Here is a 576,716-nt window from a genome sequence, read left to right as displayed (position 1 = left end):
ATGGGTGGTTCTGGGTAAATGTTGTCACTCATTCCTTCCTCCGGGAAAACAACGGCAGACAATAATTTCGCTCCCCTTTTCCCTGGATTGCCCTGGCAGACGCCATAGCACGGCAACCATGGAGCCCGTTCAGCTTTTTTTTTTCATTGTCACCGTATGTGTACTGGATGCCGCTAACAGAGGCATTACTGCAGCGCTACACAGCAGCATTCGTTTGCTTTTGCATGATAGCAGAGACGGTTGTCAGTCGTTCTGTACCATCTGCTGCCATTGTAAATTGGCAATAAGATGATGGTTATCTGTCGTTCTGTACTGTTTGCTGCTATCATGGATGCCCCTGGCTGAGGTCGGCCGGGGGCGCAAAGGCAAAAATGGGAATGACTCCCTGAGTCAGTCCCTCCTTTATGGTTTCTAAAAATAGTCAGTTCTGCCTAGAATATGGGACAAGTGCACTAGAGAACCAGTGTATCAGAGAGCACAGCTATTCTGTGTCAGATCCTGCAGAAATGATGAGCTGCATGCCATTCACGGGAGGTGCCCCTGCAACAAACCCACCCGTTGCTTCCCTCCTCCCCCAACCTTCCTGGGCTACCGTGGTAGTGTCCCCCCATTTGTGTCATGAAGTTATAAAGAATGCAGGAATAAGAAACAGTGACTTGTTATAGTGAGATAAAATGAGGGGGAGGCAGCTTCCCGCTGCTATGACAGTCCAGGCAGGACATTAAGTGGTGCAGGGGATAGGAGCCCAGCATCCCGCAGCTATGATAGTCCAGGCAGTACAGAATCTTTTCTTTACACAGGAGAGGGAGGGGGCTGATGGAGCTCAGCCCCCAGTTGCTATGATGAGGAGGGTTACCAGCCGTTCTGTACCATCTACTGGGAATGACCGGGAATCATTCCTATTTTTACCCAGGCACCCCCGGCCAGCCTCACCTGAGGCCAGCCAGGAGCACTCACGGGCTGACGACAAGGACGGCTAGCAGTCCTACTGCACCATCTGCCACCGGGGAGGGGAGAGGAGCGGATACTGCTCTTCATTGCCGCAGCATCGCATCTACCAGCAGCATTCAGTACACATAGGGTGACATTAAAGAAAGTCAAGAAACGATTTCATTCCCTTTTCTTTCACGTAGGGGGGAGGGAGTAAATTGTCGAGCTATACCCTGAACCACGCCGGACAATGTGTTTGAACCTATAGGCATTGGGAGCTCAGCCAAGAATGTAAATATTTTTCGGAGACTGCTGTGGACTGTGGGATAGCTGGAGTCCTCAGTACCCTCTCCCTCCCTCCATGAGCGTCCATTTGATTCTTTGGCTTTCCATTACGCTTGTCACACAGCACTGTGTAGCCTGGAGATTTTTTTCAAACACTTTGGCATTTCATCTTCTGTAACGGAGCTCCAATAGAACAGATTTGTCTCCCCATACAGCGATCAGATCCAGCATCTCCCGTACGGTCTATGCTGGAGCTCTTTTTGGATTTGGGACTGCATCACCACCCGTGCTGATCAGAGCTCCATGCTGGGCAAACAGGAAATGTAATTCAAAATTTCGCGGGGCTTTTCCTGTCTACCTGGCCACTGCATCCGAGTTGAGATCGCTTTCCAGAGCGGTCACAGTGGTGCACTGTGGGATACCGCCCAGAGGCCAATACCCTCGATTTGCAGCCACACTAACCTTAATCCGATATGGTAATACCGATTTTTGCGCTACTCCTCTCGTTGGGGAGGAGTACAGAAACCGATTTAAAGAGCCCTTTATATTGATATAAAGGGCCTCGTAGTGTGGACGGATGCGCGTTAAATCGGTTTAACGCTGCTAAAATCGGTTTAAACACATAGTGTAGACCAGGCCTCTGTCAGGGTTCTGTCGGAAACCTGCTTGTGGTTCATTGGAAGTTCATTGAATCCACTCTCTATCTGTGACCGTTCCTAGTTTGAGAAATCAATGTTTCCAATGAAACCCTGGTTCATCAGAAAATTCCCAACCAGTGCTAGTGATAAATCCAGTGTGTTCTGATTATTTTAAATTAACGTGGAAAAGGGATTATTGGAAACAGTTTGACACTTTTTGTGAAGTCACTCCATATGCACAGAACATTCTAAATGTGAAGTTTGAAGACGTGATGCTTTTTTTGTGGTTTGCACCAGAAATATGTATGTGATAAATCTCTAGTCTTGGAGCACCATTTCACTCTTGGATGAAACTCACTTTGGGTATGTCTACACTACGGGATTATTTCGATTTTACATAAACCGGTTTTGTAAAACAGATTGTATAAAGTCGAGTGCACGCGGCCACACTAAGCACATTAATTCGGCAGTGTGCATCCATGTACCGAGGCTAGCGTTGTTTTCCGGAGCGTTGCACTGTGGGTAGCTATCCCGTAGCTATCCCATAGTTCCCGCAGTCTCCCCGCCCCTTGAAATTCTGGGTTGAGATCCCAGTGCCTGATGGGGAAAAAACATTGTCGCAGGTGGTTCTGGATACAGCCTCCGTGAAAGCAGCAGACAACCGTTTTGCGCCTTTTTTCCTGGGTGAACTGTGCAAACGCCATAGCACAGCAAGCATGGACCCTGCTCAGATCAAGACCGCAATCCTGGACGTTGTAAACACCTCGTGCGTTCTTGTGCAGTCTGTGCTATGCCAGGACCTGCAAAGCCAGGCGCAGGAGGAGGCGGCTGCGGCAGAGCGGTGACGAGAGTGATGAGGACATAGACACAGAATTCTCTCAAACCGCTGGCCCCTGCGCTTTGGAGATCCTGCTGGTAATGGGGCAGGTTCTAGCCATTGAATGCTGATTTTGGGCCCGGGAAACAAGCACAGACTGGTGGGACCACATAATTGTGCAGGTTTGGGACGATTTGCAGTGGCTGCAAAACTTTCGATTGCGTGAGGGCACTTTCATGGAACTTTGTGACTGGCTTTCCCCTGCCCTGAAATGCCATAATACCAAGATGAGAGCAGCCCTCACAGTTGAGAAGCGAGTGGCAATAGCCCTCTGGAAGCTTGCAATGGTCAGTTGGGAATCAATTTGGAGTGGGAAAATCTACTGTTGGGGCTGCTGTGATGCAAGTAGCCAAAGCAATCATTAAGCTGCTGCTACGAAAGGTTGTGACTCTGGGAAACGAGCAGGTCATAGTGGATGGCTTTGCAGCAATGGAATTCCCTAACTGTGGGGGGGCAATAGATGGAACCCATATCCCTATCTTGGCACCGGAGCACCAGGGCATCCAGTACATAAACCACAAGGGGTACTTCTCAATGGTGCTGCAAGCACTGGTGGATCACAAGGGATGTTTCACCAACATCCACGTGGAATGGCCAGGAAGGGTTCATGATGCTCGCATCTTCAGGAACACTACTCTGTTTAAACGGCTGCAGCAGGGGAATTACTTCCCAGACCGGAAAATAACACTTGGGAATGTTGAAATGCCTGTAGTTATCCTGGGTGACCGAGCCTACCCCTTGATGCCATGGCTCATGAAGCCATACACAGGCAGCCTGCACAGTAGTCAGGAGCTGTTCAACTACAGGCTGAGCAAGTGCAGAATGGTGGTAGAATGTGCATTTGGCCGTTTAAAGGCGTGCTGGCGCACATTACTGACTTGCTCAGACCTCAGCCAAACCAATGTCCCCTTGGTTATTGCTGCTTGCTGTGTGCTTCACAATGTGTGAGAGAGTAAGGGGGAGACCTTTATGGCAGGGTGGGAGGCTGAGGCAAATCACCTGGCCACTGATTACGTGCAGCCAGACACCAGGGCGATTAGAAGAGCATACCACGAAGCGGTGCGCATCAGAGAAGCTTTGAAAACGAGTTTCATCACGGGCCAGGGTACGGTGTGACTGTTGTTTGTTTCCCCCTGATGAGCCCCCCCCTTGATTGACTCATTCCCTGTAAGCAACCCACCCTCCCCCTTCGATTACAGCTTGCTTAAGGAAATAAAGTCACTATCGTTTAAAAATCATGTATTCTTTATTAAAAAGTCATTATAAAAAGAGGGAGAGAAATGTCAAGGTATCCCAGGTGTGGTTTGGGAGGAGGATAGGAGGGAAGGAAAGGCCACTAAAAAAATTTCAAAGTAATGACAGCCTTTTGGTTGGGCTGTCCATGGAGGTGGAGTGGGCAGGTGCACGAAGCCTTTCCCCACGCGTTCTTTCACGTCTGGATGAGGAAGATATGGAACATGGTGAGGGGTGAGGGTGGTTATACAGGGGCTGCAGCGGCACTCTGTGACCCTGCTACTGTTCCTGAAGCTCCACCAGACGTCGGAGCATGTCAGTTTGATCAAGCAGCAGCCCCAGCGTTGCATCCCACCACTGCTGATCTTCCTGCTGCCTCTCCTCCTCACGTTCGTCCCTCCTCTCCTCCTCACGTTCGTCCCTCCTCTCCTCCTCACGTTCGTCCCTCCTCTCCTCCTCACGTTCGTCCCTCCTCTCCTCCTCACGTTCACTGGCATCTTTCCTGTAATTTGCTACCACGTTCTTCCACTCATTCAGATGAGCTCTTTCATTGCGGGTCACTTCCATGATTTCCAAGAACATTTCATCTCGCGTCTTTTTTTTCTGCCATCTTATCTGAGATAACCTTCGGGATGGAGTAGGGAGGCTTGAAAAATTTGCAGCTGCATGAGGGAGGGAAAAAAGGGAGAGAAGTATTTAAAAAGATACATTTTACAGGACAATGCTTATACTCTTTTACAGTGAACAACACTGTTCACCTTACATAGCAAATGTGATTTCACTGCAAGGTCACATTTTGCATCTTCATAGTGAGTGCCTGCAGCTCTGGTGTTAGACAGACGCAGGTCCGGGCAGCAGAATTCAGCTTGCATGCGGCCATGGTAAGCCACTGTCTTTCGGCTTCTGCAGCCTTCATATACACAGTGCCCTCCTTTCCCAAATACCAAGCAAATCCCGTTCAGTGCTGCTTCTTTCCCGTTAACATGCAGCAGCAGAAACCACCCCCCCATCCAATTTTCTGGGATGATCGCTTTATCCCTCCCCCCACCGCATGGCTGTTATCATGGAAGATCACTGCTAATCACCCCCCTTCCCACCTGCCACCGCGTGGCTGGTAGCAGGGAACATCCCTGCTAGCCAAACGCGAAAAAGCTCAGCGCCATTTACCCTCCCCCCCTTCCCTCCCCCCGCTTGGCTACTTGCAAGGAAGGATTTCTTTTAAGCAACAGGCAAACAGCCCAGTGGGAATGGCCATCTCTGTCCCCTTAATTAAATTCCTGAATTTCAGCCAGGTTACCATGAACGATATCACTTTCCTGAGGATAACACAGCGAGATAAAGAAGGGATGTTGCTTGAATGCCAGCAATCACCGGGACCGTACGCAGCTAGACTTTGTCATGCAATGATACCAGACTACTTGCTACATGCATGGCGTGGTCAAGTGTCCTACCCTGGTGGACGGAATAAGGCTGCCCTGCCCAGAAACCTTCTGCAAAGGCTTTTGGAGTACCTCCAGGAGAGCTTCATGGAAATGTCCCTGGAGGATTTCGGCTCCATCCCCAGACATGTTAACAGACTTTTCCAGTAACTGTACTGGCCGTGAATGCATCCCAAGTCCTCAGGGCAAATTAATCATTAAAAAACGCTTGCTTTTAAACCATGTTTTATATTTACAAAGGTACACTCACCAGAGATCCCTTCCATGGCTTCATTATGTGGGATAGTGGCTTGGGAGGGTGGGAGAGTAATTCCGTCTGGGTGAGAAAAAGCTCCTGGCTGTTGGGAAGAACGAGTACTGTGTGCTCTCTGCAAGTTCGTCCTCCTCTTCCTCCTCTTCATCTTCCCTGTCCGCAGAATCCTCAGCCATGGCTGAGATTATCACCCCCACTTCGGAATCCATGGACAGGGGTGGGGTAGTGGTGGTGGACCCCCCCGAGAATTGCATGCAGCTCAGTGTAGAACTGATAAATGAAATTGTTTTCAATTGTTCACTTTATTAATGTAACTTCTGTTCACCATTCACTACACTTGCCTATACTGTAACTTCTGTTCCATATTGTAATTCAAATCCCATTTTAAAACACTCACTCCATTTTGTAAAAGCTTCCTCCAACCTTCATTTTTGCAAACCCTGCTGTAATCTTACTAGTTTAGTTTAGATGTGTGAATGAGGTATGTATGAATGATGGAATCAACCTCCAGCCCCAGCCTGTCCTGATGAGATAAAGTTCAAATACCAGTGGCTGAAGACCTAGACAACAGCCCTAAACAAAGTAAGAAGCATCCACCCTAAAAAGAAAAGGACAACAGAACAACAGAAGGAAGATCAAAGCCAGGTCCAAGGCTGAAAGTCACGCCTGCAATTGATGGGTGATCAATCTAAACCCAGAGGCAGTGTGACACAGCAAGACCTATAGACTTTGAATCCACACTAAAAGCCTATAAAAAAGAAGGGTGAGATGAGAGACTCTGGGTAACATTCTGCTGCCAACATGGAAGAACATCAGTGCCTGTCCAACAGAGATCCAGCTTGGCCTTGTGCCCAGCTTTCCTGGCCAGTTAGCTGCCACAAGCTACGAACCCAAGCTGCAAAATCAAGCCATGAACTTAAGGTATCTTCAGGACTGGTAACTATGCAGCAGCTGCAGAACACCTGATGAATGTGTGTGTGTGTGTGTGTGTGTGTGTGTGTGTGTGTGTGTGTATAGGTATTAGGTATAATGTGTGTGTATAAGAATTAAGCATAAATCAAATTATCATAATAAATGTGGCATCTTTGCCTTGTCCCCTTTAAAAAGATCCTGCTGGTTTTTACTGATCTAATATAATTGGTATAACATTTGCGTAGAAGCGGCATGTTTTCGGCCCTGCCCCGGACCCTCCGTTTGCTTCTTTGGTTTTCTGGTAGGCTTGTCTGAGCTCCTTAACTTTCACACGGCACTGCACTGAGTCCCTGGTGTGACCTTTCTCCATCATGGCCTTGGAAATTTTTTCAAATGTTTTTTCACTTCGTCTTTTGGAACGGAGTTCTGTTAGCACAGAATCCTCTCCCCATATAGCGATCAGATCCAGTACCTGCTGTGCAGTCCATGCTGGAGCTCTTTTTCGATTCTCAGAAGACTGCATTGTTACCTGGCTGATGAGCTCTGTGTGGTCACCTGTGCTGGTGAGCTCTCCACACTGGGCAAACAGGAAATGAAATTTAAAAGTTCACGGGGCTTTTCCTGTCTACCTGGCCAGTGCATCCGAGTTCAGATTGCTGTCCAGAGCGGTCACAGTGGTGCACTGTGGGATACTGCCCGGAGGCCAATACCGTCGCTGTGCAGCCACACTAACCCTAATCCGATATGGTAATACTGATTTCAGCGCTACTCCTCTCGTTGGGAAGGAGTACAGAAACCGGTTTAAAGAGCCCTTTATATCGATATAAAGGGCCTCGTTGTGTGTACGGATGCAGTGTTAAATTGGTTTAACACTGCTAAAATTGGTATAAACGCGTAGTGTAGACCAGGCCTTTGAAGTCATTGTGGGAGTTTTTTCTTAGTAAGGACTGGGTTCCTAGGCTCTTCTAAAATTTTGGCCAGCAATTAACATAAAATAAATATTAAAAAGTAGAGGGGGTGAGGGGAGAAACCACAACAGTTCAAACTGTTGATAATTTCTCATCAGCTTTTATTACTATAAAGTAACAAATGAAATTCTCAATGTCTGCTTCCTGTTCTATAAAGTCCTTGCAAACATGAAAGAATTAGCTTTAAAAGTTGCATGCAAGGAGCAGTGAAAAGGAATTGGGGAAGGGCTGTACTGTAATTGTAGTTTGCAAAAATAAAACATGGAGACTGAGCAGAGTTATATAATGCCTTTTTGCTCTAAAGCATAAATCATAACCACAAATGACAAAAATGGACTAATTTCATAACATTGGCATACATTAAGTGTATAGTTTGGGAATATTGAGCTTAGGTTGTCCTTTCTTCTCTTCTCGTCTCTTCTCTTGTCCTTGTGGAGTGTAAACTACTGCCTGTGCTGCTATCACTGGACAGAATCTCTTATGTAATTTTGGCTACTAGTATAAGTGTTGATACCCATTAATGAGTAGCTAGAGCTCTTAAAGTGTTTTAGGTTTGGTCAGAGGAACTTGTCATATTTTGATTGTTAGAAGGAAGAAAATGAAAATTATGCACAAAGCCATGACTGTAACTATCTTGTGAACCACACTTCAAGGCACAGATTCTGTGGTGTTCCTCCAGGAGGCACAGCACAACAGAAAGGGGGACACAGGTGGCTTTTAAAGTAAGCCACGTTTTTGTGCCAACTTGTTTCTGGGCAGTTGCAGGAACTCAGAATCTTCATAGTAGCTTGCACCATGGAAATGCTCCAACACACTCCTCCTGCTAGACTTCGCAAGGGGAGGCAGTGTTATGGTGGCCCTGAGCTGTGCCTACATTGGGGAAATTCTTCTCTTACCCCCTTGTAGTGCCTTTTCAGCTCTGTCTGCTGCTGGAGTGGCACATAGGGATTGAAACAGGGGAAAGAGGCTTCTTGGGGGAGACTTTGTTTTATTAATTGGGTGCTCTTCTCTGGTTCTTCTCAGCAGTTTCATTTTCCATAACAGCTTCTGGCAGGTAGGTATATGATAAATCTAAAGATTGCATCCTTCTATCTGGCAGAAATGACAAGGAGCTCTTTCTTCATCTTGTTGGTGGAAGTGGGAAGAGGGGATGCCTTCTCATACTTTGCCCACTATGGCAGCTTTTGTGCGGGCGAGGAGGGAGGGATCCATCCTGCCCCTGCTTCATTTAATAGCTTTACCTAGGAGCAGATTTAAATTGATGTGATTTGTGCCAGTTTCTCTGTTACCCAGGGGGTTCTGAATAGTAAGGAAACTAACCAGTTAATTTCACTCTGATGCTGCATCTCTTCCTTTTATAAATTACTGAATGCTCAATTTACATTTGGTCACTAAAATGAGGCAGCACATTTGACACATCCTATAGGAATCTGGAAAGATTTTCTTTTCCCCCCAATGCACAGTTGACTAGATGTGTTCTGGGTTATTTTGCCTACCTCTGAGGCATCAGGAATGGCCAGGGCTGGAGACAGGACATTGCATGGTGAAGACCCCTGCTGTGAGGCAGTAAAAAAAATATTTCTCAGGTGTTTGGCGTGTCTTGATCCTATGCTCAGGATCAAACTGATCACAAATTTGGTGTCAAGATGGAATTTTTCTCCCAGGACAAACTGGCAGAGATGTTGGTGTTTTTTCACCTTCCTCTTCAGCATGAAGAGTGCATTACTAGATAGGATCAAGTGGAGATATCTTGACTCAATTCCTTGCCATTGCAGGAGCCTCAGGCATTCATGGCACCTTGGTCTCTTCTCTTCTCTGCCTGTGGCACACAGCTCAGGGTATGTCTATGCTAGAGCTGGAACGTGTAAATGTATCTGAAGGAGACACATCCACACAACCTCTAAATGAGCTAGTGTGCTAAAAACAGAAGTATAGCTACTGTGGTGTGAACAGTGGGAGGGGCTCTCACGCAAGTACAGTCCCATCTGAGTCCATAGGTAAGTACTTGAGGGTGACTAGTTCCTCCTGCTGCTTGTGCCAACGTCACCACGTTTCTATTTTTAGCACACTAGCTGAATCAGAGCAGAGTCTTGAGCTGGACATTCAGGTCTAATGTAGACATACCCTCAGATGCCTGAGGGCTGAAGTGCTTTAGGCCATGTCTATACTATGCTGTTTATGTTGGCATAGCTATGCCAGCATAACCCCCTAGTGTAGATGATGTGAATGCTGACAGAAGGCATTCTTCTGCTGACTTAGTTAAACAACCTCCCTAAATGTCATTAGCTAAGCTGACAAGCACTCTTCAGATGGTTCTGCCTCCACAACTATGTCGCCTAAGGGGTATGAATTTTTTACACTCCTTCTTGACATGGTTATGCCAGCGTAACTTTGTAGTGTAGACCAGTCCTTAGTCTAATCCAAAATATTCTACTCAATGTACTCAAATTTAATGGCCTGTGATATACAGGAGGTCATACTGTCATCAGGTGTGCCCAGCCTATGCTCACGGGCTGTATACAGCCCACCAGAGTATTTCACAGGGCCCTCAGCCTGCCTAGTTACACTATACTAAAGACCAGTTCATTCGCATTTTGACACCATGTTTACATTATTTTAGTTTACGCAAGTGTGTAAATAGATTGTTTCTATGTACAGTACCATCTGTCTAAATACATACAAAACAAACTGAACTTAAAATATAAATCAATACAGGTGACTTTAAATCTTTTTAAAATATGTGGAATCAGTTTGGCTCACAGAAGATTGTGCTTAGGTTATATGTCCTTTCTGTGTAATAAAGTTGGGCACCACTGATTTTTATCCAGTGATCCCTTCTGGCTTAAACTCTATAAAATCTGGCTTGCAGACATTGTTTTCAAAGGGTTAATAGTCCATCATCCACTGAAAGTTGCTGGAAAAATCTAAAACTTAGATAAAAAGTGGGCTTGCCGGATATTCCATTTTCTGGTATGTGCATGTCAGTTTTTCTCCTCAAGCCGTTTCTGGACATTGGACTTATATTTATGTCACCAATTTCAAATATGTTTATTAATGTCCTGCAGGAGAGGAAAAATAATTGAAACACATGTATAGCTTTACTTATGTGAGTGATTTCACTGACTTCACTTGCTCACTTATGGGAATAGTGTTCCATACTTAAAAGTTGTAGCTCAGAGGTTGGATTTTAAAATCTTTGGGGCTTATACTGTGTCTTTCTAAGTGTTTGTACAGTGCTTGGTGTAGTATAATATGGCCTCTGAATGCTATCTCATTATAAATTATTTAATAATTACAATGAAGAGAGCTGGAAGTCAAATGGACTAGGAAGAACAGTATAGTAGAACTTTCCTTCTTAAATTACTTTATTGAGGTGGATATTTAAGTCTCTCTCAAAATATAAAATCAGACTATTTTGCCCCTTCCCACCTCTTCGCTATTGTAAAAGATACTTAATAACATATAATTAGAACAATAAATCAGTAACAAATATGTATGCACTGTATCTGAAATATTATTGCTCACAAAAAACTTTGTTAAAGTAGAATTAAGGCCGTTGGTTGCGCAACAGTACCCATTGCTTCCCTTCTAGAATGTGTAACTATAAATTCAAATATTAAAACCCCAAGAAATGCCAAGTTAAGGTCTCTGTGCATCTCCTCAAAGGATGATAATGATTTAAAAAAAAATCACACTTTTAGGAAGTGAATAACAGATACTTTGGCAAACACTTTACAGGCTTTTGAGTTCAGTGGAACTGTGCTTATTTGCTTATGTACGCTGGTGGAGGATGTAGCCCAGTGTGTTTGAGCACTTCATTGCCTCTTACTCCCTGGTTTTATGGCCAGTTAAGAATTGCAGTTTTCCCTTTTTAGCATCTGTTGCGAATAGATTTATTTAGGCAGTTGCGTTCTGTGAAGGTAATAGTTCTATCCATATTTCATTTGTAATGTAAATTCTGAAATCTGGTTGTATTCTTCTATGGTCATCATAAGAACCTGAATGAGTGTAAGTAGTTTTGCCTTGATGACTTTTGTAGTTGCTATCTTATATTCTCAATTATTGGAGGCAAGGTGGGGGTGCGAATCTTATCCTAATCAGGTGTCTAAGAATATTTGAATCAGTATGTTTGAATTATGAGAGCCAGGTTATATTTTTGAAAGTCAAATTTAAAATCAACGTAAGTATTTAACAAAAAATTTATATGATGTTTTGTTTCTAGGAATTAGAAGAAGGAAGAGCTTATGCAACAGACTTTTTGTGGCGCTTGTCAAGCGCCAGTGTAATTCCATATTGGCACTTTTAGTTAGCATGCTTCTACTCTGGGTTCCAGCAAGTGCAACAGCAGACTTGCTGCTTAAAGGATATAAAGGGCTATCCTATGACTGCTTGGAAAATGGGCCAACTCCAAGATCAGGTTATGGAGTAGATTGGTGCCAGCTGAAGAATCTCTACCCATAAAACTCATTGAGCAAAGATGACTAGAATGGAAGATAGACTAGAGGCAGATAATTGTGAACAGTCATAGGAAGAAATTGAAGATAATCGTGGGAACAGGGAGCCTAGATGAAGAACAGAAACTCAAATCTAGGAAAGATTGAAATGGTGCTAAATGAAATATGTAAATGCTTTGAGGCGTTTTAGCCTCAGTCAAGGTTATATGCTTGACAATAATTGAGATGCTGTGTAGCCTTACCAGATCCATCATTGATCCTGAAAAATCAAACAGCAGTGATCACAAAAAAGCCACCTACCATCTCCAGATTCCTTTCACATGAGCCTCTGGCCACGGTATTTCCAGAACTTTATCACCACTCTGGTGGGTTTCTGCAACTCTCAGGCTAGACTGCAGCAGCCTGTCTAAGGAGGTGAAGCTGAAGGTACTCTGACATGCTAGTGTTCCATAACCTGCATTTCCTTCCTCTGCAGATTCAGTTTAGAGTTGTGGTACCATTTTAAAATCCCTCAATAGGGTAGTTCTACATTAGTTCAAAGATTTTTTTTTCTCCTTTGGGGACCCACCATGGTAACTGTGGTCATCTGGCTTGCTGTTTGTTTAGTTCCAGACTCACCTATGGAGTTCCAGGACTCCCATGTCTGAAGACTCTTCCCCAAGCCTAAGGGGAGGAGTGACTGAACCCAGGACCCATATGATTTTGGGGGACAATTAATAACAAAACAGGGGCAGGAGTGAGGTCATAGAGCCATAAGCAGGGAACCAGAGGGGGACACCAAGCAGAGAACCCTGGACAATGTCCACTGGTCCTCAAAGGTATCTAAGGAGCCAGCGGACGTGGCCCGGAGGAACTCTGACTGGATGTGTGATTGAAGGAAGGAACAGAAATAGGTCCCACAGTTGCAGAGCACCATCCCTGTCCAGCATCCTGTTTTTATAGATGGCCAGTGCCAGGAGGAGGTTGATGAGGAGGTCTTGCGATCTTGTGGGGCCACAGGATGTGCGTAGATCAGGAGGTGCTGGGGAAAGTGCAGCCAGAACTTTAGCAGAAGGTTCGGGAGGAGCTGGAATAGAGGCTGCCACCTGGCGCACTGTATGTAAATGTGTGCCAGGGTCTCCCTGAGGCCACAGAAGGGGCAGGTATCGGGGAGAGAGATGAACTGTGCCAAATACATTGCTGTGCTCATGGCTCCATGAAGGAGCCGCAAGCTGATATCCCCGGTGGGCTGTGACACCAAAATGGAATACAGAGTGGCCCACTGGGGTCCCTCATCCTCAACAGGGCGGGACATGAGACTCAAGCGAGCAGATAGTAGAGTCTTCTCAACTGCATACTTCTGCAACAGACTACTGTTGTTGTCTTCAGGACATACTGTAAGACTCATCATCTTGTCATAGCATTCCTCAAAGAGTCAAAGGACAAGAAAATCTGTCATAGTGCTAAGAAGTAACAGTTCATGAATAAAAATGGAAGCAGGACAGAAATCAGGTTAATTCCCTATGGTTACTCGTAGAGCAGGACACAACTGACTGCCCTCTGGGCACAACTTGTTGTGCTTTTATAGTTCTGCATAGGGGTTTGAAACTGCAGTGCTAACCACTTTAGAAATAAAGAAATGCAAGGAAGAAAAAAATACACACTTTAGAAATTGAAAATTCTATTGTATTTCCCTCTCAGAAAGGGGTGAACTGAAAAAAGAGTTATTGAGTGTCCAATTCAGTCTCCGCCTTCTGTGTTGACTGAGGAGTGCTGAGAGTTAATGACTTGAGACAGATTATGCATGGTGCATACCAGCAGTCTACTAAATACAGCACAGTTTTTATTTCTGGAAAATGATTTCTTCACATGTACACTTCCCCCTTCCCCACTTTTTTTATGCAAAAAATCAGTTTAGGTTTATTTTAAAGTCCTGTTTAGGAAGCATGAAAATCAGAATGAAGGGAACCTCCATTTTTAGAGGACTAGACATTATTCTAGTAAATTGATAGAGCTACACGGAAAGGATGTGTTTGGTACGTTTGAAGTTAGCTAATGTGCTTTTCTTAGTGTTTTAGTGTTGCACTTTATACAAGTAAAAGCATTTCTCTTGTGTTTCTCTTATGGTTTTCCCTTTACTTGCAGTTCTTCTTGCTTATTGTTTTCTGTCATCTAAGTTAAATTGGTCAGGATCAAAGAAAAATCTACTCCAATTTTTCCTTTAATCTTCTATATCTGCTAATCGGGAATCCTCTTCTATCCAATGATTTGTCTTGACTTAGTATCACAAGGTTTTTCAGGGTATGAAGGAAGATTTTTAGAAGAACAGCCTCTACATGTATTGCGCGGCATCTTGGAATACAGCTACGTTTCCTGTACTAGATTGGCAGAAGGACTATCAAGCTGTCAAACTGACTACAGTAGATGCACAAGACAGTGATTTCTATTAGGGCTCTCAAGTGATTAAACAATTTAATCGCACTGTTAATAACAGAATACCATTTATAGAAATATGTTTGATGTTTGTCATATTTTCAAATATATTGATTTCAGTTATAACACAGAATACCTAGTATACAGTGCTCACTTTATATTTGTTTTTATTCTAAATAGTTGCACTGTAAAAATAAAAGAAATAGTATTTTTCAATTCACGTAATACAAGTACTGTAGTACAGTCTCTTTATCATGAAAGTTGAACTTACAAATACAGAATTATGTACAAAAAAAAACCTATTCAAAAATAAAACAATGTAAAACGCTAGAGCCTACAAGTCCACTCAGTCCTATTTCTTGTTCAGCCAATCACTCAAACAAGTTTGTTTAGATTTGTAGGAGATAATGTGGTCTGCTTCTTGTTTAAAATGTCACCTGAAAGTGAGAGCAGTTGTTCACATGGCTCTGTTGTAGCCAGCGTCACAAGATATTTACATGCTAGATGCACTAAAGATTTGTATGTCCTTTCATCTTTCATTCACCATTCCAGAGGAGAAGCATCCATGCTGATCATGGATTCTGCTTGATAACGATCCGAAGCAGTTCAGACCGATGCATGTTCATTTTCATCATTTCAGTCAAATGCCGCCAGCAGAAGGTTGATTTTCTTTTTTGGTGGTTTGGGTTCTGTAGTTTCTGCATCGGAGTGTTGCTCTTTAAAGAGTTCTGAAAGCATGCTACACACCCCGTCCCTCTCAGATTTTGGAAGGCGTTTCAGATTCTTAAACCTTGGGTTGAGTGCTGTAGCTATCTTTAGAAATCTCACATTAGTACCTTGCGTTTTGTCAAATCTGCAGTGAAAGTGTTCTTAAAACAAACGTGCTGGGTCATCATCCGAGACTGCTATAATTTGAAATATATGGCAGAATGTGGGTGAAACACCAAGCAGGAGACATACAATTCTCCCTACAAATTTAATTAACGTATTATTTTTTTAGTGAATGTCATCAGCATGGAAGCATGTTCCTCTGGAATGGTGGCTGAAACATGAAGGGGATATGAATGTTAGCATATCTGGCACGTAATGCTGGCTACAAAAATGCCGTGTTAACGTTTGTTCTCACTTTCAGGTGACATTGTAAATAAAAAGTGGGCAGCATTATCTCCTGTAAATGTAATTAAGCTTGTTTCTCTCAGTAATTGGTTGAACAAGAAATAGGGCTGAGTGGACTTGTAGGCTCTCAAGTTTTACATTATTTTGTTTTTGAGTGCAGTTATGTAACAAAATAAACCTGTATTTGTAAGTTGCACTTTCATGATAGAGATTGCACTGCGGTATTGATATGAGGTGAATTGAAAAATACTGTTTCTTTTATCATTTTTACAGTGCAAATATGTAATGTAGAGTGTAATAAAATAATATAAAGTGAGCACTGTACACTTTGTATTCTGTGTTGTAATTGAAATCAATATATTTGAAAATGTAGAAAAACATCCAAATATTTAATAAATGTGAATAGGTATTCTATTGTTTAACAGTGTGAATAAAACTGCGACTAATTGTGATTACTTTTTTTTGAGTTAATTGCGTGAGTTAACAGTGATTTATTGACAGCCCTAATTTATATATATGAAAACATCCCGTTTTAATGATACTGCGAACAGTCATGCACACTGTTTATCTTGTCTGGAGATGAGGTAATATCATTTTGAGATGCAGCAAAGATGTGGTGCGTTTTTTTAAAATTTTTAAATCTAGAGTCTCATAATTTCTCTTTTGCTCTGTTTATTTTTGCTTTGCTGGACTGTTATATGTATCCTCCTACATCTGTAGATGGAAAATGGATTTAACATTTCTTTAGAAGTCTCTGTGGGCCTCTGTGGTTTATCATGTACAGATGGGTTCTGTTGCACTAAACCTCTTCGGAAAGTGTTAAAAATAGGGTGGGGGAGAAAGAGTTGAAAGCAAGACTGTCTAGAATACTCATCTGGCAGAGTTACCAAGGTGCTGTAGCAGAGTTCTGAGGATGCTGTCTCACAGATTCCAATGGCAGAAGGGGCTATTGTTATAATCTAGTTGGACCTCTTGTATAACAGAGACTATAGAACTCCCCCAAAATATTTCCTAGAGCATATCTTTTAGAAAAAACATCCAATCTTGATTTAAAAGCTGCTCGTGATGTACAGTCCATTATGACACTTAATAAATTGTTTCAATGGTTACTTACAGTCAATATAAAAAATGTATGCCTTATTTCCAGTTTTAATTTGTGTAGCTTCAATTTCCAGCCATTGGGTTGTGTTATACCTTTCTCTGAAGATATTTAATCAAATATTTAATTGTTCCCTATGTAGATACTTATAAACTGTAATCAAGTCTTGCTGTAACCTCTGTACGTTAAATAGATGGAGCTCTTTGAATCTGCCATCATAAGGCATGTTTTATAATCCTTTAATCATTCTCTCCAGTTTATCAATATCCTTCTTGAATTGTGGGCACCTGAGCTCGACACAGTATTCCAGCAGCAGTTGTACCAGAGTTAAATGCAGAGATAAAATAACCTCTCTACTCCTATTTAAGATTCCTCTGTTTATACATCCAAGGATTGCTTATGGTGTTTTGGCCACAGCATTAAACTAGGCACTCATGTTAAGGTGATTATTCACCATGACCCCCAAATCTTTTTCAGTCATGGCTTTCCATGCTAGAGTCCTATTTATTTTGGTCAAATTGGCATCTCAGAATGTGCAGAAGCCTGCCTTTTATGTAATTATGGTATGAGTTTGGCCAGTGTGAGCTTCCATTAAGAGGAATAAAAGACTTTGCAGTTTAAAAGAGAAATTAACAGCCTAATTTTCAAATGTGTACCTTAATCAGGTGATCAGACTCCATATTTTGACACCTAGCTGTGTAAATTATATTTTACATCATATAAATCCTGAAAGCATTTAAAAAAAGAAATTAAGTAACTTTAGCCAGATAGATAAGGCTGCAGGCAAATAACAAGTGTTTTGTGATGTTAACTCTTCATTTAGGGTAAATAACTTTATCTGGGCTGTTTAACACAGGGGTTCTCAACCTTTTTATTTATGAGGTCCTCCCAACATGCTATTAAAAACTCCAGGTCCCAGCAAGGGGGAGTGGCGTGGGACTCAGGGCTTCTGCCCTGCGGGTTGCCAGGGCTCAGAACTTCTGCTCTGTGTACGGTTACTGTGTTTCAGGTTCCCCAAAAGAGGACACTGCCAGAGGTGTACCTGAGAAATTGTGGACATTGATGACAAGGAGATATATATCATGCTCATGGCAGCAATCCTTGTGGACACACGCCAAAGTGGGTAGTCCACAATAGGGTAAAATAGCAGCAGAGTAGAAAACTGGGTTACTGGTAGATAAAAGAAATTTGTAAAATCTGGGAAACCAAATCTAAAACCAGGCTGGTGGAAAAAGTGCTGTTGCAATGCTTTCTTCTAGCTAACATGAGAGTGAGAGACAAATTTTTCTCAGGATTCCTCATCTTTTCTCCTCTTCCATTGTATTTTAATACTGTATCAGGATCTAAATCTCCTTCTCAGTAGCTGTAGAGCAGGGGTAGGCAACCTATAGCACGAGTGCCGAAGGCGGCACGCGAGCTGATTTGCAGTGGCACTCACACTGTCCAGGTCCTGGCCACCGCCCCGGGGGGCTCTGCATTTTAATTTAATTGAAGTGAAACTTCTTAAAAATTTTAAAAACCTTATTTACTTTACAAACAACAATAGTTTATGTGGCACCTTATAGACTAACAGACGTTTTGGAGCATGAGCTTTCGTGGGTGAATACCCACTTCTTCAGATGCATGTGGTGGAAATTTCCAGGGGCAGGTATATATATGCTAGCAAGCAAGCTAGAGATAACGAGGTCAGTTCAATCAGGGAGGATGAGGCCCTGTTCTAGCAGTTGAGGTGTGAAAACCAAGAGAGGAGAAACTGGTTCTGTAGTTGGCAAGCCATTCACAGTCTTTTTGTTCAATCCTGAGCTGATGGTGTCAAATTTGCAGATGAACTGAAGCCCAGCAGTTTCTCTTTGAAGTCTGGTCCTGAAGTTTTTTTTGCTGCAGGATGGCCACCTTAAGGTCTGCAATAGTGTGGCCAGGGAGGTTGAAGTGCTCTCCTACAGGTTTTTGTATATTGCCATTCCTAGCATATATATACCTGCCCCTGGAAATTTCCACCACATGCATCTGAAGAAGTGGGTATTCACCCACAAAAGCTCATGCTCCAAAACATCTGTTAGTCTATAAGGTGTCACAGGATTCTTTGCTGCTTTTACAGATCCAGACTAACACGGCTACCCCTCTGATACTTAACAATAGTTTAGTTATATATTATAGACTTAGAGAAAGAAACTGTCTAAAAAGGTTAAAATGTATTATTGGCACGCGAAACCTTAAATCAGAGTGATTAAAGACTTGAGAGGACTTGGCACAGCACTTCTGAAAGGTTGCCGACCCTGCTGTAGAGGGATATTGGAAGCCTCTGTCTTTCTAAGTCTGAAGTCAGAAATCTGCTATTAAATTGAGGCATAGCTTTTATGTGTCAGTGAAGTGCTGGGAAGATGGGATAGCTTATAGGCAAGGTTAATGCAGTTAGGTTGTTGAGTGAACAAAAACACAGAATGCCAGCATGGGATGTAATTTTAGTGTCTGTGTAAGTATCAGTCTTAGGATCTGTTTTTGAGAAACATCTGCAAAATGTAAATATTTGACTGTACGAATGTGTTTGTTTGTAGTTTCATAAGAGGTCAGTTTTTCTTAGTTACTATTACCCATTTTACAGCAGTGGGTTTATTTTGGTTTTGGTAGAATGTAGCCTGTCATTCAGTTATAGAAGTGTATTAAGTGTTTCTGATTTTTAGTGCGTGAAGCTTTTTTTCTGCATGTCTGTAGCAGTTTTTGTTCATTAAATGAGGAATAAAGGATACAGCTCATCAGATCATATGGTGCATTTCTTTTTTTAAATGAAAAACTTTTTGTAAGTAACGCATTTGTTCCTGAAAGATGTGGGATTGACAGCTCTAGAAACAGATCCTCTGTTTATCTATCATATAGCAAAAGATTATGGCAATTTGACATCTAATCAATTTCAAAAAGTGAATTTCAGGTACTACAACTACCCCTGACTGCATTGGCCAGTTATGGATTATTTTTTAAATGTTTTTCTCTTCCCTCTTGCTGCATGAAACACATATGGAAGTAGAGGAAACTCACTTGAAGCTATGAAACTGACTACACATAAGGAATGAAATACTGGTCTAGCTGGAGTTGTCACTGGCTTCAGTGAGGCTAGAATTTTGCCCAAATGCTTTGTAGTTCTATCTCTGTGCCTTAACCAGACTATCAGTAGCTCTGCTTCATTATCTTATGTAACATTTTAAAATTTTACTGAAATGTGTTACAAAGCTTTGATATTTCTCATGACTGTGTAGAACTTAAAGTAGTCCTGTTACTTGCTGGCTTCTGCTGGTATTTTTAGACTTGGGAAATCTCTCAGACTGTTGAAATGAAGGGAATGAGAGCGGGAGAGTCTTCTGATGTCAAACTTTCCATTGCTTCTGTATGAGTTCTGGCTATAGTTTTTCTATTTAAGCAAAAGCAGTATAAAAATGTAGTGGGCCAGCCACACTAGTCTAGGAGACTTATAAAAGTTGTATGATCGTTTGACCATTGCTTGAAAACCATATTTTTATCTAATCCAATGCTGCTTATTTGGATACTGGGCATGGGGGAAAAATAGGGACATCCCTTTTAAAATATAGGACAGATGGGGTGCCCCCGTACCTTCAGTTCTAAAGAGATTTGATTGTGTTAAGTGTTCTGTTGCCACCAGTAGCAAGACTAAGAGGGATATTCAGCATACGCCTTCTTTCCAAAGTAAAATCAGTTATTTACAAATTGCTTTTAATGATTTAGGAATGGAGAAGAGTTTAAAGTAGTAGAGCTTGAAGCTAGCTAAATCCAGGAGGGAGCATAGTACTTTCGTGAAGGGGCGGTTTGCTAGTCAGTGAAATAGAATATTTGTGAGAAATTGGGCATGTTGTAAAGCCATTAATTATGGAGCCATGATAGTGACTCCATAGGTGAGATTGTAGCTAGCTTTCTGTTATAAATCAATGTGATTTTATTTATTTATTTTGGATTCCCATCAACAACCTCAAAAAGAAAAAGGGAAAAGCTGCTGCTTTTCTCTTGAAATTTCTCATACATGTTCTTTAGGGTACATAAGAGCGGCCGTACCAGGTCAGACCAAAGGTTCATCTAGCCCAGTATCTGTCTACCAACAGTGGCCAATGCCAGGTGCCCCAGAGGGAATGAACAGGCAATGATCACAAATTTAAGAAGTGTTAACATGTTAAATGTAGTAGAGTATATGGTGCAGTAATAAATCCCAAATAAGTCTATTAATATAAAAAGAAAGGAGACAGTGGGTTGCTAAAGGAGATGAGTGGGCTGTAGTGACTGAATAATATTCTTAAGAGCTTGAATGATTGCTTCGCCTCAGTATTTACCAGGGAAGCAGCATATTGTTTCCTCAAAAATGGAGAGGAGGGGCAGCAAATACAATTATACAAAGGAAACTAAAACTCCAAATTTGGTTATTGCAATTCAGACTAGCTAATTTAAACTTAGCTTGGAGAGAATATGATTTTAAAGCTACAGTTGTAAGTGTAGCAAAGTACAGACCAATTCAAGGAGAGGAGAGAAATTTTTTATGCAATGTTTATAATTTTTTCTGTTCCATGTTAGTTTTTAGTGCATTTATATAGTGTGTTAAAGTAACTTATATTAAACTGGCTTGAGGTAAGGGGCGAATACACAGATTTGGCTCATACCTTTTTTGGTAAAGGATGATATGACTAAAGTATAGCATGGAAGGCATATTAAAGTAGGACAAAGTTCTGGGTGTTTAAATGTTATAGCAGTAGCCAATTCTGAAAGACTTGGATTGAAAGTGACAGGGAAGGGGAAAAGGCACATAGTGTATAAGTATTGTAGACTGAATTTGTTTAACGCAGGGTTACTGAAATAATCCGTTTGCTAAAGGCATCAATGGAAGCAAGTAGCTTGATGAAGAAATGTCCACTATAGTCTTTGTAATGAAGAATAGTTATTTTTTTGGATTAAAGTGGTAACAGCTGCTGATCTCCTGGGCTAAATGTAGTCTCTGATAAATTGCATTATCTTGGGCTGTCTCTTAAATGTTCTCGTATTTGTATTTTAATACTATTGTAAACACTATGGAAATAAAGAAATTTTAGGGTGTGGAGTAGGAAGCATTGCCTCAGGCCTGGTCTACACTGGAAACTCTTGGTAGCAGTGTCAGTTGGGGGTGTGGCCATTTTGTTTTTTGCTACATTCTGTACTGATAAAAATTGTAAGTAGATGCAATTATAATGGCATAAAAGTGCTTTTTCAGTTATAGCTTATTTCTCTAGGGGAACTAGTATAAGTTATACCAGCAAATCCTTTTTAGTGTAAGAGCTACCTTAAAATGAGAGCAGAGGATGGAGTCAGGAGACTGAGATTATGTCTACACTGCATTTAAATACCTGTGTCTGATCCATATCTACTGACTTGGGCTCAAGTTACTGGTCTGTAAAATTGTGATGTAGATGTTCGGTCTTGGGCTCGTGGGGTCCTAGAGCTTGGACTTCAGCTGGACCCTCGTGAGATTCCAGGGCTTGGATTCCAGCTGGAGCCCAAACAACTACACTTTTGTAGTTTTACAGCCCTGGAGCTTGAGCACCATGAGTTTGAGTCAGCTGACATGGGCCAGCCATGTATGTTTAATTGCAGTGTAGACAGTGGTGTTGGAACAATTTTTATACTGGGGGTACTGAAAGTTATTGAACAAAACTGTACATTGTGTATATGATGGAAACCACTTCAAGCCAAGAGGTGCTGCCACACCCCTAGTTCCAGCACCTTTTGAGTATATACATATCTCAAGGATCTTCCCACCTCTGTTGCTGGCTTTGTGTGAACTGGTTGGGGCTGTTACTAAATATCTGTTTCTATTTCCTTTCTGCAAAGTGGAAATAACACCTTCCCTACTCAGAGCTTAGATGTAAATCACAAACAAGTTAATGCTATGTTTCATATATCTAGTGCTCTTCATCCTCTTTGAAATGTTGTTGCCTACCTTTGTGCTAATATTTTTGTGAGAAGAACCTGCCATGATCGAATGGGTAAGAGAACTAATCAGGAGTGGATATTAGTCTGGCATTTCAGCCTTCAGCCACATCATATAATACAATTTTAACTATTTAACAAAGCTCGGGAGGCTACGATCAGCCACAGGGTTTTCAGAGGGAAACCCGTGGCTGCTGGGTTCGCAGAAAGCAACTGGGAAAGAGAGAATAGTATCTGTGTGAGGTAAGTTTTGAAGCAAGCTCAGGAAGTGTGCTGCCCTCTGATTGGCTGGCATTTTATAGGTCTGTTAAAAACTTGGGGGCAGACCAAGCCAGCTGAGGAAAAGACTGTCCGAGAGAGAGTGATACGAGTTCCTGGACTGCAGGCCTGATTTATGTTGCCAGACTACCATTAAAGAGAAGTGGAACCTCATTGCTAAAGGTGACATTTACCAGGAAGCTGGCCAAAAGAAGCCTTGGCTCTTAAGACCCACATTTATATCTGGAAATAGTTGTTTTCTGTTCATGTGACCTTTGTGCAACAATATACTACTTCTGCAAATAAAATGGCTTACCTGAAGGACTCTGTCAAACCAAGGCTCTCAAACTTCTTTGAGTGGGGGAGGGGGAGAGAGACATTCTGAAGATTATTTTATGTGGACGCTGCAAAACTTGTGGCGCAAGGAGGGATTCATAGAGAGATGCTGAGTATCTCAACTGGGAAAACAATAGGTGTCATTCTTAGTGATTGTTTCTATAAGTGGATGCAAAATTTTAGAATTGTTGTTTTACATGAAAGGAGGTGGTGGTGTGTGTGTGAGGAGACTAGAAGATATGCAAAATATAAATCTATACATTCAGCTGATTGTCTGTCTGTAAACTAACTCTAGTGTTCTGTGACAGCAGCGAAAGAAATTCCACCAGGTAGATTAAAGATGCTGTTTCAAACTTTGTTAGAACTAGAGCATAATTTCTAGTCCTTAAAACTTTTTTAAGCTCTTTATGTAAAAGAATGATATGCAGGTTAAAACTTTATCATTCACCAAATACAACAAAACCATTTTCAGTTAATGTTTGTTACGATTCATGTTTTTTGTTAGTTTTTAATGAAAGGGGGAAATTTTGAACATGTGTGACTGGTTAGGGGTGGGTAACTGTATCTTTTGGGTAACCCGTTGTTAGCTCCTGAATGTAAATCTTTGGATTAAGTGTTGTTTCATCTTAAAATCTGTGTCCTTGTTGATTTTTCAACACTCGTGAAAATGGTTATTATTCAGTTTATATAATACTGTAACTTTGCATGGTGCTCTATAGCAGTAATTCTCAAATTTTTGTACTGGTGACCCCTTTCACACAGCATATCTCTGAGTGTGACCTCCCTTATAAATTAAAAACACTTTTAATATATTTAACACCATTATAAATGCTGGAGGCAAAGCAGGGTTTGGGGTGGAGGTTGACAGCTTGCGACCCCCCACATAATAACCTCACAACCCTGTGAGGGATCCCAACCCCCAGTTTGAGAACCTCTGCTTTATAGGATGAAAATAGTCATTGTCCTTGCCTTGAAGATCTCACATTCTAAATTAACAGACAAAAGAAAGAAGATGGGGCAGGGAAGGTGAGGATAAATCCAGGATGGCTTTGATTTTAAATCAAACTGAATGCTCACTGAAGCATGAAGGGACTTATAAATCTTTAGCGCATCTGGTATGTAAATATCTTGCAACGCCGGCTACAACAGTGCCATGCAAATGCCTGTTCTTACTTTCAGGTGACATTGTAAACAAGAACCGGGCAGTATTATCTCCTGCACGTGTAAACAAACTTGTTTGAGCGATTGACTGAACAAGAAGTAGGACTGAGTGAACTTGTAGGCTCTAATGTTTTTTACGTTGTTTTGTTTTTGAGTTCAGCTATGAAACAAAAAAAAATCTACATTTGTAAGTTGCACTTTCATGATAAAGAGATCACACTACAGTACTTGTATGAGGTGAATTGAAAAATACTATTTCTTTTGTTGTTTTTACAGTGCAAATATTTGTAATAAAAATAATATAAAGTGAGCACTACATTTTGTATTGTTTCATAATTGAAATCAATATATTTAAAATGTAAAAAAACATCCAAAAATATTTAATTTGTTTATATTCTACTGTTTAACAATGTGATTAAAACTGCGATTAAATCACGAGTAATTTTTTTGAATTAATTATATGAATTAATTTCGATTAATCGACAATCCTAGTTAAAATAGATCTCTTAAAATAGATCTCCACACTGTTGTCCTGGGCAGCACGGTATGGGGAGGATGTGAGCAGCCTTCAGTGGTGAAAGAATAGGTTAAGGACTATTTTAGAAAAGCTGGACATTCACAAGTCCATAGGTCCAGATCTAATGCATCTGAAGGTGCTGAGGGAATTGGCTGATGTGATTGCAGAGCCGTTGGCCATTAATTTTGAAAACTCGTGGCAACTGGGGGAGGTCCTGGATGATTGGAAAAAGACAAATATAGTGCCTATCTTTAAAAAAGGGAAGAAGGAGAACCCGGGGAACTACTGACCAGTCAGTCTCACCTATGTCCCTGGAAAAATCATGGATCAGGTCCTCAAGGAAACCATTTTGAAGCACTTGGAGGAGAGGAAGGTGATCAGGAACAGTTAACTTGGATTCACCAAGGGCAAGTCATGCCTGACCAACCTGATTGCCTTCTATGAAGAGATAACTGGCTCTGTGGATATGAGGAAAGTGGTGGATGTGATGTATCTTGACTTTAGCAAAGCTTTTTTATAGGGTCTCCCACAGTATTCTTGCCAGCAAGTTTTAAAAAGTGTGAATTGGATGAATGGACTATAAAGTGGATAGAAAGCTGGCTAAATTGTCGGTCTCAACGGGTAGTGATCAATGGCTTGATGTCTAGTTGGCAGCCGGTATCAAGCAGGGTGCCCCAGGGTTCCATCCTGGGGCTGGTTTTGTTCAACATCTTTATTAATGATCGGGATGATGGGATAGATTGCAGCCTCATCAAGATCGTGGATGACACTAAGCTGGGGGGAGAGGTAGATAAACTGGAGGATAGAGGTGGGATCCAAAGTGACCTAGACAAAGGAAATCTGATGAGGTTCAACAAGGACAAGTGCAGAGCCTGCATTTAGGATGGAAGAATCCCATGCATTGATACAGGCTGGGGACCGACTGACTAAGCAGCAGTTCTGCAGAAGAGGACCTGGGGATTACAGTGGATGAGAAGCTGAATTTGAGTCAGCTATGTGCCCTTGTTGCCAAGAAGACTAATGGCATATTGGGCTGCATTAGTAGGAGCATTGCCAGCAGATCAAGGGAAGTGACTATTCCCCTCTATTTGGCACCGGTGTGGCCACATCTGGAGTATTGAGTCCAGTTTTGGGCCCTCCACTACAGAAAGGATGTGGACAAATTGGAGAGAGTCCAGCGAAGGGCAACAAAAATGATCAGGGGGCTGGAGCACATGACTTACGAGGAGAGGCTGAGGGAACTGGGCTTGTTCAATCTGCAGAAGAGAAGAGTGAGAGGGGATTTAATAGCAGTCTTCAATTACCTGAAGGGCAATTCCAAAGAGGAGCAATGGTCTCAAGTTGCAGTGGGGGAAGTCTAGGTTGGATATTAGGAAACACTATTTCACTAGGAGAAGCACTGGAATGGGTTACTTAGGGAGGGGGTGGAATCTCCATCCTTGAAGGTTTTTAAGGCCCAGCTTGACAAAGCCCTGGCTGGGATGATTTAGTTGGTGTTGGTCCTGCTTTGAGCAGGCGGTTGGGCTAGATGACCTCCTGAGGTCTTTTCCAACCCTGATCTTCTATGATACTATGATTATCACTTATCATTTTAGTGGGAGAGGAAGGGAAATGGACAGTACTGCCAAGTCTCTGTATAGTCTGAAGTTATGGATTACTAGGTACTCTATGGGTATTATCTGAGTAGCATTGACCTCGTCTTCCAACCAGGAACAGGAAGCTAGCATTTATCCTTGTGGATCTTTTTATCATACGGGTAGAATGGACCTTGATTTTTTTAAATAAAGATTGGGTAAACACAAAGGTGGGAAACTCAAAACAGAATTATGCAAAGTTTTGCTGAATTAATGCCACATTGCCCCTCACTTCCATCTTCTCGAGGAAGTGGAGCATATTCTTATCTCTGTCATAGACATGTCGGATGTAAAGGTTTAGAATTTGTTTTGTGTTGATAGCTCAGGATTGTATAATAACTTAAGATTCTAGCTACGTATTGAGCTTCTGCATTCGTGGCAATAGAAATTGTACACCTGGCACACTCCTGAAGTAAAAAGTGAATTAAACAGAGTATGCAACTCTTTCTGTTCTTTCACAGTGTCACCAGCTTGGTTTTGTCATTCACAATATTGCTGTCAGATTTAATGAGACTTTATTTTGTGATTAGGTAATGCAGGTTTTCTACAATAGTTTTTTTTCTTCCAGCCAAGTTTTATTTAAAACATTCCTGTGAAAACCAAAAAGCTTCACTTTTTTGTTTTTATTTTAACAGATTGTGAAATAGGCATTTTATTCTTGTTGCTGTAGCTTATGAGGCTACCCTATAGTTTGTATGCAAAAATGCTCTAGTTCTTTATTTCTACCTTTTTTTCCATTGGAATATGATACTGACACTTAAATACTTAGCATAGTATTTGGAGTCTTAAAAATTAAAAATCGGGAATGGGTGGCATGTACATTTCACTTGAGTACAAATAGTTCCTGTAGTTTTTCTATTCTAGTCTGTCCCTTAAGGTTTTTTCCCCTGCTTCTGCCAATGGGACACAGACATTTTCTTCTCTCCCCAAGCCCTTAATTATTTTCTATCTCCATTAAGAATCAGACCCAAAGAGAGACTGCTTGGACACAAGAAACAATTTACTTCACATTTGAACCAAAATAAGAGCCAGGCGCAGCATCAGCTATGAGGATTGGTCAGTTTTTCCATGTAAAATACATTCAAAGGGCCTTTCTCTTCTTTTCAGTATGTGTGCAACACATTGTCCCTTCTACCAGTAATGAATATGAATAGATTGGGGGAAAGATGCCTTTTTGAATCAGAAAAATCTCTTAGATTCAAAGGATCTTCTTCACTTGTCTAGTCTTCCAAGGAGTCAACTGATAAAAGAAGGAAGACAATGACTTCTGACATTTGCAGGGTTAGAAAAGAAGTAGGAAATGCTACCTCACTCCAGTTTTTGAGGGGTGAGAAAAGCATTCAAGGCTGCTACCTATGCATTAAGCAGCAAAAAGAAGACACATACTTCCTCTTTCATCCATGTCAGTGTTGAATTAAACATTGAGTGCAGGATATCTTTGAAATGATAGTAAAGATCTTCTTACTATTTATCACCTCTTACTGTAGTGGCTATAGGCCCTGTGATTGGGGACCTCAGTATAACTATCTGTCGGTAAGAGGCATTCCCAGCCCCCAGAAACTTACTGTCTACATAGTCAAGACCTACGAAAGGCAGTTTTGTTAACTCCATTCTATTGAGGCACAGAAAGAGGAAGTGATTTGCCTAAGATCACACAAGCAGTCTGTGGCAGAGCTGGGAATTTAACCTGGATATCCTGAGTCCCAGTCGAGTGCCAATGCACAATCCTTTCTGTCTTTTCTTTTGTTTTAAAAGTTAGCACCAGAGGACTTCTTTAAAATTGAAATTGTTCCTTTCTTTGCTGCTTTATGGTGTGTGAAGCAAGCCTGGCAGTTTCTGTCTATGTGGTGGTTTATTCATTTGATTGTTTTTTCTCGGCTCGCCGTTTATCATGGAAATGTCAGGTCTGGTTTTACTTGAAAACTTCTTGTTTGTTGTGAGTTCTAACATTTAAATTGAGGGATTGGGAGTGCTGAATCTTGAACAAAGATATCCTGTATCCAAACTGTTGTTCAGTGTGAAGGGAGTACAGTTGCTAACAAAAGCAAACGAGTTTGAAACTAAAAATCCCTTCCCTTTCCAATTGTTCAACTTTCATTCTTGACTTATGGTATGATGAAATCTCTGGTTCTCTAGTCTTTATTAGGGGATGTCTCTTGTAGGGAACACTTTTTGTTATTACTTATTCAGAATCACCATGATTAGTCATGTTGTGAACTTTATGTAGCTAGGATGCTCGCTGTTACAAGCATTCTCTGACTTAGGAGTTAAAATATCTGCAGCAGTTGGTGACCTGTCCATACAAGGGCTCCCAAAATTGCTGATGCAGCTGGAGCAGAAAGCATTGGCAATGGTGGGGAAACTTGAAAAATTTGTTGGTGGAAACATTCCTGAAGCGTCTTCTAAAACCTGAATTTCTAATGTTTAGAAATAAGTAGAAAAATAATTTTTTGAAAGTAGTCATTCAGGTCTACTATGTAAAGAAGCAAAAAAGGACAAAAATCTGGATTTTTGTCCTATTTGTTGATCATCTTGAAAAGACTTCTATCATGTCCCTACTGAGTCAGGATTCAGAATAGGCTCCTTCAGTCTGAACAAAGCCAGGAAAAGTCTAAAAGTCCACCCTGCAATTCAGAAGCTAATAATTTTAAGTAGTGGGCATGACCAGATTAATGCTTTCTTTCCCCAACCTTAATCCTTTATCAGAACTACTAGCTATCAAATAGAAACTTTGTTGTTGAGTCTCTGTCCCCAGTGTAAATGCTGTCATTTCTGAACTGCTTTGGGGCTATTGGTTTGGAGAAGGGTTTGGGCTGGAATTTGTATGCTTAAATAAATGTTACTTCTGTGCTGTCCATAAAAGCTGAGTTAAGCAAAGGATGTCAGCAAAATTTTCAGTGTTCTTATGGGTTCTGTTTTTATTGCTTTCTTCAGTGCCCAATTTTCTCCTCATTTGTAAGCCTATTCTTAGTGGCCAGCTGTTCGGTCAAGTGTGTCTCACTGAGCTGCTGGCTCTCTGCTTTATTGCAGGTCTTGCCAGACCATGTATCAGGGTGGAATCAAGCTTTGAGCTTTAAATTCCTGCTATTTTTCCACAATTGGGAAATTATATTTCACTTCATTATATCCTAGATATCACACCTTCTGTCTTGAACCAAGATGCATTTCTTGGATGTTAATAGAACAATAAAGACTTGGCTACTTATATAAAATGCTGGGGCCACATTTTCATAAGTGACTAATGATTTTGGATGCCCAAATCGAGATGCTTTAAAGGATCTTGATTTTTAAGAAACTGGTGAACCCCTACCTTCTGAAAATCAGGCCTCTTGAACATGCCTCTACTTAGGCACGCAAAATCACTAGTCACTTTTGAAAACTTGGACTTAGGACTTCAGGAACTTGGGGCATGGCTACACTTGCAGATATAGAGTGCTTTGAGTTAAACCTGCCTTCATAGAGCGCAGTAGGGAAACCGCTGCAATCTGTCCACACTGACAGTTGTAAGTGCACTGGGGTGGCCACATTAGCAGCTCTTGCAACAGTCACAGAGAGCAGTGCATTGTGCAAGTGGCTGCAGTGTGCTGTTCAAATGAGGGGGGTGGGATGGACTGTGACAGGGAGTGTGGTGTGTGTATGTGGGGGGAGAGAGTGGGTTTTTGGGGGGCTGGGAGCAAGTCAGCATGCTGTCTTGTAAATTCAGACAGCAACAGATCCCTTACCTCCCCCCCACATCTTTCTCTCTCTCTCTCTCTCTCACACAGCATTCCACAGTAATGGTTGCTTTGTCTCGGAGCAAATAAGCATGCCAAATGTCAGAAACGAAGCTTTCAAAGGGCATATCGTCATGCCTGCAGTGATTCCAAAACAATGACAAGAGTGACCACTTGACTTAAGGGGATTATGGGACTTTTATGGAGGCTGATCAGAGCGCAGTAATGCAACACCTTGTTCACACTGACGCCCGGACGTTTCGTCCAATGCGCACCAAGTGTTAATCTTCTTGCCGAGGTGGAGTTCCAGGAGTGCTCTAGCCCTGGAGTCAGAGCTCTCTATGTGCCTTGCCAGTGTGGATGGGTAGTGAGCTAGGGCACCCGGGGCTGCTTTAATGCGCTCTAACTCTCAAGTGTAGCCAAACCCTTGGAGAGATACTCAGGGCGTATGAGATGGTTTGCTGCCTCCACCCCTCTTCCTGAATAAGGGTACAATTTTCAAAAACACTTAGGATTGGTTTAGCTCTGCATTGACTTCAGAAGGAGCCAACTTAGGCGCAGCAATATCCTGGGTGCTCCCGCGTAGATTTATAAATCAAATGAGCAAGTGACATTCAGCAGACACAGAATTTATCGGAGTCCCACATTTAATTACTGGTGCATTTTTCTCTTACTAAAATGTTAGTCTAGGTTTTTAAGACGACCCCCCCCCCAGAATGTGGAAGGTACAATCTATCTAGTTTTTATATTAGTTGATACTCCATTTCAGACCAGCTCTTCATCAAAAACAAACAAATATCTTTTGTGTATATTGGTATACCTTTGTTTTAGAAGGGAGTTCCTCATGTTTAGAAAAATAGATTATCTATAGTAACTTTTTATATGGGTTTTATTTCTAATATTCTTCTGTGGAATGGATATTAACTGGTAATCTGGAATGGAGGTGCAATGGGACCATCTTCTTCCACGTGCTTGAGAGTAGTTTCTACATGCTGAATATTCAAAATAGTGTATAAGGTAGCATATTTGAAAATGTTCCTATAAACATTGTCCTTGTCAAGAAGCTCTAGTCCTTTATTAGCATTTTACATAACTTTAAGAATTAATGGTGACCTGCAAAGGATTTTTTTTAAATGTAGTTGGGGTATACTTTTTTGAAAAATTTGCAGCTTTACAATGAATAAAGAAGACATGGAAGGGTAAGGGGTTGGGTTACGTTTTTTTTTTAAGATTAAAACCCATTAATTGACCATAACCAGAATCATCACATAAGTGTTTAAACAAACACTCTCATTAAACAATTCCTTACCGTCACAGTATATGAATCTTCACTGTCTCAGCTTTTGTGGTGGTATCATTTCACTAGTTCTTTTCTTCCCTTTTCTTTCAGTCATCATACAGTCTTCCAGGCTAGATAGGATGTGAATTTGTAATATTAGCGCTTTCTCTCCTCTCCCGCCCCCCCCCCAAGGCAGTTTGTAATAGGCTCAGAAAATGCAGAACTTTTTTTACAATTGACTTTTCATCTAAGGAACTCATTGTTATCAGACTCCCTAACATTAGGCTGTCGTTCTGTCCACCTCAATACCTCCATTATGCCATAGTGGACTTGAAGCAATTTTGTGCTATGTCTTGCAATAATTAATCTAATATGTGGTCAGAGTTGAAACTTCAACTCAGAATATCCTGGTTTAAACTAGAAGCTGTCCAGAACCAAAGCCCTGGATCCAAGCAGTCCTGACCTTTATGATTCAGGCCAGTTTACACTGACTGAGCTAATCTGGGGAAGGAGAGCATTTTGCAAAATATCACTTAAGTGTGCACTCTTATGAGGTGCTGGAAGAGAAAATAGATGCTCCACTCAGGATGCTATTGTCTAAGAACGCCAGAAAGTCCCATTAAAAATGTGTTTGTGAAATGGCAGACTCTCATTAAGCAGCTCTCCAGTACTTCTCGATGTAAAGGGAATGGTTTCTTTCCTGAAAAATGATATTGATTCATATTCTCGTTCACAAGATGGCGTGATCCTGTTGGGAATCCCCAAATGCTAAGCTGACTTTGGCTAAATGTTGGAAAGACTTAAAAGGTAACCACATAGGATAATTCCTTGTGATTGAAACTCCCAAGGCTTGACTTCACAGTTGCAGCTGTGCTAAATTCTCCTCTCATCCCCTGGACTCCAGTGTCTTGCCTAAAGATTTATTAGACCACAAAAATAAGTAAAATCTGAGGCACAAAATTAAGTTAGTGACCACTTAGCTTGCCATGAATGCTAACTACTTTTACATTTTTCTAGAGTGGCTTAAGCCTGGAAGGGGAAAATTCAGGCAGATGAAATAGCTTGTGCTCCATTACCCAGATAAGTCATAATTTCCCCCCACCTCTTATTAGCGTTTGTCATAATGGTAGCAGCAATCAGATCGAAGATCTCTAGTCTCCTACTTAAAATAACTAGCTTGTCCAGTCTCTATGAGCTGTGATCACCAAAGAAGAACTTCAGAGGTTCTGTGCCTTAAACAGACTCAGTCCACAGAAATTCTTTTGGAAAGTGGACTCTTGTGTACTGAGGGGAGAGGGTAACCAACTCTGATGGGTGAAGTACTTGATTCCATGGAACAGATAACAGAATATTAACTGTTCACATGGAATTCAAACAAGGTCTAAATCATCCATCTAAACTAGGGATGCACTTAAACATCCTCTAGAGTACTACACTACCCCTCCCCCCCAAAAAAAAACCCCCAACAACCCCCCCATATCTGCTCCCCTACCCCTTAAAAACACCCCACCATGTGATAGTCAGTTTGAACCCAGTTTGAACCCTGGAGACAACGGTGGATCTGAGAGCCTGAGCTCCAGCCTGAGCAGGAACATCTGCGTCGCTGTCTTTCGCCCTGTGACCTGTCAGTTGACTCAGGCTCTGAGGCTCGCTCTTGTGGGGTGTGTGTGGTGTTTTTGTTTTGCAGTCTAGGCATGCCCCAGTATCTAAGACCTAGTTCATTAGACTTTGGCATGACCCCTATCTCACAATCCTTGGAAATAAACCTGTCTGTTCTGTGAACTGACTGGAAGTCTTAATCTTGGAGCAGCCAAGCAGGTGAAATCCCTTGAATGTGCTATGGGATCTGGAAAGAATGCATCAAACACCAAATGCTAGCTGGAGAGTTCACAGGGTCACCTGCATAGTGCAGATGATATGGTATTGCAGGAAGAACTGACAAACAAACATGTTGTGTTAGAGGGTGATGATGGTAGCTGTCTTTAGCAGGGCATGTGACTGCCAGAAACCAACACCTTTGGGTTGTACAGTTGCGGCTTCTGTAAATAGTGGCACACAAAGAACAGAATGGTCCTGTCCTTTTAGGTGGGCAGAAAGAAGTCTAAACTCTACATCAGTGATAGTCAATTAGATCTACCTGTGGGTTGATTTGAGAATTTTATGACATGAGGTGGGCTATTTGCATAGAAGGCTGACAAGACAAGGCAAAAAAAAAAAAAAATCAGCTGCCAATAAAGACCTTTATTGCAATGTAAGTATTAGTGTTTGTCTTTTAACCAAGTTTATAAATCAACATTATTACCTGTATTTGTGACAATATCGAATGGGGGAGGTGACATTGATTTTTGACAAGTTTTTTGAGGAGGGATTTGTAAGAGGTCAGGGCAAGGCACATACACAGGTTTGAAGAGGCTCATCTGTCAGGTGATAGCAGTATTGTTTTTGTTTTGTTTTGTAATGTTCATGGTAGAAAACCCAGATTCTCAGAGACATCCAAATATCGTTAAAAGATAGATGGCTAGATTCTGGTTATTCTGAAACTGGTCAGCATATTGAGTCCAGAAAACACGAAGTCCCACTTCTCTGAATTTTGCCTTCAAGGCATCTGAGCTCTGGAGCCTTATAATTTTCTAAGTGAAAGGACCTTCATCAATTGAATAAAAAATGTCCTTTGCTTCAGAAGGGCAAAGTCCATCGGCAGAGACTACAAACGGATCACGAACAAACAAAGGTGAATCCTTTGGAATTTTAAAATTCTCAATTGCATTTTAGAATTTTTGATCAGATTGTTTAGGAATTCTTGCTTCGTTTTCATGGAAGATTAATGTGTAACGACAACATGCGGTGTGGGAAAGTGCAACATCTTTTCTGTTGTCTATCTGAAAGATTTGAAGATTCCTTTGAAAGGCATGCACTTTTTCAAACAGATCCGCAGTGTTGCTTGCATGGCCTTGGAGCTGTAAGTTGAGGGAATTCAAGTGACCAGTAATATTGCACAGAAAAGCTACCTGTGACATAGAGAGGATATCATTAATAAATTCCAGGAACTCGCAGGCCTTATTGGTCTTTTGGTTTGAAAGAAATTCTATTATTTCTTTTTGAAGCATGCATAACCTTTATAACACATGCCCCCTACTTAACCAGCGAATGTTACTGTGCTGCAAGAGGTCACTGTTTTTGGTTAAATGTCTTGTAAAAGAGCTTTAAAAAGACGAAGTTGCGATCTAGAAGTTAAGTGTTCACTAATCTCATCACAGTACCCATTGTTAGTCCCCAGACAATTTACCACACAAGACAGTCTGGTGAATGATGCAGTGATATATATTGAATGAAGGGTATATTGCTGCCAAACAGAAAGCAAAGCTCTCAGTCATGGAGGGACCTCTGTCTGTAACAAGCAAGTTTACTTTCTGCAGATCTAAACCTTTTTTTTTTTTCTTTTTCTTTTTCAAAAAAGTCCTTTTAACTTTTCAAAAATGATCTCTTCTGTGGTGTAGGTTTTTAATGGTATTAAGCCCAAAAATTCTTCCTTGAAAAATTTCATTATCATAAAATCTAACAAACAGTGATAGCTGGGTAGTGTCGCTTAAATCACTTTATTTGTCCACTGCAAGAGATGTATATTTAGCATTTTTTCAAATAAAAAAGCAGTGCTGATAAACAATCCTCATAAATTACCTCCAAACATTGCACTGCTATCGAATTAGATGGGAACTTGCATCGCACAGTTCACAGTGTCATCTTTGTTTTTATCTCTGGCAAAAAGCTCCTCCAGCATTTCCAGCTTGCACTCCTTCACAAGCTTGGCATCCAGGAAAGGTTGTTTCTTTTTAGCTAGTACCAACAGTATCCGAAGAGAAGCAGCTGATGCTTTTTCCTATACAGTCGCTGATGTGAGAATGACATTTTGAGTTTTGATACGAAAACTTCAGATTTTCAGTTTTGTCATGTCTTGCAACACTGCCAGGATGATAGGCCGTGTTAAAGTTACTCTGCTTTGATTCAAAGTGTTGCCTCACATTGACGACCTTACAGACGGACACAGTTTGTATATTAAACACAAAGGTGTTGCATTTAAATGAGGTGGCATAATAAGAAATTCTGCTGTCCAGTTTAGGTTTATAGCTTCGTTTTTGCTGTCGACTTTGCAATGTTTAGTCCCATTCACATTAATTTTTGGCTCAATTTCCATCACAAATGAACAAATGAGTTATGTCCTAGCTCAATCATAGCCAATGCTATTGTGAGAACTTAAGATCCAGTAAGCCGTGCTTAATTCATGCCAGAGCTTGCTGGGGCTGAGCTCTTGCACCTCTAGGCTTGAAAGTTCATAGCCCTGGCACCTCTGGGCTCCCAGCCAGCAGCTGCTGATCTGTAAGGGTGGCAGTACACCATACCATGCCACACTTACATCTTCACTGCTGCTGGTGGCACCTCTGTCTTCAGAGCTGGGCACCCAGCCAGGAGCCGCTGCTCTCCGGCTGCCCAGCCAGTGCTTAATTTGATCCAGGGCTTGCTGGGGCTGAGCACTGGCACCTCTTTCATTACAAATTAAGCACTGCCATTAAGTTACTTACTAAGGAAGTCATTAAAAATGATCCGTAGCGCTTCACTGTTCATGAATTTAATTATAAACTTTTTTTTAAGGTGAGCTGGTGGGCCACACAGGAAGACTTGAGAGAGAGGATGCTTTTCATCTGCTACAGGGCAGGATGCCTACTGCCAATCCCAGATGTGATATAGTTAAAAGGATGCAAGTGTCAAGCAAGTCCTTTTGAATTAGATCTCACTCTTCTTGCGGCATCAGTACACCTGCCTGCACTAGGATTTTGTTGCTCTCTGAAATAATGGCAACAAAATTTTTGTCCTGCCTATGTGAGCGGTTACACCATTTTAAATACTGGTTCAAAGGAGCTAGTTATTAACAGTGCAAGCAGGTCCCTGTGTTAGTCTAGCTTTCATATTAATTGTTCAAATGTGGAAGTCATCATCTGAAGAGGGGCTGCTGGGAAATGCTTGAAGGACACACAGGTGTGAAATTACTGATCCTTCAGTGACTGAGTGGCTTGATGTCCTATGGCCTGCATTGGCACAACTGGAACACAGAAAACAATTAACAGGCGAGAGTTTCACTGTGGTTGCCAGCAGAGGCTCTATGGGTGACGGTATATATGGGAGAAACTGTCTAAATACTTTTTTATTATGTGTGTGTATGAATAATAATGACAGAAGAAAGGAGCTGCCAACCTATGAAAATTGACTAGATGAATTTTTAGTAATTTTTTAGTGTTTTAAAAGTTAAAACCAGGATAACACCTGAGTTGCCTTTGAGGAATCTGCAATATAACGAAACTTGAAATGACGGAGAGAATCCTAATAACCTATATTTATACAGTATTGCTTCTGAGAAGTTCTATAAATATCCTCTTTAAAGAAACAAAAGGAAACATCTCTCAGCATATTTGTATTCTAATCTAAAATACCACACAGTGAGTTATTCTTCATTAGTGTAGATTCCAACATTGTCTCTGATGAAAGAGAGGAGAGAAATGTAACTCTATTCTGATATAACATGACCCGATATAACACGAATTCGGATATAACGTGGTAAAGCAGTGTTCCCGGGGGTCGGGGCTGTGTGCTCTGGTGGATCAAAACAAGTTCGATATAATGCGGTTTCTCCTACAACACGGTAAGATTTTTTTGGCTCCTGAGGACAGCGTTATATCGGGGTAGAAGTGTAGTTCCAAAACTCTGTATAACATTTAGTCCAAAAGATGGAATATGGTGCATTTTGATGAAATTTTCTAAACTGTAATTATTCATGAGTATGAATTCAACAATTTTCAATTTATCCAACATACAAGGGGTTATTATTCAACTAGCACTAGGTAACTAGATTGCCTATAGTAATAAAACTCTGTATTCTGTATGGAGGAGCTACATGATATCTTGTCTTTTAGAAAACACTTGCCTTGTAGCAGATGTTCCTTAGTTAGGAATTTGTGGAAGTATGTGTAACCAGTTTAACCAGTTTGTGCTGCCAGGTGAAACACTTTCCAAATGCCATAATCTATATTGTTACACCATTATATACATTTTTTAAATGTATAATTATCCAAAATATTTTTCTTATTTTTTTTAGCGTGCATCCTTTTATAGAAATCTTAAGATGACTTTACAAGGCAACACATGAAAACTTTTATGAGAGTTTTGGCTTTGGAGTCTTGGATTTGTGTGAAATCTAGGTAGGGATATATGCCAGGAGTACAAGGAAAGAATTAGAGCTGTGTTTATGTAGTACTAAAACATACACTTAATTTGTAGAATTTGCATGTTAATGGCAGCACATGAACAAAGTGTTTTTGTAACTCAAAAATGTGAATTTTATTCTGTTTCAGGAAGAGGAAAAGGGTTTAGAAACAGAAACCCAAGTTTTGAAGCTGCATCTGCCTACGGTGAGCTGTCAGTATAGAAGCCTGATATTTGTTGTTTTGTTGTTTACCTCCCTTTTCTGCCCCTATCCTCCCATTATCCTAAATCTGAACCTACATCAGGTCTCCAGTAGATTTGTCTAACTTCTTAACAAAAAAGTTCCCTTCTCCTAAATTTATCTACTTTTAGGAATTGCTGCCTCCTGATGTTTCCTATCTTTAGAAACATTGTCCAGAAAACAAAATGACTTCTATAGCAAGTAATCAGTTTAATATATTGCATTTGTGCAGTGTTCTGTGGGCATTTGATGTACAATTTCTTTTCCTAAACATATATAGTCATACAAAGTTTGAAATGGTAGACATCATGCATGTATCTATATAGCAGAACTCTGCAAATTATTCAACCTTTTAAAATGAACTTCCATTTCCAAATATTGTTGAATGATTTTTCCCCACCCCCAGCAAAGGAGATTTCTATTAGGTATTCACATCTCCTATAAGTGCTAGTGGTATTTGTGCTGTAACATTTCAAAATTACTGCCGTAGGCATACATCACTGGGAATTTAACTTACATCTTTGGTTTTACAAATAAATTGAGCTATCTCAAGTTTAAAGTGTACAAATAAAACTAGCCTCTAATGCAAGCTGAAAAAATGTGCCAGACATTTACTAATCAAAGGTGTCATAAACAGATAGCTAAGGGTTAATGTCTCTTTCACCTGTAAAGGGTTAACAAACAGTGACCTGCAACACCTGACCAGAGGACCAGTCAGGAGACAAGATACTTTCAAATCTGGGTGGAGGGAAGTTTGGGTGTGGGTCCTTTGTTCTTGGTCTGTTCTCTTTCTGGGCTCTGAGAGTGACCACACGAATCTCCAGGCTCTTTAATCTTCTGTTTCCAATTGTAAGTACAGAGGTAGAAAGACAATATAGGCTTTTACATTGTTTTTCTGTATTTGCAAATGTATAGTCTGCTGGAAATAGTTTAAATTGTATTTTTTCTGGATAAGGCTGTTTATCCATTTTCTATAAGCTGAAAGACCCTGTAACTGTTTACCATCTAAATTGCAGAGATAAACCTTTTACTTTTTCTTTCTTTTTTATTAAAAGCTTTTGCTTTAAGACCTGTTTGATTTTTTTCACCTAGTTAAGGCTCAAGGGAGCTGAACCTGTGTACACCAGGAAATTGGTGGGGAGAAGGGAAAGAGAGCAGAGGGGAGGGAAGGATAAGTTTCCTCTTTGTGTCACATTCAAGGAGCTTGAATCTGTATTGCCCTGAGGGAGGGAAAGGTAAATTTCCTCTTTGTGTTAGATTCACGGAGTTGAATCACGGTGATCTCCTAATATACCCAGGGCGGGAAAGATCTGGGAGGAGGTAAAGAGGGGGGAGGGAAAGGTTTATTTCCCTTTGGTGTGAGACTCAAGGAATCTGGGTCTTGGCGGTCCCCAGGGAAGGGTTTGGGGAGACCAGAGTCTATCAGGCACTCTACCTAAGTCCTGATTGGTGGCAGCCTATCAGATCTAAGCTGGTAATTAAGCTTAGGAAAATTCATGCTCGTACCCATATTTTGGACGCTAAGGTTCAGATTTGGGAATTATACTATGACAAAAGGTCCACAGGCAATTTGTTGGAGGGGCATGAAGGGTCGAGTGCCTTCCAGCAACCGGCCCAGTTGGGGAGTGGAGGATGCGGAGCCACAGCCTGAAGAGAAGGGGCGGGGCCAAGTCCTCTTCTAGCCATGCTATCTGGGACGCTGCCTGATGCAGCGCAGCGGCTGACTAGGAGAGGTTTCAGGCTTCACCCACCTTTTCCTCTGAAGCTCAAGACATCTCTCTCTACTTTGTGCCTGCACAGCCTTCTGGTTATTTGTTTGTCACATTCAGAATTAGGATACTGCATAGAAGGCAGATTAATTGTTCACCTCTTGTCAAACTTTTACAGTTTTTTGTTTTTTACAGTGCAAATATTTATAATAAAAATAAATATAAAGTGAGCACTGTACATTTTGTATTCTGTGTTGTAATTGAAATCAATGTACAAGTATTTGAAATTGTGGCAAACATCCAAAAATATTTATATAAATGGTATTCTATTATTATTTAACAGCGTGATTAATTTGTTTCACAGCGTGATTAATCACGATTAATTTGTTTAATCGCTTGACAGCCCTAATTAAAACACATTGGCTGACACGTGTCCTTTTGAAAGTATCTTTTTTCCTTCACGAGGCCTAAGATGCGTCCCCAATTTCCTGATTTGTTGGCACTGGTCTCACAATCTGTTGAGTAACTAACTTGTGTTTAATGTCTTCATTTTAAATGAACACCTTACTATGTTCATCTTGTGGTGGTGGTAATGTATTCTTTTCTGAGGGAAGAAAATACAAATGGTCAAATATATTGAATCTAATGTAGGTGGGTTTTTTATATATACCGTGAAGTAAGCTTTTTATGGCAGTAGTTTTATAGTCCCAAATCTAAGTAGTTCTTTGACATATTTAATGCAAAGTCATGGTTCTTCCTTTCTCCTTTACAGCTACATACTTGATTGGGGAGTGCTATCTTTTCCTGAAGTTGCACCCATTCCACATTTCCTGGGGGTGGGGGTGGGGGCAGGGGGAGGATGGTTGTATCACCTCTACACTATTTCCCTTCCCTCTTCCCCAGTTTCATGTTGTCTTCTCCGTGCTTCCACTCTCATCCTTCCTCCTTTTGGCAATAATTGCCCAGAAGTTTGTGGCTGTGAGGAGCTGCTGCTACTATCACTCATTTCTAAGGCTTCTGCAGAGAAGGTCATCTTCTCTTCTGCTCTGTTGTACAGGTAGAAGCAACTGACAGAGGAGGAGGTTATGGATGGAGAATTGAATTGTTACTGCTGCAGCACTATGTGGTGGCTGGAGTCAGGCACTGTAATTACTCTGTTTAGGTGTTCCCTAGCACTGTCTTCTGTAGCATCTATTTAAGTCTAAAGCCTATAAGGACCACACAGGAGGATGGCAGTTGAGCCCCAGTTTCAGTCTTGTAATTTTTTTCCTAGTGCACTACCTCCATTTCCCAGAAAAAGCTTCTGTGCTGTAGGAGTGCCTTCAGTTTTGCTAGATATAGAACTGTTGCAGGCACAGAATTTTGATCTGAAGACTAGTTTTTTGACCATTTTAATATTTATTGCTTATAATTGTAGGGGTCAAGTCTGGGGAGAATATAACACTTCTGGTTTGTTTGTTTACAAAATTGTGTGTGTCATATGAGAGGGAGTTACAAACGTATTTCTCCCAATCTGGCCTTCTCTACACAGACAGATGTGTTGAGTGTTCAGGATAAAGAGGGGTCTGTCTCTGTCTGTTTAAAACCAATGATATAAAACTTTATATATAATTTTATAACAGCTTGCCCCTTTTTCCTGTATCGAAATCCAAAATCCTGATATAGCTGCAACGTTGTTAGTTTTCAAGAAGTTCTAGACTTCTTTCAACAATATTTAAAATCCATTCTAGTTCTTATTAGTGGTCTTCTCTTTGCCATTTGAATTTCAGCTGAGTCCAGTTTTTCCCTCAATTTTATTTATGTTGGACTTGTAAAAGACCACTGAAGTTCTTCTTTGAGTAGATGCAGCTGTATATTCCACTTAACTGTTTGCATATCCAGTGCACCAGAGCCAGAGTTTTGTCTAGCAGTATCCATAGAGGTGTAGTGCTTGTGCCTTGTGGCTGTAGCCCCTCGCCTGGCTATATGAGGTGGTGCTGCCCGACCCACTTCAGTTCTTTCTTATCACCTGTGATTGGAGCTGGAGCTCTGTGATTCTTAACCTAACAGTTCCTCAGAATCTTTGGACTTTGTTGTTCTAGTTGTATATAGTTAGTAATACCCTAGTATTCGTGTTAGTTAGTTTTCCCTTGGTGATGCCCTCACCAGGGTTCAAATGTGCCTCTCAGGTGAGAGGCGATCCTCAATGATGACTCTCTCACAAGGTGTTTGATCTGCTTAGATGAGGCTCACATCAAAGAGTGGTGTTTGATCTGTGAATCATTCACAAAATTGACTCAGTTGGCTAGAGACCTTTGTCATGAGGCCTGCTTCGTTGCCAAGGCCTACTTCGGTCATAGGTTGCCCTTGATCTCAGTGAATGGTGCTGGCTGAAAAAAATTGCTCTCCTTTGAGTGTGCCGAAGAAAAGATCTCATAAAACCACTCCAGTCCTCATGGTGTCTTTTATTCCTCCTCCAGGAAGAGTACAGCTGCTGCTGGCATGTGGGATGAAGCATGTCCTTCCAACTGCTCCCTGATACCATGTAGGGATGTGAGAGGCTCTGTACCGTCAACTCAGGCTGTGGCCTTGGAGTGTCTGTTGGATCTAGTGCTGACAAAGGTGATGCCAGTGCCAACTGTGTCCATGTTGACAGCATATCATGTGGCGGCAGACTTCCTCTGCCTTTCCGTCTAGAGGTCTCCTTTGATCCAGGACTTAGCCAGGGCTATGGGATCCACAACTTTGCTGCCTGGACAGGCCACTGAACCTTTGGGTCTGGTCGCACAGCAGCCTGCTGTTTCTTTACTGCAGACCATGCAAGTGAGTCCGGTGTTGGGTTTGGCACAAGGGACTTCCTTGGCACTGGGAAACTCCTCAGCATCAGTGCATTCCACTCTGCTGGTGTTACCATGGCAGCATTACCTGCTCCCTACCTCGGTACTGTCGGCTGTTTCGGTACTGCCACTAGCTTTAGTACCAACACCAGTTCTAGCACTGGAGACGGTTGAGGACTATCCTGGGCCAGATGAGGTGTTTCAGCAGTTGGCAACGATCCGTCCCTCGCTATGGGTGAGTCTGACTGGTTGCTTGCACCGTCGAGGCTGGCTCCACCTTTATCCCCAGAATCTCAAGACTTCTTGGTATCCAGGGCAGCATCTTTCTCCCACTCTCCATTTCCTGGCCTACACCTGGGACTGTTCATGGAGCAGCATGGGTACCGAGATCTGGTCAGGATGGGGGCCTGTGGCCTGGTGCCTGCTGACCACCAAGACCTTACCCTTATGTCCAGCTGCCCCCATGGAACTTATGAGTTGCTCCTTATCCAACTCTTAAGACAAGATAACCAGTCATGTTAGTGGCTGGGGCTGTTCACCTGCCACAATTTCAGGTGCCAGCTGTTCCCCCTTCTTACCTCAGGGAGCCTTTAGAATTGCCCCATCCATGTCTGCCTGTTCAGGAAGGGGACCCATCATTGGCACAGTTAACTGCCTCTTCCTCATCCCCGAGTGACTCGGGTGTGTCTGACTCTTCCTCCCCTTTTGAGCCTGAGGACTTCAAGGCCTACCAGGACCTTTTGCAGTACATGGCTGCTTCCCTGGACATCCAGATGGAGCTCCTGCAGGAGAATACCCATAAGTTGTTGGACATCCTTCAGCCATCTTCCCTCAGGAGAGTGGCCTCTCGTACTCAATGAGGCATTCCTGGAGTCTGCAAAGGTTAATTGGAGCACACCAGCTTCAGTGCCACCCATGACAAAGTGTTTGGAGAAACACTACTTTTGTCTTGATGAAGCGATCTGAGGGGTTCCACCTAGCTCCTAATTCACTCATCGTAACTGCCATGAATGACAGAGCTTGACAGGGCAGATTGAAGTCCACTCCTAAGGAAAAAGACCTCTTTAAGGATGGACTTAATGGGTAGAAAGATTTGTACCACCTCTTACCTGCAAATGGGGATTGCAAACCAGCAGGCGCTGTTGTCCAAATACGATTTTGTAAATTAGACGTCTGTCTGAATTTACAGACCAGCTGCCTGAAACCTCCAGGGAGAATTTCAGTCATTTGTTGCCAAAGGCTCCTGGGTGGCCATGCTAGACATAACATATGCTTCAACCAGAATGATGGCCTTGGTGGTGACCATGAGCAGGGCATCCTGGCTGCAAAATTCAGGCATTGCTCCCTATAGAGGACATGCCCTTTGATAATCAGATCCTCTTTTTGGACAAAACCAACAAAAATGTGTACCCTTTCTAGGGCTTTGGGGGTGTACGCTGGCAGTGCAAAGATGCCAGAGGTCAGCTGCAGCAGTACTGCCTGTAATGCCCCTTTGGACAATTGTTCCCTCCTCAGAGACAGCGGGTATTGGAAGGGGTATTGGTCCCAGAGGTGGAAGCATTCAGGTTGTGGGTTTGGCCAGTCGACACACCCTCCTCCAATGCCATCAAGTGTCTGTTTTTGACTTGTTTGTCAGGGCAGCAGTCCAGTTGTGACTTCCATTATCCTGTTTCTCTTCTCTCTTTTCCCCACCCTCCCCCCAATTTGGAGACAGGCTACCTTGCTTTCTAGATGTTTGGAGCTCAGTTACTATCAACAGCACTGTCAAATTGGGTTATGCTATCCAGTTCTTCCTCAACCTGCCTGCATCTCACGATGTGGCTGCTCTGTGGTTGAATGAGGAGGAAGAGTAATGTTTTTGGCGGCTGTTCGACAGGTTCTGCTTACTAATAGGAAACCCTCTATCCGGATGGTCTATTTTGCAAAATAGGCCCAGTTTTCAATCTAGTCATTGGCCTACGGAGTTCAGCCAATGCTGGCTTGTAATCAGGAGTATTTGCCGCATCTTCAGTTGTTGCGCCTTATGCTTAGCTTGTTGAGGGCATATCTAGTGATGATCTCAGCCTTTCATCCCCCTATTCGTGGAAGATTGGTCTTTTCCAGTGTAGTGGTAAGGAGCTTCTTGGAAGGAATTATTTGTCTCCATTTGCCATTGTGGGAACTGGTTATCATGGGGAACCATAACATGATCTACATAATTTTTCACTTGGATGTTTTGTAAAGGCTTAACTGGAGAGACATTGCAGAGCATGGGCGATGCACTGTAACATGCACTGCTAAGGAGTCTTATTTATCAGCAGAGTGGATTTGATTTAAATAACTAGTCAGGAAGACTTGATTTAATCATGGATTTCTACATAAAAGTGCCTTCTTGTTGGTTGTTAGAAGCTCAATACATATTTTTCGCAACTCAGAGGTAGATGTAGGTTTCATTTTCAGAAGGTACACACTATACATTTTTAAAGTTGTTTTATTTTGAGAACTTTTCAGATTAGTTTTACAGCTATATCAGAAAATGAATGATTGGTTATTTCATTTACCAAAGGTAATTGAAGCAGATATTTATGAAGTCACTGGGAGATGAGCTATCTCCAATTCAAGAGGTTATTCATTAATATTTGGAGGATTTCCTTGGCAAGCTGTATTAGAAGAACATCACCAGACAGACATTTAAATTGTTTTATTTAACAAAAAAACAACGTTATGTATTCTGCATTTTTTTCTTCAGTGGCAAATATATAACATTTTAACAAAACAAGCATATGAATTTTTGAATTTACTTAAACATTCAAGTTTTTTAAAATCAGGTTTGTTTTTGTTAAAATTGTTTTTAACTAAAATAGTTAAATGAAATAAATATTTAAAAAAAAAAAACCCCAAAATTAAATTCACTATCTCAAGTCAATGTGAGAAACTTAAAGTATTGGCTTCTGCATCTAACTCAGTTGTCTTCATCTTCATTTTCCTGTTTGTTCATAATCTGGAAAAGAACAACATGTTTTCCTGCTTTTTCAGGTCCCAAACTACTTCTCAATTTAAAATGAATTAGTGCAAAGGAAGAAAATATTCTTTCTATGCCAACAGAAGAAGCTACTGCTGTTAAAAATGAGATCATCACTTCAACAGTCTCTGAATCCAAGTGCTTAAGTGACTTCTTCCAGTTCCCTGGCGTGACTTTCTTTAAAACATCATCAGCAAACATATATTTCTTGAATGGTTCTTATTCCCAAGCTGGCTCTCTTTTACAGCCTGCTGCCATTATAGGTTTTCCTTTCTAGTGAGAGAATGGTGTGGCAGATCTCAAATCAGTGAAGGCTACACTCAGAAAGACCTCAAGACTTCTGGAATATGCTGCTCAAACAGTTTCACTGTTGTTTCTACTGCCTGTCCTTCCCTTCTCACATTTATCTCCAGACTTCTTCTCCTTGTCCAGATCTATTCTGCCCCCAACAATCTTCTATTCATTGAACTTTTTGAAACTTTGCACTTTTAGAGGGAGGTAAGGGTTTGACTCTGTGTACACAAATTTGCAGAGAAACAGTTGAGTTGAGGTCTGTTATTTCTCACCTCTATATATTATTTATTTAAAAACATTTTTGCTGTTAACAAGCATATTATCTCTGGAGAAACAAATCCACAGTTTGAGAACTGCAAAACTAAGCATCTCTGATGGTATCTTCTAAGTTGAGCACTGAGTCCCATTGGGTAGATAGAAAGATTAACCTAAATAATCCATACAGAAGCCTGTGGAGCCCCATAAGATTGAGTCCCTAATCCATGAATTATTGGAACTCATTTACAAAACTTTTCTTAAACATTACATGAATATATTGTCTCATACTATAGAATTAGAATTTATAATCTCTATTACATTATAGCTCAAAGATATCTCATCATGGATCTTAATTAAAATGATCTTTAGATAGGATTTTTTCCCCTCAAAAAGCATTTTATAAAAAAAATTCAATTTAAATAAAATCCGATTTTTTTTTAAATCATTGATTTTTATCCACCCTGTTTGTCAGTGCAACTTTTGTTTAGATTATCTTTTCAGTATCTAACAAAGGACTTTTTTTCCCCCTCTAAGGTCTTGTCTTACTATATTAGAACTTACCATGATGCAGAAATTGACCTACTTGTGTGTATGTCTTCACCTCCCCTGTGCAAAATTTAGATGGTGCAGTGGAATGATTCCAGGTTTCTAATTTATATGAAACTTATGCTGTACAGGTTATTCATGGAATCCTAAGGACTGTTTGCTATGGTGACTGTTTTTCTGTTTTATAAAATGGTGTATAAATTGTTCAGAAAGTTAAACTTTTCAGATAGAAGACTGATTATTGTTGCTTTTTCTGTTTATTCCATATGGATTTTGTATAATTCAGTTACAGTATTCTTCTTCAAGTAATGTCCTGATGGGTGCTCCACTGTAGGTGTGTCTGCGTCCCTGCACTGCTGATCGGAGAACTTTGGTAGCAGTGTCCGTTGGGCCTGCACATGCATTCTCTCTTCGTACTGGGCCAGGAGGCTAGCTAGTGCCCAGGCTAACTGTTCTTAGTTCCTTCACAAGTGCCTCTGGCTAGAGACAGACCCTTTAGCTGTCCATTAGTGGGTTGTTAATCTTTAGCTTTTAGAAACCCTTTAGCCTTCTTTTGGCTTTTATTTGACGGAGCCTTAAAAACCCACAACAACATAGAGAAAAGACATTGTTCTTGTGTCGGCTTCCAGCAAGGAGAGGGGAACCCACCTTGACAAGGGTATGCCTGGCTCTCCGAGCTTCAAGAAATGTGGCACTTACAGTGAAGCGATCCTGGTTGTGGACAAGCACTCCAAGTTCATTTGCTGCCTTGACGAGGGTCACATCCAACAAAGGTGTTTCCTCTGCCAGCAGCTCCAACTGAGATTGTGCAAGGACCGAGAGCTCTGCCAAAAAATCATCTTTATGGAAGCGCCTCTCCGATCCCAGCCCTCCAGAGGACATAAATCTTCTTTTCAGATTTTGACTTTGAAGGATAGTGGGTCAAAGAAACAGTCCGAGGACTCCTCTCACAATTTGAAAAAGAGAGTGGGAAGTCCTCTCAGTGAGCCCAGGGATAGCCAAAAGTGATCACCATCTCGCTTGGTATCCTGGGACTGAGATTATCTGGCACTCATGTCTTGCAGTGACCATCGGTGTCTGGTACTGTTGATAGGCCCATAAACCCTTTTGGCATGGGAATTGAATCTTTGGTAGAGCGAGATGAGGGCAAACACCTTAAGATGCTCCTGGTGTGTGAGCTGTTGGTGGTACCATCCAGCACCGGAGAGATCAGTATGGCAAAGTTCCCATCTCCCCCAGCTTTGCCACTAATGCTGGGACACTCGGTACCAGCAGAATTCTATCAGTCTGGTGCAGTGGTGTAGCTGGGAGTGGAAATTTGAGTGGGCCTCAACTTTTGAATGGATGGGCAATAAGACTCTGGTAGCTCAGCTTCTTCCTTGACACCTAACCCTTTTTCGTAGCCCTGGTGCTCCCAAACAAAGGGCTTCACCTGCCAAGCTGGGCACACGCATGGGGTAGCTCAGAAAATGGTAAGGCAGAGCTGTTGGAGTGTAGCTTTCTGAAGGGCAGGTTCATAACTCCGTCCTGGATTTCAGGTGCCTGAGTGACACTCCAGAGCTGCTCTGGCAGCACTATACCCCGGCTCAGATTTGGGTGGGCCTAGATGTGGCCCACCCAGGCCCACCTGTGGCTACACCCCTGGTTCAATGAGCTGGCTATGTTGGAAGCTCCTGACTATCTACCTCTCAGTACCAAGATCACGGAATCAACCCATGGTCAACCAAGAGCCATTTTCCCACAATCATGCCATGCCCCTCTGATGACAAATGATGGTTCGAACAGGGTTTCTCTATACTCTTCCAAGCGCCATATGGGACCCAGTATCAACAGGGTTTGGGAATGTGCCACCAGATGGCACTGTCACCATCTGGGTAAAGTCACTCGTGGGCACCTGCATCAGGCCCTATGCTACAGCATTGACCATACTGGAACCCCAGGCGACAACACCAACAGCCTGCCTTGAGGGCACTGACCGTCGCCTGAGAGCCTCCCAGGTATACCACCTTAGCTACAGCATCACAGTCCTCAGAACCCCAACAAATGGAGGAGCAAGTGGTGAACACAGAGGAGGGGGTCACACCCAAGGCCATATCCTCTTCTTCCCTGGACAAAGCGGTCATGACGTCGCCACCTTCCATGGCAGATGACTTCTGTTTGGTCCAAGAGCTGGCGAAGAGAGTCGACGACACCCTCTGCATACCATTGTAGGAGGTTAAAGATATGCACCACCAGCTTACCCACATCCTCTGTGCTTCCTTTAACTCCAAAATCACCCTGCAAATCAATGAGGCCATCCTAGACCCAGTTAAGATGTTGTAGCAAACCCGGCCTCAGTGGCCCCCGACATGCAAGTGGGTGGACAAAAAATACTATGTTCCCACAAAGGAATCAGAGTTTCTATTCACCTACCCACCGTCCAATACCATCATGGTGTATGCTGTGAACTCTCGTAGCCAACAGAACCCCTCTAGGACAATGGCCTAAGATAGAGCCTGGAAGTGCCTTGATGTCTTTGGTAGGAAGGCATATTCCTTTGCCACCTTACAGTTTCGAATTGCAAACTATTAGGTGCTCACGGCAAAGTACAGCTATACAAATTATAATAAATTATACTACTTTATTGATAATCTGCCAGAGATCTCTCAAGATTCCTTCAAGGCCATCATCCAGGAGGAGCAACTGGTGGCAAAAACATCTATGCAGTTGGCCCTTGATGTCACTGACACAGCTGCCAGGACCATCTCCATGGTTGTGGTGATGAGATGGGCATCGTGGCTGCACCTCTCCTTTCCCGAAGGAGGTGCAGACCATGGTGGAGGACCTTCCCTTTGAGGGTGTGAAGCTCTTTTCTGAGAAGACTGACACCTCTCTCCATTCCTTGAAGGATTCCAGGGCCACTCTCAAGTCACTGGGAATCTATACACTGGCGCAAAAGAGATGTTGTTTAGCCCTCAACACCAACAGAGTCCTTATTTGTCCCAGTTTCTGTCACAATGGAACAATTGGCCCCAGCGGAAAAAGGGAAAGCCTTTCAGCTCCCAGTCCTTGATCCAATAACCTGGCCCTAAACACTGCTTTTGATGGGCAGGTTAAGGTACCGTGAGACTACTCCCCACTACTTTTTGTGACCATGCACCCATTTGGCCACCATACAGCAGCGTTCCGCAGTACCTGGGAGTGCTAACCTTGGACAGATGGGTCCTAGAGATCATCGGATCCGGGTATTCCATCCACTTCACCTTCCTACCCCCTCCACAACACCTTTCCCTTTCCCCTTTTGGGGACTCTTCTCACAAGAGTCTACTATGGTGGGAGATAGATTGCCTCCTGTAGTGAAGAGCCAAAGAACAAGTACCTCAACATTTACGAGTCAAGGGGTTCTACTTTCGTTATTTCCTAATACCCAAAAGGAAGGGAGGTTGAAGACCCATCCCGGACCTCGGAGCTCTCAACAAGTTCATCCAGTCTCAGAAATTCAAGATGGTCACCTTATCGACGATCATTCTATCACTGGAACAGGGAGACTGGTTTTTGGCCCTCGACTTACAAGATGTCTGCTTTCCCATTTCAATACTACAGGCTTACAGATGTTTCCTCAGGTTCCTTCCCAAGAGGGTACTGCTCAGGAGCACCAATAGGGACGCTACTCGAAGGAGAAGTTACTCACCATGTGCAGTAATGATGGTTCTTTGAGATGTATATCCTTACGGGTGCTTCCTCTCCTTTACTTCGGAGTTCTCGCTATGATTCTGCAGTAGAGAAGGAATTGAGGAGAGTTAGTCTGTGTGCACTGGCTAGCCTTGTGGCACAGCATGAGGAGAAACAGCGCATTTGTGGACCGAATGGACACTGCTACCAAAGTTCTTTGATCAGCAGAGCATGGATACAGACACATCTACAGCGGAGCACCCATAGGGATGCATGTCTTGGGGAACATTGTTACTGCACAAGGTGAGTAAATTCTTACAGTACATATTAGTAATAATTACTTTATTTGCTTGTTGCATGCTATATGCTTGTTTGACACTTAAAAGAAAAGAGAGAAAAAACAAAAGCTGTAGAGTTGTGTTCTTCCATTAGAAGATCCTTAAGCTAAAATGAGGTTGAGGACTCCGATACTTCAGGAAGTTTAGTGAAAAAGTTATGTTTAGGGACCATTTCTTCTTAGAGTAATACCCGTGTGCTCTCTTTCATTCATTGTTTCATATTCATTTCCATGAGAACTAGAACATTTTGTTTAGAAATTTCTCTTCCAAATGTTTCTTCTCTTCTCTTAGTCTGTAACTTTCTGAAACTAATTAGCTGCTGCAGAAGTTGATACAGAAAATTAGGTTTTTTAGACTGTAGAATGGGAGATGAGGAACAGAAACTGGAATTTTATTTTTAATGCAAAATTTCGTGGTAGTGATGACTCATGATTGTGGGGCAAAACAGTGCAAAGATGGTTTTAAATAAATTGGCTTCTTAGTGGCATGAGTTGTGGGGGATTAAGTTAGTAAAAATATTTGTTCCATATAGAAGTTCTATTGTACTTACTCTTTATATCAGCATTTGAAGGTGCTGATAAGTTGTACTGTCAAGTGTTGTTTTTTTGCCACCTTCACTCGACCTCAAGTAGGTATTGTTTTGTCTAAATTTATTTTCCTCCTCCTTGATGAACTCCGGTCAGGAGCAGGCATTCTTTTGCTAGAGTGTCTTACAGTAACTTATCCAGGTTTAGCCTCATAACCTTAATTATATGTGGAATGTGGAGAATGCTGTATGTTGTTTTTGCTTTATAACAAGATAGTGAACCCTTAATCACTTGGTTCAAGTATTAAAACATTCCTTGCAGCTTCAGTATTTGGTTTGACCAGTGTAACTTGGTTAAAGAAAATTAATGTAAACCATCAACATGTTTCAAATGAATACCCTCGTATTTAGTTTTATCTTCCTTCTGTCTGTTGCAATTTTCTTTTTGGGTGAACTTTATTATTAATGATGTATTTAATTTTTTTTTTCTTCCTTCAGGAGCTGTATTAAAATGTTAAAAGCGGTATTAAAAAAGAGCCGAGAAGGTGCAAAGGGAAGCAAGAGGGAATCAGGTATGAATATTGAAATATTGCTATACTGTAGATCTAATAATAACTCATGAATTCAGCATTTAACATTTTCATAAGTGGATATTTTAATTTTAATATTTTCTTAAGGAAATTGCAATTCTTCAAGTATATTTAAACAGAGTTTAATTATTTTAAGAGCCAAGACAAATTAATGGTAAAAAATTACTTAGATTCTTTTAGATAAAAGTTATTGATAAATATCTGTGGTTTATGGACATTCACTCTAAGTAACTCAATATTATTTGAGACGATATGTCCCAAATGTGTACTTTGATATAGTACTGTCTGAAATCCATAAAAAGTGCTTTATTTTATTTTTTGTGAATTATAGCTGATGCCATAAACCCACTCATTCTCTAGTTGTCCATAGTTACGGCTAGGATTTAGTCATGGTTATTTTTAGTGAAAGTCATGAATAGTAAACAAAAATTAACAGCCTGTGACTTGTCCATGACGTGTACTATAAATACTCCTGACTAAATCTTAGCAGCAGGGCTGGTGTGTGTGTGTGTGTGTGTGTGTGTGTGCGCGCGCGCTGCTCTGGGGAGTGACGGGGTGTGTGTGCAGTGCTTGGGGGGACCCAGGAGCCAGGGACATCAGCTGCTGGGAGCCACTGAGGCTAGCAGCACCAGCTGACGGGGGCCACTGAGCAACAGCTGCTCCCGCTGCCCCTGGAACCACTGCTCAGGCAGTCTCCGGGGCCAGCCACACTGGCTGCTGCTCAGGTGGTCCCTGGGGCCAGCTGCCCGGGGCTGCCTGAACAGCAACCAGTGCAGCTAGCCCCAGGGACGCTTCAGGGCACTGGTGTGGCTGGCCCCGGGGCTGCCCAGGTGGCTGGCTGTGAAGCTGCTCCAACAATGGCCGATGTGGCTGGCCCTGGGGCCAGCTGCTTGGGCGGCCCTGTGGACAGCCATACTGGCTGCTGCAGAAGTCACGGAGCTTGTGGAGAGTCATGGAATCCATAGGGTTACCAAATTTCTGTTTGCAGAAAACCCAACACCCCTTCCCAAGGCCCCTCCCCTTCTCTGAAGCCCCACCCTCTGCCCACTCTATCCTACCTTCCTCTGTTGCTCGCTATCCCTCACCCTCCTCACTTGCTCATTTTCACCGGGCTGGGGCAGGGGATTGGGGTGCGGGAGGGGGTGAGGGCTCTGGCTGGGAGTGCAGGCTCTGGGGTTGGGCCAGGGATCAGGGGTTTGGGGTGCACGAGTGGGTGTGGGCTCTGGGTAGGGGCTGGAGATAAGGGGTTTGAGGTGCAGGAGGGGGCTCCGGACTGGGGCTGAGGGGTTTGGCGCATGGGAGGAGGCTCCAGGCTGGGAAAGGGGCCTGGAGTGTGAGAGGGGGTGAGGGTTCTGGTTGGCGGGGGGAGCTCCGGGGGGGGGCCCAGGGGTTTGGAGTGTGGGAGGGGGAGTGGGCCGAGGGGTTTGGAGTGTGAGAGGGGGAGTGGGGTGTGGACTCTGGGAGGGAGTTTGGGTGCAGGAGGGGGCTCAGGGTGTGGGGTGGGCTATGGGTGGCGCTTACCTGAGGCAGCTCCTGGAAGCGGCAACATGTCCTCTGGCTCCTGGGTGCAGGGGCAGCCAGGGAGGCTCCGCATGCTGCTCTTGCCTGGAGGCACTTCCCCTGCAGCTCCCATTGGCCGTGGTTCCCAGCCAGTGGGAGCTGCGGAGCCAGTGCTTGGAGCGGGGACAGCACGCGGAGCCTCTCTGGCCACCTCTGCACCTAGGGGCTGCAAGGATGTGTCGCCACTTCTCGTGAGTCACTCAGAGCCAGAGCAGGGAGCCTGCCTGAGGCCCGCTCTGTTGACGACTGGACTTTTAATGGCCCGGTCAGTGGTGCTGACTGGAGCCGCCAGGGTCCCCTTTCGACCGAGTGTTCTGGTTGAAAACTGGATGCCTGGTAACCCTAGGAATCTCTGACTTCTGCAACCTCTGACAGACACAGAGCCCTATCCGTAATGTCTTTCAGGAAAAATAGGATAAGTGACCTACATTTCTAAGCCATGTCTATATGGGGACATTCAGGAAAGTAGTTAATTCCCTGTAAAAGGTGTGAAATCAATGTGTGTAAATTGAAACATGTTAAAGCCCTTTCGGATGCTCTTGTTCAGGAATAAAGTGGCTTTAACTCACTGTAACATCCTCTGGAGAACATAATTTATGCTCATTTTTAGTTGATTTGCCTTAACTTTCCCAAGTGTCGTGTAGACAAACCCTAAGTTTCATTAAAAAAATAGAAAACAGAGAAAACACCCAAAATGATTAATTCTGGCTGCCATTAGGTCTCAGGAAGAAGAAAAGGGCATCATCTTTGTGCCTTAGCTGATAGTGGGGATAAGCAGGCTTCACTTCAGACTGCAAGCTGCCTGAAAAAGGGTATTACATGCTTCCAAATACCGTACGCCCCTTACTACATGTCTGTCAACCAAAAGAAAAACCTACTATGTTACTAGAACATTATTAAGGTTGCAAAGTCAAGCACTCAAAAGTTAGGAGGTGCCAGAATTAAGGTTGTCTGTGCAACCTTAATTTGTTCCCCTTGTGCATATGCATTATAATACAGTCTTTAATTATATGATCATGTACTACATTTTCCCACATGGACTACTTCGTCATGCAGGGCAGGATGGACCTGCTCTGGGGATGAACCAGGGTTGTGTACTGAAGATGACTTGCTGGATCCTCTGCAGCTTGAGGTCTTCAAACCACGATTTGAGGACTTCTGTAACTCAGACATAGGTTAGGGGTTTGTTACAGGAGTGGGTGGGTGAGATTCTGTGGCCTGCATTGTGCAGGAGGTCAGACTAGATAATCATAATGGTCCCTTCTGACCTTAAAGTCTATGAGTCTATGACAGTTGTCTGCAGCACCTCTGCTTCATTTGTTATAAAGTTGGAAGGTGTGTAATGAATGAGGCAGAGGACTTCAGGAAGAGAATTGATGGTTACATGGTTTAACATAGTTGAATGGGGAATGGATCTACCCCTGATTGTGCCACAAAATTCCTATGTGATGCTAAGCAAGACATTTTAAATCAAATTTTTCAGGTGGTCACTGATTGTGTGATCCTCATTTTCTAGGTGCTTGACTTCTGATTTGCAGAAATGCTGAGCACTCACGACTGCAACTAAAGTTTATAGGAACTGTGCTTTATATGTTCAGATTGCTATATAATGCTAAGTATTCTGGAAAAATGATATCCTAGGTGTGTCAAATTGGGCACTCAAAATTATTGTATACTTGGGACCTTAATTTCTCTATGCCTCACTTCACTATCAGTAAAATAAGAATATTATCCCTTCATTTCACAGGGGTGTTTTTTAAATAAATTAGTGTTTGTGAAGCATTCAGATACTTTAGTGATGAGTGCCATAGAAAGCCCATAAGGAAATTAACAATTTTGTCAACAGAGCAGAGTTTGAAGAAGCTGGGTGTCCAGTAAATAAGACATGGGGCCACACATCGAACAAGAACAAAACAAAATATTGAATACTTACACCACAAGCGAGCACCGTCCATCCTGCACTGTCAACAAGGCAAGAGTCCTGTGAAAAAAAAAGATAGTATGTAATCATGTAATTGGACTGTGTCACAATGCATACGTACAGGGGAACAAAATTAAAGTGGCCTGGATAACCTTAATTCTGGGATTCTTCTTTGAGTGCGTGCCATGTGTATTCTGCAGTAGGTGTCTGTGCTTGCCATGTGCACTGGTGCCGGAAGTTTTTCCCTTAGTAGTGCCTGTAGGGGGAGTGCTGCTGCGACCCCTGGAGTGGCGCCGCTGTAGTGGCGCCATAAGGGGAGCCACACACTCCCCTCACCCTCAGTTCCTTCTTGCTGCCAGTGATGGTGCATTGGAACTACTCGCTCCAGCTTTGCTGCAGCTCATCTCAAATCTTGTTGGTTGTTCAGTAGTACCTCTGTCAGTTAGTTAGTAAAAGTTCTAGTTTAGTTAGTTATTCTTCGGGCCGGGTCATGCCCCAGGGTTTAAATCGTGTGAGTCTTGCAGACGTTCAATGCCCAGGAGTGACCCGCACACCGACTGTCTCTGCTGCCTGAGTGAATCCCACATCAGTGACCGCTGTAAAATCTGCAGGTCCTTCAAACTTACGTCAAAAAAAGAGAGAGACATTAGACTTAGGGCCCTTCTCATAGAGTTGGCACTGGCTCCTACCCCGGTGCACTGAGTGGAATTGGCACTGGATACTTTGTCTTCGGCGCATGGCGATCCCCTGGCACCTTCCGTTGGCCGGCACCGCTCTCTGTCGAAAAAGCAGAGGAAGGCTTTGTCATCTCAGAAGCGTAAAGAGAGGCATGGGGGGAGGCTAGACCCATGTCAGGCAACCCCTATCATGGTTCCTCGGTACTGTACAAGGAGTCAGATCAAGGGGTGGACCCTGTGGCATCGGTCGATATGCAGAGCCCAGTACTGGCTTCCTTCCCTGCACCAGATGACAAGATTGCAGCTCCGCCTCCCTCCGTACCGCAGGAGGACTTCAGGGCCCATCAGGAGCTGCTGAAGTGAGTAGCATCCAGTCTCCATCTCCAAGCTGAGGAGATGGAGGGACCTTCGCACTTGCTGTTTAACTTTCTCTCATCCTCGGCACTGGGCAGAGTGGCCCTCCCGCTCCATGAAGGGGTGGCCAACATCTCCATTGCCCTCTGGCAAACACCGGCCTTCTGGCCCTGATATCAAAAAAAGGCGGAGCACAAATACTTTGTGCCCACGAAGGGGCATGAATACCTCTATACTCACCCGGCCCCCAACTCCCTACTGGTGGAATATGTGAACCACAGGGAAAGACAAGGCCAACCAGGACCCGCACCCAAGAATAAAGACTCCAAAAGACTGGACTCGTTTGGCAGAAAGCTTTATTCGTCCTCCAGCTCCGGATAGCCAACCACCAAGCCCATCTCAGTTGATATGAGTTTACCTTGTGGGGTCACTGCCAAAATTCGAGCCCTCCCTTCCAGAGCATGAAAGGAAGGAATTCAGTCACTGGTAAAGGAGGGCGCCGCTGCCGCAAAGGCTGCTTTGCAGGTGGCGGCAGATGCGGCTGATATGGCTGCTCGATCCGTGGCTTTGGTATGCAGCCCTGGACCTTCAGGACGCATACTTCCATATCCACATATTCGAGGGGCACAGACACTTCCTCTGCTTTTTAGTAGGACAGGACCACTACCAATTTATGGTCCTCCTCTTTGGCCTGTCCACCGCACCCAGGGTGTTCACGAAGTGTATGGCGGTAGTGGTGGCCTAGCTCAGACACTGAGGGATACAGATATTCCCCTACCTAGACGACTGGCTGCTCAAGGGCAGCTCGCTGTCCCAGGTACGCAACCACGTGGACTTGCTCTTGGCCACATGTGCCAAACTAAGCCTCCTAGTAAACGCGGCCAAGTCGACACTGGTCCCAGTGCAGCGCATAGAATTCATAGGTGCTGTCCTGGATGCCTCCAAGGGGATAGGCTCCGGACCTTGAAGAGGCTTATAACTTTGGTCTCAGAGTTCCCTGTTACCATGGCCAGGGCACGCCTACAGCTCCTGAGCCACGTGGCAGCGTGCACGTACATGGTCCGCCATGTCAGGCTTCGTATGAGGCCCCTCCAGCTCTGGTTGGCCTCAGAATTCTCCCAGGCCAGGGACAAACTCGATAAAGTTCTCTCGGTACTGGTGCGGGTGATTGCCACTCTACAATGCTGGTCCTGCTCCAGGGAATTCCTTTCCGGGACCCGACCCTGTTGCTCGACCTAGTGTCCGACGTGTTGGACTTGGGCTGGGGGGCACATATAGGGACCTCACAGACCCAAGGTTTGTGGTCCACTGGAGAGCTATCCCTTCACATAAATGTCGGGGAACTCAGGGCGATACATTTAGCTTGCATGACTTTCAGCTTGCAGCTACACTGCAAGGTGGTCAGAGTACTCATAGACAACTCTGCTGCGATATTTTATATCAACAGGCAAGGCGGGGTGGGGTCCTCGGCCCTCTGCCAGGAAGCTCTCAGCCTCTGGCAGTATTGTATAGCCCACGACATGTCCCTGAAGGCTTTCCACCTGCCAGGCACCAACAACATGCAGGCTGATCGCTTGAGCAGGGTTTTCTCCTCCCAACATGAGTGGTCGCTTCACCTGGAGGTCTCTCATCAACTCTTCTGAGAGTGGGGCACTCCCCAAGTAGACCTGTTTGCGACTCGACAGAACCACCGTTGCCATGGGTTCTGCTCCGGGGGTGGGGTGGGGAGGTGGAGGAGAGCCCAGGGCTGGGGCAGCAGGGGGTGCCGGTGGAGGGGGCAGAGCCCAGGGCTGGGGTAGCAGGGGGGTGTATGGGTGGGGGGGCACTGGTGGGGGGGAGCCCAGAGATGAAGCAGCATGGAATGTGGGGATGGGAGAGCCCAGGGCTGGGGTGGATCGGTGGGGAGGGGGAGAGCCCAGGGCTGGGACGGCAGGGGGCATGCGGATCGGGCGGGGGGAAAAATCCAGGGCTGGGGCGGCAGGAGGGTGCGGGTGGGAGAGTCTAGGTCTGGGGTGGGGCAGCCGAAATTTTTTTGCTTGGAGCGCCAAAAAACTTAGAGCCAGCCCCGTACCTAAGGCCTCTGGTTTTCTTCCTTTGTGGGTTTTTTAAAAAAAGCAAAACAAAATAGGCCCCAGTCCTGCTTCAGGAATCGGCTGACCTCTGGTATTCTTTGCTTTCCTTGGGCTTAGCAGCTCTTTAGTCCTTGGTGGCAGGAGTCTGCATTCACTTTCTCCAGATGGTGCAGCTAAGGTATAGGGCAGAGGTCCCCAATCTGTGGAGCGTGTCTCCCTAGGGGGAGCGCAGAGGACTATTTTTGGGGGCTTCTGGCTAGCCTCCCTGGAGGTCAGAGAGGGAGCACCACCCAGCTCCGCTCCTAGCCCTGGCCGTTGGTTCTAGCTGCTGGCCCCGGCCACCGGCCCCATCCCTGGGGCTCTGCTCCTGGCGTGGCCCCGCATCCCCAGCGCTCCGGCCCCAGCCCCAACCTTGGCTCTCTTACCCTGTTCATGCTCCTTCTGGAGCTGTGGCTGGAGGGGCACGACAAGGGAGGTGCGGGGTAAAAAGTTTGGGGACCACTGGTGTAGGGGAACCTGGTGCCTGTCCCTAACCTAGGCTTCAGTCCCAGACTACACACTGGAGTGCCATCCACTCTGACTGAAAGGTTCCAATCCGCCCATCTTGAGGCCTACTTCCTTCTTTGTCTCCATGGCCCTTTCCATCATCCCTCCTGGGCTGAATGCTTCCCCACTTCTCTCCTCAGGCGTCTTTAGGCTAAATTCCACTTCTCTGCCTCCATTTCCATGCTTCCTCCTTAACCACTGTAGAGAGCCTCTAACACAATTGGCATGAATCAAGAGCTTTTTTTATATAGCTCCAGTAGGCGGTCACATGACCCTTCTGCCACATGCTCTAGCTGGTGACTGTAACTGTCTAAACTCAGTCCTTAAATGGGGCTGCCTCCCTAGAAGAGAGATGCTGGCTATGCCCGTGCTTACACGACCAGCACACTGTTACATACTTAATGTTCAGAGGTTTAAGCAAAAATAAACATTTAATTATGGAAATGGATATTTTTATAGAGTTTTAGATATTAAGTTTATTTAAAAGTTATTTAAAAATATTACAGATATCCATTGGTTTTTCCTTTTGGTCTCCTATACTGCCTTCTCTTCACTAGTATATGTTTTTGTTTTCTTTTGTTTTCACTTAAACATGCTACACTATTGTTCCATGTAAGGAATAGACTATATTTAGGAAAACTCAGTTTTTGAATATAATTATCCAAATAAATAATAGCACTGGATGCAGAATATAGTTATATTAGACTGAAGCTTGACCAGTCAGTGAGAAGAAGGGTGACTTCTTTTAAAAACTTCACATACAGACCAGTCAGTTATTTCAGTTAGTTTTTTAGTAACATGAGCAGTGATGTTCCGTTGACCCCCATATCAGGCCTGAAGGAACAAGAATAATGGAAGTATTGTGCTTAGTGTGCACTGTTCTTCCTGCAGAAAATCTCATCAAAGTTTCACATCAAGTGTAGCACAAAGCATACATGAAAACTGCATTGATTTTAGTGAAAATTGGTGTCATTTGTGGGTTGTTTTTTGCATTTAATTTTTCTTTGTCATTTTATATTGTGTCCAAAGCAACCAAGATATGCCACAGAAAGAAAACACACTGTAATAACCTAATAAGTTTCACAAAGGTATAGAATCTGAGGAAAACAAGAATCAGATTGAAGTTTTTGGCTGTTTGTGAATGGACATCATAATGTTTATTGGACACCAGTAAATCTAGTGATTTGAATCTTTTATTTTTTTTACAAGTGTTCTGTATCTGTTAAATCTATCAAAGGTTCTTCTTAGTTTAAGATTTTACCTTCTTAGTTTTCAGTTTCACTTACCCTGTTATTTATCATCCTAGTCTCTTTATATAAACATCTTTGACCTAAATGTATAATATAATATAGAATAAGTATTTGAGTGTGCAGAATGTAATGATTAACGTTTTTACTTTTAGTAGTAAGTTCTGTTGTGCTTGAAATAGTCAAACACCTTTTTGATATATTCTGAAGGATAAATCAGGTAAAAAGTGTGTTTTGTCAAAAAACAATCATACTTGTGTTGAGCAAATGTTATGTGAGGTTGGAAAGTAGATTTTAATTGAAAAACTTGGACATTGCTCTCATTTTAATACCTTTTTTTGAAAAAAAAAATGCAGTGACTGTTGTGCTTTTTGGGCATTTGCTTTGGAGTCTTTAGTTTTGATTGCTAAAATAATGTCCAGTCATATTGTTTTGCTTCTCCTCCTCCATTTAGGATTATTTTAGTCTAGGCCACAATTAAAAGCGTGGCCTACAGTACAGGCACAGCACTTGAATACCAAATACAAATGCACCTAAATTTGCTGATGTGATAATTTTGTTTAATCGTAGCTAAATTGCCACTTTCATTTATAATAAAGCGCAACGGAGTTGTTTGGCAAGCAAAAAATTATTTATTAGGCCACCTACTTAGTCCTTTAAAAAGAAAAGTTGCACCTTTTTGAGAAGACTTCTCTGTAACAGTAAGGATTTGTGTCTCAGCTGAAGCTGTTTATGTGGAATGTGTATTTGACCCTCACCTTCCCTACCTTCCCTATGTGATCTCTCATTAAACATCAGTGTTTGATTAACACTTGTAACTAAGCCAACAGTAAGTAGGGCTTCAGATACCCTTTCATCAAATTCAGGGTTTGCAGAATCATTAAATAAAATATGTTTGCATTTTAAAAGTAAATCCGCAAATTCAGTTTGCTTTTGGTATGTAAGCCCTGTATGCTAGGCTTTGAATTTTAAGTGAAAAGGGTCTGTCTTGTGCATGCAGTTTTGATACCATTAGTGGAATGTTGAACTTGTGCTGGAATCCTTTTAAGTTTTAGTGTGACTTTTTTAGTCAGTCTTCTAAAAATGTCTCACAACAGAAGATGCTTTGTTTCATGCTAAAATATGGAGCTGTTTTTGATTATTCTGCAACACTTTGCCCATTTTCTGTGGCTGTTGGCTATTATTTAAGAGTTTAGTACAGTGACTTTTTTTGCTGAGCAAGTAGGTATTTTGTGTGGTGAAGCAATTCTTTTTTCCAGAAACTAACTCCAAAGAGATCTTCTAAGTCCCAAAACTAGCTTTGATATTTGGGTATTCACAAGCAATAATTATTTCAAATGCCCTAATTTCTATTTCTCACTTCAATTTCTTTTAAAAATAGTTGTCTTTTTTTTTTTTAAAGGAAACAATTTTTGCTAATTCAAAAACCTCCGTTACTGTTTGTGGTTCAGATTTGGGGCTGTTGGAGAATTAATCAGTGGGCGGGAAGTAGATATTGAGGATGAACAAATGGGTTCAGATAAAAACAGACTGGTACAGATTTTCGTCTAGCCATTGAACTTCTCGTTTTAAGGTTTGCCCTGGGCTGGTTCTGATTTAATTCACTTTTACTGCAGTCCAGGTGCCTAACTCCTGATGAGTCTTCTCCTCACAGGCTAGGTCCTTCCTTTGTCTTGTCCCTCCATACTTTGGTGTGACAGGAAAACATGTAGTTGGATGATTTCCCCACCTCACCCCTCAGAGGTGTCTCTTAGGTGACAGAAGTTAGTTTTCTTTTCCCAGGGCCAGGGCCTCATGCCTTGGGCAATGAGTTAGGGGTAACTTCTCCAATTCCATAGTGTTGATAATGTTGTTGGTGGGAGTGGGTCTCTGGTTCCTAAGGGTGGGGACCTGATGCTCTAGTGCCTCAAAATCTTTAGGTAGTGCTCTGGAAGCAAATTCTCCTCCCCATTCCCTAACCGTGGTCTGGAGTGAGTCTCTTGGTCCTGGGGACAAAGGCCTGATAGTCTGTCCTCTCCTGTCCCAGGCAACAGTCTTACCTGCTGTGAGTTGCCTGGGTTTAATTTAAAAAAGATGAAATCTCTGTAAGAGACAACTGAAGCTTTGTTATCAGCATACAATGATTAAAAAAATAGGTGTGTAGAAAACAGATGGACCATGCCGCCCTACCCCATATACCAGGGGTTCCCAAACTGGGGGTTGGGACCCCTCAGGGGGTCACAAGGTTGTTATACTGGGGGTTGCGAGCTGTCAGCCTCCATCCCAAACCCCGCTTTGCCTCGAGCATTTATAATGGTGTTAAATATGTAAAAAAAAAAAATTTAATTTATATGGGGGATCGCTCTCAGAAGCTTGCTATGTGAAAGGTGTCACCAATACAAAAGTTTGAGAACCATTGCTATATATTGTCACCTGTTCATTCCCATGAAGAAAAAAATCAGGATGGGGGTGAAATGTGAAGCAAATTGGGTTTAAAAAAATCATATTTGAACCTTCAGTAATATTTCTGGCACCTGGAATTTAGAGATTCTGATGGCACACTCTTTGGGGTTTGAAATAGCATCTGACAGTGGCATGTTATGAGGGAAACCAAATCTCTTTTCTTCAGCACTCAGAGTTCCCCACAAATCTGTGGAATCTCTTTTCTCCTCTGTGTGCACCCATTAGTGGGCGTTTTATTTATTTTTATATATATATATATATATATATATATAAATATATATATATATATATATATATAAATATAAATCATGAAGAATCTCATTCAGCTGCATGAGACTGTTTTTAGCAAAGTAGAAAGTACTTCAGAATGTTGGATAATCCTGTCTGCTTAGGTAGTATTGATCAATGGTATCGTATGGGCACACAGTCTGTTAATTTGTAGCTTTCTGGGAAGTCTCTTCACTGTTCACTTAGAACTTTTACAGAGATGTCATTGAACTATTGGTGGCAGGAGAATAGAAACCATATGCAAAGAAGGCTAAATGAACTGTTACTGGTTTTTATGATGTTCACAATCATGCTCTCTCCTGCTCTCCGAAATATAACTTTTGTCCTGTCTTAACCAAAACCATGTATTAGTGCTTCAATAAAAATTAAAAATAAATAGGTACATCTCCTTTATTTATTTATCTCCTAGAACTGGAAGGGACCCTGAAGGGTCATCGAGTCCAGCCCCCTGCCTTCACTAGCAGGACCAAGTACTGATTTTGCCCCAGATCCTTAAGTGGCCCCCTCAAGGATTGAACGCACAATCCTGGGTTTAGCAGGCCAATGCTCAAACCACTGAGCTATCCCTCGCCCCATCCACTGAGCTATCCCTCCCCACTTCCAGCCAGCGAAGGAATTACTGTAATAATAATCAGAGAGAGAGAGAGAGAGAGAGAGAGGTGGGGTTTCAGACTATAGTATCTCCCCCAGTATTTTATACTGTAAAGTAACTTGAGAAAATATATCTTAAAAAATAGACTACAGTGATTATCTGTGGATACCAAAACTCCAGCAAAAATTGCAGCCAGAGTTCCCTTGCTTCCTAAAGGCTGGGGAAAAGGTATAGGTCTTGCATGTGCTGTGAAGGCTAATAAAACTTATGCTGAGTCAGTAAAGCCACAACTGTGAGGTCTAAAGGTCTGGAATTATGACAGAGTTCCAGGTTATTTAGGATATTATAAGTCAACATCTTAAAATCAACCAGGAAGCCAATAAACAACCATTGTGGATGGTAGAACACAAGTTTAATGTGCTTGTGAAAAGACATGCCACTTACCATGAAAAAGATAAAGTATCAGAGAAAAAGCAGACCTTGCCACCTTGCTTGTTCCAATGCTCTTCAATACTCCTGAGGGCATTCTGCTGCAAAATATTAAAAATTCTGCTTACAATATTTTAAAATTCAGCAAATTTTATTTGTCAAATAAACGTGGAGGCTCCAGCATGGCATTGGGGAGCACAGGCCACTGACTGCACAGAGCTGGGAGATCACTGTCCAGCTCCCGCCTCCCTCGCCCCCCGCCAGGATACATACTCAGCAGTGAGGCTGCACTCAACCCTGACACAGCGCAAGGACTGGGCCGGCCCCAGAAACACCCCAGATCCCTGCCACTCTGTGTGGGTGCATCAGGTGTGGGCAGGCAGGCTCAGCAAGGCAGGATCCAAGTGTGGGGGGATCCAGGTGTTGGTTGAGAGGATTCTGTGTGGGTGCAGTCTGGGTGTAGGTGGCTCAGTGGGGGATCCGTGTGTGTGTGGGAATCTGGATGCACAGGGGTTTGTTGGGGGGTTCTGGGTGCAATGGTAATGGGACTCTGCAGGGGTATCTGGGTGTGGAGGGTCTAGATGCTGGGGGAGTGGGACTCAGAGGGGTGAGGATTCAGGTGCAGCTGGTTGGGGCTTGGTGAGATGGGGATCCGGGTGCGGGTGGCTCGTTAGGGTGGTGCAGGGGGAGTGGGGCTTGGTGGGAGGGCCTGCGTATGAAGGGGTCTGGATGCTCGAGGATAGGGCAGATGGAGGAGTAGCTCACTCTACAGGGATTCCTCCCCATACGACTGAGGAGCAATGGGTGCAGGAAGTGGTGGTAGTGGGGAGTTTTGCAGAGCTTTCTGCAGCCAGGGGAGAAATCTGCGAGTGGGTCTGATCTGGCCCTGGATACCGTGCAGGGGAAGAGGAAGTCCCGTCCTCTCCAGCCCAGCCAGGACTAGCAGCTGAACATAGCACAGAGTAGGAGCCACCAGCTAGGTCTTCCCCAGTCCCATCCCCTGCCCCACAGTGATTTACATCTGTGCTGGATGCCCTAGACACCCAAAACATACTGCTCGGGAAGGTCGCATGACTAGTCTGTGGCTTCCCTTTGCTTCCTCACAGAGAAGTCATTTTTCTGTGGGGAAGCAAACAAATCTGTGGGGGACATAAATTCTGCACATGCGCAGTAGTTCAGGTTTCCCCCAGGAGTAAATAATGGACTTGACATCATCTATACTTTGTATGCATGAACTCACAAATAAAGAAAATGATAGGTTCCTGCTGCAAAGATCTTATAACATAAGGCAAACACTATGGGATAAACCATTTTCTACCATGAGTTGTCCCATTGCCCTGTGCCTTGTATTAGTGTTTGCAGGATTAGCTCCTAAACTATCTTTAACATAAGGGATTGGAAATAAAGGAAGGGGGATATGGGAAGTTGAGGGTTTCAACTGTGAATAACAGAAGAGATCTAAGTGTAATTTTTTTTTTCCCCCTAGCTTACTTGGAGCATTTAGCATGTTAATGCAGGTATGTTCAAAATCTGGTTTTTTAAATGTACTGGTCATATTTAAGATAAAAAGATTGTCCTTTATTGAACATCATCTTAGATCAAAAGAGTTTTACAGGAAAGATCTGTAATTGGTTTGGTAGAATGCACGCTACAAGGAGGACTGGTAACTGCAATTTTGAAGGTTTGCATAGTTTCTGCCCCCAGTCCCTTGGGATATATTTTTTTGTGTGTGCGCGCACTGTGGTTTTTTTATTTTATTTTATTTTTTTCAAACATTTGCTTTGTCTCCTAACAAGAGACTATGGCACTATACATTAGAAAGGTGATATATATAAATAAAGCGAGGGGCACAGAATTTCTACTGTTATGGCCTATTTTTACATCCTTTCCATATGGCAAGAAGATTGTTTTTGTTTTTTTCTTATGTGGCCTGTGAGCCTGTCTCAGTTCAGCAGATGTGGCAGATTTTCATTAACTTAATCTTTGGTGTTTGAAACTAGGATCCTCTTCTTGAAAGTGATAATAATTAGAATACCAAAGTCTCTTCCACACTATACAGCTTGTATATAGAATGGGGAAAATAAAATGGTTTTATTATGCTTAATCTTGAAATATATACCAAAAAAGCCTGTAAAGGTTTTCATTCCTGTTATTCTCTGTTTTCAATAGGATTAGATAAAGCACTTAGTTTTAAGTCTGTTAAAATTCAAGTTCTTCATTAAGTATAATAAGTCTTACAGAATCATTACATTGTGGTCAGTTATCTTCATCTTTTTAATTTTTTAATTGTTTTAGTCTCTTAAAATTGTTAATCTTATTAAACATTTTAGCTGCATCTCAATATGTCAGTAGGATTTGAGTTTAATTTTCAAGCCATCCCCCCCTCATTTTTTTTTTAAATTTTGGCAGTTTCCATGGTTACTTTGACCACTGAATAGGACCTCCTAGTTCCTTGTGATTCATGCCCATGGAACTATGTTGGCTAGAGACACCTTGGTAATGGAAATGTGTACAAATAAAAGGTTTATAAAATAGAGAATGTGATTTCACAGAAGTACTTGTCCTTGTTTAAAGTTTGACATTATTAGAAAACTTGTAGGCTGTCACCTTTCGGTTATTCCAGGACTGGTGTGCAGACACTGGGCTGGAGAAGTAAAAGATAAAAATATCTAACACTGTGAAAACATGAAGCTAAAATTATTTTCATTAGTTTTAAAATGATGGGTAAGTGATTGTATCTTTTAATATGTATCAGTTTTTGGCAACTGGTTACATCCTGGGATACATGTGCAAACTGGTGTTTTGGCAGTGATTATTTATGCATTTCTGAAGTGCTCATCTCTCTAACATGTAGGTGCTTTCTAGAAAGCAGGAAAGTATTATCTCTCTCTCCCCTTTGTGGTCATTAATTTTGAATCTGTACTATCACCAGTCTGTACATCCATCTCTGAAGACTGCTAGTGGAGTTGCAAGAAACTAAACCAGGGGTCTCAAACTCCCGGCCCATGGGCCATCTGCAGCCCAAGAACCTCCCCAATGTGGCCAGAAGGGACCCAGCAATTTTGGGGCCAGTCTCTCCCTTGGCCTTGCTGCCGGCCCCAGGTGCTCCCCCGACCCTTTGTGTCGCCCGGGGCTCCACCCACCACCGGCAGCGCAGTGGAGCTGAGTGGCTTCCTGCGCACTCACTTCAGTGGCTGCCAGCCCCTCCCTGTGGCACCAGGGCAGGGCTGTGCCTCCACATGCTGTTCCCGCCCCAAGGTCCCCTGCGGCCAATGGGAAGCTGCGGGGGCAGTGCCTGAGTACAGCAGTGCATGGAGAACTCCTGGCCCTCCTGGCCTTGGAACCCCAGGTAAGCGCCGCACCCCCGACCCCCTCCCAGAGCCTGCACCCCTCCTCACACACACCCCCAGGCCCAAAATTCCCTCAGAGACCCTGCACCCCCTCCTCACATACCCCGTCCTGGCTCCAAATTCCCTCTCAGAGCCTGCACCCCCTTCCCACCCCCCCCTCCCACCCAGACCCTGCACCCCCTCCCCTTCCCCACATATCCCCTTCTGCCCCCAAACTCCCTCCCAGAGCCTGCACCCCAATACCCTACGCCAGACCTCCTCCCCAACCCAAACTCCCTCCCAGAGCCTTAGGCAGGTGAGGGGCGGAGTTTGGGGGGACAGAGTTTGGGGCGGCATGAGTAACATGATTGGCACACTGGGAGAATTTGGGGACTGGCAATTGCCCTAAGGTAAATTGAGTTTGAGATCCATGAACTAAACAATTTACTGCTTCAGAATAGTGTATTTATTTTTCTTTGGCATTAACACTCTGCATCACTTCAGATCTGACAGTAGTGCCAGTTTATAACAAATATATAAATATCATCAGTGAAACATGCGACATTCACTGAGAACATTTCGTTTATTTGAAACACTGAAAATGCTAATTTATTTTCTGCCGGCAAATTTGCATTCTGAATTACTTGGTATTTGTTGTACTGCAATTTCGAATACCTGATTTGGTTTGCTTGTCTGTATTTCAAATACTACTTGTGTTGATGTTTAAAGACCACTAAATTAAATAGTGCTGTCTCTTTCCTACATTTCCCCGGGCAGGGCGTATTCCTGAACAATCTGCCCAGCACATTTTTGTTGTCCTTTCTTTTGCAAGTGTCTAGCCATTATAGTTATTGCATACAAACTGGCAAATTGAAGTGGCATTGGTGCCAGGGCACCGTGACTCTTGTTCCACAAGGAAACTGCTTTAAGATGATATGTAGATTGGCATGGGGCAATTGTTTAAGAACAATCAAACAGCTAGAATGCATTGTATATGATGGGTTGGCAGCCTTTCAGAAGTGGTGTGCCAAGTCTTAATTTATTCACTCTGATTTAAGGTTTCGCGTGCCAGTCATGCATTTTAACGTTTTTAGAAGGTCTCTTTCTGTAAGTCTATAATATATAACTAAACTATTATATGTAAAGTAAATAAGGTTTTTTAAATGTTTAAGGAGCTTCATTTAAAATTAAATTAAAATGCAGAGCCCCCCGGACGGGTGGCCAGGACCCAGGCAGTGTGAGTGCCACTGAAAATCAGCTCGCATGCCGCCTTCGGCACACGTGCCATAGGTTGCCTACCCCTGGTATATGACATTTGGTAGAAATGAATAAAATGCCTCAGAACTGATTCTTATACCTGTTTTAACTTTTCACTGTCGTCAAAATTGGTTAATGGGGTGCTAGCAGATAGCAACCAATCTGGAAGCAGGATTTTCATACCCAGTTATTTGTCTTTCTCCCCTTTGGCGTCAACTATGCCAATTATTTGAAAATACGATATGAAAGTTCTACCTTTCCTGAAACTAACCATTCCACGGGTCCAGTCCCTGCTTGTACTGTTTGAAGGGCCTTACAGGGGGTACAAGGCTTTCAGAAATGTCATTTCCCTAGGGGATTAGAGGCCCTTACAAGCCTCTCTCACCTCAGAGGAACTTTGGGTATGCTGTAGCCAAGCCATGTCTATGCTCTGGGGCAGAGTTCAGGAGGCCTTAATTGATGAGATCTGTTGGGCTGCCTTCTTTGCTAGGTTCATACCTTTTTGAGAAATTACTAGCTGAATTGCTTGCATCAGGTAATGCAGCCTTTCATCAGTGGGTTTTTGGAGCAGCTGGAGGGCTGATTTTTTCCTGGGGTATTTTGCTCCCCTCTGACTGTGCTCCTTCCCCATTGTTCCTAATGGTCTCCCCTTTTAGCTTAGCCTGTCTTAGTTTCTCAAGGGCTGTTTTCCCTCCTGGATACTAAAACTTGCTAGTCAAACCCATTTATCCGTAGTGGTGGCAGTTACATAGAGTGAGGTAAGAGAAATTAGTTTTGTTTTCCTATTCCCCCCCGCCCCCAAAATGTAACTCTTGTTTCATTATGGCAACAATGCACTCAGTGTCTTAGGGAGCAAGGATCTGTGAATGAACATAAGTGAGAGCTTGCTGTCAAGTTGAGAGAGCTTGAGTGCGGATAGAAGGGTTTCTGTGTTTTAATTTTGTGTTGCACTTGAAATCCAAGTAATGAAAATCTGTTCTGTGCTGCTATCCCAACAGACACGATCATAGGAGTAATCAAAGTAAATTATCAGCAGCATACTGCTATAATAAAAATTGCTGAGACAGAATGATCTTATGTAAAAATGTTAAAACTTTTTGTAAAGTTACTGTTGTAGCCAAATTTATTTATCACATAATTTGATTGAAGATAGTTCTAGTGATCAGATGTTTTCCTGTTTTTTTGTTTTGTTGTTTCCTGCAAGAGGAAAAACTTTGTTCCTTTTTCTGTATGTGTTGTCTTTTTTTGCACTCTTGTCACCCCAATCACAGCTGGAATGCTTGCACAATTTCCAGATTGCAGCCTCTGTAACATGTCTAGTGAAAACCTTAGCAACAATGTCAATATTTTCAAATTGCAGTTATCTATATTTGCATTTTGCTTGCTTGCTCACTCACTTTTTTCCTTTATCCAAAGACATAAAAGGAATGTGAGCTCCTCCTTCTCTGTGTATCCTACATACAAAAAACCACTAATTTTATATTCACTGGTTTTGTCTTTAAGGTTATAAATGAGCCTGTCACATCTAATCTAAATCTGTATTTAGAGTACCAGTTGCCAAGGTTGATGTGCAATAGATGCAGAGTTGATACTAAAAGTGTGGGTTGGATTTTCAAAAGTGCTTAAGGGAGTTAGCTGCCATTGAAAGTCAGTGGAAATTAATTGCATAGTTCCTTTAGGTGCTTTTGAAAGTCTCACCCTGTGAAGTTATAAATCTGTAAATTAAAATCACTAGTGTTTTGTTTCATTATTTCTTTGGAAATATCTTTTTTACACACAGTGTGTTTCAACTTGCTACACACTGAAGTGTCTCTTCTAGTTCACAGAGGGTTTTGAGCCAGTAGCAAAGCTTCAACAATAGTCATGAAAGGCACTTTAGATAAATGTAATTGTATATTTTCCTTGGTTTTTACAATTTCTATTCTTTGTTGTGACTGAACTGAAACTCAATCCCTAAAAAGTGTACTAGCAGTTCTAGCTTTGTTGGGATAGAAGATTGAGAGGTGCTGAAGATAAACTCAGCATTAGGAAGGTGGTATGTTAGCCTGCTATTGTGTTTTAGGACTTACAACTCAGTGAGAGAACTTTGAAATCCAGAGTGAAGTTCTTGCAGTTCACTCATCCTACAAAGATAAAGCACATATCTCACTGTGTAATTCCTAGAGGTAAAGTTTGAGAACAGGGTAAGATCTGTATGAACCAGACTTCTTGAGATGCACTCATTTTTGGAAATAGGAAACTACTGTGGATTTAGAACTTTTTGCCTGTTACATGATTGTGCTGAAGAGCAGTTATCGCTAATGTCCATGTGTGCTGTTTCAAAGCTTGCTAGTTGAATTGACAAAATTATCCCATTTTTTTCTCCTCCAAATCTAGGAAGATTACATACTCTCTACAGTTTTGTAATTAAAAATCGTAAGAGGTTTTCTTATGATACAGTATGGGAATACAAGAAGATGCTTTAAAGATAATATTAATAGACTGTATCTGATGGAAAGTGCCGAGGAGCAGCTGTTTAAAGGGTTGTAGGTCTTGATGGCTACAAAATGAACAGGAAACTTGACCAAACAAGGTCTGAATCTAATTGAAATATTACCTTATTGTAAGGAAATAAACTTGATATGAGGAATTGGTAATTCAAAAGAAGCATCTGTTTTCTCCATAACTCTAATTTATCAGGTTCTTTTATGGCAACCATCCTTGTGGTAGCAATGTGCCTTGACTATGGTAGCTGAGCATATAGGCCAAACTTTACTCTGGACTTTTCTTTCTCCCTCGTTTGTCAGGATATATATAATATTTTTGCTTTACTTTTTATTTTTGCGAGACTGGTTCACTTTTAACTGTAATTTTTAGTTTAAAATTATCAATTTTTTATTATTCACAATTTCATTAATTCATAATGTCTTCGTTAGGAAATAAAATATCAGATGCATTTTGGTATAAAGCGTTGTTTTTGACTTTTATTGATTTCTGTTTGAAACACTGAGGCCTGCATTACTAATATGGCCATACACATCTGGCTTGTCTGCCTTGCCTTCTGTTTTCCTTGCTTCATTGTTGTGAGCAGTCAGGCTTTTGAAATGTATAGCAATCCGGTCTGCTGTTGGACTAAAATCTTTTTTCTTGATAGGTTTCCCCTCTATTAGATATGCACACTGATTTGTCATTGTGTTGTGAACCAACAATTTTTTATTTTTTCTTAAATAAAAAAAACATTTATCAAAGCCCACGTTTTGGATTTCACAGATATAAGCAGAAAAAAAGGCAGATCAAATTTGGATTTGCCAACTTTGAGTGTCCCTTCCTGTAGACCTTCTTTCATAAGATTGTTCATGGCATACATTGAAAACTCTTTCAGATTTCCACTGTAGTTGTGATTTTACAGACAAGCATGTCTTTCAGGGCATCACAGCAGTTGTAAAATACTTTTTCGGCTGTAGAAATGTTTGTGTTTTATTGTTGTAATGTGGTTTTGCCTCAAAGGGTAAAATCTAAATGATAGTAATCTTATCTAAAAGCTTGTTTTCTGAATGATGATAGAAACAAAATTCTGTTTACTTGCTCTCCCTTCTGTGTATTTGCGAGGCTTTTTGTTGATGCCTAGATACTATAGTGATAGGAATGTTATAGAGAGGTGCTCTTTTTCCCACCATGGTAAGAGTGGTCTAGTAGACTTTTGTTCGTGGATGTGCATGTTTGTACCAATGTTGTAGGCTATATTTCAGTGTAATAGTCTCACGTTTATTTCAGTGCATTTGGTAAATCACAAACAACATTTTATTTTCAGCAGGTGACTCCTGCCCAGAGAATGCACTGCACGTTGTTGCGACATCTGGCTACAGTGCAGATTCTCCCATTGGTAATCAGCCTGTACCTGAGGATATGTATAGACTAAACTTGACTAAAGGAGTCTCAATGTCTTTGCCATCATCACCTTTGCTGCCTCGCCAGTCTTACTTGATGCAAACAAGATCAAACAAAAAATCCCCAGGTAAAACTTAATTGATAAACTAAAATATATTTGTAATATTTCATATCCAGAGCATTATAAAGTTTTTTTTTTCCTATTTAAAATGGTGTTAATAAAGCTACTGTAATGAAACCAGGAGAAATTGATGTGTGTTTGTATGAGCCTACGGAAGGACATAAACAACTTGTGTTCAAATGGAATATTTTCTTCCTTTCAAAAAGCACAGAATTGTTCTAGCTGGTTAAAGTTTAATACAAAATCTATTTGCCTTGAAATGTCATCTGAATATATTTGAAAATTTAATTGTTAGAGTATGAGTTAGCTATAAATCTGTATTCTATTTTTGCTTGATTTTTAAGTGTGGTAGTGACTATATAGTGTCATTGTAACATTCATTTAGTGATGGCGGTAGATGCATGTTTAATTTGAGAATGATCTTTACTGTTTGTAGCTACTGTTTATTTTCCCAAATAAATAAATGGATGTAAAATTTTAAGCTGTTGAAATCACGTCAACTAATTTACTACTAAGAATACAAATTTTGAGAAGTAATGCGCATGTATATGTCTCTTACTAAATTAGGTATATTCTCTAGTTTCCTTTTTATCTGCATTCTGTGGATTTCAATCATTCCAACACACTAGCATCACTTGAATTCGGATGGCTTGACATCAGATGAAGCTTTCCAAACTGCTGGTATCTAGGGAGATAGGGAATGGTTTTGAAGTTCTGTTGTCTTAGTATTTGTATCTGTGAACTTGAGCATCATGACAAAAAATTGTTAGGTTGTCAGTACAATAAATGCTTCTTGGCAACAAGCCATGATATGTAAAAATGAAAGAGTAATATTTGTTTAAAAGGTTATCAGACAAGTATTCCAAAATACTATTAGGGTTTTTAACAAATATTCTTAGAGGATTTACTTACATTATCTAAAATTCTTCACCATCCCAGTCCTTCTTGTAACTCTTTTCTCTTGATGTTTAAAGTACCGTGTTAGCTTTAAAATTCAGGTAAAATTACTGAACCAGGAAATAGCATATTTCAGTTCTGTATGATTTTACAAATGACTGTATATTGACTTAAAGATCTTGGCCCCACTGAAGTCCGTGGGAATTTTGCCCCCTAGTTTTGAACTGTTGGGAAAAGTTAACTGTATTTCGGAAAGATCCAGTGTTTTTAAGGTATCTCAAAATTATGTGATCTAATGCAAAGTTGTGATGGAGTAGGGGCTATCTGCATGGGGGATGGGAGAGCAGGGGAGGACTTTAGGGGATGGACAATACCTGAGCCTGTAATGTGAGCTAGGCAGGGGGGATGGGAGGTCAACACTTTTGCCCGGGAAGCTAGACAAAGGAAGGGGCCGGCTGGAGGGAGTTAGTTTCAGTTTCGGTTTTGGGCTGGGTGGTGGGAAGTCAGGATTTCCTAAGCTGGGATCCAAGCACCCTGAACCCCCAGAAGGACTCGATTGAGGGGTCCTGACTGTACCAACAAGCTCTGCTGTAACCTGCATTCCTGTTGTCCAGTAAACCTTCTGTTTTACTGGCTGGCTGAGAGTCACTGAGAGTCCCAGGAAGAGGGGTGCAGGGTCGGACTCCCCCTCACTCCGTGACAAAAGTGACTGCAATTATTATGCTTAGTGTAATAGACTACTTATCAAGGTGGATAAAAATCAGTGATTTAAAAAAAAAATTAAATCTGATTTTTTTTATTTGAATCGGATTTTTTTATAAAATACTTTTTGAGGAAAAAACTTATCTAAAGATAGTTTTAATTATGATCCATGATGAGATATCTTTGAACTATAATGTAATAGAGATTTTAAATTCTAATTCAATAGTATGAGACAATATATTCATGTAATGTTTAAGAAAAGTTTTGTAAATTAGTTCCAATAGTTCATGGATTAGGGACCCAATTTTATGGGTTTCCAGGGGCTTCTGTATAGATTATTTAGATTAATCTTCCTATCTACTTAATGGGACTCAGTGCTCAGTCTAGAAGATGCCATCAGAGATGCTTAGACCCATCTACACTGGCAAATTTCTGCGCAGTAAAGTGGCTTTCTGCGCTGTAACTCCCGAGGTGTGCACGCTGCCAAGCCACTTAGTGTATAGAAACTGCGCATTTGTCGCGCTCTAAAAAAACCCACCCAGACAAGAGGCATAGAGTTTTCTGCACTGGGGCTACAGCGCTGCGGTGCCAGTGTAAACACTGTGGTGACTACAGTGCTGCTATTGGCCTCCAGGAGGTGTCTCACAATGCCTGTTCTCAGCTCTCTGGTCATTGATTTGAACTCTACTGCCCTGCCCTCAGGTGACCAGCCGTCATCCTCATCCTGTACTTCCTTTGCAAATTTGAATGTCTCCTTCCTGTTTGCTCAGTCATGTGGGCAGTGGTCTCAGAACATCTTTCCAGGTGGCCATGCCTGCTCCACGCACCAGGCGATCCCCCACTTGGAGCAATATCGAGCTGCTGGACCTCATCAGCATTTGGGGAGAGGAGCTGTGCAGTCCCAGCTGCGCTCCAGCCGTAGGAATTATGATAACTATGGACAGATTTCACGATGCAGGATAGAAAGGGCCATGGTTGGGACATGTTGCAGTGTAGGGTAAAAGTGAAGGAGCTGCGGAACACCTACCACAGGGCGAAGGAGGCAAATCGCTGCTCCGGTCCTGTGCCCATGAGCTGCTGGTTCTACAAAGAGATCGATGCAATGCCTGGTGGTGACCCTACTTCCACTGTGAAGACCCCTATGAATACTTTGTTGGCTCATGTGCTAGTTGAGAGTGGACCGAGCCAGGAGAAGGAAATCTTGGACAAAGATGGGGAGGGGAACCCAGAGGCAGAGGATGGCTCAGATGTCCCTCGACCCCCTCCACCTTCCCACAAGTCTTAGTAGCAAAAGAGAGAAAGGTGCTCTGTGGGAGAGCTGCCCAGGGTGCACCGCTCCAAATAGCGTTGCAAGTGCGATCACGCTATTGCGCAGATAGTTCTCAGTGTAAACATACAATAACAGTTTGCGTTCTGCACTCTCTGAGCTGTACTGTAACTGCCAGCGCTGTAACTTTGACAGTGTAGAGTGCCCTTAGTTTTTCAGTTCTCAAACTGTGGATTTGTGTCTCCAGAACTAACATGCTTGTTAACAGCAAAAATGTTTTTAAATAAATAATGTATAGAGGTGAGAAATAACAGACCTCAACCCGATTGTTTCTCTGCAAATTTTTGTACACAGAGTCAATCTCTTATCTCTCTCTCTAAAAGTGCAAAGTTTCAGAATGTTCAATGAATAGAAGATTGTTGGGGACAGAATAGATCTGGACAAGGAGAAGAAGTCTGGAGATAAATGTGAGAAGGGAAGGACAGGCAGTAGAAACAACAGTGAAACTGTTTGAGCAGCATATTCCAGAAGTCTTGAGGTCTTTCTGAGTGTAGCCTTCACTGATTTGAGATCTGCCACACCATTCTCTCACTAGAAAGGAAAACCTATAATGGCAGCAGGCTGTAAAAGAGAGCCAGCTTGGGAATAAGAACCATTCAAGGAAATATATGTTTGCTGATGATGTTTTAAAGAAAGTCACGCCAGGGAACTGGAGGAAGTCACTTAAGCACTTGAATTCAGAGACTGTTGAAGTGATGATCTCATTTTTAACAGCAGTAGCTTCTGCTGCTGGCGTAAAAAGAATATTTTCTTCCTTTGCACCAATTCTTTTTAAATTGAGAAGTAGTTTGGGACCTGAAAAAGCAGGAAAACTTGTTGTTCTTTTCCAGATTATGAACAAACAGGAAAATGAAGGTGAAGACTACTGAGTTAGATGCAGAAGCCAATACTTTAATTTCTCATGTTGACCTGACGTAGTTAAAAAACAAAAATTAAATTGACTATTTCATTTAACTATTTTAGTTAAAAACAATTTTAACAAAAACAAACCTGATTTTAAAAAACTTGAATGTTTGAGTAAATTCAATAATTCATATGCTTGTTTTGTTAAAATGTTGTATGTTTGCTGTTGAAGAAAAAAATGCAGACTACGTAACATTGTTATTTTAGTTAAATAAAACAATTTAAATGTCTGTCTGGTGGTGATGTTCTCCTAAAACAGAATGGCAAGAAAATCCTCCAAATATTCATGAATAGCCTCTTGAACTGGAGATTAGTTCACCTCCCAGTGACTTCATAAATACCTGCTTCAGTTACCTTTGGTGAATCAATCATTCATTTTCTGGTATAGCTGTAAAGCTAATCTGAAAAATTTTCAAAATAAGCAACTTAAAAAATATATAGTGTGTACCTTCTAAAAATGAAACCTGTATCTATCTGAGTTGTGAAGAATATGTACTGAGCTTATAACAACCAATAAGAATGTACTTTTTATGTAGAAATCCATAATTAAATCGAGTCTTCCTGACTAGTGATTTTAATCAATTTGATTTAAATCAAATCCACTCTGCTGCATATTGTTTTGTTTACCCTGTGACTTTCTCACACACAAGTGTTAACTCATTCAAAACATGTAGAAATCTCAAGAAATCCTTTTGTCTTATTCTTTTGTTTGAGTGTATCACAGTGGAGTGATTTTGAAGTTGTTAGAAATACTGCCTGTCATTTGAAAGCTAGCAGCTGTTAAAATATTTTTCATTAGTGGATACCGCGCCATTGTTCCATAGGAATATTCTGGACATATACATTATCCTGTGGGTATTGGAGACCTGGTATACTATTCCTTTTGAATGCTGGAGAATTTAAACTGGCAAAGGAGGAAGATTTTGTATAAATGATCTGTCATCTGGGATGGGGCAATAAGAGATGAAGAGGATTCTAGCAGTATGGCTTTCACAGCCTTTTCAGTGTTGTTGTATCAGCAGTGTATATAGCATGGTGATATTCCCATCTCAGAATGTGGTTGACTGAAAACGGAGATAGAAGTGAGGAGTGTACAGAAGAAGATGTTTTTGTTTTGTGTTTTTGTTTTTCTGTTTTGTTTTTAAAAAAGAACAACAAACCATAGTTGAATATAATCAAATGTTGGGGGAGATGGCGGAAGCAAATTTTAATCAAATAAAGTGATACCTGTCTCCCAGTAAAGTGGGATAGGTACGTCAGAACTGCCAAATGGTTTGTTTATTTTGTCTGTGATTTTGTTATCAAATGTAAGATGTGGCCCTGTACTGCTATAATTGGTCACATGTCTTAGGAGTGCTTTTCTAAACTAGCTGGGGCTTATATGTGGATTTCTTAAATTGAAACTCCATTCAATGTCTGGCTAAATAACATATCTGAGTCTTGAAACTCTTAATTTACATTGGTCTGTTTTAGGAATAGAACAGCTGTATTGTAGCCAGCATTTTATGGACTGACTTTCTTACCTTGTACCATGTCTGTATACATTAATAATATGAAACCCATAGGGTAAAAATGTAAATTTGAGTTGTCCAGGATGTAAAACAGACTTGTCTTATTTTTTATGTGCTCCTGCCATCACACGGTTATAAATCACAATTTAAAACTTTCAGCAATATTGGTAACTTTCTCTTCGTGTGTAGGAACATTTGGTCGGCACTTATGTTCAAGAAAATGACAGTGTTTTTGTCTCTCTTTATTTAAAGTAAATTTGCATACTTTATTTTAGCATATGTTTATGTGTACTTTAGTACAGTCTTTTTCCAGTCCCACTGCTGTATTTACTGATAAAATAACATTTAGTTTGCTGGTTAAGGACACTAAAGACATTTTTATACATAAAAGTACTTGCATAGATAAATAGTTTTAAAATAATTTGTGGAGACCCAATCTGACCTACAGTGTTTTCTATAAAGTAATGATACATCTTTGTGTCATTTGAATTGTTTTTCAATTAAAACTCAGTCACAGAACGAGACTTCAGTTTGAGACGTCTGAAACAAAGAAAAGTTCAATGTAAAACAGTTTGGCAGCAGCTGTCTCCTTCCTTCCCAGTCTCTCATCTCTTTCCCTTTCCTTCCCATCTCCTTTCTGTCTTGGCTTTTTTGGATGTTTCCTAACACCTGTTAATATAATGGTGACTCCAGGCCTTCTTGATGGTGCATGCAATGCTGGAGTCAGACATCTTTCTGAACAGACACTGCATCAAGCATCCTGTGTTCAAAACCTCAGCACTTTGACTGGAGATGGAGAGCCCATTTCTTTCCTACTCTCTTCTTTCTCTCCCATGATAGTCTTAAATTGTGTGGGAAAACTGGGGTCTCAGTTGTTATAGTTTGGCTTAGTGTTATCTAATTAAACAGGAATAAATTAAGTTTAAATGTGGGGTGTGGGGGAGAGAGAAAGAAAGGCAGGACAGTAATGTGGGTCTCATAGACTCATGGTCCAGATGGGACCACTGTGGTCATCTAGTCTGACCTGCACATTGCAGGCCACAGAACCTCACCCAGCCACTCCTGAAATAGATGCCTAACCACTTGGCTGAGTTACTGAAGTTATCAAATCATGGTTTAGTCACTTCAAGTTATAGAGAATTCACCATTTACGCTAGTTAAACCCGCAAGTGACCCATGCTCCATTCTGCAGAAGAAGGTGAAAAACTCCCAGGGTCTCTGCCAGTCTGACCCAGGGGAGAATTCCTTTCTCACCGCAAATATGGCGATCAGTTAGACCCTGAGCATGTCGCAAGACCCATTAGGTAGATACCTGGAAAAGAATTCTCTGTAGTAACTCAGAGCCCTCCACATCTAGTGTCCTGCCTCCAACTGTTGGAGATTTTTGCTACTGACAATCACTGGCCACATGCCATCCCCTCTATAAACTTATCAAGCTCAGTCTTCAAGCCAGTTAGGTTTTTTGACCCCACTGCTCCCCTTGGAAGGCTGTTCCGAACTTTGCTTCTCTTCTGGTTAGAAACCCTCACCTAATTTCAAGCCTAAACTTGTTGATGGTCAGGTTATATCCATTTGTTCTTGTGTCCACATTGGCGCTTAACTTAAATAACTTCTTTCCCTCCCTTGTATTTTTCTCTCTGATATATTCATAGAGAGCAATCATATTTCTCCTCAGCTGTACCTGACCACCTAGCATAGCTGCCTCAGAATGAACCTGATGTGGTTCAATGCTCCTGCTTCTTCAAGAAACTGGAAGGCTGGGAGCCTGTGATGACCCCATTGATGAGCACAGAAAACACTCCTCTTGTTGGGCTTTTCTTTCCCTCCGTAAGAACCCAGTTGACCTGACACTGCAGGAGTTCCTGAAACTGGACAAGGAATGAATGAGAAACATGATTAAAAAGCAAATCTCTCAAAGTGATGGAATTTAAAGAAGAATCAAAGTGTTCATGTTTTGATATTGAGGTCTCCTAGGCCCCTGATATTGCCTGTGTGTGGCGTCTGCCTTGTGTATACACTTTCTGGAGCTGCTAGTAGTTCAGGTCCCTTTTCATGCAAGGCTCAAAGGGATGTATACTTATAAACAAAGGGGGAGATTTTCGGAATCACGTTAAGGGATTTTAGGACCACAATTACCATTAACTTGGAATGCTTCACCTTGGCTTTCAAAGAGATTTGTGTTCCTAAATCTCTTACATGACTCTGAAAACCTCCTTTTGAAATGATTTTCTGTCTCACGTTGACACACATCTCCTCCCAGCCTTCTTTTGGTTAGTCTAAATTAGCCAAGCTATTTGAGTCTCCTCTCAAAGTAGGTTTTCCATTCCTCAGATCATCCTCATGGCCCTTCTGTAAGGACCTAATTTATATAGGGTGACCAGATGTCCCGATTTTTATAGGGACAGTCCTGATATTTGGGACTTTTTCTAATATAGGTGCCAATTACACCATCCTGATTTTTCACACTTGTTATCTGGTCACCCTAAACTTAAACCTAAAGAAAGAAGGCACTGTAGAGAAAGCTAGCACTTGACTATTCTGTTGTGTTAAAGATACTGCAAAAGTGTCAAAGCTGAGTGAATTCAGGTAATCTGCTGTCATATAGAGTTATAGCACAACACTTGAAAGCGACAGTCATGACCAAAATTTAGGTTTTATTTACAAAATTATATATAGGGAACTATATAAATCCAAACAAAATATTTTAGTTGAAATTAACACCTTCATGGAAAGAAGTGTTACCTGTGTTTTCCACGTGGCATGTATTATCCCTTCTATCCTGAACACTTTCCTAATTCATATGGGATATTTAGCTTCAAGGTTGTTCTGTTTTCTTCTAATTTATTTAGACTTTATTGAATTGACTTGCTCCCCTTTACTAACCTAAATGACATTTTGGTTGTGGCAATCTCTTTCAGTCCATATATTCCTCTTTGCAGTACTGTACTACATATGGCATTATGAAGAGACAAGCTTAATCTCTCCAGGGTGGAAAGATTAATGAAAGATGTAGTTATAGTGTGTGAAGTATGTGTTACTTCAAAGAATTAAAGGATTCCTTTCCATCATATGTATGGTTTTGATGCCTATAATGTTGTAATTAACAATTCTGTTTTTTGACCAATCTATGCTGGGGAGGGGATGAGAGAAATGTGACAGATGTTAGCATGTTGTTTAATGTATTACTGGAAGGTGCTTGAATACCATTGTGATGAAGGCAGAATAAAAACCTATACAGAAAGCACTGGCATTTAAAGCTGTATTTGCCAGCAAGTATTTAGACTGCAGCTCCAACTAAATGAGGTGTAGGTCTACTAATCGGGCTAAACCGTGTTGAAAGAGTGTTCAGGTATATGCAGGGGCTGTTTAAAAATACACACACTGAAAAATACCCTGGTTCCTTAGCACTGTTGGAGCCCCAGTATACACAGGCTTTGTGGGGTGAGTCAAAGGAAATATTTTTTTTTAACAAGTTCACTTCTGAGGTTTGTATATACAGAAACAAGCCCCCCCCCTCTGTTTGTTTAATATCAGACACTGTTATAAAACATATAGTGTATCAAGCAGCTACGTACATGATGGTTTTTTTTGTTTGCTTCACTATGGAAGACTATATTATCCTTTTTGATGGGCATGTGGAAATCCTATTAGTGTTAAGCATACATCAAGAGGAGGCTATACACTGACATCTGTTAATGAAACAGTATGCCTGTCTTTGGTGTGCTTTTCTAATCTTGGTATTAGATTTGATTTGTGTGTACTTTGGGGTTACACTAAGGTCACTAGTACAGTAGCTACAACAGGGTTTTTAGTTGTTTTTATTTTAATATTGGTGGATATGAACTTAGAGCTTGTGAAAGATTCTGCATTGAGAACTATGGAGGTAAAGACCTCTTCTCTTCCCCACTACCAAAAAGACAGAGCACAAGACATGGCAGGGAAAGTTTCTTACTACTGTGCCTCATCCCTAATTTGCAGGCTTGAAATTGCGTTAGTAAAATTATGTCCTTTTGTGATGAGATGACATGCTGGGAACTGTACTGAGATCAAAGTCATTTCATCTAAGGCATGAAATAGTCAGCAGGTAATAATGTTCATTCACTAGACTTGGGCAGGAACTTGGATATGAAAAACTAATTTCCATAGTTTAGAAAGTGCATTGTTATTGGACCAGCATGTTTCCTCCACAATGGAGACGTCTTCCACTGTATGGAGAACACGAAGTCAGTATTTTTTAAACTGTAGTCCACAAACCACCAGTGGTCCACTGAGCACTTGTGGATCATGTGGGGCTGGCTGCTGTACTCCTCTCTTACATCTGCTGCTTTAAATATGTTGGTCTATAAGGTGCCACAGAACTCTTTGCTGCTTTTACAGATCCAGACTAACACGGCTACCTCTCTGATACTTTAAATATCCGGTCTCACTGACCTATGTGGTATTCTCCTGTCTGTGAAGTGAGTATGGTCTCAGTAAAAAGCTTGGACTCCTACCTTTCAGCTGCTTCTATAGGAGGGCCAAGTGTAGCAACATCCTCTGGGGAACACTGTAGCCAGGGCTAAGATTGAGCCAGTACATGGGCTTTATGGCATACCAGTATCTCTCTGCAATGACTGTATTTTTCTTCAGAATCTCAGTTTTTATTTTTGAAAAAGTGGCTGTTGTGCTTGCAGAGAAAGCTGAAAAATATGAACAGTGTGTACTTGATGCAGAGATGTTTATTGGTCAAAGCGCACAGCTCTGAAATGTATGTCGTCATTCATTTTAATGAGATGTTAACTCAGATTCCCAGACATGATAACTTAAATACTAACACTGTTAACTATTTTATTCCTCATGTAAGAAAGGAAAGGCTTGATTACAGAGCTCCACTATTTGCTGTGTCTGAGGTCTTGTTTTGGTGTCACAAGTGGATGGTGTATGGAGATAGCACCACTATTTTTTTTTTTTTTTTTTTGTTCCTCAGTCAAGAAAGCCAAGCCTTCAGAGCTTCATAGAGTCCCTGAGCATATCCAAGAACTGTCAAAGAGAAGCCAGTGTGGCTCAGGAAGCTTGCAGAATCATATTTTGAGTATCTGTAAAAAAAAAATTGCTATCGGCATCTCATTTTGGTTAATCACATGGCTCAACCTTAGCTAGTGAGCAGAGCCTGGTGAACATCACTACCTTTTTTCCTTCCTCTCTTGCAATTCAAGCCCAGATGGTAGTCATAAGAAGAGGGGACAGAGAAACCACAGCTTAAGTGGGAAAAGAGCCAAGAATTGCTGGTGAAACTGAAGTTCCTGGTTCATTTTGAACTAGGAACTTCCTTAATACAGTACTTTGGAGAGGAGGTTGGGAGGAGCCTGGGAGAGGAAGTAAAATGATAAAAGATGGTGAGGTGAATTTGTTTTGTAAAGGAAGTTTAACATTAACGAAAAAACATTAAATTATGTGCAGGTACACAAAGTAATCTTCAAAGGGATGATATGGAATTATGTATTTAATAATAATTGGGAAGTGAAATAGGAACTCAAGTGCATTTTGAATGGATGAGTAGATTACTGAGAGGTTATCAGACTTCACTATAGAGCGGATCAGAATGGTAAATGGGCCATCATTGATATCTTGGACTTTTCTTTGGCCAGTTCCTCATACTGCAGTGATAATAGTGCTCCAGACTTGAACTAGGGAAAAGCCAAATAATGTCTTCAAAGACATTAAACAAATGCAATTCACCTTTCAGGAGGAGCAAATCTCCTCCTGTCACCCCATTACAAATATAAAAAGAAAATTTTGTTTGAGCAGAACGTGCTGAAAGTTGTAACGAAGAAGACTAAGAGGACCGTTCCACACACTTCAGAGGTGAGCTATCTGTTTTAGGCCCCAGTCCTGTATGTATTTCCTCATGTGTTTAACTTTACACATGGGAGCAGTCCCTTCTGGTTACAAGGGGCTGTGGTGTATTTGCAGGGCATTAGGACTTTTCATAGATTATATTAATTTTTCTTAAAGGCTGGAAAGAACTGGAGATGGTCTTCTAGTCTGATGTCATTCATGACACTGTCCATAGAACTTCCCCCAGTAATTCCTCCATTAAGCTCATAACTTTTCTTTTAGATATTGCATCTTTTAAAAAAATATCCAGACCTTCCCTGGGATTTGAGCTCAAGATCTTTGGCACTGTGAGAGAGCACAAGATCTGTACAGATCACCAGACTACCTCTGTTATTAAATCCAAAGAAGTCTTGCTGATTTTTGGGTTGATGAGTTGCCCACCGAGTATCTTTTCATGTCAACATAACCTGGGAAAATCTAGTAGGTTGGAAAATGGAGCTCACAACAAGGGTGGAGGGGTCAGTATTTTATGTATCTCCCGCTTTTAAAGTAAGAAGCTCCGAAAACTCTTATAATTGGCATGTATGCAGCATTAAATGATGCATTCTGGAGCATCACAGCTAAGTGGAACTGGCCAGTCGGGAATTTGCAGAATATTTGTTAGATCTTAGTGTGCCCAATACTTTTCTTACCATGATTGGTTGCAATATTCAACACGATACTTGAGTTAACAGAATTTTCATTTTACATTTACGATTCACTTTTGAATGGTTTATCTTTGAGCCACAGTTAAACTCTACTAATGTGTCCCTTTGTAGAGTAGTATACTAAAGTTTATTACCATTTGCCGCTCTTCCCTGTATTAATTCAGTGTATCTGTGTGGGGCTGTAAGCATTGCTAGACAGTTTAAACTCGCTAAAGAAAAACCGTTATTTCAACGAGTCCCAACTGCTCTGCAGCTGAAAAGTGAAATCAAGATGTTAAAATATACTCTGAGGATATTTCAATTCTGAATTGTCACTTGACAGGCTCTTGCTTATTAATCTGGTTCTGATTAGAATGTTTTCTCTTTGTTTTTCTGCTTTGCTCTATCTAATTATAGTGCTATTTGCAGTTGAGAGTTGAATTACTGTCTTCCGAAAGGAAGTGGTTGTTTCTGAGGAATGCATTTTGAGTTGCTTCCATATCACAATTTTTAAAGTGATGAAATAGCACCCTCTGGTGGTAATTTATAACTGAACATTTTATTTATTTTTTTTATTTATAAAATTTACTCACGTACTCCTTGGGCACAAACAGATTTATTTTTAATTACTAAATTAATTTTCCAATCCATAAACTCCTGAAGCACAGATTAGGATGTAAATATATTCAACAATCTCCACCCCGAGTGGAAGTCTGAAGGAAGAGGCCATGTCATGAAAGTCTGCAGTATGTGAAGTTGTGGAATGAAATGCTCCTTCCAGAGCATCCAGTTTTCAGGCCCTAATCACTGAAATCTAGACTTCCCATCTGATCTCAATTGTTGCATCATAGACAGAAAGGTGGTCTCTCACTGGGCCAGTACTCTTTCTTTAAGACAGGTTTCAGAGTAGGAGCCATGTTAGTCTGTATCAGCAAAAAGAACAGGAGTACTTGTGGCACCTTAGAGACTAACATTTATTTGAGCATAAGCTTTCGTGGGCTACAAGTACTCCTGTTCTTTTTGTTTCTTTAAGAGCACTTTCAAAACCTTGAATTACACCTGGAAATAAAAAAAAAAGTCAACAGAGTCTTCAGGGAATTGGTGTAATATGGTCTGATGCTGATGCTACCATGCAGATGAGCAGGATCATTCTGCATAAAATGCAGATTGAGTGGCCTTCAATGGCAGCCCCATTGATTACATTACAATAACCAAAGCAGAAGGTCACAAAGGCATAAATAACTGGCTAAGTCCATATCCAAGAGCAATGATTAAATTTGGCTTTTCAGATATGCATTAAAAATATAGGTGCCCCCTGACAACCGAGGAGTAGTTGGGGACCTACAAGCATTCCTAAATTGTGTGCCTCTTTGCCTAAGGGTGGTCAGAGAAGTAGACAGCGCAAACTGCAAACTCTTGTTCTGATTAGGCTCCTTTGTCATCAGAGTAGCATCTCCTGCCACAGTAAAAGGAGTCAAGAGACTGAAAAACTTGAAATACAATCTAAGATAAACGAAAACAGAATTTACTCTGAAAGAAATTACCAAAATTATCAGTATTGTGTGGCGTTTAATCACCCTTCAATACAAATACTCATCAACTTTCATCCAAGCATTTCACAGCACATTACGAGCATGAATTAAGCCCTGTGAGGGTACGTGAATAATTATCCCTATTTCACAAATAGGGAAACTGGCGCAGAGAGAGGACAAGATGTGTCAGCAAGGCAGTGGCAGAATCTTAAACATGCTGCCTGGGTTGTGGTGTGGTTTTTTTGTTCATTTGTGTTTTATTCAGGTCACAAGACATGGCCTAGTTTAAATTCAAAGGGACACTTTCAAGGACTGAGGGTCTATAGGATTTTTTTTATATAACTCAATAGCAGAAATATTTTCCTTTCTTTAAAAACAAAAGTTTTTTAAAAATTTAAACATTTCTTTGCAGTGCCCCTAAGTTATACATTGCAGCATTTTAATCATAGTTGAAAACTAAAAAGTGAAGCTGAGCAGTGTGCTTATTTCACTTTAAATAGTCTTCTCAGTGGGGCGAGGGGGAGAGGAACAGTAAAAATTGTGACTGAAAACTCATCATTAAAACTAAAAAAGAGTAAATTAATCTAAAATAGTGGTAACACTATAGGTAGAGTTAAAAATCAATTTTCCCTTTTCTTCTGGGAAATATCTTGAGAATTTTTAAAGGAGCAGGTCCTCCTGTCTGCTTACTCTCTTCTTCTCTCCCCACCCAGAAACTCTAGATATTGTAAAGTTTATGTCCATGGGAGAAAAGGAAAACCAGTCTGATACGAAAGACAGACAACCTGTCTGTCTTATCAATAGTGGTCATTTAGAAAACAGGGGAAGAAAAATAACATGTATGTCCATAATACTTTCTTACAGGGCAGGATGTGAAAACAGATCAGAAAATGCTTATATTGGTAAGAGACAGAGCAAAAAAGTGGTAATGACATGATTTCATTTAGCTTGTTGACTGGGTTAACTGATTTTAAATCATTGAAGAAGGGTCTAGTGTTAAGGAAAGTCATCGTTCCAGTAGATACTCTAGTGAGAAACCAACAGATAAAACACCATTCATAGTCATGTCTTAAAAGGTAGAAGTAATACAGTTCCTGACAATGCAGGGTAACCGTTTTAGATCTAGGCTGGATGAAACCCTAGAAAAATTCAAAGTAATGAGGTTTCCATCATGTCCCATGGGAGTTATTCCACATCTTACATTTCTTCTTCGAGTTCTTGCTCATATCAATTCCAATTAAGTGTGGGCGCGCCGTGTGCACGCTTGTCGGAAGATTTTTACCCTAGCAACACTTGGTGGGTCGGCTGGGTCGCCCCCTGGAGTGGCGCCGCTATAGCGCCAGATATATACCCCTGCCGACCCAACGGCCCTTCAATTCCTTCTTACTGCCCGTGATGGTTGTTGGAACTGTGGAGCGCGGCTTTGCTGATCTCCACATCACTAGCTTCTCGTAGTTCTTTGCTCTTTACTGTGTTTATAGTTCGAGTTCTTGTAGTTATAGTTAGTTTTAGTACTTCTATTCATAGTTAGTGTATATAGTTGAAGGGGGGATCGGGGATTAGCCCCTTTCCTCCACCCCAGTACAGGCCCATGCCCATGGCATTGGGATTCAAACCGTGCTCGGCATGCCAGAAGCCGATGCCAGTAGGGGATCACCATGACTCCTGCCTCAAGTGCCTAGGGGAATCCCACCTTGTTGACAGGTGCTGCATTTGCAAGTCATTTAAACCAAGGACGAAGAAAGAGCAGGACTTTCAATTGAAGCAGCTCCTCATGGAGTCGGCACTTAGTCCTGCAACATTGGTACCGAGTGCCCAACAGACTACCTCGGTAAGGAGCGCCCCTTCGGCACTGGATCACTCCGGTACCAAGAAGGAGTCCCGGTAACGACTTTTCGGCACCGCTCCCTTTCCCCGACTGAGAAATGACATAATGCTCCGACTCCAGCCTCGCAGAAAGAGCACTTGTCTAAGACGGTTCGTCAGGCACCGTCAACCGCTGCGGCACCCTCAACGTCGGCACCGCAGATTGCAGCTCCACCTGGCGCGGCACAGTCGATTCCGGTCCCACAAGGACCATTGAGTCCGGTGCCAGACAGCTCTCCGGCTCCTGCTGTGGTTGAGCTTGTTCTCCCTTCTATGCTGGAGACCTTCTCTACGGCAAGGGAGCTCATTGCTATGACGGAGCCGATACGTCCTCAACCCCCGGCACCGCCGGTGTGGGTTGTTCAATCCATCGGCAAGCCGGCCCTGGTAAGGCCTCCTTCCTTCGGTCCACCAGAGCGACATCATTCCAAATCACGGTCTCGCAGACGCTCTCGATCAACTCGCGGCAACGTTCAACATCTCGTTCACCGGACAGATACTCCCGGTACTGATCTGGCTCTCGGCACCGATCTCGGTACCGTGTATCCCGCATTTTGTCCTGTTGCAGGTGTAGGTCAAATTTGTTAAATTTTTGCTTCAAAATGAATATATTTTAATAGTTCTAATCTGCCTGTCATTCTTAATGAATAGAAAATAGAAGTTAAATCATTGCTGTAAAATTAGTGTGCTAAGCATTATAATTACAATAAATGTAAAATACATTAATCTGGAACAATTTTCTTCACAGAAGATGATCAAATTTATTTTAACTAATGAAAACTCAGAATTTATATTTTTATAATTATGTTTTCTGTAGAAGTGCACACAAACTTAAAATGTTATGGGCTAAATAGATAGTTAATTTATGTTGGTTTAATATTACTATTATTCTACTTTTAGTCAACCCTTAGATGGCAGCATTGTTCTCATTGTGTTGATATTTTTCTGACCAGAAAGTCTGTTGTTCATCTAACGTTTCCTGTAATTGTTAAACCTCATTTAGCGAAGTATACTCTCATTAATAATTTAAGAAAGAAAACATAAAGCATTCTCACTTAGTTTGAGTTTTAGGTATCAATTTAATTCAAAAATTTTGTTCTGTGTGTGTGTGTGTTTTGTTTTTTTAATAGTAAAAGGTAGCTTAAAAATACCTGGTACAGATTGATTTAATTTTTAAGCATGAGCTGGGAAAGCTGATGTCTTTATAAATGAGAAACAGTTGGTTGACAAAAAGATATTTTTCTCCCTCAGTCTCACCTTCCCCTTGCAATCAGACTGTGCAGCTTTGATTGGATAAAATACCCAGTAATGTAAAGTTGCTAGACTAAAGAATTCCGAGTGTCAGTGTTGCAAGTTGTCTGCTTGTAATCCTTGTCTCCTAGCTTCAGAGATATTAGAGTTATCGTTACACTGAGTTGGAAAATTTAGGTTCTGAATAGAGGAATTCAACTAACAGCTTTCTGGATTCAAATATGTCTAAGTCACCCTCTTTTTACATACACTGGACACTGCTTCAGGAGCGTCACAGCAAGCAAATTGCTTTTGTTTTCCACCAGAGTTTACATTCCAAAAAGTGAGTGTAACTCAGGTTTTTCTTTCTTACAACGGACTGTAAGAGAGGAAGTGCAGAAGTTCACTGGTTTTTATTGTAGTAGCTCGTGTGTGTGTGTGTGTGTGTGTGTGTGTGTGTGTGTGTATATGTAGTAGGTTGTCCTTAAGGTTTATTTAGATCTCTAAGGGTACACACTGTTCATTCTGAAAACGTGCTTTCCATCTGGAAAAAATTAGACGCACTAAACTTTTTCCCGCTGCAGGTCCGATCAGGAAGCCCAAGTACGTGGAAAGTCCCAGACTGCCAGGAGATGCGATTGTTGTACCATCGAGAAAAGTATCAGAGCCAACAGAACCCAATCAAAATGGTAAGAAAGTACTTTCAGTGCTATTTTATTTTATTTAATGGCCAGCTTTTCATTTCAAAGGGAGCTGGGCTATGCAATTGTGGGACTTGAGTCTCTCTTGTAAGAATATTTTGCACAATTAAATGCATTTGTAGTAGGGAGGAAGAGGTTTCCTGAGAAGATTATCTTTCTAAAGTCTAAACTCTTGGAGCTATGTACCCTGTGAAGACAAAATTTGATTGAGGGTTGTTGGTCACTTCTTATGCTAAAGGACTGCTTGAATTTTTCTGAATTTTTTTTTCAAAAAATTGATTCAAAGTGTGTAGTTTTATATTGAATACAATACTGCTGTTAAAAAGTTCAATGAAAGCTTGCTAAACAGTAGGGTTATATCAACAGATTTCTGTGTTGGCAAAGCTGGTAACAGCTACCCCCCTCAAGTTAATTGGTATTCCTGAAAAGTTTCAAGTTCATTAAATTTGACCAGCACATAACAAAGTGTAGTTTCGATGAATGTCATAGAGCAAAATGACACTCAAGTCAGTATTAAAGTATATGTACTGTAATGAGCATTTCATATCCATTGTTACATTTTAGATCAATTTACAGCTTAACTGAACTCATTAAGGTCATTGCATATAATCAGTCTAGTACAGTTGATCAAATCTGTTTTTCTAGTGCTGTAATTTAAAAGGCATTTTTAGGTTTGAAAATGAATAATTTATTTTTTAAAATAATGTTACTAATCTTATATTTTTATTCAGTGAAAATAGACTGGTTGGTTATAGTTAGTTTTGCTTTGTGATTCCGTTTCTTGGGGAGGAGGGATAGCTCAATGGTTTGAGCATTGGCCTGCTAAACCCAGGGTTGTGAGTTCAATCCTTGAGGGGGCACTTAGGGATATGGGGCAAAAATTGGTCCTGCTAGTGAAGGCAGGGGACTGGACTCAATGACCTTTCAAGGTCCTTTTCAATTCTAGGAGATTGGTATATCTCCAATTATTACTCCAATTCTGCAATGGTTGAGGTTGCTAAAACTTCAAAGTACTTAAAACCAAGCCCAAAAAAAAAAAAATTAGTGAAACTTCAGTAAAATGTTCTGATCATTTGTGGGTTTTTTGTTGTAAACCTACTATTAAAAAAAAAAAAATCTTAGTATTAGTCCCCTGTCCAAGACCAATACAGGTTCGAGTAAGTTTTTGATCGAGTGAGGAAAATCAAAACATGACAGATTGAAAGTTCAGAACCACGTGGCCATTTATTGATGGAGGATAAGTTGCAACTTGGGCTGGGGAGTAACACTTTTACCAACTAACAATACTATTAGAACAAGAATATTTACACAACTTGAAACAATCTGTTTACAACCAACAACAGGGAACCAAATGATCTGTGATTAACTGCTCACCAGAAATTAGAGCAGATACACCAAAACGAGTAAGCTATATACATTAACCAAATATTGTAAAGTACAACAATTAACCACAATAGCAATCAATACAACAATTTAACTTTCAAATACTATATACATAACTTGGTACCAAGTAAGGGAGGGAAAAAAAAGGAAGAGGCTAAGCAAACAGAATGTTACAGAAATTAGAATACAAATACCGCACTCCAGGCGCAGCTGACCAGCAGTACAGATACCGAGAGCATGATGAATTGATGGGAATTAATCCCACCTGTCCCGAGCCGGCTAAATCCGCAGGAGACCCTTCTAGCTGGAAGGAGGATCCAAGTCTTTCAGCTAACATGCAGATACTCCTGCAGATTTTGGCGTGAGACTTAGTTTTATTTGAAAGCTCTCTTACTTGTGTCAGCATCTGATTGGTCCCTAACTCCTTCGCCTTCCAGTTTCTGAGCAGGAGCCCTCCACGTAAACAGGATCTGCACACGGCACACTACCCTTATGCACACGGCACGCTGGTATTTTTGCATCAGGCGCTAGCCGACCCTTAGATGACCAGGCAAAAAGAGCGGGAGAATGCACACGGCATTATAACGTAGCACACCGCACTACAGTGTTGCACACAGTACCAATGTGACCTTTTGACCGACAATTGGCCATAGAGACTCCATGTTTGAGCATAGGCTTAGGGGCATCCCCAAATATAACATTTTCTCTCTCAACATTAAAAACAAAAACTCTCTGAATAATTCACCTTTTCGCCTATTTGTATTTCCAATTTAAATGCACCAGCAAAATCTATACTGTAATATTTTATTTGTAGTTAAGAATGAAAAAATTGGACACTTTTTTAATGGGCAGGACATCTCAGTAAATTGGCTTTTGGTTTCAGGTTTTCTTTTTTCTTTTCAATCAACTAATGTGATCAGTCATCAAGCCATCTGACTAATTGACCAGCATATATCTTATTTGGTATAACACAGATTGTCTGGGAACACCTTGCCCTTTCCTTAGCAGCCCCGTTAATAGATCCATAGAATAGATTATTCTCCCTCATTTCAAGTGCTGCATCTAACAGTGACCCTCCACCTAGCAGAGTAGACCCATGTTCTCTGAGCGTTAGAGAGAAACCTTACTAAAGATTAATGCTGAGCTCCCCACCGTCTATGACTGAGCAGTATTTGCTGGCCTGAGGAGTTTAGACTCACTCTTATCTGAGGTAAAGCAGCAAATATCACTACCCCTTGACCGCAAGCCTGGAACAAAACACAATTTTTAAAAAATAATCATGAATCACAGAAGGCAAAGGAACCAAAAGCTCATTATTAGACTCTCTGTGACTGTTCTAATTGTTCTGGGGAAAAATTAAGGCTCTGAGGGCACTTGCTGTAAGGCCAATGGAAATTTTACAAAAAGGAATCAGTGTAAATGTGGATTAGTTGTGGTCCAACACAATTAAACATTATATGACAATTGGTAATAGCCAATGCATTTTAAAATCCATATGGTATCTTTGAAGTTTCTGTGGGGTTAATTAATTCTGCTTTGTATAAACCAAGTATTTACCGTAAATCTGACAAAGGTAGAAATAATTGAAACAGATATAATAATAAATTTGTGTTTAACACAAGTGGAAAAGCAGAATGAAGAAGTTGATTAACAAGAGAACCATTTCTTCTTTTTGTTTAAGTGTGGTTCTACTCTGTAAAATGACTTGAAAAGTATTTGGAGGTTACATGATTCTCTCAGAGAAATGGCTATTCCAACTACCAGAGCTGAAAATTTAATCTGAAGGCTGGCTTCTTTCCTGTCAGTCATCAACACCCATGGCAAAAGTTCTGGAGGCAAAACCTGTTCTTCTACACCATGGCTTTCAATTCTATTTGAAGAACAAAAAAGAATAGCTTTCGACTCACCCTGCCAGGGCTAACTTCTGTTTGTCACTAAAGCAGCACCAAATATGATTGAATACACACAGAGAATAGTTCTTTTTAACAGAGTCATTTTTCCTAGTAGAACTTTGCTTAAAATAACTGTAAAAATCACTTTAAACATCAAACTTAAAACATAACCATTTATATACATTATATTGAGATTTACTTGTAAATACATTGACATAGTGGCCAATTAGTTATGTTCCAAGTGACAAGCTGTCACGTACTGTATTCAATAGAGTTGCTATCTTGACATATAAAGAAGTAATTTGGAAGATTAATTCGCCACATACTATTTATACGGGAATTGTCCCTGACCACCATTAGCTCCACCCCTGGAGGGCAACAACAGGGCCCATTCTGCTCTTCTAAGGGTTTTCACCTAGCGGTGACATTTTCCAAAGTGGTTAGTGACCAAACCCAGGGAACATCCCCAGAGCACCTCTCCTTTGTTGGCAGACATCCATTTAAAATTATGTGTGCGCATCCATGCACGTCCACATCCACCAAATTTTGTACATCAATTCGCTACTCAGGTACACTTTTATGCCAGCTTTTTCTTAGCTCTTTTGCAGATCTTCCAGCAAAGTTCTTGACCATAAATACGAAATAGCACTGCCATGTTCTGTTGTTGTAATTTGGAGAACAGAAACTGCAGGAATTTTAAGGGACCTGGAACCCAAAAACCTGCACTCTCCCAAATCTCAGTTGTAACTGCCAAACAGGACCAAGAAGGCTACACCACTGCTGAAGTCTTGTGCTCAGTTATGTAAAACCAGTGCCTATCAGCCCCTTATCTGTAATTACAACATGCAAATTAGCAGAATATAACTCTCGAGTTCCTTTTGGTGAATGCAAGATTGGCTACAAAAAAAAACCAACCAGCACCATCCATGGACTGATTTTGGACAAGGCACTTGACCTCTTTTGCAAGGACATGGTTTAATGCTAGCACCGGCTCTGTTTACACAGGTTAATAAATGCAACACAAACCAAAACTTTCAGAAGAAGCCAAAAGGGAAGGAGAATGGGGTAGCGTAGTAGTTCTGTCCCTTTATAATCTCCTATGCAGCAAACCCCAGCCCAGAAACAAAGTCTATTTGTATGTATTCACGTGGATGTGAAGTGAAAGAGAAGAAGAATTTAGGGCACTTAGTGGTTTACAGGCCTCTAGGTGAAGACTTCTGCCAGTTTCCTAGAGGAACTATTAGCCTGCAATATACCATTGGAAACTCCAGATTCAGCTTCTTGGCAACATAAATGTATTTAGAATATTCTTGCTGTTAATCTTCTTGTCCCACATAGAAACGATGTATTTCATACAAGAGACACCCCACCCTCCCCGTCCTGAAATCCAATGTGAGGCAAAGCCTCAGGGTCCAGCTGGACTGTTTGTTGATTTTGTATGACAGATAGCAACAGCATCAATTCTTTGAGTCCTTTATTCTGAGATGAGGATCTAGTAACAGAGATTTGTGCAGTTGTCACCCCAGACTGAATTATAGCAATTCACGTGTTTAGGGCTCAGCTCACTTTTCTTGTCAATTGAAGGCCCTGATCCTGATTTCCTTTCATAGCTATCTGTCGGCCAGGGCACAACTGCCTGAGCAAGCTCATCTCCTTCTGTTGTCCCAAGAAAACAGGAATGGTGCAGCTACAAAACCAAGCGCAAAGGTGTGAGAGCTGAAGTTAGAGGGGTGGGGGTGGGGGGTTATTTAGAATAAGCTTCCAGATGAGAGTATTTTGGCTATTTTTAGGGCAAACTTTCATTTAAGATAAAACTTTTATAACAATAAATACAGGGCTTTATATTAAAAGAAACCAAAATCAAACACTTCGAAAAATACCCCCAAAAGATTTTCCTAAAACCTGGAAAGGCGAAGAACAGAAGTCTTATCATGGACCCAACAATGCAGATGTAATTTACCTGTGCAGCTTTTAGATATGCTGAAGGTCATGGGTTCTGTAGAAACTAGAGATGGTCAAAAAAGGGCCCCTCACCCCCTGGAAAACTTACAACAAAATTAATTCCCTGTTTTTATTGAAACTTTCCATGAAAAATGTCAACTTTTTGGTGAAATATCAAAAACCAAAATGTTTCAAACTAATTTTTTTTGCATTTCAAGCCTTTGGATTTTTTAAACAAAGTATCAAAAATTTCTACAGAAAGCAGACACTTTTCATGAATACATTTGTTTAGCCAGATTTCTGTTTAAAACCGAACATTTTTTTAATGGAAAATTTTCAACCAGCCCTAACAGAAACTCAAAGATTTCAATTCCTAGCTGCTCTCAGCAGATAAGAAAGCTGCCAGTTGTTGTGGTCATTTGTGGTGTATTATGGGCACATGTTTGTTGGGAAAGGGAGAGAAACTGCAACCCCTTTTAAAAAAACAAACAAACTACTACTATTTCTGTTACTTTGTGGTGCCTCCCTAGATATAATAGTGTATATGAAAAGAAAAATACTCATTTTTAGAATGGATTTGTTGAGGTTTATGCATTAGAGGGTTGTAATACTGAAAATAGCTTGACAGTGTTCACCTAATGCCTTCTGTTAGTTGGCATGGTTAAAGTTCATTTACCTTTTTAATTGTAACTTGGCTTTCCTGTCAGAAATATCATTACTGTATAATATTCAACAGCTATAAATTTGAGAGGAAATCACTGCTTATGCTCCAGCTGCATACAGAATAGAAATGAAATTGAAAAAACTCTACATTTTGCCATTCAAATCATACTAAACACATATATGTGAAAATCCGAAGAATAATGTGTGATGACCACTCTTGCTGTTATCTTAGTTACAGAAAAATGGTATCCTAATGGTGTTCACCTTACAGATATCCTCTTCCCAATATCATTAGAGGAGTGTTAAATACTTTTAAAATACTTAGATAATTTGTCATGAAGCTTTAAATGAACTGAAACAACTACAAGAAATATATACATTAGAAATAAACAGGTGTGTAATCAGTTGATGGTTGTTAGTCTGGTAAAGTGCTGCTGTTGTGGGACTGGATGGTTCATTGCAGCTCAAGACAAAGTGAAATGTTATTGCCTTCTGGACAAACTGCTGAGCTGCACTTAATGTTGTTGGGTGTTTTGACTGTTGCATCTAATTTGAAGGTGGAAATCAGACCTAACTTGGTGCGATTTCTCTGTAAATGCCACTGAATGTCAGATATGTCTTATACTGCAATTTGAGAAGTGTATGCACTCTTCTCAAAGAGCACATTGAGGTGCAATTGGTGGTGTGAAACTAGATGAAGAAGTAGATCTGGTACCCAAATAATCCATTTCTTCCTTTTGGTAATGTACAAGGCTCAGAGATGAGGCTTATCTTTATTTCTGCCTCATTTGGGGTACATCAGTCAATCAGAGCACCAGAACTTTGAAGTACAGCTCAGCAACTTTGTCCTGTCACGAGAGATGGCAATATAACACAGTTTAAATTTAAAATAATAAATTTTGGCTTCAAAAACTATCAAATAAACAGGTCTTGTGATTTGTATTTGCATAAGTTGATGTATTTGTGCATTCGTGTTGAAGGTCTTTGAGCATCTGATTGTCCTCCGTAAGTTTAAGTGCAGAGGGCAGCCTGCCTTCTTATAAGAATCCTTTAACTGTCTCCAGATCCTCCCTAGTGTGCTTCACCAGCTAGAAGGGATCCTTACTTTATTAATCTGTGCAGTTCACTTTTATTCTTTCTGTTTTTCCATCTGTAAACTTGGGTATAATGATGCTTACGTAGAGCCAGCCAGTAACCTGAGAAATTCAGCTAAAGAAGTGCGGGTTTTTACACAGTCCTCCTCTGACACTATTGTTGGAAGATTGAGGCTGGAAGCCCCGTCCTCTGATTTGATCAATTCTTCTCTCCAAAAAAAGATGAAAAAGATATTATTGCAGCATGGAACTGCTGGCACTCTCTCACTGCATGTAATCCAGAACAAGCAGGCTGCATAATCCAAACAGTTTAGTTGGATAATTCTTTGTCTTCATGATGAAGAAACCAGAGAAAATCTTAGCCTCCACTGCACCACTGCATGTGTGCCCCCCACTAATGCATTTGAGCAATAGCCTGGATCATTAACTCACATCCTTGATAAATTGAGTTTTTGCACCTAAGCGGTTGGATGCCATAGATTTTTGAATTGACAATAGAGAACTGTATGGTGTATGATGTTGGTTTGAGGAGGGGAGTTTTTGTAGTTGGGTAGGTGACAGGGATGTTAGCAGCTGAGAAGACCTGGGGAAATCGTTTGAGTGTGATTAGCACATTAGCTATATATTTTTCCTTATCAGCAGTGAAATAATTAACAATTTGGACATTTTAAAAATTCCATTTTTAGATTTTGGCATTTACACCCTGTTTAGATGAAAGCTACCTGTATTAGAGCTTATTGTTCTTTGGAAGACAAGACTGCACTGATTACATTCAATTATTTTAAAAGTTTTCTTTGCAGTTATAAAGTCTAGAAACTTTAAAATTTAAGGTTAGATTCTGGAGCACAATTACACAATAAGAGAGAGATTCTGCAACAAATTGTTCAGGCACTGAATGCAATACGGCACCACAAAAATGTATGTTGTTTTTGCTATATCTACAGTTGAGATTGCAAAACGGTTTCATTATTAACCTCTGTTTTTATACACATAACTTTCCAGAATACTGCTATTAAAAATTATGGGAATGGAGTCATAATCTTACATGAACGTTCACAAACAGAAGGTTTAACTATACTTGGAAATGATGTTGAATTTTATCTTGTGTTTACTAACACAATATCAAACACATTAGACCAGGGGTGGGCAACTTTTTGGCCGGAGGGCCACATCTAGGTGGGGAAATTGTATGCAGGGCTGGGACTGGGGGTTGGGGGGCAGGAGAGAGTGCGGGATGTGGCAGGGGGGTGCTGTGTGCAGGAAGGGGCTCAGAGCAAGAGATTGGGGCAGAGGAGGGGTGCAGGGTGTATGAGGGGGGTTTGGGGTGCAGGGAGGGGTGTGGAGAGTGGGAGTGGGCTCAGGGCAGGGGGTTGCATTGCGGGAGGGGTGCAGGGTGCAGCAGGGGGCTCAGGGCAGGGGATGCAGGGTGTGGCAGGGGGTTTACGGCAGGGAGTTGGGGTGCAGGAGGGGTGTGGCGGGGGCTCAGGGCAGGGGGTTTTGGTGCAGGAAGGGTGTGAGGTGCAGCAGGAGGCTCAGGGCAGGGGATTGGGGTGCAGGAGAGGTTTGGGGTACGGGCTCCAGCCCGGCGCCACTTACCTAGAGCAGCTCCAGGGTGGCAGCAGCGTGCACCAGGCCCAGGGCAGGCTCCTTGCCTGCCTGCCCTGGCCCCATGCCATGCCGTGCTGGAAGCGGCCGGCACCATGTCCTTGCAGCCCCTGGTGGGGGCAGGAGGGAGGGCTCTGTGCGCTGCCTTTACCGCTCCTCCAGGTACCTCCCCTGAAGCTCCCATTGGCCACAATTCCCTGTTCCTAGCCAGTGGGAGCTGTGGGGGGCGGTGCCTGGCAATACATGGAGCCCTCTGCGCCACCTCCTCCCCCCCCACACACACCAGAGGCTGCAGGGATGTGGTGCTGGCCACTTCAGAGAGCAATGCAGGCCTCGCGGTGCCTTGGGCGGGGCGGAGTTTGCCCACCCCTGCATTAGACAGTAGACATAAACTGTTGTGTTTAAAATGCTCTCAGCTAGTTGAGGATAACACTAGGTTATTGATTACTGAACATATCTTACAAGTCAGACAAAAATGCAAATGAACCTAAGACAAATCTACCTTTTAAAGCTTATTAGGTAAAAAAGTAAGATGTTTGTCTACTGCACCTATTACATTCAATTAACTAAAACCTTGCAGATAGAAAAATCAGTGTTGAGATTTGATTGCAGTCTCAATTATTTATTTATTTTTTTACCTCTAGCAACAGTTTTCAAGTATAATACCGTAATTCTTCATCAAAGTTCCATCTTTTATTTTGGTACAGAAGGAAAGTCTGATAAAGAATCAAACTGTTCACCTGCAGCACAAGAACTGATGACAAGATTGGGATTTTTACTGGGAGAAGGGATCCCAACCTCTGGACACATAACTGTAGAAGAAAAAAATGAAACCATGGTATGATAAAAGAACATACCTTAATACTCATTCTAACTCTGAGATAAGAACCATTTTCCTAAGAGTTAATTGCAGTCATTTGATATTTAACAAAACACTTTTGACTGTATTCATAAAAGCGCATGTCATGGAACTTGTAAATGAATCAGAACTGTAGAGGTTTTTTAATTGTGAAATGATCTCAATTCCTTCCCCTAAGAATAAAGGGCAGTGAGATTTTTAACAATAATTGGCTTATACAATCAATTTTAGAACAATTTGTTAGGGGAAAATGTTAGTAATGGTTAAAATAGCTGATCTTGTGAGGGGCACACTTTCCCCCCTGTTGAGCCCTGTTTCACTTCTGCTCTGTGATTTCTGTGTTTGGAAGCAGTGAGGGGAGAAGAATGAGAGTCTGATGTCCTATCTCTATACAAAAATGTCATGTGTTGACTGAGATCCCTCAATAGCCATCAGTCTTTATGCTTATCCCAGGCCTCCTAAATCTTATAACATCAATTTAGGTTTCAGTGGTGGTTAAGTGTGAGAAAGACGACAATCCCAGAGTTTAAATGGAGAGAATGAATAAAGCATTTGTTTTCAACAAAATGTCTAAAAGAAAGGAAATCTGTCTAGCAGCAGATTTTTCCTCTAACAATGTGTTTCTCCTTTATTTCTTCAAAATCATCACTTTTGAAAGAGTATTTCAGGAACATGCCTCTGAATCTCCCAAATCACTGAGAATAAATGTAGGAATTAAATATCCCCACAGAAGTGGGTTCTTCAGGTTTTGGCATTCTTCTATTTCATCTCAGTAATTCTAATGTTCACGAAATGATGTGCTGTCTTCTGTGCAGTAATTGTTTCATTCATGTTGTAGTGCACAGTAACCAGTCAAGGAGTCAGCCCCTGCTCTACACTAACAAGCAGCACTACGTCACCCAGCACTGATAGTCCCTGCTCAACTCTGAATAGCTGTATTGGCAAAACAGCAGCTGATAAAAGTAGTCCCTGTGGGACCATTAGCAGCCCTAGCTCCACACTGGAAAGCAAGGACAGTGGAATTATAGGTAAGTAACCAAATTCTTAGTAATGTTAATACTTAACAGGTATCTTCTCTTGTTGTTTAGAGAAGGACCAGACCACAAGATATTCTCCTGTCTAATTCTACTTAATAATTTGGCTCTAGTTCCTATGCTTGAGAGGATTTAGAAGTGCTGCTCTTTCTCTAACAGCATTGTGGTTTTAGGTGTGCATTTTCAACTTTTCCTGTTCATGTTTCTAATATCTCTTGTTTCTTTTTCTTTATCCCTCTTGTTAGTTTTCTCTTCAGTTCTTTCTCTGTTTTCTGATAACTACCGCCACTTCTACCCTTCCCTTGTCTCTTTCTTCTTCTTGGCATGTGCTTCTTCGCAGTAGTGTTTTGCCATGGTGATGCCCACAGATGTATGAAACCAGTCTGTTAGCTTCCAGCCAAAAAGTATTTAGTATTGCTGCTACAGGGACGTGGTACTGTACTGTTCATGAGCACAGTCAGATCATGCTAATTAAAAACAATGCAGGTTTTTCCAACCTTAATAGGTATAGAAGGAGGATTTGAACAGAGTGACAAGCGACAAATGAAATTCTGGTGATCCCCCACAAAATCAATAACTTTGGGCAGGATGGAATGTAGAGGCCCCACAGTTATTCACAGCATGGAAGGAGTATCTCTGTAGTGAAAGCAGCCTTCATATTAAAAGTCGAAGATTAATTTCTTTACCATTGCTAGATACCTTAATATTTAAGTAATAATATGCGTCTTAAGGGAAAATTCAAAGCTCTGGGCTGTTGTGTATTCCATCTTCTCTTTCTGTCCTCTGTCCTGAAGAGCTTAGTCTTATTTTTCTGTCTTATATGTAGGGTCCTACCAAATTCATGGTCCATTTTGTTCAATGTCACGGTCGTAGTATTTAAAAAATAATAAATTTCATGATTTCAGCTATTTAAATCTGAAATTTTATGGTGTTGTAATTGTAGGTGTCCTGACCCAAAAAGGAGTTGTGGAGGGGTTGCAAGGTTATTTTAGGGGGGGTTGCGGTACTGCTACCCTTATTGCTGCACGCATTGGCGCTGCCTTCAGAGCTGGAAAACTGAGACTGGAGGCTGCTCACCAGGAGCCCAGCTCTGGAAGTAGAGCCACCGCCAGCAGCAGCACAGAAGGAAGGATGGCATGGTAAGGTATTGCCACCCTTACTTGTGCACTGCTGCCTCCAGAGCTGGGCCCTCAATCAGAAGCCACCACTCTCTGGCTGCCCATCTCTGAAGGCAGCCCAGAAGTAAGGGTGGCAATATGATGATTCCCCCCCCCCATCCCCCCAAAATAACCATTCAACACCCCCTCTGCCCCCCCCCCCCACAACTCCCTTTTGGTTCAGAACCCCCAATTTGAGAAATGCAGGTCTCCACCATGAAATCGGTATAGTATAGGGTAAAAGCACACAAAAGATACCATTTCATGGTCTGTGGTGTGTTTTTCATGGCCATGAATTTGGTAGGGCCCTACTTATATAGCACTGAGCATGCTGATGCTTGACAGAAACACATAATACAAAGAGTCTTGAGAAATATTTGTAATGATTTCAGTACCTCCATTTAGAGAACTGGCTGGTGAATCCCTGAGTGCAGGCTGCTGTCTTAGTGTTACTTACCAGCAGGGGTTTGTTTCTTATGCTAGTTAGTAGTTAAACCATCTGTTAATTCATTAACTAATTAAGCCTTTTTAAAATTATTAATTTCTGTCATGACTGTTAACTTTACCTACAATAAGAAAACAAACATAAAATATCCCCTTAACTTGAAGCTACAAGGCTTTCCCTGTTCCAGTGCCTTCTACCTGGAAAAGTGACCTTTCAGTTCTACTTAAAATCAGTCAGTTGTCAAAATGGCAGCTTCTTCTTTGACTTGTAAAAGGCACTAAACATTTTTAGTAATCTCTGTATATAGAGATTGGAATATAAAGATTAGAAAATTTTGTTACAATGAAGGTGTGATGCTGGCAGACCAGGTGCCAGGCTAATTCACTTGTGTATACGTTCCTCAGAGTAATTGTTAAATGTATAGGAGTGTATTTGGTGTTTAAACTTCTTGAAAACTATTGGGATGTTACATTGTTTTCATTTATCTGTATCCTGTTATGAAGTAGTAGCAAACATTTACATTGTGTGTATCCTTGTAACTTAATAATTCATCAAAGCATCAAACAAGAAAAGTGTTGAGGAATGCAGATGAAGAACTTTAACAGAAAATTGCTAATTTCAAGTTAAGTGGTCAGGTGGTCAAAGACTCAAAATGCATCCTCACTCTCATCATCAAAGGAAAAGCCCATATGGGTAGTGGCCCTGTCAGCTTGTTTTCTGTGAGAAGAAGCTGTAAATATGGATTCAGGGAAAGATCCTGCATCTCTGGACTGTTTGGACCCTTAGAGGGAAGGGTACCAGATGCAAAGCAGGAATTCCCCAGAAACAGTCTGGGAACCCTGAAAAGACTTTTGAGAAACTGGCAGTTTATTACATCACTGCCACTATTTGGAATTACAAACTGTGACTCACCTGTGCATATGTTTTACCTGCTTTAACCACTCAATAATGCTAATTACTTTTATTAGCTAATAAACTTTTAGTTTACTATAGATTTGGCTACCGGTGTTGTCTTTGGAGTAAGATCTAGAGTACCAATTGATCTGGGGTAAGTGACTGGATTCTTGGGACTGGGAGCAACCTGATGTGATATTTTTGGCTTACGTGACCTTTTATCGCAAAGTCTAGTTTTCTGGGTGGCAAGATAGACTGGAGGGTCTAAGCAGACTGTGACTCTATGATAAAACTGGTATAATGATCAAGAAGTTAACATTTGTTACTAGCTTCATGAAATCTAATTCTAGAACACACCCCCACTTTGGGATATCTGCCCTGTTTTCTGACAGTCTGCCCTGAGGTAGACACTCACAGTCATGAGCCACTCCAGACAGCATGACAGATTGGTCTAGTCGTAACAAGATTCACATGCCACAGGTCAGTTAATCTTAAAGATCATAACCCAACACTGTTAAAAGTTAAAACTCTCAATATCAAATTTAAAGGGTTAAAGTTTAGTTACAATGAATGGATCACAGTGATATTAGGGTCTTGACACACAAGACTTTTTGAAAAAAATATATAAAAATAGGGGACTATCCCATAAAAAGAGACTCAGACCAGGAATTGAAAGCTTTGCTCATAGACTTTGACCAGAGAGCAGAGTCTGAGCATCCCCATACTCTAGATGCCACAGAGACCGCTGCAGCAAAACTGGTTTGGCTGAAGCACCTGGAAACCAAGAAAGAACATAAGCATGAAATAAGGATGAGGGAACTCTGGATCAAAGAGACAATAGAAACGGAGGAAGCTGAGGAGAGAGCCTACTAAAGATGCAAAGCTGATGCTGACATTGAGATGGAAGCCCACCAAAGACACATGGAGCAGCTAGCAGCTGAGAACGAAGCGCATGCCCTACATTTCAAAGTTCTGGAGCAACAAAAGGAGCAGCCTCAGACTCTGAGTACATTCCCTCACAACAGCAGGGAGTGGGAGAAAGCCTGCCTGATTTATTAAGAGACTGACTGCCTTGGGCAGTTCCTATCCACCTTCAAGAGACTGTGGGATCCATAAGATTCCAGAGGATGAATGGATGCCTGTCCTCTTAACCCAGTCAACTGGGTTAAGAGGACAAGACAGATAAGATTTTAATTATATGGAGAAGACTGATACTAAGGTGTATAAGAAATTTTGAAGAAATGTATTGAAGAGGTCCTCACCTCTAAGTCCTATTAGTTCAAGCAAATAATTTAAATATTCCAAGATCTACAGTTAGTCAGAAAGTCAGTTACCTGCAATGTAGTAAAGAAGGCTACAATCAGCATCTTTTGCTGATGGAAAGAATTTCAGGCGAATGTATTCTCTCTTTCTACCGTTATGAATTTTTTGCTGATTTCCACTCTGGGATCTAGCACTGGTGGTGATAATATAGTCTTCTATAGTACATTTCACTTTGCAGTTTGACCATTCAGCTATTTTAGCATTTCATAGCAAAATGGAGGAATAATTTATTCCTCATACCTTAGTAATCTTATTTAGTGTGGTTTATCTCAGAGTCTCCCTGAGAACATGTTGTCTTAAGATAGTTAGCAAAATTGTCGTCCAGTCCCCTATCGTGTCTAGTGACATGCGTATCTTGGAAGAGAAGTTTTCTATTTGCTGTCACACAAGTTAGAAGAAGGAAAAGAATACATTAATAATGGTATTCTCCCTTTCTCTGACTTTTTCAGCATTGTGCCTTCTTCTACCTTGGAGATAGGTCAACTTTGAAATAAATCTGGGGCTCACAATTTCTCAAAACAAAGCACCTGCAACTGATAAGAGGGAAACTCTATTGTGACTCTTAAATATTACTTACTGTAAATATTAAGTGGATGTTTTTTACTTCTTGCTTTAGAAAATTATATGAACTTGTTTCGCGACTGAAAACTCTCAATATGTTAGTAGAGGTCACTGTTAGCTGGAAGTTTAATTGATTAAGTTTTAAGATATGCCTGTGAGGTAAAGTAGGTAAGTACTTTACCCTGTTACCTATATGTCTAGAAAAAGGCTAATGTAGTGCCCATCTTTAAAAAAGGGAAGAAGGAGGCTGTGGGGAACTACAGACCAGTCAACTTCACCTCAGTTCCTGGAAAAATAATGAAGCAGGTACTCAAGGAATCAATTCTGATGCAGTTAGAGGAGAGGAAAATGATCAGGAACAGTCAGCATGGATTCACCAAGGGCAGGTCATGCCTGACTAACCTAATTGCCTTCTATGATGAGATAACTGGCTCTGTGGATGAGGGGAAAGAAGTGGACATGTTATTCCTTGACTTTAGCAAAGCTTTTGTTATGGTCTCCCACAGTATTCTTGCCGGCAAGTTAAAGTAGTATGGGCTGGATGAATGGACTATAAGGTAGATAGAAAGCTGGCTAGATGGTCGGGCTCTACGGGTACTGATCAATGGCTCCATGTCTAGTTGGAAGCTGGTATCAAGCGAAGTGCCCCAAGGGTCGGTCTTGGGGCTGGTTTTGTTTAATATCTTCATTAATGATCTGGAGGATGGCGTGGACTGCACTCAGCAAGTTTTCAGATGACACTAAACTGGGAGGAGTGGTAGATACACTGGAGGGTAGGGATAGGATACAGAAGGACATAAACAAATTAGAGATTGAGCCAAAAGAAACCTGATGAGGTTCAACAAGGACAAGTGCAGAGTTCTGCACTTAGGACGGAAGAGTCTCATGCACTGCTACAGACTAGCGACCGAATGGCTAGGCAGCAGTGCTGCAGAAAAGGACCTCAGGGTTACAGTGGACGAGAAGCTGGATATGAGTCGACATTGTGCCCTTGTTGCCAAGAAGGCTAACGGCATTTTGGGCTGTATAAATAGCGGCATTGCCAGCAGATCAAGGGACGTGATTATTCCCCTCCATTCGACATCGATGAGGCCTCATCTGGAGTACTGTGTCCAGTTTTGGGCCCCAGACTACAAGAAGGATGTGGAAAAATTGGAAAGAGTCCAGCGGAGGGCAACAAAAATGATTAGGGGACTGGAGCACGTGACTTATGATGAGAGGCTGAAGGAACTGGGATTATTTAGTCTGCAGAAGAGAAGAATGAGTGGGGATTTGATAGCTGCTTTCAACTACCTGAACGGGGTTCCCAAGAGGATGGATCTAGACTGTTCTCAGTGGTACCAGATGACAGAACAAGGAATAATGGTCTCAAGTTGCAATGGGGGAGGTTTAGGTTGGATATTAGGAAAAGCTTTTTCACTGGGAGGGTGGTGAATACTGGAATGGGTTACCTAGGGAGGTGGTGGAATCTCCTTCTTTAGAGGTTTTTAAGGTCAGGCTTGACAAATCCCTGGCTGGGATGATTTAATTGGGAATTTGGTCCTGCTTTGAGCAGGGGGTTGGATTAGATGACCTCCTGAGGTCCCTTCCAACCCTGATATTCTATGATTCTATCTGTTAAACTGAATCAGAGAGGTTGTCACTAGCCTAAGGTCATACATCAAGTCATTAACAGAGCTGAGGGTATGACCCAAAGTCTTAGGGTTTGTCCATAATTAAAAGTTTTGCCATCTTAACTATACTGGTGTAGCTAGAGCAGCAAAACAAAAAACAGAACAAAAAAACCCAAACCCCCCATACTGTGCAGGCAGGTTTGTCAATATAAAAATGCTTATAGCAATATACCTAGTTCAGGATATGATGTAAGCTACACCAGTATAAGGCATCTTTATACTGGTGTATCTATTTTGGTTTAAAACCAAAAAACCCACACTTTCCGACTTGATAAAGCTTGACTGGTAAAACAGTTAAGTGTTGACCAAGTCTTGGGTTCTTCTGGTAGACACTCCTTGCCAAACTCTGAAAATTTTTATGGCTTCTGTAAGATAGTGATAAATAACCAGTTGTTAAAAAGTTAGTCATTTTGACTTTAAATTTTCAAATAAATGATTGCACTGCTCACTGAATGCTCAGCATTTTAGATGTATTTTGTTGAAAAAAAATTGATTTTGCCAATTGTTTAAGGCTATGCGCTATATTAATTCACTAATAATTTAAGTGCTATTTAAGTTAATGAGAGTGACATTCTTTTGAGGGCAAAATTTTGCCCTAACAATGGACTTAAAGTACACTAATTTTGTGCCAGCATGAGCTCTTAATGCCACCGCCCCCCCCCCCATATAACAAAAAGTCTAGATCTTAGAAAACCAGACAACTGCTCACTCTGGCAACTGAGATGGGGGTTTCTCCTCTCAACTCACATTTCATGTCTTGGCATAATTTCCTTTTTTTTAAGAGGAGCCTCTTCCAGTTATAACTCATTTCTTTAAAGCAATTGTTTCTTCTTTGAGTTAGGGAACACACCTCAAATGGAAGTTTTGAGACCACTTCCTATAACATTTTAAAGAGATATTATAGAGTTCTATTTAAGTCTCTTATGGATTCCACTATAATTAAAATTTATGCTGTCAAAATTATCTTAAATATACCCTCACCTACATCATTTTTTTTCTGTTTATTGTTGCAGCTTTACAGTTATTTGCTGGAAAAATGGGGTTCTCCTTTCTTGCTTGTAACATACTTTTTGCATTGCAGTGTTCCTACATGCATCTCTGCAATCTAGTAGTAGTCTGTGTGCATACTGTATGTGTGCAGCTTTATTTTTAAATAGTTGAGCACTTACAATACAATATGTGCTCAGTGTTGCGTATAATATAAACGTTAACTCAAACTAGGTTCTTTTTAGTTTGCACCAGTGATGAGAGGTCTTGTTGAATAATTAAATATGGGTTTGGGAGTGGAGTGGAGGGGGAAGAGCAGCGTTAGAATTTAGTAGCAGCATGAAATGATCCAGTTGAAGTGTTGAAAGGGGTATAGGAGGAAATTGGAGCAAACATAGGCAGGGCAGTATTGTATAGTGTCTTGAATTTTGTGTGTGTGGTTCCTGACCCTGAGACCCTCGTAGAAATGATTGTGCTACAGTTCATGATGGATATATTCTACTGAGCTTAATGATTGATTTAAAATATAGCCTTCCATCTCTCACATCTTCTCCCAAATCCATGGAAAACAAATTCCTTAGGAATCCATTTGGAGACTGTTTAAGATCTGTATGGCCCAGACCTGCTCCATAGATGAAGTAGGCAGAAAAATGGGGAGTGTAAATTACTCCTCCAAAAAATTCTTAATCTCCATTACCAGCCTATGCATCTGGAAAGGTATTATTAAGACACCTTTGATACATAAACTTTATTTTGGTTTTGTATAAAAAATGTGTATAGTTGTGCATTCAGATTGGTTGATGGCATTAAATGTACATTTTGAATAGAGTTTAGCAAGTATAGCTTTTGTAACATTTTCAGCACACTTCACCCAACCATGAAAATAGCTTGTTCTTCCATGCTACTTAAGAAGGCTTCCATTGTATTTCCATTCCCACTTGGTTATTCTGGGCCAGCAGGCCCTTTGATGGGAAAGCTTCCCTCTCCTCCCCCTACTGCTGTCTCAAGCTTCTTTTAGTCTTCTAATGCTTTACTGACATCGTCTCTGCTTCCATTGAGTTTGACATAATGGAAGTGGAGGCAGGTTTTCATTTTTAGCAGTGAGCTAAATAGGAGAAAAGCCTGGGCGACTCACCAAAACATAAGCTTTCCTGGAAACAGCCTACCCTTTCAGTATGGAAGGCTTGAGTGGAGCTCTTCCCTGGCTTTATTTTTTAAATCCAAGGGGAATCTTCATTTATAATACAGTATTTCAGAAAGGGCCACGTTGTTCAGACACAAGAAAAAAAATGCAATAACTCTGTCATACAGAAGTATGAAGAGGGATGAGGATTACTGAATGTTTTATAAAAGCCTTAGCTTTGACAGTCCATAATTGTTGTGCCAAATTGGTGGTATTTCTTTAAATAAGGTCCTATTTTAAAATGTCACTTACAAATCCATTTAAATGTAATACTCAAGCCTGGTTTACACCTAAAATGTAGGACAACCTAGCTCAATTTCTCAGGGCTGGGAAGAGTGTCACCCCCTGTGCAATGTAGTTGGGTCAACTTAGTTGTGTTGTCTTAATTACCATCTCTAGAGAAACTGATTTCCCTTATACACAGCATGAGTTATGAACATCATCTAATATTTTTATCTAAAGCAGAACTAATTATTTTTAAATGTGCTGATTTTATAAACATCACTGAAAATAACAATCTTTATAAGCCCTCAAGTGCATGGGTGACTAAGCTAGCAGTTTAGTTTGGTAATCAGCACACCTATACATAATCTTAAGGCTTGTCTGCACAGTGCATTAATGCTCACCAGCGTGTTGTGTGCAGTACTTCCTGACTACATCAGCGTGCACTAGGAAACTTTTACTGTTTGCCAGCAGGGTCCACACGGACAGTGCATGACACATTGGTGTACACTCGAATTTACACCCTAGCTGGTGTGCGCTAACAGACCGTGTAGACAAGCCTTTGAGATCGACCTAAGTGCACTTGCTTTGGTAGTTGCGCAGTCCATGGAGGCTCTGTGAGGCTCCTGGGTTACATAGTCTGAGGAATCACTTCTTTCTTACCTACCATTACCCCCACTCTCTTGGATGTGGAGAAACAGTGCCAGTTTTAGTCTTGCATTGATGCTTACATGATTCCTAATCTCACTTATCCCCTATGGAGGATGGAGAGACTAGGATCTGAAATTGGGAGCAAGGGTGCTCATGCATAGAAAGGGAACAGTGTATTTGCACGGTTTTATGGTGACCTTTGCATTACCATACAAACCTATTTTCTGACTTGGGTGCCCCACTCTACAGACACTATAAATCTCCTTTTTGGGCATACAACCCCAGAAGATCCCAAAAATCGTGAGGTTGCGTGAGAACAAATTCAGACACACACATTTTTGGGCTAACCCTGTTCCTCTTCTCCTTACCCCTTCTTTGTTCTTTTCTAATGATCCTGTCACTCCCTCCCCCTTTTTTTTATCCTCCATCTTTTATTACTTGAGTTAGACTGTTAGTTTTAGAGGAAATCTTTCTCTGAGAAAAATCTTAAGGATTAAAAATGCCTGGGACTACATAACCCTAGTGTGTCTTTAGCTGGTGCCTGAGTTTATAACAGTGTTTCATTTTCTTTCCTGTTTAAGTTTAAAAAAAAATTACCAAACTTTTTTAAATGAAGCAATTATGACTGTTTGCTTTTTCTTCGTTATTTGTTCTAGATGTTTCAATATAGTTTTGAATTCTTAGATTATGTATTAGATGGAAATGCTGTTGAAGTTAGTTGTAAATTTAGAAACGTCATGTGTCTAAAACGTATTGCATGTCCCTGGTTTTCGTCAACTGTTAAATAACACTTGAATAGATATTATGAAACGTAGATGGAATTTCAAATAAAATTTTATTTCACTTTGATTATAAAATATATCCTACTTTGCAGTTATATCAGGCTTTTCATCAAAAGACATATTAGTGTTTTCCCAAATACTAATTTAACAAAATAAGCTTTGTGACACATTTTGAGGCAAGAAAGAAAACAGTGCACAGCACAGCAATACTAGAGAACAAGTTAGGATATGAAGTGAAGAATATCATATCTAGCTAAAAATTTAGGGAGAATCCAGGAAAATGAACTATAATTACTAGAGGTGGAATTTGGCAAAGATGCTGAAGTTTAATACCTCTGTTTTTTCAAGTATTATTATGAGATCCGTAATAACGACTAGTGATCAGGAGTTGACTTTGCTAGCATTGTCCAAATGACAGCCCCTGCAGCAGTACAGTGCACACTAGCACCATACTGGGCACTGATTCATTATTGATTTGACCATTCAGTACAATAGGAGTTACCCTTTTCTCTGTCACCACATCTAGAAACACTAGTATGTTCTTTGGTGCATGGAAGAAGCCTAGTCTGGTTCTACCATGATTTTTTTATGACACCTGATAGGGTCACAACACACGGTGCAGTGGCATAGGAACCAGCAAATAGCTGAAAACAAGAGTTTGAGTGGAAATCTGTTGGAAGAGAAGAAGGGCAGTGAGAATTTAGGAGGGAAGGCTATGACAGCTACAGAGACAGTAGTGATGGTGACCCGAGGAATGGAAGAGACCATGAAGATGACCAGATGTAGAAGCTGTGTGATGTACATTCTGGAGAGGGTACTTGAAAAGTGTGTCATTTATATGAATTGCCCCCTGATTGATCTGGTAGAAGAGAAGATCTGAGGTTTGGAGATACAGCTGAAAATTATGGTTGAGTTTGAAAGGGGATATGAGCAGATGATGGAGGGAAGGAGAGAGGTGACTAAAGGGAAACCTCAAGACTTGAAAATGCATGATGGACCGGAGAATTATAAGGGTACACTGCTGGATGAAGAAAGTGGCCAGTGGAAGGGTGTAACTTCCAGACTAAGAGAGAGGAAAAAACGAAGGAGAAATAGAACTGAGTAACAGGTTCACTGAGTTGGAAAATGAAGGGGAGAGGCAGGCAGAAACCAAAGATAGTTAGGCAAATAAGATGAGAAGAGTAGCGAGTCCTACAAGAAGAGGGAAAGAGGCAATAGAAATAGCCAGAGTTTGGAGCCACAGGAGGATAGAGGATGACTTGCAGAAGATTGCAAGTGAGAACAAAAGACCAGAAGACTTACAACCAGAAAAAACAGAAGGGGGAAGACTGGAGAATCTCACCAACACCAGGAAGAGACAGATCTATGTGATTGGGGATTCCCTACTAAGAAGAACAGACAGAACTGTCACCAGAGCTAATTTGGAGAAGAGAAGTGGTGCTCTCTGTTGGGAGAGATGTGGGATGTGGACCTGAGGCTGAAGAGAATCCTAATGGGAATAGGAAAGAATCCATGGATTGTCCTTCGTGTCGAACAAATGATACTGCTAGGTTCTCATTGAAATGCATCAAGGAAGACTACAGCAGGCTGGGGAAGATGCTTGAAGAAATGAAGGCTTAGTGATCTTCAGTGGGAACCTGTCCCTAAAGGAGGAGACAAATGTAAGACAAATTTATGATGATCAAGAGATGGGTCAGGCAGTGGTGTTATAAGGAGGGTTTTGGGATGTTCAACCACTGGGAGGCATTTATGGATAGAGAATTGTTATCATGGGATGGACTCCAGCTGAGTAGAGAGGAAAATAGACTTCTGGGATGGAGGTTGGTGCAGCTAATTAAAAGAGCTTTTAATGAGGAATTCAGGGAAGGCCATTGGGAGATGCTTATGTAATTTGCATGCCTGACTCTAATATTTAGTGGAAGGAAAATCAAGAAGGAGAGGATACAGCAATGGAGAAAAGAGCAGCAGAAGATCAGAAAATGGACAGTGAGAGGAAAGATACTGTCAGTGGTACTGGCACTAACGGTCAGGGGATACTGGCAGTAAAATGACTGTACATAATTGAGCGAAGAATCTTGGTGAAGCCAAGTAGAAACAACTAAGATGTCATCTGTACACCAATGCAAGGAGCCTGAGTAACAAAATAGAGGAAGTAGAACTACTGGTGCAGGAAGTGAAATTATATATATTATAGGGATAACAAAACATGATGGAGTAGTAGTCATGCCTGGAATGCAGGTATTGAAGGGTATGCACTGTTCAGGAAAGACAGAAATAAAAGGTAAATGTGGTAGAGTAACACTGTATATAAATGATGAGATAGACTGTAAAGAAATTAGAAGTGATGAAATAGATTAAATGGAATCACTTTGGGAAAGAACGGTAACAGATGCTCCACTGGGATAGTGTTTGCGATCTGCGATAGAAGCCTGGGATCTGATTTGGATATGTATGAGACCTCTTTAATATTTTTAATTAAATAAATACTTCTGGAAATAGTGTGATTATGGGATGTAGGTTGGAGGATAAGTGGTACTAATAATAGTAGGGCCCAGATATTCCTGGATGTGAGAGCTGGCACATTTTTTTAATTAGTCACCGAACCAACAAGAGGTGATTGATGCCCCATTAGACTTAGTATTGGTAAATAGCAAAAATCAAATAGAAAAACTGGTTGTAGAGGACAATATTGGCTTGAGTGACCATGAAGTTAATTCAGTTTAAACTAAATGGAAGGATAAAATAAAAATAGGTCTGCAGCTAGGATCCTTGATTTCAAAAGGACAAACTTTGTAAAAATTAATGGAATTAATTATGAAAGTGGACTGAATTGAGGAACTCAAGGATCTGAATGTGTAGGAGGCTTGGAATTACTTTGTCAAAGTTGCAGAAACTATCTGAAGCCTGCATCCCAAGCAACTGGAAAAAATTCATAGGGCAGGGTTGCAGACCAAACTGGATGAACAAATATCTCAAAGAGGTTAAGAGAAAGCAGAAAGTCTGCAAGGACTGGAAGATGGCATGTATCAGCAAGGAAAGCCACTTCTTGGAGGTCAGAAATCATAGGTAAAAAGTGAGAACTGTCAAGCACCAAGCAGAGTTGGACCTTGCAAAGGAAATTACAGTCAACAGTGAAAGGTTCTTTAGCCATATAAATAGAAAACAAGGAAAGAAGAAGTGGGGCAACTAAGCACTGTGGGTGGGGTTGAGATTAAAGTTAATCTAGGTATGGTCCAGCCTGGACCCAGGCCCATCCTGTCCCGTCCCAACCCCAGGCGTGGCCTGGGCCCGGATCTGGCACAGCTAGGGCAACTTTTTCCCACCCCTAACCCAGCCCCGGACAGGACCTGCTGAGGCCAGGGAAGGGGCTCATATCCTGCAGTCCCAGCCTCAGAGCTGTCACAGTGGGCAGAGGCACCTCTTCCCCACCCCCCCCCAGCCCAGGTGCTGCTGCAGGGACAGAGAGCTGTGGGGAGTCCTCTCTCCCCACGTTAGCCCTGGATCATCCTCCTGCACCCCAAACCCCTCATTCCCAGCCCCACCCCAGAGCCCTCACCTCCACCCAGAGCCCCCTCACCCCTGTACCCAGCCCTGAGCCCCGGCCCCACCCCAGAGCCCAGACCCCCACCCGGAGCCCTCACACCTCTGCACCCTAACACTCTGCCCCAGCCCTGAGCCCCTCATCCCTGATACAAGCTGGGGAATGTGTCAGTTGGAAGAGACAGACGAGAAAAACCTTGGTTAGTCACATAGAATCATAGAACTATAGGGTGAAAAGGGACCGCAAGGATCATCTCCTCTAACCCCCTGTCAAGTTGCAGAATTTGTCAGAGGATGATCATGAGTCTCTAATGTGATATGACTGTGCAAAAGGCTAATGTAATCCTAGGACACATCAGGTGAGATATTTCCAATAGAGATAGGGGAAATATTACCATTATGCAAGACACTGGTGAGATCTTATTATTATGTGCAGTTCCGATCTCCCATGTTTAAGAGGAGTCAATTCAAACTGGAGCAAGTGCAGAGAAGAGCGACTAGAATGATCAGAGAAATGGCAAATCTACCTTACGAGAGGGGTGTGGGCTGTGGGAGGGAGTTGGGGTGCAGGAGTGGTCTCCAGACTGGGGTGCAGAGTGTTTGGGTGTGCGAGGGGACATGGGGTCCTGGTTCTGGGAGGGGGCTCAGAGCTGGGGCAGAGGGTTGGGGTGCAGGAGGGAGTATGAGGTGCTGTCTCTGGGAGGGGGCTCAAGGCTGGGGGTTGGGGTATGTTCCCCAGCCGGACAGCACTTACCTCGGGCAGCTCCCGGTTGGCGGTGCAGCGGGCCTGAGGCAGGCTCCCTGCCTGCTCCGGAGCCCCAAGCCTCTCCCAGAAGTGGCCAGCACGCTCTGGTGGTTCGGGGAGACAGGGGGATGTGACTCTTGCATGCTGCTCCTGCCCGCAAGCACTGCCTCTGCATCTCCCATTGTCCGCAGTTCCCTGTTCCTGGCCAATGGGAGCTGCGGAGGTGGTGCTTGAATGCAGGAGCAGTGCACAGTGACAGACTTTTAAGAGCTGGAGATCTCAATCAACTGCTTGGTGACCACTGGTCTATGGTATACTTTCGTGCCATAAAAGTCTATTTTGTATATGAAATTATTTGTTGTTGCTTTCCTGTTTTGCATTAAAAAACAGCACAAGATTATATTTGGTCCTTGGTGTTAACTGCATTCTGTACAGATTGAAATGTTTCTGAAATTGGAGAGCCAGTAATATCGGGGTGTTTTTAATCTAAATTTCATTTACAGATACATCAACATTTTTTGCACCAGGATTTTTAAAAGATGATAGGGAAATATTCCTTCAGATATCTTGAGTTGAGATCCTTCATTGTTACTTCATAATAAGCATATTGAAACAGCAGCTGTTTTTTTCATACTTGTAGTGGATTGTCAGGCTGCTTGTTTACTGAACAAAAACTGATTAGAAAAGGAAGTGGGTGGTGCAGTTTGCTATTGTATGTTTGTAGGCAGCGAAGTTATAATCTGTGGAATTGTTACAAAGCTAGCCATGGGAAAGATATTCCAAACTTTAAAGTTTGGAATATATCAAAACCACTGTATTAAACACTTCCTCTTCTGTGAATGGGGGCAGATTATATTATTACTGTATGGACTTTTTGTTTTTGTTATTGTCACTCATTCTGTAATTTCTGATGAGCAGAGGGGCCTTAGGATAGGATAGATCGGGGTGGGAAAACTATGGACCGGGGGTCGCATCTGCCCCTTCAGATGTTTTAATCTGGCCCTCAAGCGCCTGCCAGGGAGTGGGGTCCAGGGCTTGCCCCACTCCACATGTGCTGTGACTCCATGTGGCTCCCGGAAACAGTAGCATGTCTCCCCTCCAGGAGCTAGAGCATTATTATTTTGAATTTCCTCTAACTCTAACAATAAGGATTGTCCTTTTTCACTTTATGATTTCACACGTATTTCAGTATGACATATTCTGTGTTGTTAGCCTGTGAAAGAGCTATGCTAAATCCCCAGCATGCTGTTTATATGTGCTTTGCTATAGATTGCAGCGTGCCTAGGAAAGTTGTGTATATACATAAATTCACACAGTATTCACAAAAACTTATTATTTTGCAAACAAACTTATTGAAACAGCTTGTACGGAGGAGGAACTGTCTGAATATTCTGGCACACTTAGCTAGGTCAGCATTTTAGCTTCCAAGCTTGGATCGACAGAAAGCAGGTCAAGAATGTGTCCTGTCCTAAAGTTTCACTGTTATTCAGAAAGTACAGAATGGTGACTTTGGTAGAACTGTCCCAGCCTGCTCTGGAGTTGAATTTACCCTTTTGTAAAAAGTATATTTTTGGAAAAGTGACTTATCAAGAATATATTTAAATTCTTGATTCTTATTTTAAAAATGCTTTCTTGATTTATGTTCTTCCATTAGATTTTATTAGTTGGTCAAAAATTTCTTGTTTATAAAAATACTTATAGTAGTTTGTTATATTATTAAATTTAATATTCAAAGGAACTGGATAAATTATCTCCCACAAATTACGTGGATTTACAGTAGCTTCCAAACTGCCTTTTCATTATCTGTTTTATCAGACTTTGTTTTCCTGTAGTCATAGAGTTTAAGGCCAGAAGAGACCACCAGATCATCTAGTCTGACTTCCTGTGTCTCACAGGCCGTCAACACCATTCAGCACTGCACTCTAAACCCAGCAACCAAAATTAGACCAAAGTATTACAGCCCCCCATAAGAGGGATTGAGCAATTTGTTTTCATTGACAAGGAGCATTCTTCTAATTTAACAGAATACATTGTGTGGAATTTACTTGGATGTTACCTGTGTAAACTAAAATGCCATTTGAATAGTAAATGTATCATGCCACTGAAGTGCCACTGTAGTACTTCGTCCTCCCTAAGTTTTTAGGATTTTTGTTTCTTCAGCAACCATAACAAGTTCATCTGAAAATGATGATCGCAGCGGATCCAGTTTGGAATGGAGTAAGGATGGGAGTCTCAGGGCTGGTGTACATCAAGGAATTATTCACGATCGAAGGGCAGATAATTGTTCACCGGTTGCAGAAGAGGAGACAGTTGGGTCTGCAGAGAGTTTGTCTAAAGAGGAAGTGTGTACTGGAGATGGGCCTGTTCCCTATACACCAAATTCTAGCTCTTTAATAATGCCTCGTCCCAACTCTGTGGCAGGTAAGGAAGCACTGAACTAGAGGAGGAAGAATTTTTTTGTGATCTAATTATACAAAATGAGGTTTTGTATTCAAATTACAACATTGATAGTAAGATATTTCTTTGTAGGAAAAAGGCATTAACTGCAGTGAATTGAATACATGCTTATTACTTTAAATTGTTTTCAAGTCTGTACATCGATGTTATTGTTGAGACACTTACATTATATAGTGTCATCCATAGGAATATGTTTTTCTTATACTCTGTGGGGTTTTTAATTTGAATATGTGCTCATTTACTGGGTTTTCTAAACGTAGCATTACTATTTTAAATTGTTTCTGATGATGGAGGCTTACTTCAGTGTTGTTTTTTTACTACTTCCGTCTGTTAGCAATGCACAGTCAATACAGCTCTGGAAGAGGTGAGGTAGATTAAGTTATGGTTCGAGCATTGTTGATAGAATTAACTAAATTCCAGTTGCAGTGCCATATTTTCCCCTCACTTATACCTGTGCAAGCCCATTGACAACTTAGTGTGATACAAACTTTCCAGAAGTGGCAAGTGAAACAAATATTATGACAGTAAACTCAATTAAAACAAATGAAAACTAAAGTTTATAAAATCCAGAAAATGTGGACTCAAGGAGCCCCCCCTACATAACCAGGCTTTGACAGGAATTAATGATTTCTGGAGGGGAAAAATATTGTGCTTGACTTGGGGCTGAATATAGTCAGCATTCCACAGTAAAATAGAAAAGGGAGCTGTAATTTGAGATGTGAAATAAAAATTGCTGACTGGTATTAGGGTGTCATAGTTTAAAGTTTTAATTCTGATGTTTTCTGAGCCTTTTTCTGTAGGGAAACATTTTTTGTGGTGAGGGGGAAGTTACTTCTGTTACCACTGGGATTTCCAGTTGCAGTGCTCTGATGCAGAATATATTAGTGGTGCTGGTGTGAGCTTAAAGGTACAACATACAACAGGCCCACCACTCTATTGCTCAGTAATTTACAGTGATAAGAGTATCATGTTTTGCTGTGTTTTTAAATTTGAAGCAGCAAATAAGTGGGGCCCTACTGGAAAAACACTGGGATACATTCTTCAATTGATTTTTAAAGGAAGTGTAATGTGGCCCTATTCCAGAAAGGATGTTCAACAAACTGCAGTAAGTTGGAACTGACATTGAAAAATACACTAGTATACGGTATAGTGAACCTTATCAAGAACTCGGGATTTGTCAGCAAGGTACTGGATGGGAGTTTTTTTTTTGTCTTTTAGGATTATATTTTGCTTATTTATTATAACTAGATTGAATGATTCAGTTGTATTGAGAAATTCAGTAACTCATTTGAAGCCCACAGAAAGCGCAGTCTTGATGTGTATAATCTGACTGAGCATTTAAAATGTCTTGAAAATCATTAGTACATTAATTTTAAACAGTGAAAGCACCACTGTTAAGTGAAGGATTACATTACTTCTGAATGTTATATTGTGCAGGGTCTTTCTGTTAAAGTCTATGGAGAGAGAGAGTTAAGATTTTCCAGTAGACTGCTGTGATTACAGAGCATAACTTTCCAGTTTTCTGCTATACTTGCTCATTAGCTTCATCCTATTCACTCAGTTAGACTTCCTGTGGAATGAAAATTTTAGTCTTAGACTGTGCAGTGGCAAAGAATCCTAATAAATTTGCATGAATTTTCCATTATCCAAAGATGAGTGAAAAAAGGCAGACTGATGCAGCAGACTCTTTTGATACTGGACCCAATACCGAAAACTGCACCGAGTGAGGAAGTGTCGAACTGCCATCAGCACCAAGGTGTCCATTGGTACCAAGAAAAGCCCCAGCACCATGGGAACCATACCCATCAGCATCATCTGTAGAGGAGATATACTCCTCGTCACCATCCTTGGGGCATAGCAGCACATCACCAGCATCCCAAGCCTCGAGGAAACATTCCCCTCTTTTAGAAAAAGAAGATATCCCTCTCCCATAGCATTATTGGCAAGACCACAGAATACCAGAAGGAGTGGGATCCACAAGCACAAACCTATCAGTGTCCAGTGTTTTCCCCCTAAAAACACCCTCTCCTTATCATTGGACAAGGCAATTGCCTCAGCACCAATCCTGACTCTGGATGATTTCAGGGTGTTCCAAGAGTTCCTGCAGTGGATTGCCGACACACTGGAAATTGAGACTGTTCAGATAACGCAAAACTCACGAATGATTGGAAGTTCTTTGGTCTGTGAATCTTGCCAGAGCTCCTCTCCCTATCAGTGAGGGATTACGAGTTCCAGCCAGAGTTTTGTGGCCACATACCACCACGGGTGAAATGTATTGAGGAGAGGTCAGATGCCACCTTCCAGGTTCAAATACATTTACTTGCACTCCAGCTCCAGATCTCTAGTAATCTCGGCCATCCAAGAGAAGTCACACTCTGACAAGAATGCACCAAAGGAGGAAGATCCAAAATGACAGTTTGGGAGAGTCTTACTGCTCTGCCTGTCTCCTGCTGTGAGTCGCTAACTGCCAAGCTCTGCTAGCCAAATATGATTTTCTACATGGGACAGAGTGATGCCATTTGTCGTCAAGCTGCCTTATGAGACTGGAGAAGACCCTGAGGACATTGTAAAAGGAGGACACTAGTGGCAAAGATGTGCCTACAATGGATACAGCTGATACTGTGGCTAGGTCCATGGCCACCACTGGCTCTTGGCTTGGGCATTTCTCGCCAAGTGCAAGCCACAATCAAAGGTTTGCCATTTGAGGGATCAAAGCTATTTACTAAGAAAACAGAAAGTGCCTTCCACTGTCAAGAACTTTAAGATCTCTATTGTAATGCAAAATGTATTGCCCTCAACAACATCAGCAGAGACAGCAGACACCTTCATACCACAGGCAGCTGGACTGTCAATCAAAAAAGGAGATGCGGTATGATAGAGGATGTCAATCCTCTTCAACTCCAGCCATGTGTACAGTTCTATCCACACAGCAGCAAATTTGATAGCTAAGTCAATAGCTGTATCAAAATCAGTCATATGAGCACCTGTAGTAGAAGCTGTCTTGCCTCATTCCTCCAGACATGGTCGGCCATCTCCACTGACAAATTCTCACTAAATCTCTCTTCCCTTCCACATCCCTCTTGAGGGACTCTTATGACAGAAGAAGAGTTTACCAATATTGGGTTCTGCCGTTTGGACTCTCCACAGCACTGAGAATATTCACTGCTAACCTTTAAACTCCTACCCACCTCCATCAGAGTCACCTACTGTGGAATACCCATGAGAAGAAGAAGAAAGGAGGGTTACCTGTTCCGTAACTGGCATTCTTTGAGATGTGTTGCTCAGGTGTTTTCCACATCCTGCCCTCCTTCCCCTCTGTCGGAGTTGTCTGGCAAGAAGGATCCGAGGGTGGGGGGAGTGCGCAGCTCCCCTTATAGCGTGACATCTCGAAGAATGCCAGTTACGGAACAGGTAACTGTCCTTTCTGAAACAGTCAGGACTGGCACCTGGTGCAATACCAGCATACCATCCACCAGTTCAGTCATGTTCTGTTTTCTCTTCTCTCACAATGTTGAGATGCACAAGGAACCTCATCGGCCTGATTCTGAAATGTGCCAGTTTCAGAAATTTGTAAGGCAGCCATGTGGAGTAGAGCAGCCACCCTTCATTAACGCTACGGACTTGACCTGGCAGACAGGACAGATACAAAGTTTGGAGGAGCAGTACATACCCATCATCCAGACTGATTGCCAGTCACAAACAGTGGAATCCACATTGAAACCTACTCAGAGAAGAAAATAAGGTTATTTACCCTGCCGTGTTTGTAGTTCTTTGAGATGTGATAGTTGTTGCATATCCCACAACCTGCTCTCCATTCCTATTTTTGCAGTCCTTAGCTGCCCAAGCTTTGAATTGCAAGAGAACTGAAGAAGGGTCTGCCCTTCGTGCCAGAGCATGAGGAGCCTCAGGGTGCATGGGCAGGCCTGATGGATGTTGCTAGCAGAAAGAAGCTAGTCTTGTGCCCATGAGGTACATGTGTACTTACAGTGGAATCCTCACAGATTACATCATCTCAAAGAACCGCAGTTACTGTAGGGAAGTAAATGTATTATTTCACTGTACATATGAAGCACAGCATTGTAAAAGTTGCTTTACCTGGGAATAGCCTGATGACTTGGATCTTTGTAATGCTAAAAACCCTACTTCTTTTTGTTAACTTGGGTTTATTAATGCAACACTGGACTAAATTGGTTGATGTTGTTACTGACAATGCACTAGGCACTGTCCGCATGTACAGCAAGGCACAGTCTCTGCTCCAGAAATACTCTAATGAAGGCCACCATGTTATGAGTGTGTAATTAAGATGGCGTACCTATGACACCTCTGAAAAAATTTTCCATATAAAACCACAGCTTCAGCACGGTGTCTGTCGATACACATGTGGAAGAAAAATGCTTTGATTTTTAAACAGCACTATTATAAAAATGTTACCTTATTACAATTTTTAGATGTGCTAATCCATAATGTAGTACATTAGTAAGCTGCATTTACGACACCGGAATAAGAGTCTAAATTTTTTGTACTAATATTAAATGATAAAATGACAGGAATAATATTTCACAGGTCAGTTGGTAAGCAAACCAAACATAATTCTAAATATATGGGCACCAAGGAACCAGAAAATATATGCTATTCATTTATATTGTCAGTTGTTGCTTTAGTAATATGGTAAATATGCTATACTGGTATAAGTTTGGTTGGCTGGATATGGAGGATCTGGCCCTATGTTTTTCAGTCTTTAGTGAGATGTGGAATAAGACTGCTGTCCACGTGTGAAAATTATCATCTGTGCAGATATATGGTTCCTATTTATTTATAATAATTTGCAGTTTTATCTAGATTGAGAAACACTTGTCCTTGTAAACAACTGATTTTCGGGGCATGGAAGGAATGAGTGTGAAGAACCAGGCTTTGTACAGGGTCAGCTTACAAGGGTCTGTGAAATCCTTCCCTGCCCCAACTGCAGAGCAGCTATTACTGCAGCAGCTCCCACTTTCTCCTTCATAGAGGGAATGGCTGGCAAGTTTGCATAGCTGTTGATTCACTGTTCCCGGCCTACTTTGCTTCTGTTACTCAGGGCTACACAAACCTTAGCTGAGCTCCTTTATATCCTTATGCTCCTGGTAGCAGAACTACACCAGTCTGGCTGTGTACAGGGCCCAGCACTACTCTCTTGTGAGGAAGTGCAAGAGGGGAAAAGAGTGCAGGATCTACAAATGTGAGATGTTGCTTTTAAAGACTCTGCTAAGAGATTTAGGCTCAGAATGTGCCCCCCTCTAATATAACTGTGTGGTAAGTCCTCTGGGTCTTTAACAATTTTTTTTCTTATTTCTGTCCCTCTTCATAAAATGTTTAAGGGAAAAACTAAGCATCATTTTGCTGGACCGAGGATCAATTGCATATATGAGCTCTCTACAGATATTGCAAGCAGCAGTTTACCAATGTACCTGTTCCTAAAGCTCTACTGACATTATTGATAGTGGTCTCAAACAGCAAAGTAAAGAAAAAGCCATATTAATATTGGTTTTCTTTGAAACACAAGGGGGAGAAAGGAGAAATGAATGCCTGCCAAATGGAAAAAGACCTAAATGGTGGTAGGGAAAGAAATGTAATCTTCCACTTTAGTACCTTTGATCCCAGAGCATAATACAGTATGTTTATATTACTTTTCTCAGTCCTAGAAAGAATTGGTAGAGTGCCAATACGTTGTGAAACTATCGATACATTTTAATCCCATTAATACAGAGTGTGATCAATTGCTGTTGCAGAAGATTTCTTTTCCAATCAAAACTTGTATAGTTAAGAAAGCTCTGCAAAGGAATATGAAGAGTCAGACAGTTAATGGGGTGATTGTTAATGTTCTGGATGCTGTGAAATAGTTCTCACAATGTCTGCTTGTCTAATTGCAAGATTTGGATTGCCAGCAGCTATGAATGAAATCACTGGGGCAGAAGATTTATCTAGCTACCTTGCTGTGTTTCTGCTTGGAAGTATTGAAGCTTTACTAAATAATTTTTGATTGTCCAGGCTTGTCATAAAAATTCAGTGTAAAGCTTCTCTCTCTCCTCCCCCTCCCCCCCCCCCCCCGTTAGCGTCTCACTAGGAATTTTAACAATTGTTTTAAATTCTGGTAATGTTTCATATTAAAAATATAAAATAAAAGCATATCTAATGAAAATGACTTTTTTTTGTAACTGGACAGTTCATGGTATTGGTATGTTATCTAAAATCTTTTTGCTATCAAAGACTTATATTTACAGAGGAAAATGGCTGTGCTCATCAAAAATGTTACCTAGAATTTGAGGGTATAACTGCAGGAAAATTAATCTATGAATTCCATGTTGAAAGCATAAATATAATCATTATTAATAATTCATGTTGATATATAGTTTAGTTTTGTGTAATTATTTATTCAAATGAAAAAATAAACTTCAGTTCTTAATATCCTAGCAACAAGTTCAACCAAGTTAGAAGACTTGAGCTATTTGGACGGACAAAGGAATACTCCATTACGCACCTCAATTCGCTTGCCTTGGCATAACACTGCAGGAGGAAGAGTACAACAAGAAATTAAAGGTATTTATACATTTGTGATTATCTTAGAATAGATACACAGTAGTAGTTTTTGTAATATGGTAAAGCTGCAAAAGCCTTCGCAAAAGGATTTTTAAGTGTAATCCTATGTAAGCCCAGATGCTGGGGCTCCTCATTTGTTCAGCTGAAGCCAGAGGGTCTCCATGCAAGCATTCAGTTCCGCACTTGTAGATTCTATTACAGGTTTTGGGACAACATTATTGATCATAAAAAAATGCTTGCTCACACTTCTTTCAGTGTGGCTTATATCAGAAATGGAATGATTTATTTTAAAAAAAACCCTATATTTATATAATTCAGTAAAACCTGGATTATCTGAACCTCACATATCCATAACTGAATCATGTGCCTCCAATGTTTATATTGAAGATTCCTTTGATCAGCTAAGTGAGACTTCAGATAAACTTGTTCAGAATCCTCCATGGCATTCAAATAATCATGATGGTACTGTATTTTAAAAAACAGATTTATATGTAATCTCAAGGATATCCCTCCACCTGAATCTTGTTTATGGAAGAAAAGTAATTAATTCATTAAGGATTGGTGTAGTGGTACATAAATAATCCAGTATGGGATGCCCTTTGCAAATATAGTGGCATTTTTTTCCTTGCGGATTGTGTGCAATTTTATTTTCTCATCTTAACTTTACCTTGACCACTTGCTGCTTTTGTTCAGATTACCATTACAAATAGAAAAATGTAAGCAATCAAACCTCCATATTGTTGCTCTTCATTCATATTCAGTTTATCTTTGTGAGCTAATTGTTGAAAAAACAGTTATGAAACAAAACTTTTCTTGAGAAATCATTTAATAATTGTATGATTTTAACAAAAAATGTATGCATGATTAAAGTAATCCTTCCAATCAAAACCAGATTCATTAGCTCTATAGCTCTTGCATTATCTGTTTGAGAATACAAATGAGAACAAGAAGATATATGCTAGATTTTTCACAGGTGCTGAGCACCTGCTACTCCTGTTGACTTTAAAAGGACTGTATGAACTCATCATCTGCTGACAATCAGTTCAGTAATGTCTCATTTACATGGTTGACTGATTTTGGAAGTCAAATCAAACTTTTTCATGCTTCTCAGTGTTTCTTTACATTTCTCTGTACATGTAGTTGCTGCTTCTAAGGACCTAACATGTGAAGTGCTTAGCACCCACAACTCCCTCTGACTCAAAATATTTCACAGGGCCAGGCCCTCAATTAGAAACAGTCATTGTGCATTTTCAAATATACAGAATTTTTTTTTCTTCATTAAATGTAAAGTTGTCACAGTTCTACAACATTTTAAATACAAAAGCTGAGCCCCTGTCAAAAAAGAACACCCCAACAATCATTTGCATTTTATCATGAAGTGGTTTTAATCCACACTGAAGCTGCCAACTTAGTTCAATAAGTCATTTGTCATTTTTGTTTTTATGGTAAAAGTGCTGAAAAGAGCACCAAAAGTTATTAAAATTGTCTTCTTAAATACCGCTGCCAGTAAATAGATTTTCATTGCATAACAATATTTTCTTCTAATAAACTTTTTTCCTTTCCACTTCTCAGCACGTTTTGCCCCCTATAAGCCTCAAGACATTTTGCTAAAGCCACTATTGTTTGAAGTGCCAAGCATAACAACAGACTCTGTGTTTGTCGGAAGAGACTGGCTGTTTCAAATGATTGAAGAAACCTTGAAGAATCCGGAGCTGGAAGAAAACAGGGGAGCAGTTATTATTGGAAATGTGGGATTTGGAAAGACTGCTATTATTTCAAAGCTGGTGGCACTTAGCTGCCATGGAAGTCGCATGAGGCAAATTGCGTCAAATTGCCCTAATTCATCCCCCAAAAGTATGTTTCTCTTCTAAATAATTGTTTGGGTTATTATACTATACAAAGACATAAGTAATTACTGGCCTTATTGTCCCGTACATGAAAAGCTCTCCTCGGGGTAAAGGAAGTTCCATCAACATGGCATGCTTTGACAATAATCTCCAACAGAATAGACCAGGGGTTCAACTTCTTAAACACACATGCACCCACCCACACCAAAAAAACCCCCACTCCCCAAGTATCTATGGAAACATTGAATCTCCACATGGCATCCCAGCACTCCAAACTCACTTGGCAACATGGCTCTAATGAACTGTGCTGCCTGGACTCCCCCATGTGCCTGCCTCAGCTGTTGTTGGTTTGTGGAGGGAGGATGGTGCTTTTAGTATACTCATACGCTGTATTGTGCAGCCTTGATTTTTCAAAGGCTTCATAGAATCTGAGATGAAGGGGAAGATGATGCTAGGAAGGTGACACTTATATCCCTTCCATGCCCCTCTACTGCCGTTGCACTCCCTAAGTTTATCAGAGGTGAGAGGATGATATAGTTCTGTGTATTTACTCAGTGTATTTCCAATGCTGGCGCTTTTCAAATTTGCCATATTGATGATGGGAAGAAAAGGCTATTATGATACCATAATTAATACTTTCCACATCAGTTGAGCTCTGGTACATTATATGATTTAATGAGCTCTTGCATTTAGAATTGTACTTATTTTTACACCCCTGTATTTATTTTCAGTATTTGCTATTTCTTCAGCTCAGAGGTCAATTATATCACATAGAGAGTATAAAGATGAAAACATACATGCATGTCATATTGTAACTCTACTTTGAAGATGATGTATTGTATGTTTAAAAATCCTGTATCTTAATAGTAAATTTTACCCAAGGTTTTAAGAAGTTCCATTATCATGTATGTATTTTACCTCAGAATAGTAGTCTGTAATCATAACTTTGGTCTGTGCACTTTTTTATAGGCAGTGACCCCTGTCAAGAGATTCCCCTCACTAAGTTACCACCACCTGCTCCTCCCACAAATGGTAACAATACAATGAAGATTCTGAGTTGTCCTGGCACTCCTGAACATCAAAATCAAATGGACAAATCTGTGAGATGTCTTGCTTCAAAGGTAAGCTTTCACCATTCAGTAGGCTTCTAACACACTAAAAAACTTTAAACTCCCAGACACAGTGCTTTGCAGAGCTCCCTGGTTGTGGTAGGGGTGAGACGGGAGAGTGATTTGGGACACACTCATGCATACCACATACATACATCCTGCACAGTTAGCCAGGTCTTTCTCCCTTCACGTGAGTTGCAACCTGGTAGCAGCCCCATTGCTAACTTAAGCAAAGGGGCTGTGATTACAGGGAGTCCTTGTATAGCCTCTGCAATGGAGTCTGTTAAATACTGGACTCCTGCCTCTGCTGTTGCTGTTTCTTGTCCTCTGTTTAATCTAGGCTAAGAGAAGGTAGAAATGTGAGAAAAAATTCTTTCTGTTCAATGTCAGTCATTGGCATCCCTAATTCCGTAGATGTCTATTGCTCCCACCAGAAAATTACTCCCATGTAGTTTCTTATAGTGCAATTTTGCATGAGATAAGGAAAGATAGAAGTTTTGCTCAAGGTTATTTGCAATGCACTTGTTGTTGTTGTGTTTGGGCAAGGGTTACAGAAATTAAGATTAACAGGAAATTGTATCTTGGATGGGACTGTATTCTTTGGATTCTCTTTCCCTGATCAATGTTGCCAGGTCTTTCTGGTTCAGTTATTGTGGAAAACCTTGCAAAGTGAGCAGAGGCCTGCAACATGCCTTAACCTGGCAGAATTTGGTCTCATTTCTATCTCCTGTGAATGAGAGTTCTCCATCAGAAATGCTCTATCGTTGGCTCCCAAGAGCCCTTAAGGCTGTCAATTGTTGAGTCCTGGTTCACTATAGCTTCTAAATTGTGTCATGTGGGGGGGTGAGGTGGGAGAAAGGTAGTATGTAAAATAGCTTGAAGAGAGTCCTTATAGGTTTTAAAGATTAGGATCAATACCTTGAAAGCAATTTGGAGTTGGAGAGCCTGTGCAGGTTGTGGAACACAGTCTTTGATCTCTTCCATTTACAAGACAAGCCATTGCATGATTGACTGGTGACAGTTTGTACGTGGTCTGTGGTATATCAAGGTAAGCACATTTTTCAGTAATCCAGCCTGAATTTCAAAAAGTATGGATCATTTCGGCTAGAGCTTTCAAAGATAAAAAGGAAAAGTTTTTAATTGCCGAAGATGAAAAATGATGTTTCCACTAATGGTCATGTTCTCAACAAAGAGACCTTTCATATCCTAAATCCTCTTTCTGAAAAAGAATATTCAGTACTCTCTGAGCCTCAGTGAGGTGGCCTTATCTAGCTCATGCTTTTTATAATATATATAAAATAATAATGGATTTGTGAAATATATTTTCCAGTATTGCCTAGAGATCCATCCAACATCAGTGCTTCATTGTGTTAGATACTATGCAGCACACAGTAAGAGATGTTCACTGCCTTGAAGAGTCTACAGTCTAAAAACAGACAAAACTGACAGTGTGAATTAATAACTATTTCTCCAAACATTTCCCAATTATTCGTTAGAAATTTTACATACAAAGGGAAGAAAAGTGTGTGATCATTAATAAAATTCGGTTCAAACCAAACCCTTTGCTTGTGAAAATCCTATAATTTTGGGGATGACCAGTTCTTAGGCCCATCTAGTGCCAGATACCCCTATGCTTTGACATTTTATGGATAGATCTATTGTTGATCTCTAGTTGTAAACGTTTCCCCAACACCAACTATTGCAGATCAGTTTTGCTAAAGTATGGAAAATCATTACTAGTAATAAAAACTTCAGCTCTTCTAAACATCAGAGATATGATATTGAACAAAGGAGCTGGGATGTGATCCTATAGCATAGTTACAATAAGGAGATTTTTGGCTGGTGATGTAGGCATGGTATCATGTAGATATCATCCAAAGTTGTCCAAGGCTTCCTTGAAGAAAACCAGAGCAAAGACTCAATCTCAGGGTTTGACTACAATTGTGAGTTACAGCGTATTAAAGTAGCCCATGGCGCACGAGCTCACTACCGGTCCACACTGGCAGGCAAGTAGAGAGCTCTGGCTCCACGGCTAAAGCGATCCTGGTACTCCACGTTGGTGAGTAGAATAACGTTTGATGTGTCCCTGCTGAAACGTCCCAGCGTCAGTGTGAAAGAGGTGTTGCGTTACTGTGCTCTCTGAAAACTGATCAGCCTCCGAAAACTTCCCATAATCCCCTTAAGTCAAGGGGCCACTCTTGTCATTGTTTTGGATATGCCCTTTGAAAGCTCCGTTTGGCAGCCAGCGTGCTTATCTGCTCCAAGACAAAGCAACTGTTACTGTGGAATGCTGTGTGAGAGAGAGAGAGAGGTGGGGGAGGGAGGGTCTATTGGTGTCTGAACTTACAAGACAGCATGCTGACATGCTCTCAGCCCCCCAAAAACCCACTCTCTCTCCTCGCCCTGTCACACTCCACCCCACCCTCATTTGAAAAGCACGTTGCAGCCACTTGCATGCTGGGATAGCTACCAGAATGCACTGCTCTCTGTTACTGTTGCAAGAGCTGCTAACCTGGCCATGCCAGTGTGCTCCCAGCTGTCAGTGTGGACAGACTACAGCACTTTCCCTACTGCGCTCTGAGAAGGCTGGTTTAACTCCAAGCACTCTACATCTGCTAGTGTAGCCATGCCCTCAGTCTTGAGAGCAAAGAACGTGCTGACTAATGTCCCCATGATTCTCCTCAGTTCAAATCAGTTTAAAGCTCTGCCGCAGGGGCAGAAGAGTGTACTTGAACATGATGTAAATATATAGGGAATCTTGTGCTCATATTATTGTATGTTCTGTCTAGAAAAGTGTATCTTGTCCTTGAGAACTGAAACAAACCACTGTCCCCTGAGACCGAAACTACTTCACATCTTAGATTAACTCTTTTCTCAATCTGAAAAAAGTTTTAAAAGCTATATTACTGTAGTTTAGACTATATGCACCACATGCTGATGATAATCTGTGACTATCTAGAGTATTTGATTACAACTGACTTCCGCATTAGATTATATGATGCTGAGAAACTGATTTTACCTAAAGGATAAAAATATTCTACATCAGAGTTACGATTATTTAATAAAGTACAGTTTCCTCTATCATTTGCCCAATTTTATATTAAAGAGGTGTTTTAAAATATCTACTTGCATCCAGCGGGAAAGGTGCTAAAGAGTTTCAAGCCATGAAAACCACTGAATGACACATTTGTGTGAACTGTAAACATTGCTTTTCATTGTGATGGGTTGATTTTCACAGAAATAATCAGAAGCCTGAACCATGACTCCTCACTTTACAGAGCATTGTACTCTTTTTCTGCAGCAGTCAGCTACCTACAGTGATACTGTAACATTCAACTGATCAGCTTGCTCAGATAGAGCTTTCACAGATTTTCAGGTTCTGTTCTGGAAGTTTTCTTGTGCTGTAGCAGGGGCCTCAGGTTCTGCCTTGCCTGCTGAACTCCAGTCATACACAAATGCCAAGGAGGCTCTTGCCAAGTGGCAGAGATTCAGATTTGTGGTTTATTTATTATGTCCAAAATGGATGTTTGGATTTCTGTGTATCCTCTTTCCACCCTCTACTGTAGTAACACTGTTTCCGTGTTGTTTTTTTCTTGTGCCATGATTCCATTGGGCTTATCTTTCACACAATATGAATCAGGATAACTTTTCTAAAATTGAACATACCTTGGGGGCTGCCATTCAGCAAAATAAATTAGCTTAATTTTTTTGTCTTAAGTAAAAGAAACTGTGTTTCTACAGTGTCATCCATAAAAATGTGGTAATCTGACTTTCTTTTTTTAGGTTGTTGCCTATCACTATTGCCAGGCTGACAACACATATACGTGTCTTGTCCCAGAATTTGTGCACAGTATTGCAGCTTTACTTTGCCGGTCACATCAGTTAACAGCATATAGAGATCTTCTGATAAAAGAGCCTCATCTACAAAGTATGCTTAGCCTTAGGTCCTGTGTCCAGGATCCAGTAGCAGCTTTTAAAAGAGGAGTTTTGGAACCACTTGCAAACCTCAGGAAAGGTATGCCAAGTAGCAGGTTACTGAGAAACTGTCTCTAAACTTTTTGTAAATGACCAAAAAATCCTAAAATAATCTGATATATGTATTTAATGATCTGAGGGAGATGATTAAATGTATAGGAATGACTTCACTAGCTCGAATGTTTTTCTTTTAATCTCTTTCAGTTATAATCATTTTTGATGTTACTTGTAAGAATAGCAGACAATTTTCAGACAGGAGTATTTTAGTTTTAAAATTTCCTCCAATATTAAAAGTAATGTTTTCATGACTCTTTTTAAAATGTCAGTGAGCACACTTATTGTTAAGGATACATTTATAAATTATAGGCAGGACTTCTATCACCCATTAAGGTTGCCCACCACTTCCCATTATAAGACCCAGTTTTCAGCTGTGTATAACTTCGCCCTGCTTTAATTGTCTGGGCTGAAATTCTCCATACTGGGTGTCTGCCTCAGGTTGAATTTGGAAAACATCAGCTAAAGCAATTTGGTGTTTCTGAATACAAGGCTGAAAGAAAACAATATGTTCGCCCATGTTACAAAATTCTGGTATCCTTTCTTTGAAAAGCTGTAGCACTCCCATGCTGTAGAGCAGGAACTTGAAATTTGCAGGGGATTGGCATATGTGTGAGGGATCTGTCTTTTGTTGTTCTCATGAAAATCCACTGCAATTTGGCAAATTGTAAGTCTTCAAAAAATCACAGTTCATGCATGCTCAGTAGAAACGTCTTAGATTTTAGCTAAATTCCGCAGGATTCCATCTGTACTGGTCTACTCCGGGGCTGAGCAGGACTCTCCCTGTAATTGCAGCATAAGGCTGCTAAGTGCCAAGCCAGGGCTGGGTCTGAGCACTTGAGCTGAGAGCAGGAAGTCTGTCTCCTCCATGCTCCTGATGATCCTCCAGCTGGGCTGAGGCAGCATGCAGAAGGAAGCTGCCCAAATCAAATACAGAGGAGACAAAAGCCAGACCTCAAGGGGGATGTGGGGAGAGTAGATTTGGACAAGGAACCTGGGTGTGTTGGGGACTGGAGGCTGCTAGGGGAAGAGGAAGAGGAAAAGGGAAAGTGGGACTAGGAGTTGGGATGTGGGGGGAGTGAGTGATGGTGACTGGGATTGGCTGAGGAGTTAGAGGAGAGATTGTAATTGAGAAACAGTGACGTAAGGGGAGGGAAAAGTTAAGATGGGAGAAAAGACATATGAGCCAGGTTGTGGGGGAAGAACTGAGACTGGGACAAGGAGCTGGGGGTTGGGAAGATGGGAAGTGTGGGATAGACTGTTGTGCTGTATTGAAAGGGGTGAGGCTAGGACTTGTTGGGACTTGGATGAGAAGCCTGAATGTAGAGGAGCCTGGGACTAAGTAGGTGATGACAATGGGGCTGAGATGAGGATTTGTGGTGGGGAAGCGACAGGTTGGAGCAGGTAAGGAAGAAGGGATCCCCTCTCCAAAGAGTCTTGGCCCACTAGGACATGCTATCCTCCAGAGCTTGGAATGGAGCCCAGGATTCCCGAATCTCACCATTCTTTTATTGTCAGCAAATAATGGTGAACCCCACCGGCAAAGTATGTCTCATCCCTCTTTAGTGCTGGTCTGCGTAGAGGGTGACAACACACTACTGCTTTCAGTTACACCATAGCTGAAGTGGCAGAGTGTGCTTTCTTAAAAAAACTTAGGAAATTACATACTATGTTAAAGGAACGTTATTAAAATTGAAAAGTCAAGTGGCCAAAATTAGGAAATGTTATAATTAAGATGGCCTGTGGAACCTTAATTCAGCCCCTTTGTGCATATGTATTATGATACTTTCCTTAATTCTGTGGTCACATACTGTTTTTTCCCACGGAATCCTTACCTCATATGGTGCACAGAATGGACAATGCTAACTTAGTGAGCAGATATATTTTGTTTTCTCTTTTTTCAATATGTTGCCCCATGTCTTATTTACATAGGTGTTTTGTCTTATAATGGTTTGTAAAAGTTTAATACATGATTAATAAAAGTTCTAATAAATGGTTATTCGTTAGAATCAAAGGGTCAGTAAGTGCTTGTAATTACATATGGGACCTTCTATTGATGTACTTATAACGATCTATAACACCTACTACTCATGTTTTTAACATGCTTGTAAAATCTATTAAATCAATTAACCTTTTCAGTATATCATTTACAAAATGGAGCTTAAATATAAAGTGTGACTGAAAACACAGTTGGAAATGTGTGGATGTTCCCCTGCAGTTTTTGTAACCCAGACCTTGCAGGATAGTGCTAGTCATGAGATTTGGAAAATGAAACTATGAATTATTTTAATTGACTAAAGAGAGTAAAGTGCCAAAAAGCAAGCAAACAGCATAAATAGTAAATTAGATTTTAAAAATTCAGTTTTAATCTAAGTGAGATTAGTGATGGTGGTGATTTTTGGTTGGATATTCTGACTTGCAAAATTTCTCCAGGTGTGTATAAAGTTACCTGTACTAAGATTTTCAAAATTGTGCATAAAAATGAGTCTCTGTTTGTGGGAAAATGTGCAATCTCCTGGGGTTTTTTTACTTTTATTATGCAGAGCAGAGAATTCCAGAGGAAGAATACATCATTTTGATAGATGGTTTAAATGAGGCTGAATTCCATAAACCTGATTATGGTGACACACTTTCTTCATTTATCACAAACATTATCTCTAAATTTCCTTCCTGGTTGAAGCTGATTGTGACTGTAAGAACTAACTTTCAGGTAAAAATCATATTTTTTGTTTAGCTTCTTTTTCTCTTAAGTGACTTTTTACACTGCTACAAGGATGTTACCTTGAAAGAAGGCTCTTTTAGGGGAATTCAGAGACAAAAATAAAAATTGTGCCATATGTTTTTGCTTTGTGGTGGATAAATAGGATTTTTTCCCCCTTGTTTTCTGAAGTATGCCAGTGAGATAAGTGACAAAACATGAGCTACATTTTTCATAGCCCTCAGGTGAGATGAGAATTGGATATTGAATCAATAGAAGTTAGGAGTTCTCAACATCTTACAGAGTGTGAGGTGGTTAGTTCCCAACTAAAGGTTGATTTATTTGGGACTTCTCCTGAAAGGATCACTTATTTAGAATAAGTCTTTCTCTAATACATAGTCCATGAAACAACTATCTGGATTCTGGGAGGCATGGGGCTACAATAGTTTCATAATGTCAGTGCCCCCAGACTGAAAGTTCAGATTATTTATCCATTTATCTGTTTTTAATTACACAAGAAATGCATTGTATTATAATGGAGCTCATTTATACTAAAGGTGTTTGAAAAGTTTTCTAGACTACGCAATGCATCTGTTATCTGAATTACTGTTTTTTATACACCATAAATGTGTGTTCAGGTAAAACCACCATACCTAGATCACCCGTTCTGTAATTGTCAGTTCTCCCTAACTAAATAGTCATGCTCAGTCAGTACTTGGATGGGAGACCTCCGAGGAACACCTGCTGCTGGAAATGGTGGTGATGGTCCTCTTCTCTCTGAGTCATTACTAAACTATTTGTAGGCAAAGGGATGTAAAACAGTTTCCTGGCCAAATTCCATTTCTGGTAACTTTGCATTCTGCTGCCCTAAATTTGAAATGACCACTATACATCCTTCATCTACCCTTCAAGAGTTTGTTAATAAAGTGTTCTGAGATTCTCAGAAGAAAGATGATGTAGTGTAAAAATGTAACATGTTACCTGTTTTCAAGTTACTATATTTACAAGAGCATAATAGAGCTAATAGATCTTTCTTATCTATATCTAATGCCTCTCACAAAAGAAAAATATAGTGAAGCTAGACTGAATTTTCAATTCTGAAATGCTATAATGTGTGCACGTGTGTGTGTTTTGTTACAGGAAAATACGAGTTCACTGCCCTTTTTCAAAATATCCCTAGATGACTTCCCAGATAACAAAGAAATTCATGGTGACTTGAATTCATATATTCAGTACAGGATCAACAGCAGTCAGGAAATTATAAACAATATATCTTTAAATGGGAAAGCTGATGCAGCCATAATCGGGAAAGTGAGTAACCACCTGATCATGAAGAGCTTGGGATCTTATCTCTATTTGAAACTGACACTGGATCTTTTTCAGAAAGGTCACTTGGTGATAAAAAGTGCAAGTTACAAGGTAGTTCCTGTGTCTCTATCAGAACTTTATTTGCTACAGTGCAACATGAAGTTCATGACCAACTCTGCTTTTGAGAGAGCACTGCCAGTGTTAAATGTGGCACTAGCATCTCTTCATCCCATGACAGATGACCAGATTTTCCAAGCTATTAATGCTGGTCAAGTAAATGGTGAACAGGACTGGGAAGACTTCCAACAGAGGATGGAGGCCCTTTCGTGCTTTCTGATAAAAAGGCGTGACAAAACACGTATGTTCTGCCATCCTTCCTTCAGGGAATGGCTTGTTTGGAGAGCGGATGGTGAAAATACAAACTTCTTATGTGAGCCAAGGTAAATTAAGGCTGCAATAAACTGTAATATGTACAGAGAGCTGCTGTTACAGATTTTAATTATCACTTTTGATCACTGATGGGAGGAGAGAGTAATGTTAAACAGACGCATCTTTTTCAAAGGAAGTGCTGTGCATGTTTAAAGCCAAGTTTTGTCTTCTAATGCCTAAATGCAACTCCTCATGGAGTCAATGAGAGCTGGGCCTATCCATCTGAGAGCAGAATGTACCTTTAGTAGATTAATTAAGCTATGTGATTTCACTATCTTGGTGAAGAAGTGTAATTTATGAGAAGTCTCCTATTTTTATCTCCTTGGCAAAATCTGCAATAGGAAAATACTGTAAGGTTTCTTACAAACTCAGACTTTGAAAGCTACCTTTTCTGTCGGGAAATAAGGCAATAGATCATTGTCTCACCTTATTTTGTTTTTTTTTAAATTACTCAGACACTCCCATTTCAATTTGACCCTACTCCCCTTTCTTGGGTTGTATAGTATGCATTATGTAAGTCAGAGCCACTGAAAAACACGGTGTGTGCATATTTTGGTAGCCTGCATAGTCCATTTTGCCAGCCTGCATTTTTCGTTTTGCCACACTAGTCAGGGGTTGGAGTTTAGTCCTTTAAAAAACATTTTAAAATGAGTTAGGACCATCACACATACATAAAGTAGATTTTGGTGATAATTCTAAACATGGATTTACCAGTATTGCACCCAGCTGCCTCAAAATTTTAAGAATTCAGTTCTAAGTTTTACAAAACCATGGGTTTTACATGATAAAACTGATCTAATAACAATTGAATTTAATTACGTAAAATTCACCACTCTGTGTTTGCTTCATATAACAATGCCCAGAATTATATCAGAAGCTGTAAATTTTCTGAAAAAGTGACTGCTATAGTATGTTAGGCATATGTTTCAAGCTGATGGTGGTTTTTATGTCTGTTTGTGTGTTCATTTTATTATGAAAAGAAAAGGATGCTCTGTCATTTTTTTAAGGGCTTGCAGGTTTTAACAGAATTTCATATATTATTAGAGGTATGGAAAAATGCAACAGTCAGATTTAGCAGAACATTGCAATATCTATTTAGGGTGTCTTGTTGACTTGACCCCTTCCATCTCCAGTCAGTGGGGATTCTGATCTGGTGCTTGAGACCTGAACACTTTTCATGATGCGACTCTTCAGATTTCCTATGACCCTGTTCAATTCAGATTTATTCTTTTAGAAGTGAATTAACTTTACTTAGAGACAGAACTCTGTTGTCCCCTCTCCTAATGTAAAAACTTATGAACTCAGGGACAAGTATTAAAAAGTTTTCTCTCTTGGGACATTTAAAAATTTTCGTATTTAAATTGACACATGGAGATATTTGAAAAGTTTAACTAGGTGAAACAAAAAACATTGAAGTATGCATGACATAAATGTAACTAAATCTTTACTAAATAAATGTGTGCTACTATCTCATTTCCTTCCTTTTGCTAGGAACGGGCATGCTCTACTGGCATTCATGTTTTCTCGGCAAGAGGGAAAATTAAACCGTCAGCAAACGATGGAACTTGGTCATCACATTCTTAAAGCACACATTTTCAAGGTAAAATCCACATATTTTAAAAACACAGTTGTATGATATCAGTATAAATGCACAAATGTTTGAGATGATTCCAGACTGGGTGTTTTAATAGTTACAAATCACCTCTATAAACAGCTAATATTCTTATAAATAATTCTTACAAATTATGCCTCATCCATATAAAAAATGTAAATTATCTCTGCAATCCTATTTCTAAAAGTATCTCTTTATTTTATCATTTCTCCTAGGGTCTCAGCAAAAAAACTGGAATTTCTTCCAGTCACCTTCAAGCCCTGTGGGTTGGATATAGCACAGATGGATTGTCAGCTGCCCTTGCTTCTCTGAGAAACCTCTATACACCTAATGTGAAGGTAAGAAAATAAGAATTATGCACTGAGGATGCCATCTGAATCACAAATGGTTCTGATCTTGCACCAATGAAATCGATGGGAGTTTTTCCACTGACTTCAGTGAGGACAGGATTACCTAGTGTGAAAATATCATACATAATTAAAATACCAGTGATAACTAGATGTCATCCAGAGATGGTCTGTGAATAATATTTAAGTGCTATAAAGTCAGCAAAGAGGGAAGTAAAGGTTTGCTTTTCTAGGGCCAACTTATAAATTGCAATGAATATCTTAAGATTTTTTTTGCCCAGAGAGTCAATGTATTTTTAAAATAGACACTGAGAATCTGGAGGACATTACTCATCAAATCATAAACATTTTTATGAGATTAAATTTCAGACCATATTTATGAGAAGGTACATTTGTTGCCCTGCAACTGAATGAATGCTATCTGTGTTGTGCCCTCCTTTAGCTTTTGTGTTTTATTGGGGAATTTGACTTCTGTGACTATCAGTAACAGTCTGTTCTTCACTCTGTTGCATTTTATCTCATTTTGGATTATTCCTAAATCTTAATCCAAATGGGTATTTAGTACATGAATCAATTTAAACAAAACCAAAACACATCTGTACCCCAAGCAGAGATTTTACTCCAGAATAGAAATGCCAGAGACTCCATGAAGTCTACTAGGAATTTTGCTGTTGCGATCAATTGTACAAAGAAGGCATTTGGATTAGTATGGTGAAGGGCGGCAGTTTAAAACCCTGACATAGAGAGAGAGAGACAGTAGAAAACATGCTGAGCTTAAACATTAAACTGAGAAGATCTGAATTTCAACAGATTGCATGGACGCATAGTCAAGTATGAGGACTCCTGAGTCCCACACCTGTTTCTATTTTTTACTTTGGGACAGGTCACTTAATGCCTCAGTTTGCCTGTTTGTAAAATGGGTGTGGTGCTTAGTTGTTTGTAAAGTAATTTGAGATGCTCTGTTAAAAGTTAAGTGTTATTTTATCACAAATGATTCCTTGTGGGAGGAATTAAAAATAAAACCCACCCATCTAACAAGTGTTGTGGGGTGGTCCAATATATATTGGGTTCTTAGTTGTTATTTATATAACTTAAATTTAATCTCATTTAGTCCTGGCTCTTCTGAAACCTTTGCTGAAACAGCTAACGTGGGATCATTTTAAAGACTGCGCGTTTTTAATAGGTATTGTAAAATATCTGTTTTTGCAGAAATCTGTGTACCTTATTTGTAGCATCATGCTGTCTTAATGGTATTGGTTTGCTTTATACATCCACTGTCTTTTAAAATAGAACTTGCAAAAATTATGCATGTAATTAAAAGAATATTCAGAATAATAATGGTGAATGAATACTATCCAGAAGAATTGTAGGTAGAGTTTCTTGAGGGGTATTTCTGTAAAAAGCCACTTTAATTCATATTTGTATGAATCCTTCACTGATGGATTTTCATTTCAGCAGAGAGCTGCCAATGTTATAGATTCATAGATGCCAACATTTAATTACAGCCTAAAAAAAGTGTCCTTTAAAGGAAAATATTTTTAATATAGAATTTAAAGCAAGTCATAAATTGACTGGAGAAAATTCATATATTGGAAAATGAGTTCAAAATATGCCCTTGCCAGTAAGGTTAAGTATAGCTCTTTTGACTATAATTTCACAACCCTGCAATGTGGAGATATTATGTGGTAAATGCACAAGACCTTGTTTTCTAAAAAACTGACACGTGCAGGAAGTTCAGTTACGGATTCTTCTTCTGTTTAAAATCTTACTATTGATTGTGTCTTGGAGACTGATCCAGTTCTCATTAAAGTCAGTGGAGTTTTTCCCTCGATTTTGACTGCTCACATTTATGTCTGAGCGAGCATTATATTGACAAGTTATCAGGAGCCCAAGGACCACACCCAGTTTACTAATTTAGAGCAGAATTTAGTCTCCTCATTTTAAATATGATGAAATGTAGTACCGAAGATTAGTTTCTGGCATGTGGTGACCTAGTTTAAACTATACAATCCAACATGCAGAAGGAGTTGTCCTCTCCTGAGGTTCAGTATACTCCTCCCTCTTCCTCCGATGAAAGCTAATACAGGGGAGTGTGACATGGCTGTGTCCATCTTTACCTCAGTTGCAGTACACTGCCCCAGGGGGTGCAGAGAGAGACCAGGCAAACATAAGGGAGAAGGAAACGCCTTACTTATATCACTGTTCTCACTGTGCACATACTAAGAGCTGTCTACAATCAGGCTGTTGATTAAAACAAAAAAATTGCTAGCCATTTAGCTGTCATTTACCCACATAGTCAGAGCTTGGTTGTGGTTTAATTGTAAAATTAAAAAGAAGCAACTTGAGGTCATATATGCCTGTTTCATATATGCCTGTAAAACCCTAAAATACAAATGAATAGGAGGAACAATGAGGCATTGAGCCACAGTGATGTCAACTAGGGTAATAATAGGTTTCATAGTGGACCATTTTAGGGACCTATCCTACAAAAACATATGCATGGAGTAACTGTGTTTGCAGGACTAAGCCTTTAGACTGCCCTTCTTTTGTGTGTTATCTGGCTTTTCATAATTTTAGCACATTTCTTTGATGACTGTGTTTTAGGGTTAGAGAAGAATTTAACAGTAACTTTAAGCCCAAATTCAGCCTGCCCTAAATTTATTGTATTCTGCTGGAAGATGTCATTAATAGCAATTTAAAAATGGGAGGTGGGAGATCCTTCCATTTCCAAGACAGTAAATTAATCTAGTCAATGTTTTTGTGGACCTGAAACACGTTTTCTGTTCTTGTACTTTCCTGCTGATTCTTCAGCAGATTTAGTTGGGGTTGGTCCTGCTTTGAGCAGGGAGTTGGACTAGATGACCTCCTGGGGTCTCTTCCAACCCTGATATTCTGTGATTCTATGAAACTAACGCTAGGCCCAGCCTTGTGCTCATATTGGTGATGTGGTAAGGCAAGTAAGGGAACAAGGCTATGCACACAGAAACATGCTAATTTCAAGTACCATTGGAGATCAAGGAACACAATCTGTGTTTTGCTAAATGGAAAAAGTAATGATCTGCAGGGAAATAGTTGTTGTTTTTTGATAGGGAACAACAAACATACCATGGGGAAATTTAAAGGTGAAAGAGGGAAAATTGGGGGAAAATGGGAAGTGTAGGCTCCATTATTGGAATTGCCCATTAGGGGAGGGGGAGAAGGTTGCAATTTTGGCCAACTGCTAAGTGTTTTCAAAGGGTTGCAAGCAAATTATAGAGCTCCAGCGTAACAATATATGTTGTGCGATGGGAACAGATAGTGGTGAAGAGGTTATAAAGATTTTAAACTTAATAATTTTGTGGATTTATAGCTTGAATTTAGAGCTAGTAAACCAAAGATATAACTGCTAGCCAAAGGCTTTAAAACTTTTTTTTACGTCACATTAATATCAATATGTAATATAAATGGAAACTGAATTTAATTTTAATTCCAAAATCAGAATAAAAAATGAGATACTTCTGCAGCCTCTCTAACTAAGGTGATGATATGCTATGATAAATGTGGAGAAAAACATAGCTTGTTTAAATTCTCCTTCAGGTGAGTCGTCTGCTGATCTTGGGGGGAGCAAATGTGAATTACAGGACTGAAGTTCTAAATAATGCTCCAATACTGTGTGTTGAATCGCACCTGGGACATGAAGAAATGGTCACTCTTCTGGTGGAATTTGGAGCTGCTCTGGATGGGACATCTGAAAATGGAATGACCCCACTTAGCTATGCAGCCGCTGCAGGTCACATGAACTTGGTTTCACTGCTCTGCAAAAAGGGTGCAAGGGTAAGCTATGACATCAAAGGATGATTTTAACTACAGCATTCATGGCTAGGAAAATATTGTATAGGCATGTTTTAGAGCAATATTATTTATTAGCAACTTATATAGAGCACTGTGTACATACTATTTTTGAAAAACAAAAAACACATATACCAAAGGGGTATAAATTCTTACATAGATCCTTGCCCTGAAGAGCTTACAATAGAAAGCCATAATTCTACGAAGATTTATGTATGTGCTTATCTTTACATTTGTGAGTAGTTCCATTGAATTTAATGGAGCTATTTACATTATAAACCTCGCCAAGATTGTGGCCGAAGAGTTGAAGCTGATTGGTGATGTCCTGGGGCAGGCCCCAAGTTTGTGATGAGCAATCAGTGTCATGGCAATGGGGGAGGGAAATAAGAGTGGAATTGCAATAATGGGAGAGGAAACATGTTTATGGGAGAGCATATTTGTTTATTTCCTACTTGGAATCATTTGAATCATCTCATTTCATAGTTGTTTTTCCATTTCATTGTATTCCTTTCTCATTTGGGGTAGATAGATCCCAACCCTTCCTAATTTTCCGTAATCCTCCCAATTTTTGCATGTAATTACAAAACTACAAATTCAGACTTAAAACTACTACTCTTGCAAGCACACACATTTTATACATATATAAATTACGCGTATGTGAGAGACTTACTACCACTCAGGTCCATTGAACAGAGCAAATATTGCTGTGGCTTTAGGGGGCGTTCTTTTCCACTTATGGCACATGCACAGATTGCACAGTGAGGGTCTGATCGGAGGCAAGCTGCAATGATTTTGAATGGGTTGAGGCATTGCTCGATTTACTGCCCAAGCCACAGGCTGTGTATTGCTCTCTGATTGCCCTGTGTGGACCCTGATGGTGAGCTTTAGGACCTGGAGCACTCCAGCAGGGTCTACACAGAGCAGATAAAGTTCGACTCCTGCACCCCAAACCCCACTGACAGTCGCCGTGGCTTGCCTTCTGTGAGACCCTCACTGTGCAGTCTGTGGCAGAGGATAAGCTATAGGGGCAGGAGGAGGAGGAGGAAAGGAATTATGGCAAAGGAGGGAGAAGAGTATCATACTGGGAAGGATGTTCAGCCATGGGACTGGCTGAGGTAATTAAGGGCCTCCCTAGATGGCATAGGAGGGTAGCTTTCCTAGGGCTGATTCTCCCCTTCTTCCTGTCCAGGAGTAGGAGCCGAGGCCCTCTCCCTTGTCCATAGACAGGGAGGGTGTGGGAATCATGTCCCATTTTTTGTGAGGGGACAGGGTTGGGTGAGGGAGAGCCAGAGGTCCCAATCTGGGGGAAGAGAGATCTAAGCAGCCTCCCTGATTCCTCACCACAGTTGTTTTCATAAACATCTGTAAAAGTCTCAGAGCAAGATTACCATCTCTGGCCAAGTGCAAATACAAAACACTCAACTGGAAATTAGTGCAAGGGAGATCTCCAACCTCTCTTATTTTGGCTGAGGGATTTGAAGGAGAGGAGTTACAATTACTTGGTGTGCAGGAGGACAGAAATTGTTTCAGGCATATGTAGGGACATGTATGTTGGGAAGAGAAGACATGGAGTGGAAGAAGGAAGTAAATAGTGAATGCAAATGTAAGTGGAACTAGTTGAGTACAGTACAGGATATGAGAATGAGGGAACAAAGGCTGAGATGTAGGTATGGTACAGAGCTCTGGAGAACACCGAAGGGGAGGAATGTTGATTGATTAATCAACATTTTCCTGAGATGTGTTTATAGGGTGATTTATTAGGGTTTCATTTGTTTCTCCTGTGTCAGATTATGAGTAACAAAAGTGCAGAATGAACAAAATCCTGTTGTTGTTCTTTCCCCCCACAGATTAAACACTAAATATTTGGCAGAGAAATTGGCTAGTTAGTATTTGCCACATGTATAAAATGCTCATTAACGGATACTTATTCCTGTTACTTGGATTGTAAACTCTTTGGGACAGGGACCAGCTCTTTGTTATGACTTTATATACTGCCTAACACAATGGGGCTCTGATCCATGACTGGGACTCCTAAGCACATAATACAAGGAATAATAATATGCACCCAGAACGCAGAGACTTAAAGGCCAGAAGGACAGACTCTTGTGATCATCTAGTCTGACTCTCTGCTTAACACAAGCTATTGGACTTTCCTGAATTAATTCCTGTTTCAAATCCAATAGCAGTGGTTGCACTGTAATAATGGAGAGGCCTCTAAATGGGGCCATGCATTATTTAGTTCCTAAGTTGCTTGCTGATTGCAGAGATGTTGCTCCACGTCTCCTATTCATTTGTCTCATGTTTTGTGGCTATATATAATCACTTTCCATACCTAATGGAGCTATATGAGAGACCAAAAGTAGAAAAAATAAATCCAATGCTTTCTATCCAAATTCTTGTTGCTGTTATAAAAAATATAACCCAAAAGCAGATTTTAAAAAAAATCCCCGAAAAACCCACAATGCAATTACTATGCCAGCTCTAGTGGATAGTTTTACTTCTCACATTGAAAAATAGAAAAGCTCACAATCTAAGACGAAAACAGACAAAATAACTAGATACTGGAGAAGTCAAAATGTGTGGAAAGTTCCTGTTCTTTGTTTGTACTGACCATCACTTTCAACATGCAGATGAGTAATTAGACAGGCTTGATCTTTTAGTGTTTTGAGGGATGTGTTTTTAATTTAGCAGTCCTAGACTGACCCTCTTGGCTACTTTTTTACAAACTGATAATCTGTCTACCTGCCCAGATAGCGCTCCTACGGCATTAGCAAGAGGATGGACAAGCTGGAGAATCACTGACTGCTTTGAGGGGTGCGGCATAGGGCCTCCTTCCAAACCCACCTTCTTTCTCCTCCCCAGGGGGTCAGATGCAATGTTCCTCACTTAAACTGTACCAGTTCCTTTGTGGGGGGATGGGAGTGCTGTCCTCCTCTGTTCTTGTTTGGCCGATGTAGCCTCTTCAGGCGGTCGCTGCTGCCCCAGCTGACACTACCCTCACTGTTGATGCAAGAGTCTGAGAATAATGATGGGTTTTCAGCATGCAAAAGAAAGAAATGGTCAGTCAGAAGCCTCTCTAAATGTAAAATATACCTTAAAAAAAAAATTCCAAGGTTGGCCATTTACTCACCCTGACTTTAATGAAATCCATATCTATCATATAGGGCTACAGAGTGTAGAGCTGGAGGTGCAGCAGAGATAGATTAGAGTACTCATATTTCTGTGAAGGTAAAGACTAAGATTGTGTGTGGCCACTATACACAGGTAAAGGCAGTGACGATGCTTCTTGCACACTCCAGAGGGTCTAGGCATAATCAAGAGGGGTGTGTGCATGTGTTTAAGTCCCATAGCAAGAAATGGAGGGAACCCACAAACACATGGTCTCTTCTGGTAATCATCTTTTTATTTGAAGTTATTCAGTAGGAAAGCTGTTTTTATTTTTTGTGTTTAAGCCTCTCCTTGTGTTTCTTTAATTTTACATGAACAAGGGAATTGTCGCATAGTATCATAGAAAAGTAGGACTGCAAGAGACCTCGATTGGTCATTTAGTGCAGTCCCCGGCACTGAGGCAAGTCTAAGTATTATCTAGACCATCCATGACAGATGTTTTTCTAACTTGTTCTTAAAAACCTCCAGTGATGGAGATTCTACAACCTCCCTAGGTAATTTGTTCCACTGCTTAACTATCCTGACAGGAAGTTTTTCCTAAGGTCTCACCTAAATCTCCCTTATAGTAATTTAAGCCCATTACTACATGTCCTGTCCTCAGTGGATAAAAAGAACAATTTATCACCCTTCTCCTTAGAACAACCCGTTATATACTAGAAGACTATCATACCTCCCTTCAGTCGTCTTGTCTCCAGACTAAACAAACCCAATTTTTTCAACCTTTCTTTGTAGATTGTGTTTCCTAGACCTTTACTCATTTTTGTTGCTTTCTTCAGTTTGTCTGCATCATTCCTGAGGCGTGGTGCCCAGAACTGGACACAGTACTCCAGATGAGGCCTTGTCAGTGCTAAGTAGAGTGGAAGAACTACTTCTCATATCTTGCATATAACATTCCTGCTAATGTTCCTTCCCTCTACATTCCAGCTCTGCTTTGAACCATAATTCCAAAAATATCACTTATAAATTAAAAGAAAAAATATTTGCATAAAAATGATTTATGTAGTACATAGTGTTCTGAAAGTATAATGTGAATCATCAGACTTCCCATGAGATTATCAATTGCTTTGAGCTGAGCTTTGTTGTTGCTAGATCTGTTATGAGAGCTCTGAGATTACTTATAACATTCAAGTTTTTGTTCTTTCATACAGGCTGACTACCTGGACAAAAAAGGCCAATGTGCTTTGGTCCATAGTGCATTAAGGGGACACTGTGATATCCTTGATTATTTGCTTAACAGTGACTGGACAGCTCCTTCCCATGAACAAATTTCACTAAAAAAATGTCATGCACTTCAGCAGGCATTGACAGCAGCTTCCAGTATGGGACACAGTCAGGTAGGTTAGTGGTTGGAATGTTTCAAAACTAATTCGAACGATCAAAATGGTTTAAATCATGCAATAATAAATGCAAAAAGGAAAACTATTGCAGCTTCAAATGACTTTAATTGGATGTCATCTTAGGTCTTAACTGTATAGAATCTGTAGGGTTATTTAACCAAATAGACCTTTGTGTCTTGTTTTTGTTGATACGTAATTGTCAAATTACTTTTTCTTCACTATTCTTAAAACTGCTGTATAGAATTCCTAATTGTGGTTACTGTTAATGCCTACAAATGAATCACTTCCTCCCCGTAATCAAAGGCTTATTCTACCTAGGATGGATTTTTTAAAATTTTCTTTCAAAAACCAAGAAAATGCTGTACAGAAAACTACAGTAAAAGAGCATTAGATTGCTTCACCTTGCAACCATCATAGAAAGTACTGAAGTTAAGGTTGTGTATGTAACCGTAGCTCTGCACCCTTGTTGCATAAGCACTAAGATACAGGGCTAGATCAGGGAGCCACATCCAGCTCACCAGATCATATTATTTGGCCTGCCACAGCCCAGTTCTGGGCAGGTGATCTACCTGTGCCAAGGCCAGGAAGGGAGCAGGGTGTCACAGGAAGAGGGCCCCGCCTGTGCCTGGATGCATGCATCACATAATGCTGTGGCAAGAGCCAGTGAGCTGGAGTGGGGAGACATGCCCAGCCCTGAGGGACAGGAGCTGCTGCTATGGGGTGAATATGGACTGGGCTTGCATGCCAACTCTCCCTCCCTCCACAGCCTCTTGCCCCTTGGGGGCAGGATCTGACCCTTTTCGCCTCCCCCTCACTCCCAATAACCCATGACACACACCTTAGCCCACCAAAGGGTTTTAGTGGATTCTGTGGCTCTTTGCTATGTTAAAGTTGTCCATTCCTGCACTACGTCCTCAAAACTCAGTTGGACCAGCTTTGTCTGATACCCCAGTATGGCTGAAAACGTGGTATTAGTCCACCTTTTACAGCTTCCTAATCCTGTGGCCAACTGGAGGCTGTTTCAGTTTTGACATGACTTAGAGCAGTCTTGAGACTGCTCTACGTTGCACCCAGGCACAAAACGCTGATGATAAAAAGAACTCTGCAGTACTCTATTCATACCTCCTTCTCTACACACACCTCTAAAATGCCTCCATCTCCAGAGGCTGCAAAGGAAAATGTAAGACTGGTTATGGTGGCTGCACACTGCTGGAGGATTCCACTTCCATTAGGAAAATCTTCAGCTGGCTGTTTAGGCTAACTTTAAGGCCTCATTCACATGGCTGCACCGATGTAACTCAAATTGTTTTATAAACTGTTTGTTAGTTAAGCTGATACAAAACCCCTGTGTGGACACAGTTAAACTGACTTAAACTTGGTTTATATTGATTTAGCTTAGGTAGTTTCTTTACTGAACTAAGCCAAATCAATATAAAGAAGACTGAAATTAAGATTGTCGACCCAGCAGTTTGCACTGGCTTAAATGATATATTAAAAAATACTTTTAGTTAAAATAATATACATTGCACTGCCTTCCAAACCTGCCTTAAATAGGGATATACACCTCTACCCCGATATAACGCGACCTGATATAACATGAATTCGGATATAACACGGTAAAGCAGCGCTCTGGCGAGGCAGGGCTGCGTGCTCCAGCGGATCAAAGCAAGTTCGATATAGCACGGTTTCATCTATAATTTTTTGGCTCCCGAGGACAGCGTTATATCAGAGTAGAGGAATATATTCTTTCACTATAGGCTTTTCTAAAGTGGTGAGCATCATAGAATCTGAGTGCCACACAAGCACTAATTAATTTATCCTTACAACCCTGTTGTGAGGTAGATAAGTATTATGCTCCCCTTTTTGTAGATGGGGCCTGAGGCATAGAGTGAATTGTTGGAGGTCATACTACAGGTCATTGGAAAAGCCAGGTGGAACATAGATCTCCAAAGCCTCAGTCTCTAGTGCCTTAACTAGAGGACAGTTCTGTCTGTGATCCCCTGCTTTGTTTACTGAATGCTGTCCAACTTCTACAATAAAGGAGCCTGGGATACTTGGGGTGAATTGAGGTTCCTGTTGAAAAGGTAGGATGTAATCATATTAAATTTTTATAGTAATGCATATGCACAAGGGAGCAAAATTTAAGGCTGCATAGACAACATTGGTTCCCAAATGATGCACTCAAAATTTAGAAAATAATAAAATTAATGTTCTTTAAGTTAGAGTTTTAAGTGTGTTTTTGTTTATAGAAATAAAAATAAACATATGATCCATCAATACTACTGTGACAGGCACACTAAAAATGAATATAAATAGAAGGCCCAAATAGCTTATTCCTATTAAACTGTGGATACATGTGGTGTTCGTTGAGAAAACAGATTCATATATTTCTCTTGAGAACAGAATCTAGACAGTAACTTGAGCTACATTTAGAAAGCTCAGATGGGGAAGATTCAGCTTCTGTGTATGTGTCTGATATCTGATGCAACAAAATGACACAGGAAACTTAATATTATAGAAATTATGTTGTAGGAAAAGTTTTTCCTATTGTTTTAGGACTCTGCTCTTTTAAAGTGGTTTACACTAATAATACTGACAGCTAAACACTCTTACTGTGAGACGTAGAATGGACTTTTCAGTTTACTCTAACAGTCTTTCTTTGAGAATCAATATGCATTAAGTATTTGAAAATCCACTTCACCTTCCAACAAGTATTTGGCCCATTCCTGAATTTGTTTCTGAAGATAACATTACTATTGTGAGAGGAGTGTTAACTTCAACAGATATGAGGCCACTCATGGAAGAAGGTGCCATGGCATACGCTACCTAGTAAAGATTATCTCCACTGCTGTATCTTAAAGATGAAGTGAAATGCTTTTTAAATTAAACAAATCCAAAAGTCTCTTAAGATCATACATCACTAAACAGATTTTAATATAAATGTATTTTAAAACTAAATAGTTGAAAGTCATTTCCTCTCTTACCTGACAAGACCTGAGTTCAGAATTCTGTTTCTCTTGCCTGTGTGATTAGATCAGTAACACCTAAAATTGCATAAGGAGCCTAGTTAGTAGCCATTGGTGTTATCCAGTCTGGCAGGTATAATATCCATGAATTCGCATTTTGGCAGGTGAAAACACCATCTTGATTAACTTCTCAAAATTTTACATATTTGTAATTTTCAGGTTCTATGAATATTCAGATAAGAGTTTTATTTTTTTAAGTATTTAGTTCCCAATCTAAGATTTGCCACATCATACAATCAGCAGTGACATGAGAAAACTAGATTTAGAGAAAAAACATTGTGCTTAAAGCATTTAGTAAATTTTCAACAATTAGAGATATTCTGTGTGTACTAGGGCTGGGATTTTCCAAGAGTCCTTAGGAAGTTAAGCACCGAAAATCCATTGTTAGGTATCCTAAATCCCTTAGGCCTCTTTGAAAATCCCACCCTAAATTGACGTTTATATATCAGTAGGGCCCTACCAAATTCACACCCATGAAAAACGTGTAACGAACTGTGAAATCTAGTCTTCCCTGTGAAATCTGTTTTTTTGTTTGCTTTTATCCTATACTATTCAGATTTCATGGGGGAGACCAGCGTTCACAAATGGGGGGTCCTGACCCAAAAGGGAGTTGCAGGAGGGGTCCCAATGTTATTATTCTATTATTAATTGCCACCCTTACTTCTGCGCTGCCTTCATAGCTGGGTGGCCAGAGAATGGCAGCAGTTGGCCAGGCACCGAGCTCTGAAGACAGCACTGCCAGCAGCAGCACAGAAGTAAGCATGGCCACTCTTACTTTCGCACTACTGCCTTCAGAGCTGGGCAGCTGGAGAGCGGTGGCTGCTAACTGAGGGCCCAGCTCTGCAGGCAGCAGCACAGAAGTAAAGGTGGCAATGCCATACCCTGCCATCCTTCCTTCTGAGCTGCTGCTGATGGCAGCGGTGCTTCCTTCAGAGCTGGGCTCCCAGCCAGCAGCTGCTGATCTCCAGCTGCCTAGCTCTAAAGGCAGTGCCACTGCCAGTAGCAATGCAGAATTAAGGATAGCAACACACAACCACCCTGCAATAACCTTATCGCCTCCCCACGCCCTTCCACAACTCCTTTTTGGGTCGGACCCCTACAGTTACAACACCATGAAATTTCAGATTTAAATAGCTGAAACCATGAAATTTATGATCCATGAAATTGACCAAAATGGACCGTTAATTTGATAAGGCCCCCTATATATCAGGAAACACAGTTCACAAAAAAGTGTATTCAAGCCAACTTTATTTTCTATAGTATCTTTCATATAATCTATATCAGTGGGTAGAGTAAGATAGTACATGTGAGCTGTCTCCATTTATCTTAATGGTGTATTAACTCTTAATACTTGCCTTTAAATTGTCACTTAGGTTAAGTGTCTCACTGATGATCATTTCTGCAGAAAAATCCATAATTTTTGGAGATCTTTGTTGGAGTATGACTAGAATATCATTATTTTTCACTAATCCGACATCTCTGTTCCATAGTCTGACTGTATTCCAGAATGCTTTAAAGAATTAAGGTTACCAAATAATAGAATTAATATGTATCATTAAGGGAGAAGAGGTCTTACATCTTTGTGAAATATGACGGAGAATCCGTGCGAATGGGAAATAGAAGAAGGATATTCCAGATGGCAGAAACTGAACAGAACACTCTCCCAGCAATGTTGCGAAAGTTGAAGGGAGGGTGTGGAGGCAACTGCTAAAAACATGAAGGGAGAGGAATAGAGATATTTAATATCTGTTGTAGATGTTTATGAAAGCAAGAGTGTGATTTCTAAAGTGTGTCTTGGAATGCTGAGTCAGTAGAATTGTTCTAGTAGAGGGCTGATAGGGTTGTTTTTGTTCATGTGTATGTTTAAAAAAAAAAAAAGAGAGCAGCAGCTTGTGCATGCTGGCATCTTGCAAGCTGGATTTAGAGACACCATAGAGAAGGTGATAGGACAGAGTGATTATGCTGTTCAGTATATTTTCTTTACATATTGGGGGCTGAGAATGAAATCCCAGATGTGTATTACAATCATAGTTTTATTTTAGTCATGGCTGCTTATCTCAGTTTCTTTCTACGCTTAACATATGGTTTTCAAACTTATTTTGCAACATTTTCTATCTCATTAATTTCCTTAGGTAGGTATGGATCCAGTATTTTAGCCAGAATATCTTCCAAATGCCCTGCTGAAGATCTGGTTGAAATGTTGAAGGTGTAATTATTTGATATAATGACAAATTTGCAATAACAAATACTGCAGAGTAGTATGAAATGTGAACAGTGTTGGTTTAAATCCTGAGTAGGACCCAGGACTTGAGAAACTGGGCTAAAAGAGAGGTAAAGATAAACACTTGTCTTTTGCCACCCTTGGAATTTATTTCCACTGTCTGCTATTCAAGGTAGGGTAGAGAATTGTTTTGTAAGGAGAAGAGCCTTGACAGTCCTGGCAACCTTTTGATTTAAAAGCTAGAAGTGCTCTGAAAATGAGTAGAGGGTCCAGGACTGTGGTAAATTTGAGATGAGGCAGAAATTCCTTCACACTAATAAAAGTTGATTTCCAATCCATTGATGAAGGTGAAACCTGCCAGTTCCTTCATAGTACAAAACAGGCCACGCTAATCATTCAGTACCAAAACATTTTCTTGCCATCTAAAAGCTCTGCCTTTTCGCCCTCTCACAACCTTCATAGGGCAATAGGGTAGCTAAATTCCTCATTGCTGGAAAAATTCTACCAAGGGAGTATGAAAAAGTACAATAGAATTTTCTGACTTTAAGATGAATGTAAAGAATAGAATTAATCCACCATACATTCCACACAATAGTTCCTGAAATTCGTTCGGTGCTCATGCAGCCTGGGGCTCCTCTCCACACCATTCCCCCTCTGACATCCTGTATATGTCTACGCTACCTGCCAGATTGGTGGGTAGCAATTGATCTGTCGGGGATCGATTTATCGCATCTCGTCTAGATGTGATACGTCGATCCCCGAACGCGCTCCCTGTCGACTCCAGAACTCCACCAGGGCAAGAGATGGAAGCCGAGTCAATGGGGGAGTGGCGGCCATCGATTCTGCCCCGCGAGAACACAAAGTAAGTCAATCTAAGTTGATCTAAGATATGTTGACTTCAGCTATGCTATTCTCGTAGCTGAAGTTGCGTATCTTAGATCAGTCGCGCCCCCCCCCCCCACATCCCACCAATGTTGTCCAGGCCTTTGGTGACATCCCAAACTTCTGCTAATGTGGATTCTATCTCCCTCGCCCCACATCCTTTACTGCAGTCTCAATGGTCCTATACACACTTCAGTTTACACTGTTAGGAAACTGATTTAAGGAAGCCGCTGAATGCTATTGGTACTTGCTAGTGCTAAGGTGGCATAACTTTATTAAAATGCTTTTTAAACAAACCATTGCAAGAGAGGTCTTGAGTGTTCTTTAAAAAACCAAGCCCTACTTGGAACAAAGTTATGCTGTGTCCGCACTGAGCAGCATAACTCTCTAAAGTGGAAAAAGATTTTAAAGGCTGCAACTAAAAATTGTGGTGTAAAGTGAGCATAGAAGGGGCATGGGAGTCTACATTATTCAAGATGGGTCTAAAAACATGCTTTTTTAAAATTATAACTGGAGTGGAAAGCATTGTATTCCTTGTGGGAAAACATGGTATTAACCAAGCCTTACAGGATTTAGGCCAAACTGGCTCTCCTTTTTTTGTATTGTCTGTCCTTGATTATGCTGGCATACTGAGGAGCTCATTAAAATCATTAACCCTAAGATGATTAATAGAAATACACTAGGTTTCTTTTTTAATGATTTTTAGTGATTTTATAGAGTAGAAAATTAATCATAAAATGAAGTTGTACCCAAATAATACTGAACTTACTCTAATGGTTTATGCACATATTAACTTTTGCTTGGTCCCTATGTGCTAGGAGAAAAGCAATTTCATTGCTGAAACCTTTACTAATTGGTGTACACAGCAAAATGACAAGATAATGTTTTTTTCTAACTCTTTAATTTCTTTAACTGTTTTTGACAGGTGGTTCGTTACCTCTTTGGGGTTGAAAAGGAACATGAAATAGACATTAATAACACTGATGCATTGTGGGGAGAAACAGGTATTTTATTTATTTTTCCTAATGACAGTTGCTTACATAAGATTATTGGAAGAGATTTTAATTTGATTTTAACTGCTTTGTATATATATATATGTAATTGTATATTATATATATATATATATTTTAACTACTTTGTATATTTGTATATTTTTAAGAAAGGGAATAAGAGTGATCCGGGTAATTATAGGCCTGTTAGCTTGACGTCTGTAGTATGTAAGGTCTTGGAAAAAATTTTAAGGGAGAAAGTAGTTAAGGACATAGAGGTCAATGGTAATTGTGACGAATTGCAACACGGATTTACTAAAGGTAGATCGTGCCAAACCAATCTGATCTCCTTCTTTGAGAAGGTGACGGATTACTTAGATAAAGGAAATGCGGTAGATATAATTTACCTAGATTTCAGTAAGGCGTTCGACACGGTTCCACACACGGAGCTGTTAGTTAAATTGGAAAAGCTGGGAGTGAATATGAAAGTTGTAAGGTGGATAAGGAACTGGTTAAAGGGGAGACTCCAGAGGGTCGTATTGAAAGGTGAACTGTCGGACTGGAAGGAGGTCACCAGTGGAGTCCCTCAAGGATCGGTTTTGGGACCGATCTTATTTAACCTTTTTATTACTGACCTTGGCACAAAGAGCGGGAATGTGCTAATAAAGTTTGCGGATGACACGAAGCTGGGGGGTATTGCTAACACGGAGAAGGACAGGGATACTATTCAGGAAGATCTGAACCACCTTGTAAACTGGAGTAATAGAAATAGGATGAAATACAATAGTGAAAAGTGCAAGGTCATGCATTTAGGAATTAATAATAAGAATTTTGGATATACGTTGGGGGCGCATCAGTTGGAAGCGACGGAGGAAGAGAAGGACCTTGGGGTACTGGTTGATAGCAGGATGACTATGAGTCGCCAATGTGATACGGCTGTTAAAAAAGCAAATGCGATTTTGGGATGCATCAGGCGGGGTATTTCCTGCAAGGATAAGGATGTGTTAGTACCGTTGTATACGGCGTTGGTGAGACCCCATCTGGAATACTGTGTGCAGTTCTGGTGTCCCATGTTCAAGAAGGATGAATTCAAACTGGAACAGGTCCAGAGACGGGCTACGAGGATGATCCGAGGAATGGAAAAACTGCCTTATGAAAGGAGACTCAAAGAGCTTGGCTTGTTTAGCCTGGCCAAAAGAAGGCTGAGGGGGGATATGCTCGCCCTATATAAATATATCAAGGGGGTTAACGTTAGGGAGGGAGAGGAATTATTTAAGTTTAGTACTAATGTAGCCACGAGGACGAATGGGTATAAACTGGATATTAGGAAGTTTAGACTTGAAATTAGACGAAGGTTTCTGACCATTAGGGGAGTGAAGTTCTGGAATAGCCTTCCGAGGGAAGTAGTAGGGGCAAAAGACTTTCCTGGCTTTAAGACAAAGCTTGATAAGTATATGGAGGGGATGTTACGATAGGATCGTTAATTTGGGCAATTGATCTTGAATTACCACCAGACAGGTCTGCTCAATGGTCTGCGGGGAGATGTTGCATGCGATGGGTACTGAGTTGCTGCGGAGAATTCCTTCTTGGGTGCTAGCTGGTGACTCTTGCCCACATGCTCAGGGTTTAGCTGATCGCCATATTTGGGGTCGGGAAGGAATTTTCCTCCAGGGCGGATTGGCAGGTACCCTGGAGGTTTTTCGCCTTCCCCTGCAGCGTGGGGCACGGGTCGCTTGCTGGTGGTGTCTCTGCAGCTTGAGGTCTTCAAACCATTTTTGAGGATTTCAATAACTCGGTCCTGGGATAGGGGTTGTTATAAAATTGGATGGGTGGGGTTCTGTGGCCTGCCTTGTGCAGGAGGTCAGACTAGATGATCAGATTGGTCCTTTCTGACCTATGAGTCTATGAGTCATCACAGGAAATTCACAATAAATCAGAATACAAAAGATTTTGTAATGACAATGCCAAACTTAATAAGAAGCCCAACCATTTTTTAATAAATGGAGTAGGAGATAAAATTTATACACAGTATATAAATGGATAACTTCTTAATGAAACTACAGATTTTTCTCTGAGGTCAGCAGTTCCCAAAGAGATGCTTTCATTACAGCGTTCAATTTGATTGTTAAAATAATGGCTTGACTCTATAAACTAGTCTTTGTATTAAAAAAATAAATAAAAACTTGGGAAGTTGCCTAGTCAATTCAAGCTAGGTTACAGGTGCAGAATGTGCACATTTTCATGGTCAGCAAATAGATTTTTAAACTATTCAGTGAACAAGGCATATGTAAGAATATGGCTGTAAGAATAGCCATATTAATTTAACTTAAGTAGTTGAAATGTGCATAGTGTGGCTTGCAAACAGTCTAATTTTATGATTCCAAGCAGTCTCTTTGCAGATGAGAGTGACAGGTGTTTTTCATCTCTGTGTACTACACAAAAACTTCATATTTATTCTTCCTTGCTAATATAAAATCAGATAACACTTCCCAATAAAACACAATTTTTTAAATAGATCACAAACTGCATCCTTGGGTAATGTTGGATTTTGGGGTTTTCGGCTGTGATTTTGTTAAATGAAGGCTTTTGTTTGGTGCCTCTGAACTTTTTGCTGACTTGATATAGTCATAAAATGGATGCATTAACACTTATGAAAGTAAACTACAGTGCTTTAGCAATCAGCTGACTGAAAACACCATTCTCTGTTAACTATACTTGCTTAGGAAAACTAGTCTGCATTTTTTTTAATTTAGCAAATGCCAGAGTCTCTGCAGTGATGGAGAGCTGCCTTTAACAGTGTGATCTGAATGCGTAAACAATACAGATGAGATTTTTTACTTTTCAGTATTTTTTTTTTAATGGACTTCCACAAAATCCAGTTTGCTTTTCCATTATTAACCATCAGGCACTTTGAAATCACTCAACACATTTTCCTCTTTTCTCCAACCAATCCATAACCTTATGAGCTTGACTTTAGTTGATTAAAACTCATGTACCTGTGTTGCAGTGTTTCTGCTCCATTACAGGGCGCTGAAGCTAATTCTTGCACAAACCTTGGAAACTGGAACAAGGCTGCTTTATGTGCATTCTGTCTCTCTCAACGTCCCTTGTCTTGCAAGGGGAGAGCGGTTCAGGAGGGGTTTAATCACTGAGTGAGCAAAGGGAAATTTTAAGCTTTGTAAGCCCCTCAACACTTGATTTATCTCTTATCAGTATATCCAAGTGGAATATGGGGAGGAGAAATGAATATAGATTATTAGCAGAAAATCCTCAGTCAACTCTTTCCCTTTTTTTTCCCTCAGTCAAAGATCAGATTAATCCTGAGTTTGACCACTTTCAGAACATACTGCAAGATCCTCTTCTTTGACAAGGCATTTCAAGCATAAGAATGCTGATATGCAAATAGGTGCTCATGCACAAACTACACACACACACACACACACAAATCCTCCATCTTCCTGTAAAAAATTTAATAGAATGCTTCACCATTCAAATGTCCTTCCTTTCCCAGTGGCCTTCATGTTGTTGCTCTGACTGCCTTCATCATCGTGTCTAATGCAAATGTGACTAGCTATAGGAGGCAGCGTGTGAAGTCCACACAGGTCTTGCCAGGGCCGGCCTTAGGATTTATGGTGCCCTAGGTGAGATTATTAAACTGGTGCCCCTGTGCCTGATCTGCTCTTAGCAACGCAAACATAAGCTTACAGTATTGGAAAACTTGCCACATTCACGTTATTAAAACCAGTTTAACTTAATTAAGCACACTGTAATGCTGATGGACTAGCACTATAGAAAAAATTTGATATGACAGAATGATGCAAATAATATATATTTTTTTAATTTATCAAAATTTTATTGGAAATTTATATGAAGAGGTATTGAAACAAAGATTTGTTTTTAATTAAAAGCAATCTTTCTGGCTTTTTTGGCTGCAAAATCAGTAATAATGTCATCGTATGATAAAGACAAAGTCGTGTCTTGTTCGATTGCAAGAATAGCAAGACCAGTTAAGCGTTCCTGACTCATTGTAGAGCGGAGATAGTTTTTAATGAGCTTTAGTTTAGAGAAACTCCGTTCTCCTGATGCTACTGTTACAGGAATTGTCAGTAGAATACGAGTGGCAATGTACACATTAGGATATATGTCAACAAGTTTGCGGGTATGAATAAACTGTACAATGTCCATCACCGATTTTGCATGTGGCAACATTGATGACACTGTACTCAATTCTTCGTACAGTTCAAGTCCATTTAAATCAAAACTATCACCGTGCTTCAGGAGGCTCTCTAGGTTCTTGCACTTTGTCATTAGTTGCTCTTGTTTTCCTATTTCGTTGAATTTAGTTATGTCATACAAAAATCCAAGCTGTTCATGGTGTACTTGCAAGGTATTAAACCTTTCATCAACAGCAGATACTGCTTTATCCATCACAACATTAAAAAATTCAACCTCAAATTTCTTTTCTGGATTGTCTATGGGCATGATCTGCTGTACAGATTCTTCACAAAGAAGTGTCCCTGGCCTTTTTAATTCATATTAACTATGTATTTACTTTATGAAAGTTGGAGAAAACATTGTGAAAACGTAAAACATTGGCTGCCCAACTTCTGGGCTGGCAAAAGTTATACTGACTCACAGGGAAAAAAAAAAGCAGGAGAATCTTAGTACAACGTATGGTCACTCTATACCAGAGGTCGGCAACCTTTCAGAAGTGGTGTGCCAAGTTCACTGTAATTTAAGGTTTCTCTTGCTAGTAATACATTTTAATGTTTGTAGAAGGTTTCTCTCTATGTCTATATTATATAAATAAACTATTGTTATTATCTGAGGTCTTGGCCACCGGTCCTGCTCAGGCCACTGTCAGCTGAGTAAATGAAACCTCAAACCGGCAGCGGGCTGGTGGCTGGAACCCTAGACAAGGATCCCAGGCCCTGCTCAGCCCGCTGCTGGTTTGGGGTTCTGACCACCAACTCCTGCCAGCCAGGATCCCGGCTGCCAACCCCCCCTCAGCCCGCTACCAGCCTGGGATTCTGCTCACCCAGGCTGGCAGGAGGCAGAGTGGGGCTGGCGGCTGAGCTCCTGATTGGCAAGGGGCCGGCAGCCGGAACCCCGGAGTAGCAGTAGGCTGAGTGCCTTTGGCACCCCAGACTGGCAGCAGACTGAGCCACTCAACCCCCCACCAGCCCTTCTCAGCCCACCACCAGCCCACTCAGCCCGCAGCAGCAAACCCTCAGGTCCAATCACACGCCAAGTGGCACCACCACCAGCCTTACAGACCATGGTGAAGTTAGCACAGCATCTGATCTCAGGGACGGGGCACCCATGGAGCCACAGCAGCTCATCCTGCCCTGTGCAGCTCCCCCCGGATGAGATGGATCACTGGCAGCTGCCAGCCCGGGGGAGAGGCGCTCCCCAGTTAGGGTGGCCAGATCCAGATGTCCTGATTTTATAGGGCCAGTCCCAATATTTGGGGCTTTGTCTTATATAGGCACCAATTACCCCCCACCTAGAGTGACCAGACAGAAAGTGTGAAAAATCAGGACAGGGATGGGGGGGGGGTAAAAGGAGCCTATATAAGAAAAAGACCCCAAAATTGGGACTGGCCCTATAAAATAGGGATATCTGATCACTGTACCCCAATCCCCTATCCTGATTTTTCACACATCTGGCTAACCCCAGCCACGCCCTGTGTGACATTCCAATCCTGGCTGCCTGCCGAGGATGTGAGTTACTTTCACTTTCATTCCTCAGCAGGCAGGCAGCCAGCCTCCCCTCCCCCCCAGCACCTCACCCAACCCAGCCCTGACCGAGGGGAGGGAGGAGAGAGAGAGGGGTGCTCCTGGGGAGGAGGGGGAGAAAGGAGGGGGTGCTCCGTGGGGCAGGGGGGAGAAGAATGGATGTTATGGGAGACAACAAGGGATACTGGTTCCAGAGCCACAGAGCCTGGCTCACCTCACCTCAGCTGGGGGGAAAGAGTCACATTCACAGGTGAGCTCCTTCCCAGAGACCCCAGCAGCCAATCCCATTCCTCAGACTGTGCTGCATTCGGCTGTCTCTAGGACCCAGCAGCCCTGCTTCTACACTGTCTGGGCTGCCTGCAGAGTGTTGCCCCCAGGCAGAGTGAGGCCCTACGCGGCTGCCTATTCTGCCTATGCCTAAGGACGGCCCTGGGTCTTGCAGTAAGAGTCTCTGAAGGACCTAATTATCGACAGATAGGGATGAAGATAAAAGTGTAGTACTTGGGAGTTCCTGCCTTTCAGCGTTATTACTCAGTCCATTGGAGCATGTTTGCTATTAGAGAATTGCCGGGGGAGGAGGAGGTATGATAGGACTCCCCCCACCCCAAAAAACATTCACTATTTGTGGGGGTGAAGAGTGCATGCAAGTTCAGAAAGGGCTTTATTAAAGCAGAGGACAGAGAGGAAACAGAGCATAAAGGAATTGTAATTAAACAGGACAAGGAAAATACACTAATGAAGAAAACTGTTGAAAAGACAATGGGGAGGAGGAATTGAGAAAAAAATTGACAGGATGGAGCTAGAGTTGGGGTTCCCAAACTGTACTCTTTGGAAAACTGACTGGTTGCAAGGTGCTGGCTGCTTCTCCTTCTTTCTAGCTGCTAAATTGATTTAAAAGAAATTTATAAACACACCAGTATTTTCCTGTTGATTTTGTCCATGTAAGCAAGAGCAGTTATTGGTACAAAGATATGATGACGATTGTGAAAGGAAGGTGAGAATGGGCTGGGAATGGGGCTTATGAGGGGAACTGTCAATAAGAAACTTGTGAGCTGTAGCCCATGCTTTGGGAATTTGAGAACCCCTGCGCTAGAGGACTGGATTTCCTGGTTCCATAAGGCCACTGTGTAAGCAGCATACAAGATCTGGAGAAGGCCAGTGTTGAATTAATTCTGTTCAGGGGAATTCTCTGCTTGTGTAAATCCATTTTGTACCAGTTGCTTGGTGTAAGGGAAACAGCAGGGGGAGTGGGACAGGCAGAGGGTGTTCTGGGGATGAAATACAAGTGGGAGAGAGGAGAGGAGGCAAGATGGAGCCTAATCCTCCATTGGCGTATGGTACCTGAGGGACCTTATGCCAGTGGAGTGAGTTAGGGCCATCCCTGTGCAATCCTAATTTATGCCAGGGCTGAATGGCCTTGAATCAGGGAACCACCCTGAGGCACCCCACTTCCACTTTTTCTGAGAACAAGCCCAGAAAGAATTAAGCAGCAATTTTAAAATGGGATATTTTAGAAATATTATATTTAAGAAATATAAGAAATAATATATAGAAGAAAATAAGGGACTGTAATAGACAAGACACTTTAAAAAAATTATTGGATCTCATCAGATTAATATGGCTTGTGAAAAGATATGCTAATTTATGCACTCTGGAAACTTCACACATTTTCAGTGTGCCTATGTGAACTGATATTTGTACTGCACACCCTTTAACTAGAGCTGGACAAAAAAATCGCGGTGGATAAGGCACTCACATAGGTATGAGAGAGACTCAAGGTCACGTCCTTGCTCCAGTGACTACTGCCAGCGAACTAAAAAAAACTCCATAATTTGTCTAACTCTGCTCTTAACACTTCAGTTTAAAAATGTATCATGCTAATATATCTTGCCCAGGAATTTTTGAAAGGTGACAGGCCTTTGTAGCACAGTTGAGAGAGAGGCTGGTAAAGTAGGTGGTTGGAAGGTGTCAAAGATAGGAAGGGCTGGAAGAGGGAGTAAAGAGTGGCCAAGGGAAACTGTGTTTTGTGTGTGCTTGTTTTAAAAAGAAAAATTGCATAAATGTTAAAAACATGGAAAAATAACAGGAATAAACAGTGGAAGGATGATGACATGCCTATGAGGTACCGGATAGTGTATTTGTAACACTGCCTTCTACTGGATGGAATGTGAGACCTGCTCTGTCACCCTTTATTGGCTGATCTGCAGAGGTTAAAAACTTCGCTGTTTAGTGGTTGCTGAAGTTTTCCTGTAGTTCAAGTGGTAGAAACCTGTGATGATTTTTTCTTTTTGTTTGGGGGGCGGGGGGAGGTAGCATGAGAAGGGGAAGAGACAGGCTGTCAGAGGTCACTTTTTCTATCAGTAGTATCACATGTCTACGGTGTAGCTGATGACCATGCTGTTGATGTGTATTTGGAACATAGATTGAGCACAAGAAGATGTGCAAAAGAAAGAGCAAGCTTGGTGATAATTTAGGGCTGTAGGAGGATGTGATGAAGCATAGTAGTAAATGGGTTAAAGGCTGAAGTGGGAGATATGAGAGAGGAGTTCTTTGAGTGATTTCATATGTCCATTCCACTGTATGTGTATGCGTGTCCCGAGCATAGCTGCTGGAAATTATCCCATCAGTAATACCCGGTGGGTCGGCTCTGGTGCTGCACGTTTATAGCGCCGGTATAAAGGGCCCAGCTGACTCCGCTCCCCCTCAGTTTGTTCTTACCCTCCAGATGGTCACTGGAACTGCTGTCCTTGCTACAGGAAGATTTTCTCAGTGGTCTTTGTTTTCTTAATAGTTGTATATCATTAGTGTTTAAATAGTTTTTAGTCTTAGTAATAATTAGTTTTTTTCTCTGTTATCAGAATTTTATCCATTCCCAGTGCTGAGGCATGCCTCAGTCACTGGGCTTCAAGCCCTGTTTCTCCTGCAGCAAGGCTATGCCTTTGAGCAACCTGCACTCTGATTGCCTAAAGTGCTTGGGTGAAGCTCACGTCAGGGATAGCTGTCAGATCTGCTGCAGTTTTGAATACGGTATGAGAAAGGACTGGGAAGCTAGGCTAAAGTTCCTGCTGTTGGAGGTGGCGCTGATACCTTCCTCCAAGCTGTGCCAGTCAGACTTGACATCAAGCACCTCAGCATCGGTGAGGAGCACTCCTCCCACCATGCAGGAATCCCAGCACCATTTGCCTTCGCCAGTGCCTAGGCAAAAGCACAGGAAGCTGTCAGCCGAGAGGGGACATTCCCCAACTCTGAAGAAGGCCAGGCATGGGAAGCAGAGCGGATTGTGACCTAAGTCAGGCCACTCCTCTGCCTTGGCATTGCAGTCAACACCTTTGGCTTTGGCCCTTACACTGGCACTGTTGAGTCTGGTACCAGAGAAACCATCAGTGCCAGAGGGACGGTGTGGCACCAGTACCATTGCAGCCATCCAAGCCAGAGACGTGCTGTCACTAGAAACCTGCTAGCACTCTTGGTACTGCCATTGCCGATAGTAAAGGAGTCGGTGGCATCGGTACTAGGGGCAGGAGGGACCACAAAGTCCCCACTGGCCGCTTGGTTCCAGGCCATGTAGTACCATCGAGAGGGAAACTGACCATACTGGCCCCAATGAAAGCTGCTCTGCCTCAGCACCAATCTCTAGCACTGGTGGCAACCACAACTCCATGGCTACCAGAGAAGACTTGTCATCGGAATTGGAGGTTGGGTCATACTCCTTTCGGCTGAGGAGTATGCCCTCCCCCGCATGTAGTCCTGTGCTGTAGTCCCTACCCTACCATGGACTACAGCACAGGAGTGTCATCAAGTGCTTGGCGTAGTGGTCACTGGACTGATAAGAACAACATTGGGAGGCCTACTACAGAAGTATTTGAACAGCCTCACAGGTTTCAGAAAGCATCTCTGTATGAAGATAGACAGATATATAGGGGGTTTGGAAGATGTAGGCTGAAACATTACCCACTTTGTAGTAAGACTGATCAAAAGCCTGTAATTTGTGGCAGCTGTGGCAAACATTTCAGTTACATATGCTGCAGTTCAATCTGAATCGTCTGAGTACATTGTCTTCAGCATACAATAACTTGTAGACGAGCACTTCAAGAGGTAGTTAATTCTCTTGATTAGAGGAAAATAATTTCTTGTAACTCAGTGAAGGGGAGATAAATATTTTACTTCTTACTTTATTTTTTGTTATGCTTATGTGCCAAATCTAAGAATGCATCCATACACTTGCTCCATGGTCATTGATAGCAAGAGAACTTGGGACTTTCAGTACCAAAAACACAAGCCTGTATACCGATCACTAAAGGGGAGACATGTTCATATACACTTAGCCAGTGTTATTACAATATGCTTATTCAACTTGTGTACTTTTCTTTTTCATTAACTGTAGTTTGTATATTTTGAATCCATTTAAAATGGTTTAATTTGATTTAGAATAGTTAACATATGTAAGATCCACTTATTTGAAGGCCTGCTGCACTAGCACTAGGGCTAATCACCTCCTAATTTTTTTGTTTATTTAAGAAATATTAATTAGAATGGTATCTTGCTCAAAATGGGAATCCAGTCAGGTGATGGATGTGTGGAGATCTGATAGAATGGGAGGTGAGATGGAATGGCAGTGAGGGGAAGCTAAGTGGGAGCATCTCCTAGGTTTCTCCTCTCAATTCCTCTTTTCCTCGCCTTGAAAAAGCTAAAGGGTCCTTTCATGCTGTTGCTCTGTCTTCCCAAGTCTCTCTTCTGTCCACACTCTTTCCCTTTGGGCCTCACATCTGTCTCTTTATCTTGTATTTATACGTCTGCAATCTCTTCCCCTTTACTTTTCTCTTTCAGCTTTCTGGAAACTCTTTACAAGCATGTATGTACTCTGTACCGTCTGACTTCTCCAGCTGGTATCTCTGCCTCTTTTTCTTTGCATTGCAGCTTAGTATCTTAAACACCTGATATGTCTAAAAGTGTATTGGCAACCTGAGAATCTTATTACAGTATTGTCCAGTTTGTATTGATGATGGAAGCTGATGGATTGAACAAAGACTGTGAATGGCTTGCCAACTACAGAACCAGTTTCTCCTCTCTTGGTTTTCACACCTCAACTGCTAGAACAGGGCCTCATCCTCCTTGATTGAACTGACCTCGTTATCTCTAGCTTGCTTGCTAGCATATATATACCTGCCCCTGGAAATTTCCACCACATGCATCTGAAGAAGTGGGTATTCACCCACGAAAGCTCATGCTCCAAAACGTCTGTTAGTCTATAAGGTGCCACAGGATTCTTTGCTGTTTTTAGCAGGGAGTTGGAATTAGATGGGTCTTCTCCATATCCAAAGTCTATGTTCTGTTGGTGCCCCACTGCAAAATCTTCTACCTCCTGTATGAATATCAGTATTCCCTTTATTTTCAGCAGAAGGCTGGCAAATTGGAGGTAAAACTTTATGATCCTTCAGTATTTCAAAAAGCCCCCCCCCCACACCCTTTTTAAAGGGATCTGAGCATAGTGGCTGATACACTTGCATATAATATCTCTCTCTATCTCTGTCTCTATGCATCTGCATGCAGTATGATTTAGTTAGAGATCTATATTTAACACTGTTTAGATTTAAAAACTCAGTAAAAACAGAAGATTTAGATTTGAAGCTGAAAATGTTTTTACTCTGATAAAATTCACACCTTTTTGGAAAATGTCAACTCAGATTTTGAACCATAGTGCAAAATGTCATTGCTTTTTGGTGTTTGTCCTTTAACATAAAATTATTCAGCCAAAGTTTTTAGTATTGTTTAAATATTTGTGTTTTTCATATAAATCATTGTGCCATTAAGGTAATTTTATCCTATCTTCATTTTTTTTATTGTATCTTAAAACCAAAAAGGACACCCATAATGCCAATCTCAGTTTCTAAGTAAAATTCATGCTGTGGGGATTTTTCTGCAGTATGTTTATTCACCAGCTCTGTTTCATTCCGCCCTTTGCACGTGTAGTAGTAGATAGAGCTTTTTTCTGTCAGAACTAAATAGGATTTTGTTAGGATAGAAATTTTCCACATCACATAAATCCACTATAACTGCCATCCTCATCTCAGAAAAGTGCTAAGGATTGAATATGTATTGGCACTAAATTATTCATTTCTCCTTAGAGGTTAGGCGAGGGGTGTCTCTGGACTGTAGTTGAGTCATATCAGGGAGTGCATATGTTTTGTGGCTAAATGACAACCTTAGAAAGTGAAGGCCTCCAACCTAGCATTTTCACATCAGCTCTATAAGAAGATTTTGAAATGCATTATTAATACGTATTAGTAATATACTTGCATCATCAGCTGGATCATAATTTTAATTGCTTACTTGAAATTTAAATAGCAAAATTATTTTTTTTCAACTTTTGGGAGGGAGAAGAGGATAATTCATTGTGTGATGAAGCAATTTAGTAAATATTTATATTACTATAGCATACAGGGGCCTGGTTATTGTTGGGGTTTCACTGTGTTTGTACAAACACAAAGACAGACATGCACCAAAGAAGCCTTGTTAAAGAAGACAAGCAACATATAAAGGATGGTGGGAGAGGGAGGCCTTCAACTATATAATTTTTAATAACAAAATAATATATTTGTATAGTTTTTTAATTAATTATTGACTTTCCTGGAGGTCCCTCAGTTTAGGCAATATACAGTGGCTGATTTTTTAAAAATTTTTTATATATCAGGGGTCAGCAACCTTTCAGAAGTGGTGTGCCAAGTCTTCATTTATTCACTCTAATGTATGGTTTTGCGTGCCAGTAATACATTTTAACGTTCTTAGAAGGTCTCTTTCTATAAATCTATAATATATAACTAAACTATTGTTGTATGTAAAGTAAATAAGGTTTTGAAATGTTCAAGGAGCTTCATTTAAAATTTTTAAATTAAAATGCAGAGCCCCCCCCCCCCCCCAGAGCAGTGGCCAGGACCTGGACAGTGTGAGTGCCACTGAAAATCAGCTCGAGTGCCGCCTTCGGCACACGTGCCATAGGTTGCCTGCCCCCTGTTATATATAGTCATGATGGCAGAAGTGGGTCTTAAGGAAGGAATCTGAAGAGCGAAAAGAATACTAGCAATCAAATCAGTTTGGGATGGTCCAGGGAGATTTCCCGTACACAAAGCTAGCATCACTGGCAAAGCAGAAGGATGGGGAGGGTCAGGGGCAACACAAAAGATAAAAATGGATTCTTAAGAGTGGTGTAGTTTGAATGAATGGCTTAAAGTTAGGAGATGAGGTTTTAATTGGATACTGTGAAAGAGGGGGAGATAGGGGAGGGGTTCAGAGAGACTGTTTATGTGGTGAAAGTAATGTGAAAGGACATGTCAGCCTAAAGCAGATCCTTGGTCAAGATATAAACCTTTGAAAATGAATGTACAAAGGAAATACAAGAAAGCCACTTACAAGTGTCATTAAAGCTGAGGTAATGAAACATATTGAAAAACAGTCTTAGTGTTGAAAACTAGATATTTTTATGCATATACTTCCATAGAATATTCATTTAGGAAGCAGTTTTATGTAGGCTCTGGAAGTGTGCATTTACCCATTATGATGTTTAAAACAAATCATGCTCTCAAGACAAATGGTGATCTTTATAGGATAAGATTCCAGAGTCAAAGTCCAACACGCAACTGTGTGCTCCAGTAGATATTATTGGCATCTTATAGAAATTTGAATAACCATGAAATACAATATTAAATGGTTTTTGTATCATACATGTTGGATACTGCACATGGTAGCAGCCATTTATAATTATGTTTTCATATAGATTTCCAAACTTTGTGTCTGTCTTGTTTCAGACAAAATAAAATAAAAAAAAAATCCTTTTTTCTGTCCCAATTACTATTTCCCTCTAACATTGTTGGCTGTACACCAAAGATCTGCCAGATTATTAGTTTTCCTTCAGCCTAATGGGCTCACATATTTTCCATTCTGCATCAGTTGCTTGTTTAGCTGCTCATTTAAATTCTTTCCTTTTTTATTAAGGCAGATTGGGTTGAGCTTTTGCAAAGTACATTAGGCAGATCAGAGGTGGTCTTTTCAGTAGAATAGTCGGAATTCCTGAACATAGTTTTACTATTATATTGTTTGTTTTAGCTTGCTGTAGTGCTATTCTTTGGTCTTGCTTGTGGCCGAATATGGTATGCTTTAGTCATGTTGTTGCTATAACTTCAGAGTTACGCCCTGAACTCAAGAGCTGGAAGTGACAGTGAGATAAATGTGAAGTCTGTCTTTAAAAAGGTGGTTTTGTTTGCTTTTTTAGTAATTCAACAGTTCTATCTGTACATTGAGGATATTCAAGAAGTACATTGAGGATATCCAATTGTTTAGACCAGAACATTTGGTCTAATTTTTAAATAGGTGCCTGTAAACTGGAAGGGTGGGCATGTAGGTCAGATGTTATTTTAAAAATTAAAAACAGGGTTACTACATCCTGCAGTGATTGTACTTTTATTACTTTTCAGCACATCTGTGCAAGTTTTTAAACACTGTATTTAAATATTTTCTAACTGAAAACTATTTTTTAATAAAGGAAAAGAAATGCACGATTCTTTCCCTGAGCAACTGAAGAAAGTGTGCATTAACTCTTTCTGCTGGATTTAGATAGAAGCACTATGTGTAGTGGTGAACCATTTACTGGTTTTAGATGAAGTTAGCTAAGAAGCATTATTTCCAGAACAGTGCTGACATCACTGGTGATTCTGGTACAAAGAATTCAACAACAACAAAACCTGTTAATTTCAAGCTCCATTTAAAACACACAAAAAAGCTGCTGTGTGCCAAATGGAAGAGAACAAAATCATGACGGGAAAATATTTTATTTTCAAGCTTCAAAGAGTGTCACAGTGGAAATGAAAAAGCATAATAAACCATGGGAAAAGATGATTGAGTTGTTCAAATGATAGCCTAACTGCAAAACTATTATTTTTAAAGTCATGATGCTGAAAGGGATTTCAGACTCTATAGCTCCCTATAGTAGGAATTGTCTGCCTCAGTATAAGCCATGAACAATGCATCCAAATGTACAGTGGTGCTCACCTTATCTACATCTGTGATAAAGGTCCTAGCAACAGTTTTATAATTATGCTGTTTGTACTCACATGCTACCATGTTGTGTTAGGATGATCAGTCACAATGGCACATGCATGAGCCCACAGAATGTTCTAATTCAGTACCAAATTGCTGTTCAGTGCATCCATTTATGTGGGTTCTGTGCATGGACCAGCCAATGCTCTAATGATCTACCACACCAATATCAGTCCAAAGTTGCAAGGAGGTTGCAATCTAGTAGAAATCAAGAGTCAAGAATATTGTAATATTTTGTACTATTCTAAAATATTTTTAACAAGAGACTAGCTACAATGTTAACATCACTCATGCATTGGCAAAAGCCATTTGAAGCCTAAAACAAATATGGTCAAATTAAGAATCAAAACCCTTTATTAGAGAGCTAGTGTAATTTTTCCCATGCAGTCTGCTGCAAAAATAGGCAAAACAGCTTTAACTCCTCCATCAGGAAGAAACCCAGTTACATGAAACACACAAACTTCCTGGGAAATGTTGAATATCTGCTGCTTAGTGGTTGTAATAAGCTGCTGTCAGTCAATAAATAAGCAGCATTCTGAGAAGCTATGATAGTCCTGGGATTCACTAACAGGACCATCAGATCTATAAACCTCTGAGAGAAGCATAGTCCAATAGGTTTCAGCTCACCTATCTTGATAAAATGATTAAACTAAAATGAAATATAATGGACTTATCAAATTGGTTGATCTGTTTTTTCTGCCCATAAACACTCTTCTTATATGCAAGCTATGTACATGATTTAATCAGTTGTTTGAGACTTAGCTTTTCCTCAGTCACCGTATACTTTGATGCTTTAACTTCCCATCTTAGTTCTGCTCTTCCTGATGCTCTGTAGAGAACACCAAGTTGCCTTTGTAAATGGGGGGTGGGGGCTAAAAAAAAACAAAAAAAAAGTCTCGGAAAAAGTCTACATAATTGAATCTAGAGACAATTTGATCAGAATGCTGTGACTACTGCACAGAGGTATTTTTAGTTGAAAAAATTGTTCTTTTTTCCTCCATAAGAGGCTGTGTTTACCAAAACTAAAACAAGTTTAAGAAATAATTTCTTTTGACTTTCTTTAGCCCTGACAGCTGCTGCAGGAAGAGGGAAATTGGAAGTATGCGAGTTACTGCTTGAACATGGAGCTGTTGTGACAAGAGCCAACAGGAGGGGAATCCCTCCACTTTTCTGTGCAGTGCGGCAGGGACATTGGCAGGTGTGACAAATGCTCGTGAACAAAATGAATGATTATGGGAGATGTTTCCTGAATTTTAAAATTGTTCCTGCATCTTTATGCATTTAATAAATGGTGCAAGTGTTCAGACACACTTCATTCCAAGGAAAACCTCACCACTTGAGTAATTTAAGATGGGACAAAGCACTTGAAATTACCATGTCTTTCTGAACTAGAGAATTGTGCTTCCTAAACTGGGAGCAGAGGCAGCATAGGAGCTATTATGCTCGCACTGTACTAATGGAAGATCAACCTGTTATTGAAAGATTCTTCCCGACCTGCTACCCTTGGTGGTGGGTTGCAACATGGTACAAAGCAGCCCTCGCAGAGTGGAAAATCCTAGACTTAGAACTGCAAACTGTTGAAGTTTTAAATTCATCATGAATTATCAGACTGAATATAAGTAACACATTATACATCCCATTTCTAAAAGGCCATTAGTGCATTTCTAAAAATTAAACTACTTATCTACGTTTAAATTTTATTTTCAGATTGCTAAACTTCTGTTAGAGCATGGATCTGATGTGAATTTAAGTGACAAGCAAGGCAGGACACCACTTATGGTGGCTTCTTGTGAAGGACACTTGAGCACTGTGGAATTTCTACTTTCCAAAGGTAAAATCATTATACAATTGCACAGGGGATTTTTCTGTACATTTAATTACAGATACACAAGTTGGATAATTTTTCAGCATCAGGTACTTTTGATAGTTTTCAGTCATATCTTATTTGCAAACGGTATGCCGGACTATACAATAAGGTTTATTTTATTGTAGCTTTTGATGGAGATTAGAGGAAGTGAAAGGCTTTTTTTATTACTCATATTTTGAAGTTCACATCAAATTTTGGTTTTAATTTTAAAAGTTAAACATGGAACTTTAATTTTTAAAAAACCCATTTGGGTTTTATTTCAGGTGCAGCCATTTCATCCCTGGATAAAGAGGGGCTGACAGCACTGAGCTGGGCCTGCCTAAAAGGCCATAGGGAAGTGGTTCAATATTTGGTTGAAAAAGGTGCAACAATAGATCAGATGGACAAGAATGGACGAACACCCTTGGATCTGGCAGCTTTTTATGGAGATTCTGATATTGTAAGTAAGGTTAATTTGTAGAAAATCTTCTAAGCCCACTTTAAACTTTCATAGTCTGAAATGGAATCTGTTGATCAAAATGTTAATGAAGTAAGTGTAGGCAGATAGTTAAGTGGCTTAACTTCCTTCTTTACTTCCATCACTTAGACCTGGACACCAGTGCAGGTGTTTATGCAGAAAAAGCATTTTCCAACAGATTTTTAGTACCTAGATAATTGTACTAGAAGTCCAGTGTTCAAGTAGTGTCCCTACAGATGCTCCACTTCAGGTGCACATGCACATCATGAGCCCTTGATCAGAGATTTTCTGTTACATCTGTCCTCGTGCCACAATTCAAGGCAACATAAGGCTGCATGGGTGAAACGTTCTCAGTTCCTTCTCAACTATCTCAGCCTGAGATGGAGTCTTAGCATGTCCACCTTGAGCATATGTCAGCTCTCTTGTATACAGTTTATACTGAAGTTTGTTTAGTATTAGTTATAGTCAGAGATAAGTAACAGGAGGATTATTTTGTTATTCTCTCTCTCTCTCTCTCTCTCTGAGGGAGTCTTATTCTGCTTGATGGGTCCCTCTCCTGACGAGAGACTGTATCTGTTAGCGACGGCCACTCTGTGTCCGTTGCTTGAGGAACAGAACTGCAGGTCTCCCAGAAGTGCAAGTTTTGTCTGGCCCTCAAATCCAGGGCAAGGAAGAACAGGGAGATTAAGCTGAGACTGCTAATGGTGGAATGCTCCCTTTGACCAACTTCTGAGGGTACATTTACACTTAAAATGCTACAGTATAATCACTCACTACAGTGATGGAGGGTCTGACCTGTTGTTGTATTTAATCCACCTCATCGAGAAGCAGTAGGTAGGTTGATGGAAGAGTTCTTCTGCTGACCTGGTACTGTCTATACTGGGAGTTAGATCAGCAGAGATAGGTCTGTCAGGGTATGGATTTTTTTTACACCCCTGAGAGATGTAGCTGTGTCAATGTACGTTTTCAGTGTAGATGATCCCTGAATCAGATCAGGAAACCCACCCCCACCTGCACCCCTGTCTCTGGATATATCCAGTGCTCTTTAGACCTTAGTTGCAGGCTTCCTCTAAGAAAGGGAGGCTTTTTGGAGACTTCTGGGAAAGTTCCAGAAAGAGGACTCTCATCTTAAGGAGCCAGCTCCTAAAAGACCCAGGTCCCCTGTGAGATGTATGGTCTTGGAAACCTCCACCTCTTGGCTCAGTACAGCACAGGCAAAGGACGACTCCTCTGGGACTGGCAAGGCTGGAAAGTCCCACAGCTCGAAGGAGAGATATGGTTCTGACGGGGCCTCTGTACCATCTTCAAGGGACAAGGCGAGCAATCATGCTGCGTGTCTGTCACAGATTCCGTAACCTCTGTGACTTTTTCAACGGCCAATGCAGCTGACTCCACGGCTTACCTTCGGGGTGTCCCTGCAGTTCCTAGGCAGAGAGGTCACGGGGCTTTGCCTGCAGACATAGCCCCTGCAGCTCCCATTGGCTGCAGTTCCAGGCCAATGGGAGCTGCGGAGCTGGCACTCATGGCAGGAGCAGCGCGCAGAGCCCCCCTGGCCTTCCCTCCCCCTAGGAGCTGCAGGGACATGCTGCTGATCGGGGGAGTTGCACAGAGCTGGGCAGGGAGCTTGCCAGTCCTGCCAACCCTCCCCGCCCCCCAGCACCAGGGAGGGTCTCAGGCCACGCATCACCACCTGCCTCCCCCCAGCACCAGCGGGGGTCCCGGGCAACCCCCACCCCAGCCCCGTTGTGCCCTTGGACTCCCCCCCCCCCAGAGCACTTCTGGACCAAGTTTTAGTTAGGGGTATATAGTACAAGTCATGGACAGGTCACAAACTGTGAATTTTTGTTTACTGCCTGTGTCCTGTCCATGACTTTTACTAAAATACCCATGACTAAAATGTAGCCTTAATCATAAGCACTCCAGTTTGGCACCCTCTGGCATAGCCCTGCTGTCAGTACCTATCCATTCAGCATCCTTAATACTGAGCAAGCAAGGGTCACACACACCAGCACCTGCGCTGGTACAGCCCCAATCAGCAATACAGTCTGCTTTGGCTACTGCGTATCTCTTGGTACTGACACCCTGATCTCCAGATCACTGTTGTCCTCTGGTACTCAAGGAATCTTGACCTTTTCTGTGTGTTCCCCCATTGGAGGATATTGAAGGATGAAGAGTTCCAGTCAGTCTCTTCTATTTCTGTATAAGGTTCTCTGACATAGCCTTATAGGAACCCATTCCTTGACCATCATAAGGAAGATCATCATGCTTGGCAACAAGGATGGTGGAACCAACCCGGCATGCCACCTTCACTTCCGTATGCCCCTACTCCCCATGGCTACATTGAGACCCTGGGTTGCTTATTGGCAGCAATTCACAAGAAGTGCTGTCTCATAGGGAAGCGAGATCTGTACAGTCCTCTCCTCCCCAACAAACCCCTCTCCCCAACAAGAAGAGACATCTGAGGAGCAGGAGGTCACTTCTCAAACACCTATTTCATCCTAGACGAGATGGTTATTGCCCCCACCACGTTCAATGGCTGACAATTTCCATCAGTTTCATGACCTTATAAAGAGAGTAGCTGACACTCTTCAGATTCCATTCATAGTACAAGCTGTTGGATATCCTGCAGTTACCCATTAAAAAGGTGCTCTGGATCCAGCTAAGACTGTGTGCCAGACACCTGCTATCGTTCTGCCAAGGTGTAAACAGGCAGGTAAGAAATATTATTATGTTCCCTTAATGACTGATTGATTTTTTTTGTTCTCCCCCATCCCCTCCCGTCTCCCCAAACTCCCTAGTGGTGGATGCGATAAATGAGCATCGTAAGTAACACTTCTGGAAAGTCTACTTCATATGACAAGGACCAAAAGAGACTGGGCCTTTTTGGATATAAGTTCTATTCATCCGCAACCCTGCAATTTAAGATCATGAACTATCAGGTAATCATGGCCAAATACAAACTGTAATAGATTTACAGCCTTTATTGAACATCTGCTGCAGAAACATAGGGAACAATTCCAGTCCGTCATTTCACAGGGCCAGAACCTCTCTTCAAACAGCCTTGAATGCTGTGGACACTACTGCCTGGAACATCTTCATGGCAGTTGTTATGCTCGGCATTTTGGCTCCAACTCTTGGGGATTCTGAGCGAAGTTCAGAAAACTGTTGAGGACCTCCTCTTCAACGGTCATAAGCTTTTTTCGGAGACCGTGGATGAATCCTTGTACACACAAAAGGACTCTAGGGCTACTTTACGATCACTGGTCATGTACAAATAAGACAAGATTTACTAGGTTACAGACTGCCCAGAGATGGTGTCCTGCTCAGTTCTCTGGATTCCATAGATCCACTGATAATCCCAGAAAAAGACTTAATTCCACAGAGAGAGTGCCATTCACTTGCACTCCATGAGCACTAAGTCATCTTCAAAGGAATAGTTCCGATGGGTCAGTCAAGGGATTGAATCCTCGCATGCCTCTGGTTTTACAGCTGCATCCATTTGCTTTTAGAGACCGCCTTTCTCATTTCCAACATGCTTGAAGGTGGATCACTACAGAGAAGTAAGTCATAGAGGTCATAACACTGGGCTATGCCATCCATTTTACATCCCTCCCTCACTTCTTCCTTTCCCATTTCCCCATCCCTTTTTAGGGACCCTGTTCACTGGTTTTATTGAGACAAGAAATGAACTTTGTCCTCCAATGAGGAGCAATGGAGACAGTTCCACCTCCTCACAAGGACAAAGGGTTTTACTCAAAGTATTTCCTTTTGCCAAAGAAGGATGGAGGATTGAGACCGATCTTGGATCTAAGACTTTTAAACAAATTTGTAAAGTCTCAGAAGTTCAGAATGGTGACTGGCAGCTATAATTCCTTCACTAGAGGAAAGGGATTGGTTTTTGGCCCTCGACCTACAAGATGCCTATTTCCATATAATGATACCTCCATCACACAGGAAATACCTATTTGTCACTTTAGTCCAGGACCATTTCCAGTACAGAGTTCTTCCCTTCAGCTTTTCTTCAGCTCCAATGGTGTTCTCAAAAGTCCTGGCAGCAGTGGCTGCTTACCTCAGATGAGAAGCAATCCTTGTCTTCCTGTACCTCAACAAATGATTATTCAAAGCTTGTTCCTACGAAGCAGTGCTATCTTCCATCCAGACATCCCATGTTCTTTTCCAGGAATTGTCTCTCCAGTTGAATGTAAAAACAAAAACATGTTAATCCCTGTACAGAAGATACACTTATAGGTGCATCCTTGGACTGATTGACAGTCAGGACCTACCTTCCCATAGAAAGATTCATATGTTTGTTGGGTCTGATAGGCAAAGTTCAGGAGAGCCCTTGACACATGATAAGGAGCTGTCTATAGTTCTTGTGACACATGGTAGTTTGCACCTCCATGACTGATTGCTTAAGGCTATGTATCTGCTGCTTGCAGGGTTGGCTCAGAGTGACTTGTTTTCCAGCCAGAGACACCTTACAGGCATGTGACAGTTCCTCTTCAAGTGAGCAGCTCCTTGGACTGGTAGAAAGATCAACTCAATGTCTGTGCAGTCATTCCCTTCTGTCACCCAGATCCATCAGTAACTATGACAATAGATGCACTGTTGGGATGCGAAGCTCACCTCAGTGCTCTGATGACCCAGGGCAGATGGACATCTAAGGAAACCAGTCTCCATATAATTCTGTTGGAACTCAGGGCAGTTAGGAATGCTTGCTTTCATTTCTTATCCCACATTGGGGCAAATCAATCACAGGCATGATGGGCAACGTATCCTGCATGTATATCAACACACAGGAAGGAGCAAGATCGCCCTCCCTGCTTGCCGAAACCATGAAACTATGGCACTGGTGTATAGCCTGTCAGATCCAAATTTCAGCTGTCTACCTCCCACATAGACAGAACCCCACAGCCAATATTCTCAGCAGATGCTTCTCGCAAGACTAAGAATGGGAGCTACGCTCTCAAATTCTTCACAGCTATTCTGAAGATGGGATCTTCCAGACATGGATCTCTTTGCCACCTCCAGGAACAAGAAGTGGGGGTGTAGGGCACCACTCTGTGGGAGACTCCTTTCTTCTATCTAACTGGGGAACTAGAGGTGTGGGGGGGAGTGCTACAGCACCTCCACGTTTTATGCAGGGCCTTGCTGCCGGCCCCCAACCTAGGGACCCCTGCCGTCATTGTCCCAGGCTCCGGCTAGCAGTGGAGTTTAATTGTAAACCGATAAGTCTGATGCTTATTGGTTAACTGGTTTAACTTTTACATCCGTACTTGTTATGATGCAACTGTTGTTCATCCCCTGCAAAGGGTGAGAGTACATTCTGCCAAATCAGCAGCAACATCCACAGCAATACTCAAGAATATGCCAGTATCTGAGTTATGTAGGGCTATAACAAAAGCTTCAGTACGTACATTTTCTAAACTTGGTACTACAGTACTGTCTTCAATTCTAGACTCAGTTCTGAAGCTCCCTCTGCTCATAAGCAACCTGAAGCGGAGCACCCAAAGGGACACTACTTAAAGAAGAAGAGATTACTCACTGTATGTAGTAACTGTGGTTCCTCCAGATGTGTGTCCCTGTGGATGCTCCACTACTCACCCTCCTTCCCCTCTGCTTCAGACTGTTCTCTGTGGGATGTTCAAGTGGAGAAGGAACTGAGGACAGTTTCCCATACATTGCTATATAGCCTTGGTGTGGGCACATGCTTGGGCCAAATGGACACGACTTGCAGAAAATCTCTGAACAAGATTCAAGAGATGCATGCATACTTGAAGCGAAGCACCTGTAGGGACATATATCTTGAAGAACTGCGGTTACTCACTTTGTGCAGTAACCTCTTCTGATGTCCTTGTGCTTTACAGTATGTTGTAATATGTCATAACGGGTATCTTAAATCTCCATAAGAGAAACACCTAGTTTGTACGTCTGATCTACTGGAATTAAAAGAAAAAGAAAGAAAACAAAATAAAGTCTGCTAGACCGTGGAAAATATCCTTTCTCTTTGTAACTCTTCTTAAAATAGCCTTCCAATGCCCAGATTGGATAACAATGTTGAGCAAAGACCCTAAATGAAAGGGACATATAAAGAAAATAATGGTGCACCAAGGCTGAAATTGAGTGGTTCATTTCTGTATCATAAAGAGCACTTTTTCTAATCCTAGTGTAGATAGCCTGCATTCTTGATGTGGTAGTGTTTATGATTATGATAATGATACCACATAGTGTTTAAGCTTTTTTTCTGTAAATCTCACAACATTCTGTAAAGGTGACTAAACATTATTATCCAGTCTTTATAAGTGCAGAAAACTAAGGTGTTGAGGTAAATTTGCAGCATGAACTAAGGCAAATCAGACACTTCAGTGCTGAGACTACACCTTAGGTCTCCACTTCCAGTCTTGTACCCTATCCACTGCACTCCACTGCTTCCTTAGTTTATATTATAAGTATTACAGGTTGGGCAGTGATTAATTTGAAAGTGAAATAAGATATGTCTATAACTGTTACAGCCAATACATGGTAACTTCAGAGTCCATGATTTAAACTTTTCAAATTTGCATGCATGAGGTGAGGCTCTCAGCAATAAAACATAATTAAGCCAAACTGGCAGAAATTAAGCTTCTAGGAGATAACTGGTAGGATAGATAATGTACTTCTTACCTGCAAGGAGATATTCACTTCAGGTTTGAAGATCATGTCAGCACACTAGTGGGAAGGACATGCACTACACCAAATCCAGCAATTAAATGGGGAACCTAGAGCCTGAGGTTTCAATCTCTTACTCATATGGAGGTAGCCTTTACTCAGGCTAGAGCATGTCTACCCATGCAGTTGCTTCAGAATAGCTATTTAGGAAGAGTCAAACCTCTAAAGATCCACATGTGCAGTTACTCTGAAATAGCTATTGTACTTTAAATTCACACTCCACCTTAATCTGAATTAATTTACACAAGTCTGTAGTTGATTTTGAGCGAGTGGTTGTTAATGGATTTTGGAAGGCACTATGCTCAGCCTCCTCGTGAGTGTATTTCTAACAGGCAGAAGGAATCCTCAGGCCTCCTAGGAGGATTTGGGGTGTATCCGCTCTGTTCAGTCAGGAGCCTTTTTGGGAGTACTGTAGTTAACATACTATATTAGACACTCTGTAATCAAAACAGTGGTGTTTCAGTATTTGCACATATACTTCTGAGTGAATAGTGGCTTATGAAATGACATTAACAAAAATGAAATATGAAGTAAATATTTCCAACCAGCACATGTTGTGTGGGAACATAGCTGTTAGATTGTTTAAAAATAAATCTGTTTTTTTCCTCTAACTGGTGTCTCTTTTGCATGTTAAAGTTCCAATATTGCTACTTTTTACTGACTGTATATTTTTGGAGAGTGGGGGTGTTGGATGTACTGTCTATATTCATGAAAAACACTTAGTCCATATGTGCTGAAAACAGTGTGATGAAGCTCGGAAACAAATAATTTACTTGGAACAGTTTTCCTGCTTAAAAGACTTCGGAATCCTAGGAATTTCCAGTAGTAGCAAAGCAGTAGCAGCAGCACTCTGCCAGGAGGAGGATATTGACCAGAGTTTCCATTGCTGGCCCCTACACGCACCTCACCTCAGATCCAGAATCCCCATCCATCAGCAACAAGAGGAAGAGAGAACCAGTCTTTAGACTCCTCAGCCTGGATGGTGACATTACATCTTGTATGTGACTTAACATCTCCTGTGCTACCAAAGGTCCTTACTGTTATCTCTGGGATGAGATTGGTCACCAGCCGGAGCAGCTCAAACTGCCAGTCAATCTAGCAGACAGCTGCACTAGGACTTACCATCTTCTTTCACCTTGTATGTCTCGGTAGCTTGATCTCTGGGCCAGGGTGGCAGCCAACAGCGATGACTGTTGGAGGTAGTGGAACAGCTCATCCAGCAAACCAGCACCTGGTCAGGACCTGGAGGCTGTGAATGACAAGGATACTTAATGTCTAACTTCAGGTTAAATCATTATCAGCCATAGAAAGCAATTGTTAGGCTCCTTATTCAAGGAACTATTGCTGGCCATTAACCACCTTCCTATTACTGTCATTTCTTGTACTTCCCACTTTCAAGAATGGTTATTGAGAAGTTAATGATGGGCCAATTCCAGCTACTCTTGGGTACCACAAGTTTCTGATGCATTTATTTTATTCAGCATTGGACATCTTTTTTACTTTTTACATTTCTGTTTTTACCACTTTGTGTTTAAGTTGGTGTCTACTGCATTTTAAAACTTGCGATCCCAAGTCTCAGAGCTCAGATCGAGCACTATGGAACCAAAAATAACAGTGAAGATGTTTGGGTTCAGGCTGGAGCTTGAGTTCTGAAACTCTCTCCTCCTCGGACTTCAGAGCCCAAGCTCCAGCTCCAGCTGCTGAGTATATATAGCTGCTTATTTTAAGCCTGAGTTTGAAGACTCTGAGACTTGCTAATATGGGCTTTAGAATGCAGTGTAGACATACCCTTAATTTCTTAACTGCAACATCAAACTGCTCCACTGATAAGTGGTGTAGAAATTAATAAATATTACTGCTTTAGTTTTCTTCAGTTAGTTCAAAAAGCCAATGTCTGTTATCACAAAAAATTGAAGCATATAATTAAACTTGGGCATTTTAAATAATCCATGTTTAAGTGACTGTTACTTAAAAATAGCCTGTACATTCTTCTTTATTGTATTTGTATGCCATTCATCCCCAAACACATCAGAACAAATTTGGTACTATAGTTTCACACTTGTCATTTTAATGTCACAACATACTGTGACATGCTATTAAAACCTCTGTTAATTATCCTGAAGCCCATATGGTCTGTGCAGGACTCCTCTGTATTTTCATCCCAGTTTTATAATCTTGGACACTAGCAGCCATACCAGTATGTTGAAGCTCATGATGTGAACAAATGGGAAAGTGAACATGTAGTGTTGGCCTTATGGTGTCTTGTATATATTTTCTACTGACATGAAGACAGAAAAAGATTATTATTTATCACTGAAGTTAATGCAGTAAAATTAGGAATGTGGCTATTACCTTCTCCTTTCCTTCCCTTCTGGGGTCAAAAGAAGATTTAACTTATTTTAGAGACTAACTTTATTTAATGGGGACTCCAAGTAGGATTAAGAAGTGGCTTCACTATTCTGCCTCTCATGCTGAAAGTTTTTAAAGGTTTTATCCAGTCTCCTTCCTTTTTCCCAGGTGCAGTATTTAGTAGAGAAGGGTGCAGTGATTGAACACGTAGACTACAGTGGAATGCGTCCATTAGACAGAGCAATTGGATGTCGAAATACGTCAGTAGTGGTCACACTACTTAGAAAAGGCGCCAAATTAGGTTAGTAAGCCCATCCTATATCATCAAAGCACAATTTTTGTTTGTGTTGTTTTTGTTTAGAAGGGAAAGAATTAAATGTCTGCTATAGTGCAATAATTGTCATTTTTCTAAAACAGAGTTTTAGAAAGTCTATCACGTTCCTTTTGAATGGAAGTCTATAAAACATGTTACATACAGAAACCGACTTTCAAAGAACTCTAAGTCAAGCACTCCAAAGTTAGAAAATGCCAGTTTTATGGTTACCCATGCAACCGTAATTGTCTCCTTGTGCACTGAATGCTGAACATAGTGAGCATTTAATTTAAAAGACTGAATCAAAATGCTTATGCTTAATTTAAAAGGCTGAATTACTGTTATGTGAGCAACCCTAATTCTGGTATTTCCAAATTTTTGAGTGCATGACTTTGCAACCTTAAGAATGTTCATTTAATGTAGACTTTTGTATGGTGCTTTCTAGAGTTTTTTAAAAGGAAAAAGGTAAACAAAACTTCTGTGGCATCCAGCTGTAACAACTGACCCATTATCATCAAGTGTCAAACTCTGAACCCTCAACACTGCAAGCCAGATTGCTGCCTCTTGAACTTCAGGATCTAAATATTTTAGCACGCACATGCTTTCCGCCTTGCCTCCTTTGCCTCTTTCTCTGGAACTGGAGGGAGCTCTGTCCCCATGTGGTGCCCCTTGAGACAAGCTTTGAGGGAGAATGAGCCACTGGGGCTAGGTGTGGGGTCTGGGGGCAGTTCATGGTGGGGAGAAGGCTGGGACTGGTTTGCTCTTTCCTTCTGCCACGTGATGTTGTCACAGGGGCATGGGCTATGAACTAGGTCCCACTAACTACATGTGCTCTGACAGCTCCTGGGAATTCCCAGTGCAGTGTGTGCTACTGGTGATGCTGATTTGACAGCAGTATTGCCAGTCCAGACTTATAATTTTTATATTCAGTTGTTATTTTGGTGTGCTGCATTTTCCTCGGGAATGCAAACAAGAGAAGGAAATGGTGAATTTTTTAAGAGTTTATATCTCAGCAAAAGGTGAATGGAATTTTATGGGAAAAAGAAAAAGGCATTTATGTAGTCTGAGGGCATTCCTGCTACCAAAATAATGCTGCAAACAAGAGAGGTGAGAGCTTCTCAAAGAAAATGTCTCAAGAATAGTTTGTAATGGAAGCTATTAGGCAACCTAAATATAGGGGTTGTTACTAGAGCCTGCCTGAAAAGGGAATTTTCTGCCCCAGGGAAAATTTCAGAGTTTTTTGGGGAGTGGGGAGGGGTGGAAGGTAAATATCTAAATTTTTCACAGGACAGAAATTTTCAACAGTTCTGTTTTGGGTGAACCAAAACAGATATTTTTTTGGCTTGCTAACTGCCCTCCTGGAGTTTGTCAATTTTACTCTCTCCCTGCAGGCAGAAAGTGAAATTGAGCCTTCCAGGCGGGCAGCTGGGGGGGCTGTCATTTTGATTTTTTTCCTAGCAGAAAACAGAAATTTTTGCATGGGAAAATTTCTAATTGTGCAAAAGCGGATTTTTCACTTGGAAATCATCTTCAGCCAGCCCTAGTTGCTTCTAGCTTTTCTTCATAATGTTTTGGTTCTAATAAAAAAATTCCTCTTCCATAACTTTTGGGGCTTCCATTAATTTAAATACATATCTACCCCGATATAACGCGGCCCGATATAACATGAATTCGGATATAACGCAGTAAAGCAATGCTTGGGGGGGGGGGGACTGCACACTCTGGCGGATCAAAGCAAGTTTGATATAACGCAGTTTCACCTATAACACGGTAAGATTATTTGGCTCCGAAGGACAGCGTTATATCGGGGTAGAGGTGTAGTTGTATAATAGGTATTTAGCATATGAAAATCTTTTCCAGACATTAATTCAGTGCATAGCTCAAGAGCTAGGTGATCAGAGCACTTTGGACACTTTTTTTTCAGGTGATAGCCACATGTTTTAAAGCTGATGAATCTGTACCAGCCTTGCTGGTCCAGTTGTATGAAATATATGTAGTGCATTAAGCAAACAGTCATTTTTTTTGTTCCCACTTCTGTATTTCCCATCTTAACACTTCGAACCTTAACTATAGCAGGAGGCTGTGGAGCCTCAAGAAAGCAAACGGGTACTAATGCTCAAGAAGGGGCTTTTCCCTTTAATACATACAGAATACATGCTGGTATGGTAAAGATTTTATCCACATTTATTTGGAATAGGGCCATTACATGCTAGTGGCTAGACATGAATTATGAAGTCATCCCAAAAGGGTACCGATAAAGCTGTTTATACTATGCCATAGGATGTAGTTCTGAAAAACCATTTTAGAACTCTCAGAGGTTATTTAAAATTGTATTGATATTATTTTTAATCTTCCATCTGTGAAACCAGGTGTCTTAGTTAGCAGGACTCTGCAGTTAGGATTCAGAGGATAGAAATAATTTTTAGAGGTTTCTGAAATGAAATCTAAAATAGCTTTTCTGTACACACTACTGTTCTGATTTTAAGGTCTCATATCTCACTATCTACTAGGATGGGCTAGAATCAAAAATCTTATATCACTGTTATAGGGAGAGGTGAGAATACTGGGCTTCTAATGACATAAAGGCCCTGTTTTTAGCCCTCATGGACTTAATCCATGGATTCAGGCATGAAATCCAGGACTGATGATGTTCAATCCTTGACCCATGTTTATCCTTTCTGAGGAGAAATTCCATGTTTGGGTTTTGTGTTACATTGCAGCTGTTTGAAAATGCTCAAAGATTTGGAATATTAACAGTCCTGGGGGCAACGGATTAGAGGGCAGAGGGCAGGTGATGTTGTCAGTTGCCTGAGGGATGCAATTAATTAATGGCTCTAGTGTATCCTGTGTTGCAGCAGTTAATTATGTGACTATTACTTTTGTGTCTTTGTGTATATGATTGCAACTGAGTCTGGGCGCCTTTAAACCACAGTTCAGGAAAGCATCCTTACTTAGGACTGCATTTAAACACATGCTTTGGTGCTCTCCTGAAATGGGACCTAAAGCAGGGCAGACACACTTGAACCATTAATACCAGGCTGCTGTATGTATAAGCATTTCTACAATCATTCCTCACTTGTGGAATATCCACTGAAGTTTTGAGTGCGAAACTATGTTGGAAACAAGCCTAGTTTTTTTTTCTAGTAATATCAGAAATGTCTTTTGAAAAGTATTTAATATTTTAACTTGCAGGAAACGCGGCGTGGGCAATGGCAACCTCTAAACCTGATATTCTGATTATTCTACTACAGAAGTTGATGGAAGAAGGAAACATAATGTACAAAGTAGGTAGATTCTTATTTTCATTGCTAACTGAAGGTAGGTAATGATTGTTAAAACACCTGTTGCTTTGTCTTTAAGAAAGTATTGATAATAAGGTATATGCAACCTCCTTCCCTCATGTTGTGGGGTATGGGAACCAAGGAGCTTTGACAGAAAATATCCTTCCCCTGTAAGGGAGAAATTGATTGGGAACATTCAGATCTTGGAAAAATGGATAAAAGGATTTGACCTGGATTTCCTTTACTGTGCTTCAAGTTGTTCATTGAAATATTGGTAATATTTAGTTATTCCTTAAAATGGCAGAAAGCTAATTTGCACATATCCTATTGAATTAGGTATGAACAAAATACATAAAGCATATCCTTTTGTTGAGATACTTCTCTGCATGTCATTTGTTTAAATATGAATTGAGCAAACTTTAGCATGCATGATAAATGCTTTTCTCTGGTGAGATATTGCTTCACAAGAAGTGGATTGGAAATGTCTTAAGTTGTGTGACATTCTTTCTGTATTTCGTTAGTGTAACATAGCTTCCATGGGTATTACATGGGCATCATTCAAAGGCCGTTTTAGCCACGGGATTTGAAATCCAGGGGGTCACCCCTTGTAAGGACTGCAAAGTTCTGCCTCTACATCTTTATTGCTACTTCTGACCTGCATCTGCAAAAAACAGAAAAATATGCGAAAAAGAGGCTCCTTATGACCTAAATAAGTGTATTTCAAACCCATTTTATTTTTATATCTTTTCAGGGGTTATTATTTTAAAGGTGTAACTGATTCTAGAGGAAGGGCTGATCTTGTGGTCTTTAATTTTTGTATTTTTAAATTTTGTATTCGTTTTACTGAATTGTGTTGTGTTTTATGCACTGTGGCCTAAGCCACTATATTAATGAACTCAAACTCAAAGTTTCATTGGTATACAGTGTTCAGGGCTAAGAGTTCTATCCCTGATGCCTTCATGAGGCTATAGTAGCATATATTTAGTGCAGTTACCTTAGTCTTCCCTGCTCCTTTAACTGCTTTTCCTTTAATTACCAAAAGTGATGGTTTTGGGGCACCCAACTTGAGGCATCTTATAAGAGCTTGGTTTTCAGAAAGAATTGAGCGCACAGCCTCTGAAAATCAGGTCCCTATCAAGTATCTCAAGTTGGGTGCCTAAAAATTGATGTAGCCAGAATAACTAATCACTTTTGAAAATGTAGGCCTACTTTTATAAAGAGAGACACCATGAGAGAACTTCTAACACAAGTTTATTATTTAGGCTAACACAAATTACAAAGCAAAGAAATTATGAAAAACAAGAAATTAACTATAAAATAATTAAAAAAAAAAAAGAAAAATATTTCAGTTTTATTAATTAAAACCTTTGCTAGTCCTTATCTAAATTCTGCTTTTGTAAGAAGCATTAGCAACATCTTCTCACGGACATTTATCTAACCACAGAGATGTTCTCTGAATGTCTTTTGGATTTTTTTTGAAATTTTAAAATTTGTTGGTAGTCGCTAGAGAAGGTTAGTTTCAGTTTTCAATCTCTCTTAGGCAAGTCAAGATGTCCCTGCTTCCTGCCCCCCTGCAATTCCTTCCCTCCACCCCCCAGCAAATCACACAGCAGCAAGACACCTTTATTGTTTCAATTCCAGCTCCTAAATGAATTTGGGAGGTGTTGGAATCTACATTTGTATGTTGCTCAGGATATAGACTGTCCTTCCTCTGAGTTTATCCTGAGATTTTATAGGTAGGCACCACCTCCAATAAAAGGTGTGGCTTAAAGGCATCATCTGGCCTGCAGAGTTTTGCTGTTTAGACTTTTAAGCCAGTTGTTCAATTATCCTCTGTAAAACTGTTCCACATCAAATACCAGACCAAGAAGTTGTGTTATCAACAAGACCTTACATGTCTGAAGAACTCTGCTTTGGCACCATTTGTTACAGATTTAAATGTAAATATTTGAATAACTATCCCTGTTTTTGAAGAAAAAAAATACTTATTTGTAAATACAAAATCTATAAAAACAGATTCTATTTGAAGAGCGTCTGTTTAGCAAATGTTAAATCGGAATGATTAATATTGAGGAATTTACAAATCCAACTTCTAAAGCTCTTGTGTTCTAAACCTATAGAAAGGGAAGATGAAGGAAGCAGCTCAGCGATATCAGTATGCCTTAAGGAAGTTTCCTCGGGAAGGGTTTGGAGAAGAAATGAAAGCTTTCAATGAACTAAGAGTTTCCCTGTATTTAAACCTGTCACGGTGTCGCAGAAAAACAAATGTAAGTTCTTATTGTTGCTCAGGTACTTGGAGTACTAGAAACCTCAATGAAGCTCAAACCTCATAAATGTATAAAGGGCTAGTATGCTGTCCTTGCACCATGATGTTCTTGTGATTCTTGCTCTTCCTGCTGAGCTAAAGGAGAGGCAGGCAAAGCTACCACTGGGAGGATGTACAGAATATGTGGTACTAGCATGAAATGAGGGGCAAGGGGAGAGGGGCAAACCATACAGGTGGGCAGATTACCTGTTACTCCAGAAGTGATTGCTACTGTCATGGGTCACTGCACATGTAAGTGCTGGGACCCCTTCCTTCCCAACCTCTAGTATTAGTAAACTCCTTATCCACTGTTGTTTCAGCCATCATCTACTGATTTTGAGCCCTATGTTACCACAACCAATGGGACTCCTCATAAAGTAAAGTAGTACTCAGGGCTTGTCTACATGGGTGAAATTGACCAGCATAGCTATTCCAGAATAACTGCCCTGCTTTTATTCTGGAATAGTGTTGACATAGGGGGCTATAACAGAATAGTTATTCTGAAATAGGTATGCTGGACAACTTCCCTGTGTAGATAAGCCTTAGAGGTGGCAGCATAAGGTCCATCCCAATCCCCACTTTTTTTTTTTAACCCTCCAACTTTACTTTTGCCAATTTAAATAGTACTGTCTGAAGTGGGTAGGCTATGGGAGCTCTCAAGATTGTTTCTGTTAGTGTCTGCAACTTACGTGCATGTAATATTTTAAAAATATTTAAATGTCACTGTATACATTGAAAATATAATTGCTATTAAATTAGGACTTTGGCATGGCAGAAGAGTTTGCTACCAAGGCACTTGATCTGAAACCCACATCCTATGAAGCCTATTATGCTAGAGCAAGAGCCAAGAGAAACAGCAGGTACTGTCTGTGACTGTGTCTATAACATTTTTAAACAGCTAATTCGCAGGTAAATTTAAGGTGCTTTAAGTTAGAGATACTTGCTAATTCTTTGTCCCCTTTTCTTCTTTTCCGTTTGTGTTTATTAATTTTGTTGGGAGTTAAGTGAATTTAATGCAAGTGAAAGGTGCCAGGCAGGCAGGATATTAAACAGTTGTTTCTGGAATTCCTCATGACACTTGTTTAAATAATGATGGTCAGAGTGAGTAAATGCCCAGTTTTGGTATCTACCTTTTTATAAATGACTGTAAATTAAGCTATATTCCCTTTTATCCTATCCTTTTCCATAGGCCAAAAGCCCTCTTTGGGGTTTGGCTTAGTGTTGACAAGCCCATCACCTGGACTGAGCCAGCAGTAATCCATCAGCATTCCTTGCAGGGTACCAAAACTAGCTAACTGGATGGGTCAGCAGTAAAAACCCTGAAACTATTATAGGTGACAGAATGCCAAAGGACAAGAAGCTGTTGAATGAGCAGCAGTCCAAGATGTAGGCAAGAGTGGGGCAGGGAAGAGTAGTTGTCAGCTCTTGGTAGTACTCCTGAGGACATTCTGCACAAAAAAAAAAATTAAAAATCTGTGCACAATATTTTAAAATTCTGCAAGTGTTGTTTGTCAAATAAAAGTGAAAGCTCCAGCATGGCACTGGGGAGCACAGACCAGTGGCTGCACAGAGGTGGGAGATCACTGTGCAGTTATGGACTCGATGGTGAGGCTGCACCCAAGGCTGACACAGTGCAGGGACTGAGCCTGCCCCAGAAACATTGCAGGGCCCTGCCCCTCCGTGCCAGGTGCACCAGGTGTGGGCAGGCAGGCTGAGCAAGGCAGGATCCAAGTGTGGAGGGGCTTAGTGTGTGGGTATCCGGATGGGGGTTGAGAAGATTCTGTGAGGGGCAATCTGGGTGCGGGCGGCTCAGTGGGGGATCTGGGTTCGGGGGAGATTTGGATGCACAGGGGCTTGTTGGGGGGTTCTGGGTGCAATGGTAATAGACTCTGCAGGGGGGTCCATGTGAAGGTGGTTGGGGCTTAGTGAAGGGGTCTGGGTGCAGGGGGGCTAGAATTCACAGGGGAGTCTGAGGGGTTAGTGGGGGGTCCAGCTGGGGGAGTGGGGCTCAGTGGGGTGAGGATCCAGGTGTGGGTGGCTCGTCGAGGTACTTCAGGTGCAGAGGGAGGGGGGTTTTGAGTGTGGAGGGGTGAGGCTCAGTGGGATATGAGGTATGGGTATGGGGAGGGAGTCTGGATCTATGGGGGTTGGGCAGATGGGGGAGCAGCTCCCTGTACAGTGATCCCTCCCCCTGCAGCTGAACAGCAATGGGTGCAGGAAAAGCAGGGAGGAGGGAGTTTGCATAGCTTCCTACAGCTGCGGATAGGTCTGACACAGCCCTGGATGCCGTGCAGGGGAAGAGGAAGTCCCATCCTCCCCAGCCCAGCCGGGACTAGGAGCTGAGCCCAGCACAGTGTACGAGCCACCTCAGTCTTCTTCAGTCCCACCCTCTGCCCCACAGTGATTTACCTCTCTGCTGGCTGTCCTAGGCACCTGAAACATACTGCTGGGGAGGGTCATGTGACCGCTGTTGCGTGGCTTCCCTTTGCTTCCCCATCAGAGAGTCATTTTTCTGCAGGGAAGCAAAGAAATCTGCAGGCAACATAAATTCTGCACATGTGCAGTATTCCCCCAGGTGTATGGTGGGAACCTAACCCTCCAAAGAATCTGGTCCCAGCAAGAGGTACCTTTTCCCTTCTTTTCCTGCAGCCAGAGAGAGAGGAGTGCACTTATTCTGGGGTATGGAACATTACAAAGGAACTCTGTGTGCCAGTTACAGTGAAGCACCTTTTGTGCTGAATTCCTTATCCCCGCCTGCTGCTGTGTCCAGTGCTGCCAGCTAACTCACTGCTTTTGCCTTCTTGAAGGGCTTCTGATCCTCCAATGGGATGGAGTGGGAATGATATGGGACTTCTTTGTCTCTTCTCCTCATTCCTAAGGTGCCCTTTGAGTGTTGAGAATTCCCTAATTTCCCTACCACCACATTAAGTAACAGATACTGTTAAAAGACAATAGATCAAAGGGCTGCCTTGATGGGTAATAGAGATCACAGCCAGTACACAATGGTGGAAGTTTAATTGCCCAAAGTTGTAATAATTTTTTTTAATTTTAGAGGGACAAGGTGGGTGAGGGGTTCTTTTGGAACAGTTTACTTTTATTTATTTTGTCCTTTACACAGACAGTTTCTTACAGCTCTTGCTGACCTACGTGAAGCCATAAAATTGTGCCCCAGTAACCAAGAAATCAAAAGGCTCCTATCTAGAGTAGAAGAGGAGTGTAAACAGTTTCAGAGAACACAGCAACAAAAGCAGCAGTCTCCACAGCCAGCACAGCAGAATGACTCTGACAATGAGGACGTTCTTGTCCAAGGAGTGAATGATCATTTCAATCTTGAAGAAAGAGAAGAAGAATTTCCACACCATGATGACCCCTTTCCATCTTCACAGAGGCTGCAGCGTTCCCAGACAGCTTCTCCCTACAGCAGAACCCTTCAAGATGGCCTTCAGCAGAAAGCCAGACCCATGTCCCCTCAGAAAAAAAATGGGAGTAAATATCTGAAAGAACCAGGGTTGATCATGCAACCTACAAAGCAAGCACAGATTGTGAAAACTAATCAGCATTTGAATTCCATTCAGCCTGGATCAAGAACTGGAGCTACACTGTGTAGTGCAAAGACACCGTCTCCTTTTCAGCATCTTCCCACAAATGCTATGCCTGTCCGACATCCTGGAAATCTAGCCAGTAAAAGTCAGCATTTAGATGGGCCAAACACTTTATCATCTGGAAGCAATCCCACAGGTTTCAGTTCTGGACTGTACAATGAAAAGTTAGCATCCAACCAGTGTCCCCATTTACAGCATAGTGAGAGTGTCTCTTCTCACTCTTTCATAAGCAAGGCCAAAACCACTGATAGGCTTACTGTCCTTGCACCTTCAGTCATGGAGAAAGCAGCTCCAATTCAAGGAATTCAAATGAATTGCAGTGAAGCAAGGCAGCAAGCCTCTGTAACTAATGTCATCTCTTCTGGCTCTCCATCTAGCAGCATCATTGTTTCCAGCTCAACCAGTAGTTTAACTTCAAGCAGCAGCTTTTCAGATAGCGTGAAAGGGTTAGGGCCAGATGTTCGAATCAAGGAAAATAAAGTTAGTCAAGTTCAGAGTGGTACGCCTGAACACAGACCTCGGAATACACCATTTATGGGGATAATGGATAAGACAGCAAGGTTCCAGCAGCAGAGTAATCAAACTAATCGCACTTGGCATTGTCAGGCCTCTGAAGGGTTACTAAAAGATGCTTCTGGTGGGTTTGTTCAATCTGTAAGCTGTGAGCAATTCTCTGCCAGACAGACAGGTGGATACAGTAATCAGACTAAAACTTCCTCTCCTGCTATTGCCCCGGGAGAAAATATCCAAAATGGAATGCAGCCTAAAGAACTTGAAGAGCTCAAGGGCCAAAAGCCTGCCCACTGTCAAGATACCAGGATGTCTAAAACTGTTCCTCATTTGTATCCAGATGCTATATCTGAACAGCAGTCTCAAGTTAATAAGGAAGGTCATCTAACTCCTGTCACTTCTGCAAAACCAAAGCGATCTTTCATAGAGTCTAATGTATGAATATCATTTGATATAATAATAAACTGTTTGTAAAACTTAGCACATAACAGCATATTGATTACTTATGTTAATCACTACTATAGGGCTGTTGCATCATAGAATAGTGTTTCTGCATAACATATTGATTATTATCTGGCCACTTTTCTAATTATGAGTAGGTTTTCCATGCTGGCCAGTATTATTCATAGAAATATGGGATACAACCACTTCCTTAAGAAGCTATATGTACCACCATGGAACAAGAATATAACTGGAATGTCAAATTTAACTAGAAATGCATTTACATGGTTAGCTAAGATTGTGAATGCACCGAATTGGGACCGTGAAAGAGGAAAAAAAATTACTTTTCATTATATTCCATCCTTATTGTAAGACTTATAACATTTTCCTCTTATACAGGGCTTTAATCTTGGCTTTTGATTGTACTAAAAGTCATCACTTGCATAATAATCATAACTATGCCTCTTTCTAGTACTTAAAATGCTTGATTCCAACAAAGTTATGAGGGTAAAATACATAGTATGTAACATCCAGATCTGTAAATGACTGTTTTCTTATCAAGTAGATATAGTATTATTTCATTAGTTCACTAGGGGGATTTAATTGGGATGCATGATGTAAATTTAGGAACTTTAAGTCTCTTGTATATGAGTAACTTTAAGTAGCTATGTTTTGACATGTAAATATTATATTTTTAATTACTACAAGAAACCAAGTAAATCCAGTAAATTACAGCAACAGATTTTGCATGCATTTTTAAAAAAAGCTTCAACCATACTGGTTATTGCACTGAATATTATTATATTATGGCATGTTAACAGTATACCAGTAACCGCACTTTATATAGTTTACCTAAAATACCTTTGAGGTGCTACCTTAATACAAAATGATGTATTGTACATTCACAAAGAAGAGGTACAGGAATGAAATACTTTATAGAAACATTTTTATAGGAAGCCTGATGTATTATTTTGAGAATATAAAGATGAACATTTGAGGAAAGGGGCAGGTGCGTATTTGCTTTGTAGGATGGGGTAAAATTTTTTTTTTCAGCGCTTGAGAGGAAGAAGGTTCTATATTTGCAAGAATGTTTTCAAAATGAATAGTTGTAATGACATTCCTGTGTGTAATAAAGGTTTGTGTTGTACAAGTTGGAATTTTCAACTTTTATTCCCATGTACAGTATGTATGTACGTTGTAAAAACAACCTTACACGTTTTTACAAATTCCTTAGGAATTTGCATTATTACACCCTAGCTTATTTATTGTTTACTGTTTCTTTGATATTTGTAGAAGTCTTGTTCTCTTCTTCAGTAGTTCTCTTTTTGCACTGCTACTGTATTTTTTCCTTATGAAATAAAGACTATTAATATAGTGGGTTGAGAGGTGCACTCTTATTTTGTGTATTGTGTACTGGTATAAAACCACCAACAGATGCACACAAATTAAATCAATGATGTGTATGTAGTACAGTTATAGAAAAGGGTCTGCTTGTAACTGCATTATATGATTCTCCCCACCCCCCATTTTTCCTGATGAGGCCCATATAGCTTCACCAGTATCTTCTGAGGGTAAACACTGAGGTCTGGAGAATATGCAGGATGATCTTTTGAAGGTGGAAGACTTGTCTTGATTGCCATCAGTTTCTCCAGTACAGTAGAACCTCAAAGATACGAACACCAGAGTTACGGACTGATGGTCAACCAGATGCCATGGGGATCTGGAAGTAAGCTATCAGACAGCAGCGCAGATGACAAACCCCCAAACAAATAGTGTACTGTACTGTGCCTATATTGCATCTTCTTGGCTTTCTGTTGCCACCCCACCTCCATGCACGGGGCAGCCACTTACTGGTAGGAGGTGGTGAATGCTGTTTTCCCCTCTTCCTCTTCGCTAGCTGGGAGGAGGACAAGTTTTCAAACTCAGATCCCAGGAAAGAAACTTCCCAAGCTGCTACTGAAACCTGGCCTGGAGTGTAAGCTGCTGGAGCTGGAGCTCCTGCCTGCAAACTGTGCTGTGGAGGAGCAGCTCAGTTTTAAAGGGCCTGCACCACGCACCCACTGACACTGCAGTGTTCCAGGGTGCCTCACTCATCACCCTTGCAGCCAGGGGGTTAGAACCAGTTGCCTGTATCCACCCCCATTGCAGGTGATTAGCTGCAGTTGTGGAGCCAAGCATGCCTTCTTGGAGTCACTGCAGACGCAAGTGAACTGGCTGCTCCATCAGAGAGATCAAGAGATGCTCTCAAGGCATGCTTAGAGTGTTCCTAGTTCTCCAACTAGATAGAGGAATGGCTCTTTATTTTCCAGAATATATTCGGCCCTGGAGGTTACCGTGGACAATGAGTAGGAGTATCTGGTTAAACCACTAATATTTTTATCTGCTGCAAGGACTTGTCTGCACAGAGAAATTATAATGATGTATAAGATCGGGTGAATTTAAAGTGTTGTAACAATAAAAATCAGTGTATGGACACTCCTATTTTGATATGGGTGTCTTTTTCCAGTTTACCTTATGTTGTTTCAGAAGCAGTTTTAGCTAAACTGCAAAAGGCTGATCTTAATCCAGAGTAAGGGTATGTCTATGCTACTCACGTTACAGTGCGGCTGCGGCAGTGCTGTGACATAGGCAGTGTAGATATGCTTTATCGCTCGGGGAGAGCTCTCCTGGCAATAAAAAAAAAAAAAAAATCCCTAATGAGCAGTGATAGCTTTATCCCGGCGATAAAGTGCTGTCTATACTGCTGCTTAACAGTGCTAAAACTTTAGTTGTTCACCCCTGAAGGACAAAAGTTTTAGCATTGAAAGTGGCAGTGTAGACAGGGCCGATGAGAAGGGGGGGAAGCCAATAAAAAATTACTGGGGCCCGGCATTCCGGAAGGGGGCCGGGGCCTGGCTTTGTCGGTCCTGTTTAGCTGGTCCACCCTCAGTGGTGGGCCAGAAAAAATTTTTTCACCGGGGCCCGAACCTGCACTTGGCGGCCCTGAGTGTAGACACAGCTTAAGAGCCTTCATATAGGGGTGTTATACCGGCATAATTTAACTTTAAGCACTGTAGTTATACTGATATAATTATCCTTGAAAAATCTCCTTTATAGGCAAGCCCTAAATAAGAAAAAAAATTTCAGTCCAAAGCATCAAACTGCCTGGATTATTTATCTCCTAGAACAAAGGTTTGACTGAACTGAATTTACTTCTGTCAGCCAAAACCAGTGAGCGAGTCAGATGCCAGGTGCTGATAAAAATAAGTTAAACCACTCTTTGAGACCTTATAAAAATGATAGCAGGCTTCAACTACCTGAAGCGAGGTTCCAAACAGGATGGAGTTCTGCTGTTCTTAGTGGTGGCAGATGACAGAACAAGGAGCAATGGTCTCAAGTTGCAGTGGGGTAGGTCTCGATTGGATAGTAGGAAAAACTATTTCACTAGGAGGGTGGTGAAGCACTGGAATAGGTTACCTAGGGAGGTGGTGGAATCTCCTTCCTTAAAGGTTTTTAGGTTTTAAGGCCCAGCTTGACAAAGCCCTGGCTGGGATGATTTAGTTGGGGTTGGTCCTAATTTGAGCAGGGGGCTGGACTAGGTGACCACCTGAGGTCTCTTCCAACTCTAATCTTCTATGATTCTATTAATCAGTTTTATAAAAGCAGGGCCACTCAGACCTTCCTCAGCTGTCGCAGCCCAACAACCATTGTTAAAGTGGGCTGCAGTTTCCTTTCCTTGAACATGTCAGACTGTTCAGACTTTCCTTGACAAAGATACCAAAGAAATGTGTAATACTGCCATGGTCCTGCTGCCAGATGCTAGGGGGTTCTGGGGTCACTCAGAGAGGAAGAGGAGGCAATAATGCATTCTTATACAGAAGTGACAGTGGTACACTTCCAATGTTCATCTTCTCTAGCTTTGTCAGAGTCAGGAAGCATTGCTGAACATGGGAAATTGAGTGACGAGGGTCTAGCCAATATTGCAGGAGCCGTTTTAGGAGACTTCCTATGAGATTACGGGTAGCTTGTTCTTCATCCCATTGCTCTTGCTGAAGATGTAGTGGAAAAGCAGATAAAGGTTGGGAGTAATCCCTCAAAAACCGCAGGATATGTAAGAACAACAAAGATTAAATCCTTAGCGAGTCCAGATTACTGTTCTTGGAGGTCTGTTGATGGGTCTGACTGAGACTATGGCCTGGTCTACACTACGCGTTTATACCGAATTTAGCAGTGTTAAACCGAATTAACCCTGCACCCATCCACACAACGAAGCCCTTTATATCAATCCCCGATGAAGGGAGTAGCGTTGAAATCGGTATTGCCGTGTCGGATTAGGGTTAGTGTGGTCGCAAATCGACAGTATTGGCCTCTGGACGCTACCCCACAGTGCACCATTGTGACCGCTCTGGACAGGAATCTGAACTCGGATGCACTGGCCAGATAGTGCATCCGAACTTTTGAATTTCATTTCCTGTTTGCCCAGCGTGGAGCGCCGATCAGCATGGGTGACCATGCAGTCCCAGAATCCAAAAAGAGCTCCAGCATGGACCGTACAGGAGATACTGGATCTGATCGCTGTATGGGGAGACAAATCTGTTCTATCAGAGCTCTGTTCCAAAAGATGAAATGCCAAAGCATTTGAAAAAATCTCCAAGGCTATGATAGACAGAGGCCAGAGCAGGGACTTAGAACAGTGCTGCGTGACAAGCGTAAGGGAAAGCCAAAGAATCAAATGGATGCTCAAGGAGGGGGGACCGAGGACTCGAGCTATCCCACAGTTCCTGCAGTCTCCGAAAACTATTTGTATTCTTGGCTGAGCTCCCAATGCCTGAAGCGTCAGAAACATTGCCGCGGGTGGTTCAGGATATATGTTGTCAATTTCCTCCCCTCCCCCGCCCGTGAAAGAAAAGGGAAAAAAATCGTTTCTCGCCTTTTTTCAATGTCAGCGTATGTTTACTGGATGCTGCTGGTAGCTGCAGTGCTGAACAGCAGCATCCCCTTTCCTCCCCTTCCCGATGGCAGACAGTGCACTAGGCTTGGTAACTGTCCTCATCATCCTGTGAGTGCTCCTGGATGGCCTCGGTGATTCCCTCCTTTAGGCTTTGTCTCCTGGAGATTCAGTCCTGCCTGGACTATCATAGCAGCTGGAGGCTACCTCCCCCTCATTTTATCTCAATAAAGTCAGTGTTTCTTATTCATGCATTCTTTATTACTTCATCACACAAATGGGGGGATAACTGCCACGGTAGCCCAGGAGGGGTGGGGAGGAGGGAAGCAAGAGGTGGGGTTGTTGCAGGGGCACCTCCTAGAATGGCATGCAGCTCATCATTTCTGCAGGATGTCTGGGGCTCTGGTTCTTTAGTAGGCTTGCCCCATATTCTAGGCAGGGCTGACTCTACTTTTAGACAAAACGTAAAGAAGGGAATGACCTGAGGAATCATTCCCATTTTTGTCCATGTGCTCCCACCCGATGTCAGCGAGGCTAGCCAGGAGTACCCATGACAGCAGCAGACGGTACAATAGGGCTGGTAACAGTCTCTGCTACCTTGCAAAGGCAAATGAATGCTGCTGTGTAGCACTGCAGTACCGCATCTGTCAGCAGCATCCAGTACACATATGGTGAGAGTGAAAAAAGGCTAAATGGGCTCCATGGTTGCCATGCTATGGCGTCTGCCAGGGCAATCTAGGGAAAAAGGGCGCATAATTGTCTGCCATTGATTTCACGAAGGACTGAGTGACTACATTTACCCAGAATCACCCATGATACTCTTTTTGCCCCATCATGCATTGGGATCTCAACCCAGAATTCCAAGGGGTGGGGGAGACTGCAGGAACTATGGGATAGCTACCCACAGTGCAATGTTTCAGAAATCGACACTAGCCTCAGTACATGGATGCACACTGCCGAATTAATGTGCTTAGTGTGGCCGCGTGCACTTGACTTTATATAATCTGTTTCCAAATACCAGTTTCTCTAAAATTGGAATAAGTCTGTAGTGTAGTCATACCCTATGCTGTGGTGAAAGGAGGACTCAGCCCATTGATTAGGAGCTGCCCTCTTCATTTGCAAAAAGGGAGCAGAGGTGGGCTGAGGTACATTTGGGAGCACTGCTACCCAAGGTGTGTGTCATTTTCCCAGAGCCCTTCTCTAGTGTCTTGCTCAACAGTGCCTCCTGCATAGAGATTTCCTTCTTGGCAAGTATCGACATCCCACACAAGTTTTAGCAGAATAACATTTTAGGCAGTAGAAAGACGCAGCAACCTATCTGAGGGAAATGTACAGGGGTAAGAAATACACATTTTCTCTGCAGGGTGAGCCGTAGGGGTGGAGCAGAACTACCCTGCTCTAACCAAACTAAGCAAACGATTTTTATTTTAATAATACATCATCTCTCCATCACTAGAATTAACTGTGTATTTAAAAAAGGGGGCAACTCCTTAAAGGTGAATTGTTTCATAACATTTTAATAGATTACAGGGTTACTATTTTTAAACCCTATTTACTTACCTAGTTTGAAAGGTTATGGGGTTGCATACTGAGATGTGTAACTCTCCTACAGGATGACTGTGGAGGACAGTGATTCTCCAATTCATAGCGATTTAAATAAATACTTGCAATGAAATTACACTCCTAATTTACACTAGAGGACAGGGATACTTCTTGAATCAGGCTCACAGTTTATAATGCATTTGCTAGGGAAGGTGGTAGAGAAGCTTGTGAGGCAACCCTAACTTTGATAGGTCCTGATATTTGAGTCCTGCATGATGGTTGCTTTCTTGTGTCACTCATATTTAGTAGAATAACATTACTTCCATTCATGGGCTGACATACTGCAGCTGAAAAATGGGTGGAATTTTTCACAGGTACATGAAGAGGCAATGTGGGGCTAGACTGTGCCCCTTAGACCCAGAAACATCACATTACCAACCTTCCAGTATGGAAATTAGGTCAGCTACCTCCCTGGGCCCCTTGTGGCCCTGGATCCTGCAGCGTGCTCCCCCATGAGTAACTAACTAGACAAGGCTGTGAAAGAAGCTGATGGAGAAGGCTAGGAGGCAGTGAAAAGTTATGCTGGAGGAGGTAAGCGAGAGCCTAGTTCGAATAGGATGGCACTTTCTCAAGTACCAGAGCCGCAACAACTTTCCTTCCGCCCTGTTTTCAATATGAGGCAGCTGTGTATTAGCCTTTGCCTCTTGGTCAGGGTGAGGTTAAAGACCTTGTCAGTGTGTAATAAATTCAAGATTCCTGGTTTAGGAATCACAGAAGCTGGGGTCAGACTGCGTCTTGAAACCACAAGGGATTAAATGAATTGGGGGGGATACCAAACTCTACTGCAGCAGTTCGCAAGCAGAGGTCCACGATGTGTTGGGGGGGGGGGGGCTGGGTGCCTGCTGTGGGGCTAAACCCCGGAGCCACAGTGCAGTGTGGGACAGAAGCGGCGAGGATTCGCCCCCTGAGCGCTGCGGCGCCTGCCTGGAGCCCCGTGGCTGACTCCGGCAGCCTGCAGGGGCAAAACCTCCTAACCTCGCCCCCCCCCCCCCCCCCCCCCGTCCTGTTCCTTCCCGGGAGTTTTTATAGCGCGGCCGGGAAAGGTGCGAGCCCCGCGCCACTGCAGGTCTCACAGACTAGCTCAGGCCGCGCCCGCCAGCAGCCACGCGCCCCGTAACTCGGCCGGGGTTGGTGGGCCGGTGACCCGCTCAGCGCTAAGCCGCCCAACGGCTCGGTACAGGCACCCCGGGGCTCCCCGCAGTAACGGGCCAACGGCACCGCCCCGCAGACAGCCCCTTTGCGGCGCTTTGCCCCCTCCCCCACTACGTAAACTGCCCGTTTGTCGTTGTCATCTCGCCCCTCCCCCCGCAACTCAACCGCGCAGCCGGTGTAGCCCGGCACCGGGGCCCTCCAGGGCAGCGCCCCCCGCCCCGCCCGCCAGCAGCGCTCCCGTCACATTTGTCCGTTGGGGGAGGGGGGCGGACTCTAGTTCCCCGCTGTGGGGAAACCCGGCCCGCGATTGGTGGCTCTCTCGTCCCCTCGCCCCGCCCCCCCCCCCCAAGCTGCTGGGCCCAGGCGCCTGGCTGCTGCTCAGCGATTCCGGCTGCGACCCACAGACGCGGCGCCAGCGCCGAGCACCGCCCCTGAGGCCCCGCAGGCTCCCGTAGCATGAGGGCTGCGGCGGCCGCCTAGTGTGAGTTTAACCGTAGTTCAGGGGGCCAAAAAGAGGCCATGGGGGCGGGCGCACTCACTGGCGGGGGGGGGGGGGGGCAGTGTCCGCTGGCACAAGCCCAAGGCGCAACCTCAGCCGCCGGGACTGCGGGCGGGACCTGGCGAGCAACCGGGGTCTTCCTGAGCCGCAGCTCGGTGCGCCGCAGCGCCCGCCGCCGCATGGGCTAGCGATTAAAAACCCCGCCCAGCCCCAGCGCCGGCGTGTACACGCCCGCCTGACCCTCGGCCAGCTGCTTGGGGGGGGGAGGGCGGACAAGGGCGAGTCCGTGAAGTGGTTGGGGCACAGTGAGGGGAGCGGGGTGCGGGGGCGGAATTGGAAAGGGTGGAGACGATAGGAGCTGTGGCCAACGGCCCGTGCGGGGCAAAGAGGGTGCGGGGAAGGAGCTGGTGGAGATGCGGGGCTGCGCGGAGAGAAGGGGCGCTGTGTTCCAAGGGCAACAATTGGGGAAAGTTGGAGACAGAAGTGGAGTATGAAAACTGGGCACAGGGAAATTTCGGGAGGAGGCTGGGGAGTTGAGCGCAGGCAAGGGAAGGTGGGAAAGTGTGAGAACTGTGTACAGAGAGGGACGTTGTGTGTAGTGTTTTTTTTAAGAAGGGTTAGGAAGAGGTGTGTGTATGAGATACTAGGCATTTTTTTTTTAATCTGTATGTAGAAATGCATATGCAGTGTGTAACAAGGGTAGTCCCAGAATATTAGACACCTTTTATTGGCCTAACTTCTGTTAGAGAGAAGCATTTGAGCTTACAGGGAGCTCTTCTTCTAGTCTGGGAAATAAATAATAGATCGAATCGATGTTTAACAAAAGTAGTTAACAGATTACAGGTTGCTGTAATAAACCATATACCCATTGTTTCTGTTCAGTCCATGCTTTTTCACATCTAGCAAAGTTTTGAATTTAAGGCCCAGACTCCTCTTTTGGAGTACACAGGTTTCCTTTGAGGACTGAGACATCAGTGATCACTGTGGGAAGAGTGTTAGTTATTTGGAAACATAATGAGCATCTCCAGTCACCCCCATAGTTGCTTTAGTACACTGCATACAGTGTTCGGTTGGACCCATAGAGCTTGAAAGGTGGGTTGTGGAAGGTGTTGATTATCATAGCCATGGAGATGTGGCTATAGGTTTTGCATTTGTTGTTCTGGCAGTGTCTGGTTCCGTTTTCATTTAGTGTGTCCTTGCCCATAGGGAGCTTGCTTCAGATGATGATCTTGGAGAGATAGGGGGGTTATTTCAGGATGTGGTCCCCATCATGTATGGGTTGTAATTGTTTCATGATATTCCAGCTGGGTTCCAATGTGGATTGGTAGGCAACAACTAGGGGTTCATGGTCAGAGAGAGTTTGAAGCAGATTCTCTCAGGGTATTTGAGTGGCCCATTCCATGATGTGATCTATTTCTCTGGTGGAGTGTCCTTGTTTGGTGAAGGCAGTTTTTTGTGTGTGTTACAGTATAGGTTTTCTCTTCTGAGCATATTTTCTAGTATCTGAGTGCCTGGCTGTAGATAATAGTTTTCTTAATATGGTTGGAATGGTTACTGGATCTGTGAAGGTAGGTGTGGTGATCCATTGATTTCTTGTATACAGTTGTCTGTAAGACTCCATTGTTGAAGCTGATTATGGAATCCAGGAAGTGGATGCTTGCACGGGAGTGTTCTAGAGCAGCAAGCGGCTCTTTAATTTGTCTCTTTGCAGCACACAATATTAAAACATTGTGTGACTGAATTACTAACCACTCTAAGTTAGTAAAAGCATCCTGATTGGTTAATATGTTATTAACCAATTACATTGTCAACTGGCATTAAGTTATTCATTTGCTATGAGAATCACTATATATAGTACTATAGTAAATGAAACCGTGAAGTCACACTACTGTGGCTCTTATGGGTAATGTTGATTGCTAATTTGGTTCTTGAGCCACTGAGGTCTGAGTATCACTTTTCTAGAGAGAGTTTAAAAGATGAGGAGTGGTTGTTAAAGTTGTGTTTGAAACGTATCAATTAGTTTAGGTCATCTGTCCAGAGGATGAAAATATCACCCATGTATCTCAGGTATACCACTGGTTTCGTGGTACAGTTGTCCAGAAATTCTTCTTCAAGGTGGCCCATGAAGAGGTTGGTATATTAGGGAGCCATCCTAATACCCACAGCTATTCCCATGGTTTGGACAAAGTGTTTGTTGTTGAATGTAAAATTTTTATGGGTGAAATGAAATGAACAATTTTGGTGGTGTGTTTGGAGTGGATATCTGAGTGTTGTCCATTATCTTGTAAATATTTCAGGCAGACAGCGCCATTGTGAGGGAAGTTGATGTATAGGGAGGTGACATTCATGGTGGCAAGGATAGTGTTAACGTTACAGTGTTTGGAGGAGGTCAGTCATATCCTGAAGGAAGTTGGCTTTTTGTGCTGTCAGTGATTTGAGGACAGTTTCTATGAGTCATAATATCCTTCAGTAAGAGCGCTGTGGCCAGATATGGGTCTTCCCTGGTATGTCAGGTGGTGGAGCAGTGGGAAATGTGGGGAGAGGGCAGGCAGGAAAGGAGGGGAGCAGTGGGGGCAGGGAAGTGTACGTGTGTATGGGAGGGTTCAGAACAGTGCAAGAGGAGCTCAGTATTTAATAGCCCAGTATCTCAAAGCATAAAGCCTAAGGTGGGGAGAAGGCAGGCACCATTCCCAGTCCTGCAGGAGCATACACAGAACACAAAGTTTAAGGCCAGAAAGGATCACAAGATCATCTAGTTTGACCTGTTTATCAGTGGCCCCCAACACCACAAAGCCCCCATACACTAAACCCAGCAATGGAAATGAAACCAAAGAGAAGACTCTCATCTGCCATAGGCAGCAAATAAGGACCAAGGTGCACCAGTGCTTGAGGCCCCTGCAATGGCAGGGAAATTATTAAATGAGATATACCCAGATAATCCTGGCAAGTGATCCCCACCCACAAACTGCAGATGAAGGCAAAACCCCCAAAGGTCCTGTCAATCTGACCTGGGGGGAAATTCCTCCCTGACCCCACATAGGATGATCAGCTACACACTGAGCATGTAGGCAAGAACCAAACAGCGAATCACCTAAGAGAATGTTGGTGCAACCTCAGAGCCCTGGCCCACCCTGCCCAATATCTCATCTCCAGCCATGTCATCCCTGATGCTCCAAGGGAAAAAGACAAGAACACCTGAGAATGCATAGGGGGATGGGAACAGGGAGGGAATCCTTTCCTGACCCCAGCAGATGACCAGCGGAAACCCTGAAGCATGAACTTCAGGCACAGAAGACAAACTAGAAATGAAACACATGGTTGTTGAGCTGTGCCCCTTGCCCTATTACAAGCAACCACATCACACAATCCTACTCAAAAATCTGTCCAGCTCTTTAAAAAAACTAATTAAGTTGTCTGCCCTCACAACTTGTATTGGAAGAATGTTCCAGGACCTCATTCCTCTGACGGGTAGAAACAAATAGGGATGCACTCACTGAATGAGTCAAAAATAGTTTGTATTCATGTAATTTAAGACTATATCATTCACATATGCACAAAGGGGCTGAATAAAGATTTCACAGGCAGCCTTAATACTGGCAATTCCTAACTTTCAAGTGGTTGACTTTGCAACTTTAACATTCTTATTTTGTTTGCAGTGGTTAAATATACCAGATATTTTGAGACACACTCAAAAACAGACATTACAGTATTGCCACTTGACAACTTTATTTTTTCAAGCTTACACATATTTAGGCTTGGAAAGATTAGATTTTTTTTTAAATTAATAAATGTCTGAACATCAATTTCATTGTACACACACAAATGAAAATATTTCTATTGATAACTGAAATTTACAGACAGGCAAACTAAGAAAAATGGTGCTTGAGAATGTATTAGATTTTGATTTAAGGATATTCACTTTGACTATTTTGGAAGGAGGAATAGCTCAGTGGTTTGCGCATTGACCTGCGAAAGCCAGGATTGAGAGTTCAATCCTTGAGGGGGCCAGTTAGGAATCTGGGGCAAAAGTCTGTCAAGGAGAGTACTTGGTCCTGCTGTGAAGGCAGGGGACAGGACTTGACCTTTCAAGGTCCCTTCTAGCTCTATGTGATGTTGACAGTTTGTGTTTTAACAGTTATAAAGCTTTAACTTTTTGAATCTCAACATCAACTGTCATTAAATAATTCTTGTCTAACCCACCAAAATTGATAAAAATTGAAAAAAAGAAAAGCATTATCCAATGAAATTATAAAAGAATAAAAAATCAAATTCTGCCAAGCCTACATATTTTCAATTAGCATTTGAACTTTCTTATACAAAAACACTGTAATTAAAGCTCAAATATTAAAAAGAAACTAATAGTTTATTAGGCACCAAAATCATTTTTTTGGTTTAAAGTTCTGCATTTAATGGACTCTATGTGAGTTACAGACTAAAGACATAATGGACAGAAGCTTACCTTTTTCCTTTCCAGTATTTTAAGATTTCTGATAGTTATTTCCTGCGACTACCTACAATTTCATTGCAATTAATTTGACAGAACAATTGGTGTATTCAAGACTAAGTCGTTTCATTATATTTCTGCTGAGTCTCTAGCCAGCGATTGATGGCCATTTTCAGAGTCCTATTTGGTGTAAGTATAAGAGATTGGAGAGGGAGATTTGTCATGGGACTAGACCGTCTCTTTTTGCTGATCCAGTTTTCCATTGCCTCTTTTTCATAGGAATAGCCATCTATAAAGAGAAAAATACAAATAAAATGTTAAAATTGCACTAACATAGGAATGTCCATCCAAGGCTCTTAATGTACTTTAGATACTAAAGATTAAGCTTCAACAATACCTTCTGGGATTCAGGGAAGCATTATTTCCAGATGGGAAAACTGGGACACAGAGGTTAAGGGACTTGCCAGATCGTATGGGATCACATGGAAATCAAAAGATCATCTTTTTATTCACAACACTCCATGTTCTGTACAGAATGGATATATGGTTCTATATGGTCATCTGAGCCTTTATTTCTGCAGCAAAGGTGCAGTTTTTTCATGAAAATGAATAAGTATTCCAGTTTAGATTTTTAACTACAGTGAATAAAGTACACCACCAGCATAATTCTGTCATGTCCTACTGTACTGGTAGATCAACACCAAATATAACTGCCACAGATTTCTTTTAAAATGATGTCAACTGCAGTTAGACACTACGTATTTTAACATTGTTTTCTATAATTAATTTAAGCCTATTTGAAGCTCGAGTGCAGTTATAAAAAAAATTCTTGCAAATTTCACAAAAGGCTACAGTTACAGCAAAGCCAGTTCACTGATGCCAGTATTAAAGCCCATGTGTATTAAATGAACCCGTCTTAAGAGAGAATCTCATGGTAGCCCCAATGTGACCAAAGGCTGCCCCAAAATAATTCAAATGCTGCTGAATCTGTTTCTCATGAGATCAGAGGAAACACTTTAGACTTCAATTCCCAATGTAGCATCACATGTGATACAGAAGGACAGGATTTAGGCCAGGTCTGAATCTGGAAGGCCTTGCCAGGATAACTTCACTGGCATACTATACGGGCAAAGTACTCCTAGTGCAGATGCAGCTTACACTAACAAAACTGAGTTTTTGCTTACTCAAGTCGCCTGTGTCTCCATACCCCTTCTCCCCCCACATATGAAATAAGTTATACTGGCAAAAGCACAGTTTATGGTAGAGGCTTTTGTTGGCACAGTTATGTCAGTCACAAATCACATTACATCACACCCCTGGCTGATTTATCAAAATAGAATAATTTCTAGCATAGACCTGGATTAATTGTGATGAATATAAACAGAATTCTTTCTTGAGGCTACAGGACACCGACATCTTGAACTAAGGCCTAGTCTACATGTCAAACTTTTACCGACACAGTTAGACGAATTGGGGTGTGATTTTTTACTGACATGGCTATGCTGGTAAAAGCCCTAGCATATACATAGTTATATCAGTATAACTGCTTATACTGGTATAGCTTATGCCATTTGGAGGGAACTATTATAAGCTATATCAGTAAAAGCATTTTTATACTGATATTACTGCATCTATGCTAGACAGTTTTTCTAGTATATCTATACCAGCATCATTTTATCAACAGAACCTTCCTATTGTAGACAAGGTCTGACTAAATACAGTCTAATGTAAGCATACAAATTCTTCCTAAATCCTTCGCTGGGCTAAGTACTCATGGAAGGGACTGCAACTGCATTATTCATAAATTCACAGATTACACCCATCAAGTAAAGTACATCATCTGTGGAGGGGAGACTCTGTTCTCTGTGTATTGCTTTAAATTTTTATACTAAAATACCAAATAGAAATTAAATATAATAATCATTATGTGTGAAATCCTGGCCCACTGAAGTCAATGGCAAAACTCCCACTCACTTCAATGGGGCCAAGATTTCACCCTACACTTTTATGTCACCGCTGTCTAGGGATTACCACCAGACAGATCAACATTTAGCTACCAGTGACCATTTATGCATCAAAGATTGCTTTTATTAAGTATCTGTATTCCAAGTATTTTACAAAAACCTGTTTGTAAAATGCTTTTTAAACAATGACACATTTTAGTAGCAAGTAAATTTGATTTAATCTTTTTCTGGATTCCCTTCAACCTGTCAAATAAATGTTCTCAGCCTCCTTTTTGAGAGGCTGTCTTACTTAAAAGACCACATTTTATCTGTCCTTTGATTAGTAATTTAATCAGGTTTTACTATACACAAGGCATCTCCTATATAAATAGCATATGCTCCTTACCTGTTCTGGATAGCTAAACTCCCAACATGTAAATAGTTATAGAAAAACTAGAAATTGTTCCCAGCAGGGATGCAACAAAATGTAGTTAGCCATCCAAGATAAAAAGCTTCTCTCAATGGTCGTTTTTAAATTTTAATCTTGACTTTCCCTCTTTCTCCCACATAATAGGAACTACAAAAGCAGAGCCCAGCATAATCTTCCCATTGGAAGCAAAGCGACTGCTAAGCATTGTTATCACTGACTATTACTGGTCTGAATTAACTTTCTCTGTGATTGATCTACAGTTAAATCATCAATCGTTTTGCTTGCTAGTAAAACTAGTATTATTGTTTTTAAACTTTTCACCTAGTCTAAAATGCTATGTAGAATTAATACATACATGAAATCTCAATGTGAGCAACTCTCTGAAATAAAATGTTACGTGAAACCAAGTTCAGATAGCATTAATTTTATTCTTAGTATTTCTCTTGAGAATTTTTTTAAAATAAGCAATCAGCTCTCCATGGAATTAAAAATATTATACTAAAAGTGATTCTGTGGAAGAATTAACATTATTGTCTATTGGTGAACAAATATGTCCCCTTGAGCTTTTGATAAGTGAAGAAAGCATGGATTCTCAGCAGATCTATTCTATCACTAATTACATTTCAATACAGGCTTTAAAATTGTTTTGCAAAGTTCATCACAAAGCTGTCAAAGGAATCATCAGAGCTGCTAGGCAAAGTCCCCTGTGCCCATAGCCTTTCACGTATAAATAAGAAGCACTGAAACAGTGACATGACTAGCTAGTAAATTGCAATTGACAATCTGCATTTTAACAACACTGCTCACTCAGCTCCTTTTAAAAATTCATGTATGCATTGACAGTTTACTGCAAATGCAGTTGCTTAGCTATGTTTAACTCAAACACATTTTCCCCAAAAGTAAACACTGACTTAAAACATTTCAGAGAAAATATAAGGCATTATACTGAGCCTCAATAAGTATTTGCAATTAATTTTGTTTACAATCTACCTCTAAGTTAGAAATGTAGCAAAATATTTGTATTTAGCATACTCTAGGTTATTGATTCTGAGGTCAGAGAGAGAAACTATAAAGGGGTTCTGAAATATTAATCACACATCAACTGTAGCAAAATTGATGCATCCCACAAAATATAATTATTTCAGTGCATCAGTTACAAGTGAACTTCTGACTAAACTAAAGCAGAATAGGAAGTCAGAGCCATGCTTTACCAGATTGCATAAAAGAGGTATCATTATTTTTAAAACCCACCATTTTATTGTAACAAGATAGATTTTGTGAAATACAAATATCAGATTTAATAATATTTTAAAATCTCTTAAATTAACATTGTCAATGTAGTTTATTCCAAAACTTAATTTATCTTAACAAATATTAAGATTATTTTTATTTATTAACACACACTTCTTATTTTAAACATTCCCCTCCAGCACAGGAAATACAAACAGAACAGCACTAAAAGACATCATAAAAACTAGAACCTGAAAAATGACTATAAACAGATCATGCTTGTTTCATTTTCAATCTCAGTGAAATGCACAGAGTAACAACTAGCATAAATTATATTCATTTCTGAAAGTTTTCCCCCCATTTTTAACAATATAAAGCAAGTGTGGGGTAAAATTTTCAACAGGCTCCTAAATTACTTAGGTGCTAACAGACAGATTTTTCAAGGGATTTAGGTGCCTAAGGATGCAGATTGGGATTTTCAGATTGCCTAGAAATAAGGAGGAGTAGGTATCTAAATACCTTTCAAAAGCTAGTCCAAAGTGCCTAAGTCACTTTTGAAAATGGAAATTAGACTCCTAAGTAACTTAAACACTTTGAAAATTATTACTCACAGGGATATAATTATTTTGATACTGTCTCTTCAAAAAAAAATTAGTAAAATGCATAGTTGTTATTAGTTTCTAAGCTCTCTGAGGCAAGCATTCTCTTTTCCATAAAGCATCTAGTACTGGGCATTACCAAAATAAAAATGACGATAATTCTAACACATTCCTCATTTTACTACAGCACTAAAAGCAGCAGGGATTTTAAATTCTTAAGTTCAGTAAAGGCAAAATGTTTTATCATGCAACAGAAGTAATGTCTGACAAACCCATTAAAATAAAAAAAGTCCATCTAGTGTTTCTTGAAATGAACTGAAGTATTATTTTTGTTTAGCATTTCCTAGCTTGGTGTTCCACTGCTTGATCTGCACAATATATTTTTCTGTCACCTTTCACTGAAAATCATTGGTTTGGGTTTTTTTCTATATAGAAATGTAGAGAGACACAATAACATGAACACAGATCAAACATACAGTGAATACTTCCAAAGTGTAAAACATCTCATGGAATCTACAAGCGCTACAAAAAGAAGAAAAAGAGCCACATCCTCAAATCCACCACTGCTGTTTGCAATGCTCTGGCGAGGCAAATCAACCTTACGTTCACCCCAACTCTGTGTAGGGAAATACTATGGTGATGTGGCATCCTCTGAGTGCCACTCTCTCCTTGTTCCTCAGTGCCTTGGGAGTAGCAAGGGCATCTCTACACTTCAACCATCAGCAGCTTGCGTAATATCAATCAGCCTTCAAGAAGTTCTACATTATGCTGGGGACTGGACCAGCACCCCAGAATCAGCAAGAACACAGGAAACTTTCACATGTTTCAAGGCCACAAGTGACCACATAAGCATGGTCCTATTTAATACAGGCCATAGAACTTCTCCAAAATAATTCCTCTAGCATATCTTTTAGAGAAAACATCCAATCTTGATTTAAAAATTGTCAGTGATGGAGAATCCACCATGAGCCTTGGTAAACTGTTCCAATGTCTAGTTAACCTAATTGTTAAAAAAAAAGAAGTCTTATTTCCAGTCTGATTTTGTCTAGCCTCAACTTCCAGCCACTGGGTTGTATTATACTTTTGTCGGCTATACTAAAGAGCACATTTTCAAATATTTTTCCCCATGTAGGTACTTAGACACAGTGATCGAGCCCTCCCTTTAAAGTTACCTGCATAACCATCAGTCTTGTGATGCATGAGGAGCACAAAAGTTGGATTGAGCTTTATATATAAAATTTACACACAAAAACTAAGATTGCAGAACCAAGCATTCAAAAGTTAGGAAATGCCAGAACTGAGATTGCTCCTGTAACCTTAACTTGGCCCCCTTGTGCATATGCATTATGATACAGCCTTTATTTAATTCCATGATCACATATATTTTTCCACAGGACCCCTGCTTCATTTAGTGCATAGGATGGAGAGTGCTCACTTAATGAGCACCTATCTATTTTTTTTTTTTTTTAATCTTCATTGTTCCATGTGTAACCCTAGATCTTATTTACGGACCACTAATCAAGTTGTGGAGACAAAATTAATTTCGTCATGAACTTTTTTCTGGCACTCATCATTGCAATATCTGAGTGTCTCACAAATAATAAATTAATTTATTTTCACAACACCCTCTAAGATGAGGGGGGGTTATCCATTTTATATGTGAGGACTGAGGCAAAGCGAGATAAAGGTCAAAAGAATCCACTAATTTTGAGTCCCTAATTTGACACACCTAGGATCTGATTTTTCAGAATGCATAGCATTATACAGCACTTTATACAGTCAAAGCACAGTTTCCGTTGACTTCAGTTGAAGCTATACATGCTCAATGCTTCTGCAAATCAGAACCAGGGTCTCAAGTCAGGCACACAGGAAATGAGGAGCACACAAATCCGTGAAAAGTTTGATTTAAGTGATTTGCCTAGTATCACACATGAACTCTGCGTCAAAGATAGGGACAGAACCAATTCCCCAGGGCAGGATTCAATTGTTTTAACCATACTATCCTTCTCTTTCTGTAGTCCTGTCTTATTCACTACGCACCTTCCAACTTTGGCAACAAATGAAGAAGTGGTGCTACAGATAAGAATTATCTTCAGCACACAATCCTGACTCATCCCCATAGCAGGTCTATCCTGTGCACTGTATGAGATAGGAGTTCTATGGAAAAAACAGCATGTGATCTTGGAAAGAAAAGACTATCATTATGGCTGACTTACAGTTGCAAAGGCAACAGATGTATGAGTTCTTCCCCATCTGTGTGCTTACAGCCTAATCCCATAAACGTTTATTAACAGATTCAGCACATCTGATATCCAGGATCTCCTTGAATTGCAGTGAGATTTGGGGTTCTAGTTCCATCCAAGCTTTTCAGGTGACATAATATGTTTCATATATCATCTCTATTTTTACTGATAGACATACAGTGCCAGGTTTTTAAAGGGGTTTGCTCTTGTATGTGCACATTTCCTGCATTTGTGCAAAACAACTGCGTAATTAGTCTTGTAATTACACAGTTTGCATAGGCACGAAATAGATGCCCTTTACAAAATTTTATGTATCTCACTATCAGAAGCATGATTTCACAAGCCAAATATTCAAAAGAGCAGAAACAAATTTAATTTTTACCTTGCTGGAATTTGAATACACTTAAGGATACAGGAATTCAGAATGCACGTACTTAGCATTCTTTAAGAGATATATTGATTAATAGTTCCCCAGTATTCATCTTGACACCTGAATAATTCGTTTTAATAAACTTGAAGTAGCTCATAGACATACCTGCTGCAATGACAGGCTCCTCCATAAGCTCCCTAGTTATAGGACATAAGAATTCATCGGGAATACCAAGAGAAACAGAATCCACGTTGCTCCTCAGCTCCTCAATCTTCCGGAAGACTTTACTGCGTAAACCTAGAGATTCTGAAAAGGGATGGTAGATTAGAATCCTTGGAACATATTTCAAGACCATTAACCTCTGAAACACACACACATTATCAGGCTGAGAGATTGCTTCTGGAGCAATCTGGAAGACATTTCAGGAGCTTTGTAAATACATTGTTTCTAACTTTTTCCTCATGGTTGACAGAGACCAATTAACATGTTTTTTAAGGCATAAAAGGCTATCTACACTATAGTGTTCAAAAATACATTGAACAAAACTTGTCTCCCAGAGTATTTTAAAACGTCACCTATTTTCCTAATCTAGACAGAGTATTGGGTTAACCCTGACCAAAGTGCTACGCCATGTTTAACATGATTCTAGTCTAGACAAGCCCAGGGCTGAAGTCATGCACTGGACTGCATTACAGCTATGTCTACACTGCAGCTGGGAGCAAGCCTCCCTGCAAGGGTAGACAGACTTGCACTAGTGCACTAAAAACAGCAGTGTAGACATTGTGGCTCAGAAAGCAACTCAGTTCTCAAACCCAGCTAACCCTCTGGATCTGAGCTATCCTGTATAATCACTGGAGCTGCAAGATGCACAGTGCTATTTTTAGTGAACTAGCTTGAGCTGAGGCTAGTGCAAGTCTGCCTACTTGGGCTGGGAGGCTTGCTCCCAGATGCAGTGTAGACATACCCTTTGACGAATTAGGTGAGCCTGGGTAGGGTTAATCCCATCCCCCTTTATGCAGCTGCTTTGAAACCGGAAGGAACCTCTGAGAGTTTGACAGGAGCTGGCTCTTTGCTAGTCCCTGTCAGGATAAAGGAGTGCTTATCTCCTATAATTCCCATAATGACCATCTGTATGATTATTGTAGGAAGAATCCTTTAAACTAGACCCTCAACTGTTTTCTGTGGAGTTTAACATATACATATCATTAATAGATTTGCCATAATAGCCTCATTTTCAGGTTGTTTCATCTTTTCTGACAGAAGGCAAATTCACAGACATCTGCAACGGCACCAAAATGGGATATCCTCCAAATCAGAACAAGACAAATTAAATACTCTAGGTTTAAGTATTGTTGCATAAATATAGCATTTTCTTCTCAGGATTTCACATACTGTCATTTCCAAAATCCACTTTATTCCCATTCAGGCCTTTATAAAGCCTTTTTCTCCTTTAATCATTTCCTCTCAGGAAACAGAGAGTGGCCACTTTGACTCTTGCCATGTGTGATTTACCGCTGTGGTGTCTGCTAGGTGAAGCAGTATGACCAACCTTGCTCCTCCTGGTCTAAGATGATATCTGTTACTGTCAAAACTAGGGCTGTCAATTAATTGCAGTTAACTCATGCAATTAACTTAAAAAATTAATCGTGATTAAAAAAATTAATACCAATTAAAATTTGTTATAAAATTTTGGATGTTTCTCTACATTTTCAAATATATTGATTTCAATTACACCACCAAATACATTGCTCACTTTATATTATTACAAATATTTGCATTGTAAAAATGATAAACAAAAGAAACAGTATTTTTCAATTCACCTCATACAGGTTGTAGTGCAATCTCTTTATCATGAAAGTGCAACTTACAAATGTAGATTTTGTTTTTTACACATAACTGCATTCAAAAATAGAACAAGGAAAAACTTTAGAGCCTACAAGTCCACTACTTCTCATTCAGCCAATCACTAAGGCAAACAAGTTTGTTTACCTTTACAGGAGATAGTGCTGCTCACTTCTTATTTAAAATGTCACCATAAAGGAGTTTGCATGGGACTTCTATAGCCAGCATTGCAAAGTATTTACGTGCCAGATATACTAAATATTTATATGCCCCGTCATGCTTTGGCCACCATTCCAGAGGACAAGCTTCTATGCCGATGACGCTTGTTAAAAAAAAGATGTTTTAATTACAGTTGTGACTGAACTCCTTGGGGGAGAATTTTATGTCTCTGGGTCTGTTTTACCCGCATTCTGCCATATATTTCATGTTATGGTAATCTTGGATGATGACTCAGCACGTTCATTTTAAGAACACTTTCACAGCAGATCTGACAAAACACAAGGAAGGTACCAATATGAGATTTCTAAAGATAGCTACAGCACTCGACCCAAGATTTAAGAATCTGAACTGCCTTCCAAAATCTGAGAGGGATGAGGTTTGGAGCATGCTTTCAGAAGTCTTAAAAGAGCAACACTCAGATGCGGAAACTATAGAACTCAAACTAAGAAAAAAGAAAATCAACCTTCTGCTGGTGGCATCTGACTCAGGTAATGAAAATTGACGTGTCGGTCCGCACTGCTTTGGATGGTTATTGAGTAGAATCCATCATCAGCATGAACACATGTCCTCTGGAATAGTGGCTGAAGCATGAAGGGACATACGAATCTTTAGCACATCTGGCATGTAAATATCTTGCGACACTGGCTACAATAGTGCCATACGAACACCTGTTCTCACTTTCAGGTGACACTGTGAACAAGAAGTTGGCAGCATTATCTCCTGCAAATGTAAACAAAAGTGTTTGTCTGCCCAATTGACTGAACAAGAAATAGAACTGAGTGGACCTGTAGGCTGTAAAGTTTTACATTGTTCTATTTTTGAATGCAGGTTTGGTTTTTTTTACATAATTTTACATTTGTAAGTTCAATTTTCATGATAAAGAGACTGCAGTACAGTATTTGTATTAGGTGAATTGAAAAATGCTACTTCTTTTACTTTTTACAGTGCAAGTATCTGTAGTAAAAATAAATATAAAGTGAGCACTGTGAACTTTGTATTCTGTGTTGTAATTGAAATCAATATATTTGAAAATGTAGAAAACATCCAAAATATTTAAATAAATGGTATTCTATTATTGTTTAACAGTGTGATTAATTGCACGATTAATTTTTTTAAATTACTTGACAGCGTTAGTCACACTTTTTGAGATTCAGTTTCCACAGTTGTGCTCTCAGTTTCTGGGGTTGGCCATGATGATATTCTGTCTCCATTAGATGATCTCTATGGATAACTTTGGTCTTTGTCCTGGGATACAACTAAATTCTATAATCCACATCATTTATTTGTGTAAGAATTGTATGGGACCCATCCCAAGGTTTATCAAGCTTAGGACAAGAGAAGTGAGGCTGGGAGTTAGGCACGTCAGAAAATCTTACTAGGCACCTATATACCTGGGAAACCCTTAGCTGAAGTTATCTGCCCTGGAGCGCATGTGATAAGTTAGGTGGACTTAGTCATTAGCTTTTCTTTTGTCCAGCAGCTCTTCAACACAAAGTTCAATATCTTCATCAATGACTTAGATGTTGGCATAGAAAGTACGCTTATTAAGTTTGGGAGGGATTGCAACTGCTTTGGAGGACAGGGTCATAATTCAAAATGATCCGGACAAATTGGAGAAATGGTCTGAGGTAAACCGGATGTTTAATAAAGACAAATGCAAAGTGCTCCACTTAGGAAAGAACAATCAGTTTCACACATACAGAATGGGAAGAGACTGTCTAGGAAGGAGTACGGCAGAAAGAGATCTAGGGGTTATAGTGGACCACAAGCTAAATATGAGTCAACAGTGTGATGCTGTTGCAAAAAACGCAAACGTGATTCTGGTATGCATTAACAGGTGTGTTGTGAGCAAGACACAAGAAGTCATTCTTCCGCTCTACTCTGCGCTGGTTAGGCCTCAACTGGAGTATTGTGTCCAGTTCTGGGCACCGCATTTCAAGAAAGATGTGGAGAAATTGGAGAGGGTCCAGAGAAGAGCAACAAGAATGATTAAAGGTCTTGAGAACATGACCTATGAAGGAAGACTGAAAGAACTGGGTTTGTTTAGTTTGGAAAAGAGAAGACAGAGAGGACATGATAGCAGTTTTCAGGTATCTAAAAGGGTGTCATCAGGAGGAGGGAGAAAAATTGTTCACTTTAGCCTCTAACGATAGAACAAGAAGCAATGGGCTTAAACTGCAGCAAGGGAGATTTAGGCTGGACATTAGGAAAAAGTTCCTAATTGTCAGGGTGGTTAAACACTGAAATAAATTGCCTAGGGAGGTTGTGGAATCTCCATCTCTGGAGATATTTAAGAGTAGGTTAGATAAATGTCTATCAGGGATGGTCTAGACAGTATTTGGTCCTGCCATGAAGGCAGGGGACTGGACTCGATGACCTCTTGAGGTTTCTTCCAGTCCTAGAGTCTATGAATCTATGAACCACAGACTGTGCCACCTCTTCTGCTGGCCTCTCCTTGGACAAAGAAGAGAGCTTAATCCCATTAATAACCATGCAGGTAGAGTCACTGTATGGGGTTCTTAAAACTAGCCCCTTCCCCCCCACCATGGTTAATTCTTTTTATAGAGATTCATATTGAGTATGTATACAGCAATTCACATGATGTATTTCATTAACACCTATGATTTTCTATTAGTAGCAGCAGTACTATTGTAAAGCCTAGGAGCCCGAGTCATGAACAAGGACCCATTGTGCTAGGTACTGTATAAACAGAACAAAAAGACAGCCCTTGCTCTGAAGAGATTACAATCTAAATATAAGACAACAGATGGATATAGTCTGTCAGGGAAATACAAGGAAACAATGAGAATACTGGCCAGCATGATAGGCAATGGTTTCAGCATACCAGCGGCCTAAGCATTGTCAAAAAAAATGTGTAGGCCTCACAAAAAAGTTTTAAGGAGGGTTTTGACTGAGGATATTGAGTACGTTTTGCTGATATTTATGGAGAGCTTCTCCAAAGCATGAGGGGCAGCATGGAAGAAAGCACAAAGGAACCTATTTGAACATTTTACAAATGGGCAATGGCATCTTGAGCCAGTTTGAGGTGGGAGTCAACCTATACTACTGAATGCTAAATAACGGGAACCAAGCATTAAATATAAAAGAGATAATACAGGAGAGTAGAAACAATTGTATTAATTTTCATGTTTGGCTGAGAGTCAGTTTATTCTCCTTCAGATTTACAAGGAAAGAAAACTAATATAGTGATCTGGGTATTTGCAAACTAGCACAGAACTGCAGTATTGTTATTATACTACATAAAATACTACATTAAAGTTGCATACACTTAGTCCCACTACCAGAACAAAACAGGCTTCATGTAGAAACCTTAGTGAATGAACCAAGAGTATCAAATATATATTTCATTTAAACCAAAGAAAAGTAGTACCCACAAAGAAAATAATTCTGACAGTATACATGCAGCCGCCTTCCACAGACCAAACACCATTTTATATGAAAAAATAAAGCACAATTCAGACAATTAACTCTTTTTTCATAAATGTATGATCAAAATGTATACTTGTTTAGTCATAGTTGTCCTTTTCTAGTCAAGCACAGTTACAAACTTTGACACATAATTAGTGCCTGCAATTGGGATTGCTAAGTTAACATGAATACATTACTGCAAATTCTCTGCCTGGTTCATATACTGCTTGCTCTACTAAGACTGAAGGTAGATCAGCTCATTGGATGCAACTGCAAAATCTAACACTCCCCACAAAAAATCCCCCCACTCCCCATAAATAACTGCTATTCACCACTATGGGAGAGTACTGAATATAGCAAATGATAGTTCTTAGCCTGATAATTTTCAATATTTGTTAGTGGAGTAAAGGTTTGCTATGCAAACTGTTCAGTCTAACTACTGTACTTTATCTGTAGATTGTCATGCAAAACTATCATGATCTGCCAACATGCTTTTATCACACCAGTGCTTCCTGCTTTACTGTACAATTAATCAACTGTCTCAGACAATGTATGCTAGAGGATTCAAACTCAGTCACACTATTGTGGGAGTCATTTTAATCAGAAATGACAGCAGATGCCAGAGAGTAAGAAAAATTAGAAGCAAAATTGCCCCCCATTTCTTTAATAAGGTTTATATGACATGTAACACAAAGATGGAAATATGATAATAAACTCCTATTTATTCTTAGAGGGTCTTTTGCATGTTAATATTGCAATAAGCCTGAAGGTGAATTGGGAATTGACTGAGAAAAACAACAAAGCAAAGCAAAACAGCGTATTTTTTTTTTACTTCCATACCTGTAAATCAGATTTTTTATAACCATCTTTGCCCAATCTAGAACACACAGACAGGTTTTCCTAAATTCCTGTCAAGCAGGATTATGTCATCGCAGTTGCCTCCTCAAAAGACCTCTCCTAGTTAAGCTCCAATCAAAAAACTTATTGAGCTACCCAAAACATTATTTCTGAAAAACCAGGTTCATTAAAGCCACATTTTCAAGCAAGTATTTGGGATAGATTTTTGTTGAGCTATTCCCAGTCCAGAACCACAGCACTACCATTTGGAATAAATGGTGTATGCTCAACAATTTCCCAAATTTTCAACAGGGGGGGCAAGCTGGAGGATTCAGCCATGCTGGATCCCAAGCACTCAGGATTCATCTTTGGAAAGTCACATTCAAGGAGGCACTAAAATCTACTCTACAGAGCCTGATAAACATATGATGGAGACAGAAGGATGATATTATGGAGATGATTTTGCCACAGTAAAATTAAGCAAAATTCACAGGTCAGGAAAATGTACAAAATGAGGGTATGGTCATAGCATGGCTGATACCAAAGCCTGAGTCCCGCCCATCCCAGGGCTCAAGCTGAAGAAGTCATGGAGATTTGTTAAAGTCTCTGTAACCAAATCATATCCTTAATTATCCTTAGGTCATTAAATCACTATGCCTCCAGCTGAATGAGTTCCAAAAGACTTAGTTGCTATGGACACTTCGTTTACAATGTAAACTTCCTTGATTTTATTTATGAATCAAAAACTACATTAGAAGAACATTAAGGTTGCAAAGTCGAGCATTCAAAAATTAGAAAATGCCAGAATTAAGTTTGTCTGTGCAAACTTCATTTGGTCTCCTTATGTATTCGCATTATATCAGTCTATGATTATATTGTCACAAACTGTTTCTTTCCATAGGATGTAAGTTTTTTGATGTAATTTTCCTAGTTTAAAAAAAAAATAGAAACTGAAAAAACAAATTTCATCATGTGATGACATACTCCCATGAATCACAGTCGAATAACTGATAGCAGTAGTAGGCTGTCTTTGTCTACATGGACCAGCAGTAGAGAGAAATGAGATACATACTTTGCAATGGGTTTCACAGATACTTGCTAACAGCAGATGAATGTTGAGACTGAGGAATTGTGCTTTCCATTCTAGGCTCTGAAAGACATGTGCTCTACAGGCTATAGATCTTTTGGCCCCCCTTCACCTCAAACCTGACCCCCTTCTGCCCCATCCCCTCCCACTTACTCTGTGTGCCAACCTGTCTCTTCCCCACTCCTGCCCCACAGATCTTTGGTCTAGTCCCTGTCTCATCACTTAACTAATCCCAGTCTACCAACCTAACTATTCACCCACCCACCCTCACCCCAGCTCCTCATACCAGTCTTCCTCTAGGGGCTCCCTGACTTCACTTTCCTTCCACCCCAGTTTCTCATTCTAATCTCTCTCCCCAGGCTTCTCATCTCAATTCTCCACTCTGGCTCTATGTCACAGTCTCCCTCTCATCCTGTCTCCCAATGCCCCCCAAAACTCCTTGCCTAGCCAGTCCAAGTTTCATTGCTGGGTTCCTTATCTCCATATACTCTCTCCATCCCCATCCCTTCTGGGGTCAGCTCTTACCTAACCCAAATGTAGAGGGGAGGGATCGCTCAGAGGCTTGAGCATTGGCCTGCTAAACCCAGGGTTGTGAGTTCAATCCTTGAGGGGGCCACCTAGGGATCTGCAGCAAAATCAGTACTTGGTTCTGCTAGTGAGGGCAGCGGGCTGGACTTGATGACCTTTCAGGGTCCCTTCCAGCTCTATAAGATAGGGATATTCCTCTTCCACACTGTCTAGGAACCAGCAATGGAACACTGAGAGCTCAGGAGAGACAACTGCGATCCACAGGGCCATAGCAGCCCACTGTAACTGGAAGCAGCAACTGCAACAAAAGTCCAGCTCCGACCCCTGAAATCCTAGGCTGCAGCATGCTCACTGCTGATGAAATTTTTATAGAATTTACCTGCCATGCACTAACAAGTCTCTGCTGAGCATATGCAAATTTATTTTTTTGAGATAACTTGGCCATATTTGGACAATTTTTCATGGGATCACCCATAGGCATATTCCTGAAACCAAATCAACCCTCCTGCCCAATTTCAAGTCATTGCTTCAAAGCATGGAGGTGCTAGAACAGTGGTTCTCAAAACTTTTGTACTGGTGACCCCTTTCACACAGCAAGTCTCTGAGTGCAACTCCCTGTATAAATTAAAAACACTTTTAAAATATATTTAACACCATTATAAATACTGGAGGCAAAGCACAGCTTGGAGTGGAGGTTGTAATAACCTTGCGACCCCCTAAGGGGTACCAACCCCCAGTTTGAGAATCCCTGTGCTAGAGTTTCTAAATGGAATGGTTATGAGAAATATTTTAACATGGGCAAAGTATTTTTCTTAATTGCATTTCTTGGAAATGGCTGAACCATTTTTGCTGAAACTTGGCATGGAAAATTTCAGCCTGAATGGTTAAAGTTTGGCAGAGTAATATAAAACTGAAAACAGGTTCTTATGACTGGAAATGTCAGACAACTTTAACTATATGGTGGCACTATCAGCTCTGTCCTACTGACCGTCCTAAATTCCTAGGTGCCAGTAATATAAAATGCTGACCAAGTCTGGCGTGTGCCAAAGATGGATTCAGGTAAAAGGAGAAAAGGTAAATGTTCTGGTCCTCATGGAACATGGAAAGAATCACTTGTCACATCCACTATCACTTTTCCTGGCACCTCAGTGATGAAGGATCGAGTAAGACAGGTATACTCCAAGTGTTCTATCCACAGAATGGAAAAATCCCAGTTTTCCAGGCCCTTACTTCCTTTAACTGATTGCAACATTTCTTGAGCTTGCTTCCCCATTGCAAATAGATCCATATTGAAAAAACTCCAAGTCTTGAAAACACAATGAAGAATCCTGGGGTTCAACAATCGCTATTGTAGGAGAAAATTCTGGTGACTGGGCCAGTCCACTTTGGTGCTGTTCTCCTGCTAGATGGGTAACACTGGTGGATGAAAAGCCCTTCTTTTTTTTTTTAACCCAGTAATTTTCATGCCACAGATGCACTTTTGATGCTCATTTTTCCTGCTCAAGATACAAAAACTCCTTTACTGGTTGATATAATGTACCATTCAGGCATAGAAGACATCATCAAGGATTCTTGATCTCAACTGGATGCAAAACCTGTTATCTCAGAACTATCCACAAATTGTACCAACTGGCCAAGGAATGCTACAGTCTAGGAGGCTGAACCCTAAGAGATTTGCGCTGTTTTGAGTTCCAATACCTGTAACACCTCTCTAAAGAGGTATTCGAAGTCCTATGAAGGGAAACGTCTTGGCTGTGCTGGTGGGGGAGGTGTCATCTGAAGCCCTTTTATACTACTTTTCATCAAGATTCACCAAAGCAAAGCAGAACTTGTCTAAACTCTTGGAAAACTGGAGAGAGAGAAGGGACTCTGAGGGAAACCATGGCACCAGCACACTTGATTGACCTGTCTACTGGGTGAAACAGCGCTTCTATTCTGCGCTAGTGATGTGAGAAGAATATACTCTTATTCCTTCCATCTTTTTTTCTAAGCTTGTCATCATATAGCTGCAATGAACAGGCAACTATGTTTGCAAAAAATGCAATTTTTCTGCACCTTGTTTGAGTATGAGACTATATTTTACTAGAAAACATGTCTGTGATGGTCAGTATCTTGCTGTCCAAAAACATGTGAAATCTATCACTGTGTTCTTTATATTATGTTAGATGACAATTAGTCTGGGAACAGAGGCTAGTTCTATTTGCATGGTAATGAAGCACTCTTTCAAAGAGGTGTCAGAAACAATCAGAGGGGCTAATGAAATGTTATGTGAACCTCTGCTGGTTGCCTTCTCTTCGATTAAACGCCTTTGCAGGGAAGCGAAGAAACCCTTTTTATTAAATGCAAATCAGTACTCAAGTAAAGACTAAAGATGTAAGAAAGTAACAGAAAACAATATAAGGAAAAATACCTATATTATATATATGTTATCCGAATCTGGAAATGCTGCATTTACAGATCAAAGGGAAGTGGATACCAAGGAGTGGAAAAGGAGACACCCAGCCAACTTGAGACAGGATACACACAGATTTCTAGAGACATGCTTAAACTGTAAATTGGACAGGCTGGGAGAAGTCCTAAAAGCTTTTAGGCTGAGAGAAACTTTATTTACAATCTATGCAACACTTTTATACTTTGCAATCCAAGTTGTGAGCCTATCGCAGATAAGAAAGAAGAGGTACTTTTATTGTAATTCTGGTTAGATAAAATAAAAAATAAGTAATTATGAATAAATTTTATTTTCTATCCTATGCTAAGTAAATGTGTGGCCTAATGTTCAGAAGTGATGTCAATGGGAGTTGTGAGCATAGAGCATTTTGGAACATCAAGCCACTGACTCTTATTTAAAGGGATACTATCAACTTAAATTATTTTAAAATTGGCTCATTTTGGAATAATTGGAATTCAAGGACATTGACATCTTCTTTGTGTTTCAGCCATAATGCTTGGGTTCACAAGCCCTCCCAGGATACATTGGTAAAAATCTGGCCCTTTGGGTTCAGAGTTTAATAAAAAAAGCAATAAAGTACACACTGGAATAAAAAATGAGGCATACAGGTGCAAGCTTAGGGAAACACAGGCCAGTGGTTTGAACACTTGGAATGGCAGTGGAACTGAATCTACTGTATAGAGGCTACTGCAGCCCAAAGACACAATCCTAATGCATCCTGCTGTTAGGAGAAGACAGAAAGATCCATGAAGCAGCAGATCTTCTGGCCGTGTCTTCCAATGCACTGTCACATACAGAGCTGCTCATAGAGCTCGGTTCCATGCCCACTATCCAGATGTCTCTTTGTATCACTGTTCGGCTGTTAAGGGGACCTCCACTATTGCAGAGACTGGGGTTGTATTTGCTCCATAAAGTGTCACAGACATTTGCAAACAAATAAGAAAAATCACTGCACTTGTCAAAATTTGGGTTTACCAACCTTGAAAGTGTGGCTCAGCTATGTGCCTGCATGTTTTAACAGCTCCCTTTGGGGTGCAGTGCTTGTAATATTTAAAAATGACATTCATATATATATATATTTTACGGTCAATTCCTGATGATTCTAAATATCTGGGTTAGAATAAATATATAGTTTTTTCTCTGCATCCTATAACCAATCCTTGTCACAGGTTCTGCCAAATCAGATTTCATTTTCTTATTTGTAGTTTGTAATAGTTCTCAATGGTGTCATTATAAATCTTAATACTTTCCACAGAGTGTGATGTGTACAGTGGGTCAGTCCTCCTGAAGACTATCGTCAGTCCCACAGCTTTCAAAATTCACATAATCCTATAGTCAGCATTATCTGATTAGTCTCAGCTGATGAGCACCATAGCACAGTTTTAGGCCATCTCTAACGTTTAATAAAATTTATACAGAAATTGATCTTATCTTTTGTTTTTCAGAAACAGTCTTCCATGGGAGAACGGTCTTTTATGGATACCTACTCTCAGAACAAGAGTTAACTGCTGAATTCTAGAATCCAATGAGGCAGTTCATGCAATAATGCCTCCTGTGATCTGACACATACTAGTACCTCATTGTAAAATATTTGTTGTGATCTTGTCTATTAGTGTGACACAGTGTACCTCAAAATAATACCCTGTATCCCTATCTTCACTACTTGTATATGGTTATGATCTATTTTTACAAAGCATATCTTGTGCGGTATCACTGGAAAAGTTATGGTCTTTTGAACATCACTGTCCTGAAAAATGTGTGTATCATCACTGTTATGAAGTCCTGAAAATTTGTTGTATGTTTGCTACTGAAACGTGAGTCTGGGCAATGTCCACAGACTGGCTCTCCAGTGGCAACAAATGGATGACCAACACCCAGCCAGGTGTAAAGCAACCATCACTGGCCATTCACTAGCAGGGGAGTTGTTAGCAAGAGATTTACAATTCACATGAAAGACAGTTGCTCGAGTACATAAACCATGGGACTGCCTGACCTCATGATGCAGCAAGGACTTTTCCAGTAAAAAGGGTCAAGATATTAAAAGGGGGAACATAGGTCCCTGACCACCTCTCCTTCCCCACCTATTCTGAAGGCAACAAGATTATCAGGAATAAAAAAAAAACATTTGGACTAGGGGGAGTGGTCCTAACTGGAAAAGCTTTCCAGTTAGCATAGACTGCTGTAGGCAATTGGGGAAGAGAAATCTTGTTACTTCACACTTGACTTAGCTTGATAAAGTTGAGGAATTAGACTGCAATTTTACCTTTTATTTCCTTTTATAACCAATTGTATACCACTTAAAAATATTTTTTGTGTTAATATACTTATTTTAATGTTTTCTCTAAGCCAGCGTGTTTTTGACTTAAGTTTGGGAATCTATTCTGGTTATAAAGGCTGGTGCATATTCATATCCTTTGACGGAATAACGAATTAATGAGCTTACTCTGATCAACGAGGCTTTGAGCAGCGTAAGACGCACATTTCTGGGGTGCCAGGCAAGGCTGGGGCTGAGGAATATGCAGGTAGCGCCTTATATGTAATTCAAGAGTGGCCATAGCGCTCTGTTAGTTGTCTGGGTGAGCCTTGCATGTTAGAGGCAGGGGTGAGTGGGCCAGGTGGCAGCTCACACTGCAAAGCGGGGCATAGGACACACCAGACTGGAGAGTTAAGGGGGCACAATGATTCAACAGTCCAAACTGTACCCTGGGGCATTTCACAATCAGTATATGTATGTAAGAACTTGCAGGGCTAGAATTGGAGACCATAGGGGTTCTGGGCTGCTGACGCCTCCGTGTTGCCATTAGAGGTAGGTGTACATAGAAGTACCCTGCAAAGCAAGGCCACTCCCAGCTCATTGACTCGCCCATACCAGTATATAAATTAAGAAGCCATGAGGGGGAGCTGTCTGAGCAACAACAAGTCTACCTACCTGCTTATTTCTGCGACAGACGCTGTTTGCGACAGACCCTAGACTTTGGCCTCTGACCCGGATCTGTCCTTGACTTTGCTATTGGATTGTTGTCTGTAATCTGGCACCCAACCCTGACTTCCTGGTATCCTGACCTGGCTCAACTCTGACCTGCTAGTCCCCAATCCTGACTTCCCGGCTTTCTGACCTTGCTTGCCCTGCTATTGCCCCCAGTTACAACTCAGCAGCTGACCGGGCACGCCAGACATCCACAGCCCAGGACTGATACTATGGTTCTTCCTCTGGGCAGACTTCTGCAATATAGTTCCCAACTTTATTGGCATAAATCTGTAGGACTGTATACCATGTGTCCTTCTGATTAATAGTTGTAAAAAGTATTTGTACCAAGGAAGCTTCTTCCCTACTAGAAAACTTTAAAAACTAATGTAACATCTATGGCTAAGGGAAAAAATCTAGCAAAAAGCACATTTTTATTTACATTTCTTTCAAATACAGTATTTTTCACCCCAAAAAATTCACAACTAAATCCAGGGTTGCTGGCCTCTACATGTTTCAAACACACACAGATTCCCTAGACTGACAGGAAAACAACAAAAAAACAGTTCACTGCTTATATTAGCCAGAATCACTGACTACAGTGTGTACATGTCAAGGCTGAATCACCACTATGTCTCTGAGTACAAAATCCCCGCAAGGATTTTAAAAATTAATACTGGCCAATCCAGGCTTGTATTAAACTCCCAAGGTTACAGCTTTTCTCTGACCTTGGCTTGGTAAATGCTGCCACCACGCAAATGCAAAATACCCCCTTGGACTCAGGAAGGAGCATTTGGGAATTCCTTCCTATGAGGTACCCTCAAGCCCTTTCATCCCCACTCCGTGGAAGAGCTGAAGAAGAAAACAAAAGGTACGTCTACAGTACGAAATTAATTCGAACTTATTCTATTTGAATTTTCAGAAGCGATTTTATACATTCAGTGTTGTGGCCCCCCCCACTAAAGCTCATGAATTTGGTGGAGTGCATCCACAGTACCGAGGCTAGCCTCAAATGTCAGAGTGGTGCACTGTAGGAAGCTATCCCACAGTTCCTGCAGTCCCCGTCGCCCACTGGAATTGTGGGTTAAGCTCCCAGTGCATCATGGGGCAAAAACATTCTCGCAGGTGTTTCTGGGTGTGTGCTGTCACTTGCTCCTCCCTCCATGAAAGCTACGGCACACACCATACTGCCAGCAGACAGTGCAATCACTGGTTTCCTGGTACTATGAATCCATCTCGCATGTCCTCTCGTCTTTCTATCTACTCTTCTATCTAACCATTTCCCGCCTTTTTTCGGCTACTGTGAACTGAGCAGCACAGCTTCCACCGCAAACTCTGCTCTCTCGTTCTTGCATTGCTAGCTAATTTTTCCATGTTGTCTGTCCTGGGCTCACATGCAAGCTACGGAAGGCAACAATTCGCTGTTATTCGGTCATCGTGACCTCAGCCGCACAGCTTCCACTGCTTTTTCTATGTTGTAGGTCCTGGGCTCCCATGGAAGCTACAGATGGCAACAATTCCCCGATTTCAGCCATCGTGACCTGAGCCGCACAGTTTCCGCCGCAAACTCTGCTCATGCTTCTGCCGCAAACTCTGCTCTCCCCGCTCTTGCAGCTCTAGCGAGCGTCCTGACTCTGTGAAAGCTACAGAAGGCAACCATTTACCACCTTTTATCGGCCATCTTGAACCGAACAGGCCTCCTACGTTTCACGCCCTTTTTCCAGGATTACTTGTGCAGATGCCATAGCGTGGCAATCATGAAGCCTGCTCAGGTCTCCGCTGCAGTTTTGACCATTGTAAATACCTCACACATTATCCTGCAGTACATGCAGTACCTGCAAAACTGGGCGAGGAAGCGACGACTGTGCAATTACTATACTGATGAAGACATGGACACAGATGTTCCTAGAAGCATGGCATGTGGCGATTGGGAGATCATGGTGGCATTGGACCAGGGTCATGCCGTGGAATGCCGATTCTGGGCCTGGGAAACAGGCACAGATTGGTGGGACCACATAGTGTTGCAGGTCTGGGATGAGTCCCAGTGGCTGCGAAACTTTTGTATGCACAGGGCCACTTTCATGGAACTTTGTGACTTGCTGTCCCCTGCCCTGAAATGCAAAGACACCAAAATGAGAGCAGCCCTCACAGCTGAGAAGCGAGTGGCCATAGCACTGTGGAAGCTTGCAATGCCCGACAGCTACCGGTCAGTTTGGAGTGGGCAAATCTACTGTGGGGGCTGCTGTGCTGCAAGTAGCCAATGCAATCATTGACCTATCAAGGGTAGTGACTTTGGGAAATGTGCAGACCATTGTGGATGGCTTTAATGCGCTGGGTTTCCCTAACTGTGGCGGGGCGATAGACGAAACACATCCCTATCTTGGCCCCAGCACACACACCACAAGGGGTACTTTTCCATGGTGCTGCAAGCACTGGTGGATCACAAGGGACGTTTCACCGACATTAACGTGAGATGGCCGGGAATGGTGCATGACGGTCGCATCTTCAGGAACTCTGGTCTGTCTGAACAGCTGCAGGAAGGGACTTATTTCCCAGACTAGAAAATTACTGTTGGGGACTTTGAAATGCCTATAGTTATCCTTGGGGACCCAGCCTACCCCTTAATGCCATGGCTCATGAAGCCGTACACAGGCACCCTGGACAGTGGTAAGGAACAGTTCAACTATAGGCTGAGCAAGAGCAGAATGGTAGTAGAATGTGCTTTTGGATGTTTGAAAGCGTGCTGGCGCAGTTTACTGACTCGGTTAGATCTCAGCACAACCAATATTCCAATTGTAATTACTGCTTGTTGTGTGCTCCACAATATCTGTGAGAGTAAGGGGGAGACATTTATGGTGGGGTGGGAGGTTGAGGCAACTCACCTGGCAGCCAATTTTGCACAGCCAGACAACATGGCCATTAGAACAGCGCAGCAGGGCATGCTGCACATCAAAGAAGCTCTGAAAGCCAGTTTCATGACTGGCCAAGGTACGGTATGACAGTTGTGTTTGCTTCTCTTGAAGTTACCTGCCCTCTCTATATATATGAAAGGCAATAAAGTCAAAAATTGTTTAAAAACATGTTCTTTATTATTTGCTATACAAACACTGAGAGAAATCTGAAGGTAGACCGAGGGGGAGGGGTATTGGGTTAGGGAGGTGGAGGAGGAGGGAAGGACAAGTCCAGAAACCAAATCAAAAGTTCGCATATGCCAACTTTCTGCTGCTTGGGCGATCCTCTGAGCTTAAGTGCGTTGGTACCCGTAGCCTCTCCCTGCCTGTTCTTGGGCATTTGGATGAGGAGGCTGTGAAACTTGGGGAGGAGGGAGGGTGGTTACACAGGGGCTCCAGCGGCAGACTGTGGTCGTGCTGTCTTTCCCGCATTAGATCCACCACACAGTAAAGCATGTCAGTTTGCTCCCCCATGAGCTTGAACATAGTGTCCTGCCTGCTCTCATCGTGCGCATCCATCCTCTCTTCGTGTTCCTGTAATCCTTTACTGGACTCCACAATTGTTTGCCTCCATGCATTCAGCTGGGCCTTATCGGTGCTGGAGGACTGCATGAGCTCAGCGAACATGTTATCTCAAGTTCGTTTTCTCCACCTTCTAATCTGGACCAGCCTCTGGGATGGAGTAGATAGGGGCCACGTTGAAACATTTGCACCTGCAGGAAGAGAAAAAGGGAGGGTAGTATTTTAAAAAATACATTTCAGAGAACAAAGGAGGCACTCTGGTGTGAGTAAGCCATCACACGCGGCCAGGGAATACAATTCAGCTTGCAGGGAGCTTAGGGGCATGTAGGGTTCTGCTTCTTCTACATTCATTTCAATACTTTCAAAACGCTGGCCCCCCTTTCCCATAGCAAGCAAGACCTGGTGGGTTTGCCACATAAAAGGAGGGCCTGTGGATGCTCTCGGACAATTGCTTTACACAATACCCACCCCACCCCCCGCACCCACTGAGTGGCTCTGATGAGGCTCTGAACAGGGACAAGCCCTTTAAACTAAATGGGAACAGCCCAGCACAGCTGGGTTTCCCCCCCACCCCACCCTCCACCTATGGCTCCGATCAGGCTCTCACTCACCAGAAGTACCTTCTCCAGGGTCATGGTCCAGAAGCCCTCCTTGGGGAGGCTATTGGCTCCAGCATTAAGAATAGCTCCTGGCTAGGAGGGAAAACAGATTCCCCACTTGCCACCTGTGCACTGTACTCCTCCTCCTCTTCATCCTCCCTCTGTGCATCTCCCCCGTGGCAGGTGTTCACGGACAGTGGTGGGGTAGTGGTGGCGTCACCCCCCATAACTGCATGCAGCTCACGGCAGAAGCGGAATGTATGGGGCTGTGACCCAGAGCGCCCATTCGCCTCCCTGGCTTTTTGGTATGCTTGCCTGAGCTTCATGATTTTTGTATGACACTACTCTGTGTCCCTGGAGTAGTCTCTTTCCATCCATGGCCCTGGAGACTTTAGCGTATGTATTTGCGCTCCTTTTTTTGGAATGTAGTTCTGCCACAGCAGACTCGTCTCCCCAACATGTGATGAGATCCAGTACCTCCCGTTCGGACCATGCTGGAGCTCGTCTGCGAATCCGGGACTGCGTGATCTCCTGTGATAGTGGACTGTGCTGATGGTCACCTATGCTGATGGTGACCAAACGGAAAATGAAATTCAAAAGTTCCCGGGGCTTTTCCTGCCCACTTGGCTAGTGCACTGGAGCTGAGAGTGTTGTCCAGAGCGGTCACAAGGGAATATTCTGGGATAGCTCCCAGAGGCCAATATCATCGAATTGCATCCACAATACCTTTAACCTGGGATTGAGATCTCGATTTAAGCGCGACTCCACTTGCGGAGCTGGAGTACAGAAATTAGATTAAAGAGCTCTTTAAATTGAAAAAAAAAACAGTTTGGTCACATGGACAGAATAGTTGTTTGGGTTTTTTTTTTAATTAATTTGGCTAATTCTGAAATAACAGACTAGTGTAGACCAGGTCAAAGGAAATTAGTTGTTGCTACCAGCTAATAAAACAACATGCACAAACCTCTTAGGACACCAAAAATTCAATCCTGTTCTTAAAAAAGGTAAAATATATTAAAAACAAAAAGAAACAATTACAAAAATTAAGCATCAAGATATTTCTCTTGAGATTCAGCTTAAAGGTGACAAGCAAAACAAAAGCATCTGGGGTTAGTCCAGAGGAGATCCACACGCCAAAATAAAGAAATAAACCTAATCAAGTTTATTTAAACATGCCCTGTTCAATGATTTCTTCTAGGTATGGAAGATTATTTTTTATACCTGGTTCAAGCCTTACACAGCATTCCTGCATATAGCATTGCTGCTTTGTAACGCCTTCTCCGGAGAACAACAGACAAAGAGAAAGTTTCTTTCCTAATTTAAAAAAGTTCTAGCCTTCCCATTGGCTCTTTTGGTTAGGTGCCCATTTTTAATTTTTTTTTTTAAAATGTGGGAGACTTTTTAACCCTTTGCAGAGTAGAGAACAGCTACCACAAGGGATTTTACAGCTAACTGGCCGGCTGGGTGTCCATCAAAAGGAGCTACCCACCACCGCCTTCATTTATCACAACTTGTATGTGTGTAAGGAAACTGAAATTACTTTCTTCCACCTCATAGATATCAGAGCTGAAAATTATGGAACAGGAAACTTAGTCCATTCCCTGAAAATGCATGATTGTTGTACATTTCTTGTCTTTAGGGATGGGAAAACTTCAAAAAAACAAGTATTTTGGATGAACAGAGTATCAATAGTATTTGGCCATGTACTGTATTTAACAGGAAAAAAAAATAGAGTGGCAGAATAACTGTAAACTTAAAGGAGAGTGTAGTAAGAGGAGGGCCTGAGATATAAACCTTGGTATCAGAGGCTCGGTATGAGGCCTAAGGCCTGAACTAAAGTAATGGTCAAGACTTTGCTAACATAAAGCAAAGTTGAGCTGTGAGCCAGAGGCAGGCCCTGCTCACAGAAGCTGGCAAGGAAAGGGCTGATGCTGCAAAAAGAGACATACCTAAAAGGTACTAGACACCAGATATCAGAACATTTGCATACTTGTACATTCCACATAGATAACAAGGAACAGGCTGACCCATCCCAATGACAGGGCCAAAAGGGTAATATGATGGATAGAGTTGTTTTGTTCGAACCAACATGTACAAGGTGAGAGGCGGCGCCTTGCTATGTAGTGGGGTTGCACCTTGCTACGTAGAAGTGTTGCACCTCAATGTCAGGAGTGATGTGTAACTTGTTTGTACCTGTGTATAAGAATGCATCCCTGTGGCGGTGTCTTTGTCTGGCCTAGAGGGCAGTGGAAAGTCCCGCCACTAACTGAGCTGGTCCATTGTCAGGGAGCACATAAGTACTAGCTGGCAGCACCTTGGACTTCTATGCCTGGGAGCTGGAGATTGTGCTTCTCTTCGACAGTAAACCTGGCCCGGGTGCCTTCGTAGCTTACTAGAGTCTGTGGTCATTGGGGGTTCTCTTGGGGTCTGCTGGGTCAGCTATCTTCACAGAGCTGGGGCAGCACACAGAAGGAACACACATAAGCAGCCGACTGATATCAGCATTGACTAGAACAGAGCACCACACCAGGAGCGTCTGACGACAGAGAGGGTATACCTACATGGAATTTCTGACCTTCTTCCACCCTAAAAGTTCCTAAATTCCTATCAAAGGTTACAATTTTACTTGCCTTTACATTCTTACCAATTTTTAAGTCGTTAGACAGACTGTGTTTTGTAAGACTCAGCAGCTCTTTGCCATCAATGTTATTCATCTTGAAAATCCCAACAAGGTCTTTTAAACCTTGTGCACAAAGCCAAACTGAGACCTCTTCCTCTGACCAGTTCTCAATAGACATCTTAGGTTCATCTTCCAGGCCACCTCCTTGGGAAACAAGTAGAGAACGGAAATTTCAGATAAGAAATAAGAAAAAACAGAACTGCTTTTGTGCACTGAAAGTTGCTCTTGGTATACTTTTGTAACATAGCTTTCATGAGCTAGAATGTTTATTTCCTGACTTATTTTTGTCTATACTAATTAGCAAATAATTTTTTGTTCCTATTGACAACTATGCTTGCAATTAACTTGTATTTTCTGTTTCTCGTATTATTTGTGTACAAGTATCATTGGCAAAGTCTGTGCTGCTCTGGGAATATTATTTGTCAGTTAAGTGCTGCCCAGAGAGTAAGAAAAAGGGATGCAAGAGAACACACTCCTTTTGTTTAAGTGTAAAATTTCGTTAAAGAAGGAGTGGTACATTTAAAAGATTTTTTTTCCTTCTTTCTTTTCCAACATACGGGACATTTCCCAATAGTAAATAACAATTTTAAGGAAGGTCAAATGTTGGGCCCATATTATTTAAGATTGCACAATGAGCACATACTAGGGTAAAGCAGTTTGTATAGCCTCTCTCAATAGGTTTACAACTATATTATACTGGAAGTACAAAAAGAGTGGGTTAAAAAAATGCATGCACTTACCTGCAAAATGTTGCTTTGGATCAAATTGCCAGATATTCACAGTTTTATCCATTGAACCTGTTGCAAGTAATGGAATATCTGGTGCAAAGGCACAAGTTGTAACATATCTAGAAACAAAAGCAATTTAATAATTGAAATTTAAAATCACACATTAAATACTTCCTTGGTTAATATAGGATTATGCTGAGTTCACACCTGGTATGCTGAGTTAAAGTGTGCAGGATGCTCCCAGTTTTCTGCAAACAAAAAGTATTGCATTTGTTAGGTCAAACAGAAATAATAATCACAGTTAATAATTATTATTTATATTGCAATTTTTAATTCAAAGCACTTTACAAAGGTCAGGAAGCATAATGATTTCAATTCTGAAGATGGTGTAACTGAGGCACAAAGAGGGTAAATAATGTGCCAAAAGTCACATAGCAAGTCAGCATCAGACCTGACAATAAAACTCAAATCTCCTGACTTGCAGCCCCATGTTCAATCCAACAGACCACACAGCTATCCCTCAATGTACCTGGCTGACAGAAATATAATATATTCAACTGACAGTTCCAAAATTCCATATGGCTGATTACTCATCTGGATAAAAAAAAATTTCTTCCAAAAGACTAGAATTAAGAACGTATCAGAGTGAACTGGTAACTGAATCTCAAATAGAATTCAGGTGCGACCTTTAAATAAAAACACAGGGCCCTGTAATATCACAAGGATTACGCAAGTGTTGTTTGCATATGTGGCCACTAGATGCTGCCGTTCACAAAAACAAATCTTAACAATTCCAATCCTTTAAATAATGTTTAAGAATTTCTCTTTAGTGTAGCACATGATTCCTTTGACAGACATGGTCAGAATTAAAAAAACAACAAGTTATTCTATCTGACCTGTCAACTTTCCTGTTTTCCCTCTCATACCTCTGAACTGTCCCTCATAAGGGATATGCCCCTTATGTTAGACTGAAATTTATCTCCATCTGATCCAGACCTATTGTTCTTTCACTGTTATTACTATAAAGTACATCAGAATTATTTCCCATAATGTTTAAACAAGAACCCAAGGTTACAAAAAATGTTCTGTCAAATAATTTCTCCCCTGTCATGTTCAGTATTAAACTTCATGCATTACTATTTTTTGTATCCCTCATTTTGTTATGGTCTCATATTTGGATGCAGAAGACTGAGGGGCTATTTTTCCATATGCTTCTTAACTATGTTTCCATAAACTCAGAAGATTCTGAGAACATGAAAGCAGCAAAATAGTCTCATGGTTGTGCCATTGGTATTGACCTTTATTCAGATCTCACAATTTAGCTGAGAATTATCTCCCAATTAACATTATAGGACTAAACAGAACAGTGGAACAAATAATTTATTTCCTGAAGTAGTCAGCAATCATGCTTTTTAAAAAATATATATATACATAAAGTGTAACTTAAAGAAAGCAATGAATGTTTTTAAACCTCACTACAAATCAATATTGACACTGATGAAGAAAAAGAAAATACAATCCATCCCAGCCTGGTTACCACAATTTATCCAATGAGGCCATGGTCAGTTGGGACATCTCCTTGCAGAGGTCTCATGAAGAAAATGCCAAGAGCTCTTCTCCTCACTAAGTATGGCTCAATTTTATACAGGCTATATGACTGGTTGGACACACCCTCTGACTCTGATTTGCTGGGAGACTGGAGATGCCTTCCTCATCACCTTCAGGCTGCTGTCACAGTAAGCATAGAGTCCAAAAAGTATTTCAGCAGCAGTCAACGCCCAGAGAAGGCCTGGCATGATCCAGCCCCAGAGGCACAGTGATTTGTCAACCATCACATAGGAAGTCTGTCTAAGAATGAGAACTCAAGATCTCCCAGTTCTGTGACCTCTACTCCGATATAACGCTGTCCTCGGGAGCCTAAACATCTTACCGCGTTATAGGTGAAACCGTGTTATATTGAACTTGCTTTGATCCACCGGAATGCGCAGCCCCACTCCCCTGGAGCACTGCTTCACTGCATTATATCCACTCTCGTGTTATATTGGGTCACATTATATCGGGGTAGAGGTGCACATACGTATACAGTAGCGTGATTCTCTTGTACAGTACCAAGATAAGAAAAGAATTAAGTGTAGAAAAAGGTGGCGAGAGAGTGTCTCTGTACTTTGATATGGACGAACTCCTTCCTTGCTCCTACTCCAAAAAAATACACACTAAAGATTTCAGGTCATATTTGCTACTCTTCTATCTTGAGAAGACAACATTTCAGGTGAAAGGATACAAACTAAAAAAAAATTCAGTAAAACAATCTTGAATTACGCAATACTTACAGTGTCATGTATCATGATGGATTTGTCCACAGATCTTTTAAAAAAACACATTAAATTAAATGATGGCATGGAAAGAGATGAGAAAACAAACTGTTATAATTAAAAACTATGGGACAAATCTTGTTTGTTTAGACTTTCCTTGTGGGACAAAAATTTTGACGTAGCAACCCTCTTCACTGAAATCTAGAGGTAGGGCTTGAACATCTATACAGCAGCCTGAAGTATAGCCTAGCAGGAAGAGTAGTGGCTGAAGCCCACAGCTCCTCTAATTCCAATAGGTTTTTGAGGCAGTGCATCTGTGTAGTACATAAATCCACTGGCCATGCTATCACCAGACCAGCGGCTCATTCACATTTGTCTCCTCAATGCTCCAATACAGGGAATAGCTGCAACGGTGGGCTCAACCATGTGTGGACACTGTGAAAACTGACGGAGTGAGCGCTCCTACGCAGGAGTACTGGAACAATTTTTGTAGTGGGGGTGCTGAGAGCCACTGAACCAAACTGTGATGGATGTATGATGTATATGATGGAAACCGCCTCAAGTCAGGAGGTGCAGAGGCACTCCCAGCATCCTTAGTTCCAGCACCTATGCTCCTATCCTCCAAGTATTTCTGCTTCAATTTGGACCTTGAATATCTGCAAAGCAGACTAGAGGAAGTGGCTCAATACAGAATGTAAAATACTTCATAGTTAAAATATCATTATTTTTAATAAGATAATCCAAATACAAAGAGTTACATGTTTATTTTCAGCAACTACAGTTCTTCCTGAAATATGTATGGAGTACAGACTGGATGCCAACCTCAAGAGATCAAAAATCATGAATCAGACCCTCAAAAGTCATGCAACTGGCCCAAAACCTGGCCCAAAAAAATTACAAGATTTTTTTTTTAAATCATATCAACTCCTATGTTTTAGTCTGTCTTCTGACTTTCCCCTCTATTCCACTGTCAATGTGTGTGTGATAATTTCAGGTTGAAAAGTCAGTCTTTAAGGCATACAAAAATGTCTGCCTGAAATATTTATAAGCACATCTATTTGCAATTTTAAACAATGTATTTTTGCATGGAACACTAGCATTTGTACATACAAACTGTGGATTTGTACATGTATCTACAAGTTTTATACGTATATAAAAAATTAGAGTTTTTGTGATGTGCCCATAAATATTAGGGATACATTTTTGGAAAAGTACATAAATCTGGCACCAGAAATAAACACTTTGCATGTGTCCCCCCTCCACCCCAAAGAGAGTGAATTCCTTTGGGTAGTTAAATGTTACACATCTTATTCCAACAGATTCTAGAACAATATTAAAATACGTACATCCCTTTCAAACTGTGTGTGCATGTGTAAGTATATAAATTTTACAAAGTCAATATTTTAAAACAGTGATTTTTTTTTAAAGTTCTAGGCCACTGTTTATATTATCTTCATGTAAAAATGTAGATAAGTGTCCAGAAAAGCTTTTCATACACCAAAGCTGAAACTGAGTTCTCCCCACTCCAACACTCTCATCCTATTCCTTAGTAATTTTTCAAGTAACTGAGAATTAACTTCAGTGCTCAAAAACAAAACCAACTCTATTTCCACTTCAGAAGGGGGAGATAAATGTTTACCTAAGCACAGCCATCTTCTGTAAAATTTAAACAACTAAAACAAAGTGAAACTGCTTACCCTGAGACTAGCATCTGCCCATCATAGGAAAATGCACAAGCGAGGACTGGGGCAGAGTGTCCATTCAATGTGCATTCATATTTTAATTCACAACCTACAAATACAATTAGCAAAAAGCAGAACATGATTTTTCTAAACTTGTTAACCAATCAATGTTTTGATTTATTACTTTCAAAGGACTGAAAACTTGGGAGCTTGATATAGTGTAATCAAGTGAGGCCAGATGTCAACAGCATAAAAGACAGCAGTGATTAGTGGGGCACAGGGACACCCCCCGACCACACCCTCTGTTCTTTGGCCAGGGCCCTTGTGCCATAGTGTGCAAGAAGAGCTGACACAGAAGCAAGTATTATGGCTCTACTCTGCTTAAAATTCCTGGATAAACTGGCTTTGTGGCTGTTTTGTGCCACCAAAGCAGGCTCATGGATCTGGCCTCATACCATAATGCATGCACAGAAGGGGGTAATTAGGATTGCATGGGCAACCTTAACTTTAGTATTTCCTCACTTTTGCTGCTTCACTTTGAAATCTTAACATTCTTTTAAAATAGGTTTTTGTATGGAATATATAATTATATTCCTATACAGTTAAATATCTACACATACATACAGCCCACATATGTACAAAACACACAAAGAAAAGAAGAGGAAGGTCTTTTTCCCCCCTTTATTGAAAATGGTTTTGAAGCTTTCAGTGCCACTTCTACTGGACTGGTACCTAAATCACAAAGCCACTCCCCATAGCAGAAATTTGTTGCAGTTTTAGTAGATGTCACAGATTTAATGGACAAATGAGTCACTCCTAGTTATGGTCAACTTTAGCTCAGGACTGGGGTAATTTTAATACCATCACCGTCTGCACTGTACTTCTTTGGGAGGGATAAAGAGAGGACTCTGGTCTCCAGGCATGTCAACCGAGCACCTTTCAACATTTCTACACTCAAACAAATTATTGATAGCTTCCAACAAATAAAAAATACTCTTGTATAATAAAATGTGTAACATAATAATGTACAAACTATTCTGTGAATTTGTAACATACTGTAACAGATTACTGTATGCCAGTTAAAAACTTTAATAAAGAAGTTAAGCAAAGCTTGATCCTGCACAGTGCTGAGCCCTCTGACTCCACCCTAGCAAAGCACTTAAGCAGCTTCACTTTAAAAGCATGTGATTAGTCTAACTTTGCATCTATAACCTTGATAGATATTAGCTTATTAGCACTAAATTGTAACTAAATAGTTATTAATTTTGAGTGAAAAAGATAAGTATTGCTATATATACCTAAGAGATCAGCAAGTGAAATAAGCCAAAGCTTGATCTGGTTATCCTGACCACAAGATGCCATTCGGAAGTATCTAGATCCTTGTTCTCCACCTAATAAAATGAAAACGTTTTAAAGGGGATCAGAAGCACTGAAAAGAATGTGACAGACCAGTACGCTAGGTTACAATTCTAACATTTCAATTTGAAAATTAGCTTCCACATTCATAATACTTTTTTAAAGTGTTGATAAAATACTTACACAAATTAGTGGTATGATTTTGCAATCCAGTTAAATTGTATAGCAGATATCACATTCAAATGTTGTTTCATGAATAGAATAGGTGGAAGAAATCTAAAACTGAGCAGTTGTGACAATAAAAATGAGATAGCAGTCAAAGCTAAAGACTTACCACCAGCCATACAAGATAGTATAACTTCTCCCCTCTCCACCTCCCATGCTGAGTGGAGCTACAGTGCAGGAAAGCATCTGGCCAATTATTTAAAATTTTTTTAAAAAGTCTGTTTTGTGGTGTTATGACAACAAAAAAAGAGTGGCTTCGATGTGTATTTGGCCTGATTTATTTACAAAGTATTTAACAGCCCTACAGAAAATATATATATATTATTTCATTTAGAGTAGACCCAAATTTGTAATTGATATACTAAAAACAATTTCAGTTCCAATTTTGCAGCAAAGACTTAAGTGTAGAATGCTGTTTGCTAGATCCCTTTTCTAAGACTTAGCAGCTTTTACAATATATGCTACATATATACTAACAAATTATATTGTTATAAGATAAATACTATGAGGTATAATCATAATTAAATCTAAAATACACTCATCAAATAAATGACTAAAGCACCTTTGGTAATGCATTTTCTAGAATGGTCAGGCTAAACGCTCTCATACAGAGAGATTAGGGCACTGGACCAGATGGCTGTTTGAGGTCCCTTTCAATTCTACACTTCTATGATAATCTAAGTAAAATATCTACTAGGAAGGATACCATATAACAAGGGGACCATGAAGAACATGGTCCTTAAAGACAGAAATTTTGATTTTCAAATTAAACGTACAGAGAATACAAAGAAGTAAAAACATTAAACAAATCTTGCATTTTTTCTAGTGTGATTATTCGCAAAATTCAGTAATTCACAAAGGGCCTACCGGTCATTAGTACAAATTAGCAGGGTTCTGCTGTATTTGAAAAGGGTGATTTATATAGAAGTTAGAGGTCCAGAAACAGATTCTACTGTCAATTTACTGTGATGATATAATTTTGTGACAAACCTGGCAATACAAAACTGTGAGGTTGTTTTTTGTTCTGCAAAAGATACTTTGTATATTCATAGTTGCCAGTCTTGTTTTCTTTAGTTCTTGTTTTTCCTTCTTCCTACTACTCAAATTATTGACTACTTGAAGGTGGGTTGATCAAAATGGATAAAAAAGGTTGTTTCTTTCTTGTGTCAGATGAAGCGAGAGAGCCTTTAAACGTGGTTGTATGCATGTTCTCTCCAGGTCAGCAGTTCTCAAACTTTAAAACCTAATGTACACTATGTAAAATTCAAGAGTACTTCACATATTTTCGTAGCTGTAATCAGTTTAGTTATAATGTGTTCATATTCTGATAAATAAACTCATGAACCTGACTGCAAAACCAGTACCAGTTTCAGAAAAGCTGTTCTAGTCATTACAGATAAGAGACAATTAAAACTGCACATGAAAGAAGTTTGCCTGTTTAAAATACAATCCCAATCGTTGCATTCCACTGCTGAGTAGTGTGTGAGGCAGTTGTAACAGTATGATAAAATTGCTCCTAAATACTAAGAAGTGATCAGCACTGACTGAGGGCTAGGTAGCAAATTTGTTTTAAATATTGTATATAACTGCTATTCTGTACATTAAAAAATAATGGGTCAAATTCATCACTAGTGTTTGAATACGTAACTTCAACAATGTAAGTGGGAGCAATATCTGAGGATGGAACTCTGCCTTTAGCTAGTTAATTTGTTTACTGAAGGACCTGAATGCAGTCCAGTGTGGATGGTTGAGAAATCTAAAAAAAGGTCATGCTCCTTTACTGACTGTGAAAATACATGTCTCCTTGGCAACTATTTTCTTGGTTTGTGTTATTTTAATCATCTAAAACTTTGTGCCTCAGTTAAGATTATGTCTCGCTTTTTCATTAATTTTAATCTTGCATACATCTTTCACACATAATTTGTCATAAATCTTGACATTTCAAAACCAATCTGTATGCAATGGGTTTTGGGAGTAAAAACCTACATTTGAAAATCCAAAAATTCAAGAGAAGGAAATTTGAAGCATATGTTTATAACTTTTAAATGGTACTGAGCCTAAGGGTTTTCTCCTGCCCTTATGAAAGCCTTTTTTTAATTCGGATTTTCATGTGATATTAATTAAAAATGGCACTTTAACTAGATAGTTAATGATGCACGGATAGCATGCATGTCTCCAAAATTTGGCCTGTTTTCCTAGGAGAACTGGGTATAGCTCTAGGGAGGCATGAGGAGTGGTACCTGTGTATACATATAAGACTGTGGAGAATGTAGAAAAATCAGAGAAGTGGCCCCAGATGACCAAATTACATGTATTCTTTTGCCCAACCTGTTTTACATTTTGGAAAAATTAGGTGAAAGTTTCTCCTTTGGAGCCTTAATATGTATTCCCATATTACCTAGACCTACACAGCAGCTAAGCTCCTGTCCTGAATTAAACCCAATCAGACAAATCAACTTCAACAGAGTTATCTGGGGGAAGTAAATCAGAGCAAAATTTAATCCTAATCATGGAAGCATTTCTAGGGTAATCTGTCACACAGAAAAATATATTCTTGACCAGTTCTCATTAGAACTGGATCCAAATCAAAACCTCAGATCCAAAAATCCATGAACTGTGCGTAAACTCAGATGCAGTTTTGAACTTTGCAGCTTTCCTCTATCTGTACAATGGGCTGACCCAAAGCCTTGGATCCAAACATCTCAGAATTAGAGACAAGTTTTGCATAGGATCTGATCTTTGCAGTTTGGGCCTAGGATTTTTCCCCTATTAGGTACAATCAGACAATGGGCCAGAACCTCAATTTGGTTTATGGCTCCTTTACTCCACTTAAGATGGCACAAATGGGCTGCAAATATCCAGCAGAGAATTCCCCCTTTGATGAGTATTCCCTGCTTGGTGCTGCAGTTGGGTCTTGCTACTTCCATCCTCTTTGCCACAGTTATCCTCCATCAGCACAGAATCTTTTAAGTGCCCTGTGACAGAGGCACAATACATTGTTACCCACCAGATGTTCTAAGTATGGTCAGGATCTGGGATGGCCCTGGAAATCACAAACCCCGAACAGGGCTCTCTGAGCTTCCCCCCTCAACCGCCCATGCTGTGTGACGATACTGCGCAGGAAAGAATTTGCCAGTTATTTTAACCATTATTGTTTCTCTCTCTTCTGTGCCTTACTAATATCCAAGGGCTCAAACCCGCAATGTGTTAAGTACTCTGGCTCTGATACAGCAAATAATGTAGTTAAGTCATTTGCTGGCTTGGGGCCAGAGCATACTTTGAAGGCTCAAATCCTAATGCAGGGGCACTTATTGAGGAGGGGAGAAATATTCATAATGGACAGTGACTTGCCCTCCCTGAATATCAAGAAATCCAATCAGGGAAGCACCAAGTCAGAAACCCAATAACTGTGCTAACAACAATTACTGATGTGGATAAGGGAGTGGTCACCATTGCATTTCCCTCAATGGTAGTCACAGACAAGTGCCTTACACAATGCTTGCAGAAGCCTGATCCTCACTAGGTAAAAAAGGTGTGTTTTTTACCTCGTCTTAGCTAACATGAGTTAAGCCCAAGTAAACAAAAGGCAGGTTGAGGGATTTTAGGCTCCTCCTCGGTCTTTAACTCAAAATGCTAATTTGTGTTAATGTTACAAACTGCCTTTTCTTCACTAGAATTTTACCTCATCTTAGTAACCTCATGTTAGCTAACATGTTAAGAACACATCTCTTTTCCTAGATTAAGTCTTCACTGTCAAAACAGGTGTAGGGGGGTTTGTTTTGTTTACAGTAATATAACTAGTATAGATTAGCTATCATTTAAGAAACCCACATTTGGGGGCAGTGAAGACATCCCAGCAAAGACAAGGCCATAGTAAACTCTGACTTGAGGTGAAGGAGTGGCCCACAATTTTATATGAAGTCACAGCCTTATAAAAGAGAGATTAAGTTTTGTTTGTCAAGCACTTTGGGATACCCTAGAATATGAAAGGAGTTGTGAAAAACAACTCTATTCTATCAAATCCCCAGGGAAATAACACTTTTATTCTCCATCAATTAATTGTAATGAAAAGAAAGCACTTAAAAGTAGAATGTATAGAACAAATTATGCACACTTTTCATTTTACAGATCAGTAACAACATTGCTACTAACTCTGTTTTCAGCTTGTTTTTCTGGTAGCTTTTGGGATTCATTTGCAGTATTTCCTTTTTCACTACTGAGATTGTTAAAGCTAGGATGGTTGACTTTAAATAGAAACAAAAACACACAGTTTCTATCCTGCAACTCCGGGTTAACCACACACTTCTTACCATGATGAGAAGCAAGAGCTATTTCTAAAGTGCATTCAATTCTAAGAAACCAATTAGTAAACAACCACAGGGAAGTGACATGATTTGATGTACTTGGCAGGATGGAAACAGAAGAACGGCTTTTAGTAGTTTTCCCAAATGAGAAGAAAACCATCTACAGTGCATCACTGTCAGAATGAAAAGAAAGAAACTACAATGATAACATGTAGATGAATCAGAAAAAAATCAAAATGAAATCTATATCAACAGAAATAAAGATTCAACACAAGATTCTAGAGGAGAAAAGAGAAGTGCTGAATTGTAGAAATCCTAAACCACAATGTAAGCTATTAAACCATATATTTTATACACTAGCTTGTGGAAAAAACAACCTCCCACTTAACACAAAAGAAGTGGAATTAGTCAAATCAAACCTTATTTTTTTCAGAGCAATTAAAATCTATATCTTCTGGGAAAAGAAGTGTTAAGATTCTAATTAACCATAACTAAATTCAATTTAAAGAAAATAGCAGAGTCATCTGCTATGAATAGCCTAATGCATAAAGAATAATCAGAAACTTTGGTTTCATAGGCTGTTCTTGAATTAGGAAGGTGAAGAAATTCAGTTTAAAAAAGATTTTCTTTTCATTATACTGGTAAGCACTGCTTTCATGTGCTTTGTTACCTTTTAAAGGCTGCCAGTAATACTGAAAGTTTCAACTATTAGCAATAAAACTGAGAAAAATATAAGATTCAAATAACATTTCATTTAAAAAAAATTACAATTAGTTTTCAAACTACACCACTGGGATCAGCCAAAAATACTTATCTTTACTCTCATGCAGGGAAATGCACATTTTCTTGTCCATTTCTCCCTTACAAGGCAGAACTGGCAGGAGGTAGCATTACTGGTGGCACAATTTTTAAATCTACAAAGTAATCTTTGGAATATTTTCTTTCTAAAACTATGATTCGCTTTAGGGGAAACGAAATCACAGGAGCACAGGTGCAATGCTTAGTTCATAACTAAATTTTCTGGGAGTCTTTCCCCTGTTTAGAGATTTTATTTAAACATCAAACCCCCTTCCTGTATCATGACAGAATAATTCAATGCTGTCCCTCACAACTTGGAAATTATTCCCCTTATTACTAAGCACTTTTCAGTGGACACACACTTGATAGATTTGGTATTATCAATCGCTAACTTTTCATTCAGTAGCATACAATCACTTTCCGCTTTTTCAACTTTTCCCTGTCTCTTTGTAGCAGATGATAGTTAAACCTTTCTGTAATATGTTAGTCTTAAGTGTAACCAATACTGTTCGGTAGTGTGAAACATGCTTACTATGTAATTATGATTCTTTGGCATTTTTAAAAATTCCAATTGATACTTCACTAAAACAGTGCCTAGCATATTTATGAACTTTGAAAATAGAATTTTATTTACCACTTCATGAAAGATCACAAAAAACCTATGAACCTTGGCTTCACAAACAGATCTAGAAAGCAGAAATAAATGATGAGATTATTAAGGCAGGTTACATGCTAACAACTTATTGCCACTGAAACTAAGGCTCCTGTTTCATGCTATGGTCTCCCACAAAATCAAGTTATTATTTATGGGGTTTTCTAGCTCTTTATGAAATATGTTAGCCTTGCAACCTGCCAGACACTTTTGAACTTAAGGGCTTCACACCTTTGCCATTCTTCTGGATTCTCCTTCATTTCTATTTGTGCATTTCTGCTGGTTAGGTAACTACTGTTATCTCTGCTGTACAAGTTCAATGTTTACACAACTACACCACACATCTCTTCACAGCCATCCCTCATAAATTCCTCAATGAATCCTGGTTTGATGTACGATATGAAAAATCTACTTGCTTAAGCCAAATACAAACTTTCCCTGCCAAGTGTAGAAGCCAAAGATATCAATTTCTGTAGAAGTTAAATTTCCATTTATAAATACAAGTTAAATTTCTAGCTACTGCCATTCCAAAGATAACCTTCCAAATGTGAACGGAATGAAGATCAGTGTATCGTTGTCTCTCTCAGGGCTGGATCAAGGCACAGGCAGTGTAGGCCCATGCCCAGGGCAACAACTCCTGCAATTATCTCAGATTTCATTTTTTTAAAAACTAGTGTAGTGGCGTCCTCCTAAGTCTGTAGATAGCCTGATATAATAGCGCTAAGAAGTTTGAACAGCCCCACATATTTCAATGGGGTTTTAACTATAAGACTCATTATGTGGCAGGAGTAGTTGTCTTAACCTGTTCACCACTCCAATGGACACATCCTGGCTGCAGGAATGAGCACAGTGAGGAGGGGCCTGCCAGCTGCCACCTCTGCCTCTCTTTAAATGGAGATGAGGACCACTGTCACTTAAAGTAGAGAGTCGGGCCACACTGGCCACCACAGTATGTTGTGTCTATGGCCCTGGAATGACTTAATACAGTTCTGCTCTGACTCCGCAGACAGACATTTCCACATGCCTCTTCTGCAGCTCATGGTTTTGCCAAGCAACAGCAGAGTGAAAACAACAAGACTGGTCAATATCACTGCTGTTATTCATAACCTTGGAGAAAGCAAAAAAGTGTCAAGAATGAGGGGGCAGGACTGACATAGGAGACAAGGACTTAAAAGCCAGGTGGAGCTAGCGAACAAGGGGCAGCAAACAGAGGAGTTTGAGAGGGAGTTTGTAAGAGGGAGAAAGAATAAAATCAGCATGATTTAGAAAGGTCACCTCACCAATCCCAACATTGCTCCTGGCTCCTCCACCTGCATCTATATCGAGAAAGAGACTCTGACCATACCCAGGTCCTAGTGTGGATTCACAGAGATTGCGGGTTGCATTTCCCTATCGCGGAAAGCCAGGCTGGGAAGACTATCCTGCATGAGAGGTGCCTATTGGTAGAATCTCTCAGGGAGCAGGTGGGAGAGCTACAGGAGGAGGTGGTTAGGCTTAGGAGCATCCACAAAAATGAAGAATTCATTGAAAACATGCATATGGAGACCTCAAGGTTGAGGAAACCATCCAGCTGGAGAGGACTGCAGACAAACCACCAAGGGAGGAGGAAACAGCTCTTTCAAAGGGAGGAAGCTGGCTGCTGATTACCTCTGGAAGTAGGCAGTGCACCACCCCTGCTCCAAACCCATTGTCAATAAAGATGAAAAACTGGTATGGTGCCCTCGCCCTGAGGGATGAGGAATCTCCCTCAAAAGGCGGTGGTCGTGAAGTCATGCACCGCCATGGCTCGGAGGATCACAGCCGTCACTCCCACGAGAAAATGAAAGTGCAAGTGGTCGGTGATGGTGGTCAGCAACTCTCTTCTAAGGGGGATGGAGACATCCATCTGCCTGCCTGACCTGGCGTCCTAGGAGGTGTGCTGCCTGCTAGGGTCCTGTATCTGAGACATTGTGGAAGGACTGCCAAGGATCATCCGACTCAGTGATTACAACCCCACGCTGCTCATCGTGTGGGCACTAACAGAACTGCGAGGTATAACCCTGAGCAAATCAGAAGTGACTACAGGGCTCTGTGAGTGAGGGTGAAGGAACTGGGGGCACAAGCGGTGTTCTCATCAATCCTTCAAGTCAAGGGTAGGGGTCCAGGCAGAGAGAGACACGGTGGAGTTGAATACATGTCTGCACAGATGGTGGTGCCCGGAGGACTTTGGTTTCCTTGACCACGGGATGCTATTCTGGGACGAGGGACTGCTGAGCAGAGATAAGGTCCACCTATCAAAGAAGGAGAAGAATATCTTCCGACACAGACCAACTAACCCACTGAGGTGAGATTTAAACTAGGTTGGACAGGAACAAAAACCCACAGTTAAGTCCAAAACATGGCGACCTGGGTAAAGAGTCAGAATCTGGGAGCAACATGGGCAATCATGACATGGACAAAGGAGATACAAGAGGGAATATAGAGGGGAAATCTAATGAACATCTTAGATCTCTGTATACTGGTGCAAATAGTATGGGGAATAAACAGGAAAAACTAGAAATACTAGTGAATAAGCACAATTATGACATAACGGGCATCACAGAAACTTGGGATAATTCACATGACTGGAACATCAGTATAGAAGGGTACAGCTTGTTCAGGAAGGACAGGCAGGGAAAAGAGGGAGGCATAGTACACACTCGCACTGAGGTTGAGACAGAAGCCATAGGCAGACTTGTTGAAAATCTCCAGGTAAGGATAAAACGGGCAAAAAAGCTAAGAGTGATGTCATGGTAGGAGTTTACTTTAAACCTCCTCATCAGAAAGAAGAGGTGAATGAAGTTTTTAAAAAAAAAACAACAAAAAAAACATACAAACAAAAAACTAACAAGATCATCCAAAACTGGACTTGGGGTGATTAGGTACTTCAACTAACCAGACATCTGTTTGGAAGTAAAACAGCAGAGCACAGATTATCCAGCACTGGAGACAACTTGTATATTACAAAAAGTGGGAGGAAGCAACTAGTGAAAAGGCTATTCTAGATTTGATTCTGAAAAACAAGGAGGAATTAGCTGAAGGTGGAAGGCATCTTGGATTAAAGTGATAATGAAAGAATAAGAACTTATGGACGACACGAGTGATCCCAGAGGACTGAAAAGGGCAAATATAATACCTATTTATAAAAAAAGAGAATAAGGGCAACCCTGACCAGGCAGCTTAACTTTGGTACCCAGAAAGATAATGGAGCAAATAATTAAACAAACAATTTGTCAGCACCTTGAAGAAAATATGGTGACAAGTAACAGCCAACATGGATTTGTCAAGAACAAATCAAGCCAAAGCATGCCAAACTAATATTGTTCTTTGACAAGATAACAAGCCTTGTAGCTGTCGGGGAAGCAGTAGACGTAATTATCTCGTGTTTAATAAGGCTTTTGATACTGTCTCCTGTGATCTCACGTAAACAAAATAGAGAAAAATAGGCTAGATTAACCTACTATAAAGCGGTGCACAAATGGCTGGACAAGCATACTCAGAAAGCAGTTATCAGTGGTTCACAATGAAGCTGGAAGGACATATTGAATGGGGTCCTGCAGGGATCTGTGCAGTTCAATGCAGTATCTTTATAAATGATTTGGATGAATGGCATAGAGAGTATACTTATAAAATTTGCAAATGAAAAGATGCTGGGAGGCATTGCAAGTGCTTTGGAGGACAGAATTAGAATTCAAAATGATCTTGAGGAAATGGACTGAAATAAACAGGATAAAATTCAGTACGGACAAATGCAAAGTACTACACTTAGGAAGGAATAATCAATTGCACATATATAACATGGGAAATAACTGCCTAGGAGGGAGTGTTCCTGAAAACGATCAGGGCTTATAGTAAATCATAAACTAAATGAGTCAACAATGTAATACTGTTGCAAAAAACCACAAAACATTATGGGATGCATTAGCAGGAGTGTTGTAAGCAAGACACAAGTAATCATTCCACTCAGCACTGTTACAGTCTCAACTGGAATACTGTGTCCATTTCTGGGCACCGCACTTCAGGAAAGATGTAGACAAACTTGAGAAAGTTCTGAGGAGAGCAAAAAATGATTAAATGTTGAGAAAACATGACCTATTAGGAAAGAGTAAAAAACCTGGGTTTGTTCAGTTTGCAGAAGAGAAGATTGAAGGGGGATATGATAACAGTCTTCAAGTACGTGAAAGATTGTTATACAGAGGAGGATGATAAATTGTTCTCCTTATCCACCAAGAACAGGACAAGAAATAATGGGCTTAGACTGCAGCAAGGGCGATTTAGGTAAGATATTAGGAAAAACTTCCTAACAGTAAGAGTAGTCAAGCACTGGGACAAATTACCTAGGGTGGTTGTGGAATCTCCATCACTGGAGATTTTAAGGAACAGGTTAGACAAGTACTTGTCAGGAATGGTCTACATAATCCTTAGTCCTGCCTCAATGCAGAAGACTGGACTAGATGTCCTACAGTGGTTGTGTCTAGTCCTACACTATGATTCTATACTGATATCACTTTCAAGGTGCTGTTACTCTTGCTTAAAGAAAAACCAAAATGGAGCAAGGAGGATGGGGTTAGAGTAGCAGAAACTCCTTCTCCCTCCCTTTCTCACAGTAGCTAGGAAGATAACGGAGGAGTAGACTAGCCGAGACATTCCCCGTTAGACAATGCAGTCTCTAGGGAACAGGAAGGATAGCAAAGATTCTCCTCCCTCAGAGCAGCCAGGAAACTCTGGCCCTGATTCAAGAAAATAATAAATGGGAAATTAATGCGACTTAAGAATCTGATTAAGTGCTTTCTTCAATCAGGGTCTCTGTAGGGTAGAGGACACAGAAAGGGCCATCTTCCCCACCCTTCCTCTGCAGCTAGACAGCAGAGGAGCTTCAAATGTATTAGACACCTGCTAACTAGAAGCTTATATGAAAGAGGGAACCCCTTTGTGGGTTCAAGGAGAATATTCTGGTTCAAAATTCCAGTAATCTGCTTTTTGGACCCAGCTTTGCCCATCTATCATACCTACCTGTGCTTGGCAGGTTTAATTATCCAGCCAGTGGAGGTCTATTAATATGGACCCTAACTTAATATGGACCCAACTTCCATATCAGCAACTGAATGATTTTATAAATATGCTGGACTGCTTATTGGCTGAGCTTGCAAAGGCCTTACACTCAATTTGACAGCATTTTTCTGTTAGCCTGTCACTATATCCGTCTGTCTGTAACATGATTATCTTTGAATGCCCCATCCAATCAAATTACAAAGTTTCAGATAATGTTCTAGGCATTAATAGCCTGAACCCTACTGATTTTGGGGAAAATTGGAAAACCAAAATGGGGGGAACATGAAGCCCCTCGAGCACAGCTACAGACTCAAGCACCTTAACAACTGTCTATAGATCAAACAACTAGTTGATGGCACCCATTACTGCCTTCCAGCATAATACCCATCTCATCTCTGCTCTTCCTCCCAATAGAGTTGAACATGTTAGCTTGTGAATGAATTCACTCCCAGACATAAAGAAGACTAGTGAGGCAGAAGAATGTATGGGATGTCATGGGAGAAAGGGGCATGCCACAACCCTTGGCATGCAGGGGTCGGGGAAATGAGGCACACAGCCTTTGGCATGGGGGTGAGGGGGAAGTAGGAGGCAGAGCCCTTGGAATGGTGGTGAAGAGGAAAATGGGGGAAAGGAAGTAATGAGGATTCAGAGTCCCTGCCATGGGAGAGAAGAGGAGAGACTGCTATAGGGGGAGAGGGAAATGGGATAACACACAAAACCCCTGTCATTGAGAAGAGGAATGCGGGAGCCTGGCATGGGAGGAGGGGGATCCACCGAGCCCCTGCCGGAGGAGGGAGGTGAGAGTGGGGAGAAGAGGGAATGAAGCACACAGAACCCTGATAGGGACAGATTGTGGGTACCTGGTATGGCGGGGCACATACAGCCCCAGATCTGGGGAGCAAGGAAAGGAGAATGGAGCACACGAGGGGGTGGTGAGAACAGCAGTGTACACAGAATCACTAGTATGGGACGTGAGAATGTGAGACCCTGCTATGGGAAGATGAGGGACACACAATCCCTAGCAGGAGAGAATCTGGGGGCAGCTGCAAGATATTCCTTAAAAAAGGGGGGATGGGACGGTGGCACACAGGGAGCTTGTGTGGGTGTGCAGGAAACAGAGGAATTCAAAGAACCCCTGGTGTGTGCAATAAGCTTGGTCTACACAAGCTATGAAGTGTTCAACCACCTACTTAGATTCCTAGAACATTTCTTCATCATCAACTCCAGCACAAGGGCAAATGAGGGGCACCGGGAGTAGTCTGAAACATCAAGAATACTTTCAGTTGCTATTCAGTCCTGAGCACTGATGACAAAAACATTATGAATAAAAGCAAGAGCTGGAGGAAAAAATAATATGAGAAAGGAATTATTTAAAATATTAAAGTAACTAACCAGAAACTGCCTGTGAAGAAAAATCACAGCAGGTGACACCAAGATCATGTCCTTTTTCATTACACAAGCACCTCATTTTATCATCCCAAATGGTTAAATCTCCACATGATGATCCAGTGACAAAGAGATTTCCATTAGGAGAAAACGCACATGCCACCAAGGAACCATCCTTAACACTCCCAGATCTGAAAAGCAAGAGAATAAAAGGACTGAGTTTAGGGAATTTAATATTCTGAAATTTTGATCTCTAACTGCCATATGATATAGAAAAAAAAGTGAAAAACTGAACTGTTTCTAAATATGGAGCTTAAAAAGCATAATAAAAAGGAACAAAAGATGACAAACTATGCAAACAGATGTGAAATAAGCACATATATAACATGTGCACAGGGATCTGATTTCTGACCACAGATGGAGAATGGGAGATGTTACCCCAAGGCAATATTCTGATTCAGTAATAAAATGAGCCCTGAACTAAAGCCCACCCTCATGGATTTAGTATTCTCAAGAGCAGGATACTGAGCAAATTACAACTCAGACATTCATCTAAATCAAAGATTAACATGCAACCATCACAACAGAGACTTAAATATACATAAACAGAAAATCACATTTATGAACTAGAGATGTTTCAGTCTGTCAGATCTGGGTTTTACTCCCGCAAAAACTCAAGCATAGATCCATATTATGTGTCTAAGAGACTAATATTTTCCAGTTTAGGACATGGGGCTATTTCTGAACAACAGAAATACAAGAAGAAAATGTCTGAAAGAACTGATTTCTATTTTTTTAATTTCTTTTAAAAAGTCAGTCTGAAGGGTTTTTTAATTATTTTTTTAAATTATTCTGAGAGGTTTTGTATGCCAAGTTTTAGTTAGGAATGAACATGTACAACTAGCTTTAAAAAAAATCTCTCTAGCCAAATAGAAGTTTATAGTGGATATGCAGGTTTGTTTTGCCTTTTTTCTAATGTCCAGCCATTAGCTCACATTTAAATTAGCAGAGTGTCCCATCCACTGGCTGCACTCAGTGGGCCTACCTGATCCAAAAGCCCAATGAAGTCAATGGAAAGTCTTCAATTGGCTTCAAAGCTCTCTAGATCAGACTCCAAGTGGGAAAATGGTGGACCACAAGCAACAATTCTATCCCATGAGACAAAATTCAGTTTATCCATCTATTCTGTATGGATTATATTATATTGTGGGATAGTTGATGGTTTTCTTTTGTGGATAGCAGTTTTAGTTATTTTCAGAAGTACCAAGAGAGTTAGGCATCTACTGTGGTTTTACAAATATAAATTAATCACATGAAATGGTGCTTCCCTCTGTAAACACAGACATAAGAGCTACACTAAGCTACGTTTACCTGGAAGCAACACTTTTTCCATAGTATCAGAGGGGTAGCCGACGAAATGGGTATTCACCCACGAAAGCTTATGCTCCAATATGTCTGTTAGTCTATAAGGTGCCATAGGACTCTTTGTCAGTTTTTCCATATTATATCCTAACCGTAGCATCATGAATACTAACACAAATACACTTTTTTCACCACCTTTTTACAACTGCCATTCACTTTCTTCAATGCCAGATAAAACTGAGACACCTCTCCTTCCTCCAGGAAAAGATCTAGTGAACTGTTTCTTTGAAAATACTTCTGTCACTTACTGGATCTTTTCTAAGGAACAGTAATGTAGCCACCACAATGGATACAAATCAGTTACACACAGCATTCAAAGTGTGGTAATTTAAAGGTAAAGCAAAACAGTTGATAAAAGATAGTCACCTTTTTCATAACTGGTGTTCTTCAAGATGTGTTGCTCATATTCATTCTCGTTAGGTGTGCGTGCTCGCCACATGCACCATACCGGAAGTTTTTCCCTCAGTAGTATCCCTTAGTGAGGCAGCTCTGGCGCCCTCTGGAGTGGTGTCCGCATGGCGCGGTATAAGGAGCACCGCCAGCTCCCTCCACCCTCAATTCCTTCTTACTGAGAACTCCAACCATTGGGAATGAGGGCGGTCGTGGAATGGACAAGAGCAACACATCTCCAAGAACACCAGTTACGAAAAAGGTAACTGCACGCTCATGTTCATTCACGTTAGGTGACTCCCAAGCAGTACTACCAGAGGCAGGTAGGAGTTCATGGACGTAAAGACTGTAACACAGCTCTGCCAAACCCAGGACCGTCTCTGGCCTGCTGGGTAACGGTGTAGTGTGCCGTGAACGTATGCACTGAAGACCTCGTTGCGGCCCTGCAAACATCCTGGATACGAACGTGTGCCAGGAAGGCTGCTGAGGACGCTTGAGCTCGTCGAGTGGGCCTTCACAATAGGTGGCGGTTGGACCCGTGCCTGTTCATAACAGGTCCGGATGCAGGAGGTAATCCAGTTGAAGATCTTCTGAGAGGACACCGGCAGGCCTTTAATCCTATCTGTTGTTGCGACGAAGAGCTGGGTTGACCTGTGGAAGGGTTTGGTATGTTCCAGGTAGAACGCAAAGGTGCACCAAACATCCAGGGTGTGCAGCCACCTCTCCTCAGCAGACGAGCACAGCTTAGGACAGAACACTGGGAGAAAGATGTCCTGATTGACGTGGAAAGAGGACACCACCTTTGGCAGGAAGGCCGGATGGGGTCACAGCTGAACTTGGTCCTTGAAGAATACCATATACGGTGGCTCCAAGGTCAGGGCTTTCAACTCTGACAGTCGTCTGGCCAACTTAATTGCTACAAGGAAGGTAACTTTCCACGACAGGTAGGAGAGGGGGACAAGAGTCCATAGGCTTGAAGGGTGGGCCTGTAAGCCTGGCAAGGACCAAACTGAGGTCCCATTAAGGGACCATGTTCCGAACCGGTGGAAAGAACCTCTCAAGGTCCTTTAGGAACCTGAACAACACTTCATTCAAGAACACTGATTTCCCCTGTACCCGTGGGTGAAAAGCCGAGATGGCTGCTGAATGCACCTTAAGAGAAGATAGGACTAGGCCCTGGTTCTTTAGGTGGAGCAGGTAGTCTAGGATAGACTGCAAGGGTGAATGCATCGGGGAGATACTCCGTCCTGATGCCCAGTAGGAGAACCTCATCCACTTCGCAAGGTAAGTCGCTCTAGTGGAAGGCTTTCTACTCTCCAGGAGGACCTGCTGTACCTCACAAGAGCAGGTCTGTTCCTCTGGATTCAGCCACACAGCATCCATTCTGCAAGGTGGAAGGAGGCAAGGCTTGGGTGCAGCAGACGGACCATGATCCTGCGCCGGGGGCAGCTACTGCCAGATCCAGTGTCCTGAAACAGTGTTGACGCGGCCACACTGGGGTGATCATGATGACCCATGCTCTGTCCCTCTTGATCTTTGACAGGATCCTACTGATTAGTGAAATCGGTGGGAATGTATACATCAGGTCCCCCGACCACGACAGGAGAAAAGCGTTGGAGAGGGCACCTTTGCCAAGGCTCTGCAGGGAGCAGAACTGATGACACTTCCTGCTCCATCTGGTGGCGAATAAGTCCACTTGAGGAGTTCCCCACTTCTGGAAGAGCATCTGGATCACCTCCAGATGGAGCGACCACTCATAGTGTGAGAAGAAGGACCTGCTAAGGCGACTCATCAGCATATTCTTCATGCCAGGGAGGTGGTAGGCCTCTAGGTAGAGAGCATGCTGGACGCAGAAGTCCCACAGACAGAGCGCCTCTTGGCAGAGAGCTGACGAGCACGCTCCCCCTTGCCTTCAAACACTGCATTGAGGCCGTGTTGTCCGTCAGCACCTGTACCGCTTTGCCTGTCAGGTGCAGCAGGAAGACCCTAGAGGCCAGCCAGACTGCCCATGTCCCTTGGGTCCGCATCTTGTCGAGTGGTGTGCCCCCCAGCCAAGGTTGGAGGCATCGGAAATCTGGGAGACCGAGGGGCATGAACTGTCTAATAGTACTCCTTGTAAGACCACACTCGGTCAATCAACCACCGCAGAGAGGTAAGTTCCCTTGGTGGAATTGTAATGACCTTGTCAAGGTGATCTCTGGATGGGGAACAGATGGTGGGCCAATACTGGAGGGACCACAGCTTGAGCCTCGCGTGGCAAACAACTTAAGTGCACGCTGCCATGTGGCCTAGTAGCTGAAGGCAGACCCAGGCCATGGTGAGAGGGAACATAGAGAATCTGGCAAGGAGATCCACCATATGCCGGAACCTGTCTTGTGGCAGGAAGGCTCTTGCACAAGTGGAGTCAATTACTGCTCTGACTAATTCTATCCTCTGTACTGGAACTAATGTTGATTTTTTCCTTGTTTATCAACAGGCTCAGGGTGTGGCAAGTGGCTTGCAGTACTGTGACACTGGACTGGCCCTTGACCAGCCAGTAGTAGAGGTGTGGATAAACTCAAATACCTTGGCGTCTGAGGTAAGCCGCCACCACTGACATACACTTGGTAAATGCCTTCAATGCCATTGCCAACCCAAATGGGAGCACCACAAACTGGTTGTGAGCAAAGCCTACCATGAAATGGATAAAGCGTCTATGCCTGTGAAATATCGCTATGGGGAAATATTCATTCTTCAAATCAAGAGCGGTGTATGTCTTCTGGATCCTGGGAAGAGATGATGGAGGCCAGGGAAACCATGTGGAACTTCAACTTCTTGAGATATCTGTTGAGGTCTTGCAGGTCCAGAATGGGTCTTGGACCCCCCTTTGGAATCAAAAAGTAAGGGGAGTAAACCCCTTGCCCCTGTGGTGTAGGAGGACTTCCTCCACAGCTCCCACCTGAAAAAGGTTGTACTTCTTGCCAAAACAAGTTCTCGTGAGAGGGGTCCCTGAAGAGAGACGGTGGGGCGTGGTTTAGAAATAAACTGGAGGACATAACCTTGAGCCACAGTACTTAGGACCCAGTGGTCCATAGTTATAGAGGCCTAGGCAGGGAGGAAAGGAGACAGGCGGTTGAAGAAACAGTGGGAAGTAGATCTGGACAAAGAGGTTTACCAAAGCAAGGAATGTTCCATCACTGTCACTGGCGGTAAGAAAGAACTGAGAATGGGGGGAGCCGGCAGTGTCCCTTATACCATGGCATATGCACATCACTCCAGAGCGTGCCAGAGCTGGTCCCCTATGGATACAACTAAGGGAAAAACTTCCGGCACCAGTGCATGTGGCAAGCACACACACCTAACATGAATGGACATGAGCAAGCACTTGAAGAAGAATTAAGGCTATCAAAAGGCTTAAGAAAACTGCATATGAGCTTCCAGATATGGAGGTTTAATAATAAAATAATAATGAATAATACTTTGTACTCTAACAGCATCTTCATAAGACTTTGTGAAGTTAAGTGTACCAAAGACAAACTAAAAGGTAATCCATTCACACACACAGACTTGACTAAGATATTTCTGTTTCCCTTGTAGCAGTTAATGACATGACACTTAAAACTGTGTGGAAGGGGTATTCTTTTCTCTACTCTCCTTTAAATATTAGTAATACCATCAAATGCTGCAGGAGAAACAAAGGACTATAGACCTTGTGTCTGGCAGGTAATTAAAGGATGAAATTATTTTCAACTATTTTTCTCTAGGCGGTCTTTCTTTGTTATTTTAACTGCACATATTAGGCCCCATTTTTATAAAAGTTTGAGATCAATACACATTTTTGTGCACGCAATCGTGCATGCCAGTACCAAATTTGAGAATGCAACTGCACACACAAAGCAGTTGCAGTAAAAGTCACACAAGCAGTTGGCCCTCCAGGCCTTAATGTTCAATCTGCAAAGGCAAAAAAGTGGGTTTTTGTTCTTTTTTGCTTCTTTACTATTTGTAAAAGCAGCCTACAAAGGAGTTTTTTGTTTGACTTTAAATTGTTCGGATTGCTTTTTAAATTATAAATTCAGCCTGGAAGACACTGATGACTGGAGAAAGTACAATGGTGACATCACATACGCTAAGACTATGCAAGTAATTGAGAAGGGAAAGGATTTTTAGTGATAATGGTTTAACTGGTTTTGTTAACATCCACTTAACTTCTGAATAAACTAAACTTCTATTAAAAATACAATGCTTCAAGAGGTCATGATAAACATGCTCTGAGACCTCTCACGGGTCCTCTGAGCAAAGTGAGATTTGACATTCCTAATTTTTCTAAGTTATAGGCAATTTAAAAAAAAAAAACCCACACTCCTCAAGCCTTCTGTATGTATCCTAAAGAAGGAAGAAATGGCTAAAGACCACTTTAAAAAAAATGTATGTCAATCTTTAAATGTATAGGATTTCAGACATTTAAAAAATATTCAGTTTTGTAAAGTTTTCCAATTTACCTCTAAGTCATTAAGACGAAGGCAACAGAAAGCTCATCCACTCATGCAGTAACACTTCTACAACAGGTAAAAGACAGGTTTGGCCTACACAAGCTGCTATTCACTCATCTTGCTGTCCAGAAGCAGAAGAATGTTAATTAAATGTTCTCCAGGTACCCTTCTTTTCACACAAAGTCCTAAGAAATTTGCTAAAGCCACAGTGCAAAAACACGAAGAACTATTCAGGACGATGAAGAAATGAAGCCTTTATTTAATTTCTAACTCCAGGGTCAAAACTTGCAATACCTCTCTAAATTCAAATAACATTTTCCCCGAAGTAGACTACAGGATTTGGCCCAGACAGCTAATTATCAATGTCTATGGACAAACTAGATAAATCCTCAAAAAAATCTTTTTTTTTTTTTTAAATGTACATTTCACTGTAAACAGAATCATTGAAAAAAGGGCAATTCCCATCCTTATTTTTGTAAATAAGTATTTGCTACTGAATGGCAGGCTGAATCCTGTCCCCATATCCCTTACTGACTTCAGTGAGAGTTTTAGATGTGCAAAAAAAAAGAAGGATCAGGTCTTCGATTTGTACCAAAGTATACCTTCTACAAGCAGTAATTGGGAGGTATAGCCATCCTTTGATGGCCAAAAATCTGGGATGTCACCTCCGAAAAGGAATGTAACTCTTCAACCCCAGATTAAAAAAAGCCAACATCAATCCACAATAAATAAATTGGAACACTATTCTACAAGCAAAAGATAGAGGACGGGGGGGAAGGAGATAAATAGTGGACATTTTAAACATATTGCTTACAAAATAACCTTTCCCAGCTTCATTTCTGTAATAAACTATAATACAATATAACATACCATTATACTATGTATATTTAGAACTAGATTTTAATCTGAATTATGCAGTACAATACAAAAGGAGTAATACACAGGCATACACTTCCTAAAGTGTATGCTACTCTGGCAAGTTAAAAGGTATGAAAAGCGTATAAGTAAATTACTAACTTATGAAAATACATAATGTATAAATGAAAGGAATTTTGATTATTATTTTTTAAATAAATTTAAGATGTTGACTCATTAATCAAATCTGACAGAGCCCCAATTTGTAATCTCATTGTCCCTTATTCCCAGTTGCCATAAATCAATTCTACTGAAGGAGTATGATTTATGCAACAAATGACAAGCCCTGATCACAAAGGAATCAGGATTTGGCCCTAGAAGAGCTGGGCTAAAACAACAGTTAAATCAAATACTGCATCTCCAGGATGCTCTAATTTTTCATACTAACAAAAAATAGCTGTTGCATTTGAAGTGCTGAGATTTTATCCATTTTAGTTCCTTCTTCCATACCTCTATAGGCCCAGTTTCCTCTTTTTGGTGTTGGACAATGTGGTGGTAAAAATGCACTATCCATGTCTACAGTACAATTTCCATCATAAATATACTACCAGTGGAGTAGTATACTGGTGAATTATATTTTTGCTAGTGTAAACATGGCCTAAAGACTTGATCCTGAGAGGTGCTAACAACTACAGCTCTCGGTGAAGTCAGTAGAAGCTCAGCACCTCTAATGATCAGGCCATATGAATATTATATTTCCAAAATGCTTTCTTAGTTATCAGTAAAACTTGGTATTTACCTGTACAATTTCAATGACTGCACATTCCAAAGAACGATACTACCATCAGCTGCACCGGAAACTAGGTAAGCGGAGTCAGGGGAAAATCGGCAGATTCTTACAGGGCTGCCTCGGGGCTGCTTCAGCACTGCCAGCCTCTGACCATTATGAGTATTCCACAGCATCGTGGTACCATCTGTCGAACATGAAGCTAAAATGTGTCCAGAAGGAGAAAAGCAGCAGCAGTGGACAGCATAAGTGTGACCCTTTAATGGTGAGTAGGGAAGTTCAGTAAAGTTGTTTAAAGAATAGAGGCGGATTGTTTTGTCCAGGGAGCAAGTAGCCAAGCAGGAAGAAGAGAAGGCACAGTAGTTGACATCATCACTGTGATCAGCTAAGGTGTGAATTAGTTTTACCATTTTATCTGCTTTAAACCAAGTTATCTGAAATTAAAAAAAAAGTTAATACAGTTAATACATTTATCTTAGTTCTTCTACTTTAAGAGTGACATATGGATTGTTTCCATTCAACTAGCTATCTAACCAATAAATAAATAAATGTCCATTTTAAGAGGCAGTTTATTTTCATTCAAGGTTAATTTTTGCCTCTACTAAAGTCAATGGGAGCTATGCCGCTGACTTCAAAAAGAACATGATCAGGTCTTTATAAGTTAATTACAAGGTGAAAATTTAAACTTGTGCAGTAAAAACTACATTTTGAAATAAATACAACAGCTGAGCCCAGTCTTTTTTTAAAGGAAAGGAGAGGAAATTAGTTTGAGACTACCCCAAAACTTGTCTTAACGTAATTAATGCACAGAGTGGTTTCACAGTCTTCTTCGCTGACATTCACCTCCTCACTGTTACTGAAACTGCTGCAAACTGGTTTAATAGGGCAAATGGGCATTGTAAAAGAAGCTGATGAATCTAATGATTTACCACACATATGGCATGTTGAGAAGAAACAGTTTTTACTTTTTGGAATGAGACCCAAGTTTAAAATCAAGAGAGCTTAATTAGGACTATCTCTAGAGTGGGTCAATTTATTTTCCTACATTACTTTTAAATGAAAGAGTGGATTAAAATTTATTTTCCATCACAGTAGGGTAGGCCAAATTGCACCAGGTCTGTTATTAAATCATTTTCTCTAATTTGGAATTCTGTCTTACTCCATATTTCCACAGATGTCTATCATGAAAAGTTGTCCAAAATAGCCAAATATGGTTCTTTGTTGCACCAGTCAAACTACAGTTCCAGTAAGGTTCCATTTTATGTAATAGAGAGCAAAATCTGACCTGACATCTTACACAACAGTTTATTATCCTGAGTAAATATATTACTGTACTTTTTTTAATTAATCTGCCTGAAAAAAAGCATAAAAGTTCTGCAGGCTGTATTGTGTTAACCTTTTGTAGTTTATTTTTTCTTATTTGTATACACTAGTGCCTACAGCAGCAGTGGGCAACCTGTGGCCTGTCAAGGTAATCCACTGGTGGGCCGCCAGACTGTTTGTTTACATTTGCACAGCCGCCTGCAGCTCCCAATGGCCACGGTTCATCATTCCCGGCCACTGGGAGCTGCGGGCAGCAGGACAAATGTAAACAAATGGTCTGGCAGCCTGCCAGTGGATTACTCTGATGGGCCACAGGTTGCCCACCACTGGCCTAGAGACCTCAATTAGGATTAGGTTCTCACTGTGCTAGGTAGTATATAAACAGAGTAAAAGTCAGTCTCTATCCCAAATAATTTACAAACTCACTTAAAAGGAAACAGTAATAAGATCATGAATTTAATTGGCCCATTATATGTAGAAATAAATGGTTTTGAGGAAATTGATGGAGGGGGTGTTTTTAATATAAATAAGATAATATATTAGTTGGCTTCTTATGTTTAAGTTTTCTTAGTTCATTGAAAAGATCACATTATGGCCAATTTTTCAAAAGTGACTAGTGATTTTTAGAACCTGAGCTCTTCTGTTCCCAACTTGGGAGCCTTAAATGAGCCTGATTTTCAGTCACTTTAAAAAATCTTGATGATATTAACACGGGTGAATTGGATACCTGTTTCGGATCTCATTTACTGAAGTCACTGAATGTACTGCAGGGTAAATGAGATTGGATTCAGGCTAGTATGTCCAGAATGTTTTGTAATAAAATGTGAATGAAACATTAAGGGAGTAATACAAAAGATAATGGTCACAAATTCTCAGCATCCATACCCTCTTTTCTGAACTCAATCATATGAGATGCTCAGCTACCTCAACTCCCACTGACCTCCACGGGACTGGAGATTACTTGTCATATGAAGGATCAGAACCGATGGAGCAGCTGTATCAATATCCTATTACAAAAAGTGTTTTCTATCATACATCAGCCTCATCTTAGTGGTTAAAACAGTCTTTTTTAAAAAACTAGACTAACACATCCTATGCGGTTTCTCCATACCACCTTTTTTACTCTTCTAAAGGGTTAGTTTTAAAATGATCAGTGAGTAAAGCTCATAAGGAAGCAGGTATCAAGCCACCTATTGGAAACTGCTCTGAGCTTGGAAAAAAATGCATTATTTCAGCAATAAATTATATCTTGCAAGTAATATAGCATTTATAATAATATAGTCCATTGAAAAATAGTAGCAATGTCTTAGGTCTTTAAATCAGTGCACTTACATCTCTCCAATAAACATACTGCATTGTTTGGATGTTATATTTAGTTCTGTTATCCAAAAGAACCAACTTAGGTTGAGCAGAGTCAGGTGAGAGTAAGAACCTCTCGCCTACAAACTTGCCAACACCAAAGCTCCTGCGGATGCCGGAGCAAAAAGCCAGAGATGGCTTTATAGCTCTCAGGCTTCTTGTGTTGTGTATGTTCCAGACGGAAGGGCCCCATACTGTTGCTCTTTTGTTCTGGTTTAACCAGCTCAAAGGAACGTAGGGTAGGGCTTTGGAGCTGTGCTCCGGCTCCGCTTCAGGCAAAAACCTGCAGCTTCACTGCTCCAGAGCTGCTCCATGCTCCACTCCAAAGGCCTGATTCAGGGGTAACCATGATTTGGGCCATTTGTCTGTGAAGTGGTTTGCAAATCTCAAATGTTCTCAGACATTCTCAGGTCAGATCCATGAACCGAGAAAGCACTAGACTATGCAAAATCTAAACAGTGGCAAGCTCACAAGAAAACACCAGAGTAGCAGAAGACATACCAGGGCTATAATGGGAAATGTAAACAGAGACAGTGGGAATAATGAAGGCAGAAGAAATTGGTACAGGTAAAGGGCAGATTTATTTTAGTAGATCTAAACATTAAAAACAGTTTGGTTTGTATTTTGTGCAGGGGCCAGATCCCCATTTTGAGAACCCCTGGCATAGAGGATCAGGACCTCTCAGGGGGCCATAAGGTTATTACAGGGGGAGTCATAAGCTATCAACTTCCAGCCCAAAATCTGCTTTGCCTACAGCATTTATAACGCTGTTAAATATATAAAAAGTGTTTTTAATTTATAGGGGAGTCACACTCACAGCTTGCTATGTGAAAGGGGTCACCAGTACAAAAGTTTGAGAACCACCACATGGATACAGCTGGGGACGGGAGGGGAACCACCCGGCTGTCTCGTGGCCCAGCGCCCTTCCCTGTGCGGCGCTGGCACCTCTAGCTCCCACGGGCACCTCCAGCTCCCTGTGCGGTGCCGGAGGGCTGACACCGGCCTCCACCAGAACTCCACCTGCCCCAGCGCCGAGGAGTTTCCACGCGCGTCACGGGCCCACTCGCGAAGCGCCAGACCAGCCCCGTGGGCAGGGGGAGGAAGCGCAGAGGAGCTGGGCCCTGCCACGGGACAGCAGCAGCCGCAAGGCCTCAGGAAGGCCCCTGCATTAGCCCCACAGCGGGGACAGCCCAGGCCGGCTGCGCAGGGGCTGCGCGAGAAGCCCGGGCCCTGAACGACCCCCGAGGAAGCCCAGAGCCCCGCCCCCTGTCAGCCGCCGCCTGCGCGAGCTGGACTGGAGCGGGGCGCTGCGACCCCTCCCTCACCTGCCTCGGCCGGCCAGGCGCCTCCGCTGCAAGTCACGTGACACGGCGCCGCCCTCCAGGTGTGACTCTGGGGGCGGCACAGGCCAGTTCCCGACTCACCTGCGCCCACGTGACCCTGCAGCAATGACCGAGCCAATGGCACCGCCCCGCGCTGGCCACGTGGGCGGAGTCCGCCCTCTCCCAGCTGATTAGCTGTCGCGGTCCCGGGTGTGAGGCGGCGCCGTGTCCCCATGCCGGGTGTGCACAGGCTGCAGCGCGCCGCCTGGCTGGCCCCGCAAGCGGAGCTGAACCGGAACAGCCCTGCTCCAAGAGCCGCCCCCTCGCTAGCGCGGCGGGTCTTCCCGGGTTATGGGGCGGTGCCTGCGTCCTGTCAGTCTGGTACCCAGGGGCGGCTCCAGGCCCCAGCAGGCCAACCGCGTGCTTGTGGCGGCAGGCGGCTCCGGCCCGGCGACCGGCAGAGCGCCCCCTGCGGCATGCCGCCCTGCTTGGGGCCGCCAAATGTCTAGAGCCGCCCCTGCTGCTACCCTGGCCGGGAGAAGCCCCTGCTGCGAAGGTGGGCGAGGTACCAGCAGTCACTGTGAGAAGAGCTGTGGGGCGCTGGAAAGCTTTTCTCTCTCGCCACCTCTGCAGGTGGCTCAATAAAAGCTTATGCCCTCACCCACCTTGTCTCTCTAATATCCTAGGATCAATATGGCTACAACAGCAGGGTGAATGTCATGTCACATCAGTGTTCAGTCAGAGCTGGTCGGGTGTAGCCTATTAAAGTGCTACTGGTAGCAGTGACCGATAGGTAATGGACTGGAAGAAAGTGCTAGTGGTATCTGATACAGCAGATGCCTAGATAGCATTTTTTGCATTATAGTGTATGTGAGAATGCTACGTGTAGAAATGTGCGACCTGTAGCAGTTATTTATATGCATGCTCAGTTTGTGTGACCATTAAAAAAAAAGCCTCTCAGCCCCCTAAAACTATTTTGCCAAGCACTGCTGTCTGAGACCCCGTGGGGTAACTGCTACCCCTTCTGTCCCTGCTTCTGCCAGGGTTTTGCTCTCCGACACCCTCTGCTGGTGCCTCAGGCCTGGGCTTAACTGTGCCTCCCCCTCCCTGATTTTGCACTTTAGCCCCTCTCCTAATGCTGCCCCCAGCTGCTTGATCCCCCCCCCTCCCGGCCAGTAAATTTTCACCCCCTGCTCCGAACGTGGCGACCTCCCTCCTCTGATTTGCCCCCTTTTGCTATTTTTCAACCTGTCAAAAGCAGTCCCCACAATCTTAGGGCTAACAGGGGCAGGGGCTTCAGTAGGTGTATTGAGCATGCTCAGTATACCCTAAGTAGCACTCACTACAGAGAGCACTTTAATACACTACACCTGCCCTAAGCATTATAATGATCATATGGCCAGACCCCTTACCTAACAGGTGAGGTACGGAGGAGGGGGGTGGTGATGACTGCTAATTCCTGGGTCAAGCCACCTAAATTGTTTGAATTAGACTATATCATTCAGAAAGACATCCCGTCTCTCACTTCCAGTAGTTAGTTATTGGCACAGTTTAAAAATTCATTTCCGGGTTGAATTGTTGTAGCTTAGATCTTGCTATGCCATTGCCTGCTAGATTAACAAGTTGATTTATAGACTCATCAATTCACTCTTTAACCTTTTTGGTAGCTTATCTCTATCAATTAAACGCATGTTTTCCAGACCCTGAATCATAGCTGTGGCTCTTTTCTGAACTCTTTCAATATCTTTGTTAAAGTGTGGATACCAGAGCACCTGGGCACAATAGAGCAACCTTCTTAAGTCTGTGCTATATTCCCATTTATATCAAAGCATTGTACAAGAATCTGACCCCATACATCCTGTTCAGGACACAGTCTCTTATGTCACAGTCTTTACTACATCATATATAAGTGCTGCATTTGACTTTGTTAAAATGCATGTTTGATTACACCCATTTTAATCAAACAATCCAGAGAGAGCTAAATGATTTGCCCTTATTTATCATTCCAGCTAGCTTTATGTCATCTGCAAACTTTACCAGTGGCAGAGTGGGATTAAAGTTATGAGGGGCCTAACGCTAATGGGAGGCAAGGCCTCAGTATGAATTACATATTGAAAAAAATTACAGTCATCAAATATTTATCTGCATACATATTTATGTAAAATTAAGTTTCTTCTACTCTTATTACACTCAATTTTTTTCTTAGTTTAGCTGTGGCAAAGTCATAAATGATGTCATCGTAATTCAAAGACCTGATGATTTCATCCTCAATGCTCAAGAGGGACAAAGCACTGAGATGCTCTTGAGTCATGGTGCATTGGAGGACATTTTTTAACCTTGTTAGAAGAGAGAAGGAACGTTCTCCACTACAGTTAGTGATCATTACTGACAAATGCTATAATGCAGTTTCAACATTTGGGAAATCTTCTATCACATTTAATTCAGTCATAACGCAGTACTTGCAAATAGATTTGCTTTCATCATCTTTTCTCTCTATAGCAGAGTGACGTGAATTCAACAAGTTGAAGAAACTCTTTAGTAAAATCTACTGGGACATTGTCTGGGTACTTCTGATACAGACGTTTGATACCTTCACTGACTTTGGAACTTGAAATGTTAGGCAAAAAATTTGTCAGTACACTAAAGGTTTTGTCAATATTTTCTTAAGCCTCGATCCGATGTTCTAGTGAACTCTTCAGTTTGTTGATGATTGTGATGAAGGTATTCACTCCAAAGGCCTCTTTGTCATTGAATGAGTGGTCAGTTGCTTCGTCATGTCTTCTGTCTTTTGCAGCATCTGGCTGACTTATACTCATGGTTAGCAGTCCTTGCAGCCCCCTGAATTTCATACTCATCAAAAAGAACAGGAGTACTTGTGGCACCTTAGAGACTAACAAATTTACTTGAGCATAAGCTTTTGTGGGCTACAGCCCACTTTATCAGATGCATAGAATGGAACATACTGTAATATATACATACAGAAAACATGAAAAGGTGGAAGTTGCCATACCAACTCTAAGAGGCTAATTAAGATGAGCTATTATCAGCAGGAGAAAAAAAAACTTTTGTAGTGATAACACGGCTGCTACTCTGAATACTCATCGGAACTATCCCACAGTTGTTGAAGAACAGTTCCAGGACTCCTCATTAGGTTTACAGCAGTGGAAAGGTCAATTTGAGCATTTTGCAAGCTTAGACCTCACCTGCTGAATGGCTGAAGTATACCATTCCAGATGCATTGCATAACTCAGGATATTCATATCTTTTCTTGATGATGACTTTTGAGATTCATAATCCTTGATGCCCTCTAGCGTTTCAAGGATCTTGGGGTATCCCAAAACAACCACACTCACAGCTTCAGCATTGGCACTCCACTGTGTCCCTGAGTGATTTGGGCACTGGGCATCCCTTTGGTAGTGAATCTTTAAGAATCGTCCAATGACTGATTGATGCAGAGAAAAAACTGTACAATCCTTGGAGAAATCCAAAAAAAGAAACTGCTTCAATACAACAGTCCACAGCAATCTGGCCAACAAGGTTGAGTGAGTGTGCAGCACATAGTATGTAATCAACCAAAGCATTGTGTTCATTTATCTTTGCCTGCATCCCTGAATATTTGCCACTCATATTACTTGCATTGTCATAGCTTTGGCCATGACAACGACTGATGTCAATCCCACTTTTGGTGAGGAAATCAAGTAGGTATGAGGCAAGTTTATCCCATGTGGCTGGTGATGATTATGAAGGTCATGAAATGCTCAACTGGTCAGCTGGGTAGTACATAACGCAAGTTGACAGCTGACATGTGACACCTCCGGTGAGGAGTCGACGTACACTGAAAAAAATCTCAAATCTTTGAGCTCATCTACAATGGCTGATAGAGTCTTCTTTGCCACCAATGAATTAATCACAAATAGTCTTTGATAGATATGATGTATGGCTTTTTCCATGATTTGCGTGTTTATTGAGATGCTCAGCTAAAAAAAGATCAAGCTTAGCGATTAGCTCTAGAACACCAGGGTAACTACCACTGTGTTTCGATCCAACAGTCTTATCTGAGCCACGGAATGGCAGACCACGCTCAGCAAGTAAAACTATGGTTTCGGCTACATATCTGAGAACCTTTTTCCAAAAAGCATGAGCTTCCAAAAACTGGTTTTCCATTTGGATATCAATTCTGCAACTAACTTTCTTTCGGACATGGTAGCTGCTAACTGACAATGCATGCTGCTCACTCACTGCATGATTGGTCATATATGCAGTATTCTTCCAATCACTGAAGCCTTCACAGAACATTCTCCACTTTTTGGAATCAGAAAACAGGCAATAACAAAAACAGTACACTTTCTTCTTAGAAGGTGAATAGATGAGCCATTCTCTCTTGCCAATCTGTTTGTTAGGCTTCACATGCTCCAACATCGATTTGGTCAGATAACGATTCTGATTGGTGTACTCTTGCTTTGTCAATGAAAAGTCAGCATCTAGATATTGGCATTTCTGTGGGCCCTTCTCAGTCCAATATGCAATGAGAAGTCATGTCCCACTTGCCTGGATCATTGGAGAAGGATATTTTTGTATTACTATCACTAGGAAAGTCTTCAGAGGAGTGGCGTCAGACTGCAGCTAGAGAAGTCACAGGAGGCTGCTTCTTTTCATCAGGCACAGGAGCAGCAGGTTTACTTGAGCTGGTATTCGCCTGGACTTCTGCACCACCAGACTTAGTAGGAGGAAAAAACGTTAGGAGAGAAGGAGTACCTTTGAGCACTACATCTTTCTTTGCCCACCTTCAGTTTCTGCCATCCTCCTTTCTTCAACACAGTTTCTGTTTTCCAGTGTAGGCCTTCTTTGTACAAAGTTCAATATTGCATAGGCCCACAAACACTTACTTAGCCCAAAAAGAACAAAATCACAACCACCATAAATTGAATTCACAATCTTGATGGATTAATTTGTACAAAGCAATATCTAATGAGACAAATTTCTGATGGCCTCACTACTGTCACTCAGCTGTTACATCGATATGGAATGGAAGGCCTACAATAGGGCCTAAAGTAGGACCTAAAAATAGGAGGGCCCAAGGCTATAGCCTTATTAGCCTATGGGTTAATCCAGAGCTGATCAGTGGTGACTTTATATTTTCTTCCAGATCACTGACAAAGATATTGCAAAACATTGGGCCAAGAACAGTTCTCTGGCACTCCACTAGAAACAGCCCTATTTGATGAGGACTATACATTAACAATTATGTACTGAGTTCTATCAGTTAAGTGCTTTTATACTTGCCTTGATCCACCAAATCTATAATTGAATCAAAAACATTATTTACTTTTCAGTAAACCTATTTTTAGTAAAATGAAGTGGACTGTCATTACTGATGCTAGCAACCTTTAATTCTTTGATTAAATCCTGTATTAGCTGTTCCATGATTTAGCCTAGGATTGATGTCAGGCTCACTGAACTAAGCTTAGCTGGGTCATCCCACTTACCTTTTTAAAAAACATATTAGCAACATCTTAGCAAAATATTAGCTTTTTTCCCCTGCAGTCTTCTGGAACTTGCCCAGTTTTCCAAAATTTATTGAAAATAGACATAAATAACACAAATTTCCTCAGCCAATTTGTTTAAAATGCTTGGGCACAAATTTAGTCCTGCCTGTTTAAACATGTTAAACTTTAATAATGCTTTTTTTTTTTACCTCATTCCTAGTTACAGTGGGAATAGAAAGCATTTCATTGTTGCTGTAGTATGTGAATACATAATCCACGCTTTCCAAATATTAAATATTTATTGAACTTTTGTGCATATTAAGACAATTTTATCTAAAAGTAATAACAGCTGGACATCATTATTATATTTCTTTTGTTTCCGATATCTTAAAAAATTCCCTTATATCCTTTACCCAAAAGGTAATAGATTTTTCAATGATACTTTTAGCTTCCCCTTATTAACTGTCTACATATTTAATAACTTCTAATTAATACCTATTGATATCAACTTTCCCTTTTTAATTGCTGCTTTCACACCTCTTCTTAACCAGGATGTTTTCTTAAGCCAAAGCAGCCTTTGTTCATGATTGCAGAATTGTGGCTTTTGTGGCATCTCGTAAAATGTTCTTAACTCCCAATTACTCACATTTTTCTATTTAAATTTTCCTCCCAATCAATGTTGTTCAATTGTTTTCTGTTTGGAGAAACTGGCCATTTTACAGCATTTATGTGTTTTACTAACTGGGTTTGCATTCTTTTTTCACACATGTAGCCAGGTTGTGATCACTTGTACCCAGACAACCATTGCCCAAGCCACAATGCTTACACTGTTTTTAGTACCGGACTCTAAGTCTCACGGCCATAGGTTTAAAAACAGCGTAAACATAACCTTACAAAACTTTAGAAGGCTGTCTGTCATACACACACACATCCACCTTTTTGCTGTGTGTTTGCACAGTGATCAGCACAATGGGGTCCTGCTCCATGACTGGGGATCCTATCATAGAAGATTAGGATTGGAAGAGACCTCAGGAGGTTATCTAGTCCAATCCCTTGCTCAAGGCAGGACCAGGACCAACACCAACTAAATCATCCCAGCCAGGGCTTTGTCAAGTCGGGCCTTAAAAATCTCTAAGGATGGAGATTCTACCACCTCCCTAGGTAACCCATTCCAGTGCTTCACCACCCTCCTAGTGAAATAGTGTGTCCTAATATCCAACCTAAACCTCCCCCACTGCAATTTGAGACCATTGTTCCTTGTTCTGTCATCCGCCACTACTGAGAACAGCTGAACTCCATCCTCTTTGGAACCCCCGTTCAGGTAGTTGAAGGCTGCTATCAAATCCCCTCTCTCTTTTCTTCTGCCCAGTTCCCTCAGCTTCTCCTCGTAAGTCATGTGCAACTGCAATAAAAATATCATACATACACACACACACACACACACACAGAGGATTCCATAACCTACTATTTTACCATTTTAAAAATATTTTTCTAACATTAATTCTCACTGTACATTCTCTATAACTCTGTTCCAAATTTAACAGTCTGGGCAGCAATTAGGTTACTCTCCATCTACACCCATTCCTTTTTAATAATTTTATTTGCCTGGACTCTGCCCAAGATAGAGTGAATCATCTTTACTCCCACCATCTTTATGACAGTAGAAATGTGCCATACATCATGACACCAATCTAATTGTCTTGGACACTTTTGAAACATGCTACAGACTCATCCTGTTGACCCTTGGCATTCTCACAGCTAAGCAAATTTCATAAGGCAAGTAATTTAAGTGCCATTTTTTGAGAAAGCAATGCTGTAATTGAAATATAATTTTTTGGTACTTAAATTACATCCTCTCATCTGTTTTTTTAATATATTAAATATATTGATGATTTTCTTGATAGCATTAATTTGAATAGACTACATGGAGTTTAATAAGCATGCATTAAACTCTGCCCATATTCAGTGTATATCACTGGTATATAACTGTTTAAAGCTTTATAGTGTTTTTCTCTCTCTTTACAAACATCACTGGTCTACAATTTTTGAGAAGTCGTCTGCTTCAGAGATAAAATGTGATATTTAATATGTATTTTGATGTGCTGAATTCAAATATGACAATTAAAACAACTGATTGGCTACTGTTTCTAAGATATTTTAGTTTTTACATTTTATGTCTATGTATATTGTGTAGATAGTAGAGTTTTAATCATAAATTGTAAACCTAGGGCTTTTCATGTGTTTATGGTTGCTTTACACGATAATATTTCACCTGTCCTGTTTATGTAACACTTTAAAATCAGCAAAAGGGTTATATAAATAAAATTGATTATGAAACAAAAGGCAAAAAACTATTATGTACATAGTTTAGTCCTATTCAGTGTCTACTTGGGGCTTCTTGTATTCATTAAATGGAGCATCTCTTGTCACTGTCCAGCAATAGTCTGCAAGCATTGATGGGCTCCATTTGCCCTGATAGCCTGCCAGGAGATTCCACTGCTGTAGTCTGGAGCCCAACGGCTCTGCCTTACTCTTGGGTAGTTCCAAATCCCTGACAAGGTCATTCAGTTCACCTTGTGTTATGAGGTGTGGTTCAGAGGAGGAGGATGGGAGAAAATGTGGGTCCTGTGACATTGATTGTTCAAGATCAGAAGTTTCATCCTCTTCCTCTTCCTCGTCTGACTCAAGTGAGAATGATTCTGGTGCATCAGGAACCGGCAGTCCTTCTCCGTGGGGTACTGGGCGTATAGCTGATGGAATGTTTGGATAATGCACAGTCCACTTTGTCTTCTTTGACACACCTTTCCCAACTGGAGGCACCATGCAGAAGTAACAATTGCTGGTATGATCTGTTGGCTCTCTCCAAATCAATGGCACTGCAAAAGGCATAGATTTCCTTTTCCTGTTCAACCACTGGCCAAGATTTGTTGCACAAGTGTTGCAGCATGTGTGTGGGGGCCACCTCTTGTCCTGATCTCCAATTTTGCAGCTAAAATAAAGGTGATAGGCTCTCTTAACCATAGTGGTTATACTGCACTTTTGTGATGCAAAAGTCACTTCACCACAAACATAGCAGAAGTTATCTGCACTGTTCACACAAGTACGAGGCATCTCTGCTCACTTTGGCTAAACAGAAATGTGTCCCTTTGCAAAATCAAACACTGACAAATAAGAGAGCATGACACTGTATGATTTCTAGAGCTGATATAGGCCATTTGTTCAGCAGAGTGATGTAAGCTTCGTTATGATTGCATCATCCATGACTTCTAGGAATACCATGATGCAATTCATATCATGTATGACGCAATACCAGCTTCAGATTGCATCATTCATTGTTTTGCCTAAAAAGCAAGTACTGTCCAAACCCAGTCATAGATTTATTCACAGATCCAGTCAAAGATGTATTTTAGTCATTTCTGGTTTAAATTGAGATCCCTTCCCTTTATAACTCACTTATCCTCCACCATTCCCAAGTCAAGGGTCGTATATACTGACCCAATAGCATATCTTGAAAACTAGAGCCAATCAACAATTTTAAGCATCATTTTTGTTCTCAGTGACCCAGAATTAGTAAAGTTGGACTACTTTTATTTCAGAAGCATTTTGGCTGTAGAGCAGTGGCTTCACAACACTTGTGCAAAGTAGGTAAGTGTTATACGGAGGAGTAAAATGTGATAGAGGTTCAGTAAATTGTCTAAGGTCATCTAGTGAATGATAACATTAGAACGATAACACTAGAACAAGAACAGAACCCAAACATGCTGAGTCAATTCCTCAGCTCCTATCTCCCTTCAGAGCACTAAATAGGACTGTGGAAAGAAAAATCATGTTTTAAAATCAACCATATATTACATGAATTCCATTTGGGGTAATTATATTGTATATGGAGGCAGCTTATCCTACATCTGCCTACTGTGGACTAACCTGCACTTCCTGTGCAGCATGTGATGCTAGCCACTCAAACACAAGTTACCAGACGAGACAGACCACAGATGTGACTCAATATAACAATTCATAAGTTCCTATTATGGCTAGCTTATGTATCTCCTCAGTCTCAATTGCAGAATTATTTCTTCAGCTCCTCTCCTAAAAACAGTCATGTTGTATTGTTGGCATATTCCATGGCAGAGATAGTGGCACATAAGTAGTGCATCCCAGTTCTGTTTCCTATACAACACCATGATAATGATCTTACACTTTCCTCTGCAATGTCTTGTGAATTTATGTCATTGTTTTGTTTTATTAATAACTTAACATTTTGCAGAGAGCACTATCTGCATATTTTAGTAATGAGGTTGCTAAACATGCACAAACATTGATAAGTAGAACAAATCTTTTTATAAGTTCTACACAGTAGAGGTACAGTACTGATTTCTGATATGGATAAAAGCAGAACTAAATCCTGCTAAATAATTTACTAAAACTGCTCCCTGTTCAAATGCTGTTGCTGTCTCAGTTTAGGTATGCTGCTTATCCAATATAACACAGGCAACACCTCTAAAAAGTTACCTTAGATAAAAATGTCATACCTTTAAAGACCACTGTCTTGGGACTTTTCAGGACTTGAAATAGTGCTGCACTTTATTGGATACTATTGGGAATCTCCCTTTTGCAGTGGTAGAAAGCTCTTATATCTAGCCCTGAGATATCAGACCTTAAACCTGTCACAGAAATAAGGACTGAATTATGTCTGTCCCATGTGTAGGCTGGTGCAATTTTTTTGAGAAATATCTCATATAGGCTAGAGAAACAAACATTTTTGTGGCTCATTGATTTCAAATGAACAGCATTGCATTGCAGTTGCCAAGAGGTTTGGAAGTAGCAGCTATTTCATTGAAGATGGATAGTGTGTGGGATACCTCCAGGTGATCAACAGAAGTTTGTGTAATAAATAAGGGTGTTCTCATACAGGTTTCACAATGTGTACACATGTGTATTTTATTAATTTATTTTGAAACTATTCTGATTGGGCACAGAGGATTTGTGTGACTAAAAATGGTGTAATTTTTAACTCCATATGGATACAATGGGACAGTAGTCTCATGGAGAGAAGGCAACATCCTCCATCTGTAGTTATCACAAATATGCAGTGACTGACTCCATCATTAATCCTTAGTTTTCTGGCAAAAACATTTTATTACACCAAAAAATATAAGCAGAGGGATTGAAGGAAAAAGATCCCCTGGGCCAGCAGCTCTGCACACTATGAAAAGGACTGACTGCTTCTTCACGGCATGGCTGTCCCACAGATGTCTTTCCTATTCACAACTGCACAGAACACCCCACCCTCTAATAACTGTGGCAACTACTATAATCACATAAAAAAAGAATTAGGAAAATACTTATGCATTTTGTACTATATTTAATGTGATGCATTTTGCCTAATTAGGCTGGTTGATTCTCCTTGTTTCCAGCTGCTTCTATAGGCATCCAGACTCTTTGCAAAGAAGTGGTACCTATAGAAGCAGTTGGAAAAAGGAAACAAAATCATCCTGTGCCAGAACAATGCTCTAGTGCCAATCAGTAATTGGTCCTCAGACAACAGTTTGGGAATTGCTGCCACTAGGAATTCTCCCAACTATCCCAGGGAAAAACAAATAACAAAAACCCAAAATTAAATTCAGGCTAAACAGGCCTAGAGATTTCCTTTGCACTCCTGTCCTTCCCTTTGTTCAAAAGAAAAGCAAGCACTCACTAAAATCTCTCCCCTAAATAATAATGTATTTTTAAAAGGGAGACATTTGAAGTTAGCGGGCAAAAAGAAAAAAAAAACTAGTTGTGTTTTTGGTAGCAGGAAAGCATGCTTACCTTTAACTTTACTTGTCATACCTGGCTGCTCTGCTTTGTTCTATGCAGACCTTACAGTGACATTTACAAGAGTCCTGCTCTCTTCAGATAGAAGGATTCTTGTCAATTTCACTTCACTGCCATCATAACAAGAATAGAGCAGCAGGCACAGTGGTCAAAGATTTTTTGGAGCACCTGAGATTAGATGGGAAAATGGCAGCCTGGTTTGTTACTTGTTTCATAGTAAATAAGTGTGTTGGAACTCTATTTATTTAAAGGACATTACCCGCACAATGTGACTTGATAAGAACACATCTTTAAGGGAGGTAAAATTGTTGGCAGACTGTACTAACCTTAGAAGAGTCTCTTCAGCTTTTTCAGTGTAGGCCTTGTAGCATATGAAGCAAATTAGGACAAAGACAATGGAAAATATCAAAACAAAATTTTTTACTACTATAAAATTATGAGAGACGTATCAAGTATCTCACTAGACTGATGAATCAATGAAACAGATTTTAGATAGTTAAATTAAAGCGTAGCTTTTCTGTAGTGCCTTGTCATATTTGTTTTCTCTCCTTACCCCCAAAAAATTGAGTTTTATTTCATGTTTGGGTCCTAGCACAGCTAAATACAACTGAATTATTTTTCCACTAACTTTTTGAAAAACAAATATTTGATCTGATTTATAGAACAAGTATGAATCAGAACTAAATTTAAGCAGAAAGACATGCCTTTCCAACTTGTAATAAAACATATGTAATAATAATACCTACCTGTCATACACAGATAGTGAGATAAAAACAGTTTTTATCAGTATAACATATAAAACATTTTAATATATAAATATACAAACATTAATCAATCAATCTTAATACTCCTAAGAGGTAGATGGGTAAGATTATTATCCCCATTTTTCAATATTTCTTTTGTACATATATCTTGAGTACTAAATAACCAAGAAAACCTGGTTTGCAAAACAGTCTTTTATTGTATCCGTGCCACACATATTAGTGAAAAATAACACTCCTATAAAAAGAAAAAAAAGAATGCTACCTTTTCCACAACGTTTTTGTTTTAAATAAAGCTTCAAGTACTCTTACATACGTACAAAAAAAAAAATTTCTGATCTATCTGCCTCCAACAGGCCACCACAACACACAGTAGATAAAACACAGTGGTTACAAATGTTTTTTTGTTATTTCTGTGGCAAGGCAAATGGAGGGAAATGTTTCTATGAAAAAATACTGTGTGCGTAAGAAATTGTCACAATTTTATTTCACATGGATACAAATGATTATACTTAAATCTGAGGCCCTGGTGGCTTGAAATTATATAACAAAATAGAAAAATGGAAAACTAATATCCCCTACACCCTGTTTTAAAGGCAGGCACTACCAAGATTAAGGAGACTCCACAGTGTTGGTAGAGGATAATTACTGTACAAGCCGTATAGCTACAATTACCTTAAGACTAAAATAAAATGCTACAGTCCTTCTAAGGCATAAACAATAATGTCTGCAAATAATATGTACACATCATACATATTTAAAACAAGACGTAATATAAACAGTAATGAACAGTATATACATATGTCTCAAATTTTCTTCACTGTCTTCAAATACAATTTTACTACACAAGTGATGCAGCAACATATATATATAAATGTACTTGTAACTCTACAGTAAAGTTTTAACTTTTAGTGCTTTTATAGCACAACAGTGTAAACAGTTTTACTTGGCTTTGTTTTATATTTTAAAACATTCCTTGTTGTATTTTCAAGATTTAAAGCAATTTTTCTAATTCTTCCTTTTCACAGAAAACGAAGATTCTGGATGCTGTTTAATCATAAATAATTCATAAAATTAAATACATTCACTAAAAAATAAACTACAAAGTAAAAAAATGAAAAATAGATATTTATTGAAAGGGGAAAAGAGAACCATTTCCCCATGTAGAGCTCTGGTGGTTGAATATTCAGTGCGTTTTGATATATTTTAAATTGCTATTGCACTATAACACCCCTTTCTTTGAAATTCTTTGGGTGTGCTTCCCTGTTCTACCTAAATTAGTTTGATAAAACACACAAACCAATAACCAAGGGCCATGGCTGCTGTAGGAGTGAAGCCTTTAGAATTAGTATCACTCTTCTGCGATACTTCTCTTTAAGGAAAAAAAAAAAGCAGTCATTAGTTATGCGTGTGCCTTGCACTTTTTATGTAAATACAGTTCACATTGCTGGTCTCATTTGTCCTTGTTTAAGGAAAAAACTGAGTTCTGATAAATTCAGCTCACTTTGAAAATCTCTGTCCATTTCTTTTCAAAATATTTCCTCATGTTGTGGCCAGCCCTGCCTATGTCAGAATCATCTTCATTAAAGGTTTCACAGTTGTCAAAAACAAGCCTGATGTCTAGAGAAAATGCTTCAAGATTAGGGTACCTGAAAGAACAGAGAGGGTAAGGTTTTTTTGGAACACAGAATCCCAGGGAAAAAAATAAAACCTACATATATCAGAAGGGAACGTAAAAATACAAATTAATGTACAGGTGACCATGAAATCCTCAGTATATACTGTACATCTCAGTTATAATTTTAACATTTCTAGTTTTAATATGAACTAATTCCAGGAAAATAGTCTTTACAGCAAAGAAGATAATTTCTATTTTTGTTTTTGATGTTTGCAGAAAGTACAGTCTAGGAGGGAGAATTCCAGGTCTATACTAGAACCAATACCAATTTTCAACCAACACTCTTCCCTCAATAGTTTTCTGGTTAAAATAATAAGGAATTATTCCCATTTTACTCCTCCCTTATTTGGCTGCATCACTGACTTTTAAATGGACTAAAGAGTTCCCTTAACTTTTCTTGTGATAGCAATCTGTACAGCATATGGACCCATATGTGTATGTCTCCATATCAAAGAAAAATCCGCAGCTGGCTTGTGCCAGCTAAGCTGGACCTCAAGCTGCAGGATGGAAGGGTCCCAGAGTTTGGCGGAGTACCCAGTGATCGCTTAATGTTCTGCAAAGATGTGGACTGACACTCATGTCGCCGCTCTACAGATCTCTGAGATGGGGACATTCTTGAAAAAGACAACGGATGACATAGAGCTTGTGAAGAGTGTATGAATAGTATCCGAATGGGTCATACTGCAAACTTGGTAACGGTGTCTGATACAGTTTGAGCTCACTTGGAGCTCTTTGGGCTGATACTGCTGAGCCTGTGGCTCTTTCCACAATGAAGAGGAAAAGCTAGGGGGACTTCCTGAAAATCTTCGTCCTGTCCAGGTAGAAGGCTAGGGCTCTCCTGACATCTAGTGTGTGCAATATAACCTCCCTGTTGTCTCGGTGAGGCTTGGGGTAGAAGGTTGGAAGATGAATTAACTGGTTCATGTAAAATGGGGAAGTTACTTTGCGAATGAATTTCAGATGTGGCCTGAGAGTAAGCTTGTCTGAAAAGAATACTATGTATGAGGGATGTGCCATCAGAACCACTATTTCTCCTATTCTCCTAGCAGAGGTGATCGCTATCAGGAAGGCCTGAGGTACATAAGCGAACAAGTGGCCATGGGTTTGAAGGGAGGCCTAGTCAATCCTTTCAGTACCAGGTTTAGGTCCCATGTGGAAGCAAGAAGTTGAGGTTGTGGGAAGAAGTTTACTATATCCTAGAGGAACCTTTCACTCATCGAGTGTGACAGCACCAAGCATCCCTCTACTGCAGGCCTGCACAACTCGTAAAGCGGTGAGGACCACATTACTCCAAAGAAAACAGCTGAGGGCCGAAATCCCCCGGCCCCACAGAAACACCCCTGCCCAGCACCTCCCGACCCCATGGAAACATCCTGCCCCAGCGCCACCCAGCCCTGCAGAAACAAATCCTCCTTCCCCAGCGCCGCCCCACCAAAACAGCTGTGGGCCAAAAAGGAAGGTTGGGGGTGGAGAGGTGATACTTTATTTTAAATCAACCAGGGGCTCCCAGCTGAAGAGGTGGCTGGGAGTCCTCAGGGGCAAATTAAAGGGTCCAGGGCTCTGGCAGCTGGGGGAATCGGAGCTTTGCAGGGCTGGGGCAGGGATTCAAAGGGCCCAGAGCTCCTGCCGCTGAGGGGAGCCTGAGCCCTTTAAATCCCAGCCCCAGCCCAGCTGCTGGAGCCAGGGTGAGATTCAAAGGGCTCTGGGCTGCCTGCAGCTGCGGGGAGCTCTGGGCCCTTTAAATCCCAGCCGGGGCTGGGATTCTAACAGCTCTGGGCTGCCGGCAGCCCCGGGGAGCCCTGAGCCCTTTAAATCCCAGCCCCAGCCCGCGGCCAGGACTCAAAGGGCTCTGGGCTGCCTGCAGGGGCGGGGAGCCCAGAGCCCTTTAAATCCCAGCCGCAGCCGGGATTCAAAGGGCTCTGGGCTGCCTGCAGCTGCAGGGAGCCCAGAGCCCTTTAAATACCAGCTGCGGGGAGCCCAGAGCCCTTTAAATCCCAGCAGCGGCCGGGATTCAAAGGGCTCTGGGCTGCCCGCAGAGCACCGTGTGCGCGGGATTTAGAATCCCCCCGCAGGCCACACAGTTAGCCTTCACGAGCTGCATGCAGCCCACAGGCCGTATGTTGTGCAGGCCTGCTCTACTGGTTGATGGAAGGCTATTACAGCCACTAGGTGGACTCTGAGAAAACTCAGAGAAAGCCCCAATTTTTTTTTAGTGCAGTCTAAAGTACATGGAAGAGCCAAGGATGTCAGGGAGATTTGCTGGGAAGCACACCAAATCCAAAACCTGGACCATTTTTGCAGGTAGGTACGTTGTGTCGAGAACTTTCTACTGTGTAATAATACCTCTTGCACCTCTTTCAACAGGGGCTTTCTAGGTGTTTGAACTAAGAAAGAGCCATGCCTTGAAATGGAGAACCCCCTAGTTGGGATGCAGGTTACATCCTCTGTCCTGGGAGAGAAGGTTCGGAGTGACTGGGAGAGAGATCAGCAGGCACATTGTGAACTGTCTCAGCCAAGTAGGAACGATCAGAATGACATCTGCGCCATCCCTTATTTTCAGCAGGACCTTCAATAGTAGGGGAAAAGGAGGAAAGGTGTAAAGGAAGTCCCCATCCCAGGGCAGGAGGACAGCATCGCCCAAGGTGTGTTTTCCTATTCCCGCCCTGGAGCAGCAGCATGGACATTTTTTATTCAGCTAAGTGGCGAACAAGTCTGTGGTCAGCACCCCCCACTGCCTGAATAGATTGTGAAATACTACTAGGTCTAGCTCCCACTTGTGGTCATGTGGGAATTTGTGACAGGCTGTCCACTGTGGAATGCTGTGTGCCCAGAAGATAGGCTGCTGATAGTGTGACATCATGGGAGATAAACCAGTTCATAGTCTCATCAGACTTGGCCCCCCCTTGTCGATTTATATCGTGTATGCAGGCTATGTTGTCTGTTAGAACTCTTGGGTGTGATCCTTTGATCAATGGCAGGAAGTGGGTGCAGGCGTTCCTAACCTCTCTGACCTCGAGACTGATGTGAAGGGAGATCTCCATGGGTGACCACTTGCCTTATGTGGTGAGGTAATTTAGATGTGCACCCCATCCTATGAGCAATACATCAGTGGAGGGAAGAACTGAAGAGTAAGGTTGCGAGAAGGGAATCCCTCTGCAAACGTAAGCTGGGTCTTTCCATCAGTTTAAGGAGTTTTTGATCCTGGAGAGTAGTGACTGGGGTTTCTCTAACCTGTCCCTGTTAGAGCTGAGCTGAACCCCATCTGAAGGCATCACATGTGAAGCCTGGCATGTGATATTACTGCTGTGCTCGCTGCCATATGCTCCAAGAGTTGGAGGCAGTGTCTAATATTTGTGGGCTTCTTTGTACATCTCTCTGAGTGTGACCAAGGAGAGAAATCTGTGTGGAGGTAGCAGAGCTCTGGCCTGTAGTGAATCACAGTCTGTGCCTATGAATTCCAGGCACAGTATTGGAATGAGGATTGACTTCTCAGCATTGATCTGTAGACCCAATTCTGTAAACAGGCAAACTGTATTTGGTGAGAGTCTCTAGGAAAGATGGGGCTCTGAGGAGACAATCATCCAGATAAAGGTAAATCATGATCCCTTGGGAGTGTAAGTGCATGAATACTACTGAGAGAACCTTGAAAAATACTCTCATGGCTGATGATAGTCCAAAGGGGACCACTGTATATTAGTAAGTGGTTTTGTCCTAGAGTGAATCTGAGAAATCGTCTTGAGAGATATGAAAGTAGGAGTCCAGAAGATCGATGGCCGAAAACCAGTCTCCCTGTTCTGACGCTGGAATGACTGTTGCTAGAGTGACATCTTGAATTTTTGAGATTTGACAAACTTGTTGAGAGCTCTGAGGTCTAGTAAGGGTCTCCAGCCTCCCTTCCTCTTGGGTATTAGGAAAGACTGAGAATAGAACCCTTTGCTTCATAGATGTGGAGGTACCAGTTCTATAACTCCTAACAGGAGGAGGCAATTGATCTTCTGTAGTAATAAACTCTAGTGAGAAGGGTCCCCAAAGATGGATGGGGAAGGGTGCTGTGGAGGGGGTGGGAGGTAAAATGGATGGAGTACCCAGTGGGAACGATCTCTAAGATCCATCTGTCCAATGTTATGTGTTCCCAGGCACTGCAAAATGATACTAATTGGTAGCCCAATAGGTATAAAAGCATTGGTCGGCTATAGTAGTTGGGGGGCATGGTCTAGTGACACCGCAACTAGCCTGTCAAAATTGGTATTTGGATGTAGACAGCTGGGAATAGGAAGATTGTGACCCAAATGGTTTATGCCTAGAAAATTAACTTTTCTTTCTCTGAGGTTTGTATGGGCATTGAGCCGGATATTGGGATGTGCGTACTCTATACAGGGCACTGCCTCCGTGTTCCTCCATGATGTCTTTTGGAGATGCTGAAGCTGCAGATGTTGCGCTGAGGGGATGTGCCTCAAGGATTCTCAGGTGATGCTCAAAGCTTGAGAGGCATGCTGGTGATATGCTGCCCAAGGGTCCTAATATGGCCACTGGGGTGGAGATGGCATAGAGCCCAGTGGTGGTGCCCATGGATGGCCATTCCAAGATGGTGATGGTGGGGCCATCTGAGGGTTTACTCTAGAGCCCTGCTGATGTTGGGAACCATACAGAGCCTGAGAGGAATACTGTGACGCCTTCTCCTCTGGCTCACTGTCTGACCCTTCACTAAAGAGCGGGGGAGCATGGCATGGCAGCGGAGATAATTCCCATGCTAGGCGGAGGCTCGGTGTAGAGGTCCCGATACTAAGAAGGAGGTTTCTGGAGTGGTGGAATTCCACCAGTACCAAAGACAGTACTGGGGGAGACGGGGATCTTGCCCGTACTGGTCACTCCGGTGCCAGATGCGGTGTTGATGATGGTACTGATATATACTCGTGTACTGAGAGTGCCTAGTCCTGTCCCTCAGTGCCGATGACTCAGTGCCTGTACCCATTAGGTCCATGGGCATGTCAATGGCACCAGCTGCTGTCGTTTCTGTGAGTCGTGGGTACCAGACTGAGAAGGTCTCAGTGCTGACCATACCGAAGATACCGAGCATGATGGGGATTGGTTACAGCTATCTCAGGGCTCACTATGGGGGCTTCCTGCCTTCTTCTTTGATGAGTGGGAAGGGTCAGCAGCTTGCTTCTTCGACCCACAGCCTTTAGATGTAGAGGGATGTGGGGAAAACTCACGTCTGTCAGGTGACTTGTGGTGTGGATCCTGAGAAGATCCGAGAGCCGCCTCCATGAAGATAATCTTCTGTTGGAGAGCTCTGTCCTTATGTGAAAATGGCCTGAGCTACTGGCAGAGACCACGTCTGCTGGATGTGGCCTTCCCCAAGGCAGGGAATGCACTGGGAATGCTTGTCTTCAATAGAGATTGCCTCCTTGCAGGTAAGGCACTTCTTGAAGCCCGGTGAACCAGGCATACTCTATAGGGGAAAGGTCTCCAAGAAGAAAGAAAAGCACGTGGGTGGGGTGTTAAAATATTTTTAATTTTAATTATTCTTTATTTTATTTTAAGAGAATAATGGGGTCTAGAAAACACTACAATTATACTAAGAGACAGACTAATTACAGAAATGAAAATAGAAAGTAATGTTCCCAATGCACTGCGAATAGCTCCATCTCTAACCAGGGGCAGTTGAGAAGGAACTGAGGTGGGGTTAGCCAGTGCATGCTGACTAGCTTCATTGCGCAGCACAAGGAGAGACAGTGCATGTGCGGGCATAGTGGATGCTGATACTGAAATTCTCTTATCAGCAGCTCAGGGATGCAAACACAACTACAGTGGGGCTCCCATAGTGACACGACTTGAAGAATGTTGCATTTCCATTGCACTGGTACCCCAAGCAATAAGGAAAGTGCCCAAGCATCTCTGCACCTCTGTACTTCTATATCCTTTGGATCTGACCTCGCTAGCAGGGGACAATCCTGCACTAGAAAAGTCAGTGACAAAGCTCCAATTAACTTTCAGTGGTACACGCCCAGACCTCCACAAATCACTAGCCTCCTTCCAGATCAAGTAGCTACTAGTAGGCCACTTGCAGATATTCTAGCTTGTAACATGGATATGCTGAAGATTTTGTTCCTCAGCCTTATGCCACTGGAGCACACTTTCCCTCTGAGCTAGACTGTACTCCCACTTTATGATTTGGTCCACTATTTGAAATTTAGTCCTAGATCCTTATCACATGGAGAATATTGATACATTGCGACAGTGCGTGACCTCGCAAACAGAGGAGAATTTTACCATTCAAAAGGAAATTTTTTGAGGGGGGATATCAATGTACTACACTGGAAAAAGTATATTCCGCCATTTTTTCAGTCCATAATCTGATTTAAGCCTTCTTGATATTATGTACAACATTTGATTGCATGAGTTATTGTTGTTTGAAAAGGAGATGCATACACTGAATTAACCTTTTCTAATAAGCACATTTGTATATACATCTTAGTGGCTCATAGTATGGAATAGCACAATGACAACTGAAACTCAGGGTATGGCTACACTACCCACCGGATCAGCAGATAGCAATCGATCTATCAGGGATTGATTTATCGCGTGTAGTGTAGACACAATAAATCCATCTCCGATTGCTCTCCCGTTGACTGCTGAACTTCAGCAGTGCGAGAGGCGGAAGCAAAGTCAACGAGGAAGCCACGGCCGTCGATCCAGCACCGTGAGGATGCGAAGTAAGTAATTTTAATTCGATCTAAGATATGTCAACTTCTGCTACTCTATTCTCGTAGCTGAAGTTGTGTATCATAGATCGATCCCCCCCTCTCAGTGTAGATCAGGCCTGAAATACAACAGCAATGGGCAAATATAAAATAACTAGGTAGAGAGAAAACTGATTTCAGAGTCAATAAGGCTTACTGAATTATTTGGCTATATTTGTAAAACTCCCTTGACCTACTTTTATAGGACTTCTAAAAGAAGTATTTTATGCTGTACTGCTGTTCTCATTTTTGGTTCTAGTTTGGATATATGAGATGCTGAGGTCAACTCTGCTGAGCTGTCTAACCATCACCTCATCTGCTTCAAAGCACTGTTTTCAATATTAAACCAATTTTTTTAAAAAAGAAACAAGGAATCAGGCAAAAATGAAACTAAATCCATAACAAGACTTGTTGTGCAGAGGTACAGAAAAATCTTGCATAAATACAGTGTATAATCCTCAATCCGTGGGCCAAGTATGTAATCCTCATTCAAGTAAATCTTCCACTGGTTTTAACTGGAGTTTTTTCTAAGTAAGGAGTCCAGAATCAGGCACCATCCATGCTTCAAGTCTTAAGTGTGAGTATGGGTTTAAATTGAAGATTTATGGATTGCCTATACACAAAACTTGCATCAGTTTCACTTAAACAGCTTTAAAAACCAATTTAGTTAAACTAGCGCATACCCTGTGTGGACACTCATATTGGTTAAAAGCTGGATGTATGCATTTATCAGCTTGCACATTGAAATTATAGTTGCAAGCTAAACCAATATAAACCAGGGTTTAAACCAACATTATAATCTCAACACACAAAAGCTGCAATAGTTTAATTATGGACATGTCTAAACTACAGCTGTAGTGCCATAGCTGTGCCACTGTAGCACCATAGTGTAGATGCTTCCTACATCGATGGAAGGGGTTTTTCCATTAATGTAACAAATCCACCTCTTGAAGAGGTGGTAGCTAGGCTGATAGAAGAATTCTTCTATCAGTTTAACTGCATCTACATTGTGATTTAGGTTTACCTAACTACAGCATTTTGGACATGAAAATTTTCACACCCTGAGCAATATAGCTAAGTCGATCTCATTTTTAAGTGCAGGCCAGGCCTAAAGCAGTTTAAAAATCACACCTTTAGTTAAACTGGTACAACTTAGTGTGTAGACCAGGCTGTCATTCACCACTGCCTTGTACTCTGATATTTACACCAGCGTAAAATGGGCACAAGATGTTACCTTCTTAGAATTCTACTCATGTTGTTGGGTGCATTTTACAACTATTTAAGGGCCTGATACTGTAAATTAGTGTGCTTTCCTGTCCTTTGTGATCACTTATGCATAACTATATTTTCTTAATATTTTATTGAACTTCACAAATACCTACAGTATAGTACAAGCAAAACATTTTACTTCTGAATTTGTGTTGGTTGCAGTGATGACTCCATGACATCCTTGGGAATTTCAGGCTATATTTCCATCATCATCTATTGGGTGGCAAGTGTAATAGCATTAACAGGCAGAATCAAATTTTCTGTTTCTTTGGTATTCTTTGCATTGCCTATCCTGGCCCAGTGACTCTACAGCATGCCAGACCTATAGTACTGCTATAAAGTATTACCTACAGTAGTCATTATTCAGAGGAATGGTTGAAAAGAAAGGCTTATAGTTGTACACTTTAGTGTGTGTGTGTGTAAATCTGTCATAGGATCAAATTCAGCTACATGTGGGAGAGTGCCTTGCCTTGCCCTAACAAACCCTCCATAGCCTGTTCTGAATGGAGCTAATGGACTCTGAAGGGAGTCCATCTCTTCTTCCTTGGCTGAAAGTTGCTTCATTGTTGGTTCTTAAGATTGTGGGGATGCAAACTGGAAAGAAATGACAGGTGAGATCTTTCCATATGAATTGAAAAAGGGTCAGGGGAAGGGGTAAATAATTGTTCCCGTTATTTATTTTAATTTTCTCTAACGAGAGATGCAATTTTAATTTCAGGACTATGAAATAATTAATCACCATTTGTTGTAATGTTTCATGCTTCTCTCTAGTATGTAGCTTTGGAATGAATTATAACCAATGTACAGTAATACTTAAAGAGCTGTCAACTTAAAAATTACATTCCTGTCTTGAAATTAAAAAACAAAATCAAAAACACATAAGTAACTCAAAAGACTACAACAACTGAAATAAATAAAACATTGATTTTTCAGTGGTTTTTTGGGGCATTTGAGAGCACTTTGTGGTCAGTTTTACTGTTTTCTCTCTGAAGTTTGTTTCTCAGCTTCCCTTGATGTTTGAAAGGGTATTTCACATAGGAACAGGGAAGAGAGAAATATTTATAAAACATGAAATTGTAAAGAACCATAACAATTAGCAGGGGAACTACAGGGCATAAACAGCATCTGAAATTACTTTGAATTCCTTGTTTTTAAAATGACTAGATTTCAAGTTGATTGTGTCATTTTAATTTTTTTGCTGAACGTTCACAAATGTAATGTACAGTATGTTTACTTACTGTCCACTGCTTAGCTTCTCTCTGATGGTGGAAAAGTCCATAGGTTTTTTAATAACCTTCTTATAACCAGGAACAAGTTTCAAGTTTACAGGAAGTAGAAAAGGCCATGCATCTTCATGAGTTTCCAATTCAGACAGGATCATGCTGAATAAAACATGGTTTTAAATCAATACCTTCAGCTGTTGGCTCATTTGCACAGGATATTCACTGTTATGTACATTCACTATGTGTTGTCACTCTATTAACTTTACTAGGGATAGCATACTATTGTCATATATAGAGCATAACGCACTCAATAAGTAACGTTTCTCGTTAATGATCAGTTTGTCATTTATACTCTTTAAAGCTAGTTCCCCAGGAAGAAATTCAAATTATTTTTTTTAAACAGAATATAATGTATCCATGTAAATTTTCCACAGGGTGATTTAAAACAAATAAAACGAGTGCTACTAATTTTCTAAAACAGTCTAAAGGCTTAATTATGCTACTTGCCAGTGAAAGCCAACCAGCAAGGGAAAAAGGTGCACCACAGGAATGGTGAGGCCCTCTGTGGGGCAGAATGCTTCTTTGACATGTGCTGGGCATCTGGATTTCTTACACCTTTAGAAAGTTGTAGACAACACTTCTCTCCTCAGTCTCCACCTGCCAGCTCTTTTTAGCACACAGGAGAAAAGGGGGTAGGATTTCATAGCCACACCCCACCTTGCTATTCTCTCAGGAGAACAAGTGTTGCAACAGGTAGCTTTAGCTGGGTACTCCTATTACACACACTTGCAGTCCCCCAATGGCTGCAATCAAATTATTGCTGCCTCCTGTGTGGGGCACCATAGGGAACAGGGCTCTGCGCTCTCTCTACTACAAGCACACTAACAGAGCAGCAGGCAGTATCTGGCTTCAAACAAATGCTTATATATAGCTCTTACAAAAGACAGGCAGACAGTACCTGCATATAGCCAGGTCCTTGGATTCATCTCTTTTAGGCTTCTTCGTAGGAGTGAAGCTTTCTTGTTTCAATTGGTTAGAAATATTTTCATCAATTTTTCTTTTTTTGGGGTCTGTTTTTCCTCTTTTTAAAGAGCTACTTGTAGTTGCAGAGTCTTCATCCTCCGTATCTCCTGTTAAAGACAATTTCCTGCCTCTCTTTTGTTCATTACTTTTTTTCCCTTTGATCTGAAGTTTTTTTATTTTTAGGGTTTGACCACTTGCCTACAATAGAGAGAATCCAAGTATGTAACAAAACATAACCAGATTACACAGAAGTATGTATTATTTGTAAACAGAAAACCCATGAAAGTCTGACACACTAAACAGTATCAAAACACAATCGCTGCATTTAATATGACGTACAAAGAACAGGTAGATCACTTAATTCTTCTTTATCTCTAAAGGTCATAGACTGTATAGATTCATAAGCCAATATTTTCAGAAGTGATTAGGAATTCTGGGTCCTCAATTTAGAACACTATAAAAGGCACCTGATTTCCAGAAGATACTGAACCGTGCTCTAATAACCAGGCCACTTTATGGCATCTTAAAGTTGAGGCAAACAAAAATCAGTAGTCTCTTAGGAAAAATCTTGGCTATAGTCTTAATTCAAAAGTCCACTGGAATTCTTTAAAGCTCTAGAAATTTCTGGACAGTCCCCTCTCCCAGTCCTCTCAACTTCATAACATTAATTCTAGATAGATCGATCGATTGATAGATATAATTAAGGAAGCAGTTTTAGTCCTGGGGGAAAGGTAGAACCACTGTGAGTTGTCACGACGGTTGTAAACAGCAACGTATCAAGATGGCAAGATAGGGGAGTATATTAGGATGGGTCCTATTTTAAGAACTTCACTTTTGATACTGAAGAGGGATTAACCAGCACACAAATAAAATTTTACAGCTAAAACTAAATTGTGAGGAGCTGAAAATCCCAGTATGAACAGAATAAAAATATAAAAGGAGACAGAGATTAGAAACATAGGCTGAAAAAAAATCCATGAGATTCAATTTGAGAAAATGAAAAATCTGGATACATTTGGATTACAATAATCTAGATACATATATCCTGTGGAAATAAGAAACCTGGAGAGCAATAATGCTGAAAAAGACATAAGGGTAATAATGGACAACAAACCACAAATACATTTACGGTGTAATATTGCTGGTAAAAAAATACAATTTCAGACTACATATTCAAAAAGATTAAAAGGCTGGTGAAGTAATGGTCTTCCTCTAAATGGTTTGGTACAACCACACCTGGAATACTGCATTTGTTTCTGACCAGTACTACTCCAGTTCTAGGAGATAGGTAATAATTGAAGATATACCAATTACCTATTATTACTGGTAAGACAGTGAAGATTGTAGAAAATTAAGATTTTTATTTAAAGGTCAGTAAACAAGGAATTCATCGCTTTATGCAGAAAGATTAGAAAAGTTAAATATGTATAGTGTGGCTAAGACAACGAAGAGAGAACACGAAAGAAGTCTACAAATACATGAATGATATAAATAATATGGAGGGAAGGAAAATACATACTATACACACACACATATAATGGGATGAAACTAAGAAAGTGAACATGGCAGGCTAAAAAGCAGTGAAAACTTCCTGACAGCAAGATATATGAGGCTTTGAAAAAATGTGCTAAAAGAGGTGGCAGCCCTACCACTGGACTTTTAAAACTAGACTGGACAAAACACTAGATTTTGTATTAACAGATACTATAAAAATATCTAAATATAGACAGGAACTAGAAAGGAAAGGACTGAATGATTGAATAGGTCTTTTCCATGTTTACAGTCTAATTCTAATGGCTCCTTTCTTGATTAAAGATTCTGAAAACCCTAGTTTAGTTTTAATATCAGGATGCAGGAGGTCTAGAAAACAGACTAAGAATTTAGTAGATTAATTACAGTGAAATTCCACAACTAGACAAAGGGATTCATTCAGAGGACCATATGGCCATCATGCAAAGTGAAAGGGATGATAAACAGGATATAAAAACCAGCCCATGTCTGCATAGGGGAGGACAGATATGCAAAAGCCTAAAAAGGAGCCATAGCAGGTTGAGGAAAACAAGACGTCTCCAGCAAGGCTATGCTGAAAGGGGAACATAACAGATTTATAGGTTGCATTCATGAAGTTCCATTTAGCTGCCTATGCGATGATAATGAACTCCAAAATGTCCCTTATTTGATAAAAGGAGAAGAGAGAGTCCAAGGATGTCTCTAAATGAAAAATCTCAACTAAACATTATACAGATATTTCCTGATGAGTCTGTAAACAGGGTTTGGGTATTGACAGCACCAAAAAAACACCATTACATCTGAATTCACATTCTAATCTTAACAGGGATTTCCTAAATCTAGAAGTCAAGCATCTAAAGCTACTGAACAGAGTACACTGAAGTTTTCCTAAACTCATCCCACCAACTATTCTCCAGCCAATATGTTATAAAATTAACATAATATAAATGAATAAAAAGACACCCTGTCAAAATAAAAACTATGTATTAAAAATGGTTGCGTTACACACACCTTGGAGAATTTAAACAATAATTTAAAAAATCATATTTAATTTCACAATATTTGTTTATTGACTTTCTATACTTCATTTATCTTCATTTAGTAAATTTTACTTCTTGTTTCTCAAGCACTAGCAAAATGCTGCTATATTCTGGGGGCAAATACTAAGAAAATGTTTAAATATACCCAAAACCAATTTCACTGACACTCTAAAATACAATTTTCTAACATTTGTGTTAGGTTTTGTAAAATGCTATTTTATTTTTTCAATCTCCCACTTGTGCTTTAGTGTTCACATCTGATTGTGTTACATTTATTACCAGGATACAAGCAATGATGATGCTGAAGGCCCTTTTAGATATCTGGGTTCTCTATTTAGTTATCTAAAGAAAAGACGGTTACTCACCTTTGTAACTGTTGTTCTTCGAGATGTGTTGCTCATATCCATTCCAGGTAGGTGTATGCGCCGCGCGTGCACGTTTGCCGGAAACTTTTTACCCTAGCAACTCCAGTGGGCCGGCAGGTCGCCCTCTAGAGTGGCGCCACTATGGCACTAGATATATACCTCTGCCGGCCAGCCCGCTCCTCAGTTCCTTCTTGCCGGCTACTCCGACAGTGAGGAAGTAGGGCGGGTGTGGAATGGATATGAGCAACACATCTCGAAGAACAACAGTTACAAAGGTGAGTAACTGTTTTTTCTTCTTCGAGTGATAGCTCATATCCATTCCAGGTAGGTGAATCCCAAGCCTTACCTAGGCGGTGGGGTCGGAATGAGAGGTCGTGGCCAGGAGTACTGCAGAGCCAAAGGCCGCATCATCTCTGGACTGCTGAACCAGGGCGTAATGGGAAGCAAATGTGTGGACCGATGACCAGGTCGCCGCCCTACAAATCTCTTGGATTGGCACGCGGGCAAGGAAAGCCAGCGATGATGCCTGTGCTCTGGTGGAGTGAGCAGTCACATGGCCCGTCGGAACGTGGGCCAGGTCGTAGCAGGTCCTGATGCAGGAGGTAACCCAGGAAGATATCCTCTGCGAGGAAATCGGTAGCCCCTTGACCCGGTCCGCTACCGCCACGAATAACTGGGGGGACTTGAGGAACGGTTTGGTCCTGTCCACATAAAATGCTAGCGCCCGACGGACATCTAGCGAGTGGAGCTGTTGCTCCCTGCGGGACGAATGGGGCTTTGGGAAAAAGACGGGGAGGAAGATCTCCTGGTTAATGTGGAAAGCCGAGACCACCTTGGGAAGAAAGGCAGGGTGTGGTCTCAGCTGCACCTTGTCTTTATGGAAGACCGTATACGGGGGATCTACTGTGAGGGCCCGTAGCTCTGACACCCGTCTAGCTGAGGTGATGGCCACTAGGAAGGCGGTCTTCCACGAGAGATAGAGCAGGGAGCAAGTAGCTAATGGCTCGAATGGAGGACCCATGAGCCGAGTTAGGACCAGGCTGAGATCCCATGAAGGGGCAGGAGGGCGGATCTGTGGATAGAGACGCTCCAGTCCCTTCAGGAATCTCGCCACCATAGGGTGGGAGAAGACGGAACATCCGTCCACTCCAGGATGAAACGCGGAGATGGCCGCTAGGTGGACCCGGAGGGACGACAACGCCAGACCCTGGGCCTTGAGGGACCAGATGTAGTCTAGAATAGTGGTGATGGGAGTCTCCATAGGGAGAAGACCTTTCTCCGAACACCAACAGGAGAAACGCTTCCACTTAGCCGAGTAAGTAGCCCTGGTGGAAGGCTTACTACTGCCCGGGGGAACCTCCCGAACCGGGGTAGAGCAGCGTAGCTCGGAACCTGTCAACCACGCAGGAGCCATGCCGTAAGGTGCAGAGACGGAAGGTCCGGGTGACAGAGCCTGCCGTGGTGCTGGGTGATCAGGTCCAGATGTAGGGGCAGGGCAACTGGGTTGGCTACTGAGAGGTCCAGCAACATGGGGTACCAATGTTGTCTGGCCCATGCTGGAGCTATGAGAATCACCCGAGCTCTGTCTCTGCGCACCTTGAGGAGAACCCTGTGTATCAGCGGAACGGGAGGGAACGCGTAACACAGGTGGGTTGCCCATGGGATCAGGAAGGCATCTGCTATAGACCCTGGCTCCCGACCCTGGAAGGAGCAGAATGCTCGACACTTCCTGTTCTCCCTGGATGCGAAGAGGTCCATCCGGGGACAACCCCACCTCTGGAAGAGTGAGAGGGCGACGTCTGGACGGAGGGACCACTCGTGCGAGCGGAAGGATCTGCTCAGTCGGTCCGCTAGAGTGTACCGCGCTCCCGGCAGATAGGAGGCGGAAAGGTGAACGGCATGGGCTATGCAAAACTCCCAGAGACGCATCGCCTCGAGACATAGGGGAGAGGACCTGATGCCGCCCTGCTTGTTGATGTAAAACATGGTCGTCGTGTTGTTGGTGAACACCGCGACACAACGACCTTGAAGGAGATGGAGAAACGCTTGACAAGCAAGACGGACCGCTCTCAACTCTTGTATGCTGATGTGGAGGTCCATCTCCTGAGGGGTCCACAAGCCCTGAGTTCTTTGGGCGCCGCAGTGCGCCCCCCAGCCCAGATCTGAGGCGTCTGTAGTCAGGGATGCCGAGGGCTGGGGTGGATGAAACGGGAGCCCCGCACAGACTACAGACTGGTCCAGCCACCACCGAAGGGAGCCCAATACCCTCTGAGGAACGGTGACGACTATGTCCAACGAATGTCTGGCCGGCCGGTACTGCGCGATGAGCCAAGATTGAAGAGGCCTCATGCGGAGTCGGGCATACGCCGTCACGAACGTACAGGCTGCCATATGGCCCAGGAGGGCCAGACATGTTCGTAGAGAGGTCAGCGGGGCCACCTGCAAGCGCAGAATGATGGCCGACAGCGACTGGAACCTGGGCAAGGGTAGCAAGGCCCTGGCCAGGGTAGAGTCCAGAACGGCCCCGATGAACTCTATCCGCTGCGTGGGGAGCAGAGTAGACTTGTCCACGTTGATCACGAGGCCCAGGGCAGCAAAGAGGCTGCTGATCCTGCGGACGTGGTCGTGGACCTGCAGCTCCAATGTGCCCCGGATCAGCCAGTCGTCGAGATAGGGAAACACGTGAATGCGGCAACGCCGAAGGTGTGCGACGACGACTGCCATGCATTTCGTGAACACCCTCGGGGCAGTAGAGAGGCCAAACGGGAGGACCGCAAATTGATAATGTCGGTGGTCGACCACAAAGCGGAGGAAACGCCTGTGCTGCGGGGATATGGAGATATGGAAATAAGCGTCCTGCATGTCGAGGGCGGCGTACCAGTCTCTGGGATCCAGGGATGGGATGATGGTTCCAAGGGATACCATACGGAACTTCAACTTCACCATATACTTGTTGAGCTCCCGCAGGTCGAGGATGGGCCTGAGGCCACCCTTGGACTTGGGGATTAGAAAGTAGCGGGAATAAAACCCCTTGCCCTTCTCGCTCTCTGGAACCTCCTCTATGGCTCTCTTGACGAGGAGCGTGTGCACCTCCGGATGGAGGAATTGCTCGTGAGAGGGGTCCCTGAAGAGGGACGAGGATGGTGGTGGTGGGGGGGCGCGAAGAAAACTGCAGGCGATAACCGGCCTGCACCGTATGCAAGACCCAACGGTCCGATGTTATTTGGGTCCACGCCGGGAGGAAAAAAGAAAGACGGTTGGAAAACTGCGGGGAAGGATCCGGAGGGGAAACTGGTACTGCGCCCTCGGGCGCACCTTGAAAATGAAGGCTTAGGTCCAGGAGGGGCCTTGGCGGAGCCTTGGTTCTGCCCCGTTTGGCCACCTGACTGTCTGCGTCGGTTGTTCCTGCCGCGGCGCCTAGTGAGGTCCTGCCGCGGATGGAACTGAGGATACGGCCGACGCTGCTGCTGTTGGTTCTGCTGCCGGAATGGCCTGCGCTGTGTCGCAGGCGTATGCATCCCCAGCGACCGTATTATGACCCTATTGTCCTTAAGGTCCTTTCGTCTGGGGTCTGTTTTGGCGGAAAACAGGCCCTGGCCTTCGAAGGGGAGGTCCTGGATAGTATGTTGGAGCTCCGGTGGAAGGCCAGAGACCTGCAGCCAAGAAATTCGGCGTATCGTGAGCCCCGAGGCAAGGGTCCGAGCGGCCGAGTCCGCAGCATCTGAAGAGGCTTGTAGCGATGTCCTCGCTACTTTCTTGCCCTCATCCAGGATGGTGGTAAACTCCTGGCGGGCGTCCTGTGGTAACAGCTCTGCGAATTTCCCTGCCGCTACCCACGAGTTGAAGGAGTAGCGGCTAAGGAGGGCCTGCTGATTCGAGACCCTGAGCTGTAGCGCCCCCGCCGAATAGACCTTGCGGCCCAGGAGGTCCATCCGTCTCGCCTCCTTCGACTTGGGCGCTGGGGCCTCTTGACCGTGGCGCTCCCTGTCGTTCACCGACTGGACCACAAGTGAACAGGGTGTCGGGTGAATGTACGGGTATTCATGGCCCTTCGAGGGGGCCATGTACTTCCTTTCCACCCCTCGAGCGGTCGGAGGGATGGAGGCCGGTGACTGCCAGATAGTAGCTGCGTTGGCCTGGATAGTTTTGATAAAGGGCAGGGCCACTCTGGTGGGCGCATCGGCGGAGAGGATGCTCACCACCGGGTCCTCGATTTCAGAGACCTCCTCTGCTTGCAAGTCCAGGTTCTGTGCCACACGTCGGAGGAGGTCCTGGTGTGCCCTAAGATCTAGCGGGGGAGGGCTGGAGGACGAGGTACCCGCCACTGCCTCATCTGGTGAAGACGACGAGGAAACCCCCAGCAACAGAGTGTCCACGGGGGATTCTTTCTGGGGCTGCACCTCCGTCACTGGAGGGAGCTCTGGGTCCTGGTGGCTGGACCTGCCGTCTGCTTCCGGGGAGGGAGGGGGTCTAGACACCGTCGCCTCCGGTGGCCTGCGTTCCGCTGCAGGGTGGGGGGTAATGTGTTGTGGACCCTGGGCTTGGCGATACGCCCATGGGGTACAAAACCCCCACTGTTGAGGCCCTCGTTCCTGTGGTGGAGGGTCCTGAAATAAGGCCGAGTGTCTGTCCTGGCCGAAGGCATAGGCGCTGTCCGCCTGAGAGGACACAGATGGTTCCCTGGAAGGCCACGGAGGCGCTGAGCCTGTTTGATAGGCGTCTCTGTATGCCGACTCCGACGCTCTCCTCGGTGCCAAGGATCGGTGCCGCGACCCGCATCGGTGCCGGGATCAGGACCAGGAACGGCGTGGTAGCCGGTGCCGGGATCCGGAGCGGGATCTGCATCGAGGTCGGTGCCGGGAGCGGGACCGCGACCTTCGATCAGCGTGGTGCCAGGATGACAGTGGAGACCGGGACCTGTCACCGATGCGGTGCTGGGAGGTCGACCGGGATCGGGACCTACCACCGGCTCGGTGCCAGGAGGTCGACCGCGGAGCCGAACGTTGAGGTGAACGGCTCCTAGAGTCTCGGTGCCGGCGGTAAGAGGAGCCAGACCGGGACCATGCAGATACTGATCGGTGCCGCGAGTGCGACCGGTACCCCTGGGAGAACGGTGCCGGGACTGCGAGCGGCACCCCGAGCGCGAGCGTTCACGTCTCCGGGGCGATCGGTGCTGGGACTCTGGGGACAGCGCTCTTAGCATTGGTTTGCCTCTAGAGGTTACTCGTCCCGGGGGTGCCGTCTGAGGCTGCGATGGCTCCGTTAGCGCTATCAAGTCCCGTGCCGAGGCAAAGGTCTCCGGCGTAGATGGGACTAACAGCTCAACCCCTGATCTCAAGGGGGAGCTAGGAGGGGCTGGACTCGATGGACCTTCCGGACCCGGGGTCGACAGCAGCCCTGCAGGCGGTGCCGCGGCCAAGGTAGGTGCCGGGCGTTCCACTCGGGCCTGCCTCGATGGTGTTGCAGACGCCGAGGGTCGTGGACCTGCTCCCGGTGCCGGGGATGGTCGGTGCCGGGGAGTCTTGCCGGTGCCGGCGCGGTCCGGTGCCGGAGTAGAAGTGACCGGATGCGCCACCGGTGCCGGAGTCAGTGCCGCTTCCATTAGGAGAGCGCAGAGTCTTTGATCCCTCTCCTTCTTTGTGCGAGGCTTAAAGGCCTTGCATATACGGCACTTCTCACTTATCTGCGATTCCCCCAGGCACTTGAGGCATGCGTCGTGGGGATCGCTAGTCGGCATCGGCTTCTTGCATGCCGAGCACTGCTTGAAGCCCGGCGAGCCGGCATGAGCCCGGTGCCGGGCGCCGGGAAGGGCAACGGCCCACCCGCGAACAAGTTAAACAACTATATATAATACACAACTAACTAATATACTATCAAATTATCTATGAACTATTTACAACTATGACTATGAACAGAGTACAGGAGAGCTCCACAGCCGCACTCCAAGCCGCACTCCACAGTTCCAGCAACCGACACGGCGGTAAGAAGGAACTGAGGAGCGGGCGGGCCAGCAGGGGTATATATCTAGTGCCACAGTGGCACCACTCTAGGGGGCGACCTGCCGGCCCACTGGAATTGCTAGGGTAAAAAGTTTCCGGCAAATGTGCACGCGCGGCGCGTACACCTACCTGGAATGGATATGAGCAATCATTCGAAGAAGAACTATGTGTTACACATTTTTTCAGAGTATGATTATGCAGAATTCATTGCTTACTGTAAATAGTTATACCATTTCTCTATCTATGGTATGAATGTTTAACACATTGCATAAGCATTTTGGTCCTGATGAAGCTGGAAAGGCTGAAATTTTTGCACCATTTGTGTAAGATGCAGAGAATATGAATGAATTATACGAGGAGAAAAAACTGGGAGCAGAATTCCTTAGCTTTAAAAACAGAATACTGCAAAGGTTTATAAATGACTATGAATTTTCTATACTACTACCACACAGTGGTTTCTATTTTTTCTTGTTTCAAATATAAGGAAGTACTCTAGTATCATTCACGCATACCTTTGTGTGGCAACTGTCACAAAATGCTGACTTAATGGTGACCCCACTGGAGGGTCCTTCAGATGACAAGTCAATTGAAGAGTCATGGGAATGGACCAAATGTCCTCACCCAAGGCCTGAACATGTGAAGTGCTATTTATCCTCAACTTGCAATTAAATTAATGGGAGCTGAGGAGGCTCAGCGCCTTCTTTGTCACTTGCCACCTCACAGGCTCAGGCCTTGAGTACAGTTAATGGCAGTTTTGCCTGAGTAAGCCCTATCTGAACTTGGTCAAACTGATACCCCTTAAACACTTATTTTATCTGGAAATAATCTACAGAGGTAGCAAGTCAATGTCAACATTTGCCCTTAGTTGCCACATAGAAGTATCCTAGATAAAAGTGTTTCCCTATACTTACAATACAAAATAAATGTGGTATTACCATTACAAATGGTGATGTTAAGTTTGTAAATGTATTGCAGGCATGCATCTTTATAAAACTTGTTGGCTGAATATTCATAAGAAAGCAAATGTTTTATAACAAAACATGCAATTAGCGGAAAGTTGCCCAGTTTCGGTTTTTGTTACATGAAGTTTGTTTATGAAGTTTTCAGCAAATCTGTGTTGAGCTTTAATCTAGACTGCCTGGATTGATTTACAGTTTAAGGTAGACATGATAAATTTCGTGAGTTTACAGAATTTTACACCCAAATCCAGCAAATCTGGGAGTCTTTTCTGAGTTTCCCCTTTAGTTTCTGGCTTCCTTTATACCCAAATGATTCAGTAATTTGGGAAGGAGAAAAGAAACCATGATAAAAGATACAGGATGCTTTATACAGCATAATGCTGTCTATAGCAAAGCACAATTTAAGGGACACTATTAAAAGGAAAAGACAGTTACCTTTTCGTAACTGGTATTCTTCAAGATGTGTTGCTCATGTCTATTCCACAATAGGTTTGCGTGCTTATCATGTGCACCAGTGCCAGAAGTTTTTCTCCTAGCAGTACCCATGGGGGGGGAGAAGGGGGAGGAAGTGCTCCCCATGATCCCTGGAGTGGTGCCTCCCCTCAGCCTCAGTTCCTTCTTGCCAGACAACTCCATCAGAGGGGAAGGAGGGTGGGATGTGGAATAGACATGAGCAACACAACTCGAAGAACACCAGTTACGAAAAGGTAACTGTCTTTTCTTCTTCGAGTGATTGCTCATGCGTATTCCTCAATAGGTGATTCCAAGCTATACCTTCTGAAGGTGGGTAGGAGTTCACAAGTTCTCTGGATGGAGTACCGCCCTGCTGAACCCGGCGTCATCCCTGGTTTGGGAGACTATCGCATAGTGCGAGGTGAACGTGTGAACCGAAGACCACATGGCGGCGCTATAAATGTCCTCTATAGGGACATGGACCATGAAGGCAGCCGACGAGGCCTGCACCCGAGTCGAGTGTGCCCTCACAATGGGCGGCGGGGGGAACACCTGCCAGCTCGTAACAGGAGCAGATGCACAAAGTCATCCAGTTGGAAAACCACTGGGTGGAAATTGTCTGGCCTGTCGCGTGCTCAGCCAAGGCGATGAACAATTGCAAGGACTTTCTGAACAGCTTGGTCCACTTGAGGTAGAAAGCCAGAGCCCGCCTTACATCAAGCGTGTGGAGGCGGCACTCCTCAATAGTCATGTGAGGCTTGAGGCAGAGGACTGGTAGAAAAATGTCCTGACCCATGTGGCAGGTGGAGACCAACTTTGGGAGGAACGCAGGGCGCGGGCAGAGCTGGACCTTGTCCTTATGAAAGACCGTATATGGCGGCTCAGAGGTCTGGTCCCTGAGCTCCGAGACCTGTCTGGCCAACGTGACAGCAACCAGGAAGGCCTCCTTCCATGAGAGGTGAGACCAGGAACACGTGGCCAATGGTTCAAACACGGGCCCCTTAACACCAGATTCAGGTTCCATTGTGGGACCAGGGGCTTAGGATATGGGTAAAGCCAGTCCAAACCCTTAAGGAACCGGCCGGACATAGCATGGGAGAACACAGTGTGTCCTTGCACCGGGGGATGGAAAGCCGATATGGCCGCCAGGTGCACCCTGACTGACGAGGGTGCCAGGCCCTGGGCCCCCAGGTAGAGGAGGTAATCAAGGATAGCCTGGATTGGGGCAGCCGCTGGGGACACCCCTTGGTCCACTACCCACCTAGAAAACTGAGACCACTTTGCCATGTAGGAGCGGCGAGTGGAGGCCCGTCTACTTTCGAGGAGAACATGCTGAACCTGTTCTGAGCATATCCTTTCCTCACTACCTAGCCACTGAGCAGCCACGCCATGAGGTGAAGAGCTGCCAGACTGGTGTGGAGAAGGTGGCCCTGGTCCTGAGGGAGCAGGTCCAGGCGGAGCGGCAACGGCCATAGTGGAGCCACCACCAGGCCCAAGAGGATCCTGTACTAGTGCTGAGTGGGCCACGCTGGGGCAATGAGGACGACCCTGGCTTTGTCCATCTTTTATTTTCTCCAGGACCCTGCCGATCAGAGGGAACGGGGGAAGGCGTAGAGAAGCTGGCCTGACCAGGATAGGATAAAGGCATCAGCAATAGCACCCTTCCCTAGGCCCCCCCAGAGCAGAACCAGGGGCATCGTCGGTTCTGCTGGGCTGCGAATAGGTCCACCTGCAGAATTCTCCACCTTTGGAAGAGCTGGTGGGCCACTTCTGGGTGTAGAGACACTCATGGTGAGAGGAAAAACGATCCACCTTCACGTTCCGGGCACTCGGCAGGTGAAAGGCTTTTAGCTGAATGTCGTGGGCTATACAGAAGTCCCACAGACTGAGGACTTCGTGGCAGAGGGCAGAGGATCGGGCCCCACCTTGCCTGTTGATACAGAACATTGAGGCCATGTTGTCCATGAGGACTCTGACTACCTTGCCCTTCAGGTGCAAGTGGAAGGCCATACACGCCGTCGCACCGCCCTGAGTTCCTTGATGTTTATATGAAGAGTCAGGTCTTGCAGAGACCACAGGCCTTGGGTCTGAAAATTCCCCACATGGGTCCCCTAGCCCAGGTCTGATGCATTGGACACCAGCTCCAATGATGGGGCCCTGTCCCTGAACGGGCCCCCTTGGAGCATGTTGCTTGGGTTGGACCACCAGCGCAGAGAGGTGATTACCGAGTTCGGTACGGTGAGGACCTTGTCCATTCTGTCTGTGGCCTGGGAAAACTTCGAGGCCAGCCAGAGCTGGAGGAGTCTCATCCTGAGTCTTGTGTGGCAGACCACATACATACACGCTGACATGTGACCTAGCAGCTGCAGGCAAGCCCTGGCTGTCACCACGGGGAACCTTGCGACCAAATCAATGAGTCCTTTCAGGGTCTCGAACCTGTTTTGGGGGAGAGAGGCCCTGGCTGACATTGTGTCCAGGAGCACCCTGATAAACTCTATGTGTTGGACTGGGACTAACTTGGACTTGGTGTTGTTTACCAGCAGGCCCAGGACAGTGCATGTGGATAGGAGGAGTGACACATGATCCCTCACCAGCAATCGGGAGGTGCCCTTGACCAGGCAGTTGTCTAGATAGGGGAATATCTGGACACCCCGGCGCCTAAGGTAGGCCACTATCACAGACACACACTTTGGTCTGCCCAGGGTTTTTACAAACGGGAGGACCGTGAATTGGTAGTGATTCTGTCCCACCACAAAATGGAGGAAGCACCTGTGCTCTTCAAATATGTGGATGTGGAAGTATGCATCCTGGAGATCGAGGCCAGCATACCAGTCCCAGGGATCCAGGGAGGGGATGATGGAGATCAGGGAAACCATACGGAAATCGAGTTTCACCATGTACTGGTTCAGACCTCAGAGGACCAGAATGGGCCTGAGTCCCCCCTTTGGGATAAGGAAATAACAGGAGTAATACCCCTTGCCCAAGAATTCCTTGGGCACCGCCTCTATCATGCCTAGTTCCAGGAGCCGCCCGACCTCCTGCTCGAGCAGAGCCTCGTGCGATGGGTCCCCCAAGAGTGACAGGGACGGGGACGAGGTAAACTGAAGGATGTAACCTCGGGATATGGTGTTGAGGACCCACCAGTCCAAGGTCCACCGCAACCATTCCGTGAGGAACGCACACAATCAACTGGAAAAAGGAAGCTTTACTGGAGGTGGATCCCTGCTGAGAACTGGTGAGGTACCCCTGAGTGTCCCGTCAAAAACGGCTTTTACCTGCCTGCTTGCCCTTAGAGAACTCAGGTGGGTGGGAGACAGGCCAAGATTGCCTTTGCAGGCATTTTCTATAGTTCCACTGCTTCTTATGGGCAGCCTCGTACTTCAGGATGGCGGCCTGGGCGGGAACCTGCTGTGGCTTGAACTTGGGTTTTGCTGGAGCAGGGACATAGAGGCCTAAGGTCTGGAGGGTCGTGCAGGAGTCTTTCATGCCGTGCAGCCTTGTGTCTGTTTCCTCAGCAGAGTCTTCCCATTGAAAGGGGGAACCTGCACTGACAACTGCACTTCGCTGGATAGCCCAGAGAGCAGGAGCCATGATGTCCATCTCATGGACACCGCCGAGGCCATGGACTGTGTGGCCGTGTCTGCTGCATCCAAAGTGGCCTGCAGGGATGCCCTAGCAGCCACTGTCCCTTCCCCCACAAGTGCCTTAAACTCCTTTTTATCATGCTCCTTAAGGGAGTCCTTGAACTTGGGGAGGGATCCCCAGAGACTAAACTCATAGCGACCCAGGAGAGCCTGCTGGTTTGCTACTCTTAGCTGGAAGCTTGTCGACGAATAAACTTTTCTCTTGAAAGCATCCAGCCTCCGAGAGTCTTTGTTCTTAGGGGTCGGGGCTGGCTGCCCCTGCCACTCCCTGTGGTTGACCGACTCAACCACCAAAGAGTTGGGCGCCAGGTGGGTATACAAATACTCGTACCCCTTAGTGTGTACAAAGTACTTGCTTTCCACCTTCTTAGAGATGGGAGCCAACGAGGCTGGTGTTTGCCACAGGCCATTTGAAATTCTTGCCACACCTTCATGGAGCGGCAAGGCCACCCTGCTCGGTGCCAAGGGGGACAGCACATTGAACAGGGAGCCCAAGGGCTCCTCCATCTCCTCTGTCTGGAGGTGGAGGCTTGCTGCCACCCTTTTTAAGAGGTCTTGGTGGGCCTGGTAGTCCTCCTGCAGGACAGAGGGGGCAGGGCCACAATGAGCTCCTCCAGACAGGGCGAGGAGGCCAGTAGGGTGCTTTGGGTGCCAGCTGGCACCAGAGGACCCACCATCTGGTCGCACTCTGGGCACGGTCCTGAGGACATGGGTCCCACCAACTCCTTTCTTGGCAGCCTAGGGATGGAGGCCGACGGTACTTCCGATGCCCCGGCCACAGAGCTAGTCCCCACCAGGGGCTGTGCTGGAGGCCACAGTGCCCACTGGTACCACTGGACCAGCCATGATGCTCAGTGCCAGTGCACCTGCTGAGGCACTGGCGGGCCCGGCTGTTCGGGCTCGCTAGCCTGGCCTGTAGAAAGGCAGCTGTGAGCGGAGGCCGGGCTGGCATACAACCCGCTGCTGCCTCTAGACTGGGAGTAGTGGCGATGCTGTGATCTGCGTTGGCCACAGGACTGCGATCTCGAGGCAGAGGAACGGCATCGATGGGAGTAGCTGTTCCACGAACAGCCTCGACGGGCAGACCCACGCCAGTAAGATGCCAGCAACTGACGCTCAGGGCTACAGTGCCTTGGCGGAGACTTGGAGTGGGAGTCCGAGACGAGGTCCGTTGGCGATGTCCGCCACAGTCCTGTCGATATTCGCTCCATGAAGACAAGCGGTGCTGGGAGTCCCAGTCGGACGGCACCCATCCAGACAGTCTGGCCAGCACCGAGGGTGATCCACGTGGACTGAGCCCTGAACAGTCACTCAGTGGTGAGTGGTGTTGGGAATGTTCCTGAGACCAATACTGGGCCGACAGCAACTGCGGTGATCCCAGCAGCGGCTTGCCCCTGGAGCATGGGGCCGACATTGGTGGAGCTCCGGGCACCGGCATGGACATGATGTTTCTGGCTGCCTGGAGGGCTTTGGGCGTAGATGGCATCCAGACATCCGGAGAGGTCTGCTCCGAAGGGGCTGGGCTACTCCACTCAATGTGAGTCGGAGGCCTAGTGCCCGGTGGGGATTGAGGGCTACCCGTCATGGGCCTAGCCTCTGTCCCAGACTTCCCTCGGTGCCATTGTGAAGAGGGAGTCTTTTCGGTCCTCTTGGTGTGCCCTGTGGAAGGGGAGCAGTGCCGACTGGTCGATGGTGTCGTAGGGTCTCTGCGTACCAATGCTGCGGTGCCGGGTACCAGTTCGGAGCAGTGTGCCAGGGCTGGGGCCAGTGCCGACTCCATCAGTATGTCCCGGAACCTAATGTCGTTTTCCTTTTTGGTCCGGGGCTTGAACGACTTGCAGGCCTTGCACCTTTCACTGGTATCTTTCTCCCAAGCAGTGCAGACAGTCCACGTGCAGGTCGCTCCTAGGCACAGAATGCCTACAAGACCTGCATGACTTAAATCCCGGGGCCGGGGCATGCCCCAGCCCGGGCTCACTAACTAACTAAACTAACTCAAATGGCTAACTGACTACAGGTACTAATTAATGAACGAACAGTTCTCGGGACAGGCTGCAGCAAAGCTAGAGTTGAGCAGTTCTGACACACCTTCACTGGTGACAAGAAGGAACTGAGGGTGGGGGGAGCGTGCAGCGCTCCTTATACCGCACCAGGCAGGCGCAACTCCAGGGGTCCCGGGGGGGGGCGCTCCCCCCCCACCAGGTACTGCTAGGGGAAAAACTTCCAGCACCGGTGCACGTGGCGAGCATGCACACCTATTGTGGAATACACATGAGCAATCACTCGAAGAAGAATTGGTGGATTCTCCATCTCTTCACCTTTTCAATTCAAGACTGCACACCTTTCTGGAAGATATGCTTTAGCCAAACAAGTTTCTGGGCTGAATTCTGGGTGAAGAGTGAAATTTAATAGGCTGTGATATACAGGAGATCAAACTAGCTGATCCTATGGTCCCTTCTGGTCTTATTTGCTATGAAACTATTAAATTAAAATATACTCAGTTTTAAAAAATGAGTTAAAAGTATCTTCAGGTACTACAATTGTCCTGGAATTCCCCTCTTTCCCTGTATTGCCAATTTTTGTGGTTTTACTTTTCCATTTTCCTTTTTTTAAAAAATAGGGTTTCTCTCCTTTACTGCTGTGTGAAACACCCACGGAAACTAAAACGCAAACTGACTGAATATACCAAGAGAAAGAGCCAAACTGATTGTTAACAAAGTGTTATGAAATACACATACAGAGAAACATTACAGCAACCTTAGGTGTTACTTGTAACAACAGCAGGTAAAAGATTTGTCCGAGAGAAGTATAATCTTTGATTAACACTGTATGAGAATGATGGAAGTGACACACTAACAACATGTGCCAGCAACATGCCCCTCTGCCATGTACATTGGCCAAACCGGACAGTCTCTTTGCAAAAGAATAAATGGACACAAATCTGACATCAGGAATCATAACATTCAAAAACCAGTGGGAGAACACTTCAACCTCTCTAACCACTCAGGCCATGGCTACACTGGCACTTTACAGCGCTGCAACTTTTGCGCTCAGGGGTGTGAAAAAACACCCCCCTGAGCGCTGCAAGATACAGCGCTGTAAAGCCTCAGTGTAATCAGTGCCGCAGCGCTGGGAGCGCGGCTCCCAATGCTGCAAGCTACACCCGTAGAGGATGTGATTTATGTGCAGCGCTGGGAGAGCTCTCCCCCAGCGCTGGAGCTCTGAACACACATACACTTCAAAGCGCTGCCGCGCAGCGCTTTGAAATTTCAAGTGTAGCCATACCCTCAGTGACAGACTTGAAGGTGGCAGTTTTGCAACAAAAAAACTTCAAAAACAGACTCCAAAGAGAGACTGCTGAACTCGAATTAATATGCAAATTAGACACAATTAACTCAGGCCTTAACAGAGACTGGGAATGGCTGGGTTATTACACTAATTGAATCTATTTCCCTGTGTTAAGTTCTTCTCACACCTTCTATTGGTCATCTTAATTATCACTTCAAAAGTTTTTTTTCCCCTGCTGACGATAGCTCATCTCAATTGATTAGATTCTTCCTGTTGGTATGCATACTTCCATCTTTTCATGTTCTCTTTATGTATAAATATCTCCTGTCTGTGTGTTCCATTCTGTGCACCTGAAGAATTGAGCTGTAGCTCACGAAAGCTCATGCTGAAATAAATTAGTTAGTCTCTACGGTGCCACAAGTACTCTTGTTCTTTTTGCAGATACAGACTAACACGGCTGCTACTCTGAATACTAACAACATAAAACTACTACATTTATTTTCATACTGCATATCTGTATGAAACATTTGTCTGTCAAAAGTTATATCAACTTTGTTTTAAAGGTGAATGAAAAAACTTATTTTAAAATAGAGAAAAAGATGCTTAGGATATCAAATTTGTAGCAGCCTATGTTTAAATGCAAAATTACTGAGAAGTACAATTAAAAACAAAGTAGCTGAAAGTCATATCCTTTGCCAACACCTGTATTAAGACTCTATTCTTCTCTTGCAACACTCGATGGCATCTTTAATAGTTACCCAAGCCAGTACAAGGCATGCAGATTGCTGCTCTACTTTAGATGTTTGTCAAGTTGTCAGCAATTGCAGGAGAAGCACGGAACTCTGAACTCAGGTACTGGAGGGTCAAAAACATTTCAATTCATCTTAAAGATTAATATTACCTTTGCTATGCAGGCAGGACAAAACCAGTCACCCTCTGGTATAGTAGTGATCTTGGGTCTATGGCAGTATGTATGACAGCCTTTGTCACAGCCATCACAAAGAAGCAGAAGTTCCTCGTTATCTCCCTTTCGACATATTTGGCAGTACTACAAAACATGAAAAATAGCTTTAATTCAACAAGCCTCCCTTAAAAAATGTTCCTGAAATGTACTAATATATGCCATATATTCAGCACTGGAAGATATTTTTCATATTATCTTGCATACGTACAGTAGCTACAGCTACATATGTGTATACATCTATGTATTTCTATAATTCTCTCTAATGTATGTGGACAACTACGTAAGAGGTTGTGGTTGCAGCACTGGGATATCTGCATAGCTCGTGTACAGTGTGAGGAATTAAGCCAAAGGAGAAATGCTTATACACTGGAAAAACACATCTACATTTAACACTGATGGCAAAGCATATAAAGCAATGAATACCTTTTACATTTGATTAAATGCTGAAGTGAAGCAGAGCTATTGGATAATCACAAAACTCACTGATAGCACATATGTTATCTCAGGGACTCTCTCTCCACTTATGCCCTATGGCAGAAGTCGCAATCAATTAGAATGCTCTTGTTGTCTGTCCCTAGGGTTGAAATCCTAGGGCTAGAGAGCAGGGCATCCTTAGATCCCTCTGTTCTGGAATTTACTCTCTTATAATCTGCCAGTGCCAAGATTGGCAGCCTTTAAGATGCAGCAAGTCACATATTTAGTCTCACTTTGGGTTTTTCATCTGGTTCAACAGCTGGTAGGGCATTCACTGTGTGCAGATAGGGCACAGCACTGACGGGCACTGACTAGGCACTGGTTAATAATTGTTGGTTTTTCATTGTGTAGGAAATTTAATCAATTTTAATTTTGCATAAAAATAAGTTCACATGTAACAAAAGACATGACCAAAATTATTAAATAAAATGCCATCATGTACATCATTACTATTAAGCAAAAAGGAAGAGTGATGCAAAATCATAATGAAAATCATGTTTTCTTCCTCTGGAAATGCTGCATGTTACCCTTTTCTGACTTTAGGTTGGCATTACACTGGGCATATGGCTAGGAGTATGTAAGCAGAGCTTTATTTAAGACGTGAATAAATTTAAAAGTAGGTCAATAATATGACAATTACTTGATGGAGTGAGCTGGGTAGAAAAAGAATGAAACACCGCATCCCTAAAGTTTGTGGGGCAAAACAGTCTGAAATGTTTCTTTTGCATATGTTAATTGCAAGATCTAGTATGTAATATGGTTTATAGAACTGTATCAAATAATTACATTTTAAAATTAGTACAATATTTTAGGAAAATAATCAGAAAGGGCCTGATCCAAATCCCATGGAAAATAAATGGGAAAAATGTAATAGGCTTCGGATGAGCAGGGGCAGCTCCACGCCCCAGCACGCCAAGCGCGTGCTTGGGGCAGCATGCCACGGGGTGCGCTCTGCCGGTCGCCAGGAAGGCGGCAGGCGGCTCCGGTGGACCTCCCGCAGGCATGCCTGCGGATGCTCCACTGGAGCCGCGGGACCAGTGGACCCTCCACAGGCACGTCTGCGGGAGGTCCACTGGAGCCGTGTGACCGGTGACCGGCAGAGCACCCCTCGTGGCGTGCCACCGTGCTTGGGGCGGCAAAATTCTAGAGCCACCTCTGTGGATGAGCTCCTATTTTAACTTAATACTAGCACTAAAATAATTCCAATTCATTATTAATTTTCCCCCAGACTCCAGGAAATCATGATGCCTATATATCTCTGCAGTTGTTTCTCAGTACAACTTTTTGTTTTGTTTTGTTTTGTTAAAATCTTAGTAAGTTTCAAAAAGGCACACTAGCCACAACTGGATACAGAATTTACACCAAAGGTACAGCATTAAGATAGAATAATGGCATGTTTTAGTGGTTGGTTAGTACAAGCCTAAGATGCATATAGCTTTGTGCCTTCAGCTGCACATGGTGTGAATAAATGGAAAAATAAAACACAACTAGACATTTGACTTACATTTTAAAAATAGAAAATTTAGTATTTTTATTTTCTGTGGGGGGTACATTTCTTCTTTGAGTCTCCTGATGTGGAGTGGGTCTTTAAAGTGAGTGCAGTGCCCCACCAAGGTGAGTCCAAGGTATAGACCAGACCATGTAAATGACTCCTCGCTTTCTCAACTGGACCCAATAAGACATGTCCATACCAATACAAAGTAACGTGCAATTAAGGGATTCTGATTTCATGGACAGTCATATTTGAACTCTTTCTAGACTGCTATAAAATTGAAGGTCATACTGTAGAGTGGTCAACCTGAAGAACTTGCCTATTTTGTATTGGCTAGATAGATACAATACCTCAGTATTTGCTATACAGCAAGGGTGGCCAAACTGTGGCTCGTGAGCAACATGTGGCTCTTTTACAGTTTACACACTCCTCCCCCATTCTCCACCAACCAGACTTCGGGTGGGGGGAGTTCAGGACATCTGTCTTGTAGCAAGATGTTGAAATAGGGGCTTCTCAGGGGAGGTGGGTCTCAGGGCTTCCGCCCTGTGGAGCACACCTGCTGGGGTTTGGGACTTCAGAGGGGCGGGACGGAAGCCCCAAGCCCTGGCAGGTGCTTCCCATGGGGCAGAAGTCCTGAGCCCCAGCAGGCTCGTCTGGGCTCTTGAACTTCTCAAGACTGTTGTATGTTGCTCAGAAGGTCGGTAATTTGGCTAACGCTGATATAGGGAATACTTGGGGAATAATGAAGTAAGTATTTAGCTAAGACAATACTGGCAGGTTCTTAAGTGTGACTACTGTATATTATTCAAATGTAATTTTTATTTAGACCTCTGACCTCAGTGTCATGGGGTATTAATATTCTTCACAGACCTATTATACAGGCAAACAGACAATTTGTGTAGCTTTGCTGTAAATTTATTAAATTAAGTGCTGGAAGTCATGGCACATGTCAGTCAAAAGCCATTGCAAATGAAAAATCTAGGCATTGAAAATGAGCTACTTAATAGAGAGTTAAAATACATTATTGTTAGTTTCAAAATACTGCAAATGGAGAGCTGCTATAATAAGCCTATTTATTTTTTCAAATATTTTCTAAATTATTATTAAATACAATCCATTTTAAATTAAACAAGTTACAGTTTGATAACTTTTGGCTGGATTATGCAGACATTGCTTAGAGAAAATTCTGTGACTTCAGGATCAGAGCCAGATGTGTTAATAACTATTTTATAAATATTTAAGAAGAAAAAAGCAATGGATCAACTGGAGACAAAGCCAATTGTTCAAGTGCCTGATACAGTCATTTGGACCTCTCTGAAGTCATCATACTTTTAAAGTAGGAAAAACTTTATTATGTAATAGCTACCATAACATATATTATATATTTCATTTTATATTTTACATTAATGTATATTTTAAATTAATTTGATATTATAATACATATTTACAATTTACATTTTTAGAAAACTATATATCATTTAAATTTATGTAAGCTGACAGTCCACAACTGAACTACACAAATGAGTTTTACATGCAATCATTTTAGAGCACATATTTTTGATCAGACATCTAATCTATTTGTGGGGAAACGGGAGAAGAAATGAGAGTAGAAAGCATAGGAAATGGAACTCCTACTAACTTCAGTGGCTAGTTGCCACTTCCAAATTCATTAACATAGAAACTGTTTTGGTGAATACAGGGGAAAGACTTTAAGATGATGACTGTTTTAGATTATTCATTTGCCTTGTTTTCTCTAGTCCATAGTCTGTAACTATAAAAATACGAGTGCAAAACATGAAAAAAGTGCAATTTAAAAAAGAAAGAGGAAATTCTGAATTTTAAAAATTGTTCTTATGCAATTATGATTATTATTATTATTATTTTGGTAAAAGTAATAATACCTTTCAGGAATGAGCCCTTCTACTAAATACCCAAATTCCCTGTGTAGTTCAATGCATAAACCTAATTCAGAAAAACTGTGAATTAAACTATACCTCACTCTCAAAGTCCCAAATTACACTTTAAGCCATTTCTGTGGTCTTTTGGCTACTCTTGTAGTATCTATAATTCTTTGATAGGAGCATAAAACCTTATAATCATAGTTTGTATCTGTAAATTATCCTTCAATTATCTATCTAGAAATACAAAGCGTACCTAATGGATGGAAGTGGGATATTACTTCTATTCTTGCTGGTTCAGAAATGAGGGGAGGGGCTAATAACTAAATAAAAATGCTTTTGACAGTGCCCACCATATTACACTGACAATACTGGAGCACAATATTGCTCATAAAGCAATTTTGAGCTGGTTCAATAACTGAATGAAGATGTTTACAAGTTAATATTTCAACATTAAATACTCAACTGTAAAAGTTTTTTCTCTGATGAATGTTGTAGCAGTCTTAAAACTTAATTTTCAGAAATCTGAGGTTCAAAGCTTCATGCAAATTTTTACACATGCATTTGCATGCCTTTTTTGTATGTGCAATTAACACAGCTCTACTTGTTAAATGGGCATGTGTATGAGGAGATGGACATTACAACCCTTGCTTATATATTTGCCCAGTTTGCATGTTCAGTCGTGATAAGTCGGCATGCAAAGAAGCTACACACATTTTGGAGCATCTCAACTTTCTGAAAAATCAAGCCTTTAATTACAGTATGTGACAATCAAATCAGTCTTCATGAAGCTAACATCATGGATGAATAACTTTCAGTAATATGGTGTTCTCCATCAGAGGCATGGAAATACCTATTTTATGCCTACATGTTAATTTCAAAGAGTAATTGACACCTTAAAAATGAAGCAACCAGTGGAAGAGCTTTCTATTATAGGAAGTTTCACAATGCTGAACTCAGCAAAAGTGAAATCTGTACAATTTATGCTCATAAGAGCACTATGTACAGTTTAACTGTAGTAAGTTTTAGAAGTGGTAAGAGATACATTATTAATCACAGTATCTTAAAGTGGGGAAACAGGATACAGGAAAGTTAAGTTACAGTATTTCTTAAATGAAAAACACTTACAACTTTCATAATAGATTTTTCCCATGCTATTGATTTCTGTAACTGCTGAATGCACAGCGCTACCTGTGCAGCACTGCGAGCTTCTGATAAAGCCCTTCGCCATACCCTTAGCCCTGGAGCAATATCCTCTTCAATTCTGCATTGAAATACAGAGAAATTAAGTAGGTCACATCCATATTTGCTGATCTCGGAACATGGAACAATCATTATCACATTGAAAGCCAAGCAATGACGAAACGTACACAGCCAATAAGTATAAGGTTTAAGCAACTAAATTTGATGTAGTGCACAGACTGTGGCTACGTGCCTCAAAGCTTAGTCACAACCAGTTAAATGTAAGATAACTTTGCAGGATTATCAACATACATAACAAAAAATATTTACAAAGCACCATGCAGAATAACATGATCCATATGGATCACAGACATACAAGAAGATACATAGATAACAGGCAATAGAAAATAGGCTCCAATTAGCAAAGAAGCACAATAATTTTTCAAGTTAATCTCAATAACCTACCCGTCACCATCACCACTAATGGATGGTGCAGGAGCAGGGACAGTAACTGTGCCCACATTATCCAGTTTGATCTGAATGGTGGTACTTAAGGGGCTCTTCAGATACCTTCGCTCTATGTTCCGCTCCAAGTCAGCAAGCCTGGTTACAGCTATATCTAGAGGGTTGTCACTCTTCCGCTCTAGAGCACTGGTATTGCTGCCTTCTCCTCCAGCACATTCTCCATCATGCTTCTTATACAATTTAGTAAATGACTTATGTTCATAATATACCAGGTCTTCCCTCTCCGATGCAGGCTCGGGACATATCCAACCCTATATTTAGTAGAGAGGTTTACACACATTGTTTGATGCTGTAACTGGATAAGTGTGGGAATAATGCAGAGGTGGGCAAACTACGGCACACAGGCCACATCTGGCCCATGGGACTCTCCTGCCCGGCCCCAGAGCCCCCAGCCCCTCTCCTGCTGTTCCCCTTCCCCCGCAGGCTCAGATCGCCCCACCGCTGGTGCAATGCTCTGGGCGGTGGGCTGTGAGCTCCTGGGACAGCACCGCTGCAGAGCCCGGCCTGACCCGGAGCTCTGTACTGTGCAGTGAATGGCTGTTGCACCGCCAGCCACCAGTGCTCTAGGCAGCATGGTAAGGGAGCAGAGGGGATGGATAGAGGGCAAGGGAGTTTGGGGTGGTGGTCAGGGGTGTAGATGGGGTCGGGACAGTCAGAGGGAAGAGAACAGGGGAGTGAATGGGGGCAGAGGTTTGGGGGGGAAGTCAGGAAGGAGGGGGCTTGGATGAGGTGGCGGGGGACAGTGAGGGGTAGGGGTTCTGGGGGCGGTCAGGGGACAGGAAGTGAGGGGGGTGCATGGGGCAGGGGTCCTGAGGGGCCATCAGGGAACAGGGGGCTTGGATGGGACAGGAGTCCTGGGGGTGGGCCTTCAGGGGGTGAGAAGAAGGGGGGGGAACCATGCCCCCCTCCCCTAATCAGCCCTCCATACAATTTCCAAAATGCAGTGCAGCCCTCAGGCTGAAATGTTTGTCCGCCCCTGGAATAATGGAATTTTGTATTTTATTAACCTAAAAAAAATCAGGTACTGTCTTCAGCTGATGTCAGTAGTTACTAATCAGCTTTTTACCCTGTCTTTCCCAAACTACTCAGATAATTAAAATTATGAATCCCAAAATATAAGCATAATCAAACCATTAGCAGAGTGGTCTCTCAGCAACAGCATTCTCTCTCAGAGCCCTCTGGAAGCAACAAGTTCCATTAGTCTCTGATGACAGACCACCACAACAGATTTCTGATTCTGACAGGAAGGACCCTGCCAGGTCCGAGACCTCAAACCACAGGAGACAATGTGCAACCCATGACATGGAAATAACATCCAACTCTCAACTCTACTCCAGCCCAAACATCAGATCCAGACTGCAGCCAGACATATGAGCTGGGCCTACAATCATCTTGGATAACGCCATGATTCTAAGCGTGACCAGAAAGTCCTGAGCTTCTTCAGACTCACAATCCATGTGGTACGTAGTTCCTCATATGCATGGGCGTATTACATTATTCCACCAAAACATAGAAGTTGAAATGCTCTTTTATTTATTTTAAAGAACAACAACAAACCACACACGGACATACAATGGCAGCAGGAAGTGCTACAGCTAAATGGCTAGGCTAGCCCATACCAATCAAATCTTTGCAGTTAAAAACAAGTCATCACCCAAAATGGCATTATTCCCAAGACAATGAAAGGCATAGGGCTCTGGGTGCTATAAGGGAATATTCTGGGACTGCCACTCTGAGGATCTTTATCCAAAGATTTAACTGTAATAAAAAATAATACCATAATCTACTTTTCCTTTTATGTTTGAATTAGGAAGAGAAAGGGAGAAAATATTCCAGTTTCTCTGATACAAATAGTGAAATTATATTGGATTTGTTCCATTTGTGGACTATAAAATTAATAAGAAGGCAGTTATCCTTAACAGTAAAAGAACTGCAAATATTGCTTTTCAATTCTTATTATTTAATAACAACATTTTTGAAGAAGGATTTTACTGAAGGCAGTTTTACCTTAACTTGCAAACTAGCTGATACAACTCTCCGTTCTAGGTCTTCCACTTGGTGAAGAATAGCCAGATCCACCTCCATTGCTTGCTCTTCTACTGACCAGTTTTCCACAATGTCTCGAGTTACCTGGTTTTCCTCATTTTCATTTATTTCAATAATTGCAACTGCATTTGGGAGTCAAAATTGTATTATTTTATTTTAATAAACTTTGTAACTGATTTTTGCAAACTCAAACCTGTTACTTAAAAAAAGTGTTTAATGGTCGTTATATGAACTTATTCTTAATACACCCAACGTGAATGCTTAATTTTGTATTGATCCTGTCACATATGCTTAAAGAATTGCAACATCAAGGGTGTGGGTACACTGAGTATGCACTGCAGTATGTAGTACTGTGAAGGTTCTGGGCAAGTGAAAAGAGTGGCATAACTCAGACAGGTCCCCAGGGCAAGGGTGACCAGAAAGCAAATGTGAAAAAACGGGACAGGTGGTGGAGAGTAATATGTCGCTATATAAAAAACACTCCCAAAGAATGGGACTGTCCCTATGAAAACCGGACCTCTGGTCACTCCACCCAGGGCTATCTGTATTACGATGGAGCTCTCCAGAACTACCCAGTATCAAGAGGCTACAAAGGTGTTTTAAAGACACTTTAGACCCCCTCCTTTCTGGCTGCAAGTTCTGTGTTGAAGCCAACATCCTTTTTTCATTAAAAGAAACATACTTAGTTAAGTGAACTAATTATTAGATATTGGCCTAAACCAAAAGCTCAGATCTGGACAAGCCGAGCATTTAAGAACCTATAATCTGGATCCAAATGTACCTCAGATTCATCTCTACTTATTATCCTTATGCCAATCAAACATTCATATCAGTTACATACCATCTCTGTTCTTGATGCAGGCCAAAGTAATGTAATCCATGTGTTTCTGTATTTGCTTCTGTAAGGCCTTCTCTCTTATTCCCCTGAGATGTAGTACTTTAAGCAAAGCTTTTAGGACCTCTGGATCAATAATTCTCCACCAACCAAATTGCATTTCTGAATCAAGACAAGTTTGCAAATCTTTTACAAGCATTTTAAACATGAAGCACTATTACAATCAGATTTATTTCAAGAAATCATGCAAACAAATGTTCTCATAGTGCGGCAGCATTAGAGGAACTCAACATTTAGACAGTTCTGGCACATTACTGCATTATGCTTACCTTCTGGTATGGGTTTTGGGCTAGGATAATCTACTGGCTTGGCTACTTCAACTCCTGTAGAGGGAGCAGAAGCTGTTTTTTCAGTTTGTGGTACCGGTGATTCACTTTTACTTGCAGGAACACTGGGCGTCAAAAATGAATTACCATTTCCTTCTGACAATCCTAACCCTGATCCAACACTAGGTAAGGGAGATGAAAATGGAAGGTTTGAAGTAAGAACTCCTGTAGGCCATCCACAAAATTGAAGTCCCATTATAGGTAATCCAGTCTTCATCTGCTGTATCAAAAATATTTTTAAAACATTACTATTAATTCTATTACTAGTGTGGAGCTCCTAGAAACCTGGATTAGGATTACTCAACCCTTGTGCTACGCATAATAAAAACACAAAAGAGGCCTTGATCCCTGCCTTAAAGAGTTAAAAAAGCTAAGATGCCAAATCATACAAACAACTAGTAACCCTATATGGTGAATGTTTAGAAAATTGTTGCTTCTGATGACCACAGTTCTGAAAATTACTATTTGTAGTTACCTTTTTTTCATTCAATTTCCAACTACCAACTGCCAACTTCTTTATACAAATACAAATGATTTGAAACAGTACACACAAAATCACACAAATTGTTAATTTAAACATCCTTGTTTGCCTACTAATCTACCAATCTAAATCTTTTTAGCAAATAGTACTCGGCAGCATTAAAAAAACATTTCTAAGAATGAGTTACATTTTACAACAGTTTTAAAAAAATACAAGGAACAAAGGTACAATGGTATGATCAGCTCTCAGAGGGAATGTCACCTGAGTAAGGACTGCTAGATCAGACACCTCAAATTGTAATTAAGTACCAACCTGAAGTGATGATAATGCAAACGGATTTATTCCCATAGGACTCTGTACAGAGGTTGAAGTGATATGAGGAGATGGGACTGGTGAAGGTGATTTTGAGGGAGGATTTGAATGCAGAGTTAGCGAAGAAGAAGAAGCTGGTGTATCTGAATGGGTAACTGATGCATCATCACATGGTATTCTTGGTAAAAGGCTGAACCATTGTCTGCTCTTTTCTGTAAGTGTCTTTAACAACTGGTCATTTGGAATTAATGGAGAATTGTAAAACTTTCCTGGTCCACTTGCAATGGGATTAAAAAGATTATTAGAATCTGACTTTTCAGAGCTGCTTTGTGATATGGTGGGCTGAAGGCTGCAGAGAGAGTTTTTAGAGTTATTTTGATAAGATAGTGTACACCCATTTGCTGCACTGCCATTGGGTTTTTGTGACATAATGTCAGATTCAGGAGCCATCTTTGCTACCTCCAATAGTTTGCTTAGCTTTGAAAAAGAGCCAGGCTTCTGTAGAAACAAATTAGTGTTATCCTTTTCCTTAAGATCCTCTTTCTGCTCACAGTGACTTGTATTTATACAGTTTACTTTTTCCTCTGAGGTCTCAAACATCTCTTCTTTGATATGTATGCTTTCTGCTTTTTTTAACTTCTCTTTTTCTTTTGCAATTTCTTCTAGACCTGCAAAATTGAAACAACTGTAAACTTAAAATATCAAAGGAGAACCATCTAACTTAGACCATTCCTGTAATCAGGTTTTATATGAAGAAAAACTTCATCAGTCACTTCCACGTGCTCTAGATCACCATGTACTCTATGAAGTTGCCTTCAAGCTCTGAAAAATATTTTGTAAAAGGACAAACACAACACTCAAATACACTTTACACTGTACCTTCATGTGGATGAAATTTCACAGCCAACTCGAAAGAGTTTGAAAAGTGGTTTATAACAAAAATGCTCAGACCCTTCTCATTGTGTTGTCAATTGTATTGTGTTTTTTCCCCTCACCAAATCTAAAATAGATTTAAACTTTGCTGTGTATCAGAGATGAAAAACTGGACCCACTGAATTTAGTAAAAAGCTCCTATTGAGTTCAACAAGGCCAGGATTTTGCCCCAGAAATTGCTAAGAGATTCACTTAACTTGCATACAGAACACCAATGGAATTCTGGAGCAGTTTGTCAGTTCTAATTTCTTTGGAAGGGGCAAAATTTTTACGGCTTTGTGCTTGTAAAAGTTACTATTGACTACGGAATTACCAAAAAGTTTCACGTACACACCAAGAGAGAAGGATATTTTCTTTTAAATTTATAGGCTATTTCTGTAAACTCTCAGCCCTCCAGCTGGGGGAGAAATAAGAATGAAGACCAAAAAAAAATCTATTTCACAGATTGGTTGTCTCCCAAAGATAGAAATAGGACATTAAAATTCACAATCCACCCAATTAATTTTTAATTAAAAGAAAGCGGGGAATTTAATTACCAAATACTGGAGGCTACTTTTACCTGTTTTACTCGTTATCTGAAATAAATTATTTGAAGAAGCTACACAATATAATGCTTGGGATCTACAGATAGCTAAGCAGATAGATGAATAGAATAGTTTAAATAGCTAAACAATTTACAATACAAAATGCTGAGGTTCAGAGTCCATGTCAGCTCGAATATCTTTGAGGTGGGGAAGGACCAGTTTATAAATGGGTAAAAAAACTGTTCTGTTCTCTCCTCTCTCCCGTTTTCCTGTCAATCCTCTTTCTTCCTCTGCCCTTATTAACATATGTCAACAAGCATTAATAAGAATCTTCAAAAAGAACAAAAGAGAGGGAAACGGCAGAGAACAGGGAGGAAAGAGGAGGGAAAGCGCTCAGCATGGCAGCCATTTGTTTGCTTAGTTTCTGCATCAGTTAGTGCAGCTGCATAATTACAGATAAACAGGGCCCCTATTTATCATCTATGGCTGGTAACACCTGCAGGGGTTATTTGCACATTCTGCAATACCAGAATAATTTCAACAAGGAAAAAAGCACAATAGCAAGGAAAATGTACTGCTATAATTTTGCATCTCTCTTTCTGAATTTTTAATGCACCCACCACTCTAGTAACGTATCTGGGTACTAATAATGTTGAATTTACCAAGAGATCCAAAATGGGCCTGACAGGAAGAAACAATTTCAGGAACTGCACAGGTAAAAGCTTTACAAGGAGGTACTTTTGATAACTGGAGAGATGGCTTACTGTTTTATGCATCAAGTTTCCAGTTAGCTACACCCAGGAACCATAGGTTTCAAAACTCAGCAAGGCCAACTCAGACTTTCATTCTTCTGAGGTAATAAACTAACTACTATACAATTTACTGAAAAGGAGATGAAGTGGGCAGGGAGACATCTTGCAGATGAGATCTTAAAAAAATCATGGGTTGGGTCTATATCCAGGAATTCTAATACGTGAATTCTAAAATTGACATGTATCTACACTTGAGGTAAATTTAAAAAAAAAAGTTTGTAGACAAGGTATATATTAACTATCAAAATCAGCAAACTCCATTTAAATTTTAGTAAAACAGACTTTAACGCCTCCTGGAGGGAAATTCAGGTCACTCAGAAAAAAGAGGAGCATAAAAACATATTATGGGTTAATAAAGAAATGATTGTTTTAGCAGAGAACTGAAGAGAGTATCTTATTGTATAACAATCATGTTCCATTTTATTTCACACCATATATGTAATCTCTAAACACAAAACATTCTGAATATCTGCATAAGTCCTGAGAAAATTAAAATAGACAAAAATAATGCTTCTTCATATATTCTGTGGTCAACCTGCAGAATTCATTGCCAACGAAAATATAGAGAAATAGTTTAGCAACTGTCAAGGCTGATTCCCCACTAAGGTGAGGGCCCGCAAGGGTTCTAAAAATTAATACTGGCCACTCCAGACTGGTATTAAACTCCCAAGGTCACAGCTTCTCTCTGATCTGGGATGGGTAGATTCTCCCACCACTCAAATGCAAAAAAAAACCCTGGAACCCAGAAAGGCCCACTTGGGAATTCCTTCCTGTGGGATACCCTCAAGCCCTTTCACCCTTCCACCCCCCTCCCCCAAGAGCTGAGAAAGAAAAACACAGAAAGCAGCTGTTAACACTAGCTAACTAAAAAGCATGTGCACAAACCTCTTAAGACACAAAAATCCAAATCCTGTTCTTAAAAACATTAAATTTTATTAAAAACAAAAAGAAAGAAAATACATCTGAAAACTCAGGCTATTGCTAGATTTTTAAAAGAGCAATTCCAAAAATTAAGCACCCAAAATAGTTTCTGGGGGTTCAGCTTAAAGGTTACAAGCAATAAAAGCATCTGGGGTTAGCACAGACGAATACACAAGCCATGAGAAATAAACAAAATAAACCTAATCATGTCTTTCTACACATTTTCTGATCTACTTACATATCTGGGTTCCAAATAAGCAATTCTAGGTCTGACTTTTACGATTTTCATACCTGGCCTTCAGCTTCTCACAGCATAACTACTACCCTGTTCCCCTCTTCTCCAGAGAGCAACAACAGACACACAGACAAAGGGACGATTTTCCCCAATTTTAAACAGTTCTAGCCTCCCATTGGCTCTTTTGGTCAGGTGCCCACTCCTTTCTTTTTACCTATGGGTTTTTTTTAACCCTTTATAGGTAAAGCAAGTAGAGAACAGCTACCAAGAGGTATTTTATAGCTAACTGGCTGGCTGGGTATCCATAAAAGGAAGCTCCCTCCCTCCCCCTTCATTTATCACAGCAACATTAAAGGATTTTGCTAGTGTAGCTGCATATGAAATCAAAAATTAACAAAAGGATATTAATTCTCTGTTTCAAGGGATAAATTAACCAACTAAAAATCAGAAAAACTCCCCTTAGCCTCTTCAAACAGCACTGCACAAATAACTAGGGCTATCACAGGTTAGTTTTTAGCCTTCTCCTGAAAGTAACAGGCCATTTTTGAAGACACAGATAACAGACTAGACACACAGGCAGTATACTTTTGTATAGCAATTTCTACGATTACTCCTTTCTGGTACTTACCTTCACCACTTTCCATGCCTTCCACAAAAATACCCCCACACTGGGGTAGAATCCAATACCGGCGTCTGTAACGATCCTGACCAAACATCATTGAGCGTAAAGAGTGAGAGGCTTCAAATAATTTCCTTCTGTACTGGCTTTGTTGCTGTTTTTAAAAAAGGGGGACGGAGGGTGGAGGATTATAATTCAGTGGGGAAAAAAATCAGTTGTTATAGTATAAAATATCTGTTCGGGCAAGGCCAAATGACAGCTCAGTAGCCACATCAGCATTTACTTGGGATATTTCACACAAGTGTTTTATCTAAAAAGCCAAATTGTCTTTAAATAATCAGCTCGGGCACTCTTTGATATATCCTAAATTTATCAGCTTCACTGTCAGGATGCATTCTGCAGTAGTATGTTCTATATTTTAATACCAACATTCAGAGAACAATAGAATCCATGATTTCATTGCACTGGAACAGCCAAAATCCTATCAATTATGCAATACAGTAAATGGTGTTCAGAGTGCTGAAGTTACCCAGCGCAGCGTGAGATTCTGTAGCTCCTGATGAGAAACTAATGAATATTTCAATTGGCTTAGAGAAATGGTTCAGTAATATCTGAACAGAAAGCCATTATTCAAACACAAAGTACTTTTTGGGAGGAGTGGAGGAATCTAACAGGAATTTCAGTTAGTCTACCTACTCCTTCCTCTGCTAAACTGGCACTCTTGGAAGCAGTGTAGAATTCCCAGAACTAGGTGTTTATTGCAGCTGGGAGCAGTAGACAAACCAATGACAAAGCCTGGAAGGATGAACTCTCTTTAAATAAATAAAATAGGTACACTATAGTATCCCAATTCGGCAAATTTTCCCCATTCTATTCTCCTTATCTACTAACCTGTTTCCCTTTCTATACCGACTGCCATTATCTAAACACCTGATTCTACTGTGCTACTCAAAAACATATACAACTGTTCAGAAACTGAATAAGCAACTATTCAAGTCTATGCCATTTTGGGTCATACTCTAGGCACCTGGCTATTTTAGAATTCAGGAATGGTCTTCACCATTGCAAGGTTCAGAACAAATTTGACTTGTCTTCCTTACCAAAAAGTAGCCTATAAATCCTACAAATTTATAGAGGGACTGATATTGTGGAGGTTTCTTGCAAATTTCTTTGTGCTATTATCTTAAGTATATGTCACCTCTAGTTTATTCTTCGTTTTCATCTTTCCTTTCCCTGTAACATCACAGTGCTTTCAATATTCCATAGTATTTCTATGGCCAATGGCAGCACTCACACCAGAAATCCTACAGAAGTACATTCACATTTAACCCTAATTATATTGCCTTCATCCTCTGGAAAACATAAAGCTATTAATACTAGAGCTGACCCTTTAACTGGTGGTGACAAGTGTCCTTAGCACCTCATGTGTTGAATTTAAAAGCAAAGAGCCAAGTTAACTGGTCTCCCCTCTACAATGCCTGGGAACTAGGTTCTGAAGGTCAACCAATAGCAGGAGAGAGCGGGTAATTACAGATCACAATTGAAAGGGAAAACCACACACAGGACATTTCAGGAGAGCGGGTCTCTTTGCATTAATTTAGATGGAATATATAGGCTAAAGTTGTTAACGTGACGCTGACTGTCCAACATTAAGCACTTCTAAATAAGGTTCAGGTTTCATCCTGGTTAGTACATGGCAATCACACTATTAAAAATACTTTTAACCTTTCATTAAAGATACAGAAAATAAGGGAAAACAGTTACAGCATTTGAAATGTAAAGCATTAAATAAGACTTTCATTTTAACAACATCCCTTGTTCCCTCTCTCTTTAGCTGAAGAGAGTTTTCAGAAGGAAAAAACAAACAGTCTTTTAAATGGTATCAAGGAGGGTAACAACTGTCCTTTGGGGGAAAGGTGACGTTAGTTAGCTGAGATGGGCTAGAGCTGTTACTGTTGCAGTTGTTAAAGTCCAATCCCATTCCCTGAGACAACAAACACACAAAAGGAGAGAGAACAGAATATCAAAGATAGAAAATGCACCTTCTGTCTCTGGTGTTGACTTTCACTTGCAATCTCACTACTGGAAAAACAGCCATGGCACATGGTCTTATGAGCCATAAGACCTGGCAAACGTACAACCATTGGCCTATTTCAGTACTGTTTTAGTTGTCACTTTCTGGTCACAAGCTTACAGCAGTGTTGCAAGATATACAGTCTTGGCTGGCTAAGCCAGACACTTATTAAAAAAGAGGCAAAAGGAGACAGGAAAGAAAAGAAATAAGGTGGGGAAGGAAAAGAACACACGGGGTGGGTGGAGGTGGCAAAGTCACACATCCCAGCTGGTGTTTTGGATTTAGCTGGAGCTGGCAGAGATAGTGATGTCATCTGGGTAGGTCTCTCTGTTTTAGTCTGGCCAAGACATCTCTCAGGATCAAGATGATGAAGGCCTGGGGTCCCACAAAATGGTGGGGGTGGCAGCCATGATGGCGAAGCTTGCTCCAATGGCCAATTTTTCTCCTTAAAGTCTCTTTCTCTCCAAAAATGGAGTTGTGGGTACAATAGCCCGTCGCCTCATTATTTTGTCCATACAATTGCACTTAAATTTCCAACACACCAATTCTGGTTCCCTGATCCCTGGTTCCACACTTTCCTTGTTTAGCAAGCATTATTTTAATACAGTCCTTGAGTTGTATCAGTAGGCCTTTTGTTTCCACTAATTCTGTCTTGCATTGGCAACTTTTCCTATCAACATTTGTAGTTATAGGTTATTGTGATACTTTATGAATTTCTACTCAGTTTTCACAATTGAGCTCACAATTAGGGTAAATTTGTAGGTCCAAGTATCGCAAAAGGCTACACTATCAAGGGATGGGTTCTGGACAGCACTCATCAAGGACTGAGAAAAAAAAGACACTTAAAGAAGGGTGGTTGGTAAACTGATATCCTGTGAGAGTGGAAGTAAAAACATCAGCAGTAGGTAAGTTGGGAGCTGATTAACTGGAAGTAAAAGCACTTATTTCCTCAACTCTCTAACCTATTAACATGTGAGGGTTGGGGATCAACCACAAGTGCATGGAGAATGGGATGAAAAGTACAATGGGAAGATGAGCTGGGATCTGTGTCTCCTTCTGCCCTGTGAAAGAAACCCATGCAGAGAAAGTGCTAGAGGCAGAAAAAACAGATAAGACAGACACTAAAATTGATGGAAATCTCTTACCTTGGTGAGTTTTTCAATCTGTTTCTCTAACTCTTCAACACTTGCTGCCTGGTCCCCATCATCCTACACCCAATAAATACACAGTCATGATAGTTTATTTCAGGATAACGTAATGGTACTACTAATGCTACAGTACAAGAGCTTCATGTAACAAATACATCATGTCGAATCTGTGGGACAAATTCTACCCTAAGACATGGATGCAACTCCCATTGACTTCAGAGAGAGTTGTGTGCAAAAGTTGGAACTATTTGTTTGTGGAATATATGTGACTAGCCAAATATATCTTTATTTCTACAAAAGTATTATAAATCTTCCTTCCCAGATGTATATGTACAGGGAAAGTGGGTGGACAGTCGATTTTGTTGAGACTTTGTCCTTTTACAGGAAAAAAATAAATCACCTTGCAGGTACACACTTAAAACTATAATTTAGTTTATTAAGTTTCATAAAGTTGTGTCTTCTTTTACATTCATTTTTGAGTGTTTTTCTCACGTTAAATAATGGAATAATGTCAGAATCTAATCAATCAATCTTTGGAGAGAGAGAATTTGGAGTCTTTCAATATTCACAAGAAAATGCAAAGCCACTTTAAATGACAAAAATTTGTATGGGAAATACTAGTACGGCTATTATTGATTTTTAAAGAGAGACCATCTATCATTGAAAACTGTAAGCTTTAAATTCTCCTTGATGAAATTACAGCTAGAAATAAGGATAATTTCCGTAAGAATTTTAATTCAATTCAGTAAGCCCTTGGAGAACTATAGTACAGTTCCAAGAGAGTTCTATAACTTTCCTGGGAAGTCTCAATTACCCTTCAGCCTGAAGCAGAAGATAGTAGCCTCCCCTATGTGATTCTTTGTGCGAACAGCTGAAATTATACCTCAGATACTTTAAAGGTGAACTGAAATGCAAAAATGAAACTGGAATTAAACGCAAAATTTGTGTGTTAAATTCCAACAATAACCATGATGGGGTGGTATGAGGAAGGGAGGCATTCCACGCAGAAATAAGATTTCATTAACCTTTTGTGAAATTCTTTTTGTGCTTCTTGGCTCACAAATGCAACATTGTGAAACATCACACATAATGTGGGTTGCAGTGGGACTTTCTGTATTTATCACAGATGATATCACATTCTGGGATATCTTAAGTCAACCAGAAAGCACCCAGACTTTTTCACATAGTAAAAATAATTAGAGAAGGTTAATTAAAAGTGTTGAATGTCCCCGACTCCTGGTACCCAGCCTGATCACTGTGGTATTTAACATAGTTTTAGGGAAAATTCTCAAATTTCATTTTTGCATTTAATGACATCAGAAGTCTGTAGTATTGATTGATATGGCTGTGAGTTAAAGAAGACACAGGTACATGGAGTCTTCCAATCTTCACAGATAAGACTTTATGAAGTAAGTCTTCCTGCTGAAACATTATTGTCTACTGTCCTTTTTTTGCACGCTATCCATATTTTGTACTTTCAAGGGCATTGCATTTCTAAAGGTTCACTCTTTTTGCTTATACGACCATTCACACACAAAGATTTTCTGGCAGTATCTCCTATATTCACTCACAAGGATAGAAAGACAGCAGGAAGGGATTACTGTAATTCCATACAGAATCCAGAATGGTGGCCAAAAGGAGAGTTCCTACAGCTGATGCTTAGTTTTTAATCAAAGGTATTTGTATGGATTTGAGTGTAACCACTAGTTTGCATATAAAACACTGTGCAAACATTAATCATTCCCACAACACAACCGTGAGGTACCGTAGGTAAAGAAATATGACTACCTTATTTTACAAACTGGTAAAATGACAGAAAGAAAGGTGTTGTGACTTGCTGGAGACCATATAGCAAACTAGAGCAAAAGACAGGATTCAAATTTAGCATTTTTGTGGCTCCTTTCCCGGGCTTCTTCCACCAGACCACACTGGACTTGTGTGATGTTGTTGGAGATTCTGTGGAATTTCTATAAAAAGCTCAGTTTGACTATAACAAAGGCAGTTCAGTTTAAAAAGCTAATAAATATTTGTAATGACCCGTCTTGTGTCTTATAAGGATGTTGGGTATTAAAATATTGGAGCTAGTGATCAAGTATTGTGGAACTGCAAAAGACCATTCCTCTCACCCTCATCAACCTGGAGAAGTTGTAAAGACTCAAAGGTCATATTTGCTAACAAATTTCAATTATCTTTTAACTTTAAAAATATATACACATACACAGTTCAGCTTAAGCTCTTAAACAACCCTTCCCTTCTTTCAGCTTGTAGTTACACCAGATACCTGAGTTTCATAGTGGATATTATTTATTGTAATTTCTCTCTGTACCAATGACTAAACTGAAGCTATCCTGATAATTAACGCATCCCCTTCTCCACTCTCCGGAAAGCTACTTTTATGCTTATTTGCTAGAAAACATTTGGATCCCTGGATCTGATTTAGCCTTTTCCTCTTTGAAGGGTCTACGTAAAATGGTAGGAAGGCAGTCCTCAGAGAAATGAAAATCTAGATTAAGCTAAAACAAGCAAACAAAAAAACAAACAAAAGACACCTGGCTAAAGAATGAAGAAAAGAAAAGTCTACCAAAGAACTTAAAATACCAAACAATTAAAAACAAATCTAACACATACTCTCACTTATTATGATTTTTTCCTTTTTATAAGATTTTCAACAAATGTTGTCTTCAAATCTATCATATAAAGGAGTGGAAAGAAAATTCCATTCTTTAACGTTCTAAAAAAAAAGTTATCATTTGTTAAATTAATATTCCCTACCTCATCTTCACAGACTTCTGTCTTCTTTCCCTTTTTGTCATCTTTGTCCTCTTCGTCCTCATCATCTTCATCTGCTTGATCATCACTATCATCGTCGTCATCATCATCATAATCACTGTCTCCTCCCTTCCGTCTCCGTTTGCGTCCTGGAGTGGATGTACCCAATGAATGCTGTTCTTCTCCTATATCACCACCCACTGTAGTGTCTCTCTTGCCGGTTTTCTTGGCATGAATGATTCTAAGCCTTTAAACACATGACATGCAAGTGGTCTTATTGACTGTAGTTGTAGCACACACATACTCTACTCTGTTCTTCATTCCAAGATGCATCACTCATTTTAAACTCAAATTTACTTCTGTCCTACAACAACCTTCTGCTATCTCACTGTTTGTTATCAGAGACTGACATAAGAAAGTCACACTGTAGAACACTTCATACAGAATTCTAACCCATAAAAATGTATTCAGTTCTGTACTGGATTTCCTGCCTTCAGGGTAATTTCTACTGAGCAACACTGAACTATATAAAAGGCATGCAGGACCAGAGGAATTTTAAATAGCCAGCCCTGTAAACTAGAGAGACGAGCCCAATTCAATCTGCCTCTTCTATTAATTTTTCCCTTTTTCTTTTGCATTGCACCTGCTGAAATCTGCATTTTACCTACCCATTTTAGAAGGGCCACTATTAAACATGTGTGTCTCGGAAAGCTGAGAACTGACGATAGTAAAACAAAGAACATCATTTTGCTGAAGTGATCTTAGCGCTAACAAGGTGATAGTAAACTTGACCCTTGATCCTGTATTTTTTAAAAAATAGAACTTTCTTAGGTGTATTTGGTCTATTTTACATAATGTTTCTATTAGTCTTTATGCTTTGGCTGGTCTTTTCATGTTCTGGACACAACACTCTAAGAAATAGTAACCAGCTAAAGTAACTCAGAGGTTAACAGACGTATTAATTTTAAGAAACAAAAGAGAAAAAAAACTTACATACCAGTATTTATGATTGTTGTAGACTTTCCTCTTCTACAAAATCCTACAAAAAAAGATTCCATACAGCAAATGTTATAGTTCTACCTACCAGGAAGCTAGCAGGCAAACACACTGAATCATAGAAGATATATATAACCAGGCTCAAATAGTCATTTAAAGAGCAGGGCAAAAACATAACTGATATAGAGTAGATATAAAAAAGTGTGTAGAAAAGGCAAATGTTTTGTAAGAGAAGAGGGGAGGGAAGAAGGATGGGAAAAGTGAAAGGATTACGACAAACACAATTACCAGTAAGTAATTTTTCCTTGTCGTATTTCCCCACTTCTCCCATCCTATGAAACAACATTCCATACAGCAAGTGGCTATAATGAGAAGTGTGAAAGTAGGTGACTTCTCAAACAGCAGCCTAGAGAGAGAGAACTGACAAAAATGTCAGCTCTCTAGAAAGCTGATGCATCTAGCCAGTAATGAAGGTCAAAGACTGAAGTGAGTGAGTATTCCTACACAGAGTAGATCATTATTATTGCCTCAGTTCTCACTGCTCAAGAGATAAAAGTGTCTTTAGAAGACTAAAGCTATATCTACACTACAACTTATGTTGGCATAACTTACATTGCACAGGGTAGTGAATAAGTTACACTGACATAAGCACCAGTACGGATAGCGCTATGTTGTCTGAAGAGCTTCTCATACTGACATGGCTACTGCCACTTGTGGGGGCTGTAGTAGTTAAGCCAACAGGACAACTCTGTCCCGTCGTCTTAGAGTGGCTACACTAGACAGCTTTCAGCAGTGCAGCTGCATTGCTGTAAACTCTCTAGTGTAGCCATGCCCTGGCAGTGAGAAATTACCTACCTCCTGGTAGGACATATTTAAAAATATCTTTAATCCACTTGAAGATTTAGAAGATGTAGAGGATCTTAGACCTTTCTTTTGCTCATGGAAACAGATTTTTAGACTTACTAATATACTTTGGATAAAATTTTCAAAAGTAGTTACGTGACAAGTACCTAAGTCCCATTTTCAAAAGTGACATTTTCAAAAGGCTCGTAAGCCTCACTGAGCATCAGTGCCTAAGTCACTTTTGAAAATGGGACTTAACAGCCTAAGTCACTTAAGCACTTTAGAAAATTTTATCCTTTTTCTAAGAGAAGTAAAATTTTCCAGCCTTCACCACCAGTCTAGAAAGTTTTCTGTGCACAAGAGTTAACATATCAGGCAAAAGCATAGGTGAATGAATAGCTGACTAACATAAAATTCAAAACTTTAGGCATAAAAATCCAGAGAGAACCTGAAGGACAACTTTGTTCAGAAACATCAGCCGATAAAGAAGTTCAATAACCAGTGAACGCAATTCTCAAATGCACCTAAAAGAGAAGAGGACATATAAAAAGATGACTTCAGTGGAAAGCAAATGAACAGATATGACTCTGAAGGACATGAATCGAGGTTTGCACAACACTGAAAATGAAAAGTAGAAAAATGAATCAAAGAAGGCACCACAGACACCTAAAGGCAGCATTCTGCACTCTAAGGCCCTGGTGAACCTTGGTAAATGCAGTCACTATGTTGTAAGGAGCAAGTGACCAATGAAAACTCTTCTCGAGAGCACAACTTAACAAAAATGCCCCAAATAGGACAGGAGGTGACAAAGGTGGAACATTTCCTGATTGTGTTTGGCCACTTAGCCCAATCAGGGGAGAAAGCCCTGTCTCAGAAAGCTGTCTCTTTAATCCTCTTCCCTTCCAGACACATACAAAAGGTGGTGTTTGAAGGGAATTAACTCCTGCATAATCTGACCTCAGCATGAACCTAATGAAAGGTCTTATTGGGGCTGAAAACCAAAGATACAGGGCCAAAGAAAATGACATGAATCCAATCTGAGCTAACCTCTGCAACATTCCTGGGATCAGGCAAGGGAAAAGAATAGGTATCCATGGCCTAACTTTTCAAACAGGCCTTAAATTCTGGATGTCCACCTTGAGATACCTCAAGGTTTTTAGAAGTACTGAGCACACATGCCCTCTAAAAGATGCTTCAAATTGGGCACCTGAAAATGGAGACACCTAAAATCACCAGTCAGTTTTGAAAATGTTGGCCTTCATTCCTTCCCTCAGACCCAAAAGAACACAACAATGTTCTTGATCTGTGGTTATAGTTTACAACTGAGGTGGTTTCCCTGTGAGAAGGGAAACCAATCTACTGTGTGTGTCCCACAGCAACACCAAATCTGAAGGATTTGATTGAGACCCCTGCCTGAGGTACTTCAGTGTTATGCCCAGAAGGATGAACTCACTGGTTCTGCAGGCAGCTGCATGCTCTTCGTCTCCCTTTGCCCACTGATATAAGTGACAGTTTGATGGAGGGAGAGAGATAAGAATGAATCCCTGAGGAGATAAAGATGGCTAAGATTTCTTGACTACATCAGAGCTTCAGCAGCACTGTTTCAACTACATACCCACAGGCCTGTTAGGATCCAGATGAGATGGGAGAATGATTGGGTTTGCCCCAAGAGATAAAGCCATTATACCTATGTAGTCTGGGAACCTGCAGTATTAGCAGAGGTCCACAGCTACTTTTTCCATATTTTTTTTAATTGGTCAGTTTTTTTCCTCTACCTCCCTCTTGTCCTTCTTCTTTACTTCTTCTTTCTTCCTTCTGAGACACATTAAAGGGAAAAAAGGGAGAAATAGGATTAGAAACATAAAGTACCTGAAGCAAAGGACCGAGAAAGGATTCAATGCTTCCTGGATAGGAAGCAAAGATGACAAAGGGAATGGGAGCGGAGCCTTGCTTTGTACACCTTGTGATTCATAGTTTCTTTGCCTTCTAACCTCCTGGTAGGTGGAGATATTATCCTTGCTGTATGGAATTTTGTTTTGTACGATGGGAGAATAGGGGACATAAAGTGATCACCCTTGAAAATCTGCCAGTTTTGCCTGAGGTAAATAGATGAGATTACCTCAGTATTCGCATTATTCCCAACACTTACTATAGGAACACTGAGGATGTACTGCAAATAGTGAGGTAGCATTATTTAGTTATCAAAGTAACAGGCAATTTTTTAAGGGTGTCCATTGTAACAACAATCAAGTCCTTTATAAGCATATTTAAAATGAAAATTGAGAAGTATGGCAGGTCCAATCAGTTTCTTAACATCAATAACAATTTGACAGCTAAAGTAACCTTTGTTTAAGAAATGGTTTACTTCTTTCAAAGAATGCAAAATGGATTTGATTTTCTTCCAATTTTGAGGCATAGTAACCCACTGAATCTCACACATCTTTAAACGATTGTAAAATACTGGCCTTGGGACAAGTTAAATTAATATCCTTTATTAAGAAAGTATTGCAGTTTTGTTTTGTTTTTTAAACACAACTTAGCCGATTTTTGTCTTTGGAACAAATCTTTATAGTAGAAAGTTAAACAAACATACAAAAGAAATATTTAAGGAAATATAACTTACTTCCGCAATTTGCCTTCAACCATCCATTTATCTCTTCTTAAATTTGACATGTAATCAATGTTCTTATCAATTTCACTGTCAAACACAAAAAAAACAAAGGTTTTAGGTAGTTTATGAAATATTACCGAGCAAGAATATGCATATATCTGAGATATACACACATATAATATTTATATATATAAAAATTACATCCAAAAATACTTAATTAAAAGAACAAGAAGATTGCAAGGGCATGCATTCAAAAGTTAGGAAATACCAGAATTCAGGTTTCAAGTGCAACTTGGACTGCGCACACAGTGTATATTCTTTTAAAAACTTTGAGCAAAATCTTTGCAGCTGTTTTTGAGTTTGGAGAAGGAGTTGGTTTTAAAGAAATGAGAGAATAAGTAGTTATTCAATATTTCTTTTTATAATACTCAGTGGCCTCAGGCCTTATTTGCCACAGACTATTCAAACCCAGTACCAAAACACACAGTTATTAACATCCTCTGGGCATTTCTATGGTGCTCTAACCATGGTGTCTAAGTGCTTCACAAATATTAATAGATTTATTTTCAAAATAGTCTTCAGAGAATAGGTAGTATTATCCCCATTTTACAGATGGGACACAAACACAGAGACATTAAGGCCAAAATTGTCAAAAGTGTCCACTCATTTTGGATACCCAATCAGAGAAACCTAGGCCAATTTTCTAGAATAATTAGCATTTTTATAGAGCATTATAAGTTGAAAGCACAGCTCTAATCACTTTTAGTTGCAGTCGTGAGCAATCAGCACCTTGAAATCTGGCTCTAGGTGTCTAATGTTGGACACCCAGAAAATTAGGAATAAAGTTAAGTAACCCGCTTTTAGCAACTGATGTCCTTTGAGATGTGTAGTATATATACATATATTGCAAGGTTGGTGAGTGCATGTCCAGTGTTCACATACTGGAGAATTTTCTAGTCAGCAGTTCCCACTGAGGCAGCGTATGCATCATTTCACGAAGGTATAAAGGGAGAAGCCACCTCACCCTACCTCAGTTCCTTCACTACTGAGAAAGCCTGTGACGTCAGGACTCTGAAGTAGCAGGAATGGCAGGTGGGTAGCAGAGTATGTATACAGACTACACCGGTCTCAAAGAACATTAGTTGCTGTAAAGGTAAGTAACCTCTTTTTCTTCTTTGAATGTTAGTCCATGTAGATATTCCACAATTGATGACATTCAGGCAGTAGGCCTCCCTGTAGGTTAGTCTCTGGGTGTACAAACTGCAACACAGATCTTCCTTGTGCATTCCGAAAGGATATAAAGGGCAGAGCCACCATGTTTCAGTTCTTTCTCTACCACCTGCAGTGCATGTCAGAGCAACTCTCTTCAGATTTACCTCCACACTGGCTTCTGGTTAGCTAGTGTTAAGAATATAGCCAGATAGGTGCAGACACATGCCATAGAGAGAGGCACCTTCCCCTATATTCGCTGGTAGTACCAGCCTCCATGGCAAGTCCCTGGCCTTAAAAACTGCCCATCCTGCAAAGCAGTTATGTCTGTGGATGACAGATACAAAAGGTGTCTGTTTTGCCTCAGTCAGGGGTTGACCCAGGAGTGCTATGAATTCTGAAGATCCTTCTCCAGGTGGACCCAGCAGTTGAGGGAACCACTCCTAAGGGTTTTTCTCATGGAGCAGGCAACTAGGTGAGGACTCCAAGCCCAGATTCCAGGCATCTAAGCTCAAGGGGGATGGAATGTAGTTGAAATCAGCCCCAGCATAAGCTTCAAAACCATCTGAAGCCTCCTCATCTAGAAGACATACAGATAGCTCAGATCTGGACTGCAAGCCTTGAAAAGAGAAGAGGCAAAGATGACCCTCCCTTGATCTGGCTTCAAGGCAGCATAAAAACTACCAGGCTGTCGGATGCTGAGGGTGCCTCAAAACTTAGGGCTAGTCTACACTAGAAGTGCTACAGCATGCAGCTGCACCACTGTAGTGAGCATGGTAAAGAAGTAAGTTATCAGGAGAGAGCTCTCCCATCAGCATAACACCACCTTCGCGAGAGGAGGTAGCTATGTTGGCAGAAGAAATTTTGGCCCCAATATAGCACTGTTTACCCTGGTGCTTAGGTTGGCGTAATTTACACCGCTAAAGTGTGTGGATTATTCACATCCCTGAGCAACATAAATTATATTGAAGTAAGAGTTAGTGTAGACAAGCCCTTAGAAAAAATTCCCTGAGTACTAGTGCCAAATGGATCTAACTGCGATAGAGGCACCTTCCACCTCCACAACGATGGCACTGCATTAGTCTTCTTGGTATTGAGGCAGTTGGAACGGTTGCTTCTCTCTCCCCAGTGGGGATTGCTGACTAGAAAATTCTCTGATGTGTGCAAGTTGGTGAGTGCGCTTCCCACTGTGGAATATGTACAGAGACTGGCATTCAAAGAACACCGCACAATTACTGGCCATTTGTGAACATTTTGATTTAAGTGACTTGCCCAGCATCACATATGAAAATTGTGGCAGAAGCAGGAATATAATACACTTCCCCAGGGCAGCATTCAACTTCCTTAATCCTGGGACTGTCCTTTCTCTTCCTGCACCTCCCTGCCTCATACACACCTTCCAATTTTTGCAACGAAGAAATCCGACGAACAGGATTATTCTGAATTATTATAGTGGTAAGCAGCCATGCCACCTCTGCTGATGATCTTATTAATCTAATTGCTACATAAAGGAAGGGATAGGCAAGTATTTGGATAAAAAAAAACAGGGTGCCGCATAACGGTTAGCTGTTCAACCCTTTTTGAGTTATTTCCAAAAGGAGCTGGGGACATTTCTTTAAAAATCAGCTCCCTCTCATAACTCAAAGATTTTGCTCAAAGTCTTGAGAAGAACATTCCCTCTGGGCATAAACCAAGTATGGAAAATTTAAAATTTCCCAAGGTATTTCTTTTGAAAAGTTGTGAGTATATGAAAATAGGGAGTTATAATAGAAATCAGCTCTCACCCTTAGCTACAACAGGGACTAACAGAACTCTACTATAACAAAATATGATGCACACATTATGCATTATATGGTGTATTTGTACAGCATAGATAAAGGTTTAGAAAATCTTACCTCACTACACTTTTGCTGCATGCTAACTCATTAATAAGGAAAGCAAGTACCGATGCTTTCTGAGCTGGAGTATGTGCCTGGAAAGCTTTGGTCTTTAGACTTTCGGTAAGCTCAGTTTGCCCACAGTGAGCTTCCATAAAAATCTGTAGAATCTCAGAAACATTGTCACGGTTGACACCAACATTCAACAAATGTTCCCCAAGAGTTGTTTTGGCCTAAAAAATAAGTTTTTCAGTCAATCACATAAGAACAATAAAATACTGTAACAGACTCAATAATACATTATGGTTAAAAATAATACTTTTGTCTGTTTGTTTTGGGAGTCCAATCCCAAACTTAAAGTTGAGTCCAGACAGCACAGTGCAACAAAATGCATGCATCCATTCTATGTTTTAAAAAACTGAAATAACACTAATGTCCATTAAATAGGTTAAGTAAAAGCAGACCAATATGCCAAGTGGTATTTGTCAGAAAATGATAGATATTGGCTAGCACAATTCAGAATGTTTAGAAAGGGCTTCAGTAAAAGGTTATATTAGTCCAAGCAAGAAAATAAATAAATAAAAATAAAAAGGCAGAGAATCTTGGTGTCAGTCAGGGTTTTGACAATGGGTTAGAGGGAAAGGAGCAGATTTTGAAGGAAGAAGCAACGAGATTTGTCGAGAACCTGGAAGTGAGGGTAGAAGGAACAGGAAGAATCAAAGACGTGCCCACAGAGGTGATGGTAGATCATGGGAGAAGGTGTGTATGGGGGAAAGGGGGAATGTAAGGATCAAAGACACATCTCTGAGAAACAATGACAAAGGGTGAGAGTGAGGAGGAAGAAGAGTCACTGAAGGAAACACAGAAAGAGTGGTCAGCAAGATAGGAGAACAACCAGAAAAGTATAGTTATTGGAGTCCAAGGAAGAGCGAGTATCAAGGAAAAGTAGATGATTTTAATGGTTACTATTAATAATTTATTTACTAATATTATTTGTTTACCACTGTAAGGTGTTTAGGACCTTTTTTTACCTTGTATCCTGTGATTAGTCCTGGATCACAAACAGCAGCTGAGAGGAGCCTTACAAGTAAGTCTTGTACTTCTCCCATGCTGTCCCCTACGTTTAACAAGCCCTCCTGAAGAACACTTAGATTAGGGACATCCATATTCACATCAAAACCAAGAACTTTACCAAAGTTGCGCAAGAACTGCACCACCATGAGGCAGTCTGAAAATGTGCTTCCAGAGAGAACAAGGCCTGGAATGCGAGGCAACTCTGGCAAAGGCTGAAAATCAAAGAGAAAAACAATGAGAGATTCAGTAGGATCTTCCAAGATCACTATAACTTGCAAGACTTGATGTTAATAATAAGCTACAAAAGGTTGGGGTCTGAAGGGTGAAATAATTCCACTATTTTCAGAGGTTATTTACTACTGACACGTTGGGCTAGATGTGGCACTCAGACTCTACTCTGAACTATAAAGCACGACAAAGATGTGTGTGCGCGCATGGGGGGGAATCTTATAAAGCGAGAAAGTAGCTTTCTGTACACAGTGTTGTCACTGTGTCAGTCCCATGATATTAGAGAGAGAAGGTTGGTGAGATAATATCTTTTGTTGGACCAACTGCTGTTGGTGTAAGCTCTAAAGTGTCTCTCTCTTACCAAGAGAAGTTGGTCCAACAAAAGATATTACCGTACCCAGCAGGTATCTCCAAAGCAGCTCTCTGGTAGACAGAACTGAGAGCTGAGACAGACTGGTCCTGAGGGAACCATAGAAACACTCAAGCTCAGGAGGATTGCATTGGGGAAAGGAGTCCCAGGAGAAGCCGTGTCTACAGGGATGGCTCCAGCTGGGATTCATGTAGTGAGAGAGACTATTACAGAAATAATCATGAAGGTTACTTTAATATTTTAAAGTAGGAAAGCATGTGAATTTTTGGCAGCCTCAAAAGTAATTTCATTAGATAACTAAAACAACATTGCCTCAGTATTTGTAGTATCCTTTAGTTAATGCTTACATTTAGTATATAGATAATACTGCAAATACAGTTATCTAAGGCAAAATTGGAATGTTTTTAGGGGCAGCTGCAGTAAGAAGAATTAATTATTGACACAATGGCAAGAGACAGAGAGGAAAGAAACAGGATTAAAAAGGGGCAAGAACATAAAAAGTAAATTTACATTATTATGATTACCTTCTGGTCTGCTAAGCACATATCTTCATTAGGCTTCTTTAGCTCCTTGGCCATTTCTAATTCCAATCTTCGCTGTTCCAGTTTACGCTCTTTATTTAATCTTTTTTCATCGCGTTTCTCTTGCTTTAACCGCTCTTTCTCCTTAAATAAAATGGAATGAAAAGAAAATTAAACCCATGTATTATACTTACAATGGAACAATTTAAGAATTTGAAAAGCACTAGTTACATAATCATAATAATCACCACAGCAATTAAAACATTTGGATTAAAAAGCGGCAAGGGGAGAAGCTGCCCTCCCCAGCACTGTAAATAGAGTTAAATTATCCTGTCCATGAGCAGATCCGAGATCTGTGGCAGAAATGATTTCTTATATTGCTTTCCATGTGCCAGCAATGGACCTTTAATGGAGATGGCTATGCGCCAAATTGGTCTCTAAAGTAGACATCAGTGCACGCTTTCTGAAAGAGTGGGGATGGCTTGGCCAAAATGGAGTCATTCTGCCTCAGCACATCAGAAAAAAGATTCTTCAGGAGCAAAAGATTCTTCTGAGTACTAATTACTGACAGGCAATTGCTCTAAATGTGAGGCTATCAAGTCAGAAGGATGTGCATATATATCCTAACACACATCTGCAAAGAAAGGGTCACTGCAGACTGCAGCAGTCCAGAACACCATGCCATTAATAAATCTTCCCTGAAGATGTATAGTTGCCAACAACCCCACAGCAGGGGAAACTATATGACAAGATATAAATCGACACCGTGCAGCCACTCAGTAATAGCCTTTTTTTTAAAAACAGAAACATCATGTAGTTTTTTACTGTCCAAATCACACAGCAAAAGATTCTCTGAGTGGCTCATAATCTCATCTGGAGAGACAAAGTAGCCACATCCAGAACTCCCTACATATCCTGTATCAGCTGTTGCAGCCTGGCCATAACAGCACCCTGACCAGTTGAAGATTCCATCCCTCAGCCCTGTGACTCTTCACAGGACACACCACTTTTACTTATGCTTTGCTCCATTCACCAGAACAGTGCTCAGTGTCTAGAAAGCCAAAATACATTAAAGCTGCATGCAAAAATCCATGCCCTTACTGCTATTAAATAATGGAAAATGCTCTCAGAGCAAAGCATATCTGGGAATTAATAACTGGTTCTGGTTAAATGCCTCTCTGCTTCATCTTGGGCCTCCAGTACCCCCAAACTGCTTGGTATTTCCTAGAAAATATCCTATACCTTGGCTATTATTATTTACATATTTACATAATTAGCAAAATGCTATGGACAGTTACGAAAAGCATGGGAAGGGTAAGTATTAAATAACACTTACTGTACAGTTATGATCAAAAAAGCAATGTTATAAAAATGGTACATTGTTACTCAACAGATCTGCTAAAATAAACATTTACTACCCTTTACTTTTGTTAGTAACATTAGCGCAGAACTAAATATAACTGTAGGAGAGTGAGCGAAATTCTTCTACTGTTCCTCCATCAGAAGACTTCAGTGAGTTTCACAAGAAGAACCTTTATTATTGGTGAAAATGCATATAATTGAAAGAACACAGCTCGACCCTCAGTTCTTAGGCTGAATCTGCAGGGCTGGCAGATAGAATAGCTTTTTTTAAATTCTTGTAAATGCAGCAAATTTGACACACAAACCATTGAGACACACTTAGAACCCATGACCCTGTTTGTTAAGTCACATTTCAGAGAACAGCACACTTAAATAATTTTGCATGAAAATCACTATTTAAATGGACAGATAAATCTCTCTTGCTTTGAACTGAATCACAAAAATACAAAACCGAAACACAGAAAAAAATTCAACTTCTAAGTCCCTGACTTTTTCCAACATTTGCATTCAGTATAACTTTGAGTTAAGATACTTAGCCTTATTCTTAGAGGTATGTTGGGAGAAAGCCATGGTACTGTGGTCTGATCATCACAGCTCTAATCCTGGATCAGACAGCAACCCCCTCTTATTTAACCTTTCCATATTAGTTAATAATGCTTACTGTACTAACACCTCACAGGTTATTGTGAGGTTTAATCAGTTAATGTTTGCAAAGGGCTTTGAAGATGAATATCATTATATAAAATGTTAAAGTATTATTGACTTCAAACTCAGACTTTTAATAAAACTGGTTCATGGTAGGTAGAGACTATTCAGATTAAAGAATCAAAGTTTTCCCGACACTTGGAAATATTTGGACAGAAAATCTAAATACAAATGTTTCACATTAGTCACTTGACAAGGACAGTTTGTAGAAATAGGTTAATACCTTTTTTCAGAAAGCTAGGATTTACAGTGAAGAATACAGGATAAAATAATTGTTTTTAGGCCAACAATATTGTGAAAAAATAAATTTAGTACAGAGGAATGCAAGGTGGCTTTGATCAATTGTTACAAAACTTTATAACATATGGGACTGTTAAGCCTGTGTACTGAAGCATTTGCCATATAATCCACTGAAATGCTCTACACCTTTGCATTTTCTGATTCTTTTGGGTCCTTTACATTTTTGTTCTGGGCATAATTAAAAGTGAAAATATGTTTCTTCTGACAGCAACTTGTACGCAAATTTAAAAGGCATAAATAAAATTTAATATATAAGAGAATACTGTAGGTTACTTGGAGAATAAAAATGAGATTAATAAAACAGAGGTCATAGAAAGCAGATATAAAAACAAAAACCACAAATATTGTTGTTGAGGTTTGCATTAATCATAAGATGAAAATGTAAGTTTGTCTTTAGCAATTAATGTTATTAAAAATCTAAAGAAGTATTTCAGTGTAAGCATTTCTATTTACTAGGTAGTAATAAATGTTCATCCTTTTAGTAACATTGTAGATTTATAATGGATTATTTAGAATGATTTTAGGGACAATAATATGTACAAAATATGGAATCCATGAGTTTTTTGCAGCAACAGTTTATTATGTCTTAATTAAAATTTTACCCCACCTAAAGGAGACAGAAAAATGTGCTGGTATAAAACAGATATATTAAATTATATATATTATTAATTCCCTGTTGCGACAGAAAAATCACCTCCATGATCTTTATCCCTTTGTATCTTGCACAAAGATCAAATGAATTAGATATTCTTGGCTGCTACACTTAGTTTATAGGTAAATGTCCAGTTTTAAACGGTCAGCTTATATATGGGACATTTAAAATGGAAAGGTTGGTTTAGTTAAGAAAAACTGACAATTCCACATGGTATTTTCACTAAGCATATATTTATGATATAAATCCTCATTGATGTACTATGTGTATCACTATTAGAATCACTAGGCTGCTGAGAATTCCATTCTACTTTCAAAGTGCTTATTAGACAACTTCTGAAACCTGAGCTACTCCCATATCATAGCGATGTCTACAAGACTGCTGACAGAGTCCTTTAGTTAATAAATGCATGTTTAACAATCTTTTGTTGTTTACTGATCCCTGAGGAATTATAGGGAAAAAGCCTCTGATACAATTATGATAGTTCGTTATCCAGTTTACATAAGTAAAATGATCACAAGTTTGTGTGTGCTATTGTTAGAAATTTAATTGCTAAATGGAGGAACTCAGGAGAGTCCTGACTAAATATCTATTTGATACTACACCCTGCATTCTACACCCTCTGATTTTCTTGTGCTTTTTAATGCTGGTAATAGATCATACTGCTAGATCAAATCATGAACTCCACAGTCAGTCAAAACTTCCATTAAATTCTGTAGAAAATGGGAGATTTGCATGAGTATGGAACGTAGAGTTTGGTCCCATAATAGCTACTAATACCTCTGCTAACTCATTTTTCTAAATACATGATGCTACTGTACTGGGCTCACAATACTAGTTTTAAGAAAAACACTTCAATGTGTTGATATGCTCCTTAATTTTGCAAACAACAACATAACATTTTTCAACCACTAGTAAGGAATTTTTTTTTAATCAAGAAATTATAAAAATTAAATGTCTATCACAGCAGTTTTCATTTGGCACCACTCCAGAGACCACTCTGCTTTCAGGATAGAGTTTTTTCACCAGATTTTTTAGTGAGATATTTCCTGTTTAGATAAATAGTTTTTTAAAAGAAAACTGTATCAAGGAAAAATACATCACTAGTTTTATTTTCTAGCTAAATTGTGGGACACTGCAGCTGCTTACAAAACTATTAGAAAAGAATGTAATCCAACTTTTCGATACATAAGAGCAGCCAGATAGCCTTCCACTTCCCAATGTTAGGGATTATTTTGATGTTAAACACAGAATTAAGCTGCTAGAATTAAATTTGTTTAAATTTATAAACAGTTAATTGAGGCAAAGCTGCTTATTACATTCTTTAGAAATGTGTTTAATGGAAGTCTACTCTTGCTACTTGTCATGATTTCAATATTCCTTTTACCTTTAATTCTTTTAATTGTCTGTGATTTGTATCTGATTATTTAATTTTGCTACTTCTTGGTTTACCAAGAGCTTTAACATTTTTACAGTTAGATATTAATATAAAAGTAAATAAATTATACTATAGAAACAAAAGGCAAGGTTAGCAATGTTTTAGCCTTGAAGCTCTCTGAAGATAACATCATGGTTAAATCTGAAGATACCATCATACTGAAATATGAGATGTAAATTAGTACATCATGGCCTAACAAAAGTTTAATCAATAATTTTATATATTGCCTCTGGTTTTATTATCTATGCTATTCCAGCATGTAATTTTATTAACTCCTTTTTATTTTTGCAGTGTACGCTCTGTTGCAATACAAGGTATGGTATGATTTGACATTTTAACCACTGGAGCGGCAAATGTTGATTGAAGTTTTTATCTAATAAATCTCTAATTATTACAGTCTAAGTTGAATAAGCTGAAAAAAGTACTCCTGAAAAAAAAAAGTTTTTTCTTGAGTTGCTTAAGTTATTGAACATAAGCAGTTTTGTTTAATTTTGTTCAATCTCGACTCAATTCTAAGGACCTTTTTCAATTTATTTCTCTGACCTTCTTGGCCAGAGTTATTTACGTTATGTGCAAGTGCTATGTACATAAGTCATTTATTCCCTTACAGAAGGCTCATGTATTTTGTTCTGAAATGGTAAGGGATTTAAAAAATAAATTCTCATAATTACACAAAAATATTTTGATATAGCATGAGTTACATATGAAAGAAAGAATGCTTGTTAGATAAATATGTGTAAATAGAAGTGTCCACCCTCTACTTTGGACAACTTTATGCTTTGCTTTTCTATGGAATTTCATGACCATGGATTTTTATTGCACAGAATGTGAAAGTCCAAAAACCTGCTTGTCCATGGACAGGGTGACCAAATGTCCTGTTTTTAAAGGGGCAGTAACATTTTGGAGGACTTTTTCTTATATAGGCACCTGTTTTTAAAAGGGACAGTGCCATTTTGGGGGACTTTTTCTTATATAGGTGCCTGTTATCCCCCGCCCCACCCCCTGTCCTGTTTTTTCACAGTTGCTATCTGGTCACCCTATTTAATACCCCTTCGTGAAGGGGAAGGGCCACCCTAACAGGGGCTGTGGAGGAGAAGACATCACATAGGGAGTCCGCTTGCTTCTCCAACTCCTCTGCCTACGGGCCAAGGTTGGACGCGACCCTCTTCAACAGTTCCTGGTGCACCTTAGCGTCATCCAGAGGTTCTGTGATGGTCTCATCCAGAGACTACGAGGAGGAGGCCGTTACCGTGGGTTCCACGACACCCACTAGTAGTCCAGCAGGCTGTTCCCCTTGGTCCACATGGACTTGTGGGGTCTTATCCCCCTGGGCCTCAGGCATCGGAAGGAGTTGGATTGATGCCACTTGCCTGTTTGAACTCTTGAGATGCCCAGCAGGCAGGCTGGGAGGGCTGAGTGAATCCCCACAAGCTCCAGGGGTACCATGGGCCCAGCCACTGGCCCTGGGGTCATGGGGCAGGGTTTGGTACTGATGATTCAGGCAGTACCGAGGGCCTGAGAGGCTGCCCCACTGATGTGGAGCCTTGCTCCGTACCGGCACCATATCCGGAGCGATTGCTGCCCGGTCGCCCGGATTCGCTGGAGTGGCGACCTTGTGCCTCGTGATAATCATGGTCAGATCTGGAGGAGGACCAATCCAAGCGGGACGTGTGCCTCCGTGGGGACTTCAGTGACTGGCGACGCTCAGTGGATTGGCAACAGAAGACTGGCAATTGACGCCTCACACTTCGAGTCCAGTACGGGGACAAGGAGTGAGACCTGGAGGTATGGCGGGCCGGGTGGGATCTGTCTTGGGGATCATTGGCAGGGCCCATGGCTGTGGTCCTCCAATCATTTCCGAGATCTGTAGTGGCATTCCAGTGATGTGAAAGGCCAGTCCCAATGTTCCTGCCAGGGAGCACGTGTCTCCATGGGTCTGAGCCAGGTAACCAGTGAAGTGAACCTCAAATCCCACTGCCGGTGCCCAAGGTCCGGTGACCATACAGAGTGTCTGCCTCCCTAACTCCGAGGCATGACAGCTTCGAGCGGGTGGATGATGGTGGGACATCCTCCATGATGGGGAGCGGCACCATTGAGGCGAGGGTGGATGGAAAGGTCCCAAGGCGGGCTTACCCTGAAGTCTGGGCACCAGGAGCGTCAGGATCTCCTGCACAGCCTGGAGCACTTCAGGCATAGATGGCACCTGAAGCTGATGAAGGCCTGCTTCCGTGTCCAGGCTTCCAGGCAAGGAATGGGGTGGGATGCATTGCTCGATGTGAGGTGAGGCCCGACTTCCCAACAGGGAAGATGAGCTGCCCAGCGCAGGTCTTAGCTCACCCCCAGCCCTGTCCTTCCCCTTGAGGGGAGCAAGACCGTCCCCTACTGGTCTTCTACGACTTCTTGGCTGGGGCCGTGGACAGGTTTAAAGGACTTGCAGATTCGACACTTATCACTTATGTCCCCTTCACTGAGACACCTGAGACAACTACTATGCGGATCGCTCACGGTTATGGGCCATTTGCAGCGATCTCAGGGCTTAAAGCCTGGGGACAAGGGTATGTTCCGTCCCTCGGCAAAGTCCCTGACGGGGCTAACAAAACTCTAACTACTGCTAAGGGCTAACTCAATTACTAACTACATACACTAGTTTTACACAAACTCTAAACCTAAGCAATGCAAGTAAGAGCAGCGAACATTCTGTGCACCCTCACTGGTGGCAAGAAGGAACTGAGGCTGTGGGGAGCCAGCAGCGCCCCTTATGGGCCCATGTGGGAGCCACTCCAGAGGGCGCGAGAGCCACTCCCCTCCAGATACAGCTGAGGGAAAAACTTCCGGCACCAGTGCATGTGGCGAGCATACATACCTAATGTGAAATGGACATGAGCACGCACTTGAAGAAGAATTAGTGTTTTATACAACCATTATTTTTGTCAAGTATCAGAGGGTAGCCGTGTTAGTCTGGATCTGTAAAAGCAGCAAAGAATCCTGTGGCACCTTATAGACTAACAGACGTTTTGGAGCATGAGCTTTCGTGGGTGAATACCCACTTCCTCAGATGCATATTTTTGTGTGACCATGGTCCTGGATTAGGTCATTAATCAGAAATTAGCTCTCTCTGATCCATACCACACTACTGATTTAGTGTAAAACTGCAGATAGAAACTGCTCAATTGTCATCAAATTTAGGAAAAATAAGTAAACCATCTGAAGATGGAAGTCTTCATAGATCCATAGTTTGGGATTATTTCCTTAACTTTGAAAGATAACATTGTAAATTATAAATTATATTTTTATATGTATAACACATTCTTTATTCTGAAAAATCTCAGAGCACTTTGACAAACTTAATTAATAGACAAATTATACACAAGGTCCACTTCACTAAACACTCAAGTGCAGCCATCTCTAGAGTGGAATTTGGCGAACGTATGACAATACAAACTCTACATAAATGTTTTGCACAGGAAGCAATACCTTCTGTAACTGAACTGAAGGGGCAAATTTGGTAGACAAAATGCCATTACATGAGCTTCAGTTTGGCTAGGGCATAAGAGTTAAACATTTTTGGTTTTTGAAGTGCTACGAATTGAACCTGATTTCTACATCTCATCCAAAACATAACACTCTCAACACTATGCTGGGGCATTGGTTCAGTGCTGTCTCAGAGCAAGTAGTGCCACCTGCCGACTCAAAAAATAAACAGATTTATATGTGAGGGTTCAGTGTGCACAATATAACTTAATTTAATGGTTCATTTGAGTGAAAATATACAAGGAAGGGAGGGTGCTACCCACTGATCTAAGAAGAAAACTACTATACCTCAGAAAAAAATGTAAGTCTTTTCCCTTCAGCCCAATAGGAAATGCACTCAAAGACTCTATGCAAATAATTATTCAGAACAGAAATATTTATCATAGTGGTATAAAACCTTTAATTATGAGATGCCGGAATAGATTTTCTTTCTTGACAGTACCACAAATTTTAAATACTTTCTGAGGTATAGCATACTAAAAGTGCTTACAGTTTGAATTTGCTCCCTATTCTTCAGCTTTCACCAGTAACCATACTATAAAATCAGATAGCGTGAGAGATGCTCCAATTCTGTGCCTTTGTTGTCATTCAGGAAAACTGAGCACTCAGGACACTATCCTTGCTGCACCCACAACCCAAATCTCGACTCCTTTCACAGTATTATATCAACATTGTTCTGTAACTGTATGACAAGGACTTCCCAGTTGCAGCTTTTCAAATCTTCCCTAGTAAAAATTATGTTGATCATTAACAGTGTTGCCAACTTTAATGTGTTCCTCAAATTTCAATCCCACTAGAGTATAGCAATAAAAATATATAAGCACTAAACTAATGTGTTAATTTTTATTTTAAAAAGGACATAAAATACTGGATTGACTTAAAGGGTTTGTTGCAACCAGAAAGCAAAACAGCTCAACAGCCAGCTTGTAAAACAATTCCACAAGACCGGTATGAAGAAAGACAAAGAGGCTGGCAGAAAAATGGCTAGGTTACTACAGAACTAAACATCTCCTTAAAAATAAACCCTGTAAGAATATGAATAAATACTTTGTCTTAGAGCCTCTTGATTCCAAAAAGTCACTGGCCATCTGAAATGGAATCTGCCATATAAAATACTTGAGCTCCCTAATTCAGAGAGTCTCACAAGGGAGTTTAAAGATCTGTGAAGCATTCATTTATATCCTATAACTCTATGGGGTTTTGATGGCATTAAGACCATTGTATCCTTGATATATCAACTACTAGATACCAGAGGCTGGTCTGTAATTGGTTTGTCTTCTACACAGTAATGAAAAGTTGAAATTGAAGCTAAGGTAGGTGAAGTCCAGATTCTGACAAACACAGGAAGTATAGGTCATAAATCCCTCCAAAAAACTTCTTGTGTAAAAATTATGCTGTAATTGTTTGACCTAATATCAGACAGCAAATCTTTTTCACTTAAAATTATAAGCTTTCTAGTGAGAGAAAGAATTCATGGCAAATAGTAATAACTGCACTTGGGACTTACATATCGCTTTTCATCCACAGATCTCAAAGTGCTTCACAAAAGTGACCTGTTTTATAAAGAAGATTGACCTGCTTCTGGTGTTCAGATTGGAAATTAAGAAATTTGGGAATTCTAGTCAGAATAGTAAGATTGACTTGAGACTTCCACGAAGCTGATGACTCAAATGAGGTCTTGTTAAACAAATACACTGAGACTTAGTGTAGCTTAAGATCACTGAGACCTCAATGTTCTTTGAAGATTCTCCCACACTGGGGTAAATCACGGCCACAAGGGAGGCTGGCCGGCCACTTGAAGGCCTGATCAGTGCCCATTGAAGTCCATGGTAATATTCCACTGACTTCAACAGACTTCGCATCAGGACCTAGAAGTACTGACTGCCAGTATCTGCTGAATCTATTTTAGTCTATCCAGTAAAACCAAAGCATCTTGAGTTCTTTCAATCACAAAAAAGATTTTCATTTGAGTTACGGGTAATAAAAAATATAGATTCTGCAGTTGCTCAGAGATAGTATGCTGGGGTTTAGAAATTAGAGAATTAAAGAGATTCTAGAATCAATATAAATTGGAGCAGTAATTTACAAACAGAAACAATTATTCTGTAACAGTAAAAGAGGAACAGTGTTCAAGTGGCTAGGGTACTAGTGTGGGACTCAGAAGACCAAGGCCCAAATACCACTTCCATCACAGACTCTGTGTCACCTTGGGCACTTTGTCCTGTTCTACACTTGAAATTTAGAGCAACCTAGCTATGCTGCTCAGGGGTATGAAAAACACTGTAGTTAAGCTGATCTATCACCCCACGTGGACAAGCTAGGCCAATGGAATTCTTTTTCTGTTGGCCTAGCTACCACCACTGATTACCTACATCAGTGGAAAAGACCTTTCTGTTGATGTAGGAGGCATCTACACTATAGCGGCATAGCTGCAGCTGTGCCACTGTAGCCCCCATTGCATAGACATATCCTGAATCGCTCTGTGTCTCTTCCCCCTTTGTAAAATGAGGAAAATAGTACTTTACGATCAGTACTCAGATGTTACTGATAGGGCCATACACTTAAATAGGCTTGGAAGGATTCAATTTTTATCAGTAAATGTTAGAAAATATCAATTTCACCTACATACACAAACCGATGAAAAGCCATTTCCACCAATCATCATCTACATTTACAATTAGGCAAAATAAGAAAAATGCTGCTTGAGAATTTAGAGTGTGATTTAAGGATATTTACTTTGTACATTTTGACTTGTGATGTTGATAGTTTATGTTTTAATGATTTTAAAGCTTTAACTTTAGAATCTCAACATCTATTATATCATTAAATAATTTATTCTCTGTCCCCCCTTAATTTCTCACAAATATGAAATTTTAAAATCAATAAAAATAGAAAAAATGCTTAAAACCCATAATTTTACCCAACTATGACAATTTAAAATTGATTTAAAAATTAAAAATGAACATTGATATTATCCATCAAAATTATAAAAAAAAATTGAATTCTGCTTAGTCTAGACAGATAGATGTGTTATTTAAAAAAAACGTAATTCTTTCAGTTTTGGGTTGTTAATACAATCTAAGATTTTGTGTACAAACACACACGGCCATACTACTTTCAACAGCAGTGGCATAATTATTGAGCATTTTCATTCAAATAATCTGAGTTGCTTTGGATTTAAAACTGGTATTGCAGAGAACACAATTTCTCCTTTTAATATTTAGCAAAAGTTAATGATAAGTGTTTGCTTTTTATTTACCTTATACAATAAGAAACTGAACTGATTTGAATTTTGTTGAATTGTACTAATAAAATGCTTCATAAAAAAGTACCAGTAATATTAATTTAAAATGCATTTTGTAAAATATAGTGAAGTGAAAAACGTTTTAAATATATGTAGACATTACTTCATTTTAGGTTGGTGTGACAGGGTGTACTCACCCTGAACTGGACAGGAAGGGATTAACTCTTCCTTGGTGGCTGAGGAAGCCATGCCCCCACGACCTTACTGGGCATGCTCCAGGTGCAGTGGCTGTATAAAGGCAGGCAACCCAGCTCAGTCAGGGCTGACCACCAGAGGGGAAGGATGTAGCATACAGGATCTCGCTAGGGAGCAGCTATCAACCCACCCCACGGAAGCTCAAAGTGCTGAGGCCCCAGCTGACACCCAGGTGCCTGCTGATACCCAGGAGGTGGTGGAGACAAACAACCCAAAGACACCCCATCTACTGCCATCAGACCCATGGCAAAAAGTAGCCATGGGGGGGGTCTAACCATAGTCCTGGACATGGGCAGCATGTTGCGGTTGGATCCCTGCTGACCTCGGTGGTGGAACCCTCTGCCACTACTAGGGCCCCGGGCTGGGACCTGGTGGAATAAGGAGGACTTGGGTCCCCTACCCTAGTGTGTTAAATTGTTTACAATGTAAATTACTGTAAGGTGAATGCACAACTGGTTGAAAGACTGTATTCAGTGGTTCCTCGTGGGAGGGCATACCTAGAAAAGTCCCAAAGGGGTCAGTCCCGGGTCTGGTAATAGTCAATATATTTTTTAATGATTTGGATTATGGAGTGGAGAGTATGCTTATAAAATCTGAAGCTCACACCAAACTGGGAGGAGATTAGGATTAGAATTCTAAACAACTGTGACAAATTAAGGAATTGGTCTGAAAACAATAAGTTGAAATTCAATAAATACGAGTTCAAGGTAGTACTCAGAAAAATCAAATGCTCGACTACAAAATGAGGAATAATTGGCCAGGTGGTAGTACTGTTGAAAAGGACCTGGGGGTTATAGTGAATCACAAATTGGATACGAGTAATGCAGTGGTTAAAAAGGCTAATATTCTGGGGCATATTAATAGGCGTGTCAGATGTAAGATACAGGAAGTAATTGTTCCACTATTCAGCTCCAGAGGAGAGCAACAAAAATGATAAAAGGTTTAGGAAACCTGATCTAAGAGGCAAGATTTAAAAAGCTTTGCATGTTTAATCTTGAGAAAGGAAGACAGAGGACCTGATAACAGTATTCAAAATATGGTAAGGGCTGTTATAAAGAGGACTGTGATCAATTGTTCTTGTCCACTGAAGGTAGAATAAGTAGTAATGGGCTTAATCTGCAGCAAGGAAGATTTAGGTTAGACATTAGGAAAAAATTTCTAACTATAAAGGTAGTTAAGCTCTGGAATAGGCTTTTAAGAGAGATTGTGGAATCCCCAACATTGGAGGTTTTTAAGAATAGGTGGGACAAACATCTGTCAGGGATGGTCTAAGTTTTCTTGGTCCTGGCTCAGTAGAGGGGACTGAAATGGATGACCTCTCAAGGTCATTCCAGCCCTACATTTCTAGGAAGCCAACATATTTGGGACTATTTGCCTGTTTGGGGCTATTCTCAGGGCTGATATTTTATCTTCACATTTTTTCAGTAATTTTTGAGAATGAAAACAGCCTTTTCTACCAGCTGATTATGCTTTCCACTTGCTGAATAAGTTGCAAACATAAAGTTTAGTGAGGCTGCAGTATTAGCATTGTGTGCTTAAAGCACACAGTCGTGTACCAGACTGACTGTAGTGGTTGATGCTGTGAGACCCGGCCCCTCCCCACCCCTTAAAAGCCCAACATTCAAAGACCTATAGAATAGTCAAGCACAGACTTGTTGGATGTTGTGAAAACTATTACTCATTGCAGAAAATTAAAAAGGTTGAGGGTAGCATAGTTTTCAGCAGAAACATTTGTAATTTTTATTTTCACAAAATTTTCAGCTCTACTCCACCTCACAAAAACACCATATAATTTGGCATAATCAGCTATCTTTGAAGTTTCATCTATACTGGAAGGAAGAGTTGTGTTAGCTAATATGTTTTAATTATCACACTGTTAAATACCGCTTAACATCTAGGACAAACTGTGTGTTAATTAAAACATGTGAGTTTATGTGTTTTCTAATACAACTCATTTTCCAAGTATAGATAAAAGTCCGAGAAGTCCATGACCGGAATAAGAATGGTATTTTTACATTTGAACATTTGTCTGAGGAAATCTATGCAGCATATGTCCAACCTTCTGCCTTGCTCTGGACAGTACAATTAGTGTCTTATCTTTAAAGCATTAAATTTACACACAAACACACAAAAAGGGGAAATCACATTTGCTAGGAGATACTGATGGCGGCTCTGAAGTCTGAAATGACCTACACAAAAATATTCTGTGATGCAAAAGTACTTTCTGACCCTCAAGTCAGCTATTTGCTTAACATATTTGTTTACAGAAGTTCAGTGTCACTGTTCTGTTCTATGAATGCAGCTAGATAGCAGTCAAACTGTTAAGAAAGAAACTGCATACTTTTTCAGAGCTGAATGAATACTTACTTCTGCTTTTTTACGTGCTTCAATGGCTTTCATAAGCATCATATGCTGTCTTCTCCTCTCTCGTTCCTGTTAAAGCAAATAAAATTAGAACAAGACTCAACCACAGTTACAAAAGTGTCTTTTTTATTTTACAAACTCAGTACAACAAGTTTAGCATTAATAGACAAGTCACAATAAATACTATATATATAGGACAAGAATGGCTAAGTCTGTGCATGTTTTAGTTCAGGTTTAGAAAGCAAATACAAGAACAATCAAAAGCAAAAAGGTAAAGCAATGAACATGGAGACAGTGTAAAACAGAAAGCATACAGCTTTACTTATGGTCAGTTGTGATGCTCCTTCATAAGCTGGCAGAACAAAAAGCATAATGGTTGGCTGGAACAGGTCAGTTACCTTACATCTGCTATTAGACAGCTCGCAATTACTAAATGAATTGCCAATTGAACAGAAGGCTGTGTTTCTAATCATTTAAAAATATAGTAGAAGGCTGAGTTTTAAAATCATTTTAACTTCATGTTTACTCTCAGAAAAATCTTGCTGGAATCCAATATGCCACCAACAAATAAGTACGCTGAATTTTTCTGTGTTGAGACCAGTTTTACTTAAACTAGCTATGGTTCATACACAAACATGAATAAAATAGGATATTCCTATTTACTGATGCCTGTTCCTCAATGCAAAGTCACAAAAGCTGCACCGTAGATTATGTTAACAAATTTAAATGGAACATAAATTATAGTACTATGGAAAAAACTAGGTAAGTTCCTTCAATTTTGAAGTTCTGAGGTAAAATCCTGGCCCCACCAAAGTTAACAGGAGTTTGTCGTTTACTTCTATGAGGCCAGGATTTCATCTCTAGTTTCATTTTCAGATTAAAATATTATGCATTTACTGTTTATTGAAAGCTAGTGTGCTCGGCACTGTACAAATGTGGGGAAGACATGGTCCCAATTTGTACAGTAATTCTAATCCAATTTGTAGTGTTCTAATCCAAAACTATATTAAAAGCTTTATACCAAATCCCAACAAATGGGATAAGACTTGCAAAATTCGTACAGTGCTTTTCTATTAAAGGCAAAATGCTAATTTTGCATAAATTCATCCCTGATTTTACATAATGGTCCAACTCAGGTTGTGACATCAGTAATGTAGATTTCCAGTCAACAGCCTCATATATGGATCGCAGAATTCAATTTATAACACGTCTGAGACAAGTCATACTTTCTTTTCTTTAATAGATAAGACAAGCAGATGTATGCAATGCACTGTGCTGTAAAGCCATGCAGCAGTATGTAATATGACAGCAGCCAGTGCTACATTTTATGCATTGCTATGACAACCATATCACAACCAAATCACAATGCGGTGTTAGATGTACAAAAATAAACATACCCATACCATATCTAGTCTATGCCTCTCCAACTCCTGGTAGAAAGAGTTGGCACAACATTATGAAACAGAAATCACAAAGTCATAAAACCACTTTATAACCCCCACAGAAACCCCAACACCAAAGCAAGTCAATAACCCATAAAATGAAAGAAAAACTTATGCAGGAATCAAAATCAGAAATTTATACCAAAAATATTTTGAAGACTTTTCCCCCAAATAGCTTAAGCAGAAGTTAAAAATTAGCATTTGCTACTGTTCTGATAACTATATGCATACTAACCTGATGTTTCAGAAGAACAGCCTGCTGCCTTCGCATTTCTTTTTCCTTAAACATAAGAACAAAAAGGTGCTTCAAATACCTGACAATTATTATTTAACAGTAAGATGCAATTTTTTGAGCCATGCTAAAATAGGAAGAATCTGCATTCTCTCTCTCTTCACTCCTTTATTTTCAAACACTTCACATAATATAGGAACAGTTTATGCTACAAAATTTACTGAACGGAGGAGCTTCAAGAGATGCCAATAACATTTGGCTACACTGAGAGTGCATGGATTTCCAATTAGAGTAAGTAAGTTTTTCAGCACTGATAGGGATAAATGGGATATTTGACCACAACGTTACACAAGTAGCAACAGTTTTTCATTATACTCAACATAAAACAGAAGAGACACTGTATGCAATGCTATTATATAAGGGTTTAGTGAGTATGTCAAAAGCTGCTCAAGCCAAGCATAAGGTACAGATAACCCTAGTATTGACACTTCTATTTATTATTATATACATGCATGCATATGCATATATATGTAAATACACACACACGCACAGACACACACACACACATATGCACAGTACTTACTCTACATTTCTATTACAGATGTAATACCTTATCAAAAAAGATTCTGCCATACCTACAGTTCTCATATTAGTTCACAATTATTATGCACAATCACACGGTTTTTATTTTTGGAAAATAAAAACTCTGATGCTCATCTAAACTAACCTTTATTCGTTTCTCAGCCTCCAATAATTTGGCATTTGCCGCTTCTTCCTTCTTTTTCTTTTTAGCCTGTGCATGCAAAACAGGTCTCAAGGTCATGCAACAACACCACTAAAACTTGAAAATAATCTCAGACTAAATAAAACTACATGCTTCACAAGGTGCAAAACAATACCACATATTATGTGTACAATATAACAGATTTCTTCCCCAGTACACTTTGCATTATCAGTAAGTTCACAATTCTTTTTTTTTTAAGTCAAGCCAGAATTATGAAGTCATATTCAAGATTTATTTTACTTGGACATTTGTAACCAAGATACATAGCATATAAGAAAATAGTTATTTTTTAAGTATGGTTGGAAAGAGATTAAAATTCTAATTATTATATAAAACAGTAGGTTAAAAACTTTAGCAATCAATGGTTTACCACTTTTTTCCATTTTAAATACATATTTAATGTAATTGAAAATGTTCAGTTGAAGCCAATATACGGACTGCTCATCAACACATTTTGGGAATAATATTCCCATCCATTTAATATGTATCAATATTAGTTCTAGTATAAGACAACCGAAACCAAAAAGAAATCTGTTGTCAGACAGATCAGAAATGGAGATCTGAAACAGAAATCTTAAATTCAAATTCCTTTAATTTAGTTGTATGTGACATGGTTACATTATATGAAGCAACCATCTGCAATATGGAAGTTTATGTCTTTTAAAAACAGATCATGCACATTTCTGAAGATCAGAATCATGCTGTTCAAATATCAACTTCACAGACAAATGTTAAATATTTTCCTTCTTTGATACTGTAATTTAATTTTTAAAACAAAGTTTTAAATCCATTCCACAGTCAGGAACTAAATTCCATATAAAGTAGATTGCAATACTATTTTACTCCCTAATTCTGCAAATACGTATTTGCTTAACTGTAAGCATGAGTACTCCTTTTGTCGTTGATGAGACAATTGTTGTGTTTAAAATTAAGCATATGTGTAAGCAACTGCAGGATTCGGACCATAATTTAAATTAAGGATCAGTATTCTTAGAATTTCTGAAATAGTGAGACAGTTAACAATTTGAATCAAGACTATGGAATTCCTGAAGCAGATCTTACTTTAATCCAGTTGTGACAAACATGCAGTTAAGACTTTTTTCTTAATTATAATGTTCTTGAAACGTATGAACACATTTAAAAAAGATATGCTTAGTTTATTGTTTCTACCTCTAAAATTTGCTGAGCCCGAAGTTCTTTTTCCATTCTGATTTGTTGAATTCTCTTAATTTTTTCCTGCAAGGGGGGAAAAACATCTTTTAACTCTTTTAAACAACAACAAAAAAAAAGTATATAAATTTTTTTTTTACATGAATGAAAAAAAAAGTGAGAAAAGAGCCATAATAATTTTTAAAGACATGAGCACTTGTTGAATTTTACACAGATTCCAGTTGATTATTTTGAACTACAACTGGCTGTGTTTGGTGTTCTACATTAACATTAGCAAATATTTGATGAAAGCACTGAAAATGGAATCTATGCCTGTGGGTTTATGTTTAGGCAGTGACAACTGTATTTCTCTTATACTAACTTAGAGAAAGGAAGCACCCTGATGACAGTACAAACTATACAGTATAGGCCAAATCCTGGCTTGCAATGGTAGAGAGGTGTAGGGATGGGTAGAAATAGGGGTTGGAGTGCTCTAACGCAGTCTGCTTATGCAGGGAATGCTGGGGGCTATGAAATCCTCATTGTTCCCTGCTATCTGTTGCTTAACTCTTGCAGACATCCGGAGGCTGGGAGCATAGCCACTCTTAAACCTCCACTAATCTTGCTACCTGGGACCACACAGTACCTCTGAGCATACTGCATGGCCCAAAGTACCTACCCAGCAGCAGCCAATATTTAGCCATATCATATCTGGATGAAGTATGCACAATTAAGTGCTGTATACTTTTATTTCCACTGGAAACTAACCTATCAAGATGGAAAGCCTGAGTTTGGACAACCTTACTTATTTCTCAGAGGGGTGTGTGAAGTTATGCACTACAGAGTAAAAGTAAATAAATAAGTCTGGAAAACAGCGGCCACAACACTTTCAGTCAAGGTCATTCTCAGAGACGTCAGCATGCCTGTGAGCTCCTGAGGAATGGGGGGAGCCTAATGCAGTCACTGGACAATTTTATTGTACATGTCCTGTGTTGTATACTTTGTGATTTGTAAACAGAGATAGTATATGCTGCAACTGAAAACCTTATAGCATCCTATTTAAGGGTTTATTGTCTCAGAACAGCTGCTTGAGGCACATCAATTAAAAGAGCAGAGCACGTCTACGGATGGAGGTGTTTCCATTCTGTTATCTGGACAGACAGGAGAAAATCTGAACCACAGAACTCAGCGCATAGCAAAGCCCTTAACTTATTCCAAGGAATGCCAAAGAAGCTTGCATCAGGCTGTGTCATACAGACAAGCGTTCAAATGGACACAGTATCAAGGCACCTGGAAGAGAAAAGTCTGAGTATGATACGAGCCATCAACTCTCTATTTTGTGTGTTGGAAATTACATCACCACTGTAGTTTCCGGAGTCTCCAGAGAATAAATATGTCATGAAGAAGAGTCAACTTCATCTCGTCTCAGGGGCATGGTGACGGTTCCTGCACAGTACCAGAAGCAGGACCACTACGGTTGGAACAGGTTACTAAAAACAATATTCTGCCACCTCTATGTTCTCTATTACAACTTTCTGAATTTTAAACTGTTTAAAACAAAAAAGTCACTATATTTTCTGTGCTGGAGGCTCAACACATGCCAAAAAAGCTTAATGTTTGTGGTGGGGGGGTGGGGGGGAGAGGGAAATTCCCTCTTAACCATACCTTGACCTCCCAGAAAAGAGAAGTGTGAAAAGCACAAAATTAATCATCTAGAGTGACCCACAGTTTTATTATCATAAGTATATTTAATTAGATTTCTTTAAAATGTGGCTATCCAAAGCTCAAACATCTCAGCTACCTGCAAATGTCACTATACCACCCAGGGACAGAGGCAGTGAGCCCAGAGAAAAGAGCTTAGTTACAGAGTACCCTGTGGATGAAACTCTGTTCTATGAGCAGGAAGGTAGTTGCATTCTGCCCTAGCTGCAGTTTCCAAATAATATTTAAGGTGTAGCCCCAGTGTACAGTGCAAAATGGCAATCAACCTATGTTTTAATACTACTGACTGCACCATCTCAACTGGAAAATCATTCCATCAATTCACCAATCGCTCTAAAAAAAATGCCTCTTACGTGCTGTATGCCAAAGTCATACTTAAATAACATCTATGTCCCCTCATTTTAATCTAACAACTTCGAGTAGATCAAGCTGAATGAAATACCATATAAATGCTAGGTTAGGGACAATAGCACTTCAAATCTTAAAAATTACCAAATGTTGCTCTCATATGAAAGCCCTCTCCATTCCATTTATTATTTTGGGATCCTACCCTTATTTTCTCCATTTTAACAAAATTTTTCTTCAACTAACGTGACCTACACTGCATATTTCACAAATGTGGTACCAATATACTCAGTGTTTTTTTATAAGTTAGCTAACATAATATCCTCCAGATACAAGCCAACATTCTCTTACCCTTTTACTATGCTGCAGAGTGGACTAAAATTTTATATGTTGAGTTTCTCAATTCAAATTCTTTTTCTCTCCTTTCTTTACTAATTCAATTCTATTTTGACTATACTTAGCCTGGGCATTACACATAAAAACAGGACACTGTGTTGTATATGTTAGATGAAACAGTCCTTTACCATGTAAAAATTTCTAAATAGACTCATAGACTCATAGGTCAGAAGGGACCAATATGATCATCTAGTCTGACCTCCTGCACAAGGCAGGCCACAGAACCCTACCCATCCACTTTTATAACAACCCCTAACCCAGGACTGAGATATTGAAATCCTCAAAATTGGTTTGAAGACCTCAAGCTGCAGAGAATCCACCAGCAAGCGACCCATTCCCCACGCTGCAGGGGAAGGCGAAAAACCTCCAGGGCCCATGCCAATCCGCCCTGGAGGAAAATTCCTTCCCGACCCCAAATATGGCGATCAGCTAAACCCTGAGCATGTGGGCAAGACTCACCAGCCAGCACCCAAGAAGGAATTCTCTGCAGTAACTCAGTTCCCATCCCATCCAACATCTCCCCGCAGACCATTGAGCAAACTTATCTGGTGATAATCCAAGATCAATTGCCCAAATTAAACTATCCTATCATAACATCCCCTCCATATACTTATCAAGCTTAGTCTTAAAGCCAGATAAGTCTTTTGCTCCCACTACTTCCCTCGGAAGGCTGTTCCAGAACTTCACTCCCCTAATGGTTAGAAACCTTCATCTAATTTCAAGTCTAAATTCCTAATATCCAGTTTGTACCCATTCGTCCTCGTGCCTACATTAGTACTAAACTTAAATAATTCCTCTCCCTCCCTAACGTTAACCCCCCTGATATATTTATATAGAGCAAGCATATCCCCCCGCAGCCTTCTTTTGGCCAGGCTAAACAAGCCAAGCTCTTTGAGTCTCCTTTCATAAGGCAGGTTTTCCATTCCTCGGATCATCCTAGTAGCCCGTCTCTGGACCTGTTCCAGTTTGAATTCATCCTTCTTGAACATGGGACACCAGAACTGCACATAATATTCCAGATGGGGTCTCACCAGCGCCTTATATAAGGTACTAACACCTCCTTATCCCTGCTGGAAATACCTCGCCTGATGCATCCTAAAATCGCATTTGCTTTTTTAACAGCCATATCACATTGGCGGCTCATAGTCATCCTGCTATCAACCAATACCCCAAGGTCCTTCTCCCCCTCTGTCACTTCCAACTGATGCGTCCCCAACGTATATCTAAAATTCTTATTATTAATCCCTAAGTGCATGACCTTGCACTTTTCACTATTGTATTTCATCCTATTACTATTACTCCAGTTTACAAGGTGGTCCAGATCTTCCTGAATAGTATCCCTGTCCTTCTCCGTGTTAGCAATGCCCCCCAGCTTTGTGTCATCCGCAAACTTTATTAGCACATTCCCACTCTTTGTGCCAAGGTCAGTAATAAAAAGGTTAAATAAGATCGGTCCCAAAACCGATCCTTGAGGGACTCCACTAGTGACCTCCTTCCAGCCTGACAGTTCACCCTTCAATACGACCCGCTGGAGTCTCCCCTTTAACCAGTTCCTTATACACCTTACAACTTTCATATTCATCCCCATCTTTTCCAATTTGACTAACAGTTCCCCATGTGGAACCGTGTCAAACGCCTTACTGAAATCGAGGTAAATTATATCTACCGCATTTCCTTTATCCAAGTAATCTGTCACCTTCTCAAAGAAGGAGATCAGATTGGTTTGGCACGATCTACCTTTAGTAAATCCATGTTGCAATTCGTCCCAATTACCATTGACCTCTATGTCCTTAACTACTTTCTCCCTTAAAATTTTTTCCAAGACCTTACATACTACAGATGTCAAGCTAACAGGCCTATAATTACCCGGATCACTTTTATTCCCTTTCTTAAAAATAGGAATTACGTTAGCAATCCTCCAGTCGTACGGCACAACCCGAGTTTATCGATTGCTTAAAAATTCTCGCTAACGGGCTCGCAATTTCATGCGCCAGTTCCTTTAATATCCTCGGATGGAGATTGTCCGGGCCCTCCGATTTTGTCCCATTAAGCTGTTCAAGTTTGGCCTCTACCTCAGTTGCGGTAACATCCACCTCCATATCCACATTCCCGTTTATCATCCCTCCATCATCGCTAAACTCCTCACTAGTCTTATTAAAATCTGAGGCAAAGTACTTATTTAGATATTGGGCCATGCCTAGGTTATCCTTAACCTCCATTCCATCCTCAGTGTATAGTGGCCCCACTTCTTCTTTCTTTGTTTTCTTCTTATTTATGTGGCTGTAGTACCTTTTACTATTGGTTTTGATTCCCTTTGCAAGGTCCAGTTCAATGCAGCTTTTAGCCTTCCTCACTTTATCCCTACATGTTCTGACCTCACCAAGGTAGCTTCCCTTGCTAATCCCGCCTTACTTCCACTCTCTGTAAGCTTTCTGCTTTTTCCTAATCCCCTCTCTGAGTTGCTTGCTCATCCAGCTTGGCCTACAACTCCTGCCCATGGTTTTTTTCCCCTTTCTTGGGATGCAGGCTTCCGACAATTTCCGCAGCTGCGACTTAAAGTAATTCCAGGCCTCCTCCACATTTAAATCCACAAGTTCCTCCGTCCAATCCACTTCCCTAACTAATTTCCTTAACTCTTTAAAATTAGCCCTCGAGAAGTCAAAAACCCTAATCCCAGATCTACATTTGTTTATCCTTCCATCTAGTTTGAACTGAATCAGCTCATGATCACTTGAACCAAGGTTGTCCCTTACCACCATTTCTTCTACGAGGTCCTCACTGCTCACCAACACCAAATCTAAAATGGCATCCCCTCTCGTAGGTACTTCAACTACTTGATGAAGAAATCCATCTGCTATCACATCCAGAAAAATCTGACCCCTATTATTCTTGCAAGCACTCGTCCTCCAGTCTATATCCGGGAAGTTGAAGTCTCCCATAATCACACATTTCCCCTTTGTGTTTACTTCATTAAAGACATTAAAGAGGTCTCTATCCATATCCAAATCAGATCCCGGTGGTCTATAGCACACCCTAAGCACTATCTCAGGGGAAGCTCTAGTTGCTTTTTTACCCAGTGTGATTTTTGCCCAGACAGACTCTGTCTTATCCATTCCATCGCTTCTTATTTCATTACAGTTAATCTCATCATTGATGTACAAGGCTACTCCACTACCTTTGCCTTTCTTCCTGTCTTTTCTAAACAGCACATAGCCTTCAATACCTGTACTCCAGTCATGAGTACTATTCCACCAGGTTTCCGTTATCCCTATAATATCCGGTTTCACTTCCTGCACCAGTAGCTCCAGTTCCTCCATCTTGTTACCTAGGCTCCTCACATTAGTGTACAGACATTTTAATTTTTGGCGTTTGGCATCAGTGACATTCTTTCCCCCGTCGTGCACAGACCTTCTACCACCAGCATCACCCGTTACTCTGGTTTCTACTCCACTATTCCTCCTTGGATCAATTCTTTGGTCCGCAAGGGTATCCCCTCTCACTTTGTTTACTTCCCTCTCCAGGTTATATTCCGGCGTGGAGATCTCCTGAACATCTCCCAACCAACTCCCCCAACTTCCTAGTTTAAAGCTCTCTTGATGAGGTCGGCGAGCCTCCATCCTAGAATTCTATTTCCCTCCTTACTTAGATGAAGTCCATCCTGAGTGAACAGTTGTCTATCCGTAAACGCTTCCCAATAACCGTACATCCCAAAGCCCTCCTTATAACACCAATGCCTGAGCCATCTGTTGATAGCCATAATCTTCTCACTCCTTCGTCGCCCTGCTCTAGGAACCGGCAGAATCCCACTGAAGATTACCTGAGCCTCGATTTCTTTGAGCGTCTTCCCCACTCTGGCATAGTCCTCCTTGATACAGTCCAGCGAGTAACTAGCCGTATCATTCGTTCCCACATGAAGGACAATCAACGGATTCTTTCCCGCTCCCGCTAGGATCCTATTCAGCCTCAGGTTCACATCCTGTATCTTAGCCCCTGGCAGACAGCACACCCTTCTATTCTCCTGATCAGGTCTAGTTACAGGCCTGTCTATTCTTCTCAGTAAAGAGTCTCCAATCACGTAGACTTGCCTTTTCCTGGCGACAGTGTGATTCTCCGGTCTATCCCCCACACTAGCTGGCCGCAAGTCCTCTCGATTTGTATTCGCCCTTACAATCCTCCTAGGGCTCATACTTGGTGTTGCCTCCATTGACTCCTCCCCTCCTTCTGCAGGACTAGCTGCTCGTCTCTTTTTCCTTGCCCTCTCTCCTTCAGCAGCCTGCTGTGCTCCATCTTCATTTTCCAACTCAGCAAACCTGTTCCTTAGTTCTATTTCTCCATCGCTGGCCCGTCTTTTCCTCTGCCTGGGTCTCCTAGTCACATGCTTCCACCATCCACTTTCCTCACCCAGCAGCCCCTCCTCAGAGTTCTTTGGTCCTGCTTCTATCCGCTCGTCTGAGCTTATCCCCTGTGCCTCATCATGTCTGTGTTCCATCATCTGCTCAAACCCCCTTCTAAACTCAGCCAGAGTTTCCACCTGCATCTCCAGTCCTCTTATCTTTTCTTCCAGCAGCTCTATCAGGCGGCACTTCATGCAGACAAAACTCCTTTCAGGTGCCCCCTCCAGGACCATGTACATGCCACAGCTACCGCATCCAGTCATCCTCAGTGTATCTCTACCTGCTGCCTCTGCCTCAATCATACCCTTCCAACTCTGTGCCTGGCAATCCACGCCTCACACCGCACCACAGGCCACCAACAAGCCCTGGGCTGCTGGCAGACCCCTGCCCCTTCCCTTGTCTGACTTCCTGGTTTCTCTGCCTTGGTCTCCCCTGCAACCTCCCCCTGGAAACTCCCACTGAAACTCCCCTGTTAGCAGCTCTGTTTGCTGGCTCCTGTGCCGCTGCAGTTGTCTGAATAAACTGATTAAGTTAACTCGGACTGAAGAGGTTTACTCTCATGCACACAATTGCCAGTATCTTCAAGTGCTATTTTAATAGGTAATCTCTTTCTATTAACTTATTTTTTTGTATTCATCATGTTTACTAAGATATTGAGGCCAAGATTCTGATATTACTACTCATAATGATTGAGTAGCACCTTACTCTGAGAGTGGTCCCAACTGATTCCATGTATTACACAAAGAATAAAGTACTACTCAGCATTAGCAGGGATGTTAAAATCTGTTCCACGGTTCACTAAACACTACTGCCCTAATCAGAACTGCTCAACTGCATATCATAGACCATATACTGCTAAGTCAGCGGAGACGCTAGGTCACTTGGTAGAGTCCTATGTTTTTGGAGCAAGAGGCTTAAGTCCTTTTTCCTCTGTTGCCGTGACCCTTCCTGGGTTCTTAAACTATCCTCTGTCTCCCCAGTGCCCCAACTACAGCCGCTTGCCAGTCTCTGTTTAAACCAGGGAAGCCCCAGTCCAAACAAGACTGCACTACGGCAAACTTCAGGAAGTCTGTTAGACAGGGACAGTATCTCCTTAGGAGTGAGCAGTTCCATCTCTCAGTTAGCTATCACCTGTAAATCTTTCGTTCTCCTTGACTCCTTGCCCAATTTCCCATTCACTTGGCAGCAACAGGGCAATCACAGAGGACATGTAGAAAGAAAGATACATAGATAGTTATCTGAAAAGTACCTCCCTGTGAACCTTATTAGGTCCATGACTTACTGGAGAATCTAGGGTGGATCTGCAGAAAAAGGCAGATGGGGGTGTTGAGAGAAAGGAGGCAGGGCATGTGGAGGGAAATGGGTGCCCAGGGAAAGGGTCTTTTCTTTACGCTAAACTTTAGTTAGTAAAATGTTTCAACATGGGTAAAAGGTTTCCCTTACATTACATCCCCATAACAATATCCCACTAAGCTATCATTCCCAGCCTCCCTAATGTACAGAGACATTCAAAGGTATGAATAAGGAGAGTCCCACTGCAGTGAGCAACTTTGCTATGGTCTGCTTTGTTCTGTCTGTCACAGTAGAGCTGCTTTCCCACAGTCTTTACACATCAGGTGCATTAAAAAAAAAAAAACAACACATGGAAATCCTTATCCAAAGCTGTGTTAAGTTATAGTTAAGGATATTCAAGAGTACATTTTCTATCTATCTAACGAAATCACTACAAATGAAGGAAATCACCACTTAAGGTAATATTAACATTCACACCACAGCTTACCACCCAAAAAATCACAATGCCCACAAAAATTAATTCAGATTCCTCATGTCTACATAAAACAAACTTTCACTTCCAGCATTCGAATACCAACAATGTACCCAACAAGATTCTCTGTAATCTCATTCATCTGCATAACTCTGACTTTTTTTTTTTTTTTTTTAAGGTAGAAACAAAACAGGACACAGTTCTTCATTACAACTTGTTACTAAGATCAGAATTAATGCTGCTTGTAGAGAAATAACTATTAGAATTCTCAAAGTTTTGAAGTTGAAGTGTGCTTCAACAGCAGAAGGATTGTGTTGTTACTACACAGGATCCAGATCGTACCATGCGAGGACTGGTACTTTTTAATTTGTGTCAATTTTGCTGAAATGTTCATTTAGGAAAGAAAAATAGAAAACGTATAAAGATATTTCAACATTTTCAAAATGAAACCTTTTGATTGTTTCGTTTGAATGTTATTAGTTTAAAAAATTCCTTAATTATTTTTAAATGGCATGTATATTTAAAAATGGTCAAAAGTTTTATTTAACCCAAATTATTATTATTATACTTTTTGATTCCCTCAAAATTTCAAAAATGTTGGTTTTCAGTTGAACCCAGTTTTTTTAAACACTTTTTGAAATTGCCAACAAACCAAAAAATATGTTATTTAGCCAGCTTTAGTCAAGCCTGACTTGTAATCATTTCTAGATGGTGAGACGATGAAAGCACACATTATTTCATCCCCATTAATGACTCCTCAAAGCAAAAAAAAAGAAATACAGAGAGATCTGGGTTTACTTGTTTCCTGTGGAACCTGAATGCACATTCCTATTACATGGAAGATTCTATAAATAATATAGATATACCTCACTTAAATTAGGGTTGAGCTACAGGCACATTTTCAGTATGCTGAGCAATACCCTAACACAAGCGCCTTTTTTTAAATAACTCAGCTACAAAAGCAATTACTCAGCAATACGCTATGATAAGTAAGTTCCCTGGGGCAGGGACAATCCTTTTGTTCTGTTTCTACAGCACATAGCACAGTTGGGTCCTGGTCCATGACTGGGGCTTCAAGGCACCACTGCAATGTAAATAATAATAAAATCCACAGCAGAAATAGACCAGAAAGGCAGACATTTATACCAGTGTTCACTCTCACAGATTACAATCAAGATATGGTATCAAGAATGTGATAACAAATCCCTCCTTACACAGACATCTGGTGAAGCCTGTTTAAAAAGTGCAAGGTATTTCATCTTGAATATTTTCCACTAGCTCCATGGTTGGGTTTTATTATTGGATTAAAATGGAAATCTCGAGTAAACACTGATTCCTCTTTCCACACACAGATTAATTAAGGTACTTTTGTGTTTCATTTTCTTACAAGGACAGTCAAAGAAATACTCATCAGCATATCCTTACAATCTTAATAAAGTTATCTATAAAAAAATCAGAATGCCTAGGTTTTAACCATAAACACACACAATTTAAGCTTCTACACAAACAACGAAGTTTCTATATCGATATGAATACAGAACTTAAAATAGCGCAAAAAGCAATAATTTAAATACTTTCTTCAAAAACACAATGTGCATCATACGCTATTTCAGAAGTTAATGTGTCCAGTTCACTGCAGGGAATAGAATTAATGCAAAGAAACCTAGTAAAATAATTGTTTTTAGAATGTCAGGCTTCAAAAGCATTCATTTAATACTTCATTTATTGGGATATTTATTTAAAGGATGAAAAACCTGCTTCTACAAGTAGCTTAATTTATTAATGGCTAAATATGAAAAATCTTCTTGCTGTTGAAAGTATTACATATGGGTAAGAGCCTTTGATATAACAATATTTAATAATAATTTTATATTTAAAAAGCAAGCAATGTGTAATTTAATTCATCACTATGTTTAGATATAATTGTTCTTAAGCAATCCAAAATCACTGGCAGTTTTCTCTCTAGCTGCTTTGGCTGAGCTATTTCAATGTTTACATAAGCAGCTATATCACTATTTCTTTTTATAGAGCCGCAGAGTAGTTGAGCATGTAACTAACTGGAGGGCCAGCTGCACAACCCTTAGTCACATGCGTAGTGTCATTGAAGTCAAAATGATCACACAAGGGACAGATTCACCAACATGAGTAAGGGCTGCACGATCTAGTCTTTCAAAATAAAATACAACATATGTTCGTTATAATTAGATAACTAACAACTTCAAATTTTAACAAGTACACTGTAAAACCTATCAAATATATTGAAAGCATTAGTTTAAGTAAATAAATAAAATATAGAGCTTATTTAATGAACACACAACATTTACCTGCTGTTTCATTATCTTTATCTGTTCTTTTTGCTTCCGCTTTTCTTCAGCAGCCATAATAGCTACAAGTAAAACAAAAAATGTAACATCAGCAGAAAATGACTGAAGAACAGTAACCTAATATCGACAACTCTAAAGCTCATCTGCAAGTATGCACAATCTTTTAGAGGTTTACTACTTACCTTGCTGTTTTTTTGCTTCTTTGGCAACTCGAGCCTGTTCCTGCTTCTGAAGTTTTCTCAAAAGCTTTATTTGTGCTGCTTGCCTAGCTATTTCTGTAAAACAAAGAGGAAATATTAAGCACATAGTCATAGCACTGTCTCACAAAAGAGATCTAACTTATGCGTTCAGACATTTTCACATAAAGAAAGAGGAGACAAAGAAAATAGTGAGTTTATCTTGCACAAATTTATCCCGAAAATGTTTAAATATAGAATTCTTATACCAGGATCTCTTTTATAAACAAATACCTATAACAGCTTCTCAAATGAACATGGATGCTCTCTGTTATCTACACAAAAATTTTGTGTAATTCTGAAAAACGAAAATGATTTACTTTCAATCAAAAAATACCGACCCACCTCTGTCTCTTTAGAAGTTTATATAGTTTATAATCCTTTTTGAACAATCCCATGAGAGAGTTCAGATAGCACATAATACATAGTACACTCTCATAAAGCTAGATTTTGCCACTCTTTCTCATGTTGATTAGTAAATCTTACTCTTTGAATAGTTCTGTTAATTTTAGTGAGATTATTTGCGAAGTAAGGTGGTACTCAAGTGAGTTAAATTTTCAACCTGAGTCACAGACACATTACTTTTTTTCATTCTTGTTATTTTCCCTTAATCTAAAAGATAAGTAATTTAGACTAGAAGTATATGGCTGCTCTCTGTATATGAAAAAATGTAATAAAATTTCAGGGTACAAGATGAGGATGTAAAACAGCAGAGCTGAAAATGAGTGACATAACAGTGAAGAGGTCTACTGGTTAAAAAAAAAAGAAAAAAAGAAAAATGTCAGTTTATGGACGGTTTATCGTGTAACCAAAAAGAGGAATATTTTAAGTGTATTTTAAGTGAATACATCAGTATTTCATGTAAAAGCTATTGAAAACTGAAAAAAAAAATCAGATGCTGAATTACAGAACAGTGATATCTGAAATGCCTGAAAAACTTATGTTTTCCCACAGAAATAAGAGAGATGACGTATAAGGATTTAAAGATGCAGTACAGACCAAAATAAACTGTTAGCGGGTACTGTATATATAGGGTAGGATTTTCAAACACATTCAGGACTGATGTAACTCTGCTTCCACCGAACTCAGTGCTTAAACTCCAGTTGACTTCAGTGGGAACAGAGTTAGGCCAACACTAAGTGCATTTTCATATAGCCATCTTAGAATCATGGGGGTGAGGGACAAAACCAAACCAAATTCTAAGGAATATTTACACAACCTATAAAAAGTTACCATCTACCCATCCAGGTATTTATAACACACACTGTATAGGCATCTCTCTGCAGAATATGAATGCCTTATAAATTCTTCATGTAAGAAAATGTATGGCCAGTTCAAAGAATTAGAACATGCTTAAGAAAAATTCTGGATGCCACACATGAAATGAGCCTGAAGCCCCTCCACTAAAAACACTTTTTTCTTTGAAATTGACATATCCAAAAACATGGAGACAAAGAACAGTTGATAGGAAGAATGACAAAATGCCTCTGATTGGACTAGCAGTTCCTAGTCTATACCATTATTAATTAGTAAAAAGATTCTGAAAGATTGAGATCACAAAACATCAGGTCGAAATGGATTTTACTCTCAATGCTTAAGAACCTGAGTGGGGAAAAGGAAGCCAAGGTAGACTTTAACAGGCATAATAGGTCCAATAGTACATATAAAGAACCTCCTGTAGCCATGGGCTATGAGAATCATCTGTCCTTGAAGAATGGAGAAAAGCAGACAAGAGAGTGCCTCCAAATACCTATCTGCTTGCAAGGCCTCTTTCAGTGTAGTATCTGGACACCTCTATGAAATCTCAAACAACAGGAAAATTTGAAACAGGGCACAGGGAGGGGTGTCTTTTAGTAATACATTGAAGTCACTAGTGAGGAAATAGTCACTACTGAGGAAATGTATGCCAATTTGCTCTCACCCTGATACCATAGGTAGAGGGCTGAAAAAGGAGGCATTGTGGTTTAGTGGTCGGAGTGCAAATCAGGAGATCTGGGTTAATTCTGGCTTTGAATGGGCAAGACACAACCTCTCTAGCATCTGTTTTTGCATTTGTAAAATGAAGTGGATATCTACCTTCACAGGGGTGTCATGAGCCTTAAACTGTTAATATTTGTAAATTGCTTTGAGATTATCAGATTGAAAGCAATATACAAGCAACAAGTACTATGGTGCTTAGTGGCCTCTAATGAGACAGAAAATGATCTAGCTACCTTACCTGATATCCAGCCCCAAGCCAAAAATACTACCTACAACTGGTATCTTTAAAAATGCATCCTCTCTGTTTGTTCAGGCAGAACATTTCAATCATCTCCAATGACTGGTTCTTTGTTGTGTAATGCTCTTTGCAGGCACAGAGAAAAAAGGCACAATGAATCTCTCAAAGAGGTAGTAAAGGCTTAGATATTTTAAGTATGAATCTTGTGCAGCACCGCAAACAGACAGCATATGTCCACATTCACTATCTAGGCCAGATCAATCATGAAACTCTGGAGGAAAAATAACCCTGAGCCTTAAGAGAATTTTGTAGAATATTAACTTTTTTTAGGAAAATGTGACGCAATTTTGAAGAACAGTGCTGCGATGAAGGTTACATGCTTGATGCTTATATTTAGGATCAGATTCTCATATCCTTATGTATTTTTTAAAAAATTGTCAGTAGTACCCAGATTTCCGCTCTTATTACACTGTACAAATCTAAATAAAGTTAATATTGCCCAAGCTTATTCATTTATTACATACACACATACACCCCCTCTTCACCTCTCTTTAAAGCATGCTTATGCCTACTTGGCTTTAAACTGAAGGTCAAGGTCACACTTTTGACAAGATTTCGAAAAGCAACTTGCAAGGGCGTACAGTAGCAGAAATACATGGTAATAATTGCCTTTAAGAAAATCGAACATCATTACTTTCAGGTTGTAGAAACTATAACAAATTTCTTACCTTGAGCTTGCAACTTCCTTAAGAGCTTTGCATTAGTGTTGTCTAAAAATTCAGTGCTACCAACATTTGGAGGTCGGCCTTTGCGACGCCTCATTCTTGATTCTTCTCTAGCACGCTGTCTATCTGGATTTGGTGGTCGTCCTCTACGACCTTCCATAGCTCTGATACGAGGAATGACTTCCTCTTCTTTCAGGAGACACCACTGCATACCCTTTTAATTAACATATTTCATAGCCATTATAAATAAAAGTGAAAAGAAAACAAAAACACACATTCACAGATCTGGTCAGACATGCAAAAATGCATATGTCTATATATGTAAATATATTTACACAAAAACATGGAAGTCAGTATTAGAATGACAGCGGTGACACAGAGCAATTGCATAGATATTGTGGGATTTATCAAAAGCATTTTCACAATTTACCACTACAACTTACAAGATCTCAAAGCTAATTTACTTAGCAAAACACCATTTGTTATTACATATGTGACACTACTATATTGCTTCTAGTTCTCTCTTGCCTAAATAGCCCAATGCTCAAATTATTAGGTTAGGCAGAAGAACAGATTTTCCCTTAGCCTGTAAACTTCAAATTTAACTACTACACCTGCACTTATCCATTAATCAATGTGATGTTTAAAAATCTGACAGGCTAAATGTAAAGACCATTGTTTTCCTGAAATTTATAGAATATAAGAAAAACAGTAAAAGCAGGAGAACTAATTGTGATTTTTACTTGTTACTTTTGGAGGGTTGGATATTTCAGTTTTATAACAAATAAATTGAAAAACCACAAACTCATTTCTACCATGCGATTTTATTTAGTAAACTTTAGTTTTCACCTACTGTGAAAATTAATTTGTCAGTCAACTAAAATTAAAAACTAATCAAAAGTTTTCAAGTAGTTATAATCTGCTCTATGACCTTAATTCAAAGCTCTGGAAATTGTAGTCTCTTGAACAAGTTAAGAAGCACTAAATTCAACCCTTTTTAATTTTTCATGGCACCTATCCTCATCCTAAATTCCTGTTGCTGTAATACCAAGAGGTTAGTTTTTAGATAGCTTTCATTTAATTGACACAAGGGGGAACCTCATATTTTGTCCGTTAACTAAAACGGTTGCTTGATCTATTTGATCTTGCTTGACTGAGCTTGATCTATTTGGAACTATGGTATCTCTCACTGCTTTTCCAATTTTTTTGGAATGATAGGAAGAAATGATAGCTAAGAATACTTCTGGGAGCACATCATTATTTACTTAATGAAAGCTTGTCAAGGACTCTGAAAATGTCTGCCAAAGCAGCTATGAAGCCAGTCACATCTACTTTTTAAAAAAATACAGTTGATTCGCAATACTGAATTTGTGAATTAATAAGTGCACAAACAATAAAATCAAGCATGATCAACCACAAAATGTGCTCTGTTCATTTATTTTGTCAATTATGTTTTAATTATTTATGCTAACATTTCATAATATGTTAAGAAATGTTTCATAGAACATTCTGTAAAAGGAACATTTTAATAACCAGACCCTCACATCCAAAAGTAGCTGCTAATAGAAGCTGCACTGATATTTTTCAAATCTCAAATCACTATGAAGAAAGATATCACAAGAATCCATACTGTACTTAGCATGCAGCTCTTCCAAGAGGCATACATTAACTGATATCCAGCACCAAGTGCAGAATCCATCCTTGTTAAAAACTGACTGAAGACTTCTCAATCCAAAATCAGTATCTGTACCACTCGCGCCAAAGAAGTACCTTAAATATCTGTCAGCAGGAGTACCATTTATAATATATATAGTATATTCTTTTTCAGGTATCTAATATCTCAGGGATCTCTCCCTGTAGTTCATCACCGACTATTTGTCTTTTTGAGCCATGTAAACAAGACTAAATATTGTCTCTCTTTATTGTCCATACCAACCAGCAACCTAGCAGACAACTTCTCATATGCTTATTCATGAGTGAGAAAAAGAAAGCACAATAAGATTCAGAAACAGAAGAACAAAAATCAATCATAGTTCAAGGCTAGTCCAGACTGTGCTGTACTGGTGTTTGCTCTCCTTTCGTACTGTTTCCAATAAAGGACACCACAAACTGAGGGACACCTACATTCAAATACGTTCACCTTTGAAAAATCCTTCATCATTAAAGATAAGGAAAGCCATATGGATTCCGCTTTTCCATGCCATATTTGATTCTATGGACAGGATTTTTCCACTGGCGTAAATCAACATATTACCATAACAGAAGGAAAGTTGATTTACATCAGATATACTCTGCTTCTGTATCTATATTATCCAGTTTTTTAGAATGCAGGACATGACATTGTTTTAAAACAAGAGTCTAAAGGAACACTCTCTTTTTGGTCTTCTTGAAGTATTGAAGAATGTTGGATGAGTAAGCACAAACTGGGAAAAGGCCGGCTGAAATCTCATTGTCAATTACAATCATTTTAGAAGTTGCTGAATTCTGGGAACCATTGTTTATTCAAAAACAGGAATCTGGCTATTCCATTTAGACTCCTACGTAGTTTAGTACCAACTTTCAGTTTCACTAAGATTTTACATTAAGATAGCTAAATCAATGTAAAAGCACACTTTTTTGCTGTGGAGACTTAGCAAGACTATTCTAACTTATTTTAATCTTATTTTAAGTAATCGACTCTTAGGGCTGTTATATAGCTGAAGATTGCTGAAGTGCAAATCATTCTATCCCATCACTCCTACCAGCCTTGACACTACTCATATGCAAGAGTAACCCCCTATGTCTTGTGATGCTCTAACACACCTGAGGATCCGGATGAGAGTTCCTGGGACCCAGTCTAGCATTTAGATCACTAGCCAGCACATATATATCTATAGACATACTTCTCTTTTTTGTTTTTAAACAGACACAGCAGAAGACCTATTCCCAGGCAGTGGATAAAAGTAATCTAAATGATATCATCAAAGTACGTATTTCACAGCTATAACATAACATAAGAGGTTTTAGGAACCGGAAAATGAGGTGACTTACGTTTACAGTAACAAATGTTCTTCAAGGTGTGTAATCTGTATATGTATTCCACAGTTGGTGAGTGCATGTCCAGTGTACACACGCTGGAGAATTTTTTATGAGCAGCACCCCTAAGGGTAGTGCATGTGACATTCCACAAGGGCATAAAGGGTGAGAATCCATGGTCTCAGAGCTCTATAGTAGCAGCCACAGAGGTAAGTAGTGGAATATGTATCTCGAAGAACACCAGTTACCATAAAGGTGTATACCCTCGTTTTCTTCTTAAGAGTGCTAGTCTGTATGCATATTTGTGACTCCCAAGCAGTTTCCTGTCACTCGAGTCACCTAAGAGACATCAGAGTATGGACTGCAACACACATCATGTGAATCTTGCATTGTCACTAGCAGCCTACACCAACATACAGCATTTTGTGAACATGTCAGTCCACCTTCATCCTGGGTCCTTTGCACTGAGGCCACTGGGTGGCCCTGGGGATGCAGCAGTGATGGGTCTAACCTCAGGTGCGTGGGTGACAGTCTTAACCTGCAGGTTCGGATAGTACGACAATCCCCATGGGGCCACCTGCTCTACATTCCAAAATCAAAAAACATGAGACACACCGGTGCCTAGAACCGGCGATCCTCATACCGCATCATAGCAGTATCTGGCTCTCCCCTAAGTCATGGGTACACACCTTTTGACTCCTTGGGAGACATCAAGACTGCTGAGTCCTGGGATCAGGCTGGGGACAGCTGTTGGCTGTCTTGAGTCAGAGGACAGCAGTCCTCTGGAAAAGATTGTGCCCATCCCATGAGTGCAGGAGGGACATGACTGGGTGCTGGAAACATTCAGGCCACAGGGTCCAGGAATCTGGAAAGCATCAGGAATTAGTATGACGCATATAAGTGCAGGCCCCAGAGATAAGGCCCTGAGTGGTGGAGCCCCAGCAGGTTGGTATAGCAGTGACTGCGCAGATACCTGAAAGCATGCTGAAAGCATCAGGATGGCCAGTACCAAAATCAAACTTTTACTAGGTAGTGAAGTAGCCAGTGACCACTCTGACTTCTTGGTACCAAGAAGGCTTATACAGCTGTGGCAACTCGGGGTGGAGGGTGCAGGCTCTGGTGCTCACGGAATGTTTTCTAAGTTTTGAGGCATCCTTGGTGTCTGACAGGCTGTTAGTTTTATGTGGTCTTTATTTTGGATCAGGGGAGGGTGATCTTGGACTTCTTCCTCAAAGGCTTCCAGTCCAAGTCTGCCCTGTATCTGACGCACCCGCCTAGCAGAGTCCTAGATCCTGGGCTCCAATCCAAGCCCAGACACCTACACAGCAATGGAACAGTCATGGAGCTCATGCCCTGTGAGCCAAAGTCATCTAGCATGAGCCAGTCACTGGTGTCTAGTTGCTGTGTAGACTTATCCTGTATATCTTCCAGACAAGGCAGCTTCAGACAGTTTTGAAGTCTACACTGGGGCCGATTTCAACAACTTTTGTTCCCCTGCGGGCCTATATGCCTGGAATCTGGAGTTGGAGACCAACCTCACTGCCTGCTCCATGAGAAAAGCCTCAGGCATGAAGCGCTGGGTCCACTTCAAGAAAGACCTGCAGATTTCACAGTACCCCCAGGCATGTCCTTCTTGAGACAAAAACAGACACCTCATGTGTCGGTCGTTCAGAAACACAACTGCTTCGCACGATGGGCAGTTCTTAAAGCCCGGGGAATTGCTGTGCTTGAGCATAGTGTCCCACACCACCTGCAACCTTGCGGAAGGGCCTCTTTCTCCATGTGGCTTCCATGTGCACCTATCTGACTAAACTCACAACACTAGCTAGCCAAAGCAGAGGTAAATTTGAGGAGAGTTGCTCTGATATATACCATGAGCAGTAGAAAAGGAACAGAGACATGGCAATACATGGAGAGGAAGGTCCTATGTGTCACACACCCCCAGAGAATTGTCTAATCGGCAATATCTAACGCATATACATGAGATGTGTGCTCACCAACTATGGAGTATGTATCTAGACTAGCATTCAAGAAGAAAGAGTTCCTCCAACCCAACAAGTTTACATTTTAAAAACAAATCTTAATCTCACTTTTTTGCTACCCCTCCCTTCTTTCTCCATAGAAAAACATACAGGCATTTTTAATTCCTTAATTATGGCAAGAAGGTAGAGATTCCACAGATAAGAATGAATGATGGTTTCTATCCTTAATATTATATACTTCAGTTACTTACCTCTATAACTTATTCCGTGCATCTATTAATACTTTCACGAAGTATCTTGGCTCAAGTCCCTGTTAATCTTAAGCTAGAAAACTAGGAGTTATGTACCCCTTTTTTTAGAAAACTGGTACAAGTCTAAAAATGTACTGTAAATGACAACTATATCAGTTCCTTTCATAATATAGAAATCCTTCATTATGTACCTAAAACATTCTTTGTTTTCAGTTAGGAAAAAAATCTCTGATTGAGCTAAAAAGAAACTTTAGGAGATTACTATGCTTTCAAATTCTTTTTTTAAATTCACTGTACTGAAAAGCACTAAGAAATACCATTGTTAATACAGTAGGAAAATATAGGTGGATTTCAACCTGGAAAATTTAGATTGGAATGTTCTACTGTCTACAACTCATCAAACCACATTCTGAATTTTATAGTATAGTTACCTGAAGTTATCGTTTATTCCAAATTTGCTATTGATATGGTGCTTCTGGATTTTATTAAAAAATGACAGAGCCTAAAAATATCTCCAAATCATCTTGTAAAACTAAAATTATTTTTCATATCAAGAAAAACTTCAGAAAAATCTATCACACTGAAGTCACTGGCAAGAATTTCAGTAAGTGCAGGATCAAAATCATAAATAGTTTTCCATGCATCTTTTTCCATCTTTCCATTCGAATTTTGCAGTGCTCACAATCAGATGAGACTGATACAATAACCTGGATTATGATATGTCAACGAACTCAAAGAAAGGCAGAGACAAGAACATGAAAAGTAGCAGTAAAAGGCCAAAAACTGTAGAAAGTGGAGGAATCAGCAGATTAGCAAATTCCTGGAATAAAACTGATAATTTTTTATACCAATAAAGATACAGATGAAGTATTGGAACTTTCATTATTACAACAGGACACTAAATTTTAGTAACCTACGTACAGATACCATTTTCATTAAGTACTAGTTTAATTTTTTGTTTGACTTACTGTAAGTGGTATGTTAGCTGTTATCAGTTTAGTTCAAATGTTTACATGATAATCTAATTAATTAAAATCTGATACATGAAGTATAAATATAATTTTAGAGCTTCTTAATCATACTAGGCCTTTAGGCAATATATTCTCTTTAATGCCATATTTTAAAAAATATGTATGGATTAGACTAGAAACACAAAAATATACACACTAAAAATTACCTGATTCAAAAGCTGGACTGATGCCACATGTAATAAAAATGCTAATGTGGAATGCTAAAATTTATTTTTGTCATTAAAAAATAGATGTAAAAACAAATCTGCTAAATCTAGTGGGTTGATTTTAAGAGACAACCTAAGTCTCTAGTAAAAAAAAAAAATCTAGACTTACTATTTAAAATGTTTACAGTTTTAATAGTATTTCAGATAAAAATCAAGAAAAAACAAATATAAGATTCACATGCCAGTTATGTCTGGAAAGTGCAAATGTTCATGACCTCAGTTTGAAATGGATCAGATTAGTCTGTGCTATCCAATGCAGATTGGCATACTTTAAAGTTAGGTAACATAACACTCACAAGTTACCTTCAACACAGATAAATTACAAGAAAAATGGTGGTAATGACACAGAAATAGACATTGTGTAATCACATTGCACACCAACTATATTAGTCTCATGCTTTGTAAGTACCAACAGGTATAGAATAAAACTAGAAGCAGGATCTGGGCTTGTAAGCATAAACATATATAGACATATATAAGACAACATACATATAGTGTACACACACACACACACAGTGTAAGAACTTGAAAATATACAATAACTTGTATGATTATGTATGACAATTTAGCTACTGTGAACAAATAACATTACTCTCACCAAAGATGTTATCCCAAGCACACCTATGTTACAATAAAAAAAGCGTCTCCCTAGTGACTAAAGGATAAATTACTTACCTATAATTATTGTTCTCCAAAGACAAACATCCTGTACAGATCCACTATAAGTCTAATATCTCCAGAAGGCAGATATTGCTAGGGCTTTCCAAGATTCTGAAATGGCTCCCTCCTCCACCCAAGATGAAGATAGCAGCTTTGAGTTTCAATCTGAGGAATCTGCAAATTCTTTCTGTTTGCTTGTCAGGATTTGGTCTTTGACTAAGTCAGTGTGCATTATCTAGTTACATATCAAGCATCACAGTTTAGCTTCTACACTGGAAGCAAGGGGTTGAGGGGGAAGGAGCAATGCTTTAGTGGTGCACTTTAGAAAGAAATCTGGATGAACTAGCCACAACTTCTCTTGAAGTTCCTGAGGCATGCACATTGCAGAGCCTGTTCTGCCACCCTCCCATGTGGTACAGTGTGTGCTCCTTCCCAGCACCCTACCAGTTCTGCTATAAGGTATGGAGTAAAGATAAGGCCAGGTCCCAGTTCTTTTAGACCAACCAGCAGTGGAGCTAGGAGAGAGCAGTGTTTGCATACCCAATAGTATTTAGCATTTTACCTGTAAGGGTGCACAAGGCAGGAGGCCTCTTGTGCCCCCATCCCCTTGCCCACCTATTATACGCTGGGGACAATCCAGCCATAAGAATGTACATGTGGAATCTGAGATCACTGGAAATCTCAATGTCTTTTAACAGTGTATCATGGGAAGGTGTCATCTGGGTGTGATAATAGTGCTGAGGCCATTTATACCACCATTCTGAACAGAGCAGTGTTTGCTAATACCTACTTCTTGTGTTTTAGCCTCCCCTTTCATGACATTTTTCTTTCTCTTAGTAAAACTGCTCTGACCTGTGCAGAGTAAAAATTGGAATTCTTGAATGATATTTAGAAGAGGTTTGGGATAATTCATTGCCCAGCCTTGTGACTGAACTGTGGTCCTTCCTCAGTTCCTCCTTTCTGAAGCTTTGCAGTCCCAAAGGAGGGCAGGGAGTGCAGTACATCCCACTAGATAGAAGGTAAGAGGTGTGGAAAGAAGTAACTAAGGGTGGAGACATGTGAGATGGGAAGAATATAACAGATGAAAAAAGAAAAAGAAAAAGAGGGGTTGACATGATGTCCAGGAAACTAATAGGTACTTAAATCAAAGAACTGAGGTTCAATAGCAAGGTACATACCTACATGATTTATTGATCTTGACTTATTCAATCGTGGGTTTACAGTGGCTGATGTACAAGGGGCCTACAACATTAGCTTCCTCAATGGGCCAGAAGTTAGCCAACGCCACCCCAAAGTGAGCGATCTGGCATGGCTTCAGTTTTATTACAAACGTTTATGCATGTTTTGTAGACGATGTATAATCCTACAGGGACTCAACTGCCTTGGCAAGGTGTTTTGAAATTCCAGGAATTGTAGAGCGCATTTTCCTGATGTCTGTCCACATTCATGTGGTGATACCCAAGGAAGAGTTATTTTTAACAATAAGTAAATATATTCACTGACATGAGATCACAAGAAAAAAAGAAAGTCCCTAAACTGGACAAAATAGATGGCGGTGTCACACAGTTCAATCATAAATTTATTCTTCTGTGAAGTGGCTACTTTATCCACATAAAGCAAAGCAGAGTTCTGCCACACTCAAGTAGAATGTTTGTTCATACAACTGTGCATAAAAACTGGATCCTTCAGAAAAGCTAATACTGTAGTCTTTACACAGTAAATAGCAGTGTTTTAAGTATGTATTTTAGATACCCTCGACGGATAAAAATATGAAAAGAACCATGCTACACACATACACAGAATTTCTACAGCTATGGAGTTTGTATAACACAATAAGAAAAAATTTCTACTCTAAGTAGTATCTGAACATGTCCTCTTATAAAATACTTAGCTCAAAGCACCTTCTTATTAGACAACTATAATTTCAGAGCTGATCTTGGGATATACTGAGCACCTACAACCTCCTGCTGAAGTCAGTGAGAGCACAGATTTTCAGCACCTCCCAGGATCAGACCCTCAACTCTCAACAGAAGCTACTGTAAAGTACTATGTATGACTATAAGAATGAATTCACTAACAACAGGCAGTGTTCCAGCGTGTAGTAAAAATTACTTCACCTAGATTTATGTTACTACTCCTCGGATCAAAGACTTTACTTTTTAAAAAGTGGATACCTGCAGTCCATCTCTGGCTTCATAGAAGTCACCCACTCCTATTTTTGCACTGAAGCTGAAATTGTCCCTTGAGATATCCATTATTCCATTTCTGCTGAGATACTGAAAAAATCACATATTTTTCCACTTCAGGCTTTAAACAATTACAACCCAGCTTTGATGTACAGCTAACGTCAGGAGTCAAATGTTTTGCACATTCTATCAAGGGGATATGCCTCTATAGGTCAATTTAGAAACAGGTTAAGGTACATTAGCTTCACAAGACATTTTGTATCAAGGAACTTTATTTGAGGAAGAAGTGCATTTTTTTATTGTACACATGCTTAATGGTACCAGAATGCATACAAATTGAAAAAAAGTATGTACCTTTACCACTTCAGGATACTGTCTTAGTTTCTTTCCACATGGTGCATAATACGCTACTTCTCCTTGAAGGCGACCACCAAAATTCCTTATTCGTGTTTCTCTTTGCCAGCTGCAGTAATAGTAAATTTAGGTGTGTGTTAACACTCATTTCTTGAACTAATTTATAAACATTAATTTATTAATTTTACATTCAAGTCAAGAGACAGATATATAAAGTGATTAAGGCAGAAATATGAGTAGGCAAAAATGGCATTGTATTAGGATACTTTAGCAAAAAAAATATACATTTTAGCATTGTAATGCACATACAATTCTGGGAAAGTGAGCAGGTTCTGGCTCATGAATCATTAACAGAACTACTACTGAATTTTCAGTTGCAAAACAATTAAGCAACATATCTTTACATTTGCAACTAAGCAAATTTGTTTTGGAAGTAATTGAAAGATAATACATATGAAGGCTGGAATTTTCAAAGGGAACAGAAAGTGTCACTGAAAGTCAAAGGAGTGCTTAAATCCATGAGTCCCTTTGAAAATTCTATGTCAAATTCTACAATGCCATTTTTTAACACAAATGACCGTTCACTTTACGAAACACTATATGCAATCACTTTCCAAATGCTCTTCAAGTAAATATAAAACATACCCATACTCTAAAGGAATACGCAACTCTCGCTCGTCTGTTACTCTTCGCCTTTTTGAAGTACCTTAAATAGAGTTTAATTGATTAACATTGGAAAGCAATGAGATGACAGAGAATCAGTTTACTGAAAACATGTATTCCATCACTCAGATCCACAAACCAGAAGAGCAAACACATTTTATCAGTCATGTATACAACCACACCAACTAATTTGTACGTACTACTTTTTCCACTAGGCTCTCTCCAGTCTTATTTACATTTATTTCATATGTCCTTTCTCAGAGTACCAGCTTTGGGCAAAAAAATAAATACATGGACACTGCTTTCTAAGAGCGTGCACTTTTGATGCAAGTAAACTAAAGACAGAGGAGCAGTGGAGATTGGATACAGGAAAGCAAGGCGAAACAAATCTTTTTAGGTGATTGACTAATGATATGGTGGACAAAAAATAACCTTTGATTCCAGATTGGTGGATCCGAGTAGGCAGAAAGTCTTACACCATATACTAAAGAAAACATTTAACATAAAACGTACATCAGCACCATATATAAACAAAATACAGACAAACATGGGCATGCCATTTTTGCACGGTGTGTAAACTTATGTTATTAAATAAAACAAGTGCCAGCCAATCAGAATGCTGAAGAGCAATATAAAAGACAGTTACTCACCTTTGTAACTGTTGTTCTTCGAGATGTGTTGCTTATATCCATTCCAATTAGGTGTGTGCGCGCCGCGTGCACATCCGTTGGAAGATTTTTACCCTAGCAACACTCAATGGATCGGCTGGGTGTCCCCTGGCGTGGCACCACTATGGCACCGAATATATGCCCCTGCCGACCCATCCGCTCCTCAGTTCCCTCTTGCCGGCTACTCCGACAGTAGGGAAGGAGGGCAGGTTTTGGAATGGATATGAGCAACACATCTCGAAGAACAACAATTACAAAGGTGAGTAACCGTCTTTTCTTCTTCAAGTGCTTGCTCATATCCATTCCAATTAGGTGAATCCCAAGCCTTACCTAGGCGGTGGGGTCGGAGTGAGATACTGCAGAATGTAGAACAGCTGAGCCGAAGGCTGCGTCCTCTCTGGATTGTTGCACCAGGGCATAACGGGAAGTGAAGGTGTGTACTGAAGACCACGTAGCTGCTCGACATATCTCCTGGATAGGTACTTGAGCTAGGAAGGCGGCCGACGAGGCCTGAGCCCCGGTAGAATGAGCGGTAATATGACCCGGAGAGACATGAGCTAGATCATAGTATGTATGCACGCCGTTATCCATGACGAAATTCTCTGAGAAAAGAAGGGTAGGCCTTTCATCCCATCTGCCACTGCCACAAAAAGCTGGGGTGTTTTGTGGAAGGGTCTCGTTCGGTCAATGTAGAAGGCGAGCGCCCTACGGACGTCGAGGGAATGCAACTGCTGCTCTCTACGAGATGTATACGGTTTTGGAAAGAAGACCGGGAGGAATATGTCCTGGTTAAGATGGAAGGCCAAGACTACTTTAGGGAGGAATGCCGGATGTGGACGTAACTGCACCTTGTCTTTGTGGAACACCGTGTAAGGTGGGTCCACCATCAGAGCCCGAAGCTCAGAGACTCTCCTAGCCAATGTGATGGCCACAAGGAAGGCTGTTTTCCATGACAAATATAGGAGCGAGCAGGTCACCAATGGCTCGAATGGAGGAGTCGTAAGTCTCGTCAGGACCAAGTTGAGGTCCCAGAAAGGGGCGGGGCGTCGTACTAGGGGGTATAGACGCTCCAAACCTTTGAGGAACCTCAAGACCATAGGGTGGGAGAAGATAGAATGAGTACCTTCTCCTGGGTGGAAAGTAGAAATAGCTGCCAAGTGCACTCGCAATGATGAGATAGCGAGGCCTTGCTGTTTAAGATACCAGAGGTAGTCCAATATAGTGGGAATGGGAACCTCCGTGGGTGTTACATTCAGTGTTTGACACCAGCAAGAAAATCGCTTCCACTTGGCCAAGTATGTAGACCGGGTGGAAGATTTTCTGCTACCCAGGAGTACTTCTTGCACTGGGGCACAGCAATGTAACTCCGACTGGGTTAACCATGCAGGAGCCACGCTGTGAGATGGAGGGATTGCAGGTCTGGGTGGTGAAGCCTGCCGTGGTCCTGCGTTATAAGATCCTGATGAGGGGGCAGAGGGATCGGGTTGGCTATCGAGTGGTCCAGCAACGTGGTGTACCAGTGCTGTCGGGGCCACGCAGGGGCGATCAGGATCAGGCGAGCCCTGTCTCTGCAGAGCTTTAAGAGAACCCTGTGCACCAGTGGGAAGGGTGGAAAGGCGTACAGCTGCTGGTTCTTCCATGAGATTAGGAAGGCGTCCGATATCGAGCCAGGGGCGAGACCTTGGAAGGAGCAGAACTTCTGGCACTTCCTGTTGTCGTGGGAAGCGAAGAGGTCTATGTGGGGAAAGCCCTACTTCTGGAAGATGGAATGTAGAATGTCCGGGCGAAGCGACCACTCATGAGACCGAAAAGATCTGCTGAGATGGTCTGCCAGAGTGTTCCGGACCCCCGGGAGGAACGATGCTACAAGGTCTATCGAGTGGGCTATGCAAAATTCCCATAATTGGATCGCCTCCTGATAAAGGGGGGAGGATCGAGTCCCTCCCTGCTTGTTTATGTAGTGCATGGCCGTTGTGTTGTCGGTAACTGAAACACAACGACCTTGCAGATGTTGTAGGAATGTCTGGCATGCCAGGCAGACTGCTCTCAGCTCCCAGACGTTTATGTGCAACGCTAGCTCTTGAGATGACTAGAGGCCTTGCGTGCGACGATGGTCTAGATGAGCCCCCCCAGCCGAGAGACGACGCGTCCATCATTAGGGACACTGAGGGCTGCCTCGGATGGAAAGACAGTCCTGCACAAACCATGGAGGGTGTTAGCCACCAGTTGAGGGGGTCTAAGATGCTCTGAGGAATGGTGACCACCATGTCTATGGTATCTCTGCCTGGACAGTACACTGAGGCGAGCCAGGTTTGAAGGCGACGCATACGTAGTTTAGCGTGCTTGGTTACAAAAGTACATGCGGCCATGTGACCGAGGAGGCTTAGACAGGTGCGAGCTGAGGTCGTCGGAAAGGTTTGGAGGCTTTTTATAACTGAGACTAGTGCCTGAAACCAGGGCAGTGGCAGGCAGCCTTTTGCGAGTTTGGAGTCTAGAATGGCCCCAATGAATTCTATTCTTTGAGTGGGCACTAGAGCAGACTTCTCTAGATTGATCATCAGGCCCAGTCTCTCGAATAGGTCCGTGATGATGGCTACGTGCCTGGTGACCTGGGCCTCGGAGGTCCCTCGAATAAGCCAGTCATCTAGGTAAGGAAAAACATGTATTTGCCGACGACGGAGGAAGGTTCCCACTACCGCCGAGGACTTTGTAAATACGCGAGGGGCCATAGAGAGGCCAAACGGAAGGATTGCAAATTGAAAATGTTGGCAGTGAACCATAAACCGTAGGTACCGTCTGTGAGGGGGATAAATGGCGATGTGGAAATATGCACCCTTCATGTCGAGAGCAGCGTACCAGTCTCCAGGATCCAAGGATGGGATAACGGTCCCCAGGGATACCATGCGGAACTTCAACTCCTTTAAAAACATGTTGAGTCCTCGCAGGTCCAGGATGGGTCGAAGACCTCCTTTTGCTTTGGGGATTAGGAAATATCGGGAGTAAAATCCCCTGCCCCTTAATTCCTCCGGAACTTCCTCTATAGCTCCGATCAAGAGGACCGTACGAACCTCTTGCCAGAGGAACTGCTCGTGAGAGGGGTCCCTGAAGAGGGACAGGGAGGTGGGGTGAGAGAAGGGGCGAAATAAATTGGAGGTGGTATCCAAATTCCACCGTGCGTAGGACCCAACGATCCGAGGTTAATTGGGACCACGCAGGGAGGAAGGAGGAAAGGTGGTTGGAAAACTGAAGGGGATCCTGGGGAAGGACTGGTGCTCTGCTCTCAGGCGCACCTTCAAAAGTTCGCTTTCAGGCCCGGCGCTGGTTTGGCGGGACCGGTATTGTGGCCGCCTTGGGACCCAGATTGCCATCTGCAGTTCCCACGATCGCGCCTTCTGCCAAAGTCTTGTTGCGGTCTGGGCGGGGGGTAAGGGCGCTGAGGCTGGCTACGGAAGGACCTTCATTGGGTTTGTGGGGTGTGCATCCCAAGGGAACGCATGATCACCTGATTGTCCTTAAGACTCTGTAGCCTAGGGTCCGTTTTCTGGGAGAAAAGGCCCTGGCCTTCAAATGGCAGGTCGTGGATGGTGTGTTGCAGTTCAGGAGGTAGACCTGACACTTGCAGCCACGAGATCCTCCTCATCATGATTCCCAAGGCCACGGTTCTGGCCGCCGAATCGGCAGCATCGAGAGAGGCCTGCAGGGAAGTCCGTGCCACTTTCTTTCCTTCCTCCAGAAAGGCTTGGAATTCCTGGCGGGAGTCTTGTGGGACCAGTTCAGTGAACTTACCCACCGACTGCCAGGTGTTATAATTATATCTACTGAGCAGGGACTGTTGGTTCGCCACCCTAAGTTGGAAGCCCCCTGCAGAGTAGACTTTACGTCCCAACAGGTCCATCCATCTAGCCTCCCTCGATTTTGGGGCGGGGGCTTGCTGGCCATGGCGCTCTCGCTCATTGACGGATTGAACCACCAGGGAGCAAGGAGGGTGGGTATATAGGTATTCGTACCCTTTGGATGGTACCATGTACTTTCCTTCCACCTCTCTGGCCGTAGGAGGGATAGACGCCAGAGATTGCCAGATTGTGTCCGCTTTGGCTTGGATGGAGTGGATAAATGGCAAAGCCACATGGGTTGGGGCATCTGTCGATAGTATGTCTATTACCGGGTCTTCAACCTCTGGGACCTCCTCCACCTGGAGACTGATATTTAAGGCGACTCGCCTCAGAAGGTCCTGGTGAGCTCGGAGGTCGATAGGGGGTGGGCCCGATGAGGATGTACTGGCCACTGCCTCGTCAGGTGAAGAGGACGACGACAGACCAGGTACGAGTGGTTCCTGTAGGGACTCTTGGTCAGGAGGTATATCAGGGTCAGGGAGGACCTGAGGGTTCGGTGCCTGAGGAGATTGATCTGCACCCGCTGGAGGGGGGCGGCTAACAGTGGCCTCTGGTGTGCGATGTTCCGACGGGGCAGAACATGATGATACCGTGGGTTCGCCTTGGGCCTGGTGATATGCCCAAGGCGTCCAAAAGGACCACTGATGAGGACCTTGGTCTGGACCTTGAGCCTCATGGAGAACAGGCTGTGTGTCTCTGAATTTGCATAGGCGGCACTATCAGCATGCGATGACTCAGGCGCGTGCCACGATGGCCATGGTGGGGCGGAGACCGTTTGAGGATGAGCCCTGTCTCTAGGGTACTGTATTTCGTGCTGCACTGGAGAGCGGTACCGGGATCTGTACCGGTACCGAGAGTGTGATTGGGACCTGCGACCGGCACGGTGCTGGGAGGTCGACCGGGATCTTGATGCCCTATGATGACATGGGCTGCAGTGCGAACGGTGCCGGGAGCTGGACCAGTGCCTGGAGTATTGGTCCAGTGAGCTGGATCTCGAGTGGTGCTGCGAGTACGACCGGTACCGAGGAGATCGGTACCAGGACTGCGAGCGGCGCCTGGATCTGGAGCGGTGACGAGATCGAGAACGTTGGCGGGACCTCGATCTTGAGTGCTGTCTGCCTGGGGTGCCGATGGGAGGTGGTCTTACCATGGCAGGCTTGCCTGTCAATTGAATAACCCGCACCGGCGGTGCCGGGGGTTGAGGCAGGGTGGGCTCCCTTAACGCAATCAGCTCCCTCGCCGTAGCAAACGTCTCTGGCGTAGTGGGAACGATAAGCTCTGCCAAGGCATGTGCCGGGGAGCTGTCATGCACTGGACTCGACGGCTTTTGCACGGCCGGAATCAACGGTGTGGAGATTGTGGGTGCCGCAGCAGTTACTGGTGCCGGGTGGCTCGACTTAGACTGCTGCTCAGACTGCGGTGCAGATAGTGGGGCTGCAGGAGCTTTGAGTTTTTTGGCACGCGGGGAGAGGAAGCGGTGCCGGACTGGTTTCTGGGCCGGTGACAGCTGGTGCCGAGATGTCTTCGCGGTGCCGGAGCTCTCCGGTGCTGATGAGGCACTTCTCCCCAGCGCGGACTGTCCGACAGCCAGTGCCGAAGGGGAGGAGTGAGGGCGGCTTGAACGATTTGCAGATCCGGCACTTGTCTGCAAGGTGGGATTCCCCCAAGCACTTGAGGCAGGAGTCATGAGGGTCTCCCGTGGGCATCGGCCGGCGGCAGGCCGAGCATGGTTTGAAACCCGGTGAGCCAGGCATGGGCCTGGGCACCGGGTGAGGGAAAGGGCTAATCCCCAAGCCTCTGAACTATATATACTAACTACGTTTACGAAAATCTGTTAACTAGAACTACAGAGAATAAACTATATACACAATAAGTATTAGAATGAGTGAAAAGTTAGGGAGGTGGAGATCAGCTAAGCCACGCTCCACTGTTCCAACAACCAATACGGGCGGTAAGAAGGAACTGGGGAGCGGACGGGTCGGCAGGGGTATATATTTGGTGCCATAGCGGTGCCACGCCAGGGGGCGCCCAGCCGACCCACCAAGTTTTGCTAGGGTAAAAATCTTCCGACGGACGTGCATGCAGCGCACACACACCTAATTGGAATGGATATGAGCAAGCACTCGAAGAAGAACCTGAATTCTGATCCTCTGAAGTTTATTCATAAGATACAGTAAATCTTTATAAACTGTAAAACCAATAAGCTTGCATCTAACAGAAACAGCCAGTCTGGATAATAGCAAACAACTTTTCGTTAATGGTTAAGCAAGCAACTCTTATTTCACTGCACTCTAAATATTAGGATAAACTGGTTTCTGATTCAATGTCCCTATTTAAAAAACAAAACAAAAACATTTATTTTCATGAGAAGTAAGCAGCACTTCGCTAATCAGCAGCCAAGAGACTCATTTTGATAATTATTAAATAATATGAATTAGCAAGTAAGGGAATGACCATTGATGCAAAAACAAAGTTAAAGATAATACATCACCAAGTGTATTTAAAATTTGCTTATTTAAAAGTGTGTCATAAATGTATTAATAAATGGTCTATTGTGAATATTGCAAAAACAATGAACATTGTAATACAACTCACTACGGCCAATACTCTTGTGAAGAGTGGGTGAGATGGGCAGTTTTTGGTGCAATTTATAGTACGTAGATTGGCAAGGTTCTATTGTAACCAGAATAGAAAAATACTACTGCCTAGGTCTTGTACCATAGATCTCAAAGTACTTTAGAAAGGAGGTCAGTATCATTATTTCCATTCTAGAGATGGAGAATGTGAGGCACAGGGAGATGAAGTGATTTGTCCAAAGTCCAGAACAGAACCTAGACATCTTGAGCCCTAGTCTAGTGCTCTATCCACCAGTTGTCACATTGCCTCCCAGAATGCTTAAAGAGAGTAATGATCACCCCAGATGATTTGAATATAAATGCCATATAAAGGTCATATACATTGACCTCAGCATTCAGGTCCTGGCCCTGAAAGGTGCTGAGTACCCACAACTCTGTTTGACTTCAGTGGAAGTTGCAGGTGATCAGTACCTCTATGGATCAGGCAAAGGAGAGGAAGGTCAGTATTCAACTGCAACATGGTACATTATGGACACTATTATCTTGATTACATTTTTTGAAATACATTTATGAGACACGTTTCTCAGACACTACACTTTGTTATATAAAAGACAGTAAGATACCACAATGTGTACTTGGAGTAAGTGTGGAAGAAGGCGTCCCAAGAAAAACTGGTGACTGGGATTCAGGACATAAGGCAGCAGGAGCAGAGCCTGGAGTCTTTACTACTTGGAGATTAAGTGGCGTAGAGTGAGCTGTGAGACTGATGGAAGAGCTTTTCACAGAGGAAGTTGTTTTATTCAGTTTCAGTGGCGTTTTCTCTCCCTCAGTATCAGTATCAGATTCATCTTGATCTTTGTCATCCTCATCATCCTCTTCAGACCCTTCTGTATCTGACTCTGAATTACTATCAGACTCTGTGGGAAAACAGGAACAAGTACAGGTTACAACTGGACAACGAACAGCACACTGAGAATTGTTCATTGTAGCTTTTTGTCATTCTAGCATTCCTCAAGTCTGCGGATACATTAATTAAGAAATCTTTTAAAAGGATGCCTTTTAGTATCATTCCAAGATCATCATGAATTTACCCAGGCTTTGACATGACTAGAACCAATACAGAACAAAGTAACTCAAGGAGTTGTGGGATATGTGTTTCTTCATACAAAATTTAGAACAAAATCTTTAGTTTTTTTATACAGAAAAATCAAATAATAACCTGATTGACTATCATCAGAATCCTCATCATCTTCATCTTCGTCGTCGTCTTCATCATCATCATCGTCGTCGTCATCATCCTCTTCATTTGAGTCATCAGAGTCTTTGCTACTAGGAATGTCTGAATCTGTTCCTCTAAATTGTTCCACTAAAGATTTTGAAGAATGAAGGCGGTGCTGTGGTTTTACTGCTGTTATTGCATTATTGCTGACTGCTTTTTCCTTTCCCAGACCAGGTAACACAGGAGAGGTAGAGGGCATAACAGGCGTCCGATTACCAGATGATTTTTTCCCACATGTACTTACATTTCCTAGTGAAGAAAAGGGGGCACTGCTAGAAGTAGCTATGTTTTCATTTATCTTGGGCTGGGATTTAGGTTTGGTTGTAAGTGCCAGAGGTGCTTCCTGGATGACACTCTGAATAACTCCATTGGGTTGGTGATTACTTAAGAGTGCATTTGTCAAGAATGGATTAGAATGGTTGTTTTCTTGAGATGTGTGTTTTTGATGAGCTGGTAAACTACAGGTTGGTTTTGGACTTGACAAAGCTGTGATAATCTTCTTCAGGTTCTTAGATGATTCTTGTTTCTTTAAGTGTGCTGGGAATGTCTGTTTATACTGTTCCTGTAGAAACAGAGAGGCAAAAAATAAAATAAAAAAAGACTGCATCTCACAGGGAAAATTATATTTGTTTAGTCCTCACCATTTGCATTCACAAAAAGCAGTTTTACTAGGTGGTAGGGAGGGTAGGTAGCTCGAGAGCTGGATAGATGACCAGGCATCAAGACGTCTAGACTCTCCCTAGATTTTTCATGATAAATCAAAGAAAGATGGCGGACCCAGGGATTCAAGATATTAAGATGATGGGAACAATGGTGCAAGCTTTTGAAGCTTCTACTTCAGTCTGGAGAGCTGTTTTCACTCTTATCACCTGCTACAGTTATAACTGGAAACTGAGAGTTTACCTCTTATGAAAACAAGTCAATAGGAAAAAAATTACATGAAACAGGACATGCCCAGTGCAGCGTTAATAAGATTTCCATGGCAATTAAAGTAAAAATTCTGGCTTTCTTACTGACACAGAGTAAAAGTCATACAACTGGATGCACATCAAATTGTTAGACAATTCATAAATCTTAAACAATAAATATAACACAGAATACAAAATAACGATGGCTACTAAAAAAAACCAGGAGATTAAGGAGATGGCTGGAATAGGAAAATTTGACACAGGAATCAATGAGAATATGTTGAACCACTGGGATCATTCCAAAAACTGTTATGCCAGAACACCAGGTTGTTGTTATAGACACCAGCAGTGGCTGAAAATGCTCAAAGGCAGCATAATTAACCCTTAATTAGGGAAACAAAAAAACTCTTGAAGTCACTCAACAACAACCCTTTTGGAGTGCATGGAGCAGGACTGACAGGCTCTGAAGGGAATCCCATTCCATCCATTTTAACCAGAATTAAATCCTTATCACGGTTCCTCAGAGGTTCACTGCAGACCTTATATTGCATTTATTTTCATGGCTCTGTTAAGGGCAATAAGAATACCTCACCTTCCCTAGCGGAAAATAATCAATGAACATATATATAAGCAATATTCATACACTAATTAGAAGCCATTATACACTAGACATAGAAAGTGTTAAAACCACATTAACAATCTGACTGAAATCACAAGACGCAAAGAAAAAATCTTCAGGCCTGACTGTCCTATAGGAGTACGTTTTCAGTGCGGTAAATTGATTTTTAGCCACTCAACTCCTTAAAAGGAGCTGCATGACAAAATCCCTCTTTCTTTCTTTCTTTCTTTCTTTCTTTGTCAGCATGTAATGCAACAAATCGGGAAGTTTATAACCTTCATAATCCAGCAAGCTGAAGCCCTTCCAGATGCACTTACACTGTCTTTAGCACTTTTTCTTTTAATATTATAAGATATTATAGTATTTCAGACTTGTCCGAATTCTGATGCCAAGATAGAAGACATGAAAAAAAAATTCCCTTATTTTTCTTAGGCCTGGCATAACTACATTGCTCGGGGGCATGAAAAATCCACATCCCTGAGTGATTTAGTTATACCAACCTAACCCTCTATATAGACGGTTCTTTGTCGGTAGGAGAGCTTCTCCCGCCAACATAGGTACTCTCGGGTAGGTGGATTAACTATGCCGACAGGAGAGCTCTCTCCCGTCGGCACAGAGCATCTTCATTACAGCGCTGCAACTGTGCCAGTGCAGCATTTTAATGTAGACTTGCCCTTAGTGTACATCAAACCTTAAACATTGCCTTAAAACATGAGCTTCTATTGTTTTATTAGTAGTATTACGGTCCTTCCCCCTCCCCTCACCCCATAGGTCAGTGTTTGAAAGCCCTGCTGGAGCTTGAAGAATCTCCCAAGTTTTCGCCTTTGCTAATTTCTCATGGGTCCTCCAATACAAAAATCCAACCCAATGATTAAGGACTGGAGACTGCTCCCAAGAGAGCCAAACAGTTCATGGGCTGCCTTCAGAAAACATCCATATCATAGCCCCCATTAGTTCAGGACAATGATTTCAGATGAGACTCACGCTCCTAATGCTGAACACACTACATTATGCTTGTATTGCTGTAGTGCCAGGTTATGACTCCCCCCCATTACACTGGTGAGCATTCATTCACACAAATAGTCTCACTGGAGTCAATGACTACATGTGGAACTAAGGGCCAGATTTTTAAAGGTATTCAGGACCTAAATACATAGATAAGTAACTAGTGGGATTTTTAAAGTGCCGTAGCCACTAACGTCTATTGATATCAGTGGGGCTTGACATTAGTTAAAGCTACTAGACATCTAACTCCCACTGATATCAATAGAAGTTAGTGGCCTATATGCTTTAAAAATCCCACTCGGCACGCATCTACATTTCTAGGCACTCGAATATCTTTAAAAATCTGGCCCTAAGAGTTTACCAGCATGAGCACTGGTTGACAATATGGGCCATAGTGACTTACTGTAAACCTTGCATGGCACTTCCACTGGCATTCTGCTGACATTCAATGCACTAGTAAGAGACTGGTCAGCAGAGTATGAGACTAATCAACCTTGAAACCAAGTAGGTTCTGAGAAGCAACTACTGTAGATACTTCATGAACATGTTAGGATATGAGTTGATTTTTCCAAGATATTGTTTCAGAATACTAAAAGGCACTGCTAATTTACACTACACATTCAGCAAATAAATAAAATAAACAAATCAATTAATAAAACCTTTTACCTAAGGCTTTAGCTGTTCTAAAAGGCAACCAGAAAGCTTTAAAAGTGTTGTTAGTGCTCAACCACAAACATAACCGTCACCAATTAACGTAATTCAAAAATCCACATAGTTTTTTTTTTAAATATGCAAAGATTAAGTCCTATGTAATTTAAAATAACCAGTATAATTCTCCCCCTAAACCCAGATTTTATAACGAAGGGCTTGAGAAACATAATGCTATCATATGTTAAGAAGGACATGCTTATAGACACTATAGTTGTAGAACAAAGTCAAGTATTGCTAAGCTAGTAATTTCTACTCACCCGTTTTGATCTTACATCACTGTTTAAACGGCTAGCTTCTTCAGAGGTATTTTTATTCCCTGCTTTCAGTAGATCAGGAGAAGGGACTATAAGTTTTAAATAAGTTTCCTTTTTGGCTTGATTTACCAAAGACAAAGGTTTCACACTGGGCACCAATCCCGTAGACTGTATTACACTTGTGTGTTTGTTCACAGATTCCTCCTTTGCCTGAGAGCTTTGAAAAATAAAGGGAAGCTGCTGTGACAAAACCTGAGGCTGCTTCTGTTGGGATTGGAATGACGAGGGAGTCTGGGAATCAGACACAAGAGGTATCTGCTGGTGTGTTCTCTTTTCCTGGGACTTTTCATGTGTTTTTTGTCCATCTGCTTTCATGTCTGTTACACTACTATGCATTAGCACCTGTAAAATATATTTTACAAAATTATATAGATTACACTAGCCCATTAAATATTTAAGATGACAAACAAAATGTTCTATAATTAATCTCCATAAAGCAACTACAATTTCCTCAAAACAAGGTAACTAATTTATTTTAAAATAATCTTACAATGTATTTGATTGCTTGATCTTTTCCCCATAGGAAGTCACTGTTAAACATAAAAACAAGGCCAAAAAAAATCAATTGTTTTGAAATGTATTCTTGATTAAAAACCTAACGGTATGGTAAATTTCTTACCTGTTCATTTCTTTTCTCCTACCAACTTCCCCCCAATTCTGATATGTACGAGCTATTCTCCTTCTGTCTGCAGTTTCCTGAGGCAGTTCAAAACTGTAACAGTCTCTGTGCTAGCCATACCCACCTTCTCCGACCTGCTGCCAGATGATTCATTCCAAAAACGAGTAAAAACTTCACAGAATAAGATTAGTAAGAATAACTTCAAAGCCAACCAATAAACTATGTACAGTAGGCTATGGCCTACAGGCATAACTACCAAAATTAAACATTGTCCCTTGGCTTGCAAGCCAGACAGGGACGGTAGTATTGTGGGAGACACTGTAGCAGAAAGGAAATCATCCAGTAAGAAATTTACCATTCCGCAAGCCCAGTGTACCCCACAATTCCGATACATATATAGATAGGAAGCAGTGAACAGCTAACAGACGTAGAGAGGGATAGGAAATACAGAATGAGACAAGGAAGAGCCCCTGGAATTAACTGGCAATGCTATTACTGAATCCTTGCGTGCAACACCTTACTGTCAAGGAAGGCTTCTGCAGAAGACATGAAGTCCACTCTGTAGTGTCTAATAAAGATGTTAACTGGTGAAGACCACTTTACTGCCCTGCAGATCTCTTGTGGCAGAAACAGAAGCTCCTTCCGCCACAAAGTCACCACAGATCTTGTGGAGTATGCCTTCATTAAGTCTGGAACAGGAGCACCTGACGCACTGCATGCCTTTATGATGCATACCTTGATCCATCTAGCTAGAAATAATTTAGATACGTGAGCCCTTGGCACTTCAGATGAAAAGTGACAAACTAGGAGCCTGATCTGCCTGTCAATCAGGTGCACTTAATACAGTTCTTCAGTGCTCATATAGAAGAGATAATAGTGGTAGCGCCACGCTAGCCAAATAGACATGGTTTTCTAATCTGATAGCACTGTAAATGGAACCCACACTTCAGCTACCAGTGAGACCAGGCATTGTTTACCCAGGCCCATTTCTTCATCCAGACCATTTACAACTCACAGCATGGTTACTGAAAGGAAAGTGTTAGCTTGCACTGAGGTGATCTTCCAAAGCGATTGGAATTGTACTCTCCTCCAGCCAAGCTTCAACATTAAAGGCCTACTCCTCTGTCTGGACTAGGTTTAGCTCATTGTGTCAAGAATACAACAAAAATCCCAAGGATCCTGGTATCCCAGTTATCCTGGACTTGCTTTATGAAGATGTAGACAAGGGATTTCAGCCCACCACAACAGTGCCAGGTGTCAACATAGTGTCATATTCACAAGATCCTCTGGTTCCCTGACAGAGAACCCTCAGGTATCCAGACTTCTCAGAGCAGTCACACTGGCTAAACCAGAGGCGGGCAAACTTTTTGGTCTGAGGGCCACATTGGGTTTCCAAAATTGTATGGAGGGCTGGTTAGGGGAGTCTGTGCCTCCCCAAACGGCCAGGCGTGGCCCAGCCCCCTATCTGACCCCGCCTGCTTCTCACCCCCTGACGGCCCCCCTGGGACTCCTGCCCCATCCAACCCCCCTGTTCCCTGCCCCCTGATGCCCCATCTGCCCCTCCATGTCCCCTGACCGCCCCCGGATCCCCTGCCCCTGCCGGCCCCCCCCATCCAACCCCTCCTCTCATTCCTGACTGCCCCCCCAGGACCCCTGCCCCATCCAACCACCCCTTTTGCCTGTCCACTGACTGCCCCTGGAACTCCTTCCCCGACTGCCCCCCACCACCCCATCCAACCCACTCTCCTTCCTGACTGTTCCCTCAAACCCCTGCTCCCATTCAACCCCCGTTCCCCACCCTCTGACCACCCTGACCCATATCCACACCACCGACCCCTGCTCACCACCCTGAACTCCCCTGCCCTCCATCCAACCCCCCCGCTCCCTGCCCCCTTACTGTGCTGCCTAGAGCACCAGTGGCTGGCAGCGCCTACAGCTGCACTGCCCAGAGCACTAGGACAGGCAGCTGGCATGGCGCAGCACAGAACACCAGGTCAGGCCCCGGCTTTGCAGCTGCACTGCCCAGCAAGAGCTCACAGTCCGCCACCAAGAGCATTGAGCCTACGGTGCAGTGAGCTGAGGAGTGGGGGAGGGGGAACAGCAGGAGAGAGGCCAGGGGCTAGCCTCCCAGGCCAGGAGCTCAGGGGCCAAGCAGGACGATCCCGCGGACTGGATGTGGCCCGCGAGTGGTAGTTTGCCCACCTCTGAGCTAAACCAATATTTCCTAAGTGGAACCTACCACTGGCGTTAAATGCCCTAACCACACATTTTTTGAGCACTGACATCAATATCTCTATTTTACCTATCCATCAAAACCTGTTTTCTGGTCACTATTGTATCTGCTAATTGAGTTTCTGAATCTGGCAGCTTTATCCCCACTGGGTGTTCCATGACAACAAAGTGGTGCTAAGAATCTCAGAATCATTCTTGCCTAAGGTGAATCCATCTTTCCATGCCTCCATTCTGACCAAAGCCACAGCACCCAACCAAAAAGCTGCTGCACACTTGAGATAAGACTTTCTCACCTTATCTTCTGGATCACCTTTCTTAGAAGTGGAAAAAGTGGGACTGCATATTGCAGGTCTTCTGGTCATCTGTGTGAAAGAGCATTCATTTCCAGGGAGGATTTGGGATTTGTTTCCCTTGTGAAGTTCTTGGACTGCCTTGTGTTCTTGTGGTGAATAGGTTAATTGCCAGAAGGCTGAACTTCTGAAAATCAGAGTGAGGATTTCCTGATTCAGGCACCATTCCGAGTTCTTGACTGCATCTCCTGTGCTGAGTCCTCTCTACTCATTTCATTATCTTAATCACTTCTGCATGTAGAGTTAACACTCCCTCTTCCCTATTAGTTACTGACATATGCCACAGTGGTCATGTTGCCCAACTGGACCAAAACATGTTTGCCCTCTACGTAGTTCAGGAACTTCCATAGAGCTAGCTTGAGCACTCTGAGGTCAAATAAATTGATTCGCTTGTTCCTTTCCTTGAAGTTTCAGGTACCTTGCACTGTCCTGTGCCCCAGATGCATTCCCCTTGCCTCCCAACAAGCTGGTATTCATTGTGAGTACCTGTGGGTCTGGAAGACATATGGGAAGACCCTTGTGGATGTACCATGAGATTGTTCGCTATCTGGTAGTGTTCAGCACCTAGCGTGGTACCCACATCAGATCTTGCATGTGTTCTGGTGAATGCTTCCATACTTTCAGAAAAAAAGCCTGAAGGCAGCTGACACGGGCCCTTCCGCATAGGGTGGCTCATATACAAGAAGTCAAGAGGCCCAGTTGCTGTGGACACTGAGCTATGGTCAGCCTTGCTTAGTCTATCAACATGGATAACAGGTTTTGGATTTTGGGGAATTTGTCCAGCGACGGGTAAAGCTTTGCCACAGAAGTGTCTATTTCCAGTGCCTGGTGGACGCTCTGTGTAGAACGAGTCAGGGAGCTCATCTCACTGTTTATCACAAATCTGTGCACTTGAAGCAGTTCCAGCATCCAAATTGTGGCAGTGTGTGCTACTGTTTGGGTCACAGCCCTGATCAACATGTCGACTAGGAAGGGATACAAGTGAGTGCCCGGAGACCTGAGTATGGCTATTACTACTTCCAACATCTTAGTAAAGACTTAGGGGACAATAAGAGGCTGAATGGGAGCATTTGGTACTGGCAGCAGGGCTTGAAAATCTCAGGAGTCTACAGTGGCATGGTCATATGGGAACATCTGCTAGATGTTACTTGCTGGGTGGAATCTCATTTTCTTCATCTACCTGTTGAGCTGCTTGAGATCCAGAACAGTTGTGAATCCCACCCACACCATCTCTCTCCTCCATCCCAATGCTCTTCTGGACAATGAAGAAAATGAAGTAGTCCTAAGAATCTTTCTTCCGAGGAAACCCTATTGGTCCTATGGCCAGGAGATTTGAGATTTCATTTGACACCAGCTTACATTTGACAAAGTTGCTCAAGATGAGGGATTGGCTGAAGATGGGATGGGATGGGGACCTTAAGGTTGAGGGAGTATCTTTGATTCAATACATCTCTGTTCCTGGGCTTGTAGTCCCATTTCAGAGCATTAAGTGGGATGGAAAAGGATTGTTTGAGTTTGGCAGTGCTTTCTGCCACTATTTTGTCTAGCTTTCCCCCAAAGAGGAGAGAACCTGTGACTTCAGATGAACCCAGAATTTGTTTAGAACGAGCGCCAACCTTCCATGAGCCTCTAGCTGCTGAGCTGGATGCCATGGCTTGGCTTAAAATCTCACTGTATCCATTGTGGCATCTGCCACAAAGACTGCTGCTAGGGAAATCTTCTGAAGTGTGCACTGGAATTCAATATTTCTCCACCCAGTGTTCTCAGAGAGGAAAGCATGGCAAAACTCATGATGAAATTGTGTGATATACCACATCTACCATTAATTAAAGACTTGCCTAATCCAACACCTGGTCGTCTGCCCTCATGGTTCCCACTGTGGATAAGTTTACCAGGTGAGGTATTTATGGTAGAGCTTCACAGTCTGCAGAGAAATTGACAAATAATTATCTTGTCTCAGACCCCACTCAACATCAACCTAGGTATTTGATTTACTGTGACAGCAGTGGAGCCTTCTGAACCAGTTTCATTCCAGACATGGAATCTGTACTGCAGCGGAATTTCGGTCGTGTTTTAGACACAGTCCACTATTATCATAAACCTTGTCCCAGATTTGGACCTTAGCGTCCAAAATACGGGGGTTAGCATGAAAACCTCCAAGCTTAGTTACCAGCTTGGACCTGGTAAAGCTGCCACCACCCAAAAAATTAGAGTGTTTTGGGGCACTCTGGTCCCCCCAAAAACCTTCCCTGGGGACCCCAAGACCCAAATCCCTTGAGTCTCACAACAAAGGGAAATAAACCTTTTCCCTTCCCCCCTCCAGGTGTTCCTGGAGAGATACACAGAAGCAAACTCCGTGAATCTAAACAGAGGGAGTCCACCCTCTCTATTTCCAGTCCTGGAAACACAAGCACTTCCCTTTTCACCCAGAAGGAATGCAAAGTCAGGCTAGTAAATCTAACACACACAGATTTCCCCCTGACTTTTTCCTCCCACCAATTCCCTGGTGAGCACAGACTCAATTCCCTGGAGTCCCCCACTAAAGAAAAACTCCAACAGGTCTTAAAAGAAAGCTTTATATAAAAAGAAAGAAAAATAAATAAAAATGGTCTCTTTGTATTAAGGTGACAAATACAGGGTCAATTGCTTAAAAGAATATTGAATAAACAGCCTTATTCAAAAAGAATACAATTCAAAGCACTCCAGCAACTATAGACATGTAAATACAAAACAACAAACCATCTTTGTACTCACAACTTGGAAACAGAAGATTAGAAAGCAGGAAATAGAAAAATTCACTCCTCATAGCCGAGAGAGTACAGGCAGAAGACCAAGAACAAAGGACTCACGCACAAAAAACCCTCCACCCAGATTTGAAAAAGTCTTGTTTCCTGATTGGTCCTCTGGTCAGGTGTTTCAGATTACTTCTTTCCAGGTGTAAGAGACATTAACCCTTAGCTATCTGTTTATGACAACTATGTCAATGTGGGCAGTCATAAACCATGAGACACAATGAGGACTTCAAAATGACTGTTACCTTGAGGTTTTCAGATCTTGAACATCACTGATAAGAATGCTGTGGTTTGGCTTGACCGTATTACATACACCAAATAAATAAATACTGGATTTCAGGATGGTCTCTGTTCTCCATGACTTTAAGGTCCTCCATCCAGGAGACTGTGGTTCCTGCAAAGCATGTAGCTGCCACGGATGCGCTAAGTATGACCAACAAAGCTTCAAAGTACCTTTTGAGGATGGCTTCCATCTTTCTATTAGTTGGATCTTTGGGGAAGAAATCCCTTGCAGGTGGGATTACTCTTATCCTTTGCTAAAGATGCCACAGCAGCATTGGCCTGTGGCATATCTGTAATGGCATTTTTTGGTTCTTGCACTTTGTAATACCTAAGTGAATGCCTGCTAGTGCATTTACCCTTATCAGGTGTTTCCCATTTCTCTTTGATCACATTCTAGAAGGATGTCTCAGGTTATGATTTAGAAAGCAGGCACTGTATTTGCCTTTAGGACTGTCCTCTAGCACCTGCTCAGGTTGGATCTGAATCATGCCTGCAACCTTTCCACACACTGTTTCAAACATTTTATGAGGAAAAAGCCTGTCTTGTATTTTCACCATGTCCTTCTTAGAGCCTGAATCTGAGCGCTCCCATTCCTCAGTAGAGAGACTGAGATGTCCGAGTCAGAGGACAAATACCTCTTAGTTTTGGGGTTTTGTTTTTTTTTAACCCTTTCTCCTTTCTTTTTTGCTCTTTTTGAAATGTTAAGCCTTTTGGCCCTCTTTGCAGATGTTGCCATTCAGCTGTGGCTAGGGCTGACCTTTTGTGGCTTGCTTTATGCAGTGCCTTGAGCCCTCCAGATAAATCTTCCTCAATGCCCTCCCACTCAGGGTCCCACTCTCCCAGCCGGGGAAATGAGTTTTCATTGCCAGAGTTCCCTGATTCTAGCTCTGAGTAGAAGCACTGCTTCTCTCCCTAGGAAGTTTGGAGGGAGACTTGGAGCCCTTTACAGGTTTTTTCTTTCTGGTCCTGTTCTGCCCCAGGACTTCCCCTCTGGACTGGCTGCTTGAAGTCCTCCTAGCCATTGGAGTCTCTCCCTGCTCTGCTTTTTGTCTACAAATTAGGCTTTTCTGTATTGGAGTGGTGCTTTCTTGGAGTATGGGGGGGACCTGAAGTGCCTATCCAATTCACTGCCTATGCGCTTGCAGTAGAAGGGCTGGCTGCCACAGAACTGGCAGGGCACAATTCGCCTTCTGAAGAGCCTGTAAAAGCTGCCTTGCAGACTACCACTTGGATTTAGCTTGGTGTTAGCATGACAGCTCTGCCATGCCAGGGGCAGAAGAATCCCACTGGGAGATGCTGAAGTGCCAGTTCTGGGTGGCTGAGACCATCCCAAGGCTCAACGCTTGATCCAGAGGAGGGAAAAGAAAAACAGGCTGCTTATTTTTGCTACTGTCTGGGAAAAAAAAAAGAGATAAAAAAATAACCTGTCAAAGCCCTCGTCCAGACTAACCCGCGGCATCGGCGGGTTAAAATCGATTGCTCGGGGATCGATATATCGCGTCTAGTCTGGACGCGGTGTATCGATCCCCGAGCGCGCTTACATCGATTCCGGAACTCCATCAATCCGAACGGAGTTCCGGAATCGACGCGGAGAGCCGCGGACATCGATGCCGCCCCGTCCAGACTGGTGAGTACCTCGATTTTAGAAATTCGACTTCAGCTACGTTATTCTCGTAGCTGAAGTTGCGTATCTAAAATCGATTTTAATTCCTAGTCTGGACGTGGCCAAAGAAAATTTGGGAGCAAAGTGAACCTCCACTTGACTGCTGCCACAGAGGCAGAAGATCAGGCAGTAGGCTAGAGAAGGGGATCTGGCTAACATGAAGTTGTGCTACAGCTTTGAATTGCCTCTGGAAACTGCATTCAAGAGGAGAATAGCCCATATGCATCAGAATTGTGGGAACAGAATATTGAGATTCCCATCCTGCTTTACTGGGTCTGGATAGGGTAAAGGGTACACTAAGAAAAGAGCAGCTATGAACAGAATGCAGTATCCATGGTGACATTAAGTTCAACTAAACTTTACAGCACAAAGTACTTAATTTGTCTTTATCTATATTATATATTTTCCAGTTTATAACAAAAACTACCTCCAGGTCAGGCATTTCCTAGAAGTTAACCACAGCTGAGTTAAGGGTGCTTTTTACCCTGAGCAAGCTATTGACTGCCAGGAAATGCCCTTTCCTGCCAGGTATTACTTCTTAAACAATGCCTCAGCTATACAAATCTGAGTTTCATTTTTCAAGAGTAACTTTCAGTAACAAGATTGCTAGCCGTACAATCGCTATACAGCTATCATACCTTGTTCTTGTTTTTATGTTGTGCTTCATTCTCTGAATCAGAATCATCATCTTCACTTTCTTCAATGCTTTGATCTTCCTCCTCCTCCTCCTCATCTTCCTCTAGATCATCTGAGTCACTACTACTAATGCCCTCACTTGAGGTGTCTGAAGAGGAGCCTGAATCACTATCACTATTGCTGGAGCTTTCTACTGCTTTCTTTCTTGGTTTCTAGAGAGAAGATAAAAACTTTATTAATGGGTAATCTTTAATTTGTTACATCATCCATCTCTTCTTGACATAGTCTTGACCAATATTATCAGCAATTCTCTAATGCACCTTATTCTCCTGATGTTCTTCAGAAAGAAGAAAGGGGAACTAGAAAATGAATAAATTAACCACATCTGTCAAGGATACATCATTGATATTTTAGAGACCTGTATCTCACTGAATGCGAGAACACATAATGTCATCAATTTTAAGGACGATATGAGAGATTCTTTGTGTAACTGCCAAATTCAGGCCTAGATAGTTGGGTGACCATACAGAGAATGTGTGTTCTAACAAGCCTGAAAACAATAAAACCTACAACAAGCTCCATCAAAGTATTTCAATAATCATGCTGCGACAATTTGGTTAATCTGTTTTTGTACAAAATGTATAATTTTGTTTGATATTGTGGCCCCTCTAGGTTTGTCTGTGTCAGACTGCAAACTCTATTTTGAACGAGGAGCTGGTTGCCTTCTCACTTCCATGTTGGACTTAAATGCCATGGGATGCTGAGGGAAGGGGTGGGGGAAAGGGCATGGAATGGAGCCTACAAGTCTGTCTTTGAAAGGGACAGTAGTTAACGGCTATTAACTAGTTAAGGGCTATTAACTAGTATAGTGTTTCTATTGCTTAGTACTATAAAGTTGCATGGCATTTCCAGGAAGGAAGAGATGGCCCCTGCATCAAAGCACTTACAATCTGTAATAGGCAAGAACAGGAAACAGTAGAAAAGAGAAGGTAGCAACAAAGTGACAAAAATACAGGAGAAGATGTGAAATATATACTGAAACTTCAAAGAACAGATTTTCAAATGTGAAAGATGAGGCTTTGAAAGCTAGCCAAACAAGTGTATTCGCTTTAAGGAGGGACTCTTAAGTATGAGGACTCTTGAAACATTAAGACAGGGATGTCATGTCAGATGTAAGGGGCAATGTGAAAAAAAAGGCATGAAGCATAAAGGCAAATATTGGCAGAGTACAAGATATAAAGGTAGAGGGTAGGGAGAAACAAGATTTAAGATGTAGGCAGGGACAAAGAAGTTGAACAGCATCTTGAAAGCAAGGATGAGATGTGGGTAAACTAGATAGATACTGATACACAGAGCACTGAAGATGTCATAGGGAGAATGAGATAGTGTCAGACCAGTAGGAAAGGAAAATAATCTACACTGCAATATGCAGACACGTTGAAGAGCAGAGCATCAGGGTGTTTGGAGAGAACAAAGTGACAATACTTTTAAGTTACAGTAGTAATGGGAATATCTAAGAAAGCATCTTTAGAAAAGCTTTTTTCTTTACTTACTTTTTTAAAGGAATATATCAGAGGTTTGGTATAGTTAAGTAGTTTTTTATCATGGCTACTGAACAGTAATCATATTACTGAAACAATAGGAGACTGAAAAGAATTGAGATTTCTATGCTGAAATCCCAAAATTTGTTGTTTTAAGAGGATTTATTGGAATTAATTGTATGGACTGCTAACCATACTTGTGATACACCTGGGCTGAATTTACACGAGGGTGGAGCTATTTGCCATTTGCCATAGTTATTAAACACAGCATTTAGAACAAATGAAGTTTTAATTATTGGTCAATCCGTGTTTGAATTTCTATTATGGGCTTGTCTAAACTGGTCTGACTGCTTCCGTAGCTGTAGGGCTTTTGCCACGTCTTTACCCTATATGCAACACTGTGACTCATGATACTTACAACACTATAAAACAGGTACTTATATCCTGTGCAACTGGTTTCAGTGGAGCTGCTTGTGCTTACTCAAGGTCAGAATCTAGTCCTAGATATTTAGTGATTTAAATATGATATAAAGAGGAACAATGTTTTTATCTTCCTTTCAAATACTAGGCATAGAAGTAGGATATGTCTTCATGAAGGTTAAGGTCTTAAAATGAAACAGAATACCATGATTTGCAAGCAGTAAAATTAGCAGAACTTCCTGAGATCAGATATATAGGACAGTATTTAAAATGGGTGTTTACTGTGATACTGTGTTTACAATACCTCTGTCAACAGAATAAGAATCACCCAAAACAGTGCAATACATTTAACTATGACAAATAGTAAAATGCCCAGTTTTTAATGACACCCACTGGATGTATGTTTATAACATCAGCTTCTTGAGCAACCAGAGATACAGCAGGCTGATGTTGACAATCAACTTGAATGCATATAGCAGTGACACTAACGTAGTCTCCCAGGCCTGGTCTACACTGGGTTGGAGGGGGAATCGATCTAAGATACGCAACTTCAGCTATGAGAAGAGCTTAGCTGAAGTCGACGTATCTTAGATAGAATCACTTACTTTGTGTCCTCGCGGCATGGGATTGACAGCTGCCACTCCCCCATTGACTTTGCTTTTGCCTCTCACCAAGCTGGAGTTCAGCAGTTGACGGGAGAACAATCAGGGATCAATTTATCATGTCTACACTACACACGCTAAATCGATCCCCGATAGATCGATTGCTACCCGCCAATCCGGCGGGTGATGTAGACGTACCCCCCAGACCTGAAGAAGAGCTCTGTGTAAGCTCGAAATCTTGTCTCTCTCACCAACAGAAATTGGTCCAATAAAATATATTACCTCACCCACATTGTCATGCCACACAACAGTCAAGAGAAAAGAATTTGTGAGTGGGTCCACCTCAACTTGCTAGGGTAAACATGTAAAAACTACAACTTGCTCTGTGTGCACCTGAGTTCTAAAACATATTAGCTACCTTGTTTTTAGAAGCACGTCTTTTCATACTGTAGACAAGGTGTGGCAGGGTAGGGATACGACCCGCTTTAAAGCCCTGCCAAAATGCTGGCTGCAGCCTGGTTTTCTGGCCAAGAGGCCAGGTGTAGAGATGCAGGTACTCAGCAGGGAGCCCAGCTTCAAGCCCTAAGGAGGGCTGGCTCAGAGAAACATACTGAGCTAAGTAGTGACAGCTGGGCTGGAGCAGGAGAAGGTTATAAAAGCCCTGGGCAAACCTCAGTGAGGAGGCTAGCCTGGGAGGAGACAGGAGGCCAGTATTTCTGTTTCCTTGCCAACAAGGAAGCCTCAAGGACCAGGAGACCTTGGGGAGGGTCTATGGGGCACTAACTGTTGGGGGATCAGGGAACTGCATAAGCACTGTAAATAAAGACATTGGGATGATCCAAAAAATAAGAGGCTCTTTATAATAATCAGCCTAAACACAGGGTGCAGGCCCAAAAGTGGGAGAGCCTGCATGGGACCCTGTGACACAAAGCCACAGGGAAAGTGATCACTCTAAGAAGAGGGGGCTGACATACTCTTATGGACAATACAACAGCAAGTTCTTGCAGACAGATGAGATAGAAGCATGACTGACAAGGAAAGATAATTAAACATGCTCAGTTCTGAGGGTTTGAGTGTGATAAGCATAATAGATGAAAGTAAAGGAGGAGCATGGAGTATATTCCATGTATAAAAAGCAGATTCTCCAGTAAGGAAAGAGGTAGCTGCTTTTGGCATACAACTCCAAATTCTGCTACCAAATGTCTAGTGACAAATTGGGAACTTCACTGCATTGTGAATTACTGTTGCAGTCATAAGAGTCTCAGCTTGTAGGCTATTCAGGTCCGTTTTGTAATAGGTAAAAGCCAATAATGGTTGGACTGGTCACATTTCTACACAAGGGGCACCAATTTAGTATAAAAAAAGGAGAAACAGCATTGTGTGTTTATAGGATGTGTGTGGGGGAAGAGGGGTATAAGTGCATTTAGAGGGTCAGAAAAGGGTAGGCTTGACCAAGGAGTTTCTGCAAATGACAGCATAAAAGATAAAACAGCTAAAATATGCAGACGTGGACAGCAAAGAAAAAAAAACAAACAGAGAGAGGAAATTGTAGGAGAAAAATAATCTGTAAAAGGGAAATTTAAAACAAACACTCATGGGGATGTCTCTAAAATATTTGCTGACAAGAAAAGAAAAGAAAAGCAAGGCAATATAGAAGAAAGAAGTACATCCATACAATAGTGATTTTTGCACCATTGTCTTATCTGAAATATACAAGAGAAGCCTACAAAGAGATTTAAATTTGCCAAGATATTGGTCAGAACAGCTACTTTCTTAAGGAATATGCAGAAGATGATTTAGACGTAGGTAATATAACAGTTTATTCAGGGAATACGAAGATATAAAATAATAAGTATATGAAATTAAAGAGCCAAATTCTACTCTGACTAGCAATCCCATTGAGTTCAATAAGGTTCTAAAGGGTAAACCTGGGCAGAATCTGGTCCCAAGTAAACAAGCTATGTTATTTCAATTAGCCTAGATTGGCTGTGTTAACAGAACATTTCAATTGCTCAGCAAAATACCATCTAGATTGAAGGGAATGAATAAATCCAACAAGTAGCTTTTTGCCCCGCAAGATAATGCTTGGTGAGATGATGCCAGAAAGTAGTTTCAATACTTGACATTAAGTGGTATTGAAATTTATGACTCAAATACAGCTGAAAAGCCCAAAAGTGAACATTACAGCTCTAGAGGGTAAGGGATGTAGTGGAAATGTATTAAGCCAACTTTGCAAATACTAATCTTTTGACCAGCAAGACACAACCTGACCTGGCACAAGTCCACAGAGTTGTTCTGTCTCACACCAGCTGCCACTGGACCCAAGGGACTTCAAACTGAAGATGAAGTAGCAACTCCTTGATTCTGCCTTCTTTTCCTCATCCACCCTTCCTATACCAGGTTGGGAAAACTGGGGTGCATGCCAGCCCTACCTTGCCCAATCCAACCAAAAAATTCCTGTACGCCCTGGGAACCCTGAAATAGATTGTTCACCAGTTTTAAATGTTTTGTGTCGCTGGAGCAGCAGAGCAGGCTGATGAATCCGGCCCTGAATTTATACTATGTAGTCGACTTCTTACACTCAGTTAAAGGTGGAGGAAGTCTGAAGGAAAGAGAATTAAAGTATACTGAGCTGCCACCTTTTAATGCTTTGGAGCAGAACATTAGAGCTATGATCATACAGTAGTATGAAACTGTTTACTTACACTGTGGGAAACTAGAAAAGGAGCAATTTTAGCCTTAGTGATGAGTAATTCTGAGATCATCTGAAATCAAGATGTGGGAGGGGAGTTAGCTCGCCATCACCATTATGTTATGTTTATATTTCAGAGCCTAACAAGACCAAAACAAGAGAACAAAGAGATACACATTTTCAGTAGAGGAAATTCTATAAAATTCTATAAGAATGCACATAGGACTGTAAGAAACAAAGGGTATGCTTACAATGCGAAACCAAAAACCCTGCGGTGGCAAGTTTCAGAGCCCAGTTCCACTGATTTGGACTAGCCCTATGGGACTAAAAATAGCAGTGCAGATGTTCCTGCTCAGACTAGAGTTCAGGTTTTGAGACCCTTCTCCCCCACACATCAAATTTCAGAGCCACATTTACAGTGCTGTTCTTAGTCTAGTAACATGAGCCTGAGTCAGTTGACCCAGTCTCTGAGACTTGTTGCTGCAGGTTTTTTTTGCAGTGTAGATGTACCCAAAGCCAGAGAGCCAACAAAATAAGGAACTGAAAACTGCTCTAAAGAATGAAAATGTAATGACTCAGTGTTATCCTTGTTACCTGTCAGTAGAGTGACCAGATATCCTGATTTTATAGGGACAGTCCCAATTTTCGGGTCTTTTTTTATATAGGTTCCTATTACCCACCACTCCCAGCACTGATTTTTCACATTTGCTGTTTGGTCACCCTACCTATTGATAACACATAAGGAGACAAAAAAGCTAGTGTAGATGAACAAGAAATGCAAACACATTATTTAAGGACATATGCTTAAAACAAAATGTCAGTTACAGAAGAAGACTATAACCAAAGAATGAAGTTAAAGAAATGGGGAAACAATATAAAAATTAAAAACAAAAAGATTTTGAAAGACAATAACAGAGTTGTAGGTAAATAAGTTGTTTTAAAATAAATGAATAGGGAGTATAGTCTCTTACAGACAGTAAGAAAAATTAGAAAGCGAGGTAGACAATGTTATAAATTAAATTGCACCTTATGTTTCAAAGCATAGAAATAAGAAACAGCATTTCTAAGAGGAGCAACAAAATACTGAAGTTGACTAAATTTATGTCTGAAAAATTCATACCCTTATTATTTACCTCAACTCTTGCCCTGTTCTGATCTTATTGGAAGTGTAAGCTCTTCACAGCACAGAGCTTTAAAGGGCTATATAGAGAATCGTCACCCTTAAATCCTGACATGTTTTCATTAACTTAATAGATATGTTTACCTCAGCATCTGAAGTATTATCTGAACTTCCTTACTATAGGGAATGCTACATTTACAGATACACAGTTACTACAAATATAGAGGTAAAGTTATTTAGTTATCTAAGGCAACTGGCAAGTATTTAAGCGTCCAAATTCCATGGACATCTTTGAAAATATCAGCCTATGTCCCTCAAAGTATCTCAGCACTTCTTCTTGATTCCACTTTGCTACTGAACTAGGAAAAAATGACCATCTTCACACTTAATCCTTTTATCTTCAGACAAGGCACCAACACCAAAAACAGTGAAGTACTCCTTTGCACCGAAGGTCTGATGCTGTCTTTACTTTTGCCCATTTGTTTTCCTCCAACGATCTTCCATGTGCCCAACAGATCACTCAAAATCCCACCCTAATCCCTTCCCCCACTGTTAACTTCAGTTCAACTACGCAACCTTTGAGTTTCTATTTAAAACGCCAAACACAAAAGTGAGTAAATGACACAAATGTAACAATGGCTCTGGGTACAGAAACAGGTGAGGAAAAAATTTAACAGAAGAGGGGATTTCTGAGTTCTTGTTTATAGCTTTCTGCATATCTTGACACCAGTGGCCTGAAACCCAATTGAAATCTTCTATTGATAAAGGGCTATCAGGTCCATGCTACTGACCCAAGCGTGGGTCTGTGGAGAAGAGCCCAGGATGGAGAACACTAACTGGGACAGAATTAGAAAGTTCTGATGTAAAGAAAGTCAGTATCATTTACAAAAAAAAAAAAAAAAAGAGAACCAACAAATATAGGTTACATTATGAGGGAAATGACAACAAAAAAATTTTGACAGACAAAAATTCTGGACATTCTGTAATTTACCCAGCTTTGCAATAAACAGTGAAAACAATCAAATTTTGTAAGCACAATACATGGTAAACTATCTGAATGGATAAAGAACTGTCTTGGTTTTAAAGCCAAGTGATACTTGGTGAACTGAAACAATAGAGGTGGAAGGTGGCAACTAAGTGCAATAACAGAACAAAATCTACCAATGATTCAGAACTGATAGTTAAAGGAAACAGACAATACAAAGAGGGGAGGAGGGACAGTGACCATAAGAATGATTTCTACAGACTAAAATTAAAGGCTGATAATTGGCTTATCCAGCTCAGTTTGGAGACTGAAGCTTAGGTCCAAAAAATGAAATTTGAATGATTTCTACTGTTTCATGGTTATGCCACAAACTACTCTGCAGGAAGAGAAAACTGGAGGTAGAGACAGTTAACATTCTAATATCTTCAGCACTGTGCTTAATGGCAGTAAATAGCAAGCAAACACCTGGGATACATAAAGAGAGGTATTATTAAAGATACTGTGTCCTGGGAAATTCCCTACTTGCGTATGAGGCAGAAATGCGAATACATTTGCATGCAAATCTTATGAACTGATACAAAATTATTCTTCAACTGTTCCATTTCTAAATTTCATAAACAAATCTGGAGAATCTAAGAAGCATAATGAGATTCCGACATGCCTAGCAAAACATTCCAAGGCATTTGAAGGTTGTTAGAGGGTGCATGTTTAAACAGTATTCTGAGGTAAAATGTATTTTATACTTTTGGTGGGACAGATTTTGTAAAAAGACTCCCTAGATAAGCTTGTCATCAAGGTAAAAGAGAGTAAGTAAGTTATTCAAGCCCGCATCTTAAAACACCTAAAAATCTTAGATCTTTAGACGTTTTGCACGTCCCAAGCCACAGAAAAAATTAAATTAAAAACATATAGTACTTGAGAATGTAGTGTGGAACAGCAACAATCAGACCATTGCAATGGAAAGAGGCAAGAAGGTTATGGTATCAAGTGACTGTCACAAAAAGTATCAGAATTAATGCACTTCTATCCTTTGACATTTAATCTAGTTATTGGCAGCTGGTACTGTCCAAGTCCCTTCCTTTCTAACCACAAGGAGACTGAATTCTAGCCTCCAGTTTCTATTGCTTGGACATAAGTCACTTGGGACTCAGTGAAGAAAAGTACTTAAACAGGTGCCTAACTAAGTATGTGAGTAATCCTACTTCAATGAAAATACTTGTGCTTAAAGTTAGGCATATGCTTAAGTACTTTGCTGAAATGAGGCCACTAATAATACTTCCATTACCTCATAGATAGGAAATCCCACATAGGAAGATATGTGACTCTTTTCTCAAAGTGCCAAAATGTTCTTTTTACTATGAAATTCAATGTTATCTTCCCATGCATGACCAAGTATGACTAATCTATTCAGGTTAGTGGAACCTACACATAAAGCTCTAATGCTGGCTTTTAGTTAATGGGCATAATCAACTGGTGCAAGGTGAGAGATCCTGCATTAGAGAAAAAGGAAATCCCAAAGACATTGGCAAAGGGGATAAAACACTTTATATTATAATCTTAATTGTAGACAATTCAGTTTTAAAGGCCAATACTATAATCTTACACCTTCAGCTATGAATCAGCTGCTTTTTTAGGTTATTTACCTTATCTTTGATTTTGTCAGCTCTGGTATCCAAAAGCTGGTTTGTGTTTTGTTCCTGGTTACATTTGCGACCTCCCCCTCCTGAAGTTATAGCCTTTGCTTGTCCTGCAGAGCTTGCAGTGGTAGTGAGCAATACTGATGTGTTGACCCCAGATACTGATGTTGTACTGTTTCCATTTACTGATCCATTCACACCTTAAAAAGATTAAAAACTGTGATTTACAGAATTGCAGACATTAAGCAGTCACTTCCATGATGAGTTATGGTCATATTAGCCTATATTAAGTGTACCCGTAGCAAGAGGTCAGAACCATCCGGTAAAGACATATTTAAATCCTACAATATATTGTCCTATAAAACACAGCTACCTCAAGAAAAGGAGTAATTTGGAGGGAAGGCGGGTTGTTTGTTGTTTTTAAGGAAAACATGACAATACCTATAAGGAGACATAGAAGACTGGATTGAATAATTTGTAGTTTACTGTCAGAAATCAAGAATTGTCTATTTTCAACAATACACTCAAAGTTTAGCCAATAAAGATACAATTTACTCTGTTGCAAAATAAAGAGCTTAAAAACATACACTGTGCTAAGCCTCTGCTAGGAGGAATCCCTTCATATCTTAAAGGCAAAGAGAGAAGTGTGTGTAGGAAGCTGCATCTGCAGCTTGTTACTGTGCAAGGCCTGTTGGGGAGTGGAGAGATATCAATGAAGAAAAAGTGAGAAACTCAAAAAAATTTCATTTGAAATCAGACAAGTTTTAGTTTTACAAATTAGGTTTCAAAAACTAAGTTTTTCAAGAGGTAATCCTTGACACACACATAATTTCCCATTCTGGGGGTCTGGAATCTTGACCACGTGGACTTGGGAGCATGGAAGAGGATGCCAAAAATTTCGTGACTACTGCCCATCCATCAAGATCTCAGTTAAATTATGTAAATTATAATTTATACTACATAGAGAGAGGATGTGTGATGGCACTGGATAAAGGTTTTATTGGTGTGAATTTGGAATAATTTGCAGTAAGAAATCTGAAGGCCATGTCCAACTGCTGCACCGTCATTTTTTTTTAAAGAGACGGCACTTAGAGGCTTGCATAACTAAGGCACAAGTCCTGAACTCAGCATCTGGCTCAAATACCTTGGCTTAATGACACACAGGGTGTGGGTGTGTGAAGGGAGAGGGGCCCTCTCTCACTACCACCCCCCAAAATCTCCTGGGGAAGTGAGGTGAAAAACAGGAACATCTGAAAAATTACGATATCCTATGGTCCTTCCCCGCCTTTCCCTGCATACTGCTACCCTGGAGGTGGGTACAGTCCCCCAGAGCCAGCCCCCAACTTTGACGACGTAGTGGAACTGTATTTGCTACAGGTGACTGAATATGGACTTGTATATCAACCTACTCCTTTAAAAACAAATCTGCTGTGTATACTCGGTATGCAATGGCCTAGATATATAATCATAGAAAAACAAGAAATCAAAAATATATGTCCTAGAAGTGGTATTCAGTGATTGAAAGCCCACACTGCCAAAATAAACTTAGACTAAATTGTTTAGATATGGCAAGGATGATGATGATGATGATGAATTCAAAGTAAAACTCATGCACACTACCAGAAAAACTCATGCACACTACCAAAAAATCATATAGGCCAGGGGTCTGCAACCTACGGCAACCTACGGCACGCGTGCCACCTTTGGCAAGCGAGCCCATTTTGCCTGGAATGCGGCTGCCAGCCGGGGTCCCAGCCGCCGGCCCCGCTCAGCCCACTGCCAACTGAGTGAAAGGAACCCCAGGCCAGTGAAAGGAACCCCAGGAGGCTGAGCAGGGCCGGCGGCCAGGACCCCAGACCGGTGGCAGGTGCGCCCCCCTGCCTCCCTCCTCACGGTGCTCAGGTTCTGCAGCTCCCGGGAGTGTGAGCCGCCGGGGCACAGGGCCCTGAGCCTGCTGCGGGAGGGGCGGCGGCAGCGGCTCTCACTCCTGGGAGCCGCAGAGCCCGAGCGCGGCGAGGAGGGAGCTAGGGAGAGCATGGGGACCGCCGCCCACATGTATCTGCTGCAGTAGGACCCCTCCCGGGGGGGAGCAGTGGGCCGCAGCCCAGGCCGGCGCGCCCCCCGGTTTCCCCCTCACCAACGCTCGGGTTCTACGGCTCCCGGAAGTGTGAGACGCTGCCCCTCCTGCAGCTCCCCCCTTCCCACTGCCTCAGCACTCCATGTGGAGTTTTGCCTCCATGTGGAGCCAGCGTCTGACCGGCATGGGCCTGGTAAGAGGAGTGCCAGGGGACAGTCAGCAAGCAGGGGGAGGGTTGGATGGGTCGGGAGTTCTGGGGGGTCCTGTTGGGGGTGGGGAGTGGTTGGATGGGGTGTGGGAGTCCCTTGGGAGCTGTCTGGGGGTGGAGGGGTGGATAAGGGTTGGAGCAGTGAGGGGACAGGTAGAGGGTAAGAGTCCTAGGGGGGCAGTTGGGGAGGTGGTCTCAGGAGGGGGCAGTCAGGGGACAAGGAGCAGGGAGGCTTAGGTAGGGGGTGGGGTTCTGGGGGGCAGTCAGGGAAGGGGTCCCAGGAGGGGGCAGTCAGGGGACAAGGAGTGGGGGGGGTGGGGGTTGGAGGTTCTGACCGGGGCAATCGGGGTGGGAAGTGGGAGGGAGCGGATGGGGGCGGGGCTAGGGCAGGGCTCTCCCCTCTTTTTTGATTGTTGAAATATGGTAACCCTAGGTGAGGGGAGAGACAGGGGGTGTATGGGGGCTGGCGCTCACATATATCCACTGAAGACTGCAGGAGCCCCCGGGGAGGGAGCGCTGGGCCGCAGCCTGGGCAGGAGGGGTGGGGGGGCACAGCTGCTCCCCGCTAGCAGTGCCGCTGCTTTTGCAGGGCTGCTGCCCCCTTGCACTGCGCCAGCTCCTCCATGGCTGGTGCTTGCTGCTGCCGCAAGCAGGATGCTCTGGCTCTCCGGTGCCTCCGGAAGGCGGCTCCTCCCTGCCGAGCTGCTGCAGCGGCCCAAGCCCAGAAAAGCCAGTGAGTGGATTTGGGGCAGGGGCCATCTGGGTGGAGTGGGGAGGGATCGTGGGGGGACTGTGCACCCTCCAGGGGTGTTCAGGGGGCGGAGAGGGGGGAACCTGGTCTGGGGAGCAGCCCCTGGGCACGGCTGGCCCCTGGGCTCGTTGGGATTTACCCCTCAATGAACTGATGTGCAGGGGAGGGGTACAAGTTTTGCCTAGAGTGCAAAATATCCTTGCACTGGCCCTGCCCCAGGGGGTACATGCACCCCAAGTTAAGAACCACTTCACTAAACTGATAAGATCTGCATTTTAATTCAATTTAAAACGAAGCTTCTTAAACATTTTAAAAAACTTGTTTACTTCACATACAACAACAGTTTATAGACTTATAGAAAGAGAGACCTTCTAAAACCATTAAAATGTATTACCGGCACGCAAAACCTTAAATCAGAGTGAATAAATGAAGACTCAGCACACCACTTCTGAAAAGCTGCCGACCCCGATATAGGCTCAGGCTTGTTTTATTCATGTTACAACTTCAGCTGTTACCTTTTTCTAAACCACCTCGACTATTTTTTCCTGTAGTTCTTGAATGGAATGAACTGGAATCATGATTCTGGGCAGGAGGAGCAAATAGTGGTGGAATTCCCAGAAGAGGTGGGAAAAAAGCAGCCCCTGTACGAGTGTGCACATCTGTTCGCCACCATTCTGTACCTCAAAGAAGAAGAAAAAGGAAAAAACCCCAAAACATTAGTTATCTCACTCAATTTATTTTTTTAATCTTCATCTAATGAAGCTTCTGTGTGCAATTTACAGCAGATCCACAAAATAAATTCTGCCTATTTTAAAGTGACTTAAAAGTACAAGTGTCACTGACTCTCTCTTGGACTTACACTCTGAAGTTATTTAAGAGCTTTTGAAAATTACACCCTAAATTGTTATTTATTTCCATTTTGAAAACAAGCACATAAAAAAAAACCCACGTAAGTTGCAATGCTGAGGTGACCACAACAAAATTACATTGGTGCTCTTGAACATCATCAGGAAACACAGGTCACTTTTGCATGCTTATCATCTATCATGTGAAAAGTGAGAGTGAGTCTATGTTGTGCCTCTTAAGAGGTGCAGCCCAGAACTCCCAGGTCAGGGAGACAAGGTGCTAAGGTACCTTTATATCCAGTGAACCCTCCCAATTTTTATCTACTCTGGGTTCTCTATCGTAACTTGAACATCCCTGGGAACCTCTCCAAATTGAGATAGCCTGGGACTGCCCTGTTGTACACAGTGATGCCAGGAACCTGTACAGCTCTGCCCCAGACATGACCATTGTGCCCCCAGCCCTGCCTCAGTTTCCCTCCTACACCAACATTTGAAAAAAAGAGTCCTTAAAAGGCCATCTTTTAATAGTAGTACTTTTTTTGTTTTGTTTTGTTTTACAGAGCATGGGGGGCGGGGGGAGGAAGAATCCTCCCACACCCAGAAAGTGCTGTCAGGGCTCCTTTATGCCACTCCTGCATTTCTACACAACATAAAGAGGCCTGAGTAGGGGATGAGAATCTCACTTTGAAAACGTTGAAAAAAACTGAGAATGTGTTTTACTAACAAAACAGGAAATCAGTTTTAGTCTTGAATAATTTATGAAATCTCCTTTTTTCAGGCAGATCAAATATACAGCCATTTGACATGGTCCCTTAGTAATCAAAATAATTGAATTTTAAACACAGCAGCATCTTAGAATTTTTGTGGCATCTTTCACCTGGAAAGTCCCCAAAATACTATATATTAAATATTGTACATAAAACAGAGACAAGGTGGGTGAGGTAATATCTTTTATTGGACCAACTTCTGTTGTGAAAGAGAGGAGCTTTTGAGCTTACAGAGCACTCAAGCTAGACCAATAAGAGACATTACCCCCTCTTTAGTATCCTAGGACCACCATGGCTACAACAACACTGCAATTATACTGTACATATGGCATCTCAGACACACAGACATCTCTGATGCAGAGATTGGTAGTGAGGTAGACAACCTCTGCACCATTCACTGCCCAGAAGTGTTGATGCCTGAGCTTGTACTGGGATCCATGATGGCATACGAATCTGCCCAAGACAACTGTTTCGCAGTATCAGGGCCATAGTTTGCAATAGCTGCTGAAGTTACTGCAGTGGAGCCAACTTAAAAACACTTGTTAGAATGGACACATTTATTCAGCAACAAACCAAAACACACAGCATAATCCAGAAAAAAGAACTTTTAAATCACTTCCAAAGGAATAAAAAAAAACTGTTAAAAGAACAAGCTCCTTTGCTTAAAAAGAAAAAAAAACTGGTAAAACAACTGGTTCATGTTTTGGCAAGGGGAAGATCTTTTTGAAACTTCTTTTAAATAAAAGGGGGGCGGGGAGTGGAGGGCGAGGGTCATGATCTTATACTACCTGTAACAAGAGAGTGTCAGAAATAAGATCTGTAAATGCAAATATGACATAAGTACAAAAAAAGTTTGGACTTCATAAAACAAAGCAGTTAAGCAAGTGTGTAGTGTGTACTGCTACATAAAATACTGTAACTTCTGAAAGAGAAAGGGAACTTACAGTTCCCTTCATGGCTTGCCACACTGTTTTTGTTTGTTTTGTTTTGTTTTTTTAAATGGTGGTCGCAGCTCTTTTGATTGTGTTGTTCAACAGTAAGGGAAGAAATTGTCATAACGTATTATGCTATTTTACACAACAACAAAAAAACCCAAATAACCTCTCAGTGTTGCTGATCAGGCCAATGGAGAATAAGATTATGGAGTAAGCTTCCACAGGAAATAATGGAATTCCTATTACCAATATGATTAATAGTATAGATTGACAGAGCACTAGAAAATACACGGTACGGAACAATCTCCACAAGTAACAGGATAGACTAGATGACAAATAGGCCTTTTATATCTAACTCATGTTATTTTTTGAATTAGTGTCCTCCTCTTGGAAATTGCTGCTTTAAGGTTTCCTCTGTGCAATCATGCTTTTAAAAAAAACAAAACCAAATATACTCTAAAAAAGCAGCAAGCATATGCATCAGCTTTGAGTAAGTACCATGTGATCAAGTTGAGAACCTGAAGAATCCATTGCTCCACAGGAATGCTTCATTTTTAAAGAGATGGTATCAACTTCAATACAGTATAAAGATGGAAATTGTACCAACAGGTGGCAAATTCTGCTGTTATTTACATTGATGTCAATTTCTCTAGTGAAGTTAATAAAGTTACACCTGATTTACATCAGTGTAGTTGAGAGTAGAATTTAGCCTTTTATTTTAAAACAGTCAGTTAGAATTACTATTCAAGAAGAGAATTTGGAAAGGACGGTTAGATTATGTGTCATGTTTTACATTCATTGGCTGACACTATTAATGGTTATGAAAACTGGATTGTGAACAATGCCGGTGACAAATACATTGATCTTATAACCTGCCATGGTGTCACTCAATATCAAGTATGTAAACTAAACAAAGAGCAATGAATTCACAGTAAAATGTGATGGAAGAAGGTGATTACTGCTCAGAAAAAGGTAAGAATATTTGCGATGTATCAAGATGTGGAGACTACCTGAGAAGGAGAATACACTACCATGTGCTAAGAAGGGAACACAAAGAGAATGGTGACAGGGCAGCACAAAGGATGGAGTAACACAAATACCAAGCAAGAAAATTGCTTGTCCCTGGTGCGAGGTGCCACCTTCAAAGATTCAAATGACACAGAATGGCTATGTACAGTTGTATAGCTATGTATAGTTATGTAGACTTTCTATATTGTCTGATATTATATCAAATGGGATGTATAAACTCAACACAGTCTTTTAGCAGGACAGCAAAGCAAAATTCTCTGAGAAAATGTACAACTAAAACTCTCTATATATACAATCTTAGTCATAAAAAAACTGTACCTTTATAGATAAGATGCTTCCGGGTTAACTGAAGCACCCAAGAGGTCTCTTTTCCAAGACCATCACTGAAAAGCAGATAAGTAATGATTTAGGGCCTGATCCTAAGGGATGCTGAGGAAATGCAACTCTCATTGAAGTAAAATAAACAATTTTCTTAAACACAAAGGATTGACATCTATGGTAAATGTGGATGTTCAGCAACTCTCAGAATAAGGCTTAGAGTAAGTAACTGTCATTCTATTGCACCAACATCCAGTAGATAAAATGGTTACAGCTGCATGAATCATTCAGCATAAAAGAGACAAACCAATGAACTACAATATTGTCCCAGGATTAAGGTCTTCTGCTATGATATAATTTTAACCTTCTAGACTTCACCTCAACATGGATTTCCTCTAAATGCCTTGCCTCTGTCTAGTTGTGAACCTTTATCTAGTGACAACATTCTACTTCTGTTCTATTTACATGATTTCTAAAATATAACTAGGTCATTCTGGCAAACAAAGTAAAAGATTACAAGGAATTACAAGGTTTGCTCAGGGTTTTTATCAAGAGAGGATGAGTAAGCCAAGCGGAATTTTGGAGGTAGAATTCTATTCTTACAAATTCTATTTAAAAAAAAAATACAGTCTTTACACATAGTTCAGTTCCTAGAAAGGAAAATCCTGTTGTCGTGAAAAAATATTCTGTTGCAATCTACAGAAGACTGAGTTACGAAAACACTTCACTTCATCAGGAGACAAATTTTGCCACCCACACTTCTCTACGATGCTCAATGTGTATTAAGATATGAGGTTTGTTTCCCCAGGGGATTAAAGAGTTCTAAATACTAGCAGAATTAGGATGTGGGAAAATACTAGCAGAATATCTGACACCTTAAGATGGAAGTCAGATGCTACCAGGGCACATAATTTTGTACATGCAAAAAAACCGATCTCCCACAGAATTCTGCAATTTTGCTCAGGAAAGGGCTTATTAGAGCTTATTGTAAAATTTTACAAGATGCCACCATGAATAAAATTTATTACCAGTAACAGTTATCTAAGGGAGAGCAATAATAATCATTACCCTAAAGCAGTGTCTGTAGTATTTCCATACTTTGGGACCCTACTGAGTTGCTACAACTTGATAATTTTTAGGTACCTATTCACCTGGGGTAAAATTTTCAAAACTAGCTACAGAACCCAGGCTCTAAGTCTCATTTACAAAAGTGACAGGCACTTAGGATCCTAAGTCCCATTGACTTTCAATGAGACATGGGCACCCTAAGTCATTAAAGTGCTTCTGAAAATTTTAACCATTGTTCTTGACCCCCAAAGTGAAGAAAAATTCATGGTTCGTATCAATCACAGCTTGAGCTGACAAAGGACAACTAAAATCAACATTATCTCTTGAGCTTGATTAGAACTTTCACTATTACAGGTGTCGGACAGAAAACACAATTGAAAAAGTTACCCCAAAAAAGGGAGAATAGATCCATTACCCTTGCATCTTTTCTCAATATTAAATAAATACCTTCCAATGTTATTGTTTGTGATGAACACATACACCTAATAGAAACAAAGGCATGTTAAGATGAAAAAAAAAGAAAAAACAAGTGTCTGGCTGGTTAAACCTCACTATTGGCAAGAACACCTATTACTTCTGTTACACTATAGTGGTTCTTCGAGGATGACTCCTGAGAGGCTATTAGTGATAATCTCGGACAATCTGCAATGTTTTCCTTTCCTCACATTGTAAATTACACTCAGGAATTTCCTGGACATTGCCCAGCCCCAGATCTTGAGGTCTTTGACACAGGAAAGTTGAACCTCTTCTACCTTGCTTGTTGATGTAAAATAAATCACTGTCTATTTGAATTAGGACAGTTCATTGTTTCTTCTTCAGAAGGTTGAATATTCTTTGTAACAGATGTTTACCTGGAAAAGGTGCTAGTTGGGGATGTGCTGCTAAGGCTGTGGGAGTACCAAGTGTTCCCAAGCCACCAAACTCTGAATGCCCTGAGCTGGCTGTATGTAGACCAAAGACTGGGTGGCTGACCATTGGGAAGGCACTCGACACTGTGGACAGGTTACACGGTTGATCCCCAGCTGTTCTGAATAAATGTCCTGAGGGGAAAAAACAACACTTGAAATTGTACTATCAAAAACAGATGCTAATAATGTGAAGCCCAACCCTCATGCTTATAGAAAGTTTATAAAAATCTTTTCACATTTTTTAAAGAATGGCTGTGTAGTTTTACACGTAGTATCCTTTGTTATTACCATTCACTTCCTATAAAATACAGATATTATCTGGAAACATTAACAATCCTAATAAAAAGTTTGAAATATAAAAGATGGTAAAAAGATATAGTATTTATCTCTGTAATTATTTTAGTAGTCGAATGTTTTTCTATTCCCTTCAGATAGTGGTGCAGGATCAGAGATAACCCATTTTACTTCAATAGGAGGATGTGCAAATCGGGCACTCCTTCAGGATTCTGACCATCCTTACAGTAGATTTGAGAACGAATGAAAACAGACACTGTTGAATCTCCTCATCGAAAGCTAAGATTCCAGGATAAATGAGCACTTTTATTTTGCTTTTCAGGAGTCTTCAGGCTTCCTTTTTTTGCAAGTTTTCAGACAGTAAAAATAAGTGCACAAATATTTACTAAAATACATATATTTTAAATCTTTTCCTTTTAGAACTAAATTTTTATAAACACTTTCGGTTTTTGAAATGTTTGACAATTGTGCTCTCATTAAATGCGAAATGTCACCTTTCCTCTTCTAATAAATCTTTTCTTTGGAATCTGATTTAAACAGTTAGCTTCCTAATCATGTATTTGAACTAATATCTTAGCTCACTTTTCTCTTCAAAAAATAAACAAAATTCCTCTGTTCCCATTTTCCTAAATAAAGATTTTCTTTCTAAATCTCTTGTATGCATATAAGTGGTGGCAAGAGTAAAGCAAGTGCTTGACACTGCAGAAATACGGTATTAGTGTTGACGAGAAATAATTACAGTATACAAATTCTTTAGTATCAAAATAGTATGTATGGTATTTTAAAGATGAAAAATGTGATAGTCTTCTCTGTTTGTACTGCATCCAGCACAACGGTCCAGGTCCTGGACTAGGGCTCATATGCATTATGGTAAAACAAATAATAATCACTATTAGCACGGTCCTATTCCATTACCAGGTCTTCTAGTTCACCTACTTCAAAGATTTTGCTATTAAAGCTCTCATCCTTGCACCATTTCATCTCTTCTTCTATTGGTTCTATCTTGTCATAATTCCAGATTAGGAGCTCTCTGGAGCAGGGACCATCTTTTTTTAATTGTTTATATAGTATCTAGCACAACGTGGCCCTGATTGGGTAATGTAGGTACCACTGCAATGCAAATAATACACATCCCCACTTCCTTATTCACCTCCACATGGGTATATAGTTTTTCATTTTTGACCTTTGCCTATATTTATCTCCTTTATCTGACACCTTGTTATTTTTCAGGCCTTTATGTCAGCCATACAGAGATTCATTTGTTTTAATGAAATACTCAGCAGATATTGTTGTCTGACTTGAGTTTTTCCTTTGTGCCTGTTGATTTCCCCCTAGCGTCTAGTTTAAATAATTTTCACAAACCTTGTCACAGCTTTCTGTGACAGACGTCTGATTCCACTGCAATTAACATGGAGCCCACCCCTTCTGCCTAGGCTCTCCTTTCACCCACAGTGCTTAACAAATGTAATGAAATGCTGCTTCTTCGCATGTTCTCATTCACATCTTAAGACCCTGAAGTTTCTACAGTCTGTCTGACCCCGGGAGTGCACCTGGAAACATTTCAGAAAAACGACCATAGATGCTTAAGACCCTTCTTGATAAATTCAAATTTAGCTGCCAGGACTTCTTTCTTACACCACTATAGCACTGGTACCAATATACAGCATAATCATAGACTCAGCACTCACTAGAATTTTATTTGGATATGTCGTGAGATCCTACACCTTTGCAGCCTGAAAACATGTTGCAAAACAGTTCAAATGGCCATTACATATTTAGCTATTTCTAAAGATCAAATCCCCATCACCACAGCCTAGCTATATATCAGAATGGTAATTGCATCCCCCTGATGGACCTCTTTGGTGCATGAAGAACGTTCAGTCTCCTCTGTATTTATCAGAAGGAGTGTCTCAACTAAGACAGTTTGTCCTTTTGTCCCTACATGAAAATTGTACCAATACAAATTTTAATAAATTCCAACATTTATTCTGGTGCCCAGTAGTACAGGTGCAGTTTGGGTCTGAGGGGAGGGCAGCAACAAGTCTTAACACCTTTCAGCCACTAAAGTTTCATTTTCCTGCTGTATAATTGAGAAATGACCACAGAGAATGAAGGGTGTGTCTGTAGTCATCTTTGCCTTCTGCAGAACCACCTACACCTGGTTGTTCAACACAGTCAGGGCCGGCGCTTCCATTAGGTGACCCTAGGCGGTCGCTAGGATTTGGGGGGCAGTATTTTGTGTGCTCCCATCGTTCCGCCGAAGAAGGATCTTCTGCCGACGTGCTGCGGAAAACAGCGGCAGGCAATTGAGCAGCTCAATGACTGCCGCTGTCGCCTGCGGCACTTCAGCGGAAGGTCCTTCTTCGGCGGCGTGATGGGTGCGGAACCGGAAGCTCCCGCGCACCCTATGGGGAGCGCACAAAATGCCGCCCCCCCCGAATTCTGCCTAGGGCTCCAGAAACCCTGGCGCCACTCCTGAACATAGCACTGCTGAATGTCCCATTCCATTTTCCGGCCTCCAAAGGGAAGGTCGATATCTGAAACCTGTACCTCCAGGGATTTATTCATTAGCCAGCAGCTCCAGCCACTATATCTACTTATTTAGATGGTCCCCAGATCCGATGCGCAAACAAGTCACCACATCCTGGGCAACATATTCTCTCTCATGGGTTTGCTCTCAAGAAATAAACTCTGCCAATGTATGACACTTCTTCCACCTTCCAAACCTGATCTCTGGCCATGCAATTTCAGTACATCTGCATTTCTCAGACAACACAAAGGCCTTGTCTACATGGGGAGGGGGGAGAGAGAATTGATCTAAGATACGCAACTTCAGCTACGAGAATAGCGTAGCTGAAGTCGATGCATCTTAGATAGACTTAAAATCACTTACTTCGTGTGCTTGCAGCGTGGGCCGACGGCAGCCACTCCTCTGTCAACTTTGCTTTCACCTCTCACCGAGCTGGAGTTCAGCAGTCGACAGGAGAGCAATCAGGGATCGATTTATCATGCCTACACTACATGCGATAAATCGATCCCTGATATATCGATCGCTACCCGCCGATCTGGTGGGTAGTGTAGACGTACCCAAAGAGACATCTCATAAAAAAACTAGTACCAACATCAAATCTGTGATCCAGGGCACAATGCTGAGAATTTGGCTGGTCCTTCCGCCAACCATAGCCACCTGAACAACCAATCTTTCACACTGGAGTATACTGGTGGAAGACATCACTGGCACTGTCTCTGGATCAGACATACTTTTTCTCCATCTACTGCAGCAAAGAGAAAATGAGAGGTGTGGTGTCTGCCATGCCTTATCCATCAGCTCATCAAGAACAAGAAGCACGGCATGGCATGGCAATTCTATTTGTATCAATCTTGCCTCTTTAGGATTCCTGAAAGTAATTAGTTCTAATCAGGTAGTGAACCCAGGGTGGATATCAGTTCCTGCAGGGCACAGTCACTGTATTATTCTCCCCTCTGTGGATATGTATTTAGCATCTCACTAATCTGCTAAAATCCAAACAGCACTCATCTCTAGGCCCATCGCACAATCGTAGCACAAAAAGAGCCATTGGTGCCAAAACGGGTATAAACACTGGTTTCAGTGCAGGTAAGCATTACCAAGAAAATGTCTGTGCCAGTATACCCAAGCTCCAGAGCACAAACATCTACGTCAGTGCAGAAAGGGCTTCCCCAAAACCTCTTCCAGATTCTCTGATGCAAAGACTAGTGGTACTGTCATTCACATATATAATCATGTTATCCATGTGATAAATTGCAAAGGCAGGTGATCATGAATGTTCTTCACACAAAAGAGTGGAAGGATCAGGAATAGTGTGACAAAAAACCTGTTTCCTCTATCTTTTTCAATACTCAATTATATACTTTAAAATACAACAGAAAACAAGGGCTCATTTGAATTAATTTTTTTAAACAAAAAAAGTTGCATGGTGACTTCTTACTAGAAAACAGGTAAATGTGAAATAATATATGTTTTGCATAAAAATTCAGTAGGGCATAACCCTGTAGAAATATATGAAATAAGAATGACACTGCTGAAGATCATGAGCTCAGCAGGTAAAATTAAAGAGAGTTTATGAAGGTCATAGAAACTACTGGCAATTAAATAAATTATGAATAAAAAGAAAACTAATTGCAACATATCTACATGCACAAACATATTCATATTAAACTCCTTGTACGTCTTGTCAGCACTAAATGTTGTGTCAGGGAAATCCATTGCTAAGCATTAGAAAGTTTACAGATATTATCTGTTCTGCCTTCTGGCTTCACCATAGCAGGCTCCTATTCTTGCTGGAGGAGCCTCCTCCTCCTCCTCCTGTTCCAGAAGAATTTTCATTAATACAGCATCTTCACCTGACACCCTAGGAGAACTTACTATTCTTTCTTATTTGTCATTTTCCTTCAAGCCATTTTCTTCTTTTCTTCTTTTCTTATTCTTGTTTTTTCAGTTTCCCCATAGTCCTCTCTCTCCCTCTCTTTATAATAATTAATAGTTATATAGTAACAAATTTGCATGGGGCTTTTCAAAAAGAGAGAATCCCTGCCATGAAAAGATTGCCGTCTAGTAGCCAGATGCTGTCACCCTCTCCCATGCTGGGTAGTTCCTTACTCTGCAAGCAGTCCTACTTAAGTACAGAGCTCAGTAGAGTAGCAGTATCTGGCCTTGTATCAGAAAAATAAAGGAAATGAAGACAAAATAAGAGGGGGCAGCGAAGGGAGAGATGAGGGTTAGAACAAAGTTAATGTGAAGTGTAATCTATTCATAGATTCCAAGGCCAGAAGAGATCATTGGGATCATCTAGGCTGATTCCTGTATAACACAAGCAATAAAACTTCCCCCAAAGAATTACTAGAGCTTATCTTTTAGAAAAATCATCCAATCTAGATTTTAAAATTGGCCATGATAGAGAATCCACCAGAAATTGGTTAATTACTCTCACTGTTAAACATTTACGCCTTATTTCCAGCCTGAATTTGTCTAGATTCAACTTCCAACCACTGGATCACGTTACACCTTTCTCTGCTAGAATGAAGAGCCTATTATTAAATATTTGTTCCCCATGTGGACACTTAGACTAATCAAGTCACTCCTTAAGCTTTTCTTTGTTAAAATAAATAGACAGATTGAGGATGAAGCTGGTAAATCCATTTATTTATTTTAAATTGTGAATAAGGTGGGGAAAGAGGGAAGAAGCAGACAGAGCAGGAGCAGAGATCTGCAGTGGAAGACAAGGTTCAAGTGTTTTTAAGCAAGACTTCAAAGATCAATGAAGAGATGATTGGAACACTGGAAGTGAGCAAAGGGGCAAGTGTAGCTGCCAGCCTTGAATGTCCATTTGTCTACTTCTCCCACATATGTATTTGAGTTTTCTTAACAACTGCCTATTATATTTGGAACTTCCTCCCTGAATTTATCCACAAGGCAGCTACCCTCTCCTACTTCATGACCCAATTCTGCTGTGATGCGTACAAGAATTCTGTCATGGTGAGGTTAGGCAGTAGCCAGGCTGGTTGGATTTCTCCCTCTCAAAACTTTTCAAAATGATCTAGAACCTCAAGTTGTACAACAGCCAACCTGCATACCCACGTGATCTTACCAAGGGAAACCACTACAGCACTTTGCAAATTACAAAGGGAGAAAGGTCTTCCAGAGACCATTACGGGCAGTAAGAAGGAACTGAGAGGGCACAGGGCTGGCGGCGCCTCATATACCGGAGCATGAGCTCTGCGGGAACAGGATTCCGGATACCACTAAGAGAAAAATCTCTGGCAGCCACGCACGTGGGCATGCACACACCTAACATAGAACTGACATGAGCAAGGACTCAAAGAAGAATTTTTTTTTTAATATAACTCACTTAACATAAACAAAGGCAAAACATGTGAGAGTTTCAAATAGGGCCTTTTGAAAAAAAAATTACTATGTGGTAACTAAGCCATTCTTTAACATGCCTAGAAAACAGAAGCTATCAATTTTTAAATATGTATTTAAGAAGTATGTTCAAATTGGAACTGTCCTTCCATTTGTCCTCAAAGCAAATTTCTCTTACAACAAACTGGATTATAACAACATTTTCCTTCCAAAATAATCATTATCTTTCTTTTCTAAGATATTTTAAGATTCTGACTGTAGATGAACTCTTTTTTTTTTTTTTTAGTTTTTGTCCCTATTTAAATTGCTGGCTTACTGTGTGCAGGTTTTGCATAATGAAATTTAATACAAAACTGCATTGCCTAAGACTCTTGACTTACAATTTAATAGGTTGAATATTTTTGAGCAGAGCTTTTGAAATTCTACTAGCCAGTACACAGATAAATGATTGAAAGCATTACCCCAAAGGCCAGCATCCGTTTCTACAATGCTGGTGTCTTAGTAACAAGGAATGATAACTGCAAATGCCTTTATTAATATTAATGAACTTCATGCTGAAATAGAACAATGCTTTTCAAAAGAATTAAAAAGGGATAAATACTTAACTAATGCCTTAAATATAAAGCATCAGTGAACAAAATCAGACAGCTATCAGTAGAAGTACAAAAATGATTAGCTAGACATTTTTTGAAACAAAATTTAAAATACTAGTGATGCCAAGACATTCTATCTTAAGGAGAATCCAGGAGACCACTTACTGTGAAAAAAATGAATGTATGTTATTTTCTCTGTTTTTCAAAGTTCTTTAATCTTTACACTGCTATAAAAGCTTGCTGCAACATGTCTTCCAACATTAGGCTCTAGCTGTTTCAAATTGTATGCATAATTTCACAGCACTGGTGATTGTGCCTGCAGTGTAACAAGCTGAAAACTGTGGCTAATCAACAGAAAAGGTTGTATTCCCAAGGAAAGGTCACATACTTTAATTAACGTTTGTAAAAATGGAGTGAAACAAACAAAGTGAACTTCATCTAAAATGTTTGTAAATTAAACTGAGCCTTAAAATGCAGCTCAAAAAACTGGCTAAAGTATTAAAATATTTACACACAAAATATTTACATACAAAAGCTTGCATAGTATTATAGCTAAGAATCAAAATTTACATTTTCACACACACTCTCACTATGGAATCACAGAAGATCATGATCAAGTTACAAAGATAAATTCCATTTCTAAATCTCAATTTTTAACTACCCCTTATAATGTGGGGGGGGGAGGAGAGGGGGCCTTAAATTTTTGGCTTAATTGGCAAAATTGAGTGCCTAAAGTTAAGCTCCTACCGCCAGATCCTATACCAAGTGAAGTTAGTGGAAAGGCTATCATGTTTCAGCAGATAATTAAGGCCCAAATCTTTATGCGCATGCTTAACTTCAAGTGCAATCGGTAGCCAATGGAACTCCTCATGAATAAAGTTAAGCACATTCATAAGTGTATGTAGAACTGTAGCATAAGTGGCCAGATTTCTAAGAGTGGTGAGCATACAGCCGTTCCTAATAAGGTCCATGGGAACTGCTGGGTGCTCAACACTTACGAAAAAAATTGACTTATTGTTTAGGAATATGAATATGAATTTAGGAACCTACCTATAAGGTCCTGAAAATCTTGGTATTTATTTTCTTAAATGTAGATTTTATTGAAGACATATCTATATAAATCAGACTAAAATTACACATTTCCAAAATACACTCAAACCCATGAAGTAATTTTTATACGTTGCATTTTTAAATCTTAGTCTACAGACTTTTTTTTTTTTTTTTTTTTTTAATCAGAGGGATAGCCGTGTTAGTCTGGATCTGTAAAAGCAGCAAAGAGTCCTGTGGCACCTTATAGACTAACAGACGTTTTGGAGCATGAGCTTTCGTGGATGAATACTCACTTCATCGGATGCATGTAGTGGCCACTACATGCATCCGACGAAGTGGGTATTCATCCACGAAAGCTCATGCTCCAAAACGTCTGTTAGTCTATAAGGTGCCACAGGACTCTCTGCTGCTTTTACAGACTTTTTTTAAAGTCTGAAGAATGTAAGTCAAATATTTTAAGTTACATGACTCTGATTTTTTGCTGTTTGCTTTCATGTTATTCAAAAATTACCTTTAAAAGTTAGAACCTGTTGTGAACATAGTATATGTAACATGTTTATCACGATTACTAATTATGTATATTTCTGTAGCATGCTCTACTGGCACTGTAGGCACATAGATCTGAACAGTCCTGTTCAAAAAAATTTTCAATTTAAAATACAAGACTGAAGCCTGAATGAGGTAAGGGCCCTGTGGGGAAAAAAATAGCGTGTGATCATGTAACTGAAGACTATCATACAGGCTATGCACAAACAGGGCAAATTAAGATTGCACAAGCAGCCTTAATTCTGGCATTTCCTAACTTCTGAACACTTAACTTTGCAATGTTAACCTTTTTAATGCATTTTTTGGATGTACTACATTAAATGTTTTGCATAATACTAGAGGAGAGTAAAGTATCAAGTCTTGTCAGTGTCACAGGCGGAAGAAACATTCAGGGCCTGTAACTCACAGCTGTGCTTTTATGAGATTGCTACCACAAACTCCACCCACCTCTCTCAAAATTCACATTTAATGGGGGAAAAAAGGCTTTTCAATGTTTTTAAAACACCTAAAGAGTGGTATTTCGCACAAAATGTAGATCCGGTAGCCACTCAGCATATAGAACTATTAATAAATTCAAGGGAGTCTCTGCAAAGGACTGCAGGCTGAAGCCCAAATGTTTGGCAAAAATGAGTTTGACAAAAGCACTGAAGTCAAAGGCAATGGAGTTACACAGTTTACATTTTATTTACCAAATCTGCTCTTAACATGCACTGCAGCTGCTAAAGAATCATTTGGAATTGAGGTGGAGGGACATGAAAATAGTTGGCACTTAACTTCACAAATTCTTTGTTGCTAAAATTTAGCTATGTAAATTGGAAATCATCTAACTCTTCAATTAAAGCTATCCTCTCAGTTTGGGAATCTACGTTCACCGTCCTATGATTCAATTTGGGAGAAATCCTGAACTCCGAGAAGATTAATTAATCTAACCTTGGCAGAAGCTCTTGGTTTAATAAAGAATTGTTTACATTGATGTTTTATAAGAAGTTATTGAACTTCCTTTATTTAATTCCTCAAAGAGGTCAGACTGTTTAATCAGGATTCTTCTGACGTTTCTTTACTACTGATATCACCAAAATATTAAGGGAATTGCTCAACTTTCTTTAGTTTTGCTTTGGGCCCAGTCCTGCAACATTCAGAAAAGTTTAACCACTGAATTACAGAAAGGATTATTCATGTAAGTAAGCACTTGCAAAAGTGCTGACATCTCACCAAGGTGCAAAAATTTATTTTCCTTTACAGTGTTCTTTATTATTTTTCACCAATAAATGATGAGATAAAAAGGCATCAAACAATCTACTCCGTTGCTTTTTTTCATATTCAGTGATTAAAAACATAGTAGCAAATAAAACCACCATAAACTTTTGCATCACTATTATTGTACTGACCCTAAATTGCATACATAGGATTGTTGTATTTTTCTCTATATATTCTCACACATACTTTTTCCATTTGAACTGGGAGAACCCAAAGATAACTTATTTGTAATATAATTTTTTAGCACTGCATATAGAATACCAGTCTTGATTCAATATGTATTTTAGGGATTTGGATAATAGGGGTACTGAAGTTTATTATACAGACTGCAGTAGTCAATAGTCTGGTAAGTAAAGGAAATAATTATACTGAACTGGAGGAAACGTGAACCTCCCTAATTGTGCCTCTCAAATTGTATGCACAGATTAAAGCGTTTTTGACTTCATGCCCTTGAAAACAATAATTGCTTATGCTGAAGAAACCTGAGCAATTTTATTAGACCTGGGAGAACTAGATTGGTAAAAGATGTAATATTATAATTAACACAATGGAACTGATGAACCCACAATCGATGCTTTTTAAGAAGTTACATGTATGAATGAGATCTGAGGTTGGAAACTGAAACTAAAGGTGAATATTTTATTCCATCTTCTTCACTTAGAATATCTTGCAAATTTAATGTAGGAGTGATTTAATGAAACCATGATACCAACAGTATGTGTATTGTGGCAAAAAAATAAAATAATGAATAAAATAAGTACAAGCTTGGTTGCAGTTTAGAAACAGAGCTAAATATTTTTGGGGAAATTTATCTACAACACAGCAACTCTCAAGTAAAAACTTGAGGTACCCTTCCAAATATAAACTGTAATATGTTATGCCACTGAGACTGAAGGATGAATCACCTACAAAGTTTATGGGGGAGAAAAAGGTTACAGCAAATCGGATTCCAGGCTGTTTGTAAGATTACAACATGCCTGTAGGAAAAAATACACTTATATGACTGGGGGTAAACAAAAAGTCTGCGCTCAAACCAAACAGAATGAACTATTCATGGTGTACTGGAGTTTCTGACACTCTCCACTACCATGATCTGTGAGACAGGAGGACAAAAACTGATGATTTAAAAAAAAAAAGAAAAGATTTTTTTTTATTTAAATTGGATTTTTATTTAAAACTAAACAAGTTCATAAACCCAATTAAAATTACATTTGAAATTGACAACCTGTGTTAAAGCCAAAGCGTCTTATAATCTATTAAAATCATTTAAATTAAATATAAAAAATATTATTAACCAGTACATGTTTGCTGACAGGTTTTAAAGGAAGTCAAACCACTGAACTGGTGAAAGTGATTGCCAAAGCACCTTGAACCCAAGTGCTAAACAAGCTTTTGACAGCACTAGCCTCTTCTGTTGAAGCAGAGAGAATATTTTCTTCATTTCAGTTTATTCAACTATATCACTTCAATGACTAGTTAATTTCCAAGTTTAGTTCATTCAAAGTTAAGTAATCAGTTGGGAGCTGAAAAGACAGGAAAGCTTGTTTTCCTCTCCCAATTTATGAACAAAAACCAGGTGAGAGATAATTTGTTCTACTAGTTCTAAAATCTTGACAGTGGTCAGAAACAATCTGTTCAATTTCCTAACTATAGATTATATTTCCTCTGTTCAATAAAATCAATTTTAAATGCAAAACATATTTTGATAAACTTTTTCTTATTTATCCAGTACATTAAAGATAGTGTTATTTAACAGAAAAATTAAATTGTTTTTGCATATTTTTAAATTATTTAAATTTCCATTCAAATAGAGTTTGACACAAATCACAAATAAAAATCATCTAGTAAATAAGAAATGCATTATTCACCACTTCCTATTAAAAAAAATGTTAAAAAAATCAAGAATCTGAATAACTAAACTACATAATCACTTAAATAAATGTAAATAGATATAGTGTGTCTCTGTTAGCAAAAAGATACACCAATTTAGGCTAACTTTAATTGCAAATCAACATGTTTCAATGGTTACCAACCAATGTGAAGTAAAAAAACGGTTACTAACCTGTTCTGTAACTGTTTTTCTTTGACACACGATGCACATGTCCATTCCACTTCAGGTGTGTGCGTGCACAGAAACCAGAAATGTTTTTCCCATAGCAATACTCGTTGAGGTGGCATATGCATCCTGTGCATGCTCATGCTGCTAGCCAATGGTATAAAGGGATCAGAGCCGCCCCAAACCTCCATCAGTTCCTTCATACTGGATATTAGTAAGTTAGATGGTGATACAGAGGGAAAGAAGGTGGGACATGGAATGGACATGTACAACACATCTTGAAGAACAACAGTTACACAATTTGTTAGTAACTATTTTTCCTTCTTTGAGTGATTCCACATGTCCATTCCACTCCAGGTGATTCACAAGTTGTTCAGCCAGGAGGTGAGGTTCGGAATCTACTTTAACAGAGACTAACACTGCTCATCCAAATTTGGCATCATCTCTTGACTTTTGAGATATAGTGAAAAGTTTATGAAGTTAGGCACCAACAACCAGGTTACTGCTTTGCAAATGTCCCCTATAGATACATGACCCAGAAATGTAGCTGAAGCCCCATGAGCTCATGGAGAGTAGCATGGGGCCTCTGAAAATGACATCAGGATACATATGATCTCACCTCTGACTCCAAAGAAGAGCCAAATAACCCAACAGCCATGGTGGTACAGTACCATGCAGTGCAGGCAATTCAGATCTGACCCGACCTGGGTTGTACCAGGGAAAGCATTCCTGGTTTATGCTAACAGGATATGAGATAGCTAGGCCGCAACTCTGTAGAAGTCTTGCTTGCCATCGGTACCAAGGTCTGTTGCACCAAAACTGAAGTGGAGTGGAACACCACTGCTGATGAAGTAGGTACTAGAGCTTGTGAAGTAGATGGTGCCAATAACTATATCCAACACAATCGGAGAATCCAGTACCAAGAGGCAGAGCAAGTCTTTAGCCGCTGAATCTGCCTCTTGCATTGTCAGTACCAAGAGACCAGTATAAGCAGATGTCTGTTGCATAGATAAAGTAGAAAGTGTAGTCAACAGAATCAGTCTCAATGGTCCTCAGGTTGGAGCTGAGGTCATCACCTCTGCCTGATGGGTCAAAGAAGCATGAAATACTGGGGAGCGCCTAGCCAGAGCTGGTGCTCTACCTCTGGTATCCACACTCCTGCTTGAGAGTCCCACCAGAAACCTTGGACTTGTCTACATGGTACTACAGCCCAGACTTCCAGGGTGTGATCTGTACAGTGTTCTAATGCATGCACTCCAACTGCCCTGTGTAGACCCTGCTGGAGCAAACTCAAAAGTACCTGGTTCCCATTAATGTGGCCTCTTTTAAACAGGGTTAATGCAAACTAGGTACCTTTTAGTTTGTGCTAGTAGGATCTACACAGCTAGAGCACTCTACAAATCACACACTCCTAGTCTGGACTGTGGCACTGAGCAGACAAGCCCTTAGATTCCCTAGAAGAAAGTGGCCTTCTAGCTCTAGAGGCACATAAGTCATTCATCTTCATCCCCTTACACAGTACCAGGGAAGGAAGAAATGGCTTTTTCTCCCTTCTGAAAATCTCTGATGAGGAGACACTGCAATGTCCAGAGGAGTGCTCCCAGGTGGAATGGAGCCTCTCAATACATGTACCAAGCAACTTGGTTCTGAAAGAGGATGCAGGCAGCTTACTTTAGAATGTGAGAAAGCCTCACCTTCTTATCATTCTTAGTCCAAGGCTTAAGCCCCCTGCAAAAACAACATCCATTCTGAATATGACCCTCCAGTACACACTTAGGCACTGAGAGTAAGGTTTAACAACTACCATGAACTTCTTACAGCTATCAAAGGGTTTTTGAGGCCAGAGACCTAGGCATGGCCTGATACCAAGTGTCCATGCAGAGTAAAAAGTATGATGCTCTTCAGCCAAAACACATTCCACCCCAGCTCCACCCCCACCCGGAAAACTAAACTAAATTAATGAGTACCACAATAAAACTAACTATGGAACTAACTACTAACCCTGTTTACAAAGTTTAATAAACTTTCTCTAGAGGAGAGAGAGAGATTGTATAGATAAGCATAGACACTCAGAATTCTGGCCACAGGCAGTGAAAAGCAACTGAGGGAGAGTCAGAGAAGCTCCTTTACCAGTACAAGTGTGAGGAGGGCAAACACATTGCCCCAATGGGTACTGCTATGAGAAGACATCTCCAACTTCAGTGCACTGGGTGGGTGGGTAGGTATACACACACTCCCTGAAGTAGAATGGACATTTGCAATCACTCAAAGAACCTTTCTTCAGACAAATAACTAAAATGTACAAATGCAAAATATTATTAAGATAGATTATTTAAATCAAAGTTTCCTGCTTGCTGATTTGAATCATAAATCAAAATTGCTGATTTAAATTGCTTTGATTTAAATCAATCCACACTGCTCTCGGACAAAAAGGAAACAGTGGTCTCATATAAAGTATAAAGTCAACAATCAGAAGAAAAGCTAATGAAACATCTACAAAGAAATATTGTTGAGATCCCGCCTCAGATACAGCAGACTACTTTATTTTTTATATTCTCCAGAGCAAAGCTGAGAGTGAGTGGTACTAGGCTGGGACAGAAAGAACACATTGGTTTTAAGTGATCAGGGCAGGAGAGTTCTTCAGTTTGATGGAATAAGTTTCAGCCTATTCCACTAGAAGGAACTACATTTGCTTTGGACTATGGTCAGCTACTTGCATTATAAGGTCCTATCTACAGACGTTTTCATTTGCTGTGCTTTATTAGGACCTTCAACATTAATAAAGCTAACAGACTTTACATGAACTTTCCCTAGAAAGAAGGGAGAAAGCATTGCAAGTTTCTATTATACAGCTGACTGACATCTTCATATTCTAGATCAGGGGTCGGCAACCTTTCAGAAGTGATGTGCTGAGTCTTCATTTATTCACTCTAATTTAAGGTTTCGCATGCCAGTAATACATTTTAATGTTTTTAGAAGGTCTCTTTCTATAAATCTATAATATATAACTAAACTATTGTTGTATGTAAATAAATAAGGTTTTAAAAATGTTCAAGAAGCTTAATTTAAAATTAAATTAAAATGCAGAGCCCCCTGGACTAGTGGCCAGGACCTGGGCAGTGAGAGTGTCACTGAAAATCAGCTTGCGCGCTGCTTTCGGCACGCGTGCCATAGGTTGCCTACCCATGTTCTAGATCTTCCCTGGGTAGGGAGATCCTGAAAGGTTGGTTTATTCATGAGTTGTTGTTCCAGAGATAGAGATAAAATGAGACTTGCACTCCTATAGTAATTGATATGTCCAATTAAGGACTCCCCCATATGGCTTTCCCAGCTGAATTTAGATGGCCACAAAACAGTAATTTCAGACGGTGATGTTTGAAAATCCAAAAATTTGACCAGGAGGTCCATAAGAGAAAGCCCTTCTCCTACTTCATCAGAGGACACAGAATTAGGGTAGTGGCTGGGCTTAACTCTGACTAAGAGACGTACGTTCAGGAACCTGAACTTTAGTTTTATCAGGTCTATCCCTAAAAATTCTATCCCCGTGTACAATACATATACACTTGTGATTGGCTGCACTGATTTTTCATGTTGACCTTTTCTGCGATACTAGTGAGGTTGCTTTATATATTAAACAGTCTTTTAGAGTTAGCAAAGCATCGTTTTCAATATTTTGGAGGTAATGGTTTCTTCTTGAGGGTCATGTTCAGAATGGATGCCTTTTTTGCAGGGGGCTAAAACACAAACAACTTCAGCCTGATATGCAGTTTACTCTGTATCTTTGTCTTAAAAGATTTTCATTTGATGTATCAGTTTTACCTTATTATTATGCTTAATCCTGTAATACATGCAGCATTCTGAAATTGCCTAAAATATGCTACATACATGTAAATTATACTGCAAATTAATAAAGTATAATTAATTAAGAATATTTACCGCATGTGTTGATTGTGGAGCTAAGTGATGCAGCTCCAGTGGAAAGGCCACCTTTTGAAACTGCTGATGCTACAGAAGGTGTAGAAGATGCAGGAGAGGAAGTAGCTGTAGTAGAGGAGGCTGATGATGATGTTAGTCGCTCTCCTGACTCCATACCTGTAAGAAACAGAACATAAGAAAGAGAACAAATATTTTTCTACTCATTAAGGAAATGAATGGCAGGCGAATTGTAGGGAAACCACCCACCAAAATACAAATATACACGGAATTACACTTAAGATGTTTAAAGACAGTCAGGGAAGGAATAAATTAAAAGAACAAATTTATAATCCATCAAAAAGTTAAACAAAAAGCCCAGGAAATTATCTTCTGCAAAGATTAAAAGGACAGTACAAAATTTTTAGATAATTCCGTTATACAATGAGAATGATTTATTTAAATTCTACTTTTTCTGGGTCTTATTTTATTTAATGACTTTCTTCTGTATTTGTAACTGCATAGGCATTAGCTGTTCCCAGTACATTTTAAGAAAAAGTAACTGAAGTGAATATAATTTGTATATTGTAAAATGTTTAATATTAAAGAAAACAGTTTACTAAAATGAGAATTGCAGCTGCTTTAAAGAAGCTAGTTATTTCCTTTCCATATAAGATCCTTATCCAGCATCTTCCCTGCTAACTAGAGCAGGTGTAATGCACTATATATGTGCACTAAATGGTCTGGCACCTACTTATCCAAAAGATAGCTTCTTTTCCTGTGTCATACCAGGGGCATGGCTCAGCCTTCACGTCGCACTCCCTCTCAGTACCCAGCCCAAGCCAGGGAAGCTAATAATCCAAACAGTGGGCAAAATTCGGTGATGAATCCTGGTCACATGCCACCTGAGGCATGCTGCCCATATGCTAATATGACGACTGCCACATTTGCAATCAGCAGAAATACCCCAATTCGGCGAGCAAGTGTTGGGTCAGCCAGCAATGTGTTTTCTTGGACAGCCCCTAAGCTTTGGAACTTGCTTCCTCCTAGATTTGAAATAATGTCCAGGGCACGCTGCAAGGACCATCTGTTCTCCCAAGAGGTGAGAGATTGTGAGGGTTCTGGTGGGAAACTAACTGTAAAGATCTTTAAACGTTTCTTGTGCTGAGTTTTTATATGTTTATATATTATATACAGCATTTTAAATGTGTTGTGGAGAGTCTAGAGCAAAGGTTTTTTTTGTGTACAGATGAAAATAAATAAAATGTATCATCAAAAATAATTAATACCAACAAAATATTAAAACCTGTTGGAAAATTAATTTCTCAGATATATTTATAACAGTTACATTCAGACAAATGAAAGAATAAACATAATGACAAACACAAGAAAAACTGCACCAAATGGCCATTTGAGCAAGTCTGTCAAGTCTGTAGGAGATTCAGGATAGAGTTGAAGTGAGAATCACAGTGTCCCCAAACCCCATGATGTTGATCTATTATTACAACTACAGGGAGACCCCAGAGTCCATTCCAATAGTTCTAGGGTCTCCCATAAATCTGCATTAAGAATGTTGATGCCTTTTAGTTTTAAAAACAGTTAGACCTATCCCTTTGTGCAACAACCCCATCATCATGGAAACCCCTCCAGCCTCAGAGTTGGTAGCCTGCTTCAACCAGCCCTGGGCTGGGCTGACAACTGGATGGGGACCCCAGGTCTTCGAGTACAGGAATTCTGACCTCAGCAACAGCTCAGACACACACTCTCATCCTTTAGCTTTTTAGAACAAGGATTTCCTTTATTGTGCATATTGTACAGGGCAGACACATTGTCAGTTCCAAACAACAAATTAAGTGAACAGTAATAATGTCTTAACTGTAAAAGTACAGTTACTCCCGATCTGGTGGTGGAGTGAGTAACTGATGAATTCCCAAATGACTATTTGGAAGGCCAGCATACAGAGCACCTCCACTTGGACCTCAACTCACTCCCCCTCCTCCACAAATACACAATTTCTTGTGCTATTCGGGCAGTAGAAGGTAAGGATTAAGGAGAAAACAAACAGGTGAGCAACTGACCTACTACCAGCTGCAGAATGTTCCCTGCTGGAAATTATGCTACAGAGAATACACAGGACCCAGGCAATATACAGACAGTACGTCCTGCATAATATTTTGTAGGATTTGGCCCAGAAGTATGGCTCTTAGACTAGTTGGGTATAATTAAATGCTAACTACATTTAACACATTTTTAAATTATAAACTGTCAGTGTAAATAACTGAAGTTCAGCTATAAGTATAACTGTGTCCAAGACTACATCCTACTTCTTCAAAGTCCATAGAATTCTTTTTATTCTTTCTTGACTTTTTTGAATAAAGATAAATGATTCAGTGCTGTTTTTCATTAAAAAAATAAAGCACAACACTTACAGCCCAGCATTCATAAGTAATGGCTGTATTAACAGGCTCACATGTGTGCACCAGTGCATAACATTCAGACGAGTGCTAAAGAAGCCTGCTTGAGTTCCTAATGGCTTAAATACACACAAAAAGAGGCAAAATCCAAAGGGAAAGGAAGATGGACTTGTGTGTAACCAGAATTCTCCAGATATGGGTTTCTCTAAGAGTTATGTGCTATGCAACTCAATCAGCAGTTCTCAAGGCTGTTTCATCATTAGTGGGCTCATACACACTGACTTATGAATGTGATGTCCCAGTGTTATAAAAAAGCCATCCTTCCCTGTGACCCTGCTGCTCAGTTCCTCTGTTTCTTGTAAACAGAATACTCCAAAGAAGCATGGGAAAAGAGAGAAACAACATAGGTCTGTATATACAATGTACTTGGAACATGTTGGTACCAAGTAAGTAATCCACATTTCTCCTTCATGAAATTGCCTCTGAATACAAGTTGGAGCCTTACAACCTTATTAATTTCAGTGAAAGTAGTGTGGCTAAAACAGGGTTGGCAACCTTTGGTACACGGCCTGGCAGGGTAAGCCCCCTGGCGGGCCGAGCCAGTTTGTTCACTTGCCACGTCCGCAGGTTCGGCCGATCGCAGCTCCCACCGGCTGTGATTCGCCACTCCAGGCCCATGGGGGCTGCGGGAACCAGTGTGGGCTGCGGGATGTGTGGGCTGAGGCTGAGCAGCCAGCACATCCCTCAGCCCACACTGCTTCTCGCAGACCCCATTGGCCTGGAGCGGCGAACTGCGGCCAGGGGGAGCTGCGATCGGTCGAACCTGCGGACGCGACAGGTGAACAAACCGGCCTCGCCTGCCAGGGGCCTTACCCTGCCAGGCTGTGTGCCAAAGGTTGCTGATCCCTGGACTAAACCCTGTAGTTGGCTTTGAAAACCTCCCCAAAGTCTTTCTGTTGTTAAAGCTCTTCACTGCTTAATAAGCCATCTGGATAATCTCTAGGCAAAGAGAGTTCAATGTTTAGAGTTTCTGTCAAGGCTACAAACAAATGGGATGATCTCAAAAAGAGTTTGGTCCTTTGTAAGTAATATAAGGGTCCACTGGCAGACAATTTAGGCTACTTAGGCTCCTCATGCATGCTACCAGGCATTGATGAAAACACTGAAACAAAACAGGATTTGATTTAATTGAAACTTTGATATCACCTTAGGCAGAAACTCTAGATGGGGATGCAGCACTATTTTATCTTTTCAATCACTTCTTAAGAAGAGTCCACCATTAAAGTTTGAATTTCGTACACCTTTTAGGCACATCTGATAGCTTCCAAAAAGGAACCTTTAATGAACAAACTATAATGGCCAATACCCCCAATGGCTCAAAGGGAACAGGGCAGGAATCTAGTAAAAACCAAGTTCATCTCCTGAGAATTATCATGCTGATAAATTTGAAGGAAGGCGTTACAGGTGTAAAATACCTGGCAAAAATACTTCAGATCCCTAAGGCGGTAAAAATTGCACTCTTTTAAACTACACTAATAATGATAAATCTGTAACCTCTTGTATACAAATTAAACCAAGACCTTCAAAACCAAGATGATATTATTAACTATTACCTATTTTTTACTGAGTCAACCTGATATGAGTGACCTTCCTTATTGCCTTCCCTGAGTGTTGTACCTCCTACAAGTCATCCCAATAGTTCTACTCATAAAGAACAAAAAGGAATCACACAGAATATATAGCAATTTTATAGCACATGGAAACAGAATTTATGGATCCATGGTTAGCTGATAGAAAACAAAACAAGACATTAACTTTCCCAAATGGAAATTCTGTAACTGAGAAACTAATTTAATATAGTGGGAACTAGTTTCATTTTATAGAAACTCAGAACAGCAGCCTCACACAGCCAACCACTGAACCAGTTTATTGGTTTTATTCTTTACAACTTAATTTATTACATAGAAACTTTGCTCCCTCAGGAGATCAGACAACACTGAATCTGCAAATATAGAAACATGCTATCAGATAGCTCAATGTAGTGCCAAAATTCTTAATAACCTCTTGGCTACATAGGCTACAAAAGCTCTTCCTACAGGACAGGAGCAAGCTAACTTTACACGATGCAGGAGATGAAAATGTCAGGTAACTCCTGACCTTAGACATTTCACCCAGGCATGACATGATTAAAGTAAGAAGCTCAGATTTTAAATTCAATCTATCTGCTCAGGATTTCTATTAGACATTTCCTACACAGTTACTAAAGGAGACACTCCACAACTGAGAAAGAAGTGTCTGGTTCTTGACCGGAACACCTGGTTGAAAAAGTTCCTTGGGAGTTCCAGTCAACAATGCTGACTGGGCTGTTAAAAGTCTGGTTGGCAGTGCAGTGGCTGGCAGATTTCGTACCTAGGCAGAGAGGCAGCAGGAGGCTTTGCGCACTGCCCCTGCCCATAGGCTCTGCCCCAAGCACCGCCTTCGCAGCTCCGATTGGCTGGGAACAACACCCAATGGGAGCTGCAAAGGCAGCATCTGTGGGCGGGGGGCAGCACATAGAGCCCCCTGGCTGCGCCTCCGCCTAGAAGCCAGAGACCATGTCACTGCTTTCCGGGAGCCGCCTGAACTCAGTGCTGCCCAGAGTCCACATCCCAATCCCCAAACCCTGTCCAGAGCCCTCTCTCACATCCTGAACCCCTCATTTCTGGCTCCAGCCCTGAACCCGCATCCACAGCCCATACCCCCTCCGATATCCCAACTCCCTGCCTCAGCCTAGAGCCCCCTCCAACACTCTGAACCCCTTGGCTCCACACCCCAGCCCAGAGCCCCCTCCTGCACCACAAACCTCTCATCCTCAGCCCCACTCTAGAGCCTATACCCCCAGTCTGAGCCCTCACTCCCCCCTACACGCCAACTCCCCGCCCCAGCCTGGAACCCCCTCCTACACTCCAAACCCTCCACCCCTCACCCCCAGCCTGCTCCTGCACTTCAAACCCCTCATCCCTGTCCCCACCCCAAAGCCTGCACCCCAGCTGGAGGCCTCACCTCCTCCTGCACCCCAACAGCCTGCCCCAGCCCTGTGAAAATGAGTGAATGAGCGAGGATGGGGGAGAGCGAGCAACAGAAGGAGGGAATGAGCAGGGGCAGGGTGTCAGAGAAGAGGCATGGCAGGGGTGGGGTGTCGGAGAAGGGAGTGGGGCAGGGCAAGGGTGTCCAGTTTTCTACAATTAGAAAGTTGGCAACCCTAGAACTTAGGGATGGATGTTCTTAACTCTATTGTAAAACATCATCGGGAAACACTTGCAAATGTATACCACAAGTTCTTTACTCTGGACTTGAAATACTTGAATCTCTCTTTAAAGTTTCCATCTGCCACACATGCGATCAAACGCAGTATTCCATGTTGCAAATAATTTAGTATTTTCATTTGATTCTGAACAAATCCAGAATATATATTGGATGCTTTAAATATAATTTCCAATCATGCTCACTCTTCCTTCCTGCATAGTGGGGTAATTCACTCTGAAGGGATGTGATTTCTAAAGCATACTAATGTTTTGCACATTATTTGGTTCATGTAGAACCTGATAGTGTCCTTTAACATAGTATTGTTTCAAACAGCACTACATTGTAGACCTTGCTGGTGTGCTTTAATGTAGTGCTGTTTGAAACAGTACTAAGTCAAAGGACACCAGCAGGTTCTACGCGAACCAAATACCTGCAACTCAGTACATTTAACAAATCATGCCCTCTTAGCGCACATTACCCCACAGCTTTTAGTGTTTAATCCTTTACGATATCCTCTGGGAACTGCCCCCATGGGACTAGTTCGCTGGTATGGATTTAAATATACAGAACACAGATATCTATACCGGGCAAAAAGTTTATACAAGGTCTACTGTCTTCCAACAAAGCCCACATTACAGATAGGGTAACGTAAATCTTAACCTACACAAATATCACATCAGTTCAATAACAGCTAAAGAAAGATTCTATAAACTACTAGAACAGATATGTAAAGCTATTTATTAAATGATAAAAAAATTGCTTCTCTAGATAAATTAAAGTTATAGTCAAACAAATGCATTGCCAAGATATCAGCATATTTGATTTTTAGATGTCTAATTACTATTAGATGTATGTAAGAGAAATTGTATTTAACATTTTCATTACTATGTTAATATTAACTTGCAAAAGGAAAGACAAACCTAAGCATTCATGTCTATGTCATGTTTTAATACAGTTTCCCTGTTACTTCTATCTGATAAAACATTCATACTCTTCATTTTCTTTATGAAACTGTTCCTCTTTCTGTTTATATTGAATGCAATAAAAACAACATTAAAATACTGCTTCCTCAAACTAACCAATTGTACAAGTAGTGCTTTTTTAAAAAAAACTACCGGTAAGCCATCCAAAGTTTATGATACATTACATTATATACTGTACTGGGGAAGATATCCTCAACAAAATACTGTAAGGTTTGAAATGCTACTTACAGAATTGTTTTCCATATCTATTTTTATTAAGATTTTTACTAAAACAAATTCTCTGATAGTATCGGTAATTTAGCACAATATGTCATGTATATTCTTATAGATATTGCTGTTTTAATAACTAACAAGTAACATTGAAACAATAATCTGACTTACAAAATTGCCCTTTAAAAGCAACAACAAAATTAATGTAATGTGGCATTCATTCGGGTTTTTTAAACTCAGAGCAGTATAACATTGACATATCTGAAAGGATTCAGAACCTAGAAAATATTGCTCTGTTCCTAGAGACATAGTTTTGCTTTTAAGGCAAAACCTTAATTGTGTTTAGTTAGTGTATTATTCTAAACCACAACAGATGGTTGACACTGTAAAAGATAATCCCTGAAAGACTCATTAATGAGGATCAGCAATAATTAGATGATAGACTTCATGTCTTCTGTAACTAACAAGTCTATGGACAACAACAAAAAATTTACAAAAAGCCACTGCTCTCTTCGTAAAGTTCAGCAAGTATATATTAATCCTTTGTTGATCTACAATATATGTTGCCAACTAATATTTAGATCTGTTACAAGTTATTAAAAATTACACATTTTATACAATATAACTTCAACCAAAGAAGTTAAATCGAGAACACAATTACTTCTGTTTCCCAAGTGTATGCTAGCAGTTTGTGCCAGTTTCCCTAAACTCTCTGCCATAAGTGCAAATTTATCTTCCTGACTACTTACTAATTAACTGTATTTTCTGAAGTAGATGAATAACAATTTGTGAATGCACACTGAATCAAATGTAGAGGAAAACAAACTGAACTAGGTGCGTCTTTTTAAAAGCAAGCATTAGTCTTTTCCTTTTACATGCAAAAAACCATGAGTAATAATAGAAAATACAAAAATATTCCAAGTCCAATTGATAAGAAATATATTCACATCAGTAAATGAACAACCAATTTTATAAGGTAAATGTTCCAGTAATTAAAACTCCATATAATTTAGTTAAAACTATATTGAAGATCGATGGTCAAATCGCCAATCAAAATAAGACTTCATAATAGACACATTTACACTTCATAATCACTTGTTTGTATTTAATAACGATATTTTTCTTTCATGTATTTAAATAAAAAGCTTAGTTGTGATCAGATGCTGACAAATGATTCTTTTTCCAGGAGGCATCAATATATATAGCAACCAGAAGATCAGTATATGGTAGGATGTTTGAATACCGTGCAGCCACGCAGAAACAAAATTAACATTAATCCAACAGAGACACAAAGTCCAGAAAGCAAAAATTAATACTGATACACAATACGCTTTTTTGGGGGGCCAAAATTTATCAAATTTATAACAAGCAGCTACTGGGCTTTGATCCTGCAAGGTGCTGAGCCTCTCGCCCCATCCAGCAAAACATTTAAGCATATTGTATAAATATAAGAAATCGATTATTCCATTGATGTCAATGAGACTGTTCACATACTTAAGGTTACACACTTAAGTGCTTTGCTAGATTAGGCCAGAGTGCCCAGTCCCTCATAGGATGGTGCCTCAAAGGTACAGTGCTACCCTCAATACTTTTCGTAGCAATACATATCTGGGAAGGTTTAATGATAGCGTTTGATATAAATACTGAATGAATCATGTCAAACACTTGGAGCTTAGGCTCATTTTACAAAATACAATCCACATCTTGCTCCCGCCCTCTCCATGGGGCGTATGCCTGAAAAGACAGGGGGGCACATGTGAGTGGCTGCAGAGGGTCAGCTGCAAATAGGGACTCCAGTCTGCTGTGGTATACAGAGGTTTGGCAGATGAAGTAGGGAAAGAACAGTGACGCTGCCAGTGGATCCATTACAATATGCACTGGCCAACTGCCATACAGTCACAGAACCATTTCCACTGATGCTCCACAGCCCTGAGCATGAGGCAGAATATCATTTTACCAACTCCGGGTGAGCACCACTGTGCAATTCCTGTTTCTAAACCTTCATACCAATGAGAGATTTTCTTTTTCTGCATAAAGAGATTTTTTTAAACTCAGTAAGAGTGTTGCCATTGTTAATAAGCCTTAATGATTAATGTTCATATAGTGCTTCAAAAATATAAGTACCATGTAAGTGCTACATATTATTACTGTTAAAGGTAATATTTGTAGTAATATCACCTTTCAGAACTTACGTAGCATCAGCACTTCCTTTAAAAACTCCTCTTTAGGACAAACACATTATATCACACCTTAGCAAGCTTGAAAGATGAAATGGTTTAGCAAAACTCAATTAAATAATTCCTGTCAATTTTCTGCATTTCCTTTCCCATTATGCCAATTACCAAGGTACTTGGGTCAAGGAATAAAATTAATTACCTATAATTCTTGTTCTCAAAAGGCAGCAGCATGAACCCGAGAGTCAGGATCTATTGTGCAAGAGCAAAGGTGTATTGTGACACTTAGCTCATATTTCTCTAGAGGTTTCACCTTTCTAACCATTCTGCCTGATTCATTCAGTGATGAAACAATTCACTGTTTGTTGCATCACAATTCATAACCATAACTCACAAACACTAAGGTCTGATTCAGCAAACCCTTAAATGAGTAGTCTTTACCCACATTAACAGACCCACTCAAGTCACATAAGAACTGTAGAATGAGTTCCTAAATTTGGCATCGCTAAGTAAGCCTGGCAGAGGGAGAAGGCTACTTAAAAAGATATCACTTTGCTAAAAGATAATGATGGGAGCCATTTCAATGGAATCAGGATAAAATATGGAATTTTTAGAAGGCTCTCAGTAAAAGTGTGTCTCTTTCAGAGGGTCAGAATATGGTCGTAGAAACTTACCATGGGATATTTGGCAAATGGAATCAACTCAAAACATTTGTTTTATATGGACCAAAAAAACCTGATTTTCCTCTTTGTATATCTGGCTGAGCTATTTTAATATCTTTCAGTATCTAACTAGAAATCAACCTACGTTTAAGCTATTTGTGCATCCATTTTTTAAAAATAATTTATGCTTACATGTTATGCTCTTAAGTGATGGAAGCCAAGTATAAGCCAGTTTGGACAGCTGTTGAGAAAGTTTCTCCACAATAGTCTTCCAACAAATCTCATTCAGAGCCTACAAACCATCCCTAGTGCTAGATTTTATCTGAGACTTTCTTGCTACATAAAATTATGCCAAATTGTGAAATGGCCTTGTAATTAATTGAAATATTCACTACGGACTAGGGCCCTGGTCCTGCTCTCATAGAAGTCAATGGTAGAATTCCTATTGACCTCAGTGATCCAGAACTAGATTCCAGATTTAAACATCCAAACTCTATATACTAGTGAGCGACACAAAAAAATAACTCTAAAGGTTCCAGATGTGAAAGACCAGTGTTTTTGAGACGCACCCATTATTCTACCTAATCCTTATAATTCCAAATAATGATTAGAAGTCCACAAGCTAAGTCATCTTTCCTTCTTTGAGTTGTGTCCCTATGAGTGCTCCACTTCAGGGGATATTGCTCATGAGTCACCTGAAGAAGGACAGAGCTTAGGAGCTGGATCCAATAATAAAGAAAGGACTGCCATGACAACAACAGGTCTGATCTAGAGGCATGTACCAAGGCATACCATTTGGAAAAAGCACTGATGCCGAGGTTTTGGAAATTTCGGTATGTCGGTATATTTTTTAATACTGCAATGGAGTTATCTTAGGATCTTGTAGAATGGGCAATTATTCTCGAAGGAGGCTAAACATTAGAAGCCTCGTAACAAACAAGAATACAACTAGAAACCCACTTTGGAAGTCTTTTGTTGAAGATTGTGGATCCTTTAGATCTGTCCACAACTGAAATAAACAGTTTAGGAAGCTTTCAGAGTGGTTGGGGTCTTTCCAAATAGACAGCTAACACCCTTCTAATACCCAAGGTATGGAGGACAGTTTCCTCTCTCATTTGCTGTGGCTTTGGGAAAAGCACAGGAAGGGACAACTTAACTCATGTGGAAATCAGAGGATATTTTAGGTATAAACTAGAGATATGAGCATAACAATACCTTATCCTGAAAGAAAACAGTGAAAGGGGGGAGTGGAGGAATCAGCTATCAATGCTCATAATTCCCCAACTCTGTGAACAGAAGTGATGCCTGCTAAGAACACTTTCATGTACTAATGCAGCAGAGAACATTTAGCTAGCAAATCCAAGGGAGGTTTCAAAAGACAATTAGGATATGTCGACAAAGCCTTCGGCAGTAAGCCTTCCCGCCCAGGTTGACAGATTCAAGTTTGCGGGACTCACACTAGTGCTCTATAAATAGCTATATAGACAGTGCTTTGAAGTCAGGGCATGGGCTGGAGCTCTACCTCTGAAATCCACCCCCGCCATTGTCTTCAGAGCCTGAGTTCCAGCCCAAGCTGCAACACCTACACTGTTATTTTTAGCATGATAGTGCAAGCCTGAGTCTGGCTAGGAAGCTCGTTGCCCTGGGCTTTGTATATGTACCCTTAAGAACCAAGTTTCAATCCCATATAAAAGCAGGCTCTCTGATTTGTGGGAAAAAGTCAACCAACTCCTTGATGAATCTTGCCATTTGTGGGATGAGCAAAGATTGAGGTTATGTCTACACTACAATTTAAACCGGTATAACTTATGTAGCTCAGGAGGGTGAATAAATCATCCCCCAAGCGACATAAATTACACTGACATAAGCACCACCATGGACAGTACTATGTTGGCAGGAGAGCATCTCTCACCGACATAGCTACTGCCACTCATGGGGGCTGGAGTAGTTAGGCAGATGAGACAGTTCTCTCCCATCAGCTTAGAGCGGCTACATTAGAGAGCTTATAGCTGGGCAGCTGTAAACTCTCTAGTGTAGCTGTGCCCTTACAATCCCTCCACAAAGGAATGAAAGGCTGTAATAGCTGTCGAATGAACTCTGATGGAACTAATGGAAAGACCTCATAGACTTTAAGGTCAAAAGGGATCACAGGAATCATCTAATCTGACCTCCTGCACATTGCAGGCCACAGAACCTCACTTACCCACCCCCATAATAGACCCCTAACCTCTGGCTGTTATTGAAGTCCTTAAATCATGGTTTAAAGACTTCAAGGTACAGAGAATTCACCATTTACACTAGTTTAAACCTGCAAGTGACCCATGCCTCATGCTGCAGAGGAAGGCAAACGAAAAAAACAACCAGGTCTCTGCTCAGGGCCGGTGCAACCATTTAGGTGACCTAGGCGGTCGCCTAGGACACTAGGATTTGGGGGGCACCATTTTCTTCGGCAGCGACCGCAGCGGCCAGCATTTAGGTGGAGGGAGCTGGGGCAGGGGAGGTTTATGACAGGGCCACCTGCAGCAAGTAAGGGGGGGGCGGCACACAGGGGAACTCTCTGCCCCAGTTCACTCCTGCCCTGCCTCCTCCCCAAGCACGCCGTGCCTGCTTCACTTCTTCCGCCTCCCAGGCTTGCAGCGCCTAAGCTGATTGGCGCGAGAAGTGAAGCAGCCACAGCGTGCTCAGGGTGCTTGTGCTCGGAACAGGGGTGAGCTGGGGGGGTGCCTTAGGGCGGAGAGCTGCCATGGGGGGAGCACCTCAGGGCAGGGGTGCGGGGGGGGAAGAGGGTGCCAGGTGGAAGTTTCGCTTAGGGTGCGAAACATTCTTGCACTGGCCCTGTCTCTGCTAAGCAGACCATGGGGAAAATTCCTTCCAGAACCCAAATATGACCTGACTTCTTTAAATCCAACAAGTAATCTAGAACAGAGGGAATAGCTAGGTAAAAACTGTCACTGGCTAGACCAATGATGAAATCGCTTTCATTTTTTGAAGGTATGTATGTCTGATAGATATCTTTTTGCAGTTTAATAGGACCTATTGTACTTGTCGAACAGGAAACTTCTATCACAGAGAGCCATTGAGGAACCAAGCTCTGAAATGGAAGATGGCCAGGTTGTGACGGAGAGTCCCACCAGAGTACTTACAGAGGATGAAAAATGGTTGGAAGATGCAACGCTGGACAAGAAGTGAGATGGATCAGGTAAGGATACCAGACCTCCTTCAGACAAGTTGGAACTGTAGGTTTGTCTTGTCTGATCTTGTTCAATATCCCCAGAATCAACGGTATCAGAGAATATGGACAAAGAAGGCGCCTTGTCCAAGGAACGAGAAAGGTATTTCCATGGACTGATGGCCTAGGCCTCATCTAAAGCAGAATTTCTTACACTTTCTGTTGACCATGCTCATCAAGAGGTCCACTTCTGAAAACTTACAGGTCACGAAAACCTGTTTGATGGTCCAGTACCCACTCAATCTTGGGAGGAAAGGTCTACTTCAATAATCAGTCATGATGTTATGCATGCACAATGTGATTGGCCATGGGCCCACTCCATAACTTTACTGCTTTGGCACAAAGAGAAGGGGATCTTGCCCCACCTTGATGGTTTATGTGGAATATGCAGGCTATGTCGTTTGATATGACTTTCACAGATTAGCCTAATTAAGTGAAAGAAGTGGATACAGGCATTCCTGACTGCTTGTAATTCTAGCAGGTTCATGTGTATGAGAAATTCTCGAGGCACACCACTTGTCTTGGATGGTGTGTCCCCTTTGGCCTGTTCCTCATCTCATGAATTACACATCTGAAGTTACTGATGGTAGGAGGAGGCTGGGTGAAAGGAAGTCCACCAAGAACTTTGGCTAGCTCCTTCCACCAACTGAGTGAGTCTAACACTCTACTAGGAACAGACATCAGCTTGTTTAGACCATCTCTGTTTGAGATATAAACTGTTCTGAGCCAACCCTGGAAGCAATTAAGATGTAACCTGACACGCTGTGCTATAAAAGTACAAGCTGCTATATGACCCAGCAGTTGGAGGAGATTTCTTACCTTCATCCTGGGGCTTGTTTGACTCTTGGCAATAGTTTGTCAGTGTCACAAGTCTACTTTCCTGTGGGCAAACTCTGAATGTTACGGTATCCAAAGATGCTCCTACGAAATTTCTCTCTTGAACTAGAGTCAAAATGGACTTTTCCATGTTTGAGCTAAAGTTCTAAGTCGTGTAATAGGGACATGGCTGTCTGCATTTCAGAGAGAACTTTGATGTACAACCAGCCCTTGAACTGCCAATCATCGAGATAGGGCTGATGAAGGTGAGTAGCTACTACTGCCAGGACTTTGGAGAAAACTCTTGGGGCCGATCAGAAGCTGAAGATGAGCTCTCAATACTGGAAGTGATCTTGATACTGTAAAATGAAGAAGCCTCTTGTGAGAGGGGTGAATGGTGACGTGAAACTATGCGTCCTAAGAGCCACCAACCAAATCTCCATAATTTAACAACGGAATTATAGCTGGAAGAGTTACCATCTTAAATTTCTGTGATTTCACGAACATGTTTAGAAATCTGAGATCCAACACGGGTTCCATTCTCCACTAGTGTTTGGAACCAGAAAACACTTTGAATAAATTCAGCAAAGAATCCTGTGGCACCTTATAGACTAACAGACGTTTTGGAGCATGAGCTTTCGTGGGTGAATACCCACTTCTTCAGATGCATGTGGTGGAAATATCCAGGGGCAGGTATATATATGCTAGCAAGCAAGCTAGAGATAACGAGGTCAGTTCAATCAGGGAGGATGAGGCCCTGTTCTAGCAGTTGAGGTGTGAAAACCAAGAGAGGAGAAACTGGTTCTGTAGTTGGCAAGCCATTCACAGTCTTTGTTCAATCCTGAGCTGATGGTGTCAAATTTGCAGACGAACTGAAGCTCAGCAGTTTCTCTTCGAAGTCTGGTCCTGAAGTTTTTTTGCTGCAGGATGGCCACCTTAAGGTCTGCTATAGTGTGGCCAGGGAGGTTGAAGTGCTCTCCTACAGGTTTTTGTATACTGCCATTCCTAATGTCTGATTTGTGTCCATTTATCCTTTTCCGTAGAGACTGTCCAGTTTGGCCGATGTACATAGCAGAGGGGCATTGCTGGCATATGATAGCGTATATTACATTGGTGGATGTGCAGATGATATACCACCAATGTAATATACGCCATCATATGCCAGCAATGCCCCTCTGCTATGTACATCGGCCAAACTGGACAGTCTCTACGGAAAAGGATAAATGGACACAAATCAGACATTAGGAATGGCAGTATACAAAAACCTGTAGGAGAGCACTTCAACCTCCCTGGCCACACTATAGCAGACCTTAAGGTGGCCATCCTGCAGCAAAAAAACTTCAGGACCAGACTTCGAAGAGAAACTGCTGAGCTTCAGTTCGTCTGCAAATTTGACACCATCAGCTCAGGATTGAACAAAGACTGTGAATGGCTTGCCAACTACAGAACCAGTTTCTCCTCTCTTGGTTTTCACACCTCAACTGCTAGAACAGGGCCTCATCCTCCCTGATTGAACTGACCTCGTTATCTCTAGCTTGCTTGCTAGCATATATATACCTGCCCCTGGAAATTTCCATCACATGCATCTGAAGAAGTGGGTATTCACCCACGAAAGCTCATGCTCCAAAACGTCTGTTAGTCTATAAGGTGCCACAGGATTTTTTGCTGCTTTTACAGATCCAGACTAACACGGCTACCTCTCTGATACTTTGAATAAATTCCTTTCCTTCTGTGCTGGGCTGGAACAGATTCTATCGCCCCTGTGCCTAGAAGAAGCTACTCACTTTGTGCAGTAATGATGGTTCTTCAATATGTATATCCCTGTAAGTGTAAAAGTGAGTCCCTGTGCTGCTGATTGGAGAACTTTGGTAGCAGTGTATGTTGGGCCCGTATATGCTCTCTCTCTCCTCATGCTGCGTCATGAGGCTAGTCAACACACGCAGGCTAACCATCCTCAGTTACTTCTCTACTGCAAAGTCATAAGCAAGAACTCCGAAGTAGAGGGGAGGAGAGCAGCTAGTGGATCACCAATAGGGACACACATCTTGAAGAACCCAATGTTATAACCTCCATGACCCATTTGAGAGATGTAATTTGCTCCCATGGAGGTCAAAAATGGGAAACACTGTCTCCAAAAGGAGGGGAGATAGGTAGTATGATGCAGCTAAAGAGACTCAAGAAGGGGATCGTCCGGAGTCTCGACCAAGCCCTCAAAATTGATGTTTTGATGAGGAAGGCTGGAGTGGTGGTAGTGGTCACCATGGGAGGCCTCCTCTTTTGATATCACGGTTTCCTCTTAGGTGGTTCAGCTAGTCTATGAAAGCCAGAGAATAGGACCAGATGGGATCTCTTGCCATTTGGGATCTGTTAAAATATTCTTTTATTTGCATGTGTATATATATAAACAGACTTGAATCCTTCCAGATGCACAAGGATTCATTGATGGACTCACTGAGAAGTTTCAGTTCGTCAAAAAGAAGGCTTCTATGGTACTCTGAACCTCCCTAGAAAATCGCAATAGATTCAACCAAGATGTTCGATACACGATGACAGTAGTAGAGATGGAACGAGCTGCAATGCTGGCTGCATCTAGGGGGACTTGCAATGTTGTGGTTGCCAAGATCTGACCCTCTGCTATGATGACCTATGATGTTCCTGATGTTCCGGTGGAAAATAATCAATAAGAAAGTGTTGAGTTTACTGCAACTAGCGTGATCAAACTTTGACAACAGACCCTCATAATTCACTATTCTAAACTGGAGGATTACAGAAGAGTATATTTTACATTGGAAGCCTGAGAAAACACCTGGGCACTATTGTGAACAGTTAATGTAGACGTCTGCTTAATGTGCAGCTGCAGTCAGAAAAAAACAACAACAACAAAATGTTAGGAGATGAATGGGATGGAAAACATTACAATGCCATCTATAAATCAATGGCATGCTTTCACCTGGAATACTGTGTTCAGTTCAGGTCACCCTATCTAAAAGGACATAGCAGAAATGAAGAATATTCAGGGTTGGGCAATGAAAATAATTAAGTAACCCCATCACTGGAGGTTTTTAAGAACAGGTTAGACAAACACCTGGCAGGAATGGTCTAAGTTTACTTGGTCCTGACTCAGTGCAGAGGGCTGTACCTGATGACCTCTCAAGATCCCATCCAGACCATCACTTCCACTAGTTTATGAAAGTCATTTCACTAATGCGTAAAGAATTATCAAAACAAATATAGTCCTTATAAAGAGAATCAAATGAAGACTTCTCATTAAAGTCTTCTGCATTTACTTGATATGGTTACTTTATCAATATATTTGATTTATTTAGCACGATAAAGTTAACCTGACTAAGCAGTTTTAATTTCCTTATGTTCTCCTGAGAAGGATTACTAGCATTGATTCTCCATTAATGCACAAAGGGGTGCACTTTTGACCCCACTTGGTGCCACCTGCAAGGCTGCCCCACAGATCTGTGGATTTGCAGGATCGAACCAGATCTGGGAACTTCACTACACAATGCCTGCTGCAATTACATCAACCATGATTACTCTCGAGGGTGCAACGGTCCTAAGTGGACTACACATTTTTTATGATGATTTTATATTTGACTTCTAAGGACAAATAACTTAGTAAAAATTGTCAATATTTTATTTCACAACCACACAAAATAATTTTAATCTGACAGTCCTCATGCATGAACATAGCAGCTGTCAAAGGACTCAGACATCAAAGCAATTGTACTGCCTTCAGAGTGAAGCACTTTCATTAAGTCTTGACATTTTGTCAGAATAAACTATTTTTAAATAAATATAAGATTGTGTGCTAGAGGCCATACACAGAATCCTGAAGGTTATTTAAATTCGTAAGACTGAAGGAGAAATACAAATTTTCTTGCTTAATGAACACGTGAGTATTTAAGGTAGCAATGCTCACATTACACAGTTGATCTGTTCTGTTAGTCTGGTCTTCTGGTTTTTCATGTATTAATTGTGATTTTGGCATGGCAAAAGTTTAAAACCCTGTTTCTCTGTGTTTATAATAAGCATATTAATTGAAACCAGCAGACTAAATTATTATTGGTTAATCCAGAAAATTTAACTTAATACACAATAGAAACTAAATACTAAATATTTAGCTCACTAAGGTCAATAGGGTAGATATAAGACAATGCACAATTTAATCATTTTAGGGAAGTTAAGGCCGATTTCTTAAATTAAGCAAGTTTAGAGTAATAACAACTGCAATAATTTGGAAAGTCCATTACACTAATTAAAGTAGTTACACTAACGATATTTTATCTTTATACCATAGTGAAGAATTAGTTGATTTCCCCACAACTAATATTTTTAAAACATTCTGTCTTTACTAGCTCCAAGTTTGGCAACATGAACAGAAAACTCACCATCAACTTAAAAAAGAAAAGTACATGACAATCTTTCATTTTCTCTGCATTTTCCTCAAATCTGAAAACAATTAGATGCCTAAATTCTTCAAAATATTTGAACCTTTGTCCCAATCCACATAAAGAAATTCTAAAAGCATTGAATTACCCATCCATCTCCATCCCTCCAACTACATTAACACAACAGTCACCAAGGAAGTTGAACATATCTACAAACATCTCAATACCAACACATTCAATTCACATCAATATGGTTCCAGTTCCACCTTATTCAACCAGTACTATCATGATTCATTTTACATACTATACTCATTCAACTCTGGACAAGAAATTATTGTATACCATCTTTCTTGATTTGTAAAAAGCATTTGATACAGTTCGCAACATTGGCACACAGCACAGTAAATTATCTGTAGTATTCACCTGTCACCAGTGGATTCCAAGAGCATCAAACTGTGGGAGTAAAGAAATGTAAATCGCACTTGGAAAAAATGCTCCAATACTTAAGTGCTGGGATTGTTCAAAAAGTAGAACAGTCAGAGACAAAACATGTCTGTTTTCATACTATCAAACAAAATAAAAGTTTGGGCCAGTAACCTTTTAGACTCTGACTCCAAAGAGGATTCTAGATGTCGAAGTGTATGTACAGAATGTTTCAAGATCAATCTGTTTTCTCAAATATATCATATAAAATCAACATTCTGAATAAACTTGAAGCAGAGTAAAGTTCACGTACAAATAAAAAATTGACACCACTAGTTCTAACAAGAAATGAAAAAACTTGGGATTTTTAGTTACGCAGAATTATATGGTTCTAAGAAGTGCTCCTTAGCAATAGATCAATAGAAAAAAACAGAACAATTACATTACTGAGACAAAGTTATGTTCATGTGCAAAAGTAAGAGAGGTAAAGCAGTTTACAGAGCCTAGAGTTCAATCTGGCCACTAAATCAAGACAATAATGAATTTCCTGTGCCTTGTGAATGTAAATCTGACCTTTAACTTCATTTTGTTACATTTTAGAATTGTAGAATCATAGGACTGGAAGGGACCTTGAGAGGTCATCTAGTCCAGTCCCCCTGCACTCATGGCAGGACTAAGGCTTTGGCTACACTTGAGAGTTACAGCGCTGTTCGTGACTTTATAGCGCTGTAACTCACTCCCTGCCCACACTGGCAAGGCACATACAGCGCTGTATTTCCGTGGCTAAAGCACTGCTTGTACTCCACTTCCCCGAGAGGAATAAAGAGTATAGCGCTGCTGCACTACGCCGCCAGCGTAAACAGGGAATAATCTTAGTATGCTGTAACTTACCTCCGGAACCTTCCCATAATCCTTTTAAGTGAAGGTCCCGCTCTTTGTTTTGTTGTGATGCCTTTCTTTGTTTTGTTGTGAACTGCGGTCCGGGAGCTGCTTATCAAAAAAACAAACACAACTACTGTTTGCTGTGAATGCACAGAGGCAGGGGGCTCCCTTTGAAACGCCCACAGCTAGTGTTTGCTTGAAGAGAGGGGGAGGGAGGGGGCTTGAGGAAAGAAGCAGTATGGCGGGCATGGGGGCATCCATTTCCGCGAGACTGCTTATCTGGTCTGTGAGGAAAAGAACAGCTGCTGTTTGCTTTCAGTGAGTGAGAGGGGGTGGGGGAGGGGGTCGAAACTTGCAAGGCAGGGAGCTGACACAGTGTCGGCTCCAAAAATCCACTCTCTCTCTCCCCCACATTCCCTGTAACACTCCACCCCACCCCACCCCTTTTGAAAAGCATGTTGCAGCCACGTGAGTGCTGGGATAGCTGCCCATAATGCACTGCTCCCAATGCTGCTGCAGATGCTGCAAATGTGGCCACGACAGTGCGCTGGTAGCTGTCAGAGTGGACAGACTGCAGCGTTTTCCCAACTCAGCTGTATGAAGACAGGTTTAACTCCCAGCGCTGTACAGTTGCAAGTGTAGCCATACCCTAAGTATTATCTAGACCATTCCTGACAGGTTTTTGTCTAACCTGCTTTTAAAAATCTCTAACGATGGAGATTCTTCAATCTCCCAACCTTACTTTTGTAAGCATATGGGATAATATGAATGTTACAGTACTTAGTTACTTTGACTGTCATACATTTCCCATGGTTTCTTTAACCATTTCTATAGTCCTCTCTTCATTAGGCTACAATCCCCAAGAGCAACAGCTATCATATGGAGCTTTTACTACAAAGTTTTCTTGTGAATACTCAAATATGACTGTTTTGAACTTTTTTGAAATGTATCTTCATTTTTCAAAAACTTCTATTAAGATATAAAAATCTCTTTTCCATTAAATATGTATATTTATTTTAGTAAAGGTAGGAACTCAAACAGATGCTGTATTCCTAAATAAATACTACGTTAATCTTTCTCAATGGCTTCAGAAGTAAGCTAACCATTGATGGAAAACAAAATTCTATGATGTGTAGCTGTTGGCAGAAAGGCATGTAATTCCCACAGTGATTTAAAAATCTCTGAAATGCCTCAGGAACTAGTTGAAAAGTATTTCTTGTGAATTTTTTAATGTATTTAACTCATTAGCAGTCACTACAGGGCAAAATCTTGTCATTAAAAGAGGTTACATTTTGTCTCTTTACTATACTTACAAGTAAATTTAGTTCTTACAATATTGCTCCTCAAGTTATAACAACATTCAGGATCTTGCTTCTTAAAATTCCAAGAAACACTGAATACTTGCTTCAGCAAGAAACTATTTTCAGAACCACTAGAATACACTACCTCCAAGGTACTTGAAGCGCACATAAAGAAAACAGATGGTCCTAAAATGAATACAAGATTTATTGGGGCACTCTGCTGATGTTAAAAGACAGACAAATGACGATTCAGGTCCATCATTGGCAAGAATGGCAACCGATTTTGGTTGCTCTAGTTTTTGGCACCTATCTCAAAACACTTTGGGTTTGGTTTTCAGAGCACAGATCTCCTGCAGCTTCTACTGACTTATCTAACTGGGCACTAATCTGGTTATGAAAGTCACAGAATTAATTGCAAGAATCGATTTAGCCACAGTTACTCTTAGATTATTTTTATGTATGAAATATACTTATGCAACCATCAAAACTTTAGCAGTTCAAGTTTAATGATTTATCTTTTTAATGATTAACAATTAAGCTTTCCTTGTGAGTAAACAGAAAGGGAAAGGTAGAGTTCCATCATTTCCCTCTGATGACTCCTCTCCAAAAGGCAATAATCCACAGGCTTCTGCACTTTTGTCTCTGGTAGGCAGACTCCAATATGTATACTATTTTCTCCAGAAATCTTTGAATCTATTCACATAGGAGACTATACTATTCCAAGTCTTAAGAATGCAGTATTAATTCTATATCAGACTATGGGCCTAATCCTACAAACATGCACCATACTTTCATGAATAAAGTGCATCTTTAAGCATTGTAGGATCAGACTCCATGGACATTTTCTTAATACTTTTAGGGTGAAATCCTGGAATTTTACCATTAAATTTCCATGAGTTCAGGATTTCACCCTTAGTCTATGCGCTTATAATAAAGACATAATATATAATGGGAACAGGGCCAGCCTCAAGGATGACCCACTTGGCATGAGCAAGAAGGTGTCGTATGGCAGCGCAGAGTTGCGTGCTGCTGGTGTGGGGTCAAAAGCTGCTCCTGGCTGGCAGGAGAGTGCTGCGGGGGGGGGGGGGCAGCTTTCTCCTTGTTTTCTCCCAGCAGAGGAACATGAGAAGAGGGGTGAATGGTGACACACAGATAGAGCTCACCCCCCTCAACATTCCTCAGTGCCCCCCCTAGAGAGTTGCGAGAAAGGAGGGAGGAGTGAGGAGCAACACAAAGTGATTGGTCATGCAGGTCACTTTCCCCATCTGGATTGTGCTATGAGGCAAGCATGAGAAGCTGCTGCTGTCTGCCCTCCCCTTAGACAGCAAAGTTGGGGAAAGTGACCTGGATGCAGGGAGCCCTGATGTAATTTCTCACTTCCCCTCTCACAGACCCCTAGGGGTGCATGGAGGAGCAATGTTGCGGGGGGAAGTGAGCAGCAATGCAGCTGCTCCATGCATCCAGGTCAGTTTCCCCACATAGCCTCTGGAAGGGGGTGCAGGGGTTAAATGTGAAGGAGCACAGTGAAGGAGAGGAATGCAGGGGTTAGGGCACAGGGAGGCAGGAGTTAGGGGTGAAGGGGGAGTGCAGAGATTGGAATGAAGAGTGCACAGAGTACGGTTTGCCCATGGGGGCCAGGGGCACCAAAGTACAAGTTTGCCCAGGGCACCATTTTCCCTAAAGCCAGCCCTCGAGAAAAACAGTGAGTGCTGAGGTGGCAAAAGAAAAAAAAAATAGGACAATTATACACTGCATTCTAGCTGCATTTTAATTCTTATACCATTCTGTTTACTGAATGGTTTATAACACAGAAATCATATTTTTAAAAGTACTTTACACAAAAGTAATAAACATCATAACAACAAAATATTCATTAGCACCATTCACACATGCAAGTGCATCCCACAAGCTATGTGGCCTACAATGGTGACATGTTTTAAGATATTCTAAACAACTAGTATTGTATGAAAGAAAGAATTTACAAGAAGGATTTCTCAGAGAAAATATGATGGCAGCAAGAAGCATCTATAACATGCATAAGACTACATTAAATGAACATTATCACGGTTTCAAAGTCAGGCACTCAAGAGTTAGGAAATGTCAAAATTAAAGTTGCCTGGGCAGCCCTAATTTGCCCCCTTTGCATTATAATACAATCTTTAATTTAGGGATGTAAAGTGTTAACCAGTTAACCAGTAAGCATTAGTTTTACCAGTTAACCCGCATTACCCGTTAGCCCCCAGGCTACCTGGCCAGCCCCAATGGCCCCGCACTGGCCGGAGTGGCCCCCGCTGCAGCAGCCTCAGCCAAAGCAGCCCCAGCCCATAGCTGGCACTTTAATTGATTAACCATTAAATTAAATATTTTTTAATCATTTAAATGGTTAACTTTTAAAACTTTATTTACATTCCTACTTTAATTACTAGGGCTGTCGATTAACCGCAGTTAACTCACACAAATAACAAAAAAATGAATCGTATTTAAAAAATTAATCACGATGAATCAGTTTTAAATTGCACTGTTACACAATACCAACTGAAATTTATTAAATATTTTGGATGTTTCTACATTTTCAAATATATTTATTTCAAATACAATACAAAATATGAAGTGTACAGTGCTCACTTTATATTATTTTTATTACAAATATTTGCACTGTAAAAATGATAAAAAATATTTTTCCATTCACCTCTTCCAGGTACTGTGACTGAACTCCTTCAGGGAGAATTTATGTCTCCGGCTCTGTTTTGCCTGCATTCTGTATTTCATGTTATAGCAGTTTTGGATAATGATCCAGCACATTTTGTTTGCTTTAAGAACACTTACTGCAAAATTTGACAAAATGCAAACAAAGTACCAATTGGAGATTTCTAAAGTTAGCTACAGCCAAGGTGTAAGAATCTGAAGTGCCTTTCAAAATCTGAGGGACATGCTTTCAGAAGCATGCTTTCTTACAAGAGCAACATTCTGATGTGGAAACTACAGAACCCAAACCAATTTCTGCTGGTGGCATCTGACTCAGATGATGAAAATGCACATGCATTGGTCCCCACTGCTTTAGATCATTATCGAGCAGAACCCATCATCAGCATGGATACATCCTCTGGAATGTTGGTTGAAGCATGAAGGGACATGTGAATCTTCAGCACATCTCGCACGTAAATATCTTGCGACGCCGGCTACAACCTGTTCTTACTTTCAGGTGACGTTTTAAACAAGAAGTGGGCAAATTCTCCTGCAAATTCTAACCAAACTTGTTTGTCTGAGTGATTGGCTGAAGTAGGACTTAGTGGACTTGTAGGTTCCAAAGTTTTCCATTGTTATATTTTTGAATGCAGGTTTTTTTGTTGTTTTTTTAAACACACAATTCTACATCTGTAAGTTCAACTTTCACATAAAGAGATTACACTACAGTACTTGTATTAGATGAATTGAAAAACACTTGCTTTTGGTTTTTACAGTGCAAATATTTGTAATAAAAAATATAAAATGAGCACTGTACACTTTGTATTCTGTGTTGCAACTGAAATCAATATATTTGAAAATGTAGAAAACATTCAATAAATGTTATTCTATTATTAAGAGCATGATTAATCACGTGATTAATTTTTTTAATCGCTTGACAGCCCTACTAATTACATGATCACACGTTATTTATCCCCTAGACCCTCTGCCTCAGTCAGTGCACAGGATGGACCTACACTGGGTTGTGTAGTGAAGACAACTTGTCAGTAAAACTCTTGCTTCATTTGTTACCCAAGGTGTGTAGTGAATGAGGCAGAGGACTGCAGGAAGAGAAAGCAAGGTCTCCAGATTAAGGTATTTGCATGTTGGGCTCAGCTCCATGCCTGCTACAGATGGATTCCTCAGGACATTTAGTTGCTAAAATCCAAGAAGTCTCTACTGAGTACCTACAAATTGCAATTTTTCAAAGGCGCAGATCTTGGCTGGATTTTGACAAGGATGGCAAGAGGTACACATTGCTGACACAGAAGTCAACTCGAGACAATTTCAAGTCACTACTCCAGAGCATGGGGGCCCTAGAGCTTACCAAAGAAAAGGTCACCAGAATGTTTTTTTTACTATGTGCAAAATGACTTATTTTCCCTAACCTCTCAACTGCTTTAACTGACATTTTCCAAAAAATATTCAGCATGAGGGATATAGCCAGCATGGAAAGTTATAAACTAAACAGAAACAGTTGGGCCAAGTTATAAGCAACTGAAAACACAGTCTTAAAATGAGAAGTGCTGGGCAACCTTAACAATAGGAAGCATACTAGCTCGATTTATAAGAGAGAGAGAGAGAGAGAAACGCATACAAAGAGAGAGAGACAGGCAGACAGAAAGACAACAGTCACAGTATGTCCAGGCCTTCTTGAACTAGTAGAAGTTTTAAAGAACAAAAGACACTAGCAGAGCCTCATTACATGTAACATGCTAGCTGTAGTATACCACAATGCTTGCCATAACAGCAGTTTGATTTTCAGCATTGACAGAACAAAAATTGACAAGCTTGTCGTTTCATATATTGTCTAGAGCCTCGCTACATTAGACAGGGTGGGAGAAGTCACTTCCCTTGATGCTGGAGAAAAAATGCTCTTACACCACGCAGTGCACATAAATCTACAAGGTATGCTTGCTGGTGCATATCAAATTTTGGTTTCATAACACGAAGATGCCAAATTTAAAGGAATATCTGCAGCTGTATTCATTCTTGTCATAGAATAACTATTGAACCAAGAGTACTTTCCTTCACTGTTAGGCATTTGATCATTTATATATAAGGAAATATCCAGCTGAATGGCAAGGTAATAATATAGGTAACAAGGTAATATCTTTACTATGCCCAATTTACTTCTATTTTTCTTTTTTAGTGTGCTTCAGACTAAAGTTAATTATTTTGTACTTTGAGGCATCTCAGATATAACAGAAAGGGGTCTGTGTTCAAAGAATGTGAATATGTATTCAGGGATGTTCTAACACTGTTAATTAGATAAGCAAACAATGTGTTTCTTTCATGAAGGAATACTGTTTTCGGTAAGTATGTTTAGTAAAAAAAATTCCAATAAAAAGTCAACACATTCTAGGTCAGTTTAACTGTAACTGAAATTGTGAAATATATTAACAAAATATGATGTGCCAACACCTCAGTTCTGTTTTCGTTTTCCTTCCAATTTAGCTTCCTGTGGTAAAAAGAAAGATATCAAACCACTCATACTACAAGTTTCAGCTACCTTCCCCAAGACAGAAAATATGCAGCCAACATGCTTGATGTCTCCCATATATTGCAAGTATAAAACGTTTTTAAGGTGCACCTTAACAAAGAACGATCATTTGTATTTCTATATTAGGCCCAAGATCAGGTCGTCTGCTGGAACAACTCATAAGAGAGATAAAAGTTAGACAGAAGACTCCACACCCCCTAAAATCAAGGAAATGCTACTGCACAATGTGGTGAATGTGTGCAGATTTTTGAAACACACAGACAGCAGGGGGTGCAGCCTATAGGTCTTAGATACAGAGGACATGAGGAAGGTTGTAGATAATCTGAGCAAAACCAGCAGCACAATTCTATCTAGAACAGTGCTGATGGCTGAAATCTAGCCCTCCGATGTAAGAGGATTTGAATGTGCAGAGGGGCAACCCATATGAAATAAGACAACTTGGGTCAGTATTAATCCAGGAGCTAGTTTTTGTGAATTTGACAGGGTGTGATGCTGCAAAGAGTGTTTCCCTAAACTCATGGAGAACCAAAACACATGGCAAGTCTTCTGCGGGATTAGAGGTAAGGATGATCCTAGACTTGACTCCCTTCAACAGGTCTTGGTCTGTGTAATCTAATTTTCTAATATAGTCATTCCTTCCATCCCAAAATTCAGAAAAGATTATTCTTCCCCAAAACAATTAACAGGGAAATATCAATCCACGTACCCTGACCGGAAACAGCGAGTCACTCAGACCTTGCATCAAAAAGTCTTAGCAGGGTACTTTAGGAGAGGTTGATAGGCAAAGGTTCTACATTTACACTTGAAGGGGCCATTACTACCCCAGCTTTTGGAGTAGGTTCTGTTTTGAGAAGCACAGAGTAGATAGAGGTAATGGCACTGAAAATTCTAACATTATCAGTCCAATTTACACTATAACAAAAGAACAAAGTAAAATTCTTAGTAGTTTATTCAGTTCTCCTATACAAGTCAAGAAAATGAAATTTCTCTCTTCTTGTCCATCAGGTGAAGACAAAATTAATTGGTACATTAGCATCAGCTTTCTAGTAGCTTGTTCCAGCTCCTAGATATTGGCACCCTGTTTAATTTAGTTCAACATTCAGAAATAAATTTTGGACTTTGTAAGCACCTCTTGCTGACAGCTAGCAGGAATCTCCAGGTTTCTACACAAACACCTTAATTTGGCTACACTTCTCTAGTTGCCTTGTGAGATATCAAAGCCCTAGGAAATTTAATTCTGTTTTTCCCCTGTGGCCAACAGAAGGATTTAGGTAAATGGATGCTTAGCTTTTCAAAAGCGCCCTCGTCAGGTGGCTGTATGGAAATCTACGACCAGTGCCAGAAGTGAGCACTCTCTGCCCCATCACAATTTCAGCACTTCATGCTTCCAGATGAAGCACCACCAAACACCCAACCCCACACCTCAGTAACAGGTTTCCCAATTTTGTACCTTAAAAACCTGATCACCATACACAGAAGAAGCGGTAATATCTACTGCTGGGTCACTGGAGTGTGGAGGAGAAAAATCAACTGTCCCCAGCTGAAGCAGAAGATATCTCCTGTCCTACCCCCTGCACAGTGTTTCCTCCATGGCACAGCAAGAATAAGGAATTAAACTCACCATGATCACATCAGTTTCATTCTGATGTTCCTGCATAAGAAGAGGAGGTTAGAAAGGGAACAGAAAACTAAAAGATCTTACAGGGGAAGTTTGTCTCCACCTGCTGGATAGAACAAAAGCAGCAAACTATCCACATGCAGAAGGTACAAGAACAAATTGACTTGCATCTACATTTCAAACACTTTACAGCCATGTAATGTTCAATATAAATTTCTCTAGAAACTAGACTATTGAAATATGATTATATAGAATACGACAGATTTTGTTTAAAAATTAGTGGTTATTTTCTTGGTGCCAGAGTTTAATAATGAAAACAGTAAATAATGCCACCAAGCACTTACATAATACCTTTCCTTAGAGGATCTCACAGCACTTTGCAAAACTGGGTGATCGCCATTAACCTCATTTTATAATGGGTTACATGACTTCTTTCCCCAAGAGGCACACATTGCACAGGCACTAGCAGATAAAGCTTACCCATCCTGCCACACTGTTTTTCACCAAAAGGAGACCACTTAGTGGTCAAATGGCAATCTAGTTTATCCTAAGGATTACTGTGGAATGAGTGCCAGCAAATGTTCCCATTTAATCCCAACACAACTAGGCCAAGAAGTGCTAAATGCAAAAGAGGAGTTTTCTTATGCTGGCAACCTCAGGTTGGTCAGACGTGCCATCTATTTTACATGTTCCTTAATATAAACAATTTAATCCTAACTAATGTGCATGTGCACACACTCTCCAGAAACTATTAATCATGTTTACTAAGGAGAATTGCATTAATTAGTTGTCAACCTATCCTGCACCGATTACTTCTTTTTCTGGTATTTTTAAATGGAATTCTTTATAATTTTTTATCCCAAATGACTTAGTATCATATTTAATACCAGCACTTTAAGACAGCCACATTGATTTTATTTAAAAAGTCCCGCTCCAGCATGTTTTTATAATATACTTAACTGCCTACTGTAGAGGAATTGATGCCAAATATTCATTATGGCAGCAAAGAACACTGGTGCAATCCCATTCTATTATCCTCACCTATTTTTGGACCCTGATTTGTCAACTTTCCTGCCCACTGTGAAACAACTGAGAAAAATGGTCCATTGTATATGGTATACAGTCTCAGTAATGTTATCAGAGTATATAGCACCCTCTGTGCACAAATTATACTTCCAGTTAAAAGTGTCTAATGATCAACTTCAGAGGATTCTTCTGTATTTATGTAGAGAGTAGAATTTGACCCTCAGTCGCCTGGAACCCCATGTTCTTGGGGTAGTAAATCTCAAAATGAACTTTTTAGGGTAATATAAAAATGGATCCAGGCACAGAACAGCAGGAGTTACACCTGCCGCTCTCTACCATAAGATTTCCAATTGTGCAGTTATTTGGCTGAAAAATAGCTAAGTTAAACTATCATGAGTACTGAAATAGAGATCTAAATAAATAAAATCTAATGAAGAAATTCCAGATAATACTTTATTCCAAAACTGATAGACCTATGCTAGATGTAAAATAGATGATACAGGATAAATAGACTACAAATTATCAGTGTTTATTCAACAGTATTGAAAAATACTTTAGCTATATTGTTAGTAATATCAGAGTTATTCTTTTGAACATTTACCAAAATCGTAATTAAGAATAGTTGAGAGATTTGCAGCTAACTAGATTTCAAATGTTAAACACTCAGCATCTAAATGTATTTCAGACAAGTTTGTATTAAAACATTTTTCAAAGGAGTATTAAAAAACGCTAGGTAACTTTCTTACTTCAAAAAGAAAAAGATCATCCTGGAAATTAAACAATTGAAAAGTCCCTCTAACTGTAGGCTCTCACTTCAAACCATATTTATAAACATTTTAAACTGAGAATTCTCTGGAAAAAAGCAGAAAACAAAAAAGAACACTTGTCTTTAGAGGAGAATAGATATATAACATTAACAGCTTACTGTGGATAGTGGTTTAATCAGGAAGTAGCCATTATCCTTTCGCTACAAAGCAGTGACAGCACTCCAAAACAACAAGCCCGTGATATCTTTTTCTCAGTTAAGAGGACTGAAAGAACACACACTATTTTGCTCCAGCTTTGCTGACCCCAAAGGTCACCAGATGTCTGTTATCAAAAGCTATCATGAAAACATAATCCAAGCAAGTATTTACAATGCTAGGTTTGTGGAAACATCTAAAATCTGTCTAACACAACCACTCTCTGTGTGTATTACTCACAAAACATGGCTGTCTTATTCAGAGATTAGCAATTATTGTAATGAGATACTGTCGGAGAGGGTCAAATAGTACTTCCTGCAGTTTACACATCTTGATTTCCTGGTAAACAAACTGAAAGGCAGGTGGAGCACTTAGATCACTGGTAAACAAGTATGCTCACGTGACCAAAACCAAACCAGGTGAACTAATTAGTTGCAAATACAATGTATAATTGTTCCAACTTAACTGCATCAGAAATAAAAATAACTTAGCAAAATGCAGATTTTTTTCTCTAACATTGGATAAATGGCAATTCTGTACTATATGATGTTTTTTAAGCATGGCTAAATATAAAAGAATCTTTTAAGTTAACTGAAGTTCAAATATACACATGCAATAAACTGCTGCTGAAGTTCTATTAGAATGAGGAATCAGTACACATCTTATGATAAAAACTCAATCACAAAAGTTATTCTTGAAAAAATCTGAAATCTGAGAAACAATTGCTAACAGCTGTATTTGGAGGTTTATAATTTTCACTCTTTTTTCAGAACAGAAAGGAAATAAACAATAGAACTTTCTAAAAAAATATTATTTAAAAGCAAGCAAAATAACTCTAAAGTGCAATTTAAAAGAAAAATATAACAATAGTTGGCTAAAGATGTCAATTGCAGGCTCCTTTACAGCACAGAGCAAGAGGCTACTTGGTTTGATAGCTTGACACAAATCAAAATTGTCACAGATATTAGCTTGGAAGGTTGTGATGTTATTTAAGTGTCTAGAATCCCCCCTCCCTCCACTGTCTGCTAAAAAGGGGGTGCGAGATCCTCTGGTAGAGAAGAATTTGATCAATAAAAATAATCCTCTACCCCAGATATTTAAAAAAAAATCTAATGTGCAAGAAGCAAGAGAATCTGCATTTAATTTCTCTAAAATACTTTTTTGTTGTAACTGAAAGCAATGGACTAATCTCCTCAACTCCTTCATATTTCAACTGGATACTCTTCCCTCTCCCTCTCCAACGGAGACAGTGCTCATGCCTTTGACTGCCTAAGACTGTTTTCCTCCCAAAAATCTTAAGTCACAGAGGAGACTGACACCGGCGGGAGAAGGCTATTGCTTCCCTATTTAACTGACAGAATCCACAAACGAAGAAAAGTTAAGTGGGTCCAGTTTACAATCAGGCTCTCCCTGATGGAGCTTCTTCAGGAGTTGACAGGGGCCATGACACTATAAAGAGTAAAACTCCATAAAAACAGTAACCAATGGGAAAGGAAGCCTCTTACCCTCAAGAGTAACATGGGGAGCACACAAAAGGGACATCAACTTTCCTCTCTGAGAAACAGTTCAGCATGCAGCCACAGGAAAGCAGCAAACTGACAAATCTGGAGAATGAAATCCAGGTACAGAATGGGCATTGGCAACGCAAACTTCCACTAACTATACTGTCAACATACCCTGACCCTATCTCAAAATCACCTCTAGGAACAAGGACCTGATTCAAAATCTACAGAAGTAAATAGAAAGAATCCTATTCACTTCAAGCCTAGAGAGCATATCCTAGGCTGAGACCTCGTCTACACTAGAAAGGTTTGCTGGTACAGCTGTATTGGCAAACCTTTCTAATGGAGAGACAACCTATACTGGAAAGAGAGTTCTTTTGCTAATGTAGCTAATACCAGTTCCATAAATAAATAAGCAGTATCATCAAAAGGACATTTTTGCCAGCACAACTGCATCTACACTACAGCTTTTATCAGCCTAGCTATGTCTGTTAGGGAGTGTGGTTTTTTCGCATTCCTAGCTGACATAGCTATGCTAGCAAAACTTTAAAGTATAGACCAGGCTTGAGTGCACACTTAGTTATTGGTGTTTCTACAAAGACTGTCCACAATAGTACCATCTCACTGCTAAAAGTATGATGGTGGTTTGAGTAGGACACCTGTCCACCAATAAACCAGGCCCCATGATTAAATGTAGTTTGTAAATTAAAAACATTCCAAAAATTATGCTAATATCATCAGCAAAAATAGTAATGAGGATTCTTCTTATAATATATTTATATTTTATACTGTTGATTTAAAACATTATCTTGAGATTGTTAAATGTAATAAAAGATTATTTCATGAATTAGCATGGCCATAATTGTCGTAACAAAATGCAGAGAAACATCTCATTCCCTTTAAAAAAATTCAAAACATCAAAATTGTATAGCTGGAATCTGTTGGGTTGGGGGGTTTTTTCCTCCTTTCTTACAAAAAGTGACTCTTGTAAAAAGAGATGGTTAAAAAATACAAATCTTCAAGCAGAAATAGAGCCTTGTGCTTAGAGAAAAATCTCAGCGAAGCTCTCTTTACTATAGTTTAAAAAATACTTTTCCATAAACAGTACACAGTTCATAGTGAAATCAATGGGAATTTACCTCTGACTTCATGAGAAGAGATAGTGAGTTAGGGCCTGACATTAGAAACTTTTTATCCAAAAAATTCTTACTCATAAAAATAGTCCCAATGAATTTAATAGGTCATACATGATTTAGGGTTTTTATGGGATGGTACATGTGTACTAGAGTTATTCAGATATTAGCTATTGAGGTGAACAATTCTTCTCAGATCATTTCAATACACATTACCTAATAATTACATTTTGAAGTGTGGGCAACAAAATAGGATACATCTTTAGTAAATGTTCCCAGATCACCCACAACTCCAAGCCAGATACCAGCGTTAACAAGATTGCATGCAATAAAGGTTATTTTCTGCCCCTTCCAACCACCAGAGGCCCTCCAGGGACTCATCTCACCTCACACTTGTCAGTTGCTAGCTTAATTGTATAATGCCCAAGTCTCATGAGGCCCCAAAACTGCTAAAATATTGGAAAGTTTAAAAAGAGATCTGACAAGGTAAGGAAACTATTTCTGTGCTTGCTTCATTTAAATTAAGATGATTAAAAGCAATATTTTTCTTCTGCATAGTAAAGATTCAAAGCTGTATTAAGTCAATTTCCAGCTGTAAACTTTTGAAAGAACAACCATAATGTTTTGTTCAGAGTTACAAACAACCTCTATTTCCGAGGTGTTTGTAACTTTGAGGTTCTACTGTAGGCATATTTTTACTCTTATCTGTACTTTCAGAAGGCAAGCAGTTCCTCGCTAACAAGAACATTGAGGCTGACCTTCAGAGGTGGCTCTGAGTAGAGTACATTGCAGTAGACAAAGGTAGAAGTAACAGAAGTCCTGGACTGTTGGATTTCTGTTGCGCAGTCCACATTACAGGGGAAAGGCTACAGTCTCCAAGTAAACGGCAAATAGTGAAAGACACTATGGCCAGGGCTTTGCATTTTACGTTATTCCTTAGCCACCAAATTTGCTGCAGAATCCACGTGTCACTCCAGAATATAAAAAACTTTCCTTTAAAACAAAACAAATAGCTGTGAACATAACCTCCTGAATATGAACTGAATGAAACTGAAAAAGCAGCAGAGAGTCCTGTGGCATCTTATAAACTAACAGACGTATTGGAGTATGAGCTTTCGTGGGTGAATACTCACTTCTTCGGATGCATGTCAATGAAACTGATGCAGTCATCTAAGTATACAAACAGACAATATAAAAAATGGCTCTGTTCATCTCCATGATGTGTTAAATCTGAAACTTAGTGTTGATGGTTTCACATCAGTGTGGTTAAATCTTTCACTGCTAATGATCTGAGCAAGAATACCTAGCTAACACGTATATCCATTTATGTTAGCTGCACGAACAGATATTCATGGGCAAGAGGGACAAGTAGGCCAGCTGAATACTATCAGAATTTGCTGGGGTGAAGCACCAGCAATTCAAACCATTCCTACGTTCCCTGACCCCTAAAATCTCAAGTTACTTCCAACTCTGCCCACCAGAAGAAGGGAAACTAGAGATGCAGATTCTTCTCCTCTACCAAAAGTCTCCATCACCTCTTCCAAAAAAACCAAATGCATCTCACGTCTTCAAAAGTAACAAATCTTTCAGCCATTCCCTTTCTGATGAAGTGCAATTCCCACCTCCCAAGCAATCTGGAACGAGTGAGAAGTCTTACTCATTGGGCCAGATTCTAACACACTTAACACATCTGAGTACTACTTTATTTCATGAGTGGTCCCACCACGAGGCCATTCATAGAGTAAGCTAATATTTAATATTCAGTATGGGGGGAGAGGGATAGCTCAGTAGTTTGAGCATTGGCCTGCAAAACCCACGGTTGTGAGTTCAATCCTTGAGGAGCATAACCTGGAACTGTGGGATTGCTGTGCCCCCTTAACCTTCCAGCCTGGACAATCTCTCACAATCCTTTGCTAGTGACAAGCAGCAAACCCCTCCAGGTGCTGTTATCATAGCCACCAACCTAACTAAGTTGCATAAGCTGGACTCGATGGATGCCTAGAGACCAGGACCGGAGTCAATGGTATGGGTGTCAGCCCCCCCCACCCTGTACTGAGGGAGGGTCAGAGGCTCCCGCATGCCAGATCCAGCCCGGTGCTGGTCTCCATTTTTCTTAGGGGATGCAGAAGAGTCGCCTCAGGACCTCACAATTGGCCTTCTGAGACCTCATTTTTGGTGCCGACGACAGAGAACTACTCCTGCGTCTCTTTGGAGAAGCCCCTGCCCCAGAATGGGAGGCAATAGCACTTTCCAAGCTGGAGGGGCATCTGTGGCCCAAGGAAGGCCTCAGTACTAGGTCAGGCCTGATGGCCTGTTCAAGCAGGTGCTGCTTGAGGCAAAGGTCCCATGCCACCAGAGTCCTCTTCTTGAACAATCTTTAGATGGAACAGCTCTCTTTAAGGTGGGCTTCGCCAAGACAGAGCAAGAACCTCATGTGGGGGTTACTGTTGGGAATCGCCACTCCACACACAGGACAACGCTTGAACTCTGGTGAGGGCATCACTGGGGAGCACTACCACTATACTATTACTCTAATACTAACTAAACTATTAACTATGCACATTAAAACTAGGCTAAGACGATGAACTGAGAGATTATGAAATGACAACCACACAGAGCTCTGACTTCAGCTGATGGGCAGTGAGAACGAACTGACGTGGGGTCAGGGCAGTGTTGCCTCATATAGCCAGGGAAGGAGTTACAGGCATGAGGTATGAGCGCTGCCTCTCTATGGGTACAGCTAGGCAAAAGTCTCTGGTTCCAACTCGCACACCCCTGCTCGGAATACACATCTGCATCTACTCAAAGAAAAAATAATATTACATTAAAGGAATAAATCCCATAGCATTTTAACTTTCTTGCATGAATAATTTGTGTGTCCTCCTCATTTGGGGTCTTTGTCCATCAAAACTTTCCATCACTACCAGACATGGGCTGGATTTGAAATGGCGAAAGAGACAACAGAAACTATACACATCAGTCCCTTAAGCCACTGAGCCTCCAACTGTCTTACATTTCTGAATTTAGCATTTTATGAATAAACTCGAGTCACATTAGGATAAACTATTTAATATCTGAATTTTCAATTAAACATTTTCCAGTATTTTCTCACTTATTAGCGCTTGAAAACAATTCAAACATATCTATGTACACACTTATTTTGGGATTTTTTTTACTAACTAGTGGGAAACAACACTCCTGAACCAGCTATATAAAGTATCTACAAAAAACCCAATACTTTAACAGCCTGGCATTCGCTTTTTATAATATAGTTTAGCATTAAACATGAATTATTTTCTCAAACTGATGGCTTTCAGAAGGTTTGCAATCTACGTTTTCTTTCCAGAACACAGGACAGAGGTTTATTTAATAAATTAGATCTCTTACTATAAAAACTAGGAGATCATTTTGTATAAACAAGATATCTTTAATATACAACTCTAGATATACCTTGAAAGGCTTAAGAACAAAAAAGAAATGTTGAAGGCTATGCATATTTTTTAGAAAAGATACAAAAGACTGAACAAAGCTATAAATGTATATCCTTTCATTTATCTATCAACATAAAATAGACACACACACACACACACACACACACAGCCTGTGAGAATACAATATTCATTTTGCTGCAGAAGAACAGACATTGCATAACAATGAGATTTGCTAATGAAATCAGCCATCAACCTGGAATACATATGTATTAAACCAAGACCTCAGTGTCATTTTCTTTTTGCATCGTTTGTTCTCTCTCTCATTTTTCTCGACCTTTCAATATTTTGTCCTCCTTCAGGTTTCATTGCTTCAAGTACAGCAATATTGTTCAATATTGTATTAACACTATAGATGCAGCACTTTTCATTTTATCACATTTATTTTTGTTAAATGTAGAAGCTAATTGCACCGGTTCCCATCAGCATTGTTAATGTACCTTTGAAAGAAAAATCAGTGGTGCTAAGGAGACAAAGGAGGTTATTTCTATTGAAAATTGAAGTAACGTCTAATAAAAATTGAAGATTACTTGGTACATAAATCATGTAGAAACTTTTACAACTAGACCAGTGTTTACCTACCTGTTAATGCAGAGATTTTACATAAAAAATATATATTACCCTTGTATTTAATGGTTAAATGTGGCCATCGTGTAAAACTATGACATGAATGAAAATAATTGCTTTACTAACTCCCAAAATCACCATAATTTTAATAAGCCATCACACTTAGTAACAACACAGACAACATATATTTTACACATTGATTTGAAATACACACACTTACCTGAGAAGTAGAATTCTTAAAAAAAATAATCAAGATTATTTACTGTTTATGCATGGAATGATGCACTTTGCAGCTGTTCACTACACAAGATCAATGAATTACAAAAGTCTGTAAAATGCTATTCAGCTCACCTAGCACAGTGATCCATATTTTACTTTTCTGAGATATATTTGGCTCCATACTGTTTTGTGAAGATGCCATATTTAAATGTTAAAAGCTTTCTACCTACACCATTTGCTGCCAGACCAGATTACCCAAACTGGATTTTGAGCAACTATAAAAATTAATGGCATAATCTACTGTGGAATGTAATTGTTCTTAATCTATGGTACTAATAATTTTAAGATAGTTGGTAGTACTTCAGCTAGTATTCCACTGTTAACATAATATCTGTATCAAGTTAACATGCTTCATTTTCAATGCACCCTATTGCCTAGCTCCAAGTAGCACACTGCATACTAACAAAAGCAGCAGAAATCACAAAGACACTTAAAAAGCAAACAAACATTCTCTAGAACACCTGAAATCTTTGTAGACTGTCACTTGCTTATAAAAATCGGCTTTTCGCTACAGTGGAGTTATAGACATAATTGTATTGGTTTTGGGGGCATAAGGAAGAATCTATGTAATTCATAAAGTAATTTCTGTTTTCAAAGAAAAAGCTATTCATCCTGCCACCTGATACTTCCCTGTCCACTCAGAATTGGCTCTTCAGAGACAAGAGAAAAATCAGAAGGTAATTGTACCATAAATTAAGGTGAATGTTTGGGAAGGTCTGGAAAAATATTAAGAAAATTTCAGAATCTGATTCCCTTAAAAAAGGAGGATTGGATGAATGGACTGTAAGGTGGATAGAAAGCTGGCTAGAGTGCCAGGCTCAATGGGTAGTGATCAACGGCTCGATGTCTAGTTGGCAGCCAGTATTAAGCAGAGTGCCCCCGGGGTCAGTCCTGGGGCCGGTTTTGTTCCAACATCTTTATTAATGATCTTGATGATGGGATTAATTGCACTCTCAGCAAATTTGCAGATGACACTAAGATGGGAGGAGAGGTAGATACACTGGAGGGGAGGGATAGGGTCCAGAGTGACCTAGACAAATTGGAGGATTGGGCCAAAAGAAATCTGATGAGGTTCAACAAGGATAAGTGCAGAGTCCTGCACTTAGGAAGGAAGAATCCCATGCACCGCTACAGGATGGGGACTGACTGGCTAAGCAGCAGTTCTGCAGAAAAGGACCTGGGGATTACAGTAGATGAGAAGCTGGATATGAGTCAGCAGTGGGCCCTCATTGCCAAGAAGGCCAACGGCATATTGGGCCTATTAGTAGGAGCATTGCCAACAGATCGAGGGAAGTGATTATTCCCCTCTATTCAACATTGGTGAGGCCACATCTGGAGTACTGCGTCCAGTTTTGGTCCCCCCACTACAGAAGGGATGTGGACAAATTGGAGAGAGTCCAGCGGAGAACAACGAAAATTATAAGGGGGCTGGGGCACATGACTTACGAGGAGAGGCTGATGGAACTGAGGTTATTTAGTCTGCAGAAGACTAGAGTGAGGGGGGATTTGATAGCAGCCTTCTATTTCCTGAGGGGGTTGCCAAAGAGGATGGAGCAAGGCTGTTCTCAGTGGTGACAGATGACAGAACAAGGAGCAATGGTCTCAAGTTGCAGTGGGGGAGGTCTAGGTTGGATAGTAGGAAAAACTATTCGACTAGGAGGGTGGTGAATGACTGGAATGGGTTACTTCGGAAAGTGGTGGAATCTCCATCCTTAGAGGTTTTTAAGGTCAGCCTTGACAAAGCCCTGGCTGGGATGATTTAGCTGGTGTTGGTCCTTCTTTGAGCAGGGGATTGGACTAGATGACTTCCTGAGGTCTCTTCTAACCCTAATATTCTATGATTCTATACCTTTACCATCACCAGGGCCATCAAATGTACTGAGTCACTACTGTAGTTGCCAGAGAAGAACCCCATCAAAATATCAGACAAAAGAACAACCAAGATACCACAGTGAAATAAAATATAATTAAAAAAATATTCTTCACGCATACAGAAGCGCATGACACAGCCAATCCTGCATTTTTACACAACCAATGCTTCCACTGGAGTCACTGAAAGTTTTGAGTGTTCACAGAATATATCGTTTAGGCTCCATTCTATCCTTCCATTTTTCCCCTCTTCCTTTTACATACCCAAAGTGTGCAACAACTTATAAGAAACTTCCAAGCGTCTCTATTTCAAAGGCTTAGTGTTTATTTTAAAATTCAAGAGATTCTGAATATAAAAGATGTAGAAGATTGTTCACAGTCACAATCTCGCAAAAATATTTTAAAACTCACTTTTAAGTATTTGTCTTTCTCCAGAAATCAGTATATATTACATTTTCAAGATGAATGCAATTGAACTGGTACAGGCACAGTTAATTCCATTGGGCTCACCTTCTGGAGCAAAGACTAAAACAACCTTGTGATGAACAGTGATTGCTTTCTGTAATTTTGACAATTGTCAAGTGGTTTAAAGAGTAGCACTGGCAGGTTATAGTTGTGAAATGCTTATACTTTTAATTTTAACAGTGATTGCAATATAGGTCAACTGTCCAATTCAACATCCTGTACATGAGGTTATACTCTCTTGGAGCCATATACTGCTCTCACTGACATCAACAGTTCCACCAGGGAGCACAGGTAAAGTGTGGCCCATTGTAGATGGGCCAGACTCACCCCTGCGGCGCCTCCTACTGGTCTCTCAGGGAATTAGCTCATTCTGGCGTCCGGAGCGCCCTCTGCAGGATGGTGATCCGCCTTCCAGCTACTGGCCCCCATGTCCCTCCCAGGACCCCAGTGCCCCTTTAACTGGGTCTCCCCCTCTCAGGGGAACCCCCACCCCACTATCCCTACTTTGCCTCAGTATTGGCTACTGCCCAGTCTCCATCTAGCCCCTATTCACTGGGGCAGACTGCAGTATTAGTCACTCACCATCAGCAAGGGGGTTTGGACCTGCTGCCTTGGCCTACCCCTGGGCTGCCCCCTGCAACTCCCAGTACCTCTTGGCCTAATGCTAGGCCGCAGCCTGGGGCTTTCCAGGCAGGAGCTCCCCAGCTCCTCTGCCTTTCCCCAGCCCTGCTCCACTCTGGGTACCTTGTCTAGCTCCCTGCAGACAGGCCCTTCTCCCTCTACAGGCAGAGGGAGAGTCTGGGCTCCTGGCTCACTGCCTCTTACAGGGGCCAGCTGGGCCTGATTGGGACCTGGCCACAGCTGAGCCTGTTTTCTCCCAAACAGCCCAGGCTTCTTGCCCCAGCTACAGCCCTCTCCTGGGCTGTTTTAAGCCCCAGAGGGCAGGAGCGGGTAACCACTCCGCTACATCCTTAAAATATACAATACTAATTCAAGAGATTAACTGAAGAAAGGATGTTTCTGTATTGTCCAGTTATACGTACATATAACTTCTCCGGCTCTAGTTTACACAAATATCCGAAGGATTAAGCAGCCATGGACATACCTTAAATATACTATACCAACCTTTAACAAATCCATGAGATAGTCTTATAGTGATGTGAAAAAATATTCATTGGGGTGAGAATATAAAACCGTTTCTTTCCAGCTACAATAAATGTGAACCCTAATTTTATGAATAAGGACTCAGTCCTACAAACTGAAGTTAATAGGAGTTGAAAGGCACTTAGTGCCCCCATAGCAGGTGCTCAGAACCGAATGCCATCAGGTGCTAACTATTCTGTACAATTTTATCGACACAACAGAGCATGTTACAGTATTTTTGGGTCATAAACCACCAACGCCAGTAAGAAAAAAAATGCAAAAATACAAATAACTGAATGTATATTATGTATTCTTGTTTTCCAGATCAATGAGAAAAAGTTCCAGAAATATACAATATATCTTGGCATTCTACCCTTTTTCTTGGATTAATTAGCCAGCTACAGTACAAACAATTTAAAAATTAACACACTGTCCAAAAATATATTGTATCCTTTTATTTCTGTAGTTTTGTGTAGTTTAAAAGTGACACTAGTTCTAGGGAACTAGAAAAGAATATAAAAAGTTCAGGGTTGTAGGGGGTGCCTTTTAATTTTAGTAACAAGCATATCAAGTATCAAAAATACTTCTGGTACTTACCTCGCTCAGAAATACAAGCTTACTTAAAAGCTTACTTCTTACAAATCTGGATAATAAAACATGTTTACGTTTCTTTATAATGAAACACCTCAATTTGTACTGAAGTACGATGACTACTATTTATCTATTTTAGGGAATAAAAGCAGAGGACAATTTATTAAAGCACAAGAGAAACTCCTGAACACTACAAGGTCACAGCCTGTGAGCTGAGCTGCTAGGAAAAACATCTATGATGCTCCATAGCTGCCATTTTTCTTCCTTGACAAAGACTCCATCTGCCACAGAGCCATTTACAGCCTCAGAGTCAGAATATCAATGATTTCCAACCATTTTGCAAGTCTGCTTTCACCTTGACATCACCTCTGTAATACATCTAAAACAGATGAAACATATATTCCCTCTACAAGCTCTGAGCCCATGCTTTATTCAGCTCATAGGCATTTAAGTTGTCCTCTAATGTACCATTTTTTATTCTCACTGAATTGTGTAAGAAGAATTTTAAAACTTCAAATTCCCTGTAATTTTTGCTGTTTTGCCTATCTTAAAATAAAGTTCATTTGTACAACTTCATAATAAGGGGAAAATATATTATGTACTTTCAAATACTGACTAAATGAAAAAAAATTACAAAATTATATGTATACATTTTAAAGTGTGTTATATTAAAACGGTTAACTACACACATGCACACAAACTTGAAATAAATACTGTTTTTATTTTTCAATTTTTTAAAAAAAGTTCCTGGGCCAGATCTTCAGACAGAGTAAACTGGTATAACTTCATTGAAACCAACAGAGCTACATCTGTCTACACCAGCTGAGGATCAGCTCTACATCTCTGGACCCACATAGAAATTCACAAGCTTATCCTCGAATTCTTATTTAGACTAAAAATGCTCACTCACATGAAAGGGAGTTCCAAGAACTGTGTCCACAGATGAACAGCAATAGAATAAAAAACTAAATAGAAATAGACTTCCCATCTCTTTAGACATAAGAATAAACATACCCCTACCATACCCTTCTGGCAAAGGCCTGAGTGAACATATTTCTTGCAAGCATTACATTATGAAACCCCATATCTCTAGCTTGCTTGCTAGCACAAATATATATACCTGCCCCTGGATATTTCCATTACATGCATCTGAGGAAGTGGGTATTCATCCATGAAAGCTCATGCTCCAAAACGTCTGTTAGTCTATAAGGTGCCACAGGATTCTTTGCTGCTTTTACAGATCCAGACTAACACGGCTACCCTCTGATACTTGACATTATGAAACCCAATATTCAGCCAGGTGACAACCTTGCCTCTAGTTTTGCAGATGCAATTTTTTTTATCCTGTAAATAGTCACAATTTTGGACTCCCAATGACTTATAGATGCAAGAGCAGCAATTATATGTCTGAATGCATGAATCTAGTAGTTAGACGTCCAGCTGTTGCCATTTGAACCCTCAGTTTGTTACTCATGCTGATGCAAGTACTTGAGGACAGCTACAGAATGACACACAAATTCTGACAATTCAGGTCTTTATATTTACAAAACACACATACTTCATTTTACAGGAACAAATCTGTGCGTACAAATACACTCCTATCCAAAAGGCAAATGAGATGCGATGACAGCCATTTGATAAACAACAACTATCCTAACTAGCGTTACCAGGCATCCAGTTTTCAACTGGAACACCTGGTCAAAAAGGGACCTTGATGGCTCTGGTCAGCAACACTGATTGGACTGTTAAAAGTCCGGTCGGCAGCACAGCGGGGCTAAGATAGGGTCCCTGCGTGCTCTGACTCCACACAGTTCCTGGAAGCACCCAGCAAGTCCCTGCAACCCCTAGGTGCAGGGATGGCCAGGGAGGCTCCATGTACCGTCCCCGCCCCGAGTGCCAGCTCCACAGCTCCCATTAACCAGGAACTGCAGCCAATGGGAGCTGTGGGGGTGGCGCCAACAGGTGAGGGCAGCGCACTGAGCCCCATCTGCCCCTGCACCTAGGGGCTATAGGGGCATACCAGCCACTTCTTGGAGCCTTCCTGGAACCCGCACCCTAAACCCCCTTTAGCACCCCAACCCCTTTCCCCAGCCCTGAGCCCTCTCCCGCACCCAAACTCCCTTCTAAAGCCCTCATCATATATCCCCTCCCACACTCTGAATGCCTTGGCCGAAGCCCTCTCCTGCACCCCAAACCCCTCATCCTCTGCCCCATACCAGAGCCCACATCCCTAGCTGGAGCCCTCACCCCACACACACCCTAACCCCCTGACCCAGCCTGGAGCCCTGTCCCACACCCTGAACCCCTAATTTTTTGCCCCACCCCAGAGCCCTCTCCACCTCCACAGCCCAACCTCTGCCCCAGCCTAGTGAAAATTAATGAGTGAGTAAGGGTGAGGGAGAGTGAGCAATGGAAGAAGAGGGGATGGAGCGAGGAGTGGAACCTCGGAGAAGGGGCAGGGCAGAGGCAGGGCCTCAGGCAGAGGCGAGGAAGGGTGTTCAGTTTTCTGCAATCAGTAAATTGCCAACTCTAATCCTAACCCTGTAACCACCTCACCTGCACGCTTACCACTTCTCTCTCCCCTGGACTACAATTAATATTCCAATCCTGGGTGTAATTTCAAACAGCTTCAGATTTTTCTTTTTTAAAGCCATCAGGAGATGTTTCCTTCTTCCCCACTCAAATGTAGAGTTTTCCCTGAAACGTACCTAAACTAAACTGGCAGGCTAAAGCATTCCACTCAATATCTTTCTAACTGCCTTCATGACACTGAGCAAGAGATACACACAAACAGTATATTTTCAGGTGTAGAAGAATGTCATATATTCAACACATCTCTTATTCCACAAAAATATTGTGTTCCTTTCTCCAACCCCAAATAATCCCAATATCCATTCCATTTGTCCCTCTTCTTTCACGCCCAATATCAATGCCACCCCTCCTTCTGCCAGCCATTTCATCATTCTTGCTGTCCAGTCATATGCTTGTGCTGGTGGTAGGGAAGAGGGGCATGCAGGCGACACAAGATCAGAAGGCTGACCTGTATGGGTAGTGGTTTGTAAATTGATGCCAAGCTGGTAGTAAACTGAGCAGCTCTCAGCCTGCACTCATGCTGGGCCATAGGGTGCATGCTGAGGCTCCATGCTCTGCCCTGTTTCTAAGAGTGCTCATGAAGACATTATTGCATTAGTTTAAATTTGGAAGTTTACCTTCACAACCAGAGGGCTAGAATTATATTTTTAATCTAAAAACTTAAATTATGGAGGAGAAAGTTCCTTATTTACCAAAACATAACCAAAAAGCTTCTCACTCCACTAACTGGGAAAAATAATTTTAAAGATCAGTTATAATATATCTATAAATATAGTTACACACATTTCCTTAAAAAATCCACTGATTACAGACACACAGTTGTGTTTTATGTTTTGAAAGATCTTTGAACTTTAGACTTTGCAAGTAAACATAACTAATACGAATTCTCCTTTTTTTTTTTGCAAACCTATTACTGCTATTAAACAGATAAAACCAGCTGGTCTTAACAATAAAGTGATATTACAGAAAATTCAATTTACATCTGAACCCTTCCAGTTGCCATCTGTACAGTAAAGCTTAATAAACCACTTATTCCTCCTTACAGATGCTAATCATGGACTGACAATACACAATCAAAATCTGTTCTTTAACTCTTTTAGGCCATTATTAAGTCTGGTTATCAACAGCAATATCAACATAGTTGGGAATAATTATTCTTGTTCATCTAAAGCAATATTTATGTTACTATTGCTTTAAAACAGTTTGCCCACCCATCTTGAACACAGGACAAAAATGATGTGCCTAACTGTAAAAGTAGATCAGAGCAGATCTAAGCAAGTAGCCTTTAAAAGCCATTTAGACTTTATATTTTCCTTGAAAGAAACCATAAGAAACATGAAAATATTTTTGCGGTTTCTTTCCACACTGCTATTTACCCTATCAAGCAAATTTGCATTCATCAGTAACAAAATATATATTATTTATTTTTATTGCTGCAATTCAAAAACATTTGCTGACAAATCAACACAAACATCCATCTTATTCAAAGGCAATAAACTATTTTTATTTTAAAGTAAAGCAGTTTTACTACATATAATTGTGTAAATAAGGGGGAGAAATCTTAATTTTTAAAAGGTGTAATTTCCTCTTCCTTTTATTTAAAACAGGTATGCTTATTACCTTATGCTTAAAACTGTGTTAAAAGAGCTTATTATTCTTAGTTTCTCAGTAAATTATAATTATTGTTATTATGCTTAAGTAAAGATGTAATTAAATCTGCAGGTGCTGCACCATGTAGGAAGCGGTTAATTCTTATGCACCTTTTGGGATGTTTTATTTTGGAATATCTAATTTTTTGTCTCCAGTGTTTCTTGTTTTTAAACCAAAATGCTTGTTTTCTTGCTGCAAAAAAAACAGCTTGATATAACTTTACAAAAGAATCAATGCCACTTCTTTCAGCAGTGGGAGGGGAAGGGCATGATTTGAGGAGCTTACAAAGATCACTAAGGATATGTCTACATTGCAATTAAACACCTGCAGCTGGCCTGTGTCAGCTAACGCAAGCTTACAGAGCTGTTTCATTGTGGTGTAGATGCTCAGGCTCTAGCAGGAGCCTGCCCTCCCCACTCTCCCCTCCCAGAGCCCAGGCTACAGCCTGAACATCTACACTGCAATGAAACAGCCCTGTGAGCCTGAGTAGCTGACATGGGCCAGCCACGAGTGTTAACTGCAGTGTAGACATATCCTTACATAACACCAAGCACAACTCGAGAGATCTCCTGTGACTAAGGTGTTTAGATCAGTGGCTCTCAACCTTTCCAAACTACTGCACCCCTTTCAGGAGTCTGATTTGTCTTGCATACCCCCAAATTTCACCTCATTTAAAAACTTGCTTACAAAATCAGACCTAAAAATACAAAAAAGTGTCACAGCACACTGTTACTGAAAAATTGCTTACTTTCTCATTTTTACCACATAATTATAAAATAAATCCACTGGAATATAAATATTGTACTTACATTTCAATATACAGTATATAGAGAGCTGTATAAACAAATTATTGTCCCTATGAAATTTTAGTTTGTACTGACTTTGCTCGTGTTTTTTATGTCACCTGCTGTAAAACTAGGCAAATATCAAGATGAGTTGATGTACGTCCTGGAAGACCTCTACATACCCCTCATGGAGACTCACTGGTTTAGAGGATGAAACAGGGCCAGTGAAGCAGCGTATTTGCAGATATATTGGCTATTCTCCAAGAAGGAAGAGAGTGCAGTAGGCAGGAAGCCCAACACTACACTGAAGCTGCAGAAGCAGCAACAGGGCATCCTGGAAACCTGAGAGTGGCAACATACAGTTCATTTACTCCTCCCTTTATCAATAATTTCTCTTTAAAAGTTTCTGGTTCTCAGTCTGTATTCTAATCCAACTGCTATGTTAAATTCAGATTTAATCTGTACTTAGACTACCATATTTACTTTGTTCAGATTAGCAGATGGAATGCTGACAAGCCGTACTAACTAGTTGTAGAATAATACTGAGATGCTCACGTAACTGCCTTAAATGTAAACCTGATGCTCTTGAGCTCATTAATTTACTAGCTTACAAATTCATAAAAAGCAATACCTTCCCTGTAAATAAATAAATAAGTAAGTAAGTAAGTAAGTGTCCTTGGTAATTCACTTCCGGCTTTCAGAGCCATCAATCCAAACATTGAGGACTTCTCCAAACGTGATATTCAGAGCTACCAATGGCTACAGAGCTTTGTTTTTAAAAGTCTCTTCTCTCCAGAGGGAAAAGTCTTTCATACTTCTAGGCATTAATACATGTGCCCAACTCTTCCTTAACTTCTTTTCTGATCTGAGAGCTGGTCTACACTATGGGGGAAAATCGATCTTAGATACGCAACTTCAGCTATGTGAATAACGTAGCTGAAGTCGAAGTATCTAAGATCGAATTACTCACCGTCCTCATGGCGCGGGATCGATGTCCGTGGCTCCCCCTGTCGATTCCGCAACTCCGTTCGGGTTGGTAGAGTTACAGAATCGATATAAGTGCGTTCGCGGATCGATATATCGCGTCTAGATGAGACGCAATATATCGATCCCCGAGCAATCGATTACTACCAGCTGATACTGTGGGTAGTGAAGACATACCCTTAGATTCTGATTTCCAAGAAAAGTTCTTGAATGGTGGCTCTGAAAACTAGAAAGAAAACTATGTAACTTTCACCTCTAATTACTCTAAGAAGTCTGCAGCTGAATGCAATTCCCACCAATTCTAGGAAGTCTGTATGGTAAAGTCTGGGAAAAGGTATAAATGGGACTCCAATTTGGGGTCAAATTCTAAAGTTAAAGCCTCTTCTCACTCACCCCAATTAGCCACTATCTCTTTGGTAAAATATTCACCAAATATTATCCCACCTTCTGCTTGGTTGGTCTTTCAAATTTAGGCTGCTATTTGTTTAGCTAAAACCTTATAGGAAGCTTTTATTATATTTTCTTATCATTCAATCCAGTTTCCCCATGAAGTTGTTAGAGCAGAGTATGCATAGAATTCTCAATAAAGTAGCCTAAATTCTTCCCAGGTAAGAAAAGGGGGAAATTTTTCCCTTAGGAGCTGCTTGTTCCTTGTTCAGGTACATTAAAGTGGCTGAGCTAGCACACATACTCAATTGCCTTTGAAATTTTAAGACTTCCTCTGTTTCTAACAATTTTTTGTGCAGCCCAGCACCCATTTGAATTTTGCATGTATTTGTATTTTGTATGTGCTCTCCAGTTTATCTAGCTCAGAGGTGGGCAAACTTTTTGGCCTGAGGGCTGTGACGGGTTTTAGAAATTGTATGGAGGGCCAGTTAGGGGAGGCTGTGCCTCCCCAAGCAGCCAGGAGTGGCCTGGTCCCCGCCCGCATCCAACCCCCCCTGCTTCTTGCCCCCTGATGCCCACCCAGGACTCCTGCCCCATCCAACCCCCCTGTTCCCTGACTGCTCCCCCAGGACCCCTGCCCCACCCAACCACCCTTTCTCCCTGTCCCCTGACTGCCCCTCGCCATCCCATCCAACCCTCCCTCCTTCCTGATTGTCCCCTGGGACCCCTGCCCCCATTCAACTCTCCTGTTCCCTGCCCTCTGCCCACCCCGACCCCTATCCACACTCCTGCCCCCTGACTACCATCTCCCCAAACTCCCCTGCCCTCTATCCAACGCCCCTCCCCTTACCACACTGCCTGGAGCACCAGTGGCTGGCAGTGCTACAGCCGTGTCACTCAGAGTACCAAGACAGGCAGCCACGCCACCACAAAGCACAGAGCACTGGGTCGCACCATGGCTCTGCAGCAGCGCCACCCAGAGCATTGCACCGGCGGCACAGTGAGCTGAGGCTGTGGGAGACAGGAAACAGCAGGGGAGGAGCCGGGGCCTAGCCTCTCAAGCCAGGAGCTCAGGGGCTGGGCAGGAGGTTCCTGCGGGCCGGATATGGCCCACGGGCCATAGTTTGCCCACCTCTGATCTAGCTGAATTCTGCTAATGTTCTGACAAGGCAATCACAAAGGGTTCCTTCTTTTCAAAGAGCTTGTACACTGGTGGTGCCTGAAGACAGAATTAAGGAAATGTTTTCTTTTGCATTTGGGTGCTACAAAATATTCTGACTAGGTTACCTACTTTTCAGGCATTGGACTAATTGGATCTGCATTTTGGAAGTGGGCAACAGTTTACACTGCTTTTTTGAGGGCTCTAAGTAGATTTCGAGGTTGTACGGTTCTCAGTATAATATCCTGAGAATATTACAGTAAGTAATAAAAGACAGACCTGTACAGGCATTCAGGAACCGTGTCAATCATTATTTCTGATCTGGGACTAGTATGCATAATTAGAAGCTCTCAAGTGGCCTTTCCTCTGCAGCTTGAGTACACGAGAATGAGTCCTGGGTGAAGATGGTAAGAGATGCAAGAAAGTACCTGCTTTCACCAGGTGCAGGTTGGGATTAGGTTCATGTAAGAGATTAATTCCCTTTTACTCCAAAAGTGTCCTGATTTGGCAGGACTAAGATGGGAGTAAGATTTTATTGTCTGCCATTTTTCTTGGCTGATGTTCTTCTTATTACATTGCTTTCCAGCAGACACATGTGAGTTTCATAAGAATAGGTTGTGCCTACAAGAATGCAATTCCTGACTTAGAGTATGGTTTTCCCTAGATTTAATTCTTCTCTTTCTTTACCAAGGTATCCAGGAATCCCATGGTGATCATAACTATATATGCAGAACAAACAGGTACACTGAGTTAGCACATGACCAGCATGCAAAATAACCTTGTAGCTACACTGAGCACAAGCAAGCCTCCTCTGGCTATTTTCTCACAGATTTCTTTTAAATGCTTAAGAGAAAATTGCTCAAAGCCACAAAGATTACTACCTTTTCATAACTGTTATTCAAGATACACTGCACATATCAATTCCAATCTAGGTGCGTGCGCTCACCCTGAGCACAACCACCGGAAAATTTTCCCTCAGTGGTATCCATCAGGTTGACTCTGGTGCCCCCTGGAGTCGCATGCTCAAAGTTCCGGTATAAAGGGTCCTGCCAACCCCCGATTCCCTCAGTTCCTTTTTGCCAGCTAATTCAGACAGATAGGTAGGAGGGAGGGTCTTGGAATGGTTATGTTCAACACATCTCAAACAACAGTAATGGAAAGGTTAGTAACTGTTTTTTCTTCTTCGAGTGCTTGCACACATCTATTCCAATGTAGGTGACTCCCAAGCAGTTGTGCAGGCGGAGGGTTCGGCGTTTATCAATATGCTGATTGCAAAACCACTCTGCCAAATCCAGCATCAACTGTAGCCTGCTGGGTGGTGGTATAATGAGATGCGAAATTGTGAACTAAGGACCACACTGCTGCTCTACAAATGTCCTGGACAGGAACTTGTGCTACAAATGCTGTCGAAGATGCTTGGGCTCTCATGGTATGTGCTGTCAGGGCAGGTGGGGCTGGAACCTTTGCCAGGTCGTAGCATGTGCGGATGCAGGATGTGATCCATGACAAAATTCTCTGGGCTAAGACAGAAAGACCTTTTATCCTTGCTGCAGTACCTGTGAATAGTTGAGTAATTTTCCAAACCGTCTTAGTCCTTTCTATGTAGAAGGCCAGCGCACATCTGATGTCTAGTGAACGGAACCTCTACTCTTTTCCGTTGACATGTGGTTTCGGATAGAAAACCAGCAGGAAGATATCCTGGTTACTATGGAACTGTGAAACCACCTTTGGAAGGAAAGCTAGATTGGGATGCAACTGGATCTTGTCCTTGAAGAATACTGTGTATGGTGGTTCTGAAGTGAGGGCCGAGATCTCTGAGATCTTTCTGGCAGAAGTAATGGTCACTTCCAGGACAGGTAGAGCAGAGAACACATTGCCAGCAGCTCACATAGGGCCCCTGTCAGTTTTGATAATATCAGGTTGAGGTTCTAATGAGAGATTGGGTGACATACCTGGGGGTATAATCTCTCAAACCCCTTAAGAAACTGATTAAAGATGCTGTTTGTTTCACCCATGGATGAAAAGCTGAGCTTGAGGCCAGATAGACCCTAACAGATGACAGGGTTAGACCTTGTTGCTTCAGGTATAGTAAGTAGTCCAGACTGAATGGTATTGATGACTGCATAGGCGAGATATCCTTCTGCGTAAACCAGTGGTTCCCAAACTTCAACAATCTGTGAACACCTTTCCCTAAAGTGTCCAGTCTCGCGAACCCTCTCCTAAAAATGAATATTTCCAGGGATTTTCTCCTTTATCTGAGTATAAATTATAAAAGCAGTGATCTGGGAAATATAAAATTTGTTTTTATGACATGCATATTACACACTCTTTATTATTATTATAATTACAGTATTATTACATTATGAAAACGGCAACACTCTTCCAAGATCTCACTTTCATAGCTTGTATCACTTTGAATAAGTCTGTTATAAGACAAGGCTCCTATGATCTATGTGAAACATCACGAAGGCATTTAAGAAGCCAACTCAAAGAGTTCCTCCTATACAAGCATTCCGGTCTTGAGCAGTCCAGGCAAACAATGCGCATTACAACAAAGCTTAAACTTGTTCTTCGTAACAATTTTAAAAATCAATACTAGCTGCCTATTTAATTTTAAAAACAGCAAAAAACATCCACCTCCCTTTCCATTTCTTATAAGCAGTCTTGAAGTGTAAATCTCCTCAGTGTGATAGATATGCTTGCTTTGATCTGCTTAGCTCCTGGAAGTCCAGGGGCTCTGGGCTCCTGGCCCCGTGCTGCCCAGGATCTCTAGGGACAGCTCTGTCCGCTATTATGGAAATTTTTCCGCAAGAACCCCCTGTAACATTTTGCGAACCCCAGTTTAGGAACCACTGGCGTAAACCAAATCAAGAACCTCTTCCACTTTGCCAGGTACATAGCTCTAGTGAACAGCTTCCTCGCAGACCTGCTCCGAGCATGCTAGTTTCCAGACTGTCAGATGAAGGGATTCAAAGTTCGAGTGACGCAGGCAGCCATCGCCCTGAGAGATCAGGTCTGGATACAAAAGGTAGAAGGATTGGCGTCCGAGATATCTAGGAAAGTGACAAATCACTGCTGGCGTGGTCAGGCAGAGGCTATCAGGATGACTCGCAATCCGCTCCTTCTGATCCTCAGCAAGACCTTGTGTATCAGAGGAATGGAAAGAAATGCGTAGACGATATGACCACCCAAGAGAGGAGGAAGGCTTCTGTGAGACATCCAGAGCTGTGACCCAGGAGGGAGCAGAATTAAAGACACTTCTTCTTGTGCTTCATCATGAACAGATCTATCTGGGGAGATCCCCACCTCTGGAAAATGGTGTTCATGACATCTGGATGAATGGATCACTTCTGGTTGATTGGAGAAGAATCTTCTGAGATGATCTGCTAGCTCATTCTGTGATCCTTGCAGATAGGAGGCCTCAAGATGGATCAAGTGAGCTATGCAAAACTCCCATAAGCGAAGTGCTTTCTGGCACAAGTGACACTCCTCCTGGCCTGTTAATATAAAACTCTGTGGTTATGTTGTCTGTGACAACAGACATGTTCTTGTCCACGTCATGAGGTCCCTCATGTTGATGTGCGGCAAGGGCTCTTCCAGAGACCAGAGACCCAGGGTTTTAAGGGAACCCAAGTGAGCACCCCAGGCTATCGCTGAAGTGTCCGTAACGAGATACAAGGATGGCTAGAATCCTGAGAATAGGATTCCCACTCACACCACCAATGGGTCTAACCACCAGTTGAGGGAGGCGATCGCCAATGGGGGACATGTGATAACTATGTCCAATTGATGTTGGTTTGGTGAGTATACGGACACCAGCCACACCTGGAGAGGTCTGAGTTCAAGTCTCATATGCTGCACCAAATAGGTGCATGAGGCCATGTGGCCCCGGAGAGTCATGCAGTTCCTTGCTGTCATGATTGGATGATCTTTGAGGCTCTCTATAAGCATCACTATTGCTTGGAACCATGCTTTGGGGAGCAAGGCTCTGGCTTAGACAGAATTGAGGATCACTCTGATAAACTCTATCCTTTGAACTGGGGAGAAGGTAGACTTCTGCGCATTTATCAGCAGACCTAAGTCCTGGAATTTTGACTGGATTAACTTTATATCTGACTTCACCTGGACCTTAGTCCAACCTCTGACCAGCCAGTTGTTGAAGTAAGGGTAGACTTGAACCCTTTGTCTCCTCAGGAAGGTTGCAATGATTGCCATGCATTTTATGAACACTAGAAGGGCCGCAGATAGGCCGAATGGGAGAACCACAAACTGGTAGTACCTGTGGATCACAATTAATCCGAGAACCTTCTGGGTCCTTGAAAAATCAAGATATGTATGTATGCATCCTTCAAATCAAGGGTGGCATACCAGTCTCCAGGATCCAGGGTGGAGATGACAGAAGTCAAGGAGACCAGGCAGAACTTTAGCTTCTTTATGTCTCCATTAAGCTTCCACATATCCAGAATCAGTCTGAGACTGTCACTGGCTTTCAGGATTAGGAAATATCAGGAGCAGAACCCTCAGCCCCTGAACCCCAGTGGAACCTCTTCCACAGCTCCCACCCTTAGGAGCAACTGCACCTCTTGGGCTAGAAGTTGCTCATGAGAAGGGTCCCTGAAGAGAAACGAGGACGGAGGTGGGAAGAACTGAACTGAAGGGTATACTCCACTGCTATCATGCTTAGCACCCAGTGATCTGTTGTAATACGGGACCACATCTGATAGAAATGGGATAAATGGTCTGCAAATACTGGGGAGGTTGGATCCACGTTCTGTCTTGGTACATTGTTCCCGAGTGTCCCATCAAAAGGCTTGCTTGGACTCACCAGAATGTCTGGGGGGAGCAGACATGGATGCGGTCAAGGACTGGGGAGGAGGTCTTCTCCTAAAGCCCAAGCTCCTCTCCCTGTGAGAGTCCTGCCAGGCAGGTGGTGGGAAGAATGGAGAGGCCGGTTGAGGTTTATAATGTTTTCTCATGCGTGCCGGTGAATAAAGTCCTAAGGAATTCCAGATAGGCCTGGAGTCCTTCAGGCTGTGCAGCTTGCAGTCCATCTGCTCAGAAAAGAGCAACATGCCCTAAAAAGGAAGTTCCTGCAAAGTCTGTTGGACCTCATGCATCAGGCCTGAGGATTGAAGCCATGAGCTTCTGGCATCGCCACCAATCAGGCCATCAAGCGGGCTGCAGAGTCAGCCACATCCAAGGCTACTTGAAGGGACGCCTTCACCAGACTTACCTTCTTCCACGAGAGATGGAAACTCACATCTGGACTCTTGGAGTAATAACTCCTTAAATTTCAGCACAGAGCCCCAGGAATTAAAGCTGTATCTGCTCAAGAGCGCTTGCTGGTTCATGATCCTGAGCTGAAGGCCCCCTGTTGAATAGACCTTTCTGCCAAAATGGTCTAATTTTTTTGTCATCCTTGGTCTTAGGGGTTGGCCCTTGTTAGCCCCCGTCACTCCCACTCATCAGCTGCTGACACAACCAGTCTGGTGGGGGGCGTGTATGTAAGAATTCATAACCCTTAGCTGCGCCAAAGTATTTCTTTTCAGTCTTCTTTGCCATCAGATGAAGGTACACTGCGGTCTGCCATAATGCCTTAATGGGGTCCATAATGGCCTCATTAAGGGGCAATACCACTCTTGATGTTGCGGTGACGTTAGAATGTCCACCAAGGCTTGGGAAGACTCCCTGACCTCCTCTACCTGAATATCCAGGTTTTGGGCCAATCTCTTAAGGAGCTGATGATGAGTCCTATAGTCATCCTGAGAGGGCACTATATCTGTTCCTGTCACGCCTCATCAGGAGAAGAGGAAAAGGAAGCCGGCACCAGTAGGGAGCACTGTTCTTCACCCTCAGCACCGGATAGGTCTAGAGGTGCTGATTCTTGGTATCAGAGCTTGGATCTGGTTCTGAGCAAAGCAGTGATACAGCTCTTGACTCAGATGCCATCGAGTATGACCTTCTGGATTGGGGACCCTGCACTGATGGGAAAGCCCAGGGATTCCAGAAGGGCCATTGTTCTGGGATCTTCCACCGCCTCGGGGGCCACACCATGGGTGGGATGTGTTGGCCCGGGACCATGGCAGGATAGTGCCCACTGGGTTGACTGTGCTGATTCCTGCAAGAGGCATATGACTCTGACTCTAAGTCCGACTCCAAATACTCTATTTCTGGAGACCTGGGAGGAGCGGTGCTGACCAGTGCTGGCGACCCGTGCAGACAGGAAGGAAATCAGGGTTCAGCCATCATGGCTGGTTTCCCTTTGGAAGGAAACTGGGGCCTCAGTGCCGCAGATGTCCTTCCTGTCAGTGCCACTAGTGTCTGCTCCTGCATAGCCGGTGATGCCAGTACCAGCAGTGACAGTAAGTCTCTCGCTGCAGCAAATGCCTCTGGCGTAGATGGTACCACCAAGACACTGGAACTCTAGTGGTTCTCCTGTGCTGGCGAGTCCATCAGTGTTGGACTCAATGGTACCCGCTTGGGGGCTGGAGTCAGCAATGCCACATGGGTTGTTGGAGCTATGGAGTGGACCACCCTCTGTCTGTCTTTTTCTGTTTCTTCCTTGGCACCAGGGATAGTGAATGATGCTGAGGTTCTCTCACTGGAGCGTTTTTCTTCAGCACCGTCCACTCTCTCCAGTGACAAGGCTGTTGAGAGGTGGAACAAGCATCTCTCCTCATCACCAGTGCTGAGGAATGGCATCAAAGGTCTGAAACAGCAGCCAAAGCAGTCCTTACTGAGACTGAAGTGTCAAATCTGAGTGACCTGGTTCCAAGGGACATCTTAGTGCTGCCTCTATGAGGACAGATTTCAGTCTGGTGTCCTCACAGTGCTCCCACATGTGAGTTTCCCTCTAGGCACTTAAGGAAGCTGGAATGGGGATTGCTCACAGCCATAGGTTTGTGGCACAAGGCACTGGCTTAAAGCCTGGAGACCAAGGCATGCCCCAGAACCAGACAGCGCCCTAACTCCGCTAAGCAAAGTTCTGCTGACCCATCTATCTATTAACAAAAACGTAACTATTATGAACAAGAGGGAACTATATATAATAAAAAGTTCACTGAGAACGTATTTCCAGATTGCAAGGACGAAGTAATTCCACAACCGTCATGGGCAGTAAGAAGGAACTGAGAGGGCTGCAGGTCAGCAGGACCCTTTATACCCGCATTATGAGCGCATGACTCCAGAGCCAACCCAATGGATACCATCAAGGGAAAATTTTCTAGTGGCTGTGCTCATGGCGAGCATGCACACCTACAATAAAATGGACATGTGCAAACACTTAAAGAACACTTTTCTGTTCTCATCCAAGTGTATGCTTAAAAGGAGACAGATTTAGGTTATCATCTTAACCATTTATTTATATTTGAGTCTCATCCTATTGAGTAGCATCTTCTTGTGGTCAGAGATCAAACTGGGTGCTCAACAGAGCAACAGCTCAGCAGCAGACAGTCTGCTGCAAAGGAGTTAGCAGTAGCTCAAATACCATGAGCAGAAAGCTTGGGTGACACTGTTCCTCATAGCCACAAACTGGTCTAGGGGTAAGTGACCCCCAAGCTACAGAGGCACAGGATCACAAATAACTCTTGAGTCGTAGAAGTCAGACACAAATTTTCAACCCTAGTAATGATTTTATTATTTTCAAGGCTATCTTTGCAAGGAAAGAGTCTAGAAAACTTTTTTCTTCAAATGAAAGCTGAGCTTAGCTCTGGCAATTATAGGCCCCATAAATCAGGAGGCCCAGCAGCTGTGGGCTTTGAGCAGCCAGCTCTGAGCATCTGAAAGACACAAGCAATTTTGTGAGGGTCCATAACTGAAGTTCCCTCTACCTGAAGAAAGCAAGCATAGGAAAGGAGGCGGGGGGGGGGGGGAGGGGAGTTATGGCCTTTCACTTGAGATTCTTCATCTTGAGTTTCTAGCAGTTCCAAACATTTCCTAGGGAAAAAGTTATAAGCTTTAATTGAAAGCCTGTTCAAGAAAGGAGTTCTTTTGTCAAAACCATTAAACCTCTAAGTAACAGGGGCATTGCCCTTCTATAGTCTAGTAAGTTTCATAATGTCTGCTGCCTGCCGTAAAACTACCAGTATATTTTCATACTGGAAACTAGACACAATCTTCCTCCTTCCTTATGTCTGAATTTATTATTGCAACCCAGCTTGCTGACTTGCCCAGTTTTATGTTTGGAATTGTTTTAAGTTGCTGCTTCCCATTTACTTACATGTAGTAAGTTACCTTATCTCCCTCCCTACTGGTGGTCTTACCATTCCTAAATATGGTTTGAAATCACATGTATAGCCTTTCATAGCTTCATTTTCTGCTTTGGAACACATTGCCAGTTTAATGAAGAAAATGCTTTCAACTACTGGGACTTTTAAATTCTAAGATTTCTATTAGTCAGCATTCTTAAAAATGATTGTTTTAGCAATTTTTTGTCCTATCAGAGCTAATTTTAACATTACTGATTGAAGAAAACCTCTAGGACGTAGGCATGAAGGTCACTAGTGAAATACAAGATTGCTCTGTATCGTAAAATACTCGGTCTGGGGACTAAGAGAGGCTCTTGTTAGTCAACATAATATCATCTGACACACACAGAGTTAAAATATTTCTATACAGAATAAATGTCTGTCTTTATCTTCACATACTGGAGACAGAAAATGAACTGATGGCTAATCTGAAGGGTACTAAAATTAAATTATAAAGTCATTTCAAATCTCTGTCTGAAAGTAATTCTCTACTCCTGACAGGTAGGAAGTGAAGATAAAAAACTGTTTGAAACTATCTATAGACAAACTGACTTTGCTTATTCTCTCATTCTATTTCAGTGTACAATAATTATTTAGTCTAGTAGTAAACTATTAAAGTAAGATGTAAGCAGTTTTTAAAAGTATGCTGAGGCTATCCTTGAAATAGATGGAGCTCAACTGAGTGCAAAATACTTGATTTCCTATTAGGAATATTACAATAAACTGCCTTTATTAATACAGGAAAATATATGACCAGTAAGCTACAAAATATCACAATTTGTGTAATCACGCCATTGTTCTATCAGTATTCATTATTCAAATATAAATTTCAAAGTGATTAAAATTGATTTAGCAGTTAAAATATTACTTGGATATCTTATTATATTTGAAAATAGCCTCTGTCTGTACTGAATAACACACCAAAACCACCGTAAGACAACTGAAAAATCATAAAATAGTGTAATACAACATAAATGTACATTATAATTCAGACTTATGTATGGTAAGGCCACCATTCACTGGGATGTTGCTAGTACAGGCTAACAATGTTTTAGTCTCTATTTTTAAAAAAAATGTGTAAAAAGTTAGAACCACATCCTCCAAGTTAACAATATGAGTATTTCTTACTAAGGTGTGTATTCCCACTGAAGTAAATGAAATTACTTGCATTAGTGAGGACTACTAAGGCCTAGGGTGACCAGAAGTTCTGTTTTTAAAGGGACAGTCCTGTATTTAAGCCCTCCTGCAGGTGTCCCGACTTTTTCTTAAAAACGGGCAAATTGTCCCATATTTTCTGTCCCCCCACCACCACCCCATCAGTACTGGCAGGTCCTGCTGCTGGCCGGATCCCTGGTCATAAGCCGCCTGCCCACCATCAATGAGTGGGGCGGGGGTTCCAGTGGCCGAGATGGAGGTGGGTGTGCAGGGCTGGTGGCGGGGCGATGATACAGCATGAGAGGCAGGCTGCTCCCTCTGCTGGCCCCTTAGCGCAGCCCCCATTGTGTGCCGGCTCTTGGCCAGAAGCGCCCTGCCCCTCATCCCATTTCCAGCCAGTGCTGGCTATGCGCTGCGAGCTGCAGTGGTTGGTGAGTACAGGCAGGTGCCAGGCAGCAGCCAGTTATGTGTTACCTCTGCTGCCCACCCATTGGCACTTTACGTGCTCCCTCTCCCTGCTTTGCCTGCTCTCCCCCGCCAACCCCGCTGCTCCACCATATTCCCCTGGGCAGGCCACATCCCCCTCCCAGTGCTATGGGGAGAACCGGCCCCCGGTCAGAGTGCTCAGCTCACCAACAGTCTGGCCACCAGGCTCTTTCCTTCCTGCACCGCCTCTGGCTGGGCTGGCACCCTGAGGGAAACCCAAGACCCTCCAGCCCAGGGCGGTGGCCAAGAGGAGCTGAGCCCCACATGTGTCAAAGCCCAGCACAGGGAATCCTCTCCACCCCTCAGCTAAGTTCTAGAGTGGGGAGTGGGGGTGGGAAAGCGATTGTCAGCCTGTTCATATTCCGAACCTGCAGCCTCCACAGCAGCCCCTTCACCTCCTAGGTCCACCCCCAGGGCACCCTGCCCTGCTGAGCCACCTCTCTGTCTGGGTCACTGAAGCCCTTGCAGTCAGCTTCCCTGGGCCCTGGTGCACAATGCATCCTTAGTGCTTAACCCCTTCATGCCCATGCTGTAGCCAGAGGTGGCTGGATTATGCAGGTGGAGAAGGTCATCACTACATCATCTCTCTCCCTCCACCCCCTTCCCTCCCACAGAGTGCTGAAAGGCTACTGCTGGCCATATTCTGGTGTGAACCCTGGCAGAAATCTAGGGAACAGAGTATCTGACCCTGCATGTCCCTCCCCATGTTTTGCCTCAGGAAGACACGGCACCAGGTATCAGGAGAGGAAGGTCGGTCTTGGGGGCCCAGCCAGGTATGGAGGGCGGAGAGGGTCAGTTCAGTCGGTCACCCTCCCACCACGTGTGTGTCACATCTCCCCATGTGTGGGGAGGAGGGGAAGGGTGTGTGTGTCTCCCCTCCCAGTGTGAACCCTAAGGCCTTAAAGATGAGAAGGTAAAAAAAAAAAAAACTATCTAGTTGAATTCTTTTTAACAGGGGAATCAGTCAACTTCATGTTAATTTGAATGTCTGTACTGCATAGTTCTGATTGATTGCCATTGAACTCACTTGAATTGGAGTAATTTTACAAAGTGTCCCGTATTTAGCATAGGGAAATGTGGTCACCTTATTAAGGCCCAGATTTGTAGAGATATTTAGGCAGTGCTGTGCTCAACACTGCAACTCCTAGCTGATTTAGGAACCTAAGTCTCATTTTCAAAAAAGGAATTGGGCAATTAGGAGTCAAAGGCTTAGGTTAGGGCACTGCTACTCTGACCACAGTAATGCTTAAGTACCTTTAAAAATCTAGATCTAAGTCACAGAAGTAATGATTAGCAAGACTGGACCCTTGAGTTTTAGGCACATCCTCTCTCTCAATAAATAAGAAGTCTTTAGCAAAAATAAATATAGTCAGTTATTTGAATTAAATAATAATGAAAGTATATTGCTAATTTATACTACTGACTCTGAGACCCAATGTGATTTAATGAATTTTGTGAACAGCAAATACAGCAAGTGAACCATAATAATACAAAATCTGAAAATAGCTTTCAGTGTACAGCTTTGCTGGGAAATAACAGGAGACCATAATTTTTATTTGCAAAGGAAGAGGCGCGAGTTCTACTGTGCGGTTCAGATTTTATTGTAGGCTTGAATGATAATGGAAAATTATCTTAGCCAAATTCTTTCAGTTTCAGTGCAATGGAGTTACTCAACATTTAGGACTCTGTTCAGCAAAGTACCACATGCCTACCCTTAAGCCCTTTAGACTTTTAGCCCTATTGATATGTTTAAGTACCTTGCTGATGCAGGGCTTATGAGCAGAATTTAGCCCTATGTTCAGATGATTATAGAACCATCAGCTCTAAAGTAGATAAACTGTAAACAATATTATCCCAGTTCTCTGTATGATTCATGCTTCTCAGAATATTATAAGAAAGATAATTGCTGTTGCACACTTACTGTGATAATGTGGTCAGTTCTGGGACATCACTGATTAACAAGCTGCAACAGAAAATATCGTTAATGAATCATCCTCTCATATCAAATAATTTTATAAAAACTAAATAAAACATTTAAATAGAACAAGAACAACGAGGAGTCCTTGTGAAATATTTTAAAATTCTCAAAAACAATCTTAGGGAATATTTACAATGAACTGAAAATACAGATAATATCTCAAAGAACCTGATATGCAACAAGTCATTTAAACAAAAATGTTACACAACCACAGTTTAAATTCATTTTGTTTGCAGTCATTTACATAAACAAACACACCTAAGGTTCACCTGTGCTGAATTCTAAAGCATATAGAGCAATAATTTTATTTTTGATGTAGTCTCCATTATTAAAGGGAAGACTTCTGTTAAAAACCATGGGTGAAATTCTTGCCCCACTTAAGTCACTGGGCCAGGATTTCACCCCATATTTTCAAACATCTTTATCTGTGGTACAAACATCTCAGGATTCTGCTCATACAATGAGAAGTCAGTGCAGCTCCCTATGGGCACAAGTGTCCATGCACATGGATCTCATTGTAGGATCAGGACCTAAAATTATAAAACAGGGGAGGGGGAGGAATTAAAATATAACTGAGTTTTCACTATTCATGCTGTTTACTTTCTGCATTTTTACAAGGTGGATAACGAAAATAGACTAGATCAGATTTTCTTTAGCTAATGTTCAAATTCTAGTCGCTTTCACTTTCAAATTCTCACGGGCTGGCACAACTGATACATCTGGGTTGCAAACATTACATGGAGATACTTGTTAAAGCAGCACAACTTTCCACTTACCTTTTTATTCAATGGAAACAATTTTATTGGTTTCACGTTTTATTAATTTTTACATTTACAAAATCTAAATGTGGAGCCAAATTTAACCTAACTACATTCTTTTAACATGGCAAAAACATTATAAATTGACTGCAGAAAGATATGAGAATGCCTTTCAAAAGACATCCATGGATAATTTTAATTCCCAAAATGTACATAATTACATTATATAGGTGTCACAATTGCTCCTCTGAGCATGAATAACAGAAAGAAGACAGAACTGGGAACAAGGAAGAGAAACAGAAAAGTGGGGAAATGCAGTGTACAGTGAAAAACAGACTACATTGGAGAATATAACCCTGGCCCAGTGACTTAAGAATTTCTCCTTTGTAGCCTGCTTTGATTTTCTAGTCTACTCAATTTTATCTTCACAGTCTTGGCACTTCTGCCCATAGTATCTGTTCCTGTGGCACCGTTAAATGTCATCTGAATTTGGTAGAGACAAGGTGGGTGAGGTAATACATTTTATTGGACTAATTTCTGTTGGTGGAAGACACAATCTTTCAAGCTTCACAGAGCTCTTCTTCAAGTCTGGAAAAAGGTAACTGGCATATCATTGCTAAACATAAGGTAGGAGCAGACTGTAATAAGGGGTTGGCAGCAGTTTTGAGGGCCTAAGATATCCCACAGAAGTCTGGATCTCAGGCCAAACGTTTGAGGCTAGACAATATAGGAGGTGGCAAGAGGAGAATAGCCATGCAGCCCCACTGATTAAAACAAATAAGAACAAGCCCCATCTTGCCATGTGCTAGAGACAACATCTATATATATCAACTATTAAAGCACTACAGTGTGCTGCATTGTACTAGCCTCACCCTGACACACTGCAGAGAGGGAGAATCAGTTTCCATGCACAGAGATTATCCAGAGGTCGAAAGACCCAAACTGAACTGGGGAGTAACCTAACAAGTCCCCCAGGGCAACAGGGACTGCAAAGGGAACCAGCAGCTTAAGGAGACAAAGGCTGATGGGAAGACAAAAGGCTGCCTCAACCTGATCTTGCTGGAGACCCTGCCCCTGCCCTCACCCCCCTCCATCCCAACTCAGCCATCTACAGCTGGGATGGAGTTGGGATGGAGGGGGGCGGGGGCAGGGTCTCCAGCAAGATCAGGTTGAGGCAGCCTTTTGTCTTCCCAACAGCCTTTGTCTCCTTAAGCTGCTGGTTCCCTTTGCAGTCCCTGTTGCCCTGGGGGACTTGTTAGGTTACTCCCCAGTTCAGTTTGGGTCTTTCGACCTCTAGATAATCTCTGTGCATGGAAACTGATTCTCCCTCTCTGCAGTGTGTCAGGGTGAGGCTAGTACAATGCAGCACACTGTAGTGCTTTGTTAATAGTTGATATATATAGATGTTGTCTCTAGCACATGGCAAGATGGGGCTTGTTCTTATTTGTTTTAATCAGTGGGCCTGCATGGCTATTCCCCTCTTGCCACCCCCTGTATGCTTTCCCCTGCCCTGCCCTGCCCTGGCTGGGCACTGGGATGGGGAGCAGAAATGTAAAAGAAAAGAGAGACTGCCTGCTATCAGTACCAAGACCACAACAGCCCCTGGTGGTTAGGAGGAGTAGCTGTAAAGGTACCCCTGTTAAATCCATACTGCCCCGCTGGATGCATAGGACAAAGTGAGCTGGAGCATGCACTCTGAAAATCCCATGCAGAGATTATTTGTAATCTTGAAAAGAAGAAAATATTAAATATTATAAAATATAAATATTAAAGGCAGACAATAGTTTCATGCCCAACCCAGATCATCCGGCTCTACAGCCTGCTTATAACATACTGGTTTGCATAACCAAACCTTATTATCAGAGCCAAAAACTTCAACTGAAGGCATGCACATACAACTGAGTACTGATTCTGCTGAAGATTAGAGATACTGCTAACATTCCAGCAAAGAACTTTGGAGTAGAAGTTGATTTGCTAGCCTCACACTGCACACTGATAAATGTATAAAAATATGTGTGCAAAAGAGTAACAAGTCTCAAATGCTAAGGCAAACATTTTTGGTCATATTCAGTCCTGGATAAGCAGGCACAAGTCCACTGACTTCAATCTTGTCAGATACTTTGTGTGAACCTACTGAACAGGGTGGTCTAACAGTTCCAAATATTATATGATGCTATCAAGCCAGGCAGCTCAAAGTAGTAGTGAATTGCAGGTGATCTAAGCCAGCCAAATACTGAGTCTTTATTGAACAAGAAAATTGTGATGGTATATATATATAGCTAGGTTACTATGGATTCAATTAAAAAAAGCCCTCCAGAAATTTATATACAATTTTTGACAAAGGGTATTTTGTGGGTCTGGGATAAAACTAGGGTTTAAATTATTTTCCCTTTATAACACCACCCACTGCAAATCATCCAGATTTTAATCAAAACCACTAACAAAGTTTTGAAGACTGGGAAAACCATATAACACATACAGTTAGCCAGCTGTTCAAAGAAACTTTACTAACTTGTTTAGAATCATAACTAATTTTAACCAGCCCACTCTATCATGGTACCAGTATCTTCAAGGTCAGCACTATGTTTATCAACTTTCTCAGAATGTTGTACATAGAAAGCTAACTTTAATGGCAGAGATTAGAAAACAATCAACCAGAAGCAAAAAACAAACAAAACCCTATATTTGTATCAATCTTTGCAGTCAACTTTCTTAACAAAGAATGTACATGTATGACATGGTGCAAAAAAGGATTTGGACAAATAAGTTACTCCAAAGCAATAGGCTTTGATCCGAGGGGGGGAAAGAAGACCAGCAACCTCAGTTTGCAGCGTGATACAAGAACATTTCTTTAAGACACTTTTTAAGTGGTACTTCACACAAGTCAGGTTAAAAAAAAAAATAGACTGACTAGGAGCAAGCACTGCAGAAACTGTGCAGAGAGAAGATTTTACATATATATGGTGGATATTTCCACTCAGACAATATTGGGATCCAATTCATAACAAATATCACAATTTTTTTATATTTATTACCATATAACTCTTTGGTAATCCTTCTGAGAATTCCTAGCAGAAATGATCATACTCAAAGAAATGTAAAATTAATCTCATCTGCTGGTAGTCACTAAACTACTGATAATCTTAAATCGATAAGGAAAAAATAGTCCAAATCTTGAGGAATGATTCCAAAAATACACCTCCACTTCGATATAACACTGTCCTCGGGAGCCAAAAAATCTTACCGTGTTATAGGTGAAACCGCGTTATATCGAACTTGATTTGATCTGCTAGTGTGCAGCTCCCCCCTCCCCCCCGGAGCGCTGCTTTACCGTGTTATATCCAAATTCGTGTTATATCGGGTGGCATTATAATGGGGTAGAGGTGTACGGGCATTTGTTATTAATGAAAAAATTAATATTTCAGTCATTTACCTTGAAAAACAGACACTGTACTTACATATTTGGTTACCAATAATTCACTTTTCAGACAAAGTACATTCATCTGTAAAAACAAAGTACATCTCTCTAGTTTTTTTTAATTTTGATCCTTTTTATAGATACACCTACTTTGATAAATATGAGTAGAGTCAGCAGTTTCACTCATTTAATAAAACCATATGTTCTGAATGGTGTAATGAGACTAATTCTATAGTATGGTAACATCCTGTTAAATATTGAGATTTGATTATTACTACTATATGTTACTCTGAACAAATAAATAAGCTCACTGTTATAATAATTATTGTCTTGTTTCTAATATTTATATGGAATGACTTGTAAACTTAATTAAGATTTCCTAAATAGCTACAACATACCACAAAAACTCCTGATTTCCTTTAACGGTGGTAAACTTACAGCGGTAATTTTGTATCTATGATTTACTTCACTAAAAGTATAGTACAACACTCCTTTCATCACAACGGTATGAAGCATCATCCCTCTACTTTACAGGTTAGGAATATTAAGCTATTTGAATTAGAAACTGAAAACAAATAACATCTCTGCAGCAGTTTTATTCATCTTCTTTTGATACCCAGACTCCACCACAAAACTGCCTGAGAAGCATCCTATGCTCCAGATGACATTCTTAAGAGAGGAGAAGCAACCATATATGACAACTGTAAACATGACTAAGTTAAGATCAGGTGACAGGGTGTACGTGTGCGTGTGCAGGCCAAATCCTGAGGGCCTTAATCGTGTGAACTCACATTCATTTCCTTTGAATAAGGACCACAGAACATTATACACTCTTAGGCTCTCTCTTTAATATGTCAAACATATCTGCAATAACATATTATCAAGTCAGTCAAAATCGTTGTCCATTCTTCATCTACAAAGGAGAGCAGATCTAATTAACAGTCTTATATTACTGGGATTTGTTACTTTCTTTCCAGGGACTACATGTTTTGTTGTTCACAGGTCTATTTTGTTGCTGCAGAGTTTTCCCTCAATATATTGTTAATCCTAGCCAAGGGCATTTAATACATGGCCCCCCACCTCTGAAGAGACACATGTCTATAGTTTCCTTTTTGAAGAAACTATTCAACTATGCGAGATAGAAAATGTTGAAAAATTACTCTTGAAAATGTTTTCTAAAGAAGAAGTTAAGACATACATTTCTTCCCACAGTTAGCTGAAAGCTCATGCTTTCACATTATTCCAAAAAAAAAAAAAATTTTTTTTTTTAAAAAGAGGAAATTCAAGATTTTTAGACAAGAAATGATGGCAGGGAAGGAACTGAAACAAGCTAAGAGTCCAAGAGACTGAAAAAGGATTAGTTATATATATTTTGACATCGCTTATGAAAAGTAAAAGAAATTTAACTATTTCAGCTTATTGCTACTTGCAGATCCCTTACATATTCACTACATTTCATTTTTGCTTCAGCAACAATTATTTATTTAAACAATGTAAACTGAGAATTTTAGGAGGTGGATAATGGAATTAAGTACCTAATTTATATTAAATTTCAATGGGATTTGGATGCCTTAGTCTCCTTTGAGGAACCAAACCATGCTCTGTACAACTGAGTGTGTCAAATTTCACCTCTTTGCAATATCAACATTTTAATACAAAAATAAATCAAGATTTATCCCCACTACTAGACTGTATAAGGTACATCTCAATGGAGATGTACAGCTATGTAGTATGTATCATCTGCATTAGCCAGACTTTACACTAGAAATGGCATGTAGATTACACAGGTAGCAGTGATATCGCATCCATAATTACCCATACTTTCAATGCATCAGAATGTCTATGGGCTGCCAGAAGAGCAAAAAGATATCAGAGGTGGATGTCACTGGCAAAACCCAGTATTACATATTTCATCGGAAAAACGTGATGCAATCTACCCATTTTTCTTGAAGAAAATTATTGTAGCCTCAGACCAGGAATGAATGCAGCTCTGGATTTCCTTGTGATGGGGAACAGGAGATATAAAGTCATATTTATAATTACTAGGTTAGCATTCCAAATTCTCACAAGTCAAGGAAATGTAACTAGAAATCAGATTTGGGGGAACAGGGGAAGGAATCTAAATACTGAACACGCTATAAGTAAGCATGTTAGCATTTGGAATGTTATATAGCTAATGTACATGTACTACTCTTAGATTATGGCAAAATTGAGCAGGCATAAAACACACCCAGAGACTCAGTTGACAGCTTTTTTCATAAAGGCAGTTTACCTATATTACTACAGAAATTAAAGATGGGAAAGATCTCTGTCTAACCCATTCCCTCCGCTAGCATATGATTCTCCCACATGGTCCATTTCATGGTGCTTTGTCCATGTCTCCAGGGAATGGAGATTTTCTTTTAGAAGACTATCCCTTGGCCTAATAAAATGCAATTATTGGGAATAAATATTGGACATTCAGCCCAAATTTTCCATTTCATCCCATTACTTCTGCTAATATCCCTTTGTACTGTACTAAAGAATTCCCTTCCTTGCTCCTAACTATAAAAGCCAAAGGGCAATAAAATCCACTTGCTTTTTCAGTGCCTTTGAATATACAGACTTCATTCTCAAAAGGGGTTGTACACACAGCTGCAGAAGATGCACGACAGCAAAGCCAACTGTAACCATGAAAGGTCAGCCCATTCAATTAGGATCCACAAAAGGAAAATTGTATGTTATTGCAGCATCTCTGCCACAATTCTCTCAACAAGAAGGTGAGTAGAGACAAGTAATAAAGAATACAAGTTTACTTTGCACTACAATTAGGGTAAAAGAGAAAGAACTCTGAAGGTCAGAAACTAGAGGGAGGATGTGTGTCACTCTTTAGGTAGGTGATCTGAATGAGACAAAATATTATACTATAAGAAAGCATCTGGCTATTTTTACACTTAGAATGCTATAGCAGCACAGCTGCTGTAGTGCTTCAGTATAGACACTCGCTACAGTGACAAGAGGACTTCTCCTATCGCTGTAAGTGATCCACTTCCCCAAGAGGCGGTAGTTAGGTCAACAGAAGAATTCGTCCATCGACCTAGCGCCGTATGCCAGGGATTAGATTGGTTTACCTCCATCTCTCAGGGATTTGGATGTTTCGCACCTCTGCGAGAGCAGCTATGTCAATGTAACTTTTCAGTGCAGATCAGACCTCAGGGTATACTACATGTCTTCCTGACAGTTTTGACCTACCTTTATAACTTCTTACCCTTCCATTTTGCCAGTCTGCCTGTTGCCTATTGCTGATACTCTTATAATTCCTGTACAATTCCACTGACAACATGCATCAGTTAATAACTGAAATAGCCACCACCTATGGTTTCAAATGCAACTGCTATTTCCTTCAGAGTCCATCTGCTCACTCTTGATATTGCTCTTCTCAAGGTGTCTCATCTTGACGGTACCCCTTCTAGAGAAAGTTGTAATTTTTATGAGTTGGCTTATTACGGTTCACACAACTGCTATAACCAATAAAAGCCAGGATTTTTATGCAAAGGAAGGTGACTATATTTACTGAGGGTTGTGATTACAAAATAAACCATAAGAGCAAAGGCATGAGTAGCTGGTACATGCCATGAAGAACAAAAAGACACACAGCCTTATGTTTATGTCATGAACTGCAGAAAATGACAAAAAAATGTAACCAAATTGTTTCACACTTTACAAAGCACACATTCCTTGTTGAGGATATTCATGTGTCAAGTCTGAAGTTTTAAATTCACTACATGTTGTTTAAACGAATGAAATACACCCTTCATACACCTCTATTCTCAATAATACAAAAATGGCCAAATTGGATTGAATTCACACAATCACCTGTGCTGTAAGAATAAGCATACCATTGTTTTAACTCCTAAAACTTTATGAAGAGATCTCAAGTCTGAGGAAACTCTTGTGCACAAGCTAGTTTTTAAGAAAGATAAAATGAACTTAGTTGTAAGTATTATTGATCATTACTGTTTCTTTTTACTCCATGGAAGCAGACAGATAAGAAAAATATATATCAAAAGCCAACGTCTACAGTTTTACACACCAAAACAGTGACACTTAATATTGGATGTCAGCTCTTTTGAGGAAGCCAAAAAAGTGCATGGCTAGAACAATCAAGGAACCAGCTTACTCAAGTTTTACATAAAAGCCACACATGAGCAATGTATATTGAAAGAGTCTATAATATTCCTGGGGGAATTCTGTGCCACTGCGCATGTGCAGAATTCACGTCCCCCACTGATTTCTTTGCTGCTCCACAGAAAAATGACTGACAGGGAAGCAAAGGGAAGCTGCAAGAGCAGTCACACACCACTCCCGAGCTGCACAGGTACATTGTTTCAGGCACTCGGAGCAGCCAGCAGAGAGGTAAACCACCACAGGCCTGGGAACACCCCAGCCAGTGGCTCCTGCCCTGAGCTGGATCAGCTGCTAGTCCCAGCTGGGCTGGAGGCAGGAGAGGACAAGACTTCCTCTTCCTCTGTTAAGGAGTGGCTAGGGCTGTGTCAGACTCATCTCCAGAAACCTCCCCAGCTGCAGGAAGCTCAGCATCCTCCCCTGCTTCCTTCCCCCATCGCTCCTCAGCTGCGGTGGAAGGGGTCACTGTATGGGGAGCTCCTCCCTCATTTGCCCAACTCCCATGCATCTGGATCTCCCATACCCAGACACCCGTACAAAGCCTGACTCTCATCCAGAACCTCCTAGCCCTCCATACCCAAACCCCATCCCACTGAACCTCAACCCCTTCATCTGGAGGCCCCTGCACCCAGACCCCTTGCCTCTGGACTGCACCCAGAGCACCCCCCACCTGAGCTCCCTGCACTCAGCCCCCTACCCTGATGAGCCTGAGCCCTCACATCCAGCCCCCCAACTAGCTGCACCAGACCCCAGCCCCACCAACCCCCCCTCCCAGCACCCAGCCTCCCTTGCTGAGACCCCCACACCCAGACCCCTCGTTGAGCCCCAACCACTTTCACCTGGAAGCCCCCGCAGAGTCCCATTGCCCCTGCACATGGAACCTCTCCAATAAGCCTCTGTGCATCCAGATCCCCTCACACTGAGACTCCCCACTGAGCTGCCTGCATCCAGATTGTCCCACACAGAATCCTCTCACTCCACACCTGGTTCCTCCCCACTTGGATCCTGCCTGGTATAGCGTGCCTGTCCCACACCTGGTGCGCCTGGGGCAGAGCCCCAGGGTGTTTCTGGGGCAAACCCAGGCCTTGTGCTGTGTCAGGGTCAGTTGCAGCCTCACCACTGAGTCCGTGTCCCGGGGGTGGGGAGGCTACAGGGTGATCTCCCATCTTCGTACAGACAGTGGCCTGTGCTCCTCACCGCTATGCTGAAGCCTCTGCATTTATTTATTGACAAATAAAACTTGCAGAATTTTAAAATATTGTGTGCAGAATTTTTAATTTTTTGGTGCAGAATGCCCTCAGGAGCGCTATAATATGGTTTGAAGGTCAGAGTAAAAGTTGTATGGAAATAGGTAAGGTGAAATTTTACATAAGTATATTGTGTGAACTGTAAGGGTAACATAAGATTTTAAGTTATCTTAATTTGCCATGTTATTTTCATACTTCAAAATATATTTTAAATAAAATTTGATATCGGGTTAGATTATTTTCGCAACCTTAACTTTTAAACTAAGGTAAGCTTTTTGCATCAGAGTACTAATAAAAGTGAGGTAACAGGATCCAAAATTCTGCTCATTTAACTAAGGAGTCCCAATAATATTGATAAATTTTGGTCTACAATAGAGAATATTTCTCTTTTAAAAAAATAGACAATTGAGAGATACACATGAACACAATGGAAGAAGAAACGCTAGCAGGTGGTATGGAATACTTCTGTCTGAAACTCCAAGGGACTGTCATCAGAAATCAAATAAAAACATTAAATATGAAATATATTGAACTTTAAAAGTGTCTTTTTAATGTCAAAGCTGACCATATCCTTAGTACCTAAAATAAAACACTGATGAAACGATAATTTAAAACACACAGTAAACCACATTTAAGAATCTCCCTTGAACAAGCTTAGCAACAAGAATAATGCTCAACCTTGCTTTTTCTTAATCATTGTGAAGGAAAATTACATGAGCCTAGATTGATTCTGGTCCAAATATTCAATGCACAGATTAAAACAGTGCCTTTAGTAGGCAGATTTTAGAGTAAGTGGAGACTATTGAAACTCAACAATGAATGTGTGATCTGGCATGCACTTGAGGAAGTTACACAATACTGACATGTTTATGCAATGAAAATATTAGTAAGAGGCAAAGAAAGCCTTTTCAGATTAAGTACGGTTTTCCCTCAAAATGACTATTACACATACACATTTAAATAGAAAAAGCAGTCAGTATTTATAAATCAGCCATGCAATAATATGCATCCCTGTAACAAGTTTCCCCGCAACCTGCATTTTTGTTATGGTTCCTCATTTAAAAGATGTCTTGCTATTTATTTTAGGTCTCACTAATATGAAGTATAAAGTACATATACTGTTAAATCAAAAAAATTCATTAATGCAAGATAACATTGCACTGTTAAAAGTCACAAGGAGTCAGAAAGTGAAATAATTGAACTTCCACACATTTTAGAAGTGGGAAAGGAGAGGTAATTTTAAGACAGACCAAAAATATTATTTAATCTTTTTAAAAAAAATCTGGTGACTCATGAATTTTTTTAGGGGTTGGCAATACTAAGAATCTAAATATTGCATTGCAGGCTTAGCTATACTTAAGCCACAAATTTAATAAGGAAAACAAACAGAAATTACAATGCATGTGAAGAAACAGACTTTAACCCTGATTTTATATTCAGATTCTTAGTATAGATACTGTGGAGTCCCATTAATTTCTATGGGGTTCTGCACAGTTAGAAGGCTATGCAAATAATTGATTTAATTGCAGAACTTAGGCAGTTAACAGGGTAGTTAGAATCTTCATTTTTGCATTTCCTGATTCTAAAATTAACTGTGCAATCTTAAAGTTGCACAAACAGGCTTTAAAAAAAAAAAAAAAACTCATTTGATTTCCTTGTTTTCTCCTGAAAGTACAGAATGAAAAAAAGAAATTTCCTGTGCTTAATATTACCATTTAAATAGTTCTAGTTAAACTTTGAAGTTGAATAAAAGGATAGGATGAGGTTGTTTCCCACCTTTGTTGCTGCTATCATTTGGCTTGATGTTTTTTGTTTTGGTTTCATTTTTTTTTGTGCAAACCTGGATTAACTGGTTTACACTGACTGCTGCATCACCTATATTAAATAAAAACTCAGATACTGTAGAACCCCGGAAAAAACCTGTAGTTTCCAAAAGTTGTGAGGTCAGCAATTTTCTTTTCATGATTGAGGTTTGCTCAAGTCATGGATGCATACAATGACCTGAAAAGGATTTGTTTTTCTAAACAATTGGGTTTATGCCCTTTATTGTTTGTTAATTATGTATAAATAATCTGTTTTTTTTAAGTTATGTTCTTGGTTTTCACATTAGTAATTCAGGACTACTAAACTTGGAAGATTATGGTGACAGGAGAACTAGTGAAGTTATGAAAGATTAAAAACTGAGCAACTAAGAAGAGTAATTATTAGCCAGACAGTTTAAAACATTTTTTGTTAACATCGGTAACTCTAGTGCCTATTCAACACTTAGTATAAAGGACATTTTTGTTAACATTTCAATGCCCTTGTCCCATAAGATATGAGAACTCACAAACATTTCTCAGACCATAAATAAGTCATCCAAGCAAAACCAGACTTGTTGACATTATTGATAATTATGAAAAAAAGAGAATAATAAAATTCATAAACAATTAGTTAACCCGCATTCTGGATTACTTACATGCCAGATCTGAGGTTTTCAAAGTAAGCCATGTAGGGTACATCTACAAAGCAGCTGGGAAGTGAGAGTCCCAGCTTGGGTAGATGTATATGCACTAGCTGTGCTTGCTATTGCCGAAAAATAGCAGTGTAACCTCAGTGGCATAGGTGGCAGCTCAGGCTAGCCATCTAAGTACATACCTGGGGATCAGGGCAGGATTGTACTAAGTTGATTAGTTCCAAGCTGTTCCCCATGCCACCACAGCCATGTGGCTACTTTTAGGGGCTAGCTCAAGTATCTCTACCCAAGCTGGGAACTGCATCTCACAGCTGCTGTATAGACTGCTCTTGGGACTTGTTTGTTTGAGGGAGAGAAGGGAAAACTACCACTGCTAAACACACAACTTTAAAAAACAAACAAACAAACACACACACAAACTGAATAACTAAACAAACAAAACAAAAACCCCACTCTTTTGGGCTGAACCAACATTTCAGAAATTTTAGCCTAAGAAGTAATTTGAGATAAGTTATTAAAAGTTATAGTTTAACACAGAAGAGTAAGCCAGGAAATTGCTGCTGTGATGCCATAAACAACAACAACATAAGCCAACCACTTCATGATAGTTAACAAGAGAAGAGTTCCATAATAGGTTATTAAAACTGTATCTCCCAGTTCATCTTTTGCCGGCATCTGGAAACCACAAGGGACTTTTTAGTAGGTAGACAAAAGACTGGCCCAGGCTACTGAAGATAATGGGCTCTCTTGAACTGTTAATATAATACAAGAAAACTACAGTATGATATGAAGGGCAACAGAGAATAGTAAACTGTGAAGGAAAAATTAGTATGGATGATGAAGAGGAACATGGGTATGGCAAGATGTTAGGTGCAATTTAGCAGATGTAAGTGAATTCAGCTCAGCACGGAACAAAAGAGCCTTGCAAGATAGACTACCAGGAGTGGCTCTATATTTTTTGCCGCCACAAGCACAGCAGGCAGGCGGCTTTCAGTGGCACGCCTGCGGGGGGTCCGCTGGCCACGCGGATTCAGCAGCGCACCTGCGGGAAGTCCAACGGTGCTGCGCCATCGGCGCCCCCACCGCCAAAGCCTCGGGACCAGTGGGCCTCCCGCAGGCGCACCGACAAAAGCCGCCTGCCTGCCGCCCTCACAGCAACAGGCAAGCTGCTCCCCGCGGCTTGCCGCCCCAGGCACATGCTTCCTGTGCTGGTGCCTGGAGCAGCCCCTGCAGACTACCATAACAGCTCTTGGATTCCTTTTTTCTTAACAGTGAATGCAGGTATACAAATAGAGGACACCAACACCAAGAATCCCACCACCTCTTCTGCCCTTGAAAACAGATTACTAAACAGGAGTTCAACAGCATATTTTAGACTCTCAACTGAAGACTTCAGCAACAAGCATAACATGGGCAGGTGCAGAATTCCACAGGTATGAACAATCTTGAAATTCTGCAGAGTATCAGTCTTTAAAATTTAGATTTTGTTTCGGTTGCTAATAAATCCTTCATTCTATAAATCAGTGCATTACTGTCTTGTGCATTTATTAATAATGTAGCTCAAGAGGGGTAAACATCCCCCATTCGTCTCAGGTAAGTGTTCAGTTCTAAGATTAGTTCCCCTAAAGAATATGAAAAACACACACACACATCCCTCTTCACCTCTAGACTCCCAAGTAGATGCTGCACCAGCAAAGCAGAGATGTAGCACTGATAGGCACGTTGTACTGGCATGTAGTGTCACCTATCATCAGTAAGTCCTTAAAGATTCTGCCATACCTTCCAGGAAGGTGTCACTACTGGAAGCGAACAAATGCTAAAATGCCAAGGTCGTCCCCACTAACAGATTTAAAGGAGTTTCTCATTTTTTAATCAGGACCAAAAGTTTCGTGATTACCATCACCACTTTCATTTCCTCTGCTCTTCTGGAATTTCACATCTCAGAGTGACAGGCACAAACTTTTTTCCTCCACCAAATACTGACTTACCTCAGACAATAGGTTAATTCATCTCTTGTTGTAGGACCCAAGGGTTACTTGGCTATATGAGATAAAAACTAGAGATGGGTAGCCAGTCAGCTTTGGGATTTACAAAACCATTAGCGGCTCAGATCAGTGTTCCACTTCAACTGAATCCCAGAAATTCAGAAGAGCGGGGGGGAAATAAATTAGATAATTACACACAATTTCAAAATATCTTCATATGTTAATTGAAATTAGCATAGATTGGTTTGTATTACTTTCCAGTTTAGTAAGAGAAAAAATAGAATAATGAAATCTAGGTTATCTCTAGAACAGGGCTTGAAAAGGAAAGATGGAAGGAGATCATTCAGGAGAGAGAGTTAGAAGGATTATTCTGGTTAATGTAACCACTGTAATCTGGATTTTTTAAAAACACAGGCAATGCTGCTTTTAAGAAAAAGTACTGAAGGGGGAAGCTGCACTACATGTTATTTAATGTGGTGTACGTGTTATCAAAACAAAATGAAAAAGCATAACTTTTTTAATTACATACCTACAAAAATCACTGATGTTCATCAGCAGGTTTTGTGACAAAGCACCAGAAGAAAGCTTCCCCCCCCCCCCCTTTTTGCATTAACTATGGAGCCACTGACTGATGTAAAACTTATTGTATTTTAAATTTGGATAAAATCTGGGTTTGAAATGCTTATTGGGCTAGTATCAGAGGGGTAGCCGTGTTAGCCTGGATCTGTAAAAGCAGCAAAGAGTCCTGTGGCACCTTATAGACTAACAGAGGTATTGGAGCATGAGCTTTCGTGCGTGAATACCCATTTAGTCAGACATGAAAGCTCATGCTCCAATACGTCTGTTAGTCTATAAGGTGCCACAGGACTTATTGGGCTAGGTTCTCCAGGACAGATATTATTTGAGCAAAACACCTATATCCCACTCCACCCCAAGAACTTGTTTTATAGAGGGTCCTAACTCAGTAGGTAATTTGCTATTTTCAGACCACCAAACAAAAAAGAGGGGGGAGCAAGAGACAGAATATCAAAAGAAGAAAAAAAAACAGCAAGAAACAAGGAAACAGAGGACAGAAACCAAGAACAAAAAAACGTATAGCGAAAGCAAGCAAAGGCAAATCAAGGAAAGATATGACAAAGGTTGGGCCGGTTTTGTGGCTGGCTGCTCTGCACAGCAGATAATCTTCAGCCAAAAGTGGGAATTAGGGCATGTCTTCACTAGCTTTCTAATGCTTGCAATTTACTCATGACACAAATTAGGATAACAATTTCATTCTACTAGCTAAACCTCCAGTAATTTTAATACTTCAGTCCTTTAAACAATCACATTCTGGTACTTTTTTAACATATAAGATTTATAATTAGGGCTGTCAAGCGATTAAAAAATGAATCTCGATTAATCACAATTGGGGGCAAATTCTCCCACCCTTACTTATGATTAGGGCTGTCAAGCGATTAAAAAAATTAATCGTGATTAATCACGCTGGTAAACAACAATAGAATACCATTTATTTAAATATTTTTGGATGTTTTCTACGTTTTCAAATATATTAATTTCAATTACAACACAGAATACAAAGTGTACAATGCTCACTTTATACTTATTTTTTATTACAAATATTTGCACTGTAAAAAACAAAAGTAATAGTATTTTCAATTCACCTAATACAAGTACTGTGGTACAGTCTCTATCATCAAAGTTGAACTTACAAATGTAGAATTATGTAAAAAAAAACTGCATTCAAAAATAAAATAATGCAAAAACTTTAGAACCTACAAGTCCACTCAGTCCTACTTCTTGTTCAGCCAATCACTTAGACAAACAAGTTTGGTGAGAATTTGCAGGAGATAATGCTGCCTGCTTCTTGTTTACAATGTCACCTGAAAGTGAGAACAGGCGTTCATATGACACTTTTGTGGCCGGCGGCATTGCAAGGTATTTATGTGCCAGATGTGCTAAAGAAGGGGTAGGCAACCTATTGCACACATGCCAAAGGCAGCATACAAGCTGATTTTCAGTGGCACTCACACTGCCTGGGTCCTGGCCACCAGTCCAGGGGGCTCTGCATTTTAATTTAATTTTAAATGAAGCTTCTTAAACATTTTAAAAACCTTAAAAAGAACAGGAGTACTTGTGGCACCTTAGAGACTAACAAATTTATTAGAGCATAAGCTTTTGTGGGCTACAGCCCACTTCATCAGATGCATGTAGTGGAAAATACAGTAGGAAGATATATACACAGAGAACATGAAACAATGGGTGTTACCATACACACTATAAGGAGAGTGATCAGTTAAGGTGAGATGATATCAGCAGGAGAGAAAAAGAAAAGAAATGTTTGTGGTGGTAATGAAAATGGCCCATTTACAGCAATTGACACGGAGATGTGAGGAACTGTGCATGGGGAAACACTTTTACTTGTGTAATGGGCCATCCAATCCCAGTCTTTATTCAGGCCTAATTTGATGGTGTCCAGTTTGCAATTTAATTCCAATTCAGCAGTCTCTTGTTGGAGTCTGTTTTTGAAGTTTTTTTTGTTGTAATATTACGATTTTTAGATCTGTAATCGAACGGCCAGGGAGAATGAAGCGTTCAGCTGTTTTTGAATGTTATAATTCTTGAGGTCTGATTTGTGTCCATTTATTCTTTTATGTAGAGACTGTCTGGTTTGGCAAATGTACATGGTAGAGGGGCATTCCTGGCACATGATGGCATATATCACATTGGTAGATGTGCAGGTGAATAAGCCCCTGATGGCATGGCTGATGTGATTAGGTCCTATGATGGTATCCCCTGAATAGATATGTGGACAGAGTTGGCAACAGGCTTTGTTGCAAGGATAGGTTCCTGGGTTTGTGTTTTTGCTGTGTGGTTGCTGGTGAGAATTTGCTTCAGGTTTGGGGGCCGTCTGTAAGCGAGAACTGGGTATTAGGGGACGAGAGCTGAGGAAGTGTTGTTCTAAGTCAGCCATAAAAATGCTGGCATACTGTGGGGCCATGTGGGTACCCATAGCAATGCCGCTGGTTTGAAGGTACACATTGTCCCCAAATGTGAAATAGTTATAGGTGAGGACAAAGTTACAAAGTTCAGCCACCAGGGCTGCAGTGACATTATGGGGGATACTGTTCCTGACGGCTTGTAGTCCATCTCTATGTGGAATGTTGGTGTAGAGGGCTTCTATATCTATAGTGGTTAGGATGGTGTTTTCAGGAAGTTCACTAATGGATTGTAGTTTCCTCAGGAAGACAGTGGTGTCTCAAAGAAAGCTAGGAGTGCTGGTAGCGTAGGGCCTGAGGCTATGTAGACTAGGTAGCCAGGCTATGTAGACTCCTCTCTCAGGCCCTACGCTACCAGCATGCCTAGCTATCTTCGAGACACCATTGACTTCCTTTTTGCGGACACAGACTAACATGGCTGCTACTCTGAAACCTACTTAAAAACCTTATTTACTTTATATACAACAATAGTTGAGTTATATATTGTACACATAAAAACAGACCTTCTAAAAACATTAAAATATATTACTGGCATGCAAAACCTTAAATTAGAGTGAATAAATGAAGACTCGGCACCCCACTTCTGAAAGATTGCAGACCCCTGCACTAAAGATTCATATGTCCCTTCATATTTCAGCCACTATTCCAGAGGACATGCGTCCAGGCTGATGATGGGTGCTGCTAAGTAACAATCCAAAGCAGAGCGGACCGACGCATGTTCATTTTCATCATCTGTGTTAGATGCCACCTTTTTTGGTGGCTCGGGTTCTGTAGTTTCCACATCTGAGTGTTGCTCTTTTAAGACTTCTAAAAAGTATGCTCCATACCTCATCCCTCTCAGATTTTGGACGGCATTTCCGATTCTTAAACCTTGGGTCAAGTGCTGTAGCTATTTTTAGAAATCTCACATTGGTACCTTTGCGTTTTGCCAAATCTGCTGTGAAACTGTTCTTAAAACGAACGTGTGCTAGGTCATCATCCAAGATTGCTATAATGTGAAATATATTACAGAATACGGGTAAAACAGAGCTGGAGACACATAGTTCTCCCCCAAGAAGTTAGGCCACAAATTTAATTAACACATTATTTTTTTAATGAGCATCATCAGCACGAAAGCATGTTCTCTGGAATGGTGGACGAAGCATGAAGGTACATACAAACGTTTAGCCTTATCAGATATGTAAACACCTTGCAATACCGGCTACAAAAATGCCATGCAAACGCCTGTTTTCACTTTCAGGTGACATTGTAAATAAGAAGCAGGCACCCATATCTTTCGTAAATGTAAACAAACTTGTTTGTCTTAGCGACTGACTGAACAAATAGTATGATTGAGTGGACTTGTAGGCTCTTAAGTTTTACTTTGTTTTGTTTTTGAATGCAGTTATGTAAAAAAAAAATCTACATTTGTAAGTTACACTTTCACGATAAAGAGATTGCACTAAAGTACTGGTATGAGGTGAATTGAAAAATACTATTTATTTTATCTATAAATTTTATAGTGCAAATATTTGTAATAAAAAATAATATAAAGTGAGCACTGTATACTTTGTATTCTGTGTTGTAACAGAAATCAATAAGTGAAAATGTAGAAAGGCATCCGAAAATATTTAATACATTTCAATTGGTATTCTATTGTTTAACAGTGCAATTAATCATGATTAATTTTTTTGAGTTTAATCGTCTGAGTTAACTGCAATCGACAGCCCTATTTATAATATATATTTTAAACATTCTTTGAAAAATATATTCATATTGATAGACTTTACGGTCAGAAGGGACCATTATGATCATCTAGTCAGGCCTCCTGCACAACACAGGCTACAGAATCTCACCCACCCACTTCTGTATCACACCTGTTTCTGAGCCATTGAAGTCCTCAAATCATGAACTAAGTGAGGCAAGAACTGTGTGTCTTGCTGTGCGCTTGTACAGTTTCCAGCATAACAACTTCACTGGCTCTTGTGCACTACTGCAATACAAATAATAGGTAAAGTGAAAACCTCGTAATACATGGGAAAAATTTGACCTCAAGTCTTAAAAGCTTTTGTCTGTATAGCTCAAAATTTCTTCCAGAATGAGGTGAAAAATTTTCAGTTAAAACACACACATACACAAGTGTCTAATGTGTGGTGTTCAATACTACAAAATATCTATACTGGCAGTTCTGGAATCAACGACCTAAAAAAACATCTAGTGTCGCTGCAAAACATGTCAGTGGTGTAGCATCATTACCTTTCCAGTGAAACAGAAATGCTTTTTAAAATCCAGCTCAACAATCATTTCAGTGAAAAAGTTACAAATGCCAAAGTGTTGCTACTATTCACTTTGCTGACCATTTCACAAAGCTTGACAAGATGACATTCTCAGACTCAGCTACTGGAAAAAAATTTCCCTGTGGAAGAACAAAAAGCTGTGTGCATCATCAAAGCTCTGTCAGCACATCTGACACAGTCAAGTCATGAACCTCGCAAGATCAGGACCTTTCACTGTTATGATGGATGAAAGTAATGATGTCAGCAATGAAAAGAAGGTCTACATCATGATTAGCTATTTTGATTAGGATTCAAGACTTGTGAAAAATGATCTTTTGGGAAAGCTTGTCTGCAAATGCTGAAAGCTTTTTTGCATCAATGAATTCAGTTTTCACTGACTTCAACATTCCAGGGACATGATAGAATTTCTATCTGACTCAGCATGTGGGGACTGGCAAGCACAGTCTGTACAGAGTAAAAGAAATGTCATCCTCTCTGTGCAGCCTTCCATACATGTCACTTGTGTACAATTGGTAGATAAGAAGCATGCTATCACAGCCATCTCCAGAACAGTGAAAGACACGTTGATTAACTACTATTGCAATTGCTACACAACATGAAAGGAAGAATACCCTCAATACCAATAGTGGTGCAGTACAGATGACCTAGCTAGCCTCCTACCACCACCATGTTTAATGCAGGATAACACTTCAACAAGCTTTTAATTTAGGTGTCCCTAAACCACTGACTGCCAGAAGCTGGGACTGAGCAATGGGCTGGATCACTCAATTACTGCCCTGTTCTATTGATTCCCTCTGAAGCATTTGGCACCAGTCACTGACAGACAACAGAATACTGGGCTAGATGGACCACTATTGCCATTCTTAATATGCCACTACATCGTTATTGTAAAATATAATCTGAGATCAAAAAGCAAAGCAAAGAGTTCCATGTGTTACTGCTTACGAGACTGTTTAGTGGTCCAATTATTTTTAATGACTTTTTTTTTTAAGATAGAAGATAAAGGGGATCTAGGGCTACCAGGAGATCATAAACACATCTGTACGATTTCTGGCTCATCTGATCTAGAAGTTCGAAGGCATGTAAAGAATGAGGCAGGGAATTACAGGAAGAGAAAGGTGAAGGCAGGTAAATGCTACCCAGAAAAGCTCTGTTCTATTCCTGGCTCTGCAACAGACTTCTTATATGACACTGAACAAGTCAGTTAAACCAAAATGTTCATTTAGGCTTTGTCTCTTCACTAGCCTACCAGGTTAGTGAATACATTGTAACTAACACAAGGTAAAAGCCTAATGTGCCACTTCACCTGGGTAGAATATTCACACCCCTGAACAAAGCAAGTTATACCAAAGTAATATGTAGTGTAGACATAGCCCGAGTATGTTTCCCAGACCTGAAGAATTGCTTTGTGTAAGCTCAAAAGCTTGTCTATCACCTACAGAAATTGGTCCAATAAAGGACATCACCCTGTCTCTGTAATGAAGACACAGCAATTTGTAGTTTTCACATGTGTTAGCAGGTCAAAATTAATCCTAAATTCCCCACTCCTGTTCAAGCTTACGTTACAAGAGGCGTGGAGAACACAACTTTTGTTCCAATCATATCCTTGTTTGGCTAATGGAAGTTAGACCTTTGTATAATCACTCACACCATGGTGATGGGCATGCTGTAAGAAGTGGATGAGAATATTTCTTTTTATCCTCTTTGTATTGATTTTCACTGCAAGGGCACTTTTTTTTTTTTTTTTTTTTAAGGACCTCTTCTTCCTTTCACTGTTTTATGCTAAAACAACATTTCTAGCCTAGTTAATTTACTGTGCACTTCAAATAATTTATTTCATTGTGCTGGGCTGGATGAACAAACTTTGTGCATTAACTTAAATTTTGGCCTTTTGTAGTGCTAAGGAAGCTAGACAACACCTTCATGGAGGAGGTTTCTATTAGGATTTAAATTATTTGTAGGGCCTTCGTATAATGAGGATAAAGACAAAAACATGTCCATCCTTTAGGAAATTGCTTGTCAGTCAAGCAGGAAATAAAGCCAAAGGAAAAGCCAATTCAGGCATCAGAAAGAGCCAAGAAGTATCAGAAGAAGCCAAACCATTTGACCTGGCATCAAAAACTAAGAGGAAAAAAAAATACAAATAGAAATGAAGGCTGGTCAGTTCCCTGTAGACAGATGTTTCCCATTGCCATTTGGGAGTCCCAGTCTATGATTCCCAGTGTAGTCAAAAGTAATACACAGAACACCTAGAGACAAGGAGTCCTCTCTTTTACCTAATAATAAACATATTGCTCAGTTAAGGAGCAACACTGATGGTCTCCAACAGGATTCCCATCCTGTCCTCCTTGGAAAGTAGGAGTAGCTATGACAGAGTTTTAGTCTACAGCGTAGGGCTTCACGAACAGTGATATCAATGGGTCACCTTTCCCTTATGAGATTACCACTTTTCATAGCACACAGCTGGATGAACCTCCATTGGCAGCCTATCAGCTCCTAGAAACCTCTGTCATGGACCACCATCCCATTGTGCTAGGCACTGTACAAACATAAAAAATATTCCCTGCTCCAAAGAACTTACAATCTAAGTATAACATAAAGAGTCAACCGGAAGACACAGACAGACAAAGGAAGCACAAGGAAACAAATAGTCACTAACCACAGAGCCACCAGGCTGCTCCACAAACTTCTTTTATTTTTTATTATAGTGTCTTATCTGTAAGAAATGCTTATTTTACAGGCCAGCATGAAAACCCTATGCACAGTGTGAAATTCTGACAAAGAGGTCTGATCAGCTCAGTCAGTCACACTGGCAGAGAGAAGTAACATTGAGGGCTGATCTACACTACCATTTAAGTTTGGTTTTAAAGGTAAGTTAGAAGAAAGGCGTAGCCCCCGAATCCGTACGGAGTACAACCCCTGGCGTTTTAGAGCATAAACCACATCCATTGCAGTCACAGTCTTCCGCTTCGCATGTTCAGTGTAAGTAACAGCATCGCGGATCACATTTTCAAGCAAAACTTTGAACACGCCACAGGTCTCTTCATAGATCAACCCAGAAATATGCTTGACACCACCAACGATAAGCCAAACGACAAATAGCCAGTTTGGTAATACTTTGAATGTCATCGAGAAGTACCTTCCGATGGCACTTAGCACTCCCCTTTCCAAGTCCTTTGCCCCGATCTGACATGTTGCTACCATCAAGTTGATGTAATATATGTTGCTCAGAAGCATGAAAACAACACCCCCTGAGCAACGTAACTTACATCAAAACTCTCCTGCCAACACAGCTTCTATCTCTTGCGTAGTTGGAGTAATGATGCCAACAGGAGAGCGTGTTCCCATCTGCGGAGCATGTCTTCACCAGACGCGCTGCAGCAGCACAGCTGCATCTGTGCAGCTGTGACTAAGTAGCACAGTAGTGTGGTCTTGCTCTGAGAAGGCCAAGCAGGATAGAGGGAAAATGCGGGCGTGCAGGGGTGGAGGGTAGCAGGGAGAACAAGCAGAAAAAGCCAGGTAATAAACAAACAGAAAGGGAAAGCAGTTCTAATTTTTTCTTTTTCTTTTTTTTTTAAAGATAATTTTTCAATGCGAGGAGATTAGTTTTGTTAGAGTATTTAAGACAAAAAAAGGGTCAGAAAGTGAGAAAATGGAACAAATAAATTAAAAAAAGAATGAAAAAAATAACTTGGAGAGGCACAAAACTGCCCACTCTGATCATGGGTATTGAAACTGAAAAAGCCCAAGCTTTTCCTGTCTTTACAAAACATTTATCAGCAAGCCATTATCTTTATTTTTGAAATCTCTTTATCAACACTGCATCCCCAAACCTAGGTGCTCCAGATATTAGTTGTAGTTTATAAAGTTGCTTATCATTCTATTATTAAGACACAGAGGATTACTAAGATCTAATCAAATTAGGAGTCAAAATGGATCAAGTAAACAAACAAACAAAAAAATTATTTAACCCCATGTTGCCAGAACATCCCTGAACAACTTCTTCCCTTTCTTTTGGGGAAAAACAATAGATTTCAGCTAGATTAATAGCCTTACTAATAAACAGTTATCTATCTCCACAGAGGCACCGCTCTCAGGTCTGTTCCAAAGACAAATTACTTCAGTCCCTAGTCCTCTAAAAGTTATAAATCTAGCTGCACCTCTCAAAACAAATTGGAGTAAATCACCTGTATCTCAAGTAACCACACCTACAAATTGTCAGGGAGGGCACCTACTTAACCATACTGATATTGTAAGTTAATTGGTTAATAAATGTAATAAAAATGTTAATACAAATATAATTATGTTTAAATCCGCTTTATGTCTGACCATATTTCTACCCATATCCACATCACCAACAAAGTACAAAAACAAGTTTGTTTACTCTTTGTTGGTAAACAAACTATTTAAATGTGCTTGTGAAATTACATCTCTGGTTCCTCAAAAGTTAACCAGTCAAAGTGAAAGACAGCAGAAACACACATACTCCTGCTTGGCCTTTCTGTAAAACTGTGTGGTGTTCCAAAGAAGTGCCCCAGACACTGTTTACACAACCACCAGTCACTAAGAGTTTGAGATGTTCTGTAAAAAAAATGTCATCACATACTATGGACTGTTGAATGCCTGAAGAGTCCATGTAGACAGGCCTCCTGCCAGGGCTGTTCTATAATGCCAGAACTGAAAAAGTGACTTGTACTAGTGGTATTTTACATAAGCAGATCTAACCATACTCCCCTAAAATACTGTTTGCTAGTTCAAGGATATGAACTGCATTACGAAATACATAGTGTATTCTCACAAACAAAGCTAAGAAGCAGAGAGTTAAATAACAGGTCCGAGGGAGGGGGGAAAACGGATTTTGCAGCCTTTTCAAAAGTTTATGTGCCAAAAGTGTATGAGAACCCAAGAGAACAGGCATTCAGAATAGCCTTCAGAACAATACTGTTATGGTACAGTACAATAGCATACATTTGTCTTTATGTAGTTATAAGCCATGATATCCACTATGTATTGGTACACAAATACTATTATGATGGTCACATCAGAAACACTGAAAATACATTTCAAAGGATGTATATAAAGAAAAGAAAAAGTTATCTCATGAAGATTTATACCACTGGAGATTGTTGAAATTGAAGAGTGTTTCTGCTTTAGAAAACATTTAAGTTCCTTCACCAAAATATAACTGATTCCAGTCCATTAATTTCTTTCTTCCTGGACACTTAACTCTTTTTTTTTCTTTTTTTCTTTTTTTAAGATGCAAAAGTGAATTGTAGCACTTGGAAGAAAGTACTAGAGGACTTTGCTCTCCATCTACCCCACAGCTCAGGCCACAGCAGTGCAAATTCCTCACACAGATCCACCAAAGAGACCTAACCTTAACTTGAGATGGCCACTTCTTGACATCCAGGTTATTAAGGACCCATACCCATTAAATTCCTGATCTATCTGCTACGACAGCCACCTCAGCTGCCCACTGTATACACGTTTTGTACGATGAACTGACTTGAGACCACCAACTCTCCTTTGACACATAGCGATCCCACTGTACAACCATCAGATGACAACACCAACCCCTAAACCATGTATCATAGTCACCATAGTCACTCTCTATAAAGCTATCTTTGGGATTTAATTACTTTAAAAATTGTAGGAGATGCATTATACTGAAGGAATTAACTTTTAAACAAGAATGATGCAGCCTCAGAGTGGCATTTTAACAAAAGCCTTATATAGAGAGAGAGAGAGAGAGAGAGAGAGAGAGAGAGAGTATACTTCAGTTTGTTATATAAGGCTTTTGTTAAAATGCCACTCTGGGGCTGCATCATTATACATAAGGCAGTGTATATATATAAGGTAGTAAGGTATGTTGGGATGTGACAAAGAGGTAAACAAAATATACCTCTTGAATTTTTAAACAACTCTTGTAATTCAAATAGATCACCTTAGTTCTGGTTTACCACTGTTTAGACAGTAGTGTTTCATAAAAATATTAAGTGAGTTGAACTTTATTTAACAGAAGCCATGCCTCATTGATTTACATATCTATTGTAAAAATGATTTAAATAACCTTCATATTAATCCCAAACAAAGTGCAAATTATAAAGGTAACTGTTCTTACAACATGGGTCTTAGATACAGCAGATATAATTTACTTTCAACTAAAACAATACCTTGGATGGATGTAATAATCAGTTGTATTAGCCAAACATAGGGTTTTTTTTTATTTAGTTAATATCTTAAATTATCATCAAAAGAAGCACTGCAGTTTGTAAACTAACATTGGCAGGACAAGAAACCAGAGTGGAACTGAAGAAAACTTTTGCTACATTTTTAAGACTACCGCAGGTTTTTAAAATTTTCTATATCCAGCAGGGGTGGGCAAACTTTTTGGCTCACAAAATTGAGGTTGGGATGTGGAAGGGGGTGCGAGGTCTGGGGTGGGGCTGGGTATGAGGAGTTTGGGGTGCAGGAGGGTGCTCCAGAGTAGGATCGAGGGGGTTTGAGAGCGGGAGGGGGATCAGGAGTGGGGCAGGGGATTGGGCGTGGGGAAAGGCTCAGGGGGTGCAGGCTCCAAGGGGTGCTTTCCTTAAGCAGCTCCCAGAAGCAGTGGCATGTCCCTTCTCTGGCTCCTATGTGAAAGCGTGGCCAGGAGGCTCCGCACACTGCCTCATTTGCAGGCACCGCCCCTGCAACTTCCATTGGAGCATGCAGGAGCTGGAGCGAGGCCATGCCACGGCTTCTGGGAGCTGTAAGGTGTGGCCCCAACCCAGCGCCCCAGACAGAGCGGGGCCGAGCCAGGTGGTGCAGCCCCGACCCAGCGGGATCGATCCACGTGGGGAAGCTCGTGGGCTGGCTTAAAATGACTTGCAGGCCAGAGTTTGCCCACCCCTGATATATAGGTATTGGAACTTGATAAATTGTAATCTGAAGAAGTAGCTCCTAGAAATAAAATTCTCTAGGTAATACATTTTAGTGCAAAAAAAGAACTCCTGGGGGAATTCTCGGCCACTGCGCATGTGCAGAATTTATGTCCTCCACAGATTTCTGAGGGGGAAGCAAAGAGAAGCCACAAGAACGGCCATGCAACGTTTCCCAACAGTATGTTTAGGGAGCCCAGCAACACCGGCAAAGACGTAAATCACCATGGGGCAGGAGGAGGGACTGGGGAAGACCTGGCTGGTGGCTCCTTCCCTGCGCCAGGATCAGCGGCTAGTACTGGTTCGGCTGGGGAGGATGGGACTTCCTCTTCCCCTTCATGGCATCTGGGGCCAGATCAGATCCACCCGAGATTTCTCCCTCATCTGCAGGAAGCTGTGCAAACTACACACACACACACACACACACACACACACTCGCTTCCTGCGCCCATCATTCCTCAGCTGCAGGGGGAGGGATCCCTGTACAGGGAGTTTCTCCCACATCCACCAGTCCTCCATTTATCCAGACCCCTTCATACCTCACCGAGCCTCATCCCCCACACATTCAGAACACTCTGATGAGCTCCACTCCCCCAGCAACTGGAGCATCCTGACAAGCCACCCGCACACTGATCCCCACTCCACCAAGCCCCAACTAGCTGCACCTGGTTCCCCCTGCATCTGGACCCTCACTGACCCCACACACACATCCAGACCCTTGCAGAGACCTTTCCCCCTCACACTCAGACCGCCCTGCTGAGCCCCAACCACCTTCACCTGGACCCCCCTGCAGAGTCCCATTACCATTGCACCCAGAACCCCCCCCAAAAAGCACCTGTGCAGCCAGATCCCCCCCATCACCCAGATCCCCCACTGAGCCACCTGCACCCAGACTGCCCCTCACAGAATCCTCTCAACCCCCATCCGGATACCCCCATGCTAAGGCCCTCCACACTTGGATCCTGCCTTGCTCAGCTTACCTGCCCACACCTGGTGCACCTGGCATGGAGGGGCAGGGCCTGCGGTGTTTCTGGGGCAGGCCCAGTCCTTGCGCTGTGTCAGGGTTGGGTGCAGCTTCACTGCTGAGTCTGTGTCCTGGGGGAAAGCTGCACAGTGATCTCTCACCTCTGTGCAGCCAGTGGCCTGTGCTCCCCAATGCCATGCTGGAGCTGTTACAATATTTTAAAATTCTGCAGATTTTATTTGTCAAATAAATGTGTTTGATATTTTTTATTTTTTGGTGCAGAATGTACTCAGGAGTTTAAAAAAAAAATCAACTGGCTTAAAAGGGCGTTTTTTTGTTTGTTTTGAGGCTTAAATTGGTATCACATTACACTACTGGTACAACAGAAGGTTTTAAATGGATCAAAGCACTAATAAACGTGACAATTAAAGATACATGGTAGAAGTCTATGATAGAAGGGTAGAGGTACACTGTTTCCCCAATAAGAGGAAAATATCCTTTTTGTGGCACAAGACAACTACTGTTTCTGCTGCACTTAGAACACAGTGTCATTTACACTCATGATTGGCTGGAGTCATGGGAAACATCTAATGGTTAAGAGACCGAAGAGGGATGTAGAGATGATTCATAAATTGCTTTCATCTCCATTTCAGTTTGACTTGGTTATACGGAAGCTTTGACCATTGTGTTCAGTGAAGTCTTGTGTACATCTGAAGAAGCTTTGGCCATTGTGTTCAGTGAAATTCAGAACCAGTATCCTGAAGAGCATACAGGCTGAAAGATTTTTTTAAAAAATCAAAACAAAAAAATTCACTAACTTTCTTCTCACTTGCACCAGTTTTGCATCATTGTCTTCAAGGGAGTCACTTCGGAAGAGAATACATGCTCTTCTTGCCTTTAGCTGCATCATGTCAGGGAACAACACTTTTGCTCTCAGATCAGGCAACAGGATTAGCTTGTCACATGTTGAAGGCCTAGTTTCCCTTATGATGTAGGAAGCACTCAAAAAGATTTGTTTGCAAGTTACTAAGACTCTCTGTGTTGGAATTCTCCCACAATAGAAGATAAACAGCGGTAGAGGAAGTCTTTCCACACCTGCAAATTTTCTTAATTCAAAGGTTTATTCTGTCCTCGTCTTGTGATACAGTGCATTACAACAGGGTTGCCTGTAGGAACTAACACAAATTAATTGGATTACAGATTTCTGAACAACTTTCTGAAGTTCTCTATATTAGTCATCTGTCGGACACTGTATACCACAGACTTTTGGACAGAACAAGTTTACCAGTGATAAAATGGTTCCGGATGATTTCCAACATCCAGTCTGGAAGCATATTTGACCAAAATAATTTTAGCCTGTGAATAGATCACCCTTTGGTTGTATTGGAGTTAAATTTTCACCTGTTCCAGTGCATAAGGAAGTTAGAAAAATTCAGCTTTGTACAATATGTAATTTCAAACTCTTTCCAAGTTGTATTTAGTTGGCCAGTATCACAGGTAAAAACTGCACATTTGCAGGCAAGTGCAAGTCAGAATTAATATGATACAGTAAGAGAGTCAAAACTTTCATTAAAGCAATGAGATAAAGCACCCCAAAAACAAACTAGTCTGAACAAAAAGCATTATGTGCCTCAGACAGATTTCACTTCCCTCCTGTAACAGATGCCTGTTTATATTTATTTCTAATATAGTGTTGTTTAATTTTGCTAATGGGTGAAGGGTTATGCTAGTAACTAATTCAAAACAACATGAGCTGCACACACAAATTTTTCACATGGTATTGGGAGAACTGACTCTACAATATTATTACCAAACAAAATTATTGGCAATATCATGGCAGCCAGGTAACAGAGTATGAAACGTCTCTGGAAATTGAAGTTAGAAAATAAAGAAGGGACTTCAGCTCCTCTAGCCAGCAGACAGAGAATTTGGCAGAAACAATGCTCTCAGATGCCAGGTTAGACATTGTTTTTGTATCCCCTCCTCTTTCCCTAGGAGCTAATTCTTGAAGCACTGATGCTGTAAGTCTTGGCCATAAACTATATAGCTATATTGTAGCCTAGTAAATGGGAGGAGAAAACGGAGTAAATTACATAAACAAAAGTATAAAAACAAAGGACTAAAATGAAGGAACTAGGGATAACCATGAAATTTTACTTCTGACTGCTCACATTTTTAACCTATTGCCTGAGCAAGATGACAAAAGGCCCTACCATATGCCTTTGATTATGGTTGTGAGCAAAACGGAATTTGTATTACAGTGAGCCTGCAGATTTTATTAGTGGCTATTTATTAAAAGAAACTTCTACTCTGTTTTTTGGGAGGTTATAACATTTACTTTGTGATGCACTCCTCCCCCATTGGCTGTCCAGGCTCAGGATGCAAGCACAGGCTTGACCCAAGTATTTGCTAAGACAAATGCTGACTGGCGAACCTATAACTGTCAAAAATGAATTTGCTCTGGGTTTGAGAGAAAAAAAAATGTCTTGAGAGAAGAGAGAGCACATTGAAAAACAGATGGGAGGTAATATAGAACTCACAGAGGGACGGAGAAGGAATCAGGGCCAAAACTTAGAGTTTGCACCTAGCCTAAACCTAGAATCTGTGTTTAGCATTTCTTGCTAAAATTCTTTCCCCTGCATTTCTCAAACTGGTGACTGAGATAAAGAATGGAATTTTCTGAAATGCTTGGTGATGAACTAGCTCTTCTCTAAATGAAGTCAAAGGGAGTTTTACCATTGCCTTCAATGGGAATATATTTAGCTCAATATTAAGCACTTCTGAAAGTTTAACCTTAAATGTCACACCTGAAAACTTCATGCAGGAAAGCTGTAATCGCAGAAAGATCTGCTAAGGTACAATATACCATTTATATTGTAAACAAATGAAGAGGAACCAATCTGTTAGTTTCCTAAAAATAGAGTTCCATCAACAATTTAACTTCTATTCAGGGAGAAAAACAGGTGGGGGCTTAACGACTGACACCTACTTCGAAAGGTAGGGAAAAAAAAAACTCGGAAGCAAACAGGATCATGGATGTCACATACATCTGTTCTGAAACCAGCTAACAGAGAAATGATAGCAATGCCAGAAGCTTCTGTAAGATGAAACCACATCTCTGGCAGCTTTCCCTAACGTGACTGTGGATGTAGTCTGTGAAGGAGAACAGAGAAGCAGGAATTCAAGGAAAGGATAAGTCCTTAGGCCAGTAACTAGAAAGGCGTACAGTGTGGAACTCAAGGACTTGGTAGGCATCCCTACAGAGTTTGAAGCCCCTTTAAAACTATTTCTTGTGAGGAGATTAAAATAGTTTTTATTTGTCAATTCATGGATTTTGTAAATTTCAATACACACTATTATGAACGTCTTATTTACTCAAATATAGTATCTTGACATTTGTATTCACAGTATTTTACATTTCTACAGCACTTTCCACATGAGGTCCCCCAGGACACTTTAGAAACACTAGTGAATTAACCCACAGGATATGCCTATAGAGATATATCTATTAAAATAATATCCATTTTACATAAGCGTGCATACCATGTTTAAATGAAAATTGCACATATTAGTTGCCTTGATACTAACTGCTTAGGGAAAATACTAATCGTATCTTAAATTGATTAAATACAACATATTGGATAAAACATATTGGATACATACAAAGTGCTGCTTTAGAACAAGTTACCACCATTATCTTCCTTATTTGAACCAAAATGGACTAAACAGTAGTTGAGGCTTCATGGGACTTGTCTAGACTAAGCTACACTGGAAGGTAAAGCCATATTTGCTTGTGAGTAAGGGATGTGGTTATTACATGACTTTGGAGAAGAAAAATATGGGAACCCATTATCTTAGAAAGTATTACTATTTATTTGCTATTCTGCAACTCCACATGAATAGTGAAGCAAATACTCACCAGCAACTACACACCACACAACAAGAACACCAACCCAGGAATCAAACCCTGCAACAAACTCCAATGCAACTCGGTCCACATATCTATCAAGAGACACCTTCACAGGACCTAACCACATCAGCCACACCATCAGGGGCTCATTCACCTGCACATCTACCAATATGACATATGTCATCACATGCCAGTAATGCCCCTCTGCCATGTATATTGGCCAAACCAGACAGTCTCTATGCAAAAGAATAAACGGACACAAATCTGACATCAGGAATTATAACATTCAAAAACCAGTAGGAGAACACTTCAGTCTCCCTAGTCACTCACTAACAGACCTAAAAGTGGCAATTCTTCAACAACAAAACCTCAAAAACAGACTCCAACGTGAAACTGCAGAACTGGAATTAATTTGCAAACTGGACATCATCAAATTAGGCCTGAATAAAGACTGGGAGTGGTTGGGTAATTACAAAACCTAATTTCCCCCTACTGTTACTCACACCTTCTTGTCAACTGTTTCAAATGGGCTACTCTCATTACCACTACAAAAGTGATTTTTCCTCCCTTGGTATCCTACTGTTAATTGAATTGTCTCGTTAGACTGACCTCCCACTTGGTAAGGCAACTCCCATCTTTTCATGTGCTGTGTATTTATACCTGCTACTGTATTTTCCACTCCATGCATCTGATGAAGTGGGTTATAGCCCACGAAAGCTTATGCTCAAATAAATTTGTTAGTCTCTACAATGCCGCAAGGGCTCCTCACTGTTTTTACCGATACAGATTAATACAACTACCCCTCTTAAACCTGTGAATTTAGGGTTCAATATCTCATGAATGTTTTAATCAGCAATAGAGTGGTGTATGACTCCTTTCCAAATGATAGCAAAAGTTGATTAGTGCAAGCATCTATTAATAATATGATTTAAATGACAATAAAGCATCAGTTGGTAAAGATTTGTTTAAATCTGTCAAACAAGTCTGAATTTCAGTAATCTGATTTACAGTTTAAAAGATGAAAGTGAATAAAGTAAAATCCACTGCATCATTGAATCCAGCCAAAAAATCACTTGTATTAATATGAATGGCTGTTAAAGGGAAGACTTTTAAAAATATATGGTTTTAGTTTGAATTAAGAGTGACTGATTCAAATTTTTAAAAACTACTTTTATTCGTGATATCACAATCAACCGTGCATATGGCAACCATGCACAAAACCAGTTTTATAAGGCATTCCTGAACACACACAGATTTTTGTTCTGAAGTCTTAAACTAAAATGAAATCTCTGGAAAAGAACACACTGTGTTTGCTCATTTCATAAAGTGAGGCTGGCTCCTCACATCAATGCAAGTGTTTTATTCTTCAATGTTATCCTGGAGGAGTAGCAGTAGCAATGGCAACTTGTGATTTAGTTGGGTCTGTGCACATGCGTCTGATATATATACACACACACACACGCTATAGTTTGGAAATTATTCTATGACGTTTTCATTACAGGAAACTTTATATATATATTACTTAGAGCTAAATGTGTAATTAATTTTTTACTAACAACATGTCAATTAGGTAGCTTCAGTTACATTTTTTTTTAAACCATCAAAGTTAAGTTTACTGTATTTTGAAGGGAAAGGAGGAAACAGAAACAATTTAAGCTCTAAAGATCAATCTTGAGCATTCAATACTTGCATTCTCTATTCTATATAAAAATACATATTACAAGGTTCTAATACAAAAAATAAAGAAGAGAGGAAGATAACAGTTAAAAACAAGATTCCTGACATTTGTACTGTTTTGGGATGGCAAAGTAGTAAAGAATAGAATAAAAACAGCATATACTCATAACTTAAGAGCCAAATGCCATGATCTGAGGCATATAACCTGACATTCCGATTGGAGTATCTGATACTAATGGATTTACTGGCTCTCTCTCAATTTCATCAGAGATGTTTTGTGTTAAATAAAAAACTGGCATTCAATTTCTGTTTTAAAAAATACAATGAATAAACAGTATTTAATATTATTTGGGAGGCTTCAGCCATCAGACAAAGGCATATTTAAGGAGATTTTAAAATACATGTTATCTGGTAGACGCAATATGATTCTTGTGTATTTAGTTTTAAAAATAGGGCCACTCCATATGTCCAAGGTATTTTTAATGGTGATTGATTCACATCCTTAATAGGCACATTATGAATACTGGGTATACATATCTTACTCCCAAGGGCATTCTGCACACAATATTTTTTAAAATTCTGCAGATTTTATTTGTTAAATGTGAAGGTTCCAGCATGGCATTGGGGAGCACAGGCCACTGGCTGCACAGAGGTGGGAGATCACTGTGCATCTTCCCGCAGGACACAGATTCAGCAGTGAAGCTGCACCCAACCCTGACACAGTGCAAGGATCGGGCCTGCCCCAGAAACACTCCAGGGCCCTGCCCCTCCGGGCCAGGTGCACCAGCTGTGGGCAGGCAGGCTGAGTGAGGCAGGATCCAAGTGTGGAGAGGTTTAGTGTGGGCGTATCCGGGTGTGGGTTGAGACGGTTCTGTGAGGGGCAATATGGGTGCGGGCGGCTCAGTGGGGGATCCGGATGTTGGGTAAATCTCAATGCATAGGGTGTGAGCAACTCAGTGTGGGATCCGGGTGTGTGGGGAATCTCGATGCACAGGGGCTTGTTGGGGGGTCCTGGGTGCAATGGTAATGAGAGTCTGCAAGGGGGTCCAGGTGAATGTGGTTAGGGATCAGCAGGGAGGTCTGGGTACAGGGGGGCTAGAGTTTGACAGGGGAGTCTGGGTGAGTGGGGGTCAGTGGAAGTCCAGATGCTGGGGGAGTGGGGTGGGATCCAGGTGCAACTGATTGGGGCTCAGTGGGGTATGGGTGGCTCAGGGTGCTTCAGGTGCAGAGGGAGTGGGGCTCATCATGAGGGTTCTGAGTGCAGGGGAGTAAGGCTCAGTGGGAGGGTCTGGGCATGAGGGGGCCTGGATGCATAAGGTTTGAGTGGATGGGGGAACAGCTCCCTTCACAGGGATCCCTCCCCCTGCAGCTGAGGAGTGATGGATGCAGGAAGCGGGGCGAGGGGAGTTTGCACATCTTCCTGCCACTGGGGGAAAAATCTGAGGGTGCCATGCAATGGAAGAGGAAGTCACATCCTCCCCAGCCCAGCCGGGACTAGCAACTGAGCCTGGCGCAATGTAGGAGCCACCAGCCGGGTCTTCACCAGTCCTGCCTCCTGCCCCACAGTGATTTACCTCTCTGCCAGCTGCCCTGGGCACCCAACACATACAGCTGGGGAGGACTGCGTCACCGCTCTTGTGGCTTCCCTTTGCTTCCCCATGAGAGAGTCATTTTTCGGTTCGGAAGCAAGTAAATCCACAAGGGACATAAATTCTATTTATGCACAGTGGCACAGAACTCCCCCAGGAGTAAAACAGTAAGTATCACACAGTCCAATCACAACTGGCTTAGTATCAAGTGATGGTGGCTGCCCGTTTTCATCACCTGATAACGTTCCGGAAAAAATATTTTTTGTGTTGAAATGTTCATGCTTTGATTCTAGCCAGAGATGAATCTTTGTGGAAAGTCTGAACAAAATGCCTTCACACTGCTTTAGTTCTGTGAGGGCAAGGAAAGACACACTTTTTCCATATTTAACAAAACAAAAACTACACACACCTCAATCTTTTCTCCTGCAACACATCATTAAAACATGGCTGAAATCTGTTCGTAAGTAGTTTTCACTGAAGTCTGCAACCACATTTGAAAACCAAAATTGTGTGACTAGTACTAAAGTGATCAATGACTGAAAATAGGCTATTGCACACGCACAACAGAAAATGTCATTAAGTCTGAGGCTTCACATGCACAGTTCATTTTTCCAGTGGACAATGAGACTGCACCTACACTGGAAGCTAGGCATGTGATTTCCAGCTCATCCCATAAGAAAGGCCATAGTGGGTCAGAACAAAGGTATCTATCCAGCCCAGTATCCTGTCTACCGACAGTGGTCAATACCAAGTGCCCCAGAGAGAGTGAACCTAACAGGTAATGATCAAGTGATCTCTCTCCTGCCATCCATCTCCACCCTCTGACAAACAGAGGCTAGGGACACCATTCCTTACCCATCCTGGCTAATAGACATTAATAGACTTGACCTCCATGAACCTCCTCTTGCTTAACCTCCTCTCGCTAAAAATAGTAGCACAGCCACTGTAGCGCAGGCAGCAGCAGCAATGGCACAGGCTAGCCATCTCAAGTACATACCTGCAGGGTTGTCTATGGCAGTGGCTATCAACCTTTCCAGATTACTGCATCTCTTTCAAGAGTCTCATTTGTCTTGAATACCCCATGTTTCACCTCACTTAAAAAAAAGTGCTTACAAAATCAAAGATACAAAAGTGTCACAGCACAATCTTACTGAAAAATTTCTCACTTTCTCATTTTTGCCATATAATTACAAAATAGATGAATTTGAATAAAAATATTGTACTTAAGTGTATAGTGGAGTGGCCAAACTTACTGACCCTCTGAGCCACATACAATAATCTTCAGAAGTTCGAGAGCTGGGGCACACCTGACAGGGCTCAGGGCTTCAGCCCCGCTCCTGCTGAAGCCCCTAGCCCCTGCAGGTGTGCCCCACAGGGTTGAAGCCCCAAGGTCCCCCGCCCCACTGGGCAGAAGCACCTACCCCACCACCCCATTGCAAGGCAGAGATCCTGAGCTCCCCCCACCACAGGTCTAGTAGGTGGAGAATGGGGAGGGCTGGCTCCATGAGCTGCACTTTAATGGAAAAAGAACTGCACGTGGCTCATGAGCCACAGTCTGGTCACACATACTGTACAGTACACAGAGCAGTGTAAACAAGTCATTGTCTGTATGGAATTTTAGTTTGCACTGACTTCGCTAGGGCTTTTTCTGAAGCCTGTTGTAAAAGTAGACAAATATCTAGATAAGCTGATGTACCCCCTGGAAGACCTCTGAGTACTCTCACGGGTATATGTACCCCTGGTTGAGAACAACTGGTCTATGGCACTATAGGTATGCGTTTTCCTTCAAAAGTGTACATTTTATCTATTAACATGATAACCCATCTTCACCTAAGTCATTTCTACTAATATGACTAATCCAATGTAAAGCCCTGATCCTGTCAATATTTCCACACATTTAGCTCCTTTGGAGTCAATGGCACTTCTCCTGTACATGAAATTAAGCACGTGCGTGTCTTTGCAGAATCATGGCTTAAGATATTGGACAAACTTATGTTAGGTCTACACTACTTAGCTTATTCACCTCTATGCAGTGGTATCACATAAGGCTTACGCACTGCTTTAAATTCCACTTCAGCAGAAACAGGCCCCAGTTCAGCCCACACACAAGTATGTGCTTAACTTTAACCAACTGATTTCAGTAGGATTTAAGTATAGGTTTAAATGCTCTGTTGAATAGTGGCTTTAAGCGATACTTACATGATGCATAGGTCTTATGTGGTCACCCTGTTCAAGGGTCAGGTTCACTTTATTTGTATTGGTGGCTTTCAGATTTTAAAGAACCCTAATGAGGGCTTTCCACTTTTTAAGTTTTATGTAAAGAACTGGGAAAGTTAAGGCCCCAGCAGATCAATATAATCAAGCACGAGCAGTCTTCATTGAAGTCTTTGGGATTACTCAGGTGCCTAGAATTAGACACATGCTTTAGTAATTCAGGCCTAATATGTTCTTTAAAGTAACTCCCCACTTAAAGTCGTCCCGGTTAACGTTGTTTTGTTTCTGATCAATTAGGGAACATGCTCGTTTAAAGTTGCACAATACTCCCTTCTAATGTTGTTTGGCAGCTGCCTGCTTTGTCCACTGCTTGCAGGAAGAGCAGCCCGTTGCAGCTAGCTGCTCCGGGCTTGAAACCAGGGTGGACTGGCAGCCCCCCATCAGCTCCCCACTCCCCTACGTTCCCTGTGCTGCAGCTGCCCAGCAGGCTATCAAGGCAGTTCAGCTGTCCCTCCCCCACTGCCATGTGCTGCTCCTGCCCTCTGTCCTGGAGCTGCTCCCAGAGACTCCTGCTTGTTGTGCGGGGAGGGGGCTGTACGAGTGTCCTCCTCCCCCATGCATCCTGCTTACCCCTTCTCCATATAGAGCAGGGAGGGGACATGGATGGAGAGAGAGAGAGAAATCTTGGGGCACCAGCTGCTGTCTCAACTTCCTGATCCACTTAATAAGACAATGCACTTAAGAGTGGGTCAGCTTACTGAAAGGGGCAATGTGCATCTCTCTCTCACACACACAAAGGTGTGTGTCTGTCTCCGTCTGCTATGCTGTCTCCCCTCCCTCCTGTTCGTGCTGCCTTGTGAGAGACTACATTAAACAACAGTGTGTTAACCTTTGAGGGCTCAGCCAAGTCCTAGTTCATCATTTAGCAGCAAGGCATTCCCTGGGAAATATCCCTCTCTCTTCCACCCTCTCTAACTTCACCACCTCAACCAAGCTTCACAATCATCATAGCTGTGAACAGTATTAAATTGTTTGTTTAAAACGTATACTGTGTGTATATCGATACAATATATAGTTTTTTGTCTGGTGAAAAAAAATTCCCTGGAAGCTAACTGCCCTATTTACATTAATTCTTATGGGGAAATTGGATTCGCTTAACATCATTTCACGTAAAGTCGCATTTTTCAGGAACATAAACTACAACGCTGAGCGAGGAGTTACTGTATTTAATATGTTAAATGCATTATTAAAATTGAAATATTTTTAAAAGTCATGAAATGCAAAAAAGAAAAGTCATGCTATGACCCTGATTCTGAGTGTGTTGTGACAGGCAAGCACAAAATGTGTTAAAATACTGGTGGGAGATGGACAGACAGATCCACACACTTTCATATATGTAATATTCTCTGTTCCCAGCATTCTTCTAATAAAGATATGGCAACAAATACTAGAGATAGAAAACATGACCAAAATTAACTATTCTATAGGAGCAATACCATTTTCCATTTCCTGAGTTTTAGAACAATTATGTTAACTAGACAACCTTAACAGTGTATGAACAACGCTATTTCGGGATAAAGAGAAATCTAGTGTCTTTTCAAACAACTTTTAAAATCAAAAATTTTTTTTAAGAGTACAACTCAGTATAGAAGTGGCTCCATCATTGTACTGTATCTGTTTCAACTCGAGTGTATTTTGTTTTAGGCAAGGTCTACCCTATAAACTTACAGCAGTATAACTACCCCTGAGCAATGTAGTTGTACTGACCTAGCCCCTGATGTAGACAATACTGTCAACAGGAAGGGTTCACCTGTCATCATAGCCGCTGCCTCTCATGGAGATGGATTAACTACGCTGATGAGAGACTCTCTGCCATTGGCATAGAACCCTCTTCACTGAAACGCGGCAGCTGTGCCGATCCAGCATTTTAAGTGTAGACCAGTGGTTCTCAACCTATTTATAACTGTGGGCCACAGATTGAGAACCACAGATCCCTATGCTCAGCGCCCCCTGCCCAGAGACCCCTCCTCAGAGCAGGGCCAAGAGCAGAGCCCCAGGTCCAGGCAGCCGGAACCTGGACCCAACCACATGCGGGGCTGGGCAGCCGGAGCCAGGACCCGGGACCCTGCCGGACACTGGGCCGGGCAGCCAGGATCTGAGGGTTTTTTAGCACACAACTGGGCCACAGCTGCATGCTCACTGGGCCACATGCAGGCCACAGGTTGAAAATCTACCAGTTTAGTTGTACCCTTAACCAATCAACTAAAAAAAAAGTAACATTTTTATATTAAGTATCATGATTTTTCTTCTGGTGAAGTTCTACACTATTAATTCAAGTTCTGTTTCATCTCCATCCACATAGTATCCAATATAAGAGTCAAGACACACCCCTGCATATGTCAGGTGGTCCTTTTTAACCCTCCTTTTAAATGATCATGACCACAGGCCTTTCTTCAAACCAGATTTCAATATTACTCTATGACGTGGCCATCAGAAGGCACACAGGTAATAAACAGCTGCAGCATTTTTATGTAATGACTTGACCAAATATGTTTTCACCCTCAGTTTTAATTATTAGTAATTTCTAGCATCCTGTAAGCAATTTAGGACAAGAACCTGTCATAAACAGATAGCTAAGGGTTAATGTCTCTTTCACCTGAAGCACCTGACCAGAGGACCAATCAGGAAACCGGATTTTTTCAACTTTGGGTGGAGGGAAGTGTGTGTCTGAGTCTTTTGTCAGTTTTCCTGCTTTCTCTGAGCTTTGGAGAAGTACTTTCTACTTTCTAGTCTTCTGTTTCTAAGTGTAAGGACAAAGAGATCAGATAGTAAGTTCTATGGTTTCTTTTCTTTGGTATTTGCATGAATATAAGTGCTGGAGTGCTTTGATTTGTATTCTTTTTGAATAAGGCTGTTTATTCAATATTCTTTTAAGCAATTGACCCTGTGTTGTATCATCTTAATACAGAGAGCACATTTGTATGTATTTTTCTTTCTTTTTATATAAAGCTTTCTTTTAAGACCTGTTGAAGTTTTCTTTACTTCAGGGAAATTGAGTCTGTACTCACCAGGGAATTGGTGGGAGGAAGAAATCGGGGAGATCTGTGTGTTGGATTGCTAGCCTGATTTTGCATTCCCTCTGGGGGAATAGGAAAGTACTTTTTGTTTCCAGGATTGGGAACAGAGAGGGGGGAGTCTCTGTGTAGTTTCACAGAGCTTGTGTCTGTGTATCTCTCCAGGAGCACCTGGAGGGGGGGAGGGAAAAAGGATTATTTCCCTTGGTTGTGAGACTCAAGGGATTTGGGTCTTGGGGTCCCCAGGGAAGGTTTTTCAGGGGGACCAGAGTGCCCCAAAACACTCTAATTTTTTGGGTGGTGGCAGCAGGTACCAGGTCCAAGCTGGTAACTAAGCTTGGAGGTTTTTCATGCTAACCCCCATATTTTGGACGCTAAGGTCCAAATCTGGGACTAAGGTTATGATAGAACCATCTTTAAAAAGAAAGAAAAAAAAAACAAACCACACCTGTGCTTATCACAATGAGGTCTTGGTCCATGACAGAGGTTTCTCAGCGCAACCACAATACAAACAGCAAGATAACCAGTACCTTTCAGTAACAAACTTGTTTTTCTGAAAAACTACTAGAATTATTTTCCAGTGAAATCAAATATTAGTTCATCTAGTTAAAAAGTGCCAGCACAACTCTATCAGGTTTTTGTTTGTTTATTTTTAGGTGTGTTATGTAATGTAAGATATGGTTGTTTTTTTAAAACTAGATGCCTTTTCTAAAATCAAAACTTTATAACAAAATAAAAAAACCCAAACTCCTACACCAGTAAAAGAATATATCTTTAGATTTAAAAAATGTAAATGCATTTTTGTAACAAAGGTAGAACAAGGTCCTGCCAAATTGTGAGTTCGGAATTCTTTTCTCCTTGCAATATTTTATTCCTGCATCCCTTGCATTGTTTTCAGATGGTTGTGACTTCAAGTGTTGCAAAGAAAACACAGAATCCTAAATTCAGGATGTGTCAAGGAAGTATATTAATTATTGTTAAGTCTAAACAGACTAACTTTTTTAGGATTGCAAATAGATTAAATTTTTTACCTTTATGATTCAACTTTGCTTTCTGAGTTTGTTTTAAATAGCCCTAAAGAAAAAAATTTTAAAAAAGAAGATCAGCTCCTGCTGTGAAAGGAAAACATTTAAATACTACGATAACCATTTAGATACAGCTTCCATCATAAAAAAGTCTAGAATAACAATATTCTGTTTTTTTAACCTACTAAAATGTTTTTTTAAGTGGTGCCTTAGATTTAGAAAAACAAGCAGAGAGTTATGAATAATAAATAACTTTCCAAGTTAAAGGAAATTTCTTCAGGCAAATATTTTTCCATTTCAACCCACAGCTGTAAAACATTACCACACTTCTGCATTTCCTCATCTACAAAAAGCAACATTTAAGACTGCCAACTTCATTGTGAAATGGATCACAAATACGTCCAAGAGTGTGCAATATTTTACATTATTCACACACAAAAAGCAAAGCTATTTGTGTGAAGAATGGATATATATGTAGTGGAAATAAGTTAATTTTAGAAACAGAGCTCAGCTGATATAGTTTACCTTTGAAAGGTAAATTAATAAAATTTTAAGTTATACTTTTCCCTGTACATAACCTGCATGGAGCTCATCTATACCAGTGGTTTTCAAACTGCAGGTCGCTACCCAGTACTGGGCCGTGAAATGTAAGGCACCAGGGTCATGGCAGCTCTTGTCAGCACTGCCAACCGAGCTGTTAAAAGTCTCATCAACAGTGCTGCCCAGCTAAGGCAGGCTAGACCCTACCTGTTCTGATACTACTCTGTGCCCTAGAAGTGGCCAGCAGCAGGTCCGGCTTCCAGGTGGGGGAACACAAGGCTGCACGCACTGCCCCTGCCCTGAACACCGGCTCCACACTCCCATTGGCCAGGAACCGCCCAATAGGAGCTGGAGGGGTGGTGCCGGCAGGTGAGAGCATCGTCCACCTAGGAGCCGGACCTGCTGCTGGTTGCTTCCAGGGTGCGACACAGTCCGTGGTGCCAGGACAGGCAGAAAGCCTGTCTTAGCATCCTTGCTGCACCGCTGACCGGGAGCTGACTGAGATAAGCCCGTGCCCCAAATCCCTGCCCCAGCCCTGAGCCCCCCCAAACCCACAGCCCCCTCCTGCACTCCAAACCCCTCATCCCCAGTCCCACCCCAGAGCCTGTACCCTCAGCCCAGAGCCCTGACACCCTCTTGCACCCCAACCCCTGCCCCAGCCAAGAGCCGCCTCCCACACTCTGAATCCCTCATTCCTGGCCCCACCCAGCAACCCTCAAAAAAAACACAAAAGTTTGAAAACCACTGATCTATACCATTTGTCAGTGAAGTTACATGGCAAGTCCAAATCAGAAGAATAACATTGTGTAAAGAATGGAGGAAGTTCAGGTCAACTATCTGTACATTCAGATACTCAATGCAAAATAATTATGCAAATGTGATGGTTACAAATTAAACATGCTAAAGTCAGGAAATTCACAAAAATCTGTACTAGTGCTTAAAGCAGGGGTTCTCAAACTGGGGGGTCAGGGCCCCTCAGGGGATCGTGAGGTGATTACATGGGAGGTTGCAAGCTGTCAACCTTCACTCCAAACCCCACTTTGCCTCCAGCATTTATAATGGTATTAAATACATAGAAAAGTGTTTTTAATTTATACGGGGGAGGGGTCGCACTCAGAGGCTTGCTATGTGAAAGAGGTCACCAGTAAAAAAGTTTGAGAGCCACTGGCTTAAAAGTAACTGTGGACTAGTACTGTTGTTATAAGAGTCACAGTTGTGTGTCCAGCTGAGGAGTCCACCTCTCAATGCATGCATTTCACAGAGCTGCACAAGTACAGTAGTATGAAATATGCATTTCTCAGAGTACACTTCATCAGGAAGTTTAAGCACACCGATTCACCTTTTGAACCCACCCTATGGGACAAACTAATCACGACAATTAACGTGTATCAACTGTGAGGTGAGAACTAATCCTCTCAATGTTCGAGATTAAGCTATAGTCATTTGTGAGGGAGCTTGTATTGCCTAAGCTAGGCTGGTTGCTTGTGCCAGACTCAGGTTAGGATGACACTAGAAACTTTTGCTAGTATAGTAACATCGAGTACGGTGTGGGGTTTGTTTCTTTTTAACATTATACACATTTCTATATTGGCAATCTTTTGCTTTTTACTACAGACTTATAGAAAGAGACCTTCCAAAAACATTAAAATACATTACAGGCATGCAAAACCTTAAATTAGAGTGAATCAATGAAGACTCAGCACAGCACTTCTTTGAAAGATTGCCGACCCCTGAGCTGAACACAGGGAGGAGGAAACAGTCAGGAAACCACAGTGGAACCAACTGCACTCGGGAGCCAACTCTACAAAACAGCAAGAGAGAAAACCAGGACAAGAAACAGCTTTGTTCAGGTAACAGAGGCAAAGAAGGAAGTCATAGTTTGTTCTTCTCATGCCGGGAATGTGGTATCAGCTAGCCCTGGTAGGTATGTTGAGGTGGGATCTTGAAGGGCACAGTATGGTATAAGAACCTATACAGAATAGAATGGTCAGTGCCATTAGATAGTTAAAATGACACCTAGGGATTACCCAGTGGTCCAGGACCAGAGAGATCCAGCCACATTGACCCAATATTTGCTTATATTAAGCTTTAACAAGAATTCTTTCATTGGTGTGTCACCTGTTTTAATAAACTTTTTATGCAGCTAAAACCACTATTTCTTGTTTGCCAGAGACCCGTGTTTGTTGGGCATGCCATCTCTAGTTTGGATGAAGAAACCTGCCTCTAACTGGACTTCACATGCAGTCTAATGAAGAGTTTATAATATTACACACTGCTCAACTATCATCCATGTGGTTACCAACACTTCATGAGAACCGACAAATCCATGTGTTGTGATTCAAATTAATTTAAAATGCCAATTTTTAGTCTTTAATGGGAAGTACACAATGTTTTTTAAAACAATAGCTATTTTTATATATCACATCACACAACTTTCTCCGTAGATTTTAACGTACTATGTAGATTTCAGGAGCCTTTTGATTCCTGAAGAGCATAGGAGGTTTTCGGCCAACTGGCACTTGCAAACTCTCTATTGACAGCCAGTTGCTGAAATCCACACCAAAAAAACCCCAAAACCACCACACACATTCAGCTGCTTTTTGGAGGTCAGAACAGCATGAAGCAGGGAAGTGAAAGTTTTCAAAATTGTTTTTTAAATCTTTACCTTATTTTCCCTGATAAGTCATCCGTTTCCATGGGAAGAGAGGCAGAAACAGGTTGAACAGCCAGAAGCATGTCAATTTCAGTTGCTGGCTGCTGGTTCCCCAGTTCCGCTCCTGTTTCCATGGCAACTTATGTAGCATCAGGGAAAACAAACGAAAAGGACATATAGCAGCTAGAGGCAGAAAACACCAGTTTGCAAAAAAAATAAAAAAAAAATAAAAAAATTAGCTGAATACTTAAAAATGTTATTAAACTTAAGTTACAAGATTAGAGACCTGGTCCTAGAAATCAAACAAGCTGAAGTGTTGACTTCACTGGGAATACTCCCATAAGTATGGCTTGATGAATTAAGGTCCCAATTTACAGGAAAAACAGCTGAGATCTTCAAAGCACGAAGAACTGTCATCAGCCATTAAGATGCTTTTTTCATAATTTTTTTTACACACACACTTCATAGATATACATGTGTTTCTGCACACATGCACTTATCTATGTACTCAAGTGACTCCTACCACCACAATAGTTGAGTACTTCCCAGATATTTAAAGATAGAAACAACAAAAAAAACTTCTCCCTCTCTGTTTCTTCCCAGCACATTTGCCATAGAGTTTCCAAAAGCAATTTGTCAAGATGAAATTTAAGAGTTCTGCACTATGCGCTACTCAGACATAGTTAAATACAAACTATTGAGCAGCTAGCCATTAGCTCAAGACAAATCAACAACAGGCTGCTGGCTGGCTGAAACAAGGTCACTTTAATCATGTCTTTGCCAATAGAGTATTCCAAGACGTGGGGCATATCCCCTGCCCATGCACTATTCTTTACCATTCCCTTCTCTGTGAAGTTCTTGCTCCTTGACTCTCTGGAAGTCTTCCCGCAAGTTTGTCTATCTACACTCAGAATAGGCAGCAGGGGCCTTTACTGTTCAGGTGCACAACAACATCCTTTCTGCTGGATGTCACAGCTGCTCAAGGCCATACTGCACTGGATTCTGTGAAGCATCTGAGCATTGAAGGCATTATCTGCTACTATCTCACTAGGACTCTCTCAGTCAGCTGTCCTATAATTCCTTGTCCTTGGAAAGTATCTTGAGTTCAGCCATGACAGCTGGGACTGTTGGGTCTCAGGATCCTGAGGGTTCTCTTTCTGACAGCTGCTTTCTGTGCTCTCCAGAAAAAGAGAATAAAGGATACTGGAACATTCAAGACTAAATGGTCTTTGGTTACATTCAGCTCACTATTACGTGTGCGGAGAAATCAGATCAGTTTCCCAAGACAACCAAAAATCTCTTACAGGTACTGAAACATCAAGTGCAAAATCTCAGGAGTCAATAATAGAAGGAAGACAATTAAGTTGATGACAGTGAGCAAGAAATTGTTCAGTAGAAGAAGAGGCTTGAGGAAGAAGTGTTACTGCTAGCACCTTTATTACTTCCTAAATAGTAAATCTGGAAGCAAACTCCAGTTTATATTGAAAAACTGCTATTCCTTTGGTTGAGAAAGTGACTGACAATGGGAGGTTAGAGCACCCCAAATCCAGGCTCTGACAGGAACTCATCACCATGAGACATGATTTTTTTCCCCCAGCCTGACACGTGATTTAGACAAACTACATTTAACAGTAACACTAACATTCAATTAATTGAAGACCATTAATTACAAATAGAACATTACTTTACTTTAGGAATTAAGTTTACATTCATACCAGGCCTGTTGTCCCCTTCAAAAATAAAAACGCTGCAGTGTAAAACAAAGCAAGATTTTGCTTGAGGATACTAGGACTTATTTGGTCTGCTAATTTCAGCAGCATTGTTTTGAGCAAAATCAGTCAAAACAGAGATTGAAGAGATCCTCAGAATTTTTTCTCTAGACTCGGACAGGATGAGGAAGTTGTAGAAACAATATTCAACTCTAGGAAAGATACAATACACATACTACCTAATGGTTTCAGGCATAATATACCTGTAACTTACATACTATCATATGAGAGGAACAGAATTTAAATTTGGAGTTTGGTATTTTGGACTACCATTTTGTAGAGACAAACTGAATACCAACATTGTATCAGTAGGGAAAAAGTGCAGTAAGGACCACCAATGAAACAGAGACAGAAGAATCATCATCTGGGTATGACTGCAAACCAAAGATGATTGTTCTTCTATCTCTTATGGATGATGATGCAAATACATCTTCCCATACTTGGTGTCCAGCTTTTAATTTCTGCTCCACTTCACTGGAGTGATCTATTACTTTTACACCCTGATAGGCAGATAGTATTCATTCTGTGATATGAGACATGTATACTAACATAAATATTGTGCTCTATCTGCCCCTTTTATTAAAATGCTTATATAACAGTAGGGCAAAACTTTCATCCTATGGTTAACAGAAAGCATGCTGATGATATCCTTTAAAGAAGAGGTTCTCAACCACGGGGCCGGGGGCCCCGGGGGGGGGGGCACGAGTAGGTTTCAGGGCGCCTCCAAAATAAACCAGCATTAGACTCACAGGAGCCCAGGGCAGAAAGCCGAAGCCTGCATCCCGCCATGCGAGGCTGAAGCCAAAGCCCGAGCAACTTCACTTTGCAGGGACCCCTGTGGTTTGGGGCCCTGGGCAATTGTCCTGTTTGCTACTCCCTAATGCCGGCCCTGCCTTTTAATCTACTGGATATGTAGAAAAATAGTTGCTGTGGCATAGATGGGCTGTGGAGTTTTTATTCCGGGTGTGGGGGGGGGGGAGAAGAAAGAGGCCTGAGAAAGAAAAAGGTTGAGAACCCCAGCTTTAAAGTACATGAAGGCTACCTTAGTATGCAGATGGACATGAAAAATAAAACCCGCCAAAATTCAGACCCCATCAGTCACACAAACAGCCAACTCAAATCTGAAGGCATTTTTCAAAAAAAACAGCTTGAGACCTGTGAATTCTGAAAAACCGTAAACACTTTCCAAAAAGGCCTAACTATTTTTGGATTCCTTGATAATTTCCCAGCCCACATTTGACTGCTGTTTTGTAACATCAACTGAAGAGCCACATGACAGTGTCATAAACAAATCCCTTATCAGAAGGCTACTAAATCAAACTCTATAATGTATTCAGTAAATTCATGTTGAAAATGTAATTTCCTTTCTTATATAAGTGGACATATGGGTGAAATAACCTCAGACACTGTTACAATGGTGTCATGCCTAATATCAAATCTCCTTCCTATTCATGAGGCTACCAGTTTTTGAGCCAACTTTGTACCTTTTGTCCTCAGTGGCTTTCATGCTTACTGGTATTTAGCTTGCAAAACAGATGTTCAAGAGCCGAAGAATATATTTATTTTAATTATAATAGGAGTTTTGCTGTTGTCAGATAATTTCTCTCCAAGTCCAATATCACCATGTTTGGCACTAGAAGATATCATACATGAACCAATATGAGTTCTAGGTCACACCTCATATCCCTTCTTACCAAACCAGTGTAGCCTGGCTCCCTCCAGAATAATTCCCAAAATGAAAACATCCACAGATATGCACGTGCTTCATGAGCATCTGATCTCAGGAAAACAAAAGAACGCATGAATGACTTTGCCAGGTAGCAGTCTGATAAATTGTATATAGACTTCCTTTAATCAGAATAAGGAAGAATAGGTAGTCTGTCTAATCTTAAATTCAGCAAGCCCAACTGTGCCTCTGTAGGCTGATCAAATCCCAGTAAAATAATCTATGACCGGTTACTATATATCAAAAATGCTGCTACTTAAAAAATTATTCATATTCAATTCTGAAAAACTGAATTTAGTCTTCATCCATTAGGGCAAGATGCTTTTTATGACCACTAGAGTTAATGCTAAAAATTACTGGATTGCAACCTACTGGCTCTTTTTTTAGCAAGTCATATAAATTTACTACAACTTCTGGGGTTACATTTTCCACGATTGGTCTCTACCAAAATTTTGAGAAAATGGCTCGGCTAGTTTTGAGTGAGAAGAAAATGTGGATGGGGAAGGCAATGGGGTATCTCTCCATCACATATATAAAAAAAGTTATTGTGGCTTTTAAACAAAAAACCAAGAAGTTAACACTTGAAATCTGGAACTGAAATAGCCCTCTTAAAAGAGTAGTGCAAGACTTTTACTTGAGACAACTAGGCATTAACCAAGTTATGACCATCTGGGGGAAAGAAAAAAAAAAATCACATACCAAGTATATGCACAGGTTGGCTTTGTTTTTTGGTTGCTGTTTTGGGGGTTTTTGTTTTGGTTATTTCCACTGTGCTTCTTTGGGTGCACACATGAAAAAACATGAAGCTGCATATGCACAGCTAAATTAAATTAGCAGTCTTTTCATCTATGTTGCTGAAGGTGACCCTATGAGCAGGAACTGAAGGAAGAGACCAGTGTTCTTCCCTCAGCCTCTCGGGGGGAGCAGGAGGGGTCTTGTAAGATGCCCTTGATAACTCAGTGGTTTGAGCATTGGCCAGCTAAACTGAGGGTTGTGAGCTCAATTCTTGAGGGGGCCACTTAGTGACCTAGGGTACTTGGTCCTGCTAGCGAAGGCAGGGGGCTGGGCTCGATGACTCTCTCAGCTCTATGAGATAGGTATATCTTCACATATTATCCAGTCCTGATCCATTTCTGCATGCATTGAGTGTAGGGCTCCCACAGTCTAATGCATTTTACAAACTCAAACAACTTATCACCCCAGGCTGCAGACCTCCTATGATGTGCAGGAAAGGTGCTTCTTCTTAGTTGTCTGCCTCCTAAAATAATTGTGTGGGATATTCTGGTGTCACTCCAGAATATGGATTTCTCATGCCTAGTTTAAAATTATTTTACAAGTTACTAAAACTACAACAACTACATAAATAGAACATTACACTTGAGCACTCAGGAGGTCAGAAAGTACCAAAAGATATGGTTATACAAACAATCATACATCTGTCCCCTTGTATGCATGCATTACAATAGTCTTTATATGATCACATACCATTTCCCCAAATACGTCATATTATCTTCTGTGACCTAAGACAGATAGTACCACAAGGCTACACTTCAATGCCAGGTCTATGAAAATCATTTATGAGAAGTACACAGTAAACTGTACTTACATTACATATTAAGTGCAACACTGAGTAACAGTGAAAATTTATTGGCATCTATAGGCTACCTATATTTGCAGCTAACTTTGTTGCATATTTAACAGCCTCATCTTCTGAATTGTGCCTTATAAAGGCTGTACAGCTGGTTGAACAGTGATGATAGTAGAAGTGCTGACCAATGATTTTTTATATATATATATATATATATAAAATTTCTTGCTCAAGTCTGTAAATAAAAAAAAAACTGTCACTAAAAGCCACTACTATGCCAGTGAAGTAAAAGGAAAAAAAATATTCCAAGATGCTACAAGAATAGCTAACGTCACAGGAAGACATTTATGATGTAGTGCTTTCCTGAGAGCCAGGTTAAAAGGTTATGTTTCCGCAAGTGCATTTTGGATGCTGCTAAGCATTAGCTATAACAAAAAGCTCACATCAATGTGACATACCTTTCTCCCATTCCAGGCCTACGTTTAATCTACTGTATGAATACATATGTTCACCAGTCTAAAGTATTACATCAAAGATTATACTCCAAAACTAAAGGCCTAGACATATCAAAATTGTGGGAGTTACCGTATATACTCAATCATAAGCCAGTTCGTTTATAAGCCAACCCCCCAAAGATGGATAAGTAAAAATGGAAATTTTTTATGACGCGTTCATAAGCTGACCCTATAATTCAGGGGTCAGCAAACTTTGGCTCCCGGGCCATCAGGAAAAGCCGCTGGCAGGCCGAGATGGTTTCTTTACCTCAAGCGTCCACAGGCATGGAGGTAAACCTAAGTAAACGAAGTGTCCCGACATGCCAGCTGCTTACCCTGATGGGCAGAGACAGCAACTGGTGTGGAAATTTTTTGTAGGGAGAAGCTGGGAGTCAGGGGAGTAACACTTGTGACCACTCCCACATGACCCCACATCTAACCCAGGACCCCCACACTCTCCGCATCCCATCTCAACCCTTCCCACCTTATCTGAGGAGGGCCAGGGGAGGATGTCTCTGGCCTGGCGGGAGCTGCTCCGGCAGGCTGGGCAGTGCGGTCGCAGCCTGTTCAGGTGGGCCAGATCAGGCAGCGCGGCTGTAGCATGTTCCACAGTGCTCCAGCAGGCCAGGCAGTGCAGTTACAGCCTGCTCTGGGGGGAGGGCCGAGTGGCACGGCTGCAGCCTGCCAGCCCCAGAGCTTCAGCTGCTTTGGAGGCTGGGGGGTGAGCAGCATGGCCAGAAGCGGACAGACTCTGGCCCCGCCTCTTCCCTTCTGACTCTGCTGCCTCTCCTTGCTTTCTCTGGGGGAAGGGGTTGTGTCCCACCTCTCCCTGTCTATACCCATTCAAAAGCTGACTCCCTTCTCTGTTTCCCTTTTTTACTAAAAAAATTTGGCTTATGAACGAGTATATATGGTGTGTGTGTGTATATATATTTCAAATTAGTAAATGTAACAACTCCCTGATGCATCTTCTTCACTCTACCCAACATATCATGCAATTTTTTTCCATTAAGGGTGGGAAAAACTATGAGGGCAAGGGACAAATGCCACCTGACTACTACAAAAACTGTTGAAGACTACGCCAATAAACAAATGAAAGACATAGAATTTGACCGCCAACATCATATATGTCAAAGTGCAATAGTCTACTTTGGTTTAGGAAGGCATTCCCTTTTTGTACCTTTTCTTGTTTTCTTAAGTTTACTCCCCAGTACTCTCCTATTTTCAATGAAGCAGCACAAAATTGTATATATTTTCCAAAACTAAATCTTTTCTTTAGTAATTTTTGGCAAGCGTATGTAAAGCTCTAGCCAAGCACAAGACAGCTCTTGACTCCTTCTAATATGCCAACCAAGGGCTTTATTGATCATGGCACCTCTAGTTCATGGGTCAACTATCTACTGATCATCCCTACATTTTACAATCCTGTCCTCTGACACACTCAAGGTATGGTTGTAGGGAAGGGTACTTTCTGCACCAGTGCTAGGCAATTACTATATCGTTCCAACAATGTAAAGTTGCCTTCCCCTGCAGCGTGGGGCATGGGTCACTTGCTGGTGGATTCTCTGCAGTTTGAGCTCTTCAGACCACAATTTGAAGACTTCAATAACTCAGGCATAGGTATGGGGTTTGTTATAGAAGTCGATGGGTAGGGTTCCGGGGCCTGCTTTGTGCAGGGGGTCGGACTAGATGATCACATTGGTCCCTTCTGACTCTAGAATCTATGAATCTATAAAGTAGTCATTATACCAGTAGTTATATGATAGTCATACTACTTAATCCCTTTCAATGCTATCAATAAAATCATTACACCAGGCAACAGAACTAGCATCTACTTCTGTTAATCATGCCTTAAAAAAAAAAAAAAAATCTAAAATGGGCCTGTTTCTGCTTTATTCCTGATACAGTCCTGTTTCAATGACGACATTATCCTCAACCACACAGTAGCCCTTCAGCATGATTTGTCTTGAAAACAAGGTAACAAGGTTTGACTCACTGTCTGATGAAGCATCAACAATTCAATTGCTACAGCTGAACATTCTATTCCAATTTAACTAAAGACAAAAAGAGGAGAAGGAAACACCCATTTACTTCCTTCCAGTCCCACTTAGAGCAGCTTCCTTGAGGGAGCCAAGATGACTTCCTATTGTTTCTAACATCCACCAAGAGAGTTTAGAAAATAAAACAATTCTCTTTGCATTGAAGGCGCTAGAGCTGTGCTAATATAGTTTCTTATGCATATTGTAGAAAAATAACCTACAAACTATTTTACCACATAGCACTTTTCCCTCTTGCATCCTTAACCTCCTGAGCCAAACAGGTTTGTACCAAACTGCTACTTCCCCTCACCATGTCTCCTAATTGCTCCTTCATCACCTCAAAATGAAGCACTTGGACGTTCAGTGGTAACATAAGAAGTTATCAGAACTCTCATAGGAAAAATACTACTTAGCACTTCTTATAGGCTTAACCTTTTAAAAAGTGCTGTAACTAATTAACACATTAAACAATCTTCATGTGCAAGACATGCCAGCTTTCACGATCTCCATGCATCGGGCAAGAATGTGTGTGACATGTCTTTTCAAAAACCTCATCTGCCTGCGACACCGGATCATGAGCTTTTAACTAATTTCATAATGGACCTAAACCTGTAAGATATTGAGCACCCTCTGCTCCCTTTTCTTTCAATAGGAGCTGAGAATGCTCAATACTTCAAAGAATTGGGCTCTTCATTTCCCTCAAAAGAAAATAATCATTTCTCTAGGCATTCCAGCCACTAGCCATTAAGGCAAGGAAAGATGAGAAAAAGTTGCCAATAGCAATAAAATCCAATAATAGCAGCCACTTTATTCCTGTGCATGGAAAAAAAATCAAGACCTTTTACATTTCTTAAAAACAGAACTTCACATTTACTAACACAGCCCATATATAACCACTGGTGGCTATTATTAACAAGCATATGTTCTGTGACGTTACAAAAAACATACTTATCCATTTTAGAGCCATGAAAAGATTAAAGTAATTTCTAACCTATTAAATTTTGCTTTGTGATTCTTGTCAAGATTGTTATAGATCCAAGGTATTAAATAATATTCTAACAAAACTATTTCTTTAATACATTTTATATTTTTGGAGTTTCCCCCCTCCAAAGCCAGGCATGGGCAAAGCACGAAAATCATGCATTTTAATAAAACTTTGGTTTTGAAACCTTAACCTTGGCTAAATTTAGCAAAGATTTCTTATTCAAAAGAACACAACAATCAAAAGACTACAAAGGTTGCATGATGTATTTTTTAGGCTGCTTTACAAAAACAAGATTTTGCATTTAAGATGTGTGTCACTTGATCCTTCCAGTTTATTTCTTCAAACCCCATACTTTATCGTTTTATTCAGTATTTAGTTAAAATTAAATATTTAAAATTGAAGTTGATCTATGCTGCCAGCGCAGCTAAAATGACAGTCCTCTCTGGCAGCAGTGACTAGATTTTAAATGCAGGTAGATCAATAAAAAGAAAGGAGCTCAGGCACAAGCTCCATGTGTGAGTGGAATGGTTTATAATAGCTTGCAAATGACTATGTGCTTGCTGTAACCAGCTGTTCTTAAATTATGAATATGCAACCAATTCATGTTAAAGCCAAATCCCACCACTATTTCTACAGAGAAATCCCAGTAGTTTTCGCTTGTTCTACATGTGAGCTCTGTTAAGGATACAAATAGCAGTAAGCTTCAGGACAAATAGGACCAAACTATTGGCATTTCATGCACTAGGTCCATTATCACAGCAGGGGATGTCAATCACTGGAACATTCCTATAACAGCTCAGGCAATATGACAATGATCTCCCAGAAAAAAAAAATCAAAATCTCTACCGCACACTCAAAGTCTCTCTGCCAACCTAATGCTTTTTTGCTTCAGCCAATCAGATTGTCAGCCCTGACCTAGAAGACTTGCATCAAGCTTCAAACCTTTAAAAAACATCAATCATAAAAACAAAGACAGGACATTGAATTATACAGTATTAACCTCCAGGGTTTGCATACAAAGACCTTAGATTTATTTATGTCCCAGCGTGTTAAGAGCTTCAGTACACCGTTCTTTACACCAAACCAGCTGCCAATTTGATGAACCTCTCTGCCCTCAGCAGGAGTGCAGCATCTTTGATTAATGAGTGCATGCTTGTGGAAAAGTGTAAGAACAGAAAACAGGGTTTAAAAAAAACACACACAATTGTGTCTCTACATATCCGATGGACCAATGCAATAATTATCTTCAAGATGGATTTCTTTTACAGAGAAAGAATGAGACACTTTTAATACTGAGTATATTCACTTAAACTCACACTGCAGTTATTTTAGTCTCTTAAAATACTTTTTTATAAAATGCAAATGTTATCTCTCACAAAGCACATTCATCTACTGCAAAAACTTAAAATTCATCAGATCTACAAAGCCACTACTAAATAAGGGCACTACTTCTGACTGAATGTGTGCTTAAGAAAGTGCTTTAAATCATCAAAGCAGTAATTATTTTTAACATTTTTTTTAAACTTTTAAATTCCCATCTAACAGTATAACAATTCAAAAGCTCAAACCAACTGAACTGGTGTATTTTTTCCTCTTTCTAAACATTAATATATAAATACAGTATTGATTTTAAAAGTTCCAAATTAAATTAGATACAAAATATAATTACTTATTTAATTTTAACAAAGGCACATTTTACATAGAACATTCCATTTTTCCAATGTTTTAAAATGTTTTGTTGTGACTTGCAACAAATTAGATAACAATAAGGACAGAAATAAGTTCTACCTATACAGACCCGGGGAAAAAAAAACAGATATGTCTGTCTGATGGAGAAGTGACCACATTATTTTTGATCACCACTTCATTTTAGAAGAATTAGTTTAACTTCTTTTAGACCAAATACATTTTATTAAAAAACACATCAAGAATTTGATCCTGCAAATGATAACAGGCATAGTGCCTAGTAGTACTAAAAGCTGTCTCACAATGAGACTATTTACAATGATAAGCACTACTGCACCTGATAGTATTTGCAGGATTGAGCCCAAGCATTCTGAAGGTGTCACCACCTTTTTTTCTGCATACACCCATCACAGAGGTTAGAAACATCTTTACCTATCTCTCTAAACTACCAAGGTTTAACTCATTCAACTCCTTACCTACATCAAATGCAAAGATAGTCATATGGTCCCCTCCACATATAGGAAATCATAACACCTGAAGTGTGCAAGGAAGCAGGTGACAGTATGGGTTACACATTAACAGACTAGAATCCCCCTTCTATGAAAATTGGAGGGATACTGTCAATTTCAGATCTAGAATTGGGGGTGGAGGGGGATTAAGTGTTAGAAGTAGTTTCAGAAATGACATCTTCCTGGGAGTCCCCTGGCCAATTTCTAAGAGTTAAATACATAAAAAACTGTTTTCTATTTTTTAAAAAGATTTATTCTTTTTTCTATTGCTGTTTGAAAAAACCCACACAAACAAAAGGATAAACTAACAAAAGTGCTGTCAAATGCACAAAATAAACAACCTGAATTCAAAAGAGAAAAAAATTTCCTTCCTCTAATCTCTATTACTTGCAGCAACATTAGCGAAAACCTACAGTCAGATGTCGGATTTTTACATTGACAGGGCTGCTTTAAACTGTCAGTCTTGTTACTTACTAATATGATCAGAAAACTTCACAATTTAAAAATTTTGCTCATAAAATTAAAATAAAACCGAAGATATGATAGTGGCAGCAAAAGCTATTCTTTGCTTTCTCTACAATAAAGTTTCAGAGGAAACTGTTGTACATGACTTAAAGACTACGTTAAAGAAGTGTTTTCATACTACTCTAAGGAATTCCTTTGGGTAGATCGAAGGCAGTATATAACCCTAAACAAGAAAAAACAGGAGGGTTTTTTAAAAAATTGTCTAGTTATTTCATATTTTAGATTAAAGATTAAAAAAAAGACTCAGATTAGTGAAAATAGTCTTAATATTTGACACTCTACATGCTGAACATAGACTATGAGCCCAAACCTACGAAGGCTTATGCACACGCTTAACTTTACACATGAGTGTAATCAGAAGTCTCTGCAGGATCAGGGTCAAAGGTTTTCATTTCTGGAGTTACAGACCTGGCAGTTACAGTACTGATTCAGTGTAGTGCCTGTGCTAGGCAAAAGCAGATGAAGCAATTGCTTAGGGCCCCGAGCAGCTCAAGGGGGCCCTCTATTAACTTTTTTAGTATGTGTTTGGTGGGGGGAGGGGAGGCAAAAATATTCCTGCTTAGGGTCCACAAAGGGCTAGTACTACCTCTGATTTAGAGTCAGGTAATCTTGGCTCTGTTCCCAACACTGCCATTGACTTGCTGTGTTGCCATGGGTAAGTCACTTCACTTCTCTGTACAGTATAGGGAAACTAGTAGTTAGCTACCTTTACGAAGCTCGGAAAAGTTCGGCTGAAATAAAAGTGCAACAACTAATGTTTGACGTACCATAGGATTATTTTTCTTATGCAGTGCTTTGGTGACTCATTTGTTGTTTCTGAATGTATTAGCACAATTAGAAAACGTGTACCTTTTTAAAGTTGCTCTTATTAATATTATTGTTTCCATTACTCATCCCTAAAGAGTAAACATAGAAGAACTACAAACCCCTTAGTATGTACTCACTTAGATAATGACACTAAAGCAGTGCTTCCATTATAACTACAACAGCATTAACAATAGAACAGATCATATGTAAGGAAAAAATATTGGTGCAACTGAAACTTTACAAAAACAGAAACATCATTGCTGCTTATCTTAATGTTTCTTACTCACTTTTTTGGCACAGATTGAGGGGGACATAGTTTTAAATGTCTTCTGTACCTATTTTAGCATTCCATATTTTCCTCCATACATTTCTTTAAAGCATACAATTTACCTGTTACACTGTTTTGTCAGTGTTCAACCAGACTGTTCTAGTCTACACAATTGTGAAATACACTGTTGTCTCTCTTCTCATTAACATTTGTCAGTGTTTCTCTTGATTGCTCTTTAGTAGCATTTAAAAAAGGACACAGACTAGCTGATAAAATTATTTTAATATCATCGACCAAAACAAACAATAGTAGAGGACAAAGGAAATTTGAGAGAGTTACCTTAAATTTGGGGGAAAACCCTGATGGCCTTAGCAAGTCATTCCCATCAATGGCCAACGCACCAGTGAAGCAAGCACTATTTGGCCCTTTATCAGGTCTCTGTTATAAAAACCATCTTCAATTTGTTTTAAGGGAAAAAAAATGGATCATACAATACTATTACCTTTTAAAGCTGAAATCTCTATTCAAATCAATTGAAGGATATGGCACTACATTTATATTTTTAAAAAGGAGAAAAAATAAAACCTGGTTTTGAAGATTTTTAAATATAAATTACTAAAGGGAAATTAAAAACCCTCCAAGGAATCTCGTATACTAAGAATAAATCTTGGTGAAATAATTTCAATTCTGGGACAGCACTCTCTTAGTTTCTTTGTAGTAAGATGCATTTCTAGTTGATCTAGACTTGGCAAAACAACTTGGATCTTCTAGTGCCGAATATGCCATAATAAGAATACTGTGAATCTAAAAGCAATCAAGCACTAAACACATTCTTTCACTAATTCAGAAGGATCAGACAGAAAGCATGAACTTTCTTGCAACTGTGATATTCCACATCTTGTGTAGGAACACAAAAGTAGCAACAAAGACATTAACAATTGCAGTTCAAGCTGGGAGTGACTGTTCTGTTTCAATTCAATGACACCACTAATGGCTTCTTAGCAGCTCCATGAAATCAACCAGCTGTCAAGTCGATGCATCAGAAGGAACAGTTCCGCACTCCCATAAGAAAAAGCAACACATCAGGATGTTTGGCAAAACATCTGCTCCTTTACACTTCAATTCTATAATAAACATGCAACAAAGAAATAAGGAAAAAAAGACAATAGAAACTTAAAATTCTAAAGACTTCATTGCTTTCTTATTTGTATTTTAAATAATTTTCTTGGAAAAAAAATCAGTCATGGAGCATCTTATCTACAAAAGTTAGTATTAATGCTTAATATATTTACAATACTCAAACCTGTGTAATACAAAAAAATATTGTTCTTGTTTCTGTTAAGATGGTTGGATACTGCTTACCAGGAAGAGAAAATAGAAAATCACTTATTTCCCCCAAAATTACACAACATATTTAGTAAATTTTATCATAAAACAGTGTTCCAAACTAATTTTACCATATGAACTACGACCCTTAACATGAGTTTTCAAATAAATCTTATTTTGTTGAAACAGGCAAGTTTAAGTAACTCAAAATACTAGAATTATTTAAATAAATTCATAGGATGAGAATTTAGTGTGGCAATTCTACTGTTTATTATGTTAATACATAGTACTCTCAGAAAGCTCATTTACATGATTCTTTCAAAATAGCAGTAAGTCAATAATAGGAAGAAACTATTAGCTACTACTCCTCAAAAGATTATTTTTTTCTTCTAAGACATCATTAAAATGCCACAAAAATATATTCACATATAAATTTATCAGTTTGATTTTATATGCTATAGTTTTTAAAGAATCAGCAAGCAAAAAAAAAAAAAAAAAAAAAAAGCTTCCTGTCTGCCAAATTGGACTTAAAATAACTTGAACACCAAAGATATCCCTCCTAAGTACTTAAGATTCCTAACTTCTCGATAAATCCAATACAGAAAATTGTTTCAACTACAATTTTCTTTATGCTGTCTGGCTTATTGATTATGCAGCATTGTGTCAAAAATGTGTAGTTTACAATAGGTGCGAGAGACATCAAATACACTTAACTACCATTTTCTTAAACTGCTTTATCCTCTGTTGCTCACCATTTATAATCTGCCAAATCTTCTAGGCCTTTGTTGCATGTATAATTTAGAACCATCTGTTCTATGGACTTCTAACTATTTAAACATTTTCATCTACCTACAATTCACATAACTGGCAGACATTCAATTAATTGAGGTTTTCTAAAGCATTTTTTAAAAGAACATATTAAGGTAAATATCTGACTTTTGTTAACAAAAAAGCATACTTCCTATACAACCATAAAGACATGTTGTTTAATGTATCATTCAATTTTGAGTATGTGAGAAAAAGAGAAATCTCTTGATGTACTAAGCCCTGTTCCTATTAGTTTCTAAGTTAATTGTAACCAATGTTTTTCCCAATCCTGAAGACAAAGGGAATGCAAATTAAATACAGACAGTTTCATGTTCTTGTTAGCGTGAATATAAATATGCAGAAAGTAAAATGAATATAGGAAACAGAATGGAAGATTAGAATTCTATTTATAGTACCTATTATTTATGAAGTGTTCCCTGTTTCATTAAGTTTTGCCATGTGACCAAGAGAACTCTTATTATATGAAAAGACTATCATTGACAAGTAAATTAAAGGAACACTGTATTTTACTGTTTTCCTTTTCACAGTGGCTGATAGAAGAGTTTATTACCAGATGTAAAGTGATTCAAAATTGTGGCTGTTTTTTGTTTTTTTAATTTAGCATATTAACTACATTCTGCCAAATGCAGAATACAGCATCTGAAACATAACCCAAAATACATAATGTCTACAGGTACTTTCCAAAAGAACTGTTTTAACAGTATCATATGTATGTAATAAACTGTTCATAATCTATCATTTTTTAAAAAATAATTAAATTTCCCTAACCCCCTTCACCTTCAGCCTATACTCCTTCAGAGAAGATTCTGGACCAAGTTGTCTCATGTAAATCCACGAGATAACTATTTGCTGTAAATACAAATAATGCTAACACACAAATGAAATAATATTTCATATGACAACTTTGGATTTTTTAAATAAAGAGTTAAATATATATTTATATTTGAAATAGTACAAGGCCAGAACATACAAATTAGAGAAATTCAAAATAATATACATTTCTCCACCTGTTACAAAAATTCCAGAAAAGGAGTGCATAGTTTTAAGAATATGCATTCTAGCAGGATAAACTACACATCTCTCACTTTAAAGTGCAGCTTATAACACATTAGATCAGAAATCCCAAGGGGGAAAAACACACACTTGGAAAATTTCCCCTTAAACTTTACATGACGTCACTGTCTGTCCCTGTTACATTTCCTAAACTTTGAGCCTTATTCAGCAGGACTTTCAGGATTTCCACCCACCCAACCACCTCTAAAAGAGAGAGAGACAGACTTGGGAATAAAAATTTGCCCAAGATGGCGAAAGCCTTGTTGTTTAGAGGGCAGAAAAATGGAGGATATTGTAATATACACAAAGGGATAAATTTCAACAACTCGGCCAAGGGCTGCAGCTGCTTGTCTCTCTTTATAAGGAAGCAACACACACAAAAGATAAAGGGCGAGAGAAAGAGAAGAAAGCAGCAAAGCCCTCAGCACAGGCAGACTCCCTGGTCTCTCCCAAGCCCACTCCACTCGCCCGCCGCCCTTTTCAACGCCCAAAGTGGAGTTTGGAGCAACTCTACAATGCCACATTTTGAAATAAAAGGACATAAAAGAGTCCGGGGGGGGGGAGAGGCCAAGCAGGAGGGGAGAGTTGCCGCTGCTCAGCGGGAGACAGAGCCACGGCTGTACTGAGCCGGGCTGTGCTCCTCTTACCCTGTGCACACTCCGAGCTCCCGGGGGCCCCCTCGCTGCGCGCTGCGAACCCCACTGGGCACCGGCAGGGGAGGCAGAGGGGAAGGAGCTGCCCCTGCGGCTGCAGCCGGCTGACATGCCCAAAGCGGCGGCTGCCGGAGCGAGCCGGGAGCGCAGAGACACAAAGAGGCGCTCCCAGCCCAGGCGGCGGCGGAGCAGCCCCGGCCCCGCAGGCAGCGGCGGAGCCGGGCAACCCGGCCCAGGGACACACACTGGAAGCCATGAACAAAGTTTAAACTCGCTGGAGATCGGGACCCAGACCTCGCCCCCCTCCCCTGCCAGGACTCGCACTGTAGCAGCCTCTCTCCTCCCCACCCCCAAACCCGAGTGGACAAGGTCAGCCCCTTTCCGATGGGACACACAACCCCAAAGGCACAACCAACCCACCGCAACAAAGGGATGATACAAACCAGCGGCTGCAGAACACCGACACCTCAACTCCGGCAGCAGCTTTGCCCATCCGAGCACGATCTCTCCGTCCCTCCTTCCTTGTCCTGAAATCTAGCAAACATTTCACATTTCCACCTTAACAGAAAATCCCTCCCTCCCATCCGGGGAGAGCAGGCTGAGAGGTTTTAACTCACCTTTCTAGTTTGGAAGAGATCTTCCCTTTCTCGGGTTGCTGGAGGTTAGGATGGGTGTGTGTGTGTCAGGAACGTTTCCCTGTCCAACACCCTCAAGAAGAGTGTAAAGAAACACTAAGGAGGGGTGGGGAAATTTGGGAGAGTGTAACCCTCTCTGCGTGTATCTGTTTCTCTCGCTGTCTCTCCCTGGTTAGTTCCTTACAGCGGCAGCAGATTGAAGCAGATTCTCTTCTCAAGGTTTATTCAGCTTCACTTCCAGGCGAAGCCTTCATGAACCAAAAGTGACGTCAACCAACAAGGCTCTTCTCTCTCCAACAATGAAAGTTGCTGTTAACAAGGGGGAAAAGAGAGAGAATTGTTTATCTCATTTCAGCCCCAGTAATAAATGACCTATCAGCAACGAAAAGGAGTAAGGAAAAGAGTGCATTTCTGTTTCCCAAGTGCACACACACTCTCTCTCTCGCACACACACTCTGTCCAGTATTCCCCGGACTAGGAAAAGTTATCGAAAAGTTTAGGTCTTATAAAAGGGAAAATATAATAAATCCACATTTGATGATTATTAAATAACTAATGAACAGATTGGGAGGGAAATACATTAGTCCTTCATAGCTGTCTAAAGTAGTTCTTAAATTTATGTTCAGGTTAAAGATTAAAATGCATCTAATTTATAATTACAAGAAAGATTTTAGGGGGAGCAAATGATGACCTGCTACAAAAAAAACAACACCACAAAATCTGACACTTTTTGAACCAGACAAGTACATCAGCGAGTCATGCTGGATGTAATGTACAAGTCTTATGATGATGTGACAGAAACAAAGTGAAATCCAAACAAATCCAAGTAAAACTGACAAATAGGATCAGAAACTGTAAGGTGTTTTAACATGAGGGTGTTAAAATAGTTCAACTGTTACTATGGAAATTTTTAAAAATACTTTCCAGAATGTCTATAAAATATGAGCATTTCATTTTGACTAATGGAGACTCTCGTTGGCTAAAACAATTGAATTAATAGGTTATTTTGTGAAAGAAGAGCAAAAACTGGCCCCTCCCTACTCTAACCCTTTAAATTATACACGTGGTTTCTCTCTCCTTTTTTTTTTTTTGGCAAATAGTCAAGCTAGGCCAGGTTTAAAACCAAAGCACTGCTCCCTATGAACTATAAAAATAAAGATTTAAAGCTATATTAAAATATAATCAAGAACATACTTCAATAAATGTAACATTATTTCATTATGTATCTTACAAAACATTTTCTTGCATTCTGAAAATGTAATATTTAACTTGATCACTTTAGCACTATATAGAATTTAAACATTTATTTTAAAACTACAGCTAAACAAAGCTGATCTCAACATAAAATAATATGTATATTTAGAGAGATGCCATTGTTTTGTGTTTCCCCTTCAGCCACTGGCTGTGATTTTAATTGTGCTGGAGGATCTTCATTAGTATTAACACATGGGGAGATTTCACAAAGCTGCTTCATTAGGGGAAAAAAAAAAAAAGCTTGGCAGACTAGGTCTTTTTGCATGCAATGAGAATGTCAGCCTTACCTCGGTCATTTGTAACATAATAAGTGCAAGCACAGTGATTGCAATGCAGGAACACTGGGGGAAGGGCAAAAATACTGCCTGTCTAACAGGAATATGTGAAAAGAAAGCTCCTCATTACACAGTAAAATGTATGCTAAAAATTAGTCAAGATGAGGTCTCAAGAGACTGATGCAAAATAAATTAATGTGCTGATATGTTTTTAATTATTATTTTTGTACTAGTTTATTTCATTCCCTGGATTCACATCTAGCAGCAAAGCTTTGCTAGCATTTATTGATTTTTTCACTGCCACATTCCCGGAATACAGATTTTAATCATTTCACTACACCACACTCAGTAATTTCATTAAAAACTGGAACCTTCCATCCCCAGAAAAGCATTTAATTTCAATGACACACAATTTCTCTTAGCAGCAAACTGTCTCAACAGTAAAAGCTGGCCTAAGGTTCAAATGCATAATTTAATCCTGAGTTCTCCATGCTCTGCATTCCTTTGAAGCTATAATTTGACTAACTACCTAATAACTGTAATAAGAACAATGATTTCCTTATAATATGTTATTAACCTATATTTAATTAACTCAGAGGCCAAGATCTGTACATGTTTGATTGGGTCAGTACTTCTCTAACCTCAAAATTTACAAATAATGTTCTTGTAGAAAAATGTGGGATAAGAGTATAAATATGGAAATAATAAAATAGATATTTTTCTCAGAATGTTATGCATCAAAAGCTCATATATTTTCTAACACAACAGTATTGTGCTCAAGAGATAATAGGATTTTAAAATACGTGGACAAACAATGGATTTAGATAATTCACTATACAATGCATTGGCTGTTATGCAGATATATTAAATATCTCTGCTATTAATATTTGAAAGAAATCCTAACATTAATTATTACTAGCACTATTGTAAAGAAAAGACAATTTTTTTAAATAGTTAGTAAGCCAAACCAACCCCTGTTCTCAAGATAAATAACAAAGTTACTGTTATATAATCTATTTAGTTTTCTACAGTGCCCATAATCACTATACAATTTAAGCACTTAAAATACAAAATCAAAATAAAGTTTAAAGAAGTATTCTAATTTAAGCCACTAGGAATGCATTTTGTTGCTGAAAATTTAAACACTACACTTCTCACTGGAAAGCTAAATATTGATTTTGGCTTCATTTGGCAATTGAAAATATTATTGAATTTGTAGATAGCACTTTGTATTCTACAGTAAAATGTGTTTAATAAAGAAACGATGACTCTGGCACCTGATTGCAAGAATAGCCATAAAGAAACCAGTTTTACTAGTGCAAACTTAACAAGATTCATAAATGTATTAAAAATTCTTTTGTTTTAATATGCTTATTCAACAGAAGCTGTTGTTACAGGATCCTATTGATGCATTTAAAGTGATTAACTATTACATCAAAAAGGTTCACAGCTTCAAATTTTGGCTGGCTTCTCTTAGGCAGTATTAAAGTTGTAGTCCTTGATAAAAAATATGCAAATTAAAACTGCAGCCTGTATACAATAAAAATAGGACTCTTGTTTCTTCATATGTTTGATTAATTAATTTAAAAAATGCAGGAGCCTGGACACTCAAGTTTTCCAATGCAAGTGCTCTTTAAATAAAACCAGCACAATATCTCACCCTTTGCCTCTTCTACTACTCATTATTTTGATCATAAAGAATTCATCAGATGGTTCCACCCCCAAATTTAGGCAATATTCAGAAGTGTCACAAACTGCATGGAAGACAACCTGAGGAAAAAAAGAAATAGAGCAAAGTAAGACGCCAGGCCTGTGAACACTTACACACATGTACTTTACACATGCGAGTAATCCTATTAAAGTCAATAGGTCTATTAACATGCTTAAAGTGCATGGATAAATATTTGAAGGATGAGAGTTATACACTTCAGTAGGGGCTACTCACATGAGCAGACTTATAACCATACTTAAGCATCTGCTGGATTGGGACTTTAGGCCTTGATCCCACAATGAACTCTGCATGAGCGGACCCTTGTGTCCCCATAGAGCTGCACTAAACTCAATGGCTTCAGTGGAACTCTGTGTCGGTGTAATGGTCTGTCCACACAGAATATATTACATAGGTCAGGGTCTAGTATTGTACATTTTTAATAGCAGTTGGCCTACTTGTAATGTTAACAGTGGTGTTTGCAAAGCACATACGTTTATTACCATAAAGAGAGAGTCAAATATATTTGAGACACAAGAAACAATAAACTTTCAGCAGGATTGATATTATTGTTCATGCCACTGATAAGGGATAGATGCATAAGCATGAAATACATGCTACTAATAAAAAAAAAGCATGGAGGTTGATTTAATAAAAAACGAAGTATTTCATTCAATTATGATGTGCAGTCTATGCTTTAAAACATCATGTTTAAAAGTAATAGCACAGTAGAAACCAGTTAAAAGCATAACCTTCCTGCTTAGAAAATTTACTCTGGGTTTAAGAGGTTTATTCTTATCATAGATACTTGTTGGCAGAGCACAGCTTATGCTATCACTCTCTAAGGGCTATTTATACAGTTTAATGTGTCTAAAGTACTACTGGCTTTATGCTGTTACACCCCTATTTTATGATGTCATCCTAGAGTAGTCAGATGAATGAAGATCTACTTCATCTCACTATAATCAAAAAGTTTAGAAGAACACAGAGACAGGGGATTTTTAAAAAATACAATGCAATTTATATATAGTATAAAACAACTTTAATGGCTTTGCAGCTGGACTAATCTGTTGATTATTATTTGTGAGTTGCTTGCTTTGAGGAATTCTGATTTCACTGACAGGGTTCAATCTGTTGCAGACTCTCTTCTGAAGCAAGTGATGTAGGAGCGCAGAGGGTAAGAGAATCCCAGATGAATGGCCCTAATAGCTTATGGGTACCCTGAGCTGCCACGTGGAAGGATAGGACCAAGTGCCAAGACAGGAATCCCCAAATAATCAAAAGGGATCTGGACTGAAACATCATGTATAGGGTCAAAGCCTACAAAGATTGCCCCCAAAAGTGGTATCTGCAGTGTCCTAGATTACTGGGAGCCTCATGAATTAACACACTAAGGGTATCAAGTATCAGAGGGGTAGCCGTGTTAGTCTGGATCTGTAAAAGCAGCAAAGAATCCTGTGGCACCTTATAGACTAACAGATGTTTTGGAGCATGAGCTTTCGTGGGTGAATACCCACTTCCTCAGATGCATGTAGTGGAAATTTCCAGGGGCAGGTATATATATGCTAGCAAGCAAGCTAGAGATAATGAGGTCAGTTCAATCAGGGAGGATGAGGCCCTGTTCTAGCAGTTGAGGTGTGAAAACAAGAGAGGAGAAACTGGTTCTGTAGTTGGCATACACTAAGGGTATGTTTAAACTTCCAGCCCAGGTAGACATATTCTTGATAGCTTGGCTTGAGCTAGCATGCTAAAAATAGCACTGTGGATATTTAAGACTCCAGGGGAGATCCAGACTAGCCACCTGAGCTCAGATCCAGTGGGAGAGTGGATTTGAGAAATTAGGCTACTACCCAACCATCAATGTCCATGTGGCTATTTTTAATGCTTTAACTCAAGCTGAATTAGCAGAGTCTGTCTATTGGCACTGGGAGACTCACTCTCAGATGCAGTATAGACATAACCTGAATGACTTCACCATAACTTGCAATTAATAAGACTATGGTGATGGGAGCAGTTCTCAGCTGTGCTGAGATCATGAACAGGACTGAGTAGGGAAGGGAGACAAAAGGTAGCTGTAAATCATATTTCTGCATGACCTTCAGGCTGATAGCAAAAAAATGGGCTATACCTGGAACCAGCTAGAGCGAATGGCCCAGGATAGAGGACTCTGGAGATCTGTGGTTGGCGGCCCATACCCCGATTGGGGTGACGGGCGTGAGTGAGTGAGTGATCCTGGGCTGGCTGGGCAACCATGCCAACTCCTACTGTAAAACAGAGCAGCTCCTCCAAGCATTCTGCCAGCCATGTTACAGCAGAATGCATTGTGCTCCTGCCTTGCATTCTTGCCCTCCCCCTCCATCACAATTCCTCTCCCATCCTGAAACTCTCTGACATGACTGGGAGTTGGGGGTCAGAAAGGGTTGGCATAAAATCCACCATGCCAGCTTCACACTAGCCCACAATTCCACCATACTGAGAGAATCCTCATCATACCCTTCAAGGCTCAGTTAAGGTCCCTTTGCACTGATCTATCAATATGAAAGGACCTTAGCAGGGGCAAGGACCTGGCCCTAAGACCAGTATAGTATTACAATAACTAGCAGGTGTACTGTGTATTAATTAGCACTACACCGAACAAGCAGTAACTAACTCCCACCTCCCACAAGTTCTGTTTCAGGTTGCTCTAGGAAACCTGGATGGATTCTTTGGGATGGTCTCTTTCTCAGCTGTTCCAGTATTCTTATCAGTAATGTGAAGATGATATCTCTGGGGCATTGAAGAGGCTACAACAGCAGGACCAAACTACTTTCTACTACAAGTAACTCTGAGGAATAGCACAACAGAGTCTTTTCTTGCTGTCAGCGCATGCATGCAGGCACACACACACACACAAAACTTTAGTACAATTGTTATCATGAATATTTATTTTTTATTAAGCTCTTTCTGCTCCTTATTTGTTTTTTAAAAAGTCTATGTATATACTGTAATATATATAAAATGGTTTTGTGTGTCAGTACTATTGCTCTTCCAAAAATAAAATAAATAAATAAGAGCAGAAAAAAACATAATCCTTTTACCAAACAGTAAATATTAAAATAGGCCTGTGATAGGGTCTAGCAGGCCTTCTCTGCCTTCCGCTTGAGGCATCAGTGACCTGACACTCCCCAAGGAAAATCCACTGACACTGGGCAACCAACAAGTCAATTCTCCAGAGGCCTAAAAGGTCCAGGAGGAAATAGTGACCAAACAAGAATGATAAGGCCAGGTAAGATGGCTTGCCTGCTTTTTTCTACAGTCTCAGGGAGAGCTGGGTAAGCCTGGGACAGAGGAGGAGCACCTCAGGAATAACTGAGAACCCAGGTGCAGGTCAGGGCCTTCCCCTAAGTGCTGCAACTAATTGCTAGCATTTGAAGGGTTTTTTTCCCCCCCTTGCATAAAAGTGAAGACAGCTGAATCTTGAGCTGCTGGTTTGTTACTTAGTTGTGTAGAGACTGATGCCAAGCTAAAGACAAAGATGTCCTGCCCAACACAGGCAGTCAAACCATGCGGACTAAAGTGGGAGCACCTGCAGAACCACCTGTAGCCCTGAAAGGGGCACTACAGAGTAGCACTGCCTCTCGCAACTTGTTTCCAACAGTGGAATTGACTCCCCCTTTTTCCGTAAGGTTGGGGGAGGTGTACCATGGATGAGATCATACAACTCCTAACTCAGCAGCAGCAGCAGATCCAGGCAGAGGCCCAGTAGCTTTTCCTGGAAGGGCAGCAGGAGGCTTGGAGAGCCACCCAGCAGCAGCGAGCTGTGTTCTTGAAGCTATGACAGCAGCAGTTTCAGGCAGTGATGCTTGAGCAGGTCACTCGGAAGTGACTTCTTAGGCAACAAGTATAGTCCTTTCCAAATTGGGACCTGCTTATGACCCTGAGATATATCTTGATACATTTGCATGGGTATCGCATGCTGCTCAGTGGGTGAAAACCATCTGGGTCACATGACTAGCTCTTTTTCTGACTGCAGAAGCCCATGTTGCCTGCCAGGCCTTAGATGATGAAGCTGCAAAGGATTAGGTACCCTGAAAGCCCTCTTCCTTGACCAACTAGAGGTATCACCTAAGCGTACTAGCACCAATTCTGGATAGGACATTTCCCACTCGGGGCATGGCCTCACACTGTGGCATCGCAGCTAAGGGACTGGGGCATTCACCGGCTGCAATCGGCATCCTATTGTCCAGTCAAGATTCTGGGGTCGGTGATACTCTAACAGTACCTAGATATTTTGCTGACCGCCATTCAAACCTGGCTATGCCGACAGAACCCCAGCACGTTGACAGATGCTGTTAAATTCACTGAGAATTTTATGGCATGTTGGATGAATGGCCTGGATCTGGTGAATCCCAGCCTCTATCTCCTGAGGAGTCAACTCAGGGTACCAGAAAATAGCTGTCTCCTTGAGAAATCCCAGAATGAGGGGTGCCCCCTCAGTAGAACTCCAATGTTGCCTTGCAACACCACCTCAAGAACCATCAGAGAGATAGCGTATGGAGTCCCACCCAGGAGCAGGCCAAGGAGCCTCCCCTAACTAGCCAGTCATTTGATTCCCGTTGTGGGAAGCTGGGACATGTCAGCTGCTCATGCCCCCTCAAGGGTTGTGACTTCATGGAGTGTGGCTTTATAGAAATGCTGTTGCCAAGAATTTGTAGCTCCAGTCGCACTCAGGAGGGAAAGGGGGCGAATGGTGACAGGACTAATAGATTCCCAGTGCTCCCATATTCTATTCCAGGAGAACCTGCTGGATCTGGAAGAGTTGTGAGAGGATGAGCCAGTGCACGTGATGTGTGTTCATGGGTACATTCATACCTATTCCATGACCTGGATGCATTTGAACATTTTGATTTGGGGTAACTTTTAACTTGCTATGGGAAGTAATTATCGGAAAGGCCTGCCAACACTTCTCACTGCTACTGCATGGTTTGGAGAACCCAGATGTGATCCCAGTCTGATTGTCTGACATCTTTCCAATTGCTGTATCTGACTTTTGGGATGGCTCATCACAACCCAGGAAGACTCAGAACAGCAACAACTAGCCAGGAAGGTCTTGGCAACTCAACAGAATTAGCTCGGGACAGCCCTCTTCCCAGCACTGACTCAACGGGCTAGGATTTGGTTCAGGAACAGTGAGGAGAAGACATCCTTAGAGAGGTATACACTTGGCTTGTGGTGGTTAATGGAACCAGCGTGCAGAAGGCTCAGGCCTCCCAATTTCACCACTTTGAACTACAAAATTATATACTTTTACCATGTGGAGAACTCTTGGACAGATGAGATACATCACCAGCTTCTGGTGCCCCAAAGCATTTTTAAAGAAGTATTACAACTAGCACACCCCATCCCCTTTGCTTGTCACTTTGGCAGAGATAAAACTCTAGAAAGAATGCTAGCCAGATTCTTTTGGACATGGGTCCACAAGAAAGTGGTGAACTCTTGTGCATCCTGCCCAGAATGCCAACAAGTAGTGCCTAAGGGACACCTCTGGGCTCCCTTGGTCCTCTTACCACTCATGAAAACACCCTTTGAACAGATAGAGATAGACATAGTGGGACCATTAGAAAAAAGAGCAAGGGGTAGCAGTGTAGTGGGTTCTGCAATCTACTACCTGGAGACAGTTCCCTTTTGCCTAATAACAGCCAAAGCCATAGCGAGGAAGTTAATCCTGCTTTTTGCACAAGTAGGATTACCTACCAAAGTCCTCACAGTTATGGGAGTAATTTTGCCTCCTGCTTAATGCAGGAGGTATGGCAGCTTCTTAAAATTAGATCTCTCCAAATTTCAGTGTACCATCCCAGACCAATGGTCTGGTGGAAAGGTTTAATCAGATTCTTAAATGCTGAAGAAATTTGTGATGATGGACTCCATGGGATCAGTGACTTCTCTATCTCTTCTTTGCCATATAAGATGTGTCTCAGGGCTCAACAGACTTCTTACCTGGTGAACTGTGATATGGCCAAAAGCCTCGAGGACTCCTGGGCCTCCTTAAAGGGGCCTTGGAAGAGCAGCAATTGCACTCAAAACATGTTACAGAACATCTTACAGATGCACAAGTGGTTCAGACAGGTAGGACAATTTGTAAAGAAGACTCTTGCAAACCCAGCAAACCCAGGCTCAACATTATAATAAAGGAGCTTGGGAAAAGGTATGATGTCACTTCTCCCCAACTAGGAAATCAAGCTCTTGGCCAAACAGCAAGAACTCTATGAGGTTCTCCAGCAAGCTAGAAAAGTTCATTATGAAATTCACTGTCTAGACCAGGGGTCGGCAACCTTTCAGAAGTGGTGTGCCCAGTCTTCATTTATTCACTCTAATTTAAGGTTTTGCGTGCCAGTAATACATTTTAATGTTCTTAGAAGGTCTCTTTCTATAAGTCTATAATATATAACTAAACTACTGTTGCATGTAAAGTAAATAAGGCTTTTAAAATGTTTAAGAAGCTTCATTTAAAATTAAATTAAAATGCAGAGCCCCCTGGACCGGTGGCCAGGAGCCGGGCAGTGTGAGTGCCACTGAAAATCAGCTTGCATTCTGCCTTCGGCATGCATGCCATAGGTTGCCTACCCCTGGTCTACACAAAATGATGAAACATCAGGTCTTCCACGATGTGTTAAAACATGAATGGGCTCAGGAAATCTTGTTCATAGATCCCAGGGATCTTCCTGTGAATCTGACCCCCAGATACAAGAGCTGGCAGGTGTTGAAGATGTACTGATAGCAGAAAAATCTTACTCCTTGCTTACACTGGCAAGCTACTCATTACAGACCATGTTCTCACCCAGCCAGTGCAAACACATTTTATGGAATACCAAATCCAGATCAGCCCAGAGGTAAACATGAGACTTATTGCATTCCTGAGCAGCTCCACAAACCATGGAGTGAGAGGTCAGGCCACGTTAGACCTTTGTGTCATTAAGAAGTCCAAGAGCCCCTGGTGCAACCTGGTGGTTTTGGTTCTCAAACCTAATGGGACCACTTGATTTTGTGTGGACTTCAGGAGGAATTCAGTATCACAATTTGATGCCTCCTGATGCCTCATGTCAATGGACTCCTTGACCACCTTGGGGAAGACTAAATATATAATGACACTTGATTTACAAAAAGAGTACTGGCAAATAACCTGGGCCCCATATTCCAAATAAAAGATGGCATTTGCCACACATCTTGGGATTTTTAAGTTTATTTTGACAATGCCCTTTGGATTGCATGGGGCCCTGGCCACATTCCAGAGGCTTATGGACCAAGTCCTATGTCACCGCATCCAGTTCGTACCAGCCTATTTGGACGATGTAGTTATATATAGTACAACTTGGCATTCACATCTGGTATATGTGGCTTCTGCATTACATTCACTGAAGAAGGTGGTCCCATCACTAATCTGAACAAAGTAAGTGTGGGATGCAGGAAACCCTCTGTCTCGGGTATTTTTTAGAGAAGGGCTGGGTTCAAACCCGGAAAGATAATGGCAAATGAAGTGTAAAAATATAATTAGAAAGACCAGAAGAGAATTTGAAGAACAGCTAGCCAAAGACTCCAGAAGTAAAGGAAAAAAATTTTTAAATACATCAGAAGCAGAAAGCCTGCTAAACAACCACTGGATGATCAAGATGCTAAAGGAGCACTCAAAAACAATAAGGCCATTATAGAGAAACTAAATGAATTCTTTGCATTGGTCTTCACTGCTGATGATGTGAGGGAGATTCCCAAACCCAATCCATTCTTTTTGGGTGACAGATCTGAGGAACTGTCCCAAATTGAGGTGTCATCAGTGGAGGTTTTGGAACAAATTGATAAAATAAACAGTAATAAGTCTCCAGGCCAGTAAGCCTCACTTCAATACCGGGCAAATTGATTGAAACTATCGTAAAGAACAAAATTGTCAGACACACAGATGAACATAATTTGTTGGGAAATCATGCCTCAGCTAGAATTATTTGAGGGGGTCAACAAGCATGTGGACAAAGGCGATCCAGTGGATATAGTGTATTTAGATTTTCAGAAAGCTTTTGACAAGGTCCCTCAACAAAGGTTCTTAAGCAAAATAAGCAGTCATGGGATAGATAAGAGGGAAGGTTCTCTCATGGATTGGTAATTGGTTAAAAGATAGGAAACAAAGGGTAGGAATAAATGGTCAGTTTTCAGAATGAAGAGAGGTAAATAGTGGTGTCCCCCAGGAATCTGTACTGCATCCAGTCCTATTTAACATATTCATAAACGATCCGGAAAAAGGTGTAAACAGTGAGGTGGCAAAATTTGCAGATATACAAAACTATTCAAGATAGTTAAGTCCCAGGCAGACTGTGAAGAGATACAAAAGGATCTCACAAAACTGGGAGACTGGGCAACAAAACGGCAAATGAAATTTAATGTAGATATATGCAAAGTAATGCACACTGGAAAACATAATCCTAACTATACATATACAATGATGGGGTCTAAATTAGCTATTACCACTCAAGCAAGAGATCTTGGAGTCACTGTGGATAGTTCTCTGAAATCATCCACTCAATGTGCAGCAGCAGTCAAAAAAAGCAAACAGAATGTTGGAAATCATCAAGAAAGGGATAGATAATAAGACAGAAAATATCATACTACCTCTATAGAAATCCATGGTACTCCCATACCTTGAATACTGCGTGCAGATATGGTCGCCCCATCTCAAAAAAGATATATTGGAATTGGAAAAGGTTCAGAAAAGGGCAACAAAAATTATTAGGGGTATAGAACGGCTTCCGTACGAGGAGAGATTAATAAGTCTGGGACTTTTCAGGTTTGAAAAGAGGCGCCTAAGGGGGGATATGATAGAGATTTATAAAATCATGATTGGTATAGAGAAAGTAAATAAGGAAGTGTTATTTACTCCTTCCCATAATACAAGAACAAGGGGGCACCAAATAAAGTTAATAGGTAGCAGGTTTAAAACAAACATAAGAAAGTATTTTTTCATGCAACACACTGTCAACTTCAGGAACTCCTTGCCAGAGGGTGTTGTGAAGGCCAATACTATAACGAGTTTAAAAGGGACCTAGATAGATTTATGGAAGATAGGTCCATCAATGGTTCTTAGCCAGGATAATCAGGAATGGTGTCCCTAGCCTCTGTTTACCAGAAGCTGGGATTGGGTGACAGGGCATGGATCATTTGATGATAACCTGTCTGTTCATTCCCTTTGGGGCACCTGCCATTGGCCACTGTCAGAGGACAGGATACTAGGCTTGATGGACCTTTGGTATGGCCGTTCTTATGTTCCTGGGCCATGTGGGGATAGGCCAAAGTAGGTGGTCGTCTGGGCGCACTACGCTGCAGAAATACCTAGTTGGCAGAAATACCCAGTTACTGAAACATTGCTGCTCTACCTTATACTGGGCTCTGAACCACCCCCATCTAGTCCTGAAATCAAGGGAGCTACCTCTTTCCCTTTCCTTTGCTCTTGTGCAGAATGGAGTTTGGTCAGGTCAAGGGATTTGTCCCAAAGAATAAAGATAGGTTTTGACTAAATATTTCCTTGTTGTGTTATGGTCAGCACTCAGGATTTTCCAAGTGGCTACAACGTCAGTCAGTAAGGAGAATATTATTCAGTAAAAACATAGAGAGGAAGTAAATATCCAGATGACTTTCGTAATCTATTCCGCTGTATACCATTGGAAGAAAATCAAAGTTTGCAGTTCTTGCCCAAGAACTTCTTATGTGAGCACCAAAATACAAAATTATTTTATCTGAATTGTTTAGTGGACCTTGTGGAAAATATTGGTATGAGCCAAGGTAAGGTTCAAGGTCTTAGAATAGGAGCATAGCCTTTTGTACACTATGAGTTGGAAAGTTTATACTCAGTGAGGTCAGAAAATTCAATGTTTCCTTAATAAATATGTTTCCTTAAGAAATGTCCTGTGAAGGAAGAGATGAATGCTTGAGGACTGGTTTACTGATACGCTGCAACTGTAACCACAGGAATTCCATGCTAGCAACTCTCCCTGCTGCTAGCTAGATCTCTTGATAGCAGAACTGCAGTTGCCAGCATGGTTGGCCTCTGCACTCCCATCTGTGACTTTCCTTGATCTTTTTTCCCACTCTCAGCTACATCTAGGGTTTTCATAGCTGCCTCCCTACTGTGTACTTGCATATGTGTATGGGGATCAAGTCCTTTGAGCCTGATCTATAGTAGGAAAAATACCTGTTGTTGTCCTTACTTTAGAACAACGTTCAGCACTGATTCAGCTGCACCTGCTGCTGACATTCATTGCTAATAACAGGTAATCTTTTAATGACATATATAATGCATTCTCTGTTCTCTACCATGGAAGATATTCTACTGAATCTTCACATTTGTACCATGATGGGGAGAACCCATCCTCTCCCTTTCTATCTGCTCTCCTGTGTGTGTCAGAAGGGGTTGATGGAAAGTCTTCAGCTCTACTTGAAAAAAAATACATAAAGTAAAAACTGAATCCCTAGGTCAGTAGTGTATACATTATTATTTATTTTGTGTATTGTGGTAGTGCCTAGGAGCCCCAGTCATGGACCAGAACTCTATTGTATAGGCACTGTGCAGACAAATAACAAAAAGACAACTCCCACTCCAAAGAGCTTGCAATCTACATTGGCCTCCCAGCTTTCCCAGATACACCATCACTTCCCACACCAAAACCCCTTTAGAATGGTGAGAGGCAGGGGCAGAGTTCCTGCTAGTGACTGCAGTGCTGATATCACAAAAGTTCACTGCTAGGGAAATTGGGTTTTCTCCAAGAGTAGAGAGAAATGAGTTGATACGGATATAGAAAATGTATCCTCAGTCTCGCTTATTGATAAGTCTGTACAATCTTTAACAGGCCCAATCATATGATATAAGCAAAGTCCATCTTATAAGTCGTATGTGTAGCACCACTTTCAGGAATCCAGCAAAACTGTGTTCATGTTCCCCGTCCAAACTTTTTTCTTCCATCAGTCTGCTTCAACTGCTATGTGTCTCTGTGTTTTTATCCATTCCAAACACATTCAAACCTATATGTTAAAGATGAAATTCAAAGTCACCTCTGCACACTCTAGCCAACTTCTGTGTGTCACCCAAATGCATTCCTGTCTCTGATGTCTACACATGAGGTTTAGACAAAATGGCGTAAACGAGAACTTATATTAAAAAGAATCTCTGCCTATGAGTCCACAGTGAGACGATGTAACATCTATGCAATTCCCCAGTCAAGTGGCTTGGTTCTAGTCTCACTTAAATTCACTATGCACTAATATAACTCCATTGACATTAGAGTTACTTCTGAGTTGCAGTGGTCACCAACTGGTAGATCACGATCAACTGATCAATCATGGAGCCTCTGAAAGTCGATCTCAGTCTCAGTCACTGAGCCTGAGATCCATTGACAGAGGCTCCACAATCAACCAATCAGTCATGATAGAGTTGCTAGCCCTCCTGCAGCCAAACTGGGAGATTGGCTTCTTAACAGTCTGGTGGCACAGCAGGGCTAAGACAGGCTCCCTGCCTGCTCTGCCCCCGCACTGCTCCCGGAAGCGGCTGTCACATCTGGCAGTGACTCCTGGGGGGAAGGGGCAGTGGGTCTCTCTGCACGCTGCCCTCGCTGCAGGCACCCTCCCCCCCGCAGCTCCCATTGGCCAGGAACAGGGAACCATGGCCAATGGGAGTTGCAGGGGCAGTGCCTGCAGGTGAAGGCAGTGCCAGAGCCACCTGCCTCTCCCTCACACCAGAAGCCACTGCTGGACATGCCGGGTGCTTCTGGGAGCAGCACAGAGCCAGGACAGGCAGGGAGCCTGCCTTAGCTCCACTGTGCCACCACCCAGGAGCTGCCTGAGATAAGCGGCGCCTGGCCAGAGCCCACACCCCGAACTCCTCCCACACCCCAACCACCTGCCGCAGCCCTGAACTCCCTCCTACACGCCAACCCGCAGCCCTGAGCCCCCTCCCACACCCTGCACCCCAACTCCCTGCCCCGCCCTCTCCCAGAGCCCACACCCTGCACCCCAACATGTTGCCTAAGCCCTGAGCTGCCTCCCAGAGCCAGCACTCCTCACCTTCTCCTGCACCCCAACCTTCTGCCCCAGCCCTGAGCCCTCTCCTGCACCCAAACTCCCTCTCAGAGCCTGCACCATGAGTCCCCTCCTGCACCCCAACCCCTTGCCCCAGGCTCAGCCCAGAGCCCCTCCCACACTCAGAAACCCTCGGCCCCAGCCCAGAGCCCAACCCCCCTGCACCCCAAGTTCCTGTCCCAGCCCAATGAAAGTGAGTGAGGGCAGGGGAGAGCAAGCAACGGAGGGAGAGGGGATAAAGTGAGCAGGGCAGGGCCTCAGAGAAGTGGCAGAGCAGAGGCATAGCCTCAGGGAAGGAGCGGGGCAAGTGTGTTTGGGTTTGTGTAATTACTTGTCATTTCTACATTTTCTCGGCGATAGCTCTTGGATTGCACTTAAATTCAATAAGTGATCTTGTGCTTAAAACGTTGGAGACCACCTAGTGTATTTAAGATAGGGTTGCCAACTTTCTAATTTCTGAAAACTGAACACCCTTGCCCTATCCTGCTCCCCTGAGGACCTGCCCCTGAGACTGCCCTGCCTCTTCCCCAAGGCCCCACTCACGCTCACTCTTCTCCCCTCTCCCTCTGTCACTCACTATCCAGCCCCAGGACTCACCTGCTCCCTGCAGAGACAGGCTGAGAGGAACTGATAAAGAACCTACTTAACTGTCCAATCTGGGCACAGTGGGATGGGGATGGGTAGGTCCCTGGAGTGAGGGGGCCAGGGCGCAGTGGGACATGGCAGGGTTCAGTCCCCAGAGCAAGGGGGCGTGACCAGGGCAGAAGAGGGGTGCCGGCACCTACTTCTTGGAGCCCGGTCTGGAAACCAGCCCCTGCTCTCTATCAGGTGTCAGCAGCTGAGCAGAGAGCACCTCCTCCATGTGGCTCCAGCCACAGCTGCTGCTCTTCCCACCTTCCAGTGGTAGAGACTGGTTACTGCGGCCAACCAGACGCTGCCAAGTTCCCTTTTCAACTGGACGTTCCAGTTGAAAACCAGATACCTGGTACCCCTAATCTGAGATCAGAATTGGACCCAACTAGCTTTAAGCACCTGAGGCCTGATCAATCAATGGGAACAGGCTATCTGGTCAATTGGAGTAGGAGCAGGCCCTGAGTTGTTAAGCCAACTAATTAGGATATTGGGAAGGTCTCCTGTAACAGCGTTTTACGTGTAACCCTCATCTCAAACATTTATTTAAATAAAATTATTGGTTTCACATTCTCCTACCATCCTTTCTTACAATATCTTTATTTTTTTCACAAGCTTGCTGTTCTGAATTAAAGGAACTGGGCTGGAGGGCCAAAGTGTCCACTCTTCCTATAGTTATAGCAAAGAATTGGCCTATGTTGGGTCTGTAGTAAGGCTATTATCTCTAGCAAGTAATTTGTACAAGTTATACCAGTTGCAAACTAAGTCTTATATGCTGTTCTCACTCAGTTTCTCATCAGTGCTGCATTTTGTTTTGTTTATGTTAGTAAGGCTTCCATCTTGTAAAGCTGATTTCCCTTAAATTCTCCCCTCTCTTCCTCCACCCCATTGGGTACCTGAAGAATATATCTTATGAAGCGATTCCATAGACCAAACTATTCTTCCATTTGCAGTTTTTACATTAGCTTTTAATAGGCCAAATTTGGGCTCATGTGTATGTAGGAAAAGAAGTAGCCAGCCAGGGAACAAATGCTGCTTCTTGATATGGGGGGTGCTGTTCTAGCAAGAGGACATGTAGACATTTCCTGATGGTCTGCCTTTCAAGAATAATCTTAGTAGGGTCACAAGGCTTATAGTACTGCTATTTTCCCCCCCAATGTTTATGTACACTCCTCTGCAACTAGAAACAAAATAGGGCCTGAGTTTGCTCCAAGGCCTATAAATCTGATAAATTCAGAGTAAGGTGCCAAATGCAGAAATTATCCACAGTTAGTGCTTTCTTTTCCTTTCTTTTATTTTGTGTCTAAGACTGCAATGTTTTGTATTTAAAAAAGCATTTGCATACTACAATAATGGGCATTATACAAACTTTAGTAGACAAAAAGAGGGGAGGAATCATAAAAAAATGCCTAAAAATAGTCAATGTAAAAGTTAAAACTAATCCTCCAAATACCCCTCTTAACTTATATTTGCTATGTCAGATTCAATACTGAATTAAAAATCTAGACTTTGGAATCAATGCATGACCTTTTTCCTTTTCATAACAATTTCCTCTCATTATTTGAATGAATAATGACATCATAGACATTAAACAAATTCTAATGGGTTGCCGTCTCCCCTTTTAATTAAAATGTGATCTAAAAGTTTAATTTTTTTAGGAGCTAACATTTGAATTGGCACACACAATTTCAGGACAATACCTATTATAGTCATAAAAAAGTTCAACCATGATATACTGTTTCCCACTTGCAAGTATTCCTATGATTTCACAGAACCACAAATTAGTTGTTATTCCATGCCAGAAAATGCTTTAGGCAAGGTTTTGTCACAAAGCCTTGCCAAAAGCTCTCTATAGGGGATAGTAATGAATTTATGCAGTTTAAAACACAACTTGCAACCAAGGATGTTAATTAAAATAGATTTTGTTGCGTGGGTGGGGAGAAAAGGGAGATGGCATGTGAATGGGCCAGTACTGTGAATGTTTTTTTATTGATATGTATATTTCAGTTCTTCAAGTGATTGCTCATGTCTATTCCACAATAGGTGTGCATGCTTGCCACGTGAACCGGTGCCAGAAGTTTTTCGCCTAGGAGTACCCTTAGGGGAGCACCCTAGCGACTCCTGGAGTGGTGCCTCCATGGTGCAGTATAAGGGGAGCTGCACGCTCCCCCCACCCTCAGTTCCTTCTTGCCGCCAGTGAAGGTGCTTCAGAACTGCTCTGCTCCAGCTTTGCTGTAGCTTGTCCCCAAAACTGCTTGTTCTTTCAGTGTATGGTACCTGTAGGTAGTTAGTAGTTTAGTTAGTTTAGTTTAGCTAGAGAGCCCAGGCCAGGGCATGCCCCATTTCCTGGGTTTTAAGTCGTGCGACAGTTGCAGGTGATCTATGCCAGTGAGTGATCTGCATGTGGACTGTTTACACCGTTTGGGAAAAACCTATCTCAGCGATCGCTGCAAGATTTGCAAGTCGTTTAAGCTGCGGACCAAGAGAGAAAGGTACATTATGCTCTGGGCTATTCTGATGGGGTCGGTTCTGATCCTGGCTCCGGCGCACCACTTTGAGTCAGCACCAGTTTTGACTAGTCAGCACCGCTCCCCATCCACAGGGCACGCCAAGAAGGCTAGGAAGAGGCCTTCTTCGCCACGGCACCAGAGTAAACCTGGGACAGAGGCAAGACCCATGTTGGGCAGTCCTTGATCCCCACCAGCCTCTAGGCCTCTGTAGTGGGGTGGTTACCCCGCTCCTGCCTTGAAGGAGTTAAAAGCAGCTCTGGGGAGAGCTGTGGCTGGGAGAAAGCAGCTACTAAGCTGATTGGGAGGCAGCCTCAGCTGTGGCCACACCCCAAACAGACTCAGCTCGCCCTATAAAAGACAGGGAAGCCAGGGGCAGACATATAGCCTCCTCTAGCTGTAGAGGGAGACAGGCCTGACTGCAGGGAGCTAGAGAAGGTACCTGAAGTGGAGCAGGGCTGGGGGAAGGCCAAGGGAGCTGGAGAGCTCTGGACTGGAAACCCCCCAGGCGGTGGCCTAGTATAAGGCCAAACAGGTATTGAGGTTGCAGGGGACAGCCCAAGGCTAGGCAGAGGCAGCAGGTCCAAACTCAGCCTTGCCTGTGATGAGTGGCTTTTACACTGCAGTCTGCCCCAGTGAGTGGGGACTAGATGGTGACTGGCAGTAGCCCATAACTGAGTCAAGGTGGGGATAGAGGGTGAGGGTTCCCCAGGGAGGGGAGATCCAGATCTGTGGAAGTACTGCCAGGGGGCAGCACCCCAGCCTGAAAGGGGCAGTGGTGTCCAGGAGGGACTTGGGCCCAGCGGAAAGCGGGGCACTGGCCTACAGAGGGCACTCCGGAGGCTGGAAGAGCTAATTCCCACTGATGGGACTAAGGCAGATGACAAAGGTCCCTGGTCACCCCATGAACGTAGACATCATTCCCGTTCATCGTCCCACTCCAGGATCCAGCAACAGCACCGCCTCTGCAGCCCCAGGCGTCGATTACCGTTGTCTTGGTGTCACGGGTCTGCCCGCCAGAGCTGATCAAGGAGCAGCTGTTACCAACAGTACCGGTCCTCCACATCAGGATCACGGTCCTGTAGTCGGCACTGCTCCTGGTGCCACTGCTCCTCCCAGTCCAGGGACAGCGGCAGGTTGTATGTCAGCCTGGCCTCCCTTCGTAGTTGTCCATCGATGAGCCAGGACAAACAGCTGGCTCCGCTGGTACCACAGCAGGTGCTGTGGCACCAGACCCTGTGGCTGGCCCAATGGTACCAGTGGGCACCGTGTTTCCCAACGCAGCCCCTGATGGGGGCTCGCGCAGTAGCCGGAGCCTCAGAAGGACCATCAGCCTCCATCTCCAGACCTCCGAGGAAGGAGTCAGTGGGACATAGATCCTCGGCACCATGCCTGGAGACCGACCAGGTGGTGGACCCCCCGGTGGCGGTGGACATACAAAGTACCGCACCGGCCTCCTTTCCCTCCCCGGATGATGTGATTACGGCTCCTCCTCCCTCTGTCCCACATGAAGACTTTAGGGCCCACCAAGAACTCTTAAAAAGGGTGGCATCAAGCCTCCACTTCCAAGCAGAGGAGATGGAGGAGCCCTCGGTCTCCCTGTTTAATGTACTGTCCTCCTCAGCACCAGGCAGGGTGGCCTTGCCTTTCCACGAAGGGGTGGTGTCAAATGCCCTGTGGCAAGCCCTGACCTCATTGGCCCCCTTCTCTAAGAGAGCGGAATGCAAGTATTTTGTACCCGCCAAGATACTTATACACCCACCCTGCTCCTAACTCCCTAGTGGTCGAGTCGGTCAACCACAGGGAACGGCAGGGCCAACCACCCCCTACCTCGAAAAATAAAGATTCAAGGAGACTGGACTCATTTGGAAGAAAAATGTATTCGTCCTCGAGCTTCCAGTTATGGGTGGCGAACCACCAGGCTCTCCTGGGCCAGTATGAGTTCAATCTGTAGGGCTCCCTGCCCAAGTTCAAGGACTCCAGAAGCACGACAGAAAGGAGTTCATAGCGCTGGTGGAAGAGGGCACAGCGGCTGCCAGGGCAATGCTGCAGGCAGCTTCAGATGCAGCGGACATGGCCGCGTAGTCCATGACCTCCGCAGTGTCCATGAGAAGGCGTCATGGCTCCCGCTCTCTGGGCTGTCCAGTGAGGCAGAGACCTCCCTGCAGAACCTCCCATTTGATGGCAAAGATCTGTTTGCAGAACAAACAGGTACAAAGCTGCATGGCCTGAAAGATTCCCGCACGACTCTCCAGACGCTGGGTCTCTATGTTCCGGCTCCGGCTAAACCTAAGTTCAAGCCACAGCAGACTCCCCCTCAGGCCACCCATTCAAAATACGAGACTGCTTATAAGAAGGTGCGGGAATATAAGAGGCACCCACAGAGTCAGTCTTGGCCTGCCCCCTCAGCCCCATCCTGGGTCCTCCAAGGGCAAATAAGTGGGGAAAAGGTGGTTTTAACAGGACGAGCATGCAAACCTATTGTGGAATAGACATGAGCAACACATCTCAAACAACACCAGTTATGGAAAAGGTAACTGTCTTTTCTTCTACTTTTCTTGTTACACTAAGTGATCTCTGTTAAAGCTGTTTGTTTGAGAGACTGTAGATGCCTAAAAATAAACCTAAAGTGAAATAGATAACAAATAAACCAGCTGACATATGACATTCTTCCAGGCTTCCACTAGCTTGGAAATGGGCCTGTTCACATTTGCTTTCACACCAACAAGAAATACAGATCTGGCATACCAAACAAGACTTGCTTGTTAAGTTCTCAGAGCATTTTAGTTACAACTTAAGAATAATTCAAGTACAATAGTTGCAACAGATACACAGTTTTTAAGCTTTAATTCAAGATTCTAGAATCCTATGTGAAATGTAAACAATGAAAAATATTATAATGTATCATGCTGTTCTGAAGATTCAAATTAATATAAAGGGTTGAGAAATCAAACTGATGGCACAGAAAACATGTTCAGATTAAGAAACAGCAGATTGGCAAGAGTTCCTAAAGGTGTGGAGATAGGACAAACAGATTTAAAAAAATAATAATTTTGCCATAGGTTGTGATGGAGCTACAGATGAATACTTCTGAACTTCTTACACAAATTATGCTGTGGTAAATTTAAACCCTGGGAAAACCAACTTTTGGCATGAGTAATAAACTTTTAAAATTAACATGGATAATTGAGTTTAGTTCATATTTCTTTCATAGGAAGTTTTTGTCTAGTGATTTAAAGAATCAGACTTCGTGGACTTTGGAACCAGAAGCTTCTAAATGTAACCCTAGCTCTTTTTTACTCGGTGCATGAGGGAAATCACTTAACCTTTCTGCCTCATTTTTCCTACTTGTAAAATGGGTATATTAATAAAGTACCTGCTTCACAGAGGGAGTTGGAGGATGAATGAGTTAGTGTTTGTCTAGCAATGAAGGATGAAAAATATGTGCAGTTTTAAGTATTATTACTATTTTAATTAATTTTGATTCCAGTCCTCTTGTTCTCTAGATATGAGAATTATGACTGCTAGAACAAAACACAGTACATTGATTGGTTTATTCTATTATGCTGAAGGTTAGACCTATGTCCTCCTGTGTCCGTTGAGTGTAATGGTATTTCTGATTAATAAGGAAGCACATTGTACTCAAATGGTTGAGCACTTTGACACATATGGGCCTGCTACTTTTTCTTAAGTTAACTGACCATTTTTATTCCTAGTTGTGGTTGCTATCACATTTAAATGTAGTTTATGATGTTTGCAGAGGATTGATGAAGGCATTGTGGTGCAAAGATTAAGATTTATGACTTTCTGGGATGGGGCTGAGTTAATTGATATGAATTTTGGCTGAATGATGTGAGAAGCTAATTTGGTCATACCTGATTTGTACATCAAGTTGGTTTTTTTTCTTTTAAAATCATGGGTCAGACAATTCTCCCCTGATGAAGTCATCCTTCTTACTCCAAGTTGCATATTTTCTACCCCAGTAATTCTCAACCAGGAGTCTGTGTACCCTTGGGGGTTATGCAAATATCTTAGGGCAGGGGTGGCCAACCTGTAGCTCTTCACAAGTTGATATGCAGCTCCTTGTACAGACACCGACTCCGGGGCTGGAGCTACAGGTGCCAACTTTCCAGCGTGCCGAGGGGTGCTCACTGCTCAATCCCTGGCTCTGCCCCTCCTCCATCGCTTCCCACCTCCTCCCCTGACCCGCCATGCCCTTGCTCCTCCCCCTTCCTCTCCCCAGAGCTTCCTGCATGCCACAAAACAGCTGATTGGGAGGTGCATGGAGGGAGGGGGAGGCGTTGATCAGCATGGCTGCCAGTGGACTGGAGGCATTGGGAGTAGGGGAGCTGATGGGGGGCTGCTGATGTATTACTGTGGCTCTTTGGCAATGTACATTGGTTAATTCTGGCTCCTTCTCAGGCTTAGGTTGGCCACCCCTGTCTTAGGGGGTTACATCAACTCATCTAGGTGTAACCCTTCTGCCCCTCTAGTTGGCAGCAACAAGGGCCGGGTTCAGTATCCAGGGGTTCCGTTTCAGTAACACAATGCATAACCGGCTCGAGCCCCCACCCAGTGACCTGGGACACTCACATACCACACCCCCCTGGGCGCCTCTAGGAGGCAATACTTCCCCTCTCGCAAGCACGGAGTCTGAGTGTAGCAAAATCTTTTTTAATAAAGGAAGGAATCAATGCGGCATCCCACTGGAGAAACACCACAAACAGGGTTATAACACAAACCATAAACAAAAACCCACCTCCAAGTACGTTTGGCACTGTCCTTTTTCCCCTTAGGGTTTTAAGTCCAATCACCCCAAAGTCCAACAACCCAAAAGTCTCTGGTCAATGCCACCCCAGAGTTCGAGAGTCTATCTGTAGAGGTCCCTCCCCCCAGCCTGGGTAGAAAGGGGCACCTTACGTGGTCCAGGGCCAACTGCCCTGCCTCTCCGTGGGTTCTGCTTCCACGAACTGCTCCGCTTCACCAGCCGCTCCACTCTGCTCCTCCAGCCGTCCTCAGGAACTGCTCCGCTCCACCAGCTGCTCTGCTCCATGAGCTGCTCTGCAAAACTGCTCGGCTCCGCTCACTCTGTGGGCCGCTCCACCCGTCCCACAGCTACTCCGCTCTGCCAGCCGCTCTGCTGCCACCAGCTGTCCCGTGATCCGCTCCAGCCGTCCCCGCAACTGCTCCACTCCGCCAGCTGCTCTGTTCCACAGCATATCTTCAGGCTCCCCCACTAGTTAGCACAATGCTCAGTGCTCTCAGCTCAGTCATTTCAGCTTTTTTGTGATTTCAACTCTTAGTGATCTCAGCTCTTAGTGGGGGAGCCCCAGTGCTAGTGCACCATTAGTCCAAAGTGAGTTCAGCTCAGCAACCTGTATTTAGATTCTTGAGGGAATAAAAAAAATCAACTCTGACATTCCACAGTGGAGAGAGGAGGGGGTGCAACTGGTGCTTCTGGCTCCACAAGGAGCCTGCACCACCAGGCACAGATACCTGTCCCCAACCTCTCTACTTCACTGGGTTTTGGAACCCATGACCCTTGTCTAGCAAGTACCACCCAACTGAGGGTGAGTCATTTGTCACCAAGCAGTCCCACCGCTCAGCAATCTGGGATAGGGTAGGCGTGTCTATGCAAATAAACTCTCTGACATTCTTTCCACCAGATGTCAGGGGAGAGCTTATCCTGACTCTGCTTACATCGGTATTTGCCTAGTTTTACAACAGACTATGTAAAAAGCACTAGCGAAGTCAGAGCAAACTAAAATTTCATACAGACAATGACTTGTTTATACTGCTCTATATATTATATGCTGAAATGTAAGTTTGTTTCATTTATGTTATTTATGTTCCAATTGATTTATTTTATAATTATGTGATAAAAATGAGAATGTAAGCAATCTTTCAGTAATAGTTTGCTGTGATACTTTTGTATTTTTATGTCTAATATTAAGCAAGTAGTTTTTAAGTGAAGTGAGACTTTGGGGTATGCAAGACAAATGAGATTCCAGACTACCGTACCCCTTTCAGGTAAGGTTGAGAGCCACTGTTTTACCCTAAAGAATAATCTATAATACAAAGAGAGGGGCAAGTTTTCAAAATGCACAAGTTTCATAACCTACGTTTTTGGGCATGAAAAAACTTGATCTTGTGAACACAAATTCTGCTTGCACACACAAACATAATAGCTAGAAGTTTAACTACATGAACTCAATCCAGAAATAGTTTATGATACAAATTCAAAAGTTTTGTAGACACCAAAACCTTTCATTAAAATAAGTTGGTTTCAAATAACTTAGACGCAGAAAATTAAAGGTGCAGTTTTAGAAGCATTCTCATAAAATGTGTCTCTACAGACACATTTTATCTCCAGCGTACCTTAACTGGGAGTATTTAAGAAGAAAATAAAATACTTCATACTGTTTTAATATACTAGAAGATTTGCTAAAAATATATATTTTGTTTCTCCATAGTTTTAAGGTAGCCAGGTCTACAGTATACTTATGAATAAAGCTATTCAGAGTGCATTGACACAAAATACAATAGCCCAGGTGCATTTTTAATATGTATATGCTAATAGAATGTTTTCATTTTAATGTCATTCAGTGTATACTGCACTATACCTGCAGTAATTTTTCTTTGTGCGTTGAAACCAAGATTTCTACCCATTGCAGGTCATCAAAGAGCCTGCTGAACTTTCTGCAAGAGTAGGGTTGTTAATCCTGCTGACCTGGCCAAATTCCAATTTGGCTAAGTACTATTATTTACCCTATAGATTTAATTTCATACAGTATTTTCTTCACTTCCTGTCCTAAATTGTTGTGTAGGCTTATTATGTGCTGTACAACAGCTGTTGCACTCCACCCCAGAAGTGGCTACATATCAGTTGTAGAGGGCATTTACTACAGAGTAAGGGTCACATTAAGTTTGCAACTAGGCTTCCATTAAAAGCCTTGTATGATAAAAGAAAACAAAAACCAAACCAAACCCACTACTTTTGTTTACAAATATCTTAGGGTACGTCTACACTACAGGATTATTCTGATTTTACATAAACCAGTTTTGTAAAACAGATTGTATAAAGTCGAGTGCACGCGGCCACACAAAGAATAATGCGGTGGTGTGCGTCCATGTACCATGGCTAGCGCTGATTTCTGGAGTGTTGCACTGTGGGTAGCTATCCCGTAGCTATCCCATAGTTCCCGCAGTCGCCCCCGCCCATTGGAATTCTGGGTTGAGATTCCAATGCATGATGGTGCAAAAATAGTGTCGCGGGTGATTCTGGGTAAATGTCGTCACTCATTCCTTACTCCGTGAAAGCAACGGCAGACAATCATTTCGTGCCCATTTTCCCTGGATTGCACTGGCAGTCGCCATAGCATGGCAACCATGGAGCCTGTTTTGCCTTTTGTCACTGTCACCGTATGTGTACTGGATGCTGCTGACAGAGGCAGTACTGCAGCGCTACAGAGCAGCATTCATTTGCTTTTGCAAGGTAGCAGAGATGATTACCAGTCGTTCTGTACTGTCTGCTGTGCCCTTGTAAATTGGCGATGAGATGACGGTTATCAGTCGTTCTGTACCGTCTGCTGCTGTCATGGGTGCTCCTGGATGACCTTTGCTGAAGTTGGCCAGGGGCACAAAGACAAAAATGTTGTATCTAAAAATAGAGTCAGTCCTGCCTAGAATATGGGGCAAGTGTACTAGAGAACCATTGTATCAGAGAACCAGAGAGCACAGCCGCTCCGTGTCAGATCCCACAGAAATGATTAGCTGCATGCCATTCTAGGGGGTGTCCCTGCAACAACTCCACCCGCTGCTTCCCTCCTTCTCTAACCCTTCTGGGCTACCGTTGCAGGGTCCCCGCATTTGTGTGATGAAGTAATAAAGAATGCAGAAATAAGAAACACTGACTTTTTAGTGAGATAAAATGAGGGGGAGGCAGCCTCCAGCTGCTATGATAGTCCAGGCAGGACATTAAATGGTGGGGGTGAGAGGAGCCCAGCATCCCGCTGCTAAGATAGTCCAGGCAGTACAGAATCTTTTCTTTAGACATGAAGGGGGGGGGCTGATTGGAGTTCAGCCCCCAGTTGCTATGATGAGGACGGTTACCAGCCGTTCTGTACCATCTGCTGGGAATATCCGGGAGTCATTCCTATTTTTACCCAGGCACCCCCGGCCGACCTCACCTGAGGCCAGCCAGGAGCACTCATGGGATGATGACAAGGACGGCTACTAGTCCTACTGCACTGTACCGTCTGCCACCGGGGAAGGGAGGGGAGAGGATGCTGCTGTTCAGTGCCCCAGCACCGTGTCTACCAGCAGCATGCAGTAGACATACGGTGACATTGAAAAAAGTCAAGAAACGATTTTTTTCCCCTTTTCTTTCAAGGGGGGGGGAGGGGAATTAAATTTACAAGATATACCCTGAACCACCCCGGACAATGTCTTTGACCCTACAGGCATTGGGAGCTCAGCCAAGAATGCAAATGCTTTTCGGAGAATGTGGGATAGCTGGAGTCCTCAGTCCCCCCTCCCTTCCTCCATGAGCATCCATTTGATTCTTTGGCTTTCCGTTACGCTTGTCACACAGCACTGTGCTGTGAACTCTGTATCATAGCCTGGAGATTTTTTTCAAATGCTTTGGCATTTTGTCTTCTGTAACGGAGCTCTGATAGAACAGATTTGTCTCCCCAAACAGCGATCAGATCCAGCATCTCCCATACGGTCCATGCTGGAGCTCTTTTTGGATTTGGGACTGCATTGCCACCAGTGCTGATCAGAACTCCACGCTGGGCGAACAGGAAATGCAATTCAAAAGTTCCCGGGGCTTTTCCTGTCTACTTGGCCAGTGCATCCGAGTTCAGATTGCTTTCCAGAGAGGTCACAGTGGTGCACTGTGGGATACCGCCCGGAGGCCAATACCGTTGATTTGCGGCCACACTAACTCTAATCCGATATGGTAATACTGATTTCAGCGCTATTCCTCTCGTCGGGGAGGAGTACAGAAACCAGTTTAAAGAGCCCTTTACATCAATATAAAGGGCCTCGTTGTGTGGATGGGTGCAGCGTTAAATCGGTTTAATGCTGCTAAAATCAATATAAATGCGTAGTGTAGACCAGGCCCCCGTCTCAGGCCAGAAGAGAATTCTTTTGGAAAGTCTGAAGCAAGTCAGCCATGCCGTTTAATAAGACATTTTACAGGGCAGTGAAAATGTAATATGTCTAAGTAGTAAAACGTGTCTAGCCATTTCTGGGAATATAGAAATGAAAAATTACTTGGATTTATGAGTTAATACTTCCCCTGTTCTTATTTCTTCTCAAGAACTGTTGCATATGTTAGATTAGGACACATTTCATCTACAAATTGAAAATGTAATTGAAGTTTGTTTTTGTTTCCCCCCCTCCCGAGCTTACTAGTTCTGCGAGAGCTGCCAGGTAGTGAAAGAATTTGTCAGTGACTTAGCTGCTTATCTATTATTACTATTTAACAGAACCTAAAAGTGAGCAGGGTGCTTTACAAGCAAAATAGAATGATAAGTGGCCTAATTCACCTTTAATTTAAACCAGTTTTACTTTTGTAACTCCATTTACTTTAAATTACACTTCTACCTTGATATAACACTGTCCTCGGGAGCCAAAAGATCTTACCACATTATAGGTGAAACCGCGTTATATTGAACTTGCTTTGATCCGCCAGAGCACACAGCCCCTCCCCCCCGGGGATATTACTGCGTTATATCCGAATTTGTGTTATATCGGGTGGCGTTATATCAGGGTAGAGGTGTAGTTATTTCTGAATAATACCAGTGCTCAGAATCAGGCCTAAGGTCCCTAAAACCCTGATGCTGCATTGAGAACCACACAGGTATAGTGGTTCTCAATGCAAGACTGAGGCCTAATATTTAGACATAATATGAGGAGTGGGAACAACAAACAGGGAAACGATAGGGTGAAGAAGGATGAAGGTCACATTTAATATTTAAAAGTTAATAGTTGAGCATGAAAATACATTACTATGCATTACTTTTTAAATAGTTCTATCAATTCGAATAATAGTGCTCAGCACAAGAATACATTCATCAGTATTTTCCCAATAACTTTAATATGCTTATTGACCCTGATTCTCTAGTTTGGCCAAGCTGCACTTGATACAGGACCCAAAGGTGGCTTTGTTACCTTTGCAACAACACAGTACAGCAATAGACTTGGTGTAGGTTATAGTAACACCACAACCTACACCCATCTAACTAGCACGCTAGGGGGCCATTCGGCTGTGGCAATAGCTGGAACTTTACAATCCATCGGACAGATTCTGTGTATGGGACAAATGCAAGAAAACATGGAGACTTCATTAATAATAAGAATATTGGACAGATACCCCCCAACTGGTAGGAGTCATGGCCTGGTAAAGACCAGGGCTAGAGTATGGTCCCTCCACACTGTTATAGCACAGTTTGCTTCCATTCACATAAACAAGACAAGGCCATGTCTACACTTACAAGTTTATAATAGCATAGGTGTACCGGATATACAGCTGTGCTGCTATAAGGTAACTTGTGTAGCTGTGTTATGCTGATGGGAGAGAACTCTCCTGTTGACATAATAAAACCAGCTCAACAAGCAGCAGTAGCTTTGTCGGCGGGCGAGCGTCTCCCACCAACATAGTGCTGTGCACACCAGTGCTTACGCTGGCAAAACTTATGTCAGTGAGGGGGGTGTTTTTTCATACCAGTGAGTGACAAAAGTTTTGCTGACTTAAGTGCTAGTGTAGACATGGCCTGAATATTGTTGCAACACAATTTTGCTATGGCTATTGTTCTCATGGTGTTCAAACAAAGTAGATCTTTGTCATGTAAATGTGGCCTAAATTTCTGATAGATAGTGGACACAGTGGTCCACAGAGCTTGGCATAACAAAACTTAGTTCTCCATGTACTTTTTAAGAATGAGAGGGTGATTTAATGTTGAGCTTCTTGGGGAAGGGACAATATCTTGTTATAAGTTTGTACATTTCCTACCTTCTATAATATAAGTGATAATATTGATTTTATTTACAGTGAAAACCCATCAAAGGTATAGAATCAATATGAGTACAGTAATTTAATTGTG

The 576,716-nt window shown here is 41.3% G+C and overlaps 3 protein-coding genes and 1 long non-coding RNA gene across 17 annotated transcripts in view; 1 reads left to right on the top strand and 3 right to left on the bottom strand.

The window, feature by feature from the left end:
• Positions 1–190,097, top strand: part of TANC1 (tetratricopeptide repeat, ankyrin repeat and coiled-coil containing 1) — a 197,949-nt gene extending 7,852 nt beyond the window's left edge. The window contains exons 1-27 of one of the 5 annotated variants that reach the window (XM_050969156.1): positions 51,600–51,673; positions 65,306–65,336; positions 70,782–70,820; positions 72,196–72,399; positions 89,449–89,553; positions 98,851–98,981; positions 99,841–100,030; positions 116,360–116,620; positions 123,107–123,232; positions 124,805–125,086; positions 126,049–126,200; positions 129,972–130,203; positions 132,761–132,927; positions 134,056–134,663; positions 136,144–136,252; positions 136,480–136,602; positions 140,188–140,424; positions 144,756–144,941; positions 151,999–152,077; positions 167,955–168,088; positions 168,598–168,721; positions 169,021–169,196; positions 178,440–178,572; positions 181,777–181,868; positions 183,986–184,132; positions 184,930–185,030; positions 187,289–190,097. In XM_050969156.1, coding sequence (XP_050825113.1) covers positions 72,291–72,399; positions 89,449–89,553; positions 98,851–98,981; positions 99,841–100,030; positions 116,360–116,620; positions 123,107–123,232; positions 124,805–125,086; positions 126,049–126,200; positions 129,972–130,203; positions 132,761–132,927; positions 134,056–134,663; positions 136,144–136,252; positions 136,480–136,602; positions 140,188–140,424; positions 144,756–144,941; positions 151,999–152,077; positions 167,955–168,088; positions 168,598–168,721; positions 169,021–169,196; positions 178,440–178,572; positions 181,777–181,868; positions 183,986–184,132; positions 184,930–185,030; positions 187,289–188,723 — 5,439 coding nt within the window. In that variant the 5' untranslated portion in view covers positions 51,600–51,673; positions 65,306–65,336; positions 70,782–70,820; positions 72,196–72,290 and the 3' untranslated portion in view covers positions 188,724–190,097. Of the gene's footprint in view, positions 1–37,870; positions 37,928–51,599; positions 51,674–65,305; positions 65,337–70,781; positions 70,821–72,195; positions 72,400–89,448; positions 89,554–98,850; positions 98,982–99,840; positions 100,031–116,359; positions 116,621–123,106; positions 123,233–124,804; positions 125,087–126,048; positions 126,201–129,971; positions 130,204–132,760; positions 132,928–134,055; positions 134,664–136,143; positions 136,253–136,479; positions 136,603–140,187; positions 140,425–144,755; positions 144,942–151,998; positions 152,078–167,954; positions 168,089–168,597; positions 168,722–169,020; positions 169,197–178,439; positions 178,573–181,776; positions 181,869–183,985; positions 184,133–184,929; positions 185,031–187,288 lie in introns of those variants that run through there. The other 4 variants (XM_050969155.1, XM_050969154.1, XM_050969158.1 and 1 more) reach the window with 4 other exon arrangements.
• Positions 123,978–192,218, bottom strand: LOC127058914 (uncharacterized). The gene is made up of 6 exons (XR_007776492.1): positions 192,020–192,218; positions 191,318–191,389; positions 177,045–177,171; positions 140,278–140,405; positions 124,700–124,944; positions 123,978–124,007 (listed from the first exon to the last, which is right to left on the bottom strand). It is a non-coding gene; the product is annotated as an uncharacterized LOC127058914 (long non-coding RNA).
• Positions 192,219–200,612: 8,394 nt separating this feature from the next.
• Positions 200,613–258,890, bottom strand: WDSUB1 (WD repeat, sterile alpha motif and U-box domain containing 1). Of its 7 annotated transcripts, none has more exons than XM_050969264.1 (12): positions 258,813–258,890; positions 254,719–255,140; positions 246,790–246,974; positions 246,588–246,656; positions 234,291–234,383; positions 233,008–233,101; positions 231,329–231,362; positions 229,206–229,246; positions 229,011–229,117; positions 228,235–228,414; positions 208,328–208,468; positions 200,613–201,636 (listed from the first exon to the last, which is right to left on the bottom strand). In XM_050969264.1, the coding sequence occupies exons 2-12, from the start codon at positions 255,114–255,116 to the stop codon at positions 201,464–201,466; spliced, it is 1,515 nt and encodes a 504-aa protein (XP_050825221.1). In that variant the 5' UTR covers positions 255,117–255,140; positions 258,813–258,890; the 3' UTR covers positions 200,613–201,463. The 7 variants fall into 7 exon arrangements, with proteins under 7 accessions (XP_050825221.1, XP_050825220.1, XP_050825222.1 ...); XM_050969263.1 differs by lacking the exon at positions 258,813–258,890 and adding an exon at positions 258,714–258,806; XM_050969265.1 differs by lacking the exon at positions 258,813–258,890 and adding an exon at positions 258,206–258,301.
• A 12,058-nt stretch (positions 258,891–270,948) lies between these two features.
• Positions 270,949–547,468, bottom strand: BAZ2B (bromodomain adjacent to zinc finger domain 2B). 4 transcript variants are annotated; one of them, XM_050969152.1, is made up of 38 exons: positions 547,124–547,468; positions 486,329–486,370; positions 426,339–426,494; positions 410,648–410,836; positions 405,350–405,514; positions 401,805–401,998; positions 392,804–393,013; positions 384,171–384,569; positions 380,611–381,232; positions 380,015–380,308; positions 372,237–372,297; positions 371,592–371,700; positions 371,226–371,327; positions 361,910–362,120; positions 358,910–359,002; positions 358,728–358,789; positions 347,803–347,868; positions 346,576–346,641; positions 345,852–345,896; positions 345,572–345,604; positions 344,178–344,243; positions 330,327–330,467; positions 329,162–329,416; positions 328,149–328,363; positions 325,057–325,131; positions 320,598–320,841; positions 317,823–317,885; positions 314,613–314,757; positions 310,560–311,227; positions 309,710–309,986; positions 309,387–309,542; positions 308,507–308,667; positions 306,440–306,750; positions 305,921–306,056; positions 300,866–301,012; positions 282,643–282,905; positions 281,700–281,843; positions 270,949–272,420 (listed from the first exon to the last, which is right to left on the bottom strand). In XM_050969152.1, the coding sequence occupies exons 3-38, from the start codon at positions 426,490–426,492 to the stop codon at positions 272,267–272,269; spliced, it is 6,696 nt and encodes a 2,231-aa protein (XP_050825109.1). In that variant the 5' UTR covers positions 426,493–426,494; positions 486,329–486,370; positions 547,124–547,468; the 3' UTR covers positions 270,949–272,266. The 4 variants fall into 4 exon arrangements, with proteins under 4 accessions (XP_050825109.1, XP_050825108.1, XP_050825107.1 ...); XM_050969151.1 differs by lacking the exon at positions 547,124–547,468 and adding an exon at positions 546,501–546,670; XM_050969150.1 differs by lacking the exons at positions 486,329–486,370; positions 547,124–547,468 and adding an exon at positions 472,173–472,200.
• Positions 547,469–576,716: the final 29,248 nt, after the last annotated feature.

This window comes from Gopherus flavomarginatus, chromosome 10 (genome assembly GCF_025201925.1).
Source record: "Gopherus flavomarginatus isolate rGopFla2 chromosome 10, rGopFla2.mat.asm, whole genome shotgun sequence".
Taxonomy (NCBI): Eukaryota; Metazoa; Chordata; order Testudines; family Testudinidae; genus Gopherus; species Gopherus flavomarginatus.
This window is presented reverse-complemented; position numbering and strand designations above follow the sequence as displayed.

Bases quoted from the DNA above. Each gene is read 5' to 3' on its own strand.
- WDSUB1 (XM_050969264.1), bottom strand. From the start codon at position 255,116: ATGGTAAAACTAATTCACACCTTAGCTGATCACAGTGATGATGTCAAC. The intron at 231,363-233,007 runs GTAAGCAGTTTC...TTTTTTTAAAAG, and splicing joins GGGCAGATGCTAGTCTCAGG to ATCTGTGGACAAATCCATCA. The intron at 208,469-228,234 runs GTAAGAATGTAA...ATCCCTTTTCAG, and splicing joins GTCTAACGACTTAAAAATTG to AATCTCTAGGTTTACGCAGT.
- BAZ2B (XM_050969150.1), bottom strand. The intron at 371,328-371,591 runs GTACATACTTTT...TGATTTTTTCAG, and splicing joins AGTATCCTGAAGTGGTAAAG to TATCTCAGCAGAAATGGAAT. The intron at 320,842-325,056 runs GTAAGTTATATT...ATGTGTTTAAAG, and splicing joins GTTGAAGGCAAATTGCGGAA to GCTTAGAATCATTCATGCCA.